The 476,904-nt window shown below is 41.1% G+C and overlaps 12 protein-coding genes, 2 long non-coding RNA genes and 1 other non-coding gene across 35 annotated transcripts; 7 read left to right on the top strand and 8 right to left on the bottom strand.

Annotated features, from left to right (window-relative positions):
- Positions 1-832: 832 nt before the first annotated feature.
- LOC149917543 (uncharacterized) lies at positions 833-12,377 on the bottom strand. Its single transcript, XR_016467836.1, has 3 exons — positions 11,767-12,377; positions 4,646-4,800; positions 833-4,069 (listed from the first exon to the last, which is right to left on the bottom strand). It is a non-coding gene; the product is annotated as an uncharacterized LOC149917543 (long non-coding RNA).
- A 1,075-nt stretch (positions 12,378-13,452) lies between these two features.
- APBB1IP (amyloid beta precursor protein binding family B member 1 interacting protein) lies at positions 13,453-70,828 on the top strand. The gene is made up of 14 exons (XM_031614430.2): positions 13,453-13,703; positions 26,784-26,855; positions 28,047-28,134; positions 29,936-30,228; positions 34,389-34,466; positions 36,305-36,464; positions 39,543-39,664; positions 46,905-46,979; positions 48,241-48,384; positions 51,135-51,245; positions 62,679-62,777; positions 63,703-63,820; positions 66,802-66,899; positions 69,811-70,828. The coding sequence occupies exons 2-14, from the start codon at positions 26,784-26,786 to the stop codon at positions 70,336-70,338; spliced, it is 1,986 nt and encodes a 661-aa protein (XP_031470290.1). The 5' UTR covers positions 13,453-13,703; the 3' UTR covers positions 70,339-70,828.
- A 94-nt stretch (positions 70,829-70,922) lies between these two features.
- LOC116243346 (uncharacterized) lies at positions 70,923-97,707 on the bottom strand. The gene is made up of 19 exons (XM_031614518.2): positions 97,343-97,707; positions 94,649-94,767; positions 94,297-94,425; positions 93,452-93,516; positions 93,300-93,356; positions 93,102-93,200; positions 88,537-88,604; positions 87,704-87,791; positions 85,958-86,027; positions 85,250-85,322; positions 84,431-84,514; positions 83,062-83,191; positions 82,369-82,413; positions 82,201-82,282; positions 82,017-82,109; positions 80,006-80,085; positions 79,083-79,126; positions 75,058-75,137; positions 70,923-74,462 (listed from the first exon to the last, which is right to left on the bottom strand). Exons 1-19 carry the CDS (start codon positions 97,587-97,589, stop codon positions 74,340-74,342), a joined length of 1,776 nt encoding a protein of 591 aa, XP_031470378.2. The 5' UTR covers positions 97,590-97,707; the 3' UTR covers positions 70,923-74,339.
- A 13-nt stretch (positions 97,708-97,720) lies between these two features.
- Positions 97,721-120,431, top strand: PDSS1 (decaprenyl diphosphate synthase subunit 1). Of its 3 annotated transcripts, none has more exons than XM_031614536.2 (11): positions 97,721-97,874; positions 98,555-98,619; positions 99,511-99,634; positions 99,994-100,124; positions 108,009-108,150; positions 108,916-109,027; positions 109,116-109,225; positions 115,688-115,768; positions 115,919-116,032; positions 118,655-118,735; positions 119,488-120,431. In XM_031614536.2, the coding sequence occupies exons 1-11, from the start codon at positions 97,749-97,751 to the stop codon at positions 119,626-119,628; spliced, it is 1,227 nt and encodes a 408-aa protein (XP_031470396.1). In that variant the 5' UTR covers positions 97,721-97,748; the 3' UTR covers positions 119,629-120,431. The 3 variants fall into 3 exon arrangements, with proteins under 3 accessions (XP_031470396.1, XP_089999121.1, XP_031470397.1); XM_090142995.1 differs by lacking the exon at positions 97,721-97,874 and adding an exon at positions 98,348-98,362; XM_031614537.2 differs by lacking the exons at positions 97,721-97,874; positions 98,555-98,619; positions 99,511-99,634 and adding an exon at positions 106,434-106,528 and having other exon boundaries at positions 100,061-100,124.
- Positions 120,432-121,139: 708 nt separating this feature from the next.
- On the bottom strand, positions 121,140-199,396 carry ABI1 (abl interactor 1). Of its 12 annotated transcripts, none has more exons than XM_031614519.2 (12): positions 199,115-199,367; positions 175,422-175,589; positions 149,000-149,176; positions 139,818-139,832; positions 138,983-139,083; positions 135,512-135,652; positions 133,421-133,521; positions 132,775-132,855; positions 130,966-131,133; positions 127,951-128,037; positions 123,821-124,006; positions 121,140-121,832 (listed from the first exon to the last, which is right to left on the bottom strand). In XM_031614519.2, the coding sequence occupies exons 1-12, from the start codon at positions 199,229-199,231 to the stop codon at positions 121,657-121,659; spliced, it is 1,518 nt and encodes a 505-aa protein (XP_031470379.1). In that variant the 5' UTR covers positions 199,232-199,367; the 3' UTR covers positions 121,140-121,656. The 12 variants fall into 12 exon arrangements, with proteins under 12 accessions (XP_031470379.1, XP_031470387.1, XP_031470380.1 ...); XM_031614527.2 differs by having other exon boundaries at positions 130,966-131,142; XM_031614520.2 differs by lacking the exon at positions 139,818-139,832 and having other exon boundaries at positions 130,966-131,142.
- A 21,818-nt stretch (positions 199,397-221,214) lies between these two features.
- Positions 221,215-248,774, top strand: ACBD5 (acyl-CoA binding domain containing 5). 4 transcript variants are annotated; one of them, XM_090142992.1, is made up of 13 exons: positions 221,215-221,350; positions 221,596-221,728; positions 222,712-222,832; positions 223,892-223,964; positions 227,299-227,410; positions 236,770-236,907; positions 237,762-237,983; positions 238,612-238,718; positions 240,656-240,932; positions 241,909-242,108; positions 243,727-243,777; positions 244,066-244,175; positions 246,826-248,774. In XM_090142992.1, exons 2-13 carry the CDS (start codon positions 221,653-221,655, stop codon positions 246,836-246,838), a joined length of 1,500 nt encoding a protein of 499 aa, XP_089999118.1. In that variant the 5' UTR covers positions 221,215-221,350; positions 221,596-221,652; the 3' UTR covers positions 246,839-248,774. The 4 variants fall into 4 exon arrangements, with proteins under 4 accessions (XP_089999118.1, XP_031470393.1, XP_089999119.1 ...); XM_031614533.2 differs by having other exon boundaries at positions 237,762-237,962; XM_090142993.1 differs by lacking the exon at positions 221,215-221,350 and having other exon boundaries at positions 221,466-221,728.
- A 1,694-nt stretch (positions 248,775-250,468) lies between these two features.
- On the bottom strand, positions 250,469-269,028 carry MASTL (microtubule associated serine/threonine kinase like). 2 transcript variants are annotated; one of them, XM_031614514.2, is made up of 12 exons: positions 268,725-269,028; positions 267,952-268,089; positions 265,517-265,656; positions 264,171-264,259; positions 263,353-263,459; positions 262,963-263,098; positions 262,146-262,315; positions 259,550-260,761; positions 257,761-257,899; positions 253,190-253,303; positions 252,994-253,095; positions 250,469-252,195 (listed from the first exon to the last, which is right to left on the bottom strand). In XM_031614514.2, the coding sequence occupies exons 1-12, from the start codon at positions 268,893-268,895 to the stop codon at positions 252,038-252,040; spliced, it is 2,676 nt and encodes an 891-aa protein (XP_031470374.2). In that variant the 5' UTR covers positions 268,896-269,028; the 3' UTR covers positions 250,469-252,037. The 2 variants fall into 2 exon arrangements, with proteins under 2 accessions (XP_031470374.2, XP_089999114.1); XM_090142988.1 differs by lacking the exon at positions 268,725-269,028 and adding an exon at positions 268,526-268,637.
- Positions 269,029-269,078: 50 nt separating this feature from the next.
- Positions 269,079-291,657, top strand: YME1L1 (YME1 like 1 ATPase). 3 transcript variants are annotated; one of them, XM_031614517.2, is made up of 19 exons: positions 269,079-269,207; positions 274,752-274,883; positions 276,495-276,657; positions 277,407-277,505; positions 279,167-279,276; positions 280,381-280,531; positions 280,618-280,725; positions 281,501-281,583; positions 282,444-282,534; positions 282,997-283,149; positions 284,290-284,422; positions 284,869-284,931; positions 285,436-285,548; positions 285,926-286,081; positions 286,728-286,879; positions 287,699-287,825; positions 287,925-287,998; positions 288,504-288,590; positions 289,703-291,657. In XM_031614517.2, the coding sequence occupies exons 3-19, from the start codon at positions 276,558-276,560 to the stop codon at positions 289,844-289,846; spliced, it is 1,944 nt and encodes a 647-aa protein (XP_031470377.2). In that variant the 5' UTR covers positions 269,079-269,207; positions 274,752-274,883; positions 276,495-276,557; the 3' UTR covers positions 289,847-291,657. The 3 variants fall into 3 exon arrangements, with proteins under 3 accessions (XP_031470377.2, XP_031470376.2, XP_031470375.2); XM_031614516.2 differs by lacking the exon at positions 269,079-269,207 and adding an exon at positions 270,789-271,871; XM_031614515.2 differs by lacking the exon at positions 269,079-269,207 and adding an exon at positions 273,721-273,806.
- Positions 291,658-293,893: 2,236 nt separating this feature from the next.
- On the bottom strand, positions 293,894-304,556 carry LOC149917544 (patched domain-containing protein 3-like). The gene is made up of 4 exons (XM_090142989.1): positions 303,756-304,556; positions 303,536-303,657; positions 301,582-301,727; positions 293,894-297,162 (listed from the first exon to the last, which is right to left on the bottom strand). The coding sequence occupies exons 1-4, from the start codon at positions 304,494-304,496 to the stop codon at positions 295,559-295,561; spliced, it is 2,613 nt and encodes an 870-aa protein (XP_089999115.1). The 5' UTR covers positions 304,497-304,556; the 3' UTR covers positions 293,894-295,558.
- An 18,688-nt stretch (positions 304,557-323,244) lies between these two features.
- LOC116241271 (uncharacterized) lies at positions 323,245-342,649 on the top strand. 2 transcript variants are annotated; one of them, XM_090142998.1, is made up of 9 exons: positions 323,245-324,029; positions 329,758-329,853; positions 330,141-330,256; positions 332,016-332,079; positions 333,013-333,166; positions 334,206-334,366; positions 335,509-335,712; positions 336,239-336,420; positions 336,670-342,649. In XM_090142998.1, exons 4-9 carry the CDS (start codon positions 332,019-332,021, stop codon positions 342,226-342,228), a joined length of 6,321 nt encoding a protein of 2,106 aa, XP_089999124.1. In that variant the 5' UTR covers positions 323,245-324,029; positions 329,758-329,853; positions 330,141-330,256; positions 332,016-332,018; the 3' UTR covers positions 342,229-342,649. The 2 variants fall into 2 exon arrangements, with proteins under 2 accessions (XP_089999124.1, XP_089999122.1); XM_090142996.1 differs by lacking the exon at positions 323,245-324,029 and having other exon boundaries at positions 329,042-329,853.
- Positions 342,650-349,576: 6,927 nt separating this feature from the next.
- LOC116241427 (patched domain-containing protein 3) lies at positions 349,577-355,887 on the bottom strand. Its single transcript, XM_031612009.2, has 4 exons — positions 355,122-355,887; positions 354,902-355,023; positions 354,358-354,503; positions 349,577-352,621 (listed from the first exon to the last, which is right to left on the bottom strand). Exons 1-4 carry the CDS (start codon positions 355,860-355,862, stop codon positions 350,985-350,987), a joined length of 2,646 nt encoding a protein of 881 aa, XP_031467869.2. The 5' UTR covers positions 355,863-355,887; the 3' UTR covers positions 349,577-350,984.
- A 9,926-nt stretch (positions 355,888-365,813) lies between these two features.
- Positions 365,814-380,283, top strand: LOC149917545 (uncharacterized). The gene is made up of 8 exons (XM_090142999.1): positions 365,814-366,569; positions 366,857-366,972; positions 368,732-368,795; positions 369,729-369,882; positions 371,237-371,397; positions 373,352-373,555; positions 374,078-374,259; positions 374,509-380,283. Exons 3-8 carry the CDS (start codon positions 368,735-368,737, stop codon positions 380,065-380,067), a joined length of 6,321 nt encoding a protein of 2,106 aa, XP_089999125.1. The 5' UTR covers positions 365,814-366,569; positions 366,857-366,972; positions 368,732-368,734; the 3' UTR covers positions 380,068-380,283.
- A 25,249-nt stretch (positions 380,284-405,532) lies between these two features.
- On the bottom strand, positions 405,533-408,429 carry LOC149917546 (uncharacterized). Its single transcript, XR_016467530.1, has 3 exons — positions 408,351-408,429; positions 407,798-407,908; positions 405,533-405,992 (listed from the first exon to the last, which is right to left on the bottom strand). It is a non-coding gene; the product is annotated as an uncharacterized LOC149917546 (long non-coding RNA).
- Positions 408,430-415,362: 6,933 nt separating this feature from the next.
- RAB18 (RAB18, member RAS oncogene family) lies at positions 415,363-428,794 on the top strand. The gene is made up of 7 exons (XM_031616082.2): positions 415,363-415,594; positions 417,677-417,732; positions 422,742-422,803; positions 423,556-423,628; positions 425,237-425,355; positions 425,431-425,497; positions 426,960-428,794. The coding sequence occupies exons 1-7, from the start codon at positions 415,527-415,529 to the stop codon at positions 427,133-427,135; spliced, it is 621 nt and encodes a 206-aa protein (XP_031471942.1). The 5' UTR covers positions 415,363-415,526; the 3' UTR covers positions 427,136-428,794.
- Positions 428,795-432,806: 4,012 nt separating this feature from the next.
- On the bottom strand, positions 432,807-432,880 carry TRNAN-GUU (transfer RNA asparagine (anticodon GUU)). Its single transcript has one exon. It is a non-coding gene; the product is annotated as a tRNA-Asn (tRNA).
- Positions 432,881-476,904: the final 44,024 nt, after the last annotated feature.

Genomic DNA, 476,904 nt, shown 5'->3' on the forward strand with positions numbered 1-476,904 from the left:
AAATTTCTTCAACTAGCGCAAGAAATCCCTAAATGTTCCATTTCAACGCCTGTATTTTCTTCCAAATGTTCATACTAATGGCTAGAGGAAAACCTCAGATCTAAGCTGTTGCCTCTCCTTTTCATTACAGGAGTAGTAGAAAGTATCACTTACTAGCAAAACTGTCCCCCATTTTCCTGTCTTTAGATGTGGTTTGAGTTTTTTATACCTCTGCCGGTTTTTAGCTGTTTGGGCTGATACATTCTCTGGAAGGTGTTTGCCTCTGGCAGAAGTCTATGGAAAAAAGTGTAGAGGCCATATAAAACACTATATACGGTATGCAAAGAATGTGACAGAATTGAATTTACATAAACAGTCTTATTTCTGACATTTCCTAAGTCGTGAAAGTATTATTTTTCTGCCTTAATAAAGCTATGGTTTTGTATATGCTTATGTGTTAAATATTTGGTATAGAATAAATCACTGGCATGTAACCACCCATCAAAACTCTGTGACCCCTACAAAAGTAAACATATGTAAGTATGGTGTAAGTTGGACACAAATGTACCAACTAGTCTTGGTATATCAAAGAGCTTTGAGGGAAATAAGATGGTAATTTAAGAAAATATTTTTAAAACCTAACAGAAGTGAAAAATGAGGAGAAAATCCTGAATACATTAAAGTAAATGGTAAAGCACCCAGAGTTTTAAATGGTGTCGAGATTTCGTGTAGAACACCAAAGCAGGAAAAAAATGTCTGGACATAGCTTGATGCAAAATTGGATTATTTTCCTTTAGAAGTCTTTGGATCACAAAAGCAATATTAAAAAAAAAAAAAAAAAAAAAACAGAAAAATGTTTGGCTTAGCACTGAGTATTTGTGTAGTTCTATGTCTTGTGTTATAAACAGAATTAGCATAAGAGTTCTAACATTCACTTCCAAGTCTTCTGAACTAGGATTTGTCAGTATGGAGGTAGGAAAATAAGGGCATCTTCATCTGTTGCTGGATTCTGTTAATATTATTCTTCTTATAAGAAAAAAAAAACAAACACATATACATATGATTTTGAAAAGCTTTTGACAAAGTTCCTGCTCCTTACAAATTTGTCTAACAGTCAGAAACAATGAATAAGTCAAATACTGGCCAACAATGAGGAAACCAAATCTAACCAAGGCAAGTGATAGCTCTGAAACCTTCCAGGAGCATTCCACATTAGAGACACAGCAAGTATGGCCCTGATAATCTTTCTACTTCGTATTAGACCACAATACAATTACTGTTAAAAATGAGGGTTTGAATCTGGAATTTAAAATAACAAAAATTTGAGTGTTGCCTATATTTCACTAGTGCTGAAAAATGCAACCATTCAGTGCTGAGACTGCCAAAAAGAATAAAAAGAAAGAAGAAAGAATATTTTTCTGCACACAACATATAGCTTTACAATTAAAAAAAAAAAAAAAACAATAACAAACAAACAAACATACAAAAAAAACCAGCCACAGATTTACAAGAAAGATGGAAATGTAAGTTGGGCAAAAACAGGAAGAAAATTTCAGTTTAATAATTGCTATGGTGATTTTCCTTTCTTTCAGCTCAGGAGAATTTCTGGTTTTCTAGATTAGGGGGAGAAACAGCGCAAGAGTGATCCATCCTAAATTTATATGCTTCCAGTTCTTTATCTTGCTTCATCAAAGGAAAATGAATTAAGGAGGCTTTCTATATATTGGAATTTTTTTTCAGCCGTACCAGATGAAGGATATCACCATGAATGGCAAAGATAGGCAGCATTGTACCAGCTGACAGGTTAGATGTGTGTTTCTGTTTGCAAGCCTAGATTTTTTTCATATTAGTTCAGAATAAGACAAATAAATCCAAACTTTTCACCATACTGAATACTGTAGATTTGATACTCATTTACCCCATGTGAAAGAGCTTCATTGCAGGTGTGTATCAGGTGTTCAGTGTGTTTTGCAATCCACTGTATAACCAGTTACAGCAAAGAGATCTCATATTAGCTTGTCTTAGTGTCTTTCTATCAATAAGAATAATTTCTCTTGCTGTATAAGAGAAAAGGAATTATCTTCCTTGGTTACTAGTGCAGATTTCTGCACAGTAACTCAGAAAGTTCTTCTTCATAATGCCCAGTGTCTGGTGGTCTCTCAAGTACTCTTTGTAAACAGTTTACATTGATCTTTGCTGCAAGCTGTGAGATGTTTATGGATTTTTTTTCAGTATGGCTACTTGCCCACCCTAAAGACCCAAAGCCTTATTTTGGTAATCCTAAAAATAGGCCAGGATCAATTACAAAGACTTTTCCTCAACAATCTAGTTCTAAAATAAACTTAAAGCTTAAGATTTTGGCAAAGAAACACATTAACAGTCAACCTGGAAATGTTTCAAACACCGATTGATCAAGACCCAGCTGAGTTTATTCTACTAGAGATAGATTTTCATCAGATAGTCCAAGAAGAGTGTTTGTTTTGGCCTCTGTCTCTAGAAATAACATTAACCTGGCAATAATGCTGTTTCTATACAGAAAAAGACCATTGAGCAGGCTAAATATCTGTATCTTTCTTCTCATGTGCTACACAAGTCTCACTTAAATGCTGTTTGTTCAATTATTTCAGGGTCTGTGATACAATTTTTGTGCTGTGGTTAAACTGCCTGTCTAGCCCTTGAAGATACATGCATGGTCAATATTTATAACATCACTGTCTAACAACTATGTGTTCAGAACACATACATCAACTACAGAAGTGTTTATCCCTGCTCCATTTTTTACCCATAAGGATCTGATTCATAGGCAGTTGTGCAGATTTTCAAGCATTTGGGCACAGTCATGTAGCTAATGGGTCACAAATACAATTGTGCAATCTGAGTTGCACAAGAATTTAGCTTTTTTTTTTTGAGTTTTAGATGGCTGTAAACACCTTTAGCAACCTGTTTATAAATGTCCAGTGGCAGACCTGGAAAACCAACTGTGGTCTTCCAAACCCTTGTTTAGTTCCTTCACTTCACTCTCCACTGCTTTAATACCAGTCTTTTGTACTTTAACAGAAAGAGGAAGTTACCTTTTATAGCAACATTTAGGGCAGATATGTCACAGAATGAGACCCATAGTTTCTACAGGAAAAGAAGCCTACAAGAGAGATTAAACCTATGGATCTTTTCATCTTGCATGGAAGAGAATTATACTTTCTATCTGATATGATCTTAAAAGAGGAAAAGCGGTATACACTGTTGTAAAGCAAGACTATCTTCATGTTATGAGACAAGAACATACTTCCAAAGATGCAAATGTTCAAGACTTTTCTGGAATGTGTTCACATAAAAGATCCATTCCTACTGATCTCTGAAAGTCCTACGACCTTTACAAAACTCCTTACCATCAGAACGAAGTGTAGACTTGGATTTTCACAAGTAACAAATCAAGTACATATAATGTAAGTGAAAACATTGACTTCTACAAAAATCAGTGTGTGTCAGTTACAGAATTACTTGGAATGCACTTTTGTATTCACTTTCAATGTATGCTTTTCAACTTGTTTCTCTATCCAGCTGCCAAATTAAGCTCAAGTTGTCTCAGTTAAGAAAAAGGTGAAGCAATTAAGAGATACAGGAAAATATTTGCTTCTGAATGCTTTCCTTCCATTCTGTAAAGTGTGCACCATTTTTGACTCAGCCATACATCTACATCCTGTCAGATCAGCTGTGTCTTGAGCTTGCTGATTCATTCTTTGCAATAACTCTAAAATAGATTCTTGAAGCAAGGGTCTCATTTCATATTTTTATTCTTTGTTTCAAGATATGGTCTTTCTCTTGTCATTTATTCATTCTTGCTCAGATTTTTTTTTTTCTATACTCAATTTTTTTATTTTTTTATTTTTTAAATCACTCTGTTTCTGCCTTCCTTGTCTGGCACTGGCTTCCCACTTACATCAAATAAAGCTGTTTACCTTCACTTTCAGGCTCCTACACGGACGCTCCATACATCCCATGACCTCTCTTTCATTATGGACTCATTTGCTCCCATCCTTCTTTTGCCCATTTATTAAAATTTCCAAGAGGCTCCATACTTTATTCTTCACATCTGAAATTTCCAGAAAGCCTCTTCAGAAAGTTGTTTTAAAATCTAAGTACAGTGTAGTAGGTGTACCTACTACTTTACTACTGCTACCAGCATTTAGAAATGTACTATTTATGTCAGTTGGGTCTTATCTAAATGCTGCTGCAAAGGCATTTCATTTGAAAGTGAGCAAAAGTAATACTGAAGAATACACAAGTAATTTCAGCTTTGTTCAGAGAGAGTGTGAGAGATGTGAATACTATTACTGAGGTAAGAAGGGAGCAGAAGCAGAAATCTCAGCATGAATAAGAAAGCCCAGAATATAAACACCAACTTTCTTACAGGTACATTCACACTGACAAGTATCTTATTTTGTAATTGAGTTCAGTTCAGGGGAAGGAGTCAACATACATGTAGAGTTATGTGCTATGAAGAACAAGCCAAGGTATTGAAGTACGGGAAGGAGTAAGAAGATATCCTCCAGATCTCTTAAAAGAGCTCAGAATGAAAAATCATGCAATTTTGTGCCAACAGTCATGAAACTCTATGCACTGACAGACTGCCTCCTATTCTTGCTTACATGATGCAAACTGAACTTACCCACACCTCGTCTCTTAGTGCACTTATGGTAGCTCAGTCTCTCTTCTACACTGCACCAGAATGTTGCACCATCCTTCTTGTGTTTATTCACATTGGTCAACAATTTTAAGTAAAACAGGTGTCCATTTGGAGGAATTACAGTTTCTGGTTCTTGTCTATAAGGACAAAAACAAGCAAACAAACAAACAAAAAATCTACTTTCAAATAGAGGTAGAAACTGAAAATGTGATGTTTCTTCCATTACTATGAGTAAAAAGCAGGAGTTTTTTGTCTTCATCTTTTTCATATATGCAATTCTTTAATTAATTTTTAGGAGATGTTTACAATGTTTCCACAACTTTCCAGCAACAAAGGCACAATCTTTTATTTCTGCATTATTATTATTATTTCTATTTTGATACTGACAATGTCAACCATTTTTTATAGGCATTGTTACCTTAGGAGAAACAGAAAAACTTTGCTAATTCACATGGCCTCTCATTTCATCAAACATACCTACACCATCTTTTAATGGAGACAAACTGGATGTGCTCTCTTTTGGTAGTTCAAAATCTCTAAGCAGTCACAGATGTAATTCTGTCCAAGTGTTACACTGATTTGAGACACCACCTGGACAGGAGTGGCATAATAAGCAGGCAGATGCATAAATTAATTGAAAATGTTCACAACTGCCATCACACTCAGGTATCAAAGATTATTATGCATAGCATGATGGACTTAATGTGGGTATGGGACAAGTACATTCTTAATTGTTATGCTGAAATACAGCCATAAACCTGAACACACCCTTTTCAGAAAATCCTGGACAAAACTGGTTAGGAGCTTGAAGTTATTTGTTAAGTGTATTTAAGAAAATAATGCACTCATTTTCACAGAAAAATTATCAACCAAAAGATCTTCAATGTCTATCATAGTTTTAAAACAGAAGAAACAGGGTTTCTTTTTGAAGAGCAAGCTACATTTGAAATACTTCCTGCAAAATGTTACCCTCAAACCAAAGCCACATCCTGCTGTTGTGTGTCCTGCAAGAACTCTTATAATTGCCACTGACATAGCTTGTGCATAGGAACTCTCATCCCCAGGAATATGAAAGACTGGTAAAGCATATAATTCTGTCTGATTACTCAAACTGTCAAATGACTTTAACTTCTGATGGGTGAAGCATACCTTGCTGTCACCGGAGGCTCTATTATAGCCCTCAGAAGGTTGTGCTACTGGGCTAGAATATAAATGTTTTTTGGCAAGCTATCATATAAGGAAAATATGTCAGTATTTAATAGATTAATTATAACCATATTCTAAAAATAATATGAACTGTATATTGCAACTGTGCAAAGTAGAAAGTTTATTTATTCAATGGAAAGGGAAGTGAGAATTCACTTCCTCTGACTGAAGTTAAAAAATGCTACCAAAGCTAATGCAAAGTTCCTTTTTCATATATTATTGATTCTATTAAATTCAAATAGAGCTCTATTCAACTTGTATTTTATGGAAAACTATACCATCAACATCATCTGGAAAACACTACTAGTTTACTAATCTACCATCTGCCTTATATTCCTGTGAATCGTGTGAGATGCTAGTCTTGAGTAAAGGTGATGGGCCACCTGGGGTTAATATAATTCCTATGCACCATGGGAGGACAGACTCAATTCATCTCTTGTTTGGCTTGCAGACATTTGATTTCGGTCCAGCAGCAACTACAGGCCATGAAGGGCTGCCAAAGGAGAGAGGATAGAAAGGTCAAGCTCTCCAAATCCTTCACAGTAATATTCAAGGTTAGCTGTATCACACTTGAGTAGGGTATGTACTACCATTCAGATAATCCACTGTTTCACTGAGGTAAAATTTCTTGGACTCTTTCTTACACAAATATAACACAGTGCTCCAAACTGACCAATACAGGACACTCATACAAGGCCTCAAATTTTTGTATTACATGGACCTTCTCTGTAGACTTAACTGCTATGACCTAATTCAGTCAGGCTTATTGGGACCTATGAGAAAGGATTGTCTGTTACCCAAATTCCAAAATATTGATTCTCATTTCAAAATGCAGTGTATTTTTACATTAATGAAAAAATTAACATAGACAGATGGCTCCCACTATTTTCTGGTGACATTTATTCTAAGGCATCATGAAATAGATGTTGTTAATGTCGAGTAATTTTAGAATATGTTAAAAATCAATAGTATGGGTAGAATGTCCTTTTTTTTTTTTTTTTAAGGTTGTCTAATGTGGTACCATCTTTGACATGCTTTTATATATATATATTATATATATATATATATATATACACACATACATATATAAATAGGAGGCATAAATTTAAGTGCTTCAGAAATTAGTTGAAGTTATGTTGCCCCTTATTGTAATTGTACTAGGAAAGGGTTAGTATGTTACATCAGTATTTTTCTTCACAGGGTGTTGATATTCACGCTCTCCCCACAAACACACACTCTCAGAAGTCAAGAAACCTCACACTTCTGCCTTTCTGCAGAATCCATAAATAAGGCCTGAAAGTACCTGAGGTACAGCAGTTCAGCAGTCTCCACCTGAGCTGAGAAGTGTGAGCTGCTCTCTGAGTGCTCACACAGGCACTGGTACTTCAAAGGTAAATAGTATTATAAAATAGCAATATTTATTTGGTTTTTATGAGGTCTAAAATGAGGAATCATTCGGGGGGGGGGGGGGGGGGACACGGAGGGTGAAACCAGATGATCTTTAAAGTCCTTTCAAACTCAAAACATTGCATGATGGCCTATGCAACCTACTGACTAACTGCTTATGTGGATGCAAGTGGGTGGGCATGTTAAGATCACTAAATAATATTATCAACAAGATAGAAACTCACAAGATCTGTCACTTTTACAGAAGAAAACCAACACTAGTCCACAAGAATATATGAATTGTCTTCAAGAGAGCCAGCAGAACTAAATACCACGTCTCTGTGTTATTATCATGTACCAAAAAGACTTATTCCATTGCCCTATGTAGATTAAGTTTATGAAGTATGTTAGCACTGGAAGACAAGTGTTCCCTGTGGCTCTCATTTCTTTCGCCTGGATTTCTATCACTCTTTGGAACACCAATAAGCAATAACCGGGTCTACAGAAGGCAAACATCTACTAATTATAGTGGATATTGTAACTGCATATTATATAACTGCGCTTTTCTGAATGTAATAATCAGAATTTTAAAGCTAGCAGTATGGAGGAAGACACATTGAAGAAAAAAAGATACCACTACCAATAACAAAAAACCCACATCCCTTATATAAGAGCTTGGTGGGTAGCGGATTTCACATGGCCATGCACTGCTCCAATTCAAGGCCTAAGCATGAAAAAAGCCTGCTGGGAAACTGGTTTCTACACCACCCATATCTACATTTTTATTCTCCAATGATCAAAGTGGCACAAGCTCCTGGGATGCACTGGACTTGGGAGGTAAAGTAACAGCATCAGCTAGAACTCCTTTTCTCCATACTTAGGCTGTCAGAATACTGTGTCTTTCCCAGCTGTGAAGCTAACAATAGATACTTGTTTTGGTCACCTACCAAGGGGGATTAATGCAGCACACCCTACCCAAAACAAATTCATGAATTTAATATTTCCCTGTCTGGATCTTCTGCTTTAGAAAAAATATAGATCTCAAGACAGAAATTTCAATTATATATAATAACCAGTCGTTACACTGATGGGAAGTAAGTAGTGGTGGTGCAACACCTTCACTTCTCTCTTCTTCATGTCAGAAAAGAAAGCACAGTTGGTTTGTAGTGCCACTTTCTTCATCTCACCCCTCACCCTGTATGTATACTGTGCCCAGCCAAACACTGTATAGTGTGGCTCTAAGTGACACTACATAGAGGAGCAGAGGGGTATGATCAAAAGACCGGTGCCAGAGGTGGCATTCAAACCCCTTCACATAGGTTGACTTTCAGTGGAAAGAAACTTTGAATTAATATAATACCTGTGCAAATCTCAGTTTATCAATGACAACATTTTATCAATTGGGAAGATTAAGTGAATATGGAAATAAACCACAGAGGAAAGGAGTGAGTCAAGAAGGGGTCAAATAACTCGAATAAAATACATTATTTACTTCTGTAATTCCACATTCTTTTGTCTTTACATTCACTTCACATGAAATTTAAAATCATTGTTTATATCATAGTTTGTCATATATGTGAAATCTAACACACAGCATTAATAAAATCAAATGTCCAATTTAAAATAATGCTTCTCATTAGGATGACTTTAGTACGCATTGCTTTCAGCAACAGCAAAATGCCTGCCTTGTAAAGCTAATGAAATAATGTTAATAATAAGCTGACATTTTCAAATGAAGACCCTCGGGTTATAATTTTCTAGTTAATAATAAATAGCACTCTCAATAAGCTAGATGATATTTCAGTTTTCCATTTAACATTTACAGGATTCCTTTTAGGGGTGCAAACAATGTCATTTATTGTAAGATTAATAAAGCTAATAAGTTAAGGTAGTCAAGCTTTTCCTACTATAGTTGGAATTTTTGTTAGACATTCAGCTCTTGCAGAGGTGAAGAGGGCTGACTTGAAGGACAGAAAGCAGTTGCAAGAAATATGGATGTGCAGAGTGATATTTGTACATAAGAGCTGGAAAACTGAGACCTGATCAAAAACTCTCCCAGGCGTATCTAGCTTTTGAATCAAGGCCTTTGAAATTTTAACAGTAAAGCCCACACATGTAAATCATTGCCTGAACATATTCTGACCATGGAAAGAGAAGCCACTGACTAACCTGAAGGCCAGTTGTGTAGAGAGGAAGTAAAGTAATGGAAAAAAAAGTGGAAATCTATCTTCAAATCATCCATAGTGCACAGAACTGTAGTCACTAAGCTGTGGTCATAAACTTCAAAGCTGTTTCTGTCTGAACTTTCTGTAGTTAAAAGAGTGGATTTTCCAGCTCTCCTGCTGAAATGCTGCTGAAAACCTCATTTTCAGGTTTTCACCCACACAGAGATTGGGTTTTGCTTCTGGTTTTCTGATGTAGGAACATATTCATGTAAGCTTTCCTAGGAACATTTTACAGAGAGTAACTCACAACTCTGAGTCTCTAACAGATAATATCTTAGTTGTTTTATAAAAATAAATTTTCAGAATAGCTCTACTGCTTCTTTAACTTCCTGTCTTTCATGCTCTTTCTCACAAGATAGTTCTTGACTTTAGGTCACTCTCATACCACCAATTGTATCTCATCTTAATGATTCCTGATAATGCAGTATCTCAGTAAGAGAATTCTTCTGGTTAGCTGGTGCATTGTTGCCTGAGCTAAGGCAAATAACTCCGTTCCTAACGTTGGTCTCCTAAGTTAGAAAGCACATTTAAGAGTGAAAAGGATGGAAGGGTGAATGGGCAGAAAGAAATTGATCTGGCAGCATACCTGCTCTTCAGCCCTTGAGTTTTAGCTGCTTTTTTTTTTTTTTAACCTGAAGATTTATGTGATGCACTTGTTAACTAGCTTCCATATTTAGTTTTACTTAAATTTGTTTTACTGTGATTTTTCAAAATCACAGTAACTGCTGGTAATTGCCTACATGCAAACTCAAATGAGAGCTTTCCATCTTTCTCGGAGGAAGTTTTACAATTTCCAGTTCCTCCACACTATTGTAAAATCACAAAGGATCATTAAAAAATGCAATAGAATTCATTCTTATTGGAAGAACATAAGACCTGTAGTTGCTGCTTACACTTTCTGCTTTCACCTTTATCCTCTAGGAAGATCCCAAGTTTTCCAAATTCCCTAACTTACATCACAGTTTGACACGGTGCTGTGATTCACTTTGCACTAATTGCAGCCTCAAGGTTTCCTGAAAGAACAGTCTTGGTGAAAGACATAATCTGCTATACCCCAGGGGATCATCCAATCACTATGCCAAAGATTTCAGTGTTTACAGAGGGCTACTTGGAAGGAAGATACTCCAAGATTTAGAAATCATCTGCTTTAAATTAAGCTGATGGTTTTTGTTGCTTTTTTGTAGCTTGTTTATGCCTAAACCTCTATGATCTAAGTGTTCGTCCTTCCAGTTGTTTTGTTTCAATAATAACCATAAAAAAAAATCTTGCTTTTTATGTATTTTAGGATGATAAAATATATGATTCATAAACAGATCAATTTTTTTTCTTTTTCAACTATTGATCAGTGGCACAATGGTTTGGTTGTATTTTATGTATCTGCACCTTTCCATTGATAACAATGAAATCTACAGGCTAATTCTGCATTACTCATGGCAGGTAAAATCCCAGACATCATAGTGTGTCACATTTGCCCTGTGAGAAAATGAAGGTCAGCCTTAAAAGTCACATTGTTATCAGTGATAAAGTGATGTCAAGAAGACTTAAGGATGCATATCTGTAGTAAAATATAACATTTTTGTCAATGGCGTTTGGGTTTCACAGTACTAAAATTGTTTCTGTTCTCTTTCAAAAACAGATGTTCTGCCTTAACTCTAAATTATCCTTTGCTTAATGGAAATTTACATTACAAAGAAATGCAATCCATAAGAACTGTGCAGATCAAAAATGCTCCCAAAGCTGAGGGTATATAATGATAGCATATCGACCCAGTGATCTACTCTCCAGTGATAGGAAAAGGAAAGGAACAATTCGTGATTGCATGCATTAAATCTTGAGTCATGCAACTGCTGTGAAACACTGTTGTTATGTGGGTGGGGAGCATGGCTTGTTTTTCCATTAGGAAACAAAAAGCTTTTGGAGAAAAGCACAATGGAGGGCTGGAATTCGGGGGAATGATTCTGCTATAAATTCATTTTAGCTGAGAACCGAGAAAACAAATTAGGAAATACAATATATCTCTACCTGCTCTTGCTAAAACACTAACATTAGGACACAGTGTTAATCAGGTCCATATCTGCTGCAGCATTTCCCTCACCACATTTCTTCCTTATGAATACATGATGGCCTCCACCCATCTCACTGAAGCACAGTGCTCTCATGTTCCTGAATACAGCCCAAAACTTCAGAGAGCATTCAAGGTCTTCTGGGATTTCCACGATTTTCTCCTCATTTTCTAGACATGTGCCTTTCTCATCTGCACTGTTCTGTAGAGAGAAAGATGCCTACCTGTTACAACCAGGTATAAGGAGAGCAGGAAGATACTGCCATTCAGCTTTCCTGGTTGTATTTCAGGACACTTGGAGAGGGCAGGAACGAACAAAGCTAGACATAGAAAAAACAAGGTCTCATTTGCATCACCAGAATAAATGTTTTCTGCATTATTATATAAATGCCTCGGTCATGTATTATGAGAACAGCAAAATAAGTGCAAAACCACTACTGTAACCAGGGTGTGGCCTTATTACTGGTAGATTACATGTAGAAATGAACTAATGCTTTTTGGCAGCAAAATGCACTGTCAAATGTAAGTCTTTAAACACATGCAAAGCATTCACTGCGGAGTGCTGATTGCAAAATTAACCTTGGAATGGTTTAAAAAACTAATTAATTGACAATCAGCATTTTGAAATTACCTCTCTTTGTAGTACCATAATGATCCCAAAAGACAAAAAAGCAACTGCAAAGAATGTCAGTAGTGAGAATATGCAGTACCCCTGGAACCTGATTCCCAAGCTGCTGAGTTAATGTTTAGTAACTTTGTGATTATTTTTCGAATACTAGTAAGTTTGTGGATATATGTGGATGCATTTTTGCCTAGCCAAAGATGTAGTTCTGATCTCAGCAAATCTCTGGTAAACTACAGACAGCTTCTCAATGAAATAATGTTTTTTGGTTTATTGTTTTGTTTTGTTTTGTTTTGTTTGTTTGTTTGTTTGCTCTTAAGCAACAGGAGCCGAACAATGTTCCCTAAATGTGTTCTGAAGTACAGCTGAACTGTGTCAGCTGGATTTTTTCGTAGCAATTACCCCTTAAAGCAGTGACACATATTTGCTGTGCAAGATGTGGTGGTTATTTAAAACGTTACCATCCTTCTGCCACAACTATTTTATCTCAAGCAGTGCTGGAATACAGGATTCTTTCACTGGTTTGGAGCAGAACATGGTGATTTAAAATAGAATCATGAAGATCACTCAAATCATCTTCTCCAACCATCAACCCATCAATCCAACCATCAACTGTCTTTAAACACAAGGCTAAACTAAACCACCTCACAAGTTTTCTAAATTTACTTTGAGACAACCACGTTGGAGATGGAGACATCTTCATTTATGCTCACTGTGCCACACTGTCAGCTCCTTTGATACTGAAGAAGAGATCAGCTAAAAGCATTGGTTTAGGAGAGCTACTAACTACGAAAATAGAATTTAAAAACAAATCAAGAGATGAGGCCCTTGGCACATCTCCTGCAGCACTCCAAATTTCATCTTTTTCACTTGATAGTAACTCACTGAGCTATCTAATTGACACTTGCCTTTTATAGCTTCAGATGGAAGACCCAGACGTTGTCAGGTCTTTTCTGTGCCCGTCTGGATGGAATTTAAGGCGATCTGTAGGCATTTTTACTCAGTGACTTAAATTTCAGCACATTGCAAAGCAGTGCTTCACAATGCCACAAAGCGACGGAGAAATGGGATGCCGTAAGAGCAGTGTGCTGACTGGCTTGAGAATGGATTACAAATAAATGCGCAAATAAATATATATATAAAAAGCGTAGCCAGACTCTCCAAAATCACTTTTCTGTCAGAAAACCAGCAGCCCGGCCTCGCTGAGGCGGCCGAGGGTCTGGGCGTGCCTCGGGCTCCATTTCGCGGGCTCACCACAGCCTTCGGGGCGGCCTCGAGCCGGGGAGTCACCGCCACTACCAGCCCCCGGCAACGCAGCGGACGCCCGAGAGCGGGCCGCCTGCCCTCGGGGCTGAAAGGCGGAGGGCGTTGCTGCGAGCGCTGGGGCGGCTCCCGCACAGGCAGCCCGCGGGCCGGCCCCACTTCCCCACAGGCGCAGGGCGGGAGGGTTCCCGCCGCGAAGGGAGAGCCGCAGAGCCGCCCCGCCGCGCCTCCTGCTCGCAGCAGCGCCGGGAGCCTCCCGCCCCTCCGCCAGCCAAGGTGAGTCGGGGGTGAGGGAAGCGTCGGCCCCGACGGAGCGGGCGGGAGGAGGTCTGGCTGCGGCCGGGTGCAACGATAGCGACGCCGGAACGGGGAGCGGCGGCGGGCCCCGCTCCGGCCGGGGGACTCCTGCTTGTCGGAGGGCGGGAGCCGGCTGAGGGGAGCGCGGCAGCCCGCCGTCACGCGGGCCGCTCCCCGCGGGGCTTCCGACGGCGGGCGGGGCCGCGGCGGGTGGCGGCGGTACGTAGCGGTGGGGCTCCGCGTTCGCGCCGAGGAGGCCCGCACCGCGTGCTGCCTTCACGGGAATGCCGCGGGCGTAACATAACATACGTACAGTCAGTCCCCACGACGTCTAAACTAAAGGTTTCAGCTGTGGATGAAATTTGGATGCTGGAATGCCTCCTGCCAGCAAAATACACGGGATGCTGTCGCACCGCGACACAGTTTGACTGGCTGAGGACCGTTCCTGCCCTGCATTGCTCTCATCTGGAGTTGATGTGGCTCCTGCTCGAATGTTCCCCTCTTGACCTCAGCTTCTGATTTTTGGCACTCATTTTTCCTCTTTGGTTCTAGCTTCCCTTTGTGAATGATGTGAAACCCACGTTTTGCTATCTGTCCCCAATCCGAAAAAATACCCGTTCAAATGTGACCCCGTGAGCATCACTGTTAGCTGGTCACCCTGCTGCTGAACGCCAGTGGTGCAGATGTGGCATTAGCAGGGCTGGGCACAGTGCAGTGCTCCGTCAGACCTTGCAGACGGCTGTGCTGGGCGACCTGCTCCATCTGTACCGGCTCCCACGTTCACGTTCACTGACCTTACGAACTTGTTTCCTAGAAACTTGGTAAAGAATGTGAATTTGGGTTAAAACTTAGTTTAAAACAGAATGTTTAACTTCTTTCTTCTGTTTCCCCCCCATGGGCTTGCTAAGGAGACTATTGCATTTAATTGTACCTCATGCTTTGTGCAAGCTTTGCTTAAAAATGGAGATAATGCGGTTAGAAATATGGATTACAAATATCTTTGGGACTTTTAATCAACAGAGCGTTGCAGAGAGCTGAGTAATCCTTGTTTTATATTCTTAGAGAATTTGGGTCCATCTGGGAGCATGGAAAATTGTACTGACTCTGAAAGGGTATTTTTAATCATTTCCCCTTCCTTATTTCTTTTTCAAATACCTCCTGTGGGTACTGCAAATACTTCTGGCATTGGGAGAAAAATATGACTGAAGGCTCAAAGTAATTATTGAGTAAATTGTGTTTTAATTGCTCATGCTGGAATTTGTGATTATTTGATATGCAGTATCTTCAAGCAGAGTATGAATTTTATGAGTATTACCTGGTGTAGGGAACCTGCTTTGGCAGGGGGTTGGACTTGATGATCTCTGGAGGTCCCTTCCAACCCTTATGATTCTGTGATTCTGTGATTCTGAGTCCTTTGAAGTACTGGTTTATTTCATTATCAAATATTTATTCCTGCTTAGTTTGATTTTTACAGGTTAAAAGACTAAATCCTACTATAATTGAGCAGTATCCAATAGATCACACAAAGTAACTCATGCATTTATGAGTCAGTGTAGAGACTTGATTTTTCTTAACGAGTAAAACTTTAGAAACTAATACATTTGGGGGGACAGTAACAGGCACAGGGAGGTTTGAGGTTTCTTAGGTAGTAACAAATTTCCCAAATTCACTAAGATTTTGTTTTGCTGTTTTTCATCTTTCTTGTTAGCAGAAAAGGAACTGATGTATTACAGCTATAATTCAGTATGGAGTGAGGGGAGAGGTGAGGCTTGGGTAACCAGTGCAGGGATCAGCAGTTGTATCTGATCTTGAAAACAGGCTACTGGTCTGGAGTACTCCTGGAGCTAAGAGGAGAGACTGCTTCATTCAGGAGAGAACCTGTCTGTTTGCAGATCACAAATGTCCATCATTCAAGGAGGAAATCTGGGAACATGGATTTTCTTGAAAGAGCAGTTCTTTTTCAGAGGTTCTATTACAGGCATATACCTGAATTAGATTTTACTGCTTATCATTCAGGTAGATACAAAAGGTCCTTTCCAGCTCGCTCTGCAAACTATTGATATTTTTCTTTCCTGTAAATCTTTTCATCTTTCATTTCATAACATCTTGACTTGTTTTGTTTTATGCTAATCTGACCTGTAGTGACAATGACTTCACATTGTCAGGTGCTGATTTGAGGTGAAAGTGAAACTCAGCTTTTTGGTTGCCTGCAACAGTATACTTTCCTTAGCTTGTTTCTTTTTGAAGATTTCTAATGACAGTGAATTGCATCCATGCAGATGACCCTTCCCATCTCCCAAAGTACGTGCTGGACTTTATAGGGTCCTCCTCACTCAACTTCAAACATTACCATGTTAGCTAGTCACCAGAGGTTTTTAGTTACCTTTATGGTTGACTGAGAGAGAGAGAGAGAGAGAAATGCTTGTCAAATTTGTTCTGCTGCTCAGTTTTAGACAGCTACTCGTTGTGATCTATAAAATTGCCTTTGTTTCTCTTCACTGACTAAAAAAAGTCTAGGATGACGAGGTTGGATGCAAATGTTGTAGAAACTCCACCATATGTCTTTTCATGATTAGGAGTGATCCATAATACAGTAACGTTTCTCTTGAAAATGCAAATGTTTTAGCTAGCTTTCCTTATCATCCTGCATATTGATTCATGGCTACCCTAGATATTAGTTCATCTGCTAGAGTGGAAGATAGACATTGCACTGTGAAAGAAACCAAGGTGCCTATGTTCTCCTTAGATTCTGTAGGAGACTTTTACACATTTGCATGAACACCCGTTCCTCACCACAGCTCAATATTAATTTATAGCATTGCTACTGAGCTATGAATGAAAAGGAAACACAAATAATTTTTATCTGACTTGCAACTTCAATGTGGGAATTCGAAAACTAGTTTGGTAATGATTGTTGAAAAAGTGTAACTTTGTCATTAGTTTCTAAGCCTTACTTCTAATCAATTGACCTTTTAGATTGGTGGCAAGCAGTTGTAATTTTTGCTACCAGAATCCACATCAGATTGCAAACAGCACCATTTCTTCTTGTTGAAAATTGATCCAGCATGCCATGAGTTTAGCTTCAAATAAATCAGTGTTACAGTTATTAAGGTAAATAGGAGTGTTTGGTGGAGTGGGTGCATTATTAATCCTAGAAGAAAAAGAAGATTCAATGTATATGAACAATTTTTTTTCGATGCAACTTTGTTCAGAAATACATCCAGAGGCATTACTGGTCTAAGTTTTGTATCCTCAGTATATCTGCATTTTTTACTTTCATCCTATGTATTTGCTTGCAGTCTAAAGCAGTAGCTGTAAAACCATGATGTGTAACACTAATATCTCACTGTGTATCTGCTATCAGTGATGAGCTGACCCTTCGTGGCTAACAACACTGACCAAGGAAAGTTCTCAGTTGTACTCAGACCATTTAACTGACATAATAAACATTTTGGTGAAAATTTTTTCATCTTACCCACACCTGCCAGGAAGAGGGGGAGAACAAGTCTGCAGATAGCAACACTGCTAGTCCCTCGAGCTCAGAGAGATAAGAATCATAATCATAATGGCACTAACTGGATACCTTTACTAATGAGAGTTGCAAATGACTTTCTGAGTCTCCTGTTTTAGGCAAAATGGTGTCTGCTAGAAGGCAGTTTGCCAAGGGAGTTTGAAGGCTCCAGAGAACAGTCCCTGTCAGTTACTTGCTGGCATGCAGTGCATAGCAAATGAAAAGTTGCTTCTCAGTGGTCTTTGTTGTTTGATTTTGGTGCTTGTCTTTGGTAGCCCAGGGTACAGACACATTATTACTTTTCTTCCCCTTCTGAGGAGGATTTCTGTGACCTTTCCAGGATTACAAGGCCCACCCCATTCTCTTGCTTGCTGTGGGAATTTCACTGAAGCACAGAGTCGAGAAGGATGTACGGGCCCAATAAGCCCAATAAGCCCTTCTGAATGTGTTTTTTGTCTCTGATTGCAAATAATATAATAATAAACAGTCAAATCTGCATTACTGTTCTCAGTGCTTTTTGACAAAAGCTTACATGTGGAAGGTCTGCTATACATATTGATTGGAGTGAGTTGGTGAGGTCACCCTGAGCACAGATAACGTTCCCAAAGAGTTGTGGTTACAGCTTAGTTTTGTACTTCGCTGATCACATCAGACCTCATGTATGCGAGAGACAACGCAAAGAAAACAGTTGGCTTTAGGTGTCAGTCCTAGGAAGGGATCCAGCATAAACATAACTCCACTTTTGTCCCGTAGTGGCTGTGCTCCTCCATGAAATTCAGTAAAGCTTTTCTTCTTTGCCACTTGGCTGACCTCCTTTGTCTCCCCTCTGCCATGATGGAGTTGTTATCTTTGAGCAGATCAGTTGTTCTAACCCTCCTGAACTTGGTCAGGAAAGAAAAGAGTGAGGCAGTGGCATTTCCTTCTCATGGAAGGAAAACCATACAGAAATGGAACAATTATGGTGGAAATGTCACAAGATTCTTCTATAGCTACATTTTCTTCCTGTTTCCTCTGTGTGGTTTAGGGCTGCTGGTCTGTGGCAAGGCAGCCACAGCCATACTAATATAGCACCCTATCCGGGTGACTCCAGGCTTCCTCCTAGCCTACAAATCTTTGTCTGAAACCTATTACTTATTGCTGTTTCTAATCATTGTGTGTTTTGGTGAGAAAATACTGTGCTTAAAATTTGTATGGTAACTTTCATTCCTTTTTTTCTCTTTCTAAATTTTTGTCATATTGTTTCCATTTTCTGATATTTGGCGTGCCTTCATTCAGTAGAATACTGGGGGAGGTGGACAGGTTTTCCCACATTGTGGATCCATCTATTCCTTTTTCTCTTGTGTGTGGGCTTCTGTTTTATGCTGGTTAGCCAGTCTGTGAATGCAGGGTCAGTCTGCCTGTGGATTTGAAAGCTAAATATCAAAATCTTTGTTTAGTAGGGAGCCACAAGACAAGCCCCTATCACTCAGTGACCTTGGAATGAGGGAATTCTGGGAGTAGCTTAATGATAGCGATTAGGAATGAAATCCTTAGCCATCTGCTCCATTGCAGGGCAGAGTGAGGTTGAGCATCCAGTTATGCTGGATCCAGAATATACCAACAATTTAACTTTTTTTACTTGCTGGCAATTTTTAAAAATGCAAAACAATGTTGCTTCATCATGTTAGTTATGTAGAGCTGTGTTGAGTAACTGGAAAAAAAAAAAAAAAAGGAAGGAAAAAACAACACCAACATCAGCAAACATAGATTATGGGAAGGAACGTGGAAGGGAATAGATAGAAGAAATTTGTCCAGCTTGCTGCCTTTCCCAGAAGATAAATCAGGGCAATGGACATCCTATTGCTGTGTGCCAGAAGTTAGGCTTACAACTAGGAATTGTTTCTTCAGCCAATTCTGCATGAAGATGTAGTCTTTTCTTCTATCATTTAATACTTTGTGGAGAGTTTGTGCCCTCTGTATAGCTCACAGTGGGAAAATCACCAGGCTGGACCATTCTGCAGTAAATAATTGTGACAAAGGGAAAATGAGATTACAAAGTCTGTGGCTGTGCAATATTTCTTTAATGTTAGATCCAGGCCAGAGTGAAGCATGTTATCTGCTGAGAGGACACTATGTAAAGAACAGAAGTGGCACTGCTTCCTAGTTCCATAAAAGCAGTCCCCTTTTGGAGTTGACAGGGGACTCTGAAGCGAAGTCCTGGAAGATAAAAATGTCTGTTTCAGGCATGCAGTCAATTTAGTCAGCAAGTTGTCTCCATACTGGTTAGCATCACGTATTTCAGAAGAAGGTATAAGAAATCCTTCACTGAGAGGCACTTTGTTATCTATCTTGAAACCTTTGCTCAGATTCCAGATTGGTAAAGCCTTCATTTTGGGCTGTGAAGTATGAGGTTTATCATTCATACTTGTGTTTCTATGTTGACCTGTGTTGACCTAATTGCAGCCTTTCAGTACCTAAAGGGAGCCCACAAACAGGAGGGGAATCAACTCTTTGAAAGGTAGATAACAGCAGGATGAGGGGAAATGGTATTAAGTTGAGGGAGGGGAGATTTAGGTTGGATGTCAGGGGGGAATTCTTTACAGAAAGAGTGGTGAGGTGCTGGAACAGGCTGCCTAGAGAGGTTGTGGATGCCCTGTCCCTGTAAGTGTTCAAGGCCAGATTGGATGGGGCCCTGGGCAGCCTGGTCTAGCATTAAATGTGGAGGTTGGTGGCCCTGCCTGTGGTTCGGGGGTTGGAGATTTGTGATCCTTGAGGTCCCTTCCAACCCTGGCCATTCTGTGATTCTGTGATTCTGTTTCTCTAGAATACTAACACTTTTTCAGCAATAACTGTGTGTAGAGAAAACCAACTCAGCAACTTACTAACTCACTGGTTTTGGTGATGAGTTTTGTGGGTACACTGTGCAAATTTCCTGGAACCGTTGTGCAGACTTTCAGTTTCATTTAATATCCCATCCTTTTTGTGTTATAAACCAGGGCAATATGATGCCTCAGTAATTTCCTTTGGCTCTTAATGCATTTTTTAATCACACTACTTTCCCACAGATTGTTACCTCCGGCAACCACCGTGTCAAAGGCCGCACTGCCTAGGGGCTAGCGATCTGCATTCGCTAGGGCCATAGCAACATTGACACCAATATGATGTAGAAGCAAATGGCAATTTATTAAGGCACAACAACCCCTTAAATACACATCCCTATCGCCTAAGCCCCCCTAAGCATGCGTCACGTGTTACTCACACATTACTCACAGAGCGGGGAGGTCCTATCGTGTCACAACCCGATACCCCGTTATCGCTTACTACAACACAGCAGGGGGTCCTTTCACATCACAGCCCGATATCTCGTTAGCGCCTACAACAACACCTCACACGGGGCACCACTTGTTTCCGAGTAGGAAACCCCTAGTTCCTCACGTTCCTATGGCCCGGCCAGGGTTCACGCCGTCCCCGCTGTGACCCGACCATCTCACCACGTGCACACCAATGTGATGTTAGGCAGGATGGCATTTATTGCAAGTGAAACAGCAACTTATATACTTTACATGCTTATCTATGTTACTACGTCCATGTGCGTTTACTCATGTCTAGTACATCTACGCCTCCAAGCGCGCGTCAGTCCCTTATCAAAGAGCAGGGGAGGTCCTATCGCGTCACAGCCCGATACCCCGCAAATGCCTACTGCAACAACAGATCTGTGATCTGGGCTACTTGTGGATTTCAAAACACTGTAGAATTCATTCCACTCCAAAAGGCATTTAAACGTTAAGAATTCTGCTAGGAGAAGGTAGTGGTCACTTGGATTGTCAAACAGCTGATGTTTATTTGGGTGGACTTAGAACTTTGACATTTGTGTGCTATAGTGCAGGGACTAGGAGGTGAAGATGTAGTTTCAATCTTTTTACATGACTTATAAAAATATAGTTTGTCTGTTTTTATCCTTACTGTTTGCTTGTGTAACAGCTTAACAATAACAACAATGCTCTGTGTTTGTAACATCTACCAGATGACTAAGTGGTTCCTGACATGGTTCCTCTCACAACTCTCCTGCATGTTTTTGTTCTACTGATACCACACTGTTCCTTGTTCCTCTTTGTTTTTCTATAGCCCTTTGGTTCATTAGACTGCATCAACTCAACTGAGACAGTGTTGCAGAGATGGTAATCTCAAATCTCATTTGTGATGCCGTTGGTGTTTCCTGTTCAGTATTACACAAGGGCTTCAAGCTTGTTTTCAGATTGCAAGTGCAGAACCTTGTTACCATGTGACTTAGACCACTCTTCCTGTTGAAAGGGGCTGGCTTTCTGTAGTTCTTGCAGAGGTATAAGATAGTAGCAGCTCTAACTTTGCTTGGTACATGCCTGCTCTGAGCTATGCAGTATAATCAGTTGGTTTTTTTGTTTGTTTGTTTTGTTTTTGGTTCTGTTTTGTTTTGTTTTGTTTTGTTTTTTAAATAGTTTTTTTTTTTTTTTTTTTTTTTTTTTTTTAAGGTGAATTTTCTGCTCTTGTTCTATTGCTACTGTCAGCTTCCTGCCAAGGGATGATGATTCTATCCGACAATTCCATTCCCTAAATGTTGTTCATGGGCTTGTGCAGTTGTCTTATGTAAACGTACACATTGATTATAAACTCCAGTGACAGTGTTGGTGGACGAGGGAAGAAAAACAGATTTCATATGCCTTGTCTTGTGCAAGGCTTTTGACACAGTTCCACCCCAAATCCTTCTCTCTGAATCAGAGACACATGGATATAATGGATGGACTGTTTGGTGGATGAGGAATTGGCTGGATGGCCACATCCAAAGAGTTGCAGACAATGGCTCAGTGTCAAAGTGGAGACCAGTGATGAGTGGTGTACTGGGACTGGTACTGTTTAATATCTTCATTAATAACTTGGGCAGTGGCGTCAAGCACAGTCAGCAAGTTTCTGGATGACACCAAGGTGAGCGATGAAGTTGGTACACATCCAGATGCCATCCAGACGGACCCTGGACAGGCTTGAGAAGTGGGCCTGTGTGAACTTCATGCAGTTCATCAAGGCCAGGTGCAAGGTCCTGAATGTGGGCTGGAGCAATCCAAAACATCAGTGTAGACTCGAGGATGAGTGGATAGAGAGCAGCCCTGCAATAAAGGACTTTGGATAAAAAACTGGATATGAAATGTGTGCTGTCAGCCCAGAAAGCCAATCATATCCTAAGCTGCGTCAAAAGAGTGTGGCCAGCAGGTTAAGGGAACTGATTTCCCCACCTTCTGTTCTGTCATGAAACCCCACCTCAGTACTGTGTTCAGCTCTGGGGACCCCAGCTCAAGATAGTAGATGGACCTATTAAAGCAGGTCCAGAAGAGGCCATGAGTATGCTCAGGGGGCTGGAGTACCTCTCCTATGAAGAGGGGCTGAGAAAGTTGGAGTGGTTCAGCCTGGAGAAGAAAAGGCTTTGGGAAGAACTCATTGTGGCCTTCCAAGACTTGAAAGGACTACAAGAAAGCTGGAGAGAACTCTTTATCAGGGAGTAGAGTGATTGAGTAAGGGTAACTGGTTTAAACTGAAGGAGTTGGAGATTAGGATAAGATAGACAAAGGAAATTCTTTATTCACAGGGCAGTGAGGCATGGGCACCACTGCCCAGATAAGCTGTGGATGCCCGTTGCTGGAGACATTCAAGGCCGGGTTGGGTGGGACCTTGGGTGGTCTGATCGTGATGGTGACTGCCCTTCCCTTTCAATCCAAGCCATTCTATAGAATTGCAAAACTTTCTTCATTCTTAAAATAAATAAAGCAGCGGGTGATTTTATTTTCTATAGAGTCTATGTGGTTAAAAAAGATGACCACAGTGCCTTCTAATGGGATACAAGCACTAAAGACCAATAGTAAGTAACAAAGAAGAAAAAATGGGTCACACCCTCCAGTTACCAGCAACAGCACAAGTGCAGTCTGTCCAGAAAGGTGCTGCTGCTTTGGCTGCTAACCTTAAATGAGGGTGAGGAGGGTCGGATCCAGGCTCCACCCCTTCCAGTCACTCAGGTGCATTGGTTGCACCTGAGCTCCCTGACTTAGCCATGCCTTCTTACTTGGTGCTCAACCATTGGTTCAGGCCGTGACCTCACAATTCCACTGCAAGCATCTTAACAAATCAAGGTGTTTGCAACCATACAGAAATCACATTGGTTAGTGACAGAGTTTGTATTACAGACCAGCAAAGGTGGTTCCTGTTTTGCATGCCAGTGCATGACACTGGATTATATTAATGAGATTCTACTTAGCCTATGTAGGATTGTGCACTGGGAGACTGAGTGCAAGGACTGTTTCTTCGTTCTTGTATCTGAGCAAGAAATTTCTTTTTGGTGTCCTGGAATCCTGGATCAGCCCCATGAGGACACAGGATAATGCACTGCCCAGAGAGTCTGTTTCTCATGCAAGTACAGCAAGTTGGGTAGCTTTCCCTGCATCTGCTGAATTTCTCTGTGGTCGGAGGTTAGGTAATTAAATTCCAACTTCCCACCTTATAGCTCAAGACAACCAGAAATTTTCTTTTCCTTTTAAAATAAAAGTATGTAGAGAGTAGATATGTAGAAGCTGAAAGCTTTGAGTGGCTCTGTTGCCAAGTTTAGAAATGGAGCACACAGGAGTTCTGTGTTGTTGGATAGGGCTGCAAGCTGCTTCTTGTGGAAGAGTTGGATGTCCCCTCAGATGGGCACCCAAATGGATATAAGTGCATCTTTGGAAATGCCAACAAAGCCTATGACAGAAAAAGTGTCCCTCAGACTCAAATGTTGAAGGAGAAGGCAGAGCAAATACGCTGGAATCAGATTTTTCTTGGGGTAAACTGAAACACAAAGATGTTAGCAGTGCAAAGAGCTCTGTTATGCACCAGTCTCTTACTTTAGATTTAAATGACTTTTAAGAGCTAAGTGGCTGCTAAATCTCAAATTGAGAAGGTGAAAAAAAAAAATAGGACAAGAAGGTCTGAGGGGCTTGTGGTAAGTGGCAATATGAATAAATGTAGTGATGAGTCAGAATGCAATGAGTTGATATTTCTGTTTTATATAAACCTTGTGAGAGTTTAACATGCATGGAACACACAGTGAGACTTGGTGGTTAAAATAGAAAGCTGAAGAGAATATGCACAGTAGGTAAACAGTGTGAGAAATGTGGGAGTATTAAAAAAGAAGGCAGCTTTCATCAGGAAATGAGAGCTCAGTGGAGATCTGAGAATGTGAAATTTGGGGGGAATAAAACAAGGGAATACCTTTTTCTGTATTATTGGTGTTAATTCAAAAGGGGGTATAGAAGACTCAGCTTAAATGTCAGTCACATTAACAATACGTTTGATTCAGATGTTTGCCTTTCCAAATGCCCCTCCTAAATCTTCTTGTTCTTTGCAACCACTATTTCCTCTTTTTATTTTAATTCTCTTTTCTCTGCTTGAAGTCTTCTGCATGGGAACACTGTGAAAGTACTGACTTTTCAGTTTAGTTTACAGTGATTTTAAGAGTTATTAGTAGTAGTGCTATATACAGGATAGCTACAGATATTTTAGTAGATATAAAGGAGGATTGAATCTGTAACTCAGTATTCTTCTGGGAGCTTAGGTAATTTTTTCTCCTTTTTTGTTAATAATAGCTTAATACAGCTGCAGGTTTCACTTTGAGTTTTTGGTTGAATAACTTCAAGGCTATTTATAAATAAGTTAAAAAAGAAAAAAAAAAAAGATTCTTCTGGTCCTATATGCAGCAACATCTGCCTCGAATGGGCTAGTTCCCATGTCTGATTGTTGTTTTGTCTATTTGTTCCTTCTGTGGCATGGAGAGAAAAGAAATGAGAATGGAGAGGAGTCTTGAATATAATGGAGCAAAAAAGAGAGGAGCAGACAAACACACTTGAATTCCCCATTCTGGGCATTCATTTTACTGTCTTTTGTGTTTCTAGCTCATGACAAAATCTGCAGTGAATTTTGAAAGTTCTTATATTAGTCTAAGAGATCATCCAATGTGTTTTCACATAAAAATATTTTCTTCACAGTTTGGTGATGGGGATGTTTAACTTTTCTTCCTAAAAGAATTCAAGAGAAAAGGACAAGAACAAGTAGGAGGAGTGGCTTGGTGATGGGTTGTCATGATAGATGTCTGCTCATGGGAAGTGACACTTGAAAGGGATGGACACTGACACACTTCCTTCTTAATGCAAGTGTTCTGGCCCATGTGCTTGAGGTGTAAAAAGCCCTAATGTTAAAATTTGTATGATTGGATGAGAAAAAATCATCAGTGACTAACTATGATGTGGAAATGTGAAATTCATAGTGAATTATTTGCACTTTGCTTTTCCATATAATCATTTTATTTCCTCATGAATCAAATAAGTCTGAATATTCAGAAAATCATATAATTGCAAAGAAGATATGAATTTATTAGTACCTTCAAAACAAAAACAAAAAACAAGCAACATAATCTGGTTAAACTGTTCTGTAATACAGTATTCAGTTCTCTTTGTTGGTTTGTTTTTTTCAGTAAAACAATTTCAGTTGGTTCATGGAACTAGTATAATGTCTTGTTCCTGAAAGTAAAACTGAAACAGCTAAACACACAAAAACATACAAGCAGCTACAGCTGATAAGGTCCTCAAAAGTCAGAGAAAACAGGAAGGTGTAAAATATTTGTTACTTAACTACTGATGAGACACATATCAGTATGAGATGCAGCTCCAGTTCTTGTCTCAAACGGATCCAACTTTAATCTGTCTGATCAAATAATTGCCATTTGCCTATCTCTTTTATGAAAATTGATTCTTCATGTACCAGATGAGCTGCTACACAGTTATTGATTCGAATATATGAATTAAGATTTAGTAATTATGCACACAATCAGTATACTGCTGGATCTACAGAAACTTTTATAGAGAAAGCTCTGTAGGATTCATACAGTGAGCCATTCAGTGTGGTTTGGTCAGCTGGAAATGAAGCAGATGAGATGACTTCAGCTTTCCATTTGCTCACTCGTGTGACACGCTGTTAACAGCATTCAGTTCCCAAATCTTTAAGTCTTGGATTTCCAGGACCTAAGAGAACTGTGCAAATTCAAAGCCCTGCTCCCAGTTGCCTGCACCTTGTTCAGGTGACGTTCTTTTACACTACTTCACTTCTTTCAAAGGAACTTATATAGGAGAAAGAGGAAGGGGATTATAGCAGAAACATTATCTCCCTATGAATGTCATTTGGCGCTGTCCTCACATCCTGACTCATGCAGCAGAAGTCACCATTATCACACAGCCCTGTACATGCTTTCCTTGTCTCAGTGATCTCCCTTAATTGCTTTGAGGTTGGATAAGATTGAAGTTCTCTGAGTCCACTAGTATTTGAAAAAAATTAGTGAAAAATATTGAGACAAAAAGTTGGTTATGTACCTAGTCATAATCAAGTCCTGAACAAGATTACACCCAGTAAACTCCAGGGGTATTTGGCATCTCCAGTGGAATTCTGCATATCCTCTGGTTTTGACCATTGCTGGCTTTGGAATGGATTTGTGATGATTCATTGCCTGTGGATTTTTTTTCTTTCAGATGGAGCAAACATGTGATGATATAGATGAAATGTTCAGCAATTTACTTGGGGAGATGGACATGCTGACCCAGGTAAATCATTTTTTTCCCAATCAAAATTCTTCTGAGAAACCTTCAACTAAATTTCTCTGCCTGACATTTAAACCACATGGCCTTTAGACGGTATTATCAGTGCAGGCTAAATAATTATAGAGATATAATTGCTCATGAAAGCTGCTTTCTCAAAAACAAGCAAACGAATAAATGAGCAATTTATATCCATCTTGGACTCAGTCCCAAGATGTTGAAGGATTCTGAGTTTGAGTCAGAATTTTCAGTTACGATGCTTTGCATGCATGGGTAAATGAGATATAGCCTGCATATCATTGTAAACTTTGGAAATAAAAACAGCGTTTAATATTATCTCAAATGTATTCATATAGCAGTACAAGTCATCTTTAGATATGCCAAAATATTAAGTTACAGCTAGGGTAGCATTCAAGGATTTATGGAAACATTATTTCCAGTGCAGAATACAGTCTTGAGAGGAAACTATAAAACAGCAGGAGCCTATTTCTAATCCTGCAGTTATGGAGTACTTCCTGCAAAGACTGATAAAGGAGAATTTTTATTTCTAAAAAACACAAGCTCTGTAAATTTGTTGTACTTTAATATATGTTGTTTGAAAACACTTAAGCTATTGTCTTGGATTGTGTCAGTTTGATTTCTTACAGCCCCTGTTTTGAGATATCTTTTCTAATGGTAATTCCCAATCTTGCCAAGTTAAATACCAATAATTGTGAGCCACATAATGGGGATTGTGCTTAAATAAGATGGATGCCCCATTTCTGGAGGTGGTTGAGGTCAGGTTGATGGGGCCTTGGGAAATCTGGTCTAGAGGGAGGTGTCCCTGCCAGTGGCAGGGGATCAGAACTAGGTGATCTTTAAGGTTCCTTTAAACCCAAACAGTTCCATGAAACAGCCCCAGCCTGTGCTTTTTCCCAAACCATGTCCAGCTATTGCCCAACAAGAGTGGTGGTTTACATGGTTCGACAGTGTATTGGGAAGTATGCAAACCACTGAACATCTGGTATGAGACGGTGCTTTGGTCTTGTCTGTCTTTAGTTTATCAGTCTAGGAATAATCTCAGAAACTAGTGTGTTCCATTCTGTTTCTTGAAGAAGAATTGACTTAAACATGTCCTGGTAACTAATTGACAAATGTTAATGACTGTAATAGTAGTTACATCATTAAAACACTTTCCTTTTTCTTTTACCTTAACAGAGTTTAGGAGTGGAGAATGTACAAACTCCATCCCCCCAAGTGACCAACAAAGAATTCAGCTTTACTGTAGGTTTTAAGGATTTAAACGGTAAGGAGTTGAATGGACTCATTCATTTTTATACTTATTTTGAATACCTCACAGCAACAAATGTGACGAAAAGCTTCAAACACCTCTGATCTAAAATAAAGTATAGAAAAAAGAACTGTTTTGCTGGAGCAGTGGAATGTTTGCGTGTCTCAGTTTAGGAAACTTCAAAGGGACCGAGTGTTTTTAAAGGGACGTTGCTTGGTCTTACATAAGAATCAGACTTTTTTACTGTGTCTGAGTGCAGAGGGAAAGCAAAAAAAAGAAGTCCTCTGAAGTATTTTCAAAAAGGCAACCTTTTCATGTAAAGATTTAACTTAATAGAAAACTGTGCTACCTCAGTGTGAAGTCAGAACTGCGGAAGCATTTATTTCTAGTGGAAGTACTGGCTTCAGTTTCTTCCATTTTACATTACTTATTCTCATTTTGGCTTGTACTGTCACTTCTGCATGTACAGCTGCTTGCTTCCCTGACAAACTGAGTCAGGGAATTGATCTGAGCTGAAAAAAGAATGTGCTCTTTCATGTGCTTTTTTTTTTTTTCCTTTTTTTCTTTTTGCTGGGGGGCTGGTTGTTTGCATGTTTCTGTTTATTTGAGCTGATTTCAACTAGTGTTATTTTGCCAGAATGAATTTGCCATTAAGCTACATAATGCCATAATGTCTCTACCAGCAAAGTGGTTAGAGATATGTAAATAGAGGATTGTAAGGAAGCTTTTCCACTGTAAAGAAAAGCTTATGAAAATACACTGTCAGCACAGCAGGTAAAGCAGAGGAAACTGAGATGGTCCTATGACACATTCACTGTTTGATGAATGATCTGTTCTTTGTCGGACTGTATTGTCGTTTTTAATGTGTAGTTCAGGGCTTTCCATCTCTTTCCAAAATTCCACTTAAAACGCTTACAATTTGTGATTCTTTTCTTGAACTAGACTCTTCAAAGTGATTTAAATCACTGAATGCAGTGATTCTTATAGAACCCTTCTCTTCTAGAAAACTAAATTATCCTACAGGATGTTATTCCAAAGTATCTCTTACAACATGCCTAGTTCAAACAATCCAAGAACAAACTGCATGTGAAGTTCCAAAATGCAGTGTAAGTTTTTGTCTTATACTCTGACAGAACAGCAGAAATACTGTAAGAAAAGTTACAATATTTATATCTGTTTGATGATTTCAAAAAAGAGGCTGTTTTGTTTGTTCTTTTCCTCAAAGGATCCTCAAAATCCTGCATATTACATAAGGTATGTCACAGAGGTTGATCACACAACTACAGATGTGCTGCAAACACATCTTGTGTTTTTGGTTCACGTTAATTTTAAATCTGTAGAATAGTTCTAATGTATGAAAATGTTCTTTATGCAGGTCTCAGTTAAAAAGTTTGCTGTATGTTATAGCAAAACTTGCTGAGTATTCTTATGTGTACTAAACATTAGATAAGTAAATAGCGTAATGGGAGTGAATCGAATTTCTTGCATCCATATCACTAAGCATGTGCCCATAAACTTTGTTGGAACAGGATCAGATTTCATAAAACACACAGGTCTAAGACCACATCAGTGAAAATGAAACTTCCTGTCCTGTTTAATTTGTATTCCTAGAGTTCCTTGTACTCAAAACTTCAGTACGACCAGAATAATGGCCATTCCTAAAGCACGTTTGTTTTCTTGAGCCCATTTAAAATCCTTTCCCATAACCCTTATATCTTACAGTAACCATGTTCCTGTAATTTAATCGTCACCGAACTGGTAACTGATTTTTTTTCATTGCATTCACTCTTTATGTATTTTTTCGTTTTTTTTACAGAATCTCTAAATGCCCTAGAGGACAAAGACCTTGATGCTTTAATGGCTGACCTTGTAGCAGACATAAATGAAGTTGAACAGAGAACTTTACAAGCCCAGAAAACTTCCTCTGGCAACCAGCAAAGTGTGGCCACTCAGCCTCCAACAGGCATGGATAATGACTTTTGTAGTAAATTAAATCCCTGTGCTACCATTATGGGACAGTTTAAGAATGACTTGCCCCCTCCACCTCCAGCCCCCAATTTAGACCTTCCACCGCCACCACCACCACCTCCTCCCGAGCCTCTCAGCCAGGTAAGTCTGAGAGGAATCTTGTTGCAAGAGTTCAGAAACTCATTTTTTTAGAATTGGATTTGCATTGGAACAACTGTGGGTAAACTTCCAATAGAAATCTACATATGATTCTGTGATTCTGTGATTCTGTGATTCTGTGATAAGTATCTTAAGTAGAGTCTACACTAACAAAACAGCTATGAATTCTTTTATTGTGAGTGTGGCAGTTTCTGCCAGTTCCTGAACATGCTGCCCATTCCTTTTGCATTTCTAATAGCCATTCTGATAGCCCAAGACAGACCTTAATCACTGGAAATGGTTTACTATAATGAAAGATTTTTACTGATTTTTTTTTTTTTTTAATAAGCATTGATCAGTTAGTAATGGAGAGATTCACTTTGACATCAGTGCAAAGAATGGCCAAATATCCCATCATTTTGTGAAGCTATCACTTTGTTTACTGCAGTAAATGCTACTGCTACTGATGAGAAGGTTCTGTGGATGTTTCCCTTAGCAGTTGCTAAAATTATTAGACAGTTGATTTAGTGATATGCTAAAATTTCAGTTATCACAACTTCCTCCATGTTTGTTTTTCTTGCAGATCAGTTTTAACAACTGAAGTCAAGCATGGCCTATGTAGTAGAAGTATTTGAAGTTCAGTTCTTTGACATGAAATTGTGATAGAGAGATAAGAATTTACCCTTTCAGTCCTGTAGGGAGACTGTGTGTGTTAGAAGAGTGATGCAATCTGAAAAATATGAGTCTGAAATCCTGAAAAATCTGAAAGTGTCTCTTTGAGTATTCATACACACATAAACTAAGGTGGAGAGGAGTTGTTTACACTTAGGGAATGGAAAGGTTTTAGGGAAAGTGAAAGGTACTTTGTCAGCTGGTGCAGAACTGTACTGGTCAGTTTTACCTATAACCGTGGACGATTCATTGCAGCTTAAAAGCCTACACAAACTGAGTATGAATTACCTCATTATCACTGGTGCCTCTGCTTTTAGCATAAAACAGGAAAAAAAATAGGAAAAGAAACAAAATATTTGTTAGGAAGAGGACCTTGCTGATTATACAAGAGGTATTTCACTGGATAAAGTTTCATCTTATGTATAGGACTTTTTAGTGCTTGGTGTGAAGAATGAAAATTGTAAACATGGGAGGATCTTCACCATTTTTCTATGTCTCAAAGATAATAGTTAACTTCTGATCTTAAAGGAGAATCAACATTTGTAAGAACAACAACTAGACTTAATTCAGAAGCTGAAATCTTTTATTTAACTATTATTATTATTATTTTATATTTATTTAACTATTATTGATACAGAAGAGATGCTGTCAAGATAAGCTCTGTCCATTTTGTTGCAAATATGTCCCCATCTTGGTTTAGACTGGTGACCTTTAGGGAAGTACCAAATTTCTGAATAGTCTGATTTGGAAGCTGAACAAGTATGATCTGAAAGGGTGCTTGGTTAGGTGAGCTAAAGACTGGCCAAACTGACAGACTCAAGAGGTAATAAATAAATGGCTGGTAACAAGTGAGATCAACTGTGGAGCTTGTCCTGTTTAACATTTTTGTCTGTGACCTGAATGACAACATCAAGAATCATCTGCAGGTACTCCAACTGAAAAGGAGTTGATGCCCTTCAGCTGCCAGATTGGAAATGGAAAGAGAGCTGAGGTAGCAGGAGCATGGCCAGCAGACTGAGGGAGTCTTTGTTTGTTTCTTTTGGCACTAGTGCGAAGCCACATCTGGAATATTGTAGCCCACTGTGAATGTGAGCACCTCCAGCAGAGATGCCCCTGGAACTTTAATGAGGACGTGAAGTGATGAGATCAGACTGACAGAGCTGTGCTTGTTGAGTCTGACAGAGGGGAGATAGGGAGTGGTGTAGTGACAACCTGAAGAAAGCTACAAAGCTGGTGGAGGCAAATTACCTCACAGTAGTGGTAGACTGTATAATAAGGGGTAAAAGCTATGTTTTCTTGCTTTGTAGCTTTAGATAGGACACTAGAAGAGCTTTTTTCATTCCAGATGCTGGTGTAGGACTGAAACAGGTTACCCAAAGAGTTTGCTGGTTCTCCATCTTTGGATTTTTTCCAAACTTCACTGAGCAAAGCCATAGCTGACCTGATATAATAACTACAGACCTCCAGTGCTCTCTTCCAACTGACACTTGCATGATGTGTTTTAAAGGTCACTGAAATCAACTGTGCTGTATTGCTCCATTCCTTCTGTGTTGTATTGAGCTCAACTTTTATAGAGTCAGGTCCCAGGTTGATCTGCTGAAGCTTGTTTTCTAATATCTGTTATCCTGCGTAACCTGAGAGTCAAACAAGATTTTTTGACTGAAAAGCGGTTACACTTGCTAAACATAACTGGAATTTTAAATGCACAAGTGCAGCTGAAACTCACCTCTGTCTTCCTCAGTTAAAATGTTACTCTGGGACTGTGTACTGAGTTGAATCTCCAGTAGCATCTCCTGGTCTCTTTCCAGGTACAGGAGGAGGGCAGAGAAGGATGAGAACAGGAAACAGAGGCATTTCTAAGGAATCTATCTGCAATAGTGGTTTTCCTCATTACGGCACTGAATCTGCTTTCTGTTGCAGTTCTTGCCTCATTTTCTGGTACACGTTGTGTTGAAATACTGATGTTGTTCCTGCTGTATGGCTTGCTGTCCATGCAGAAAATTAGTTATAGGGCTATTATACAAGCTATAACGTGAATGATGGACGTTATAACCATTTAGAATAAGTATGAAAATACCTGATTTCAAATTAGTATTTACTGTCTTTGTTAATGAGTATTTGCTTTGACATATTTCTGCTCAACAGAATGATATGCCACTGTAAATGGAAAATTTTGTTTCATTAAAAGCCACATCTAGCCAGGAATCTTGATAGGCTATTCCTAAACAAATCAAGGCTGACATTTTGTTATGGTTTTGTGTAGTCAAATGAGCATAGTGTTAATTATTCCCATTACATCTTTGATACTAAAGCTCTATTCTATAACCTTTCACTGTGACGCAATTAAAAGGTATAGCATTTCTTTCAAAGAACTGGAGAGCTGTCTCATGAGTTTCCATCAACTCTGATGTTTATTTTTAAAACTGTCTGTAAGCTAAATAAAGCTTCTACATTTGTATGTAGAATGTGATATTATCTGGATGACTTTTATGTACTTCTATTTGAAGATCCAGAAAACACTGTGACAACATTGTAGAGGGAGAATAAAACTTCTAACCTGTCAAAGCATTTCTTTAAAAGTGCTATAATTTTTATCTGGTAGCTTATTTACTTTATATAACTTCCTTTCTCTATATTGAAAAAGATGAAGGTTGTGAAACTTCCTCACCTCAGGTGAGAAGTCTGTTTGTTACACAGATTTGTACAGTGTGTGAACTCAGTTCTGTACAGGTCACGTGCAAGTGAAGCCTGAATTATACCTGCCTACATTTATCAGCAGAAAGTCTACCTGCATGGTGCTTGGACTACTTTAGTTAAGATGCTTTTCCTGCTTCTTGCAGGGTAGTGTTTCTGAGATGGTAAGAGGAAGACCACAGTGCAAAAGGCTGTTTACACTCCCCCCTTCTGAACAGTGGAAGAACTGTGGAAGCCATTTCTATCCAACAGTTTCAACCACAAAAGCTAGTTTGGGATTCTTGAAATTTCAGCATCTCTGAACTGTAGGAGTGCAGATTTTCATGCCCTTGGAGAGGAAAAGACATATGTGAATTCTTTGCCTGGTATTCATAGTGGAGGATTTGGCAACAGTAAAGAGTCTTGAAGCTCTCTCTTTCAGGTTGCACATCTTATGTTTCTGATATCTTATGGAATATTAGGGGAATCAGTATAAAATAAAGAATGTTCAGTACATCAAGAGGGATGTCAGTCAGGACGCATAGAACAATCCCGTTTTCAAGCATTCCTGTATCATTTGAGGAACAGCTCATTTAAGGGCTCTATGACTAGAAAACAAAATGGAGAACTGGACTTGTAAATCACAGCTTTGGTGGGAGGATTTTAATTCAAGAAAATTGGGGATTCCCCATAACTATGAAGTTTCTCATGGTTTTCCTTATGTTCTGGATATGAATAACAGGAAACAACTCTTTTCAAGTGTATGTGAATTGCTGGCCTTAGTTAACAAGTATAGGAATTATCTTGTGTCTTTTCAGGAAGAACAAGAGGCGCGGGCTAAAGCTGACAAAATTAAACTTGCATTGGAGAAGCTGAAGGAAGCTAAAATTAAAAAGGTAAGCCTTAAAATAGTGAAACAAGAGCTACCAACTGACTATCTGTTATCATTATTCTCAATAATGAAGATCTTACTAAAAGCCATTTGGCTTTTTTATATTTTGTCTTGAACTTGAGACATCAACAAATATTCTGTGGAACTCTTGCTTGTACAGAGGTCTGTGAGAATACTACCTCTGGGGGACTTATTTCTAAGAGGACTAACCTTCCCCTCCACATCCCTCAGTGTTGGGGCAAAGCCCACAGTCCTGAAAGATTACTTTAGAGAAAGTGGAAGGTATATAAAAGCATTGCTTACTCAGGCTGTGCTGATTCCAAAAGTATTAAGCTTCTCTTCTAGACTGGATATGGCTTTAGCTATCTCAGCTAAATTTGCTCCAGACTAATTTGTTAAAAAGCTTTCAGCCTATGTCTTTGCTGCACCACTGAGTATCATGTAAATACGCCTACTCATCCTAAGCTCTGGTTCCAGGTGAACTCAACAGAAGCTGCAGGTGTTAAGTAGCTTTGAAAAATGTATGTAAAGGAAAAACAGGCATGGCCTTTTGGTCTTGCTCAAGTAGGGGTGTGAATTGTAGGAGATCAGAGCCAGAAGGCTTTCGAAAAAGAATTGAAGCTTCCAGTAGATTTGAGGGTGTCCATGTTTAAGATGATTCCCACAGAACACCATGCACCTGTGCACACTGTACTACTTCTGAGACAGCGTACTGGGAGAATTTAATCAGGGATGTCTTTTATATCTGTAACAAATGTTGGTCACCTCCTACCTCCTTTTCCTTGCACTACTAGCAATTTTCCTTTGGAGGAAACATTTGAAACATTTTTTTTACTTTTTATTTTTTTCCCCCAATGACTAGATATTTGGAAATGTTGGGTGGAAGTTGGACCTAATCTTCTAGTGGCCATGTCACTAAGCTGAAATTTCTGAATTCTCAGTTGCCTAAGTGGTTGTCAAGAAATCTAGTCTTCTCTGTTTTATGAAAAATTGTAAGCTGCCTGCGTATTTCTGCCGGCTTGAGAATCCTACCTCTCTGCTTCTGTGTCGGCTTTAAAAGAGATTCTGTTGCACCAAAGCTTCTCATACCCTCTTTTTAAAAGGAGCTATTTAAGCGAGATGCTATGGAAAAGTCCTCCCAACTCACCACTTTAGTTCCAGTTCTCTGTACAGATCCTACTGACAACTGTTATCCTACTTTCAGTACTAATGGAGTATTTGAAGTACTTCGTAATATATTTGCAGTGCTTTATGAGATTTTACATACTTCAGCATTTTCTTGTGTTGTTCCTCTCTGCAAAGATGCACAGTTTCTTGTTTCACAAATGCTTCACAATATAAAGAGACAATGAGTGTCTTTCAGTCTATTTAGACAAACTAATCTATTTGCTTATTATTGATTTCAGGTTAGTCTGTTGGCATGGAAAGATTTGTTTTTCTCATGTGAAACTGAACTATATCTTTCCATACTAGTAGCTTTCATTAAAGACACTGTGTTCTTTTCTACGTGGGTTCCCTATCAAGCATTTTCCTTAATTAGAGGTATAGTAGATATAGAAAAGAGATTAACTTCTGCTTTTTCTCCATAGCAATTTCACTTTTCATGTAGTAATGCACAGGGTAAAGTTCAATTTCCTTTTTCTGAGAAAAGATCTTTATTTTGGTGGCAACATAATGTCAGAGCTTCCAATCTGTTTTATTCCCTGATCTCACTGTGCGACAGGGTGCCCTTGAATCACTAATAACCTTCAGCCTTAATCTTTCTTATTTTCATTAGCAGATTCAAGTTAGCCCATTATTTGCTTCTGAAATTAACTGAGCCTTCTGTGACTCTGTCCTCAGCTTGTTGTCAAGGTGCACATGTATGATAACAGCACAAAGTCACTAATGGTGGATGAACGCCAGGTGACACGGGATGTTTTAGACAATCTCTTTGAGAAAACCCATTGTGACTGCAGTGTGGACTGGTGTCTATATGAAGTCTATCCAGAGCTGCAAATTGGTAAGTGGTGTAGCAGTAGGGTTATTTTTGAGCATATATTAAGTAGATACATTGCATCTTATGCGAATTTTGAAATGTAATAGCATTTCTTCTGCCTATGTGTCTGCTGGGATGGAAAATCCTAATCTAGAAGCTGAAGGAGGATGCAGGAATACACTTGGACCATCAAGCCTTCCATTTGTCAGTAGTGCAGGCTGCAGAAGGCTCCTCACTCAGCACTATTTCTGCTGTTCAGTTTTACACAATCTGAAAGGATCACATGAATTTTACACTGTTTGTTGAGGGAGTGACAGACCCAAACATACAAGTATTCAATTCTACTCTTTGAAGAGACAATGCAGTGCTGAAGTGCTGTCAACAGACTTACATACCAAACAAACAAACTGTCATTAAACAAGACTCAGAAGCATTTCAGTCATCTCTGATGTTTTTCACTTCTGATGGTCATTTTTTTAAACATTGTTGTGAACACGATATTGCTCTTTGCTGGGGGTGTTGCTCTGCTGATGATACCTTATGGGTGAGGGAATAACTACCCAGCTCTCTGGGTTCCTGACAAACAGCTGTGCAAAGCATGTACATTATCAGCTGTGATATAAGGAGTTTTGTTTCAAAAAGATTTCAATGTTTGATTAAGAATGGATTATTCTCTCATTGTAAGTTAATTCAGAATTTTTTATTGTCTAGACTGTGAAGGTATTTACATAAAAAAAAAAAATAGAAAATTGCCTCAACTTTCTTTAAGAGTAGCATTTGATAGAGAAACTGGAAATTGTCAAACAGGCTTTAACATTCTTAGTTTACTCCCAGCAGATATGCAAAAATACACAAAGAAAGGTAAATATCAATATTGCAATTTAACAGAACTCAAGAAAAATCAACCTGCTGAACTAAAGCAAAGAAATATGAAAATAGCTGGAAAAAGCCTGACTATTCATGAGCAAGGAGGTACTCCTCTGCTTGTAAGAACAAAAGAGGCAGTAACTGTCTGTCTATTCTTTCTGCTCTGTTAAGATGATGCAAGAAGCTGTATTGCTGCAGTCTTTTGTACCAGCCTATCTTAATTAAGAAAAGACTGGAGGTGGCATTAGACCCTAGAGATGTCACAAATGTCACTTCGAATAGTTTTAAAGTGTTTTCGTATCTTAGACAGTTGCTTCCCCTGGTATTTTGTGACTTGGAGGAAATGTGTCTGAGTGTTAAGATGATGACATATGTTATTATATTTATGCTATGAATATTACAGAGAATGTGCTGGGGTGTCTTCATGATCTTGATAGACATTTTTAAAATTCCTCATCACACATTTATAACCAGAGATACCAGGGAGAGCATGTGTTACAAACGTTGAAGTGAACAGACCTTTTCTTTAAAGTAAAAATTATTGATGTTGCTTTAATCCCTGCTAAATCTGGGTGCTTTGCGCTCTATTAATACAATAGTTGTTCTCATAATGAGTAAAAACTATTCTAAAATCTGGGACGGAAGAAGAGTAGGAAAGGAAATAAATCAGTATTTTGTTGAGAAAAAAGGGAAAAAGTCTGTGAACTACTGGGGCAGAGGCCTCTCACCAGGTCCAAATGAACTGGGAATGAAGCCTTAATGTTTGCAATTAGAGAATTTCCATACGGGTGCAATGGTACACATTCTTTTTTCTGCTTCCACTGTATAACAAAGTTAGTGTGAAATAAAGAAAAAATGATAAAAATATAAATCCCCCCACCTTACTCCTCCTATTCACCTCTCTTTGGTACTCCCAGTTGCAATCACAGCAGGTGAGTAAGTTTTCTGTTATGACTCAGAATCATTTTGCAGTTATCCTGTAAGGCAATGTCTGCCCTTCGAAAGATAACATGGGTTTAAAATCTGTATTAACTATTTTAATATATATTTAATGTATTGTATTATGTAATGTGCATACATGTTGTATATTTAATAATTTTTTTAAGTATATAAGCATTTTATATATTGCAGAAATATCAGTTTTAAAGTATTGTGGTTGCTTGTGTGCTAACAATTGTATACTTGTGAACTGGCCCTGAAACCAATACCAATTTGTGATTTTTTTAATTCACAAAATTTAGTCATGCTGGGGCATACTGACCTCTTTTCCAAAGTAGCAGGAAATGCTACAGAAAGTCTATAAAATATATGCTATCTCCTCTAACACTGTGCCAGCCAGTCTAGGGCATTGAAATATGTAATCATCAAAGACCACTGATGTGTGGATACAGTTGTTCCCAGGGAACTCTAATTTGATAAATGAGAGCTGGTTGAATTCACTGCCCGAATACTGAATTTGTAGAAAAATGCAGTTTGAGTCTTTTCAAAATTACCTGTCAAATTATGCTGAATTCCTTTTCCTTCCGAAGGGCTTTCTGTGTCTGTTCAGTTGCTTTATATGTGAAACCCCAGAAGGAGAGGTCAAATATTACCTAACCTCAGCGTGGCTGGTGGCTTTTCTGGGTGGAGGCCCTGAGTTCAGATCAGTTCGAAAGGGAGAGATCTGACAATATGTCACTACATCTCCAATTAGATTAACTGCTGATATACTGAGTGAAACAGATGATCTTCACATCAGTTTGTAGTCTGCCTCCCTATTTCCTTTGTTTTGACACTTGTTTTTAATACAGTTGCCTGAAACAAAAGATTATAGTTGTAGCACATCAAATTTTTTCTGTGACAGAAAGCTCTCTTTTTTATTTCAGTGAGTAAAACAATGTGAAAATAAATTCAATAAAAAATAAAAGCTAACAAACGTGAAGGGCACTGAGAGACATGAATGTCACCATCCACTCCTAGTGGATCACTCTTTCCCTCCTTTGCAGTCTTTGGGCAGCAGCACAGAATGCAGGAGGACTCCAAGTCGTGTTTGAGCATGCTAGACTTCTTCTGTAGCTGATCTGCACTTCCACATGACACTGTTTTTTGTATGGATTTGCTCACTTCTGTGCAGTGGAAAAAAGAGCCAATTCTGAATGAACATCAGATAACAACTGCATTCTGACATAGGAATTTCAACAGCCTCAGGAGAAGGGAGAGTCCATATGACTTACATTACCTTTTTTGTCTCTCCAGAAAGGTTTTTTGAAGACCATGAGAATGTTGTTGAAGTGTTGTCAGACTGGACTCGAGACAGTGAGAATAAGATTCTATTTTTGGAAAAAAGTGAGAAATATGCTTTGTTTAAAAATCCGCAGGTAAGATGCCATGGTATTTGGACAATGTCATTTTGTCTTTGTGCTGCCTATTGCATTACTAATTTGCTTTCAGCTCTGTTCTAAATTACTTATCTCAGCTGAGTTCTAAATTAGAGATAACTAAATGTGTGTTTTCAGAAAAAAAAAAATATATTGAGTGCAAGGATTTGAAAACCAGTGCTTTCTTTTCTATTCTGATACAGTTTCAAAATCATGTCTGCAGGGGTTAAAAAAAAAATAAGAAGAAGAAGAAGAAAGATGTGTGCACTTCACCGCTGGTGAAGTTGACAGTTGACTGTTGAGATGGCAGATCTGCAAAAACCCAGCCTTTGTCAGTGCTGTAGTTTCCACCAGTGTTTCTAATGATAAAAATCAGTACTGCCTTGAAGGTCCAGTCTTAGTCAGTTATGTGTGAAAATTCATAAGGAGTATACTGAGTACTAAAGGGAATTATCTATATTTCATTTAGACTGGGAAAATGGACTGGGTAAACAGTACCCTTCTTTGTGCGCTAACTTTGCAAAATGAGGATCTGTACTTCACATGGATTTATTCACAAATCGTTTCTTTCTTGTATTATGTGGTTGAAACCATGTTTACAAATACTTCAGTACAGACAAGTGATGGATTCTGTCCTGACCCTGTTATTCATTGAGCATCTGACTTGATCCTGAGGGCAGCAAGAAAAAAAGAGAAATTCAGCATTGCTGAAAAAATAAATACATAATTCGGCAGCAAATCTCACCAAGGTGCCCATTAGGAAGGTTTTTTAGAGTGAGGCAGAGTTTCATATAAAATCTGCAGAGAGGAGGTGCATAAGAACTATCTACAGTCAGGGAAAGAAAACTTATCCTGAAGTTTATATAGGTTAATACTGATTTTTAATATAAAACAGCAAAGCGAAGTTTGAAAGTAAAGCATACATGATGACTCAAGATGTCGTACTTACTACTGCACATAAACATACTTAACAGCAGGGGTTCAGTTGTATATTGTTGTAGTGATGTTTGCTGTGGCTTAGGGCAGGGACTCCTGGGAAGTAAATCTTAGATGACGATTCTAGGTATTTTGATTGCCATGACCTCTCAAAATAAACATGACCTAAACCAAAAGCAGAGTATGAATCTTAAGTCTGCCCTCCTCAGGACACACTGAGCTTGATCTGGATGTGTGTAGTCTTTGAGCTTCTGCATCTCTGTGATAAATTCAAAAACAAACAGCCTAAGGAGACTGTATCAGTTGTGGCTATGATACTATTGAAATACTATGCCAGTAATAAAGTATAACCATCTGTCAGGCTCAGTAAATTCAAACACTGTGGGACATGCAAAATAGTACAGTCATATCAACAGTTTGTCTTTTTGACAGAAAGTAAGCAGTATTGCACAGACAGAGCTCATGAAACATGGTAAAATATAGAAGTATAGATGTATAGAGGAGTTTGGTTGAAAGGGACATGCAGTGATCATCTCCATGTGCCTGACCTCTGCAGAGCAAACCAGAAGTTAAAGCATATTTTGAGGACATTGTCCAAATGTCTCTTGAACATTTATTTTTTTTATAGATGATGCATAATCTGGTCTAACTCTATGAAAAAGTAAACCACACGGAGGGAAGGGCAGTGTATGTGATTATGTAGCAAACTAATTATGGAAATTATGAAATAACCACTGAGAAACTGAAATTCAATGCTTTGATACAGTATTCTCAGTACATTCAGCCTCATCCCACTAGCTCAGACTATCTTAATGTTGCTTCATTCTGTGAATACAGAAATTGCAGAATGCTTTTTTTTATATGCGAAATGATAATGCTGCAGCAGCATGATTCCTCCTGTTATTCTTATTTCGTGCTTATTCTTTCAGAGGTTACCTGTAGAGATCTGTAACTTGCAGATGTTTTTTCTGGGGAAAAAAAAAGGGGGGTGCGGGGGGGAAACAGCAAAAGAAGCAAATACAGAGGTGCTCAGGTGCATACAGTTTATTCACAGACAAATTTGTGATACTAAGATTTAATCACAGAGGTTTGATACAATGAAATGATTTTTTTTAAATCTAGCTATAAAAATGTCCAGATGTGGGCCTCCAGAGAATGTCCATGACCTGTGCTAATATTATTTCTTTCTGCAAGCTAGCTTATCTATCTGGTGTAGATTAAAAAACAATTAATTAAATGTGTTTCATTCTCGAATGAAAAACTGAAGTTTTGGAATGCGGGCTTACTCTGCTATGTCTGTGCTAGCAACCTGCTAGCTAATGCCATTGGCTGTTTTTGGAGATTGCCATCTTGCCATGCAATCTCCTCTACCATTTAACTACAGCTTTGTTCCATAAAACAATTTTTGAAGTCTTTGGAACACATTTTGGAAAAACATTGCAAAATCCTCACGTCTCCTCCCCCTTCTTCATCATGACAGAAACTTCTGCTGCTTCCTCACTGTGTTATAATTCATCCTACAGAGACTTCACTGCAAAAGCCTCTTCCATTAATGGCACTGGTGATTCATCTATAGAGATGGAACGTCATGAGTCTATGATCAAAGAGTGAAACAAAAATACATACTAGTGCACGTACAGATAAAGAAAACCTTTGTGTTTTGTCATGCAGTTGAGTGATGCTCTGTGTGATGCTGTACTTAACTCTTGAAGGGGAAGGTCATCAGATTTTAAGACTATTTATTTTTTTAAAAGTTCAAGGAATTATTTTTAGCTAATAGAGACTAATGTAGGAGGTGTTTTTGCTTCACTGTAACAGTCTTAAGTTACTCCTAGAACACTGCATTTGATTTTTACTTAAATGGACTATGATTTTCTATGCATCTCTGTTGCTGATAAAAACTGCCAGGAAAATATTCAAATGATCCAGGTGACACCACATGCATGTTCTTTCTCTAATTTCTGTAATTTTGGGACATTATTCAGGAAAATGTAAAGAGATCTGGGTGCAGTAAGTGCTTCATGCTTCTGCTCCCACATTTATAAGCCAAAAGCAAGACATATGCTCTCCAATGGAAAATCCATTGACTTGAACAAAGATTTTACTTCCTCAAAGCAATATTTGCACAAGGAGATGCAGTAAGAAGTTGTAATATCTTTCATATCTAGACATCTGAAATGAGCTTCACTCTTGAATATTTATTTTGAAGTTAGTGAAATTGAACTGGTATCCACCAGGTAACAGTTCTGTTTTTAACCACTTTGGCCAAGCTTTAAGAATCATGGGTTTTGTTGCTTTTCTTTTTTTTTTTTTTTTTTGTCTCCACTGTTGACCCAGGGAGGAAACATAGAAGGGTGGCAGAAACCTGACTGTTCAGCGTGCTGGCAAAGGCACAAAGAAACAGAAGTGAGGAAAGGGTAGTGTTTTTTTACTGCTCTCCCAGTCGTTAGTAATCTTGGCTTCATTCTCTTCTTAGTGTATCTGTGGCCATAGTGTAGTTTCAAGTTGACCATAGTGTAGTTTCAAGTTGAAGACACTACATAGATAAATATTGTTCTGCCTTGGGACAGTAGCATAAGAGACTTTGCACAGTTTAACTGTTTTACAGGCAGCTTTTAATCAGCCTATTCAGTGCTTCGTTGTTAGCTACATCTTTGCTTATGAGCATCTTTCATTTGTTCCGTGTTCCCTCCTCCTAGAACACTTGAAGGTCATCATCCTCCAGGCATGAAAAGTCAGATGTAGCCATTTCTTCATGTTATAAAATCAAGCAGAGTTTTGTGGGCTTCAGAGGGGCTTTGCCTTTAGCTTCATTTCTTTATTTACATTTGTGCTCTCCAGAGCAATTATTGGCATATTCTAATAATTTTTATGTGCATTTGGTTTGGGGGGAACATGTATCATGATACAGGTTGCAGATATGACCACATTCTCATTTGTATTTTTATTCTGTACAAACCATGCTGCGCTCTGCACTCAGCTGAAATAGGATACGTGTAGCATGCCAGTGCGAGCTCACCGCTTCTTGATTCACTACAGGTGCGCTTTGGATGAGGGTAATCAGGCAGCTCATTGCATGAAGAAGATAGATGCGAGTACAAAGCAGCAGCTTTATTTGCTGCATGGTGTCTTCCATCTTTCACTATCACGTGTGGGTTATACACACAAGGATAATCTGGCATGAATTTTCACTACTTTTCCGCAAAAAAAGTAGGTGACTGTATCCCACAGTGGAAAGGTTGTATGCTTAGGTTGTATGCAGTGCAAGGCACAAAATTAACTTAGTCTGGCCATAACATTCTTACAGGAGTTGTTTTTGTGCATGTGGTCATCAGTTAGTTTTGCCAGCTTCCTGTGTCAGCACAGAGGGCAATGCGGGCATAACGTCCCCTGAATATGTCATACCTGGCTGTCAGTATGTGCCTAGACTGCCACTGTAGCTCTGCATTAATCTGACTCAGGTAAAAGGGGATGGCAGAGAACTGGCTTTGTGTCAAATTCAACTGATACAGTATGTGTGGGCATGGGGAAGAATTTTTCAAGAACACTTGATTACTCATCTCTAATCCAACAGTAGGAAAAAATTCTTTTCTTTGAGGTGGTTAGACACTGGAACAAGCTTCCTAGCAAGATAGTTGATGCCCCTTGCTCAAGTATTCAAGATGCATTTGGATAATGCTTTTAGTAACATGCTTTATGTTTGGGTTAGCCCTGAAATCTTCAGGCATTTGGGCTTGATGATCTTTGTGGGTCCCTTCCGTCTGAACTATTCTATTCCATTCCATTCCACTTTTGTAGTCCAAACAGAACAAAGCAAACCCAATGGCAGACTGTGCCTTTATTATAACCACTTATGTTTACTTTCTTATGTTATCATTGCAAGGGGATGAATCCATCCTGTTAACTAAGCTCAGCTTAAGGTTTTTCTATTGAGAGAAAGACACTGTCTTTTGAAGTAAAACTTAATTCTCAAATTTGTAGACATATGCTGAGAGCTACCCTGTTGCCACATCTTGTCCCATTAAGATATGACGTCCCAAGTCAAACATGCTTTTCTCAGTGGTATCCTCAGCCAGGCAAGAGCTTGCCTTTTATCATGACCTTTGACTACTGGACTTGGAATGACGTCTTGTGGACACATGTGCTTGCCTCCCATGTCATGAATGCTTCTGATGAAAAATAGGAGACCACACAGTGGTAAAACAAGTACAGTGTACAGTCTGCTCCTCAGGTCTTCAACCACTGACAAATAAAAAGCACCGTACCCTCTCAAATTCCAGGGCCAAGACATAAAGGAGGTAATCAGTAATAAATGAAATCTGTATTGACAGGTGAAAGATGACAGTGTACATCTGTGTAACGTTGGTTTATGAAAAAGCAGCCTTGTTAGAGATCCTGCATGGATAATGTTACAAACTTTCCATCTTTACCACTGATTGTCAGTGCTGGGTGGTCTGTGTTTCTGCTAAATAAATGCCAGATGCTTGAATATGAATCAGTTGTAATCAGAGGAGCTTTGTTTTCTTATTACCAGTGTGCTGGGGGCTTGACTGAGCCAGATGGATACTCTCCCCACTCGTAGTAGAGTTGATGACTCAGGCTTTGTTAAGACAGTGACAAAGTGTACTTACCTTGATAAATTGTCCAAGTGTATGTTAGGGGGTTCTACAGTGTCTTTACACTGATCAGTAAGAAAAGACTTTGAGCTTGCATGTCCCTCTGCTTTCTGCATCTATACTAAAGTCCAGAGGCCCAACCCAGCTTAACAGTGCCCTCTGAAGTTTCTTCATCAGTGCAGAAGTGCGTGCCCACATCAAACAAGTGCACTGTGGTAAGGCCCCGGAGGGAGTGCTGTTGTATATACACAGGGTTCTTGGCTACAGCAACTCACGATGGTATCTTTCTTCCAGTGGGTTGAGTGGAGGATTGTTATTCACTCAGACCTGTGGTTTTGGGCTTCACAGGCGGGCATTGCTGTATGAATTACACTGAGAACACACTTCCAAGCAGATTTTGTTTTGAGTTGTTTTGTGATTTTTTTTCTGCTATGAAAAATGTTTTCTGATGCACTCATGAAGGTGTGGTCTAAAATATGCTTGCATACCTTCATTCCTGGACTTAAAATGTACGTAGGTAGTCTGGAGCCAACCAAGTTCTGTTGCATATCCTGCAGATAAATATTTATGTATTTCCTAGCCTGTCAGTGGCATTGAATGTTAAAAGTCTCTTTTATGTTCACGTCTTGGCATCTGCATAGGCTAAATTGCAGGGTGTCTCACTTTCTCATGTCCTCTATCTCACTTAATGTGAATTTTTAGTACAGCAGTTTTTTTCAAGAGCTCCTCTTGAGGTCATCCACACCTCTTCCTCTTCCTCTCTTGGTGCCCCTCCAAAAGCCATCTGCTGTGGGGCTTGCATTCTTGCAGACTGTTCATGACATTGCTTGAAAAAGATGTGGTTATGTGGAAAGACAGGGTTTCATCTCAGATAAACTTTTTTGCTATAAACATGGTATGATGGCAGGGTAGATATGCCACTTGTTTGTTCCGTATAATGTAGAAACAGCATATTCCTTAATGTATATATTTCTTATTTGTCTTTTGATAAGGCTTTGCAATCATGTTGTAGCTTACTCTTTGTTGATTTCTGTCCATGTAAATACATTGCTACATTTTCATAATTTTGAGACGTGTCTTTCTGATGAAACAGTAGGTAAATTCTCTTTTTTTTTTTTTTTTTGCTACAGAATTGCTGAAGGAAAAGTAGATGGTTTTCAAAATTTGTTGGGTTTTTACAATTTTGTCTGCCTCCTAGAAAAAAAAACATGTTTTATAATTATGTCTTTTGTTACATAAACTTAACTGCTTTACTAATTCCAGGGAAATCAGTAAGACTGTCCCATGCATCCAGTGTTTTCAAGCTCTATGTGCACTTTTGTTTAGCAGGTGATCAAACACAAGAGCTTTGAGCATTATAATTCTGACCACAGATCCAAGTGCTACTTGATGCACAGCATAACTCCTTGACCTATCTGCTTCCTTTATGCATAGCTACCTTACTATCTGCAGGCAGCTGGTGTCTGTGCTTTTGAATTACCTTCAAAATGAAGAATTAAAACTCATCAGCAGGCATTAAGGTTTTGTATAAGAAGTGTCCACATAAGAAGTGTCCATATGCACCTGCTGTTATTAGTCTGCATATTCAGTATCAGAAGACTGAATACCTGTTGAATGGGTTTTAGCAACCTGATTATTTGTATTGATATGTTTTTAAAGAACATGGATTTTGTTTATGTCTTTATTAGAATTTCTACCTGGCAAACAAAGGGAAGAATGAAAGCAAAGAAATGAATGATAAAAGCAAAGAAGCTTTACTGGAGGTAAGCCAGCTTTCTAGGTTGATAATGGAAAGGCCACCAAAACTGCCACCAACTGTATCTGCTCTGTAACAATAATGTTCAGTTCTTTGTGGGCAGAAGTGTAGCAACAGGAAGTTCTGTGATAGTTGGTAATAGCAACTTTGTGTCTCAGGTTTAGTATTTGGTTTTTTCTCTACATCTGCTGTTTGCCTCTAAAAATGCTTATTTTATCTTCTATCAGAGAAATTAAGTGATGGAGAAATATATTTGTTTAGTGTTTCTATGAAAAGCAATGACACAATACCAACCAATAAAAGCAATATTATACAATTACCAATAAAATAAACAACTGCACCACATCCTTAGGTCAGTCTTTGTGGCTTTCTATTAGTAAAACTGATCAGTAGCAAACAATTATATTTTGCACTAAAAACAGATGTACTTCTCTCTACCTCAAATCATGAGCTGTACTGCAAGAGAAGAACCTCTGCAGTTTTTCAGGAAGTCTGTTTAGCCTTTTGCCTTTCTTGCTGAAGTTTTTCTTCAACTGTATGCTTTGAGAGAGGGAAATTCAGAGGTATGTGAAAGTTACATGAAAGATTACCACAGTTTTACTGGTAAGCATTTTGGCTTAAATAAAAATTCAGAAAAGATTCCTTTCTTGGTTGCCTGAGGATTCTCTTTTTTAAAATTAGTACACCAGATGCCAACCAGCAGAAGTCCTGCTAAATTCTGTTAAGTGTGTTGACATCAAAGATTGCCCAACAGTAGGTACCTCAAGCAAACAATGAAGTGTATTTCCTTAAACAGTGTTGTAAATTCTAGCATGTATTTATAAGTGAAAGTGATGATAGATGTTTTTTTTTTCCTAAGTGATTTCTGAAGATTCTGTTGACAAGTATATTTCTCTACAAAATTTATGGATAGAGCAATAGAGAAATAAAAGCAGCATTACCAAGTGTTCTGTTTTATTGCGTCCTCTAGGTGCATCTATGTCAAAATCCTTTGTAGCTGTTTCTGCATAACCTTTTGGAGAACAGAGGGTTTACACATCTTCTTTTCCAGTGTGATCACCCCCAATTTGTATGACTGAGTTATTGCTTGAGCTTGGAAGAGTTTCCTGCCTAAGGTGTTTATCCCCCTGGTAGCTGCATTCCCCATGTTAATATGTTCACTAACACAGGAAATGTCTTTATTTTTCAAGAGAGCATTTTTCTACTGTTTATTAATAGGGTAATGCTTAAATCCATTTATTTTGTGTTATATTATTCTTGTTACACAGGAAAGCTTCTGTGGGGCATCTGTCATTGTGCCAGAGCTTGAAGGGGCACTTTATTTAAAAGAAGATGGAAAAAAGTCCTGGAAGAGGCGTTATTTTCTTCTGCGAGCTTCTGGAATTTATTATGTACCCAAAGGAAAAACCAAGGTCAGGAAGCCAAATAATCCTTTTAGGAATAAAACAATTAACAGAGGTGAAAGTGAAGAACTCCCAAGGTGGCATATAGGAGCACTGGTGCATCTGAGAGAGTACTCTTTTATTGTTTTGTTGTTTTTATTTTTGCTTTATTTTTAAATTTGACTGCACCACTTGTGCAAATATTAGAATGTAGTCCCTGGATCCTCTCACATTTCCCTCCTTCTGATTTCCATGGAGAGATAAAAGCATTAAAGAAATAACACTCCACCGGAAATCAGCAGGGGGAAGAAAAACACTGCAGCATTCTTCAATTGGTGTTATGCTGCCAAAGTACTTCACTTTTACATGAGTTCCCCGTGGAAGAATATTTTAAAAATTCTGAACTAATTTCTTGTCACAAAAAAGTGGAATCTGACTTTGTAGGCTACCGACTTCCTATGCCAAAAACCAGCATGGAGAAATGGCATACATTGTTTTCCTACAGTGATCTTTACCTAGAGAATGTTGTGCTTTTTACAACTGTGCTTTGAGTTGAAGGAAGTATGACAGAAGTGTCCACCTGACAGAATTGATTTGCCGACATTAAGTATTGCCAAGTATTTAAAGAGTCTGAATTGCCAACACTGAAGAAGTAGGGGAATCCTGAGCATATTGTGCTTGAGCGAGGCTGGCTTCTTATTTCCACAGGATAAGGTAGAATGGCAGCTTCTGGGGCTAGTGGGCTGTTTTTGGCTTTTTTTTTTTTTTTGGTATTCTGAAAAACATTTCTATTACCACCTGCAGCTCTGCTTATACTTAATATTTGGAAATTCTGATGCTGATGATAGAGTTTTACTACTACAATTTGTGCTGTTAAACTTAACTCTCCCTTTTCATAACTAGATTAAAAGGAAAAAAAAAAAAACAAAACAATTGATAGCTTGTAAAGAAAGTGCTGCTGCTCCAGTGACCTGTGCTTATAACCAAATCTCAGTGAAATACAGATCTAGATTACCTCACTGCCTTCACAGCAATTTATTGTGACTTTATCTGACCCTGAGATAAGTTTTCCATCCTCCGATTTTCTTGCGCTCACACAACTTTCTATCAACTAGGACTTAGAATTCTATTTGAAAGTCACTTGAAGTAGACTGAGTGTAAGAACAGTCAAATGAAAAGTCCATTTGAGGCATTTCCTTGTAGCCTGCCTTCATCAATAGCCAGCAGCAGGTTGAGATGTTATAAAGAATGTTCATGCAACTTGATGCATTCGGTTGTGCATAAAGTGATTTTTCAGAATACAGAAGCAAATCCTCAATGGGCAATAATGTCTTCAGCTGGTGCAGCTGTTTTGAAATCCAACATGTCATCGTATTTTCACTTGTTATAATACAGAAAAGCAAAGAAATCTGGCATACCTTTCTTTGGCACTTCACTTTAGCTATAAAATACCATACAAACCTTTAAAAGTGCAAGAACAATTCCAGACACTTTTATACACATGCCTCCAGGCACCAGTCATCATTATCATTTTTGTTCCTTTCTCCATTGTTACCCTACCTAGCCCATTCAAAATTGTGCTGCTGAGTAAGGCCACAAAACAGCAGAATCAAAACCGTAGATACAATTTTGAAATGTTTATGTTAGTTATGTTTTTTTGTCTGATCACGTTAACATTGAAGAAATACTAGCAGTAAGTGACTTTGTCCCTTGTGTGAAAATAGTGAATGCATTTGAATTGGTCTTAATTGCCTAAAGGAAAGGAACAATTCTTTATTATACTGTGTGGATTTGTGCATGTTTGCGAACTTGCAGCAATGGAAAATCATAAGTTTATACAGTCAGTGACAAAATCCCTGACGTGAACTTCAGGAAAGAGGAGGGAGAAGTCATGTCTACATACCACATGGAGTGTTTTCTCATTAAAAATCTTACTTGCAAACTCATTTTTTAAATGCACTAGCATAAATAAACCCAACTCAAGGGCACATAGTAGTGAAAGTAGCAGTAAAAATGAAAACAGCACAGAAGAACCATCACATGTGGAAGTGTGTGGAAGTATAAGCCCATTCTTAGGGGTAGGGAGGGTTTGTTTTTTCACAATTTCCTGATTTCTCAGTTTAACCAACAGTGACCATATGACATGGCCATTTCTGCATTTCCACTCAAAGTATTGCAAGAGGTATGCTTTTTATGCAGAATTCTGAACAGAAAAGTGTGCCAGTAACAGAAACCTTGTTACCTAAGCAACGTATTGTGATAAACAGAACAATGACAATGCCAGGAAATTTGAGAAGATTCAAAGTAGAACAGATGAAATGTGTTTTTATTTCCTAATGAGAGCTTACATTTGTTACATGTATCAAAGAGAGTCAAGCTCCCAAATCAGTTTAGAATCCCAAACCATCATTCTCCACTTGGAATTATAGGCGTGTGGTTGCAAGATCTGTGTATATTTTACAAAAGTTAATTTTTATTATGGTCTTCTGTTTTGTTTTGTTTTTTTTTAAGCCATAAGCCAGAATCTCCACACAAAACAATAAAGCGTAGTGAAAGCAGAAAAACATGTTGTACTGTTATTCCCAATATGTGCTGACCTTCCTCCAAATTTTAGTTTAATAATGCATGCTCTTAAAATTAATCCTTCTCCAGTCAATTTTATGACAGTTAAAAAAAAATAAAAAGCGTCAGTTTTCATACACTTGAAAACAGTCCCTTAATGAGTATCATGTCAAAAGTTAATCTGTTCTAACAATGCTGTGCTTGACTTTCATTTATAGACATCCCGGGATCTGATGTGCTTCATTCAGTTTGAGAATATGAACGTTTATTATGGTTCTCAACACAAAGTGAAATATAAGGCACCTACAGATCACTGCTTTGTCTTAAAGGTAATGTACAAGAAAAATAAGTTCTGCAAAGGTCTTACACAAATTATTGCAAATTCAAAAATATTTAAGTTTCAAGCTCCAAGAAACTTTATGACATTAAAAACAAACCATGATTTTGCAGAAAGTATTCTCTTCATTTCATTCTTGATCAGCAGCATATCTTTACACTCTTCTGAATTGTAGGGATTGGTAGTCCTGTGATGTATGTCTACAGTGTATCTGCAAACTTTTGTTCAGAACAAGACTGATTGTGCTTCCAGTGACTCCTCAGGTGACTGAGCACATATGGACAAATGCCTCACGAGGCAGTTGTATGGTGAGAAGACTGGCAGTCCCTAATGCCAACCTTATGACCACTTTTATGTGTACTTTTTATTTGCAGTGTGGTCATACCTGTTGAACAGTTTGTGGATGTGAAGTCTTGGCTGATCTTGTGGCGTATTTTATTGCAAAGCTACTTGTAGCATCTAGGCAAAAGACACTGATCATGCAGTCATGAATTTATTGCTGTTGAAGTAAGAATCACACAGGTACCTCTCCAGGTAGTAACACTGCAGATAGGCTGGGAATTCTGTGTTTGTTTCAGGAACGGAAAAGCCCATGCTTTTCACACAATTCAGGTGGCAGAATGAAGCCTTGAGGCTCCAGTAGTTAGGGCTTGTTTTTGAGACAGAAGATAATATTGTTGGTTCTTCTCTGTTTAAGGACCTGTGTAACAAGTCAGATACTAAAAAACACAGTATCTTGCTGTCTGAGAAAGAAGGAAGCATTCACATCATAAGTTGCTTATAATACCACATTGCTGTCTGTAACTGCACACTTTCAACGTTTTTTTGGTTCAGCTTCAAAATATCTACTAGGCTCATTTACAGATGGTGAAGCAGAAGTGGTTTATAGACTCAGACTTGTTTTCTGTAGCACATATAACTAATGAACAGTGCTGGAAAGTTTTAATACTCAAGTTCTCTATAAAATGCCCAGGGAAAAACAAACAAGTGACATCCATTGTCTTTCTTTGTAAAATAGGGATGATCTGAAAAATTTAATTTCTAATGGGAAAAAATAAAAAACAAACAAAAAAAACGAAAAGAGGGGGTAATTTAAAAAAAGAAGGTAAAATAGAATTTCAAAACCTTTGAAACCATATTTGTATCTACCTATCTATCTATAATTTTGTTACAAGATTCAATCCAAAACAGATATCTGGTCAAAGGAGTATCTGACTAATTTAATAATAGTTATTCACTTCTATTCAGATGAGAAGAGTAGCATGATTTTTGAGGTGTACGCTGCAATACATTTAACTGTTCACAATGGAAGAGAAAACTTTCTGGATTTATTGCCATCTTTTGTGAAAAGAGGGATGTTATGAATAAGAACTTAAACAAAGAATAAGTTACTAGGCTGAAATGCTTAACTGGATGTGTGATGTTAGCACCTTACCCTCAGCATGAAATGTGAAGAACGAGATCAAGAGATCACTAGCGAGCTTTTTGTATAACAGGCTTGTAAGTGTATGAAACATACTTAGCAAAAGTGTTTGCTCTGGTGCTTCTTAAATGTGTTTGCAGTATACTACATCATATTTACATTTACATACATGTAAAAACATCATATTGATGAGATCATTATATCCAAGCAATTCTGCTTTGTGATGGATACATTATGTTATGCTGATTGTTCTTCATTTTAATTCCTGTTAGTCAACATTTGGTAGATTCCTGACTGGATCAGTTTCAGACTTGGCTTCTACTAGCACTTCTCTTTCAGTGACTGAAGTTGCTAAGGAAGTATAAGCAAGCTTTGCTATCTTCAAATCTTCTGTTATTTCAAAAGTGAAAGCCTCCCATCTGGAGGGGCTCTCTTAGAGTGATGAAATGGAGAGTTTCATATTTCTATGCTGTAATTCAAGTTAATTTTATACCATTTTGAAGACTTTCAGCTGTGATGAGTTCTGTCGAATCCTTCTCTTCAGTTGAAGCTGAGGATATAATACAAGTTGAGGTCTGAGGGAAAGAACAAAGTTAAATGTTGATGTCTCTGGTTGGTTTTTTTGGCGATACAGAAGTAAAGCCAAAAGTCATTTATTGCACTTAGTCACATTTTGTTTCTGTCTGTTTTCACATGGAAGTCTGCCAGAATATTTCCCTTGCTTGGGAGACACCTCTTCTGAGATGTCCAAGGAAAACAAACCATCATCCTTGAGATACTTCTCATCCTGTTGTATTTCAAGAATGAAGTTCTGAGTATGGAATACAATACTTGGGCATACTGGTGCAGTGAGCAATAGGCAAGAGGTGTAATAGGTAAACATTTGCCTTCGTTTTGCTTCTAACCTGGTAATTCTGAAGGAATGTGCGTGCTCAGCTCAATCTAATCCAGATAGAAATTCCTCCACAGCACAGTTGCAGTGCTATCTCTTTACAGATCTTCCATTCCCCAGAGTGTGTCTCAGAGCAGTGAGGTTCTCTTCCAGTTGCTTGTTTGTGTTGGCAGCAGGAGAAGATTATCTTTAAAGCAAGTGGAGGAAAGTCATTGGAAGGGCAGCAGCAACAGCCCATGCTAGCTGTTCATTGAGGATGGCTGTGAATCAAAGAGATATTCACATTTTGGAAAATAGGTTGATCCACGGTCTTTAATAGCTTGAGCAAGCTGTAACATTAGTCAAAATGTTTTTGATTAGCAATGTACTACTGCATTTTACATAGGATTGTTGCTTACTGAGGATAATGAGTAGCTCTTTAGGAACCACTCTCAAAGCAGTGAGCAGTAATCAACCACGTTAATACTTCTGCTGTATTTCAAACTTAATAAAAGAAACTGCCCCGCTTAGAGGAGAGAGTCCAGCTTATACTTTGTAGTGCAGGAGAAATACAGGGACTTAGCAACTTCAGCAGTATATTGCTTCTGTGCTAGGTGGAAGGTCCTATTGAATTTTAAACCTGACACAATCTCCCTGATTTGAGCACTGAGCTGTAATGCTACTGTATTTATTTCTGACCCTACTGGTTAAGCTTATTTGCTTTCTTACTTAAAGAGAAGGAGAAACGCTATTCTTTCATTCAGAGGGCAATAAATGAGAAGTGGTCAGATCTGGGGTTGAATGTGACCTCATGCTTGAAGGAAGCATCCCTTCTTTTCCTCTAACCCCTATTTGAATGAGACCTCTTAAAAAATAACTGATCTAAAACCAGTAACATTTGTACTTGCCTCCATAGATCCTGTTCCATATTATCAGGTAGAAAAGAAAGAATATTTCTTTTGACTAACTCCCAGTATTTGTCATTTATATGTGTTTGTGGAGGGAAGAGTCCTCGAGAGATATTATGAGAATGAGCACAGCATTCCTGTCATTTTTGCAGTGCAAGGTATAATCAGAGTTTCTGGGAAAGAAGAGCAGTGGAAATAATGTTAAACACAACTAACACTAGTAACTTGGTTTTGACTAGAATGATGAGATCTCCCAGATTGTCTAACACTGCCCTGAACTACGTGGGCTTTCTCCCCAGTGTCTCCATGGCATTTCTTTGAATACTTTGAATACACCTTGATCTTTATAAACAGGATGTGGGCTTTTTCTCTAGTTTTGTCGTAGGCTAACGCTCAGGTGAGAGGCTCATATATACAGTGAGCCTTTGGTTTTAGTGCCTGTCCCAGTTAACACACACAACATGTGCCCAGTCACAGAGCCTATGAGCAGGTAGCTCTCTATGTCCTGTTTACACATTGGCTTGTTTATAATCCAGCCCTCTAATTTTAACTCTAGTGGTTCATATCTGAGTTAATTAGCTGCCAGGTGGGGTACAGATGCTAGTGTAACAACAAGGAGATCATGCACATCATGGGCAGGTTGCTTTGATACTTAAAACAGAAGCCAGTGTAGATTTTGCAGCCTCTGATGTTGTATCTAGGCAAGGTATTTTAAACTAGCTCATACGTGTGTTCTGGGCTGCAGATCTATTCTGAAGGTTGTTCCTCTTACAACCAGAGAAGTGTGATGAATTCTGAGCATTTTCTGAGCATTCCTTGCCTATTGTTTTGTGCTGTTTATGCCAGCTGTACCTCAGACTTAAAATGCAGAACTTTTTGCTTGTTCCTTAACTATCAAAACACTAAGGAGATGATGGGAAAAAGGATGGTGCACCAGAACCAATTCAAAAGCACAACATGTCGACCATCAGCAAAAGACAGGGCACTTTGGGTAGTTTTTTTTCAGAACCACTCAGGAGACAGCTGCAGCAACTGAACAAAGCAGCTATTTCCTCCTACCAGCTCCTTTAAGGCAGTGGAAAGCCCAGCTGGGAGCAACTGAAAAGCACAGCTGGCTCAGTGCTGTCAGAGAGAGGTCACCTTTGGCTGTTCCTGTGCAGCAAACCAGAACATATGTGGCTGGGTCCCCAGGATGAAAGCATGGCCTGGCATGGAGGCTCCAATGGACTTGGCTTTCAAGAATCATTAGGTGTTGGGGCAACTACAAAGCTTGAAAAACTGTGATGTTTCCCAGTAGCTACTTGGTCTGTACGGATTGTTCTACACTGATCCCTCAAATCCCATATGTAGAAAACACAAACCAAAAGACAAACACCTCAGTATACTGAAAATAGAGTTTCTGAGCTTCCCTCATTCTCCACACGGCTGTCTGCAACCCCGCAGAGAGCACTAGACACTGCTGGAGAGAAGCAGAGAGGGAAGAGAAACCTCCCTGCTTCACAGAAAAAATAATCTCCCACGCTGTGCACAGCAGGCATGCTAGTTGGAGCCATTTGGTTCCTCACAGTATCCTCTGCATTTACAAAAGCCAACTTTTATACATGGATTCCCAATAGATCTTTGCTTTCACTGTCTGCTATGTTATCTGGGGGATGCAGTGGAAATAGATAAGACCTTGTGCGATTGATTTTGTATTCTGAAGTTGAAAGCCCTCAAAACCAAGAGATTCCACCATGAAGGAAGGAGTCTGTTCATCTTCCTCTAACAGCATCAGTTGCAGTGAGCAGAAAGTCTAGCATAATCTTTATTTTGTGCAGCATGTGTGTGTACGCCAGTCCAGGAGCTGGTTTTGTCATATCATATTGAAAAATCTTTCAAAGCAGACAAATAGCAAGGTAATCTATATGCAAATTTGCTGGTTTAGTCAGTCTGATGTGCCTGTGACAAAGAGTGAATTTAATTATAGTTTATTGGTGCTGGTTGTGCTTGAGTAATCTGGAGGTAATGGTGCATAATGCTGAATTAATCTAGGATGAAAAAAATTGGTTTCCTGGGGATAAACTGAGACAAAGGCAAATCATCTTCTATTTCCACAGCTGGGTACATTTTTCCTGTGCAGTCTAAGCAGCTAAGTTTTCCTGGTGTCATTTGGAAGCTACTACACTTTTTAAAAAATGAATATTTTACAGGATTTGGGAAGTGAATTTTCAAGAGGAATAGCTTCTGTTTGCAGCAGTGGTGTCATTCCAGCTAATTTAGAATTTAGTCACTCCACTGCTGATTCCCTCCTCCCTCAAACCCCATAAGCTGCAGAGCAGACGGAGTCGCGTGCATGATGCATTCAACACAACGACAGTTAAGAAGGTAGAAGGTGAGCATTCTCAGTGTTTGAGGCAGTAGTGTAGAACAAATGGCTAGCATGGAAGACAAGGGTACACAGCAGAAATTTTTATTTATGTGAAAGATTACAAAGCTGTTAAGTGAGTGTGAACGTTTCAGATATTTCAGAGTAAAATTAATTGTTAGATGAACTAAAAAGAAAAGCAGAAATATTTATTACAGAACACTTTCAGATGTGCAGATTTCCAGTCCTAGTACATGTGAACAGTTCTGTAAGATAAATTCAAAAATAGCAGCAAGAATGAGATCAGGGAAAGGACAGTGAAGAAGGGTTTATAATATATTTTGAAAATGTGATTTGCTGTATAAAGCAATACTTTGGTTACAGGGCTGTTAGACATATTTTTAACGAACTAAAAATATTGCCTCAGTCATTAGAGGAATGGAGGTCAGAAGAATAGTTTCCTTATAGCAGAGCAGTTACTGTTTTATTGATACAGTTCACAGAGGTCTTCAAAAGCTACTTAAAACCTGCTTATCTTAGTGCAAGGAGTGCATAGCATCAGAATTAGGCAGCAGACAGCAAATTTGAAGCACTCTGCAGTGGTTTTTGAAAGGTGCTGAGTATTAATTCTGCTTGCAGTCATTTGAGTTGGGAACAACTCAGCCTTGCTGAGAAGTTAAGGTAGCACAAGTTCATTGTCAGAAAAGAAGACATTAAAAAACATGGGGTGTTTGGAGAAGATCTGGCCTAACGCCAAGGCTTTTGATCCAAAACTAGCCACTATTTTTATGCTTCTGGCTGCTGTTTCTGCCTCAAAGACTAAGCAATGATCCATATATTTTGGGTCAAAAAATCCAATGAGATGCCTGAGTAACTTCAGTTTACTTTTCATCTTCAGTGTTAGAAGGTGAAACAGAAAAGAATATTTTACTGGGACAATCTCTGATTTCATCCGCACATGACCTGACCACTTTTAGTCATTTGCTTTAGGATATAACTGTAGAAACCACATTTTTCAGTTCCCATTTCTTCAGGTTTTTTCACTATGTTCTTTTTTTTCCTAAAGCAAAGAATTTATATCTGAAAATGCAATCTGTGCACAAATATTTTTTAAAACGTCTCCAGGAAATAAGCTTTTTATATTCAAGTGCTTCTGCTTTCTTTGTCCCTGGGCAGTGGATACTTGGAGACAGTGGGTGAGAGGAGAGCACTAGATTCTGTTCCAAACCCATTCAACTGCTTTCCTGGGAGGAACCTGGCACATCTTTTTGCAGCCTGACATTTGAGGTGCTCAGTCCTTATTAAGTGTCTGGACAAGCATCCAACACTTCCAAAAACCAGGCCAGACCTCCGCCTGTGTCTGTTTCTCTAGCTATGGAGTACTGATGATGCTATTCATTCATCATTATTAAGAGCTTTGACATCAACAGAGAAAAAAGTACTGTAGTGACACTGTATTTCTATGCACCGTATTATTTGTTAGACACTGTACAATTAATTATTTTTTTTTTCCGTAGTGAAATTTTGGAGTCCCTTTCTATGTGTATATTTCATTCATACTGTGATTTCTGGGATGATTAATTTTTAAACATTTGTCTTTTCTAATTTCCTGTGGTGCTGCATGTCTCAGAGGCAAAGGTGATAAACCTTTCCAGAGATGTTTTCACTTTGCTGTCAGATGATTTTAGTGACCTTTTCAGGACACAGTATGCACCATGTAACAAGATAATTGATCTTTCTCTACGTGTGAAATATGTAAGCAGTGGTGTACTGAGGTTAGCATTACTTTGTCTGAAAATACAGTATTTCTCACATGGCTCAGCCATGATTGATAGTGCTGTGGCCACTGCTAGGCTCACATGGAGGTTATTACAGGGTCTGTGAAACTAGTTTCGCAACAATAGGCACGTGTTGTGACCAGAGCTCCTTACCTCTGTGTGCTGTACTAAACAGCTGTCCGGAAACACAGGAGCTGTGAAAGGAGGAGGAAACTGGTTTATTTGGATCTTCGCACCAAATTTTCATTTAGAGGTGTTCTTGTTCATTGAGTTGATTACCATGAGTCAGCAATGTACTCATTCGTATACTTTTTATGTACTATCTGATAGATACTTTGGTGACCTGCAGATGCTGCAGCTGAGATTTGAGCTTGTAAAGGTCAGTGTCAGCAGCACAGGCATCTGCCATTTTGTGCTGCCAGAGGAATTTCACTACCCAGTTCTGCCCAAGCTAGTAGGATACTGTGATGGTTGTGGTTGGTTGTACTTTCCAGTCCAAAGTTGCCTGCTATCTACGGCTAAAAAATGGAGGAAGACAAATGCCTCCAGATGGGCCACTTTCTGATCAGCTTTTACAGGTGGCACCCATCAGTATGAAGCTTGGTGCTGCTGTGTATGATCTCCCAGTCAGGCCTTGCTCACAGCAGCCTCTGCACTGCAGAATGCAACAATTCTCCTTAAGCCTGATGTAAAGCTCAGGAAAAGGAATGGGGATATTTCCCATCAGCTTCAGCAGGCTATGAGGCCACTACAAAGTTGCATTTCATATGTCATCTGTAAAGTTACATGTGAAAAAAGAGCTGGTGTTGATGTATGTGTTCTTCTGAGAAAGTGAGAGCCCTTACAGCCCTTAGCTAATCTTACAAAGCTAAGGTGCGGACTGTCTGCAAGGCTTTGAAGTGTTTATCCCTCCTTGTGAGAGCTGGATGTGAAGCAGCTTGCTAGTTTGGACCCTAAATGCTAGCGTGTACTTGGACTGTATTTAATCACAGTTGCTAATTGAAGTAATTTATTCAATGAGCTGATAGGAGTAATTTGGAATAAGCCCCATAGTAGATGTCAGTAGTTAAGATGGATTGTACATTGGAAGTGATAGCTAGTAAAGGGATAAGGTAGGAAGTAAATAGCTCTCATGTTGTCTAGTGCCAAACTTGTTAGCTTTGTCCATCGACAGTTCTTTCTCAGCTTCTCAAGGCAGAGATAATCTAACAGTCCCAGAATGTTCATAGTCTCAGGAAGTAATGAGGTGAGGAAGTTTGCTGATGGTGTTACATTACTCTGAGTGTCAAGGAAAAGGCAGACCAAAGAATTCTGGAAGGACCGTATGGGACTGAAGTGAAATAATACAGCTTAAATAACGTGGTCTAAATAATGTAGACTAGGTATGTACAGTGATGTGTATGGAGACAAAGACCAAAGCAACCAGAACTTCACTTACAAAATTACTGGCTTTTGTGCTGACTTGTGCCATTCAAAAGCATCATTTCAGTGCTCAGTTGCATTTAGGTATGTAAAACAAATGTTAGGAATAGTTAGGAGAGGCATAGATGCTAAACAGAGCATATTGCCATCCCATAGTTTTCCCTCATCTGTGCAGTTCTGGGACACTAAATTCAACAAGAATGCAGAACACATGGAAAAGGGTGAGGAAGGAGCAGCAAGGGTGAGCAAAGGTAAGGAATGCCTGACCTGAAGAATGAGCACCATGTAGGTTAGCAGTCTGCAGACTGGAAAACAGATGACTTGCCAGCAGCACGGTGTACATCTCTGTGCTCAGAAGTGGCACAGAAAAGTGTGGCTGGGGGTCAGCTATTCGATGCCTCTTCCAAAGCATGAGCAATAAATGAAGCTAGTTGCATTAAGATTCAGACCAAAATGAGAATATTCTTCATTAGGTGTGCAGCAGATCTGGGAAAATTATTGCTGAAAGATATTGCAGATGCCAGAATTCCACCTGAGCTTGAGAAGAAGCTGAAGAAGTACCTGGAGGGGAAATCCCTTGAATAATCTAAATACAAGGAAGTCACATTCTGCTCAGAAAACCCTGTGCTGTGAAAATACTTGCAGCTAAGGATAATCTGGAGAAGGATTGTGGACATGCACTTGTCTTCATCTTCCCTCCGCATCCATTTGTGGCTGCTGTCAAAGCCAGGATACTGGGCTCACAGACCTTTAATCTAACACTGTGGATGTTGTTGTGAATGGGGTTTAGGCAGGGTGTCCAGAGGAGAGGTTTACTGCAGCCCTTCAGAGCTCCCTAGCTGCAGATCCTTTGGCAGGTCCATGCAGCACCTTGGCCTGGCTTGCCCTATGCCATATCCTTGTCTGCCGTGTTTATATAGTGTGCACTTTCTTCCAAATGTTTTTGCATGTTGAAGTGTAGGTGTCTATTTTTTTTTTTTTCTTTTAGTAAAAGCCTGTTGGTGATACGTATTATGTTTGAAAATGTCAGGAGTCACATAGACCCATTGGACTTAGCTGTCAGGAAAAGCAAAAGAAATCCTTGTCTTCTCAAATTTGAAAGCTTTGGGTGCCATCTACTGGACTAAATAGGATCTTGCACACTGAAGCAAAATTGCTGAGTACTGTTTAAGAGGTGCTGGAGGAGTTGAATTTTCTCAGGATTGCAGTGTTTTGTTGAAATCCCCTGTTTCTCTGTTGTTGGTAATGTAACCTCCCTCCATGGGATGTCCGGTGCTGCACAGAGAAGTGCCTGCATACAGTTATCTTTTTGTGATTGTTCTTTGGGACACATCTGTTACTGCCAGTCCCCTTGAGAGTAATATCTCTTTGTTTTACTTTCTTCACTTACCTACCTGATGTATTCACTCTTGCTCCATGTAGTGATGATGCAGGGTTTTGGCAGCAATGCAGTCCTGCACAGCTCTGTGGGCATGTACCACAGCCTCCCATGTCCTCACACTGCATGTGAGGCCATACTGCATACTGCTTGGTTACATGGTAAAATGGCTTATAATTAACCCAGATCAGTTCCTTTTCTGAGTCATGTCAGGGTTGGTTCAGCACAAGGAAGGGAAGCCTGGTGTCTGCATTGCTGAGGCAGAAGCAGGGACGTGTGGCCGAGGAGCAAGACCTCAGCGTTCAGCTCTGCTTTTGAACCCTGGTATCACCCAGCCATGGCCAGAGTTTGGCATCAGCCCTGGGGCCACCCCAGCCACCAGCAGACATCTGCGAGTGGACGTGTGTGTGCTCCCTCTGTGCCATCCCAGCACCTTGCCAGCCTGAGCTGGTGGCTGCGCTGCCTGTGCTGTGCCAGTCCCGTGGAGCTAGAAACTTCGTTCCCATCTCGGGTTTAATGATATGTGAATGACAAGTCCTGGTCTTTGGGTGGAAGGGACGTATTGAGTGTTTTGAGTGATTTGACTGCAGTGAATCCTTAGACCATACTTTGCAGCTACATTGAGCAGTAAGGGGAAGAGAACCTATGTTTAAAAACTGTCCAGTTTTCTGATACAAACAAATGTAAACGGTTACTTCTGATAGTGTTGCATTTTGAATAATCTTCTGCCTAGAGCATGTGGCATTTTGACAAAACTATCAGCAAACAGAGAGTAAAGCAGAATAAAAATGTGTAGGAAGCTCTGTCTAGGCCCAAAGTAGGGCAGTGAATTAGAAGGAAAGGTCTGTTTCTGCTGAGAGGTTGTGCTTATCCAAATTTAACATAGCCGTTGAGATCTAAGTATGTTCAGCTTTCTGTCTGGATGCTTTATGTATGACAAACAGCAGTGGAAAACATACTTTGTTCTGGTGTTTGTACATTGAGCACTACACCTTGAACCATAGCACTTCTTGACTTCATAGAACTCTACGCCAATATTAGATATCTGTAGCCCTTACATTCATGCTACAGTACATTGAGGTTCTTTTGGTCAAATGTTGCCAATGGTAATTCATGTATAGTTCATGATCACCATCTTTTTCATATTTTCTTACTTGTTCTTTTTGCTGCTGCTTTTTTTTCAAGTAATCTTCATGTTAACAGGATGCCTACAGGCAGCGTTTTCAGTGAGGTCAATTGTGTGGTTTGCATTGTGACTTGATGTCTGCATTTGTCTCATTTTATGAACTGATATCTTACAGCATCCTCAGATTCAAAAGGAGTCACAATATATCAAATATTTATGCTGTGATGATCGAGCCACCCTGCATCAGTGGGTAACAGGAATAAGAATTGCCAAGGTGAGATTAAAAGTATATTTACTTAAATATATTTTCTGTGAAATCCTGTGTCCTCAGCTTACTGACTGTTATCATCTCAATTGGAGATACTGTGACAAGAGTGGACGTGTATGTTCATGCTGATCATACCATAGGAGGAAAGAGCAGAAGGGCATTACCAGCATGGTTTTGTTGAATGTTCCTGTATCCCAGTTATCAGTGTGTGAATTCCGCAGCTATAAAATTCCTACTCATAAAACTCACTCCATTTATCTGGTATATAATGCCATGGATCAAGTTGTGCATGTTCTGTACAGTCCAGCTGTGATGTATTTCAGACACTTCTACCCAAATTGATGGCCTCCCTCTCTTCTTAAAGATCCTAATCCACGGCCAGTTTTGTTTTGCACAAAACATTTAGGAAATGGATTTATACATAGCCCAGTGTAGTGGCCATATCTGAATATACAGACCTCCTGTCTTGAGTTGTGTATTGTTTTCTGCCAGTTCTGCTGCTGGGTGACATGTAACAATGTGGGATGGACATAAAATTATTTTGTGTTACACAGCACAGACTTTGATCCAAGATTCAGCACTCCAAGTCTCCAGTCTGAAAATGTAACACTTGAAAAGCACTGGAAAGAGAGAAACTATTGAGCGTGGTTGGATTTAAAGCCAAATTTCAAGGTGTTTACAGATAGTGAAATGCAAAAAAATGTGAGAATGATATCAGTATGACTGCATTTGATCATAGTGATGGGGATTCCTGTTTTATTGTGATGTTAGAGAGATGCTTTCCACATGGTCCTGTATGGAAATAGGGGCACTTGCTGAAAGCTGGGCAAGGAGGTAGTGGAGTTAGAAAAGCTGTCAAAAAGCAAAATGAATGGTTAACTTATTTCAAGCCTAATGCCATGCTTTTTGTATTGTTTTGATTGTTTTGCAGTATGGCAAGACATTATATGATAATTACAAATGTGCAGTGAAGAAAGCTGGCTTGTCTTCTCGGTGGACAAATCAAGGGACAGTGGAACCAGCTGCCCCCACGGGATCCTTATCAGCAGGTACCAGTGCTTTCAGAGCAGTGGAAATCACATTTACTGCTCTCTTAATTATCAGTGTTGCATGTAATCTTTGTTATGAAAATTATCCATGGATTCAGCAAGATAATACCTAGTTCTAGACAGCCCAGTATAGTCCTGACCTATAACCAGCTAACTGCAGAGCCCTTATTTTGAAATTACAATTGGAAGAATACAGACAGCCCAGTAAAGGTCAATTTAAATCTCTACAATTTAATAAGGTATTTTTCTTTTTGCAGCTTTTCCTCCAGTGAGTAAAAGGTGTGAGAGGGCTGTTCTGAGAACTGTCATTTCAGAAAGGGACTGTCAGTGGGCCGTTCTTTTTCTTAGCCTTTTGCTCATTTGCCTGATAATGAGTGGATGTCAGGAAGAGGAGACGAAGGAGGAAAGTACTGCGTTATTCTCTACCTTTACTTTTCTAGTAGCTTCATCAGTTTACTGTTACCTGTTGTATTATTGTACAGATAAAACAGTGCATATACTAGCTGTAACTTGCATTAATGTTTTAATGATTTGCTTTTTTGAAAGGATGTGCTGGTGGAATACGTGTCCATAAAGACAGTAAAAATCAAAATCAGTGTTGGCCACTACTTACGCCAGTACTTATCTGACATCTAATGTGTGCTACTACAGCTCAAAGCCCTATGAACACCTCACAAAGGCCTTAGTTTGCCTTTTCTCAGTACATGCAAGAAGTACATGTTTGCTTTGGAGTCAAAGCATGGTAATAAATGCCCACTTGTGGTAGAAGGAGTTAGTAAGAGACTGTTAGCATGGGTGCTGCAGTGAGGATGGATAGGACAGAGTCTTGGAGCACATTGTGTTCTGGTGTTGATGGCAGAAGAGAGGCAGCCAGCCAGAGGAGCTTTGTGCTGGTGCTACAGTCTGTGCTGGACAGGGGCAGAATCAAGGTCTAATAATGTTCATATGTATCTGTATAAATTGTGTAAATTGAGATCTTGACTAGAATCCAGGAAAATGGCGTATGATCATAAAATATACTGCTAATCTCAATTAATGGATCCCATTAGGTAGTTAAGTAGCCTGGAAAGATCTTAGCCATGTATGTTGTCTCTATGGAAATGTTTCTGAAGGATCATTAACATTCTAATGGAGGCAAGTAAGTGTGATTCTTGCTGTCTTACAGTTGTCATTACTGCTTTTTTATGAAACCTGATTCCCAACTATCATGTTATAACCTTAACTGTCTGACTGTGAGCAGTTGTTTAAGAAATGGAGTTTTCTGGTATACTGTGTTTGTCAGGTAAACACACCTTGCGGTGTCTAGGGTGGAGCTCTATTTGCCTCATTTCACTGAGTTAAATTTCAGTATCACTGAAGGCAGAAGTGTCTTTGAGCAGTGTGGAACCCAACCTCCTGCTCTGCTATGGGCAGCAGAAGAACTGCAGAGCGATGATAACTCGCTCTGCTTGAGATCCTGTCCACTGAATCCAGGGATGAGAATCTCTTTCTGCTGAGCACTTACAGTCACAAGATTGATTTCACCTCGCTATTCAACTTCCCTGCCAGTCCTTAAGCAAACAGAGACTGTAGTCGGAATGATCTAAATGGTACTGAGGATTAAATATGCTGGATGGCATGTAGGCACAGGCATGAAACACAGGGACTTCAGACCTGTTATCCCCTGAAACCAATATAACCCTAGTAAATAGAATGCAATACAGAGTTTGTCTTACTTCTTTGTCAATTATGTGGTTTGCAAGCATGGCAGTAAAATAATTTATTATATTTCCTATCATTATCATGGAACCTCTTTGCTAATCAGAAAATTACGTGTTAAGATTAAAACTATGTTTGTACTCATACTGCAGACAGTTAAGGGTTCATTTGTATCCAGAAATCACAAGAGTGGAACTGTACTGGACTTCAGAACTGTAAATTATAATGAAGTTAAAGCAGTCATTAAGATTTGCAAATGTGCATATTTAGACACCAAACACTATCTACTACTTTGATATGTACAGCTTCCATATAGCCCAGACTAAACTGGAGAGTCAGACTATACAGAGGCTGGGGAATTTCTTCCTTAATTAAAACCACAATATTTTTTCACATTCAGTTACACCATCTGAAAGCACTAAGCCATTTGTGTATATCCTTTACAAACACATTCATGGTATGCAAAAGTTTTGCAGAGCTTTAGCTTAGCAAGCTTCCACAATTTTGCTAATCTGAGAGTTCAGTGAGGTTCACAAACCTTCCATGATTCCAGATGGGATGAAAGGCTCAGACCTGTTTGCTCATTTAGGAAAGAAAATAGACCAGCCCATCTGTAGTACTTCAACTCTTCAGCAGTCATGACTCTTACTGATAGGAAACGTTGGCACTTTTAGTCTCTAATCTAAAGGGAAAAACGTGATAAAAAACAAAAATGTAGTTAATAGAAAAGCACACACCACAGATTTCAAAATGCTCTTCTGAAATACAGACATTTAAACAGCTGAAGGCTGGAGAGTGGCTTTAGCTATGCCTGTTTGATTTCTATGTAGCTTCTCTTCCAAAGCCAGCTCCCCTGCTCTACTCCTGTGTCAGCCCACGCTATCCTCATCTAAAATCACCATTCACAGTAGTCAAAAGGAAAGGATCTCCATTTGTAGTTATGCACCATGGTAATTTCTGCCATATGTCTCTATAGTTCCTTCACTTGTTTTTCCTCTAGGTTTATCAGCTACAGTCATGGACACATGTGGACAGGTAAAGCTAATCTTTGTCATGTTTATTTTCCTAAGGAAATGAATTGAGTATGAAAAGTTGCAAAACAAGCCTGAAGTAGAAAAGACATCCTCGTGGATTTTACTGAATTACTTAAAGCCTGTAATGAGTGGTTCCTTTGTGGAAGTTGTAAAGGCTTTTTAATAACCTTTTTCTTAGTTTGTTATCCACTGATGTGGGCAGTACCACAACAACGTAATCTTTCCCCTCTCTCCTCCATTTTGTCACAGGAGCTGTTCAGGCAAATGGACAGATTCCCCGGGTCGTTCTTCCCTCCAGTGCAGAAGTTGCAGGGATTCAGAAGAAAGTGGATCCACCAGAAGCTCAGGTGAGCAGTTACAAGCAGTGCACTACTTGCGTGTCACCTATGAACCAGTTCTGCAAGTCTGGTTTTCTCTACCCACTGTCTTCCCTTCTCAGAGTACCTATGTGCAGTTGTGTCAAGGATTTGATTTTGAGCAAAGCAGCTGGCTCCTCTTTGTGCTTTACACCCTGCAAACAGTGCCCTTTGCACAAAAGCCAAGGAGCTATCAGCTGGAAGTGAAGGGACAGCCATCTGCCACTTTCATTCTGCAGAACAAAGCTGTGAGTTCATACAACAGGAATAGGAATGTGCCTACTAGAATGGCCTCAAGGAGTCTGCACAGCTGAGGATTGCATGTTTAAAAAAAAAAAAAAAAAGACTGAAGTGTGAAGAAGTAAGGGAAAATATGTTTTCAGCAAACCCTAAAAGCATTCCTTTGTTATGTTCCAGATTTTGCATGCTTGCTCCATTTCTGTCTGTAAAAAATATCAGCAGAATAGAGCATGAGAATTTCAAAAGCATTTGTGTGTCCTACAGAAAAATGCCATTTGTTTGATGGAAGGTTATCAGTGATGTCCTTACATCATGCTCAAGTGCATAGGATGTGTGGAACTTAATTCCTAGAATTTTTGCCTCCTCCATTGTGTGTCATATACTTCTTCTTTCTGTCTGACTTCCTCCTTTCAAAAGATCTGTTTCTCTGCTCTGAACCTTACTTCCTCTGGAATAGATTGTGTTCTCAGAACTCAGTCGGTGGTTCCCTCCTCCTCAGTGTCTTGTTTACTTCCTTCTTTTTAAGGAAGGAGTGAGAGCAAGAGAAGGCAAGCATGTTATGTATGGTTAATGCCAAAATTAGGGCTGCTGACTGCTGGGCTGTAGAGTGTTTTTCTCTAGCAAAAGCTCATAGCTTCTATAAGCTTGGGATCAGAGGGTTCATTTTAAGTCTTTAAGGGTAGACTGAGCTGGAGCTCTAAGCTTGCTGGATTTAAACCAGTAAATCAGCATAACTAGAAGTGAATGGCTTGAGCAGTGCGACCCAGAGAACCTCATGAGGTTCAGCATATCCAACTGCAAGGTGTTGCACCGGGGTCATGGCAACCCCCACTATCAGTACAAGCAGGGGGAGATAAGGATGGAGCACAGCTCTGCTGAAAAGGACCTGGGTTGGGTGGCAAACTGGACATGAGCCAGCAGTGTGCCCTTGCAGCCCAGAAAGCCAACTGTATCCTGCATCAAAAGAAGCGTGGCCAGCAGGGTGAGGGAGGTGATCCTGCCCACCCACTCTGTGCTGTGAGGCTCACCTGAAGTACTGCGTCCAGATGTGCAGTCCTCAGTACAGGAGAGATACAGACCTGTTGGAGTGCATCCAGAGGGATGGAACAACTCCTGTGAGAACAGGCTGAGAGCCTGGATAAGAAAAGGCTCCAGGGAGAGCTGATAGCGGCCTGTCAGTACCTACAGGGAGCTGCAAGAAAGAAGGGGACAGACCCTTTAGCAAGGTCTGCTGTGTTAAGACAAGGAGAAATGGTTTCAAACTAAGAGTATATAAGTAAGGTTTTTACAATAAGAATGATAAGGCACAGGATGCCCAGAGAGGTGGTGAGTGCCCCATCTCTGGAGGCACTCAAAGTCAGGCAGGACAGGGCTGTGAGTACATGATCAAGTGTAGATGTCCTGTTCATGCAGGGGGGCAGAGCCTAGATGACCTTTAGGAGTCCCTTCCAACTCAAACAATTCTGTGATTCTGTGAATGTGGTGAAAAGCTTATGTTTCCAGGGAAGCACACTTCTCCCCGGGATTACAAGAACAGACAGCATGTTTGTATAGTAACTGTCAACAGCGACTGCCACCTAAAAAAATCAGAGAGAAAATTATGTTCAGATATTGCCAAATAGGCTTTATTTATCTTCAGTGTTAACTAGCAAACACAATTTAAAAGAAAATCTACATCATAATTTGCCAGAATAAACATAACCATAACAAACTGCTATCCATGTTTTTTCCTAACTTGTGTGATGGATGCTTTGATTCATTTTTTACTTTGAAAAGTTATTGGAACATTTGACCTTGCAAACACAGCTGGAACCCCGTGGCCTCAGGGACTATTTGGCTGCTGCTTTTGGAAGGAGCGTGCGAGTGTTTTGCCCAGCAGGCCTCCCTTTCCCAGCCCCTTGCCTGCTCCCCACTGGAGTCTTTCACCATAGCCATGCACTGAGCTGATGCAGGCAGCTTTCACAAGCACTCTGCAGCACTCTCCCTCCTGCACAGAGGGGCTCAGTGCGGTGCTCTACAGGTGGGTGCATGTCACAGCGTGCTCGGAGTGATGGGCACTGTGAATCTGGACATGGGAACCTTGAAATCCCAGGTATGTCCACCTTCCTCCCCTTCCACCCCTGCTGTGTGCAATGAGTTTGGCACGGAGCGGTGACTTCATGATTTTAGCATTATCCAGAGACCCCCACAGTCACAGTTAGAACAGGAAATGGTAATACAGCGGTGACAAGAAATAAAGCTGTATCTGCTTTTTATGTCTTCAAATCTTGTTTGGTATTCCCCAGCATGTAAAAAAAAACACCACAGAATTTTCTTTATGGTTTTCATGTTCTCAGAGAAGGAACAGCTGTGGGGAACATTGAGAAAGTATTTTTATATGTCTCACTAACTGCAATTTTTTCAAAATTTAAAAGCACTCATTTTCTAAGGACGGCATTCAAAGAAGCACAGTGAGTGCTCTAAATGTGGAGATTTCCACTGCCAGAGCTCTGTGGGCAACTCCAGAAAGGGGAACAAAACACGATTTGCATTCTTCAGGCAAAATGTGTCGTGCCACCTTCCGCTGTCTGTGCACTGTGCTCTTCCATCTTTTCACCATTCTTGGGCAGTGCCATTAGTTTACGTGCGCACTGACTTTGTTCTTTTATTCTTTCTGCTTAAGGCAAATGACATCAGTGCAGCCAGCCTGGCACCGCCAGTGCTGAGGCAGAAACAGCTGAATAAGAGGAACTCGCTGCAGCCTCCTCCTCCACCTGAACGGCGGTCGTCTGCTCTTAGTGCTTCACCAGTCCTACCCTCCAAAGTGAAACGAGACAGCGGTATTTTCTTAACAGATCCAGAAAGCTTTCCTGCACCACCGCCTTCCCTGATGCTCGATTTGCCACCACCGCCAGCACCAGCTGACCTCTGTGAACCTCCTCCTGATTTTGTGCCTCCGCCACCACCCCCATCCATCAGCAGCAGCAATGCAGACCTGCCGCCACCCCCTCCACCTCCACCCGTCTCCAATAAGCCACCACCTCTGACAAAGAAACCTGTGCCGCTTCCTGCAAAAAGGCAAGGGAACGCGGTACAAGATGGAGAGCCGAGAGCAGCTGGGCCGCCCCTGATCGGGGGTGGAGGCAGGCAAGCAGATTTCATGTCTGACCTAATGAAAGCTCTTGAGAAGAAAAGGGGCAGCAGCTCCTGATGTGAGGACAGGTGGACTTTAAGCCAGAGCTGCTGTTGCGTCACCGAAGGTCGTGCTGGATCAGGCCCTACCAGCAGAGGAATTCTCTGAGAGATCCCCCTGGGGGCTCCAAGAAGTGAGGGGGGTGCCCTCTGTCCCCCACTTTGCCCCCACAACCTGCTCCTTCCTCACCCCACAACCCTTAATGACCCCCACAGCAGCAGGATGAGGTCAGAAATTGGCCGCAGCCTCTTTCTGTACTCCGTTGTGTGGTGGAGCAGCGCTCAGTGCTGGTCAGCGAGTCGTGTACTTCTGTGGCTGCCTCTTCTGTAGAATTAGAGCCAAAGGAAACCACACAACAGCAGTCTTGTGTCTAAGAAGTGGGATCATCCCTTTTAACAAATTTCCCCTCAAGGGTTCTCTGTCAGAAAACCCCACACTATTTTATTTTCTCAATCAAAAGATATCCCCCTCCCCTTTTTTTTCCCCCCAAAGTAGTCTGTCTTAAAAATATATATATATATATATTTTTTTTTTCCCCCCACTGTTGCTGCCTTTAAATCTCATTTATTTGATTAATTTTCAATAAAGAAAAATTCTTACCTCAAAACGTTGCATCCACCCCCAGTAGCAAGGTTGTCATCTCTTGGTTAACATTTGTCTTCAAAGTGTACCTAGGAATAGTCTGTCTTCATAAAGACTTTATCTCATACCTGATATGAGTATGTCTCTTCCTACTTTTTTCCCCTTTGTTCTTCAGTTTAATTCTCTATTGTTCATTTAGATAGCAGTCACTCTTAGTGCTTAAATAAAAATAGCTTCTATTTTGTAACTGCAGTGTCACAGTTAATTACTTAGATTTGTTTCCTTGCAGGGAGTTTTTGCCTCTACCTTTTTGGTTCCATACTTCTGTTTCTCCCAGTCTGTCTCACGCACAGAGCTGGATGTGTTCCTGCACAGACAGAGATGGATTGGGTACAGACTGCCAGGGCCACCATGCGGGAATACACGAGCAGTTTAAACAGGGCCCACCCACGCACTAACTGAAAGGAGGAGGATTAAAATTAAGGGTTAAAATAACAACATAGGATCTGTATCTCCCATTTGTTTTCCATATCTAACTGTTAAAAACATTGTGCAGAACCACTAAACGCAGAGAAGCGGGGGGTTTTGTGCCCAGTTATTGGGAGTGCAGAGGTTTGATTCAGACAGGAGAACAGCTGTCTGCTATCCAACCATTTTTAAACCGAATGAATTTTCTTTTATGAAATATATACTCAGTGTCAACTTAAACCATGGCTGCACAAAAAGCCACTTTCCCTGTTCACAGAGCACTGAGATTTTTACACGACTTTCCCAGAATTCACTCTTCTCACAAGAACACTCAGCCTCCTGCCCCCTGTCCTCCTTTCTCTTTTGTTACAGCACAATAAACTCAATTTTATACATTTCACGTTCTCAGTCAATCATAACCTATGTGCTTATTACTTCACAAGGAAAACCAGTTGAGCTGTCTTCAAAACAAGAAGAATGAAAGCCTACACAACACTCCAGAGATCGATTCAAATGCCACAGTGATGAGGCCTTGATCAATTATTCTGCGTACAGAATGGTTGCATTGAATTTCTGAAATGTAAATATTCCAACTTCCCATTCGGAAACAGAGCCATCATCTCAGTGATACACAGTTGTCTGCCTTCATTTGGCACAAAAATGATACTACAAAGTAGAGGAAGATCTTCAAGACTATAGATCAAATTATTTGTAAAAAAAAAAAATAGAAATTAATCTTTTCTCATCTATCTGAATTATTGCCATATGAAATTATTTTATTCCTGTAGGCCCAGGTAGTTTGTACATTATCAGAGGCTGCAGTTATGATGGTCTAAAAACTTTGAAGCTGCAGCATGTTCTCTTCAACCTCTCTCCAGAGCTGAAGTGGAAGCAGCCTCAGCAGCTGCTTCATCTTACATCTCGGAGAGGAGAGAAGGACCTACTCCAAGAGATCAGCTTTGCATCATTCTTAGGAATAAAAAGGCAGAGCTACATGGGAAAGATGTCTGTGTGTGAGGGTCACTGCTGCTGAATTTCCTGGCAGCCCTCTGGTGTAGAAAGGACAGCACAAATACCTCAGCCAGCCTCAGTACCGCTACTTCCCATCTGCTTTTACATCACTGTTGTGTTTACATAAGTTGAAGGAAGAGGCAGCTCCAGAGCATCAGGCAAAAGCCAATGTAAGAATTTCAGGAAGTATGTCAGGAAACACAGCACTAATCTTACTTAATACTCACAGTACTAAGCTTACACTGTAATCATTAACCACCGTGAATTAAAACCCAGCTATAGAAAGTCAGGTGGTACAAAATTCTGAGCAAGATGTGGGCTCACTTCTCTGTGATAGTGTTGAGATAATTTCATGTGTTTTTCAAGTGTTCTTTTTCATTCACTTTGAGAAAAAATAGAAACTTAAGTGGATCATGTGGCACAAGTCTCATAGAACCAACCAGAGAACTACATAACAGTTGGGCTGGACAGGACCTTAAAGCCCATCCACTTTCACCTCCTGCCATGGGCAGGGCTGCTCCCCAGCAGATGCTGCTGCCCAGGGCCCCATCCAACCTGGAGCTCTTCCAGGAATGTGACACCCACAGCTCCTCGAGGCAGCAGTGCCAGTGCCTTACTGCCCTCTCAGTGAAAAAGTACAAAACTCTTATTTATGAGTTACCATTAACAGCCTTGTACTAACTGGGAAATATGTGCATTCTCTTTGAGAGAGACAAGCAGAGCAGAAGAAATTCAGTATAGCTAAGACTTACAAATTGTGATGGTCTTGCAAAATACTCTAAGGCAGTGTGATTACCTGCAACAGTCAGCAGTGATTTTTATGAAAGCAGAACAGTCAAGATACCATTTCACGAGAACATGCTGTTTTCAAATTACTGTAGAACAGGTATCAGCAGCAGTGTTCCCTCTGGCTGTGAAGGCCACCACTTGCAGCAGTGTTGTACAGGAGCTCCCACCAGCCCACTGCTCTTAGCTGGGGCGGTGCTGCCTCAAATGCTCATCCCAGCTGCTGCAGAAGAGCACTTACTGCTTGTAAAAGGAGTTAACTCAGGCTGAGCAAGCATATAGCCAAAGAAAAAACATCCCAAATAATTGTGTTGACTGTACTTAAGATGCAAACACATTTGTGTATTTTTTTTTTAGCCAGTGGAAGATTTCTAATAATATATTTTTCCCTGGCTAATTATACTTGTATAGAAACAGATTTATGAATTGCTAATCATAGCACAGCCTTCATTTCAGATGCAAACAGCACTTAGGACAGTTGGCTCTTCTAAAACAATCCATTTTGGAACTGGGAAGAGCTGAGGTAGCATCAAGAAGTAACAAAGCCCCAGATAAGCAAATTTTGCTATCAGCTTTGTAGCATTACATTGCACCCAATTGCTTATATATTAATTTTGTTTTATACACTTAGTTTCATGATCTAGAATTGCAATGTCAAACGCAAACACTGGACTAAAAACAAAGATGAGTCCTGCTGGTTACAACGTATGCTGCTAAGTAACAGCTTGGAAATACGTTTGTCAGACCAGCAGGAGGCTGAATACAACAGGTATATGGACCTGAGAATACACATAACAGGATACTTGCAAGGAAGTCCATTTTCATGTGCCACCTGTGAAAATTCCCTGAGTCATTATATCCATGCACTATAATCTCCCTCATACAAAGAAAGAAGAGAGGAACAGAGAACAAGAACAGAGAGGTAGGCTTAGCACACACCTGATTCTGGCGAAGGTACTTTGGGTAACCACTCCCAAGATGGTCACAAACACCAGTGTAATTTGTTGATGCAAACATACATAGTGGTCCATTTCTTTAATCTTTAGACTTTATAAAGTTGGTCAAGAAGTTGTTTAGCAGAGCAGCAGATTCCAGTCCACAATGCATGAGGGAGTAAGGCTTCCTCACTCCTACCTGAACTCCGACAGTTGTTCTGCTTGTTCAAGTTTCCCTCAGGATGAGCAGCTCACTTTAAGACCCCTGGCCCAAGCAGGCGGGCGCAGGGCATAACCTGCTTTCTCTGCAGCCTGCTGCCTCTGGAAGGGATGCTGTAAGACCTGCTGCAGGAGCTGAACCTAGAAGCAATTAAATTGGGTATGTTTTTATACAAAACGTTTTCCCGCAAATCCGAGCAGTCTCTCCCACCCTCCTTGCTCCAGAAAAACTTCCACGAGTTGATTGCTATTAGTAGTGCTGCCGTTATTATGGTAAACAATTTAATTAATACTCATATTGCTAATATTAGCAATAATATTAAGTTATTGTTAGGACATAAAACAATGTTGGTCAAGGCATACTACAGATTCAATGAGCAAATGCAACCACCGTTTCATTAACATTCATAGACATTAGGAAAAGGGGGAATGGTTTTAAACTAAGACAGGGGAGGCTTAGGTTAGATATTAGGACGAAGTTTTTCACCCAGAGGGTGGTGATGCACTGGGACAGTTTGCCCAGGGAGGTTGTGGATGCCCCAACCCTGGATGCATTCCAGGCCAGGCTGGATGTGGCTCTGGGCAGCCTGGTCTGGTGGTTGGTGACCCTGCACATAGCAGGGGGTTGGAACTGGATGATCATTGTGGTTCTTTTCAACCCAGGCCATTCTATGATTCTGTGATATGATTCTATGTCAATTATTAGCTGATATCTCAAGAAAAAAACTAATTTTACCTCTGAAAAATCATTCAGGTTAGCTTTCTGCACTGCTGATTCTGCCATCCAATTCCTAAGCACGTATCTAGGATTAACGGCTGAAACCAAAAGTAAATCATGTTAAATTTAGTTAGCAAAAATCATCAGAAGCAGATCACAATCACTGCAAATGTCATTGAAACCTTCGGGGAGATTCAATTTGCAGATCAAAAAAAAAAAACCTGCATAAGAAGGAAAAAAGAATGAATGTATTTATCTGTGAGCTCTAAAAGTAACTTTTTAATTTGCACTAAGAGTAATGCCAAAGTCGCATCACCCACATGTAAAACAAAAAGTAGAAGAACATCAGATTGATTCAAAGAGGCTTCCCTGCTACGAGCACCAGCAGCTTCTCTAAAGTGTTTTGTTTGCCACAGCTTACATTCCTGCCACACTGCAGGAAAGCAGATTTTGATGTTGTCACTATATTTCTGGAGATCATTAAAATTAATATTAATATTCCTGCTTTCCTGCTGGCTGAACATCTGCCTGCTGAAGGGAAGTAGCAAACGATTTTTTTATTTTGCTTTGCCACTTTCACTTTACCTGTTAACACTGTCTTTATCTCAAGCCACCGCTTTTTGTCTCTCCAGCACAGGAAAAAAGGAATTGGGCAAGCAGCCCACTTGCATCTCCTTATACTGCTTCTTTGACTTGTTTATCCTTGCTGACTACCCAAATAATTGATGCCTTTGAGAAAAAGTGTGGCCTCACTCCTCCAAAGGCTCGGTGGTCAGACAAGCACAGGACTTAATTCATGTTCCATAGCTCCCTGCAGACAGTCAGTGCTGAGCACAGCAAAGACTTCTCTGTAATACACACAGCCTCTAAAGAATGCTCCATTTAACCAGCTAACAAACTAGAATTTACTGAAGCTATGTAATCAGCAAAACAACACTTAGTGATTATTTTATGTATTGCAATATAATTAAATTCTTTATGTTTGGAACTGAATGACAGCCATTTTGAGCCTCCAGATTTGAGATACAGCAATGTGTGTCTTTACGGCATTTAAAAAAGTATAGGACAGAAATCACTTTCTTCTGTAAGGACTGAACTCTGACCACTTGTGGTCCTGCTAAAATAGAGGTAAAGCTCTTTCACAAAATAAGAATATGGGCTAAAACCAGATGCACTCCATCTCCAATAGTGCTGGCATAAAGCCAGACAAAAGTGCTCAGGTCACATAATGATACGCTGGTACTATGCAGGGGATGTTCAGACTGAATATAAGGAAGAAGTTTTTTACACTGAGGGTGATGAAGAACTGGCACAGGTTGCCCAGAGAGGTGCTGGATGCCCCATCCCTGGAGACACTCAAGGTTGGGCTGGATGGGGCTCTGAGCACCTGATCTTGTGTAGGTGTCCCTGTTCATTGCTGAGGGCTGGACCCCGGGGCCTTTAAGGGTCCTTTCCAACTCTATGATTCCATGTTCAGGTCCTAACTTCCTTGAGAATTAAGACTGAAACACAGTCCATTCAAATATAGGAATTCTTCTTCACATCAGCATTGTGCTACACGTACTTACATAAATTAAATGCAAACCAACAAATAGGACTGCTTGTTGGGAATCTCAATCACCCCTACATAGTTGTAACAACACCCTGCCCTAACCACTAAAAAAAAATAATCTTTTTTTCCCACTTGGTAAAATAATTTGCTGTGGCTGAGAATTTTATTTAATCCAGTAAATGGTTTTCAGTTAAGTATGAGAACAATATAAAAGAATATTAAGGAGGAGGATAATTTAACATGACTCATACAAAAATGATAATCCACATTAAAGCCATGACTCATATCAGCAGGAGAGTATTTGTCCCAGAAAAATCTTAAAAATTGCAAATTGACAAGTTTCACAGTGGAGTTAAAAATATCTGTAACTAACACAAGAGAGAAGATAATTTTGAAAGATTAAGAAAAGCCAGATAAGAAGAAGACAAAGTATAAGAAAATTTGTGCACTTTCAAGTGTTTTATGATGTGGCCTACAATTTTTTTCTTCATTTTTCTTTTTTAAAGTATTTCTTTTATAAGGAAACACAGTGACAGACTTCACTGGGATTTAGATTATCAAATTTTTTTCATCAACTCCTAAAGGAACTGAGGCTACGCAATGCAAGACAAAGTGCTATAAGAACTAAAAACCAAGTCAAGGGAGAAAAAAAATAAAGATCATGATATGTGATCAATTTAAAGCACATTACCCTGAAGCATTTGAAGATATTCCTCTACACTTAGTAATAACGAATACACTTAGTAATAAGGGAAAGGCAATGAATAAAGAGCTGTTAATGACAATATATTCAAAGGCAGCCAATACTTAGAACAGCAATAAAAAATTTAGTGGGACTTAACAAGCTCATATAAAAATCCAGATAAAAGCATGACAGTTTTGTCTTTAACGTTAATTGTTGTGTAAAAATGCACAATTGTATTGGGCTTACATGGCAAGGATTTCATGGTGGGGTCACTGAAGAGTGAAGAACCTTCCGTCACACCTTAACACTTAGAAGCTAGCAGAAATGTTACAAAGTGTGTTGATCTTTGTTTAAAAAATACAATTTTGTAGAAAATAACAAATTGCTCTCAGTATCCTGTTAGTAACCTCTGCTAGCTGTGCTGCAGGAACATGGCCAGTTATACAGAACACAGCTAATTCATCCACAAATCTTCACATATCAAATTTTGGTCTGCTACCAAAGCTGAGACCAAAACCTTCATAACCTTCCCCTCTTTTGTCTGCCTCCTGTCCCATAACATCCTCTGAGATGTGTGTGGAAAACACAGTGCTGGTTTACAGAAGATCATCCCCAAACTGGGAGCTTTTCTGATTTGGAACAAAAACTCAGAATGCCAGTCTTCTGTAAAAGCAGATTCACAAATACATAGAAACATAGCAAGCATAGAAAAACTGTGTTTAGACAATTCCCAGCCTTAAATTTTAGGTGAGGAAAGCTGGAAACTTCAAAACAGTAGCTGAGCTAACAGCCTCAGGGTCTCACAGCTAAAACTTCCCAACCATACCAGAAAACAAACAATAAAACAAGCCCTTTTGGTAACTATTCTCATATCAACTTTCTTAAAATGGATGTAAAATTCTAAGCATTCTTAAAAACACAGATGGAACATTAATTTGAAAATCTATCTTATTACTGACACTCAGCACCATCTCCTGCCATCTTCCAGCTAAATCAATTTAAGCTTCTGAACAAATCAGCCAATCAATATCTAATGAAAAAGGAGAGCCATTTCTGCTAGAGATGAGAATAAAGCACCTGCAAAGCAGTGTAACAATAAAGCTCATACAGCCTCTTGTGCACAATTTGGCAGATCCCCCTTTTGGCTTCACTCCCTTTTGTCCAGAGATTTTCAGTTGTTCATTGTCTGTGGTAGGCAAATTGCACAAGTTTACCTCAGCTAATTGCAGACCAACAAAAAAAAGTACAATTTCATAACCACTGTTTCTGTTGTGATAGACACCTATGCATCTTTACCATTTTGGATTTAAAGTAACTCGGAGGGAGAAAATAGAATATTTTATCTTTGAGAACCATGCCTTCCTCTAACGACTACTTTCCCAATTAAATGAGGGTTTTTTTCCCCTGCTTCACTAAATAAATAAATAAATGAAGTGGGTACCTATCAAAAATATGAATTCTTTATAATATACAAAAACAATATGGACATGTTTGAAACTCCTACAAATCCCAGCCCATGCAGCCAGCATAGGATGGCTATAAAAACATTTCCTGATGTTATCAAAGGATCTTTACAGGAGAAGAATAATGTTCTTCTGAGCAAAGCCTCACTTAAGACATCACAAAATACAGCAAGCATGTTTCTACGGCCAATAATTCTCAAGTCCTTTAAAGGCATCAAAAAGAAAAAAAAAAAATGCAGTCCACAAGCACCAAGTCATGGAACAAGCAGGAGAGCCAGCAGCAAACCTATGTAAAAAGCTGGTTGCCATCTCCAAGTGTACTACTTTGAATTATTTTACTTACTTGTCATTCTTCTTCTTCTCTTGATGTCTGAATCACCCTTGTTCCTAAATATAAGAATAAAATTAAAAAAAAATTAAAAACTTGTGAAAGTTGCTTAGATTTTCCTTACTCTTGACACCTTTCAGCCTTTCTTCTGTTGTTAGCAGAGTCAGCAAGCAGCTAATTCCATCAGCTGATTCACAAGAATTCAATACTGACTTGTATATTCACTCATGTCACTCCTAACCCTTTCTCAAGTCATCAGCCCCCAAGAATTCAATTTCCACCTTTTCAGAATTTGGGTTCTGACTAAAATTTCCAAGTGTCTGATATGCACTTTTCACTGCTGTCAGCCATGCTCAGCGTATATGACTGAGAAAAATGCACAGATGTTTTAATCCATTAAGATAAAAGAATTGGTAGGAAGTTATAGCATGAATGTCCCTATCTACACAAAAACTGTGGTGTTCAAACACAGCCTTTATATGCAGAGCCATCTGACTTCCATCCCTGTCATCCTAAGGCAATAGTATCACATTAGTAAAAAATGTATGCACTGCCAGCAATGAAATAGTACCCATCTCTATGCATTTGCACAGCCTGACTTTCTGATTCTTGGAATGAACGTACAGGACTCATATTTTAACAAAACCTATTTACTGAAGAAATTTAATCATTCCCCAAAGCAGAACAAATACAGACCACTCTTCCCTTTTCATTTTTATGTACTTCTGTGTCAAACCAGAGTTACAGTAGTAATTATTACAGAAGCTAGCACAATCTAAATCCACAGAGACCAAAAAAAAAAAAAAAAGGCATTACAAACCATGTACAGTTTACCAGTCCAACTAAAGATCACATAAATCATTGTAGACTAAAGTTGCCATCTTCTGGCAAACGCACAGCTGGTTTTACTTTTAAACTTGAAACTTGTTCAGACTTACCCATCTAACCGTGAGAGGTACATAGAAACCCATTCTGAAAATAACCCGTGTTTTCCCAGATCCTGCAGGGCCCAGAACTCCTAAAGGGAAAGAAAACGTTAGTGACAAGTAAGCAGGATCTGATTCCTGTTAAGCAAAAACTGGAATGAGCAATCAGAGAAAGCATATAAGAAGAAACATACAGCAAACCTTCAACAAATTTTCTTCCCTAAACTCTACTTGTATCTTTTTCTCTATTTAAATCACTCAGTTTTGACATCCATATCAACCCATCTCTTTTACAGCAAATTCTACCTAAATACCTTCAGCATTTGTCCCCTATTTTTCCTTATCTTTTGACCCGTTTTGTTTTTCAATACTTAAACATCAGTATTACTCTCTTCTGCTCTTTGTACGTAGATCAGACATATTTGCAAAGAATAAAGAACAGTCTTTTTTTTTTTTTTTTTCCCAAAGAATAAGGAACAGATATTGATTAAAAAAAAAAAGAGTGTGGGGAAAGAGGGCAACTTAAGGCTCCAGGCATAGGAGATTATAAATGATAGGAGGGACGAAAGGCAAGGAGACAGAACAGCTTGGGCTTCCCACTTCCAGTGCTGGACCACCACCACAAACCGGGCTTCCCTGACTGAGAACAGCTGCTTCATATTGCTCAGTTGAGAGAAAACAGCCAAAGCATAAAGGCAAAAAATGAACATCAGAGAAAAAACAGATTAGAAAGTAATGGACAGAGATAAAAGGAAATAAATAGCAGATATACAAGAAACAAAACAACAAAAAAAAAGGGTGAAAGTGACATTGAGTACGGGAAATTTAAAGCAAGAATGAAACAAAGGTTCAATTACACCTGGGAGTACAAAAATATAATGAAAACCCCATTTGAGTATACAATTGAGTTAAAATTACATTAATTACAAGCTGAGGGTCAGGGAAGGAGGTCACAGGTGAGAATGGGATCCAAGCATTTGTTGTAAGATGTGCAAGGTTCAGTTGCTTTAGCAGGAATTTCAAAATGCTATTACTAAATGTAAGCCTGCAGTGTTCCCAAAGGTTTTGAACATTTTTAGATAAATTTTGGTTTACATTTGAAAAAATAACATAAATAACATACAAATCAATATGAGAATGTACTTTGCTACCAACAAAGTAAATGAATCAACAACATGAGAACATAGTTTCATGTAAAAAACTTCAAAAAAAAAATTACAATTTTCACCAGCATAAAATTTCTGCTGCTGTACCACATCAGTTTGGGTCTCAAAATTTGTGAGCTCCACCTTTTAAGTGTATGGGGAAAAAAAAAAAAAACTAAACACAAAAGAAAATCACCTTCTATCAAGTGAAGGCTGCAAATGACCCTCAGCATAGCAGCAGTGTCACAACTGCATCAGCTCTTGAGCCTGCAGCATTAAAGGGGAAGATACTTTTGCCAAAAGTGGTACTACTGCCATAGTCTAAGCGTGGTTCCATACTGTATGAAGGAGGCTTCCTTTCTTCCAGTTCACCCTTTCTGTACAAATGATTAATTCCACAAATACAGCTCTTTTCATTGTTTCATTGTTTCTGTTCTTTTCTTTTTCTGGTTGGTTGGGGTTTTTTTGTTTGTTTTGTTTTTGTTTTATTCTGTTTTTTTTTGCTTATCTCTCAAAAATAATCACCATCGGGTTCACATTCACAGAACAGGTCAGATTAGATTTCTTTCTTAACAGAAGACTAAAAACCACAGAACTTGGTCAAGATCATTTAATTATCTATAGCACAACTGGAAAAAGAAACAGCAACTCCTTATCTTCATAACATGCTCCATGCACGAGTTCCTTCTTCTCCCTAAAAAGGCCTTTTAAATTCTTATTCAATGATAAACAGAAGCAAGTCAAAGTTAGGAAAAGACAGTGGCACTTCCCAGGGAAAGTGAACAACATTGTCCATATTATATCAAGGTTTTCTCCAACCTGATACATTCATTTGATATTGCGTGTTCCTAAAGTGAGATGCCTGTATTAATGAATACCTCAGGAATACGGAGCTCCTTTAATTGGTCTGCAGTAATTTCACTGAGCTGTCGAAATGTCATTGTGAAATCAGCCTTTGTATCTTCCATGAGCTAGTGAAACAGAGAGACTTGTATCAGTGCTTTTAAAAATGGAGTACATTAGTTCAGATGTTTGATAACAAGATTAGCAAAACAAACTCACTTTTAGAAGAAAAGCAATCAAATAGTTATCATCCTCACTGTCTCCAAGAAGCCCCAGTTTTCTTTTGAACAATTCTGTAAAACTGAAAAATAGCAGCACAGTAAGGAAGTTATCAGATGGTAATTTGTAGTATTGGGACTGCAGGGTGTGAGCTCTGGAACTGCATACCGGACATAATAGGTTTGACCATACTCTTCCAAAATCTGGGAAGCTCTGCAGAGAAAAAAAGTGAGTGTTAAATTTTCTGGAACTACAAGTCTACTGTAGGCATAACCCTATTGCAAACTTAGAATGGAAACTTCTGATATTTCATAAACATTGATATTCTGAATCAAATGAGATATGTGTTATGAAAAAGTCTGAGAGGAAACATCAAATACATCCACAGCTGTTGCAAGGAAAAAAAAACCCACAATCTTTCTTTTTCATTTTCATACTGAGTAAGAAGTCATGAATTTAAACTTGTAGACAAGATGATTTACATCAGGAATCTTTACAAAAGAATGCTGAAATACTACCTCATTATTTCAGAAGGTTGGATGGTCTTCATATGTAAGCATCTTAAAAAACATGCTAGGAAAACTATAACAGGAACCTACAGGCAAAGGTCCTGCGTTAGGGGATGAACAAGGGGCCCCATGACATCTAGGAGAGGCTTCCAGATAGATTTTGCTATTATTTGTGGTTAGCAGAAAACGTTCCCCTTCCCTCTTATGCTAGCCAATAACTAGTTCAGGACCAGTTTCCACCTAGAAAAAAAATGATTTTCAAAGCCCATCTCTTTCTTCCCCACGCATATGGTGATTAGATGGTCTCACATCTCTCCCTGTTAAGTGTTTAGGTATTTGAATGATTACTTACAGCTGTTTTTGCCTGGGATCCAATAAAGGTTTCAGTGCTTGTAACAGCTTGTTCAGATTAAACAGCCCAACATTTGCCTGGTTTCCTATCTTATACCTCCCTTCATCATCAGACGTGTTTGGAACAAAATCTGTTTCAAACAAAATATTACAACAGAGTAATTAAAATAAGCAATCACCATTAAAATATTGATGTGCATTTGTTTCTGTACTTAGGCAGCAAACTAATAAAAGTGCTGACGACACTGAAATGTTTAAACTCAGATCACAAAGATGTTTATTTACAGTGGATTAACTCAAGATCTAATATTTGCAAGCCTAAGAAATCTCTCTCAGATTAACTTCCATATGTCATAGATGGGATTTTCCAACTTGAAAATACATTCAGATGTTTTTTAAAAAAATTAAATACTAAAAATGTTTTGTTCAGTGTTTTTACTACATATAGTGCTACTACTAAGTACAAAAAGTATGAAAACAACTGCACAACTAGATTCAGGATTTACAATTGAAAAATAACACGTATAAGCATGCATTTAAAAAAAGAAAACAGATCACCTGAATGATACTTGAGTTGCATAGGCAAGTGTTACATATTCATTCCTGAAAAATTATATCGAATGTGTTCAAGTATGGAAATCCTTATCTGGGAGATAAATATGTGCTACATAAGTGACAGAGTACCCAGAGGTAAGACCTGAAGCCAGAAAAGACCTGTTTTTTTCAGTACAACAGAAGTCAAGTAATACCTATGCTTAAGAGGTTTCATTAATTTGAGGCTGCAATCTCATGAAAAGAGACTGCAAGACAACAAGCCACTATTGGTTCTGAAAATTACTCAGATGAGATCTCTCAACAATAATCAAATGTAATGCACTTATGCATATGCTGCATTTACATTAATCAATCCCAGATTGAGTTTACACATTCAGTTTTATATGCATATGCCATGACAGGATAGATTTGATTTCTTTTCCTTTCTTAGAGCTGCTATGGCTACAAAGCCAGACCATAATGCATGTAGAGTTGCATACAACTTTTGCCATAGGCTGCTTACAGCAATATGCAATTTTTAGTTTTAGAGGTTTCTGTTATATCATCTATTGAATCAATGAAATGCAATAGGAAGCATTTTTCATGAAAACAGGCTTAATAGCAATATTTTATTTTCAAACTTTTAGCAATCAAAACATAACCTGTACAGCATATTATAAAACTGGTCTTTAGCATATTTTTTCCCCCTAAAACTGTTCAAACAATATACCTACTTGGGTGTTTGGTTTTTTTTTTTTGCTAAAAACATAAATTAATAAAAGTAATTTATTTTTAGTCAAAAATTGTATTTAAAAAAAAATAAGTGCTACACTCACTTGGGTCATAGGAGTCCATAAATCCAAACGGACCATAATCTATTGTTATGGATAACAAACTGAAGTTATCTGTATTGCACACACCTACAATTAAACAACAAGAAGAAACAGAAGGTAACATTCCACCTCAACTCTAGATTTGCTGTAAAATCAATCCACTGAATCTAGACAACTGGAGAAGTTCCCTTGCAGAAATCAGATTCTGGAAAACAGACTTGTTTCTTTTATTCTTGACCAGGCAGGTGTATGAAGTATGAAAATTAGGAACTGTTTGTTACATTATCCTGCATCTGGTGTCCATACCTAGATGGCACTGTTTCCTTTTCCAATCAGTGTGACACAGTATTGAAACAGCATCTTGCACAGTTCCTCAGTTAAGTTTCTTTGCACGTGGACCATGTGCTGTATTAGCAACACAGTGCTACTTTATTTTTCATAGTACAAGCCTGAAACCAGGGTGGACAGCACTGTATCCTACAGTACATACACTACAAAAAGTTCTTATATAGATGTATCAAATCCTGAGCAATTAAACTTACACATCTTTGCACATCAGATAATCACAACAATACAGGAAAACCCATACTCTTGCTGTGCTCTTTGTTTCTGCCAGTTAAAGTCAGACTGAAAAAGTCAGGAATTTTTCTCAACTCTGTTATGAAAAGAATTGCATGGTATTAATGCATAACAGATACTGCTGTAGGCAAGGACATCGGAAGGACTGCAGAACAAAGGAACAAATAAAAGCCACCTTTAAGTAAGTAATTATAGAGTCACTCCTGTAAAGCCAACACCATGACAATATCTACTGCAGCTTACCATGTGCAAAACCCACAGACATCCACAATGCAATCAAATTTGCTGTCTCTGATACGACTGTAGAGAAAAATTCCTAAAATCAAATACACGTTTTACTTCACATAAAACTACAGAATACAATAAGCAATATAAACATTTGATTTACTTTAGAAATACTTTGTACATTCTATTTCTAAATGTGCATCTCTGATCTCTGCCAACTGGAATCATTTGTTCACATCTAAATGATGTGACTGCAAAATGGCTTTATTCAGCAGAAACTACAGTTAAATAAATACACACAGATGCAATAAAAATACACAGTTATGTACATATGGATATACTAAAAAAAGTGTAAAAGTCTTAAAAAGGAACAAAGATATGACATATACTAGTTCTACATTAAGAAAAGCCTAATTCATCACATTGTAACCATTGCTCACTTAAAAGTCTGAGCAGTAAGAGAACAGAAAGTAATGGAAAATGGAGCTTCCCAATAAACACATCCACCATCAGAAGTGGTGGAAAAGGAATGCTCAGACTGGGTTTTGAAAAAAAGAAGCAGTTTTTTGTTTTGTTTTTCAACCAAAGAGTAAATGAGTTATTAATAAAATCTGAAAGATTATTTCAGACGTTGAAACTTTATAAAGCTGCAAACTTTGCAAAGCTTTGTACAATGCTTTGTTCACAAGCTTGTGGAAAACAAAAATAACTTTCAAAAATACTTACCAGATACCTATCTGAATTGTTGGGGACTATTGATGGAAAATGTTCCTGGATGATAAAGTCCAGCAATCTCCTGTAACATGAGATGCATTAAAGAAAAATTGTTACTTTTAGAATTGAGCATTCAGAACTTTTATTTCTTAATAATCAGATGCTGACCCACGGCCTGCTGCAAACAGGCATTAGAAAACACCATCTATTTACTCCAATGAGTTTTAGATTAAGCCCTTCCAAATACTTAGAGATACAACCTAATGTTCTAGTTATAACTATAACCAGAGACTGTCATAGAGTTAAAATTATTCCCATGCATTTCCAGAGCACAATGGGATCTGGTTTAGCATAATATCATATCAGACTTCAGGAAAGAAGTAATTTGTGGATCCAAAAAAAGCTGCATCATTGCAAGTAATAACTCTAGGTCAGAATTTTATGACTGAATTCTTACTAAGTAGGGTTACTTGCTATAATAGCTGGCCATTCCCCTAAGCACATAGCATTCCTATATGGCAGGTTAAGGAAACTGGGATACATACATTAAAAACTGTGATGCCTATCAGATGCTCCATTTACAGATTTAAAGCAGAGCAGCTGGCAATAAGTACAATTATGAGCTCTGTGTAGGACTGTTGTTGCTAGAGCTAGCCAGGGCCACTGGCACAGGCAGCTGTAAGAACCACCTACACTGGGTAGGCGACCCAGGTAAGGGCTGGAGCTGGGCAAGGGTTGTGAGGCTGTGCACACAAATATTTTACATTCTAATCAGGCTGTTGGAGCAAATCTCTGAACTCTCCTTGCACTGTGACTGCTTTAGCAGAGTACCAGTTGTTAGAGGGGCAACCAGCATACTGCCTCAAGAGATCAGGCTGCCCTGGGCCCCTGTTCTGTATGAGCACAAGAGATCTGTATGTGCTCATTAAAACCAATTGCTTGCACATACTTCAGCAACAATAAAAAACATTGCTGTGTCATTTTAAATTCAGTTCCCTAGTTCAGTCTTTTGGTTTACAACAAAACACTCCTGTGAGATTTCAAAGAAAAAGAAAAGAAAAAAAGGGGGAGGGGGGAGGGGAAAAACAGCATAGAGTCACAGGGAAAGTAACCTTGAATTACCAATTAATGCAACATGCAACAGCTGCTACTTCTCTCTTACCGTTTCTAAGCACCCCAAAACAATTGCTATTGCAAGTTGTTATCAATCAGTACGTTGCTTCCACAGAGGAATGATCAATGTTAAAACAAAACAAAACAAAACATCTGCCATGCTAATTGCCTGAGATGAAGTAACATACAGAAGCTAATATTGCTAAGAGGTTTAAACTTCTGCAATACATTTTTATCTAATATGTGTGCCTGGAGGCTGTAGCTTATACAAAAGCTCGGGCTAGGGGGTTTCTGCTGCTTTAGCCTCATAGACTATGACAAATTAACTCCTTATTCTCTAAATTTATAAAACTTACCAAAACATACAGCTTCCCCTGTCCTCAATGCTTAGTTACCAGAAATATTTGAGGTACAATAGCTTTTTGATTTTACAAGAACCAGGCCTAAAAAAACACCTGGGGGATTTTATCTCTGTGTCTTCAGAACCTTTGTATGTTTGTAAAAATACAGCAGGTTATCTTTCTAGGTGTTGCGATCTTTCTTTCTCTATAATTTATGCCTGAATTTCAACTGCATATATGCATTCCAACACAAATTTGATCATTAGGAGAAGCAACGTAATTACTACAAAGACCAAATCCAAACCTTAGTAAGTCCAGTTCCCCAGAATGAGCCAAGATTTCTAAGGATCCTATACGAAACCACGATTTGGCAAGACGGAGTACTACTGCACCTTAAGTATAGATACATGTTTAAATGTAAGTGGAGTATCAGCAACATAAAATAATCCCATAGTAGATCTATTACATGCTGTTTTTTTCTATTGACAAATAATTTACATGTCCATAGTTAACAAGTATTTCTAGAAGTATGCTCTACACATAACAGCTGAATACACATAATACTACACTACACATGCATTTCAATGATAAAGGTTAATTTGCTGGAAAGCAATTGGTACTTTTTACTCCTCCACATCTTCATCTGTTTAGCAGTATGCACTATACCACAAACACAAGCAAAATTCCAGCAGTGCATTAACATTACAACTCCCTCACGAAGGTAGCAACAAAGAACAAACCAGCATAAAACACTTCTGATTTTAATCCATGTTGTGCCATCCCACTCTTTTTCAGAGCAGGCTTAGAGGATGGAGCAGTGGTGCAGCTACAATAGTGCCCCATCATTATGGTATTGTGGAATGATGGAAATTTTCCCTAGATTCCAAAATCACATGCCATTACAAAAATGAAAAAATGTACAACACATGCCACAGTCATAGCAGGTCTGTTCACAGGGCTTCACTTCTTTATCCAAGATGTACGTGAGACTGATTTTCTCAGGAAGGTTCTCTATCTCAATAAATGAAATGAAGCCAATTGCACAGTTTTTGTTACACATAAATGGCAGAGTTGATTTTTGCATCGGGGAATTAAGTTACAGTGCTAAATCATGTTACTTTGAAATGTGTTCATTACCTCTCTCTTTCTTAATATTTCCATTGTAAAACTGGTCCCTCCACACGTCGTCGTCACTTACAACTAAGCTGTAAGAAAGAAGAAGTAAAAATTAAGAAATTATTATAGGAACATTAATTTACACTGGAGATCAAACTATATTTTTTATGACTATTTTTTTCAAATCCTTTTGCTGGAATAGTTCGTTTTTACAAACCACACAGGCAAACAGTAAAGCTGAAGCTTACCAACCTTCATTAGCAGCATGCTTCCCCTTTCTACTTACACAGTGCTGCCCATTTTCCATCACCTACATTGTTCTTGGGGAGAGGGTAGCATTCAGAAAAAGCACTGCATCCATTTGGAACCCCAGTGACTGATGAGAGTGATGATAACATAAATAAGTCACAAGTCCCCTGAGGACAACAGCAAAATTGGAAAGAGAGAAATTAGAAGCCAAATTGTTGCATCAGATTGCCTTTTATGTAGCTAAATCTGCTGCCTCAGTAATCTCAGGGACAGATCTGGGATCCTCAGCAATCGAGAACTCTGCAAATAGTATCAACACACAAAAAAAGGCATAATTTTGATGATGCATTATAATTATGTCTTTCTTCTTCATTGCTCCTTGTACTTGAATTTTTAAAAAGAGTATCTTCCTTTCAATTGCCTTACAATTCTGCACGTCCTAGACATTTTCATATTTATCCAAATACTGAGATTTGTGAGTGCTTGGAAAATAATCAGTTGTGCTTGCTTTGAAATATGTCAAAATTTACACTCATCTTACAAAATAAAATACATAATTTCATTCTATTTTCTGTTATTATCCAAAGAAGAATATTGCATCAATCATCACAAGCCCTGTGGGGGCATCATTTTCTCCTAAGGTTAATGTGTAGAAAGTTTTCTCTCCAAAGCAACCGAGATTACACTAACCATCCTGCAGAAGGAATGCCTGGTGTTATCTTTTGAAGGAAACATTCTTCCTTCAATAGGCACAAAAGACTTCTGAGAGCCTAAGAGCAGGAAAAAATTACCTCAATTCATATAATTCTTTGCTTTTTGCTTAGCTTTTTGCTAATTGAGAAAGGTCTTTCAATTCAAAATAGCTGGATGGAACAATACTGGAAATTTAATGCAGGTAATTAAGGTATCTTTTAGGTAATTGAACAGAAGAAAAAACCAAACTTTCCTTAGAGGAACACAGAAAAGGACAACAGACAAACCTAAGGCTTTTGACAGTACTTTGAGGCTTATGACACTTTCTCCCACAAGACCTTTGTAACAAAACTTAGAAAGTGCAGGGCAGATGAGTGGGCAGTGAAGTGAGTAGAGAAGTGGCTGACTGGCAGAGCTCAGAAGGTTCTAATCAGCAGCACAGACTCTAGTTGGAGGTCTGTGACCAGTGGTGTTCACCAGGGGTCAGTGCTGTGAGGCCACATCTGGAATACTGTGTCCAGTTATGGGTTCCCAGTTCAGAAAAGTCAGGGATCTCCAAGCAGGAGTCTAGTGGAGAACCACAAAGATGATGAGGGGCCTGGAGGAAAAGATGAGACTGGGACTCTTCAATCTGGAGAAGACTGGGAGGGGATCTCATAACTGTTTACAAACATCTGAAGTGCAGAAGTCAAGTCAATGGGGGCGGACTCTTCTCAGTGGTGAGCAACAGTAGAAGGGACAATGTGCAGAAACTGGAACACAGGAAGTTCCATATTAACACAAGGATGAATTTCTTCGTTGCCAGAGTGACAGAGCACCAGAACAGGCTGTCCACAGAGGGGCAATTAGAAGGAATTCTTACAACAGTAATAATTGATGGTAACCATGGCTTTGAAGTCTTTTTTTTTTTCTGCATTTCAGAAGGCATTAGCAGCTAGCCAATCCAAATGTTCTCTATTAACTGCAAAGAAAAGGCTGTGAATTATTCCAGGTAAAAGCAGGAAAAAAATATACAGAAGTCAAAAAAATTAAAAGAAGGCTTGCGAACAATTAAAAATGTCTCAGATGAAGTATCAGAGGCTGCAGGGTACTCTGCCTACAGTTCCACTCTCAGTGCTATTGCTTAACTGGAGCAATGTTAGGAACTTTTTTCCAGAAAGTTGTTTTTGAAGCAGTAAAATAATGAATGTTATGTCTCTATGAGTAAGGATACAAAGTGCTGATGTGAGTGAGCTGAAAGAAGGAAATCTTAATCATTCAAGAAGAGCAAACAAATTCAAAAAGACCCCAGATACCAGTACAACAGTGTGCATCAGAGCACAAAAGGAGAGCAGTCAGGATAATAACAGTACTCAGTTCTGCTGTTTCAGACCTCTGCTCAAAGGGATTTTTTTGTCTGTGTAATCCTTACCACACTCTGCACAAAATTCCTACAGAATACCAGCACTTTTCTTACTGAAAATCCAGGGAGGCAGCAAGACTTTCATAGTTACTAATACAAGTTAATGAACAAATGACACTTAAAAGCTTGCCAGATAATTGAGCAGCTGCGTCAAGACACCACACTACCACTATAAAAATAGTTTTCAAATGGCCCTTCCAGTTTGAAAGTATCATTACCTGTACAGTAGCAGGTAAGAGGTATACTTGGCAACAGGAGACAGAGAGCTGAAATCTCTCTTACATTAGCAGCTGGAACAGCACTCACTGAGGAGGAGGGGGACTACATTCCAAACTAACCTTAGCTGGAACTTAAGGGCTAGAATTCGTGCTCCCAAGTGTCTGCATGCTCTTCTGCCAAGTGTTGTGCACCTAAGGGCCATCTCACACTGAAGACTGCATACTGGCTTACCTCTTTGACCTAATCCCTGACGCTGCTAACTGGTAGACCCATTGTGCGACTAAAATGGTACCGTGTGAGGGAGCAATCCTTTGCAAGCAGTATAGTCACAAACTGTAGCACCCCATTGGGAAGACAGTACTTGAAATTAATAGAGCAAACCAACCTGCTGGGTGTTCTGGATTAAGCTGCAAGGCTTTTCCCTACAATTCTGCCAAAAACTCTTTTTACAAGAATTCTAAGTGAATCTCACCAGCCTCAGTGCTACAGCTCCCCATGGGGAAGAATACAGATATCAGCTGGGGTTTTTCCAAATGAAGTCTCACAAACAGTTGGTAGAGCTTGTACAGCAGTTAAGGGAGCCACACATTTTACCAATCTGCCAGCAGAGAACTGAAGCACACTATGTACTCAATAGAATTGGTACACAGTTAAGTGGTAATTTCACATCGGTTTTGCACTGAACAATTTGTTGAAACGACAGCAAAGAAAGGACATAACCTTGCCAGATACTTCCCTGCTGATGCTCTGGCAGACTTAACATTTGCATCAATAGCTAACAGCAAAGGTTCTCAAGGTGAAGTCAGTGAATAAACCATCAAAATGTCATTTACAAACACCCCACTTCAACAGAAAAAATGTGTTAGAATTAATGCTACAGAGATTTGCAGACACTTTGCAAATACAGAAACCCTGACATGTGGCAACTGGGTATTGGCCTCTTCCAGAGTACATTTACTTCTTTAAAGCCTGAAATTCTGAAGTACAGACATATGACCTTGGAACACAAAATAAACTTGGCATTTTAAACACAATCATCTGAAAAATTCAGTTTAGTTCATTCTGAGAAGGTCATCTACACGAGTGAATTTTAGTCCTCTTTGGTTCAAAAAGAATTGGTTTAAATGAGTTTTTAATACAATTCCCTCTCTGCTCAAGGTGCGTTTATATAAATAAGGAGTTGGAGGTAATTATCTACATTCAAGACTATCTCCAATATTATTACCCATTTATGTAACCATTTTTCCTACCAGTCTTAAGAATTGCAAGTAGCTGACTATAACAACACAGAAAGAGTTACTTTCAACATTTTCCTTCTTGGCCTGATTCTCAAAAAATTCATCCAAATGCATAACTTTAGTGTAATAACAGACTGTAACTAAGTACTAACAGACTCGCTGATTATCCACAAACTTGAAGGGTACTACAGAGAAGGAATCCAGTCCTGCTGTTTTTGCAAGCTTTTCTGGTGAATAAGAAGTGAAAGAACAGTTATATATATATATATATATATATATATATATATATATATATATATATATATATATATAACTGTTCTATTATATATATATATATATATATATATATATATATATATATAATAGAAGAAATTTGGATTGTAGTACCATAAAAATGAGAAAGAGCAGTTATGTCAGATACAATTACTCTAATTTCTCCTTTTTACTTTCTTCACAAATGAACCAGATTTCAAATTAAATTAAGGTAATTGAGTTAAGACAGTCTTCCAAGAGCACAACAGCTGTTCAGCACAATACAAAGACAGTACACTATACTGTGTTTAAACACAATAATATTTTAAAGCATATCAAACATAAAAGTGAATGGCTAAACAGCTGTAGCTCATGATTACTGGAAAGTTTTATCCAAAAAAATATCTAAGAAAAGGTTCCAATTGCATACATGTGAAAAGAAAGATTTGTCCTTGTTCTGCTTTATTGGTGCTCAGTGAAACTTGGGCACAAAATTACCTTTAATTAAAGATGCTGTGAAAAAAGAGTAATACCTAGCAGCTCTGCTTGTTGGAATTCCAAGATAATGCATAGCCTCACTACACAGAAATTCCCGCACAGAAGAGCGAAGCACAGCTCTTCCATCACCATTCCTACAGAGAACAAAGAAATAAAAAATCAGTCACAAAATCTAGGAAACTCTAAAACAGAAAACATCCACTTTTGCTATGTATGAATTAACTGCAACTCACCGGGAGTATGGGGTCTTTCCTGAGCCCTTCAACTGTAGTTCCCACCTCTCACCACGCCTGCAAAATACCATCAGAGTTTGTAACAATGCACCCTGGGGTTTGCAGCTGTACAGAATACAGAAGTAGTACAGTCATTTCAGAAAACATCGCACCTGTTTGTGTACACTCCAACCAAGTGGGCTCTTCCATCCCCCAGCTGACCTGCCCAGCTGCCAAACTAGCAGAAATGAACATCAAATTATTTCTTCTTTGAGAAACAGCAGTTAAAGTCAAGCAGTACAAATTGCATGTAGGTTCGCTTCATTCCACGCAATACAACGACACATTTGCTCGGGGAGTAATTAAGATATTGATCCCTAAAGCACTTTCACATTCACACCAACAATGAATCAGAAACCACAGACTGATAGAGTAATCCTCATACTTTCTCCTCTACCCTCCAGCTACAAAGCCAGCTACTGACCTGTCTCTTCTGCATAATGAGCCCTTCAACCATCGTGGCTTGTAATAAATACATGGTTTTAAACTGAAAATTATGCACCAAATTCTACCACTCATTTTCATGAATAATTTCGTTTATTTTAATGAAACTTAACTCTTATTAAATCTTGCTATTGCTGAATTCAGTGAGGTTCTGTCCTTCTTCGCTCCCCTGAGCCAGTACTACCTATCACCAATCAGAGCTTCTCAGGCTGTGGGGTACAAAGCAGACTCTGCAGCTAACAGAAAATATAAGAATAATTTACTTCTTGGAAAACAGAGGCAGAGAAAGCAGACAGGGCACCATGAAAGGGCATTGTACATCTCTCCTATCCGCAGCTCTCACAAAGAGCAAACCTGCCACCTAAAGTACATGAATGCGTGCGGACATTATGTGTATACGTGCATACATTGCCAGTACATATACGTACATAATTCAAGTAAATAATATAATTTAAGGCAGAATCCACATTAAAAGAACTACGCAATTCCACCTGGAAGAACAAAGGTTAGTTACCTGATGACCTCCATACCTATGGGCCAATGGAACAGACCCATGTAACACTTTTTCACCGCTGACAAACTGAAGAAAATCAGATGTTTCTTTGACAGATATATGAAGATCCAAAATATCTTCAATAACTTCCTGGAGAAAAATATAATACACGTAGTACTTGAATATGAATAAAATTCCAATGATAAAAGATGTGTTGTCTATATGTTTTGTTATCAGAAGACAACTCACAATATGGTTTAAATGTTCTATTTGTTTAAAGTATATACCAACACCTCGATAATAAATAAATACATACTTTAATATGCATTTTAACAATTGTTATAAACTGAAGAGGAACCAAAATAATACCAACCTCTGAAACAGCCACAAGAAGAACTGTGGATTTAAAAGGTGTGGGATAGACAATGGAAAAAATGCAGTTTCTCACAGTACGGACATAATTTTCTTGTATTGGATCAATTGGAAAAGAATCTGTATGAAACATATGAGAAATGGTAAAAAAAAAAAAAAAAAAAAAAAAAAAAAAAAACCAGCCCTAACCATATTATTTTTGATACCTTTCCTCTTACATCCAAGCAAAATACTTCAGAATCAATTAAAAAAAACAAAACAAAACAAAAACCAGCCACACAAAATGAACAAAGAATCAAAATTTACCAGAACATGTAATCATAGAGTCATAGAATCCCTAGAGTTGGGAAGGACCTTCAAAGATCATCTAGTCCAACTCCCCTGTGATGAACAGGGACACACACAGGTAAATCAGGCTGTCTAGGGCCTGATCCAACCTCACCTTGAAAGTCTCCATGGATGGGGCATCAATCACATCCCTGGGCAACCTGTTCCAGTGCCTCACTACTCTCATTACAAAAGACTTTTTCCTTATATCCAAAATTAAACCTGCATGAAAAGTAAGCCCAGATAAACTTAGGATATTAATCTATTTAAGATTTTTCAAAGGAAGGAAGGATTGTTCCTAAAGGAACAAGAAGACCATGCCAATTTTTAGCTCTAAAACATATTTTCAATCAAGTGTAATCAGAAGAATCTCCAGAGTACTGGTGGGTGGAAACTGGACGTGAGCCAGCAGTGTGCCCCTGCAGCCCAGAAAGACAACTGTATCCTGTGCTGCATCAAAAACAGTGTGGACAGGGAGGTGATCCTGTTCCTCTGCTCTGTGCTGGTGAGACCTCACCTGGAGTACTGTGTCCAGATGTGGAGTCTTCAGTACCAGAGAGACGCGGACCTGTTGGAGTGAATCCAGAGGAGGGCTACAAAAATGATCCCAGGGATGGAACACCTCTCCTACAAGGACAGGCTGGGAGAGCTGGGGCTGTGCAGCTTGGAGAAGAGAAGGCTGTGAGGTGATCTGATAGCAGCCTGTCAGTATCAAAAGAGGAGCTACAGGAAAGAAGGGGATGGACTGTTTAGCAGGGTCTGTGGTGACAGAACAAGGGGAAATGGATTCAAGCTTAAAGAGGACAGATTTAGCTTGGATATAAGGAAAAAGTCTTCTACAGTGAGGGTGCTGAGGCACTGGCACAGGTTGCCTAGAGATGTGGTTGATGCCCCATCCCTGGAGACTTTCAAGGCCAGACTAGATCAGGCCCCAGGCAACCTGATTTACCCATGCACGTCCCTATTCACTGCAGGGGAGTTGGACTAGATGACCTTTAAAGGTCCCTTCCAAGTCTAAGGATCCCATGATTCTAAAGCAGTTTTACATTGTACTCAGCTATATGCAACTCTACAACGTATTTGCAGCAGCCAGAAGAGCTACACCCACAGCTGAACATGGCAGCAAACAGCTGAAGCCACTGCACGCTGGTAGCTGCAGTACAGTCCACATGCAGCGATGATCTCCAGGTAACACTCTGAAGTCTTCTCTGAGCAACATAACAGCAAATGAATGCGTCAGAGGATGCACTTCTTGCTGCAGCATACATATGCAAAGACATACTTCATTCTTCACCCAAAGCTACTCTGACCCATCTAACAGCACAAATTCTGTGTTATAACACTGAGCTAATACTGTGCACTTTAACACCTTTTTGTATTTCTCCTTGCAATACTTTTACAGTTTTGAACAAAAACAGTTTTGTGTTGAATTCCCATGCCTCACAGTCACCAATTTGTAAAATCACAGAATGGTTTGAGTTGGGAATGATCTGTAAAGGTCATCTGGTCCAACTCCCCTGCAACGAGCAGGGACACCTACACTAGGTGCTCAAAACCCCAGCCAGCCTGACTTTGAATGTCTGCAGGGACAGGCATCCAACACCACTCTGGACACTTTGTGCCAGTGCCTTATCACCCTTAAAATATTAAAATATTAAGTCATTATCTCAGGAGACCTGCTGTTAGCCAAGTTTCTCAATGCCTTTTAGCAGCAAATTCTGCTTCAGACATCTGCCACACAGTGTGTCACTGGTTGTTGCCCTTATGCCTGGATATAAAATCCACCACCATGTTCTAACAGGACATGTTGGAAGGGACCCCAAGGTTCACTGAATCAATCCAAACCCTGGCTCACACAGGGACCACCAAAAATCCAAACCCTCTGGAGCGGTGTCCAAACATTTCTTAACTCCGGCACTCAGGGCCGTGCCCACAGCCCTGGGCAGCCCGTTCCATGCCCAGCGCCCTCTGGTGCAGAACCATTCCCTGGCCCCAGCTGCCCTCCCCTGACACAGCTCCATGCCGTTCCCTCGGGCCCTGTGGCTGTCACACAGAGCAGAGCTCAGCGCTGCCCTCCGCTCCCTGTGAGGAGCTGCAGCCGCCATCAGGCCTCCCCTCAGCTCCTCTGCTCTGGGCTGAGCGCAGCCAGGGCCCTCATCCACGAAATCATCACCTCTAATAATTTACACGGGAGCGATACGGAAATAACCTCTGCTATTACAGCAGTTCTGTAGGTTACACAGCCTCGGGTACTGGAAATCGCTGCCAGCTTATTGCACTAAGGCTGAACTGGGACTTCTGCGCCGCTGCATTACGACAGCTCCCTCCGAGCCGCCCCTCTCTCCGCCGCCCCGAGCCACTCGCGCACCCAGCAGGCTCCCCGAGCTCAGGCCCCACGCGCCGATGCCGGCAGCCGCCCGCTCCCTGTCACAGCTCCGCTCCAGGCGCGACGCGTTCGGGCCCGGCACAGCGGGGCAGAACGCCTCCGGCGGGCCCCGGGCCCCGCAGACCCACACGAGGCAGGCGAGCACCCCGGGGAGAAGCGGCCCCGCCAAACCGCCGCCCTCCCCGCGGGCAGGGCTCGGCACGGCTGCGGCGCGGCAGGGCGGCCGCATGGCTCTCCCCGCTGGGAGGGAGGCGAAGCGGCGGGGGGGGGGAACGTAACCGCTCCTCCTCCTCCTCCTCGCGGCCGCCCCGCAGCGGGTCGCGGCGCCGGGCTTCCGCCTCCGGGTCGCGGCGGTGAGGACGGCGCTGCCGGCGCTGCCGGGGACAGCATGGCCTTGCGCTGGTGGTGGCGGTGCGGCGCTTTCTGCCGCCGGGCGCCGCCGCTCGGCCCCGCGCCGCCTCTCCTCCCGCCGGGTCCCGGCCCACGCGCACCGCCGCCCGCCCTGCGCGCCGCGGTGAGTGCGGCGGGCGCCTGGAGGTCACCGGCGATGAATGGGGCGGCGGGGCCCGAGGAAGGAGCGCCGAGCCGGGCGTGGCGGGAAGGCGGCTCCGCGTGCTCCGGGCGGCGCGACGGGTGCGGGGCCCGGGGGTCCGAGCCGCGCCGAGGGCTGCTAAAGGGTGTCTGAGGACACCGTCGGCTTTGGGGTTACGTTCTTGGCGTCCGCCGGGTGTAGGTGTAAATCATAGCCGGGAGCGAGCCGAATTATAAACGGCTTCAGGGGAAAACAGAGCGTACGTTCTAAAGCTAGTGCGGCGTTTTACAGAAAGCTCCCGTCCCCTTCTGTGCGAGCGGTGCGGCCTGGATTTGTCTGTAAGGCGGGGAACGTTTGAAAACTGCACTTCCGTGAGTGCAAGAGCAAGCACTGCTCGCTGGAAGCGCACTGAGCGCTTTGCTGGCTGCTCCTGCGAGGGGAGAAAGTTCACTGCGCCTGAGCAGAAGTCTGTAAGTCGGGATCTCATGGACGCAGGGGCAGCGGTGCTTCACGTGATGCACAGGGGATTATGAGGCTGCCTTTGCCGCTGAGCCGCTCAGGGAAGAAATAGGGAGGTGCTGAACGCTTGTTTTTGTAATTAGATGTTTTCCATCCATTTTAAATTCTGTTTTTGAAATTCACCTTGATTTTTCTTTGCACAGATGTGTCACTTTCCCCAAAGAAGCTCAGTATGGTCATTTCCAAAACTGTGTAGTATATCTTGGCGGTAAGTTGGAGGCGCTCGTTCCATGGTTGGTAAAGACGTAGTTACTGGCTGAACTGTGTAGTCACCCTGAGCCATAAGCACAGACTGAAAGTAGGGTTATTTGCTACAGAACATTGGATAATTCCACGTTAGACCACTGTTGTGGTGTTGGGCTGGAGTCTGAGTCCTCCATTCAGAAGGGCAGTGGGCAAAGCTCATCTCAAATCATGAAATTCATTTTGGAAAACAAGACACACTTAAGAACCATAACCTTCAGCTCCAGTGAATATAAAGAAATAATGAGGCCCAGGTATAGTGTACCTTGATGTATGCAGGTAGAACTTTGACCCTTATCACCACATGGGATCATGATAGCAACTGGAAGTATTGATTTAATGTATAACTTAGGTCAGGCCATCTCAAGTGTAAAGGGAAACTTTCAAATCCAAGCCAGGAATATTTGTCTAGGAGTGGGAAGAAATCTGCAGAATAATTGTATTGCTAGAAGATGAAGGCTTCATCTACAACTGTACACTGTACTGTACAGTGTGTTCAAAAGGAATAAGCTGAGAGCAGTGTAGTTTGCTACCCAGGAGGCTTCTGTAATCTGTTAAGTGCATGAGTGCCTGCAGAGGATGGTGATTATTGGTTTCTAAATGCTGCACTTTGCTGGCTCCTAAAAGTCTACAATCATCAACAAGTAGCCTTGCTGTCCTTCTTCCTCATTAGTTGGTTAAAATGAGTATTTTGATGTCTTGTGTTTATCTTTTAGCTATTTCACTATTTTGGGGGAGTGGGGGAAGGGGGAGAGGGAAAAGATGGAGGAAGGTGTGCTTTGAAAGGCTTCTGTTTGTACAATCAAGGGAAGTTGGCTTTTAACAATATTACTCTTTTGAAAAACACTGTTACCAGGTTTTATCATACAAGTACAGCCCACAAGTGCAGCTGCAGTAAGACAGTTAGTGATGAAAAATACCAAGACCCTTTTCAACTTGGCAGAAAAGACTTGAAGAATCTCTATGAGGATATTAAAAAGGTAAGGAGTTTTGGTGACTGTTCTGGGATATTGTAATGATTCTGACTTTAATTGCAACTGTTGTGGAGGATAGTTACTTACGGACTGTTCTTCATGTTTATGAAAAGCTGTTTGTGAACTTATCTGGAAGTAAAGAGCGCATTTTGACATATTGTATAGAACCAGAATGCAATTTTTGTTTTTCCTGACTTACAGTGCTTGAATACATTAATTGTATTTCAGATTACAATGAAAAGTAAAAATGACATCAACTTAGGTTGGGTGAATGAAAAAGGCAATAACCTTTTATGTGCATACTACTTGAACTGTAAGATTGGCTTTGTGACTTTAATGCTGGTATCATCTTTTCCTTTCTGTAGGAGTTACTTGTATCTACTGCTGAACTTAGGGAAATGTGTGAATATTACTTTGATGGGAAAGGAAAGGCCTTTCGACCAATGATTGTGGTGCTAATGGCAAGGGCTTGCAACATTCACCATAGCAATTCCAGGTGAGTCAGTTGCTCTTGAGTGTATGGACTTAGATCATACTTGAAATGCATCATTCCTGCATTTCCCCAAAAATACGTGTAGTAACTTTATGGAAATAAAATGTTCCTCAATAAAGCCTGAGTTTAAATTCCATTTTGAAGATGTATTTTTGAATTTAGCAGTGCAAAATGGACTACTGGTTTTGTTTTATGCTTCGAGGTGAGAAACTATGGGCTGTACCTCCATTTTAACTGATGATGGAAAACAGTCTTGTCAAATTCTGGTAAGGCTTTTAGCAAATTGTAGCTTCTTACATAAATGGTTTGTTAGAATCTGTAACACTCTTAGAAACTCTATTAACTGTTTTTCAGTTGTAACCATTTTTGTAGCTTTTAAACTCTTGAACAGATGAGAACTTTGTTGCAAGAAGGGACTTTCATAATGTGTACTTGTTATTACACAGAAAAGACATCAAGCAGGTAATATAATTGTATTTGATGCTGTGAGACATTGAGACAGCCAGAGGTTCCCCGACTTTGGGAGCAGATTTGTATGCTTTAATGTCAGGTTCTTTATTCAAAGATTCTGCTGTTACCCTCATGGTTTTCAGTTTGAGGAGTTTTGGCAGAGTAGAACATCACTCCTTGCTCTGCCTGACAGCAGATACTTCTTTCCACATATTCCTGTCAGTTTTGTTTGTGTTTTGAGGTAAAATGTTGGCTGAAGTGCTCTCTGCATTCCAGTTATGTTTCCAGTCTGCCCTCATAGAATTTCAAGTATGACATTTTTGGTCCCTAGCCAGAAGTGTCTTGACTAATTTATTGATCTTAAGGGATTTCCCAGCTACTGCACCATCATCTCCTTAGTGATAACTTAGTGCCTTGTTGGATTATTTGATTTTTATACCTTAGAGCACAGCATATATTTTGTGGCTTGACACGGCACCTTTCCCAGTATACCAGTGACATTTTCTCCCTTCCTATGTGAATACAATTTCTAAGGAGAAAGAAAAACCTAATTGGCAATATCCTGTCCTGCGTGTGCCAGCTTGTCTTGGACCAACGAATTTCACTTCAGCTTAACTCAGTTTTCTGTACAGTACCACTCTGAGACAGTGACAAAGATGTAAAAAGAAGAAATAATATTACTGAAAGTCATCAGGGACATCCATTGTCACAGCACTGATTTGCTTAATATTTTTACGAGTGCTCTTGGCATGAGTGTGGCAGTGGCACTTTCTGATGACAGTCATTCTTGATGACTTGCCATCTGTGGTGGAATGAAAGGTAGAACAATTAAACAAGATTTTCTGTTTGAGCTTGGAGGCTCACAAGCGTCCCATTAGGGAATAACGTCAGTGAGATTTGCAGATACCTTCTTGGTGAAAAACCTTGAAGTGATCCTTGTGTGCATCGATCACAAAAAAGCCAGTTCAGCTAAGGAAGAGCTGATATAACCATACAGTGCTTTGTGAAATCATCAGTTCCATGATTCCTGTGTTTAAAGAAAGATTAGGGATGGACTGCAAGGATAATCAGGGTGAATCTGCAGGAAGAAAGCTATTTAAAACAATGTACAGTATTGATAAGAATAAATGTGTTCAGGATGGAAATTTAGGAGAGTTTTAACAATTGAAACTGAGTTTTTGTAACAGCCATCTGGTCAGAGTAATGGAAAAGATAGTTCTATCTCATTCTAATGTGTTGTATGAGAAGTTTATCAATAAAATTATGTAGTGTACAAGCAATACTAAGAAGTCCAGACTTGATGTAAAGAAGCATATAACATCAGATGTGATGATTGAATCAAAGACAGTAATTAGCCATAGGAAGAACTGCATTTACTTTTTGCTCTTTTTTTTTTTTTTTTTTTTGTTCAAATCGTATTTGCTGCCTTTTAACATGTATATGCTCATGCATATACATCTGTCCATGCATTATGCTGTCTTTAAACAGTCAGGACCACTTTGACATCTGCCCTGTGCCGATGAGAAAGTGTGATCTCAGACTCTGAATGCTACATATTACTAAGTCCAGTACCCTCAGCACCAACACGGATTTATAGATATCTGTGTCATTTGACAGCTTTTGTACATCTCTCAGTTTTTGTCAGCACCTCCAAACTATGCTTGATGTTTAAAAGTCTCATTAATTTAAGTGTACCTTTTATGAGAAGAGGCCGAGTCACCATCTCTGTCATGTTTAGTTTTTTCTTTTTTTTTTTTTTTTTTTTTTGAATGAATGAATGAATGAATGAATGAATGAATGAATGAATGAATGAATGAAATTCTGAGTAGGAAGAACAGAAAGGTTTCAATAAAGGAAGAGAATGAAATCCCGGAGTATTTATCTTCCTCTTTGCTTCATGGCACTTTTCTTAAAGACTGTAATTGTAACTGAAATTCATATAAGTTTATGCAAGCCTTTTGGCTGCTGCATGATGTCCAACATCTTTTGAGGGTTGGGTAAGCCGTGTGAAAGAATATGCTTTCATATTTTGCATACCTACTTGGTATGTGAATTAGTGAAGTTTCATATGCATTTTTTTCTCTTTGCTTTTAAGTTTCTTGAGGCAGGCTGTGTGTTAACACCTGTTTCATCTATATGTATACTTCCAGCTCACACAGTAATTTCATGATTGCTTCTTACAGAATTACTACTTTTGGTTGACAAATTGTTCTTCCATCTTTTTACTGTTCATGAGTGTAGAGAAGCAAACTGCATTTTTGCTACTCTGCTACTCTGTTGTAGATCTGAGAGGGGAAAAAAACAGCCTTTGCTTTCCATTCTGCCTCTCTTGTTGCTTGTTTTTGGGTTGGTGTTGGTTTTTTTTGTTGGGTTGGTTGGTTGTTTTGAGATGTTCCTCCTCTTTCAACTTGTCATTTCTCTTAAAGCATTTTATCATGCTTTTGCTCAGTTAGTGTTGATTCTTTTCCCAGACTTGTTTTACTTTGGTTCCCACACATGTAATCAGATAGTGGACAGAACATCCATAGACTTGTGGGGTGAGCCCATTTCCTATGCTGTTTATCTTTTATGTTTAACTTTTATATATATATATATATATATAAAATTCTGCCTCAGGGGCTTGTATGACTGCTGTTGAATTTGTTTCATCTTAGAATCATAGAATATCACGAGTTGGAAGGGACTCATAAGGGCCATCAAGTCCTGGCTCCACACAGCACCACAAAAAAATCAGATCATGTGTCTTGAGAGCTTTATCTGGATGCCTCTTGAATTACAGCAACTTGGTGCCGTGACCACAGCCCTGGGCAGCCCGTTCCAGTGCCTGAACACCTTCTGGTGCAGAACCATTCCCTGACCCCAGCTCAGTTAGTATTGATTCAGGCCCTCCCCTGACACAGCTCCATGCCGTTCCCTCGGGCCCTGTCGCTGTCACACAGAGCAGAGCTCAGCGCTGCCCTCCGCTCCCTGTGAGGAGCTGCAGCCGCCATCAGGCCTCCCCTCAGCTCCTCTGCTCTGGGCTGAGCACAGCCAGGGACCGCAGCTGCTCCTCATGCCACTCCAGACGCTTCACCGTCTTTGTAGCTCTTCTTTGGACACTCTGTGATAGTTTTGTGTCCTTTTCATACTGTGGTGCCCAAAGCTGTGTGCTGCTCAAGCTAAGGCCGCACCAGTGCATTGTAGAGCAGGACAGTCCCTTCCCTCCCCCAGTGGCCATGCAGTGCTTGATGCACCACAGCGTGCAGTTGGCCTTCCTGGCTGCCTGGGCACACTGTTGACTCGTGTTCAACTTGCTGTCAACCAGGACCCAGGCTGGATGTGGTTCTGGGCAGCCTGGTCTGGTGGTTGATGACCCTGCGCACAGTGGGGGCGGGTTGAAACAAGATGGTCATTGTGGTCCTTTTCAACCCAGGCCATTCTGAGGACCCCTTAGGTCTCTTTCAGCAACACTCCTCTCCAGTGCCATACCCCCAGTCTGTATGTAATAGCCAGGGTTGCCTCTTTTCAGGTGCAGAATCCAGCACTTGCTCTGTTAAACTCTGTGTGATTGCCCAGCTCTCTCATTTGCCTAGAGGCCTGCAAGGCCTCTTCACCCTCAGTGAAGTCAACAGCTCCTCCCAGTTTAGTATCATCAGCAAACTTACTCAAAACACCCTCTAATCCCACATCCAAATTTAAGAGACATTAAAGAGAACTGACCCTAAAATGGAGACCTGCTAGTGACTGGAGGCCAGTCTGATGTAGCACCATTTACTACAACCCAGATCATGCTGCCCTTCTCAGCTGCCTATAATTTTCTGGATCCAGCATGCTTTTGCTGGTTCTTCAGTTGTTTTTTGTTGTTTTTTCTAGGTTCTTTTTGCTTTGTTTTCCTTTCGTACAGTACTACTTGAAAAGGTACTACTCTTCCTTGCTTGGTTATTAAAATAACAACACAACTTCATAAGGATATGAATCCTGATCTTTTGAAGCAGTCCACAGTGACCTCTCAGTCTTCACAGAGCCCCACGAGAATGGATGAAATTTCTTAGGGAATGGAGACAGATACCCAGATAGCTCTGCTTACTGATAAGTGATGTGATCTTTTGAGTTTAGATTTGAGAAGGTTAGCTACATAGAATGCCCCTAGCAGGTTAGCTGGCATTCTACAGTAAGGTTGCTTTGTTTTAGTCATTGTAAAGAGAATGACTGTTGTACGAGGCCATAATGAATCCAAAATATTGTCAAAAAATAATCTTCCAAAGCATTCAGGCTGTTCTGTGCTAGTATGGTTTTATTTTTCTCTTATCCTTGAATACCAATTGTCAGAAGTCCAGCTCTGAGTCTTCATTTTTTGGTTGTTTTTTTTTGTTTGTTTGTTTAATGACAGCAACTTATCTTTGTGTGAGGATGAAAATTACTGTGAAGAGTTGAAGCTGAGGTCATGCAAACCCTCAGTTTCACACATCCTCTGACATTTCTTCACATGACACCTGAGTGCAGAATTTCACAGGATTATCACCTAACCTGATGGGTCCTCTGTTTCTATTTAAGATATATTCTCCAAGGGTGTTTGTGTATAGGAATTTTTGTCTATTTCTGCAACTGAAATGAGAGACAAACAAAAAGAAAGACAAAGAAGTACAGAGGCATCTTGACAGAAAAAAAATAGTGAGTACAAAATGTTTAAGGAGGAAAAAAAAGGGAAATAAATCTATCAAAATGTTAGGAGAAATACTTAAATATAATGACAAAGCCAAACTGGAGTGAATATTTCCTGTCATATGGGGATCTGCCAGCAACCCTAGCCCTCTTTGCTTTCCTTCTTCATTGTCAGATGCCTCTACTATTTGCTGCTCTCAGTTGTTCTGTAATTTGTTCCTGGTTAACACATCCCTTCTCTACACTTCCATTAGTTTGTAGTGTCCTTCTGTGTCATAGGCTGTGTTTCTGAAGTGTTACTTTCTTTTAGCCACATGAACTTAACAGCAGAAATGTACTTAGAGGAGTGTGATTGTACAACAGAAATTTTGCAAGTTCTGTTGCAAGTTTCCGGCCTTCTAACTGGCAATATTTACCTACTGGCATACACATAGCAAAGCACCTTGCTGCAGCTGTTAATATCGTGTTGGTTTGGAAGGCAGAAATTTTGTTCACCTGTAAGATCGGCCTTGGTCTTGTTCAGTGCATTTGAAGCAAGTTCTGGTTCCCTGTGGTACTGTGTGCCTGTGAATGATTGCTGCAGAATCAAGCAAGGGATCCTGTTGAAAAGTAGAATGTAGTCAAGGACTTACACGTGCATTATATTCATTTCTAAAAGATGAAGTTATGGTTACACAGAATATATTTGTAATATATACCACTTTGGGGTGCTTTTATTCTGAGAATGACCTAAAAATGGCATCACTGCACTCAATGGACTCGTGGTGATCCAGTTACCTCCTGACCTGAGTTTCTACCGGTACTTTTTGCTTTTGTTTTGCAGGCGGAGCTGAATGAAAAATGACAGGGAAAAAGGAAGATCCCATTTCTTTTGTGTTTTCCCTAAAGTAGGCATGCTCTGATTCCAATTTTTTTCTTACAAGGTGTTTGTAGGAAGCTACTGCAAAATTTCTGGCCATAGATGGGAAGAACCTTGCTGGAGAACTTCCGGAAATAGCAGCTTTATAAAAAGCCTCCAGGTTGAATTATCACATGTGATATAACTTATAAGAAGCCAGACACATTAACCGTGCCATTTTTGGTCATTGTCAGAAATGAACTGCACTGTAAAACAGAATTTTCAAAACCTGTTTTTGAAATGTCTGTGCTTGTGCTGCATTCATACTACTGAAAATATTGGCGTGTCTGTGAGTGTTGCCCTTTACTGCTACTTCCCAGCAGGAAGTCCAGTCTGCTGACATAACTAATGAAAAAGGGAGTCCCCAAAAGGAGACCCGTGCATGAAAGAGACTGGAGACTTTTACAGTTGTTTGAAGGTAAGTTCTCCTACTTAGTAACAAGTATTTTCTTGAAAACTGCTTAGACTGAACTAGAACTTGACTAAATTACTAGTCCACAGTGAAACTTACCATCAAACAGCTATGAAGGTTTCCAGCTCTTACTTTTGTGTTATTCAAAAGCTACATTTTCACAGCCTGTGAGCCACACATCCTGCTATTGTTCAGGATGTAGAACTCCCACTGACAGCAATGCATAGTTCTGCATAGAGGTAGGTGTCAGAACACTGTGTTATGTCAGCAGACTGCAAGATGTTCTTTCATTTAGTGATTAATCGCTAGATTTTAATAGACTAGGCAGTGCAAAATTTTAGATTTCATTCAGTTGAGCTGAAATGATTAACTTCTGCTTTATCTCAGTTCTTTTTCTCACTTCTTATTCTGTTCTGCTCGAAAATGGTGTTATTTGCTCTGCTAATTGTATACTACAAGTAAGGTGTTTATATATCAGAAGTAATGTTACCTGTTCTATTTTTTTCTCATCCATGTGGGATTGTTAGGGCTATAGGGCAAAGCTGATAGGGGTAGCATTTCTGGGATCCTGCATGCAGCTTTTGATGAGACCAGAGACAATGTAGATAATAAAACAAGGCATTTGGGTAGTAGGGTCGATGGTGCTTTTTCTGAGCTAGGACAGGTCTTTTGTGTTCATTGTGCCAGCCTTGGTCCATAGGTAGTTGTCTTTATGTTCTTCCACCTAGGTCTTTTTCACCTAGTTTGAAAAATAAAGTAAATGTGAACTACTGAGAGTTGAATCATCAGTGTTGGTTCTTCCCAAAGGCTGAATTTCCGTAGGTGTTAGGTAGTTTGTGTTTACAGCCCTAAAATGATTGCAGTATAATTCTGGTTAATTCTTCAGGCTTTTGAAGACCTCTGAAGTCTTAGAATCAGATAAAATAAAAGGATAAGATCAGCAAATTATGTATTCAGATGTAGAATAAAGGTTTTCTTTGTCTGCTGATCTCTCCAGCTTGCTGGTTTGTAGTGTTAACCAGCTTGGGAGAGTTTGTGGTGCTGCATCTTAGAGCAGAGCAACAGGGAGATTAGGAAAACTTTGAACTCTGCTACAATGCTACTTGGCATCTTTTTCTTTGCCCTTTTCCTGATTTCTGTCTTCTTGGAATGAAGCATCCTTAATGCTGTGCTATTTATTGCAGTATGGATTTAGCAGGATTATAGTCAGTAACTGAGGAGTTTCGCAACGCTGTTAATGGAGCAAGACAGAAAAGGGCCTAACAAGGTTGGAAACGTTGCGTTGTGCTTGTTGTACTAACATAATCTTACTTTCTCTTGTCTTCCTAATTTCAGGTTTGAAAGATGGGGTTCAGACCATGGAAAAGCTGCAACAGCTGTTTTCAGCAAAATATGTTTTGGGTGGTTTTAGTAGAGATTTCTTGTAGTTGCACTGCAGCACACAAAATGTATTTAATTAAATGTCAAACCTTGTTTTTCATTTTAGGGAGGTGCAAGCAAGCCAGCGCTCTGTGGCCATAATTGCAGAGATGATCCACACAGCTAGCCTCGTTCATGATGATGTTATTGATGATGCAAATTCTCGCAGAGGAAAAATGACAGTCAACCAGATCTGGGGAGAGAGGAAGGTGAGGGTGGAAGGATTGCATTTTAATTCTGGCAGAGCAGAAACATCCAGGCTCTTTGTCATGTTTCTATCTCTGGGCACAGTCTTGGGATAATCCAGAAAAAGTGTGAAGCATTGTGTCCAGGTAAGACTAATGGGTGTTCTGTTACTAAACTTTTGGAAGCATTAGAGAAGCTGTGATTGTAGAGTGGCTCTTAATGCTTTCAACTTCCCCGAGTCTTTCACTTTTGAAGTTGTACCTCATTCAAAACACAGTAGGTTGGACTGTTTCAGTGATGCATGCAAAACATTTTCTGGTCAGCATGAGGTTATTCTTCACTCTTCTTGAGTGCTGCTTCTTCACGGAGTGAAGGAAGGCCTTAATCAGAACATGTAAGGAAGAAAGGTAATTACTGGTACATCAGAACTGATCGAGGCAGTACAGAGCTGACATGGCATAACAGTCACAGCAGAACAGTCAGATAGAGATGAAATGCTTCAAACTTAACACGAAAACACATTCAGGTGTTACACAGTGAGAGAGCACTACTTATGCAGAAAAATTTAACCAGCAGTATAAGATAGAAACTGAGAAATGGTTCCAATTTTAACGCTTGGCTATCTTCTGCTTTCTCTCTATTACAATGAGAAATGTATGCTTTAGGTAGGAAAATGATGTGATGTGAGAAGGTGTGCCAAAAATAAAGGAAGTTGTATCATATATACTAATACTTGCAGGAAAACAAAAGATTTTTCTTTTTCCTTTTTTTTTCTTTTTAACTCTTAGGCAGTTCTAGCTGGTGATTTCATCCTATCAGCTGCTTCCTTAGCTTTAGCACGAATTGGAAACACTACTATCATCTCTGTTCTAACTCAGGTGATTGAAGATCTGGTGCGTGGTAAGGTCTTTTTCTATTTTTATCTTCAGGCTTGTTTGCTTCAGCAGTAAACCCACAGATAAAAACTTCCATCTGTGCAAAATTTCAGGTGAATTCCTCCAGTTGGGTTCCAAGGAAAATGAGAATGAGAGATTTGCTCACTACCTCGAGAAGACTTTTAAGAAGACTGCGAGTCTGATAGCAAACAGTTGTAAAGCAGTATGTACGTCTGTCTCTTCTAAAGTTAACATACCGTACTGTAAGCTTCACAGCTCATCTCCTGATTATTTTTGCTTTCTCTGGAGACGCTCCAAAGTAAAGCCTTTAGATGATGTTCTGCCAGAATGAGTCTGATATTGTGTGCTTTATCCCAATTCAGCTGGGTAGCCTCCAATATTGGTTTTCATTTCTTCCTGTTTTATATTCATTCGCAGATGTATTGATATTCAGAACAGGGTTCACAGTGGCAGCTTCAAATTTATGAAATTCTGCGAGTTTGGGGCAGTGTTTTTTAATGTCAGTTAAGAATTCTTGATCCTGTAATTTGATTTTAAGTCTTCTTTGACATCTGGTCCCACCCATCAGTGCAGACTGGGACTTCAAATTATAGCAGTGGGAGAAAACAACAACTTGCATATATATACTCCATATTATATTCTCAAAAAACACAAGCATGGTTTGTCTGGGATCCTGCTATATCTAACTTTACCTGTCAGCCAGTTCTGTTAATTCACTACAGAAGGATCTGATTCAAAATGATACCCTTATTCAAAAAAACTTGTTTAGTCATGGTGCAGAAAATGCAGAAGCCATGCACTAGTCTTATCCCCGTTGAGTTATATATAAGATTGAAATCCTTTTCTTTTCTTTCTTTCTTTCTTTTTCTTTAATGGAAGCAATTATAGCTGGTGTGTGACATAGCAAGAGAGTTCTGGGGGTATTAGATTATAAACCTGTGTCAATCTTCCTGTGTTCTCAGAGCACTTGTGTATTTGTGCCATAGACAGCAGCTGAAAATTGCTTCTATCCAGAAAATCATGTAGAATGAGAGACACACATTTTGTGGGGAGGAAAATTATCTTTCATTCTACAGATTCTTCTGGTCAGAGGAGAGAACTTAAATTTTCTGGATTACTTGTATTGATGATAGAATGACCCAGGCAAGAATTTCCCTTTGCAATTCCTTTATGTTAGTGGGAGTTGGAATAGTAAGGAACGTCATTATTTTCTGTTACCCCCCAAAAAACCCCAGAAAGATTTTACATGAGCTTTGACAGTCGTTCTACTAGAACCTTCACGGAGAGAAAGATCACCATCCCACTGAGGGGGGTCTCGTCACAAATCTATTATTTGGAATGTTTTCCTTTTCATAACTCACAGGAGAATCAAGGATTTAAGCACTTACTTCCCTACTGTTGTTGTGATGCAGGTGAATGGGAAGGACACGTGCTTGGGTGCTGTTCTTCAAGTAACTGTTCTGAATTGTTCCAGTGCTCAATTTCTGCACATTTATATGTAGTAGAATTTATGTTATAAATTAAAACAAAGGAGGTATTTCTCCTTAAGGTGAGATCATACTTGCAGGACACAGTATCCATGACTTGTATATGCATGCCTACCTCTGTTTCATGGATTAGGAGAGCTCTGCTGTTTTTCTCAGCAGTGAAAAGTTTGGGTGGTTTTTTTTTGTTGTTTTGTTTTTGTTATGTTTTATTTTGTTTTTTCTTTTCCATTCATATCATTTTGACCATAAATCAGAAGGGAGTTCTGTCAGTGAAGATGATCACCAGGATCATCATTGTAGCTTGAAAGGAAATTCATCTGGGGAATGAAGAGTATTCACATCCTATTTTCTGGGACAAAACTAAGGAGGGAGATTATGGATTTACAGAACATCAGCCGTAACTGGGCGAGTCACCAGATGCAGTTCAAATCCTTTTAATGATAGGAAAAGACATTGGTTAATTTTGGTGCGTAACTGAGCACAAATATTAACTGGAATGTCAAACTAGTTCAGGAGGCATCTTAGAATTGTACACTGGGTAGAAGGAATGCAGAGTATTCCTGGTAAAATGTCTGAGCAAGGTAATCACTAGTCTGTCAGCACTCGTCTGTTCAGTGCTTCAGATATCTTCTGTGTCTCCAAGGCATCACTGCACTTGAATCCAAAGTCCTTTAAGATAGCAATTACTATTGTTTTTAATTGACAGAGCAGTATGCTCAAAATATTAGAGCCATCCCAGTCCTCAGTTTCTTTCTACCATAGTTTTACATGGAGGAATGTTACCAAAGTTGCAGCCAAAGTAATACATTGCAAAAGAAAATGATGGCAGATGGCCCAGGGGGTCACTGAAGGCTTAGTTACTGAAAAGCATTTTTCAGAGAATCACAGCAGGTGACTGGTTCAAAATTTAATAATGAATCTGCAATGGAATTTCTGTCTGTCATCAGTCACGCTGGAGATGGCAAAATAAATTTAGCAGGTTCTCATTCTTTCTTGTTTTTAATCAGGTTTTAATGTGAATTCCTAACCCTTGTAAAGCTATTTGTATTTTGCATAACACACTTTCCAAACAGGGATTTAAACATGCTTGTTGCAAGATCAGTGTGAAGTTGCACAAGAGATGGATTTGTTTGGTAGGGGAGAGCATGCAGCCTCTGGGAGTGAGACAAGACTGCGTATGGGAGGTCTGGCTGAGGGACTGAAGGAAAGAACAGACTGCAGCTCTGCATCTACTTTAACTAGTTCACAGTTTCATGTGTGCACTGGGCTCCTGCTGAAAAAAACATGTGCCAGGGTATGGAAGTGGTGCTGAAGAAATTAATACCTCTGAAATACTAGGAGCTGAAACACCACGAGCAAAATGGATCTCTGCCCCATCCTCAAACTAAGCATGCTGACTACAATAACATCTGATGAAAGCTGTAGGCTCATAGTGGCATCAGATGGTCAGCTAATAAATTTCCTTATAGTAGTTCCTATGGGGTTTTCTTCTTCATAATCTGTTTACTGTGAGAAAGATTACCATAGATACACTGCAGATATTGAGACAGATAACTTTTACTTGAGAACATGTAAAATGCATGAAAATGCAAACTGTGGTCAAAAGAGTTGTCTGCTGCATGCGGAGCTGCTGGGTAGATGTCTTCCTCTAGCAGGTGGGCCTTCCTAACCTCCTTCCTAAGAGTTACCAAAGGGGATTTGAAGAGGCTGGAGGAGAGTGGGCCCTGTAGCAGTGAAGGCTAAAAGCATAAGGGGCTGCATCGCCAGCACATCAAGACAGTATGGCTGGTTTCTTTTGCTTTGCACATGTCAGACCTCACTGGCAGTACTGTACCCAAGCTGAGCTCCCTCATACAAGGCCAAGGTTCACATTGTTGGGTGAGTTCAGTGATGGCTGGGGGCTGAAGCATGCAGCATAACAAGAGTTGGCTTCAGCTTGGAGTAGAGAAAGCTGAGGGGAAATCCTCATGTTGTCTCCAGCTGTGTCAGAGTGTAGGAGAAGATGGAGATGCAGGGTGAAAGGAAGAGTTTTTCCATGAAAATTTTCAATTAGGTGTTGAGAAAAAAATCTTTGTGAGTTTGGTCAAATGCTGGAACACGTTGCCCATACAGGGCGTGGGATTTCCATCTTGGAGATGGTCAGAACTCAGCTGGATACAGCCCTCAGCAACCTGTTCTGACTGAAGTAAGCCCTGGTTTGAGCAGATGGATGGACCAAATTACCTTAAGAAGTCTCTTTCAACCCAAACTATTCTGGGATTCCACTGGAAGAGTGGTGCTAATCACCTGGAAACTGAGCTGGGTGAGCTGCAACCAAGAAGGTAGGATCCTGCTTCAGGATGGGGTGTGGAGGAAGGCTGGAGAGCAGCTGAAGGGGAAGATTTCAGAGCCTTTTCCTTTCCAAGATGGCCCCCCTAGGAGAAGGATTTGGAGAGCAAACATCTCATGTGTCATTTAGACAAGCATGTTTCTTCCCAGCAGCAGGTGCTTCTGTTGGGGGTACAAGTCACCAGTGCAGATGTGCAAGTGTTCGAAACCCCAGCTGCTGTATTTTCACATGGCAGGTGAAAGATCAGGATGTATCCAGAGGTGATGGCAGAATATTTTATGGATGAGAGAAGTCAGTAGGGAGGCAAGATTGGTTTATAGGCTGTCAAGTAACACACAAGATTGGAAACAATTTTCTGTCTTAAAAAGTGTGTTTGAAATAATACCAGGCAGATTGACTTGGTTGAATGAATTCAAAGAACCTTTCTGAAGAATTTGTTCCACTTGATATAAGGAAGGATTTTTTTAAATCAGAATTTACTGGAGGACATGTCTGAATTCTTGCAAGATTAAATTTTTAATCAACAAACCCCCACATTGGGGAGCTATAGGATGACCTCCAAGGCATCAGCTTTATCACTTAAGCATACATAATTATATGTATGCTGTTGCACTGATTTTTATTTGTAAATGTCTTCTATTATGCCAGTATGCCCTCAGGCTGACTCCCATTGCTCCCAGAGCAGCAGGCTGACTGGGACAAGCCTGCCTGCATCCCAGTGAGTGTCCATTTGGGGGCAATAATCCACAAGAGCAATTTTAGAAATTGGATCCTGGAGAAGCCCTATGGGAGGACCCACAGGTTTATGGTGTGGTCATGGTAAGAGAGTAGCAATAGGTCTGTTAAATCTGATGGATTTATTTTTTGGTCCTCTGAGATGTTTGTAACATAAGTAGGACATACAAAGGTCTTCTCTTGCAAAGATGCAAGAATTCATTTTTGCAGTGATGAATTTTCTTGTGTAAAGAACTCATGCTTTTGTTTTTGAAATGCACATGCAGTGCTGTAATTCTCTGTGTGGGTGATGTCAGTGCTCCCAGAGAACGGCCCACCTGCAGTGACAGCTCTACTCTGACCTCCCAGCTTCAAGAGGAAGCTCTTCTCCAGCTGTAGCCCTTCCTCCCTCCACCTACCAGTTTGTCCCCACTCTGACTCTTTGCTGTCAACCAGGATTTTGCCAATTGAATGTTGTTCTGCTCAATTATTTTAATTCTTTACATTAAATTTGGTAATATGCAAAGTTGGCGTGGGGTAAATGCAGTCCCTCTGCCTTGCTGATCTTTGTATTACAGAAGCACCAAAAGTTTTCTAGGCACTGCACAGCAGCAGATGATGTTAGCTTTGAGGGGCAAATACTGCTAGTTAAGAGAAAAGCTTCAGAAGGAGGGTACAGAGGGCAAGGTGTTCTCCCTGGACAGTCTCAAGCAAGTCCCACTTGAGTGCCCCATATTTGCAGCTCACAGTTTTAATGGCCTATGTCATATGAATAGACATAGGTAGTGTCATTTCCCTGCTATGCTGTCCTTTTAAATAAAACTGGGAAGAGCGAGATGTTGATGACTGAGACCCCTGGGGGTCTGCTGTTACCCATCCATGAAGGCTATGACTGGGAATTTTTTGGTGCTTAGTTACAAAATGCACTGAAGCATGAAATAGTCTCCAACTTTGTATACACTGCATCATTATTAGGGTATATGTAATACAACGATCCTTCAGCATCTAACATTGTTTCGCATCTCCATCTTCATGTTCACCCTCAAAGCTATTCCTGGACCTGCTTTTAGTTGGGGATTCTTTTCTTTCCCCACATTTGTTTTTAATGATCCTACTTTTTGTGTTCCTTACAGAGATGATCTTTGTAATTTACTCACTCATTTTTGTCACCCTGGTTTTCCTAGCGCATTCTTAGTCTCGCAGTAAATGAAATGCATCTTTGCCCCTTCCATCAGTCACAGCAGACTTGGATGGGTTTTGTGCCCTATTCCTGATGGCTTCATTGAGGACGGGAATAAAGCAATTTAAACATAGCCAACCTCATTCTGCAATCAATAGATAAGTGCAGAAGCATAACTGCCCTCCCTTTGAGGCGACATATTAGTTCCCAGATGTTCCTCAGTCCTATATTTCAGTTTTGTGGAGTTTATTTAGCGAAAGCTCTCTCTCAAGTAGTCAATTCCTCTATCTCTGCTCGGTTAAAGTATTTATCTCAGTTTTGGGATACTTTTGTCTACCTCGGTGTGCTTTCTTCATTCACTACCTTATTTCTCTTTGCCGTTTATCCCTTGATACCTTTGTCTGCAAGCTTATCAGGTGTCTTCCGAGCAATTCTGTTTCAGGCAGATAACATCACCCTTAAAAATAATCTTATCTCAACTGACCCTCCTCTGTGGGTGCAACTCCTCCAATTTTGTGGATCTTTTATGAGGCATGCAGTGTGCAATTATCTGTTGTCTGACTTACAATTATCCCCTGGCTGATTTATAAATGTAATAAATTTAATTCATCTGTCTCTGGACTGGATATGACTATTAGCCTGCATATGCAATGCATCTTTATTTCTTCCCTCTTCATCCGTGCATTATAATTTCTAACTGATGAATATTTAATAAACCTAATCTCCTACCAGACTTGAATATATTCTCAATACTGCACTGCTCCTCCGCTTTGTTTCCTAATAAGCTTGGCTGTCGTGTGTATCCAAGAGATAAGCAAGAATTTGCTGCTGAGTCAGCATTTAATCCTTTCCCGTATTCTCCCTGTTAGTGCTTGCTGTGTCACCCTCTGGTCTCAGGCCAGAAGTGGCTCCTGGCTGAACCTTTCTATTCACTTGTTTTGTTTTTCTTTTCAGGTTTCAATTCTAGGCTGCCCCGATCCCAAAGTTCACGAGATCGCATACCAGTATGGAAAAAACGTTGGCATTGCTTTTCAGGTAGTGCTTTTGTTGAAATAAGGGGAATCTTTAACTTTTCCCAACTGTCTTAGAAACTGACGTGGGCTGTCTTAATTCTTTCTATAAATGTAATTTTAACAAGGATTTAAAAAAAAATGCCTTAAGCTAATCTTCGTTATTTCCTTGCAGCTAATAGATGATGTGCTGGATTTTACATCGTCTGCTGACCATCTTGGGAAACCAGCAGCAGCAGATCTCAAGCTTGGGTTAGCCACAGGCCCTGTCTTGTTCGCTTGTCGACAGGTAAGTTAAAAGAAACGCATTTACCCCAAACCAAAAATGTACGTGGCTCTTCACACCCACACAGAGATCCAGCTCACACGTAACACTTCTTCTGTGTAAGTGATGAACACAGCCTGGGCACATGTGAACAGTGAATTCAGTATCAGCTGGAATTTGAGTGCGTGTGCATGTGTTGTCAGATTGACAGACACCTTCCTCCACAATTAGTCTTACCATTAGGACCCTTGTAGCAAGAAAAGCATTAGTCTTTTGCTGCCCTCAATGCCCAGACTTTGCAAAGGTGCAGGTATTCTGGGAGATTTTCTGCACACTGGCTGCTTGCTCATGTTACTTCCTCAGACACCATGTTCTCCCCAGGCTGCCTACGTAACCTTTTTGCCAAGTTCTAGGCTTTGTATCCATTCTGGAGCACAGCTGAAAACATGGGAAGCTTTCCCTTCTTTACAGTTGTGCTGCTGGAGGTAAAAGTAGTTTGGATAAGTGAAAGGAGTACAACAATAAGTTTAAAATTGGTCAGGATTTTTAGTGGCATGAGAAGATTTAGAGGAGTTAAAAGGATGCAGAAATACTAGTAGCACCAAAAGGAACATCAAAATTGGTAGTAATCCACAGAAGGGAGAAAGCCTTGCTCAGGCTTCTGCTTTACCTGAGGAAAGATTTGGGACTTAGAAAGCAGTCTTTCCTTCCAAGCTTCATGAAATGCTAGGTGGCACAACTAGTTCCAGACAGAGCTCTGGGCTGTGTTCTCTCAGTGGAATTGCTCAGAATTTAAGATGGGAAAAATTTTAAATAATTTCTTTTAAAAACACAGCTTTCTAACATTTACTGTCCCCTCTTTCTTAACAGAAAGAGCCCAGGGGGAGACTGGAATGTATGCATGTATTTGTTTCTTCATCCTTTGGGTACTTACAAGGACACGCATCTCAGAATAGACAGGAAAGGGAGGATTATCAGCTGCTTGGGAGTGCAGACTGATGCATGCTGAGAACAACTTCCTCCATGTGTTCAGTTCTTCCCCATAGGTGTGTCTGGGGGGGCATGGAGACGTTCTTGAATTATTATTGCAGAATTTGTTGGTGAGCAGCAGGATCTTGTTAGTCAGCAGCAACTGGAGTTGTCTAAATGGACAGTGAGAGATAGGTACAGAAAGAGGGTGCAGTTGTGTAATGGGTTTTTTTATCTACTTGTATGGAGAAGCAAGGATGTAGTACAAAGACACTGACAAGGACTTGGCAGAGAAAGGGTAACTGACCATCTTTTGGGTGTTGAATATCGCATTGTTTAAATTAAAATTATTATTTTATGAATTTGCTCGGGTTTGCTGTTTGTCTCTTTCAGGCTCACTTATCACTTGATTACTTGTATTTTATAAATAAATAATATGGAAATACAAAAAAACCTATCCGCTTCATTTTAAAGCCTGACTTGATCATCATAGGTCACTTCTAAACACTTCTTCTCATTGTGTCTGATAGATGAGAAATGTAAGTTCTTGCATTGAAAGGTAACTTGATTGTCTTGCAAAGGTTTCCTCACTAAACAGAAAGCTATGCTGAACATTACCTGCTGTTTTCAAGAAACTGGAAGAACAGCACTACAGGCTTAAGTGATATATAAACAAAGTATAAGTGCTAAAAAGAAATCCAGAGCTAAATGCTTATTTGTGCCACTAGTGAAAGCAGTTTCATCTATTTTTATCTGAAAATAAAAAGTCCTGAACGAGGACTTGAAGATAGTCCAAAATGTAATTGTTACTTATAGGCTGTCTCCTCTTGGAATGAATGTTACTGCTGTCCTGCATACCCTTTAATTTCTCTGGCAGTCCTCACATTGTCTTGCCAACAACCACACTTCTGCTTTGAATGTTGTCCAGCTTTCAAGTGACAGCCTTTTCTTCTTGTCCTCTATCCTCTGCTGAGATGCAGTTTTTTCACTACAGCGTTGAGTGACCTTAATACAAAAACGTTCAAGCTCAACATAAGACCTGTTCACACCATGAAAAGTTATTTCTTTTTTTTTAAAGAAATACACTGCTGTACATTACTTCTTGAGTTACTCTTTAAGTGGAAAAGCTGAAGAAGGAAGGTTTATTTTTATTACAGCCAGTCTTGTCAAATGCTCATAAACTACCCTTTATATCTGTGTAACTGCTAAAAACAGCTTTTCATTTCAGGTTTGGGAATTTTTATATTCTTTGAAGCTTAGGTATAAAAAGTGAATGCGTGTGAATCCTATATCATTGTAAATATGGATAATGTGAACATTGCAATTAACTTGTCATTACACGGAAAGAAAGCTGGAATCTAGAGAAAGTCGGCTGTGAGTCACCAATGAACTTTTAAATGTATCTTCCACAATGAGTGCCTCTGAGTAACAGGGAGGTGTCACAACAGTGAGGGATTTCATGCTTGTTCCCTAACAAGGAGTGCATAGATCTGTGGTTTCATAACCATGGGTGTGCAAGGAAAGCAGGTAACTGTGTGAATTTGCTGCAGTAAATCTGTAGGGTCTGCAACAGTAGGGAATGGCAGCTGTACTTCATTTCTTTTCCACTTTAGCACAGCCAGCTGCTGCGTGGAGAACTACTCACAGGCAGTACAAAACTTCTTGCTTTGTGCTTAGTTTCCAGAAATGAATGCCATGATAATGAGACGATTCAGTAAGCCAGGAGATGTCGAACGTGCTCGGAAGTACGTGTTGCAGGTAGGAACGGTGTCAGATATTTCCTTCCTGAAGGGCTGAAGTCAGTCTGAATTTCATTGTGTCTGAAGCAGAACAGCAGAGTTGCATTATTTGAACAGATGTTCAGAAGCATGTGAGGTGTGCGTTGGTACCATGTTGGTACACCACAGCTGCTCTACTGGCACAGTGTTTTAATAGAAATGTGAGTTACTGGGTTGAATAGATTGTTGGTTTTTTTTAATTCTCAAATAGCATAAAATCTCCCTAATAAAAATGAAAAGCTCATGGATTAACTCAGTTTCTTCAGTTGAAGAGTTGCTGCGTCCACTGACAGATGTAAGCAGCAACTAATGATTGCAACTGAAGTGCTCGCTCCCGTTTTAGCTGACTGATGTGAAAAAAGTAAATAATTGTGCAGAATTAATACACGCATCTAGTCAGCACAGCATGGGGTTTTTTAATGCTTCTATTTTGGGCAGGAGAGAAGGGGTTAAGCAATTAGTTTCTAGTCTTACTGGATAATATCTTACCGATACAAGTGTTGTTTTATGAGCATAATTAAATTTAGTGCTGATAAGTTTTGGTGTTTTAAAGCTTTGGGGAAGATTCAATGGATAAAGAATGAATCCTCTTCCTTTCTCCTTCAACATATAACTTATTGTTCAGGGTACTGACTTTAAAACCTTTAAAACTACCCACTGTAACTATAAGGGGCAAAAGACAGGAAGGGGCTGCTCAGTTATCAACTGTGTTTAATTTTTATCCTACATAAGAGTGACGGTGTGCAGCAAACAACCTACCTCGCCCAGCGCTACTGCCACGAAGCTACAAGAGAGATCAGTAAACTGCGCCCATCCCCTGAAAGAGAAGCCCTCATTCAACTGACAGAAATGGTACTCATGAGAGACAAGTGAGAGAACTCCTTCCACTCGTTCTGGCAGCTACTTACCAGACTGTGCCTACATTTCCTTCAAGTTATTTGCTTCCAACACAGGCTACCAAAAATTATTTTTTTAAGAAACTTTTGGTGTTTTTTTTTTGTTTTTTTTTGTTTTTTTTGTTTTTTTTTTGAGGGGGGAGGAGTTCTATTTTTTTTTTTTTCCTAAAAAATAAAAATAAAAATTGAAGTGTTTTATTGTAGGAAGCCATACAGTTCAGAGCAAATCAGATCGTGCTGTACAAATTGTTTTAGTGGGGGCTATTAATTGTGGGGCAAGGGAAGATGTTTACATGTTGATGCACAAAGGCCACAATGAAAATAAATATAAATCAATGTATGAAAATTGAAGTTGCTCCAAATTTCATTCGTTCACAACAATAAACAGAGCATACATGTTGCTATCTGTTAAACACCTGTGGAAACATAGGTGGTTTGAATGCTTTCCTGGCTGCTAAATTACAGAAGTATCTGGAATTGTACAAAGGGGAAGAGATGATAATAACAGATTGTATGTAGACTTGAATAGGTTGTATATGTAACTAGTTTCCAATTCATAATGAAATACAGGTATGTTATCGGTTGTTACTTGCTAGCAGTTGGGAAAGTAGAAGGTTTAGTATTTCAAACCCACGCTACAATGAATGATTCAACAGCAAGTCAAAGCTTCAACTCCATCATCTTCCATCACTCATTTACAGAGAATATCCAATGCCCTCTCCTTAGAAGATTGCTTTGAAGTCACAGACGCATTCCTATTACAGTAATTATCCAGTACTACCGCATTCCTTTTCAGGTTATTTAAGCCACAGTATTTGCAGAACAGAAGTATCACCTCTAGCTATCTCTGCTCGTTATCCTTTGATGAAAATGGCTAAGTGCCTTGCTCCATCCCAGGTAAAAAAGAATCCCTGTCCTGTTCTGACTGGTTCCCCTCTGTCAGATCTGGAGGACAGCCCCCTGTCTCCCTCAGCTGGGCACACTACCACGTCCAGATACAGCTTCCACTGAGAAATGTCAGTTACAGACAGTGTCAACTCATTCTTTCTAGATAACTAGGTTCAACCAAGAACTCTTGCTAAAACTTATACTGGAAGAAAAGAACTTTTAAGAGTTTGTATAAATGGATAATTCAGGTTTCATATCTAATTTATTTGCCCTCTGTCAGTGATAAAGTCATGTTACAAACATTTGCTTTTTAGTACATTGCCTGGGATAACACAGCCATGATTTTGCTACGTTAGCATTCCAAACTTTTTTGTCAAGCCAACCAACAAAGTAATGGACAAGACCTTTGGTTCACTTATATATTTATGAATGGAAAAAGTCATAATGTAAATTTACTTATTAAAAAAACTTGGGTACAAATTACACATACATAAGACCACCCATTTTTTGATTCACATGGACACCTTAGACCCAAACAACTCATTGTAATAGACTTTAGTGAGAATACTCCAGGTAAAGATTACAACAATTGGAAGCATCTTGGATTTTTAAAAAAGTATATTTCAATACATAAGTTTGTATGCATGCTTTAAACAAATATAGTTCAAGAATGAGCAAAGAGTCTAAACAAAAAGTAACATGACCAGCACTAACATTAAACTTCTCATCCAGATTTTAATATGTTAGTCTAACGTAGTGTTAGTTACCATGCTGTACTGAAAAATGTAATGGCACAATCTGAATCATGGTTCATTAAATATTATACCCTACTTCCCCAGAATATTTAGGCTGGTCATAAAATTAACAATGCGTAAGTAAATAAGTATAACCAGTTATAGACAGTTGCTTGTTTTACAGATTGCCATCAGGTAGACATACTGCCCCCAGAGACTCAGAGAGATGGACATTCAATCATACCATTAAAACAGTATGGCCTGAAGAAATGGGCACATTTTTTTGAAAGTATATTAAGACAACTCTGTTAGCTTTTAGTTACCCCTCGTAAATAATCATGGTATGACCGAGTACAAGACCCAACTTTGAAAAGCAAAGGATTTTAATCAGCATAGTGCATGATTGATTCAACATAATTCCCAGGAAACAAGCCGGTTACTCGATTGCAAACTCCTTCATACCAGCCGTCATCGTTCTTCTTTATCACATAAATGATTGCACCCTCCATAAACGACAGCTCGTCATCTTTGTCCTTTGTATAGTCATATATAGCAACAACTGTGGATTGAACAGGGAAAAGGTTAGCATCGTGCTAATAGCACCACTCAGTACGATTATATTTTGGAAAGACTTGTTTGCCATCCTGATTTTCTGTACTGAATTCACACAGTTTTCCTGTTCATCATCAAGTCCAGAAAGTGACAACTGCCTTTTCTTGCAGTCCTGACTGCCCACAAGCAGTGGGTGGTGACTGCACTGAATGCTCCTAAGCCTTCTGGTGTGGGCAAGTACCACTGGCTGGCGTGCAGTGCAACAGTGGACATGGCCACCCAACAGCTGGGTTATGAACCAGGTGGGTCTGTGAATGCGGCACTCATTTCTGCTCAGACTGCCTCAAAGGCATTCAGATCCCTGCATATCTTGATTAGAGAAAGCCTAAAAAAATCACTCTGTAGAAAAAGACCACTAGGAAAAATTTTTACACAATAGCCCCTGCAACTATACAGTGCATACTTCAATGCATGACCATATAGTCATCACAGAATTGCTCTATGATTCTGTGATCATACACAATCTTGTAAACATAGCTGTACAGAAGTGAATCATTTCCTGCCTTTGCTACAGAGTTTCTATATGATAATAAGTTTTGACATGACTTTTAAAGGGGCTGCAATGAGTGCAAGCATTAAAGTTACTATAGGAAAAAGAATGAGGGAATTTTTAACAGCATCCACTCTTTTACAGTACCTGCCTGGTAAATACTCTCATCAACCTCCTACTTACTGTGTGCAATCAACAAAGCAGAGATCTCCCTAAGGAATGACAGCGTTGCCACCTGTGCTACTGCAATTGCAAAATACTGCTACGAATACACAAACTGTGGACATCTCTTACCCTTTAAAATAGTTAATATGGATTTATGCAATAGGTCAATTTTATAGCTTTTAAGAATCTACTATTTTACATGATGAATCATTTCAGAAACCTGAGTCTTACTACCTAACAACTGATGATGGAATAGTTCAGTTCTTTTCATCCCATGAGTGCACCCTGCATATAATGCACCAGCAGTGAGGACAGAACACAGCAGTTCCACCACTGCTGCCAAGACAGTACCACAGACACATTTCATGCACATGACAGTACCAGCCAGAGCCTGAGAAAACTTGCAACGTTGCTGTTGACAAGCTGGTCGCTGTCCTAATACAGACAGCTCTATGGGCAGGAAATCAGTTATTCATGGGAAGAAATGTTTATTATATGAGTTTATGTCTAAGCACAGTTATAGTCTGCTGAGGCAGACTCACTGGTATGTCTCATAGACTCACAGAATGGTTTGGGTTGGAAGGTACATAAAGCCCATTCAGTTCCAACCCCCTGCAATGCGCAGGGCTCCCATCCAGCAGCTCAGGCTGCCCAGGGCCCCATTCAATCCAGCCTTGAACACCTTCAGGGATGGGGCACCCACGGTTCTCTGGGCAGCCAGTGCCAAGGCCTCACCATCCTCTGAGTAAGAAAATTTCCTCCAAGCATTTAACCTAAATCTCCCCTTTCAGTTTAAAACCATTCCTCGTCCTATCGCTGTCTCCATGGAAGCCTCGGTACATTTCACAGCAAAATGTTTCATGGTCTGCTCTAGCTGGCTTTCTATCTTGATGGGATAGAGCAGGACAGAGCACGGACTTTCTGGGCTTTGTACAGCACACTTTCTAGATGACTGCTCAGCAACCCTGAGGTAGCTGCAGACGCAGTCCAGCAGCTCAGCAAAGATGAAAAGCCATCGGATTCACATCTGCTTCTCATAACTGTTTCGCTATACTTTTTTTATCCCTTCATTCTAGAACGCTTGAAGATATTTTATAATCCTTCTTTAAAAGGATTATATTTTATCACATCAGGTGTAGCCACTGACAAACCAAGAACGGAACACTTCGAGTTCTGACTAGCAGGGACAATGACTTTTCATCAGACCAAGCTTTGTCATTCATCCCCTTCAGCTACCATTAATCCCCGGTGTGCAGGTACACAGTTGCAGCCCTTCCTACCTTTCTCTATGTAGTTCTTCGGCGCCCAGGCAGGATCTCCATCCGCATAGGGATCGCTGTACTGCACAACAGCAGCCTCCTCGTCCTCGTAGTCCACGGGGGGTGGGGGTGGAGGTGGGGGGGAGTCATCGAACATTGGCATCTCGTCAGGGGGCGGCGGGGGGGGAGGAGTCGGGCTATCGGCAACTGGAAACGTTGGGAAAGTTTTTTTACATGAAAACCAGTGTGCAGATATAAACAAACCTGAGGCTGTAGACTGTAAATAAAAGGGGCGGGGATGACAACACACATAGCATGCGCTATAATACCATGCACTGATTAGAAACAGAGGCTTTGTATTAAGAGCTACAACACGCAGCTACGTTCGTTATTAGTGGTCAGATCTACGAAGAGATGCTACTAGAGTCAAAGCACATGCTGCAGGTCATAAGCTGAACACCAGCAGCGGGCAGCCCTGCTCGCTGGCCATGCTGAGGGCTGGCTGCAGCGGAAGCTGTGGGAGCACTGCAAGCAGCACCCTCTGAGCTGGGCAGCAGTGGCTGCTGGCCAGCCAGCAGCACAATTCGTTCTGCACAAAGCCTTTGCCTGTACAGTCACTTTCATTTGTTTGTGAACACTGCTTCTTTGGATTCCTTCTCTCACAGCTAGCCCTAAGAGGGCAAAAAGATCTGGTACAGATCACAAAAAAGGGACGAGACTGGGCTTCAAATTTAACCAAGTGGGAAAAAGCCAAGCGATTTTTCTGCAGAAGAAAAGCTTTGTACTGATCAGTATCCTGCAGACTGGCTTGTGTGTATGCACACATCCAGGATACAGTTAACAAATGGAAAACTACAACAGGCAGCTGCTGCTCTTTGGGAAAAAGTGCTCAAGGAATTAAGTGAGTAATCCAAAATGTCAAATCCCTGCCCTGAGACTCTCCAATCAGCACAATTACAGGTTGCTTTGGGAAAGGGAAAAGAGAAAGGCATTATGGAACAAATCACTCTTTCAAACAGATCTTAGTAACATTCATAGCAGCTGGCAGAACAGGGGGAGAGAGATCTCAGATGTGAGACAAAGGGCTGTCCATCTCATTCCCTGGATCTGGGGCCACTACACACAAACCTGGGTGGGAGTTACTGTAAGGAACCGTCACCGAGCTCAGCACTGCTGTATAAGCACACAGATTTAATGCCAAGCAATCTGGGAGTCTGCATATGAAACACAGACAGAGGCTGAAATTCACTGCTCTGAGAGGGTGTGACTGAAAGAGCAGGGCATGTGCTCCAGAACACTGCTACCTTTAAGAAAGACAAGCTGGAAATCAAGGAAAGAACACAGCACAGAGTGAAGCTCTAGCTATTGCTAGTTACATTTGTTTGCTTTACTGCTCTTCACATCTGCCTGGCCAGTACTAACCAGTGACCAACCTTTGGTCCTCAGCAACACAGCTCAGCGCAGCTCTCAAGTTCTAGCTGTGCCAGAGAGGCTGCTCTGTGATGGGAGAAGGCCACAGCCCCCAGGGCACTGCTGTCACTTCAATCACAGCCCCCCACAGTGTGACTGGCCGAGCTCCGTGCCCCACAGCCTTGCGGCAGGAGGCGGCTGCCACTGTGTTAGCAATTCCTCTTCCATACAGAAACCCACTGATGTCACTTGGAGACAGACTAACAAAGTCTCTGTCCAACTGAGTGCTCTGCCTTGCCTGCATTACTGAGCAGCACTCACAGGCAGGCTTCATTATTACACCACAGGCACATGACAGCACTATTTATAAATACACAGGGTTTGTGCACTCTTTTCAGCACATCTTTCACCAAATATACTGCTATCCTTAGTATCCAGCTACAGCCAGGAAAAGAGAAGTATTGAACAACAATCCTTTGAGATGCTGAGAAATCCTTACCTTAATAAAGGCTGTATTTATTCAACAGTGAAGATGCTTATTTGACAAGAACAGAAAAGGGCAGGAAATGTGAGTGTGGAAGTGCCAACACACACCCTAACCAAAATGCTGTGCTCGCAGTGGGTTTTTATGGAAATGTGTAAAACAATTCAACATCACATTTACACAAGGGGAGAAAATGGAACAGAAAATCAGACAAGTGTCACCCCAGGATGTGTCGCCACCTCTGGGATTGTAGCCTACACATTGCCTGGCTCTGAACTCAGCCAGGCAAAATCAGGAACAGCGTCAATTTTTCTAGGGGAAAAAAATGGCATACAGAAGTACTCTAAATGAGAAAGGGTACAGGGTCCGGTACAGAGACCAGACCTAACAAAGCTTCAAAGTGAAGCATTTTCTCCAACTTGTGCTCACATCCATGTTGTTAAGTGGGGCCCTGCAGACTCATTTTTAACAGAGTGGGTGTGAGAGTGCAGCAGCTGACAGCTAGTTGCTGGTCCCTGGGCACACTGTTAAACCTCTCTGCAGGAGACACCCATGGCTTGGGCACAGGGCGCAGGAAAAAAGAACAGGCCTTGAGCATTTTCTAATTCTCTGCCCTAGAAAAAGTCTGAAAGAAGTCCACAGCGTGCACAGAGGATGCTTTCCAAACCCACCAATCTTGATGAAAAGGAAAGACAGACTTTTCCCATAAGAGACAAGCCTACCCGTGTCTCTATAACTCCATTTCCTGTGATTGTACAACAAGACAGTTGAAGGTCCCCTGCAGCCAGTTCTACTGAGTGTGTGCACAGTTGCCACGTGCACTCCCACCTCTGAAACAAGGGAGCAGCAGCAGCTCAAAGCCATACTCATTAGAGAACTTTCAAACCCCAGGGACTATTAAAGAAAGAAAATAAACAGGACAATTTCTAGACCATGTTTCAAGCTATTTTCTGCTGCAATCTCATTCACAAGTCAGCTTTAGTTTTCGTTGTGACACAGACAAATAAGTCTGTCCCTTTCACCTCTGCTCTCCCAAGTGCTATGTTATCTCCAAGAGGGCAATACTTGGAACAATTCTGAAGCAGGTGTCAATTTTCTCAAGTTATCCACAAGTTAAGACATTTTGTACCTTACATCTTTAGTACATCTAACTCTATACTTTGCATTTTGGGAAGGCATGTCAATTTTGTGGCATGCTAGTCTACATGAACATGATCCTTAGCATTCATCTAACATAACACAAAACACCTTCTTTCTGAATGGGAACCACAGAGATGCTTCTTACACCTGGAGAAATGCTCACAATATGAGCACTAAGAAGCTCATATGGGAAGCTGCATAGCAGCACTGATCAGTGCTGAGGGCCCCTCAGCATATCCTGGAGCACCACTGCAGTAACAGTTCCTGAGATTCTAGCAGACTCCACCATGATTCTCAAATGCCTTAAGAATGCTATCATTTCATGCCCTACCTGCATTGCATTCTTTCTTTTGTTTACAAAACAACAACATTCTCCTGCAACAAAGATGAACTCACAGCAGGAGCAAGACTTTACCCCTACACTAGCATTTGGGATAGGAACACTCACCTGAAATGAATCAAGCAATAATGGTAAAAGCAGAGATAGCGGTGGAAAACAGATCACAGCCAGGGAGCATCTCTCACAAATCTATCCGCAGAGCTATGCTGTAAGCAGCTCAGTAGGGAAATCTGGCTACAGGACACAAAGCAATGGAGAATGAAAGGCGAGCGAGAGGAGAAATACCTCAGGAGCTCCTTTGTAATGGCATTAGATTGTAAGACTGCACATTTCCAATTGCCTTTGTGGCTTCCCAAAAACTACTGCAGTACTGGAGTCAGTGATTGCACAGTACATATTTTGACAGTCTGCATAAGCCTTCTAATAAAAACTAATCAATTATCCCTACTGAAAAAGCCTCAGGCAGGATGATTCAACATGAAATTAATATTTTAATTAAGATACACTTCTACATTCAGATGAAGCAGATGCCACATATTTCACACTGTATTTCTCTAATAAATTTGCAGTTTGGGACTTAAATGGGTCAGTAATAATCATGCATGTGTTATAGAATATTGACGAGTGTGCCCTTCAGCTCCAATAGCATATTGACACTACAACGCAAGATGGTATTAGCTTCTGGAAAAGGAAACAAAAGAGAGTCTGACTTGCCAGCCATGCATGCTAGAAGAAAGGAGGCTCTACCCTTTAATAGCTCAGCTTGTCCAAACTTACTGTTTTCCTGCACCCTGGCCACGAAGCCTGTGAGAGGTATCTGTGGAGTCAACTGAGGCATAGGGGGAGGGGGTGGAGCAATAGAAACTGGTAGCAAGACACACACCAGATGGGGAAAGTCAAACGGACACAGGGGAAAAAAAAAAAAAAAGAAACAAACAAAAGCAGCCGTCAGTAACGAGGACCACAAAACAAAGTATGTCAAGAACAACAAGAACACACACACAGAAGAACCTTCTTCAAGCTTGTGTTTCCAACGAGGCTGAATTCGTGGCTAGCCAATCGAGGCCCAGAAAGCAAAACCTGCTTGCATCCATCTGAGCACAAAGCAGAGTGCAGCCCACAGCGGGGAGCTCCTGGGGTGAGTGCGGGGGCTCAGGCAGCACGCCATGCTGAGCTTCTCATTGTGCTCACAATTGCTCAGATCCAGGAGTTCTCTGTGTAAAGTGTGCAGCCAGAAGAGGATTCTGGACTCCTCCTCTACCATCAGAGCAGAGAGCTACATCAAACGCAGCAAAACAGCACTAATACAGAGTAAAGACAGCGACTTTACAAAGGTAACAATGCTGTGATGTCAGTACTCGTACAGAGCACCTCCTGTAATTTTGCTGGGGATGGGGACAAGGGATTGCTCACAGCGTTGTTGTTCTGCATATAAAAAGGGACTTGTTGGAAAGAAAATAGGTAGGTTTTGAGCGGAATGGTGTTTTATTTCAAGTTATTAAGCTCTCTGTGGTTAGAGCCACCCTGCAACTTAAGAACTGTGAAGTTGTTAAGTGGCAAAGGCTTCTTGTTTCCCCTGAAGCACAGCCCTGCTCACTGAGACATGAGACAGGAAACACTGAACCAGCACTCAGCCCTGCCAGGTTGACAGCTGAGATGTTCAGCTTTTCCCTCTGCTCACAACAGAGAGGCCTGGTGGCAGCGAGACGTGCCACATAAAGTATCGGTGCTGGTGGGACAGCAGTGAAGGTGGGAAGGAGGGAGAAAAAAGCAAACAAAAAAGAAAAGAACAATAGCACATCGACTCATTTGTTTACACTGTGCCTCTTCTCAGGAGAATTTCTCTTGCATCAAAGCAGAGAATTCCTGTGAAGATGGGAATTCAGCAGCATAATCCAGTTGGAATCAAATTTGAAAGAGGTTCTGTACTTCCAAGTAAGCAACAGTTTTAAATAAAGCCATGACTAAGATTAATGTTTGATGAATAAAAATGAAGCATTTAGTTCATTACAAAACCAATAATCAAATCAACTGAATGGGGGAAACAACCAATAAAGGAGGGACAACAAACAGGTTTCTCACAAAATTGAAGTAAACATCTAAGAAAAAAACAGAATATTTGTTAGCATGAGAAGTAAAATCTTAAGGAAACATGGAACCTAGATTTAATGTCAAGACAGCAGCATTAAAAAAATCACCAGTTACAGAAACAGAGAAAAAAACAGTTTAAGGTAGAAAAAACACACCCATCATCAAAATACTGTTCAAAAAAATTTTGACAATCAGTATTTTGAAAACACCAGAGATGCCGGACTGAGGAACAGCACCTGCATTTGAGCAAAAAATTGCTTTGAAAAACTCCAAATGTTCAGAAATAGTGGTGTGCAGAGCATTCAAGGTGACTAACTATTTCCAGAAGTCCTGCTTATTCATCAGAACACAACTGTTTGAGCAGGAGGGGGTTTCTGTTACTATGGACAATTAATTTTGGGGAGCAGAGTGTGAAAGAAAATGAAGAGTCAGTCTGAAAATAAGAAATGGGGAATTAAAAAAAAAAGTAGATAGGTACTGTGCCTGCGTAGAAAGACGTTCTTGGACTAATGTTGTACTTGTAAACCACTGAGAAAGTGTTTCACCCTGGTGTCTCAAATATTGTCTATGTGTTCTCTCCTTAAGAATAAGTATACTACCAGGCAGCACTGGTCTGTAGAGATCTTCAGCCCAAACATCAACGTTTCTTTTTATAGGATTATCACTCTGAAGTTTAGAGTTGGCACAGCACTAGAAGTCATGCGACTACAGTCACTACTCTACGTATATTTGGTCAAAATGATCCTTGTTGTTTCCAGTAAGGAAGAATTTCAACAAGGATAATTTTGAACTGAAAACAGTAAGGAAAAAGTTCCCGATCTAAACATAGCTTTTCACCAAGATTCTAGTAGATCCCTCTTTTGCAGAAATTCCTGCAGTCAACCCTGCTTGCCGTGTTCTGTGGTTAGGCAGAACCCTGCTGACTAAAACCAGGCTCAGCTGCCCACTGCATAGAATCATAGAGCTGGGGTGGGTTGAAAAGGACCACAATGATCATCTAGATTAAACCCTCCTGCTATGTGCAGGGTTGCCAACCACTAGACCAGGCTGCCCAGAGCCACATCCAGCCTGGCCTTGAATGCCTCTAGGGATGGGGCATCCCACCGCTCACTCATTTCTATCTCCTCTATTGGTGTAGAAGCATAGAGGAGCAATTTGTTAAAAAGAAAAGAGACTGAACTCTTTGTCCCTTCTCTAACAGTCAAGTTTAAAGTGAAGAACAAAAGAGAAATTTGGAGACAGAAATAGGATTTGAGAACAAGACAGAGACAGGGAGATACTGAGTAATGGGAAAAGCTTCTTTTATGAGCATTGTGCTCCAATAGCACTCTCTCGCCACTAGTCCAGTAGTGGAGGAAGTGTGCTACAACCACATTAGGTCTCCTGCAAAAAATCTGGTTTTAGTTTATGTTCTCCAAGCACACCTGAAATGCTAAGTATAATGTGCCCATAATTAGACAGGCAATCATCATAATTTCTCATTGTGAGTAACAGCAAACAACTCAGAGGGGAAAAACAGTGAAATTGCTTACAGTACAAACTCTGTACAACTCAGAGTTTTTCTTGTTTGTTTTTCCTTCTATTTCAGGAAAGAAAGCAATAATCTTATTGATGCTCTTCACAAATGAATTAAAATGCCATGCATGCTTTTACAATCATTTTGCTCAAAACAGTTTTTGATTTCAGAGCTCAGAAGCTTACTTGAATTTTGAGAATAAAGAGGCCCGCCATTAACATGAGGTTGAGCAGAAAATGGGGCAGTCACAGAAGGATTCCGTCTGTATCCACCAGAAGATGCTGAAGAAGTGGTAGAGTTGTGTCGCGAGATTTGCCTGGTCATTGTGCCATACTGGGAACCAGGAGCTGAACCTGGAGCAGCTGAAAAGCATTAGCCAGAGGAACCAAGGAAAAGACTTGAGCAGAGCATTACTTGGGATAGAATGCAGAAAACAGAAAAAGCCCAGAACCTGGGAATTATTTCACCACACATCACCAATAAATTAAGACAGTAACAGGAGATTAACAGAAGACAAACATCCCTGTTATAATCAATAATGAGAAAACATACACAGGACATAAAAGAACATTCATATAAAGGGCATTTGAGAAATGCTGATAACTACTTTGACAGTCTGGATGGGGCTGGAAACTTGGACCAGCTTCCAGCTCCTAAGCATATCTCAATAATTCTACATGCAATACCCTTTATTGAAAAGCGCACACAAAAAAATCACACATTCTGCTCAAAGCAAATGTTCTCCATTGTGAACCAGAATTCGTCTCCAATCAAATATTAAAAAATGCTCTAATAAAATAGTAAAATAAATGTCACGAGCTTCAGATGCTTGGCACATTCACCAATCATATTTGCTACTTGTGCTTTTATATTCATGGAATTTGCACTTCTACTAGATCAGAATCACCAGTTCAGGCTGTCAGAAAGACATGTCACTCATTCTTCAAGATGGATACCCATTTTTACCTTCCCCATGCTTGCTGCACAAAAGCCAAGGTTAATAAAACAATTTAAGTTCTCTTTTTGCATTCACCTCTGACAGATAAATGAAAGCATCAAGCCTTGCAAACTAATGAATCTCAAACATAGAGGTCACATGGATCAACGCACAACTCTGCAGTTTTTAAATGCAAAAACTGTTTTGCAATAAAAAGTTCTGTGCTTTTAAATATATACGTATATATCTTATACAGATAAAAATATATACAAAACGCACACGCACAGCAGAGTGTGCAGTCAGAAGTTTGCAGTCCTGTAGTGCCATCCAAAGTCACTTTCGCTTAACACTTCAGTAAGAGAAAGTGCAAAGGGTTACAAGGGTCAAAGCCTCCAAAGCTGGTTTCATAACAAGATCTATGAATTTTGACATCAGTCTCTGATAGGAAAGGGAGAGGTCTGTGTGGTTTTACACTTATTACTTTTAAATCCTTTCCTAACAGCAACATGTAATGTTTAAGCATTTTTTCAAGAGCTGTCGGCTTGTATCATAAAATCTTCCAGTTTGGCATCTGCCTGCAGCATTACAGGATCAAACCCAAGCCACTGTGACAGACACTTCTGCTTTTCAGTCACCTTTTTCCCACAGGATAGAATACATACATCACCCTACACATCAGCTACCATTTTTAAGTGAGAGTGCAACCATAGCAGCTTAGTTTCAACTGCAAGAGTGATACAGCAGAATGGCAATGTTCCAGCTGATTTTGAGTTCTTTCAGATCAGACAGACTGGACCTTATTGGGAACAGAGATTTCAAGCAACTAGCAGCTTTTCCCCGTACCTTGTACATTTACCTTCAGAGGCTTTAACCACAGGAAATTAGTGGAGATTAGATTTGTTTAAAGAAAAAAAAATCACATCAGAACTGATTTTTATGTTAAAATCATGTAGACCCCAGTACATGAAAAAAACAGCTTCACTAAGTCCATTAGGAAGAGATGATTATTGATTATGCAGCGTGACTGCAATCACTTCAGCATTGACACAAGTCTCACCTATCAGACTGCCCATCGGGAGAGGTGGTGGTAGTGGTGGTGCTGGCGGGGCTCCAGGAGGAGGAGGAACAGAAATGTGTGCTAATAAAATAGTTTATATTCCCAATTAGGCCACATATTTAAAAAGCAGGTAAGAAAGCAAGGGCACTTGATAGGCTTCCCAAATAAATACAAAAATTCAACTTTAGTAAACTGATACAAGCTCAGACACTGATCCTACAAAGGGTTCTTTACCTGCAGGTCTTTATTCCCATTTATTTCAATGGGGTGACAGATGATAGTAAGATATATGCCTATTTGGACCAGTGCAGGATCAGAAACACCTGGGAAATAGAAAGGAAAGCCTACACGTGTGTAAGAAAGTGAACCAAGGAACAAATTCAACAGATTTAGACACTGAGAAATCTCTTTCACTGCTGTGCTATACACACCAGTTCTCCTGCTTCTGTCAGTGGTCTCTCTCACAGCTTAGCAACTTCAGACTGTACCAGAATAAACACTAATTGACAAGTCTGAATTCTACTACTGTCAATGTTCTGTGGGTCATCTTCTGTATTTTATTTGAGGTAAAAACCTCTATTCACTTGTACAAACACAAGAGATTGATATTAAAGCCTGAAGTTAACATGGGAAGAGTCCCTCCTACCTGGCCCAATGGTTGGCGGCGAAGGTGTAGGCACGGCAATGGGAATGCCAATACTGCTGCTGCCGCTATTCTCTCGACTGCCACTTCCTCCACTACTACCGCTATAAGAGAAAAACAGAAAAACAAGTAGTAGCACACATTTCCTACAAAAGCCTATCAACAGCCATGTTTCTTGTGTGAACTCTGCTGGTTTAACTCAATTACAGACAGTCAAAAAATCCACTATAAAAAGTCCTTGTCTCTACCTACAATCTCATATAGCTAATCAACTATGCAGGAAGCATTGCATCCCTAATAAATGGAATTAGCTAAGCTGATGAACACCACTATGCATAAAATGTATAATTACACGACTTCAAAAATAAAAAGGTAAGGAACCATACCAGTTCTAGGCAACGGAGTAACAACTGCAGGAATAGTTCAAGAGCCTTGTCTTAATTAGAAGCAATAAACTGGGCTGGAAGAGTTCATGCCTAAACTACAAATAATTATTTAAAATTAATTATGCTGTCAGCTGAAGGAACTTTTCCTCTACTTAGAATAAAAAGTTTTTCACTGAGAAAAGCTGCGATTATCCAAGCTGGGTAGGAGAAGGGAAGGAATAATCTGCATAGCCAATACACCTTTTCACACACACACACAATTTGTGTATGAGAAGTCTGTTTCTAAGATAGTCTATAAGATAACAGTACAACCAGGTGGCAATTTGTCTCAGTACTGTTCATATGTCCTAGGCCAGCAATACAGATTTTTACAGAACACACTTTTAGTGATCTACTGCAGAGACCAAAACATCTCTTTCCACTGAGGAATGAAAAAAGGAATCAAAGTTCAGACAACATCTGTCCTTATTCTTACCTGAGAACATTCCTTGGGCCAAGGCTTGAATTTACTCAGATTAAATAAATAATATAAAGGGGACTAAGCAGTCAAGATGCCTTGAAGCCAAAACACCACCACTTTCATCCATTCACGTTAATGATGAAGTACCCAGTGATTTTACAGTTTATTTACCAATCCTGGGTAGCTACAAATCATTCAAACATTTCTTAAGAAATTAGTACTGTTACAAAAAGAGAATCAGTGATCTGAAATGGAAGCCAAGATAATTCCTTCAAAATTAGTGTTCTTTCTGCTGAAGACCTTGATCTTGTCACCATGGTTGCAGCTGACTTTCTAACTGCAGTCTACACAAAATACAGATCTTGTGAGACAAGTGTAGGGAGCATTCACAGGAGCCAGCTAAACAGATTAACAAGATCTTCATTGCATCCAGATTTAGACACTATTTAATTCTGACAGTATTTCATGAACATCGTGTCCAAAATACCTTCAATCCCTAATTAGTGACCAATTGTGTTTAATTGTCTACAGAGTGTTAAAAAAAGTTAAGGAAGACGCTCTCTGAAATATAAACTACCATTTTATTTTTAGCTACAGTGAACTCTTTTGTCTGTTGTTTTTTTTTCCTGCAGTTTGGAAGTTTTGATACTGTCAAACTAAACTCACTCATGAGGCTCGAAGAAAAATCTATCCTTGCAATTTGAGAATAAATTTACATGATAAAAAAAAAAAAGAACAAAGTACAATAAGATACCTTTCTCACCTCAGGACACACTACTCTTTCATCAAAATCCTCGATCTTGTGGAAACAATTGGCTAATGCCAATACCTGCTTTGTGAGTAAGCTTTACATTCCACTTCTATCATGCAAGCACTGATTACAAGCATTAAGTTTTAGCCAAAAGAAAGCAATTCGCTCTTTCAGACTACTTTCATCATAGTGTTTTTAATCAAGAGAAATTCTCCTTTGCAACTACTGGACTTGAAAATAACAAAAAAACTATTCTATAAAGGGTAACTACATTTTAGACTAAGGTTAGCTAGGCAGCTTTTAACCCAGTAGGACCCATCACTGCCTGACTTCTCAACTACATAAATTTTGAAGTTCTGCTTATTTTTGGGAAAAAAGTACCACAGGAAATGAAGTCCATGCTGCCAAGAACACTAAGCTTCAAAGCTTTTCTGTGACTTTCAGTAAACAGCAGCGTGCCAGGCAGGAAGGAGTGTGAGTGAGAAAAAATATTCTACCTGTGTGTTCTTGGTCTCTGGTTCAAGGAAGCTGTTCTCCCCGGGCTGTGCTGGCTGCCCAGTCTGGCAGGACTGGTCATGTAATCATTAGGGACCGTTGGTGGTTTGACTGGCTCCAGGGTTTTGTAAGGAGTATTTCGCCTGGTCAAGAGAGAAAGATTTGAAGACAGAAAGATAAACAATCAGTAGATCAAAAGGATAACTGCATGAAGTAGTGAAGCCACTTTTTTACATTTTCACATAAGACCACAGTGACCCACATTAGAGTATATTAAACAAATTTCACCACAGAGAGGTGGTGAAATCACCTTCAACTCTCTAAAGTGCTCTTACGTAGAAAGATTCACACAAGTTGGCCTAGAGCACAAACCGATTAATAAAGTCTAAGCTAAATACATCACCAAAAATATATGCTTCGAACTAAATACCATACAGCAGTTACACCTGTACCATATCCCAGGGTTATCTTTTAATACACTGCATGAAAGCAAATCTTTCCCTTTTAACAATGCCTTCTTTCTCCCTCTCCTCTCCAAATGCTTAACCATCCTAAAAGCATTCTTGGCTGAAGGTATTCAACTCATTAAGACAGGAGTAAGTCCAAACTATTCACAGAACAAGTTACGTATGCAATCATCAGTGCTCTTCCTAGTAACGCTGTTTTATGCTGTAATCAAGCATATCACTTAAGCAGACCTTTAAGCACTTCAGAGATCAGCTTCATTGTCTCCATTCTACAGACACAGAAAGTGAATCTCAGAGACTTCCAAGGTCACTGAGCAGGCTGCATCAACTCAGAAATGCAGCATGGATCTTTCGAGATCTATTTACCCACCCCGCTTCTGCCTTCAGAACAGTGTGTGTATTGTACTGAGCTGCAGAGCTCTTCAGTTCTCACCAGTTACCAAGAGATCTCTTGCAAGACACGGAACTTGGCAACACACCAGCTAAGCAAAAACAAAAATAGTAAACTACTGGCATTTAATCACTTGTTCCATTGCTGGTTATAACCAGCCTGTTAAGCTATATTGTTTCACAATATTTTAAGAAATGTATCTACTTCCTTTTTACAATGTAGAATACAACAGTACTTAATTTTAACTAAAAATTTAACTATTAAAAACTCTCTTGAGGAAAAAAATGGGAATATCATGTTTGTTTGTACGAATGATGGTGTTTGTAAATTAGTTTGTGTATATAAAGAACTGCAGATGACTCTGATGTGCAGACTGCCACCACCTGTAGACCTGCCAGAAAAAATCAGTCATGGGAAAAATAAAGTGACTTTGTATTCCACTTGTAAGAGATAGAGCTCTAAATACCACCAAGTGAAATAATAAGCACAGAAGATTTAAAATGTGCTTCCAACAGAAATAACCTTGAAAACTAACATTTTGAAGTATTCTATCTTGGAATGCACTGGCAATAAGAAATGCAGCCTCTTGGCTCAATAGCACTATTTATTTTGCCTGTCCAATTTCAATATCCTATCAAAAGCAAACCCTGCTACATCCTCAGGCTCAGCTGAATACTGTTCTCAGCTTCACTGAAGGACTGAAACTCCCATGCACAGAGAAGTAAAAAATAATTTCTTTGTGCCATGCAGGTCCAACCCATCCCTCTGTTTTTCTGCCAGTCTTGCATGGCAGAGGAGAGCAGCCCTTCTCTGACACAGCAGCGCCAACACCCACTGCCTACTGCCACAGGGGAGCCGAAAGTAGCCTAAGGCCATGCTCTGTTCCAGGTTTCTCATGGTGCAGCTGCTCCCTCCAATCAGCTTCTCCAGCTCCAGCCTTTCGCTCGCTTTCTTCCCTGCTTCCAGCCTGAGCAGCCCCCCCAAAAGCCCCTGTACCCACTGTTCGTTCATTTCACAGCTCAAGCAGCTTCTGAGCAAGACTCTTTCCCAGCATCACTTTGGATCACCCTGCCCTTGCCTTGGAGGGATAAGCTGTACGTGTACTTCAGGGCTCATGTTAGACATCAAGCTTGTTCTGATTTATACGCTTATCTCTGTTTTCTGGATGAAAGGGAGAAGAGCAGCATCCTTGCGGTTTCTAGCATTTTTTTCAGCATATATTAAGGAAAACAGTCATGCCCACGATATTTCATGCTTTGGCAGAACATGGCTGCTCGAGACAAGAGCTGCACTTCCTGAACAAAAAGGGCAGATAGAAATCTCTGTTAGGAACCCACATTATTCCTTCCCCTCAGTCAACTGCTGCTTTTTGTCATGCTCATCTGGAAATTACGTTGGGCTGATTAATCCTTAGCAGGCATCAGCTGAGGCAACAGGAGTATGAGAGACTGCTCAGCAGTCCATCAGCACTGCTGCCACACTGGGGGCAGCCAGGAGGATGTAAAATCCTACCCAGCTTCCCAGGCTGATCAACAACAACAACAACAACGGCTCTCTCAGCTGGGATAAGAGAGACAATTGGAATGCTGATTTTGTGCCCTTGAGCAATGGGAATTTTCAGAAAACATGCTGAGAAACTCCCTAGGGTAATTTTTCTGTAGAATACACAATAAACACTGCCATCCTGAAGCAGCAAAGCAGCAAATCAGGATTAAAAATCACTAAGTCTTTGACAAAAGCAGTTGCTGCTCCTAATTTTCCTTGGCTGTTTCTTCAGCTCTGTCTCATTACTTCTCATTTCTCCAGCTGCCCAGCTCTCCGAGAAAACATGCTGAAGCTGACACAGCCACAGCAGCCAGCTTTAAAGTGCCTCAGTCACCAACAGCATAAAGGAAAGCTAAGTGTGACAAACAGGTAGAAGACCTTGTTTCAAATGCTCCCTCAGCAGACAAAGCCACACGGCACACGCTCTGAGCTGTTCAGGTATTCATGCTTTGGTCTCTACCAACAGATACTTGCTGGCATACAGTGATAAGCAGATTTCATTCCCCAAGGTCCAGAGCAGAGAAATTGATGATATGGTAGGGAACTCTGGTCACAGGGAGGCTTGGAAAAAGCAAAATCTTTCCTCATTTAAATGTAAAAATAAAAGTTCACAAGTCAGTGAGAATCAGTGTTGCCAATATGTTAATGATGCCATGAATTTTGCTTATTTAATGCAATAAATATGCTCTCAACAGCCATTTCCTAACTCTGTAATGAGAAACAAGCAGACAAGAACTTCAACAATGAAATCTTTCCTCTGCTGAAGTTAAAACCTTATTGATATTCTCTCACATTACCCAGGACTTCTGCCCAAAATTCAGGAATAACAATAACTTCTCCTTTATCAATATCTACAATAAACCCACTCTCCCACGAAAAGCAGTTATTTCAAAAGGTCATCATGAAAATATGATGCTGTGCAGCTGAAAGGGTTTACACAGCAAAACTAGTTCTGTTATTTCCTAAAGGCAATCAGAACTGCTATCTATCTACCTATTTAAGAAACATCAACATTGGTGCATTTAAAGCTGTGTCTTCAACAGATAGGACCAAGCACGATTCATTCTTACCCCAGAGTTCCCCGGCCTGACATGGGAGGACTTGGTGGTTTTTGTGTAGGCGGATTTGTTCTTGACAAGGTGCCAGTTCTTGCAGGCTGGTTATTTCCATGCTGAAATAAGGGAAAACATGATTTTATTTTTATAACGGAGCAGCTCTATTATTGACAGGTTTTGTTGTTTTTTTTTAAGTGTAAGACTATGAAGCGAGAATTCCCAGACAGCTGTCAAACAGCAAGTTTTTAGCTACACACAAGACAGACAATAGTATATACAAAGAGTTCAAATACAAGCTTAATGTTATTTTTGCTATTAATGTACAACAGACATTGGAAAGCTAGGCAATTGACAGTTTCATGCACAAATCTCTCGTTTCTCTCTTTTCTTTAAGGGAAGCCACATTTGTGTTCATCTCAGTTGGAGTGTTAATAATTTCAATCAAACATTAATGCTGACAGTACAATACAGTCAGCGCAGGCCCAGGATGGCTCAGCTCACCCCTGCTATTTGACTAGCAGAGTCATTCAGATTGTCTGGGAAGTCTCCCGCAAAAAAAAATGTAAGTGAAGGGAATTGAGGCATCTACTGAATTCAGAGCAAAGCACTACATGTGTTAGAGAAATTAATTGTCTATGTGTAAATGCAGATGTCAATGTATCGCAGATATATTGACAGGCTAAACGCTGAAAACAACAAAACATTCAAGTACAGCATGTTTAATCTAAATATCCTATGGAAAGCAGAGGAGAGCGTAAGAGCGCGCTAGTTTTCAGTTTTAATGGCTCTGCAGCCTCTACTATCAGTCACATGAGGCACTGTGGGGCAAAGGAGAAATAACACTTCTTACCTTGGCTTTTAGCCACTTAACGTTGGCAAAAAAAGGGGGAAAAAGGGAGAAATTAATGGCAGATCCATCACAACTGACAGGACAGGTTAAACTACAGATAATCACATTTAAAAATATAATCTGAGTCTACTTAGTCTACTTAGCTACATCCCAGTACACTAACATTGATGTTACTGGCTCACACTGTCACACAGCAGAATGTTCCATGACTAAGCAACATCCAGGGAAAAACCACTTGTGACAAAACGAAGCTTAGCTGAGCTTTGCCAGGTCTGTTTGCCAGGCTCCTCATGTGCAGTAACGGGTTGAAGAGCCCTTTGCTGACTGTTCAAGTCCAAAACCAAATCAATGCTATTTCAATGGCAACATGCACTTAAGAATTTGTTCACAAAACCACAGTTGCAGCTATACGGCGCAGAGTGGACTTGCCCGTTGTTTTGACACTTAACCTTTGTGTGTTTTGAAGAAATTCTAGCTGCTGCTTTGAATGGTAAATAAAGAAAAGAGAGTTTTCAGACAGGATGAGCAGCAGAGCCTTTCACCTCTGGTTTATTGATTGAAACCTGATTCAAGCCAGCACTGTGCTGGCTGCTCAAAACGGTGTTGGCAGTGCTTTAATGATTGTCATGCTGAAATTTCAGCTCTTAGAATCAAGTCATTATGTGACTCTACTGTATTATTTTTACTGCCTTCGTGACTGCAGAGAAAAAAATTATGACAGCTTGGCTTCATAGTTCTATAAAGAAAACTAATGTAATTTTTTTTTTTTTTTTTTTAATTCAAGGTGAGATCTTTGATTTTACTGAGGGGGTGGGAATCCATCATTTTGAATGCAGACAAGAGGTAGTTTCACTTACTTTCAAAAAAATCTCAGCACCCCCAAAACATAAAACAATCCCAGTACTGTTTTTAAGGTCATCTGGAAATAAATTGTCATTTCCAGACCAAGAGCCACAGACCAATTTAAAGGAGTTCATGAACCTTGAAAAAATAATTCAAATACACAATACAACAATGCAGATGTGTGACACTTCTGACAGGGTTTGCCCAACCACTGAGAAACAGCTGGGCTTAAAAATCAAAAGGCTGAAAGCCAGTGCCCTGAAGTTATTCATATCACAAAAACACAAAGCCCATTCCAAAATTCAAATGAAAAAGCTTAGCTGAGGTAAGTAAATTTGAAGGCCATCCTGTTCACTCCCAGTCTGGGTCGAGGTTCATCAGCAGAGTAACAGAATGAAGGCATTTGAACCACATCTGTCTCTACGTACTTATTTCATGGATAAACATGACGCTCAATTTCCATGATGCCAGGGTAGTCTCCCAAGCACTACATTTTTAAAACAAGCTTTTAGCAGTTTAGCTTTCCCCTCTCTTAGGAGGAACCTTCCCCTTACTCGACCAGTTGTCAAGGGCAATGGCATAACACAAATAGAGACCAAAAAGTGAAACTGTTGTTCTGTTCCCTTTGCCCCCACCCTAGCAGCCAGACAGAAACCTTTTAAAGGCTTAAAAGGAAGGGTGGCATGGTTTCTTACCCAGTCTCTATCACTGAATTTGCCTGCTTCAGAAATTTAAAGACAAAAAGCTTCCTGTCTTTCATTCCCTTCTGCAGCATCACACAAGACTTCTGGTGAGTCTTCCCACCCCCTCCTTAATCGCTGTTACATTCTGCCCCCACTGCAGCAACAGAGTATCTTCACGAAGCACTGAATCAGGAATCTTTCATCTTATCTCAAACCTGCTTGCTGCTAAGCACTGTTCAACATGCTGAATGTATCCAAAGTCCAGCAGCTCTTGACCTTTACCTCTATTGCTACGACTTCACCAGGTGACCTTCATCTCTTTCAGTAGCGACTATGTTATATGAACCAATGTTCAGATCCACAAACACGCACACATCTCTTCATTATACAGAAGAGTTGATGGCTGCTGTCATTCTGCTTTCAGTAAGTGAAAAGCTCTGTGCATGTCCCCTGTGCTGCTGTTAATGTAAACAGGAGTCATATGGACAGGAAAACACAGAAGGAAGGAACAGAAAGGGAATGAGATTCTTATGGGAGAGGAACTCTGGATCCAGAAGACAGAAGTATGGCAGGAACACAGATGAATCAAAGGGAGATGAGCCATATGGCTGTTTAATCATGGTTAGTAAGCTAATTAATTAGGAGACATTTTCTTGTATTTATTGGCTGATCTTATGAGGTCAATCATGCTGCATTTCTTGGTCTGAAAGCCAAATTTAGTGCTATCTAAACAGTTCCAAAAATTGCTTTGAGCTGGGAACAGTTTAGGCAGCAGTCTGGCATCAATATAGCCTTAAAAGGGGGAGGGGATGGGGAAAACAGCAGGAAACCAAAGGGAAAAGCAGGTATATGTTTAGCATAGGTTCAAGCATTTCAAGCATCTCTCTAACTGCTGCCAGGCCAGATGGCAGAGCATGCCCACCAGGACTGAGTGACTCATCAGCAGTTGAAGGCTGGAGTCAGGAAGGAAGGAAACGTAGGGCATGAGGAAAAGGCAGTGGTGCACAAGGTTCACAGCTTGAAGAGGGAAGCCTGTACGAAGGAGAATCTGTAAATGAAGAGATAGGAGGTGCAAAAGGTTTCAGAAAAGCTAAGTGAAACAAAGAGCAGCACTGAGCTCTTGGCATGTACTGAAAACTCCTGCAGAAGCTGTAATAAACACGACTCTCTGCTCCTGTTAGTTGTGTTACTGTACACATGGGAGACAGCCTCCAGTATTCTAGACATGTCAGAACAACACCACAGTGCATAGATTTGCTGGAGACATTTTTGATGTCAAAGTACAGAACCATACAGATTAGGATGCTCCCAGAATAAAACAGCATGCTAAGCAGCACTACTGGTTGGGGTTTCTCGCAAGCATCACAGCAGAGAGGTGTTTTAAAGATGAGAACAGAGTCTTGCTTTTCTTGGGAAAACATGCAAAATGCATGGATACAGTCTGAAGGGCTGACAGAATTAAGAGACAGAAACCATAGTTTCAGGTTCAAGAAATAGGAGCCAACTCCCTGCACTTCCAAGGATGACAGCTAGTGCAGTGTTAGACACATAGGGCTTTACCAAGAGACAACAGGTTGACCACGGACTGACAGCCAGCACTGGGCTGGAAAGAAGTAATGTACTTCAAGCAATGGACAAAAGCAGGTGTTTACAAGTCATACGAGGCATTTATCACAGCCAAAAATGGCTACTTCTGTAACTGATGGAGGGACTTCAGAGCACTCAGACTGAGTTTTGAAGTTTGGACTGCATGTTTGGACAGAGCAAACAGTATTTTGGGACAGCTAAGCAACGATTTTAAGTTACAGGCTTCCTTGCTTAAGGCAGTAGTTTCAGCAATTCCAGCCTGCTCAGTTCTGGCCATTTAAACAGCAGAAAAATAAGTTCAGACAGAGACAGCATTGCAGGACTCTGCTGTATGTGAACAAAAGGACAAGGCTATGAATGGCAGAAGATTTATAGCTGGCATGGATGAGTGGTGTCTGAGACAATCAGAAGTATCTACTGGTAGCCAAAGGACATCCAGGTTTCTGAAGGACTCTGCTCCTGGCCTTAGGAGGCAGCCATTGGAAGAACATTTAATAATTTCCATGCCAAGCAACAAGTCATGGGTGAATATTAGTCACAATTCATGGAACCAGAAAGCTATTACTTGAGTTAAAAAATGTGTATGGAAAGGTAGGGCTATTGACACCATGCAAAACTCATTTACGTGAGCACATCTATCTAAAATCATGGAAATACCAAAATCCAGTTCTACGCAGCAGTGAAATTCTCCCCACACTGAAGTCCAGGCAGCTTTTCCCATTCATTTCAGCCATGAACTCCTCAATTTAGGTTGTAGCAACTTTAAATCTCTGTGCAGGTTGGCAGTACTTCCCCTGCTGTATGTGGTTAATATTTCTCCAAATTGTGAAATTAAAGAGTCAATTTCACTCTGTATTCTGCCATCACTGAAAGCAGTCCTTAAAGACTATCAATTTTAACTGCTGTCCAATGGAAACACAGGTTTTAAAACTGCTGTCAGCCTAATCTGCATTAATAGAAAGTGAATGGCAAACTCAGAACTGTAATATGTGCATTCTGTAAAAGCAATAACCATCCTTAGATCTGTCATTACCTTTGACCAGTAATCAGTCATTAACCGCAAAAGAAAAGCACAATTGCTCTTGATGACTCTCTAGCCAACCTCCCTTTCTGCTTAAAAAAGGTTTTCCTGGTATTAGTCAGGGGAGAATTATCTGAGACGACCATAGGAGCTAAGCAGCTGGCCCTAATGCCTTCTGAAGTGCTACTGTGTATCTGCAGCCAGGCAATCTAATAGCCCCATAGGCATCCTCACTGTTGCACAGGGATTGCCTCCTGTCTTGTCAGCGGAGCAGGTCTGGATTTGGAGTATGGCAAGGTGACACAATGGGAGCAGGAAGAGCAGCAGGAAGAGCATTTATACATGAATGGATGGGATACGTGAGGAAAGAATGCAGTAAGAACCAGTCTGGGACACAGTGTGCATAGAGAAATGAAGACAGGGACTTAGGGAGAAGGGCATCTGCAATCAGAGCTGTTTTTCAGAAGACACCCTGTATGTGGGTGTCAGACACTGAGGGAAACACGCTTCTGCCACCAGCTCTGTGCTGTTTTTAAAGAAATCATTACTGTGTCTCATTTTCCTCACTGGAACAGTTCAGAAGGCTTATTTGATCTTGTTATAGTCTGTTATATGACAGCTATGTGGCAAGAACTTAGGGTCCAAATCAATATTTCTTACAAAACAGAACATGTATAGGTAAGGTTTCTGCAACAAAATTTTATCTTTAACTGTAACATCTCCTGGTATTATTTCCAACTCAGTAATTACATTGCTTTCTTATAACAGTAACCAGACGTAGCTTGTCACTATTGCTTTGCTTCTCTTATTTCCTTCTTCTTCTTCTTCTTCTTTTTTTTTTTTTTTAAGTTTCCAAAGTCATTTAACTTTAAAATGTTTTTACATGGTAAACTGCTGTTAAGATACAGAAACTGTGGATGATGGGCAGATTTAATATCATTCCCTCAGCACTTATCAATAGCTTTGGTCAGAGGAAGATGCATCAGATTTCTGTTCTGAAACACTTCAATCTTTCAGTAAATAGTAAATATTACTAACTGAAAAGTTAGTAATATTTAATAGCTACAATAAAATAAGGCTAACAACAAAAAAATCAAATTAGAAAATAAATAGATCACAAAATGCTGAGTTTTCTTTGCAGCCAGAAAGTCTTCAAACCTATGTTATACCTGATGACATCACACACACTTCTAACTTCCAGTAGTAAGTGCCCTGTGAAAAGCACTTGCCATCAACACTCACAAACAGGCATGAGAGCTGGCAGCAGCAAGGGTTGTTTTTTCTCCCCAGAAAAACTTCTCTACCCTACAGCAATATTCACTGTTTGGCCATGACCCTCAAGTGATGCTGCCACATTAATGAAATTATGTCCTTTGAAGCAAGAGCGTTCAACAGAAGCTAATGCAGGAACAAAGGCAAAGGCCCAGGTTCAGGATCCCTGGCTCACTTTATTTTTATTACAGTGAATTATTTAAAAGTTAATACTCAAGTGGCCAGCACATCAAGTTGTATCCTAAAGGGATAGCAGGCATGTCTAGGTAGCCTTCCACCCTCACACCAGCTCCTCATCTGCATTTTCATCTTGCACAGAAAGCAGTAAGCACACAGATGCCAAATGACTGGAGCAAAAGCATGGCAAGGGTGAGAGCAGAGTGCTTGCTGCAAGCACACTTCTGGCCCCATCCCTGCTTTAAAGGACTCCTTCCAACCTTTATTTTCCTAATTAACACTTCTTAGTGCTTAGATCCCATTTGACTTGTGGTCTTGAAAGCTTCTTAGAGCTGTGGTCCAGTGAAATACTTGTACTTTAAAACAAGGAAATTCAAAACTTTTCTCCAAACAGTTGAAAAGTAATCAATCTTCAGACATAGTTTGAGACAGTTTTAGAACTGTTTGTTGCAGACTGCAAACTTGTTCTAATTACAACTAGTAGACATTTAAATTTCACATGTATTCAACACCATCTCCTTCACCACAAGGCATCATTTCAATTTCCTACTTTGCTGCAATTCCATCTGCCATCTATTAAAAAAAAAATGATTGCAACAAATTCTAAGGCTAACTGCAGGGCTTTCAAGGCATCTTCCAAGCTTCCTCCTCCTCCTCCCCCTCTTAAACTGGGGATGGTCTGTATGAGTAATTGTATTTGACCTATTTATTTGCTGGCACATTACTTCTGCCCTCCCCACCCCTTTGACAAAAGAAGGGGAAAAGAAGGAAGGAAATGTTAAAGTAACCTCTGCCTAATAATTCAAACCACGCTCTCTACACAGGAAGGTGGGCTCTCACTTCACAACCGTTACTCTTATTTACCAAGAATGACTTCAGCTATGTTACCCTATCCCCAGAGGGTGACAACTGAGCAACTACTTAGAAGACTGGCAAAAATGATGGTCTGTGTGTTTCCTGAGGCCATCTACACGAAGTGTTTGTCTAGTAAGGGAAAGTCCTCCCCATTTTGACTCACGCTAGACCTGACTTCATAGGCATATATTAAAAAAAAAAAAAAAAAAAGGCAGCTTTCCTCCTTATGGACATTTCATCCATACGGGGCCCTTCAAAAGGAAGGGTAAGGAGGGGAACGGCCACTTAACCTCTTTAACAGGGAGTTAAAGAGTTAATGCCCCACTTCCATGGACCACCGATTTTCCAAATCCCTGGCTCTCAGAAGAGAAGAACTACATACCCCAGAGGACTTTGTGGTCAGAGGAGAAGATAAAGCTGTCAAGTTATGGGACGCTCTTGCTTCCTGCCTGGCACTGTGCAGCTGTGCTCTCCAGCTGTTTTGCCTTCAATTCGGAGTAAGGCCTTTGGTTTTGGACACACTCTCTCTCATTTTATTTGATTTATTAGCCTCAATTCCATTTATGTATTGTACAGTGTGTTATCTTGTGTTGTGATATCATATTTAGTAAATTAACTTTCCTCCTCAGATCATTGCTGTTGTTCTGTTTTTAGGCCCTGCACCCATCTCCCTACCCTTCCCCTTTTCCCCTTTTCTCCTTTTCCATGCTGGTGGGCCTGTGAGCCTGCTGTTCCCCTGTCACGGACACAGATAGATCTAGAGATAACTCTGTGGCAGCTGTGATCTGCATCACACTCCAGGACATCCAGTAAAATGCTGGCTAAACACATGTAGTAATTACATCATTTCTTGTCTCAGCCCAACATTCTCAACAATGCATCCACTGAAGGTCAACACTGATGAAGGTGTCAAAAGTATGACAGATGTCTTCAACTATCTTCCTGAGGCTGAGCCAGCAGCTTATTTCACTTGTGTAAAAAGACTACATACTAACCAGCAATATCACCTTTCTACTTACTGTTTTATGCTTTCCACAGTCATAAAACAGACTTAGGCATATTGCTCAAAGAAACGATAGCCAGATGTAATTTGTAGCTGACTTAATAATGTTGCTAATTTGGTTATTACTGGATGCTATTTTACCTCGGAACAGATGCAGTTTGTTATACTAGATTAAACCACTAACAGTTAAAAAAAAAATCTTTATTAAGAAGAACTGTCTAAAAGCAGGTAGATGGCATCTCTTTTTCACTCCTTCAATCAAAAGGGTTACAATTGTAAAGATGCTAGTACTCTTAAGAGCATGACTGTACTGGAAAATGCAACTGCTACAGCTAACAACTTCAGCATTTAGAGACTCAGCAACTAGTTTCGGGTCTTTGCAAAGATAGTGTAGCAAAGCACTAGCTTCAAGGACTAACAATAATTATTCTGCTTTTAAAAATGCCTTCTGCAGCATCTGACCCCTGGAGCACTTAAATGCAGAAACCAATATCTTGACATTGCATTTGTCAATTCCTGCATTCTGTATTCATAGAGCTCTCTCCTTGTATGCCTGCAGAAAAATCAACAGTTTCTCTGCCCCCAGTGTTTCCATTTTGCAGCAATTCAGGGCTAATCTTTCAGATTTCCACATAGGACAGGCTCCATCCAGCCTGTCTCAAATAATAAGTATAAAGCAACCCTAAAAGTTACAAGATTAGTACAAGTTTAGATACAGGTTTGATTGCCAGAAAGTGTAAAAAAAAATAAATCAGGTAGCTAAAAGCCACTACATTAATTCATATCTTGGAGCAGTCATGGTATAGATCTGCATTCCAGCTTGTGTTGGAATTAGACTTCTCTGAGCATTCACAGAGTTACTACAATGCCACTTCAGCACTCTTTTGTGTTAATTCTGAAATATCTGTTCCTTGGGAACTCAGCCAAAGGCCTCATGAAGGGCTGCTAGAGCAGCCTCTGACCAGAGGACATCAGGCTGTAGAGGATACACAGATTGTGAATAAAAGCTTTTTAATACTATTCAAGAGAAGTACTGTAAACAGAATACACCTGAAGGCCTGCTCTGGGGTGTATACAAAGTTATTATCTGCTATAAAAAGATAGCCAGGGAAAAAGGGCGTTAAATTCATTTTACCCATAACCACTTCAACAGAAGCGGACAGTAATTTACAAAGGCTTTTTATTCAGAAAGAGGGAAAACAGGCTGCCCAAAAGCACAAATGAGAAGGAGATGTTAAGTCCCACTGGGACTTCAATGCCAACTAGCTAATCTGCTCCTACCAGCCCCTGTCTGCCATTCCACCCCCTCCAAAAAAAAAAAACAAAAACAAAAAACAATTAGCCTGTTTCCCTGCAACAGATGACTTAATTTTTCTTAAAAGTTAAGGAAGTAAAGGGAGTGACAGAAAAGTTAATCAGGCAAGAAAGTAGTCGAAATTTTAGAATTTAGTCATGGCTGTTCGGACAAGTCACTAGGCTAAGATCATAAGCAATTACTTCCAGGCCCTGACTACCAGTGCTAGTTACAAAGTTATGGCAAACATTGCTTAAATAAATTACCAATAATAATAAAAATCTTTATAAAACAACTAATCCTGATATTGAAACGTTTGTATGTGGGAGCATGTCTAACCCACAATACTCCCTAACATAAATGAGTGCAACATTTTAAGGTCATTCTGCCTAACCTCATCTCCTGGTCTGTACTACCTGGAGTTCTCATGTGTTCAGGTGTTCTTACCTTTACGCCATGGCCAACATCATCCAGCACCGTGTAGTCTATAGGTTTTCGAATATACCTTACAGGACGCTCCATGTTCGCTGGCGCTATAATTTTGTGAGTTCTTGATGTGTTCTTATTGGTCGTCAAAATGCCTATCTCTCTGCGAGCAACCTTTTCTTTATGGATGTCCACAGTCTAGATTAAAAACAAGAAAGGATGGGTTTCTTTAGGCATTTGTTATTTTCTTTTCAGAGCTATCTATCTACATGTTTAGGCCACACTACTAGACAAAGATTTTGAACTGAAACAATGCTGCTGGAAGGATGCCAGCTCATTGACAAAATGAGTTTAATCAACATGAACATTGCTTGAAAATTACACTTTAATGAAATAACCAATATTAATAATAAAATTACAATTATACATTATTGCCTTGATGCTCTAAAGACACTATGCAGATACAGCATGTGCAGATTAACCCTCAATATTCTTATGACTGACAACAGTGATAAATGATTCCAGCTTGCCAGCTGGGAACCCAGGGCAGGCAAGCTCAGCAGTCTGCCCATAGCCCCAGAGGGCACAAGGCTTGGGAAGCTGGGAGGCAATCTTTTTCAGCAGTCATTGGTGCATGTCACAGTCTGCAATGGAACTGCCAGGCACAGCATGGAGGGTAGTTTCACTCAGTCTACGGCACCTTCAGAACCTTAAAGATGCTCTTAAGGGAATACAGAAGCCACTTTCATGTCCAGCTCCATCATTTTATTAGGAAATACCTGAAGAGGAATGGAAGGTCAGCCCTGCAGTTTGTGTAGGATCAAACTGAGCTTCACATAACATACATGTGCTTCCAGTGTGCAAGAGAGCCACTGATTAAACCCTATCCAAGGGAGAACACACATAGATCAAGCACCAGGCAGCCACAGTAAATCCCACCTCTAGAAAGCCTATTTCAAATGCAGGGATTTAATTTCCTGGTTTAAGTAGTTACTGGCACCTCCGGATATCATTGCAGAGTATAGTATCTGACAAAAGCCACCACTCGTAGTCACTTTGAATAAAATATATTGAATCACTACTAAGGAAAATAATGCTTAGTGTGTAAGCATCAATTTCTCATGGAGAAACAGTGTCAAAGCTGAGGAAGAAGGAAAAACTCCTCACCCATCAGTAGGTTTGGGTACATCTCCAGAAACAGCAAAAGTTGAAGTGGATATTAAGTGCAAGTTATCTTCAGTGAAACAGAATCAAAGATGAAGCATTAAATTAGATTGTATCTGACTCTACATGAGGCAGGATGAAAAAGAAAAAGGTAAGCATCAAGAAAATAACCATTTCCAATCTCCAGGAAAGACAGAACTCAGTGTTTAGAGTTTACTATGAAATTCCTCCACTTGATGAAATTATTTTTCCTATATCTAGTGTACATGCTCGTAGAATCTTTAATTTTTTTAGGAACAGAAAGAAATAAAATCCTCCTGAACAGCTTCACTACATGGCATTGCAGATTGCAAGTGGGAACACAAGTGGATATTGAGCAAGCTTGTTTTCACAGCTAAAAGCTAAATGACAGATAGCTTGCAACATTACAGAAGGGTCTTTTACTTCCAAAAGTGAGGAATCTTAATAGAAATAAGAATTACAATTTTTTTCCAGCGCAAAATAAGATATTAAATGCGTGTGGTTGCATTAGCTTATTTGGAATAAATTCATTACATATCCCAACAAAGTTGTGGAGCAAGCTTCATTGTTCTAAATACTCAGGCACTGAAAAATACCTGTTGGGGGCAAAAAAAGCACTTTTCCAAGTGAGACAATCCCAGACACCACACACTTGCCATTACATCAGTATCAAATATCAGCCACTGCACCACATTTGTTCTGGCAGCCAATTTCACAGAAGACAGAGCAAAGACTTCAGAACAAGACTACCTGTATTTCTTCAGCTCCAGCAATTATTTGTTCTTTTCCTTTCAAAGACTGAGATGTATGTTTAAGTTCTGTCCTTCAGCAGGCTTTCAGCAAGATCAACAACTATTATTTGAGTATTCTGCTGTATGTTCTTAGATCATCTCTTCCAATTTCTCTGTGTGACAGAAATCCTTTCAATAAGCCACTAAAATGCAAGATTTCAAACTATCTTGCAGAACTCAAAGGTGCAACTCCTCACATTTTTAATACATGACAACAGCATAGGTAAAAACAACATCAAAAACAAAAAAACACTGCCACTTCAGCCAACCAAACAGCATAGGATACTAAGGAGGATGGCAATTTAAGGCACATAGTAAAATATTTCAAAAGAGGATATTTTAAAATACTCTTATGCACATGGAAATACATAATTCTGCTTCACTCTTATGAGCAGAATCTGCTGCTACTAATAAATTAATCCTTTGCACACCATGGACGAAAACACATCTTTAATACTAAGAATTCTCTTAATGTTGATGGCAAAGGAAAAAAAAAACATAAGCCCTTCACCATACAAAAAGATTCATCTTTTCCTGGCAGGTGGTCCATAAGACCGACTTTTCCTCCCTGCAACGAACAATGAAAATTCCATCAATTACTGATGGAATTACTGAGCAGAGGATAAGAGATTCCAGGAACAGATGCTGTACCACACATGCTTTTGAAAATGACTGAAGTAGTTCTACAGCAAATTCTTGTTTATGGAAAAAAGTCCTCAGAACAGGAAAAGAGCAAGTATTAATTATATCAGACAGCTTATCCAAAATTAAACAGAGCAGAGATTTGTAAAGTCTTTCCACAGATTTCAGACCAAGCAAAGACGACACTATCTGTATTTTAGTTCAGGGCCAGAAATTGATGGTATACATGTATGCTGTGAATGGCATGCAGGCGTGCCTGTGCAAGACGCTCATTTGCTCTTCAAAGCAAATGCAACTGCAACCCTTCATTACCACATATGGTGCACTGGAAACACAAGGCAGTGTTTTGGCCTGTGCAAAGCATATGCTTGAGGAGGACAATCTGCTGCCCATCAGCTACTAAGCAACATTTCGCTTCCTCAGCAGAAATGACCTTTAATGGATCGATAAAGATTGCTTGTTAACTGCTAGTTGCTTCTGTACATAAGGTGGCAGAGAACTGGAACAATTTGCCTAAAGAGGTTGTGGACTCTCCTTCTATGGAGATATTCAAGAGCCATCTGGACACCTACCTGTGCAATCTATTGTAGGATACCTGCTTTAGTAGGGCAGTTGGACTCTATTCCAACTCTATTTCTTGAGGTCCATTCCAATCCCTGCAATTCTGTGATTCTGTGATTTCAACATTGGTATCTGTATCTATTTGCTTGATGTCGATGTGAAATGTTATTGTTTAGTCACTGATACACTAACAGTAGCAAGCAGTTTGTGATGTGATGCACAAAACTTACTTCTAAACCTCAAAGATGGAGAGATGCAAACCATAGCAAGCAGGCCTGGGTTAAGGCAGAGTAACATGCGCTAGGAAACAGTCAGACCAGCTTCAAGTCCATGTGGCCTGTGCTGCAATAAAGGTGGCAAAATGTTAAGGTTTGGGGAATAGAGACAGGATTGTCAGTCCTGAACAACACAATCCAGTTGGAAGATGCCCAGCACTGTACTAATTTGGAGGAGACAGTCCTTCTAGAAGTACATGTTTTCTTTGGGAAGCAAATTTAAGCTAAATCATTAAACAAATGCCTTTGTCCTTGTAACAAGGTGCAAGGGAACATGCCAGCTAATTCCAGAAGCAAAACTGAGCTTGAAGGTTGAAGAAACTGTTAATGATTAGCTGCCTCTGCTATTTGTCAGCTCCAAATCATATGAAAGAAACAGCAGACCAACAGGATGTGGTGTTAAACTTTAACTGTTTGCCTTCTCAGAAGCAGCCCCAAGGCCAAGTGCAGTGCAGCAACAATGCAGCAAGTTCTTTTCTGTGCTGAAGACAGCACTACCAATGCTCTAAAAAAATCCTAAAACGATGCCATTTTTAATGATAACTTTTCAGATTATTCCATACGACAGCTTTAATAATGCTTAAACTATTATTACATCATAAATGTCCTCCAAACTAATGCACTATGCTGCAAAGATGTACAAATTGGTCATTTTTCAGTTTGGCTCCAGGTTCTTTCAGACAAGAACAGACATAGGCTCCAACTCCACAGGCCACCTGTAGCTGCTACTTCAGAGAACACAAGGAGAAAAGGAAGGCACAACTGCTTGTTACTAGCAGCAGTCTTCTGTAGTTTTGACATTGCTTCCCTTTTTTGCCTTTTCAGTTTGTGGTTTAATCTACTAACACTTCATTTGCAATGAAGGGAAGCTTGGGTTAGAGAACAAATCAGCATTATACACATATATAAATGGCAACAACACAGACTGGAATTACTTTATATGACGAAAAGTGCAAACATAAGGGAGCAGCCGCTCCCACATCCCTTGCCGCTTCCCAAACCCATCTTCCCAGCACATTTGGTGAAACCACAACCCTCCTGGCTGCTTCATGCACAATGCTGGTGCCATGCTTCAGGCTTGCACAGATGACTTGCAGGAATGCAGTGACACCCTTACTAAAGCCAGTACCAGTAAATGGCAAATGAACACAGAAAGGGATTTCATTCATATTACACCTGAGAGCAGTGAAATTCCCCAAAGAAATCCCCAAAAGCAATACCAAAGATTGTATTGCTGGCAATATAAGGAAAAAAATGCCATAAGATTTAGGGGGAAGGGGGGGTGGAATAAAATAAAAGGATTTCTAGTCAAAGACAAGCCAATAGAAACACTGGATTTGATGTATCAAGTCAGTCCAGCAATCCATTAAATCTGCTTTCAGCAAAAGTTCTGTTTGATGTGACAAAATACTGGGTAGAGGCACAAGTTTCAGTCTCAGCCTGCTCAGTCATGCATGCTCAGTCAAACCATGCAATATGTGGGACAGTGAGCTGTGCAGAGAAAGGAGCTTGATTTCCTGCTTGAGTCCAAGCTTTCTTGCTTATCTTTGAATTTGGAAAGTAAAATCTGTTTTGCTTTCTTAAAACTACCTGCAGCTTCCAAGTTAGTTGCCTATAACAGTAAAATACATTGATAATTAAAATCTACAGATTAACAAAAATCAAAATAAACATTAACACATTCTACTAAAGATCCACTTTCTCTTAGGGCTCACCCAGATCATAATAGTGTCAACCAAAGAAACTTAAAAAACATTGAGGTGCTTTCTACATTCCCTAAATGAAGGGGGAGGAAAAAAAAATCTTACTCTTCTTAATTTTGCTTCTAGATCCAATTTCAACATTATCCCTTATTGTCATTCTCCAAAACAGCAGATTTCATTGTCTTGCTACATATATATATATATAATTTATACAAGCTCCCCTGAAATTAAAGAATTTGATGGGACTAAGATGATTAACTTGCTCTGCTTTAAAAATAAACTATGCTACTGCTACTTCCATAAAGAAACTGTATTTAATTAGACTTTGATATGAACAAGTTACAATTAATCAAATAACAGTGCTGAAGTGATCCTGGACAACGCATATGGTACAGGCTACCTGCAAGGAGGTCCGTCTGACCTACAAAAAAGACAAAATCCCCAGCCTTAATAAGCTCAGCCAGACAGCTGACTTCAGACAGAGCACCATCTTATGCTATTACTTTGTGAAGGAAATTCGAAAGAAAATCCACTGTATTCGCCAGAAGGAAATGTGAACTTATTTACACAAGAGAAGTTCTACAAAAAAGATCAATTATGAGTTCAAGACACATCATGCATGAAACAGCACAAATAGATTTTGGGGGATTTTAAAGATATTGCATACATACATTGTTACACAATGTAACAAAGTCTCAAGAACTCATGACCGCAGTGCAAGATGCTTCAGTGTTTGATTTCTGTTGCTTGTACTGTCTGATTCCTAAAAATGTGTTCAAGAACCTCAAGAATTAACCTAGAGAAATTTACAAAAATGTATGTTGCTTAAGAATGAAACAAAAGTTACAGACTGGAAGGAGCAGTCCTTGAGAGCAGCCCTGTGGAGAAGGACCTGGGGGTCTTGGTAGACGAAAAACTTAACATGAGCCAGCAGTGTGCCCTTGTGGCTCGGAAGGCAAATGGGATCCTGGGCTCCATCAGAAGAGGGGTGGCCAGCAGGGACAGAGAGGTGATTGTTCCCCTCTACTCTGCTCTTGTGAGGCCCCATCTGGAATACTGCGTCCAGGTCTGGAGCCCCCAGTACAAGAAAGACAGGGAGCTGTTGGAGAGGGTCCAGAGGAGGGCCACAAAGATAATCAGGGGACTGGAGCACCTCCCCTATGAGGACAGGCTGAGGGAGCTGGGCTTGTTCAGCCTGGAGAAAAGAAGGCTGCGGGGTGACCTCATTGCAGCCTTTCAGTACCTAAAGGGAGCCTACAAAGAGGAGGGGAATCAACTCTTTGAAAGGGTGAGTGACAGCAGGACAAGGGGAAATGGTTTTAAGCTGAGGGAAGGGAGATATAGGTTGGATGTCAGGGGGAAATTCTTTACGGAGAGAGTGGTGAGGTACTGGAACAGGCTGCCCAGGGAGGTTGTGGATGCCCCGTCCCTGGAGGTGTTCAAAGCCAGATTGGATGGGGCCCTGGGCAGTCTGGTCTAGCATTAGGTGGAATGGTGGTGGCCCTGCATGTGGCAGGGGGGTTGGAGATTCATGATCCTTGAGGTCCCTTCCAACCCTGGCAATTCTGTGATTCTGTGATTCTGTGAAAGAAAATATGAACTCTGAAGAAATTTGGCTGTTGCTTTCCTCTTCTCCCTATACACACAGTTAAAAGAATCTACTAAGTAGAACTAAGGAGTTCCACACATTTGCTATCATTTCTAGAGATGAAAGGAATGTAGTTAGCTTCCTTATAAAAGATGAAGATGCTGGGTATCTCATGCATGCAAACGTGATGTGTCTGTCAATAAACAAGGAAGCTTACAGGCTGCATTGACAAAGAGGAATGTTCTCACCTAGCTGCTCCATGTGAGTCCCAGGGCTAAGCAAGTCTGGTCTCCATAGGAGATATACAGATCAGAACACACAATACAGCTGGTGCTGCTCACGTTTGCTGTTAGGCACAAACATTTATCCTGCAGGGATCTTCTCCCTGGTTTGAGTCTCTACTGGCATTGGGAATTACAACAGTCAATTCCGTTTGACTAGAAATACTTCAAACACTTCACCTATGTCTGTATCAATTCAGTTACAGAACTAAAATGAGCTGCTTCTGGGAAGATTGGCTCAAAAGCTTGGTAAATTCTTAGAACCTCATTCCTCCCCCTGAATTTTCTTTTATCAGTGATGTTTTGAGTGAACAATAATCCTTAACACCTCAGAATATCCTGCCATGTCTTCTGAGGGTACACCATGCAAGACAGGTCTTCTGTTATCTCCAAAGCACTTAGACACCCGCCTTGTATGTGGTGCTGGCAATGTAGGAGGCAACTAGAATAGACTTGTGAGTCACAGTTCTAGAGCTGCAAATCCAACAATGTGTTCTTATAGGTTTATAGATAGATGTTTCTCACACATTCCCTTCAGCACACAGACAAGTTACGATAGCAGGACAGGCTCCCCAAGCAGCTTCATCTCCCCAAGACCTAGGAAATCCAGGCCTCCTAAGGTAAAAGGGTAAAGGATCTGGATAAGCCACATCTCATGTAATCTGATATACCACCTTCCTTTTCCTGCAGGCAGGGTTCACAGTCAAGAGATATTGCAGATTAACAGCACAGTGAACTAAGGTCAGCAACACGTATACAGCAACTTGCAGTCTATATAAGATGTTTATGGCCACCTGAAGGGAAGAAGCACTAGACAGGACAAAGGAAGAACACTGAAATAAATAGCAAGTATGATTTCCAGACTTAATACATGCACAAATGCTTACAATTTTTATGTACATATATGTATACACACAAATAATATACACAGTGCACAAAAGCACACTGCCACTAATGCCTTTTACTAATATCACCCACTGTTGGAGGGAGAAGGATATCAAAAAGTGATGGTGTGATGGCTATGTTTATTTTGTGCAGTTTATCAATGAACTGCACTTATGTCTGAAAGCAGACTGTTTTTCAGTTTACCCTATGAAGCTGGCCCTTGACTTTAGAATTTAAATCTTTTTCTTTATACACAGTAGATTTTCTCAGATTCTCCTAGCAACAGCCATCAGCATAAAGAACAGATTTACAGCAAAAGAACTAAAATGTCAGAAAGGTTTGAAAACATTTTGGGCTGCAGGACAGTGGAGAAGTATACCAGAGGCATCCCATTAATTCAGCACATTTTGCTCTTTATATGGTTTTAGAATTCAGAAGCACAGAATATTAAACAATAATACAGACCATCGCACCTCTTGCTCCAAATACTCCCTGCATCAATGATAAATTTCTTAAGCTCGAAGTCCTGTGCTAGGCAAACTTAACAGAAAATTGATTTCTGACCAACAGACTATGTGCTTGCAAGTGTTAAAACACTGATATATCTTAAAATAAAAAGGAAAAAAAAAAAGGAGGGGAAGGGGGGTGCTGATACACTAATGAATCTCCTTAAAATCAAGAAGCTGAAAACAAGAGCTAGAGAAACAGGCTTAAAGCTTGCTGGTCAAAAACAAATAGCCTCACCTTTAGCCCCCCTGCTGTTACAATGTTACAAAACTTCATTTTGGAAGAAAGGTTTCCAGAATAGGGTTCACTGAGAACTGGACTTAAAGACCCTGATTTCCAAAATGCAGTCTGTGAAGTTGCACCTATACAGCAACTTTAAACATGGAAGAGAAGAGAGTTCTGTTCGGCAAAAGAATTATTTATACAGATTCTTCTCAAAGTTTCCTATTGGAAAATCTAGTCACATACTTTGCTGGAGAAACTGAGCAGAAAAGGGACAGAGAGCAAGGACATGTTGGAGGGGCTGGGCAGATGAGTGACATTTTAGGACAAGAATCAGAGCAAGGAAACCAGCCTGGTTGTCCAAGAGCTGGACTCGAGCTCAAACCTGACATTTCTTTATGGTGCCAATTGGAAACGGGAAGACTGCTATGGAGGGCTCACACTCATGGCTCTTGCAAGACCAGAGAAAAGAAGCTCCATATATTATCCTCTAACAGCTACCAAACAGCATGCTTGCACATGGTGCTAAGAAAACAACATGGGGCAGCAAGTTGTGTATGGGAGATGCCACCTCACAGAACTGAGTTCTATGAATGAGAAGCATCTACAAAGAGACACAAGGGAACCTCTACACATCTTTACTTCCCCAGGTGAGAGGAAGAGGATGTCATCACTGAGCATAAGGAGGGGAGATTTGCAGAGCATATCTGGGAACAAGGAGAGAGATGCGGGAAGGAAGACTGTCAGATGGCAACGTCTTGAAGAGGAAAACATTTTAGCAGCTTTATATAGACCTTTGTTATGGAAAGAAAATGGTTAAGGCAACAGTCCTCCCTCCTCCCCTGCTGCACTGGTAAAATGCCAGCAGCACTTTGTTGAAGTTCACAGAAGTATGGGGAAATGGAACGTCAAACATCTGGAGTATGGCGGTCAGGCAGCGCTGCAGAACCAGCTGGCCCCAAGCACAGGAGGCGGCTGTCTGCTGGGATGTTACCCGAGCAAAGGGAAGAGGTGGGATGGGTCTGCGGCTGGGAGCAAGAGCCTGGGGAACAGCAGATGGAAGCTCTATTCCTGGCTCTGCCAGACTTCCTGTGCTGCTCCAAGCAAGCCGTCTGGCAGCTCAGGCCAGCTTCAGGGCTGCCGCCTGCACTGCACCAAGAGTGGGCACAGACATGGGGCTTCGCTGGGCATGGGTAGGGGCAATGTTGCACAGCTGCCACTGTGAGCACAGTGAAACACAGCAACAAAGATATCAAAGGTGTCTGTCAAACAGCTTCCATCAAGGTTTAAATTGCTAGTGTAACTGCCTAAGTGAGCTATAGATCATACTTCCAATGCACTGTCAAACCAAAGTTGATTTTAACCATTTGAGGATACCAAATGTATACACACGGGAAGGACAGCTGTATTCTGAAATGCATCAAGCACAGCATTGCTAGACAGTCAATGGAAGCAACTGTCCCGCTCTAAAACACACTGCATGCAGCTTTGGGCACCACAGTATGAAAAGAACATAAAATTATTAGAAAGTGTTCAAGGAAAGGCTTACAAAGATGGAGAAGGGTCTGGAGGCCAAGATGTATGAGGAGCAGCTGAGATGCCTGGCTGATGATTTCGTGGGTGAGGGGCCTGGCTGTGCTCAGCCCAGAGCAGAGGAGCTGAGGGGAGGCCTGATGGTGGCTGCAGCTCCTCACAGGGAGCGGAGGACAGCGCTGAGCTCTGCTCTGTGTGACAGTGACAGGGCCCGAGGGAACGGCATGGAGCTGTGTCAGGGGAGGGCAGCTGGGGTCAGGGAATGGTTCTGCACCAGAGGGCGCTGGGCATGGAACGGGCTGCACAGGGCTGTGGGCACGGCCCCGAGTGCTGGAGTTCAAGGAGCATCTGGGCACTGCTCTCAGACATAGTCTAATTTGAAACCAGGATTGGACTCAACAAAATCTTTGTGTCCTTTCCTATTCAGGATATTCTGTGATTCTACTTTTTTGGCCCTTTACATTTAACTGAATGATCAACTCCCTCTTCAAGAACCTGGGTATAACAGGTAGAAAAAATTCACCAGTTACATACATCCTACGTGTCCTATGGGAGGACACAAATAAAGGGAAAGAGGGAGATGATTTTGCAGCGCCTTCTACCTGGCTTTTCATCACCGAAAGTCAGAAGTAGGGAAGACAGCAGTAGCTTGCATGCTGTCATTTACTCCCTGTTCTAACAAAAGCCGCCATCAATCTAGAACAGGTTTCCCAGGGTCTGCTGGGGATTCAGCTGGGGCTGAGCACACATCACTTCACAAGTGATGCATGACAGGAAGCACCCACCCAGCCCCACCAGATCAAAACCACTGATTGTGACGAACGAACAACTTCTAGCTATCCAGTGGAGTTTCACGCTCTATGACAAACAAATACGAGACATGGTTTAGTAGCTTAGTGGATAGCAATGGTGATAGGAGGATGGTTGGACTGGATGATCCTGTAGGTCCTTTCCAACCTTATGATTCTATGATACCTGTGAAGGTTAATGCCGTCTTCTGCTATGCTTGGCCTCCCTTCACCAAGATGAGATTCTAATAAGGGAACTATGAAGGTACATCCATTCATAGCTCACTGGAGGAGGAGAGATGGTCTACGAAGTGAGCTGAGCTGACATTTTAATGGTTAACACCAGTTGCATTGCTAATACAAGTTTCCAGGGAAAAACTACATAAATCGAACCAATGACTTATTAATTACATATGAAAACAAGCCAAAAATGCAAAAAAAAATCTGCTGATTAAAAGTGCTTTTTAAAATAGAAGACACTTCAAAAGAGAAGTGTTTCAAGTGTGCAATCCTACTGATTGATTTTGACAGAACAACAGTTGAGATGCTCAGTCATAGTATGTTAGCTTTGTATTCAGTCTTAAAAAGCACAAAAAGCAGATAAATGCCTTTGATTATGCAAGGTCAAAATCCCAACAGTATGCACAAGTGTATTTCAGTACCTGAAACTAGATTTCTGTCATTTTGAATTGCATTTTTATTGGGTAGTATTCAAGATATGCATGCATGAGTAGGCTCATTTAAAAAAACAAACAAAAAAAAACAAAACACAAAACATAAGAAAAATATGCATATGCAAGCTCCCATACAAGAATTTCAGCATTTTGAAGTGGCTGAATGAGTCTCATTTTTCCTTAGTGGAAGCAATACACTTATCTAGAATTAAACAAAACATACAAATCTAAATATGTTCTCAAGTGAAGAAAAGCACAAGGACAGAAAGGGAAAACTAAAAAGCTTCTTTGGTAGTTTGGAGTCACTAAAGAACCACCATGGGAGTTGAACAAAATTGTATGTCAAATGAAAAGCATTTTGTGTGCCAAAAAAAGCAACATTACAGGAGATGAACATGTGCCATTGCAAAGTGCACTGCAGGTGGCTGAAAAGGAAACCATCTAAAAAAAGCCTATAAAAAATAAACTCAACAGAACGAGTTTGAACTTTCTGAATGTTTGTCAGAGGAAAGGAACTGATACAGTCGGGGTGACAAGCCAGAACGTTCATGTCTAAAGACAAAAAGCCAGCCCCCCATGTTTATTTGTAACCTGAGGTTTCAAGATTTAAGGGAAAAAAACTTTGAAAAAGTGACTTAACACAGCCTCAGTTTAATGACTGTGTTTTAGTTCATCGCCTTTAATAGCCAAAAGATTCTCCAAATACAAAGGTATGTTATGTAGTTAGGAGAGGGCATTTACTGTGCATCTCAAAACAATCTTTACATTAAAGAATAACAAATTTCCCACATAAAAGCCACCTTTCTCTCCCCGTGCCCAGAATCCAGAAGTGAATTCAGAGCTTGTCAGGTGTCTAAGATAGACCTGGGACAGACCATTTCCTTAAGCCATTAAATAGAGGCAATGTAAGTGGAAATGACAATGAGCATCCTTTAGCAACCTGCAGGCATAGTTTTGATTACAAATGATCCAAGGAACAATACTATCTCTAAATCTCTTTGATTTTACTCCACTTGGTGGCAATAATACAATTTCATGGGAAACCTGCTAGTTTTTAGGTACATCAGCATTGCACCAAGAGGAACTCATCAGTATTAATTAAATGGTCACCAGCCGGCTGCAATATCTTCACCATAAACACAGTTTACCACATATGATTTTTTTCTTCTTTCTTCAACCTTTGTGTGCTTATGAGAAGACTGCTGTGTATTTTTCAAGATTTTGTATGAAACAAGCAACTTTACTCCAGAACTGTGAGATGACTCTAGTTCTACCCTGCATATAGCAACGCAGTTTGAAACTAGATTATCATTACGGTCCTTTTCAACCCAGGCCATCCTGTGATTCTATGACCCTCTGATGGGAAGATAACCAGCAATGGCTATCTCTCATGCCCAGTACTGGTGAGTACTATAATAAGACAAGACAGCTGAAACAGCCCTTGCCCACCACAAATTTCACTTTAAAGTTCTCAGTATACTTATTTTACATAGCAGTTAACTTCCTGCCTTCTACCTTCTATCAGCTTACTGCAACAAAAAGTGTGTCGGTGCCACTAACACCCTAACTGGATCTGATAAGCTCTTCACTTTTTTGTTCTAATGTGGTTTTGAAACAAGAGTTCAACTTTCTAACCAAGTCTTCCCTTTCTCAAACCCCTTCAGTAAACAGCCCCGTCCCCTGGAGGTATAACAGAAGGCAAGCCATCTGCTCGGGAATATCCTGAACATCACCCAACTCAAACTTCATCTGGACAGGCTTGAAAAGCAGGCTGATACGAACATAATAAGATTCAATAAGGCCAAGTGTTGCACTTGGGTCAGGGCAATCCGAGATATGTACAGAGACTGGGAGAAGACCTAATTGAGAGCAGTCCTGCAGAGAGGTAATTGGGGTTCTGGTGGACAAGCTTGTCATGAGCCAGCATGATGCACTTGCAACTTGGATGGCCAACTGTATCCTGGGTGCATCAAATGTGGGGTGGCAGTAGGGCAAGGGAAGTGATTATCTGCCTCTTCTCTGCCCTTGTGAGGCCCCTTCTGGAGTACTGTGTCCAGGCCTGGGCCCCATCACAAGAAAGATGTGGAACTGTTGGACTAGGTTCAGAAGAGAGATACAAAGACAACCAGAGGGCTGGAGCACCTCTCATACAGGGACAGACTGAGGAGAGCTGGGTTTGTTTAGCAATGAAGAGAAAGCTCCTGGAGACCTTAATGTGGCCTTCCAGTACATAAAAGGGGACTTATTAACAGGAGAAAGACCTACTTTTTACATGGGCAGATAGGGATAGGACAAGGAGGAATGGCTTCAAACTAAAGGAGGGTAGATTCAGGTTAGGAATTAGGAGGAAATTTCTTACTCAAGAGGGTGGTGAGGCCCTCTTGAGTAAGACACAGGCTGCCAAGAGAAGCTGTGGATGCCCCATCCCTAGAGGCATTCAAGGCTGGGTTGGATGGGGCCCTGGGCAGCTTGATCTAGCAGGCTGCAACCCTGCCCACAGCAGGGAAGTGAAACTGTATAATCATTAAGGACTCTTTCATTCCAAACCATTCTATGGTTCTATTAAACTTCTTCTGACATCCCACTCTTCATAACGTATTAAGACATTCTAGAAAAAGAGAATTAACAAAACTCCCCTCACATGTATTATAAAACAGCAGTAACAATTTTGGACTGAGTCATACAGGCTTCTTGTAATTTGGGATATATTAAGTAAAAGCAGAAGACAGACAACCAAGTCACACGCGCATATGACATTTAACAGTTTGAAAGGGGGGGTAGGGCAGAGATGGAATTACTAAGGCTGCTGCACTTCTCCATCGCCTTTTTAATTTACAAGCAACAAGAAGAGGAAATTATATGCTGTTGCTATGGAGTTACAGGCAGTTTCTGTAGGTGGATTCCCTTCAGTCTCCTAACTCTTGGCCACCACTGATACGAAACACCACTGTTATAATGCTGTGAACATCCACAGCGTTCACACACAGTGTTCACTGCATACTGAGTGATAACCTTCTCCAGGCAAAATGTCTCTAAAGATACAGCACTGTGGCAGATCCCAGCCTAAGAGGAACCCACACCACCACCTTTCCCCTTCTCTGGGACCACCTCTCATATGCTTTCAGCTTGCTATCATGGCACAGATTTTTCATGCACATAGACAAAAGCTAAAACCAGGCAGTGGTTGAAGACAAGATGTGAGCAGGCACAGAGGACATCAGTGCTGGGGCCCCCTACTGAATGTGCTATCCCAGCACCATTACATTGTACTTATTAGTCAAACCAATCAGAAATTCTCAACAACTGGGCAGGCAATTAGACATTCCACTGTGTGGTCACTGGCATAGAGATTTAACTTGACTGCAGACACTTGAGAAGAAGAAAAATAGCTTTGGAAGTGACATATTGAACACAGTCTGCAGAAGAAAGGCAGTGTGTAGTTTTCATGACCTTGTCTCCAGGATAACTGACCCCATGCTGGGGTGAGGGAAAGGGACAGAGACAACAAAAACCCTGTCTGGCAGAAGAAAATAGCAGGAAAAAAAAAATCAGATGGGATATATCATGAGTGTCACCTTAGGCAAGACACTATACAGATGCTGACCAGGAGGGGACTGTTAAAAGCCAGCTGAGGAAGGAATGCTGGTGATCTGTAAAGGTATTCCCATTGCTGTGGTGGGTTATAAGCCAGTATAACCAGCACTTTAAAAGAAAGCCTCCCAGCAATGAGCACTCATGCATGCCTGGCCTTTGACCTGGGCAATAGCATATGGCTCAGCACACACACAAAAGAGATGCTGAACTGCTGCAACTACATAGCAAAGCAGCTGGGAACACCATGCTGCTACACTTACCTGAACTGGGAGGGATGCAATGGTGAGAGTGAAATGTTTGTCTGCGAGATAAAGGAGCACATCAGGATGTAATTTAATAGATCACAGAAAGACAGCTGTGCAAACTTCTGTAGCCTCTCCCCTCCCCATTGTTTCAGTAAATCCTAATTTTCTTGAGGTCAATGTACTCTTTGGATTTAAGTTATGTATATCTACCCAGCATTACAGCCTGTGTTTATTCCCAGAAGGATATAGATAGTGTAAACAACAGCTATGCATTTGTTTTTAAGAAGAAAAACAGGCAAATGGGTAGGAGGGGAACAGTAATCAGAAAGAATTTAAATCTTTACTCAAATCTGTAGATAGTTCACATTCAGTTTTTCCAGGATGTTTTAAGTAATTATTTGCAGAACCTCTGCTTCCTAAACATGCATTTGGGAAAATTCACACCATATTTTTTACTCTACTAATTACATAATGCTTTTGACTAATACAGAACCAGGTGACCAGTCACTACCTAATAACAGACAGTCAGCAGCATTCTCTCAATTTTACTTCAGGAAAACATTTTTTTAAAGGCTGTTATTCGTGTGAAATGTTTTCTCCTGTACTTTGCAGAAAGAATAAATGTTAGGTACATTTATTCCAAATAATTCAGACAGTGCTAGAAGGCACCTCCAAAGGACTCCTACACTGGCTGAAGAACTACACTTTTAATGCAGCCCAGAGAAATACACTTCCATTAAAATGTTGAGAGATAACATCAGTTCTTTGAAAAGAAGATGAAAGTAACTTGGAGCTCTGGTTTCACCAAGCTCCTCTTGCTTCCAAGTCTGGATGTCTAAAAGCAAGAAACAAGCAAAATGGGATTGAAGCTTGATATCTTCTCTGTCAGCCATGATGCTTGCTACACAGGAATACTTAAAGCAGGAAAATGCAAAATGCCAGGTGATTTAAGCTGAGTTTTTCTCAGAGAGAGCTTCCAGGAACCAACTTCCATTTCCTGAAGACTTGTTATTTGTTAGTGTGCCACAGGTTGTACTGAGGAAAGGAAAGAAACATTAACAAAAAGACCATGAACCAGAAGATTCTACCACCTTTTTAAATATCCAGATGCCTGAGTAGCTCCGAACTTATTACAATGGGGATGCTTCAAAACTAATAAATGAAGGATAAGCATGTCTGTGCTCAGTTGTCTTAAAGCAAAGCACTGATGGACATGTCTACAGGTCACATGGATGGATGTCATTCATGTACTGCAGAAACAGATACAGTGAATTACATCAATTTAGAAGCAGACGAAGACACTGATACAAAAGTGAGTAGAGCATCCTCAGTGTGGAGAGAAAAACAGAATCACAAGGTTGCAAAGGACCTACAAGATCATCTAGTCCAACTGTCCACCCATTATCGTTGCTATCACAAGCTACTAAAACATACCTCATAGCTCCTCATCCAGACAAATAAATAATAGAAAAACAAAGGATGGTTTGTCTCTCATCAGGTTAAAGGTTGATAAAGCTGTCAGTGACACTGTTGTCTCCACATGCAATTTAGGATATAGGAAGAAACTATATTCAAACATAGTGGTATAGCCAAGATTATGTAGTTAAAAAAGTCTAATTTGTTTCAGGCTGTTTGACTGCACTTTACCTTAATGGCCTGTAATTACGTCCAGAAATTTGCCATCTTCATATGACTTACAGGCTGCACCTCCCAAAGAGAGATTGTCCTCATCTACTTCAGTGACTCACTCATCAGCACTATGTTAGTCACAGTGCCCTGAGTTATAGCACTGGAGTAATGCAACATGGCTACCAGACATTTGCCCTCAAATGCCATTTTTTACCTGCCAAGATACACATGCAAGTCAACAGCACAACTTCAGTTGTTCTTAGTTTTTCTTTTCATTCAGCATCGAGGTTTAGATAGCAATTTTTTAAATGAAGAGGACTTAACAATTTACTCACTCACAAGCTGGCATGTTATAGATTTAGTATACACTACCCATCAGCTCTTAGCAAAAACACAAACATTGCTCAAAAACTTCAGCAACACCTTTCTTAGCCTAATTTAGGACACAAGTTTTGCCTACAGAACAACTCATCTCATTTAGTACTGCAATACATCCAGCCACTGCTGCATTTTGCCCAATACTTATCTTAACAACACATGCAAGGAAATCCTGTAAATGGACAATGAAGGATCAGCTTCTCAAAGATGACGTTTATCCTCTACCCAGTCAGATAAAGGTTGATTTGTGGCTTCAAGGCTTATCCTACATTCTTATCCAGCCTAGTTTTGAACTTTGTTCAACTTGAAGGAAAAAAAAAAAAAAACTAAGATGCAGAGAATTTCCTTTCAGTCACTATTCAACACTTCATTGTTCTTATATTTTCAAAAGATGGCTCAGTTGACCTTTTGTGAAGCACTAACATGTTTTGTAATTTTTGTAATTGTAAAATCAAGATCCCTCTAAGGATCCCAGTAAGGTCCCTATCCTGTTTTCACATTGTGCAGAGATCTCACAGCTTTTACTCACACCCTTGTTACTCCTTTTTGTGCCACATACACGAATTCCAGATAGCATGACAAGATCAAATCTACAATTGGTTGACAAAACATTATTCCCCATGGCAAGCAAAGAACAGAGAAGCGAGTTGGAGAAACCACAAGCTGTACTTCAGACTCCTCCACTGGGTTGTGCTGTACATACCTGTAAGTAAAAGCCATCCCAAGACAACATGCAAGGGGAAGAAACAAATGCTTTTAGGCACAAACAGGTAAAGCTACAGAACCACTATACTTTCATAAAATAATTTATTCAGGAAAATGCCGTTCTTGTTTAGTTTTTTGTTTGTTTCTCAAAGAGGAAACAATATATAAGTTCTGTGATCCCATGGTTCTGTACTATATACATTTTACTGCCCATACAATCTAATTCATCACTGTTCTTAATGTAACAGTTTGCTGGAACCAGAAACAAAGATTAGACGGGAAAATGACAGCTTCAGCAATTTATTTTTCAAGCCTGACAAAGATGCAGACATACTTTTACGGTGGCTTTGGTTCAACACACACAGCCAGCATTACAAGTGAAAATGGCTGAAAAGGGAAATCATCACATCCACTAGTTGTCTCTGTATTAGTGCAAAACGTATTACTACTTTTCTCAAAAAAAAAAAAAAGAAAACAACCCACAACAAAATCCTAGTACTTACAGCACAGAATTTAGCCAAACAAACCCAGAATTTATTCCCCTGCTCATGCCCCTTTCTGCCATGGCATTGGCAGCAGATCAGTTAAGAATCCAAGCTCTCCAGTGGAATAAGTAGTTCTGAAAACAACAACAACATTCATGGAAACCTATTTACATGTAGCTGTTTTGCTATAAAACATATGAATACATACAGCTTCTCACACACTTCTTTTCCTGCACATGAAAGGAACACTTTGCACTCAGCATGGCTCAGCCATGCACAAGCTTATTCTGTCCCCGTGGTGCTGGGAAAGGGACACACACTTGGGCACAGCAGCCACATGACAAGTGTTTGCTAAGGTGAACAGTTTGACAAAATTCCACACTTCTTACATCTTTTTTTCAAACTTATGACATAACACTATAACTGTCCCAGCTTTAAAACAGCAGCCAATTTGTCATTCACACACCTCCCATGAACTAAACTGCAAAGGTTTACTGGACATGCACAACTGACACAGGAATGGCTCCCTAGAGGCTGCTATGAAACAACAAAAATCAAACCAGAAGCTCTATAAAGGGTGTCAGAGTGTTACCACCAGCTTATAAAATACTCATGTAAAATGCTACCTAGCTTTCTTTTTGCAGATCAACATTAACTAAGCAGTTTCATATGCCCCAAATAAAACCAGCCAGCAGAAAGCACTCAGCAATTCCTACCTGAGCTGCATAAGAAGCCCAACCACAAGCCCCATGCCTCATCAGGAAGAGTAGTTTCAGTAGCACAATATGACCAAGATGCAGTTCTGCAATACAGCCTTCATACCTTCTTTTTCCTCTCCCTTTCCCTAAACATACTCAGCTCAACTATAATGCTATCCAGCTACAAAAACAAAAAGAACTTTCCAGATAGCTGCATTGGACAGCACAGATATGGTGACCATTAATGCTTTGGCAGCTGGTTACCTGCTGCTGTATTACACAGTGTTCTTGCACCCAGCACTGCATCCCTTCCATTTTCTTTGCACTTATCTCTGTCAGTGCTTTAGTGGCATAAGTCCTAATTCAATGGGAAAAAAAGTTATTCACAGAAAGACTGTCTGTTTACAGAGACTTGCAGTGGAAAATTAATTTTGGCCAGCTATCTAATCAGATGCATCTGAAGAAGAAATAGATTCTTGAAGTCTAATAAGTGACTTTACAGCAGGTTAGTGACATATTTCATTTATATGATATATTTTCCAGATATAAGAGGTTTTCATTAAAAAAAAGAAAAAGATTGCACAAACATCTTTGGCTTGTTTGTTGCACAAAAAGCCTTCCAGGGTCAAGTCCGCAGCCACTGGGTTTTTGCTTTGATTTCAGAAAATACGAAGCTGCATCAGACCTCTTAATTCAGTATTTAATGAGGTATCTAAAGCTTACAGCTAAGTGTCCATCCAGCAGAAAAGAAGTTTTGGCAGTCTACAAGAGAATGGAAATTGTCCTTTTAGAATATGCTTCTACCAGACTGTGGAATGGGAATGAGACTAGGAAGTATTTCACTGCAGCAACCAGCTGCTACAGTGACCAGCCACAACAGTTAGCAAGCTCTCCTATTCCCCAGCAACGCATTCACACTCAGCATTCAAAAAAACAGGTGGGAATAAAGAATGACAGGAAACAAAAGTTTCTGACTCAATTCCTTCTTCATCAAAGCAGCTGCCCTATGGGAGTCACTGAGGTGGCGGTCAGCACAGAAGGGCTGGCACAGAAGGGTTACTCTTTCATAACAGCAAATAATTTTTTAAATCTCATTATAGTTATTTTAATTAAAAAACAAAGAGAACCTCATCAGTTGAGCTGCAAAGGAGCTAGAGATTCTGTGTGTACTCATTCATGGTCACAGAGAATTCCTCAACAGAACAGCTATCAGGGCAACCCTTACACATTGTGTTTAACAATTTTCATAAGCAGACAGATAAGCAGAGCAAGCACAGCACAACTGAGCTGCAGCAGCTTCTGGGAGCCTTAGCTTCTATTACAGAGTACAGGAAGAACAGGATGTGAGGCAAAGGCCGTAGAGATAGTCAGCACTTTATTAGGAGAGGAAATGCCACCCAAGGCAAGGTTAATTTAAACAAAAGGTACAAGATTCTTCACCATATTTGGAATATTTGTCTGCTGACAAGCAAAGGCAGTCCAAGAGAATGAGAGATAAGACATTATCTTTCTAATGTATACATTAGATGCTGTTCTGGTTCCTGCAAAAACACTTGGTCTCCTCATGCACTTTTGGATGTGTGGCAGGGAAAGTTTGTATGGAAGCAGAGCTAACAAGATTTGCAGACATGGAGAGGTGTTTTTTTTTCCCTGAGTTTTCCCTGAGCTATCTTCACCCTCGCCAATCACTATTTAGATAGTTTTTGATGTGCCTTGCAAGGACAGAAGTCAGAGTTTAGGGTCAATCCAGCTACTGCAGTGCAACACTGGAAGGAATTGCACCTCTGAGTAACTTGTGGTGCATCAACCTCCATAATGAAAAGCTCCATGTCAAAACCTGCTCCTTTCTGCACTGCCACTGCAAGAGAGGCTAACTACAGGGTGACAGAGCCAGACTCAATGGTAATGGCTAACCACTGTGTCACTGCTTAGCTTTCTCTTTGTCAGACTGAACAATGCCTCCAGCCCTCCCTTGTAGCTTCACACCTCTGACCATCTCAGTAGTACACTGTTGGCACCCCCTCTGATTTCCCTACAGCTCTCTAGAAGAAGGCAAGAATGACAAGTCTGGCACAGCATTCCAGGTGAAGCCTTCTAATTGCAGAGCTGATGACAGCCCCTGCCTTTCAGCTGTACTCTTTCCAAGTCAGCCCCATGCTACTGTTTCCCTCTCCCAGCACAGCATCCCCTGGAATAGCAACTCCTTTCCAGGACTTGCTCAGCCCTCCCAGCCTGTACAAACCAATCGATCCTCAGGTGCAGGGCCCTGCACCTCACCTTTCCTGAGATTTTTGCTGGCTCAGTTCTCATGGTTCCTCCGCACTGAAGTGTTATCATTCAGCATGCAAACTAACTTTGCTAACTTAGAATTATCCCCAGATTTGCCAAGGACATAATTTATGTTTCGAGCGGTCTCCAGAGACTACTCTGAACAGTGCAATATTGACCCTGCTTGTTAGCAGCATCCAGCCATTTTCTAGATCTGGCTAATTTTCTTCCCATATAACAGTCCAATCATTATTCAGCCCATATGCTCGTCATGTTAGAGAGCAAAACCAGAGCATTAAGCAACCCATTTCCTTTTAACGAAGCAGTTTCATGGTAAAAGTTGCTCCTTGGAACCACAGTTGTCACCAAGAGGATCTGGTGAGTACCTCCCATAAGAGTACCAGAGTATTTACATAACTGCTTGTTCCCAGGCACAACATCCAACATTCATCAGCAGATGATTCACTGCATTTTCTACCCTCTTTCTACTTTGTGGCTTTCAAATATGAAGTGCATTGTGACTGTATGCCACAACCTTTGAATGTGGTACCACATTAACCCAAGAGAGGCATACACAGACTCAGGAAAAGCTCCTTCCCATAAACTAAATAATGAAGAGTCCCTACCACATGTGCACTATATCACTCTCTTCAAATAGTGAAGACCAGTTGAGCAGCTAAGACCTATCATATTCTTTTTTTCCTGAAATCAAAGACAAACCAGCCTGCTCTCAACTTGCTGCTGCTTCACACCTCAGAGAATCTCCAGCAGATTTTCTCTGAAGCCTCATCCACACTATTCTTCACTGGTTACCCACTCAGTGGAAAATGTCCAGCTATTTGCAGCTGAGGACAGATGTTTCTATCTGTGAAGTTCAGAAATGCAAGAAAAGGTAATAGCGTGTACGGAAGGATCGTCATTGCCTTCAGCCACACAGCCTTACTGTACAAAAGGCATTTGACTTTCTGCTTGCACGCAGTGTTTGTATTAGAAATGAGGGAGCGACAGCAAGATTCTCCTAAACTAATTAAGTGATTGTCTTAGTTTCAAAAGCTTCTAACTTTTAACAGTGACAAAAGATGCACGTATATTTTCCTATTGAAATGTGCACAGAGAACATTCTTCCATAACAGCTCTTTTTTGCATTAGAGAACAGCTTCAGATGCAGAAGAGACATTAATGTTTTAAGGGGTGCAAGAGCCTCCTGGTACAAAACATCATCTCTTAAAAAGGAGTCTATTGCTTTCTTCATATTTCAATAGGCATGGACTTAAAAAAAAAAAAAGAGGCTTTTACAAACTATGTATGTCTAGAAAAAAAAAAGGAACAGTTTCTACATCCAGTACTGCAGCTGCTAGACATAAATGCAAGTGCTGATCAGTTACATTTTCCAGTTTTGGCGCTGTAAACAAAGATGTCCCTTGTCAACCTTCCTCCTCTGACAACTCTGTCTCATCTTCATTCACTTCAAGTCCGTGGAAATGAACCAGCAAAAACGTATCTGAAAGCACATTTCCCTAGGTTAGCTCTCATTTCCGAGAGGAAGAAGGGGAACCACCAAGACAGTGCAAGTCAAAAGAGCAAAAAACATAGGCCCAAATTTCTAGAGGCAGTTTTTCCTTGTCAAATGTTTAAGCTAGGAAGAGCTGAATTTTCAATTCCTCTGCTAAAATACATTAATTTTCAGAACAAAGAGAAAGATGCAACAGGATTTATTTATTAAAGAATTAACTCATGGATTCAGGGATCCATGCAAGAATGAAACAAATGAACATAAGTTCATTTTTTTTTAAACTCATTTAATACACAAAAAGTAACCATAACGAAGCATAAACTGCATTCAGAGCACAAGTGTCTTGTTTAACTCACCTGAAGTGCCCAATACCTAAGAAACAGCATATGCCAAATGCTAAGGTCTTCATTCTTGTCCCACCTTGATGCCCAAGGTCCTTCCAGCCATCTCCCACTTCAGGCTGACCCTCAGCCACTGTTTCACTCCATCATCTAGCCACTGTTCAGTCTATGCTTTCATTCATCTTCTCTATGGAAAAAAATAGTACCTATTCCAAATACCTCACATTTCAGACACTAAAAGAAAGCAAACACTAAGCTATTGCTGTTCAGTCCAAGGAAAATTGCTTTTTTGTAACTCCTTCTGAAGGTAATAAGCTATACCCAAACGAAGCCTTGCTCTGTTACAATCTAGCATCTGTGGGTATGTAAGTGACATGGGGCTCCAGGTCCTTCCTCCACTGCCATTTTACCATTGTGCCACAGGGAATGTTGAGAGCACACCACAGCATGGATCTGCCTTCACATCCTACATCACAACCAGTTGAGCAACTCCTGAAATCTTCTAAGTATGTTTCCGTCTTCAGAACAGCCAAACTAAAACCTCAAACAGGAACTGACAGAAATACGTGATGTAACTGTGGCTGCAGCAGAAAACTGGTAGTACAGAGGCCTGGAGATATATATATATATATACACACACCTTAATGCCCTCAGTAAAGCCTTGAAGCTCAAGATTGTCCAAAATATAGACTTGCTATCTTTTCCCCTAAAATCCTGCCTAACAGGATGAGTAGGTTCTCATACACCAGAAGGGTTTGCCAATTTCTCCACAACAGTAATCAAGTCTCTGCTCTGCCATATCAGAACAGTCTGGAAAAGCTGCAAGTCAACACCAAGGGTTTAACAGTTGAGCTGTTTGTGCACAGCTCTGTATTGTGGACATAGTAAGCAGTTCTGTGGCAGGCCACCTCAGACCCACAAGTTACAGCTGAAAGGCAACTATAACTGCAGAAAATAAAGATGCAGCTGGTCTAGCTTTTATGTAACAGCCAGAGCAGAAGCCTTTCCTGGAGCTGCTCATTGCAGTGTTCCCTCATCCCTGAATGATTTTTTTCATGTGAAGCTTGTTTGTTCTCAGTAAAAAATAAAATGAAGTTGAATTCATTTTTTCCAATAAAAGCAAGTCATTTTTCCATCTGTACAATTAAGTTTCAGTAGCAAGAACAGAACACACCACTCCATTTAACTTTCCCTGAGTACTTTTTCCACTGAAGAAGGTATGTAGCCATGAGAAATGTCAAGTGGCTACTAGTCAAGATTAGCTGTCCAGTCATTTAGACTAGACTTACTCTGGAAAACATGCACAGAGAACTGAAATTGCACATCAGAACTGAGTGACAGAGGTGGGAGGGGAACACAAACTGACCGCAAATAAAAAGAACCATTGGATTTTCTTCCACAGTTCTCATTACCAGAAACACTTTTATCAAATTGTACCTTATCCCATAGGTACCTACTCTGTATTGCAAGAGTATTTTGCCAGAATTTAGTAGCTGACTGGCAGTGCCTCAGATCTGTGTTTCTAGACAATACTTCTTCCACAGAAAAGAATTCTGTTTCAAGAATACATTCATCTTCCCATGCTTTAGAGGCATGGAAATACTCATGATTGATACAAGCAAGGGGAAAAAACGACACTCTGGAAACTTCAGAGAATTCAGAACCAGTCAATCAAACAAATGCACAGCAGATTGATCAAATGTTTCAACTGCATATCTTAAGAAAAAACACTTGAAAGGAAACAGCTGAGCCAGTATGCTTATGTTATCCATATCTAATTTAGTTCCACAAAATTAGTCCCCAAAGTTCATAAGCAAGGATTCATTTCAGGAAAGACCAACCAGCAGAAACTATGAGTGACCTTGCTAAACACTACTTAAAAGCTGTACAAAGCACTGATTGTTCATAGTCTTTAGCAAACAGTTCATGTATCAGGTGACTCAACAGCTTTCAGCACAGAGCCTTCAGTTCAAGCAGCAAATAGTACAGAGGGTTAACAGCTTTTGTGCTAGTATTGAACATTTTGGCTTTTTCACTATTAGTCATATCAGTGAGCCAATGAAAAATTAACAATAATTGCTTCATTCACTGCAGCTCTAAAACACACAAGAAAAGATGTGCTCAACGTAACAGAACACACAGTGCTTGTGGGGCTCGTTGGTTCAGTCCTTTATGCAGTCACATCTTTACATGTAGTCTTAAACCTAGCACCACAAAACCTCCCAATACTTGACAGACCAAGAAATTCATTTACACCAATTGTACTTCCTCCTACTTAACTGCTTCAGTGACAACTACTTGCTAAATATTTGACAGAGCTTTTAACTTTGCATAGGTCTTAACACACTTCAAGTCAACAAGTGTTTCAGAAAGGTCTGTTACGAGAAAAAAAAACATGCACTGAAATCTCCTCCCAGCTGACAGCTGTCAGGGAACCACAGAGCTGCCATTTAAAGTTTTTGGTAACCATGATTATCATATAAGAGCAATAAACAGAGGTTATCAGGGCACTACAGGGAGACAGCAGAGGCCACAAAGAGCACTTTCCTTCAAATTTAAGAAATTTGGTCTAATATGCACTACTAACACAGTATTGGCTAATCAACAAAGGTCTTAAATTCACATTTTAAATTGGATCCTTTGAGTTCCAGTTATGAAACATTTGGATTTCTTTGAAAACAAAATCCTCTCTAACCCTCTCTCAACTGCAGCTTCTGATTCTGGGATCTTAATTAACTCTTGTTTTAAATCAAATACAATCCCAGTACTTCTTGGTAAGGGATCTGCTTTATTTCAATCACAATCATCATTAGAAAGTGGCTTCCATAAATATTAAAAGAAAGTCTCACCATTTTCAATCACATTAATCACAGAATTCAAATAAGTCAACATAAACTACCTATCTCTCAGTAATACAAGAGGGAAAATAACACCTCTATTAAAAAAGATTACCTGGGAGATATGGTTGATGGAGGACTCCATCCTCCGCAGCTGGGATGCCTGGATGTCCAGCAGCTGTAGTACATTGTTGGCCAAAGCATTGATCTGATAAGCAACACTGGCTAGAGACTGAGTTGTGTAGGCTTTGGTCTCTTCTAATGCTTTCCTTTTATCTGGAGCCTGTGAAGCAAAAGAACAAGATGTTTGCTTAAGGCCAGGAAAAGGGTGGGAGATGGGGAAGAAAGGACAGGAACAAAAAACCTATATTTAGAAGAATCTGTAATCAAGAAGATCTGACTGTGCAGTCAGACAAAGTACTCAGTCTACATCAACATTAAAAAATTCTCAATAAAAAAGTAGAAATAAAGAATTTGAGAACTATTTGGCCATAATATTACATGCCAAGAAGCAATTCATTCAGCAGAAAAAAAAAACATTATATGATTTGTCAGCAGTAGGTTTCCAAAGCCTGCCTGCACACCCTTAATTTCTGGAAAAGCCTCTAATTCCCCAGGAACATTGAAATAGTTTTCACCATCTCTTATGAGATCACACAGCCCAAACAACTTAAACATAGAAAAGTATTTTCCCACAGTTCAGTGCCCCCACCACACATGCTGCCTGCAAAGCCAGCCCTCCTGCTGTGCAGGCTGCTGCAACCCAGGAGCGGAGACAGGGGAAGCAGAGCAGCAGTTGTGACATTACTTCTCCTCATGTGAAAGCTTAATAAACCTTTCTTGGTGGCTGCCAGCTTGCTGCTGGCCCTGTTTGCTCACATACCACTCACCTGCAGGAGTAGATCCTTGCTGTGTCCCGCTCACACAGAACAAGGCTCACCTAAGCCTCCTTCTCCTCCTGCCTTCCCCTGAAGTGTCCCACAGCAGCACCCAGCCTCATGTTCTTTCCTATCCCCTCTGATCCCATTCCAACTCACGCCTTTATCCACCAAAGGTGCAAATCTCATACATTCCTTGCCTTCTTCCACCCTATCAGCCCCACAGTCATCAGTTCCAGCAGCAGCCAAGCCACATCACATGTTGACAGAAGAACCAGAGAATCCACCCTGCATTTCATTTATTTGTACCACAGTGAGTCCAGTTGCAGTTACCATTTGTTCCTGAATCTCACCTCATACTTCTTCAGTATCTTAAGTTAATATCCACCAGTGTTAATTATGAAGAGAGCTAATAAGGAATCCTTCTTGTCTCTGGCTTTAAGGAGAAAACTGGAAGGTAAACTGAACGTATATATCATAAACTCACTGCATGACAAATACTGAAACAAGCTACGCCATGCTATCTGCTAAAGAGATATATTTCTTTTTAAAACAAGGATGAATTCCCACTCCATTCCCACAAAGCAGGAGATTTGTTTCGATCCATGATCAATGTTCCCAGCAGTGTTCTGACATGTAATAGAACACTTCTAGTCAATGCCATCCTTCAAATAGATTCACACACACTTTCAACAACAGGAAGCAGTTCAATGCAATCTGCTGCCTATGGGTAAAACAGCTATTATATGGACTAAGAACATGCTACTGCAAAAAAGGAAAAAAAAAAAAGTGTTAATATCTCTTAACGCAAACAAAGCTACCTTTCACCTTAAAAGAATACTGATGTTTCTAGATGTCAGAAAATTTTAGCAAGTCGTCTTTTGCAAATAAGCCTTTACAGTAAAGGATCTGTTAACTACTATAGCTCAAGAAGCAAGCTTCCCAAAGCACAATGATTCTCCAAAAAGGCATCTGAAGCTTCAAATCATCACTAGCAGTGACCTAAAAAAAAAAGAAAATCAAGCCTGCACTGTTGAATTGGCACCCACAGAAAACAAGGTGTTCCATACTGAACTTCTGCCACCTTCAGCAACGGTGGAAGTGCAGCTTGCAGCCTCAGAGACAGCTGAATTTCTACTGAACTAGACACAGCCAATGAGAGCCAGTCAGCATAATTCCACCTTTAGATCTATGTTTGAGTGGATATGAAATCTTTACTCAAGGTAGTTTATTAAAGATTTAACTAAACACTGTTACATTGAATACCAACTGACTACAAAGCTACAGCGCTGTTACCGTTGTCAAGTGAGAAAGCTTTCAACAACAAGAACAAATCTCTTGTTTAGGCAATTGAGGACAAGGCATTTGCTCAATAAAACACCTAAAATTCTGGTTATTTGCCCAAATGAGCAGTTTGGCAGCAGGATTAGATGAGCAGTTGTGATACATAATATATTTCACATCCTACTAGATTAGAAATATTTTCAAGCTTTATAGATAATTCAGACAACTTAGCTCAGTAGTTTAAATAACAGCTTAAATTAGAACTAGTTTGACCTATAGTCTTCAGCATTGTTTAATTAGAGCTGCTGGTATCCACAAGATACAAGCTAGAAGCTTCACAGCATGGGAAATGAAGAGTGGAGAGGGAAAAGCCAAGAGCAGCAGCAGGAGGGAGTAGGAATTTCCAGCATTATTGAATTGCTATTTTCATTTCTAAGCAAAAACTAGAAATAATACAGATCATAACACATGTTCACATGCCTTTAGATACTTTAGTGCAACACATGAGCATCAGTTAACTATTCAAATCTGGAGATGACAATATGCTGTCAATTCATTTATTTTTCCAACAGTTCAGAATTACTTAATGGTTTTGTATTAATAACTTTAAAGATACTGTTTCTTCCCCAGTAGTTCTCAATGTAAAAGAAAGTTCGAGTGTCATTTAGTAGCAAACTGAATATTATTTAAATCAAAACAATCACAGCTTTTGAAGTTTCCCTCTTAAAAAGCAACCTGTATTTCCAGCTCATCCTTAACAGTCGTGTCAGAATGGCAAAACCGCAGTTTGAAATTGCTTTTCCTAAAACCGAAGGGGACAGAGATGATAAAATAGCATGGCATTCCACACCACATACCACATATATTTCTCAAGTCCAAACTTGTATAGCAGTGCTTCCTAAAAACAACTACATTATTGTGATTAAAACTGACTTTACACCCAAGCAATTGTCATAACAGAAGAGTAAAATCTTACCTACTGCTTTCTCAGTTCAGCACCACTCCAAGGCCAAACAATGAGGAATCTATCCATCACTCAGCAACCAGTTGCAGCGTTGCCAATTTCCCACACCCCCTCCAAAACACCACCCACACATAAGCACATCCGCAGAACAGTGTCTGTGCAGCGGACAAACCATCTGCCCTCCCTGCTTTCTCACTCAGCCAATTCCCACCATTTTCTAGTTCATACAGCATGCAGCTACACGTACCAGCTTCCTCCAAAAATCACATCAGCTCACACTGCAAAGCATCTTCAGAAGGCAGGCATTTGCATGCTGGTCCATACCCTTATTACCTTTTCTCCAGCCTGCCTTCCCTTTTCCCCACTTTCATCCTACTTTCTGTGCTTGAAATTCCCTGTAAGAAAGCAACGACCAAGCTCCATTTGACAAAGGTCAGAAAGCAGCTCACTGGGTCACACACTGCAACAAGCCTGCTAGGAATGAATTAGTTTGCTTCCTGAGCATGCGGTGTATGTTGTTCCACATTTTTCATCTCGAATGGCTGGACTACGTACAATCTCAATTATAAAAAAAAATCACCCATGATAAACTACTAATAAAGCACTGCCCAATAATCACTAAGCTAAACAGAGCTGTTAATTATTCAGCACCTGACACCTTCAGATGTTGGCATTCTGTTCAAGGGCCCAATGACTCTCTGCAACCAAGCTAAAGGAACAAATCTGCAGTCACTTTTATATGCCTTCACTGTTATTGCTCAGGATGCCTTTAATGAATTCAGTGCTGCAGTACATTTACTCTTGCTTCAAAGCAAGAATGGCGTAATTGTTCAGTTCTGCATCTTGGCTGTCTTCATTTAAGAAGCATCTCCTACCTTTCATCAACCAATTAAAGAGAAAATTAGGATTACTATAATCAGTTGCCACGAGGATTTAGCAGTCTCTATCACATATCAGCACTCGCAGAATAAAACTGCACCATTCAGTGATCATCAATATACCCATTTACATTCTCTTTTGTTCATGTTGTCATTTATCTATCTTTCTAGTTTACAGAGTGCAGACTTCCTCCTAATGCTATGAGATCCTATGATTGGTTTCAAAATTCTGATTCCTTTCACAAAAGTCTTACCACTTTAGCCCTGAGTTTTGATCTTGACAAAGCCTAGAATGAACTCTTATTAAAAACAATCAGCCAAAACTTTCAGCTTAAATTAGCTGTAACCTACAGCACGCCATTTTTGCTGAATTTTAGAAACATGCTTTGAGTGGTAAAAACACACATCTGGGCACTGACTTGGAGACTCCTTGTTATCAGTACTTAACCTCCCCAAATATTTCTGAAAAGTGCCCCCCCCCATCCAGAAGACAGCATTAGTTATAAACCTACCTAAAACAAGAGCTTGTAACATTACACAGACCTTTCAGAAGCATCTATGAGCTTAAGGTTGCCACTTCACTGATCTGATAAAGCCTTTAGTAACCCAAAGCTGAACGACAGTCTTAAGGGCTTTTTTTTCCCCCTCAAACTTCTGACTGCTATTGGCAAAAGGTCTGCATGTTTCTAAACCATTCGCAACATATGTTCAGCTTAGAGCAAATATTCTGCATTCAAGCTGCAGTAATGTGTCTCAAAGGTTTCAATATGCCATGTGCACTAGATAATGTTTATCTACTCTGAGCCAGAAGCCTAATTTAAATTGATTATTATGGACTGTTAATCCAGAGGTCACTGTAAATAACTGAGGTGCTACCTACTGAAATAAGGAGGTGGTCCACAAATACAGGTTCCCTCTTACCATAGCTCTGTGTGGTTGTTTACAAACCATTGTAACAGGCTGCATTGTGGTAGACTTTTCAGGTTGTTACTGACAGCTAACTAGATCAGCGAGAGAAGAAAGTCTAATAGGTAAGTCACAGCTGCAGATGCCACAAGTTTAGATACTCCAAAGAACTTTCAGTAACCGACTACTTATCTGGAAGCCATCCAAGCATATCAGAACTCACTGTGGTTATTACTAGCAGGTACTAACCAGGGAGCATTCAGGTTTCTCTCACCACAGGTACAGCCTTAAGGGATATACACCATTCCTGAGCAGCAGCAGAGACTAGGGCCTTAAGATTCACAAATGAGAGTTGCTTACACTCCTGACATAGATTATCCAGAGAAGAAACAGAGTAGGAACTGGGTGTGTCAAGTGCCTCCTAGAACAGGCTTACCACACTCATGCCATGCAGCAATCTCACTGAAGGAATTCTCTCTCCAATACAGTAGACTGAGATTACTTCAAAGGAACAACACACTATTTCTCAGCATCCACAGATGCTAGTACAACTAGGCCCAGTGTTTGCCTGCCTAAAAGACTGTTTTTCACCAGAAAATGAAGCAAGTCATCAGGAGACTTGGTTCAGAAATTTAAGCTTTGTTTGGCACAAGTCATCTCAGAGCACCACAGTTAAGACTTCAGAGGGTCACTAGCACACTTCATCTGCTGTCTGTCTTCAACAGAATCATCCCCAAAGCAGCCATCTTCAGTATTCCTCTGACTGGAACCACCTACTTTACTGATGATAGCAATGACATGAAGAGCAAACAATTGTGGGAAATTTAAAAAGAACCCATTTACGTGAGGACAGGGAGCAGGTTAGGGCTCAGTACACAAGCACAGTTTGAAAACAACACAGCAAGCCTGATCTCCACACCAAGGAGGAACTAAAGGCAAAACCACACATGTTCCAGAGCACAGGTGAATCTCAATTAACAACCCACAATGCAAACAGCAGCACTAATTTAGATTGAAACTGTTAATACAATGCAGGCAGTAGAAAAATATTCAAGCACTTGACTTAAGACACTTGTCATAACTTGTGATTTTGTTGTACTTTACTACCATTTCTGAATTTCTGTGAGGTAATGAAAACTCAGGATTTTAGAACCCAATGCTTGTGAGCTATTAATAGCAACACACTGCAGCCACTGACCATGTCCATGTCCCATCCAAGACCTCTCCAGGGGACTGGCAGTCATTCCTTGCATTGACAGTGAAAGCAAGAAAGAAGCAGACTGTGCAGCACACCTCCCCCTGCACAGCGTGGAGCAGGGTCAAGCAGGAGTTTGGGAGCTCTCAGCCACTGAAATAACTGGCTGTTTCAGGAGCGTGAAGAAGGCACAGAAGCATGCTTAACCATTCAGAACTGTTCTTAAAACTAAGATATCTCACACTACAGTAACCCCAACATGAAAACTGGAATGATTAAATGCTTTCAAGTCCACGCAGTGCAAAATTATTATTCCTAACTACTGAAGAAGAAACCCTCCATAAAGACAGTCAGAGTAACAACTACAATTCAAATCCTCTCAACTTACCTCCAGCACCAACAAAAACAAAAACACCCCAGTGGTATTATATAGTATGTAGACTAAGTTTCTCCAGAATAAGATGCAGTAACTCAGCTATCCCAAACGCAGAGGAACTGGTAGAACTTGAATCTCTGCTCCTCAGGTAAACACCTTGCACAACAAAGCTGGCATTCATTCAAGGCACCAGCCTTGAATGAGATGATTACCCCACCAGCTACAAATGCACAAGCAGGATTTCAGTCTGTTCTTTTTAGAAATACTATCTTGTCAAAAATCATTGATTAGTCAGCTACAGAAAAAGACACATACCAAATTATTGCAGTGTGACAAACACACAGAACTGCTCACCAATCGCTATCTATAGCTCACAAGCTCTGCTTCAGACAGGCCCTTCCCCCAAATCCTGTGTATGCTGGACAATCAGCTAGAAACAAATCCTTCATTTCCATCAATAATATTCCCCTGACCTGTCCTGAATAGTCTTAATAGCAAATTAGCATTTCTATGGACCAAAACCAATTTAGCCAATCTGCCTTAGACCTTGCAGATCTTCTTTCAGCTGAAAGTTGCTCTTCATTCACTCAATTAACTGCAAAAAGAAGAGACTCAATTTTTCGAATCATTATCATTTTGTGCAAGACAGAGAGAACGATTTTTTCATTAAGGAGAGATGTTCTTTCCAAAGGAGAGTCTGAGGGTTATGCATATATTACACATACACACATGTATATACCACAGCAGTCCAAACTTTTGAGTCTTGATAACAAAAACACGTGATGATTGCAATACATACACCAATATTTTAAAAACTATTTACTTCTCTCAGGCACACAGACGTTATCAGCTTCCAGTCCATTCTGACCTGCATACCAGGCACAGAATGGGGTCTTTGAGATTAAGCTTCCAATAATTGCCTTACTGTCATCTGTGATTTTACTTTAAAAAAAAAAAAAAGACAGGTCCACAAGATGTAGCATTCACAAAACTCTGCCATAGACCTTAAAAGGTCTGTAAACAAGGGCAGAAATAGCCTACAAGAAGAAAACAAACTAAAAGAAAAATCCACTATTTTACAGTCAATAACTTAAAAAAAAATCAACTTAGAAATTCCATTTTAATCCGGGCTGCGAACATTATAGCATGAAACTAAACTATCCAATAGGAGAGCGATTTACAAAGCCGTGCCGACTCTGACAGATGGAGCCTGGGAAGATATGTGCCAGCTGCTCTATTAGCAGCATTCTCTGCCCAATGGAGAAATACTGTTCATGTCGGCTATGGACTAAACTACTCCTCTTATTTAAAAAAGAAAAAAGAAAAATCTCTATAGTGTTTAAAGCTTAGTTTTCAGTTCTCCTGCCAAATCCAATAGGGATGTCACTGTAAACATACGTGTTGGCAAAGCATATTGTAATGTTTCAGTTGTTAGCGTCTGTGTATACAACAAAACCAGCGTGCAACAGTGAACCAAAGCAACAGAAGTGTGCCCGTGTGTCATTTTCACACAATCCTTGAGCACTCAATAAGGCTTCGAGATTGCATATGCAGCAAACTTAACAAATTTGGTCTACTAGGTCTTATCTTCTTGTTTTACATGATATAGACCCCACAAGCTCCAGGGCAGAAACCACATCTTCCATTCCTGGAAAGCACTGCATAGCATTAGTGCTTACAGTTGCTCCAAGACTATGCTCCCAGCTTCCTTGCAGTGCCTATGACTTGCCTTATGACATCCCATCATTGCACAAGCTAATCCCCTTGGAGCTAACCAAGCAGGCCCTGACAGAGACATCCATGAACCGCAGCTCCAACCACCTCATGCCACCAGAGGCCTGGAAGAAAAGCCCGCAGTGCTTCCAACGAGATCTTTCCTCTTTAAGGCTAAGGAAATTACCCAAGACTATGGGAGCAAATGATTATTTCAGTATGCTAGGCAACAAATAATATGTTTCCTTATAGACTGTCTCTCAAATATTGATCTTTTGTTTTCTGGTTGTAATGGGGCTTGAAATTAAAATGGCTGTTTACTTTGCTTAAGTGCCAGCATCCACCTACAAGCTTTAGCTCATCTAGGACAGGCTCACCAGTAAGCCAGAAACCCAAAGGAAACTACAGATATTCCAGATGCAATTTTTTTTTTTTTTTTTTTTTTTTTTTTTTTGTAGGAATAGGAAGGAAACATTTCAGTATTTGTTACATTAACATCATGCTTATAATAACAGTGGCAGCAACACAGAACCTGAATGGAACAAACAATCCGAGCTGGGCGGATTTAAGTCATGCAAGCCTTAGAACATGAAGCCAGTCCAGAATATTGGCTTTGGGGCAAACTTCTTTAGTTCACACTGTATGAAAAGTCTCTTTTTAAAATTACAGCAATTTACTCATTTAGTGTACTTCCAAGTAACAGTGGGTGCTCAGGTAGTAAAAAATTTTTAATTTAGGGTGTTTTTGTTTTGTTTTGGTTTTTTTTTTTTTTTTTTTTTTTTTTTTTTTTTTTTTTTTTTTTTTTTTTACGATCTAGAGCAATAAGTCTAGAATATTACAATAAATCTACACCCAAAGGCAAGCTATGTGCTAGAACTCAGTGAGCTTCTGCAAGAGAACCTGCAAGATTGCCTTTTCTTTCTAGATCCTCAATCTCTAGACCTCCCTTCCAGGCAGGCATGTAAGCAAAATAGACAGCATTGAGCAACCAAGGTTAGGACAACAAGATTTAGCACAAAGAATCAAATGACAGCAATCACCTCACTCAGTTCAAGTATCACAGATTATATCAACAACAACTGAACCCATACAACAGGGCAGCCCCAAGTGCTGTTTGAGAGAGAGCTACAAACCAAATACTGGCATCTGCAAAAGAGCAGGCAGCAAAAGTAAGCAGGCTCTCAGCTACACTCTACCCTGGTCAGCTCCAGGAAGAACCTCAATACACGGAAACACAGAGCTAAGGAGTAGTCAGACCTTCAAATAGTGACTGCAGAAGTTCCTTTAATTCAGGGAGCTGGTATGCTGAAGAGTCACTGTTAACACACAGCCTCCATAATTAAAACATGGGCAGCTGCTCTTAAACCAGTTCCTAACCATCACAATGTTTTTAAAACAAGAAAGCAATGACCATTAGAGGGTGAAATTCTCTTTGAATATTTTGTAGTAATCCATGCTCATTTAAGTCTTCTTCAGTCTGAAAAAAAAAAAAACCAACAGAAAATAACATTTGTATCTCTACCCATGATCAAGATTCACTTTGTTTTGTGGCCTACAGATGTCTTCATATATTCCAGCACCTACCTTCACTTCCCAACAGACCGCTTCTCCTTTCTTGAAGAGATATTTAGGAGCAAGCCCAAAATCAAGAGATTAAATACATTTTAGAGATTCAGGAAAAGAAAAAAAAGACCCTATCACTAAGAACTCTTCTCCAATTTACTACAAGATCAACAGTGATCTCATGCCAATAAAGTAACGAACTGCAATCAGAATGGATTTTTTAATTTTTATTTTCAAACAAGAACTTGCATGTAAGCAGAGAAAAACAACAAATAATTACTAATATTGCTTAGGCTTTTGTGCAGCCTGGGCCTAACTGTATGCTTTTTTATGTGACAGTACTTGTAAGCATACTACATCCAGCCTCTCTTTAAAGAATTACTTCTCATAACATTAAAATTCGAGCCTAAGGTTAGCAACAGCATTCAGAAACCTTACATACTTCAGTTCATTTCAGCACTGAGATGTTTCAATTACAGCAAGTAGGAATTCAGTTCATCAAAAAAATAACAAAACAACAGATGGTTTGGGAAAACGGAGAAGAGCAAAGAGAGAGAGAGGAATGGACGGTAAGTAATACACCAATTCTTTGCAAAGAAAGAAGTGAATAGGCCAGTAAGTAGCAAAAACAAATACAGCCATCCCCAAACACAGCAACATGCAAAACTTAAAGAAACCAACAGAAGACAGAAAGCAAGTTGTTCAATAGGAAACATACACATACATAAAATAACAAATTAAGGGGTTATAGAAACACACACATAGATACATATATGTATGTATGGTAGGGGGAATTGTGCTGGCAGTGTCTGAAGGAAAACATTTACAGGATGCCTGGAGAAAAGGCAGATAAGAGCGATCCTGAGTATAAACTCAGACCTGTTCTTCACACATGGATTAGAGGTGCTTGTTGAGTCCAGCAATGCTATAGAATAGGACAGTCTATCAAAGTCTGATGTGCTGAGCTACCGTACAGTCCTCATTCTGTGCCACATTTAAGTTGCCACTGTCCCCCAGAGTTCTTTTTTGTGTTCTTTTTGTGGATATTTGCATTCCACGGCTGACCTAGCTTTCTAGCAGATGCTTCCAGAGGTAAGTTACGTCCCAGGCCACTTAAAGATCACAAAGGCTATAAAGATGGTGAAAGGTCTGGAAGACAAGATGTGTGAGGAGCAGCTGAAGTGCTTGCGTGTGCTCAGCCCAGAGCAGAGGAGCTGAGGGGAGGCCTGATGGCAGCTGCAGCTCCTCACGGGGAGCGGAGGGCAGTGCTGAGCTCTGCTCTGTGTGACAGCGACAGGGCCCGAGGGAACGGCATGGAGCTGTGTCAGGGGAGGGCAGCTGGGGTCAGGGAATGGTTCTGCACCAGAGGGCAGTGGGCACGGAACGGGCTGCACAGGGCTGTGGGCACGGCCCTGAGTGCCGAAGTTCAAGGAGTGTTTGGACACTGCTCCCACTCCCACAGAGTGTTTGGAATTTGGATGGTCCTGTGTGGTGACAGGAGTTGGACTCAATGATCCTTGTGGGTCCCTTCCAACTTAGGATATTCCAATTCCATGGTCCTGTTTGAAACTTGTAAATGTGAAAAAAAAAGCAGTGGCTGCATCAATAGCAAAAAGAGTTATGCCCTATGGACGTGCTTTCAATTTTACCAAAGAATTTCATTATTTACAAGCATATGAAATCCTGCATAAGAGGATGGAAGAGGAGAGGCTTATAAGTATACAGGCCTAAACACTGAAGATACATCCAAAACAAAGCTAAGCTAGCATCTACAGCAAAGCTAATCTTTGCACTAACTCTATTCCCAACCAGGTGTTATAAGAAAAGCTGACTTTCAGTTTCTAAATTTGTCATTTTTTAAAAGGAAATTGAAAAACATTTTTCTGTTTAGTGACTACAAAAATTTGTTTTCCTAATCACAAAAGGAGAATTTTCTTATCAGAGGGGATGGCCATAGTTTTGCACTCATTGCATTCAACGATTATTCATTTTACTCAACTTTCGCAGTGATTGGTTGGCATTTATTCATTTTCTGAGGAGGCAAAGAACTGAGTATCTTTTGCTCATTATTTATGTTCTCTATTTGCATAACTCCTTCATAACTGCTCCATTAAACACCTCTTCCCCTCCAAGGCCAATTTTAAAAAGCCTCCTGCTTTATGAGACTGACAAGCATGACTCACAGCCTTCCCTGCACTCATTTCCCCCAGGCCTAGCTGGGTGTTATACAGCCACTAAGTACCTACTTCTGCTCATACTCCCCCACTCCCACCAGCGCTGCAGTAACCCCTTACTGCAATCTGGGGAAAAAAACTAAAGCTACCCCTCTAGCTGTCCGAGTTTGACAGCAAGCAATTAGTAACAGTATTTCCTTTTACTGTTGTTCTACCATACTAACAAGACAGAGTGACTGAACATGGGCACACGATTGTGGGGTTACATACACATCCTCTCTGCTTTTACTCCTCCCAGAAACTTGCAGAGTTGCTCATACCCTCAACTCACTTTTCAACAGCCCTTCAGATCATTCCTATATTTGATATTTAGTATTCAACATAGATTATTCTTTACCAACTCTTAAAGCCTTTTCTACAACATGCTTGAATCACCCCACCCCCCCTACTTCCATATTCAGCACCAAAACCAGCAACTTCTCTCTGGAAGCAGCGACAGTTTACTTTGACCAACCCTTAGATACCACATACATGTGTACTTGGCCACCATCCCCAATTTTCAACCCTCTCACAATTAAAACAAATACTTCCCTCAGACTCTGAATAGTCAATATGCAGAGACAAGAGCTCATTTTACAGTTCTTGTTCATGCACAGGTTTCCAAAGAGGAAGTGTGTGCTAGAAAGCTTTCCATTGATCGTTATTCTTCTCCATCACTTTAAAGGACAGATTGCCAAAGAGGAATGAAATACACGTCTAGAAATGAAACAGCCCACTATTCAAGCAATACAAGGCTTCTTACAAAGTAAGAATTACTTTGTAGCTTCAATTACTTCCATGGCAAGAACAAATTTTTCCAGCACACAAAGTTAAAGGCATCTCAGAAATTAGATAGAAGGAATCCACTGCCATTTAAGACAGCATGTACTTGCATCGCTCCCAACAAGTCTTAGGATTACTGCAGCAACCAGATCATTTCAGTGCTGAGAGAACATACTGTATGCTGCAGCGGGAAACACACCCACGGTATTTGAAGAGAGCCCTGTCAGAGCCAAGCACTTCTAAAGCAGACACATTTTATCTATTACAGTTAAGGCCAGGAGTTTGCATCACAGAAACAATAGCTCCTCTCAGAGATTCAGAAGTCCTGTAAATCAGCCAGCAAATCAAAAGCCGAACAGTTTCCAGCCAGGTCTTTAAGGGTCTTGCCAACATAAGTGCATTACTCCATCATCTGTCTATTTGTTAGTCTGGTGCTCCCTGGACCTTGATTGAAGCATCGTCCAAGCCACCCGCCACAAGGACTCACAGGGGAACCCTGGAGGCTGTAATCATTTTTATAAAAACTCTTCAGGACTAGGTCCAACTCTGCTATACCAGTACATATCCACTGGCGTACATTAAGAGAACACCGTTTCTCCTGATATGACCACCTTCCCCTCAACTGTTAAGAGATCCAAAGCCCCCCAAACAAAGGTTTTATCAATCTTTTTCCACCTTTTGGTCTCACGTTAACAAAAAGATCAGCTTCCTAAACAAGATTTCTTATCAATAAAAGACTTGGCAGCAAATATTCAAGAGGCCTCCTAAAAGGTTTACTAGTAGACAGAAACACGTAAGTCTCAGTGCACACAGCATCTCCTGAGCTGCCTTCTGTTTCTCTGTCCCCTGCTCATCCCCTCATTCCCAGGTGGTTACAGACCACTTCACAGTCAAGGCCTTAATCCCAACCCTGGGCCACTAAGGATAATCTGGAAGAGAAATGTATACAAATGCCTTCAGTAGCTGCTCATTTTATGTGATGAGCTGCTATTCAAATCCATGCCACTGGAAGCTGTCTGAAAGGCATCATGAAAAATAGCTGCATAATTTGAACTGCAATGCAGTAAAATATGCAATTAAATAATAGAGAGATTAATTACAAGAAATAGACATGGTAGAAATGGTTTTCAGATGAGAACTGAAAAGAAACTGAAAGTCAACAAGGTAGAGAGCGAGCCCAAAAGAGACCATCTGTTTCAGAGGCTGAAGCTGCAATGACAGCAAAACATTATAATAATATAAAATTTTATTATATTAAAGTTCAAAAATGAAAAAGACAGTCCACAGTACTGGGTACGAGGAGAAGAACAAAGCAACAGGCTTATGAAAAGACCTGCAGCAAACTGACAAGAGTCTTCAATGAGTGAAGAAAAATCAGTAATTTCAGATTATAATCACAGCCTAGGAGAAGCACCTGGAAAGAGAAATGTTGCTCGCTATTATGTCCCTAAAACTCACCAGTGACAACTGTATTTTCTGTAGTAATGTGAAAAGACAATCCATGTCACGGCAGTCTGCAACTACACAGACATTGCTGCAGCAGTCTGATGCAACTGCCTGGACACCTTGTTCTCTTGTCTGTTTTACCCAGGCACTTTCTTATCTTAGGCTCCAGAAAACATGAAATTGCTTCACTGAAATCACAGTTTAAGTATTAATTTGAAGTACGCCTCCTACAATAAAGCCAAGTAAGATGCTCAACTGACAACGACTGCTGCAAGACAAATACTGGTTGGCAGATTTGCTGGCTCCCCCAGTACAACAAAGAGATCAGAGCAGGAAAGTGAAGATAAGCATCTGGTGAAAGAATAGCTGAGGAGAACAAAAAAAAAACAAAAACAACCCACAAACACACAAGTACTTGCCTGACAGAGCTTAGGAAAAACACTCTCACATGAAACATTGACATAAAAGTAGCCAAAAGTAATAAAAATCACTTGGTCGGAAGGGACCTCAAGGATGATCAAGTTCCAACTCCCCAGCCACAGGCAGAGTTGCAAACCACTAGATCAGCTCTGAGACCAGGCTACCCAGGGCCCCATCCAACCTGGCCTTGAACACCTTCAGGGATGGGGCATCCATAACTTGCTGGGCAGCCTGTTCCAGCACCTCACTCTCTCTCTCTCCCTCAGTGAAAAACTTCCACCTGACATTAATCTTGATCTCCCTTTCTTTAGTTTAGAACCATTTATCCTTGTCCTATCACTATCTACTTATGTAAAAAGTTGATTTCCTAATGTTTATAATCTCCCTTTAAACATTGGAAAGCTGTAATGAGGTCTCCTGGCAGCCTTCTCTTTTCCAGGCTGAACAAGTCCAGCTCCTTCAGCCTGTCTTCACAGGAGAGGTGCTCCAGCCCTCTGATCATCTTCATGGCAATTCTCTGGACCTGTTCCAAAAGCTCCACATCTGTGCTGAGGGCCCCAAACCTGGACTCAGTATTCCAGCCAAGGTCTCACAAGGGCAGAGTAGAGAGGGCCAATTACCTCCTTCACCCCACTGTCATCACTCTTCTGATGGAACCCAGGACACTGTTGGCCTTCTGGGCTGCAAGCACACATTGCTGGCTTATGTTAAGTTTTTCATCTACCACGAGCTGCAAGCCCTTCTTAGCAGGGCTACTCTCAAGGAGTTCAGGTATGACTGCATACATACCCGGGATTATCCAGAACCACTTTTTTTTTTTTTTAATCTCTATGGATATAAGAGTTTTTACGATTCAAGTAGTAAATGAATCTTTTTTTTCTTCAAACAATTTATAGCCTTAAGACCACCCTGTAAGAACATTTTGTCCAATTCTAAAAACGTCAGATTGGCATCTATCCAAGTATGGGAAAGCTACTGCTTTTCTTAAGAAAAGCAGTATCATCACCACTTTTTATTCCTATCTGTATCAGAAGTTATGATACAATTAGGAAAGCAAATACAAATCTCTTCTCCCTGAGTTCTTCAATAGTTCATGCTATCAGAACCTCCTTGCACAGGAAGTGACACGCATGCTCTTTAACTTCTGCTGCAGGAAGAATGTGTGTGGTTGGTTGGTTGCAGTTTTTTGGAGAGGGAGGAAGGAAGAGGGAGGGAAGGCTCGGTGTCACAAACACAGCTGCTATCTTCACACAGGATCTAGTTAAAGCAAATCACTGTACAAATGGTCAACCTTTTTCAGAGTATAACAAATTTGTTTTTACCAGTTCAGCCAGTTGACAGGTAGCAGGTTGGTAACCAATTTCATTTCATGTTAATACAGATTGAGTTGATTTTTACAAGTTAACTTTCAGAATGCTATCCTCACACTTCAAAGTTGAAGTTCTCTAGCAAACAGTTCTCCATCCCTCCCCCAGCCCCCTCTCCTTTCTAAAATACATGCATCTTAGTAACAAATCTACCCACTGCAAGAAAGTATTCCTGCAGGGCTCCTGTTAACAGCATTAGGAGCTTGCATTACCAATGGTGTTGCTCACTGCTTAAGTATCAAGCAGAGGTGGCACACAGATTCTTATTTACCCAAGGGGGAAAAAAAATAAACAAAAAGCATTCCCTCAACACCAAGGAAGGTTCAGAGTTCTGCTTTCAGTAATAAATGGAATTCACAAAGAACCCACCTATAAGAAGCATGCTTTTATTTCACCACCCAGCACTAAGCAGATAAAGCATTTGCTGCAGCCTCTCTAGCACAACCAGAAGGGCACAGTGATGGGCTGGCGGGAGGAAAGGCACTTCAGATGCCACCTCACTTACGGAAGCGCACCATGACCGGTTCTGCACTGAACACTGCTTCCGGCCTCCAAGGGCTCGGTGCAAGTTTTGAGCTGTTGAGGGTTTCTGCACAACCCACACAAGACAAAGTCTGCCTGCAGCTGCTGCCTCATCAGAGAGATCAGGAAAAGGGAAGAACCATGCAGAGGCAGTTACTTCCCTTTACTTCAGGGTGGAGGAGAGGGAGGGTTCTTGTGACCAAGCCGATCCACCTCCATCAAGGTGCTCAGACATGGGGTGAGCAGGTGGGGGAGGAAGGAACAGCTTCACAGTACTTCTAATGCTAAAGTGGAAAAGATAGCTCTGCAGTCAGCCTGCTCAGTAATTACATACAAGCCTGGGCACTAAGTAACTGAGGGCCCACCAGTCACTTCCTAGTGGGTAACAAAAAATAAAAACCACACGATGGCCCTTTTGACTCCAAGTTACTAATTAAGGGCTGAGCATAGGCACAGACAGATCAAGATTCCTCCTTACCCCTCAAGAATGTCTTGATACATCAGTAAGGAGAACATCTGCACAGCTACCACCCCGCTGTTCTGCAGATAAATAAGATTTCAGACACCAGAGCTGTCAAACACAGACTGCTTTCACTAAAGGGAAAGAAGAGCAACATCATCTAGAGCCCCTGCCAAGAAAGCAATAGCCACCAGCAATGAGACAGACTGCACTGTGAGCACTGTGTAACTGCACACGAGCTTACAAGACTGAAAATTAGTGTCAAACATTCCTATAAGAACAGATATGTAAAAGTCTTTAAAAAGAACTGCCGCTAATGAATTTAATGATAATTTCAGGTGCATGCTTTCACAAGCAATGTACTGCACTCCCTCTGGACATTGCCCCCATGTAAATGGAAACATGCACTGCTGTGCTGTAGTGTAACAGAGGCCATCAGAAGGGAGGAGGGGAAACCCTTGTGCACATTGATGCGATTCCAAACAATCAGGTTCTGTTTCCAAATCTGACAGAATGTCCCTACACGACCTTCTACGAGTCAGTTATAAACTCTGTTACTCCATTTATGCTTCTGTGTGAAATTAAGACAGTTCAAAATCCTAAACAAAGACATTGTGAAGTTGCATCTTTTTTTTTGTTCGTTTCACAGTTCGTTTTTTATTGTTAGGCTTAGATCAGAGCACAGATATTAAAAGGAACTTTGCTCTCAAAGATGCAACACTTCCCATTTGTGCACAACCTGTCCCTGTATTCTTATCTTCCTCATGTGTGCTCCTCTTTATGAGCCATCCTAAAGGCCCACCTATTCTCTCTTTACCATGAGAGTTACTGACTACAGCAAGCTGCCAGAGATCTGAAGGCACACAGAAGTATCAGGAGATTGCTCCTCCTACATTTTCTTCCTTCCAACAATTCTACATGCTCAGCACAGTGAGCGCAGCATGTAGAGCACAGATCACGCTTAATGCACACTGACAGCAACCTGCAGCCCCTTCATTCCCATACATGAGCAAATGGAAGGGAGCAGAGAGCACTTCCCTTGCACAAGATGCAGCACGCACCTGTAACAGCTTAACCTAATCCACTCCACACCACCTGACTTGAGGCAGCACAGTGCCAACATCATCATCTGCTGAAACACTGAAGGGAAACAGAGCAGGAAGAGCAATTGACATCTTACTGGCCTATTAAACCGAATACACTAAAAATAATGGAAATATTTCAAATTTGGAAAAGCCAATCTCCTACCAACCACCTCTTCTGGACACAAAACAGACAGCCGCTGCTTTAGGATCCATTTCCTGTATAAGCAGGGCAGTCGCTTGGCAATTTAATGAAGCTGTGCTGTTGTCCAATTGCTGCTTTCAATTTCAGTTCTATTTTCCAAGACACAGGCAACACGCTGGCACAGGGCAGTTATAAACCAAAGCCACCAACCTGTAACTAAATTGCTGAAGAACAAAACTCAAACACCTATAGAGCAACCAGTGCCTTTAACTAACCATTTGCTGTCAGCATAAAACAACCTGACAAGGAACAATGTTTAAAGTACAAGCTAAAACATTTTCTTAATTAATATAATGAATACAATTTAAATCTACATAGGATGGTGGATTTGACACATCCATATACAATCTCTTTGCTCTCAAGCTCTCTAATATTGAATCATATTTTGGTGTTACAGAAAGCATACCGGTTTAATTCGCTTTTTCTGTAAAAAGTTCCAAATTTAGCAGTGAAACCAGAATAAAAGACCAACACTTATTTACTCTTGATAAAAACTAATTAACCAATGAACATAAAAGCACCTAAGTTCACACAGCATGTAAAAGATTTGTATTAGTGACAATTTAAGAAGTTGATCCTTTTAAAGCAGGTCATTTCCTGAATTAGACATTCCAAGTGAACTGCTTTGTACTGAGCTAAGCTTACACTACGTTCCATACTCCAGGCAATGAAATCAAGTGTCAGATCAGTCAGCAACTTTTAAGGAAAAAGAACCGCCATGGAAAAAGTTACTTCCTTTCCAACATATCCTATCTGCTGCACAAGAAGCAAACATTCAAGCTACTGAGCAGAAAGGATTCTTAAATGCATACTGGAAGATCACATCAGGACTTGAGGAACTTGCATGCAACACTTCCCCTTTACAAAACACACGTTTTTCTACCAACTGAAAAGAGACTTTCAACTTTCTGTAATAGCAGTCAAATTGGAATCTCTCTGCTTTTGTCTGTTTTACCCAGAATAGCTTGTGAACTCACCGCTCAGTTTCCACATACCAGTCGTGAGCTACAGAAGGAAATAACATGACAACATAGAAACACACACTTAGGCAACATAGCACCTACTTCCTTAAAGGGTCTTTCACTTAATTTATTTTCCAGAGCTGCTAAGTCCACTCACTGGAGACCGTTAAGATCAGTATTTACACAAGCACTACATTTAAAGGTTCTCAAACTCACGTTAAAACCACGTTTGAGTTTACGAAAAATTACAAATTGATCCTCCCAGTACATCAGAAGAGACTGATGGAAACTATGTATCTGCCTATGCATAAACAGGGGTGCACAAGAAAACCAATTTAAACAGCAAGGGGCAGGTCTAAGGAGTGCTTCACAGATAAGGCCTCCGTGCTACACACCAATAAATTGAAACTATTCAAAAGGAAATAACACTGGAGATGCTGGGGTTTTTTTTTGTATCATTTCTAACAGTTCCTAAGCTAGTTATTTCAAATAAGCTCATTAAACACAAAAGAATTTAATTCAGCCTGGAAAGTGATTGGAGATTCTTTCTGGAAGCTACTATTTTCAGGAGAATCATAATAAGAACCACAAATACTTCAACTCCATCCAATGTTTCAGTCTCAGTGCTGATAAAGTATTCGTACTGGTTAGGATACTGACAATGCAGTACCTCAGACGTTCCTCATCAGTGATTTTCAGATAAACTTCCAGCGTTCTGCATTTCCTTGAAGCAGTGGTCTCAGATTTTATTTGCAGACAAAAGGATTTGGATAAGACATTAAGCACTGCAACTTACTTTTGTATGGCATCTATTAAAACTAAGAAAAAAGCTTATTTCCATTATAAGACAGTTCTACCACCCCCCCCCACTGCAGATCTCACTCTACATTACTATAAAGGCATGCCTATTTACAAGCGTCTCCATCATTAGGACAGCAGTCAGACCAGCATTCTGAAGGGTGCCAGAAATTAAAACAACAAAGAAAATTTTAAGAAAAATGCAACTTGTCTCCTCAAGTATATTTTGTTAAACACAGAGGAAAATTGTACTTCCAGTTACATACCCAACGTTCAAAACCTGTTTTGAATTGTAAAGATAATCTAAGTCTCTAACAAAAGAAAATAAAAATCTAATCTTCTACCTACTTGCCACTAAAGCTCCTCACCAGAAATGTAACAGATTTTAAATCTAGCTACAAATTAAATGCGGTAATGTACTTATTTCTTTTTTCCTTCTAGTCAGAGCCAAAATCCTCACTAATAACATCAAAACTTCCTTCAATGGAAGACTACATTTCCTTCTACGTTTGGTTTCCTTTCCCTCTTTCTGTCCTCTTCTCCTCCTGATGCCCCCAAGGTCTGCCATTTTACTGCAGTGCTGAATATCTATCTTACAAACCTGTTTGCTTTGCTTCTCCTGAATTCTTCTCCCCTCCTATCACGTAAAAGTTCTAGATAACCAGAACACACATGGTCTGGAGGACACACTGTGTTACTGCCTGGTATTCTCATTTCTTCACAATTTGCCCTAGCGAGAAACTGCTTCCCACTTTTCTAAGAACAGTGATTTTCACCTTGAGAGCCCCGAATGCTGTTATCTGTCATCTTTCCTAACTGCTTTACTAAAAGGATGCTTTTTGCCCACAGAGCTACAGCCGCTATCAGGGAGGCAAGTTCCACTGAGGTGAAGAGTATTTTCTCCTTCCTCCCCATCATCCCCTTCCCCCCCCCCCCTTTTTTTTTTTTTTTTTTTAAGGATTTCTAGAAACACTGAAGAGAGCTCATCCCAAAATCAGGGTGACTGAACGTTACCAGAATTATTTCCACATTAAACGATGGAAGATGATTTGTATGCTTTCAAACCTAAAAGTACAGATGCAATTTGAATACAGCATTATCTTGGGGTGGGGCAAAATGACACCACTTACCTGTTAACATGAACATAGAATAAGGAGTGTGAAGGTGGGCACACTGAGAGTTTTGAATAAACAGAGCACCATTACAGTTATAAGCAGCTGTTAGTAGCAGCACTCAGTGATCACACACCCGTTCCACCCCCACACTACAACGCAGCACAGGTGGTAGCACACAGGAATAGTTTCCCCACTAAGGAGCACAGAGACTTTTCTGTAGAAAGAGAGTAAATGGCCCAAATTCAAAGCTAACCAGAGTGAGACAGTTACATGCTATGGGCTAAGCTACAGTGCACATCCACTGCTGAACAGTTTTAACATTCAATACCCATGTTCTTTGTTCTGGCCTATTATTAGTATTTAAGTAAAAGCTCCCTGATGCATTGAGTGGTAGTTAGTTGTTCCGCTATATGAAATACAAACACTTTATATTTTGTGTTGATTAAGCCTCTTCCTCTTTCTTCCCACCCTTTTCCAATCACACACACACACACACACACACTCTCCCCATTCTCATAACCCAGCACCCTGTGTCACATTGCCTAATCCTCCAGCAGCCCCACCACCACGATCTGCTCGGCACTCCAACTGGAGAGCAGATGGCTTGGCATTGAGTGCTGATTAAAAAGTCCATCCCTACTGCTCTAAGAAAGTAAATGTAGTTTTATCAATACATTTGTCATTTTTACCGAGTTGAGTAAATGCATGACACATCCACAACACAGTCGGGCATATGTTTTTCAGAGCTACTGCATAAGTCCTCATTAGGAACTTCAGAATGTCAGCTTCCTTCCAAAGAGGTAAACACAGCTGTACACAGAAAGACAAGGCTGCAGCAATCCTTGCAGCCTACATTGGTACCCGAGGTGAAAGTGAGCTACCAGATTTAAAAATAAATCAAAAACACACCACCCCAAGTGCGTGGAGGGAAACTAGCTCAAGTGTTGGTTTATCTTCTGTTTGCATTAAAAAAAGACACACAAGTTCCAGAGCACTGGAAAAGCAATGTAACTGAAGCGTCTCTAACTTTCTGACACAGACAAAAAGTTGGGAGCAGCAGCAGACAGGTCAAAACTTGTGCCGCAATTACCACACTTATGTATTTGTCATATTTCCCATGAGTAAAACCAAATGAACCTCGCCTCGTAGAAGCATTTATATCAGCAGCTTTCTCTGGGTGGAGCAAACAACTCGGAAGAGTAAATACACATTAACTCATATTCCCTCACATACCAAAAATAACAAAATGCCTTAAAATATGACTTGCTAGCATGGTTTTAATCCAAGTATCAAACTAACTTAAAAAAAAGATTTCACACTGAGTTGTTAAAGCTTTATTTTTAGATTCACTGTTCCATTATTATAAGTAGTAAGACAACTCACTGGCAACAGTAGATGCAAAAGATGTGAATAACCTCTATTAAGTGCTTGCTGCAGGTAATCCTAGAATAGCTTTGGTTGGAAGGGGCCTTGAAGACCACCCAGCTCCACCCCTGCCATGGGCTGCTTCCCATCCAGCAGCTCAGGCTGCCCAGGGCTCCATCCAGCCTGGTCTCAGGTGTCTCTGGGGATGGGGCACCCACAGCTCTCAGGCAGCTGTGCCAGGGCCTCCAATACACGAGTAATCCACTGTTGGGTTCAACAAGTTCACTGCACAAGCGGTGCTTCTAGTAAGGGGAAAATTATTTGCCTTTCCTTATCATTTTTCTTTCCCAGAAGAGGTTTGATCTGAGCATTTCCTGATGGTTCCACGTCCACAATGGTATGGCTATATATACAGGCTTACTCTCAGAGTTGTGTGCTGCAAATCTTGACCAAAACCAAAAAAAAAAAAAAAAAAAAAAAAAAAAAACACAGTGAAGCGTACTGGAAGTAGTTTCGCTAAATCAGACCTAAAGGAAGAGCAGGAAGCACGGGCCATACAGGAAAAAAGCCCACGCCGAGCGCTGGGGACACGCCGCAGCCCCGGAGCCTCCTACAGCAGCAGCGGGCCGCGATGATTGCTACAGGATGTCGGATCGCGAAGCCTCCCAGAGGCACGGATTGCCATTTTGAAACACCACATCACGCCCGCCCGCGAGTGCCTGCACACGGGCGCTCCCCGCTCCCGCACGCCGCCCGTTCCGGCGGCCGGCCCCGCGCTGCGGCACGCCGCCACGGCCACCCGCGGCCCGAACGCGGCGCCGCCACCGCCGATTCCCTCAGAGGACGGCGGCGCGCGGTCCCCGCCGGGCTCGGCCGCGGCGGTGCGGATGGCGTGAGGCCGCCTCACCAACGGCCGCCAACCGCCGCCCCGGGAGGGCAGCCCCCGAGGCGCCGGCTCCGGACCGGCCGCGCGGAGAGGATCGCCGCCCCCCACCCCGCGCCCGGCCCGGGGAGGTCTCCGGGATGTGACTCATAATGAATACACACAGAGGGGGAGGGAGGAAAAAAAAAATAAAAAAAGACACACCCTCCTCCGAGCCGGACTGACATAATAACCCCCCTCCCTCCCCCTCCGGAGCCGGGGTGGGGGGAAGCCGGCCGTTCGGCAGGGAAAGTTGAAAGAAAAGGCAAATCCGGGGGAGCGGCGCGGTGCCCCCGAGGCGGCTGGCGGCTCGCAGCTCACGGCTCCGGCCCCGCGCCGCGGGCCCCGCGCCGCGCACCCCGCCCCGCAGAGCCGCCCCGCCGCCCCTCACCTGGATGTAGTTGTTTTCGCAGTAGTCGGCGACTCGAGTGAGGTTCTGGTAGCTCTCGAGCAAAGCCCGCTTGCCAGAAGGGATTTCCTCCTCTAGTAACATCTGCAACTCTGCCATTTTCCACCCCTCCGCATCGCTTCCTCTTGCATTAAAGAGACAGCGGCAGCGCCGGGCTCGCAACCCGCCTGGTATTGTGGGATTCCTCCTCGCCTCGCTTTCGTGAGCGCTCGCTTTCCCCACCCATCCTTCCCTCTCCGAGGGAGAAAAAAAAAAAAAAAAACAGCAGAAAAAAACCCGCCCGCTCTGCAGAGCACGCCGGGAGCTGTAGGCGCCGGGCTCCCCGCCGTGCGCATGCGCGGGGTGGGGTCGCTCATGGCGCAGCGCCGCCCGGCGGGGAGATGGCGGCCGGCGGGGTTGGCGTTGGGTGCGCTGTGTTGCGTCACCGCTTGCGTCCCTGCCCCAGCGGCAAAAAAACCCCAGTTCCACTCGTTCTGCGCTGAGGCAGTGTCGGCTCCTCAGCAGAGGTCAAAAGGCTCCATCGGGGAAGCATCGCTGCCCCTCGTGTAGAAGGTGCAGAAAAACTAAGATCGCCTGGTCCTACCCTTAGCTCATTCTCCCCATGCCAGTGCTGCAACTACCCTCTTCTTGAATGCCTCTCGGGATGGTGACTCCACCGCCTCCCTGGGCAGCCCATTCCAGTACCTCACCACTCTTTCTGAGAGGTTTTATCCAACCTGAAACTCCCCTGGTGCAACTTGAGGCCATTCCCTCTCCTCGTATTGCTGCTACCTGGGAGAAGATACTGACCTCCACCTCAGCACAACCTCCTTTCAGGCAGTTGTAGGGACAGAGAAGGCCTTCCCTGAGCCTCCTCTAGACTGGACAACCCCAGCTCCCTGAGCCACTCCCCGTAAGCCTTGTGCTCTAGACCCCTTACAGCTTTTTTCCCCATCTCTGGATACCCTCCAGGACCTCGATGTCTTACAGTCAGGTGCCCAAAACCAAACACAGTACTGAAGGTGTGGCCTTACCAGAGCTGAGTACAGGGGGATGACCACCTCCCTGCTCCTGCTGGCTGCACTATTTCTGATACAAGACAGAACGCCATTGGCCTTGGCCACCTGGGCATGCTGCTGGCTCATGTTGAGCATCGACCAGCACTCCCACGTCGTCTTCTTCAGCACGGCCTTCAAGCCACTCTACCCTAAGCCTGTAGCATTGCATAGGGTTGATGTGACCAAAGTACAGGACTTGGCACTTGGGCTTACTGAACTTCATCACATTTACTTCAGCCTATCATTATCCTGCAAGACTCTGCCTCCTGTAACAACAATTGGTGGCATGAAGTGGCTAAACAATAGGAACAATGCAGTTAGGAGGTATTTAGTGCTGTACAGAGGCCCTGCCCAGCTGATCATCCTGTAGGAGAGGGAGAAAGGCCAAATCTCAGCTGTGGAGGTTCTTGCAAAGGGCTGCCCAGAAGTAGCAATTGACTATTATCTATTATGTTTGTAATATATAAGAACTTAAGTATTTGTCTGAGGTAAACTAGATGGCTGTTCTGAAAGTAAAGTCTCCTATTTTATTATGTTGGCCCACACCATCAGAAGTGGATGTTCTTGATATGGAAGCAGCGGTCGACCCTTCCCACCAATGTCCTGTTACATTTTGTTGCTGTGTGACAGATGGCAGCAGAGGGTCAGATTGACAAAGTGCAGATGAAACAAAGGTGTGTCACTGAATTCCTCCATGTGGAAAAAGTTGTACCCACTAACATTCATCAATGCTTGCTGCATGTTTATGGAGACCAAACACTGGATGTGAGGCGGTGAATGACGCGTTTCAGCACTGGTGACAGTGGGTCATCTCTGCTGGTGCAGATTTTTGAGAGCATAGCATGCAGGCTCTTGTTCTTGTTGCTGGTGACAATGCATACCTAATGGTGGTGACCATGTTGAAATAGTTTTTTGTTGCTGAGAATCTATCAAAATGTTCTTGTGCTCTTTGTATCTGTTGTAGTTTCCATGGAAATAAATATGAAGCATTATTTTCAGAGCAACCTATGTACATCATTCCAGACACTCTCTTAGCTCAGCTATTACCATTCAGGACCTCCTGTGGTTGTTGCAGAAGTGTGCAACGCAAGTAGCTTGTTATTCTTTGGGACAATTTTTCTTGCATATCTTTTTTTTTTTTTTTTGTAAGTACAATCCTGTTTCTGTGATCATACCAGACAAGGAAGCAGTAACAGCAGGTTGTTTCTATGTGGGGATGGCTGAGCCTGCCTTTCCAGGCCGAGGAGAAGCTGTTTCCAGGGACTGTTACTCATCTCTTGGCTGTGCATTTTGTACACACAAAAGCAACTGCTGTCAGTCTGTGTGCATTAATGGTTGTCCCACAGAAACTCACAGTAGTGAAATATCAACACGTTTCAGAAAAATAGTCTGAAATTCATCAGAGTAAGAGCAGAGAGCTTCATCTGTCTGCACAATTGTATGATACCTCACATGACCACCAGAGTCCATCTTATGTTTGCAGCACTGAAGCTGCCCTGGTCTGGGCCACCCTGATGGTGTCTCCAAGTCAAGGTGGAGAGAGGAGAACAACATCTGCCTCCCTCCAAGGTCAGCAAAGTCCAGCAGCTCGTTTGGAGCCAGTGAGGGTGAATGGCAGGGAGCCCAGGAAGGCCCGCTGGGCCCGGGAGGGACCTCACTGGGAACAGTTCTCATCTGGGAACAGACAGATGCTTGAATGAGTTCCCTCTGGGGCAGCGGAGGATGGAGCAGGTGCACTCACAGCACTTGCTGTGGGATGGATCTGTACTGATGTCTTCAGATGGCTAATTCGTTTGGCAACTTAATAAAATTATTTCCAAAGAGGTTTCAATAACTCTCTTTTGGACAGCAGGTAATTTTCAACAAAATATTTTTATTTTGGATTCCAAGTGCCCTTTTAACGTAAAATAATTTAACTTGACCTGTAACAGCACTGAGATATAGGCAAGCCTTTAATGGTTCCCAGGGTAAGTTTGATCAGAAACCATCCTGGGCATTGACTTGTCCAGTGATCATAATACAAAGACAAATTTGATTTCTCTCTTCAGTTAGACTACGAATTCCTGTTGGCTTGGATGAGCCTATAATTGCCTACAGATCACAGACTGGCTTCACGGGAGCTGTTAACATCCTCAAGCAGCACAAATGTTGTCAACTCTTCTCAGAATGTTACTGCTGCCCCTGAACTAAGAGATGGCAGACATGTGGGACATTGCACGTGGACTTTTTTCAGTATAGAAAACTCAGCGGTGTTTTGTTAAACACACCGTGCTTCACTTCAGCAGGCAATCAAGTCCTGCAAGCAGACACGGAGCAGCAGCTGAGCAGGGCAGCGCAGGCTGCCAGGCAACGCGCCCACCTCAAACATCTGAGCAGAAGCTCGAGAGGGCTCCAACGAATCTCCGCCCAAAAGCCCTTAAACAAACCAACCACGCTCAGCCTCAAACTGCGCTCTTTGAAGACGCCATCAGAGAGCGCCACCTCGTGCCATCTCCCACGGCACAGAGCCTCCGTGGCAGCGGCGGGGTCGGCGGGTCGATGTGATGTAGGTACACACAGACTGGCCTCACGCGGAGCTAGCTCACTTCTTGCGGGACGTTTTAACGTAGTGCCGTACACACTGGGAATCCTGGTGCAGTCGGGCTCAACTGTTCAGGTCAGCAGCCTTAATAGCTGTTGCCCCCGCTGGTCCTCCTTGCTTTCAGAATGTCCCTTCAGGGTCACCTGAAGATCTCTGCACTGTGCTCCTCACCCTGAGATGTTCAGAGTTGGTATTGACTCAGATGTGACAGACACAAGCTGGCTCCCTGAACACGTGTGGTGCATACGGAAGTGATTGTCAAGCACCGAAAAGCATGGGGCCATTTGAGTGGCTAGGCTGTTAACCAAACCCAGCAGAACCAATGCTGATCTGGAGCCAATAAAACTTTGGACTCAAGTTGACCCTTTCTGAAGACACTAATGCATGTCTGAACTACATTCAACAGATTGCCCCCTAGAAATTGTCTTATTCTTTTGTTTTAATTAATCACACTTATCCACTACTCCAGTAAACTGTTGATTGTAAGGAAATGTTAACTAACTTACTTAAGTTACATGCAAGTCTGTAAGAAAGCTGTGAGTTTTCCTGGCTGGTAGGTCCGGCTGATAGAGAAAAGAATGTAATGATGCTTCTCAAGCTCCACCTAGATGACCCCATATAAAGTAAAATGTGCATACCATTCAGCATCTCAGCTGTCTGAAATTTGCTCCCTCTCAGTGGGACAGGCTCATTTCCAATGGCACTTCTGAAACGTAGTCCATTTTTGACTGGGAGAAAAACGTAACTTTAAACCCACCTATTTAGAATAGCATCAAAGTAGTGGCATCAAAGCAACTTCTCCTGCACTGTAATTTGTGTAGCTCTGTAGCTGCTCCATTTTCTAGGTATGTGCCTTTGTTTTGTTGTTGAGAACAGTTCTCCCTTTACAATAGTGTTGATTGGAAAATAACAACTTATTTTTTGTTGATCTGTTTGCTGGATCAATTCCTGGTTCAGCTGTTTAGCTACATAAGCACTTTTGACAGTGGAAAGGGAGCTGAGGGATTTGAGGGGGCAGCTGGAAGCACAGAGGCCACGAGGTCTGTTCAGATCAGCTGCATCAGCTCTTCTACCAGATGCCAAGACTCATGTTCCTGTAAGAAGATTTTTGTTGATTACAGTGTATCGACAATAGGTATACAAGCAGAGCTGTTCTGGGACAATCTTGCATGAATATGTAACACTATATATATATATATTTTTTTTTTCCTGGGATCAAAAGGTATTTTGGTATTTTTAATATTTCCATTATCAAAATAGAAGTAACCACCCAAGAAGCTACATAGCTATGTTGGTTTGCCTTCCTGTCTTTTGGATCTAGCCTGCAGAGCCTAATAATTAACTATATTGATATTTCAATAATGAAAGGTCATCTGAATATCGCAGAGAGAAATGGGACTGCTCCCACTTCTTGAAGGTATTTGTCAGGCTCTCTCCACTCTTATGGGCACCTCCATGTGTGTTTTTTTTTTTTTTTTTTTTTTTTTTTTTTTTTTACAAGCAGCATTTTGAAGATCTTTTGTCACAGACATAACAAGCATCATTGATCCCTTCTGCCTGGCTGGGGGATCCAGGTGCTTGAGGTAGGGCTGCACCCCTGAGCCTGGTCCAGGGCCCCTGGCAGCCCCCTGCCAGTTGCTAGGCAGCCGTGAGCCATGTGCAGCAGAGCGCCAGCCAGGCATTGCTAGGCAGCCTGAGCCGCTGGAGAGCTCAGAATTAATAAGATTCAGAATTGCTGCTTTGAGAATGCACAAGATAAGAGCAGCACAAAAATAAATAGTTCCACTGCATTTTGACATGACCTATAATATATTTTCACTTGCAGGATTTTGTCTTCTGCTTCAACCTCATTTTTCTCCTCTGCATCCCTTCTTCATGCTTATCATCACTTTTCAGCAGTCTCTGATGTCAGTTATCCTTCCTCTGCTCTCATCCCCACAGCCCTTTTCTCAATCTGTCATCTCAGCTGTTCCCCTCCCATGCTCTGCTGGATCCTCTGCTCCTTTAGCCTCTTTCACTTTGGTTTTCATTCTTTCATCTTCCCCTGCACAGCCTCCAGGCACTAGATTGCCTCCTGACTTTGCCTTTCCATTTTCATTGCACCAACAAATTTGTCCCATATCTTGTTTCCAGCTCCTAATCTAAGCCCCCAGCACTGTCATTATGCCCAGCTGCCCGTAACATGGTAGGCTTTTCTTCTTAATCCCCCAAAATGCAGCACATCAAGCAGAGGAGTGCATGCAGTGCCCTAAAAGCATTGGAAAAGTGAAGGATCCAGGCTGTTGTGATGCTGCCATACTTACGCAGAACCTGAAGAATGTCCATTTCTTTCTTCCGAGACCCAAAACAGATAATATACTGTGGTATCTTGGTGACAAGTGACAAGATGGTTCTTATACCAGTAACAAATAAGGCTAAACTGTTTGATTATAAAAGCATCCCAAGGAAGGGCTGGTATAAAGCAACCACATAAAGCAGTAGGTGGATATCTGGCTGTGATCCTTTTTACTTGCAAATCTTTTCTGGCCTTCTTTTATATCATGGCTTTGTGGGTGGTTAGTCTCAATACAAAAAGAATCAATCCAATTGCAAGGGTAGGCACTGAGTGATAGTCTTCTGAATGGACCCATGCAGGTTTGGCCCAAACATTAGTTGGTAGGCTGGAATTTTCTGAAGTAATAGCTGTTGGAGAATGACAACCCTTTAAAAAAGCAGCTTTTCTTTGTTATGTACATACCCAATAAAACTTTTCCCGAGTAAGGATTCTCACTCTATGTAGAGCTCCTCATTGAGACCAGAGAGAGACTGTTCCCAGAAAAAGTAATATTCTGGCAATTAGCAGTGATATATAAAGGAATGTAGACTTGCAGAGGCAAGTATGGCATGTCTCTGACTTGAAAGCAGGCACTGGGAGGTTGATGCCTCATGTCAGCAGTGTCTTCAACTCTCATAGTTCTTTGGAGTGAGCTTCCCTAGCAGGGAAAAAAAAAAAACCCACAGCTCAAGGTCTTGAGAAATGTTTTGAAGATTCAAAATACCATTAGTACCATTTCTGTTCTGTTTTGCACCACTGGATAACAGCTATGAAAATAACACAAATGAAAATTTTCCAGAGTATAATGAATGCATAAACCTGGAGAGCTGTTCTAGGTTCGGCGGAGCCTATTTGCTCAGGTATTAAGTACAGAGTTGTCACTCATAACTGCTTCCTAGAGATGTAGATCCTAAGATGGCTTCACAAATTCATGCAACACCGCATGGCCTCAGGCTAGTGGTGAAAACAGAGCTAATAAGCTATTACAAGATATATTTACTATAGACAGAACAGAAGTGTCTGTTTGGTGTACCCTGGAGCATCCCTAATGCCAACAGCATCCAGGTTCTTATTGTCATCATTTCCCAGTCTTGCATGACCCTAGGCAAGGGAGACTTGACCATTGCAATACCATCAGCTAGTTTTCATATACACTTAAAATTAATTAGTTCACTGTCATGGCTATATCTAATTGCAACCCTCAGTCTAATTTATTTCCTGTCCTCATTACTAATTTTCTCCATGTTAATTGGATGGGTAAGACCCAGAATGCAGTAAACATCTAAGTTTCAGTTCTCATTGTCTCAGAGCTAACATTTGATCAATGTGCATGAATTCTTGATTTTTTTATCCATTTAAAATACTTCCATACATTTTTGTGCTACAGAAAAAGAAATTAAAAGACTCTTCCAAAGGTTCTTAGCATGATGCAAAACCTTATAAGAATATATTAGTGCAAAGGCAGTTAAATTGCACAAGTGCATAGTATTTGAGGAAAATTGAACAGGAAATGGACAGGAATTACTTGAATATACTTTCTATTGAAAAGATTGGTGTTTTCCTAAGTCCTACAGTTTTTTGATGCAGATTAAAAGCATTCACGTTCTGTACTGATTAATTGGTATGCCTCTTTTGCATTTAAATATATACTTCATTGAATTGCAGCTTTCCATCACGAAGCAGAAAAGAAAAAATAATTAAGTGATAACACCATGCTAGTGCAGAAGGAGTGTTATTTTCCCAACAAAAACAAACATTTGACAGCAATTCTGCAGTGATAGTATTTTTGAACACAATAGTAGGATGGCAAAATAACTCACGGTGTAATAGCACTCTTTTCAGTAAGTAAAAACACATTACAAACATTGGATCAGTTCCAGGTCCCCCTGAAACAGTGAGGCTTCAACTGGAAGTAATATTGAGTCTGTGGGATTCAGCAGTGTTCGAAAAGGAGTACCTTCAATAGCCACTGAATCCAAAAGTAATGAGATTGGATGCAGAGCAACTCTTGCACATGCTTGTCTACTGAAAATCATTTCTACACTAAGATAACAGTGACATCCTCCTTGGTATTGTCCTAGTCAGACTCTAAACACAGTCTGTGCAGATAATGAGGGCAAAAAGTCATTACCCATAGACTGAGGCTATTCTCTGTTGGGAGCATTTTAAAATAAATCAGGCCATTTAGTGCATTTCAATGGGATTTAGCAGCTAAGCACTGTTCAGAATAAACATTTTTTTCTCTTTCTTGTTATGTTTCATTACATAACAGGAACAATCTTTTGTGCCTGTGAGATTGATTACATGTCTCAAACCTAGTTTAGCTATTAATCAATCTCTGCAACCTCTTATTGTTTCCTGGAGCACAATGCAGTAAAAATTCTCCTTTAATTATCACTAATGAAAGTTACCTCCATTGAAAGTGAATATGTGCCACTGGAAAATGACTTGGTTCAGAGGACAGCAAATGCAAATATGAACTATCTTTATGATGCATAGGCACAATTAGAAGCAAATACGTAAATTACTAATGGCAGGTTCCTGCTATGCTCAACAATTTGGTGTCAACATTAGCTGTGAAGGTTTCAATTTATTTGAGCATAACCATAATAATCCCACAGTATTTTTCTGATCAGTGTACTTGTTGAAGGGTTGGGGACTTTTAAACACTATCATGTAATAAATATATATATTTAATACTTCTTTACTACTTTAATGCTTCTAATATCATTTAAAAGGATTTGGAGTACAAAATGAATTATTCTTGCCAGATCTTTTCATTAAATAAGAAAACTGTCTGACCCTTTACTCTCTGACATATTTGTATTTCTTAAAATATCTCTGGAGTATAAGGTGGAATCTATTTAGGAATTTATCAGTGAAAGAGATAAAATATATTCGCTTATAAACAAGGAAATAATGGCTACATTTATTTAGTATTATTCTAACTATAAAAGAGATCAAGATGCTGCTCTAAATGGGAGAGATAGTATACTGTAATGTATGTGAAATCTGTTGTTAAGCACTCCCTTGTAATGCTTTTTTTTTTTTCCAGTTGGTTACACCTTTGCTAGTCTTATTTTACCCCTAATAGCACACATTTCTACTTCAGGCATCTTTTTCCTTCAGCGAATTTATGAGAAGGAAACACTGAAAAATGTAGTCATTTAACCCATTACAAATGTTTCAGCTGAGAGATTAAAGCACCAGCAGCCCTTTATTGAGAACTTTGAAATTTGGCAGAAGGTAATTTCAGGGATATGGCTCTTGTTCCTCCTGGAAAAAAACTGATAACATTTGGTTAATTTGTAAGTTTCTAAAACCACTGTATGTGCATATTGTCAGTAGAGTTTTTAGCATTAGTGTACATCTACTGAGAGACTGGTCTGCACTGCTGATATTTCTAAAAGGGCCAAGAGATGTTCTCTGCATTTATTCTTGTTGACTATACAGTATCACTGTGAAATAGAAAAATTATATCCCGTCAGGGGATACATATATAATATACTATAAGCCAATATAGAATTAATAGCATTAATAAGATATAATACATATTCATACTACATATATATACACTACCAATTGTTCCTGTTACATAGTGGTAATTTGCTGCAGGTCTAGAAAGCCAAATCCTGATGCTGGTTTTGATGTTAACCGCATACTGAAGCCTTAGCAGGCTGAAACAATATATTAATCAGTTAATTATCTAGTGGGCACATCCTATGCATGACTATCATCCTGTGGTCTCGTAGACAAGTTGATGTTTGGCTGTATATCATACATGCTTATGAAGGGGGCAAGTCTTTTTTGTCAGAGAAATTTGTAGAAACAGACTCATTTGAAAATTCTTTTGGTTTCCAGAGAAAGAAAATATTTTGTCAGAAGGAACTGGCTGAATATCTTCTCCAAAAATGGCTAATAACTTTATTATTTTCATTGTGTGGCTTGAAAAGTTGCTTACCTAACTTCATATAAAAGAATTTAGTATTCAAGTGCTCTCTTGTTATGCATTATGAAGACAGCAGCAAATTTGACATATGGTCCCTTATCCAAAACCATCATTTCTTTGTAACTGAAAAAGCCCCATTTCAGTTAACTCTTTTAATGTTATTTACAGAAGCCTCACACTATCTAATAGTCTATTAGAACAATAAAGTTGCTATAATGAGATTTACCATTACAGTTCTGTGATGAATATAAATTACATCAACCTGTAACAGAAGCCTACAGCTCAAGTCATTCTGTTGCTGCAGTTCAGCTGGAAGGCAGCTGGTGTTGGCTGAAGCAGCAGTGAGTCAGTCACAGGCCCGCTACCTTCTAGTGTGACCACCACTATTATGGCCACATGGCACACTGGGATTAGGCTGGAAGCAATGAGCTCCTGCCTTGGCCTGTGGCAGATAACAGCATTTTATGGATCTGAAGCTCTCTTATTTTAGCCCTTAGGCAGTATTAGTAAGAATTCAGAAATGACTGAGAAAGCTGTATATATCAGTAGAGTATGTTGCTTTTTAGACTTCATAACTTTAAATATTCCTACTGAAAATGACCTGGAGCTTTCTATACAAAAGCTGTCAGATATTTCTGCAGCTCTAAAGTACTGCACAGCTTCTGCAATCCTAAGGGTCGCACTGCCATATGATTTTTCACATATCTGCATACAAATGTATTTTTCTAAGGTTTGGTGAAGTCATAGGGGAATGTATTTATTTGTAAGTGCCCAGGAATAAGGGCCACAGGAACTATCTATTGATTCATGTTTACTCCACTGCTAAGGAGTATTCACAAAAAAAGATTCTACAAGTTATCCTGACCTATAAAACCATTTTGGTGCAAGAGCTTTTAATCAAATGAAAGGTGAGGTTTTGTTTTAAAGTACCAGTAATTCACAAGCTACAAAAAATAAAAAGAGATTATTCATCATGAAGTGAGAATTTTCTTATGCAAGGTTATACTGAAACAATTATATTGATTTCAAGTTCATGTCTTAATATATGTTAAAAATCTCGCGACAGACTGGCTTTGTTTGCCCCCAAAAGCAGACCTTTATCATTTATCTTCTGAATTTGTTAGAAAACTTCAGAATAATGAAAGAACACATTTCACCCTCAGCTGGCATTTCCTTATGTAAGCAATGCACTACTTGTTTTATGTAGTAGTGGCTGAAACAACTGGAAGTTAAGACATGTCACCTGATTATATTTGATATAATTCGTATTTCTTCACCTCTATGGTTAATAGGAAGACATTTTAGTCACAGCAAGGTTTATTTTGATATGAACTGGTAATCTGGAAGCTATTCTAAAGACACAAGGGCAATATATGTCACCAGTTCTAGCTGCAGGGTTTGTTAGAATGATATTTCTTCCTTCCCAGTATTACTGACATTTGGAAATCTGTTTTTATGTTTGTTTACATTACTCCTTAATTAATCCAGGATAATTTTGCATATCTTCTCCTACCAATTAAAGTTATTTGGTTTTGCTCAACATCACATCCATAGAAGGGAAAGGACAGGAATTTGTTTTCTGTAAGACACACTGCCTCATCTGTTTTTCGGGGAGGGTCACATTACAGTAATGAAATGATGTCACAGCAAGATGAAAGAATCAATCCTATCTACTTACCCAGCCCAGATGCTTAGGACACACCTGACTTCTTTGTGGGTGTGAATGAAGGAACGTATTTACCTCACATGTGCAAAGCCAGAGTAAAAAAAAACTGTTCTCCAGCAGGACAGGAATACCTGTTACCATACCACCAAAGATCTTCAGCTTCGCTGTGGGAATCTAGCTCTTTCTTACAGCAGTATAACAAACCCCAGTGGCAATCAACTGTGCCATGAACACAGAGGTTTCCTAAAACAGCTGCATAATCAGGAGCTTCTACTGGTGTGGTTTTGTAGCCCAAACTCAGCTCTTTCCACACATCACCACCAAGAAAAATCTGTAGCCAGGGCTTTCTTAGGATATTTCAGCTGTTCAGCAGAATTCAGTTTATTCTGGTTGGAATGGGTAGAGGTATTTCTGAGAGCAGCTCCAGAGGCAGATCAGAGGGGCAGCAATAGGTGGCTGTGGGTATGCAGGAGGGGGGTGACTTCTTCAGCCAGCTTGGAAGTCTCTGGCAGGGAATGTGTGAATGCAGCTGGTGTTCATAGTAAAGTTTTAAGAATGTGTTTACTCTATTAAAATGTAATCTAAATCAATTAAAAGGGTGTGTGATTTGAAAACTAATCATTTGTATCTATTTTGCTTTTAACTCCTGCCCTTTGACTAGGTGGGGAACTGCGTTTTATCATCCTTGTTCTATTGTGTGGTAGCAATGATAATGGGAAGGCAGTTGGACTAGATGATCTTGTAGGTCCTTTCCAACCTTGTGATTCTATGATTCTATGCCATTCTGCTCTTTTGAATAGTACCTGATCTGTGAGCTAATCTGATAAATGAAGACATTTTATGCACTCATTGTATGCATTTTAAAGAGCTTGAGTGTGCAAACACACTGCTCTGAATATGGTAGGCTCCACTAGAAAGCAAACATTTTTTGAGACACAAGACAGATGCAGACCAAAGGAAGTAAGGATGGTCCATCTGGAATGATGGAACATGCACCACAGAGCTTCTATCTAGGGTGAGCATGAGTCTTCCTTTACTTTTAACAAAACTATTTCAAATAATTTTGTTTTCACAAGTTATTCCCAACCCTTTTCTATTCCTCTTCTCAATAATGTAAAATGCCCAGGACCATTCACATCAGGACTAATCCTGCTTCTTTTTATACCCTAATTTCCTATTTAAGAAATGTGAGACAATCTCATATTTCCAATATCTGAGGTTAAAAAGCCATTATTTTGTCATTTCTGCAAGTATTTGTTCCGTTTCCATTGCCTATACCAATTATGCCATGGGTTCTTTAATGAAACGATGCTGTAATGATGCAGCAAACATGAAACCCTTTCACAGTAGTTTAAAAAATATCCATCTGTTAGTTCTGCTGTGGACACAAATCTGAGGAAAATAAGGATAAAAATAAAACAAGGCCAGCATTTCTGACAACCCAAGGCTCTACTTTGTAAACGCTCACAGGACTTTATTTTACTATTGTGACATCAATGGGATGCTCTGGTGGTGAGCTCCAGCACATGCACAATCATATACTTAGTTAGCTCAACAACTAATTTGTCTTCAAAAGACTCAAATTTGGGCTGTGGTTACAGTGGTTTAGGATTTGTATCAAGAATGGTCACTCATCCCTTAATATGTCCACCATGCAGTTTTCAATTTGCTTACAGAGAAGATAGGGTAACTGTGGTGAAAGCAGGGTAGGCAGCCTTGTGCCCATTGCCACATGAGCCACAACCCAGCTAATCTGGGGACAAATGGCCTCTTTAATCTCCTTCTTTGATCTGTTCAATACACTGCTTATAGTAACAGCTAATATTGCACTGAATAATTCAATATGCATCATCACTGCTTTATGTTTTATGGATGTACAGATGTGTATAGCTTACCTTTGCATTGTTTCCTCTACTATAAATCAGAATGCATTCATATTTTACCTAAACACTGAAATATTTGTAACATTTTGAAGAAGAAAGTCAGAGCATAGTGTCAACAGTACATTTATCGTTATATAGAACCAGACTTTAGGATAGCCAATGCTACTAATCAAAAGCTTTCCTTCTTAATACTTCAGATGTATATGTGCATATATAAGTAATTATATCTTAAGTTTTAATTTTTAATCTGGAAAAAAACCCTGAGCTAACATTTCATAGAAGCAGTGAAGCAGAAAAGACTTTTATGGGTAATGCAGATTAAAATTCTAGAAGTACTACCATGCAAAGGATTGAAAAAACATACTGAAAGCTCCTCTTAAAAAGGATCTAGATAAGTAAGTGAAAAAACAAAAGCAACACCCTTCTGCAAAAAGTTATGAACAGGACTGAGCTGCTTATAATGCAAGATTCGCAGCTGACAAGCATTTATCTGAAGGGTTCATACAAGTCAAAGGTAATCCACAAAGAATTTTGTAGCTCTGTTTAAAGAAAAAACCTTAGAAAACCTAAAGCTCATCCCATCTGCAGAGTTTCAAAGAGACATGAAATGATAAAACATCAGGAGAGCAAATAGAGCAACAAAAGCAGATCTTTAATAATAGTACTTTAAACATTATTTTTTTGGCTTACAGTAAAGGAAGAACAGAGAAGATCTAGTTATTGGCAGGTTCTAAATTTAGGTATTCTTAAATCAGCATGTCCAGATTAGTCTGGATATCCAAGAGTTTTGAAAGAGCCAGCAAAGAGCAGATTGTTAATATTAATCCTCAGTCAGTTTCCAAACACTGGAGAAATTCCAGAGCACTTAAAGAATGCAAAAGTTATAGCATTATTGAAAAAAAGATTAATAACTACTTGTACAGTCAATGAATATAAAGATGTTATAATTATGAAATAAACAAGAGAGGTTGGCTAAGCAAGCTATAATAACAAAAAGAAAATAAACAAAAAGCTTACCCACATCCTGGGCTTACTACAAAACTCCAGAGGAAAGATCTCTAGAAGAGATCCTCTCCCATTGGTAGTCAGCTCTTAAATGGGCCTAGGAGAGGTGCAGCCAGGCTCCACCCCTTCCTGCAGCACAGGTGAATTGCCTTCAGCTGTGCTCCCAGGGCTGATTCACTGCTCACCTCAGGTGATCAATCAGAGGTTCAGGCTGTGATTCAGCAGTTCCCATATACTATTGTAGTCCTATTAGCTTAACATTGATCCCAGGTACACAAGACAGTGACCAGTGGGAGATTCCATTAAGAAAGAATTAATGAATAATGAATATATTCAGGATAACTCAATGCCCTTTCTGTGAGAACATATTTGATAGATGAACCTGTCTGTCTTTCTATCTACCTACCTATTTATTTATCCACCAACCTACCTATGTATTTATCTACAACAGACTGCATAGCATATGTATTCAGATTTATGTAAAATACCCAGCTTTGCAATTAATTTTGATTGAAAACTACAGTAAAGCTCTAAAAAAAGACCACAGTGATTAGAAGATTGAAAAATATATATATTACAGAAACAAATTGTCATGATAGAATAATCTGATGAGTGAGTTGCAAAAACAGTGTCACAGAAAATGACCACCTACACTTCCATCAGTTGGAACAAAAGCTCACACACAACCTCAGCTACAAACAGGATATGAGAAATGTTACTTTTAGGCTCTTGATCATCTCTACAGTCAAAAGAGTCAACGAATTCTGGGTGTATGAATGAGAATATTGAGTCTGGATAAGGCAGTATCTCATTCCTCAATTGCTTCTTTGATACTGATATAACTACTACTGCAGCATTATACCTAGCAGTAGTACCTGTGATTTATGAAAGGAAGGACATAAGAATGAATTCACTAGAGTGGAAGCATGACTGAATTCAATTCTAAATAGAAGCAATAAATTGTTTGCTTAATTTCTATTGGTAAAGATTCATAGAAGGATTGTCAGTGAACCTTTCATGAGAATTATAGTGAGCTGTGAAAGCCAGCATGCAAAGTTACAGAAAGATTAAAAAAAAAAAAAGCCATAAACAAACAAACAAAAAAAAAAAAAACCACAAAACAGGGTAGGTGAATAAATGCAATAAATAGGGCATATTTTCATCATTCTCCTTTGTATGACAAATTTGTAATACTAACATTCGGTTTCAGAATGTTTTTAAGTGATCTATTCACACTGAAGACTTGGGCTTAAATGATGATGTAAGTGCTCTTTAATGGCTACATCTTTGGTTAAAGATTTGTAATGGCTGCTGAGGCTGCCCTCTGCCTTCTTTTAGATTACTCAGTGTGACAAACAGACTTTGACAAAACTTGTTTTCAGTCATGTAGCTGCCCAGCCTGCCACTCAGTTGGGGCTGCACATATATCTCTATGTACAGCAGACTGACTTGACCATAAATACCTCTTCAAAGTCTTCCATGGATTCAATGATGTTTTTCCATGTATCTCAGTTATCTCCATTTCTTTTATTATTTTCTTAGGAACCAAAAGTTTTGTACTTTGAGAACTATTAAGCAGACTTTTTGCTTTTTTTTTTCCTCCTACTTTTTGGGAAACAAGAACTAACAGCTGTCTTTCCTCATTAACCTTTCTGGAATTTACAGAAGCTTCAGTGCCAAGGAAAAAAAAAACGAACACCGAAGACATTTAATTTCTTCTTTTATCCTAACTATTAATCCAGTCATTTTCAGCTTTTATTAATATTTCGTTATATTTTATTATTTCCCCATTTTAAATGCAGAAAAACTGGGAGGTTCTTGTTTTATCAATTGTAGTTCACCTGGCTCCCTCACCTCACTGAAGCAGGCAGACCTTGTTATCCAAAAGTCTGGAGCACAGATGACTCCTCTGTCAAGAAGAAATCATCTGACACTAAAGACTGAAACAGTTCCTGAATGTCAGATTTATTTCACAACACAGCTTCTCAGATAAACTTTATTGGATGATGGCTTACACCAGACCTGACCTGATTTTGAGAGTGAAAAAGCCATGGTATTAAAACTGCTAACTGCCACCATGTTCTGAAGAAGTCAGGTTTTTTATAGGACTCATGGGGCAAGGGACCTGAGTGCTAATGGAGATTGTAATGAAGTAGTGTTGAGGCACCCAACTAAACTTAGTCTAAAGTCCTTCTGAGGGTTTGTTTGTTGGAGGATTTACTCCAGTAAATCACCCCTATCTGTTAGATTAGGTTGTCGAAACCCATTGACCAAGACTTCATTGGTATATTTTCTGCCAGAATAAAAACACAAAAAGATAGACTCAGGACAAAAAACACTTGAATTCAGTCCTCCTTGCCAGTTGTATTCCAGGTTTTGTTCACTAGTAAATATGTTTCATGGGAACATTTCAGCAATATTATTTTTCAGACTCTAGAAAGAACAATAACTTTCCTTTGCTAGAATTTTAAAAGAACAGGCCTAAACTAGGAATGTTATTTTTTATTTCCTTCCAGAAATGGAAAGAAATATCACAAAAGCTGTCTGGCTATAAATATGCCATTGCATAAGCACATTAATGCAATACAGCCACAGTATTTTGTTTGCTATTCCCACAAGGCAAATTACACAACGATAGACTTCTAAAACTTTAGCAGCACTAGTAGCAAGGATAAGAAGCATAAATGTCAAAACATAAAAAAAGTTAGATTTTTAGAATCAAATTCTACTAATTTGCATTACGAAAATGTGTAACACTATAAACATCCCCAAATCAACCAAGCAAGTCCAAATTTATATCATTTTAAATGACAGCACAATTTAACTACTGGTTACTACATTTTTTTTACTGAAATAAAAGAATGTTTGTTCTGAGCAGTCTGCTCCTGCTGTTTATAAGAAGACACAGTTTGTCATTGCTGCAAGATGAAATTCTAAAGCTCATTTCTTGGCTGTGTATGGGAACTGGATTTTTTTAATGTTCTTTCTGGAATATGCGAAACCTGAACAATTCTGTTATTACTATCAGCTGGCTTTACAACAATAATACCTTGAGGCATTAAGGAAAACTGAACTTTATTAAAAATGTCATAAAAGAAATTAATAGTAAGCTTAAAGAAAAAAAGAAAGGCATACTTTACACCTGCAAAGACGTAAACTTGTAAAAGGTTTCAACTTCATAAATACTACATAATTAAATGCAAAGTCAAATGCTGCTAAATGTCTTTAGAAGTATGATAATATTTTGTTCTCCAAAAGATGTTTTATGACACAGATCTAAGCTGATATCTCTGTTACTGCATCCTCTTTTTTGAAACACATGAGCTAGGGAAAGGCAGGTGGGGGAAAAAAACATAGTTCACAATATTGACTGCTGAAAGACCTGATATATCTAAACTGAATATCTTGAAAGGGATTTAAAATTGGATATGTCATCTTTAACCCTTCTGATGACATGGAGCCTTATCGTTAGGCAAAGCGGCCTAATGATTAAAAATAATTCCATTATTTAATCCCCAACTGTGAAATTAGTTGGTATTTCTAGTTGAGTTATTGACGAACGCATCTGAACTTCACAAGAAAACTTCCACTCCCAAAGGCATTGTAGCTCATTTCAAACTAGTCTTTTTCCCAAAGGGCTTTTCCTGAAGAACAGGGATTATCCTAACATGCAAACTTCAACTGCTGTTTTAACAATATTCAAGGTAAGCAAATAATTCTCTTTCTCCAGAGCTGTTGATTTTTACACAAATATCTTTAATGATTTCATTAAAAATCAAGTAGTAAATGTCAACTGACACATTAGCCTTTCTACTGTGAACAATGTAGAAAATTACTCCTTAGACTCCTTTGTTCTATCCTTGGACAATATCTTTCCATTCCTCACAAGCATGTACATTTGAATTAGAAATTTTAATGCTAATTTAGTTCTTCATAATTATGACTATTAGTTTTTAAATAATTCATTCTCTCTCTGTTGGATTACATACTTCAAAAAGTAGGCTTCACTAAAATTACATGCTCTTGGATCTGGTAGCTTACAGACTTGCTCATAATGCATATGAGACTATGGTCTACTTTCTTAAGCACCATTTTAAAATATTTCTGTGAAATACACTGCTATGATTCAGACCCTTGAGGGAGCAATTGGCATAATTGGTTCCAGTTTCTGCTTGTCACTTGCATAATGTTACTGACTCCTTTGTCCCTCAAGTAAAATGAAGGTGATCATAGAATCACAGAATATCCCAAATAGGAAGGGAACCCACAAGGATCAAGTCCAACTCTTGGCTTCACACAGGACTACCTAAAAATCAAACTATATTTCTGATCCAAACGCTCCTTGATCCACAGCAGCTTGGGGCTGTGCCCACTGCCTGGGGAAGCTTGCTTCATGCTCTCCAATCTCTGGTGGATAAAGTTTTCGGGTCCCCCGCCTGATCGTTCCCTGACACAGATCCTGTTGCTGTCGTGCCCTCTGCTGAACAAGCCAGCAGTGTGCCCAAGTAGTCAAGGCCAATGGCGTTCTTGCATAGGCTGCAGGAGAAGGGAGGCGATTGTCCTCCTGATACTCAGCTTTGATGAGGCTGCACCTTCAGTACTGTGTTTGGTTTGAGCTTCTCAATACAAGAAAGACATTGAGGCCCTGGAGCATATCCAGAAAAGGGGAAAAAAGCTGTGAGGGGTCTGGAGCACAAGTCTTATGAGGAGTGGCTGAAGGAACTGGGATTGTTCAGTCTGGAGAAGAGGAGGCTCAGGGGAGACCTTCTCTGTCTCTACAACTGCCTGAAAGGAGGTTGTGCTGAGGTCAGTCTTTTCTCACTGGTAGCAGCAATAGGAGGAGAGGGAGCGGCCTCAAGTTGAACCAGTGGAGTTTCAGGTTGGATATTAGGAAAAACTTCTCAGAAAGAGTGGTGAGGTACTGGAATGGGCTGCCCAGGGAGGTGGTGGAGTCACTGTCTCAGGAGGTGTTCAAGGGTGATGTTGTAGTAAGGAACGTGGTTCAATGGGCAACATTGGTGGTAGGTGGATGGTTGGACTAGATGATATTAGAGGCCTTTTCCAACATTAATGGTTCTATAACTCTATGCTGGTAAGTAACCAGAGAGCAGTGCTCAGTGCTCTGTGCTCTGCTCCCCTCATGAGGAGCTACAGGCCACCATGAGGACTCCCCTCAGCCTTCTCTGGGCTGAACAAACCAAGCAACCTCAGTCACTCCTCACAGTCTTGCCTTCTTTGTAGCTTTTGTGATCTTCTGGGATGCACTGGAAGCATCTGCTAGAAAGCTAGTTCAGATCTGGAATACAAATAAGAAAGACACTGATGGACAGTGTCACCTTACATGTGACATAGAAAGAGAAGGTAACTTAGCACATCAGACCTTGATAGACTGTCCGGTAGCATTGCTGGACTCAACAACCACCCCTAATCCGTCTGTGAAGAACAGGTCTGAGTTTTCACTCAGGATCAGGATCTTGTCTGCCTTTTCTTCAGTATCCTGTAAACGTTCTCCTTCCAGGACTAGAACAGCACACTTGCGTACAGGATTTCTTATCTTAACATTTCAAGAAATGCCTCATATTAGCAATTCACATACTCTCTTTAGTGGGCTGTGAAATACCAGCTAAAGAGAAGTGTGACAATAGAAAGTACTGAGACATGTAAGTGTCACGCATTACACACATTGCCAAACCACGCTGGTAGCAGAGTACTATAGTCTCTCCTCTGATACACCCCAAGTAATGGTTATCACTGGTCAGTCTTTTTCTCCTAGTTCCCAATGTTTAACTTCGCAAATACTGGACCAAAAAGAAAAAGAAAAAAAAAGAGCTGCTCATACTTACAACTGCTTTGGCAGCTGCTCCTGCATAGTGACAGAAACACAATCTAGTTCAACACAGAGATCATTACCAGATTTTACAAACATGGTCATTCCCAACAGGTTCCCAGAAGATGACAGAGAATTATCAAAATTATTTCGTTCCCTAAGTAATGAAGTCAAGATCCCCAGACTGAGATAGAAAGGTAGATCCACTCTTATCTTTGTGCAACAGATCAGAAGGCTTTCTTTATTACTTGTGCTTCAAATCCAATTGTTGTTAACTCTAAATGGAACTCACTACACTGAGAATACAATATGTACACATAAGGACAGCTAGTGGAATGCTAGTTAGTACCATATACAAGCATTTAAATTAAATAGTCATTTCTTATGTGTTCTCACGGGCTCACCAGCACTCATAATTTGCCTCTCATTTACTATTTCATCCATGTCTCAGAGCATGATGGTACTAATTATTTTGAGTTACTTCATTTTCAAGTGCCTCATTCTGGATTTACAGATCTTACACATCTTCAGTGCAAAGATGGCGGCTTCTGTTCTGCACACAGCCATTAAACAGGTTGTCATTTGCATCTCTTCCTTCCAGTGAAAGTCTGGGAATGTTCATTATAAAAATGCAGACTGCGTTTCTCTTAAATCGATTGAATGGTAAATGTAATTATAGATTTTCTCAGGTAAATAGAATTTACACATCATCTGGCCTCACAAGAGGACCTTCATTTCCTTATTAGTTTTTGGAGTTAACTCTTTGCACGCTCAGAGAATCCATATTTATATAGAGACCCACTTATCTTCAAACAAACACTTACCTTTGATCTGTGCTTCTGTCATTCCTACCCTTGTGGATAGAAAGGAAGATGGGTATTGGTATAAAACACACAAGAGTTTTAGAAATGTTGCACTAGGGATGAAAATTTCAGAGAAATTCTTCTGTAACAATTGTGTGAGTGGAGCAGTGATGTTCATAAGGTGGGTTTGTCCTTTGCCCAGTGTGGTGAATCCTGTTTGAACACCTCTGCAAGTGTAAGCTGCTCTCCAGCAAAGCTCTTCCCGTCCAGCTGGCTGCTGACCGTGTGGAATGAAGTAGTTCAGCAGAGCACGGGCTGATCTGCATTAATTCCCTCTCTGTGGAGCTTTTGCTTTCCCACCAGAGGGCACATACTGTGAGTGCACAACTGCCTTAAGAGGAATTTAAAATACATTTTATTGTGTAACAGATAAAGGAATTGACTGGAATGCCAAGGTTCTGTACTCTGCTCTGTGTGGAGAGGCTACTAATTCATCATGAGACTCACTGGATAAACTATTCCACTTGCTACAAAATCACTTTTAGCATACTTTTGTCTGATCTTGTGTGCTGGATGCACAGTGCTTTTGGGTAAGCGCATTTGTTTAGCTACTGAGACAGCCCATTGTACCACAACAGCACTCATTCTGAACACCACAGCAGTAGCTATTTCTGTGGTTCTAGGCTTTAAAAATTTAGGAATGGGATATTAAATGTAAGTAGGAGTCAGTGAAAGTGTGACTAGAGAGATATTTCAGGTGAATTACCTGGAAGCAGGGGCGGGTAAGAGGGCAACTGTGACAGGGCAGCAAGCAGCAAGGCAGATGGCCAGGGCAGCAGCGGATCCCGCGAAGGTACACAGTCAGCACCGTAAATGGGCGGAGTGTGGCACATTTTGAACGTTCACACACATCCCGGCGCTGGAGGCCGCAGCGGACGGGCAGGCCGCGGCAGTGAGGCCTGCGGCGGCGGCTCAGAGCCAGCCGGGCGCCGTGCAGTGCCGTGCCGTGCCGTGCCGTGCCACCAGGCCCCGGAGCCGGGCGGTGGCGAACTACGATTCCCAGCGAGCCCCGGACGGCCTCAGGGCGGTGCGATGGGAGGGGAAGGGCGCTGCTGTGGGAGACATAACATGGGCGCCTAACGACGGGAGGAAGGTAGGGGTGGGCCGTTGGCCGTGCTGGGAGCGTTGGGGGTCGCGCTCGCTCGGCGAGGCCGGGCCGAGGCGCTGCTCTGCGTGCGTTGCACCGCGTCGCAGGGGGAGCGCTGGGAAGCGGGGCGGGCCTGGGCACGGGCACCCGCTGCCGCCGGGGGGCGGTGGGGTGGCGGCCCGGCGCCGCTTTGCCCCTTCCCGTGCTGCGGGCGGCACGGCGGGGGAGGCTGACCCGCTCCGCCGACACAGCTCGGCGCGGCGGCAGAGCGGAAGGCGGCGAGGGACGGGACGGGACGGGACGCGGAGATGGCGGAGACCGGCTCCGTGCACGCCACCCGGTTCGAGGCGGCCGTGAAGGTGATCCAGAGCCTGCCCAAAAATGGTGAGTGCGGCCGGGGGACGGCGGGGCGGGCGCGGCCGGCGGGGGTTTGTGCGGTGGAGGGGCCGGGGGGGAGCGGGGCCCCGTCCTGTCTGAAACGGCACCTCCGAACTCGGGAAAGAAGTTCCTCCTGGAGGAGGGGTCTGCGGCTCCTGCCGGCCCGCCGCTCTGCGCTGGGGAAGGGCCGTCCTCAGGTCCTGACTTGGTTTGGCAGCTTGGGAGCTGATGTCATGGGATCCTTCTGCTGAAAGGCTTAACGAAACGGCAGAGCAAAACGTCAAAATGTGTCCTTTTGGTCGCTGTGATAAATAAAGATGGGTTTGTCAGGAGCTGGGACTAAAGGTCATTGTTGACATCCCCTAATGACAAAAATCCAGCCCCAGAATATTTCATTTAAAGGAGTAAGTATGATTTTTTTCTGCCAGTTATTGCAGTTTTGTGTTTGCGCTTCCTACCCCTACAAACGTTTGTTCTACAAAGGAAGAGGAGAGAAGAAAACGAGGAAGAGTGATGAGGCTGTGATTGGAAGTCCTGTCAAATAACAAGTAAACAAAAGCAGTGCAGGAGGAGTTGTTGTTGTTCTGCGTTCTGGAGTCTTTTGGTAGATTCCTGTTTGCCATGTGAAAATGACCTGTAACATACTTTGTTACCGGAAGTGGAGTCTGCCCCTTTAAACTAAGTGAAAGTAGCCTTGCTCTTTGTTACTTATTACTCTTCTTGCTAATTGTGGATTCTGACGTTAGAAGCAGTAAGGGTTATAGTCCCTATTTAATCTGCAGCTTGCTCTCTGTTTGTAAAGTAAATATTGTCAGTGTGGCTGACTCAGTTAGATGAAGGGAACATGTTTTTCATTGACTTAAACTGCACTGCTGTGAATGAAGCTGGAATAAACTGCAGGCTATTTTCTGACAGAAATACTAAGCTTGCAAAATACTTGCTAATATACTTGATTACACTTTAATTGTATTTTAAAATGCTTTCAATAGGTTCTTTCCAGCCAACAAATGAAATGATGCTGAAGTTCTATAGCTTTTATAAGCAGGCAACACAAGGACCCTGTAACATTCCGAGACCTGGATTTTGGGATCCTATTGGTAGATATAAATGGTAACTTTTCATGACTTTTTTTATGCTTGGATGGAGGTGTTAAGAGGAGTAGTTCTTGAAGGAATAATTTCTTTCTTTTTTTTTTTTTTCATTTTCTTTTTAAATCTCTGTTACTGTGTTTTCCTTCTTGTTTCTCTTTCAGATGATTTTTTTGAGGAGTTATAAACCATCTTAATGTTTCCACACTGTATATCCACCCTGTAGAACAAAACTAGGCAGTCTGTGGAGTGTGATGTACAACAGTGTCTGAAATTCTTCCTTCTTATATTATATAATATGAGCATGAAGTAAATAGATGCTCACTGAAAGGTTTTGATACAGCTTCAAGCTCTTGGGGTGAAGTTTAGTTTGTGCCTGGTTTATGTGCTCAGTGGCAGGACTTGCTGCCGATAGCATTTTTTTTAGACAAATTATAAGCCTTCTGAGCACTGTTTGAGAACCTGTATGAACGCTCCCCTAATTAAGTTATTTTAATAATCTTTTTCTGAAAAGCAACTGGAAAGGTAGGTATTTTTTAGGTCATGAGTTAACTATGGTGGTAGCTGGAGGCAATGATTAAATTATTTGCCTATTAGACAGGTGCATCTTTCCTTTGTTGCTAAAAACTCAGATGCAAAGGACGACATGCTTTTGTTGTAGCCTATTCTGACTTATTATTGACTGACTTATTCTGACAGATATTTGTAGGTGCCAGCTGAGTACTAGGCTATTTTTTTTCTGTTGTAGAGGGCCCTAAGTCAGTCAGAAGGGAAGTATGTGTTTTTCATAATATCTGGACTTATAAACAACTTTACTGGGTACAAGATCATAGTTGATTAGTGAGGAACTGTGTAGTCCCTGGGCTGTTCATTTTGTTTGTTCTATGTGTATGTCCCTCTACTTATCCTATAAAATTACAAACTTGGAGGTAATAGCAATTTGCAATTTTATTTTATTTTTTATTTTTTTACATGTATGAGAGAAACTTTGAGCATTATATAACTGACCTATTTAAGGCCAGGCTAAAAAAAAATCCTGTGGGCCTTTGAGTTTCTGAAGATGTGTGACTTTCTTTCTTAGGGATGCCTGGAGTGCCCTGGGAGATATGTCCAAAGAGGAAGCCATGATAGCTTATGTTGAAGAAATGAAAAAGGTAAATTTATTAACAAGTGGAAGGTATCTTTTAGAACAAATATTCCATGAGGTAAACTAGGAAATGTGAAGGAATTCTCAGTGAATGCTGTCAGAGCTCCAAATGAATTCTTCCTTATGTGAGCTGTTACACTTCAGGACTATGCTTTTTGGCCTGTGGGGCAAATAAAATTCTGTAGTTTTCTTCAAAGCTACTGAATTTGGGTTGGTCTGGGGGAAGTAGAAATAGAAGAGTTCTAGTTGATAGGAAGCTTAAGTGACAGAGCTAAAGTAGTACTGAAGCATTAGCTAAGGTAGATGTTCAGAATTAAGGTTTCTTGTCTTTTACTGCCTAATCCTTTGCTCTGCAATCCTTTACACTGTATCTACTTCAGGTAGCCTTTACAGTTTAAATATATATTTTTCTTTTTTTATGGTCACTCTGGATGAAGATATCTGTAACTTATAATGAGGTTAGCATCAAGGCAAGGGAAATCTAAGTTTTACTCTGGATACACTTGTTTTTCCCCTTGGGACAGTATTTTAATAGTCCTAAATGTCTGCTGGAATACTTGGCATGATTGATAATTGGTATAGCAAAAAAACCTTTACTTGGTATGGAACTGGAATTCAACAACTACGTTTTTCTCTCTGTGATTTTTGATTATTTTGTTCTCGTTAGCACTGCTGTTGCTGCTTTTAAATGAAAAATTTAAAGCAAACAAACAACATAACCCCACCGCACCTCCAGAAAACAGAGGAGGCCATATGTTATTCATCTTAATTAGGTAAATTAAAAACAAAAATCCCTACTAAATTTTAACAATTTCTTTTGAATGCAGATCACAAGATTTAGTGCTTTCTTTCAAATCTCCATTTTGAAATGCAGTGACATCAGCAGTGCACTTGCTGTTTTCAATGCAGTAGTTGACTTGTCAGAATGCTGAAAATTAGGTGAAGTTGTTTTTGCACCGAACAAACACCCCAGTAAGTCTTCTGTGAGGAAGCCTGCTTAGTTGACCCAAATGAAGCACAAATATTCTGCCTCTGTAGAGATCACGTGTAAGGATTGGAGAGCAAACGTCTTCTTACCTCATTCAGCTTTGAAACTAGGAATCTGTTTACCCTGCATTGCTGCTGCTTCAGCCCTCACACTTGAAATGCTGGCTTTAGCTTTTCCAGGCTGATTTGTTCTACTTGAATCATCAATAGAAGTGTGTGTTCCAGGTCCACTGGATTGTTCTATCAGCGCATACCACACTCATCTCCATGGTGTTACTGCAGGTGCTCTGCTGCTGCTATCTATGCCATCTATGGTCAGGTTGGAAGGTGACATCTGGATACTGATGTAACTTAAGGGTATACCCTTGCTATGTTTTCTCCCCATTCCACCACCATGGGGCATAACTCTAGGCTGCACATGTCCAGTGTCTCATTCACTACATTAACATTATTATTTGTTTGGTGGCTTTGGTTGTTTATTTTCCCTGGAACGTGCCCAAAGAAGGGCAATGAAATTGGTGAGGGGTCAGGAGCACAAGTCTTATGAGGAACGGCTGAGGGAGCTGGGATTGTTTAGTCTGGAGAAGAGGAGGCTCAGGAGAGACCTCATTGCAGTCTACAACATCCTGAAGGGAGGTTGTGATGAGGAGGGGTTTGGCCTCTTCTCCCAAGCAACAAACAGTACCCAAGGAAATGGCTGCAAGTTGTACCAGAGGAGGTTTAGGTTGGACATAAGGAAGAACTTTTTCTCTCAGAGAGTGGTCAGGCACTGGAATGGCTGCTTAGGGAGGTGGTGGAGTCATCGTCCCTGACAGTGTTCAGGAGGTGCCTGGATGAGGAGTTATGAGATATGGTTTAGAGGCTTGTGGTAGCAATGGTAGTGGGAGGACAGTTGGACTAGATGATCTTACAGGTCATTTCCAACCTTGTGATTCTATGATTCTCAAGTGGCAGTGCTGAAAACTGCAGTTGTTGAAGAAGGGGTGTGGGTGAGATGTTGAGTTGCTGGGTGGGTATCCAGCATCTTAGTCCCTGCTAAGATGAATATGAGCTCAGGTGCATTTTGTTTAAGATAAATATCTCTTCCAAGTCACACTTCTGAAACTTCTATGTTGTAATACTGTTTAGATTAATTTATTTATACTTGAAGCAAATTATTGTATAACATAAAAACCACTACAGTGTTTTTAATTTAAAACAAGAATCTTCATATATTAACTGACACCCAAAGAAATCAGTAATTTAGAATTCATTTACATTTTGCCTGTTTTCTTTTTTTTTTTCCTCTTGCCTAAAAGCTGTTGGCTTTTGGTTCAGTTGACAAATGTAAATACCTACCAAATACAAGTGTGTTACTGTAGAGAGGGTTTCTTCTTTCTATCAATTCTGATTTTCTGTTGTTGTTGTTGTTTCTTATTTTTTAAGAAAAAACAAACCTTTCCTGTTTCTGGTTCATTTCTAGCTCTATAGCTGAGCACTGAGCATTTCTCACTTACAAATATAGAATGAATTATGTACACTAAATAGGTCAGAAGCATCAGTGAAACAGCAGTTTGATAGGATTTTTGTCTCCTGGTGTATTTGACTGGTTTGGAATTGGCTTGTTATCTGCTAGCCTGCCTGGAGCTTCTGCCTCCTGAAGGAGTAGTGTTTGCTTCTGCTGCTGAGTGATGTGCTTGGTGCTTTTATGTGAGATGCATGCTCTTTGGCAACTTGTTCCTCCAGTCTGTTCCTTTCCATTGCCCTTCTGAAGGAGGAGATGTACCATAGATGGCAATTTGCTTTGCTGTATTCTGTCTTTTTTTTTTTTTTTTTGGGGGGGGGGGGGGAAGGAAGAGGGGTTCAGATGGACCTGGGAGAGTGCTTTTGGTCTGTGCCTTAGGTTCCACTGAAGATGACAGGGTCTGACCAACCAGAAAAATCCTCTGGCAAATAACTCTGTCAGTTTTATTTTCTTTGTGGAAAGGTAGTCAGTAAAAATAAATCACATCAGATAACAGCAGCCTGATGAACTTTGAGTTGGTTTACTTTGAAATTGTTGAAATAATGGATTTCAAAGTCTAGATTTCAGAACACTTTGCTAAAGCTGTCCCTTAGTGGGATGTGAGCTCCCCTGTCTTGTCTTTGCCCAGAAAAAGTTAATAAAGCTAATTAGGATTCTTGTTAGGTTTGGTTTATGATGTAGAGTTTTTTTTTTAATAAATTTTTTAAATAAATAAGTCACAATAATGTATTGAGAAACGCAGTGAAATGTTACTAAGTTGTCAATAGCTGACAGTTTGTAAAATTAATTGAAATGGATGAATCACTGAAATGCTGTTTCATGAGGTACTTCATATTTTGGACTTGTGCAGATACTTGAGAGTATGCCAATGACGGACAAAGTTGAAGAATTACTACAAGTAATAGGCCCCTTCTATGAAATAGTAGAAGATAAAAAGAACAGAGGATCTGGCCTAACCTCAGGTTCGGACAAATAACTTCCTTTGTGCTATTAATAATCACAACTCCAGCTTTTTGGGGGGGGAGATGCTTGTTTTCTGTAAGTGATTTTAAAGCTAAATCTTGCATCTTTCTGTTCATTCTCTCTACTATATGGCAGTTCGAATGGAGAAAGTATCTAAATACTTGGAAGGTAGGAATAAGAAATTATGGATAAGTCCATCTCTTCCATTGTTTTGGTGCTGTAGTAATCTTTTGCTAACACTTGTGACTTCTGGGTTTGCCACCTTGTTAGGCTGAATCTTCTATTTCTATTTTGAAGTAAAAAACAGAGTTAGATCTGGGAAGCTGTGTGTTTAGTCATTATCTATGTGCTTTCTGAGCTGCTGAAGAAAAATTCTTCCTGAAGAAAGAAGCGTATTTAAAGCCAAATCTAGCTCTTGCCTATTCATTCATAAAAGGAATGACTGTTGGAAATGCATACTGCTACACAGTAATACAGCTTTGTTATCTGATCTCAATTTTATTAAAAAAAAAAAAATCTTCCCAGTCAAAACCCACAACTTTGTTAATCGTGGTTTCATAACACCTTCAGAATATAAGATAAATTTGTGAAACTTTCAAGTCAACTTTCTGAGATTCAAATTTACAAGGGGAGTACCTTTTTAACCAATTTACATTTCCAACAAGTGGCAAACCTAGCAGTGTTGCATAAAAATCAATGTGGTGCTTTAATTTAGCAATGCCATTGTAAAAATGTTTTGATAATGATTTTTATGTTATAGGTAATGTGCTTGTAAGGTTGCAAGATGTAAGCCCTAGTGATTTTGAACTGTCTTCATTTCAGTGAAAACTGTTGAAATGCAAAAGGAGAAAACTTGTAACAGCTCTAGAACCCGAACTGTTGCACAAATGAATTTGATGTGCTTAAGAAGTAGCAATGACTGGTGGCTTTTGTATGTGGGTCTTTTCCCCTTCTTAAGCAAACACAGTTTTGACTTGGTTTTGGCATGGAATCTTAGAGGGAAATAAATAGTTATTCATTCCATTTGAGTAAGGGTAATGGCTAAGGTTTCGAAGTGGCTGCTTTGAAACTTTAATTTTTAAAATTATGATTGCACATAATTCATGTCAGGAGTTTAATGAGCTTGCCTGACAGCTGGATTGATAGGCAAGATTTTAAGAGTATCAGTAGATTCAGGTCAGTCAGCTGTGTAATAAGGATTTACTTATACTTGGTGTCTATGGCAGAGTGCCACAAATGCCTTATTTAAAAAAAAAAAAGAGAGAAAAAAAAAGACTCAGGCAGAAAAAAAGTTAAAAGATAAGTATCCTAAGTTTATTACTGAAACAGGTATAGTTTGAAGATTCAGCATTAAACATGAGGCAGTATAAGTAAAATTAACATAGAATAGCCAACTTCAACTTTATTGTAACAGTAACACAACAGGATAAATTTAATGATGTGTGATAAACCACAAACAACTTAAATTTGCAACTTCTAATTCTGCCACACTGAGTTATGACAAAATTTTTTTGTAGAATTCCGTTGTTTGATGGTAGAATTTTGCATTTACGCTTAAGATTTTTGAAATCCTTTCTTCAGTGCTCTTAATGCTTCCATGATGAAAAGTGACACTGGAAATAATCCATATTATTCATAGTGCATGTCTTAAAATATTTCATAGGAATGTGGAAACACGGTTACATTCACTTTCTCAGATTCATTGTAAGGAGTTAAAATGCTCTGCCCAAGTTTGCTTTGAAGTGGTGAGACACTGATGACAGTATTCTTAAAAATGGATGCTTTGTTACTCTTAATTATGTTAGTTCTTGCAGTCTCCTCCACCCCTACTCTGTATAGCTTCTGTCTTGGAAGCTGTTTTTTCGTTGCTGTTTTTTAAGGGACAGATAATTTTTATGCCCTGGAAACTGGGCCCCTTCTCTTGGTTTTTTTTTTGTTTTTTTTTTTTTTTTTTTTTTTTTTGTATTGTGCTCTGCTCTCTTTTGGCCCATTCTGAATGAAGATTTGCCTTTTGCTTTTCCATCAGGCTTCTGTGTGAAAATGACTATCCATCTATGTAAGAATTGCATGCTGCTTCCTAAAAAGTATATCATCAATAAAGAATATCATCTTGCTTCAACATCTGCTACAAGACAATATGCATCTGATGTGTTATTGTCTCCAATAGATTGGCTTCTCAACAGAAGTTTAGCCTTTTAAAATTGAATTTCTACTCCTTGTGGTTTCTCTGTTAATGTTAAATGCAAACCATTGAAATAATGTCTTTTGAGTCAACAGAGCTTGTGGCTCACCTTACTGAGCAACCCTCAGGCTTCACATGCCAATGTTAAAATGGCAGCTAAGACAAAGTTGCCTGATTTATACGTTACAATCCCCAGACTTGGTCTGTGCCTTACCTCTGGGAAATCAGAAGAGGAGTTGAGAAGGGGGAACATAATTTTGTCCAGTAGAGTATGTAGGTCTGAGGAATGTTTCAAGAGTACATAACCTGGGCAGTGTTCTGAAAGCTCAGACTGCAGCAGAGAAGCTGAGGCTTTTCAGAGAATAATCTTTTTGACAGGTAGAAAGTATTTTAAAAGGGATAGGTGGTTGGAAAAGACTAACTCAGGTCCATAAAGTACAGTACCTCAAAGGAGAAACTGGACTGTTATCTGTCTTAGGGCTACAGAAGAAAGCAGTTAATTTTTGCTCTGTTAAAGAAGGACCCTTTGTCTGTAGCTGGTAGAAGAGGAAAGGAATACTGCGAAAGATGGGGGACAGGTCACTACCTGACAGGGACACTGCTGCTTTAGAAGAGCAGCCTTAACATGTTGTACTTGCTAATAAATGAATGAGAAATCTGATGTCCAGCTCACTGCTAAAAAAAAGATCAGCATTTAAAACAGTTATATCAGTGAATCTCACTAAATAAAGTTGACCTTCTGCTGTTATGCTGAGCAGAAGTGTTCCTCATAAACCTTTGCGAAGACTAAATATTGCCTTCAGCAATGACAAGTTATGCACTGTGGAGACAGGAAAGTTTCAGCATTGTAATACTTTTGTCATCCTGCTTAGTGTTTTTCTCCTGAGCCCTTCGCTCCCAGGTGCATTGTAACTGCTGCAATTACAACTGTAATAAGCTCTGTTGAAGCACAGTGTCTCTTACTGCCAGATAGGCTACTTTGGGGCAGTGCTGATTGCAGTGTAGCTGCTTTTTTCTTGCCTATACAGGGCACCACTTCAGTAGCACCTGGTGTGAGAGGCAGAAGTTGCAGGCAGATACAGTTTATTGAGCAGTTGCTTGGATGTGAGAGCTAAGCTTGGAAGGCAGTATTCACTGAGGTATGCATGCTGTTGGAGCAAGTGAATGCATGCATTCCAGTGCTTCTAGTTCAGGATACAGGTAAGCTTAGAGAGGAGTATTGCATTTGAAAGAAGTGACTCTGCTCTTAATTATTAATTCTCAGAAATGCTTTCTTGCTCTTAAAATGTAAGATACTTCCTAGCTGTGCTTCTGTAGATTGCTTATGATTAGTTTCTCTTTTTCAAATTGTTGTATTTTCTCAAAGAGCTCATTTTTAATACCTTTGCTTTGTAATGAAGCATTTGGTGGCATGCTTTTCCTGCTTGTGTGTGGGCTTCTTGTGAAACACCCTCTGTTTGCTTTATAAGCTCGGTTTCTCATTTATGCTTGACTTCAAAGATACTTGCTAAACTAATTTCCTTCCTCCTCCTTCCTCTTTCCTCACTAGGATTTTTAAGGAACTCGATGGCTATGAATCCCTAATGCTTTGTAAGAAGGGGGAAAATAACTGCAGTCCCTGGTACTTCAGAATTGCTGTGCTTTAGTAGGATATCTAGAATGGGTGGTTATACCACAGCTACAAGGTGCATTAAAGCAGGGCAGGTGTGGGGCAGGAGAAACTGTTGGGTGTGTGAGAGAGGTTTTTAAAGTTCTTTTTAAACTTTTTTTCCAGTTCTAATCTCCTGTGATAAGCTAACAGCTATAATCAAGGTTCTTGATTATAGATATATATTTTTATATATAACATATATAAATAGATATATATAGAGAGAGATAAATAATAGGTATAGATATTATGAAGCACTTATCTGTTGTGTGGATGACAAAGTTCTGGCACAGATATCCCATAGAGGTTGTGGAGTTACCTCCCTGGAGATCCTAAAAATCCTGGACATAGCCCTGGGCACCCAGCTCTGGATGGCTCTTCTTGAGCAGGGGGTGGAACAGGTGGAACCAGAGTTCCCTGCCAACCTCAGCTGTTCTGAGATTCTGTGGAGGCTACAAATCATATTCATAAAGGCTAGTGTGAATTTTATTTTTGCATCTATCTCAGCAGTTTAGCAGTTTACTTCCAAAACCATCTTGTACAAGGCAAACCTGACTGTATTGTGTTTCATGCTAGAACTGAGCCAACAGTAATAGTTTTTTGTGCCTAATGAGCATGGGTTAGTGTTTTATGTACGACTTTATTATAAGAAAAATAATTACTTTAATTATAGTCTCAAATATGCATGGAAAAGCCATCAATTATCCATGAGGCTATGTTTAAAATGGGCAATATGAAAGACTGTTGCTGTTCAGGTGCTAAGAGTAGGTTGTGAGGCACACAATCTTGGTGTTACTTTCTGTGTATTTTTTTCTTGTACAAGGCAAAACAGTTTTTGATTGAAATTACTTTCCTGTTGACTGGACTATAGGTTATCCAGAATTAGATTCTTCTGTTGCTTTCAGACATAACTTAGTTTTCTTTATGGGGTTTTGATGCACTTTCTGGGACAGATGTATGTTATTCATGTGTATTTACATGTATCATCACACTAGTACATAAAAACCCCTCTCTACTTCTTACACAACAAAAAAATATCCAAATATTGATTGTATCTCTTCCACACAGAAGAGAACATAGCAAATCCTGCTCATTTCCCAGAGGAACGTAGTACCAGACATGGGGACATCCTGGATCCTGGAATTGCTGTTATTAAGAGCTAATATGAAATCTAAGAAGCAGCTGCTTTTCATGCTCATTCTTATTCGTGATCCTTATTCTAAGGTGTTGACAGCATGTTGGTAAAGCCTACGTCCATTGTTCTCACTGCACATGCACCATCTACCTGATCTACATGTGCTAGTGGCCCTGTATTTTGGGTGCCTGGTGCCTTATTGCTGCCACTATTGGGATTGCCTGCAGGTCAGCTGCTGTCCTCACTGAGCTGCTCTCTGTCCAAAAATACAAGCAGGTTGTCTCTACTGGCACAAGTCTCAAGCAGAGAAAGAAGAGAACCATGTATATGCCAATCAAATAAAACTCAGTAGCCTTATTTTTATGTGGAAAGTACCCTGACAATTCAGGGGAGTAGGTACCAGTGATATGAATGGAGAACTCCACTGATACTGAATGGAAGAAAAATGTAAAGTTCCAGGATGATTAAGTCCAGTAATCCTCAGTGCATTCTTGCAAGTTAATAGTATGTCTAACAAGCTGCTCTTAATGTTTATTTATCCACAGATTGTTTTGGTGTTTGTAAATGGCAAATAAAGGCATGACTATCGTTTATGGAAATAAAATGGCATTTCTCTTTATGTAACAGCTTGAGTAGCACATAAGAAGAGAGAGGAATGTGGACAAAAGAGGGCTGTGGTCATCTGCAGTAAATTAAAGAAAAAAGAGAGGCCTTTGTTCCTGCCATAGTGAAGCTCAGGAAGACTAAATTAAAAATAAAAAACAACTGTATAGAGCAAAATCTGATCATCAAACAATATAAGAGTGATAAAATAATGGTAGTTAAGGGATTTTGTATTTTTGTCTTTATTTTTGGCATGCCCCCCTACAATCTTACTTGTGAGGACAGTTCGTTAGTCTGTTGTAGATCAGCTTTGTAGTGTGGTGTCCAAAAAACAATGAAAGGAAACAAAGCAAACAAAGCCTTCTAGTTAAAGACTAGACTCCTCAATGCTTGCATGTACCCTTTGTCCTTTCTTTTTCCCCTCAGAAAATAAATGAAGCTTCAGAAGCCATTACCTTCAACAGTCTGTCCTCTGAGCTGCTCATCTGAGTGCTTCTTAGTTAAACCAAGCTAGGCTAGTGGAGGTCTATTACTCATTTTAAGATGTGTTGTTTAAGTAAACATCAACTTAAAGGTGGTATAGTCTCATGTAGGGATAAGGGTGAGCACAGGTTATGTCAGGCAGCACAGTTCCAGATCAGAAGGGATGCATATCTATGCTTTGAACCACATGTTGAAATACTACTTCTAACCTCAGTTCTGATGGCAAATCAGCTGTTGGTCCTGTTTTATAGACTGCTCAAAGAGGCTTTTGGTTGGAAGGCTGTTATGAAAGGATAAATATCAGAAGGATTTCCAAAGCATAGCTAAACCCTGAAATGTACTCCTTCCCCTGTGGCAAATGATCTCTCCTTGCAGTAATACAGTATGGGAATGCATCAGTTTCAAAACGAAGGAGGAAGTTTGTGAAATTAGATTAATGAGAAGTGGTGGAGCATAGTTGTATAAACTTGGAATTGAAACAGGAAACCTACATAGATCAGCTACAAGCATGGAACATTGGGTTACAAATGGCAAGAAAAGAATTCTAGTTACCTGATTATCAAAGTAACCATCAACATTATTTATATATACAGGCATCTGGGGACTTGACACCCAAATATGGACAGAGCATTAGTTGATATAAACGTAGTACAAAGAAGTCCCTATGAAGTTGCTATAAGTAAAAGTCATAGAAATAATCTTTTAGTAGCTGAGATTTTGCTACTATCAACCTGATGGAGTTATTCATATTAAAAGATACATTCCTCAGGGAGCAATTACTGACCTACCCATAAGGCTGTGGAAGTTGCTACCAGTTGGCTTTGGTCCTCTTACCCCACAGAAGTAGAAGCAACTGGGGATGGACTTGGTGAGGGTAGCATTGTAGGGATTCTGATGAGAAGTACAGAATCAAGCATGGTATTTCAGCGAGGCCATGGCTCTGTACTGTGTGCTGTGTTCTTTGGAGCCTGCATCAAAACTGTGCCTCTTTGTGGTCTTCAGGAGCACTGTTGATACCTTGTGGAAGAAATACGATCCTGAGGGATTTTATTTTTCAGGTGTTTCATGGCATACTGCTATTATTCTTGATACTTTCCTTCAGTTGTACCTCTAAACTAATAAAGTTTAGAGTAAATACAAGGAAAAAGCTTTTTTACAATAGGGGTGGTGAGGCACTGGCACAGGTTGCCCAGAGAGGTGCTGGATGCCCCGTCCCTGAAGACACTCAAGGTCAGGCTGGATGGGGCTCTGAGCACCTGATCTTGTGTAGGTGTCCCTGTTTCATTGCTGGAGGGTTGGGCCAGATGGTCTTTAAGGGTTCTTTCCGACTCAAACCATTCTGATTCTATTTGAATAGGTGCAGTGTAGCACACAGAAATTTCCCCAGATTAATAATCTCCATGCTGAAATAGAGCACCAAGAAAACGTTTGCACGTTCAACAATGTTCTCTTCAAAACCAAAAAAAAGTAAATCTTAGAAAATACGTTGACGGTATGGTTAGGGATTTTCACAATATGTTGGGCAGGGTGAGGAGGTTTACAGTTTTTTAATCACCTGCCTTTATGGCTGGATGTGTCTCCAAATCTTGTTTTTCCCGTTCACTCCCACAACTGGGTAAGGCGCTTGCATGTTTGCTCCCCACCCTGTTTTTATTTCAATGGGGAGGGTGATGCCTGCTTCTGCATTGCCAGCAAGCTGTCACTGCGTACTGCTCGTGCTGCAGAGGATGTCAGTGTTACGTTATCTTTCTTGCACTGTTTGTTCCCTGATAAACATCTCTAGAATTGGAATTCACAGTAAGTGAAAGATGCTTATGAGAAATAAACAGGGAATATGGTGGGAATCTCCTATGAAGTCTTTTTTTTTTTTTTTTTGCAAATCCGGTTTTTCAGGAAGAATAGAATGACTTTGTGACTGCTTATATTCTTGTGGTCCACAAAAGAGGTGATAGCTTTTCCAGTTACTTTTCAGATAAAAGTTTAATTGCAATCCAAAATGGGGATGCAGGGTGTCCGGAAAGTGCTTATTTCACAGTAAGACTGAGGTGAACAGGATATTTAATGTATTCATTTTGTCTAAATAAAAGCTCTTTTGTTTTTTATTTTTTAAGCAGTATGGGTAAGCTTGGAAACTAAAGGACTGTGGGAAGGCAGATCAGTTCTTCATTGCAAGATTAAAGTAGAAAACCCATCGCTCTACATCCAGCAAAGAAAGTAGCAGGGCTGGTTTGACAACTCCGGTATAATTGGATATTATTTTGCTCTTTAATATTAAGCCTAATTAAATTAAGGCTTGACATTAATTAATCTTTCAAGATTCCGTCAAGGGAATGTACAAGTTATGCAGATGGAGTGCTATGATGACAATTAAAGCAGACAGAATCCAGCCTTATGGTCAACATGTAAAGTGTGGGAGCATCTAGTAACTGTCCACTTTATACCTTAGTCATCTGTGCTAATGTACAAGGTTGAAATCATCATTATGTATTTCTCCATATTTTTTTTACATAGGATGTAACAAAGGCTTAAATTCTCCTTTTTGTATTTTTAAGAATCTTTAGCTTGCAATACTTTGAACATGAAGTAAATTATGAACCTTGAAATGATCACAGATATGGAAAACAAAACAGTTACTTTATTTTTCCAATATTTGTTTTATATATATATAAAATATATATTTGTATAAATAGACAAGCAAACAATGGCACTGTGTATTTATTACACCATCTTTTTCACTAAACTCAGAATGCTTACTTCCATGTGCACTTTGCCAGATAAATATTTGTATACATTTTGTTACCATGTTTTGTTTAAACCACTGTGGGAAGAGATTAATAGAATATTCCCCTTTCACAGAATCTGGTTGCTTACATAATTGAATGGAATATTCCAGAGTTTGCAATTTTGAAGCATTTCAGCCCCAAAGGGAACTTCTATAAAAATACTGATTTCTGGATTCAAAGAAAATGGCCATATCAGTCTAGATAAAACATTACTGTAGCTGTACCAGAAATGTGGATAATAGTCTTGGTCAGAGGTTTTGTAGTATAAGTAACATGTAATGTGCTGTCTTTTTCCAGTAGGCTTCCTCAGAATCATTCATGAGTAGTCAAGCATTCTGTGGTAAACCACAAAAGAGAAATGTTAAAATAATTAAGGAAGAGCATACAGAAATAAAACTGGCATTCATTGATTCTTCTTTTAATATGGAAATGCTTTTGTGCAGCAGCTGCCTGATATTTCTGGGAGAGCTGTGTGTTAGTTTCTTTTAAAATACTTACTTTTTCCTCATTGAATGTTTTCTCAGACCTTAGTAACGTCCTGAATTCTGCTCCAAATATAAAGACTGTGAATGGAAAAGCTGAGAGTAGTGATAGTGGAGCAGAATCAGAAGAAGAAGGACTTCGTGAAGAGGAAGAAAAAGAACTACAGCAAAATGTAAAGGGTATGTTCTCTACGCTTAGACCAATGTCTCTTGGAAACACTTCAGAAAGCACTTCTTTACTGTGCAAGTGATGAAGCAGTGGCACAGGTTGCTCAGAGAGATTGTATCTCCTTGGAGATACTCAAAAGCTACCTGGACCCAGCTTGAGCAGGGGTTGGACCAGATGGAATCAGAGGTCCCTGCCAACTTCAAACATGCTGTGATTCTTCTGGAGGTTTTTTTGTCTCTTTTTTAACCGTATAAGTATCAGAAAATCCCAAAGAATTGTGAATGCTGTACTTGTTGTACTGCCATACGTTTTTCGACTGCTAGAAAGTTATGTCAGGGTGTTATCTAAGAATTGATAGAATATCATGTATTGTTTTCCTTTTTGTTGCCAGTGTTACTTGTAGCAGCTGTTAATAACAGTAGAATTGAAAATCGTGTTTCTTCTCTTCAGAGAAAGGAAAACAGAATTGCAGTGGCATTCATTTTGGGGACTTATAAAGGGTTTTGAGTAGTAGCAGTGTCAAGTGAAAACCAAATGAAATTACATATTTAGAATTCTATGCAGTTCTTTTTCCCTCCAAGGACATTAGGATAATTATTTAATTTGTCAGAGGGACCAATGGTGAAATTGCTTAGTTACATGTTAAACATCACCTGCTCTTTATGCAAGTTAAAGTGTTACATTAGTGCTTTTTTACAGTAACAGAACAATCCCTGCAAATTTGAATCTAGCAACATTTTTGTGTTTTTGTTCTGCATATACATTTTACATATAGACCATCAGAAAGTTATTTGCTTTAAGAACTGTGTTTTTAGCTGTTACATACCTGGCTTTCTATCTGCAAGGTTTTCCTGTTCTTTTACAGAATGTAAGAGTCTGAAAACAGAATCATTAGCTGCTAAGGATATGGAAAATATTGTTGCTAATAACTGTTACAAGGACAACTTTATCCCAGATATGCAGAATGGCATCCAGACCAAATCTGCCTTGAATGGCTTGAATGTGGAGGAAGAAATAAAGAAGACAGAGCCAAGCCTAGAAATAGCTAATAACTGTGCTCACCAAGGTATTCTTCTTGCAAGATCAGGTGCTAATTTGCATATGTTTTTCTTCAAAAATGAGAAGTGATATCTTCCAGTAGTACAAACGTGAAGAAAGAATACTAAGAAATTAAGTCAATTCTTAGCAGTTTAAAATAAGTTGCTTTTTAAAACATCTTTTACAGAAAAAGGGGTGAATTCAGAGGGAGGCTCAAATATACAGAAGTGCAGTTATCTTTTAAAATCACTGTATTATTTATCTGTGTATTATTTGCATTTGAAAGCTAATTTGCCATTAAATGAAGATCATTAATATCTGTATTTGTCAAGGCTGAAAATATTGTGAATGCCAACTTACTGTAGCTGATGTCCGAATCTACCAATTGAAAATCAATTGATAACTTTGTACAAAACTACTTTATACTGAGATTAGGAAGGAGAGTGAAACGAACAGACAAAAATTAAAATTTTGATCTTATAACATAGAAGTATCAGTATGATGTTTGGTTTTCCCTTAGCAAACACTTTGTATAATTTCTTTATTAATAGGATGACAATAGTAGATGAAAGGGGCATGAACTGGAGCTCACCTAGATATTTTAACCCGTTGCTTTACTCTTTGCCAAGATTGGCTTACATTTACAAAGCACGTGTGCATACCTCCTTCAAATACAGGTGCAAATGAGGAGAGCACTGAAGAGGTCTCAGGAACTCAGCACTTAACCAGTGATTCAGACAGTGAAGTTTATTGTGACTCGATGGAGCAACTTGGACTAGAAGAGGTGAGGGATTAATATTCCTATGTGTAGTTTGAAGCTAATATGCCTGTTTTCAAATAGGTTCCTGTCTGTCAGGTGAACCTGGACATACAGAGGTGGATGAAATAACACACACATACCTCTCTCTTATTTGAACTATCATTTTGTGTTCTTTTTATTGTCAGTCTTTACAGCTTGGTTAATACTGGTCCAACAGCCTCAACATTATTGCCTTCAACATTATTGCCCTTAAGAGAATTTAAGTGAGAGGAAATGGTCCAAACCAGCAGTTCATAGAAACAACTGTCAAAAAGAATGGTATGAAGAAAGTAAGGGTTGTATCCACAGGTAACAGGGCCTAGTAACATATGTAGGGACCAGAATTCAACTGATCCTCACAATCATGAAGTATCTTTGTAGTGTGTGAATTTTTACTCTCTTTTTCTGGCCTGATAAATCCTCCATTTGTTTCTTAGAATAAATAAAGGGTAAGCCTGAGCAGGCAGCCCATAGGCCAGTGGAGGAGAGTGCCCTAGATCTAGAGAAATGGGAGATGATTTGTGGGTGTTCTTGTACTTTCTTCAGCCATAACACCTTTGACTTCCATGTAAAAGGTGGGCACCAACTGTACTGGCTTAGTTATCACTGAACTGTTGCTTGTATTAACTGTGGTCATAGTTGAATTACTGATTTGGACCTCTTTTGGAGATCCAGTTTCAGTGTAGGCTTGGCAGGGTGTACTCAAACACCTAGCTTCCTGATTCAGGGGAGGAGTGTGTGCATGGTGCTCAGGATCAGAAAGGCCTGCAAGCACTGCATGTTGTATTGTTTTCTTATCTGTTTCCTTTTAGCAAATCAGAATTCTATGCAGCTGCAAAAGCTATTGCAAAAGGTGATTTGGTAGAAATGCTTTAAGCTATTTTTAATGGGTTATTTCCCAATTGTCTTGTATATTGTTTGAACTTGTTTGAGACTCTTTAGTGGGTGTGGGTGGATAGGTATCAATTTCCCAACTTGAATGTGAAAAGTTTAGTTCAGATAGGTGTGTATAGAAATAAGTATAGAAGTACAGCTACAGACTGACTAAAATGAGAAAACATTCACTGAGCGTAAATATTGCAACAGGTGTAGTAAATACTCAATATTCAGTTCTGATGATGCAGGTTTATCTGTATTTAACAAGCAGGACTTTTGGCAGCAGTTTCCATTTCTTTTCCTCCTCTTTTTTGTTATTTTTCCTTTTTCATGGAGTTAGCTCCATCCAGCTGAGCTCCCCAGTCTGCTTCAACATGTAATTGTGCTCATACTTTGTCTTTTCACTGATCAAAGGATGCTTGTAGCACTTCAAGGCAGTCCTCTTGCAGAACATGTAATTGTGACCCAGTCAATGTTCATATCAGCTATTTTTAATGTCTTTCTGCAGTATTGCAGATTCTGAATGGAAAACTTGGTAGAATTTATTTTTATTTGTGAAAAATACAGGGTGCAGTCAAGCAATATTGAGCAGGTTGATAATAAATGCTGTGATTTCTTTGCAGTGAGTGTAAGCACTGCTAGCCCGAGGTTGCTAATAGCACATGGCTTTTGACAGTCTGGTTCACCAGTTAATTTAAGATAATTCTTCACTGTCTGGGAGACAAAACCAAAGAAAACAGAACATTCTGAGATCTTCCAAAGGTTCAATGAGTGTATGAGATTGTGCTGAAGATGTCTGAAGTAATTCCAAGTAGTTCAGTGTTTTGAAAATATTTGTCTCAAGTGAATGTCTAACCTTTTCAATTTGGAAAGAATGTTTGGGCACCAGTAAGCATGTTCTATAGCAAAACAAATGTTCCTGTTAAAAGTCATAATACAGAGCAAGCTGCTTTCTTAAAGTGAAAGAAAAGATGCTGCTTCTTCCTTTTTATTGGTTAACTGTTACATTTTACAGACTCTAATTACTTGTTAACGTTAATTTGTAGCTCTCGGAAATCACCACGTCAGCTAAAGGATCTTTAAAGCGTTCCTCCCATTTCTTGGATGTAGATCACCATCTTCTATTAGAAAATACTGATCTTCCAAGGCATGCTTGCACAACTGCTGGGAATCTGCAGCTTGGAAATACTGTAAAAGGAGCAGTTCAAGAAAAAGGTGAAGTCAAGTGTGGAGGAGAAGATGGCAAAGCCAGTAATGGGGCCCCTCACAAGGAGAAGAAGGATGGAGAAAAAGCAGATTTCTATGGTGTCAGAAGAGGGAGAGGTACTGCGCACAGCTTTTGTATTTCCTACTCTGCTCATGCTATAAATGATAGGAGACTAAAGAAGCACTGGTCAGCCTTGCTCATTAAGACAGTCCCACTATACAATGCTTCTGCCCTTCACAGTAAAAATAGCTAATAAAATGTTAATTCTAGGGGGTGGTGATCAGTTTTGTGTTCATGGTATTTATTTCATTCATAGTAATCATTACAGAATAATTTTATTGTGTTATGGAGATCTTTAATAAGTGAATCGGCTGCTTCAGTTTTGGCTGACCTTAAAATCCAGCTGTTGTCTGTGGCACCCACCCTTCTTAAAGTGTAATCTTCAAAACTCATCTGCGCATGCAAAAAATTTCTTTACAAGTAGCATATTTATTTTTAAATGCATGCCTATTTATACCTCTACAGTGTCTTATTTTGAAACCAGGGAACTTCTTGGAAAGCTATCAATTACACATTGTTTTCTATATCATTGGGGTATTACCCGCACCTTTTATTTAAGCTGATGCTATCTGTTCTGGTTGTTAAAACACAAAGTGTTTCATTTATTTATACCGTGTCTTTTTGTATGGCATCAGATGGCAAAATTAAAAAGAAAATTTTAAAAGAGCACTTATGTTGTAAACTATTCTGAAGAACATATTGTAGGGCTGCACGTTAGTCAGCCTTTTTTCTTGTCTCCCTTCTTGTCTCCCCTTTTTTCTTGTTCAACTTAGTTTGCTACAAGCAGACAGAAACACATCTGGTTATCTGTGTGCAGTTAAGGGAATGTGATAGGTGAAGGTTCTGTTACATGAGACTATAGGGAAACATCTCAAACGCTGTTGCAGGAACCTCCCAGCACATTTGAACTGCCTGAATAAAGCACTCAACTGGGGTGGAAGAAAATTGAACAAGTGTTCGTAGCAAACATTTTCAATAGAGCTGGTAGCCCATTCTGTGTTTCAAACATCTGTTTCTTCCCTCCCAACGTAGGGCACAGACTTCATCCTTTAGGAGACGGTTCGCAAGGTGGACAGATGGGTAATGGAGGGGATGGAGAGCGCTGGGGATCAGACAGAGGGCCGCGGGGCAGCCTCAATGAGCAGATCGCGGTAGTGCTGATGCGGTTGCAAGAAGACATGCAGAATGTCCTGCAGAGGTTGCATATGCTGGAGGCAGTTACAGCATCACAGGTACACACTGAAGCAATTTGATTACATTTTTGTTAAATCTCCTTGAATATCTTTATGCTTTCAGATTAAAACAATGTTTTCTTAAACTGTAAGTAAAATTCAGTTATATTCTGTAGTTTGTTTCAATTTAGGATTTCTTTTTGTTACCTAATCTCAGGAACACAGTTCAGGACTGTTGTACCTGTGAACAAAAGCACGCGTATTAACTTAGATATTAACCATATATTATTGTGCTCATTTCTGTTATACAACTAATTTCAGGCATCGTTATCAGTACATGTTATGCAGTCATGACACAGATATTCCATGCTTAATGATAGCAGTATGGGATCCCATGTGTCTTCATCAGTAGATTTCAGTGCATTTTCAAAGGAAATAAAATTATCTTACTTTCCCAGATTGGTAAATGTTTGCAGGCAGAAATTCTGAGTCCATTATTCAGCTAGCAAATTGGTTCTTCATGGCATTCTTTTCCTTCAAGTAATCCAACTCCCTTGGAGTTTCACATCATGTGTACAAGACAAACAGAAGTCTTAAGAGTGTAGATGTTTGTTGGTGTAGTGTTTCTTTTTCTTTCCATTTCAGTGGAAATATTGCTACACTTAGTAGTGTATGCAGGATAGAATGTGATAACAACAGTCAACCAGCAGTCAGAAAATACTTGGTTCTCTTTGTCATGTTGATATTTGATCTGCCTGAGCACTGTAGAGCCATGTCAATAAGTGTCCTATGAGATGCACACACCCCAAATCTAAGGCAACCAGGGAAGAGGATTTCTTAAAACTGTAATTTTACTTCAGCTTAGCTGTTCAAGAATCTGATGTTTGCACACAGATTATTTTTTTTCTTTCTTTCTTTTTACTAAAGCAATATATGAAGAATAAGTCAAAGATTTTTCCCCAGCAGTTCACACTATGCTTTCATTTTCTGAGGAGCAACAAGGTCAAGAAGCTTCTGGTTCACACATTCATTAGGAAAGGCCTAGAAAGCTGACCTTTTTATTCCTGTGAAAGCACCACAGCAGTATGTGGAAAAAGGCTTGAAGTGTTTCTGGTACTTCTCTTTCTCTGTATTGCCTATGAGATTTTGGATGGATTCCTTGGTTAGACTGTTAGACATGCCTATAGCTATAGCTATAGCTCAGGGCACACTGAAAGAACGCTTCTTGCCTTTATTACAGACCAGTGTTTAAATACTTTGTTATGCAAATTAACGTGCTGGGATTTCATCTCTGGATTATTGCAGCTGCTGGATTTGGACCAGAGATGAAGAAGTTGCATAGACAGAGGGAGCCTTGAAAAACTGTAGAGAGGTTCAGTCAGTGATATTCATATTTTAACATGCAGAAATGTGATAAAAATGCTCTGAAGTTTAATGGAAGCATGAGAGGTTAAGTTGGAAACCAAGTGGTGGAAGGTGGGTTGCACTGGGTGTAGCACTGCTTTTTAACAACGTCAAGGAAAAGCTTCCTTTTCTTTTAAGTATTGTTCCTCAAGCTGTCATACTAACAGACTGCAAAGCCACCATGAAGAACTAAATATTCTCATTCAGTGAAGCAGGAATAATGTAATTGTCGTTTTCTTTTTGACACTTATGAGGTCTTTCTTTGTATTTAAAGGCAAGATCTGCAACACTACAGTCAAATTATCCACCCGCCTCCTCTGTTAAGGTAAATCCTGTTTTTTCCATTGGCAAAAAGCAATGTGAAAGGATGAGATGAATATTTTATATCTGGCTTTTTTTGTATGTGCTTTTCATGTTGTCTCTTCCTTGATGAAGTGATATAAAAATAATTTGTTCCTGAAAAGATTATTTAATAGACAAATCTTTTTTTTTCTGATCTTACTAGTTTTTTTCTACCTTGGTATCGTAGCATTTGAAGCATTTGTGAAGTACAGATGTGGTGTTGTGTATGCATGTGCAGGTTGCTGACTGGACTCTTCTCTGTTTTCCTTAGAAACCGTCATGGTGGCCCTTTGAAATTTCTCCTGGTGTTTTAGCTTTTGCTATTGTATGGCCATTTATTGCCCAGTGGTTGGTGCACGTATATCTACAAAGAAAGCGAAGGTAAAGATGTGCATTCAGTGGGTTATATATACTTTCCTTCTTCTGTTGATGATCAGTATGAAGTAGGTCATTTAGACATAAAAAAAACTGCCTTTGCACATAAGAATAATGCAAGAGCATGCATCTTTGGCAGTATATCTGAACCATGAGTTCCATATCAGAATGGGGAGCTTGATAGGTCCTGTTTACTTAAGTTGCTTTTTTCAGGACATCTTGCTTAATGTTTTCTTATCTGTATCAGGAACTCCTAGCTCTGACAATAGAAAGCTAACACAGATTGTACAGTAGAGTCTGTGATATGGTGACCTTCGGAAGGTGTGTGGTTTATTCCCCAAATCTCATGACAAATGCTCAACAAGAGATGCTGGAAGCTAGGAATGCCTTCCAGGATCTGGGACTTACTTCTAGGAAGAGACATGAAGAGAAAATGTCTCAATGTTAGAAACTGTTGGTTAATGTGACTCTTTATGTAGTATGCTCAGTAGAGACAACTTAGGTTAAATCCATGAAGTGATGCAGAAGAGCAACTCCAGAGAGTATACATAAGTAGTTAAGGCTGGATACCGTGGAGGTGTGTTCATGACGTTCTGTGACCCCGCCACTCCCAATATCCTCGTGAGCCATTTTCTTGCTAGGCTCCCTACTTACCTTGTGCCATGAGACAACTATGTCCTGTCAAATACATTATGGAGTCTCACGTCACCTATTTCTTATTTTACTTTTACAAGCAACTTGCAATGGTATTTTTGCAATATCTACTTTGGCTTCCTTTAGATGAAGGACAGCTGTACTCTCACCTTACTTTTTCTCAACTTTTTAATCATCAGAATATCAAATCAGTGTTCCCTGGTTACTACATACTTTGCACCTGACTGTTAATATTGTGTGCTCTTGCCTTTTAGTCCTAAGCTTTTTCTTTTCTGTCAGTCTGCAGAGAGTCTGCAGATGTGTAGACCTTACTAGAATTAACTTAAGTTGTAACTTCTTAATTATTGAAAGTTTTCGTGGCATGGTGTTCTCTTGAATGGTAAAATCACAGGATCCCAGCATGTCTAAGGTTGGCAGAGACCCTTGGGTCTGCCTGGCCCAACCCCTTTCAAGCAAGGACACCCACAGCAGGGTGCCCAGGCCCACATCCAGACTGCTTCTGAAAATCTCCAAGGAGGACACTCCACTGCCTCTGGGCAGCCTGTGCCAGAGCTGCATCACCCTGACAGCAAAAGGCTGTATCCTGGTGTTGGTATGGAACATCTTGTGTTTCGCTTTATGCCTTGTCTTGGCACTGGGCACCACTGAGGTGAGCCAGGCTCCACCCTCTTGGCATCCTCCCTTCAGATCTCCCCTGAGCCTCCCCTTCTCCAGGCTGAACAGTCCCAGCTTTCTCAGCCTTTCCTTATAGAAGCGATGCTCCAGTCCCTTTCTCTTCTGTTTGTGAAGAAATGTTCCTATATTTGAGGAGTGTTTCTGTATCACCTTTCCATCGGGAGTTTCATCTCCTTTAGCTAAGGGGAGGAGGTTGATCAGTAGACTTGGAGATGAAATGAAACAAGATTCCTTCTCTGTTGTCACAGTTCCAGTTTCAGCTTGTACTCTTTGAAGGTGTGTAAGCTTTTAGACAGTAGCTGTGTACACAGTGCATATATTGACCGTATCATATACATTTGGTTTTAAAATACATATGCTGTCCTAGAGCAGATGCCAGGGGTCTCTGCTACTCTGTGAGGTAACTCAGCATTAAACTGTGGAGCAGATTCCATGCAAGGAGCAGTGAGAAAGCCTTCTGCTGTCTGCACAAGCTTTGTGCCTCGCTCGTGCCCTTTGGGAGGGGTATCTCAGCTTGCTCTCAGCACTTGGAAAACAGCTCATGAATGCAAAGTGCTGATGTGGACTGGTGCTGTCACCCTCCTTTACCACAAGCTTCTCTCCTGTACTGCAGGAGACAGTAGTAATTAATGGAACCTGCAGGTCAGAATCTTAGTGGTATTTTATGTACTTTGTCTAAGTTCTGCCATTCTGTCAAATTACATGTTGTTCCCTAACTTAAGAAGGCATCCTAAAAGGGCCACAAAAATGATGCAAGGGATGGAACTGCTTCCCTATGAGAGCTGGGGCTCTGCAGCTTGGAGAGAAGGCTCTGGGGGGACCTGAGAATGGCCTGTCAGTATCTAAAGGGGGCTGTAAGAAAGAAGGGGACAGACTGTTTAGGAGGGACTGCTGTGATAGGACAAGGGGAAATGGTTTCAAACTTAAAGAGGGGTGATTTGGGTTGGTTATATGGAAGAGGTTTTTTTTTCACTAAGGGTGGTGAGGCACTGGCACAGGTTGCACGGAGAGGTGGTGGATGCCCCATCTGTGGGGCCATTTCACTGTCAGACTGGATGGGACTCTGAGCACCTGAGCTAGTGTAGGTGTCCCTGTTCATTGCAGGGGAGTTGGACATGATGACCTTTAAGGGTTCTTTCCAACTCAAACCATTCTGTGATTCTGTGAATCTAAGGCAAATGTTCAGGAATCTTGAATCAGTGTTGTATTTTAAAGGACTAATAACCTTTCTTTCATATGTAACCTTAATCAATTTCAGTATTTAGACAAATGAAAAACTGTGTTATGTGATAGTACCTTAACCTAGATTATTTGTTTCCTCTTCTAGAAAGCTGAACTGAGAATTCATGATGTTGTTTAAGACTGCTAGAAGAAGGTGGCCCTGGGGAGTGAAGGAATTCTGAATTCTAAAGAGAACCTCAGGATTTGGGATAATGTTCCTTCTGTTATAGTAATATTTGTTCTACCTTTGAGCTGAACATTTAAGGACTAACACCACTGATACTTGAATGATTTGCTGCTCCTAGGTTACAAATAAAATCTAATAATTTCATCCTTAAAACCACATGAACATTAATTACTTTGGAACCTGTTTGTGGATGGGCCTTTAGGAATTACTAGTCTTGCTGATGCCAGATAACAGAGAAAATATCATCTTTGTAAAAGAAAAAGCAAAAAATATGTAAAGCTGTCACTTTAATATAGAAATAAGGTTACAATGAAAATATCCCTACGTGTTTTTCCACAGGTTTATGTACTATGAGATGAAAGCACTAATGAAGTATGAATTAATACATTGTAAACTGTTGAAAAATACAGTGTAGCTCTTAGGAATTCAACTGGTTATTTTTGCTGCTAAACCGGTGTGGGACAACTTTCCTTGTAAACTGTTCAGAAGTGAAGTGGGAAGCTTTGGTTATCCTTCAAGGTGGTAAATGAGATATTACAAGTGGAAAACATCCTGGAAGTTAGAGCCCTTAGTGACAGAGGACTGTGAAATATGTTTTTGTAAGTAGGTTTGGATTCCTCCAAAGGAAGGGATCCATTTGAAAAGGCTGCACCTTATATTTTTAATGTTGATTGATAGCTATATTCTTGTTGGCTACAGCTTGTTGTAACTGAAACCCATACTTGAGGCACAAGGTGCTTTTAAGAAGAAAGCAAGCTTGCTCTGTAAGTATATCTCCGAGATTTGACAAAGCTCTGTGCATTGCAAGTTTTCTTTTGTCAGTTTATGTCAAATTAAAATAAGAGCTCCTATCCCTCATCTGTTGTGCACTCTTCCCCACTCGCACTAGGAAAAATGTTTGTTTTGGTATTCCTTTCTCTCCTATCCTTCTGATTTCTTAGAGAACAAAACTTAAGCTAATTTTGGTGCCGATTCTTTTTCTTTCATGGAGGATTTATTCACCAAGATACAGCTAGAGTTGTGCATGTGTAGGTAGGTAAACATGTATGTCAGTCTTAATTTCTGGGAAATGGAAGTGTACTAAAATTAATTAGAAAACAAAGATATTTCTTTGCTATAAAGAATTAAGTCATCTCACAACCTGTGCATAAGATTTGAATCTTAGAAATTCACCATATTACTGATGCACTTTCATTCTCCATCCACACCAAATATTGCAGATTACTGTGGAAAGCTCTTTTCTGCCCTCCCTGGAAATCTTTTATAGTTTGAAAAGCATTTTTCATACAAGCTATATTGTAAAAAATGTAATCACAGAACTCAATGTTTGTCTGACTGGGGCAATTTTAATCTTGTTTTAAGCCCTTTTGGTTTTTTTAGAGAATTATTTTTCCTTCTTATGATTTTCTTATTGTAAAGGTGAATTACAAAATAAAATGATCAGAACATCCTTGAAGACTGCTGTAACGATCAGCTTCCATCTGCCAGAGGTCAGTTTTGGCACGAGATGAACCAAAAACTCAGGTCTGAACAAATCTTATGCTGGAAGGGAAGTTCTACTGTGACCTGAAGCCACTGTGCCTGTAGCTTAAAGCCCTTAAAGTGAGTAATTTAATATAAAACAACAGGAACGATTATACAGGCAGAACACTCTATCTTGAAGGTCACTTCCAGCCCACCCCAGCAGGATGGAGCACCATGGAGTGCCTGTCCCAGCTGCTAACCATGTTCCCATGTAGGTGGCTTCCTTTTAGAGATGGTACAGACATTCCCAAAGGTACCTGTTAACTTCCCACTGAAATGAGTGCAGGCATGTGTTATGTGTTATTTATTAATGTTTCAATAAATCAATCCTTTAATGTTTTGTATTTAATCTTGCACTTTCTTCATGTTAAGTAAATGCAGCATGGTGGGTGTGGTGGCTGTACAGAACTCATGGGCTGAAGCAGTCTCAACCTAAAGGCTGTAATACAAAGCAGCACAGCTTCTACAGCCTCCTGATGGGGCCTCAGAGTCCCTGAGACTGGAGCCAGCTAGGACTCAAATTTCCAGTTAGCTGCTATCTCACCTTGAAAGAAAATTGCTGTCACTTGTCAGAGTACAAAGACAGCGCTAACTTGAAGGCAGTGTAAAGGAGAGCAGTGCTGCTGAGAACTGGCAGCCCCTCTTCTATCTGGGGCTCTCCTCACAAGGCCCTGCAGTCATTATGGGTTTGTGTGGCACTGGAAGCATGCATGGCACTTTTGAAGCAGTGAATCCACCTGCATCTCAGCTTTGCAGAGGATGAAATGACAGGGAAGATGCTCCAACTGCAATGAGGTACTCAGCTCAGGGCACAAGAGAAACAGTTGTGCTGTCTTTTCCAGACAGTAGCAGACAATACAGTGCAAAGTTTTATTTCTGCCTTCACACTATTTCTCTTCTGCTAAGGGAGGAACCACTAAGGAGTGCCCTTGTGTAAAAATGCCACCTAAATAAATATGCAGGCCTTCCCCCAACACCAGGTCAAATGCTCCAGCTGCAAGGGACCAACATCTTTCCCAGCTTATGCACATAGCTGTAGTCAATTACTAAGGGGGAGGAAGCTTTAAATCACTTTCAGCTCCCACATTTGATTATAACTTTTAGTATTTTGGCTGTAGTATTTTCAGTCAAAAAGTAACTAGGGAAAAGCAGTAGTATGTAGGGTAATAAGGTATCTCTGGGAGATGATTCATGTTGAAGAATGCAGCCAGGATATGTAGCTTTAAACGAAAACCCACACACAAAACAGTCATTTTCAACTCCACGTTTGCCAAGATCAGGATAAATACAAGGTACCAAAGAGAATGGGCTGTTACTTATCCACAGAGCTAACTGTGCAGAGTTTTAACAGTTACAGACAGCCATGTACACATACTGCAGGGACAATGGTTTGCATTAAACACCCTGATTTGGCAGCAGATTTGTGGTTCTACAGAATCTGTAGGTTTTGTGCTGCATTATATAACCATTACAAGAACCATAGTAAGTTAATACAACTCTACGCCTGGCAGCTGCCTGTACCAGCCTCTCACTCTATGTAATTGCAAAAGCTTTGTATTACCTCAAAGTCAGCTGAACTTTGGGTAGTTCTGCAGCTCCTTGCAATTGGTTTGGAAAAGCTTAGTAGCTCCCATGGCTCTGGCAGCTCATTGAGAATGATTTCAAGGAGTTAGAAGCTGTTTATCTTCAAGATGTCAACCACTGTAACTATGCACCCCTCACACCCCCCTTTTGATAGGGAGCACTTCATAACCACTTATAAGGTACAGTACACAATAGCTGCAGTGTTTTATTTGCATCATTTCTGAACACACTTTTATAGAACAGCTTTCTTAGCATGAAACTGATATTCATTCCTGTAAGATCAGTTCTCTTAAACAAGGGTGCAAAAAAATAAAAAAGAATTGTATAGTGAGCGTTCTTTGTTTTAATTTCTATTTTCCAAAGTTTACAGAGTAAAAATTTGCATTTTTATTAAATTAGTATGGTAAAGAACTTCTGATCAGACTCAAATAATGTTGTCTATGAAACTGGATTCAATAACATCACATTTAATTCCTTGCACGTTGCTCATGTAACATTGCTTTCCATAAGAATCAACAATTTAGAAGTCTTCAGAAACTGAAGTCCATGGCAAACAGAGCGAGGGTCACTGCGTGTTCTGCAGCTTCCCAAGATTCTATTCCATAGACATGTACCAGCTCGAACAGGGACAAATGTTCTGAGTTAATAAGAATCAGCCCTTCTGTCCTTTCAGAACCTTCCTTTCTCCCACCATACCTTTCCCAAGCTACCTGGAAAGAAAGCACAAAGCCTAGCAAAGTGTTCTCTCAGAATTGCATTGCTAAGACTCATGCCTGGGACGTGGGAGCAGGGCACTGAAGGGACAGCTTTGTTCCCTGCATGAAATGTTTATGTCCCTCAGCATGACCCATCAGCAAAGTGCTCAGCTTCAGGCATATGGCCACTAGCTGGCGCCACTGTCCAGCACAAGTGACATTTAGCTAAGCACAAACCTGAAAAATAAAAATCTGCAGCAAGTTAGCTGAGGATATCATAGCTACGCAAGAAAAAAAAATACTAAAAAGATAATTTAAACAATTACCCACAAGTAAACCTTTAAGATCTAGCAAACGCAAGCTGTGTTGCAGTTTTAAAATACATTTAAATATACTTCCCCCATAATTAGAACACATAATACTGAATGTACATTTGTAACAAATTCCAAACTCTAAAATCTGGCTGTGAATTTACAAAACAACTGTTTCTTTGCAATACATTGTAGTCTTTAGTATATAGCAGCTTCAGTGCAAATAATACCTCCTGCATTAGCCAGCACTCAGGTGTATTTTACTTTCTACCATTTGACATGGCTGAGCACAAACACCCAGCATTTTCTATTTAGGAGCAGTAACCACTAAGATGCAGGCACCTGGTTGGTCTCCTCACACTGTGAGTGCTTACAATGCAACAATTCAAACACTACATGTCTAGCAGAACTGATCCAACTATACATCCCTGCACCAATGGTCTACCAGAAGAATTACAGTCAATCTTTCCCACGTTAACAGGCCATACACAGCCAAGTTAATTTGGAAAACCACTGTCTTAAACCTTAAGATGAACTGCATTACATTGTTTTAATGCTGCATTAAGATTTCTGTTTTCCACTGTGAATGGAAATACCAGTTTTGCACAATGGTCAGAAAGGATTATTCTGAAACAAGGCAGTCAGTACATTGAATCACCACTACATACAGCGAGCACAAAACCTTTCCCTATTATGTTTAACTATAAAATAACTTCCCACCTACTAGCTCAATTTGCTCATTGATACTAAGCCCTATTTTTTTTTTTTTTTTTTGCCATGGCAACTGATACCTCCTTTAAGAAATACAACCCTCTGGCTCCAGTAAGGTGCAGTAAGTGAAATAAAGAGTAGCATGAATGCAGCTAAATTTCATACAGTAGTTTCATCTCAGAGTAAAGGATACAAAGCAGACTGGGAACTTAAAACATGTTAAATCTGGCAAGGAATCTTCAGAGCGTATTAGTGTTGTAGAACAACCTGCAGCTGTGCAAAAAACATGGAAAGTTCATCTTGATGCTATAGGCTAAATCCAGACACAGTCAGGTGCTGCGCATTATTCCTAGCTTCAAAGTAAGAGGTATCAGTTTCATCATCCGGCTGTGGTATGAAAGGCATAGGCTGATTCTGTAGATTATCCCAGTCTACGCCATGAAAGAGGGGGTGATGCTTCAGTTCTGCAACAGAAATTTATGTAAGCATTATTACATAAGCATTGAAAAATTTCTTCCGTTCGTATGTATTTTTTAATTCACAAAAAAGCAAATTTCACTTGTAAATCTGTGCCTTCTTTGATTTGAACTGGCTTTGAGATTCTAATCTTTACTCTCAGGGTAACCATTTCTGTAATAATTCCTTCCCCAGCGGTTTCTTAAGCAATTCTCCAAGATTTCTTCCCCTATCTAAAACATCTTACCTCATAGGTTTCCTTCTTTACTATCAAATTTATATGAAATATAGCCCCGCTATAGTAGGAACTATTTAAGACCCCATAAAGGGGAAAAAAAAAAGGATAGACTTTGTAAAGTGTATTTTGTAGGTAATTCCTACAAATATTCCCTATACATTCAGCAAAGACAGGCTGATTCTTATGAAAAAACTCCTTGGAATTACCTTGTGAAGGAAACTTCTCTCCCAAACTACAGAAACCTTGATTAAAAGCCTAAAAATCACTTCTGTCTAGGTCCCCTAATTACCTGTTACAGCACTAATAACAGTGCACTTGAGTATGTCAGATGTTAAACACTGAATATTCATAGCAAAATATTAAAGCAAAAAAAATTAATAGAAAAACACTTCAACTTCCACCAGAACTCTCCTCATTTAGAAGGGCAAAACCCCCAAAGGAAACAGAAAACCCCCCAGCGTGCCAGATGTCCCAGCACTATATATAGACCATAAGTAGATTAATAAATTACAAGAGGAGGTCAATATCACTTTGGTTGTAATGAATGCAAGAGAAGTTTAATACCAACCCTTCAGTCCAGCTCTCTTAGTACTGTCAAAGGTTAGAAGAATATCTATTGCATTTTGGGCATTGTCAGACAGCTTTTCTTCACCCTCTGGCCAGGGAATATCTATAGACAAAGATGCAGATGAGTCAATAAATCAAACCATACAGCCAACTTTGGGAAAGAACCTCACATTTTCCTTTATTACTGAAATTATTACCTCTTTTCAAAATATTCTGGAAAACTTGTGCTGGTGTTTCATCATTAAAAGGTGGAATTCCAGTTAGAAACTCAAACAGGCAAACTCCGAGAGCCCACCAGTCCACAGCAGAACCTGAATAAGAAACCCAGACCATTATTATTAAAAACATTATTTCGGTGTATTTGCAAACATATGAGAAGACAATTTGAAAGTGTTTTAATCCTGCAAAACTTCTTGGAAACAAAAGGCAAATATGTTGTGCCTGACAATCACACAGAAGACAAAAAATATTAAAGGGCTTTTTTCAAGTCATCTTGTTCCTTACTTCCTTACCAGACAATATTTCTTTTATCTTCTACTGACAAAAGAAGGGAGCTATTTCAGTTATCAGCTCCTCTCACAAAGAATCCAGGAGCTGAATTCTCCAAGGGCTTGTTTTTTTTTTTTTTTTTACAGGAGATGACTGTCTTTAGCACATCCTCTACTTTCTGGACAAATACTCCATCTTGCCATCCCTTAGGTCTTTCTCTCCCTTAGGTCTTTGAGAATACCCAAAGAATTCACACTTAGAACTTCATTTACCTAAATTTATGCCAAAAATACTCAAGACAGCTTGCAGAGAGCATCCAGCATGTGAAAAACTGGAATTACTTTCCATGACATTGAAGCTGATTAGGGCTTCAGTGTAGTTAACGGCACTCACAACTTTGCTATTTGCATTTTCCCAAGTTTTGGATTTTGCAAAATCTTATTAAAGCACTTAAAAACAAGCAGGCAAAGCAGTCTCAAACACCACTGCATGCACTCTAAATTTTCTTCATCTTTAAGCTATGCCTATGCCACCGAATAAAGAACAGATGCCACACTTGCTGCAAAAAAAATTTTTGAAACAAAATTAAAGGGTAATTTTTAAGAATTTTTTAGTATTAAAAGTGTTCCCAGCCATTTCAGAAGGACTATTTAACCAAGTTCAGAAAAGCTGCAAGCTATATAGCTAGTATAATGCACTTATAGCAACTTTTAACAGCAGTAAGAGTGCCCCACCAAGCTAAGCACATCAGAGCAGTGAAATCACATCCATCATTGTTCGAAGTATTTGGATGTTCAAGTTAAGCACTCCCAGCTTTAGTCAAAATCTAATTAGATCACAACTCCGAACGAAGCAGGAACATAGGGCTCAGCAGCTATATTAAACCCCTCCCACCTCAAGTTTAACTGAACTTAACTTCAACCACATCCTGACCAAGTCATGTCTATCAATATTTGGAGACCAAAGCAGAAATACGCAGCCTTAAACATCTGAGTCTTCTTCACATACACAAACTGATTCAGACTGATGGCATGAAATAGAAGTGAACCAATGAGGAAAAAAGCATCTGCATTTTTTCCTACTACGTATGGCTTTTAAGAACACCAACAGTATCTTGGGGCACATCAAAAGCAGGGCAAGGGAGGTCACTGTCCCTCTCTACTCTGCCCTCCTGAGGCCCCACCTGGAATACTGCATCCAGGTCTGCCCCAAGCACATGGACGATGTGAAGCTGCTGGAGTGGGTCCAGAGGAGGGTCACAAGGATGCTCGGAGGGCTGCAACACCTCTCCTATGAAGACACGTTGTGTTTATTCCACCTGGAGAAGTATTCCAGAGCCTTCGCTTACTTAATACTTACTTCACTTACTTAATACTTGAAGGGAACTTATAAACTGGAGGGAACTGACTTTTTACACAGGTAGACTGGGACAGGACAAAGGGAAATGGTTTTACACTAAGAGAGGAGATGTAGATTAGATATCAAGGGGAACTCTTTCAGCAAGAGAGTGATGAAGTCCTGGCACAGGCTGCTCAGAGAAGCAGTGGATGCCCCAGTCCTGGAGGCATTCAAAGCCAGGTTGGTGAGACCCTGGGCATCCCGATCTTGTGGTGGACAACTCTGCCCATGGCAAGGGAGTTGGAACTAGAGAACTAGATGATCTTTGAGATCCCTTCCAACCCAAGCCATTCTGTGATTCTATTACTCTGATGTCTGATAGCCTCATCAGCAATACTGGTGTTTCCTGAATCCTTTGTGGAAGCACCACATTATTATGTGGAGTACACATTGCACATCTCTTTCTGTATAGACTCTGCTCACCCAAGAGTTTTCATGAATTGTGATCTAATTATACTTTGATTGCTCACAGTTATGCTGAGCACTCTTTTCTATGCAATACACAGGAAACTCACCAGAGATCAGAGTCCCTGTATGTGAAGAGACAACGAAGCAAGAAAATATTACAATTATTGCAAAACCCCTTAACAAATATAAACATCAACAGATACCAAGTGTAACTCTGAAAGCACAGGAACACAGATACCTTAAAATCTGGCAACTCCACAGTAAAAATAAAATGATGCTGTTAATGCCTAAGCAACAAATAGAAGAACTATACCTGTGTTACAGAACTACGTTAGGGTCACAGCAGCATTTACAAGTAATTTAATGCCACCAGGAATATTTAGGGAAGGAAAGTTGAGTTTTGAAGCCAGCAAACCCTGGCTTCAATGAAGGTAAAGGGAGTTTTTTGATTTAATGACAGAAAACGGTTTGCAAGTTATTAACAAAGGCCTGAAATCCCTCAATAATTTCATGGAAGTCATCTTGAAACACAGCAAAATCTGGTTGGAGTACCATTGGTTATATTTTCATCCAATTTTAATATCTGCCAAATAACCATGACTCTTCAAGAGAAGTGAGAACTATCACATAGTTTTAGTAATTTTAGTCCAGTTACATTCAAATTTGTTACATCTATTAAACTTTTTCCATGCAGTTAACTGCATACCAAAGAACTTTACTGTTCTACAGATTAGTGATCACTATTTCTCAATGGATATTTAATAGTAGCATTAGTACAATCCTCCTAAGACTATTTACTTTATAAAGTAAACTTATAAAAACCTAGAAGTTGTTTTTTGAAATAAAATGTAACTATAAATACAACAAGGGGTACACTGACTTTTGTTGTTAATGACCTGAAAATTAACAGGAAAATGTTGGGCTTTTTGTTGATCTCAGTAGAGCTCAGGATTAGAATCAAAGAAGTTTACGCGCTTTAATGTTGTTTCATTTTATTATAGTATTCTCAATAAGTATTTGATGGCTACTGTCCAGTTTTATTGAGGATCCTGAGAAAAATCTCAATTCGAGTCACTCAGTTCAAGAATAACTAGTTTTAATACAGCTGTATAAACTTGTCTTACTGCACGCAACACTTCAGTATTCACAGATGTGGAATACATTGAGAACTAGAAGCTTGATCCTTTCATATTGATTTAATCTCTTTTTTTTAAATGAATCTTTATGGATACTTATAATGTGCAATTTGTGATTCCCAAGCAACGGGAAGGTCTCAGGCTGCCTAAGCACTGTTCCCAATGCATCAGGTTAACAAGCAAGACAGCCCAAACCTTGGGCTGAAAAAAGTAAATGGAGGGAGCGGCTGAGGCCAGCAGCCATGAGTACAGGCAGAAGCCAAAACAAGGTGTTTTGTTTTTTTTTAAAAAAAGAATTTTCGCCCTTCTTGAGGGGCTCAGGGCTCTAAGCACATTCAAAAGCACATTTGATGACAGAATCGAGTGCACCCTCAGCAAGTTTGCTGATGACACCAAGCTGAGTGGTGCGGTCAACACGGTTGAAGGAAGGGATGCCATTCAGAGGGACCTCGAGAGGCTAGAATGGTGGGCCCGGGTGAACCTGATGAGGTTCAACACGACCAAGTGCAGAGTTTTGCACTGGGGCCGTAGGAATCCCAGGCATCCATACAGACTGGAAGGAGCGGTCCTTGAGAGCAGCCCTGTGGAGAAGGACCTGGGGGTCTTGATAGATGAAAACCTTAACATGAGCCAGCAGTGTGCCCTTGTGGCTCGGAAGGCAAATGGGATCCTGGGCTCCATCAGAAGAGGGGTGGCCAGCAGGGACAGGGAGGTGATTGTTCCCCTCTACTCTGCTCTTGTGAGGCCCCATCTGGAGTACAGCGTCCAAGTGTGGAGCCCCCAGTACAAAAAAGACAGGGAGCTGTTGGAGAGGGTCCAGAGGAGGGCCACAAAGATGATGAGGGGACTGGAGCACCTCCCCTGTGAAGACAGGCTGAGGGAGCTGGGCTTGTTCAGCCTGGAGAAAAGAAGGCTGCGGGGTGACCTCATTGCAGCATTTCAGTACCTAAAGGGAGCCTACAGAGGGGAGGGGAATCAACTCTTTGAAAGGGTAGATAACTGCAGGACGAGGGGAAATGGTTTTAAGTTGAGGGAGGGGAGATTTAGGTTGGACTTCAGGGGGAAATTCTTTACAGAGAGAGTGGTGAGGTGCTGGAACAGGCTGCCCAGAGAGGTTGTGGGTGCTCCATCCCTGGAGGTGTTCAAGGCCAGGTTGGATGGGGCCCTGGGCAGCCTGGTCTAGCATTAAATGTGGAGGTTGGTGGCCCTGCCTGTGGCAGGGGGGTTGGAGATTCATGATCCTTGAGGTCCCTTCCAACCCTGGCCATTCTGTGATTCTGTGAAAAGGTAACATAGCTACATTTCTAAGCATTTACAAACTCCATAGTTTGTCTTACCATGAGGCTTTGTCAAAAGCAGCTCAGGTGCCAAATAGTCTGGAGTCCCCAGGATGCGTTCACCTTCCACTGGGGCAGCTCCTCTTCTTACACTCTTTGGGGTCCTGTATGGTGTGCCAGCATCCCCCTGACAAGGTGTCTTCAAGTAAGCAACAAAAAACATTTAAGTCAAACCAAACTTCTCAACTCCCCAAGTTCTTTTCCAGTATCAAATCCATAAATAATGTTTCAAAATTAAACTGCTTTTAATCTGAAAAAATTACCAAATACATTGTCAAAACCTCCAATTTTACCCCACAGTTCTTTACACTAGCTAATGAAAAACAAGCATCTCAAATATCTAAAATAACACACAATTTCCTACATACCATGTATACTCAAAACATGCTGAATTAGTCATTCATTCTTTAACCTATACACTATGTGACACACGATGCCTGCAGATGAAATTATCCTCAGGTTAGACTTGGTGACTGCTTACAGCTACACAAACCTAGTGAAAGTCCTTTGGGACATAATTTGAAGGAAATATACATCTGTGGGGTTTTCTTGTGAGTCTGTAAGGCTGACTGAGGTGAAAGATTTCCTGTTAAGGTCTAGAGAGATCACTGAAGTATCTTACAGAGACTCTTATTCTATATTTTTCAATATCCTCTTAATTCTAATCTATCTGGTATAGTTTGTTTTCAGCTTTGTTTTCAATACAATAGAGATCAATTAATTATAACTTTAACATATGGTTGGGCTACAAAATCTACCTTCTTTCTGTTTTGGTAGTAATCATTTAGCAGTGAAGTTACAGAAAGTAACACAAGTTTAAAAGAAGTTTTGCTATGCAAGCTACAGAAATATAACACCAGTCATTCATTTCTCAAATGAAGCACACAGTACACTGACCGTTTCCCACAAGTTCCATAGTAAATTAACAGTCTTATGCTGAAACAGAAGCAAGCAATCCAGACATCAGAAGGAAGAGAGTCCTTCCCCAAAACACCATTTGGAATGCCTGCTTCTGGTACATCACTTCATTCAATACATTGCCAACAAATGGCTTTGTAGCTCTGTCAGGAGTCTTTAAATATACCAACTGCTTAAGGAATTAGAAAAGATCTCTAAAGCTGTACCAAAATAGACCAGGAAATGCAGACTGACATGTTTACTTTTCTCACATTTCTAAGGCTCTAATTGACTGTGAAACATTCAAAAAACATTAAGATTTTTATTTACAATCAATTGGATTAACAGTCAAAAAAAAAAATGTCATCATCCATAGCAGGTGTTACTGTTTGCATAAGTCTTTATAATATCCTTCTAATTGTTACTTAACAGTAAATCCATTTTCCTATGATGAAAAAAGCAGCAAGCACAATAGCAATTACTAGCAGCATAACAACATTTTCAGACTGCCTTGGTTGATGTGCAACAAGAAAGTCAAAGACATCCCATTACATGAGAAAAGCTAGAATAGCTCACAGGACATACTACACTGCTCTGAAAGAAGGATGAGAAAATATCACAGGTTTTTCTTTACCAGCTTGCAGTAAGAGCAAAGGATTTCTCAGAGGAAGGCAGACACGTTGAACTACAGGCAAGTCAGGGAACATTCATCTACTGCTAAGCTCTTACAGAAACAGTGTCAGCCACACAAACACAGCAAGTGAAAGCATGCTAGCAAAAGTTATATTTGACAGACTACTTCAAGCTACTCCAAGTTTTCCTAAATAAGACCTGAAAGAAAAGTTTCAGGTCAACAGCATCCAACACACAGATCTCATGTCCCCTTACGTACCCGATAGGCTCTGTATGGTCTTCCTTTCTGTAATGGAGTAATAGCTGTTGGGTAAGAGCCACTACAAGCAGGTGACAGGTCCATTATGTCTAAAGAAACCATGCTACATGGATCTGACGCATTAGATATATTAATTGGACTATTGTAACTTCGAAAAACAACATTATTTTTTCTGAAGAGATTAACTGTTTCCATCATCTTTTCAGAAGGAGATGATATGGTGTCAGGGTAAGTTTCTTCAGGGTGTTTTTGATGATTATCCTGCTCACAACATAACATCCTGCAGTTCTGAACAATATCTGCTGCCCCTCCATTTCGTGAAGCATCTTGGCAGTTAGGTGATGCTGTTAGCAAGTCTGCTTTAGGTTCCTCAAAGGAAAGGTCTTTAACACCTTTATCCAAATCTAGGAGCTGCTTTTCTAACTGGCTTTCTGGAACAGACATTTCAGAAAACAAAGGCTCAGAATCGGCACTCAGGGCTCCTAAAGGTTTTTCATCATCAGCACACAAAAGACTTGAGTTCATATACTCTCTTTTATCCTTTTCATGATCCGCATCCAGATCACACAAAAGATTTTTGGCTACAATTGGAACAACTGTTTCTTCTATTTGTTGCCTATCAATACATCTCATAACTTCTTTGCTTTCGCAGGTCTCACCACAAAGCATTAAGGATTGAATTTCAGTTGTCAAACCTGTACTTTTGCTTGCTGAAAATTCTGAGATCTGACAGCCACGTTTATATTCTGCATTTGTTTTTTTAACATAGTTAAGTTCCTGACAAGGACTCGTATCAACAAGTTCAAAGCTTCTTTTTACACCTGGCTTTTCAAAACTTTCTTCTTCTTTGATTGGCTTGATAGGATCTTTCAGGAACAAAGGTGATTGTTGGGAACTGGCAATTTCTGACATCTCACTGGTCATCTCTTTATTTGCAATGACTTCTTCCCAGATCTTGTTTTCCAAGAGGCATTTTCTTACTACTCCTTTCATATCCAGTGTAGTCACTGGAGTATCTGTTATTTCAGAACATTCGGTTCCCAGCTTCTGCCTGCCAGCAGAATCATTGCTACTGATGGGAGAAATAGCAGATTCTAGTTCTTTTTTCTTAAGAACTTTAGGATCTTTGCTACTTATTAATTCTCTATTAGAAGGGAGAGCTGGCCTGCTGTTACTTGTGCCCATAGTAGAACATATCCCATCTTCAGTTTGCTGTAAATGAACAAATTATGTTTTCACTATCAAGAAAAATAAAATTACAGGATTACAGAAATGTGTCCTTGAAAATATTTTATTTCTAATAATAATAATATTTCTAATAATAATATATTTCTAAATATTTTATTTCTACTTCAGTGGAAAACTGCAAGTTGGAGGCATTACTTATTCTTTATAATCACCAGTAGTGATAAAAAGTAATACATAGTATGTTCAAAAAAAACCCAAGAGCTAAACTAGGGAGCAGCTTTGATAATTAAACTTTAACAAGAAAAAAAGCTTGCAATAATACAGAAGAAAAAGTGGTAATTTTAGAAGTGTAAGGATGAAGAAATTGTGGTTATAATTGTTTTACTTGCAACAATTTTATGTTAAGAAGATAAGCTACAGAAGTTTCCAGTTAATAAAAACACCACAACAACCACCAAAACCAAGGAACCCTGCTATACTATCCTGACTGCTCTGTGGCACGTTTCACTCTAGAGATGAAAGGAAAATGCAACACCATTATTGTTTTGATAACACAACACAGAAACAAGGCCTTAAGAAATGGACAGAAAAAAATGTTTTAAGCAATGCATAATTCTTTGCCTTGTGTGGTCCTAGTTGGAATCGCAGCAAGTAACCAAACAGAAGAGCAAGATTTCATTAATTCATTCATTGGAATGGGCTGCACAGGGAGGTGGTGGAGTCACCAACCCTGGAAGGGTTCAAGGAATGTTTGAATTTTGTGTTGAAGGACATGGTTTAGTGAGTACTATTGGTGATAGGTGGATGGTTGGACTGGATGATCTTGAAGGTCTTTTCCAACCTTGGTGATTCTGTGATTAACAGTCTAAAATAAGAAAGGATTTTATACCAGCTATAACTAATTACTGGCTAGGCCAGTTGGTACAAAACTCCTCAGTACTACAAGTGGTAACAGACTGAAACATTGGTGGGCTTCTTTTCTACGTTTTTGGTTTTTTTCCTTCTCCAAGTTCCGACTTCTGAGGAAATTCTTCAGTCTGCACACTGATTTAACAGAAGTGCAGGGATAAGTTCAGCTCCCAGAGAGCTTCAGCACTGAATACCTTATAGAGAACAGAGGCAGAGCACTGCTGCCTTCTGCCTTCCACTGCTGCTTTGCAGCAGGTAAATAACATTTGCTTTTTCTGCATGTTGTGCAGAATTACCATTTGTCTGAGGATGACAATAACACCACGAGGCTGATTCAAAATTCCTATTCAACAAGGATTACAATCTCTGTTCTTTGTCCAGTAAGAAGGCCCCTCTAAATGTGAAATAACTGGGAGAGGGAAATAAAGACAACTGCGCTTCTGTATGCATGAATGCAAGCTAATTTTAATTTGTAGTAGAAAAATGAAACAGTTCTGACCTCTACACCTTTCTCCCACCTGGGGCTGCTGCAGCATTCTGATTCCATACTGGACAAATACATATGAGACTGACCACTGGCAGTGGAGGTATCAAACCTTTCCCTTGACTGAAGCAGAGGAGTTAAACTCCTCACGGGCATAACAGGAGTTAATGGAGAAGTATCCAGACCTTGAGAGAGAAAAAAAATTTAGATAAATGTAGGCATGTGTATACATGCATATATATATTTTCAAGTAATGAATCAAAAATAAAAAGTGAAATGTTGATCCATATGTGCAGCATATATTATATTAACCAGCTTCACATTAGGCCAAGCTTTCATACTGAAGGAAGTTACAGCAAGCTGTGTGATATCAATTTATCATATCCTTTTCTGCATAGTAAATAAATGTTTTTTCCCTCTCCCTGAGGTGGGCACTTGCCAAGAGCTTAAAAGCAACATTAGTAATAGCAACATGATTACTTTCTTTTGCATTTCTGGTTAGAAAAAAAATCAGACAATTTAAATGAAAGCACATATTGCTATATTAAACCATTTTTCAGTGGAACTATAAAAACTGATACCATTTCTGTAAAACCCCAAAGAGTAATTTTGAATTCAGTAGTTATTGACTCAAAAGAAATCCAAACACTACATTAGTAATTTAGCTGAAAGAGTGTCAGTGTTGAAGTACTGGAAGAATGGTAAACAGCAAGAATGTAAACAACTTTTATCCAGTGGGTTCAAGCTACTCAAAACATTCAAAAAATATATATAACAAAAGGACAATGGTACAGAGAAGAGTATTATTCAGTACAAGGTTTTGTATACTCACCTGTTTTAAATAATTTAGTTGAAAGAGGAGTGTTTTCCTTTTCAATCATAGGTAAGGGTGAGATCACTTCATTCAGACTGTCAGATGCTTCACCTGAATTGGGATTGACTGGTATTTTCATTCCAACAGGAGTATACTATGAGGCAGGAAGAAGCATACATAGAAGTTAACAGAGTCTGAACAAAGAACCTGAGATATTGAGTGTAACTTCACACATTCTTTATTAAATTTGCATTGGAGGTAGACCATAACTTTTTTTTTTAATTCAGAATTGACAATCAGCATTTGAAAATGCTGTCAGAAGGAGTGTAAGAATAGCATTATAATTCCTACTAAAGATAAAGAGAATAAAATAACCAGGCACTTCAAAAAACAGTAGAAATTACTTACAAAACCCAGAGAGCTGATAAGAGACAACAGTTGTCCTGGAGTACGTGAGTAGTCATGTTTTGGCTTTGCCATCGATGGTGTAGTAAGGATATCTATCATGTTTATATCTACAAACACATTTTAAAAGAAGCAGGTAAAATTCAGGTTGACTATTCAGCTATACCTTTCTGCTACTTGAAAACAGCATGTTCAGATGCTAAAGTAGTGATCTATGTTTTGTTAGGCTTAAGTTCACATCTTCACTCTGCTCTCGCACCCTCCAATTTATGTGGGGAAGGTCCCAGTTCAAGCTGGAAATTAATGTACACAAAGAGAAAAACATGCAGTGAAGGATAGAAATGAGCAGAGGCACACTACGAAAAAAAATTACTTATTCACTCTTCAAATTCCCTTACAAGATTTCACAATAAACTTTGAAATTCATTTTCCTTAAGAGAAATAACTCATTTTTCATACATTCTGCCCCAAAGAATAAATATGTATGCTTTGGAAGTGCAGAGCACAGAATAGCTCCCTTGCTAGCAGGCACTTAATCAGTACTTTGTAGAAATCAGGTGCTAGTGCAGTATTTGGGCTTATTTAAATGAAAGATGTCTGCTACAAGGAAGTAAAGCATTCAAAAAATACAGAGGCATGTCCAAAAAAAAAAACATGAATGGGGCTAGATGGGACTTTGAGTAACCTGGTCTAGAGGGAGGTGTCCCTGCCTACAGCAGAGGAGTTGGAACTAAGTGATCTTAAAGCTCTCTTCTAACACAAACTATTCTATGGTTTTACATTCTAAGAACTATAACTAGTAAGACACAGGTAACTCTTACCTCTGTTCAGAGTAACTCTGGAAAGCCCAAAATCTGTCAGCTTTATGTGGCCCTGATTAGAAATAAGCATATTGTCTGGCTTCAGATCCCTGAAAACATGAATACAGTTGCAGTCAGCAAAAAGATAGATTATTGAACAGCATTATGGAAGCTATCTGAACAGAAACATACAGTCCAAAACTGGCGATAATGCTGATTGTCAGGAGTAAGGTCTCTTGCTACAACAGAAGATTCCAATTGGAGAAATACACCAAAACAGTCAGATCTAGAACTAGATATTGTACAGACATCTCAAGCCTTGTAACATCACCATGCACATCACAGCTTGCACATTCTATGATATAAAGGGTTTAATAAGTGCTCTTGAGTATTACTGTCACAAAATTTACTGATGTGTAGCTGCTATACGTGAAAACAAGCACAACAAGCAAACCTCAACTAAAAAGAGTTCACATGTGTTCTTTGTAGTGCTGCTATGAGCAGCAGAGAACACAGTCATTAGAGTAGTAAACATCTTGTTGTCCTGCTGTTCTGCTCACAGTATCCAGAGGATTCTGGAACTTGCATTCATTTAACAGCCATGTTCATACAGCACTCCCTGGGACAGGAAGGGAAGAGGAAAGCAGCATATGTTTTTCTGCTAACTTACATGGATATATTTTATTTTTGGTACTTCATGACATTGTTGCAGCATACAAATGCAAAAAGAGCTTCTGGAAACTATCAAATGGGTAGCTGTTCCTATGGAATGGCTGTTGGCATTTGAGGGGAAGCTGGAGACAAAATCCATTAAGTTCTTGCCTGCAAAAACCCAACTGTGCTCCACCCAATTATAGTTGCTTTGCAGAAGTTTTCCCAAAATAATCATAATTTCTTTATGACCAATAAATGGTTTTTCCTTTAGTGAACAGAAAATAGCAGTCTGGATGCAGAATCAGCATGTTCTGCACACCAGTACTTAGCTAACAAAGAAGATAGGCATGTGACATCAGCCAGAAACCACCACCGGCAACACAAGCCAGTAGTCCCATACACTGCCTGAACAGCAGTGGGTTGCTGTCCTTTCATATGTACTTTACAAAGAACTGACCTACAGGTGGCATGCCACAAGTCTAGGCATAAGATCCACATATAATGTTACCTGATAAATAAAACATACAGGCATCATGAATGCATTTGTCCTTAGGAAAGACCATATAGCAAGAGCAAGTATGTGATTAAGGCAAATAAATTTGTTCCATGAAATGATGAAATGTAAATTCCTAGAAGGCTAAAAAAAAAAAAAAAAAAAAAAAAAAGATCCTAAGCTACCAAGTCATTTTTTATAATAAGAAAGTAGGTTTTACCTGTGGATTATCCCATGCCTGTGAAGATAGTCAAGAGCCAGTGCTGCCTCAGAAATATACTTGACAGCCATTTCCTCATCAAAATATCCATAAATATGGAGAAGAGATTTGACATCACCACCAATAAGGTACTCCATCACCTGCCATTCAAAGATTTTAAGGTAACTTAAAACGCATTTCAAATTTGTAAGTCAAAAAGCTTTTGCATCCAAGAAAATATCATTTCAAAGAGCAAAAGATTGCAGAAGCTTTCTTGTGGTAGCTTACTTCGTTTTCCCACACAGTGCTTTTCACTTGTATAAAATAAACGAAAGTGGATATTAAGCATGTTCTGTTAATAGGCATTAGTGCTTTCCATTATTTGCCTAGATTACTTTCTGGAATAGGTGTCAGCTTCCAAATATTTACATACCATAAAAAATGAATTGTTACGCTCTTCTGTGAAACTCAAGGCCTGAAAGCAACCACTGACATTTTGATTTGTTCAAAAACAAGTACCTAAATGACTTCATCTTGCAAGTGTTTGTACAATGTGAAATTCTGACTCAAGCCATATGAAATAATGGTAAGTTTACAGAAACATAGGATAGAGTGACAGCACTTTATATGTGAAAGGAGTTAAAAGAGATGCACCATTAAAAAAACACATAAAACCATATTCACAGAATCACAGAATGGCCAGGGTTGGAAGGGACCTCAAGGATCATGAATCTCCAACCCCCCTGCCACAGGCAGGGCCACCAACCTTCCCACCTAATGCTAGACCAGGCTGCCCAGGGCCCCATCCAACCTGGCCTTGAACACCTCCAGGGATGGAGCACCCACAACCTCTCTGGGCAGCCTGTTCCAGCACCTCACCACTCTCTGTAATTTCCCCCTGAAGTCCAACCTAAATCTCCCCTCCCTCAACTTTCAAAGAGTTGATTCCCCTCCCCCTCTGTAGGCTCTCTTTAGGTATTGAAATGCTGCAATGAGGTCACCCCGCAGCCTTCTTTTCTCCAGGCTGAACAAGCCCAGCTCCCTCAGCCTGTCCTCATAGGGGAGGTGCTCCAGTCCCCTGATCATCTTCGTGGCCCTCCTCTGGACCCTCTCCAACAGCTCCCTGTCTTTCTTGTACCGGAGGCTCCACCCTTGGACGCTGTACTCCAGATGGGGCCTCACAAGAGCAGAGTAGAGGGGGACAATCACCTCCCTGTCCCTGCTGGCCACCCCTCTTCTGATGGAGCCCAGGATAGCATTTGCCTTCCGAGCCGCAAGGGCACACTGCTGGCTCATGTTAAGGTTTTCATCTATCAAGACCCCCAGGTCCTTCTCCACAGGGCTGCTCTCAAGGACCGCTCCTTCCAGTCTGTATGGATGCCTGGGATTCCTACGGCCCAAGTGCAAAACTCTGCACTTGGTCGTGTTGAACCTCATGAGGTTCACCCAGGCCCACCTTTCTAGCCTCTCGAGGTCCCTCTGAATGACATCCCTTCCTTCAACCGTGTCAACCACACCACTCAGCTTGGTGTCGTCAGCAAACTTGCTGAGGGTGCACTCGATTCCGTCATCGATGTCATTGATAAAGATGTTAAAGAGCACCGGTCCCAAGACAGACCCCTGGGGGACGCCGCTCGTTACCAGCCTCCACCTGGACACAGAGCCATTGATGACCACCCTCTGTCTGTGGCCTTTCAACCAGTTTCTTATCCATCGAGTGGCCCACCCATCAAATCCACATCCCTCCAATTTGGAGATAAGGATGTGGTGGGGGACCATGTCAAAGGCCTTGCTCAAGTCCATATTACTACAGCCATGTACCATTCTTCAATGGTAAAAAAAAAAAAATCTTTTTGTCAAGGAGCCTCATCAGTATTAAGATATTAACATACAACATATTAATGCATGTAGAGATGACTCAGGCATCTACTTGATGAGCACTGATTAACAGAGCCCAAAAAAGGAATACCTTTTATACACAAACTGTATTGTAAGAGTGTGAATCAGCCTCAGCACTTCAGCATACTCTGTGTGTCGACAGCAAATTAGATGTGCCAGACCTTTTGCAGGCAATCTTAAACCATGGTCTTTCTATGTAGAAGCACGTGACAAAGCCACACTCAAGCCCTGCTGCACTCCATAGAACTCCACATTGACCAGTGCTTCTTTCTGCCACCCATTTACCCTCTCATCACCCAGGCCAAGTGCTTTAATGCATTCTGAGGGCAGGCAACAAATAACAGACTTTCACATTAGGGAGCCTCAGAATCTTTTCAATGACACTTCTTCTCTGGTTGAACAGAATGATTTCTTGTTTTGTTCTCTAGAAGACTTCTCCACATCTTCCTAAAACAGACTAGCTACTAGAAAAGACTTTCCTGTTTTCAGACATTAACAAAGTTTTGCACTCCATTTTCAGTGCTGTAATGGAAGACCCCTGCCATTCAGTTACTCACCAGATAGACATTATTGGCTGACTGAAGCGAGTAGTATAAGTGCACAATAAAAGGACTTTTGCTGAGAGCCAATGCATCCCTCTCTGCCTGGACCTGGTGAACCATGTTCTTATTGATCATGTCTGCTTTTTTCATCACCTGCAGAAAGCGGGGAAAAAAACCCAGCAGTTATACATTCTTTTCGTAGGCACACAACCCACAGTTGTGCTTCACTTATCTCTATACCGTAAACTTGCATGCATGTGCAACGTAAATATATATATAATAGTTTTAGGAACAGAGCTCTACGTAACAAGGAAATCCTAAGTCACGGATTTTTGGAGACCCCTTTTCACTTGATCACAGCTGCGCACAGCTGACAGGCAGTGAGCACACACTGCACACCCATGGAAGCCCATCAACCTCCAGCACCTGTGTTCTGGTGATGCTGAAGTCAGTTTGATTTACTGCTCTACACGCAATGCAACCTGAAAGCTGGGCGCACAGCTACCTGGCCATAACTGCAAAAGCATTCAGCGCCTTTTACAGCAGCAAACAACCCCTAAGCTGCGTGGCGTTAGGATAAAGGACTTACACAAAGCTCCAGAGGTGACAGCTCTCACAACAAAGCCGTATGTGCGCATACAGCTCCGAACACCAGTGTTTACCTCACCGCCTCGCACGGCTCTTTCACGCCACCTCCGAACCCGGCCGCAGCCCCCCGCGATCCCGGCTCGGGAGCGCCCAGCACCGGGCGCTGATGGAGCCGCAGCGGCCCCGCCCCGCGGCCTCACCTTCACGGCGTACAGCCGGCCCGCCTTACGGCCCAGGTACACCTTCCCGAAGGCGCCGCGGCTGATAGGCTTCACGATGGTGAACTCCTCGATGGAAGGCGGCCGGGGCACCTCGATACGCCTCGGGCCGGCAGCGCCGCCCTCACCCGACAGCGGCTCCACGGTGCCCATATCGCGCCGCGGCCCCGCGCCCCGCGCCAGTTCAAAGCGGCGCTCCGCCCCGTGACGTCGCGGGCGCCGCGCAGAGAAAGGCGGCGCTCTCGCGAGACCTCGAGGCCGTTAAGGCCGTTGGGGAGCGGGCTGCGGCGGTTGGCGGTGGGTGGGGCCGTGGCGGGTGGCCGTGGTGGTGGTGCGGCTGTGCTGGGCTGCCGCCCGGCCTGCTGGCGGTGTCTGCTTCTTGAAGGCTCACACGATTTTTGTGCAGAACTAAGTGGTTGTTGACAGAAGTGGAACGAAGCTCACCGCAGCGCGCTTTCCCAGCGTGTGAGTGCTGCCCCAGTGCCCGTGCTTTGGGTTGATGGCATCCTGTCACCTCTGCTGCACCGCAGCTCCTCCTCGTGGCTTCCCTGGCCTGACTGGAAGCACTCCCTGATCATTTACTCCCTCTGTCATCTACAGCAGCTGAAAACTTTTGTGTGGGGGGCGTTGTTTTTTTAGTGATAATTGGTGATGATGTTGCAGAAGATGTTGCTGTTGTTCTGACTGACTAGCTAAGAATGTCGTCTAGATTTCTTGCTCAAAAGAAGGTTGATACTTGCAGCCTCTGTGCTTCTGTGGGATGCCTGAACATTCAGGAACTTAATAGAGTGCAGTGTGACATGTGAAGGAATGGGGAGATAATATTTAGAAAGAAAGGACTGATTTTGGTCCCACATACTCATTTTTAGGTATGCTTCATGCACGCGTCTTCCCCTATCTGTATACTTAAAAGTAGCAGAATCGAGGATTACATAGCCAGGCTTGGATTCCTCTGGATTGGGGTTGACAAACTGCTTTCTGAGCAGCTCTTACGATCAGGAACTACTGTGATGTGATCTCTTAAAGACACAGAGTTGCTGGAGTGGGTCCAGAGGAGGGCTGTGAAGGTGATCAGAGAGCCATGAAGATGATCAGAGGGCTGGAGCACCTCTCCTGTGAAAAGAAGGCTGAGGGAGCTGGGCTTATTCAGCTTAGAAAAGAGAAGGCTGCAGGGAGACCTCACTGAAGCCTTCCAGAACATATGAAAAGGAGAGAGATCAACTTTTTATGTGGTCTGATAGGGCAAAAAGGAATAGTTTTAAACTGAAAGTTAGACCATTTAGATTAGATGTTGGGAGAAAAATCTTCTCTTGGGGTGGTGAGGGGCTGGAACAGGTTGCTCAGACAAGTGGTGGATGCCCCATCCCTGGAAGTGTTCATGGCCAGGTTGGATGGGACACCCTAGTGGGTGGCAGCTGTACCCTGGCAGGGGGTTGGAATGGGGTGGGCTGTAAGATCTCTTCCATCCCAAGCCATGCTGTGGTTCTATGATTCTATGAACTTTTGCCCCCTCCAGTTCTTACTTCAGCCTCCATTTATCTTAGGCCGGGTTGCTGTGTGTTTTCTTCATTCATTCTGTGTATCTCTACATCTACAGTCTGCATTCCTGTTGCAACAGCAGGAAGGGGAATGGCATATGCAATGCAAGTAATCTTGTTGCTATCTTCCTCTTATCAAACCATGGCCTTGTGACAAATCATTTGTGATACACCCCTATTAGAGTGGAGACCTTCAGTGGAGGCTCTCAGTTTTAGGGCCCTCAGTGTTTACCAGTTTTACAGCTCTCAGCTGTTCTCCTGGTCTTTATTTTTTAATATCCCTTACCCTGTTGTTTTTATCTTGCTTTTCTGTATACATTGCTGTCAATAATTCATTTCAGCTAGGCATAATTGCCTTGCTGCTGTCTCTGTGTTAGCAGAGAGCCATATCTCTAGAGGTCAGTGCAGACCTATGGTCTTCAGTAACTCAGTAAGACAGTGTCATCAGACTTTTGCTTTAAGGTACATACTTCACTTACAATCTGACAATGCCAGTGGAAGTCTTGCTTGTTAATTTAATGTGCTAGTGTAAGAAACAATGTTCTAAATAAGCTTTCTCAAACAAAGTCAGCTTATCAATGGCTGTTTCTCATTTAACTCTTCAGCATTAGTTCAGCTGTTGCCTTTTGTCAGCAGCAGTTTAAGCAGAAAAGCACAGCTGACAGCAGGAAGGACGGCCCATCTGTGGCATTGCACTCACAGATCAGGTTGTGTAACCAGGCAGTCCCTCACCACAATTCTTTGATGCAACATCAGTGGTGTGGAAAACTTCACCGGGTGGATCCTGGGCAATGCTAATTGCCTTTTTGTACTGCTGCATGAAGCTTCTGCCAAATTAGCTGGCTGTCCCACATTGCGGTGATCGTGTTGGTGCTTGTGGAAGGCGGCAGGGAGATGCATGAAGGCTGTGCTGTTTTGAATCTGTGTAAACTGGTGTTTTTGACGGTGAAGAACAGCAGTCAGGTGAAAGAAAGAAAATGATAATAAACATCCCAAAGTAATTTTGGGGCTCATGGAAAAACAGCTCAAAGCGAGGAGAAAGGACGAACATCAAAGACCAATTTCTGCTACGTGCAGGTATATGCGCCCATTCTATCATTTAGATTACATCGTAACTGAACGTGAATAACAGCATTTAGGTTATTGATGCCGGAGGCGTCTGTCTGAACAGACATGCTGGCATATGAGGCTTAGATGGAGCCTTCGGCCTCAAACCACGCCCTCCGGCCCCGCCGCTTTCCGTTCCCGCGCGGGCAGGTGGCTCAGCCCGTGCCCCCAGCTCCCGACGCGGATGGCGTGGTGCTGAGGGAAAAATGGGTTGCTGAGCAACCTGGTTGTGGGCGGGGCGGGGCGGGCGGTAGGTGGCGGATCCGGAAGCTCTTCCACCGCTTCCGGGATCGCTCCGGGCCTGGTGGCGGCCGGCCGCAGGGGGCGGCCATTTTCCCGGCCGGCGGGGTCCTCCTGCTCGCGGCGGCTGCCACAGCGGCCGGGCGGCGGGAGGGCACGGCTTTCTCTCGTGGGCCGGGAAGCGGGGCGGCGCCCCGTGGTCACCGCCGAGAAGATGTTTTCCTTTTCCACCGTGCAGCCTCAGGTGAGAAGTCTGGCGGTGCGCGGTTCGCGGCGTTCGGGGCCCTTCCGCCCTGGACGGCTCTCGGGGGCTTCTTTGGGGCGCTGGGCGGGCGGCGGGGGTCCGGAGGGGCTGCGGCCGTTTGGCGTTCTGGGGCGAGGCGAACGGGGCAACCGAACGTGGCAGTGGAGGAGAGGGCGGGGTACAGCTGAAGCAGGTGACCTGAGAGAGGCATTTCTTAGTGTTTGTTTCTGTCGTGGAAGCGGGGGCTGCTCTTTTCGCGCGGCTGGAGTTGTGCGGTTAGCTGTCACGGGGCGTTGCGACAGTGAGAAAGAAGCGGCTTAGGTAGTAGTGGAGGAGAAGTCCTTTAATTACGTTATGTAAAATAATTTGGATGCAGTTGGAAGGGAGGACACAGTTTGTGAGCCAGTGAGCAGGATGTCAATTGTGGGTTGTGTGGGTTTCCATCTGAACCAGTGCTTTTATTCCTGAGTTTTGCATTGGTGGGATTACTGTGTTACAGTGGGCTTATGTTAATTGCTTTAGTTGGTGATATGAAGTGAGAGGAGTGACGTTTTCGGGAATGCATCATTCCATATTTTTGTATTGGGAAATGCAAGGGGAAAGTTTGGTAAGCAGTTTGCATGCTGACTTTGACCATTGGAGCCTTTATATCTGACTGCAAACTTCTGGAGTTTATCTTGGAGCAGTTGATTCTGAGGGACTTCTCACATTGCCCAGCACAGTCCTTCTGTACCTTCTGTGTAGTCAACACACATGGAAGTTCTTGAAGAACTTAAGCAGAGGCTTAAACAGCAGTCACAATGCAGTGTTCACACAGCAGGAGCTGCAGCCCAACTCCTCCCTACCTAGCAATACATGCTGGCACTGGGGCATTTCAGAAGTGTTGAAATGACTTGTACTGTGTATTCATGGCAGCTGTGGTCATGATGGAGCAGGAGCCCGGGGCATACCGATTCACAAAATGGTGTCGATGAAATGGCTGAGGACTGCTGAACTGCAGAATTAACTGTGCTGCGTGTGCATGCTTTGTATAGGCTGGTGTGGTACTCAGGTTGCTAAAATGGGATCCTAAGGGAGAAAATGTAAATTTAAGAATAAACTCTATAGCACAGGAAAAATATAAGTGCTTCAAGTCATAGAATTATCACTTCATAGAGGAAAAGAGGTGTTTTATTTATTTTAACAATGCTCGAGCCTACAGTACTTACAAATAAGTTCATTTGAGCTATTAAGATTTTGATTAAATCCTCACGATTGAACACTGTTTACCCATGGAGTTTGAATAGCTTCAAGTAAAATCAACTTGATGAGATCTACTATCAAGGTAATATGTCCATGGGTAATCTAGAGTTTTCTGTGTTACAATAGTCCATCTTAATATCTGAAGTTAAGTCCTGGCCACTGGTGAGAGGAGTGATTTCATTTACCTCTCTTTTTCTGTTAATTTTGCTTGAAGAGTGTGCTCTTCTGCAGCTACATTGTGAAATCTACTACACAGGGGATCTTTATGCTTAGTTTTGTCCTGACACCAAGATGACCTCAGAAATACCATGTAAAAAGAGTTCCTGAAAGGCAATAACTGTAAATAAACAGCGTTTAAACATTTCAAGAGGTGGTGTCAACTTGCAGTTTTTTTTCAATGTGGAAATAGTTTTGCTATTGCTTTACCTCTATCTCTTCAAATGTCTGTGTTTCCTTTTTGTGTGCTTGTATGTTTCTATTTGGGAGGTAGTTTAACTGACTGTCATAGAATGGCTTGGGTTGGAAGGGATCTCAAGGATCATCAAGTTCCAAGTACCCTGTCACAGACAGGGTCGCCAGCTGCTAAATCAGGTTCTAGACCAGGCTGCCCAGGGCCCCATCCAACTTGGGCTTGAACCTCTAGGGATGGAACATATACAGCCTTTCCAGGCAGCCTGTGCCAGCACCTCAACAGTGAGTCAAAAAACTTCTCCCTGACATCCAATCTAAATCTGCCCTCCTTTAGTTTAAAACCATTTTCCCTTGTCCTATCATTAGCTGTCTACATTAAAAAAATTGATTTCCCTCATGTTCATCATCTTCCTTTAGATACTGGAAAGCTGCAGTGAGGTCTCCCTGCAGCCTTCTCTTTTCTGGGCTGAACAAGCCCAGCTTTTTCAGCCTGTCTTCACAGGAGAAGCGCTTCAGCCCTCCGATCACCTTCATGGCTCTTGTCTGGACCCTCTCTAAAAGCTGTACATCTTTCCTGTGGATAGAAGCTTAGTTCCTATAAGGAAAAATCATATTTAGTTTCAGTCATTTCGTACAAATAAGACACAAAATGGTGAAGTATTTGTCAAAGATAGCGACAAATTATATTGTTCTGTTATCAGGATGTAACAGCACATTTGTAGTACAGCAAATAAATCATACTTGGAGGAAGAACAGTCATGAAATGCATGATGGAAGTATTGTAACAGTAAATTTGTTTTCATACTATTTCAGCAAGCATCTATAAGTTGTGTTAGTTTTCTAACTAACTAAATGTTCAGGTGGGAACTGAGGGCTGTCTTTGTGTTGCCTAAATGTTGATAATCTGTACCTGTTTATGTATTTGAAAATGTAGTGATTATTTTATAAATCCATGTTATATCTGAAAAGGAACAGAAAATGTAGCTGTTTTTCTCATCCAAACTTCGTGAACTTCTGTTCTGTTGTACATATTTAAATTCCCATTTTTTTTTTCTGTAATTTGAGCTACCAACTCACAGTGTAGTGTTGAAACTAAGTACATGTGATTTATTATGCAATTCTTGGTTAAAAGGCAACGTACAAGATACTTTAACCAATAATTTGGAAGGGAGACTTGTTTAAATTGTTGAAGACAGCTTAAAGTATTATCTTTTTCTTTTCTTACAGGCTACTGTTCCTTTGAGTCACCTTATCAATGCCTTTCATTCTCCAAAACCCTCCGCTACAACTGCCAGCACGACATCCGTACAGCCTTCCCAGAGAGACACCACCTCAGAGCATGATCCTCAGAGCAGTGAGGTACTGGAAACTTTTGGAAAACGGGTCTTTTGCTTATAATTTAATTCAGTATTTGACTGGTATTATAAAATGATGTAATGGGAATACAAATGGATAGAATGCAACTTTTTTTTGACAGAACTTCAGTGAGTCAGTGTCCTGTTAGTCCTACAAAAATACAGTACTTCATTAATAAGAAAACAATGCGGTAGTACCTGTTTCAGTAATAACTTCCTGAGATGAAGAGAATCTATTTCTGCTTAAATCAACTTTGAATGTGATGGTAACTGTGGATACATCCAGGAGACTCTTTTAAAAGACTTCAGCTTTTGATATTTTATTCATGTATGTCTTACTGAGCATCTAATTTCATCTCAAAAATACAACAAAGTTTATGTTAAAATGATTTAGGAATGATGAAAAAATAACCCATATGTTCTAACAATAAAAAACCATTATTTGTGTGCAAATACTTTTTGGATAGCTTGACATACATTTACTTGTTTAAGAAAATATTAAGTCTAGTGAAAAGCTCTCTTGAGAGGCTAATATATATTTTAAAGGGTCAAAGCCAATAGGAAAAAAATGTTTTTATAGTTGAACATGTTTAAAAAATACCCATCTGTAAAATACAAGATTACAGTTACTTAAATCAAGATTACTTCTTTGGTAACTCAAGTGGACGCACCTTTTGCTTTTCTCATAGTATCCTTAATTTTCTGTGTAAGAAATTACAGATCTTAGTTCTTATGCTTCTCTAAATGCAAACTTTTTCCTTTCATTGTGTCCACTCATTTCATACCTTTTGTTTCATACAAAAATGATTATTATTTTCAAATTTTTATTTGAAGTCTGGATATAGTTTTTAAATATCCAGTCTTCATGTTGCTGCTAAATTTGCTTTATCAAAGTTTTTCCTTAAAAAGCTGACCAAAAAAGAAAGGAGAAAGTGAGATTTTGTCCCTTTCCCACTTGAATGAAAGAAAATGGGTGGATATTGTTGTACATTATCCCCCTCACACTCTCTGCTCACTCAGTCATGAAGATTAGAAAGAATTGGAAAAGAGCATTTTTTTCATTTCTACTGCAATCATAGAACTGTTTGAGTTGTAAGGGGCCCTTACAGGCCCAGCTCCCCTGGGATGGACAAACTGGGATACCCACACTAGATTGGGTGCTCATAGCCTGATCCAGCCTGACCTTAAATGTCCACTGCTGCTCTGGGCACCCTGTGCCACTGCCTCACCACCCTTATTGTAAAAAACAAATAAATAAATAAGAATTCCTTATATCCAAATTAAATCTATTCTCTTTTAGTTTGATACCATTTCCCTTGTTCAATCTGGACTTTCCTATCATGAAAAGTATTAAAAAAGAAGACTGAATTGGGAAGGAAATTTGCTTACAATAAGTGTACCCTGCTAATGAAAATATCAGCGTGCACATATGGAGAAGCTGTGTTGACAGTAGCAAATATTCTTAAACGGTGTCCTTTCATTTACTTCTCATTGTTTATTTTTTTGCCTGAACTTTTCGTCTCAGTGCAGCACCTATATTTTGCAATTAACATGGCTAATTTCAAGTTACTAACAATATGAAGTAAATTCTGAACACTTACTGTTTTTTTTCCAGTCTGTACTTAATTTCAGAGATCTGGGATTGTCTGATTTGAAACCTCACCAGTACAAAGAGCTCATGAACAGATTGCTTCCTGGTTACTACCCAGATAACAAAGCCTCATCGCGGTGGCATACGTCGTATGTCTCTGCTCAGTCGTTCTTTGAAAATAAGCATGGTATGTTTTAGAGTGAAGTGCTGATGAAAATGAGTAGAGTTAAATTGTGAAAGTGAGCTGTGTTCTTCTTGTGTTGTAAATAACTCATGGTTTTAAAATGTGTAGTACATTTTTTAATGAAAAGAGTGCAAATATCTTGTTTATTTGAATCATGGGGTTCTTTTTAGAAATTTGAATCCAATTTTGAGCTCACGCTTGAAGTTGGTGATTGTTGAACTTGTCTGAACATAACTATAGCATGAATGCATGTTGTCTTAATGACAAGACTGAGCTAGAAATTTAATCACCACTTTGTTCTACCAAATAAAATGGATTTTGCTCATTTATTAGTGTAACACACTTGTGAAAATCTCCAGTTTACATAAGGCTGTTCTGTTTTTTGTTTCAAGCAATGTTACATGAGGACTTTAAATAAAACGGAGTTCAGAGTAACCAACTGTTAACAGGATGCATAGAGTATTTCCTTGCTAGGGGAAAAAAACAACAGAGCAAGAGTGTTTCCTTAAATATGTTTTGTGGGATTGGCCTTAAATGCAGGAAGTGAAGCTATCAGAAAGATGTTCAGTGATGTGTTAGGGAAGGAAGCAAATAAACAGCATCTTGATTGTCAGCTATGTGTATGGGAGTAAGGATGGGGAGACTAATAAAATGGAATTCATGTTTAAGAAAGGGAAGAACAACCTGTGCGAGAGATAATGTGTAATTACCATTTAACATGTGTTTACATTCTGTTATATCAATTCTTACAGGTTTTGTGGACATCTTTAGTGCTTTACGCTCATCATGTTTGTACAGACGGCATCCTCATCCCCTCCAACACTTCTGTTCCGAGCTCAGGTGTTGGCCAGGTATGAAACAGTGAACTTGCACTTCGCTTTTGATTTTCATTACATTTTCATTTTGAAAAGGTCCTTTTTTTTTTTCTTTTAAAGAGATATCATGCAGGAAACATTGGTAAACTTCCAGGAAGAGCCTTTAAATTGATACTAGCTCAGTAATTTTGAGACTATTCTTGCATTTGAGCAGTATGTTTTCAGATGTAAGTTAGTGAATGTGCTGTAACAACAGAATATTGTTCAAAGTTGTTAGTATTTGTGTATAATATTATTAAAAGACAACAGAAGATTTATTTTGAATCCATAAATCTGTTGAATCTAATGGTCTTTCTAAGGTTTCATGATTTGTTTAAACTGCTCCTGGATACACGATGGGTAAAAGCAGGGCTGTTTTAGCAAGAAAGTAATTAGGAGCTCAGTGAGTTCAAATACTGACATCTGTTCACTTTTTCTGAGGCTGCATCTGGATACTGTATCTGGTTTGTGTCCCTCAGTTACAAGAGAAGTGTTGACAGAGTAGAGGCAGCCCAGCACTGGAAGGGTACAGAGTGTAATGCACTTTTAAAGTATGGTGGCAGCTGAAGGATCTGAGCTTTTGAAGTTAGCGGAAGAGAGGGCAAGATGGGATCTAATTGCTGGTGGAGCCAAATTAGTTACCATTCTCTCGTGCACCTTGAAGGAGAGGCAGCAGTTGCAAATAGTAACAAAGGAAACTTGTGCTGGGGAGTTTTCCCAGTGAGAATGATGAAATTCTGGAACAGTTTTTTTTTGGCGAGGTTGTGACCAAACTATCTGATCTGATGTTGAAGTTTGCCCTTTTCTGAACAGAGGTTGGAGTGGGTGAACTGCAGAAGTTCCTTTTCCATGGTGCTATTCTGTGATAAAAGAAGTCCCGCTTAACAACTGACCTTTAGACTGCTGTTGATTAATGTAGAATGCTTTAGTGGAAGAAGTTTAACATTCCTGGCTTTTGTACTTTTATGTGATTAAAATCTCCACCACAAGGTTTCTGTTGTGATAAAGGAAGACTTGCAGTGTTATAAACTCCTTGTATTCAAACTATCTAATTTTTTGTCACTTTTTACGTTAATAATGCATCACAGTCATTTGGGATCTCTTCAGGGCAGCTTTTTAGCTGAGCTTTTGAATAGATCTTGTCTTAAAGCGTGAATTTTCATTCCCATTCTTCTGGATCAGATTTCAAATATGAAAGATTTGTCAGCATGCCTGGATTTAATTGATCTGTTTGTTTCTGCTGTTCTCAGAGATGACATTAGAGCTGATCAATTTTCCTTAAAAATTGTTGTGGAAAAAATGTATTGTAAAACACAACATTGCATACTTGAAATTGAAAGTTTGGATTACAGCCATTGTTCAGGGTTGCCTAACAATGCACTTATATATCATTAAAATGTTTTGATTTATTTGTTTATACCGTTTATTCCTAGTAGATCCGAAAGTGCCTTCAGACAACTTCACATATTTTTTTGGGTGGAAATAGTCTGTGATTTTCTTCACTTTCTAACTTGATTATTTTGGGGAGGTTATATTTGCTCCATATATTTTTAATTTAATCAATTGAAATTACCTATGTTTTTAATCGTAGTGTGGTAGTAAGGGATAATTCTAAATTTTCCATTTCTCATAATTACTTTTTTGTTTTAAAACCCAAGTTTACGTACAGACCCGGAGCTTTAAGACATTGCGGTCAAGATCGAGGCGTTTGCAGTCAACCACTGAACAATTCACTGAAACAAAGAGTTCTTTTCCTTCACTTTTGAAGGTAACTACAGATAACTTTTAGGGCGTTGTGCTTCTTAAGTAAATCTTTGTAATTTACCAAGAGTGCTCTAAGATATTTTTTTACATTAGTAATTCTAAATTCTGAACTACATGGCAACGTACTGGTTTTCTCATTAATACACCAATTTGTCTAATATTTTATGACTAGAGATTATTTTAATCTTTAGGGAGATAACTTCAAATCGAGAAACTGGTTTTAAGTTTTGGAAACAAAACTGTCTATTCTGTTTTTGTGGTTTTGTTTAAAATAGCTTGGAGTCAGGTAAGTATTTAAACAGAAATACAGCAAGTTAATGTAAAACCTTTTTCTTAATTTTTTTTTCCTAGTGATTCAGCATGTTGTTGATACTTCGAGAATAGACTTATTTGTAGTAATTCTCTTTTTTAAGATGCAAAAACTTTAAACTTGATATTTCTATGGGTTTAAAAACTTGTCTGCTCTTAATTCAGTAGAGAACTCTAGGGTTGGGGTAGCCACGCACTTACCAAGACAAAGTTGATTTTGATCCTCTTTGCTCCTAACTGGTTATGTAAAAGTCAGGCTAATTATAGCATTGGTTCTTATTTTACGTGTAAATTAGCTCTGAACTTTCCAATTTGTCTTGGCATGTGTGATTTACTTAATCTGTGGACTAAATTTTCTATGGATGGAGATGCACCAGAGCTAGCTCCATGTGGTGGTGGTCTTTAATTTGAGAGGGTATGATACATATCTAATCAACTCTGTCAAAACTATAGTTGAAAAATATTTCACATTTAGGAATAATAACTGGTTTTCATGAAGGAAAAGGCTTAAGCAAATAACTTGCACTGAATCCAGTGTACAAAGCTAGCTGTGTGCAAAGCTCTCTTTGCTCAGTTGTCCGTTTGGGGTTCAGAGCCTGATCTGTTCAGAGCAGACATCAGGATGGCTCTTGCTTGTACCTTTGTGATCTCACACTTAGCCTACTGGTTTATATTGTCTAACCCCGCAGCATCTGAATTTTAAGCTTTTATTTTTCCCTTCCCTTCACCATGGTACCAACAGAGTTAACTGTATATCAGAACTTAGCATAGACTAACATTCTTGTGGAATGTGTTTTAGGGCTTTTTACTGAGAAAACGAAGAATTGATGTTGAGAACTTGGATGCGCTAATGAAAACAAAAAACATCCCAGAAGCACACCAGGATGCTTTTAAAACTGGTTTTGCAGAGGGCTTTTTGAAAGCACAGGTATTCCTGCAGAAAACACTTGGTAAGTTGTTTTAGTCCGTGTATTTTTTGTCTTTGCGTTCAGAAAGTTTATTTTAGTCTATTTAATATTTTTTTTTTCTTTTACAGATTCCTTAAGAAGATCCCGTTTGCTTTCCTTCTTTCTCTTCGTTTTATGTTTTTATCTTGCTGTATATTCCTCGTTTTTACCTGGGAAAGGCTCCTTTTCAGATGCTGGTTAGTTATGTTTTTTGAAACCATTTTGCTTTTATTCCTTCCAGCGTATTTAGCTCAAATTAAATGTGTTTTTGCATGATTGTTTTTAGGATAATGTTTCAGTGTACTAATGGAGGATAGTTACTGCTTCTGACTACAGTCTTTTAAACACTAATGCTACAGAACATTTTCAAGAACAGCTTTGGTTTTTTAGTTACTTTCTCCTGATTATTTCAGTGAAACAGTTGCGTGGAAACTAACATAGAGGTAGTCTCTTCATAGATAATGTTAGTTTTTGAATTTAAATGATGTGATATCTAAGTTGTCAGCAGTAGGAAATAGGATTCAGTTTTTCAACTTCTATTTGTAGTCACAACCTAATTTACTGTGAGTAGGTACTTGCATGGCCAACTGCCATCATGAGAAATCTGCTGGAAATGACAGAATTGACAAAGGCTGAGCTCAGATAAATGGAGAATTTCACCTTTATGCTGAACTTTAATTTGGTCTGAAGAAAGTTTTGTAATGTTGAAGGAGAACTTGTGTTTCTGTGTGTCTGCTTTTAATGCAGAGCTTTCTGTACCTAAAAGAGCTTATCACTGAATTAACTGAAAATATTTTAAATATTTTTTTTAGTGGTTTTTTATTCTTGCTGCACACTTGTAAATGGAAACATTGCTTTTTAAAAGGCTGTGTCTAAAGGTGATGGCTTAACATCGTATGGATTTGAGTGCGAAGTATGCTCTTGGAACAAAGTAACTTTGCATAAATTTTGCCTTTCCTTTTCTGCTCTCAGTACGCTTTAGAACATCAAGTATCTTTGATGCAGCAGTGGATCCAATCCAACTGAAAAATGTTACCTTTGAACATGTAAAAGGGGTAAGTTCAAAAATTATGAACTCAAAAGTCAATTCAGAAATTTGTTAATTCTTTGAGTAAGTGCTGTGAGCCTGGAGAACATCTTACTATGTTAAAGGAACTACTTTTTATGACCTGTTTTAAAAGAAACAAATCTTTCTCGTATTTGGATAAGCCTAAGTTGTTAAAACTGAAATGAACGGAGAACATGAATAATTGAATTACATTTCCTATTTTTGTGAAGTAGAGGAGCAGTGCAGTCTTCAGTAACTGACCTCATTTCTTTGCTCTTCTCCTTCCTCCAAAACTTTCTCAATATACTGGAATCTAAGCAGAGCTGCATACTGACTTCAAGTTATAATCTGTGGTTTTCTTTGACTTCGCACATTTCTTTTTATATTTGAGAGACATGATAATTGCATTTTCACATATTTATTGGAGATATGGAGATTCCTAGAAACAACTGGGCCTGACACTGCTGGTGGGATAACTTTATTTTTGCTGTTCATTTGTTCTTAGGCTGTGTGTTGCAAAATGAGGACTTCCCCTTGTCTGAATAGCTTAATCTTTTTAACTGATTAAGTTGATATCTTGATATAGTTTATGATTCCATATTTGTCTTGGTGGTCAGATCTGGTCCCGAACTGTTTGGTTATCCCTTAGTTTTGTGAACTTCAGTGTTACTGATTCATGTAAACAATTCTAGGGAATAGCTCAGTATCAACACAAAAGTTTTGTGATACTCTTATCTCCTTTCCTTCCATTTTATATTTTTGTTCAAATAAACTTATCTAAGCCTGTAGTACAAAGTTTATCTACAAAAAAGATGCAGTATTTTATAAATGCTTATTGACTTTTTGTGGCATGCTTTTAACGTGTAGGTTGAAGAAGCTAAACAGGAATTGCAGGAAGTTGTAGAATTCCTGAAAAACCCACATAAATTTACCGTACTGGGAGGTAAACTTCCAAAAGGTAAGAATCATTGCTCACAGAAATGAGAACTGTATGTAGACATGGCCACCTTTTGTAGCTTTGTTTCATGTTGAATGACTGATTTACAGACTAATCTTTGAATATTTTTTCCTTTGGTTTTGGAGTCAAAAAGGTGCATGATCAAAATGGTACTATTTGAGATAAATAGTAAAACAGTGTTAGGCATTTGTAGTGGATTTCCTCATTTTGTCCTGTTTCAGCTTTTATTTGATAGTCTTACAAACCATTTTTGTGGTTGTTTAAGTGTGGGTCAGACTCCAGATCTTTTAAAGGAGCCCCTTCATACTGCAAGGAATGAGCAGTATCTGAAATAGGATACTGCATAGCTTTTTGAAGCCAGATGTAAATTCCTTTAACGCACAGAAAGCACAGCTGTCTTATAAGGCTGTATGGATTTGTTGTTGTTGGGTTGTTTTTAGTTTATATTTTCTTTCCTTTCAGGTATTCTGCTGGTTGGACCACCTGGTACTGGCAAAACTCTTCTTGCCCGAGCTGTAGCTGGTGAAGCTGATGTGCCATTTTATTATGCCTCTGGGTCGGAGTTTGATGAGATGTTTGTTGGTGTGGGAGCGAGTCGCATCCGAAGCCTGTTCAGTAAGTTGAGCATTTGTGTTTTTGAAATCTTTCAATGTGCAAGATGAATATTCAGTATTGTTTACAGATAGTGAAAGTATGAATTTTGATAAGGTATAGTTTAGATTACTGGAAAATGGCACCATATCAGGATAACAAATAAAGCCATAAGTGTTTGTGTCTTAGATTTCCATAAGCAGCAATTGGTTATAGACACTTGGTGGTCAAAATGAAATTGTAGCAAAATTATAACTGATGTTACAATATGCCAGTGAGAGTAGAAGTTTATTTAATCAAAGATGCAGTGTTCTGTTAGTAAAAGTAATATTTTAATTTGTAATTGTATGACCATAAAATGTAAGTCTTGCTCCCTTCAATTGGACTAGAAGAAAGGGCTTTAGAATGAAACTCTTACATTTTTAGGTTGATAGTTTGCACAAGAGAGGCTTTCTTTAACTATGGAAATAAATTAAACGTTACAGAGGGTGTTGAAGGGGAAATGAACTTGTTTTTTGCATATACGATTGATAGCGTCGTGCATCAGCACTGTAAGAGGTGATTTGCATTTGTAGAAATGTCGCTTTCTTTTAGAAAGGGAACAAAGCCTTTCTTTCTGTTATAGAAGTTTAGATAAGTACAGGTCAGCTTAACATTGATACTACATGTATGTTCAGCTGGATGAGATGAACTGCATCCTGGTATGCATGTATAAATCTTTATCTTAAAGTTTATTACTGTATTTTATTTTGTTCTCATTACCTGTGTGCTTGAGGGCGATGTCTTTCACCATTAAAGGGCAGGCTCTGTAAAAATGACATAATTTTTACTTCATAGATTAATGTTTTGTACCTGAGCCTGTGAAATAAATTGTTCTGTGGAGCTGATAGAGGATGGGGTGAATTTCTTAATCTACTGCACTTGTAATTTTTTATAGTATGATAAGAATATAGAAGCTGGTATAGAGATGAAAAACTTGCTGCTCTGTTGCTTCAAGAATGGAATACGTTTTTTGAAATGGAGGCTAAAATTGCAACAGTTTTGGTAATGATACAATGTTCCATAATGCAAGGGTAATAGAAATATGAGAATCCTGAATTGCATTGTATGCTTTCTGTTAGTTTGTGTGGATGATGTGTCCTTCAGCTATCTTTCTTTTGTCAGGGGAAGCAAAAGCAAATGCACCATGTGTTATATTTATTGATGAGTTGGACTCTGTTGGTGGGAAGAGAATTGAATCTCCAATGCATCCATATTCAAGGCAGACCATTAATCAACTTCTTGCTGAAATGGATGGGTAAATATCTGGATTCTGAGCGTATAGAAGGTGTTGACTAGTATTTTGAATATTTGGGTGGATTTTTCTTCCTTACAGCTTTGGTTGTCTTAACTTTTAAAAATACTTTTAAGGATATAAATCTATTTGATATTATGATAATGCTCTTATGTTACTGTTGGCAGTAGTAGAAAGTCATCATTAATGGCTTTAAGTAACACAGAAGCTTTTAAGTTACAGTAGTGTAGTATCTACAATTACTTGAAATCATTTCTTATCAGATCTCAACTCTGAGATCAGGGAATGATTTTCAACTAGTTACTGGGATAAAAGTAGTCATTAGTGGATCAAATGTGAGTTGAGATGACTGGTCAGTTGAAGCCATCCCTAATAAGAAATAGAAATTGTTTAAAAATAAGTGTAAATCCTGTATAAAAATGCATTCTTGCCTTTTTTTTTTAATACAGCTTTAAACCTAATGAAGGTGTTGTTATTATCGGTGCAACAAACTTCCCAGAAGCATTAGATAAGTGAGTATGACTCATTGATCACTTCCATGGCATGTTTTTCTTTTTTTTTTAAATACAGCAACTAAAGCTTGCTTTGGTAATTTTCAGTTATTACAGTATTGTAGTTGAAGGTATTTGCAGCTAAAAAGGTTTGTAAATTGAAGAGTTACTTAAATTGAAGAGGCACTTACAAAGTTGTTACGCTAAGTATTAGGAAATAAGTAACCTGCTTCTAAATAACTAAAACTTCTGCAAGATTTTCGACTTAATTTGACTGTGTTCCTTGTTTGCAGTGCATTTTATAGTAGTTAGCAATAGTATCTTACTGTATTTACAAATAAAAAAAACATTTAAAATCAGTTGGCAACGTATCTTTCATCTGACTTTAGCCACAAATAAGAAATGAAATGTGGTTTATGTAGATGTCTTTAGAAGGATCAGGTACACTTGTTTTGCTCATATCTCTTAGGAACAGTTTACTGCAGCCATTTTGAGTCAGTGTATTAAATGATCTTTTCCCTGCAGTGCTTTAATTCGTCCTGGTCGCTTTGACATGCAAGTTACTGTTCCCAAGCCTGATGTAAGAGGTCGTACGGAAATTCTGAAATGGTATCTTAATAAAATCAAGTATGATCAATGTAAGTAAATACGTTGATACAGTATCTTTTGACATAACTGTTCATACTCAACCAGTCCATTCATGTCTCGGCCCTTTATTCCAACAGCAGCAGTATCTTTACCTTGTACCTAAAAATAAACAACACAATAATACACAATGTTAGAGTGTATTAAGACAGTTTTCTGAGGCAGTGTTTCTTACCTCCCCTGAACAGGTCATAGTGTCTTTAAGCTTTAGCATTCATTTCTTTTAAAGCTTGAGCACTTCTGTTGAATGCAACATTTTTAGTAGAATGTGGTTCTTGCTCATAATTTGATCACTTCTTAGTATCTGTTCGCGGTGGAAGATTTTTTAGGAGCAATGTGGACCTGAATGACTTTCTTTTTTTCCCTGCAGCTGTTGATCCAGAAATAATTGCACGAGGCACAGTTGGTTTTTCTGGAGCAGAGCTTGAGAATCTTGTAAATCAAGCTGCCTTGAAGGCAGCTGTTGATGGAAAAGATATGGTAACCATGAAGGAGTTGGAATTCTCCAAGGACAAAATTCTAATGGGTAGGACATAATACGCATACCACATAGGTATATGTTAAAGCAGTTTTCTGTGTGTGATTTACGCTTTCATAGAAGAAGAGAGGTATTTTGTTTTTATACAAACACATCTTCTGTTTAGTTAGTTCTAAATAGAATTTGACACCAGAGAATAATTATGTTAAATGTAGTATAGAAAACATTCTTTAAGAGTTGATGCTCTATCAGAAATTGTGTTTTACGCTTGAACCCGGAGGAAGGTGCAAGTTTGATTTCCTCCTACCCTTCGTTTAGGAATATGTGGAGGGGAATAGGTAACTAGAAACCTGGAACTGCTGTTCTATTAACTGTCATATGGCAACACAACACAACCTGTGACATACAGACTTAAGTTCTACTCTATTCAAACTTGAGAGGAAGTGCAGTTTCATCAGACAGATTCATGATTCATTTTAGTCTATTCCTTTAGAAGCAGCTTTGCTGTTAAGTACAGATGAGTCAATTTTGGACGCTAGTTAATGCTCATTAAATGCGAAGTGTTTAAAAGTAGTATTTTAGTTATGCTTGTATGTTATTCAACTGCTACTTTGTACTCTCAGTGTGCATAATCCATACGTATCATGGTGGCCAGCTGTACAGGCAAGTTTATTTAATTTTTCTTCCTGTGAAGGACCTGAACGCAGAAGTGTAGAAATTGATGAAAAAAACAAAACCATCACTGCTTACCATGAGTCTGGCCATGCCATCATTGCGTACTACACCAAGGATGCAATGCCGATCAACAAAGCTACCATCATGACACGAGGAACAACCCTGGGGCATGTGAGTATGTTTCTAATTGTTTGTTGGTTTACTGCTAATTCTAAAAAGTATTTTGGCAGCAGTGCTATTTGTTGTCTTTATAATGTAATGTGTATTGGGATGTATTGAGATTTGCTGTTTCAGCAGTCCCTTGGAAAGCTGGTTATCTCTTCTGTGGTACAAATATTCTTCATTCTGAAATACAGTAGGATATGCTAATATACTGATTTGATTCTGCTACAGTTAAAATAGCACCCAAGTGCAGCACTTAAAAGAATGTCTGAAGGATCAGAGAGTAGCAACATTGCTTAGCTGTACTTTTAATACAAACATACTTTAGTCGGTTGTTTTGTGTCTAGTGTGACTTTTTCTAAACCAGATTAGTTGATTACCTTGTTTCTCTACAATAGATATTCTTTCTGTGTAAGTGCATGGTAGCTCCTGGCAGAAAAGCAAAAGTGTAGTTCCAGTCTGTCTATTTCTGCGGAATTTTTGTGCAAGTTAATGTGTTCAGATAAATAAAGTAATTGGTGTGAGTCATCCAGGAAGTTGATTTGTGTTCAGTCCAAATGTAGAAAATAAGGAGAAATGGATAGAATAGATTGTTCTGTTTCTGGTTCTACTTGTAAGCTTCTGTTACTGAGTTAACTTTTTTTGGGGTGGCTCGAAGGAAGCTGTTTCAGCTAGTAGACCAAGCAAACCTGATGAGGGCATAGCCTTGAAGGAGGCCCAGAGCACTCACATAGTTGTGTAAAGCCATTACATCCTCTTTGGATTTAAACAAGATTACTTTTCAGATTATTTCAGTTTGTTACCTGACAGTGTTTCTTTATCTTCTAGGTGTCTTTGCTCCCAGAAAATGACAGATGGAGTGAAACTAGATCCCAATTACTTGCACAGATGGATGTCTGCATGGGAGGAAGAGTAGCAGAAGAGCTCATATTTGGAAGTGATCACATCACAACAGGTCAAGTCATCAATAGTTAGAAGAACTTGTGATCAGAGTTCATGGACAGGTGTATTTAACTTGGTTTCAGTAATTAATTTAAATTTGTTTGCTATCCAGGTGCTTCCAGTGATTTTGACAATGCTACTAAAATTGCAAAACTCATGGTGACTAGATTTGGAATGAGTGAGAAGGTAGTGTATCATCAGTGCTTAAATATTTACATGCTACACAGAAATGTTTTGTAATGGCTGTCAGTTGTGATAGGCAAAGTATTCTGCCAAAAAGGAAGGCTTTATGATTGGCCCTGCTATAGGAAACTGAATTAGGAAACCTGTGTATATGGTAGTTTAAAAATCAACTTGCAAGATCTTCTCCTTGCAATGACCTCAAAAGTTACTAATGTCTGCAGGGAAAAAATAAAATAAAATTGAGCGAAATCAAACATTTTGGAATTGAAAATAATCTTACTGTGTTGGGCAGTAAAGGAAGTGTTGAGTTTTATATACTTCTAAAGAAACTTCTTTCATTATCACTGTTTTGTTAGTAGTCTTTTTGCTTTCCTTTAAATGAAATACTTAGGATTCTGTACTGTGATCTATGGAAACAACTCTGCAGTGGCTACATAGGTAATGAATAGGCTTCTTGTTTTGCTGCTTTTGTTTGAAATTCTTTTTGTGAACAATTTTGTTTGTTTAGCTTGGTGTTATGACCTATACTGACACCGGTAAAGTTAGCCCTGAAACTCAATCTGCAATTGAACAAGAAGTAAGAACACTTTTACGGGTAAGAATCTTTCTTTTGCTGTAATACACTTGTTTTGAGATGAGTTGAGCATCAGTTTAGTTTTGTAATGTGTATCAGTGAAAATACATAGACTGTTGCAAGCATTCCCAATATTTCATGTAGCAACAACTTGGAATATCTGCATGTCAAAACTTCTTGTATATTTTCCTTTGCAAGCAGTGGATAACAAGTTGATGGCGTTGGGTTTTTAATGTTCCTTAACACTTCCTCTTCCATTACATCAGGGTTTGTATGTTGTATTCATAGGAAAAAAAAATAGTGCTGTAAAGTGTTACAGAACAGATGCAACAGCTGCATGCTGCTCCCACATCTTGTAACTTGAAGCTAACTCATTTTGTGTAGAAACAGCCATATTGCATGAGATCAGAGTCATTTGGTCAGGGGTTCTGTTTCTCACAGGGATCAGAGTCAAATGCTTAGGGAAGGTTGTGACAGTTAATTGTCACCAAACTTCCAGATCCGTTCTGGTATTCTGAACTAGTTTCCTACGGGCATAAGAACTATTTATGTCTAATAATATTTAAACCCTTACAACTATTGCTGAAACAGTTTCTGAACTGATTGGTGAGCTAAAAAGTTGTCAATGTAGAACTGGAAGTTAAAATTGAAGCTGGTAGTGCTGGCAGTTCTACTTGCAGCAACAGGAAACTTGCTGGGTAGTGTTCACCTTTCAGGACGTATATAATACTTTGAGAGCTCAATGTTTGGAGAACTTTACACCTTGAGGAACATCTTGAATGCTGCAACACTGTCCATAATGTAAAATCAAATATTTAATAAGCGACTTTACAGACCTAGAAATGTTTTCTAAGTCATATTTAAAAATACTCAGGCTTGTCTGTGGATTTTGTTTTCAGCTGTACTTCTGCAAAATGGAGAGGTGGCATAAAGCTATGTTTTCTTGAGCAGTTATGCCAGCTGACTCTTAAATCTTAGTGAGACAGGAGCTCTGCAAGCTTTGATGTGTGTGGCATGACTTTAAGTACATGTTTCAAGCTGCACTTACCCAGAAACAATTTTAAAACAATTCTGCTGTTACTTTTGTTCAAATGTCTTAAATTCTTACTACTTATTTTTTTGTTTAATATTAGGACTCATACGAGCGAGCAAAGAACATCTTGAAGACTCATGCAAAGGAACACAAGAATTTAGCAGAAGCTCTCTTGAAATACGAGACTTTGGATGCCAAAGAAATCCAAATTGTACTAGAGGGGAAAAAACTAGAAGTAAGATGATAACTTCTGAGATACAGTTATTGATAATCTGAAGAATGTACATCTAGCAGTGCAGTAGTCCATGCAGCATAGCTTTTTTCCCTTTCTGATGCGTGTGTGGCATTAGTGACATGTTATGATTAATTCTGTTTCTTGTGAGCTTCTGTTGTTTATCTGTTTGTTGTGTCTCATTGGAATAAGACACAAGAATAAAAAATGTTCATCTTCTGCTCTTCCCACAAGAAGTTATTCAGAAAGACAAATCTCAGGGCTGAATTCAGTGTTCTGGTGTAGTCAGTCGTGTCGAAGCTGAGAAGGAAAATGTGCAGATGTACTGTGGGTGTGTTTGGCATCGCTTCCTGAGTCGTGCTGCTACATGTGTGTTTGAAGTGATACCCCATAATATATACTATAGAGTTTTTTATGGATAGTGACAAATTGACATGTAAAACAGTATGTAGTCTGATGCTCATACTCTGTTTGAAGGTAGGGATCACTTTTAAAGAAGACACATTTGGAAATGCAACAAAGCACATGTATGAATGAAGCAGCTACAGAATGCATCTCATAAAGAGAATTATGAGAGCCCCGTGTAAAACAAAAATATTACTGATTTATCTTCTCAGTGTTCTTGGAGTTAAAATACACACATACAGAGCTGGGAGAGAGATTTTAACAAGAACACCAGTAACAGGCTAAACATGTCTAATCTCCTTGGACCATGTTTTGGGCAGAACCATGGCAGGGATAAGAGAAATACCTGTGACCTCTGATGTGCTGCTGACAAGACTCCTAATTTGTTTTATTACTGCAGTAGATGAATATGATTTGATAAGTGCTTTTATACTGCTGGAGATCCTATATAATTAGTTTGTGCTAATACTATGTATAGGCATTTGATAATCCAACAAAGGATTTCTTCAAAGTGGACACTACTTTTTTTTTTTTTTACTAAAAAGTAGTTCAGAAAATGTTTGAAGCATGTGTTTCAAAGAACATTCCCACTCCTGTTCAGTACAGCTAGGAAAGCTGTTTTTTTGTTGTGGGTTTTTTCCCCTCCCCTTCTTCATCCAACTTTTACAGAAGCTCCTGGAAATTCTGGGCTCTTACAAAAAATCAGTTTCCAACCAAGTAGAAGTGATCGCTAGCAATTGTATGCCAGTATTCTGCTGATCTCATGGAACTGGTTTCTAGGAATAACACAGCTTTATTATAACCTTCTGCACAATTAATAGTAGACTCCTGGGACTTCAAACTTCTGTTGCAGAGAAGGCCTTCATTATTGTGTTAATGTTGAATGTTTGACATGGTTGGAGATGAAGATGGTTGGGCTGGTGCCAATAAATGTGAATGACAATTGATAACCACATTTAAAGCTAACATTAAATTGCTTTAGAGCTTTCTGAGTGTAATACCTGTTTTTTTTTTTTTTGTCCAGTAAGATCACATGCATCCTTTTTTTCTTCTGAAACTAGGATAACTTTCTATTTGCTTATTTTTTCCATTGTCAGCTATGATAGTGACATCCCAGCATGGGAGATCTTGAAAATGTTTAAAAAAAAAAAACACAAAAAAAACAATATACCAAATGCCTAGGCTGACTAGTTACAGTTGTACATGTATTTTAGAAATATGCCAATGGAAACAGAAATATATTGCATATTTGCATCTGTTTTTGGAATAATAAAGGTTCCATTTAATTATGGGCATTGGCTTTTCCTTTTACTTACCACTGTAAAAAGCTACGGAATGTAATACGGAGTTCCTATTATGTAAATGGAATATATAAAACATTTGAACTTGTAAATAAATTTAGTAGTTACAGAAAAAAATGTATACTAATTATATTTCTAGGGGGTGTTCTCCCTAGAAACTCAGATCTGTTCTTCAGTTCCTGCTTTCAGCAATGGGACTTAGGCAGAAATGTTTCCATTTGAATAATGCATTATCATTAAAAGCAAAAGCAGAAAACTTTGACTTCAAAAGTAAGAATATCTACTGAATGATCTGTTTTGTGGGGTGAGTCCTGTGGTCTAACATCTTTATTTTGAACATTTCTTGGTATATGTAAAGAGCCAAGTGCAGTTTTTTCAGGTGTAAAGTATATATTTGCCATTCGGCCTGCTCATAGCAGCTGTGCTGCTGAAGACTTGCTTTTCCTCAGGGGATGATGTGCATGCATCATGTATGTGCTTTCAACCAAACGCACATGGAACCATAGAGGGACTTGGATTTAAAGAGGACCTTAAAGATCATCTAGCTCCAACCTCTCTGCCTGGGGCAGGGACACCTCCTACTAGATCAGGTTGCTTAGTACTGTATCCAGCCTGGCCTTGAACATCTCCTGAGAAGGGGCATCCACAGCTTCTCTGGGTGGTCTGTTCCTGTGCTTTGCTCGACCCCTCTCGGGGGAAGAATTTCTTCCTAATAATCAATGTAAATCTCCTTCAGTTTAAAAATGATTCCCTCTTGTCCTGTCACTGCACTCCCTGACAGGGTCCCCCCCCATCTTTCCTTTCAGCCCCCTTTAGGTATTAAAAGGCTGCTGTAAGTTCTCAGGGCTTTCTCTCCCTGGAGAGGGTCTCTTCTCTTTCTGCTGTCCCTGTCAATAGATGCATTACAGAGGAAACAGGATTCTGCTCTACTGGATCATAGAATTCTTACAGTTGGAAGGGACATCTGAAGGCTGTCTAGTCCAACTCCCCTGCAAGGAACAGGGACACCACGGCTACATCAGGTTACCCAGAGCCTGATCCAGCCGTGCCTTGAAAGTCTCTAGGGATGGGGCATCAATCACATCTCTGGGCAACCTGTGCCAGTGCCTCACCACTCTCACTGTAGAAGATTTTTTCCTTATCTAACCTCCTTGAGCTTGAAACCATTTTCCCTTGTTCTAACACCAGAGACCCTGCTAAAGAGTCTGTTCCCTTCTTTCCTGTAGCTCCCCTTTAGATACTGAAAGGCCACTCTCAGGTCACCTCACAACCTTCTCTTCTCCAGGCTGAACGGCCCTAGCTCTCAGTCTGCTCTCATAGGAGAGGTGTTCCATTCTGCGGATCAGTTTTGTAGCCCTTGTCTGGATGTTCTGTGGCACAGCATCTCTCCTGTACTGAGGATTCCACATCTGGACACAGTATTCCAGGTGAGGCCTTACCTCCCTGACCTGCTGGTCACACTTCTTTTGATGCAGCCCAGAATACAGTTGGCTGTCTGGGCTGCAAGGGCACACTGCTGGCTCGCATCCAGCATCCCATACACAAATACTCACAGGTCTTTTTCAGCAGGGCTGTGCTCCATCATTCCATCTCCCAGTTTGTATTGGTAATGAGAGTTGCCGCAATTCAGGTGCAACACCTTGCACTTGGATTTGTTGAACTTCGTAAGGTTCACCCAAACCCACTGCTCAAGCCTGTCCAGGTTCCTCTGGATGGCATCCTGCTTCTCTGGTGTGTGTACCATAACTTCCCAGAACACCTGTTCCATGATCTTCTATGGCACAGAGGTGAAACTGGCATGCCAGTTCCTAGGGTCATCCTTTTACCCTTTCTAAAAATGGGTGTGATGTTTCCTTTTTTCCAGTTACCAGGGACTTTACATGATTGCCACAACCTTTGAAATTGAGAGTGTCTTGGCAACCACATCAGACAATTCCATTTTGATTCTGGGATGCATATCATTGGGACCCATAAACTTGTGGATGTACAGCTTCCTCAGGTGGTCACGAACCTGATCTTTGCTTAAAGTGGGAGGATATTGCTTCCCCAATCCCCTCCTACCAAACCGAACATTTGAGGGCTGTGCAATGAGCAGTTAGCAGAGAAGACCGAGGCAGAAAAATTGTTGAGTACCTCAGCCTTCTTGTCTGTTGTTACCAGTTTGCTTGTGTCACTCACTAGAAGGGGTATGCCCTGCTGGACTTCCCATTTCTGGTTTAAGATACCTGTAGAAGCCTGTCTTGTTCTTTTTGGCATCCCTAGCCAAGTTCAGTTCTAGCTTGGACTTGGCTTTCCTGACCCCATCCCTACACAGCCTAGCAGCTTCCTTACATTCTTCCCACAGTACCTGTTCCCATTTCCACTGCCTGCATTCTCACTGTTCAGTCTGACTTAGTTGGTCCCATTTCAGCCATGCTGATCTCTTGTCTCCTCTCCTGACGTGCTTCAGCTGGGGATGGAAAACTCCTGCACGCTGAAGAAAGCCTCCTTAAAGATCTGCCAGCTCTGCTCTGCACCCTTGTCCACAAGGACAGTTTCCCAGTGCATTTTGTTGACTAACTCCTTGAAGAGCTGGAAGTTAGCTTTCCTAGAGTTTAGCTTCCTAATTGTACTCTTTACCTGTCTCATGTCCTCCAGAGCATGAATTCAACCACAGCATAGTCACTACAGCCAGGCAGCCTCCAATTCTGATGTCACTGATCAGTTCATTTCACTGGTGAGCAGCACGTCCAGTACTGCACCCCCCAATTACTTGATTCAGGAAGTCATCCTCAATGCATTCCAGGAGCCTCCTGGATTGCCTACAGCTTGCTGTGCTACTTTTCCAGCAGATGTCTGGATGTAGTTCTATGGAACTGGCCCCAAATCCAGATGGAACACAGACTTTGCCACACTGGCTGCGGCTTTCACAAGAAATGCTCCGCAGCTGTAGATTTGGACTGTGTGGTTTTATACCTCCTGAACTCCCTTTTTTCCTAAATTACAAATGTTATATGCCACTATTCAGCAGATTTCTGACAGGTAACTCATTAAATTGGTGACAAATAACATACTGCCTCTTAATCCAGGTTTTGTCCATACAAGCTAAAGCCTTTCATTTATTATCAATACTTCAGTGAAAGCTCTTCTGCTCCACTGATGCATCAAAAATTGGATTCTTACAGACAAACACAATGGAATTTATGGCTTTAGCTTTAGAACTGAATGGCTTAAATCTGCGTTGCTTTTTGACTTTGTCCTCAATCAGATCTGATGCTTTCTAGGAAATTCCAGCTCTGTATTACCATGGCATGCCATTTAGCACTATGGTCACTCAGATGGTCCACACAAGATCAGTCTACAGTACATATCCATTTGGAAATTGCAGCCAACAAAAATACACTCGTCTTAAAGCTGCAACTTGTTTAATCTTAGAAAAGATCCATTGAAACAAAAAATGTGAGTCAGTCAGTCTTCCCTATGGGCTTCTTGTGCTGCATTAGGAACCTGAGCAGACTAAGTCTCCCAAACATTTATGAACCACTGCAGTATGAGGCAGTACTCAGCTGTTGATCATCCCACTATAAAACCTCAAGGTTTGAGCCTCTTGGGAAAACTGCCTTCAGGCTCAGTGTTGAGTGATTGCATCAAGGTAAATAGCCAGGAAATGCATGAAACCAATGGTTGCTCTAGCCTCTTCTGTGTATTTCCTGACTGAACCATAAGAGCCCCCAATGCTGGGACGATCTTTAGTGTTTATAATAATTTTAGTTTCAATACATTCAGTAAACAATTCACACACACACCAAAAAAAAAGGTTTAACAACATTGAAGTTGCAAAGTCAAGCACACAAAAAAGGAGGAAACAAATCAATTCTGTGCACTTTCACTTCTGTTAATTAACGCCTGGCTTTTCTTTAATCTTTGCCTCTCTGTTCTATTATTCCATCCTTCACATTATTCATTTCTTACATCCCCTGGGAGTTGCTGCATTTTAATCTCCATATAATATATACAAAACTATAAACATTTAAATTAGTCATGCATGGACTTTGTCATTTCTATATCCAAGGTCTAGCATTTTAGTTTCAGTAACGGGGAGTGATTTGCCAAAGTATCCAAAAAAGGTTAGAAATACTGGAATAAACACAAGTCCATGAAGAGCCCCAAACAATATAACAAGAAACATGATCTTAAAAAACGTTCTGAAGATGTAGGTTTTTGCTGCAGCCAGGACAACCACTCCTAACACAGTAGATACTGCTCCTTGTAACACTGGGTAACCAAGCTGGTGCAGAGCTCCTATTGCCTTTTCATTGGCTGACGACTCTCCACTCGTAACAAAGGCATAGGAAATATGTGCAGAAAAATCTACAGAAAATCCAATGCAAATGACCAGGTTGATCATGGATATGGAGTCGAGGCTGATGTCCCAAAATGTCATGAAACCAGCAACACCAACGATAACAGAAGCTATAGCAAAAGTCACCCACAAGCAACACAGAGGGCTGGGAATAAGCACAAGAGAGACAACGAGCATCGCCCCAGCAGCGATGACAACATTCTGAATGGTGTTCTGCACTATTACCAGGTATTGGTCGTAGTAGATGAATGCTGGATGGTACACCATGAGTGGAACTACGCACTGCTTGGCTCTGTCTCTTAACTGATTTAGCAGATTTTTCTCGTCAACGGCTGAGGTGACATTCACTGTCTGGATGAAGAAACGAGAAGCTGCTATTCCTTCCGCAGTCTTGTTAACATCCCACTCAAAACTGGGAGAGTACTGGAATAGCACAGCTAAGTTATTAATGAAAAGATCCTTACTGTTTATACTTATTAAACCCCTTCCAGCAATTTCTGTGTATACTCTCAGCCATGACAGCGAGAGGTTCCTGTCTACATAGTTAATGTTCTCTAAATCCTGGACGCAAGCCTCAATGTCATTACGAACCGACTCGTCCCAGTAGTTTACGCTGTCAGTAACGACAACCATGACCCTGGGTCCGTATTCCGAGAAGTATTTGTCATCGTCGTCATAGTAGGCAATAACGTAAGAGTCATCACTAGCCAGATTTCGAAGATCTATGCCCTCCTTCATCTGGGTGCATCCATAAATACTGCCACCCAAATATGCTCCGTACAGCACCACCACAAGAAGCTTGGTCCATTTACCTGTCAAGAAAGGGCCATAATACTTTTTGAAGAATATGCTCATGGGATGCTCGCTTTCTGTCCCACTGGTTTCTGGCTCAGGCGGCTCACTAGAACAGCTGCCTAAACAACATGTGTTATACAAGCAGGACTCCTTTCCTACTTTCACTTGCACACAAGTTAACCAGTGTCGGTTTCCTTTCACCCTTTTATGATTTAACACGATAACTGCCCCAAAGAAGGTAATAACATAGACATAGCAGAAGACAAAGGCCGTGCCGGTATAGAGGCAGAATGACCTCACAGAAGGAAAAGACGTCCAGGTGCCAATGAAGAAGGCCAAGACATCTGTGAGAGTGGTGATTGTCACAGACAGCGCTGCTTCTCTGTAAGTCTCGGCCAGCCGAGATTTGGTGTCTGATTTGTCTGCCTTGCTTGAGCTTTGTTCCCAGGAAGAGATCATGATAAACATGTCATCCACACCAACTCCTGCAAGAGAAAAAAAAGTTAACTCTGCATGGCACAAGGCGGCTTCCACCGACACCCAGCAAAAGTATCACATAAGCAGCACTTAAGCTACACAGAATTTTCAAAAAGCAAGCGAGGCTACTTGCTTCAGTGCTGATGTGAGTTGAAGATACAAGAAAACACGTCCTTTGGAGGCACTTGGCTCTACTACCTTTCAAAAACTCATAGTGACCTGTCGCATCATTGATCCTTCACCCAGCTCTGCTGGAGGACTGAGCACACCTCACCCATCTCTGACAAGTGTTTTGTGTCTGCTGTTCAAGTACCCACCGATACAGATGACAGAGGTACAGATACACTGCTTATTGTGATACTTCTCTATTCTCATCTTTAGAAGCACTCCTGCTATCCCTGGAATCTGCAGCAAATTAGGCCTATTATTTCTTGCTCAGTCTTCTGCAGACAGGGAGAAGTCATTGAAGTTCGCCAGTTGCTCACATTCCCTCTTCACTCTTTCCAGTTTTTCCTAAAAGAATTTACTTGTGATCTCTGTAAACAACTTAATTGAAATTTGTATTATTTGTTGAGCTTTACTTTCATCATGATTCTTAAATTGCTTTCTTATATTAATTAGTCTTCACATTTTCACAGATATGCCATCATATACTACTCATCAGAATCCTGGAAGACCATGACAGGAAAACTCTGGGTCCTGGATAAGAGTTTTCACCAAGACACAAGAGGAAGTAAGCAGAAGCTAGATGTGAAAGTTACAGATGTATAGAGATGTAATAGATGATACTGCTAAGCAGAACAGATGAAATCACAATATGCTGTATCCACAACTGATTGGCTGTAAGAAGGCAACTATGAATTATTTGTAAAACTAAGTACTTATCTTGATCACAGCAGTGACAAGACTTAGTGTTAGTCAACATTTGAATCAACACAACAACAACAACAAAGATCTTATGTTCCCAGTGGTAGCTGGGAAGGGTTACATGCATTTCAAGAGGTATAATCAATTCACAGGAAGTTTGGTGAACTGAAGAAATACTAATATAATGGCTTTCAGAATTACAGCAGATCAGTGAAAGAAAAAGCAACAAATACAAACAACTGCACATAGAAAATATGGAGAATAACTGGCTATGTAGTTGAAACAGATCTGGGTTAAGGGAAAGACAGGAAATACAGCGCAATCAGCCGAAGAAGGCAAGAACACAGAAAGAAAGAATAATATATGGATGAGTCCTGATCTGTGAATACAGATACTACAGTGGCAAGTGGCTGAAAGCACCCTGATCTTCCCCAGGCCTTTCACAGCCAGTGCATTTTGCAAAGCAGGCACAGCTGAATGTAACAGCTGGTGAATTTAGATAAACTGAACTTGGAGTTCAGTTATATCTGGATTCAAAAACTGGCTTCAAAAACTACAGCAAGTCAGATCCCTCTGCTATCAGCAAGTTTGTGTCCAGAAAGAGGTGCAGCAGACACATAAGGCTATAATGTAGTCCACTGAGGAAAAAAAAAAAAAAAAAAAAAGAGTAGGAACAACAGGTTCATATTTTCAAAGGGGGAGACCTGCAGACCATCAGGGAGGAAAGTAGAAACAAAAGATCACAAATATGTGAAAAATGAATGCAAAAGAAACAATTATCCACAAATATGCCAATCATGATAACACACTGATGTCACAGGATCACAGAGTTTGGAAGAGACCTCTGCAGATCATCAAGTCCACCCCCCACTAAAGCAGGTTCCCTAAGTAGGTTATACAGGAAAGTGTCCAGGTGGGTTTTGAGTATCTCCGGAGAGGAAACTTCACAACCTCTCTGGACAACCCGTTCCAGTGCTCTTGTCACCTCCAAAGTAAGTAAGTTTTACCTCATGTTCTTACGGAACTTCCTGTGTTCCAGTTTGTGCCCATTGCTCCTTGCTCTGGGGACCACCAAAAACGGCCTGGCCCATCCGCTTGACTCCCACCCCTTAAATATTTATAAGCTTTAGATAGATCCCCACTCAGTCTCCTCCAGGCCCCTCATCTTCTTTTGTGGCCCTCTGCTGGACTCTCTCCAGCAGCTCCCTGACTTTCTTGAACTGGGGAGCCCAGAACTGGACATAGTACTCCAGATATGGCCTCACCAGGGCAGACTAGAGGGGAGGATCACCTCCCTCTACCTGCTGGCCATGCTCTTTTTAATGCACCCCAGCACATCATTGGCCTTCTTGGCCACAAGGGCACACTGCTGCTCATGGCCAACCTGTTCCCCAAAAGGACACCCAGGTCCTTCTTTACAGAGCTCCTCTTCAGCAGTTCATCACCTAAACTACTGATGCATGCAGTTATTCCTCCCCAGCTGTAGGACTCTACATTTGCTCTTGTTGAACCACATCAGATTCCTCTCTTTCCAACTCCCCAGCATGTCAAGGTCTTGCTGGATGGCAGCACAGCCTTCTGGTGTGTCAGCCACTCCTCCCAGCTTTGTACCAACAGCAAACTTGCTGAGGGTGGACCTTATGCCTTCATGCAGGTCACTGATGAGGATGCTGAACAAGACCAAACCCAGCACCAGCCCCTGGGGAACACTGCTAGTTACAGACCTGCAACTGGACTCTCTGCTACCAATCAACCCTCTGAGCTCTGCCAGGCAGCTACTTCTCAACCAACTTGACTGTCCACTTGTCTAGCCCACACTTCCTAGCATTACCTACAAAGATGTTTTGCAAGACAGCGTCAAAAGCCTTACTAAAGTCAACAAGAAAGGACATGTACTGTAAAAGACCACTAAGATTATTAAGAGCTAATTATATTCTAAAACACATGCTTACAAGCATGGAAATGAAATGACACTCAGCAGCTATCTCCTCCCAGATTTAGAATCTTCTAGCCCCCACAATATGCATGACCAGCAAAGACAAATTACAGTAACCAATTAAAACTGAAAGGAGAGATAGTTTTGTAAACAGCCATGTATAACAAAAAGTGCTTCTACTCAGTGCTTGCTCTGTGAAGGACCACGAAATACCTAATTGTGTGCAGAATTAAAACAGAAAACTCCGCATGGATTCTGACCGTGTGCTTACTGATATGTGCACCATGCATGAATTCCACTAGGGATAACAATATAATGTCTTTGAAATTAATCTATCTGTATACTTTAATCAGCCCGTATCAGCATGATAATAGTCCTCTAATAAAGGACTGTTAAAAAAAATTCATTATCTCTGATGTATATGAAAGAATAAGGAATGATTAATTTAATGCTATCATGGAAACCTCAAGAGTTCTTGGGATAACTATCACAAACAGCTTTTTGTTTAATTATCAAGCAGGTTTGAAAGCAATTCTTCTAAAATAAAGATCATTGATTTGCCTTAATCCAAAAACCAAATTCACCACAATATTTATAAAGATCTGAAGAGACTGCTTTCAGACATTTTTCAGCTTCATGAGAGGTTCTTTGCTAAATTTGGAGCTTTTGCATCCAGGGAACAAACATGCAAATACCAAACACATTTGAATCATGGAGGAAACAAAGAAAAGTTCTGTCTCCTACTTACATTAAACACCCAACACAACCTTGCACAGGTGTCCAAACTTTTGGCTTCCCTGGGCAACACTGAGTAAAGAGGAATTATCTTGGGCCACATGTAATATAACATAGTTAATGTGTATATATATATATATATATATATATATATATATATACACACACACACACACACACACACACAAAAGTTCTGTTACTTACATAAGATATTTACTAAAAAAAAAAAAAAAAAAAAGAGGGCAACAAAAACATAAAAAATAAAACATAAAATTAGTGGGTTGGACACATAAGACCTGCAGCCTCTAACAGCCCAGGAGGTCTATGAGCTTTCATCAGCAAGGGATTAAGATCAAGAAAACCTCACATGAATGTATCACATAGGAGACTAGCTAAGGTTTTTAAAAGGCGTAATTTATTTCCAGCAACATTATTTGAAGACATTTTGATAGCTAAGCTCTGGCTGTTAAGTGATCTGTGGAACTGTGACACAGTGATATTCAGTAAGTTCCTTGTGCTCTTGGGGGGTGCTGATTCTAAGAACAAGCATCACGTCAATGTGATACCAAAATGAGGCTGCTTGAAGTCATCATACTGCATAGGAAATTTCAGATCTTATCAAAATAAGATGAACTTTGAAATTGCAGACTGTCCTGAGGTGCTCAGGCCTGATTTTATCTAATCAAAGATCCTAGTAACTTAATCTGCATATTCAGATGATAATACACGTACCGTCTTTAGTCTCTGCTGGTTTGGCGAAGTTGTGCACATATTCCTTACTGCTCACTGCTAAGTATGAACCAACACCCACAAGAGAGTAGCACTGTCAAGTTGTTTTAATTCCAGCTTTTCTCTTCATACCGGAGCCCAACACACTTTTTCTACTTACCAAGAATAAGAAATGGAGCATTTGCTACAGTTGCCACAAACGGTACTCCACAGTACATCATCAATCCAAAGCTGCTTAATACAGCTAAACCGGAGGAAAGCACTCCACAGCATGCAAGCCAGATGTTATTTCTTACACAGCTCAGCCTGAAAACGTTTTAAGGAACAGCTTAGTTACATGTCAAGTATTTCACCAAAGCATTTGGCACGACAACTGAATTCTCTGCAAAGATACGGATCGTATCCCATCCATGAAGAAAACCTGATGAAAGTTGCTATATGCTAAGATTGCTCCCAAGTGTCAGCATTAAGACAAAATGAATTTATATGGCAGGTTCTAGATACATTATTACTGCTGGCCAGTTACAGAGAAATGCACCTGAGAATAGAATATGCACGCTAATCTTTGTACCAATGAGCAAACAGCTACAGTGAAGACATGTGCCTTTGAGAGTTTAGACTTAGCATGTTCAAACAGTCATTATTTTTAGAGGCTCTGTCCAGGTTCTTAGGGTAATGTCAGTATAGTATGAATGCATCTCCTAGGCTGTATGCACTGTGCTGTAGGGAAGCTATACAGCAGGCAGACCTGCTACTGGCCATTTGCCAAGATGCCCGCAAGTACTGGATTGAGGATTTCCCACAGAGCACTCCCAATGGGAGACTTTGCATGTGGTAGCACTGCACCGGGACAGCAGAGCTACCTTTTGCCCCATTAGAAGTATCCTCCAAGCTCTAGAACACTTCCAAACTTTAAGAGAACCTCTTGGTTCCAAGCAAAATAAATCTGGTAAGCTACCATGTCCAATTTAAGTTGCACCCTTTTGGGTAAGCCATGACTTTTATATACATAAAAAGCTGCGTAGGCTGGAACTGCATCCAGCTGAAACCTCCTACCAGACACTAATATGAGATGCACATCACACTGCCTAACTCTTGGGAGGTCAGTGTGGTACAGAGTAATTCAATGGGTGTACTTGGTGGATGCGACTTGGTGGAACCACCCTTACTCTGGCTGTTCTCCCAAATGATGATACCTGAGACAGCTGATACCCAAAACTGCATGTCCTAGTTAGCATGGTGCATCACAGAAGATCTCGTTTCAGAAGCCCACCCTCAGGGCAGAACTTTATTCCTTAAGCACAGCACATGAACCCTTCCCTATAGCTGATAAACGTAGGACAGCTCACCTTCCACCTGAACAAAGAGAGGGCAGCCTAAGTTCTCCATGAAGGCAGGCAAGGCTCAGGATTCTCTGAGTAAGCAGAATGCTTAGAGACTTACACAGAGTTGCAGCAATTTGTGATGTTACCGTTGATTCAACTGTTCCACAAATGAGGTGACAGAAGAACAGTACAATCAGACCTGAAAACAAAATACTTCCTCCACACTTTCTGGCTTCCTTCCCTTTTTGGACTTGTCTTTACAAAGTGTTAGCAGAGCTCTGTGCTGCGCAGAGCAGCCAGCGGCTCCTGGTCCCCTTCCTGTGTAGGGTCAAGTAGGACCTGGTGGCTGTGACAGTTTGTGCCTGACTGCTAACAGTATGCAGCACCCTGACTGCTAAGAGTATGGTCTGTTGTGGTTGCTGACATAGCTGCAACACATGCAAACATACCATTAACAAAAAAATGATTCTTATAAGATGGGGACCACATAAGTGATGGCTTCACAGGATGGACTGCTGGGTATGAACATTCAGGCTGCACATGACTGAACAGAAGCCCTGTTCAGGGTTTCACCTGGTGCTCTGCATGAACCCCACTTAAGCAAAAGGAAGCACGCTCACATTGGAGTGAAAGTGAAAAAATACGTTTTGCTTATGGCTACATTTCACGAGGGCGGCGTCTTCAGAGCCACTTCGCTCAGCAGCAGCCGAAGGAGCCCAAACCCCGCCGGACCCGGAGCGGAAGCGCGGAGGCGGCTGCTCGCAGCCCCGGGGCTTGCAGGTACTTTACCTCAGGCAAGAGACGACCGAAAAGGTGATCGTCAGGAAGTACGTGATGGAAAAGAGCGGGATCACGCTCTTGGTGTTTCCCTCAAACTCCTCTTGTCTGGACAACGAGGTGAAGTACGTCACCTGGAGCGAAAACAGCGCGAGGTCAGAGGACGCGTTTCCGCCCCGCACGCCGCTCGGCCCCGCTCCGCCGCAGCCGCAGCCCCCCGCCCCGGCGCTACCTCGACGGCCGTGAGGTTCAGCTCCCGCAGCTTCGCCGGGAAGTCGCGCAGGAACGCCTCCAGCCACGCCCGGCTCTCGCCCGCCGCGCCGCCGTCCTCCCGCAGGTAATACAGCAGCTTCACGGCCCGCGCCCGCTCCACGCGCCCGCGGCCGTCCGTCCGCACGCCGCCCAGCGCGGTGCCCAGGAAGGCGCCGCCGCCGCCGCCGCCGCCGCCGGGGAAGGGCAGCTCGGGCAGGGCGCTGCCGTTGGCCAGCAGCGGCAGCAGCGGGTTGGCGCCGGCGCAGGCGTCGCCGCTGCGGGCGCAGAGCCGCTCGTAGCCGAGGTCGCGCACCGCGCCGTCCAGCAGCGGCACTTCGTCCCGCGCCGGCCGGTCGAGCACCGAGGCGCCCCCCGCCGCCACGGCGATGAGCGCCGCGAAGGCGCCCTCGGTGGGCAGCCGCTCGGCGGAGAAGCGCTCCGAGTCGTTGGTGGGGAAGTACCGCCGCACGAAGTCGCGCTCGGCCTTGGCGGGCCCGCCCGTCGGCGTGAACTGGCCCTCGATGTCGTTCGTCTGCAGGTCCGGCAGGAAGACGAAGCCGGCGCCCAGCCCGGCCGACAGCAGCGGCGGCAGCAGCACGAAGGGCCAGGGGCAGGCGGCCACGACGCGCCCCAGCGCTTCGAAGAGCCGCGTCAGGGGCCGCTCCACGCAGTTGGTGTTGCTGCAGGAGCAGCGCTCCCGGGGGGACCGCGGCTGCCCCATGGCCGAGGCGTCGGTACGGGCCGGCGGCCGCCGCTTACTCTCAGCTTTCGCTTCGCAGGAGGAACGCCGCCCCCCCGGGTAACCGAAACACTGAGCGCTCCCCAGCCGCGCCGTTATAGGCCGTCCCCGCGCTGACTCACCGCGCCCGCCACCCCCTCAACCGCCGCACGCAGGCGGGGTCACGGCGCTGCCCCTCCGCGCCCGGGATGTTCCACGCGCAGGACGCTGCTCCGCTGCCGTTATGTGCTGATGGTAACGCCTGGAAACGCCCGTGCTCCCTCCAGCGGTTTTACAGCCGTTCCACCTTTCCCCGTTCTGGCCGCTGCCGCGGCTGTCTCTGATGCTGCCAAAAGCCAGAATCGCGAAGTGCTCTATGGAAGGCGAACCAAAGCGCCGTGCTGGGGAGGTTTTTTTTTTTTTTTGCCTGTCTGAGAGCAAATATATAACCCGCTGATGTGCTTTGTACTGTGTCCACTTTGAGTGAACAAGTTTACAAAACAGGAATGAGAACTGAAGAAATGAAGGGCTTGGAAACAGTATTTAGTGACTGGAATGGGCAAGCGACTAAAATCAACAGTGTTACAATACATGGCAGCTTTGTGCAGTAACAATGATAGAAAGCATCCTTCCAAGTCCACAGCGTACCCAGCAGCCTGTTCTTTATTGCTTTCTTAAGTGATGTTGATTCGAGTGCCCTCTGGCTGAAAACAAAATTCACCACAGATCTGACGTTTCTAAGTGTCCTGCCAATTAACTCAGACAGGTGCTGCTTCTTGCCCTTCTTTGAAAAATAGCAGCTCTTTCCTAGCAGAGCATCCGGGGAAAAGTTATTTGATGTCATGGGGGCCCTCGGTAAATTACTGGCAAGGAGTTCTGGTAACAGCTGGAAATGGCAGCCTGTTTTCTGTGGAGATCATTGCAGAGGAAAACTGATGGATGCACAAATCATCATCAGCTATGCCTGCCCCCACAGCAAGACAATAAGAAGAATGTGAGGACGTTCTGGCAGCGGACCTGTTTGTGGACAGTCCATTGGGCTTGTAGCAGACATGAAGAGAAAGTATCCACCTGAATGCTTAAACGGTAAAAAAAAAAAAGGGTTGTCAATTATTTTAGGCTTATTGAGAAAGAAAATAAAAGTTGATGGCTTGTTGTGGCTCTAGGAGTTTGTGTGTTCCCAGGCAAGTGCTAGAGTTTGTTTGTGGCTCCTCTACAGCAGGGTATGAGCTCTGGTAATGGTCTGGAAGCAGGAAATGGGCTGTTAGATGGAGTTGCCCAGTCAGGGTAACCGGCACACTCAGCTCAGGCTGATGCCTGTGGGTTAACTTTCTCAGTCTTGGGTGTTTGACAGAGGCTCCACCAACACCCAGCTCACAGCAGTTTTCAAGCAGAAGGTAATCATCTCCACTCTTCTCTACTAGAATTTGGATTCTCATCCTCATCCCCAGGCTTACTAACATATTTTGTATGAACATCGAATTGTAAGAAATCTGCAGTACTTCACAGGGTAAGGCTAGAAACTGCACAGGAGGATTTCCCACTCCCAGTAGGCCATGGCTTTCCTTTCTTTATGGCTGAAAGCAAAACCTTGCTACCGATGGTTATGTTGCATTGGCAGAAGCTAAGACTACTCAAACTGAAGTGAAATCTGAGCACAGCTCTCCCTTTCAGTAAACAAATGTTTTCTTTGCTGTACTGTTAGGTAAAAATAGAGATGATACAGATACCTTTGGCTGCTAGGGTTTGCAAAGAAAGCAACTACTGCTCCCATTCTTTCTTTTTACAGCTGTGATTAAGAAAGGCATTGGTTCTTCAGTTGGAATTTGTGTTGTATGTTGCCTGTAAACTTTTTGTCAATCTGTTTGCCTTCTCTGTTAAAGTAAGAAAACATTACCAAACATATTATTTGCTTGAATTTGCATACCTGATGAATAGGGGTCAAAAGTACTTCACAGGAACTGCGAGGTAAACGCAGCCATGGTGACAGTGGTTATGCTTGATACAAGATCAACAGAAATCCTACCTTCAGCTGATGATATGAAGATGACTAATGCTAGCTGAATACAGACTAGACTAATGCTAGATGGCTAATACAGAGATGACTGAATTCTAAAGAATAATCCACTTGCAGGATCCCAGATGCACTATAAGCATATGCTCACAGCAATTGCTGGCTGTCAGCTGAACAATGCCTTGCCAGTCCCTGAGCAGCAGCAGCCCCTTAGCCAACCCCCTCTGTGACTGCTCAGCACTACACCACATGGCACAGGATATCACTTTAACCATCTTGGGTTAGCTTGCTGACCCTGTCCTCTCTCAGCTTTTTGTACTCCCCAGGCTCCTTGCTGGCAGGGCAGCACTATTAGCTAAAAAGTCATAGGCTCTGTGTGAGCACAGCTTAAAGTCATCTAAAACTCTGTGCTGGTCAGCTGGAAACCTGATGATCAGATCAGTGTAGCTGTGTTTCACAAGGGGTTGTGGCACATGGGGGGGGGGAGGAGAGGTTCCTAATATTGTGTACATTTAAAATTAGCCTGTAACCAAAATAATCACAGTGAAAAAACAGCAGAAGCTCTCTATTTGATAGCTAACACATTCCAGCCTAAAATCTCAATTAACAGCTCAACGCTGTTTTGGGGTGAGATGAGGTAAAAAACTGTTCTTCTTAATGCCTCTGAAGATCTCTTAACTACTCTCAGCTCAAGAGCACCTATCAGCCTTTTCAGACTGGCAGGCTGTTGCAGGATTGCAGGCAGCAAACAAGCTCTCACAAATACTGTCGACTTTGGACACTTCAAAATTGTTTTAGGCATGTGGTAAGACAACAGTAATTCTTTTTAAATATACCCCTGCTTTACTAAGGGGAGTTTCTATCTGGCTAAAAGGACAGCTTGCTTTTCCAGTCTTGCAGATAACAAAATAACTTTTCTCACTTTGAAGAAACTTCACGTATATTTGCGCACAAGGAATGCACACAGATCCCAAACATACACCAGATGATGATGTGAAGATGACTAATGTTAGCCAATACAGAGATAACTGAATTCAAAAGAATTAAATAATTTACTTGAAAGATCCCAGGTGCACTGTGAGCATACACTCACACTGCGTTCCAGACAAAAAAAGCAGAGAAGATACAACTAGCTAGACAGATAAGTGCTCCCCTGTAGACACACCTCTGGGACTAAGGTGTGGGCAGACTAAAAGAGATACGGAGCTTCTGCCCAACAGAGGAATTCCTAAGATGGATTATGTATTACAGGCTCCTGGCAAAGTAGGCTACATAAGATCTACCTTGTACTTCGGCAGTTGAGCATACACTTCCAGCAACTGGTTATAATTCTTAACAGCACAGTCTCCAGTACAGCAGGTGAACAACAGATAGAAGAAAGACTGATGACTTGCTAGATCACCTGTGAGCTTGCCTGCCTTCTGACGTCCTTCTAAGCATGACCATCCAGGTTTTGGCTGTGATAGAGTTAATTTTCATCCTAGTAGCTGGTATGGTACTGTTTTGTGGTAACACAGCAGAGTTTTAGATGACTTTGAGCTGTACTTACAGAGAGCCTATGACTTTTCAGCTAATCGTGCTGCCCTGCCAGCAAGGAGCCTGGGGAGCACAACAAGCTGAGAGGGGACAGGGCCAGCAATCTGACCCAGGATGGTCAAAGTGATATCCCATGCCACATAGTGTAGTGCTGAGCAGTCACACAGGGAGAGTTGGCTGAGGGGCTGCAGCTGATCAAGGACTAGCAAGGCACTGCTCAGCTGGTGGCTAGCAACTGTATTACAGACCACCAGTTTTGTTTATTATTATTGTTGCTTCTTTTTTTCTTCTTTTCTTTTATTGTTCTTATTCTTTTATTCCTTTTACATTACTCCTTTTCTTTCTTTCTTTCTTTTTTACTAAAATGTCCCTACCTCAACCCATGAGATCTTTAATTTTCAATTTTTTTTTCACTTTCTCACTTCTTCAAAGGAAGGCCATTCCACTAGGAGGGCCAGCTGGAGACCTGATGATCAGCTCAGCGCAGCTGTGTTTCACAAGGGGTTGTGGCACATGGGGGGAGGGGAGGATCCTAAAAGGCAGCCTCAGGGAGCAGAACAGGCAGTCAGGCCTTGGCATGGCTCCTGGCATGGAGGGCTCCATCAGTCTGCTGCTCCCAATGGCCGTTGCCCCCCACACACAAGGAGCTCCAGTCATGGCATCCGCTTGGCAGAAAGCTGTCCTCTGCATCCCCTTTGTCTCTCCAGCAAACAGGAACCAATGCAGCTGCCAAAGCGGATCTCCAAAGGGAACATGCAGCCATGCAGGTCTCGAGGTTTCTGTCAGGGTCTGATGGCAGCAGTGAATGCACCTGTGGGTAGAAGGACTGCCAGTCTGGTGACAGAGCTTTGTGAGGAGCCGAGCCGGCTGAGGGGCATCAGGGAATCGGAGGAGAAAACTGACTGCTGCAATCATACCTTGCTATCCTCGGGATAGACATTCTGCCTCCGCAGAAAGTTCACATCCGTGTGTAGATGAAAAAATGTAGAGATGCAGCTAGAGAAAAGCAAGTGGACTTCATGTGTTTTTGTGTGTTACCACTCCAATAGACAAGGGCACCTACAACAAAAAAGACGTGCCAGCAGAACCTGGACAGACGTGGTGGGAACAATACTGCTCACACACCCTTCTGGCACAAGAGCAAAGGCTGACGATGTCAGTGATTACTCTGTATATAGCAGACATCCTTTTTTTCCAGGAAGTAAGAAATTCTGGTATCAGAGGATGATTGTTCAGAGAATGAAAGGAGGAAGAGTTGTAATAAATTAAACGATGTGTTTTCATCTTGTGTATCTGAGAAACTCTCAGTGTCATTGCTGTGAAATGACCGTTGCACATTTCTGCATTCAAAGAGAAGTTCCAGCGAAGGACAGTTAGGGCATGTTATGCATGGGTAAATATTCACCATACCACATTTCTCTGTGTTTCCTGATACTAAGGAAATGGTGGCAAGCAAGGCAGGCTTACAGCTGCCACGCCAGTGCCCCTCAGATCTGTGCAGCATCTTCCTGCCTCTCAGCAAGATCTCTGGAGATACAGAAATACAATCTTCATCTCTGGATGGTGTCAGAATGCACCTAGCATATACTTACTCACTGTCAGCTTCAGGCCCACACAGAGCAGCCAAAGCTGCTTTCAGAAAGCAACCCAAACAAAAACACAGGGCCCTTCAGGTGCCTGAGTTGCTGCCCGTGCCACAGCACCTGCAGTCAGACCACTTGCCCAGAGGGCAGGAGAGCTGCATTCAACTCCACCCTCGGCCCACTGGCCAGCACTGGCACATTGGCATCTGGCGGGCAGCAAGGAGAAAGAATGCAGCAAATTCAGCGCAGATCTCCCTCAGCCATAGCCCAAGAAGGCCCACAGAGCAGCGCGCACAGCCCTCCTATGAAGGAGATGGCTTGCTTTGGTGGCAGAATGTTTAGAAGCACAAAAACCAAAATCACTCTTTACAGAGAGAACAGATCATTGCTGATAACTGTGGAAAAAGAAAGGAGAAAGCTCCATGTTTCTTTTACAAGCTGAAAATATTATGTGAAATGGCACTTCAGGTTGTCTTGTGGAATGGTATTAAACAAAGGAAGATCTTTGTGAAAGCACTTGACTCCATAAGAGTTAATGCACATAAGAGTCAATGCACATATGAAGCAGGAAGAGAAACGTATGAGCTAATGAATGTCACCAAAATAAAGCAGAGATATACGTACATTTGCCAGAATTACATTTCTGCATGTCCTGGCTTTGGCTACAGCGCTGCAAGTCAGCAGTGCCCCCTGCCATCACAGTTCTTAAGAAACAAGGGATGATTACTTGTGCATAATTCTACAAGCAAGCTAGGAGACAAGAGACCTCTTTTTTTTTTTTTTTTTTTATAAGGATGTTTGTTCACTGAGTGTGCCCACCAGAGTCCAAGGTTGATCAGCTCCATCTCCGACCCCCACCTAAATTCCCTCCGAGTACAACAGCGAGGCAAAGAATGTACCCACAGACACCGGTGGCCAAATCCATCCTGAATCTTGGCAAACTCCTGGTGTCTGGCAGGCAGCAATACTGCACCAACCAAGACTCCATGATTCCCACCTGCAGGCTGTTTGGATCAGCGCACCCTCTAATAGTCCCATATGGAGAGCGTGAAAATGTAATGGAGAGTGGACATAACATAAGCAGTGGGCTACTGTGGCCTGAATTAAGTCACACCACCACTGAGTGCTGCCATGCTGGATGTGCCAGAATTGCGAATATGAATTGGGAGTCCAAGGCAGACAACTGATCTCATCAATGTGTTTTCCTCCATCCCTCTTTGGGATTGGGAAGAAAATTATCTACATTCTTGTAATGGTTGGTTTTGTCACCAAAAAAAAAAAAAAAAAAAAAAAAGGCTTTGCTGAAGCAATCCTGGTTTTAGTAACTAAAGGAGAAGATGGTGCTGTGCCTTAGTTCTCTTCTGCATCCACTGCAATGGCTCACGATGCTGTGCCAAAAACCAGGATATAAAAAAAACCATATAGTGATCCATGAGAGGCGAACCAAAGTGTTATGCTCAGGAGTGGAGCCTGAGGCATGGGTGCTGCTCATAGGCACCATACTGCTTGGCAGATCATTGGAGCTGGCACTGGTGGAAGGCAGCCCCGTGCTTTGGGGCTTGCCTGGCCCCTCAAGAATTCGTTTAGCATAACACAACTGCCTAAATCGAGTGGCTTTCAGCATGTGGGAGGAGCTGAACAAACTAGCTGAGTATTGTAGGATCTGAACAGGAGGATGAATTAGGAGGTAAGGGCACTGGAAGAACTGAGCAGATCTGTGTCATCTGGCAGCAAGAACTTGTTGGCTTACATAGTTCTCTCAGGAAAGCTTCCATGTAGCATGCAGCTGGGATTCCAGGTTGGTTTTATATTTATGGCTGGGTTCTTGATGCTTAAACTAGTAGAAAACCAGATTAATATGATCTTTGGTTACATGAACAAAGAACACACTCAGGAAAGAGACTTTTACAGTATATATGATGGAATTGATTGTACAGATGTTACTGAATTAGATCCAGAGCTAGCTTCTATTTTGAGAAAAAGAGACTACAAAATTAAAATGCTGGGGAGAAGGTGTATTGATGCTAACCAGGAGACCAAAGCACACTGGGAAATTGATTGCTTGGTTATAGGAATTCCTGTGTTTGACAAAGTCTCCACCAACACTCAGCTCACAGGAGTTTCTAAACAGAAAGTAATCTCCACTCTTCTCTGCTAGAATTCAAATTCTAATCCTCGTCCCCAAGCCTAATCACATATTTTATATGAACATCTAGTTGGAAGAAATCTGCAGTACTTCACACGGTAAGGCTAGGAACCAGACAAGAGGATTTCCCACACCCAGTTTGCCATGGTTTTCCTTTCTTTGTGGCTGAAAGCAAAACTTTGCTACCGATGGTTATGTTTTATACACAAGCTGAAGTGGAACTTGAGCACGTGATTTTTCATGTAAAGCTGTGGAACAAGTCAAAAGTATTAAAGAATCACAGAACTGCTTAGACTGAAGGGGATCTCTCAGGATTATTTATCGCAACCACCAATCAAAGATGGGTGAGCCACATCAGACTGCTCAGGGCCTGTCCAGTTTAGAGTATATTCTAGGACAGGGATTGCTCCATGCAAGTCATTTTACCCTTGGTATGTGAGGAGGAGGTGAAGAATACTTAAGGGAACTGACACCACTGAATCTAGAATGTACTAGAGGACATCCTGAAATGCTCTTCATGATTCTGTTGTGATTTATGAATAGACGCAATTTCAGGATACATTTTTCTTCTACCAGAGGTTAAATCTACACATAAATAAATAGAGGCAGCTGGTTCTACACACATTAATGTAATTTGATGTCCATTACTAACAACAGAAAAAATTATATTGCACCACCAGCAAGATACTTCCCTAGTGAGAGAGATAATAGAAGCATGAGCATGTGACCAAATGTGCTGATGTTAATGACTTAAAGTTTATGCAAGCTACACATAATATCATTTATGTCCAATTATGAAACATTCCCTGAGGGGTTTCCCATAAATTTATGGTTGAGGGAAAAAAAAATATTCAGTTTCTGATTGAGGATATTTCATTTCTGAAAGGTAACTGCTGATAGAATTGCTAGGGCAGAGTGTGTGGTCTGTATGTGAGATTAAGTCAAATCTGGCTGCAGGTGTACATCAGTATGGTTCACCAAAAAAAAACCAACAAAACAAAACAAAACAAAAAAAACAACAGAATAACAGAATCGCCAGGGTTGGAAGGGACTTCAAAGATCATGAATCTCCAACCCCCCTGCCACAGGCAGGGCCAACAACCTCCACATTTAATGCTAGACCAGGCTGCCCAGGGCCCCATCCAATCTGGCCTTGAACACCTCCAGGAACGGGGCATCCACAACCTCTCTGGGCAGCCTGTTCCAGCACCTCACCACTCTCTCTGTAAAGAATTTCCCCCTGACGTCCAACCTCAATCTCCCCTCCCTCAACTTAAAACCATTTCCCCTCGTCCTGCAGTTATCTACCCTTTCAAAGAGTTGATTCCCCTCCCCTCTGTAGGCTCCCTTTAGGTATTGAAATGCTGCAATGAGGTCACCCCGCAGCCTTCTTTTCTCCAGGCTGAACAAGCCCAGCTCCCTCAGCCTGTCCTCATAGGGGAGGTGCTCCAGTCCCCCATCATCTTCGTGGCCCTCCTCTGGACCCTCTCCAACAGCTCCCTGTCTTTTTTGTACTGGGGGCTCCACACTTGGACACTGTACTCCAGATGGGGTCTCACAAGAGCAGAGTAGAGGGGAACAATCACCTCCCTGTCCCTGCTGGCCACCCTTCTTCTGTTGGAGCCCAGGATAGCATTTGCCTTCCGAGCCACAAGGGCACACTGCTGGCTCATGTTAAGTTTTTCATCTATCAAGACCCCCAGGTCCTTCTCCACAGGGCTGCTCTCAAGGACCGCTCCTTCCAGTCTGTAGGGATGCCTGAAATTCCTCCGGCCCAAGTGCAAAACTCTGCACTTTGCCGTGTTGAACCTCATCAGGTTCACCCAGGCCCACCTTTCTAGCCTCTCGAGGTCCCTCTGAATGGCATTCCTTCCTTCAACCGTGTCGACCGCGCCACTCAGCTTGGTGTCGTCAGCAAACTTGCTGAGGGTGCACTCGATTCCGTCATCGATGTCATTGATAAAGATGTTAAAGAGCACCGGTCCCAAGACAGATCCCTGGGGGACGCCGCTCGTTACTGGCCTCCACCTGGACATAGAGCCATTGATGACCACCCTCTGTCTGTGGCCTTTCAACCAGTTTCTTATCCATCGAGTGGTCCACCCATCAAATCCACATCCCTCCAATTTGGAGATAAGGATGTGGTGGGGGACCAACTCAAAGACCTTGCTCAAGTCCAGGTAAATGACATCAGTCGTCTTTCCCTTGTCCACCGATGCCATCACTCCATAATAAAAGGCCACCAGAGGAAGCATGACCTTCCTCTGGTGAAGCCGTGCTGGCTGTCACGGATCACACGCCCTTTCCTCATGTGATCAAACATGTCAGCCAAGATGATCTGTTCCATGATCTTCCCAGACACAGAGGTGAAATTTACCGGCCTGTAGTTCCCGGGGTCCTCCTTGCTCCCTTTCTTGTAAATGGGAGTGACGTGACCCTTCCTCCAGTCATCCAGGACCTCACCTGACAGCCACGACTTTTCAAATATGATGGAGAGCGGCTCGGCAACCACCTCAGCCAGCTCCTTCAGAACCCTGGGATGCACGCCATCCAGCCCCATAGACTTGTACACATTCAGTCTCATGAGGCGGTCTTGGACCTGCTCTGTCCTCACAGCGGGGGGGATTTACCACCCCAGTCCCCACTGAGAGGTTTACGGATGCAGGGCTCAGGGACGTGAGAAGTACTGGAGAAACACCCAAAACACATCCTGTTTCTCTGGGCCATTAACATTATAACACAGCCAGGTGACACACAGCCAGATGCAAAACAAGTTGGGAGTGCAACAAGAAAAGGTCCCGTTAGATGTGGATGCTGAAAACTCCGGCTCCCAACCTCCTGCTGAGCAGCCACCAACACCTGGAAGTGAAACCTGACAGCAGGCTTTGCGGATGGTTTCCAGCATTTACAGAGAAAAGGGGGAGAGTGAACAACATTCAGATTGAGTGGAGGAAGGGATGCCAGCCAGAGGGACCTTGACAGGCTGGAGAAGTGGGCTCGTGAACCTAATGAATTCAACAAGGCCAAGTACAAGGTGTTGCACTTGGGCCAGGACAATCCCAGGTATTTATACAGACTGGGTGAAGAACTTGAGAGCAGCCCTGTTGAGAAGGACTTGGGGGCCCTGGTGGACAAGAAGCTTGACGTGAGCCAGCAGTGTGCGCTTGCAGCCCGGAAGGCCAACTGTGTTTTGAGCTGCATTAAAAAAGAGGTGGCAAGCAGGAAGAGGGAGCTGATTGTCCCCCTCTACTCAGCTCTTGTGAGGCCCCATCTGCAGTACTGCATCCAGCCTGGGGCCCCCAGCACAAGACAGACACAGAGCTCTTGGAACGAGTCCAGAGCAGAATGGCCATCAAGATGATCAGAGGGCTGGAGCACCTCTCTTGTGAGTATAGGTTGAGGGAACTGGCTTGTTTAGCTTGGAGAAGAGAAGGATCCAGGAAGATCTCATTGTGAACTTCAATACTTGAAGGGATCATATAAACAGGAGGGGTAACGACTGTTTATGGGGGTGGATAGTGATAGGAGAAGGGGGAATGGTCTTAAACTGAGACAGGGGAGATTTAGGTTAGATATTAGGAGGAACATTTTCACTCAGAGGGTGGTGAAGCACTGGAACAGGTTGCCTGGGGAGGTTGTGGATGCCCCAACACTGGAGGCATCCAAGGCCAGGCTGGATGTGGCTCTGGGCAGCCTGGTCTGGTGGTTGGTGACTCTGCACATAGCAGAGGGGTTGAAACTAGATGATCATTGTGGTCCTTTTCAATCTAGGCCATTCTATGACTCTGTGATGACTCTATGAAAGACTACATGATGATTTTTCTGTTAGGCTGGACGTAACAAGCGTTATTTTTATCTATAACGTCAAACTTCCCATTTCTGAAACATTAAATTTCCCTGGAAGTTCCCCCTGAATCATTCACTACTTTCCCAAGCTTATAAATAGTGATTATTGTGGAAGCCACTTCCCCTAATACTGTTCCACATTTTTCCATTTAGACAGTGCTTTAAACAGGAAACTCAGCTGCAATTTCACTGAAAGAAAAGCAGACCTATTAGAGGTCTTCATTTTTAAACACTGCTTTGCCTTTTACCTATGTATAGGAAAGCTGCTGTCAATTCTGGAAATATGTCTAAATGCAAATGATCATAACTCATAGTCAGGATCTGCCATGAGAAGTGGGACAGGGCAGGGCCAGACTGGGTTGGGGCTTGCAAGTGGGGTCCACACCCAGAGAAGGACCATGGCCAGGCACAGACAGTTTCTACAGTCCACGACTGGGCCCTGGCTGTGGCTGCCCACAGCCCTGTTGAGAGCCTCTGCTGGGATAAATGCCAGAAGAGTCCAGACTGATCAAAGAAGAAAGAGATAAGTTTGCTCAGGTCCTGTTAACACGAGAAAAATGTCACAGAATAACAGTGATTACATCAGTCATGTGATCAAGCCTAATCTTTAAATCTTGGGAATGTATAAAATTATCTTTCTGTAAGTGAAATGAATACAGGTATGAAAAGTTATCCCTTATATGAAGAACTCAATAAATAGTAAAATTATCCCCCCTTCAGTCACTTTGTTTTGTATTCAAGCTCTGCTGAATCATAGCTTGTGCTCAGAGCCAAATTCTTGGATATTTAAATACCACAGAATCACAAAATATTAAAAATAAGAAGTTATTTTTTCCTAAAACAAGAAAGAAATACTCTGAGAAGCTAAAGCAGACGTTGGTTGATGTAATCAATAGAGGCGCTGCAGTTTCTTTGCATCAATAACATGTCTTTACAGTTCCTGAAGCTCATTTATGGGCATTTTACAGAGAAGCTTATAAACATGTAATAAAAAAGCAGCATACAGAGATAACATTTTCCTTATTGATAAGATACTGATTAAAGAGACACTTCATATTTCTCATGGAAGTAATAAGGTAACATTTATGTATGAAGGAAAAGGAAATTCCATGGTTCTTATATAAGGAAATAGAAACACAAAAGTTGATGAGGTTCTTCATTATGCTCACACTACAGACTACTTACAGCTCTCAATGTTTTTAAAGTATAATTTAGAACAGCCATCATGGAAAATCTCATGATTCTGAAGTTACAGTAGGGACAGGAATCTTTGTCTATTTCAGCTTGAAAAGTAATATCCCAGATCTAAATTAATAAAATCTGGCAACTGATCTTGTCTTTCTGGTAACCTATGTTAATGAGCTGAAATTCTATCCATCAATTGGATGCACAATAAAAACAGCTTATCAACTAGTCAGAATTCTTCTAAAAGCTTCATCCTTCCTAAAAATAAAAAAGAAAACTCAGCTGAACATAGACATTCCTAAATGTAGATTCTTGTGAAAAAGAGTAAAAAAAAAATCAAAAAGCTCTCTGGTTTCTCAGCTTTTTTCTGAGACTGAATCAGTGAAATCCCTATCTACTCCATGCTTCATAGGCAAAATATATCTCCAATTTCTGTACTTTCAAAAAATTCTTATATCCTAAAAGCAATTTTCAAACACAACTGCAGATATCATTTAGAAAAAAGCTCCTTAAAATATACTATCATGAGATAGCACTCCAGATGAGTTTTCCTGTTTTCTTGAAAACATTGCCAGAAATTATAGCTTAATTGTACCATTCTTTGGAACTTTGGGGTTATAAATGAGAAACAGTTTTTTTTTCTTTGATTTTGCTTTTGTTTATGCTTTGTTGATACCATGACATGAGGAGGTTGGAGAGCCATGTTCTTTGTGAAATAAAACTATATATGGGGCTTTTAGGAAGCCACAGAACTGTTAATACTGGAGAGACAGCCTTAAGGTCAGTTAGAGCAGGCTGATCAGGACATCGCCCAGTCCAGTTCTGAGTATCTCCAGAGTGTGAGACTCCTCAAACAGTCTAGGAAGCTTGCTGCTGTTTGGTTTTTACAATTATAGTCTGGAAATGTTGCAACACCCCCTCTGCATACCAGGGGGCCTGGAGTGCTTTTCAGGAGGCTCAGAACTGCTTATCTACTGATATAAAGTTCTACTCTGTAACTATGTGTTATTAATGCAAGGGAGAAAAAAAAAAGAAAAAACAAAAGAACAGGATAGTGATTAGTATCTTGACTGAAGCATTCAGTCCCAGCAAGGCCAGGGACTTCCCCAAAACCTCTTCAGGTTTCAAGCCTTAGACCTCACACAAATCTGAGTGAGAGACAGGACAACAAGGAGGCTGTGTCAAGCCTGAGGGCATCGCCCCAGGGGTTTGGCTGCCAGGGCCCTGGGCATGCAGGGCAAAGTCACAGCTGACAGAGCCTCAGTCTCTGGGAGGTGGGCAGAGGCTCCCAGCAGGGCTGTGGGAAGGCTGCAGCCAGGGTGGAGACATGGAGTGTGGAAACTGCATGTGCCTGGCTATGGCCCACAGCCGGGGCCCAGACCCCAACCACAAGCCTCGGCCTGGACCTTTCCCTGGCCCCAGCCTGTCCCAGTGTCCATGGCGGTACCCAATGCCCAGGGCTAGGGCTGCCTCTCCTGTCCTGGGCTTGTTCTGCTCCCTGGCTCCAGCTGTGGGACAGGCCCTGGCTACCAGGCCTTCTCCTGACCCAGTGAGCCCCAGCCCTTTCTGGGCCCAGTGAGGAGAGTGTCAAGAGCTGTTGGCTAAAAGATGTCTGGCACTCGGAAAGGTTCTGTTTTCCAGTTTGCCTTGCCCATCTAACCTGAACTATTGGTTGGAAAATAATGAAATGCACAAATACTCCTGAGGGTACTAAATCTGTAAATGAGAAATAATTGTACGAACCCTAATAAAAGAGCCTGAGATGAGAAGCCATCTTGGGAAAATATGCATTTACCAGAAAATAATATGCTATCACATATGCAAAATGTTCTGTTTCCCAGCTCCTCAAGGGCTATCTCCCTGTCATCTTGCTGGCAAAAATGAATTTGACAAAGCATCTAGGAACTAAAATATCCCTATTTCTGTTCTAAAATTTCTTTTCTGTCATCCTCCAGCTTTGTAAGAGCCTTTAGTTCTCAGCTGATGGCCAGAGGAGTCTTAAAAAACACTCCATATGCATATTCAATTTTCCAATCCGCTCAGTTCTTGAACAGGTGTTCCTGAGCTCATCCTGAAGTTTTCTGGACCTGACTATCACTTTGGTTTGCCCCTCCAGAGGGAACAAAGAAGATCTCACCACTGGAAAATCATTAGCATTGTGATGTACCAAAGGTTGAAAAAAAGAAAAAAAAGCCAGAGGCTAGTGATATGGCTATAGCATTTTGTTTGACACAACAAACACAGCTAATCCTCTCCTAAACCTGATTGAGCACTTAAGACATAACCAAATTGCTGTGTCTCCCTCCAGCTTACAGTGCTCAGCACCTTTCTCACTTAGAAGCAACTGAAATAAATTTAAGATACCCTTAGGCTAAATTAAGGCAACATAACACCAAATGATCAATTAAAAGTTTTACTGATGGCAACAGCTATTTTGGCAGAAGCTATCTTGGCAGAAACTATTTCAACCTTGTTATCTCTAATGCAGTTAACATATGAGAGAGAAAGAAAAAAATGAAGATAGAAGAATAGAGGTAAATGAAAAGTCCAAATTACCACCCCAGGTTCAAGCAGCGCATTGGGTCTGCTTCCTCCAGACAGTGTGCACACATGGGTCCATAGGATTGTGTCTTCTAGACACACATGCTCAGTGTATGGTTCCAGGACCTTCCAGAAGGATACTTGAGCAGGCTACCCTGTGCTTTCCCCTCTCCTTCACTATAAGTTAGTCCCAGAAAGGTGCTATCCAGCCCGAGTAAGGTAACCACAACATCTCAGTCTCTTACAGGTGCTCCTGCTGAAACAGAGGTACCATAACATCTCTTTTCTTCTGCCAAGTGTTTGAGATATTAACTCACTCAGTTTAAGCTATTTGGGCAACTCAGCTTCTTACAGCAGGTTTTTCTCCCTTTATTGTCTGTCAAAATTATGAAGTCCATGGTATCCAGTAAATGTAAAAAAAAATCAGACTAAATAAACTGTGAGGATGGTGAGACACTGGTGCCCAGTCAGATTGTGGGTTCCACCTACCTGGAGGTGTTCAAGGCCAGGCTGGATGGGGCTGTTAGCAACCTTGACTAGCGTGAGGTGTACCTGTCTATAGCAGGGGGGTTGGAACCACATGGTCTTAAAGGTCCCTTCCAACCCAAACCATTCTATGATTCTATGAAAGGAGTAGCTGCATTTTTGATGACATGTACCTGTGACAGAGGCCGGGCACCAGTTCCTGCAGTTGGTTACGTAAGCATACTGCATGTGAAGTTCCTCAGAATTGAATTATCTAATACTGGCAAAGCCAGTATACTGTGTGATGTTATTTTTTGTGTACACAGAAACTCTTCCTTCATTTTCAGCAGTGCTGAGTACCATGGAGATGGCCAAAATGAGCACTTGAATTCAAAACATGTTGTGAAGGTTAGAAGAGAGGGTGTGACTTGTGACATTTGTGTATAGATACATTTTCAGAATACACAGCTGTTTCCCTGGAATTACGCAACAATACTTATATACGTAAGGGAAAATACCATAGCCTTCTTGACTGAATTGCAAAAACATACAGAGTAAAAATAGACAACTATGCAAAAATGTTAGGGGAAGTGGTTCCCACAATAATCACTATTTATTGGCTTGGAAAAGTAATGAACAATTCAAAGGGAACTTTCAGGGAAATTTAATGTTTCAGAAATGGAAAGTTTGACATTTTCGATAAAAATAACGCTTGTTACATCCAGCATAAAACAAAAATCATAACCTGTAGTCTTTCATTCAATCTGAATGTTGTTCACTCTCCCCCTTTTCTCTGTAAATGCTGGAAACCATCCGCAAAGCCTGCTGTCAGGTTTCACTTCCAGGTGTTGGTGGCTGCTCAGCAGGAGGTTGGGAGCCGGAGTTTTCAGCATCCACATCTAACGGGACCTTTGCTTGTTTATGGCACTCCCAACTTGTTTTGCATCTGGCTGTGTGTCATTCTGTTGACCGCCTAGGGAAACATAATATGTTTTGGGTATTTTAGGCTATATTATGTCAACCATACTGATGTACAACTGCTCTCAGATTGAACTGAATCCAGATCCATTTATTTATTTGTTTGTTTATTTATTTATTTATATTTTGTGTGGGGGGGGAGGCAAACCAACCATTACAAGAATGTAGATAATTTTCTTCCCAATCTCAAAGAGGGATGGAGGAAAACACATTGATGAGATCAGTTGTCTGCCTTGGACTCCAATTCATATTCGCAATTCTGGCACATCCAGCATGGCAGCACTCAGTGGTGGTGTGACTTAATTCAGGCCACAGTAGCCCACTGCTTATGTTATGTCCACTCTCCATTACATTTTCACGCTCTCCATATGGGACTATTAGAGGGTGCGCTGATCCAAACAGCCTGCAGGTGGGAATCATGGAGTCTTGGTTGGTGCAGTATTGCTGCCTGCCAGACACCAGGAGTTTGCCAAGATTCAGGATGGATTTGGCCACCGGTGTCTGTGGGTACATTCTTTGCCTCGCTGTTGTACTCGGAGGGAATTTAGGTGGGGGTTGGAGATGGAGCTGATCAACCTTGGACTCTGGTGGGCACACTCAGTGAACAAACATCCGTATAAAAAAAAGAAAAAAAAAAAGAGGTCTCTTGTCTCCTAGCTTGCTTGTAGAATTATGCACAAGTAATCATCCCTTGTTTCTTAAGAACTGTGATGGCAGGGGGCACTGCTGACTTGCAGCGCTGTAGCCAAAGCCAGGACATGCAGAAATGTAATTCTGGCAAATGTACGTATATCTCTGCTTTATTTTGGTGACATTCATTAGCTCATACGTTTCTCTTCCTGCTTCATATGTGCATTGACTCTTATGTGCATTAACTCTTATGGAGTCAAGTGCTTTCACAAAGATCTTCCTTTGTTTAATACCATTCCACAAGACAACCTGAAGTGCCATTTCACATAATATTTTCAGCTTGTAAAAGAAACATGGAGCTTTCTCCTTTCTTTTTCCACAGTTATCAGCAATGATCTGTTCTCTCTGTAAAGAGTGATTTTGGTTTTTGTGCTTCTAAACATTCTGCCACCAAAGCAAGCCATCTCCTTCATAGGAGGGCTGTGCGCGCTGCTCTGTGGGCCTTCTTGGGCTATGGCTGAGGGAGATCTGCGCTGAGTTTGCTGCATTCTTTCTCCTTGCTGCCCGCCAGATGCCAATGTGCCAGTGCTGGCCAGTGGGCCGAGGGTGGAGTTGAATGCAGCTCTCCTGCCCTCTGGGCAAGTGGTCTGACTGCAGGTGCTGTGGCACGGGCAGCAACTCAGGCACCTGAAGGGCCCTGTGTTTTTGTTTGGGTTGCTTTCTGAAAGCAGCTTTGGCTGCTCTGTGTGGGCCTGAAGCTGACAGTGAGTAAGTATATGCTAGGTGCATTCTGACACCATCCAGAGATGAAGATTGTATTTCTGTATCTCCAGAGATCTTGCTGAGAGGCAGGAAGATGCTGCACAGATCTGAGGGGCACTGGCGTGGCAGCTGTAAGCCTGCCTTGCTTGCCACCATTTCCTTAGTATCAGGAAACACAAAGAAATGCGGTATGGTGAATATTTACCCATGCATAACATGCCCTAACTGTCCTTCGCTGGAACTTCTCTTTGAATGCAGAAATGTGCAACGGTCATTTCACAGCAATGACACTGAGAGTTTCTCAGATACACAAGATGAAAACCCATCGTTTAATTTATTACAACTCTTCCTCCTTTCATTCTCTGAACAATCATCCTCTGATACCAGAATTTCTTACTTCCTGGAGAAAAAGGATGTCTGCTATGTACAGAGTAATCACTGACATCGTCAGCCTTTGCTCTTGTGCCAGCGGGGTGTGTGAGCAGTATTGTTCCCACCACGTCTGTCCAGGTTCTGCTGGCATGTCTTTTTTGTTGTAGGTGCCCTTGTCTGTTGGAGTGGTAACACACAAAAACACATGAAGTCCACTTGCTTTTCTCTAGCTGCATCTCTACATTTTTTCATCTACACACGGATGTGAACTTTCTGAGGAGGCAGAATGTCTATCCCGAGGATAGCAAGGTATGATTGCAGCAGTCAGTTTTCTCCTCCGATTCCCTGATGCCCCTCAGCCTGCTCGGCTCCTCACAAAGCTTTGTCACCAGACTGGCAGTCCTTCTACCCACAGGTGCATTCACTGCTGCCATCAGACCCTGACAGAAACCTCGAGACCTGCATGGCTGCATGTTCCCTTTGGAGATCCGCTTTGGCAGCTGCATTGGTTCCTGTTTGCTGGAGAGACAAAGGGGATGCAGAGGACAGCTTTCTGCCAAGCGGATGCCATGACTGGAGCTCCTTGTGTGTGGGGGGCAACGGCCATTGGGAGCAGCAGACTGATGGAGCCCTCCATGCCAGGAGCCATGCCAAGGCCTGACTGCCTGTTCTGCTCCCTGAGGCTGCCTTTTAGGATCCTCCCCTCCCCCCATGTGCCACAACCCCTTGTGAAACACAGCTGCGCTGAGCTGATCATCAGGTCTCCAGCTGGCCCTCCTAGTGGAATGGCCTTCCTTTGAAGAAGTGAGAAAGTGAAAAAAAAATTGAAAATTAAAGATCTCATGGGTTGAGGTAGGGACATTTTAGTAAAAAAGAAAGAAAGAAAGAAAAGGAGTAATGTAAAAGGAATAAAAGAATAAGAACAATAAAAGAAAAGAAGAAAAAAAGAAGCAACAATAATAATAAACAAAACTGGTGGTCTGTAATACAGTTGCTAGCCACCAGCTGAGCAGTGCCTTGCTAGTCCTTGATCAGCTGCAGCCCCTCAGCCAACTCTCCCTGTGTGACTGCTCAGCACTACACTATGTGGCATGGGATATCACTTTGACCATCCTGGGTCAGATTGCTGGCCCTGTCCCCTCTCAGCTTGTTGTGCTCCCCAGGCTCCTTGCTGGCAGGGCAGCACGATTAGCTGAAAAGTCATAGGCTCTCTGTAAGTACAGCTCAAAGTCATCTAAAACTCTGCTGTGTTACCACAAAACAGTACCATACCAGCTACTAGGATGAAAATTAACTCTATCACAGCCAAAACCTGGATGGTCATGCTTAGAAGGACGTCAGAAGGCAGGCAAGCTCACAGGTGATCTAGCAAGTCATCACTCTTTCTTCTATCTGTTGTTCACCTGCTGTACTGGAGACTGTGCTGTAAGAATTATAACCAGTTGCTGGAAGTGTATGCTCAACTGCCAAAGTACAAGGTAGATCTTATGTAGCCTACTTTGCCAGGAGCCTGTAATACAAAATCCATCTTAGGAATTCCTCTGTTGGGCAGAAGCTCCGTATCTCTTTTAGTCTGCCCACACCTTAGTCCCAGAGGTGTGTCTACAGGGGAGCACTTATCTGTCTAGCTAGTTGTATCTTCTCTGCTTTTTTTGTCTGGAACGCAGTGTGAGTGTATGCTCACAGTGCACCTGGGATCTTTCAAGTAAATTGTTTAATTCTTTTGAATTCAGTTATCTCTGTATTGGCTAACATTAGTCATCTTCACATCATCATCTGGTGTATGTTTGGGATCTGTGTGCATTCCTTGTGCGCAAATATACGTGAAGTTTCTTCAAAGTGAGAAATGTTATTTTGTTATCTGCAAGACTGGAAAAGCAAGCTGTCCTTTTAGCCAGATAGAAACTCCCCTTAGTAAAGCAGGGGTATATTTAAAAAGAATTACTGTTGTCTTACCACATGCCTAAAACAATTTTGAAGTGTCCAAAGTCGACAGTATTTGTGAGAGCTTGTTTGCTGCCTGCAATCCTGCAACAGCCTGCCAGTCTGCAAAGGCTGATAGGTGCTCTTGAGCTGAGAGTAGTTAAGAGATCTTCAAAGGCATTAAGAAGAACAGTTTTTTACCTCATCTCACCCCAAAACAGCGTTGAGCTGTTAATTGAGATTTTAGGCTGGAATGTGTTAGCTATCAAATAGAGAGCTTCTGCTGTTTTTTCACTGTGATTATTTTGGTTACAGGCTTTTGGTTTCAGATTTAATTATACACAATTTATTTTTGCATTTAAAATCTAAATTATTCAGTAAATCAATACTAGGGGAAAGTATGAATTACCTGCTGTTGAATATTAAGGGGAGTGCTTTTTTTTATTTATTGCAAACTAATTTGCAATTAAAAAAATTGCAATTAAAAAAATGCTAGGCATGCATTTTCCCAATTATTCAAGTCATTTTATTTTTATTTTTTAATGAAAATTATTGATTTATGCAAACCTATTTATAGTCTCTGTTTCGCAAGTCTGGCAGTTTAAATTCCTTGATGTATGCCTTAGTAGCATTTGCTGTTTCTCAATAGTGGAATTGTCAGGGTTGCAATTTGATACAGCTAAATGAGTCAGATAGGGAAGTCTGAGTGTTTGGCAAGATGTGGTATTTCTTTCACAGAAGCTATGGTTCTGGGAGAAAACTGATAATGTTCAAGATTACAAGAATTACATCTAGTGTAGAGGAGAGAAAATCACACCTTAATGACTTCCCTGGATACTTAATCAGAATGCTTATCAGGTGTAGGAATGTTATCGTACTACCACATTCAGTGGTGAAAGTGGATTTATTTATCTATCTTAAGCCATCTAAAGTTGATTTGAATTTCACTCTGCAGTTTTTTGTCTGCCTGATTGAATGAAGAAAGCTAGGAGGCTGGCACAGATTACATGACTAGCATTCATGTAGCTCAAGTTTAACTGGATGAATCTTATTCATGAATCTTATTCATGAATCTCTTGCTGCAGAGAAGGCCTATGGAGTCCTAAGGCTGCATTAGGAGAAGTGTTGCCAGTGGACTGAGGGACTTGAGGTGTCTGTGCTTGAGCAGGGAATTTGGACAATCTGACCTCTAGAAATCCCTTTGGTATAGGTTGTTTTGTTTAGCAATAGGAATTAGTACATTAGTTTAAGAACCAATATATTAATTTAGCAAAAGGAATCCATAAGTGATAGTTCTAAAGCTTTCCATTTCAGTTTTAGTGGGTGAGTAGTCTTGTTTCCTTCAATAATTTTGCGCTGGGGACATAACAGAATACTTTTATCTTTTGCCTCAAAAGGTACAAGGGCATTTTCCTCAGGTATCACATATATTGCTTTAAAAAGTTGTTCACTGTGGCCAAATAAGAAATGGAAATTTTTCAAAATGAGGAAAAATGAGTTGAAGGTTTCAGTGATGAAGCTGATGGTGGAAAATGGGGAAGAAGTAGGTGGGCACTCGACCATCCTAAGTACCACTGAGTGTGCCCAAAGGGACATTAGCATATATTAATGACTCCTTGAAGAAGAGTGAATATGTATGCCTATCAACTGCATAGGTACGTCTTTACTGTTTAAATGTAAAACCTGAACTCTAAAAGCATGCACATGCTTGTCAAGTCGCCCGGTACGTAAGTTAGCAGTCAGACATAATTTCAGGATACATTTTGGTTCCAGAAGTTGAAGTCTACGTGAAAACAAATTATGATTTTTTTTCCTACTGTTTTTTACATCTCTCCTTCTTCTCCTTTTTTCCTCTGTACCTGTATTGTCTCTGAGGTGAATCCAATCCCACATGAACTTTGACTCATGCAGATTTTTCTACTGTAAGTCAGGTAAAGATGATTGAAAAAAGCAAGACTCAGCATATGAGTAGCTATATTCCTATATACAAACCTTCGAAACATGTAATCCTTCATTTAAAAACCTGCTGAGGAAACACAAATATACTTTATTTAGGACAAATTATCACGTGTAGATATGGTTAAAAAAAATTAGCTGCTTAGAGGTGGTTACTATGATGGCTGGTAGGCAAAGCATCTGTAGTGCCTCCTGTATGACAGTCCTTTATAGCTGATATTTTGAACATCTGAAGTTTAGATGAAATGTTTAACAAATTTCAAAATAGATTTCTTCTAGTTCTTTTTTAAGGAGAGTGCCTATGTCAATAGTAGTAGACTCATCCCTCATGCCTCTGCCTCACGAGGGCAGAGTACAGAGGGACAATCACCTCAGTGTCCCTGCTGGCCACCCACTTCATGATCCACAAGCCTGCCATTTCCATAAAGTCTGTTTACAGGAAATATTTCTTATAAAGGAGTGATCTGAGAGTAAAACAAATTGGGCTGTCCAGATTATTCAGTTTCGTTTTAATATTACAGTGCTGAATATTAGAATATGTTTCACAGAATCAAGAATCACCAAGGTTAGAAAAGACCTTCAAGATCATCCACTCCAACCATCCATCTATCACCTTCTAGGTTAATTTTTTATGCTGTAAGATATCAAGGAATGCCATTTCACTTCACACTTTGAACCTTTTTTACAGCTTTTAAAATTTTTTACACTTGCTTGGTATTTCTGTGTAATGATATAATCAACTGCCTCTTTGGGAAGCAGATTTATTTCATGTAACATCAGTGTCAGTTACAGTCATGGGTAATTTTAGGTTTATGACATTATTTTACCATCAAAGACAGACTTCTAACTTAGGGCAGACTTAAGTTTTCAAAGCAGCATAGTATGATTTCTGATTGTTTTCTGAATGTAGCAGAGAGAATTTTATCCTCAATCCAGCCTGTGTGACAGGCAGAACCATGCCTTGGTCAAGCAAATACCATTCCCTAGATTGGGAGAAAAATTTGCCAGTGAATTTGGAGAATGCAGAAAGTCCTAGGCCTTTTCATTTATACAGTACCTACACAGATAAACTGTGCTATAAGCTGAGCTCTGAATGTTCAGAAGATTCAAAGTGAAAAACAACAGCAAAAGCAGAACTTGCCAAGCTTCTGCATCTTTTGCCGAGACCTCCTTGAACAGAGCAAATGCTGAGCTACCCATACAAACAATGAGGCAGCCACATCTTTGCCTGTACTGTATGTCCAGAGGCTGCATGGAGCATTTCCTTGCCCATCTTTTTTTCTGTCCAAAAAGTCCTTATGCTGTGTGGCGGACCTCTGTTCTGTGCTGGTTTCCTCTGCATGTGGCTGTGTCCTGGGTTTGGTTGGGATGGAGTTAATTTTTTCCAGAGCAGCCTGTATGGTGCTGTGGTTTAGATTTGTTACCTAAAAGTAGTTGCAAATATGCCTCTGTTTTAGATGTTAAGCATCAAGACTTTCTGTTTATCTAACATATGTGGAGGGTTGTTGGTTAGGGTAGTATGGTTAGGTCATGGTTGGACTTACTCCTACTGATGTCTTCTTAAAAATTTCTGTGAGAAAGATGGGCACTTGGGTTCTCTCTTGAGCAAACTTGAGAGAATTTTTGGAGGACTTGCTCCGTAAGTGTAACCAATCAGCATCCCCTACCTGTTTGCCTGCAGTTTCTCTTCGTATGAGCCATGAAACATAACCTTGTTGCCTTCCACTTCGGAGCAGGCAGGTCCCACAAAAAAAAAAAAAAAAAAGGTGACTCAGAGGCACCATCAGCCATCTTATTTTGGTGGGTAGAGTCAGTAAGGGTATTAGGCAGTTTTCTAGAAGCATGGTATATTGATATCCCCCTTTACTTATGTTTATGGTTTTTTATTATTATTCCCAGCACAGTAGAAAATTCCAAATATCGCCAGCACTGCGTAAATTCTGTTGGTAGGTCACCAATGACTCTCTGGGAGAAACCAAAGGCAAATTAATACATTTAGGAGTAGTGCCATTTTTGCACAGCACATCACATTTTGGCATTGCTTGCTGAAGAGGTCTGTGGATTTATAAGCAAAACTATGGCCAAAAAGAGGAAAAAACTGCTATTTAATGGGTAGATCCAGTTGAACATTCTGCAAGAAACTGATGTTAGGACCGATTTCTTTTGTTCTATTTTATTTTATTTTTTGCTCCTTTGTTGTTTCAGGCCCTCAACCTTATCTCAGCAAAATCAGGCTGACATCTTTGCATCACTTACTAGCATATGCAAGACTTACTTTTCCAATCACAGTTGAGACCTGCTAAAAATAAGAAATAAATGAAAATTTAAGACACATGAGCTATTGGATAGGTATTCCTCTCCCTTCTATTTCCCATGACTAAGTCCACAGTGCTCAGCATTGGAAACCAAATAACCAGAGGTGTCACACACAACCATTTTTGGTGAGGTGTTTTTCTTTCTGTATAACTGCAGGCATAGCAGGGCCCGCTGTATGTTTGGTATAATTTCTGTTGCTATAACAATAACAACCATTGCAATTTTAATTTTTTGCAAAAATATGTCATAAACTTGGTGAATTGCTAAACCAACTTCCTATATAATTCTATAAGTATGTTGCTTATGTCAATAGTAGTAGACTCATTCCTTTACTGTAACGTAGGCGTACATACTTAGCTCCTATTTCTGCTACTCACATTGCTGAGAGGGATGTGTCATCACATTCTTTACTTTCCATTTGTAAATATATTCTTGCAAGTCATCAGTGCTCATACAACAGACTGATAACTGTTCATCAGTCTTCTGCTTTGGATCAGTGACATTAACAGCACTTTCCTGTTAGTATCTGAGTAGTGCACAGACTGGTTTAATTTGCATTGAAATTCATAGTTGTGCAGGATTCATTTCAGTGTTCCTTCCAATACTGAACCAATACCTCAACACATGGCTCGGCATTTCTTACTTTCAGAGCTAACAGTGAAAATGTCAGGGAGATTCCACAGTGCATTGCTGGTTCATCTGATGACCCAGGTTCTGCCCTGTTGTTGCTCTATAGACAGGTGCAAAATACAGGGAGACTCAAGTTATCTTTGGACTAACCACCTTGTGAATCAGCCTAGTGATGATGCTGTGGGCAGAGCCTGTGGGTTAATTTACTTGACGAAAGAGCATAAATAATCCCAATAATGGCAGAATTCAGACTAGTGATTTATAGCTATGGAAGTGAGAGCAGATTTGGGGCTTTTCAGAGCAGGTTTCAGAGCTATTTAGTGGCAATAAACATTGTTCTCTTTTACTCAGGACAGTGATTTCTTCTTTCTTTTTTGGAAGGAGGTTTGTTCCACAACCAGGGAAGGCACTAACATCAGGGAAGATGCTGACATATGGACTCTCCTGGCTCCTCAAAGACTGTGCTTCCATTGGCCAGTAAGAGAAGGAGAAAGATGAGTTTGGGTAGTTGGGATGAAACCAGCTGGGGAAGAGTTAAAAAGGCATCTAGCAGAGGCTGGTGGATGTGATGCCTTCAGAATTTGCTTGTGGATGTTAGATAAGAGTGGGAGCTAGATAAGACAGATTTTATTTTTGTCCTGATGTAACAGTTGATTTCGTTAAGCATTTACTGCCTTCAAGGAGGGAGTTTTGAACTTTAGTCATGGAGAGGGCTGCTGACTAATCATAATGGAATGACTCATTTGCTTTTTTTCTTCTAAAAGGCGTTCACATTTTTGCCACGTTCTAGCACGGATTTGAATAAGAAACCTCCCAGAATGCTATATAAAGGACTTCCAAAGGCTCAGCCTGTTAGGAACCCCTACTAGAATCACACAAGGTAAGAGCTACATATCTCATTGGATAGTTTTCTAACTGTCATATTTAGTGTTAAAAGGGGAAATGCCTTCTTTTTATATCAACTGCTATTTAGGTGCTTATTTAAAACTTCCAGATGGTTTCCAGTATCTTTGTGGTAAGAGTATCTGTGCTGGGCTTTGTTTGTGTCTGTGTTGGGCTGTGTTTGCCAACTTTAGGTTGGCTGTGAAATTAAAATATGGATATAATATAAATACAATGCAGAAGTAATATAGAAATCAATAGGATGGAGGTAGAAGTGAAAAGGAAATTTAACTACAATTAAATAAACTATCAAATGGAAATAAATAGAAACTGAAACTTAAAATATAAATTAATGAAGAGATTGAAAGAAATAGAAACTAACACCAAGACTAGGGTGTAGAGAATGATCCAAGACACTAATATGCTTAGATATTGTTACGATCATAATTATAATGAGTCTTTGGAAGGGATCTCCAGAATGATAAACATTTGTCATTTGGAAATAAACAAAAGATTTCCTTTGTATGGCATTTAAAAATTATTGTGATTGTTAAAGTAGAATTTAATCCTGGAAAGCCAGATCTTGGTCTGTTTATATTTGCTTAGTTGCCCTCTACCTTTGTTTCTCTTAATAGCACGTGGAGTAAAATTTTTACTTCAAGAATCAATACAGTGGTTTTAATTTCTCATTCCAAATATAACCTCCTAGAAATCACAGATGTGATCTGTAGGGCTGTGAATCAGTTTCGTTTCTCCTTCACTGCAGTCAGTAACGCTGAAGGGCTCTTTGGGATCTACTGTGCTATCACTGAGATGATAATCTTATCATTGCCAAGCATTAAAAAAAAATCCCTTCCACTGTGAATCTTCTCAGCTTTGTAGGCTGAAGGAAGCCCAGCAAGGGCTCTGAGGAAGGCATTCTTTAGATTGAACTCATTTTTGTCTGCGAATTTGAATTCCCAGAATTAAACAAACAAACAAATCTTTGAAATCTATACTGAGAAATTTCATTTGATACATTTTTTTTCCTTACCAGTATGTTAGTTGAAAAATGTCACGGTTTTGTTTCAAATTTCTCCTCAACAAAAGCTTTCTCCTTGAAGCTGCAGATGGGATGCAAGGCAGGTGATTCCAGGGGCTGTAGTGGTGCTATTTGGAGATTGCTCACTGTCAGGAATACAGAGATCTCATAGCTAGCTATTGGTAGCCTTGAGCATAGCCTGTGGGAGTTCCCTTATGGAACCTCACCAGCGGAAGGTAATTTAGAGAAAAGCTAGGCAGCCATGGGGTCCAGCAAAGCAATGTCCAGAATAGGATTTTCTTTCCAAGCGCTTTTTCAGAGTGTGGATGAAGTACCTTTTGTTCCTTCCCTTATTTGATTGTCTGTTGGCTGTTTGTTTGGTCTGATTTTAACTGGTAACATGCAGAGCCTGTTTGGTAACTGTGTTTTACGCTGAAGAGCAGATGAGGTGGTGATGGGTGTATTTGAGGCTAAACAGTAGAAAGAGTGTCTGTGGATTAGGGAGTCTGAGGAATTAGTTAGGGGCTTTCCTCTAAATGTAGAGAGTGAATGAGAAACACCCCTCAGGTCTGGCCACCTTTCTCATTGCAGCCAAAAATAGGTCATTCAAAAGAAGCCAACCTTTGAGCAAATATGTGTACTTACGTGAAGATCATTTTTTAAGCTAATATTTATTTTATGGTTCATGTAAAGTTGTTTGATCTGAGTTTTGTTTCTAACTGTGTTGTGCTGCCAGGTGATGAAGATGGAGACAGGTGATGAAATTGCTATTGTGGGAATAGCATGTAACTTTCCCGGAGGTAAGTTTTGAGTAAATAGAAAGCAGGATGCTGATTGCATATTGAAAAGCAGTCACTTGTTAGTACTGATTTGGAGTAAAAGAGCATGTTTCCTCCTTAATTTTGCCGAGTTCATGGCTTTGCTACTTGTAGGATCTGTTTAAACTATCTCATTATGGTGAAAATGAGTTAGATTGAATTTGTCCACTGAGAGCGAGAGCTGCAGTGTTTGCTGTGGGCATGGCTTTGAGCTGCATGCATGAAACTCATGCAGACAAACCAAATGTGTCAGGGATGATTTGAGGTTATTGCATGTGCACTGGCCGGATGATCATGCACAGGTGTAGGACTATGCATCCACAGGGACATTTGTATTCTTAGATTAGATGGATGGTGACATTTAGATAGCGGGATGGTGGACTGAGCATGGGTGTTTAGCCTCAGGTGAGATTGCTGTCCTCCAGTAACTATTCCTGACAGTTCCAGTCCCCAGTGTCCACATCAGCTAGAGCTGAGCTGGTCAGTACTTGGTCATGTAACAGGTTAGCACTGCTTCCAGAGTGAGCGTGGATGAGGACGCATGAATGCTGGAGAAAGCTGAAGCTGGGAGGAGATGAAATGTGTGTTGGAACATTGATGCCAAGTTATTTGGCTATCTGCCTGTTATTTTTTCTTAAACAGTCTTCAGCATTTTCAGGGAATTAATTTGGTGGGGTAACTTGCTTTTAAGCATGTAGTGAAAAGATGAGTCATTCCTTTCCATATTCCTGTGACCAAAAACATGATGGTTTGTTTATCTGTTGCAGGTGAATGTTGAAATGTTAAACGTTGCAATTACATTTCAGCTACCTAGATTTGTATGTAGGAGTTTCAGGCAACAGAGTGTGTTTTTCTGAATGAGCATGATAAAATGGAATGCATAATTTAATCTTCTTTGCAATATTTGTACAATAGGCGAAGGAATTGACAATTTCTGGAAAGTGCTGGAGGAAGGCAAAAACTGCACAGTAGAAATCCCCCCAGAGAGATTTAATATCGAAGACTGGTACGATCCAGACAGTAACAAGCCAGGAAAAACGTATACAACACGAGCTGCTCTTCTCAATGAGTGAGTGTGTTACCGTGCTGTGCCACTGATTTTTTATGTATCTAGTCTAATGTGTTCAACCTTTCAGAGAAAGCAAGCCGCAGGGAGACATTACAAATTGGACATAGAAACAGGTTTTCTTTCATCTCACACAATGAGCTTGTAGTTTTCAAATTGCAGGAATTCCTGTAACGTGACAGTTATGAGCACATTTCTTTGCAGGCCATGATCTTTGAATGCATAATGCAGCTTGTATGACCATACTTGTCATGTCTTGGGATGCAACCAGTCATGCAATGGATGTGTGCATTTTGAGTATACACATGCACCTGCATTATGTATGAAGGTGTGTATTTCAGATCTGAGGTGGGCTACAGCCTGCCAAAGGATTTGTAAAGCCCATTTATGGCCTGTGGAAGAATGCAGCAGAGTATGGACTCCGAGTACAATCTGTCTTGCCAAGTTTCAGTTTGAAGCTTGACCAGATCTGCTGGACCTCATCAGGCCCTAATCCTGCATACATAAATACTGGTTAAAGATCCTCCTGAATAAAGAAGTCATGGAGATATGAACTGTAGTGTGTATCTTTTCACTTGTGCCCCAATGACTCCAAGTACAATCTGTCTTATGAGTCTTGCCAAGTTTCAGTTTGAAGCTTGACCCGTTCTGCTGGACCTCATCAGGCCCTAATCCTGTGCTTGCCGGGGCAAGTAGCTCTAATTAAAAAGGAGCTGTGACAGTTTTAATACAAAGTAAGAAAGTCTTTGCTTAGCTAAGTGAACAAGAAGGGGACCTTATGCTCTCGGTTTGCTTGTGAAGGTGTACTGTTCTTATGAACAGTATCATAAGAATCCAGAACTGGATCATAATCATTTTTTTTTTTCCCTGGGCTTGTACTGTCATGTAATAATAAAAAAAAATTTTTTTAAAAACCTTTTACTTAAATCTGTCCTTCATCATGCTGGGGAATTATGTGTATATAAATATCGAGTAATAATCTGTCTAGATTTAAATGAATTTTTTATTCATATTGTGCTCTTTTTTGTTCTATTTATTTTAGATTTAACACATTTGACAACCACCTGTTTGGAATTAATAATGTGGAAGCTGAAAGCATGGATCCACAGCAGAAATTACTTTTAGAATGCACATACAAAGCACTAGAGGATGCAGGAGTCCCTGTAGAAGCCATCAGTGGCAGCAAAACAGGTGTTTTTGTTGGTAAGACATAATTTCATAGTGAAAAATTTCCCTTTTACCCTCATAAAATGGAACACACCTTTGTAAACTGCATAGGTAACCTTAAGGCTACTGTATTATGACACTACTGGAAAATTTTGGTGAAGATAGACTGTTAGGTCACTCTAGAAGTTTATTATGTAATTAACACATCTACTTTCAGATGTCCCCATTAATATCTTGTTGCTGTTTTCGCTTGTGCCCCTGTGACTCTTGATCTTGATCTGCTGTTGGCAGAAAACAGTTAGTCTTCACCTTGCCAAGCCCTTTCCAAGACTGATACTCTCAAACCAGTCTGACACCTTGGTATTTAGCACCGTACCAGTGGTTAAGGTGTTTTTGAGGCTAAGACCATCTTGTAGTTAGTAGTATGCTACTTGTGCACTTGTGCAACTGTTGATTGTTCCAAGAAGCTAATCTGTTTTTGGTTGCTGTAGTGTGTGTCTATTTCTAGAGTTGTCCAGGATAGTTAGACTGATGAAGGATAGGGATGAGCTGTTTATGTTGCTCTTTGGTCTGGAATATGCCCTTGTTACACTGAGGGAATTATTCCGTGCTCTCTATATAGATGTACTGGATTTTTTACACGTGCCTTTGGACTTGGGATCCTCCTATAATGCTGGCATATGTGTTCCCAGGGAGGGGGTTCAAATGCTCCCCCAGACACGGGTCCTGTTCTTTTCTACTTCTTTCTTAACTTACTGGATCACAGTGAGCAAACTAAAGATACATGAAGAACACTTGATATGGCTATCACTGTGATATTTAACTTGGAGCATCTGAGGAAATGAAGGTAATGCTCTGTAAGCTTCTGTTTCAGCTGTCCTCATTCTAACCTGTTTGTATCTATTATCATTGATAAGCCAAACCAACTACTCTTTAGCTGAGATTCAGGGATCTAAACAGGCTATGTATACCTTAGTTGTGTCATATAATGAACTAAGCCAGCAGGACGAGCCTATAATTTACTGTCTTCTGACTTGAGTAGAAAAAGCTTCACCATAGAAGTCGTGTTGCTAAGAAGGTTAATGGTGAAACAGAAAAACATAAACATAGTGTCCTGTTGAGTGCTATACATCCCTTTTCTTCACTCAGAGTAACATGACGTATTTGTATTGTTACAGGCCTTATGAATCGAGACTTTGAAATCATAAGAAGCAAATCAATAAGTGAAATAAATCACTATGTTGGTACAGGATCAGCAATGAGCATAGCTGCTAATAGGGTCTCCTTCACATTTAATCTGACTGGACCGTCGCTGACAATTGACACTGCTTGTTCATCATTTCTTTTTGCCCTGCATTACGCCTTGCGAGCAATTAAATCAGGTAATGGGAATGAGGAGGCAAATGGTAGGCAAAGAAATTAGAATTAATGCTGTATGAAATTGCTGAGAAGTATATTTATATTTTCCTGGGATTTGTGTCACGTAACTTCTGAAGTTATGTGTTATAGTTATTTTGAAGAACTAACTTACAATAATATTTCATGTTTTTATTCTTCCTGAGATGTGATTAACACCTTCATGTTCACCAGTAGGTGCCTTAATGGATTCCAGTGCCTCAGAAATATGCACTGTACCTGCAGAAGCAGTAATCTTCTGCTGTGAGGAATTCTGTTACTTTCTCTAACATATCCTGATGTAATTTTAGATAAGTGTACTGGATACTTTTTCAACAAAAAATCACAATGACAGATTCCAATTTTAACAATTAAAATATCACAGTGTAACTTTTAGTATCAGCAAAGTCTTTCCGTAATATCTGTCTTTTCAATCAACTAAGTTAAAGTTAATGTACTTTTTTTCTGTGACTTTGAACATCTCAACTGGAATGTGTTTCTGTTTTACTCCAGGAGATTGTGAGGCAGCTATTTGTGGTGGTGTGAACAGCATAATAGATCCCCTCACCTTTGTGTCCCTCAGTAAAGCAAAAATGATCTCTCCAGATGGAATGAGTAAACCCTTTTCCAAAAAAGCAGATGGCTACGGGAGGGGAGAAGGCTGTGGTATTGTTTTCCTCAAACCACTGAAAAAGGTAAAATTGTTTGTGAAGAAGCCTAAAATAAGCCTGACTTCCTACTTGAATTTTGTATATCCATTTCTCGTAATTACTGAGGCAAAAAGCTTTTCTAATTCAAGCTTATTATTAGCATTAAGAAAACATTTATGCTTTTCTAATAGCGTGGGAAAGATATCACAAAGGTAAGGTTAGTGATGGTTCTTTTTCTCACAGGTAGATAAAGCCTGAGATGATTAAAGATGATTTTCTCTTTCCGTGAAACAGGCATTGGAGGACCACAGCAAAATCTGGGGTGTTATAAACATCAGTGCAGTCAATCAGAATGGTAGGTCTATAACGCCAATCACAAGGCCGTCTCAAATAGAGCAGGAGAAGTTACTGCGCAGCATTTATGAAGGTCATGTAGACCCCTCAGTTGTGCAGTACATTGAAGCCCACGGGACGGGAACTGCTGCTGGAGACCCCACGGAAGCTGAAAGCCTTGGTAATGTCATTTGTAAAAACAGACCTGCACAAGTTCCCCCTCTGAAAATTGGTTCGGTGAAAGGAAATATTGGGCACACCGAATCAGCTGCTGGAGCAGCAGGTTTGATCAAAGTGCTTCTGATGATGCATCATGGGAAGATTGTTCCCTCTTTGCATTACTCAAAGGAGATGAGCAGCATCGATACAGAGAAGTTAAACCTTGCCATTCCCACCGCGGTGGAGCCCTGGGAAGATTCCAGCGAGTACGGGAGAGTAGCTGGCATCAACTGCTTTGGATTTGGAGGAACCAATGCCCATGTTGTAGTCAGGCAGGTTAAGCAGCCAGAGCCTCTTCCTGCCTTTAAGAGGCCGCTGGAATTAGTCCTGCTGTCTGCAGCATCAGCTAAGTCCCTTCAGATGACAATGGCAGACACAGCTGAGCATCTGAGTACAAGAAACTGCGTAACTCTCCCAAGCCTGGCCTATACATCTGCCTGCAGAAGAAGCCATGCCAACTACAGGTACCGAAAAGCATTTGTGGCAAACTCTCTCCAACACTTGCAGCAAGAAGTTATGTCGGCAGCAAGTACTGACTTTGCCATGTCAAAGGTGGAGCCTCAGCTGGTGTTTGTGTTCTGTGGCAACGGCGTAACACTGAAGGAGTTCAGTGAGGCATTGCTGAGATCAGAGCCGGTGTTCAGAGACAAGTGTAAGGAAATAGAAGCGCTCTTTCAGAAACACGCTCCCATCAGCCTTCTGCCAGCAAGCGGTCGCAGCTCAAAGGAGTTGCTGAATCCAGAACTCTCCCAGCCCATGCTTTTTGCCCTGCAGATTGCCTTAGCTTCTCTTCTGAAGTACTGGGGCATTAAGCCGGTTGCTGCAGTTGGCCATTCCGTGGGGGAAATTGCTGCAGCACATTTTGCTGGGTACCTTTCCCTGGCAGATGCAGTCAAAGTGATATATCACCGGAGCAGGCTGCAGGCAAAGACTGCCAGGGGCAGAATGCTGGTGGTTGGAAACATCCCCGTTCAAGAGATTGCCGAACATCTGCATCACTACTCGGGAAAGGTGTGCATTGCAGCTTTCAACAGCCCTGTTTCCTGCACCTTGTCTGGAAATCCAGATGATGTGGACTTGGTCCAGAAAGACTTAGCAGAAGCTTTCAGCCACAGAAACATCTTTCTTCATGTTTTAAATGTCCCAGCTGCCTACCACAGCCCTAGCATGGATGTGATACTCGGGGAGTTGGAGCAGAGCATAGAGCCTTTAGAAGAACAGAAGGGTGATGTTGAAGTAATTTCAACACTGACCGGGGCAGCTGCTTCTGCAAATGACTTCACTCGCGGCAAATTCTGGGCCCAGCATACTCGTGAGCCTGTTGCTTTCACTCAAGCCATAGAAACTGCAGCTAGAGACAGGGAAAATGTAGTGTTTGTTGAAATAAGTCCTCATAGAGTATTGCAGAGAAATATAAAAGAGACTCTAGGGAAAGTCACTAAGGTGTTCCCTTCTTTGCAGTCTGATGCAGAGTATCAGACACTCTTTAGTTTGGTAGGAAATCTGTTTGAATTGGGCTATAATCCCAACTGGCAGCACTTTTATGATGGATATCAAAGCGTTCCAGTGACCATTCCACGGTATCAATTTGATCGTAAAAAAGCTGTGGCCTCTCTGGATACCCGTCAACAAGCAAACCAAAGAGATGTTGGCTCTGGTCATCCTTTGATTTATGTCATCAACAGTGACAACATGGAGTTTGGCTGCCTGCTCTCCCAGGACACCACATCCTACTTATATGAGCACAAGAACAACGGTGTGCCTTTAGTTCCTGGTGCTTTTTATGTGGAGCTTGGTCTGGCCTGCGTGATGAGCAGCTCAGGACCTAAAATGCCTCTGAGTGCTTGCCAGATGAGCGTCAGTTTTTCAGCGCCGTGTGTTCTCGCACAGAGTTCCCAAGTTTTGAATATCAAGCTGAGTCCACAAAAAGCAGCAACAGCCTTTGAGATACTCTCTTCCTCCAACGCAGTTTATGCTTCAGGCCAAGTTAGAAAGGTGCCTGAGGCTGCTGTGGAAGAAAGCACCATCTCCTTCCAAGAGGTCTATCACAGATGCACGTCAGTGATTAGCACAGAGAAGGTCTATGAAGCACTGTCTCAGATTGGCTTTCAGTATGGCTCCATATTCAGGCAGCTCAGGGAGGTGCATTATTGCCACGAACTAAAGGAAGCTATTACAAGCATCAAAGTGAACAAGGAGACTCTCAGACAGATGTACAGCTACTGTATCCATCCAGTGCTGCTGGACTGTTTTATGCAGATGACTGCTGTCATGATCTCCAAAACGCAGCAGTCCAGAGCAGGCTTTCCTTCAGGGATAGGCAGCCTGGTGGTGCTGCGACCTTTGGAGGAAGAAATGATGATATATATGAGAACAAGCAAATCCATTGGGAACTGCTTTGAAGTCTGTGGATGCTTCATGGACAAACACGGGTCCGTTTTGGCTGAACTCAAACGTGTTGCCATCACTTTCATGAAACCAGCGTCTTCCAGAGACAATGAATTCATGTTTGAAAACAAGTGGTCAGAAGTTTCTCCATCAAAGATGATTGGTCATGTAGAAGCAGTGCCTAGAGTCCTAGTGTTTGCTGACAAATTAGGGATAGCTGAGCAGCTCAGAAAATATTTGCATCCAGATTCCAGATACATTATGTATAAAGACTGGGAATCCCTCTTGGAAGTCCGTGCAGGGAACAAGATGAAAGCAGAGGTTGAGAATTACGATGAAGTTCTCTTCCTGTGGGGAATTCAAAAGGTGAATGAAGAGTTCCCAAGTAAAGTGGTCGACCAGCTCTCAAAGTGTTGTGAAGCCTATCGCCAAGTTATCGTGGCGTTAAGAGAGAAAAGTTCTCACTGTTCAATCCGAGTGATCAGCTACAGAACAACAGAAAGAAATGTAGACCATATTAACTGTGGGTTTGCATTGCATGGCATGACCAGAACTTGTATTGTTGAAGTTCCAGAAATCACATTTCAGATAATCGACCTCAGCTCTTCCAGCTCCCTGGACATCTCAGCATTAGCAGATGTCCTTGTCAAATACAGAGGTAAGGATTATCCAGAAGTCTACATCAGCCAAGGAAGAATTTATGCGTCTGAAATCAAACGCACTCTTTTTGTAGATGAAGATTACGGCCAGCATGTAAGGTCTCTGCAGAATTCAGAAACATTCGCTTTGTACACTGCTGATCCGTACTCAGCAAAAGACTTGTCTGCTGAACTATCCACCAGCACTGCTACTCAGCTGGAAAATCAAAGTGTTGAGATTCAAGTGGATAAGATATGTATCCACTCTGAAGATTATTTTCCCATTAGTGTTTCTAGTCATAACTTTGGTAATACACTCTACTGGAATTCCCAAGCAGCAGACAAACACAGACTTTTAGCTCTTGATTTCAGTGGCACAGTCACTGCAATAGGCACAGCTGTGAAGAAAGTTAAAGTGGGTGATCACGTGGTTTCGTGTTATCCGGCAGCTGCATCATCCAGAATTCAGGTCCCAGGAACAGTTTGTTTAAATGTAAAGAAATTTCCGTGCTTTCAGACCGTCCCTTGTGTGTCCTACTTCATCATTGCATGGGAGATCTTAAATCAGAGGTTACCCAAGGGGAAGCACGGCAGAACTTTGGGTATTATCTCTACAGAACCATCATCGGTTTTATGCCGTGTTCTTTCTGTAGCAGCAGAAGAGGTGGGCTGGAAAACAGTACTTGCAAGGCCCACTCCTGATATGTTGCAGCACATAAAGGCATGCAGTGCCCTTGTTGTTCTTCCCCCAGTAGGCAGACTGTCTCAGGAGGATTTAGCACACATGAACTGTCTGAAAGATGTGGTGATAGTATGTAGCCACCAGCAATCGGATTGTATTCAGAACGTCAGTGGACTTGATCATGAAAATATCAGCTTTCATATCCTCATCCTTAGGAGTATCTTCCAGAAGGCATCTCTAAAGGAATTCCAAAAGGCGGTGCAAGCGTGGATCGGTTCTTTAGATATGAAACGGTTTAGACATTTACCGGGCTCTGTCTTTCAGCAAACTGAGGACTTTGAAAGGCTGCAGTCTGTGGTGTGCTCTTTTACCTGCAGATCTGTCCCACTTGCTGTACTGAGAAAGCAGAAGGACATCCCTGTTGTTTCAGATATCCCATTGTATGAATCTGAGAAGAAGATATTTAAGCAGAATGCTGTTTATGTAGTAGCTGGGGGGCTCACTGGCCTTGGCTTTGAAACTGTGAAATTCATTGCGGCAAATGGAGGAGGGTGTATTGCAATACTCTCCAGGAAAATTCCGAGCAAGGAGAAGCAAGAGGAGATGAAGGATTTGCAGCTGAAGTATGAAGGCAGCAAAATAGTGTCTGTGCAATGTGACATTACTTTGACCAGTGATGTTGAGGAAGCTTTCCAGATCATTGGAAAATTATTTGAAGGGTGTCCAATCAAAGGTGTCTTTCAAAGTGCTGTTGTTTTACACGATGGTCGTCTTGAAGTTCTGACGTTTGCTGACTTTCAGAAAGTGCTAAGCCCCAAAGTGGCAGGGACCCTAAATCTTCATTGGGCTACAAGAGGCCAACAGCTTGACTACTTTGTGTGCTACTCCTCCGTTACTTCCTTTCTAGGAAACTCCACGCAGGCAAACTACGCAGCTGCAAACTCTTTCCAGGACGTTTTCTGCCTCTACAGGAGGAACTGTGGCCTTTCGGGCCAATCCATTAACTGGGGTGCTTTGAACCTTGGCATACTGCTCAATCAAAACCAGATTCAGAACATTCTGGGTTCCAAGGGCATAGATATTCTGGAAGTGCATGAGATTCATGAGTATCTCAAGAAGAGCTTACTTTCAAATAATCCTCAACAAGCTGTTGTCAAATTAAATGTTAAAACTTTATTCAGTCATGTTTTTACTAGGATAATTTCACTCAAAAATCGGTTCACATCACTTATGTCAGAAGAATTTGGAAGCAAGCTTGAAACCTCTGAGAAATCTCAAGTCCAGGATATTGCTTCAGTCAAGTCTGAAGACTATATTACCTCAATGATGGCTGACCTCACTGGACTGAACCCAGATGAACTGACCATGAATACTCCACTTTCATCATTGGGCATAGACTCTATGTTAGCCATGACAATTCAGAACCGCGTCTTTCAAGAAAGAAAGGTGGACATACCTCTTCTGAAACTACTTGATCCTCACACCACTCTGTCAAGTTTAGTAGTAGTTTTAGGAGAAACAGCCAATACAGATGGAATTGTAGAGAATAAAATGTCTGCAGTTGCAAATGAAGAACATGAGAGCTGGCTGTAGGAATCATTTATTTTAATAATTGTGTAAAGATGAGTAGACCTTTTGCAGGATCTCAGAATATGTCATGGCAAATGCAAGTTTGAAAGTGCACATATGCTGAATATAATCTGTACTGTCCTAGAAAAAATCACACCAGTTTCATTGCTCTAATTTTGTTACTTTTAGTTAGTGTTATTATGTTATGCTTCCCATCTCTTTTACCTTCATTTTCAATATTTTAAACTGTAAATAGAATACAAAATTTCATTTGATGAGTTTATATGTTAAAGTCTCATGATGTATTTTTTAACCGTACTGAAGTCCTGATTGAAAAGAATGAGTTCACTGTTTTAAATGATGAATGTCTATGTAAAGCCATAATCCCCATTGTTTGTCATTATTACTTTTTTTAGTGTACAGTAATTTTCTGATTCTTATTAAAGGTGTATAAATTGGAAATCTTTTGAATGTCTCTTCTAGATGTTGTGTATTTAAGAGATTTTTTTTCTAATAATTTAGAATTTGTATTTTGCTTATACAAAAATGTTAAAAATTGTCAATTAAACAACTTCTTTTATGAAAGAGCATCTAAATGAAAATAGTAACATTTAAAAAAAAAAAAAAACTGAACATCGCTTTCAGGGACAACAGATCAGTCCCCTGAAGCCATCTTTTCTCCAAGCTACACTAGACCATTTTCCTAAGCTACTCATCCTCCAGTTCCTTCTGCAACCTCAAGAATCCCTCTAGATGCATCCTATCAGGTCCTATGAAATCATATTATCAAGCATTATATGATCCAGGCAATACAAGTAAAAGGCAGAGGTTTATTCAGTCCACAATGTCCTTTTACACAAAAAAGAAGTGCTCTGACTAATTGCCTGGGGCAGAAGGCAAACCATGCAGCTCTGAGCACATTTTCCAAATAAACATTATATCTCTTCTCATTAATTTATGCCACTGCTGTGGAGAACATCTCTGACTAATTGCATTTATGAGTATACTCAGATTAGGGGAGGCAGGCATCTTTGCAGATTGCCTACACGTATCATTTCAGGATCTGAGTGGAAAACTTAATATTTTTCCACAGACTGCACTAGGGATGTGATTATCTAATGACTGAACATGCATCCTGCTAATGGGATCCTTCCTCTGATAATGGAACCAAGAGTTTGGAGACTGAGAGCACAAAACCTTTAAAAACACACCCCAAGTAGTTAATGCTACCTGAGGTTAATTTCAATGACCTAACGTTACTGTCACTAAAAGCTTTCTGTGAAACATAGATACTGACTTCTTTAACAAGTAATTTATCTAATTACAGTCCCGATTATGAACAGAACATTGTTTTCCAGGCAGAAAGGGCAGCTGCAGCTTTCTTCTAGCTCATGTTTGACAGCAACTGACAAAGAGCACTGAATCAAATTCAAGGGTCTGAGCAAGATCTGCAAGGGTCTGTTTGCAGGCTCCAGCGATGATATTTGGTAGTACAGAAGAGCACGCAGGACTCTGTCACTGGTCCTAGAGCAATGCAGGCTGTTTCTGTGTTTCTCCCAGGCCATCCTGCTGCTTCTGGATAACTTTTCCTTCCCTTCCAGCTGCTTGCAGGTTTCAGGCCATCTAACGTATCTCCTACCTACTGTGTCGTCTGCTTGCATTTCCCACTGTCTTTCTGCTTATACGTCCTACACATTTGGCAGACAGAAGCAAAAAAAAGGGCCCTCAGCACCCTGCCGCTGCTGTGCTCCCCTGCACTGCAACCTGCTGCTGTAGGACTGCCAAATGCTTCCTGCGCCAGCTGCAGCTGAAATGCACATCTCCAGAGCCTTTTTCAAAATCAGCTTTCTTTTTGTTCTTACTGTGTGTGGGTTAGAATGGTCTTGGTTTTATTCAGATATTCTGGCCCCTTTATGGCAGATCCTGAGCAGCAACCAAAAGCAAGGACATGGAAGGCAGGAGCTGCCCTAGCACCCCCTCATAACACAAGTGCCATGGGGAGGTGATGAGAGTCTGGCTTTCCCCACAGTGCGTGGCTGGGCACTGCTGGCCCAGCAGTGTCAGCTTGGGTAAGAGAAAGCCAGAAAGCAGCAGTGCATTCAGCCAGCCAGAGTCGGTGCTTTGGCCTCGTGGCTGGACCTGACTTTACCAAGGCTTTGATCAACAGATTCAGTTACAACTACACAATGTGAAGGTGTATGTGAGATTTTCATGTATATTTAACCCAGCTTTGCTGCCTACAATGCTGAGTGTGGATAACGGCCTCAGGAGCTGGGGATACAAGCTCTGGAATCAGCTGGGAGGATTCATCCTCTTTGCATCCTCATTTCAGGTGTTTGTAGACATTGAGTCCTCTCTTCTTTATGCTGAACAGTCCCAACTCCCTCAGCCTTTCCTCATAGGAAAGATGCTCCAGTTCCACTATTGCCTTGCATTGGACTCTCTACAGTATGTCCAGGGATCAGTCCAGCCTGGTCTTGAATACCTCCAGGCATCCACATCATCTCAGGGCAACCTGTTCCAGTGCCTCACCACCCTCTGAGTAATGAATTTCTTTTTAACATCTAACTTGAATCTCCCCTTCTTATTTAACATTCTTCCCCTTCATCCTATCACTGTCTGTCCATGGAAAATGTTGCTCTTGGTCTTCTTTATAAGCCCCCTTTAATTAGTGATGTTACAAAGCTGGAGGACACTGGCTGACACACTGGAAGGCTGTCATGCCATTCAGCACGTCCTGGACAGACTGGGGAGTTGGATGGAGAGGAACTTGATGAGGTTCAGAAAGGGCAAGACTAGAGTCCTACACTTGGGGAGGAATAAACACATGCAGCTTGGGAGCTGACCTGCTGGAGAGGAGCTCTGCAGAGATGGATCTGGGTGTCCTTTTGGGGAACAGGTTGGCCATGAGCAGCAGTGTGCCCTTGTGGCCAAGAAGGCCAATGGTGCCATAGGGTACATCAAAAAGTGTGTGGCCAACTGGCTGAAGGAGGTGATCCTCCCCCTCTACTCTGCCCTGGTGAGGCCACATCTGTAGTGCCATGTCCAGTTCTGGGCTTCCCAGTTCAAGAAAGACAGGGAAGTTCTGGAGAGGGTCCAGTGGAGGGCCACAAAGAAGATGAGGGGTCTGAAGCATCTCCCTTACGAGGGAAGGCTGAGAGATCTGGGGCTGTTTAGCCTGGAGAAGACAGAGAGAGCATCTCATTAAAGCTTATAAATATCTAAATGGTAGGAACCAAGTGGATGGGTTCAGACTCTTTCTGGTGGTGCCCAGTGATAGGAGCAGAGGCAGTGCATACAAACTGGAACACAGTAAGTTCCTTCTGAACATGAAAAAGAATGAGGGTGACAGAGCAGTGAAACAGGCTGCCCAGAGAGGCTTTGGACTCTCCTTCTTTGGAAATATTCAAGACCCACCCGGAAGCTTTCCTGTGTCACCTGCTGTAGGGAACCTGCTTAGCAGGAAGTTGGACTTGCTGATCCCCAGAGGTCCCTTCCAACTCCTACCATTCTGTGATTTGTAATATATTACATTTTTATTTCAATACGTGAAGCAAGGAGAAAATCACTAGTTCCAATTTTTAAGTAATTAAGCTAATAGGTAGTAGTACTGACCATTCCTAGAAGCAGACACAAATCATGTTATGAAAGTGTTAATGGAAAGAGTTACTATCAAAATATTATGATCGAGGTAAGAACCATTTAGAGAACAAAGTGAATCAGCTTCCTGATTCGCCTGTTATTGTGATCTCAATCTCTGCATTGGATTTTTAACATGTAGACACTAACCTTGTTCTCTGGGAAGTGAATAATATTGGCTTTAATGAGCTGTAGAAGTCTGCCCAGTAAGCTTTGTTTTTTAGATTTTTTAGGAAATTACTCCCATGCTTTGTCTGATTGTCCTCCTTGGCTCTAAGACCAGGAAAGTTCAGAGATAGTGATGATGACAGGAATGTCACTCATACAATTGTCAAGGCAATTTTTATTTTCCTCATCTTGCTTTTACTATTTTTTTTTGTTACTGTTGTTACTCTTTTATGCCTCTCAACTGATATTGGATACAAACACCTGATACAAGGGCAGATGGGCACAGGACAGCTATACCTGTGTTTTCACCACCCTGGTGACCAGTGCTGCTAGACAGAGCTAAGGGGACAATTCAGATTCCCTTTGTGGCCAGGGCCACTGCCTAGTTTCAGCTGGAACAGAGTTGTTTTTCATAGTGTTCAGTATGATGCTATGTTTCACCTTTAGGCGAAAAGCAATGTTTATAGCACACTGATGTTTTAGTTGTTGCTGAGCAGTGCTGAATGGAGCCAAGGACATTTCAGTTTCTCAGTTTCTCGTGCTGTCCTGCCAGTGAAGGGCTGGGGGCTATAAGGAGCTGAGAGGGAATGGAACCAGGACAGGTGATCTGAACAAGGCAATGGGATATTTTATACCATATGACAATGTGAAGAAACTATAAAACTATGGGGAATTGGTGGGGTGTAGCTGCTGCTCTGGGACTGGCTGGGCACCATTTGGCAGGTGGTAAGCAATTGATCTGTGCATCCTTTGTTTTGGTGTATATGTATATATATAATTATCATTACTTTTATTTCTTTCTTCCTTTTCTGCCTTAGCAAATAGTTTTTATCTCAATCTACAAGTTATACTTTTTTTCCGATTCTCTTCTCCATCCCACTGGAAGGTGGGGGTGAGTGAAGGGCTGTGTGGTGTTCAGCTGCTGCCAGCTTAGACCGCAACAACCACATAGACTAGATTCAACAGAATGAATCTGCTTCTCTGGAAATAGTTCAAATCCACGTTTAATTTGTATCTTCTTTTGGAAAAGAAGCAGTGCTATTTGGAAATATTCAAGACCCACCTGGAAGCTTTCCTGTATCACCTGCTGTAGGGAACCTGCTTAGCAGGAAGTTGGACTTGCTGTGTCAGTTCCCACTAACTTGAGTGAAGAAGGACTTGAGTTGCCTTAAAGGTTATTCGGAGAAAATATCTGTTTACAGTTTGCTGCCTGAAGCTGTATTACAGCAAACAGCAGTAGACTCAGGATGAAAGAGAGTTATTTTGAAATGCACCTTCTTAGATGCATACAAATAATTGAAATCCATAGAAACACTAAAATGATGATAACAGTTAAAGCGATTGTGGTAGGAATGGCTTGGATAATTCTAGCTCACCTTTCTTAAAGACTTTTATTGACTGTATTTTATACATTATATACTATAAATATTAGTCAGGTAAAACAGAACAGTTGGTTCATAATCTCATTGCACTCTCAGCTCTGTATTGAGCAAGAAAATTCATCCTGCTGTATTTATCAAGTTGATGATACCTTGGTTGAATGGCCGACATGAGTGCTTACTCTGAAGACTGATGATTAAAAGTCAACTGTGCTTAATTAAATTTCCTTCTAGAGATGTCCTGTTGCACCACTGAGGAGACCGTTCAATATTTGCATTCCTTAAACACACTCTTTGCAGAGTTAGAAAGAAATGAATCCTCCTGTCTTCAGCATCTCCCCATAAATGAGAAGTAGCTGGAGAGTTTGGGACAGTATGAACATAAGCTGTGCTAGGTTTAGGAGAAACAATGTCTCAGACAGTGTATGAAAATACAGGCTGCCTGTCCTGCTAGGAAACCAATGGAATTATTCCTCCACTTCCTGTTAATACCTGAAATTGACAAGAGAAAGCACAACTGAGCAGCTGAATGCAAGAAATCAATTGCATGGCTTTCCAAGTTGGTTGTCCATTGAAACGTTAATTTTATGAATGCTTTTTGGAAATAATTGGCAACACCTTTCTTTATTTTTACATGTCCCAGTTCTGTTCCACTTGCATCTAGTACTGGAAACTATGGAAAAAGAAAACTGAATTTAAAACTAGGCATTGCACAGAGCCACGCTTGGAAGAAAAGCTGAAAGCAGCTAAAAAGCATCATTTCTCTTTCAGTCAGCAGAATGAGGAGGGTATGGGCTGTAAGTTCCCTTCCAGGGAAGGGAACTAGTGGGTTCACACAGGGGTTGGCATTGCAACTAGCCCTGTTTAATAGCTTCACTGACGATCTGGATGAGGGGACTGAGTGTGCCCTCAGGAACTCTGCAGGTGACACCCAGTTGGGAGGAACTGTCAATCTGCTTGAGGATAACAGGGCCCTTCAGAAGGATCTGGACAGGCTGGAGCAATGGGTTGAGGCCAATTGTATGAGCTTCAACAAGACGAAGTGCAGAGTGCTGCACTTTGGTCACAGTAACCCCACACAGTGCCACAGGCCTGGAGCAGAGTGGCTGGAAAGCCATACAGTGGAAAAGGATCCGGGTGTCCTAGTCGACAACCAGCTGAACACCAGCCAACACTGCGCCCAGGTGGCCGAGGCAGCCAACGGCATCCTGGCTTGTGTCAGGAACAGCGTGGCCAGCCGGAGCAGGGAGGTGATCATCCTCCTTTACTCAGCACTGGTGAGGCTGCCTGCACCTTGAGTACTGAGTTCAGTTTTGGGCCCCTCCGTACGAGACACTGAAGCCCCAGGGTGTGTCCAGAGATGGGCAGCAAAGCTGTGAGGGACCTGGAGCACGAGGCTTATGGGGAGTGGCTGAAGGAGCTGGGATTGTTCAGTCTGAACTGCAACTACATGAAATGAAGTTGTAGCAAAGTGAGGGTTGGCCTCTTCTCCCAGGTAACAGCAATAGGGTGAGAGGGAATGCTTCAAGTTGCACAGGGGAGGTTAAGGATGGATATTAGGAAAAAATTATTAGAAAGACTGCTAAAATACTGGAATGGGCTGCCCCAGAGTGGAGGTGGAGCCCACAGAGGTGGTGGAGCCACTGGCCCTGGAGGTTTTCAACAAAAGGGTAGATGTCACACTGAGTTACATGGTTTAGTGGTATGATGGATCTGGGTTAATGGTTGGACTAGATGATCTTAGTGGTTTTTCCAGACATAATGATTATATGACTGGGACATTTTTGGGCAAAGCTGAAAGGACTCTAAAGGCAGTAAGATTCCTGATTCCTCTTGCTTCCTTCCAGAGACGTTTCTCAACAGCATTGCCTCCTGCATGTGAGTGCTTTCTGGATGTTGCTGGATTTTTGCTATGCAACTGTGCAGGGTAGATCACTGCAGGAGGCCTGCTGCCCATCTCACACTATCTTCAGGTCTGGGTTCTTTCGGTTTCTGCAGACCCTTTGAGGGTTCTGTAGTGCTGCAGTGGGAAGCACTCTCAAAGTCTTTGCACTGTCAAAATCTTCATCCCTGCCGCATGAGAACCCCCAAGTCCACTCCATCCCCAAACTCTGCTGAGCAATTGAGGAGCAAACCGCATGTGGCACAAACCTTTCAGAAAACAAAACAAAACAAAACAAAACACATATATTTATGCAGGTTTATTGCAAGGAGGTTCGTTCTTAGTTCAGTGCATAGTCACAAGTGAAAAAGAAGTCCAAAGCTTCAGAATTACCACAGGGCAGACTGGGAAAGGCATTTTTGCATGACGACTACCTTAGCCCACGATGTGCCCAGAGCCAGCAGCTCTTTGGTTTTCATTACATTGCATGTTTCAGAGCCAAAACCTGCCTGCCCTCTCCTCTTCTCCTTTCCCTTTGCTTCCTTGCCCCCTAGTGGTGATGGAAAGCAATTCCAGAGAACTCTTCAGGAGCTGGAGATGTGGATGTGAAACCTGGGAGGTTGTAGTGGAAATGCTGTCATGGCTTGAAACAGTGATTGAGCACCTGGTAAGAAGGCAGGGCATATATCCCACCATATATGAAACCTGCTGAAATGATGGACTTAAACCTGGATCTTGTCCATAAGTTTTGCCTGGGCCTGATGTGTTCCTTTGACTAAGAACACATCTAAACCAGGTTTAAGAGCTCCTTTCATGTCAATTAAAAGAGAGGAACTTCTGTGGCAATGAACCACAAGTGACGTCTATGTACAGAAGCAGGCACAGGACTTGAAATTACAAGCCGTGCTTTTCTGCAAGATTGGAACTGGAAATGCAGAGCATATGAGCACAAAATGGGGCATAAGATGACCTGCTCAGCCTTGCACATATCCCTTCCACCTGTCATGCTTTCCTTATTCCTCTGGGAGATGTCAGATGCTTTTGCTGTTCTCCAGAACACCAGCTTCCCTGTGTTACTGAAACCAGTAGCAGTAAAGGTGGCATGGGCTGCTTGGCTGGCCTGGCAGTGCTGAGACTGGTGAATATGTTCTGCTGAGCAGCTCTCAGCAGAACTGCACAGCAATCTCATGGAAAATTACTTTCTCAGACCTGGAATTCACATAACCCCTGCAGCATCACAAGAATTTAATTTCAACATGGTTCTTGGCTGTCCTTCCTGTGCCATGCCATGGCACACTAGCTACTGCAATGGTTACTGGAGGTCCACATAATGCCAACCACCAATAGCATATCTTTTTGGAAACTCATTAATCTTCTTAAAGCTGCATGCTGGTTACTCTCAAAAAGAAAAGATGCAGCTGAATGTAAAATGTTCATCAATTTGTCTTCTCTGAGGGCTTTGAGTGTTGCAGTAACTAAATTAGAAAACAAGTTTTAACACATTAAAAAAGTCAAGCACACAAAAAGTTACATCATGTAAATCCATTCTGTGCACTTTCACTTCTTTTGTGACTTAATGCCTGGCTTTTCTTAAGTCTTTGCCTCTCTGTTATATTATTATTCCATCTTTCCAGTCCTTCATTTCTTGCATTCTTTGGAAGTCATTGCATTTTAATCTACATAGCATAAATAAGTAACATCTTACATTTAAATTATGGGCAGTCCTTATTATCTCTGAACCTAACGTACTGAATTCCAGATTTGCTAAAGAATTTAAGGTCTAGTGTTTTAGTTTCAGTAATGGGGAGTGATTTGCCAAAGTATCCAAAAAAGGTTAGAAATACTGGAATAAACACAAGTCCATGAAGAGCCCCAAACAATATAACAAGAAACATGATCTTAAAAAATGTTCTGAAGATGTAGGTTTTTGCTGCAGCCAGGACAACCACTCCTAACACAGTAGATACTGCTCCTTGTAACACTGGGTAACCAAGCTGGTGCAGAGCTCCTATTGCCTTTTCATTGGCTGACGACTCTCCACTCGTAACAAAGGCATAGGAAATATGTGCAGAAAAATCTACAGAAAATCCAATGCAAATGACCAGGTTGATCATGGATATGGAGTCGAGGCTGATGTCCCAAAATGTCATGAAACCAGCAACACCAACGATAACAGAAGCTATAGCAAAAGTCACCCACAAGCAACACAGAGGGCTGGGAATAAGCACAAGAGAGACAACGAGCATCGCCCCAGCAGCGATGACAACATTCTGAATGGTGTTCTGCACTATTACCAGGTATTGGTCGTAGTAGATGAATGCTGGATGGTACACCATGAGTGGAACTACGCACTGCTTGGCTCTGTCTCTTAACTGATTTAGCAGATTTTTCTCGTCAACGGCTGAGGTGACATTCACTGTCTGGATGAAGAAACGAGAAGCTGCTATTCCTTCCGCAGTCTTGTTAACATCCCACTCAAAACTGGGAGAGTACTGGAATAGCACAGCTAAGTTATTAATGAAAAGATCCTTACTGTTTATACTTATTAAACCACTTCCAGCAATTTCTGTGTATACTCTCAGCCATGACAGCGAGAGGTTCCTGTCTACATAGTTAATGTTCTCTAAATCCTGGACGCAAGCCTCAATGTCATTACGAACCGACTCGTCCCAGTAGTTTACGCTGTCAGTAACGACAACCATGACCCTGGGTCCGTATTCCGAGAAGTATTTGTCATCGTCGTCATAGTAGGCAATAACGTAAGAGTCATCACTAGCCAGATTTCGAAGATCTATGCCCTCCTTCATCTGGGTGCATCCATAAATACTGCCACCCAAATATGCTCCGTACAGCACCACCACAAGAAGCTTGGTCCATTTACCTGTCAAGAAAGGGCCATAATACTTTTTGAAGAATATGCTCATGGGATGCTCGCTTTCTGTCCCACTGGTTTCTGGCTCAGGCGGCTCACTAGAACAGCTGCCTAAACAACATGTGTTATACAAGCAGGACTCCTTTCCTACTTTCACTTGCACACAAGTTAACCAGTGTCGGTTTCCTTTCACCCTTTTATGATTTAACACGATAACTGCCCCAAAGAAGGTAATAACGTAGACATAGCAGAAGACAAAGGCCGTGCCGGTATAGAGGCAGAATGACCTCACAGAAGGAAAAGAAGTCCAGGTGCCAATGAAGAAGGCCAAGACATCTGTGAGAGTGGTGATTGTCACAGACAGCGCTGCTTCTCTGTAAGTCTCGGCCAGCCGAGATTTGGTGTCTGATTTGTCTGCCTTGCTTGAGCTTTGTTCCCAGGAAGAGATCATGATAAACATGTCATCCACACCAACTCCTGCAAGAGAAAAAAAAGTTAACTCTGCATAGCACAAGGCGGCTTCCACCGACACCCAGCAAAAGTATCACATAAGCAGCACTTAAGCTACACAGAATTTTCAAAAAGCAAGCGAGGCTACTTGCTTCAGTGCTGATGTGAGTTGAAGATACAAGAAAACACGTCCTTTGGAGGCACTTGACTCTACGACCTTTCGAAAACTCATAGTGACCTGTCGCATCATTGATCCTTCACCCAGCTCTGCTGGAGGACTGAGCACACCTCACCCATCTCTGACAAGTGTTTTGTGTCTGCTGTTCAAGTACCCACCGATATAGATGACAGAGGTACAGATACACTGCTTATTGTGATACTTCTCTATTCTCATCTTTAGAAGCACTCCTGCTATCCCTGGAATCTGCAGCAAATTAGGCCAATTATTTCTTGTATGTCTTCTGCAGACAGGGAGAAGTCACTGAAGTTTGCAAGTCACTCCCATTCCCTCTTCACTCTCTGTTTATCTTCTCTCCTCTAGTAAAGGACTATTAAAAAAATTCATTATCTCTGATGCATATGAAAGAACAAGGAATGATTATTGCTATCAGGGAAACATCAAGAGTTCTTGAGATAACTTTTACAAACAGCTTTCATTTTAATTATCAGTAAATTCCTCAAAACATTTGGCAGCAGCACTGAGTGTGCCCCCCTCACGAAGTTCCCCCTACATCCCAACTTCTGATTCTGATGGAACAGTTTGCCTAAAAGAGCAGCTTCTAGCATACAATGATTAAGGAGTGATCTCAGTGCTCAGCCCTGCCACTTGTGCCTGTACCTTTCATACTGTGAAGGAAAGCCTGAAAGTGTGACCTAACAGACCGTAAACACAAGCAGACATCCAAACCCACAAAGCAGAAAAATAAAAAGCACACAGATTTTATTCTTTAAATGTCTCATGGTTTGTAACCAAGCTTGTGACCTTTAAATGTTTGGGATTGGGACTCATCTCTCCGAGCATCAGCCAGAAACCCAGGAGAGGATGAACAGCAAGCCCTAATTTATTTGCAGCAACATTATCTGAAGATGTTTTGAAAGCTAAGCTCTGGCTGTCGTCTGTGGAACTGTGACACAGTGATATTCAGTAAATTCTTTGTGCTCTTGGAGGGTGGTGATTCTAAGAAAAAGCATTTCTTCAATGTTATACCAAAATGAGACCAAAATATAGTCATTACATTGTATAGGAAATTTCACATCTGACCGAAATAAGATGAACTTCTTTAAAATAGCAGACAATATTGATTTATTCAGGCTCAAATTCATTTGACTCTTATAGAAAAGCTCACGGTAACTTATTTCCAATATTCAACTCATAATACATGTACTGGCTTAAGTCACTGCTAGTTTAGCCTAAGTTGCACATGGGGAATATGTTCCATTGTACTTGTTGCTGAGCTACCTTGAAACAGATGTGAAGCAGCCAGATAGGCAGCTCTCAGTGTACTGCAAGAAAAGGTGGTCAATGTGCAGAACAGCAAAATGAGGGCAGGCATTGTTTTTTTGGAAGCAGCCCTTCTGCTGCTTTTAGTGTACCCACACACTAATCTGACCAGGTCACCGTGCTGTAGGAGGCTGAAGGAAGCTGTATCTCCACAGGAGTAGGTTACTTATGAACCAACACCCACAAGAGAGTAGCACTGTCAAGTTGTTTTAATTCCAGCTTTTCTCTTCATACAGGAGCCCAACACACTTTTTCTACTTACCAAGAATAAGAAATGGAGCATTTGCTACAGTTGCCACAAACGGTACTCCACAGTACATCATCAATCCAAAGCTGCTTAATACAGCTAAACCGGAGGAAAGCACTCCACAGCATGCAAGCCAGATGTTATTTCTTACACAGCTCAGCCTGAAAACGTTTTAAGGAACAGCTTAGTTACATGTCAAGTATTTCACCAAGCCACGACAACTGAATTCTCTGCAGAGATACGATCGTATCCCATCAGATTGTTCCCAAGTGTCAGCATTAAGACAAAATGAATTCATATGGCAGGTGCCACATATACGGCTACTGCTGGCCAGTTACAGAGGGTACACATCCCCGAACCCCACAAAAGCAGACAGGATGCACGCCTAGTTGGAGAGAAGGAGCAAAGAAATGCGTTTTGCTTATGGCTACATTTCACGAGGGCGGCGTCTTCAGAGCCACTTCGCTCAGCAGCAGCCGAAGGAGCCCAAACCCCGCCGGACCCGGAGCGGAAGCGCGGAGGCGGCTGCTCGCAGCCCCGGGGCTTGCAGGTACTTTACCTCAGGCAAGAGACGACCGAAAAGGTGATCGTCAGGAAGTACGTGATGGAAAAGAGCGGGATCACGCTCTTGGTGTTTCCCTCAAACTCCTCTTGTCTGGACAACGAGGTGAAGTACGTCACCTGGAGCGAAAACAGCGCGAGGTCAGAGGACGCGTTTCCGCCCCGCACGCCGCTCGGCCCCGCTCCGCCGCAGCCGCAGCCCCCCGCCCCGGCGCTACCTCGACGGCCGTGAGGTTCAGCTCCCGCAGCTTCGCCGGGAAGTCGCGCAGGAACGCCTCCAGCCACGCCCGGCTCTCGCCCGCCGCGCCGCCGTCCTCCCGCAGGTAATACAGCAGCTTCACGGCCCGCGCCCGCTCCACGCGCCCGCGGCCGTCCGTCCGCACGCCGCCCAGCGCGGTGCCCAGGAAGGCGCCGCCGCCGCCGCCGCCGCCGCCGGGGAAGGGCAGCTCGGGCAGGGCGCTGCCGTTGGCCAGCAGCGGCAGCAGCGGGTTGGCGCCGGCGCAGGCGTCGCCGCTGCGGGCGCAGAGCCGCTCGTAGCCGAGGTCGCGCACCGCGCCGTCCAGCAGCGGCACTTCGTCCCGCGCCGGCCGGTCGAGCACCGAGGCGCCCCCCGCCGCCACGGCGATGAGCGCCGCGAAGGCGCCCTCGGTGGGCAGCCGCTCGGCGGAGAAGCGCTCCGAGTCGTTGGTGGGGAAGTACCGCCGCACGAAGTCGCGCTCGGCCTTGGCGGGCCCGCCCGTCGGCGTGAACTGGCCCTCGATGTCGTTCGTCTGCAGGTCCGGCAGGAAGACGAAGCCGGCGCCCAGCCCGGCCGACAGCAGCGGCGGCAGCAGCACGAAGGGCCAGGGGCAGGCGGCCACGACGCGCCCCAGCGCTTCGAAGAGCCGCGTCAGGGGCCGCTCCACGCAGTTGGTGTTGCTGCAGGAGCAGCGCTCCCGGGGGGACCGCGGCTGCCCCATGGCGGCTCCTGCCCGCGGGCGCACCTCACGCCGGAGCTCGGCCTTTCGCCACGCGGGAAGAGCACCTCCCGTGCCCTGCCGCGTAGCGCAGGCACTGAGCGCTCCCCAGCCGCGCCGCTGCAGGCCGTCCCCTTGCCGGCCGGTGGCCGCGCCCTCCGCCCTTCCCGCTCCCTCACCGCTCCCCTCGCCGCACCCTTCGGCGCGCAGGTGGGGCCGCGGGGCTGCTCGCTCCGCGCCCGGGGTCGGGTGTCGAACGGGTGACCCGCTGCCGGGCACGGCCGTGGCTGAGGGGCGGCGGTCCGCCCGTGCCCTCTGGCAGCGCGTGGCGATGGAGCACGAAGCGTAATGCTTCTCCCAGCCAAAAGCAGCGCGTGGCTTTCGGCGCGTGTGAGGAGCCGAACAAACTCACTGGGGGCTGAGGAGTGTAGGGTGTGCACGGGGGAAGAATAACGAGCAAAAGACGTGGGAAGAGCAGCAAATTGGGCTGGCGCGGTAGGCTCTGGAGAGCTGTGTAGCTCATGGCTGCGAGTCCAGGTTGCTATGACTGAGCGCTGTAAAAAAGTTGGGGTTTGATTCTTACGGTTATAGGAGTAGTCTGGAAATGTAACAGCTCTTGTGCACACCAGCAGGGCCTGAATGTCTCCTGTCTGCAGACATAAAGGCTCATTTCTGTGCCTCTCTTTGGAACTGCCAGCCAGAGGGGTGTTTCTTTATCCGGGCTACCTGTGGAAAGTGCTTTGCCAGATGTCTATAGACAAACAGGAGACATTCAGTCCTGAGCCTCTTGACAAACAACCCAGGCACACTGGTGTGTGTGCACAAGAGTGGTAAACAGAACATTGATACCCTTTTTTCATCCTACTCGTTCTGCCACAAGGCAGTGTCAGGTATGCCCACACCATTTCTGAAGGAAATTTGACTAACGTGTTCTTTATGGTGCCCACTATTGTACCCCACAATGACAGGGAAGCTTCCTCCTCGCCTGACACAGCCTTTCCAACTGCCTGGATGGGGCAGATGTGCTCTGTTGGTTGCCTATCTGCTGTCTGTTTGCATGCATGACTGCCATCAAAGATAGGTCTTTGCCTCCTGTGCTTGTCAGATACGGTCTGTATCCGTGACTTTAAACATGTGCAGATGACGGGAATGATGGGGCTGTAGCCTGGTGATGAGCACAGCTATGTGGTGAGTGAATTCATGATTTCTTCCAGCGAAGTTTATCTGCTTAGATAATAACTGTTCTGAAGAGAACCTCAATGTTACTTTGGCTCCAGGACGTGGAACGAGCTGATATTTATTTAGATTGAAGATCTGTTCTTCCTTGCTTTTGTTACGTACAGTGATTCTGTGGAATTGCCATTCACCAAGCAGTGTCAGGATGAGTCAGGGTGAATGACTGCTGCTCCTCTGATCCATGATGAGAGTGGTATTTGCTGTGATTAGGTTCCTTAAGCCATCCAAGGGGGGACAGTGTCAATGCAGGCAGTCAAATCGTATGAAAAACTGTGACTGCCTTATGTGATATGTCAGAGTTGTCGATATGTGTTAGGTATGTTGTGGGGCTTTTCAGGAATTTCTGTGTTTAGTTGAGTTTTTTATTTTTAGGAAGCATGAAGTTGCATGTAGATTTTTAACTGATTAAATCATGGGTATCCAACATTTTGGCTTGTCTGGGCTGTAGTGTGTGAGAAGGAATGTGTCTTGGGCCACATATAAAATATAGAATGTATTTGAAGTCTATAAGTAGAAAACATCTTCATATATATATATTTAAAAACATTAAAAAGAAAGAGGAAGAAAAACATAAAACTAGTAAGATATTTGACCTTGTTTTTGTGAAACTAATGCAACTGATGATTTGATGGAAGTGGTTGTAATTCTTAGTGAGTTCTCAAGGTGCTCATCAGAGATTTTTGATGAAATTGTGCTTTTCCTGTGCTTTATCCTTGAAAATATTTGTACTGCCAATAAGTGAGGACACAGTTGAAGACTAATTCTAAACAAACAGATCTATGGTTGTATTAGGTATCAGAAAAATAAATACTTAGTACGGGACTTCCCAGAGCCAGTAGGCCTTGAAGGGAAAATTAATCATGATACGCTGGGGGTGTTGCTGACTTAGCAAGAAAACCCAAGGTCCACGAATCCTTACAACTGTATGAAAATTACAAACAAATCATTGTGAGGAGAACAGAGTAGAAAATTATTTCCTCTTTGACTTTTGTATATGAATATTGTGCGAATAGTTTTGTGTGGTGCTTCATCTGAGAGAAACCACTGAGCATCTCGGCCTGCACAGTGCTGAAATAAATAAGCAGTGTCTCTCCTGAGTTTGTGATGACTGACTCATTGCACGGCGATGACAAATCCACTTTTTGGACAACAGCATGAGTAAGGCGTGATTGTGGGGATATTTTTCTCTGGTTAGGAGAGGTCTTATGGAGGTCTGGTAAAGAGATGTGATAAAATTTTTGAATTGAATATCTGATTGCAACTCTGCACATTCCATTTGAAAACTTTTAGGTAAAGTTTTTATGTCAATGGAAAACGGAGACACAAATATACCAAGAATTGGTGATTTTTTCAGCAATCTTGAAAGGTATTCTCAAATTCCTTTATCAAAACAGAAAACAACACTGCATATTTTCCACTGTTTGCAGGACTGTGTTTAGGTGAAGTATCAAAATTTGCCATTATTTGCCATAGTCTGGACGTGCCCATGCTAGGTGATAAGCTGCCTTTATTGCACGTAGGTTGCCCAAAAGTAATGCCTCCTATTTATTTCCATGAAAACAGATGCAAAGAGCACAATAATACTGTTTGATAGAGCATTCTCAGCTGCAAACACTTTTTTAACATAATGACTGCCATTGGCCATGCATTTTCACTAGTGATGCCATGCTCTTAAAAATCTGCACCAGTGGAGGTGACCCATTTTCACTGTCACCACTGCTGAAACACACCACCCATGCCTCTCTGTGCTTAGACTGGTCTCCATAAACATTCAGCAAAATCAATGAATGTCAACAGGTGCAATTTTTTTCTGCATGGAGGAATTCAGTTCCACAACCTTGTTGCATACGCACTTCCATGCCACACACCATTCTGTCAGACTACCCCTCTGCTGCCATCTGTCACATGGCAACAACATGTTTGGCAGGAATATTGGTGGGAAGGCTCCATCTCTCCTGCTGTACCACCACCATCTGCCTTTGATGTCCTGGGCCAACATTCCTATTACTTTCAGAGCAGCTCCTGCACATGAGAATTTCAGCTTGTTAATATCAATTGTCAGAAAGACAGTGTGAGCTGCTTGATTGTATTATTTAAGCTCCAGGAATATTTCTTTTAGAGCTGACATAAATAACAATTTATTTTGGCACTTTATTTATGTCTGCACTGTGATTTCAGAATAACAAAGACTGCTCTGAATTACACTTTTAAAACCCTGCAGTGCCATAAGTATGATGTAATGTGAGGATAATGAAAAACCTCATCAACTTTTGTATCTCTACTCTGTATATAAGATTTATGGATTTTTTTTTTCCTCAATAAATATAAATTATTTCAAAACTTCTGTGGAAACTGTAAGAAGTCAACCTCTTTAAACAGTATCTTATCAGCGACGGGGATGTTATCTTTGCAGGCTGCTGTTTTATTGCACGTTTGTAAGCTTCCTTGTAAAATTCCCGGTAGGGTCAAATAAGGGTAACAAATGAGATAACTCCAGCATTTATGATGTGATCTATATAACCTATAAACTTTCATAGCTGTCCCCATTTCATTTACAGGAAAATAACAGTATGCTTCACACTGATCAAAACTTTCTGCTAATCAATGTCTACCATTTTTCCTGTAACAAGAGAACGTTAACAAAGCTATCTCCTTCTCACATCAGTCAAGGTTATCCAGGCATATATATTTCTTTGTTATGAGTGTGGCTGTCTGAGCAACATATCCTGCTGTTGCTGTTGCACATTCAGAGTGCGTGAAGTCTACATGTGTGAATCTGTGTCTGCGTATTTTTAAATATCTATGGATTTAAACTTTTGGAGGAAAATAGAATAAATGCAAAAATGTCAGTACTTGGATAACCTGCTTTTCTTACAGTATACTAGAAATCTGTAGAGAATTTGAGCTTGTTGAGTTCCCACAAACTTGAAGTGCACTGGAAAGTGCTCCTGAGCTGAACCTCTTTGTTCACTGGAGGATTTATTTTCATGCTTAGATGAAAGAAAATCTGTAGCTGGCATCTGATTTCAAACATAAGATCTTCCTGGCTGTGTTGTGATCCTAACTCCTTTTTAGCCCATGTGCAGTTTTATTCTCTTGGAAATATTGTGAGACAACTCAGCCTCCTGCCACAATTTCCCATATTAACTGGCTGTTCACTATTTGCTACAATGTGTAGGTGATGTGCACAAGCATGGGATTTTCAGCTCATTTGAGTATCTCAGCAGGTAGAATGATCACATCAAGTACAAAGCTGCTTCACAAATGCCACTGTTTGGTCTACAGTTTGTTTTTCATTTTGTCTCCCTTTCCCCCTCCATGGTCTGCTTTGTACATCTCCTAAAATCCTATTAATTAAGTAGTAACATGGTTGTATGCTTTAGATCTAGGATTACTATCTGTTGTTGTTTGTGCTTTCTTAGGTATATCTGAAATATCACTGTCACTGAATGACAGCCTTGTTTTGTGTATAGGAAAGCCAAGATACACTGAGAATGGGGAGGTTCCCTAGGGTTTCTGTTTGTACAACTGTCTCACAGAAGCACTGTGAAACTGTTTGTACTTTCAAACTACCTGAAGTTCCTGTTGTGAGACAAAGTTCCTGTTCCACTCTCTACCTGACATGTACTGATGGTGAGAACTAAAGACAAGATCCAGAATCAGCCATAATGTGGAAACCTATTCTGCCATCAGTTGTAATGGGAACTCATGTGAATGAGAAAATAAAAGCTGACCAGGCAATTTGTACCTTGCCTGAAGCATGGAGTCCCAGAGACAGCAAGGCCAAGAACTTCCCCAAAACCTCGTCAGGTTTCAAGCCTTAGACCTCACACAAATCTGAGTGAGAGATGGGACAACATGGAAGAGGCTGCGTCAATCCTGAGGTATCACCCCAGCGGTTTGGCTGCCAGGGCCCTGGGCACACAGGGCAAAGGAACAGCTGACAGCAGCCCCGGTCTTTGGGAGGTGGGCAGAGGCTCCCTGTGGGGCTGTTGGCTGTAGCCAGAGTGCAGTCATGGATTGTGGAAACTGCCTGTACCTGGCCATGACCCACAGCCTGGGCCCATACCCCAACCACAGGCCTTGGCCTGGACCTGTCTCTGGCCCCAGCCTGTCCCAGTGTCCATGGCAGTGCCCAGCGCCCAGGGCTGGGGCTGCTAAAAGGTTGGACGCTCATCTACTAGATGATTTCCAGAGATGTCTTCCAACCTCTTTGATCCTGTGATTTCATAGCATTGAAACTGACGGTGCCTTATATACAGAGGATAAAATTACATCTAAATTTATTACTCATTTCCTTCTCTGAACAATTATCCTCTGATTTAAGAATTTGGTAACTTCACTTTTTTCTTTTTCCTTGCTGTTCACCTACTGGAATACTGTTTAGAGAAATCTTTCCTGCTAGGCTAGGAATCTTCTGAGATTACTATTTTTAAGAGCAAAATGTAATCCCATCACTCCTACTTCTCATTTATCTTTCCTGGATAGAAATTGTCCACTTACTGAGAGTCCTTTCCCTCCATTTTTCTGGATCATTCCACAAATGCTCAATGCCTCCTCTTGGAATGGTATTAATGACATCAATCTCACCTACATTTAGATGTCTGCAGTGTAGCTAACTTTATCTGAGTGAGCTGTCTAAGTCCTCATTGTTTTTGGAGGTCTGAATGTTGTGAATGGAGGCTGGAAACTGCATTGGTCAAATGGCCAGCTCTCTACAAAAATCTAATTTTGTGGACAGGCTGTCCACAGGCTGTAAAACTGTGTAATTGACACTCATCTTCCTGATGACTATACTGTCACTATCTAGAGTGACAATTGGTCAGTGGGCAATTCTATGTAAATACTCTTCAATTTATGTGTGCAACATTTAGTATTTAAGTGTGCAGTTGAACCCAACCTCATAGAATCATAGAATCATAGAATGGCTTGGGTTAGAAGCGACCTCAAGAATCATGAATCTCCAATGCCTCTGCCGCAGGCAGAGCCGCCAACCTCCCCATTTAATGCTAGACCAGGCTGCCCAGGGACCCATCCAGTGTGGCCCTGAACATCTCCAGTGACGGAGCATCCACACCTCTCTGGGCAGCCTGTTCCAGCACCTCACCACTCTCACAGTAAAGAATTTCTTCCTGATATCCAACCTCAATCTTCCCTCCCTCAACTTAAAACCATTTCTCTTGTACTGCCATTATCCACCCTTTCAAGGAGTTGACTCCCCTCCTGTTTATAGGATCCCTTTAGATACTGGAAGGCTGTAATGAGGTCACCCCTCAGCCTTCTCTTCTCCAGACTGAACAAGCCCAGCTCACTCAGCCTGTCTTTGCAGGGGCAGTGCTCCAGCCCTCTAATAATCTTTGTGGCTCTCCTCTGGACCCTCTCCAACAGCTCTCTGTCTTTCATGTATGGGGGCACCAGACCTGAGCGTAGCACTCCTGATGGGGCCTCACAAGAGCAGAGTACAGAGGGACAATTACCTCAGTGTCCCTGCTGGCCACCCACTTCATGATCTGCATGCCTGCCATTTCCATAAAGTCTGTTTACAGGAAATATTTCTTATAAAGGAGTGATCTGAGAGTAAAACAAATTGGGCTGTCCAGATTATTCAGTTTCGTTTTAATATTACAGTGCTGAATATTAGAATATGTTTCCTTCTAGGTTAATTTTTTATGCTGTAAGATATCAAGGAATGCCATTTCACTTCACACTTTGAACCTTTTTTACAGCTTTTAAAAGAAGCCGTAAATTTTTTACACTTGCTTGGTACTTCTGTGTAATGATATAATCAACTGCCTCTTCGGGAAGCAGATTTATTTCATGTAACATGAGTATCAATTACAGTCATGGGTAATTTTAGGTTTATGACATTATTTTACCATCAAAGACAGACTTCTAACTTAGGGCAGACTTAAGTTTTCAAAGCAGCATAGTATGATTTCTGATTGTTTTCTGAATGCAGCAGAGAGAATTTTATCCTCAATCCAGCCTGTGTGATAGGCAGAACCATGCCTTGGTCAAGCAAATACCATTCCCTAGATTGGGAGAAAAATTTGCCAGTGAATTTGGAGAATGCAGAAAGTCCTAGGCCTTTTCATTTATACAGTACCTACACAGATAAACTGTGCTATAAGCTGAGCTCTGAATGTTCAGAAGATTCAAAGTGAAAAACAACAGCAAAAGCAGAACTTGCCAAGCTTCTGCATCTTTTGCCGAGACCTCCTTGAACAGAGCAAATGCTGAGCTACCCATACAAACAATGAGGCAGGCACATCTTTGCCTGTACTGTATGTCCAGAGGCTGCATGGAGCATTTCCTTGCCCATCTTTTTTTCTGTCCTTATGCTGTGTGGCGGACCTCTGTTCTGTGCCGGTTTTCTCTGCATGTGGCTGTGTCCTGGGTTTGGTTGGGATGGAGTTAATTTTTTCCAGAGCAGCCTGTATGGTGCTGTGGTTTAGATTTGTTACCCAAAAGTAGTTCCAAATATGCCTCTGTTTTAGATGTTAAGCATCAAGACTTTCTGTTTATCTAACATATGTGGAGGGTTGTTGGTTAGGGTAGTATGGTTAGGTCATGGTTGGACTTGATGATCATTAACGTCTTTTCCAACCTGAGTGATTCTATGATTCTATGATTCTGCTACTTTAATGAATAGACTGGGGATGAACATGAGGACGGATCAGCAGGGGGCACATCTGGGATGTGTGACCTGAATTAACCCAGCAGATATCCCATAGAATATAACCCCATGCTCTGTGATAAAACTATGTGGAAGTTAGCTATTGCTCAAGTCTGACTGCACATCAGTATGCACATGAGAAGTCGCTAGTGATTACCTTTGCTTCACCAGTTTGTTTTTTCCTTTTTATTCTTTACCTTGACCCATGGGCTTGCTTTTTTGGATTCTATTTCCTCATCCTGCTTGGAGGAGATGGAGTCATAGCTGCTGGCTGAGTTCTGCCCACCACAAGCTGTCACATTTATTCAATTATAAATAACAATGGCTTTATCTTCTCCCTTGCAGCAGGTATTCAGGTCTGCAGTGCCATATTATGAGGGGCAGAGCTGGATCACTTCTGCTGCACTGCCTAGCATTAAAATCTAGCTCACAGATACATATTTCTCTCTGTGTGTACATGTACATAGTATCTAATTATAGCTCACTTCTAAGAACTGTTGAGTTTCTTCTTTGGCATACAGGTATGTCACATCATTATAGCATCACAAAGGTTTGGTGTGTAGAGTCGGTAAGGGAATTACACAGTTTTCTAGAAGCATGGTATATTGCTATTCCCCTTTACTAATGTTTATGGTTTTCTTTTTTTAATTATTCCCAGCACAGTAGAAAATTCCAAATATCGCCAGCACTGCGTAAATTCTGTTGGTAGGTCACCAATGACTCTCTGGGAGAAACCAAAGGCAAATTAATACATTTAGGAGCAGTGCCATTTTTGCACAGCACATCACATTTTGGCATTGCTTGCTGAAGAGGTCTGTGAATTTATAAGCAAAACTATGGCTAGAAAGACGAAAAAACTGCTATGTAATGGGTAGATCCAGTTGAACATTCTGGTAGCAGACTCTCTCCTAACTGGTTTACAGACTTTAACCCAGAATCCAGAAGCTACAGGTGACTATAGCTCCCCAGTAGGCTAAGGAGGCAGAATCAGAAGTCTGAACAATAATAAATGCACAGATTATGGAGTGAAAGGCAGTACTACCTACAAGAGATGATGGCAGCTCTGGGTGGCACTGATAACCTCATGTTTTGCATACCTATCTTTAGGTTGTAGATGGATTCTTCAGGGAAAGGGCTGGTAATACGTGCTCTTGAACTGAGGGCAATTAACTGGACCTTGGAGCCAGGAAAAAAAAACAATTTTTCCTGAACACTTTTTGAGGACTCAGTCTATAATTTGTTAACCTGGAGCAGTAGATTTCATTTGATGCATGAAACTGGTGTTAAGGACCAATTTTTTTGGTCTAGTAGGACTATTTCTATTAATACAACACTAATTAATACAACAACTACAATGGTATTTGGCTTCTGTATTCCACCTCCAGGGAAACTAATATCAACCCCCTTAGTCCCCCTCTTACCACCCACATTTTAGGAAAATTAGGCAAATATCTCCCTATTATGATCTTGTGTTCTTCTCTACTGTCTCATAATCACCATGAATACAGTTGCTTTTGTCCGCGGTTGAACTGTCAGCAATGATACCTTCCTCCCTACAATTAGAATGAATGGGGAAGCTCCTTTGTTGTTTCAGGCCCTCAACCTTATCTCAGCAAAATCAGGCTGACATCTTTGCATCACTTACTAGCATATGCAAGACTTACTTTTCCAATCACAGTTGAGACTTCTGCTAAAAATAAGAAATAAATGAAAATTTAAGGCACATGAACTATTGGATAGGTATTCCTCTCCCTTCTATTTCCCATGACTAAGTCCACAGTGCTCAGCATTGGAAACCAATAACCAGGGGTGTCACACACAACCATTTTTGGTGAGGTGTTTTCCTTTCTGTATAACTGCAGGCATAGCAGGGCCCGCTGTATGTTTGGTATAATTTCTGTTGCTATAACAATAACAACCATTGCAATTTTAATTTTTTGCAAAAATATGTCATAAACTTGGTGAATTGCTAAACCAACTTCCTATATAATTCTATAAGTATGTTGCTTATGTCAATAGTAGTAGACTCATTCCTTTACTGTAACGTAGGCATACATACTTAGCTCCTATTTCTGCTACTCACATTGCTGAGAGGGATGTGTCATCACATTCTTTACTTTCCATTTGTAAATATATTCTTGCAAGTCATCAGTGCTCATACAACAGACTGATAACTGTTCATCAGTCTTCTGCTTTGGATCAGTGACATTAACAGCACTTTCCTGTTAGTATCTGAGTAGTGCACAGACTGGTTTAATTTGCATTGAAATTCATAGTTGTGCAGGATTCATTTCAGTGTTCCTTCCAATACTGAACCAATACCTCAACACATGGCTCGGCATTCTTACTTTCAGAGCTAACAGAGAAAATGTCAGGGAGATTCCACAGTGCATTGCTGGTTCATCTGATGACCCAGGTTCTGCCCTGTTGTTGCTCTATAGACAGGTGCAAAATACAGGGAGACTCAAGTTATCTTTGGACTAACCACCTTGTGAATCAGCCTAGTGATAATGCTGTGGGCAGAGCCTATGGGTTAATTTACTTGACGAAAGAGCATAAATAATCCCAATAATGGCAGAATTCAGACTAGTGATTTATAGCTATGGAAGTGAGAGCAGATTTGGGGCTTTTCAGAGCAGGTTTCAGAGCTATTTAGTGGCAATAAACATTGTTCTCTTTTACTCAGGACAGTGATTTCTTCTTTCTTTTTTGGAAGGAGGTTTGTTCCACAACCAGGGAAGGCACTAACATCAGGGAAGATGCTGACATATGGACTCTCCTGGCTCCTCAAAGACCCAGTAAGAGAAGGAGAAAGATGAGTTTGGGTAGTTGGGATGAAACCAGCTGGGGAAGAGTTAAAAAGGCATCTAGCAGAGGCTGGTGGATGTGATGCCTTCAGAATTTGCTTGTGGATGTTAGATAAGAGCGGGAGCTAGATAAGACAGATTTTATTTTTGTCCTGATGTAACAGTTGATTTCGTTAAGCATTTACTGCCTTCAAGGAGGGAGTTTTGAACTTTAGTCATGGAGAGGGCTGCTGACTAATCATAATGGAATGACTCATTTTCTTTTTTTCTTCTAAAAGGCGTTCACATTTTTGCCACGTTCTAGCACGGATTTGAATAAGAAACCTCCCAGAATGCTATATAAAGGACTTCCAAAGGCTCAGCCTGTTAGGAACCCCTACTAGAATCACACAAGGTAAGAGCTACATATCTCATTGGATAGTTTTCTAACTGTCATATTTAGTGTTAAAAGGGGAAATGCCTTCTTTTTATATCAACTGCTATTTAGGTGCTTATTTAAAACTTCCAGATGGTTTCCAGTATCTTTGTGGTAAGAGTATCTGTGCTGGGCTTTGTTTGTGTCTGTGTTGGGCTGTGTTTGCCAACTTTAGGTTGGCTGTGGAATTAAAATATGGATATAATATAAATACAATGCAGAAGTAATATAGAAATCAATAGGATGGAGGTAGAAGTGAAAAGGAAATTTAACTACAATTAAATAAACTATCAAATGGAAATAAATAGAAACTGAAACTTAAAATATAAATTAATGAAGAGATTAAATGAAATAGAAACTAACACCAAGACTAGGGTGTAGAGAATGATCCAAGACACTAATATGCTTAGATATCGTTACGATCATAATTATAATGAGTATTTGGAAGGGATCTCCAGAATGATAAACATTTGTCATTTGGAAATAAACAAAAGATTTCTTTTGTATGGCATTTAAAAATTATTGTGATTGTTAAAGTAGAATTTAATCCTGGAAAGCCAGATCTTGGTCTGTTTATATTTGCTTAGTTGCCCTCTACCTTTGTCTCTCTTAATAGCACGTGGAGTAAAATTTTTACTTCAAGAATCAATACAGTGGTTTTAATTTCTCATTCCAAATATAACCTCCTAGAAATCACAGATGTGATCTGTAGGGCTGTGAATCAGTTTCGTTTCTCCTTCACTGCAGTCAGTAACGCTGAAGGGCTCTTTGGGATCTACTGTGCTATCACTGAGATGATAATCTTATCATTGCCAAGCATTAAAAAAAAATCCCTTCCACTGTGAATCTTCTCAGCTTTGTAGGCTGAAGGAAGCCCAGCAAGGGCTCTGAGGAAGGCATTCTTTAGATTGAACTCATTTTTGTCTGCGAATTTGAATTCCCAGAATTAAACAAACAAACAAAGCTTTGAAATCTATACTGAGAAATTTCATTTGATACATTTTTTTTCCTTACCAGTATGTTAGTTGAAAAATGTCACGGTTTTGTTTCAAATTTCTCCTCAACAAAAGCTTTCTCCTTGAAGCTGCAGATGGGATGCAAGGCAGGTGATTCCAGGGGCTGTAGTGGTGCTATTTGGAGATTGCTCACTGTCAGGAATACAGAGATCTCATAGCTGGCTGTTGGTAGCCTTGAGCATAGCCTGTGGGAGTTCTCTTACGGAACCTCACCAGTGGAAGGTAATTTAGAGAAAAGCTAGGCAGCCATGGGGTCCAGCAAAGCAATGTCCAGAATAGGATTTTCTTTCCAAGCGCTTTTTCAGAGTGTGGATGAAGTACATTTTGTTCCTTCCCTTATTTGATTGTCTGTTGGCTGTTTGTTTGGTCTGATTTTAACTGGTAACATGCAGAGCCTGTTTGGTAACTGTGTTTTACGCTGAAGAGCAGATGAGGTGGTGATGGGTGTATTTGAGGCTAAACAGTAGAAAGAGTGTCTGTGGATTAGGGAGTCTGAGGAATTAGTTAGGGGCTTTCCTCTAAATGTAGAGAGTGAATGAGAAACACCCCTCAGGTCTGGCCACCTTTCTCATTGCAGCCAAAAATAGGTCATTCAAAAGAAGCCAACCTTTGAGCAAATATGTGTACTTACGTGAAGATCATTTTTTAAGCTAATATTTATTTTATGGTTCATGTAAAGTTGTTTGATCTGAGTTTTGTTTCTAACTGTGTTGTGCTGCCAGGTGATGAAGATGGAGACAGGTGATGAAATTGCTATTGTGGGAATAGCATGTAACTTTCCCGGAGGTAAGTTTTGAGTAAATAGAAAGCAGGATGCTGATTGCATATTGAAAAGCAGTCACTTGTTAGTACTGATTTGGAGTAAAAGAGCATGTTTCCTCCTTAATTTTGCCGAGTTCATGGCTTTGCTACTTGTAGGATCTGTTTAAACTATCTCATTATGGTGAAAATGAGTTAGATTGAATTTGTCCACTGAGAGCGAGAGCTGCAGTGTTTACTGTGGGCATGGCTTTGAGCTGCATGCATGAAACTCATGCAGACAAACCAAATGTGTCAGGGATGATTTGAGGTTATTGCATGTGCACTGGCCGGATGATCATGCACAGGTGTAGGACTATGCATCCACAGGGACATTTGTATTCTTAGATTAGATGGATGGTGACATTTAGATAGCGGGATGGTGGACTGAGCATGGGTGTTTAGCCTCAGGTGAGATTGCTGTCCTCCAGTAACTATTCCTGACAGTTCCAGTCCCCAGTGTCCACATCAGCTAGAGCTGAGCTGGTCAGTACTTGGTCATGTAACAGGTTAGCACTGCTTCCAGAGTGAGCGTGGATGAGGACGCATGAATGCTGGAGAAAGCTGAAGCTGGGAGGAGATGAAATGTGTGTTGGAACATTGATGCCAAGTTATTTGGCTATCTGCCTGTTATTTTTTCTTAAACAGTCTTCAGCATTTTCAGGGAATTAGTTTGGTGGGGTAACTTGCTTTTAAGCATGTAGTGAAAAGATGAGTCATTCCTTTCCATATTCCTGTGACCAAAAACATGATGGTTTGTTTATCTGTTGCAGGTGAATGTTGAAATGTTAAACGTTGCAATTACATTTCAGCTACCTAGATTTGTATGTAGGAGTTTCAGGCAACAGAGTGTGTTTTTCTGAGTGAGCATGATAAAATGGAATGCATAATTTAATCTTCTTTGCAATATTTGTACAATAGGCGAAGGAATTGACAATTTCTGGAAAGTGCTGGAGGAAGGCAAAAACTGCACAGTAGAAATCCCCCCAGAGAGATTTAATATCGAAGACTGGTACGATCCAGACAGTAACAAGCCAGGAAAAACGTATACAACACGAGCTGCTCTTCTCAATGAGTGAGTGTGTTACCGTGCTGTGCCACTGATTTTTTATGTATCTAGTCTAATGTGTTCAACCTTTCAGAGAAAGCAAGCCGCAGGGAGACATTACAAATTGGACATAGAAACAGGTTTTCTTTCATCTCACACAATGAGCTTGTAGTTTTCAAATTGCAGGAATTCCTGTAACGTGACAGTTATGAGCACATTTCTTTGCAGGCCATGATCTTTGAATGCATAATGCAGCTTGTATGACCATACTTGTCATGTCTTGGGATGCAACCAGTCATGCAATGGATGTGTGGTATTTTTTTGAGTATACACATGCACCTGCATTATGTATGAAGGTGTGTATTTCAGATCTGAGGTGGGCTACAGCCTGCCAAAGGATCTGTAAAGCCCATTTATGGCCTGTGGAAGAATGCAGCAGAGTATGGACTCCGAGTACAATCTGTCTTGCCAAGTTTCAGTTTGAAGCTTGACCAGATCTGCTGGACCTCATCAGGCCCTAATCCTGCGTACATAAATACTGGTTAAAGATCCTCCTGAATAAAGAAGTCATGGAGATATGAACTGTAGTGTGTATCTTTTCACTTGTGCCCCAATGTCTCCTGTCAAACTATATTAGGGATGTGCTTTTTTTTTTTTTTTTCAATATATACAGACAGAATTAATCTTATCAGGTCCTGTGAAGAATACTTAATAGGTTTGGATCAGAATTACTCAAGTAATTTATCTCCTTTTAGATATTTTATTTTTTGCTTAATTCATGAGATGACAGAAAGCCATAAAAATGTGATCTTGGAATAAAATCTAAAATCTGGCTTAATTATTTTTAACTGTGGGCCTATTTTAAAGATTTTTAAGAGAGAAACACATAAAAACACAATATATTTTTAGATTATTGTTAGAGAAAAAGAAAGGGTATCTCCTGGGAGCATCTGAGCTGATCCCATACATATTTAAATTTTACAGTCATAGGTCCATATTGTCTTTAAATTGTTTAGAAGGTAGTATTCATAACTTGTTGACTAGGTCAGTGTTACAGCAAAGGGAGTCTCATTGTGCAAGTTCTGATAGCGTGAGGAATGCTGTTGCTACCAGTATGATAATCTACCAGTGTGAAAAAAAAAAAAAAAAAAAAAAATCAATGAATAGTCTTCTATCTGAAATGTAGAATAGTTGATAAAAATACATATTTTTGTGGCAGAAAGTAAAGCATTCTTGGCCTACTCTTTTTGTTAATTTCATAAATGTGAACTGTGTTCTCAGTATCACTTACTGCTTTGCTTTTCGTGACACTGCAAAAGAAAAAGCTGGTAATCTATGTATTGTATACATATTGTGCTTTTTTCTAATTAATGTATTTTAGATTTAACACATTTGACAACCAGCTATTTGGAATAAATAGTATGGAAGCTGAATCCATGGATCCACAACAGAAGTTATTGATAGAATGCACATACAAAGCATTGGAGGATGCAGGAGTCCCTGTAGAAGCCATCAGTGGCACCAAAACAGGTGTTTTTGTTGGTAAGAGAAAAATTATGGTGAAGAATATCCATTCCACCCTCATGAAAATGGAACACCCCTTTGTAAACTGTGTGTATCGCTGGCATAGGATATGTTAAGGCTACTGTATTATGACTAGTTATTTTTGAAGACAGACTATTAGGTCACTCTAGAAATTCATAACATAATTAAGTATCTAATTTTAGGTGTCCCTGTTAATATCTTGAGGCACCAGCATTGACACGGAAAACAGTTAAAGTCTCCATTCCACTAGCCCTTTCCAAGACTTATACTCTCAAGCCAGGCTAACACCTTGATGTTTAGCAGTATACCAGTGGTTAAGGTGTTGTGGAGGTTAAGATAGTTTGAAAGCAGCAGAAATTCTTATGTAGATATTGGTATACTACCAAGGTGCACTTGTCCATCTGCTGATTGTCATAGAATCATAAAATCATAGAATGGCTTAGGTCGGAAGGAACCTCAAGGATCATCAAGTTTTAACCTCCATGCCACAGGCAGGGTTGCCAACCTCTAGATCAAGTCCTAGATCAGGCTGCCCAAGGCCCCCTTCAACCTGGCCTTAAACACCTCAAAGGATGGGATATCCACAACTTTTCTGGGCAACCTGTGCCAGCACCTCACCACTCTCTCAGTAAAAAAAACTTCCCATCATCTAATCTAAGTCTCCATTCTTTTAGTTTAAAGCCATCCCCCCCTTGTCCTGTCACTATCTACCTGCATAAAAAAAATTCATTTCCCTCATGTTCATCATCTTCCTTTAAATATTGGAAGGCTGCAATGAGGTTTCCCTGCAGCCTTCTCTTTTCTAGGCTGAACAAGTCCACTTCCTTCAGCCTGCCTCCACAGGAGAGGTTCTTCAACTCTCTGATCATCTTTCTGGCCCTCCTCTGGACCCTCTCCAAAAACTCCATGTTTTTCCTGTGCTGGGGGTCCCAGACCTGGGCACAGCACTACAGCTGCGGCCTCATGAGGGCAGAGCACAGGAGAATGATCACGTCCTTTGTCCTGCTGACCACTCATCTTCTGATGGAACCCAGTATACCATTGGTTTTCTGGGCTACAAGCACATACTGGCTCATATTAGTTTTTTCATCAACCAGGACCCTTAAGTCCTTTTCTGCAGGGCTGCTACAGAGTTCTTCTCCCAGTTTGCATACATATCTGGGATTACCTCAGCCCAATTGCAAAACCTTACACTTTGTTTTGTTGAACCTCATTAGGTTCACAAGGGCCCATCTTTTAAATCTATCAGGGTCCCTCTGGATGGCATCCCTTCCTTCTCCTGTGTCATATGCACTGGTCAGCTTGACGTCATCAGTAAACTTAATGAGGATTGTAAGGCTATGATAGATGATAACAGCAGAATGGCAAAGTCTTCAGCTACAGCAAATGAGAATGAACCCAAATGCAGCAGTCACAGACACAGAAATGAAAGAAAAAAGCAGCTTACCTTTAGAAGGCCTCAGGTAGGCATTTCTTCAGCAAGAAATGCCATCACCTCCACTGCTAACTCATAAATCAGGTCAGGGAATGGAAGGAGCAAGGATCCACCCCTTCTGGTCACCCAGGTACATTGCTTGCAACTGAACTCCCCTGGGTTGGCCCTTCCTTCCCACTAGGTGCTCAATCACTGTTTCAGGCCGTGACTTAGCATTTCCACTACAAGGGTATACACTCAATCCTATCATCTATTTTAATAATAAAGATGTTAAAGATTATCAGTCCCAAGACAAACCCGGGGGGAATACCACTTGTTACCTGCCTCCACCTGGACATAGAGCCATTGACCACAACCTCTGGCTATGGCCTTCCAACCAATTCCTTATCCACCAAATAGTCCACCCTTCAAATCTGTATATCCCCAATTTAGAGATAAGGATGTGGTATCAAGTTCAAGGTTGTACATCCCTTTGGTTTGTGCAGGGTAACGTGATGTGTATTTGTATTGTTACAGGCCTTATGAATCGAGACTTTGAAATCATAAGAAGCAAATCAGTAAGTGAAATAAATCACTATGTTGGTACAGGATCAGCAATGAGCATAGCTGCTAATAGGGTCTCCTTCACATTTAATCTGACTGGACCGTCGCTGACAATTGACACTGCTTGTTCATCATTTCTTTTTGCCCTGCATTACGCCTTGCGAGCAATTAGATCAGGTAATGGGAATGAGGAGATGGTAGGCAAAGAAATTAGAATTAATGCTGTATGAAATTGCTGAGAAGTATATTTATATTTTCCTGGGATTTGTGTCACGTAACTTCTGAAGTTATGTGTTATAGTTATTTTGAAGAACTAACTTACAATAATATTTCATGTTTTTATTCTTCCTGAGATGTGATTAACACCTTCATGTTCACCAGTAGGTGCCTTAATGGATTCCAGTGCCTCAGAAGTATGCACTGTACCTGCAGAAGCAGTAATCTTCTGCTGTGAGGAATTCTGTTACTTTCTCTAACATATCCTGATGTAATTTTAGATAAGTGTACTGGATACTTTTTCAACAAAAAATCACAATGACAGATTCCAATTTTAACAATTAAAATATCACAGTGTAACTTATAGTATCAGCAAAGTCTTTCCGTAATATCTGTCTTTTCAATCAACTAAGTTATAGTTAATGTACTTTTTTTCTGTGACTTTGAACATCTCAACTGGAATGTGTTTCTGTTTTACTCCAGGAGATTGTGAGGCAGCTATTTGTGGTGGTGTGAACAGCATAATAGTTCCGAGTACCTTTGTGTCCCTCAGTAAAGCAAAAATGATCTCTCCAGATGGAATGAGTAAACCCTTTTCCAAAAAAGCAGATGGCTACGGGAGGGGAGAAGGCTGTGGTGTTGTTTTCCTCAAACCACTGAAAAAGGTAAAATTGTTTGTGAAGAAGCCTAAAATAAGCCTGGCTTCTTACTTGAATTTTGTATATCCATTTCTCATAATTACTGAGGCAAAAAGCTTTTCTAATTCAAGCTTATTATTAGCATTAAGAAAACTTTTATGCTTTTCTAATAGCGTGGGACAGATATCACAAAGGTAAGGTTAGTGATGGTTCTTTTTCTCACAGCTAGATAAAGCATGAGATGATTAAAGATGATTTTCTCTTTCCGTGAAACAGGCATTGGAGGACCACAGCAAAATCTGGGGTGTTATAAACATCAGTGCAGTCAATCAGAATGGTAGGTCTATAACGCCAATCACAAGGCCGTCTCAAATAGAGCAGGAGAAGTTACTGCGCAGCATTTATGAAGGTCATGTAGACCCCTCAGTTGTGCAGTACATTGAAGCCCACGGGACGGGAACTGCTGCTGGAGACCCCACGGAAGCTGAAAGCCTTGGTAATGTCATTTGTAAAAACAGACCTGCACAAGTTCCCCCTCTGAAAATTGGTTCGGTGAAAGGAAATATTGGGCACACTGAATCAGCTGCTGGAGCAGCAGGTTTGATCAAAGTGCTTCTGATGATGCATCATGGGAAGATTGTTCCATCTTTGCATTACTCAAAGGAGATGAGCAGCATCGATACAGAGAAGTTAAACCTTGCCATTCCCACCGCGGTGGAGCCCTGGGAAGATTCCGGCGAGTACGGGAGAGTAGCTGGCATCAACTGCTTTGGATTTGGAGGAACCAATGCCCATGTTGTAGTCAGGCAGGTTAAGCAGCCAGAGCCTCTTCCTGCCTTTAAGAGGCCGCTGGAATTAGTCCTGCTGTCCGCAGCATCAGCTAAGTCCCTTCAGATGACAATGGCAGACACAGCTGAGCATCTGAGTACAAGAAACTGCGTAACTCTCCCAAGCCTGGCCTATACATCTGCCTGCAGAAGAAGCCATGCCAACTACAGGTACCGAAAAGCATTTGTGGCAAACTCTCTCCAACACTTGCAGCAAGAAGTTATGTCGGCAGCAAGTACTGACTTTGCCATGTCAAAGGTGGAGCCTCAGCTGGTGTTTGTGTTCTGTGGCAACGGCGTAACACTGAAGGAGTTCAGTGAGGCATTGCTGAGATCAGAGCCGGTGTTCAGAGACAAGTGTAAGGAAATAGAAGCGCTCTTTCAGAAACACGCTCCCATCAGCCTTCTGCCAGCAAGAGGTCGCAGCTCAAAGGAGTTGCTGAATCCAGAACTCTCCCAGCCCATGCTTTTTGCCCTGCAGATTGCCTTAGCTTCTCTTCTGAAGTACTGGGGCATTAAGCCGGTTGCTGCAGTTGGCCATTCCGTGGGGGAAATTGCTGCAGCACATTTTGCTGGGTACCTTTCCCTGGCAGATGCAGTCAAAGTGATATATCACCGGAGCAGGCTGCAGGCAAAGACTGCCAGGGGCAGAATGCTGGTGGTTGGAAACATCCCCGTTCAAGAGATTGCCGAACATCTGCATCACTACTCGGGAAAGGTGTGCATTGCAGCTTTCAACAGCCCAGTTTCCTGCACCTTGTCTGGAAATCCAGATGATGTGGACTTGGTCCAGAAAGACTTAGCAGAAGCTTTCAGCCACAGAAACATCTTTCTTCATGTTTTAAATGTCCCAGCTGCCTACCACAGCCCTAGCATGGATGTGATACTCGGGGAGTTGGAGCAGAGCATAGAGCCTTTAGAAGAACAGAAGGGTGATGTTGAAGTAATTTCAACACTGACCGGGGCAGCTGCTTCTGCAAATGACTTCACTCGTGGCAAATTCTGGGCCCAGCATACTCGTGAGCCTGTTGCTTTCACTCAAGCCATAGAAACTGCAGCTAGAGACAGGGAAAATGTAGTGTTTGTTGAAATAAGTCCTCATAGAGCGTTGCAGAGAAATATAAAAGAGACTCTAGGGAAAGTCACTAAGGTGTTCCCATCTTTGCAGTCTGATGCAGAGTATCAGACACTCTTTAGTTTGGTAGGAAATCTGTTTGAATTGGGCTATAATCCCAACTGGCAGCACTTTTATGATGGATATCAAAGCGTTCCAGTGACCATTCCACGGTATCAATTTGATCGTAAAAGAGCTGTGGTCTTTCTGGATACCCGTCAACAAGCAAACCAAAGAGATGTTGGCTCTGGTCATCCTTTGATTTATGTCATCAACAGTGACAACATGGAGTTTGGCTGCCTGCTCTCCCAGGACACCACATCCTACTTATATGAGCACAAGAACAACGGTGTGCCTTTAGTTCCTGGTGCTTTTTATGTGGAGCTTGGTCTGGCCTGCGTGATGAGCAGCTCAGGACCTAAAATGCCTCTGAGTGCTTGCCAGATGAGCGTCAGTTTTTCAGCGCCGTGTGTTCTCGCACAGAGTTCCCAAGTTTTGAATATCAAGCTGAGTCCACAAAAAGCAGCAACAGCCTTTGAGATACTCTCTTCCTCCAACGCAGTTTATGCTTCAGGCCAAGTTAGAAAGGTGCCTGAGGCTGTTGTGGAAGAAAGTACCATCTCCTTCCAAGAGGTCTATCACAGATGCACGTCAGTGATTAGCACAGAGAAGGTCTATGAAGCACTGTCTCAGATTGGCTTTCAGTATGGCTCCATATTCAGGCAGCTCAGGGAGGTGCATTATTGCCACGAACTAAAAGAAGCTATAACAAGCATCAAAGTGAACAAGGAGACTCTCAGACAGATGTACAGCTACTGTATCCATCCAGTGCTGCTGGACTGTTTTATGCAGATGACTGCTGTCATGATCTCCAAAACGCAGCAGTCCAGAGCAGGCTTTCCTTCAGGGATAGGCAGCCTGGTGGTGCTGCGACCTTTGGAGGAAGAAATGATGATATATATGAGAACAAGCAAATCCATTGGGAACTGCTTTGAAGTCTGTGGATGCTTCATGGACAAACACGGGTCCGTTTTGGCTGAACTCAAACGTGTTGCCATCACTTTCATGAAACCAGCGTCTTCCAGAGACAATGAATTCATGTTTGAAAACAAGTGGTCAGAAGTTTCTCCATCAAAGATGATTGGTCATGTAGAAGCAGTGCCTAGAGTCCTAGTGTTTGCTGACAAATTAGGGATAGCTGAGCAGCTCAGAAAATATTTGCATCCAGATTCCAGATACATTATGTATAAAGACTGGGAATCCCTCTTGGAAGTCCGTGCAGGGAACAAGATGAAAGCAGAGGTTGAGAATTACGATGAAGTTCTCTTCCTGTGGGGAATTCAAAAGGTGAATGAAGAGTTCCCAAGTAAAGTGGTCGACCAGCTCTCAAAGTGTTGTGAAGCCTATCGCCAAGTTATCGTGGCGTTAAGGGAGAAAAGTTCTCACTGTTCAATCCGAGTGATCAGCTACAGAACAACAGAAAGAAATGTAGACCATATTAACTGTGGGTTTGCATTGCATGGCATGACCAGAACTTGTATTGTTGAAGTTCCAGAAATCACATTTCAGATAATCGACCTCAGCTCTTCCAGCTCCCTGGACATCTCAGCATTAGCAGATGTCCTTGTCAAATACAGAGATAAGGATTATCCAGAAGTCTACATCAGCCAAGGAAGAATTTATGCATCTGAAATCAAACGTACTCCTTTTGTAGATGAAGATTACGGCCAGCATTTAAGGTCTCTGCAGAATTCAGAAACATTCTCTTTGTACACTGCTGATCCGTACTCAGCAAAAGACTTGTCTGCTGAACTATCCACCAGCACTGCTACTCAGCTGGAAAATCAAAGTGTTGAGATTCAAGTGGATAAGATATGTATCCACTCTGAAGATTATTTTCCCATTAGTGTTTCTAGTCGTAACTTTGGTAATACACTCTACTGGAATTCCCAAGCAGCAGACAAACACAGACTTTTAGCTCTTGATTTCAGTGGCACAGTCACTGCAATAGGCACAGCTGTGAAGAAAGTTAAAGTGGGTGATCACGTGGTTTCGTGTTATCCGGCAGCTGCATCATCCAGAATTCAGGTCCCAGGAACAGTTTGTTTAAATGTAAAGAAATTTCCGTGCTTTCAGACTGTCCCTTGTGTGTCCTACTTCATCATTGCATGGGAGATCTTAAATCAGAGGTTACCCAAGGGGAAGCACGGCAGAACTTTGGGTATTATCTCTACAGAACCATCATCGGTTTTATGCCGTGTTCTTTCTGTAGCAGCAGAAGAGGTGGGCTGGAAAACAGTACTTGCAAGGCCCACTCCTGATATGTTGCAGCACATAAAGGCATGCAGTGCCCTTGTTGTTCTTCCCCCAGTAGGCAGACTGTCTCAGGAGGATTTAGCACACATGAACTGTCTGAAAGATGTGGTGATAGTATGTGGCCACCAGCAATCGGATTGTATTCAGAACGTCAGTGGACTTGATCATGAAAATATCAGCTTTCATATCCTCATCCTTAGGAGTATCTTCCAGAAGGCATCTCTAAAGGAATTCCAAAAGGCTGTGCAAGCGTGGATCGGTTCTTTAGATATGAAACGGTTTAGACATTTACCGGGCTCTGTCTTTCAGCAAACTGAGAACTTTGAAAGGCTGCAGTCTGTGGTGTGCTCTTTTACCTGCAGATCTGTCCCACTTGCTGTACTGAGAAAGCAGAAGGACATCCCTGTTGTTTCAGATATCCCATTGTATGAATCTGAGAAGAAGATATTTAAGCAGAATGCTGTTTACGTAGTAGCTGGGGGGCTCACTGGCCTTGGCTTTGAAACTGTGAAATTCATTGCGGCAAATGGAGGAGGGTGTATTGCAATACTCTCCAGGAAAATTCCGAGCAAGGAGAAGCAAGAGGAGATGAAGGATTTGCAGCTGAAGTATGAAGGCAGCAAAATAGTGTCTGTGCAATGTGACATTACTTTGACCAGTGATGTTGAGGAAGCTTTCCAGATCATTGTAAAATTATTTGAAGGGTGTCCAATCAAAGGTGTCTTTCAAAGTGCTGTTGTTTTACACGATGGTCGTCTTGAAGTTCTGACGTTTGCTGACTTTCAGAAAGTGCTAAGCCCCAAAGTGGCAGGGACCCTAAATCTTCATTGGGCTACAAGAGGCCAACAGCTTGACTACTTTGTGTGCTACTCCTCCGTTACTTCCTTTCTAGGAAACTCCACGCAGGCAAACTATGCAGCTGCAAACTCTTTCCAGGACGTTTTCTGCCTCTTCAGGAGGAACTGTGGCCTTTCGGGCCAATCCATTAACTGGGGTGCTTTGAACCTTGGCATACTGCTCAATCAAAACCAGATTCAGAACATTCTGGGTTCCAAGGGCATAGATATTCTGGAAGTGCATGAGATTCATGAGTATCTCAAGAAGAGCTTACTTTCAAATAATCCTCAACAAGCTGTTGTCAAATTAAATTTTAAAACTTTATTCAATCATGTTTTTGCTAGGATAATTTCACTCAAAAATCGGTTCACATCACTTATGTCAGAAGAATTTGGAAGCAAGCTTGAAACCTCTGAGAAATCTCAAGTCCAGGATATTGCTTCAGTCAAGTCTGAAGACTATATTACCTCAATGATGGCTGACCTCACTGGACTGAACCCAGATGAACTGACCATGAATACTCCACTTTCATCATTGGGCATAGACTCTATGTTAGCCATGACAATTCAGAACCGCATCTTTCAAGAAAGAAAGGTGGACATACCTCTTCTGAAACTACTTGATCCTCACACCACTCTGTCAAGTTTAGTAGTAATCTTAGGAGAAACAACCAATACAGATGGAATTGTAGAGAATAAAATGTCTGCAGTTGCAAATGAAGAACATGAGTACCGGCTGTAGGAATCCTTTCTTTCTATAACTGTGTAAAGATGAGTAGACCCTTTTCAGGATCTCAGTAATTTTCTTGTTCTTATTAAAGGTCTATAATTTGGACATCTTTTGAATGACTTTTTTAGATGTTGTGAATTTTTGAGTTTTCCTTTTCAAGAATTTAGAATTTGTATTTTGCTTATACAAAAATGTTAAAAATTGTCAGTAAAACAACTGCATTTGTTAGCCTTCTTTTATGAAAGAGCATATAAATGAAAATAATAGTATTTTTTAAAATGCTAAACCAAAAGTGTATCTCTGTGATTTTGTAGTCTTTATCCTTCCAGCACCCTCTAATTTTAAATGTTCCTAGTAATAACAATTGCCCTTTCTTTACTCCCAAGAGAAAATACTGACTTTCCCCCCAGTACACTGGAGGAAACTTGGTCAATAATTGATTAAAATGAGGACAGTGTCCTTTTATTGTTTATCCATTTTATATCTAGTTACCATTCCCCATCAGATTTCTCTTGCAGTTCTGGCAGTATCTGGACCTACACTAATACAGGGATGGCACAACACCTGGCTGAGAAAGGAAGGCACCTCTGTAATAGTGGAACTAATGCGTGGCTTGCTTGCGTGCTAATGAGCGTGGATATCACTTACAGAGAGAACACATCCGTCCCTTGAAGCCATCTCTTCTCCAAGCAAAACAAGTACAGATTCCTCAGCAACTCCTCATAGCTCTGGAAGCACATCTGTGCTCCTTGCCTGAGTGTCCCAGTCACCACTACACTGGTGTGATCACAGAAATCCTCATAGCCTGTCTGGACATCTCTGCTACTGAGAAAGACTGTTGAACTGCCAAAGGCTTTTGCGCTACCAGTTCTGGTCTTTAAAGGCAGAGGTTGCAGCTGCAAAAATACAAAAGCTAAATAAAAATTGGCATTTTCCTCAACATAAATTCCATTATCACATTCATCAAATAAAGAGAAACAACAGGTGCAGAACATCTGAGAATGAAAACACAATTTGTTCAACAGTTTTATGGAACATAACTGAAACTGAAAATTTTGACTACTGACAGTATGTATAGCATCATTTAGATCTGTCTCCTGAAAACTTGATTTCCCTTACAATTTTTGAACCTGCACCTGCTGAACATGACAATATGAACAAGTGCTGCCAAGAGGAAAAATAGTATGTGTTAGACCAAGGTTTATCTTAATTTTCCAGGATCTGAGTAGTGAAATTCCAGTTACAGCACTTTGCTGGGCAGTGCACAGGGAAAGCACAGAGATCTGGGAAGGTCAGGGAATGAGGGCTCGTGGGGAAATTGAGAACAAATTCACATCCCAGTATATAGCAAACCTGCTGAAATGGTGGACTCAAGTCTGGATCTCACACATGAGCAAGCTTTGCCTGATGGGTTCCTTTGATTAAGAACACGGATATCTAAACCAGCTTAAACAAAGTCCAAAAACAGGCATAGGACTTGAAACTACAAGTCTTGCTTTTCTTCACTGGAAATGAAAACAGCATAAGATGACCTGCTCAGCCTTGCACATATCCCTTCCACCTGTCATGCTTTCCTTATTCCTCTGGGAGATGTCAGATGCTTTTGCTGTTCTCCAGGACACCAGCTTCCCTGTGTTACTGAAACCAGTAGCAGTAAAGGTGGCATGGGCTGCTTGGCTGGCTTGGCAGTGCTGGGACTGGTGAAGCAGCCCTCAGCAAAACTGCATAGCAGTCTCATGGGAAATTACTTTGTCAGGCCTGGAATTCACATACTTCCCGTGGCACAGCAAGATTTTAATCCGTGGATGGTTCTGGACTATCATGCAATGAAAGACAAATTCTTAAAACCCACTTTGCGTCAGAAGACTTCACATGGTGACTGTTATCTGTCTAAAATGTGTTTGCTTAACCTGCCTTTGAAAAAGAACAAAACCCACAGAATTAAATATGCAATATGCAAGAAAAGAATAAGTCTGAGAAAGAGGAGGAGAGAGAGGCAGATGAATAGATCAGTTTATATTGTGTGCCATGTAAAATAAAATTAAAACCATCCTTAGCTTCCAGGCCACCTGTCTGCAGGTGGCATTTCAGCTGCAGGGCTTCAAGCTTATCTTCCTGCTGCTCTCCATCTTATCTTGCACTGTTGCTCTTTGTTCCATCCCTTTGTCCCTTTCTGTTTCTTTCTTTCTTTTTCTTTTTTTTTTTTTATTTGATTCATTAGTGGAGAAAATGTTCCACAATGGAACAATCAAAAGTTATGAAAGAAAGTGGTTGTAGTCCTCCTCACAGTTACGGAAGTGTGATGAGAGACTACAAAGGCTGAGCCTGGGGAGCAGCTGGCACTTCATGTCCAGTGAGACCAAAAGACTGAGAGGACACGAGAGCTGCTTCACTTAGGGAAAACTTACAGCTTTGGAGAGAAAATGTTGCTTTACATGTTTCGAGGAGCATGTTTAGGACAGGCAGCCTGTGTGCCCAGGGGGAATGTGCCCCAGCTGCAGAGGAGAGAGGGTTGGAGCTTGCAGGCCCCATGTGGAACCTGGGGCTGGGTGTGGGCTGTCACCACCCTGCAGAGCTGCTGATGGAGCCTCACCCCGTGCTGAACCATGGCAGTGGGCCAGGCAAACTCGTTCCACCTCATTTTCCTCCTTGACTTTCCACTACAGCCAGATTCCTTTGCACTTCTTCCTCACACCAGCACTGGGCAGGGAGCCCGTTAGCTGGGCGCTAGGATGATGAGATGTTGGCTGTAGGAAACACAATTCCTGAAAACATTTTAGCTGTCAGTAAGATGATTTCCTTTTTAAAAAATCGTTGGTTTTTTTTTTTTTTTTTTTAACTATTTTTCCATAATCTTTTTTTTTCTGTTTTTAATTTGGAGTCTTATGTTTACTTGCCGCTGAAGTCTTGGCCGCACTTTATCTGATGGCTCAAGTTTGAGGTAACTGCCATGAGCAGACAGGCCAGATGAAAACCAAATACTGAAAATACTGGCTAGAATCAGAAATGTCAAAACCAGGGAAGAAAAAACAAGAAGGGAGGCTAGCAGGCCCTAGCAGGAGAAGCAACTATGCAACTAAAAGCACAGTCGGATCTGGATGGTGTGTGGAAATGTAGGAGAGACTTGTTCCAGAATTTTTTCTTCTGTTCAGTATTTTGAAGAAAATCAAAGAAAAGATCCTGAGAGATAATTCAAAACAAAATGCATTCTTCTGGAACATTTCTTGGCAGTTACTTGCGTAGCCAGTTGTTGAAAAATTTCAGCAATAGCAACACCACAGCACCCTTAAGTAATCTGTTTCAGCCCTTAGTTACACTTACTGTAAATAAAGCTTTTCCTATTGCCTTGCACTCCCTCTTGATATCTCCTTGTAATTCTGGCTGCTTTCATGGAATAGTTGAGTTCTATATTTATGATGCTTTGAAGGTCTATGTTTGGTTTCTTAAAGCATCAAGGCAACTTGTTTTGTTTCATATTTACCACTGCTGATGATTCAGTTCCAAAACTGTTTTATTTGCCAAAAATATTTCACAAATGTATGTTCACAATGAAACTATTTGCTTTGCATATTTCTAAAGCAGCTCACCAATACAAGTATACTGAATTGGGGGTGGGGGGGGAGAAGGGGAGGGGGCTGTCTGTAGCCATGTTGATAACATTAATAATGTAAAAATTGTCCTTGAAAGATTTACACTGTCTGTTACACAGCCCATTGTTTCTTATATTTTCCTTCAGTGACTTGCCTGATATCAGTTATCAGTTCAATGCTGAGTGAATGGATTGGCAAAATATTCAAAGCTTTCTGACTTGGCAGACCAGTGAGCACCAAAACCAGATGTTCATTCTGGTGTTCAAAGAAGTAGCAAATACACTTATTGCACAATGAGAAAAACAATAGAAATCAAATTCTTTTCATGTACTGTGGATATAAAACATACAGCATGAGCAAGGAGAGGATATACCTTCTTTTACACAGTGGCAAAATTAAATGTTCAGAATGTTGTATTTTTTTCTAAAAAAGAGAGCAACAACTGTCACTATAGCATTACTTAAGAGAGAACACTGGTTCTCTTCCCTGCAGTCAGCTCAAAAAAGCAAAAGGTATGCATAGAAAGGTTATAATTATCCTGCTTGCTGAAGGGCATGGAAATATCTGGAAATTGCTTATGGTGAAGTCCTGCTTTGAGATAGGAAGAAGAGTATTTCATGACTTATGAGGTGCAGGAAGTTGTTTTGATGCTTTTGCTTGAAGGGAGAAACCTAAACTGCAGCCAACTTAGAGGACTGTCTGCATCAGCTCAGGTTGTTTGTGTTTTAGGCACAGAGAGAAAACATCCATTTTATTTCATCCTCCAGGCTTTACAATGACTTCTTCACCAACACCTGGAACTGCTTGCCACTTAATTTTTTCTGCAGCCATAAGCATCTGGGCAGCACGTTCTCTCTGTCTCATTATTGTAAGCACTAGTCCAGCCATAATTTTAAGGGACTGCATCATAGCAAAGGGTCCACTGCATTGGGCACTGTGCCATACAAGATCAAAAGCTACACAAAGTTCACCTTTCCAAATGCAGAAGTAACTCTCTGAGTAATGTTTTCAAATCTGCCAAAATGACTTGGGCCCCTAAGCAAGAAATGACTTAGAGATGTAAGTTTGTAGGGACAAAAGTATTTATACTGTGCTTTACTCAACCTCTCTGTTTCTCTGCATCTTTACATGCCAAAGAGCAAGAGACAAGGAGACATACATGCAAAACTTTCAGTTCATCCTTCTTGCACTGCTATTGATTACCTTGCATGCATGGTGTTGAGAAAGTAGAAAGAGTAATGTTATAAATACACACATCCATCTCTCTCACACAGAAACATTTAATTTTTTGGAATATTTACATTTTGGTACAATGACTTCTGGGCTTCTGCTTTCTTAATTCCTGGTGCCAAAGCCATATTTCTACTGTGCAAATCTCCCCATGCTAACAGATTCTGGTCACACTGAGCTGATGAAACACATACACTTTCCTGCCAATCAAGGAGGTATTTCTTGGAGGTGATCCAGCTAACTGTCAGGACAGTGTCCCTCAGGAAAGTTTCCCAAAGGCAGCCTGGCTAGTTTGGCTCCATGGCTGCTCCACTGCAAGTCGATGGCCCATAAGGACCATCTCAACTCTTCTGTTATCAGATCCTTGAATCATAGAATCATTAGGGTTGAAAAAGACCTCTAAGATGAACTAGTCCAACCATCAACCCATGCCCACTAGAACACGTTCCTAAGTGCCACGTCTACATTTTTCTTAAACACCTCCATCAATGGTGACTCCATTACTTTCCTGGGCAGCCTGTTCCAATGTTCGACCACTTCTTCAGGGAAAAATTTTTTTAAAATATCTAACTTGAACCTTCCCTGGTGCAACTCACATCCTAACACTAGTTACACAGGAGAAGAGGCTGTCCCTCACCTTACCACAACCTCCTTTCAGGGAGTTGTAGAAAGCTATCAGGTCTCCCCTGAGCCCCCTCTTCTTCAGACTAAATAATCCCAGTTCTCTCAGCAACTTCTCATAAGACCTGTGCTCCAGATCCTTCAGCAGCTTTGTCACCCTTCTCTGGACACACTCCAGGGTTTCAACGTCTGTCTTGTAGTGAGGGGCCCAAAACTGAGTTCAATGCTTGAGGTGCAGTCTCACCAGAGCTGAGTACAGGGGCATGACCATCTCCCTGCTCCTGTTGGATACACTATTTCTGATAAAAGCCTAGATGCCATTGGTCTTCTTGGCCACCTGGGCTCAGTGCTGGCTTGTGTTCAGCCAGCTGTTGACTAATAACCTGGAGTTTTTTTTTCCACACAGCTTTCCAGCCACTCTGCCCCAAGCCTGTAGTACTGTGTGAAATTATTGTCACTGAACTGAAGAATCCAGCACTTGCTCTTGTTGAAGCTCATATAATTGGCCTCAGCCCAGTGGTCCAGCTTGTCCAAATCCCTCTGGAGGGCCTTCCTACCTTCAGGAAGGTCAGCACTTCCTCCCAGCTCGATATCATCTGCAGACTTACTGAATATGCACTGAATTCTCTCAACAAGATCATCGATAAAGATACTAAACAGAGCTGATCCCAGAAGAACACCCCTTGTGACTCATTGCCAACTGGATTTAACTCCATTCACCACCAATTACTGGGTCCATCTGTCCAGACAGTTTTCTTACACAGAGAAGAGTACACATATCCAAGGTATGAGCTGTCAGCTTCTCCAGGAGAATACTATGGGAGATAGAGTCAAAGACTTTACTAAAGTCTAGACAGACTACATCCATAGCCTTTCCCTCATCCACTAGGTGAGTCATCTGGTCATAGAAGGAGATGAGGTTCATCAAGCAGGACCTGCCTTTCATGAACCCATGCTGGCTGAGTCTGATCCTCTGATTGTCCCACACATGTTGTGTTATCACTCTCAAAATGATCTGCTCCATGACCTTGCCTGATACAGAGGCCAGGCTGACAGGCATGCAGGTCCCCAGATCCTCCTTTTAACCCTTTCTGTAGAGGGCATCACACTCGCAAGTTTCCAGTCATCTGTGACTTCCTTGGTTGACCAGGACTGCTGATAAATGATGGAAAGTGGCTTGGCAAGCACTTCTATCAGCTCCCTCAATACCCTCTGGTAGATCCCCTTTGGCCAACTGGACTTGTGACAATCTGAGCAAAGTAGTATGTTGCTAACTATTTCCTTCTGAATCATAGAGGGTTTATTCTGCTCCCCATCCCTGACTTCCACGTCAAGAACCAGAGTACCCTGAGGATAACTGGTCTGACTACTAAAGACAGAAGTAAAGAAGGCACTGAGAATGCCAGCTATTTCCTTATTCTCAATGGTAATGCTCCCTGCTGTATACAATTAAGAACAGAGATTCTTTTTGATCCTCGTCTTGCTATTAATATATTTGTAAAAACATTTTTTATTATCTTTAACAGCTGTAGCCAGATCAAGTTCTAGATAGACTTTCACATTTCTAATTTTCTCTCTGCATGCTCTAGCAACATCCTTGTATTCTTCCTGAGTTGCCTATCTCTTCTTTCAAAGATGATAAACTTTCTTTTTTCACCTGGAGTCTCAACAAAAGCTCCCTCTTCAACCAGTGTGGTCTTCTTCCCCACTGGCTCATCATGTGGCACACAGGGACGTTCTGTTCTACCTGTAGTGCTGGAGGTTCTCAACATGCTCCTCCACTGGGGTAGAACTGCATAGGGATTTTCAGCAAAGATGCAAGTGGAATTTTGACAGTAACTTGATCTTTCATTATAAGGGTAACCAAATCTTATTCCCTTCACGGCTGCACATACTTCAGTGTAAGTTCATGTGCAAATACTCACTTTAAAATAAGAATTTCCTATCTTGACTTAATTAAAGTTACTTAAAAAAAAATCTCAATCTAATTCCTTATATTAAGTCATCTCATGTAGATGTGTACTAGAATTGCTGAAAGTGTGAACTAATCCACATGTAGTCTGTTCAGTTCCACCATGGATGCTGAAGAAACACTCCCATGGGCTGAACAACTGAAGATTTTGCAGTATATTTCCTGTCAGCAGTTGCAATGAGGCACTTCAAGGCCTAAGCTGCATCAGAACAGTTGGACAACAATCCATAAACAGATCGCCATGGCCTTGATTATGTTAGATAATAGCTGATTTGACACAAATCCCATCACAGAACTTGGCCCAAATCCGTATAAATTCTTCCTGAGGTCAGAGAGAATTCCCGAAGTGAACTGAGGTCAGGGCAGTACCTGGCTTCTTGCCATAACAATTCATCAGGAAGTAATTAGAAAGTCAAGTTGGTGATGCTCACAAAGTGCCCTTAAGGACACATCAGTTAATGCAGTGTGCTTTCTCTGCTAACTCTTTCTCTACACAGCGAGATCCCATTTCTCAACCCACTGACTGCTCATTCTTTTACACAGAAACAGCTTTTAGTCTGAAAGTATAATATCCCATGCATATTCCACCCTGTGTGTAGCAAAGATCCTGGAGAAATGCAATAATTAATACTCAACAGACTGAGCAGGAGGCGTTTCTCTCTTTTGGACTCCAAAGGAAAGAGATGGCTGAGAGGCAAGCTTCCTCAGGCCAGAATCTAAAAACCATCGTACATCATATGTCCATACGGGCATTCATACAAGCAGATAATCAATCCCATATCTGCCCCTGGAACATCGAGTGAATGGATAGAGCATTTGTAGCTACCAATTCAGCCCTTGCAAATAGCCATTATGAGCACTCACAGAAATGCAAGGCAGTTTGTGACCTTTGCTCAGCAGAGCAGCTGGGAGCTCTTTCCTGGAGCAGTTGGGAACTGGGACAGCCCCAACTCTATTTGTAAGACAGCTGTCTTAAGAAACAACCAGCAGCTTCTGCAATTAAACTAAAACCCTTTTCCAAGCCCCTATGAGACAATTCATTTATTATTTGCTTTTCTCCATTTATTAAAATATGCCAATCTTGGCCTATGGACACCTGCACAGAAGCTGCAACAACACACCTATTAAGTAGCTTTTGAAATAATGACTGAAAGTAACCTGAAAGTAACTAAGCGTGAATATCAGGTGGTCATTGTACACGCCTTTGTCACAATTATGGTGATATTTTTATTTATGCGTTTTTCTTTGAAGATTCTGAGTTTTTCTGAGTTGCAATGAAAATGCGAGAAGTTTAATTTTCATTTTTGTAATACGGTATGAAAAATACTAGTGCTTCTTACTGACATCTTGAAATCTGATAGGCAAATGCACGGACGTCAGAAATCTAAACTTTCCATCGTAAGGATTTTCATCCACGTTGCTGGTAGAGGCCGGGGCAGTAAATGGGAAGCTGCGAGGGAAGGCGGTCCTGCAGTCACCGGCGGCCGCGGGCTGCGCTACGGACAGAGCCCGGCAGGGGGCGCCAGGAGGCCGTGGTGAACGCGGCAGCGCTCGGAGCGGGGCTAGGCGGGAAACCGCCGGTACCTCAGGGCCGACCTCACAACCCACAGAGCTCACCTCAGTTCCCTCAGAGCTCATCTCCGACCCCTCTCAGCTCACACCTCTGGCTTCTCCTAAATGTCATGATGCTGAGGGTGGTTTTGGAGAAAGGACGCGCTCTGGGGAACTGCTTGCAGTGACTGGTGTGAATGTCAGGCATTTTTTTGTTTGCCAGGGGTGGTATGAAACCATGTGCAGACCCCATGGCAAAGCTCCCTTTCAGGTGATGTGTGAAGTGTTTGGTTAATGTAAAACACATACTTACAGCTACTTATAAAAAGTATGCTACAATGTAGCAGTTAATAGTCTGGCAATAGTGATGACATGAGTGAATGGATGATAGCAGACAAATATTAGCAAGAATATTATAATAGCTGTGGAGGAATATGAAGACCTGTGTTCCTGCAGCACAAAGTTTTGGTCTGGGGGAAGAGATCTTTCTTTCTTTCTTTACCTTTTTTTTCCTCCCTTTTTTCACCTAACGTAAGGGCAGAATTCAAAATGGAAAATCTAAGATTAAATCTAAAGCTGTGAGAGGTGAAAAAGTGACAGTCTTCATTGTAACACTATTCCACATGGCAACCAGCAGTACTTTCCATTCCTGTTATTCTTTTCAAATGTTTCTTTCTGGTGCTGCTGCACTTCTCACCCTCTTGCATGCTTTGCTTTCTGATACAAGAAGTGCAGCGAGCTCACCCTTGTTGAAAGCGGCTCTTAATAAAGTGAGGTTTTTGTCAGACCACTTTTGTGATTTCAAAACCAGTTACCAGGAGTTCTATTGCTATTTCTTTGTGAGAAGCATCTGGATTCTTGATCTGAATAGATATGATATAAATACTATGTACTGGATATATACAGGACTGCTATATCAACATCTGCTGCCACTGGATCACAATGCTGTACAGCTACAGAAAGGAAATGGTCCTGACAAATAGGATTTTTACAATACAGTATGTAGAAAGAGCTGCCATTAGAAATCCCTGCTGGGTAGCAGCAGTTCAAAGATAAACAGGAGATGTGTAAAATGCCACAGCAGCAAGCATGGATTTCTTAGTTTCTTACTGCATTTTTGCTTGCTGCAGTCACCACTGTGCGTAAGTGGAAAACATCAAATTGTACTGGATTCTTAGGCATAGGAAAGCTGATGACTGGTAAAGAAAAGCAACTGTAGATTGAGACATGGATGAGAAGCACATTGTGTCCTGAATTTTGTCTGCTCCTCCTGAAGAGACCGACAACTATTTAGCATTATAAATCCCCTGAGCATGTTTCACTGTCAGAACCATGAATGTGTTCTGCATATAACATTTCAAAGTGATTGTACTGTTAGCACATTTACAAATACACTTGATTAAGCCATCTTTTGTTATGAAAAGAATTTACAAAACCAATATATTCAGGGCCAATTTTTCTGCTTGGCATAGACCTGTTCAAGTAGGTCAATTTACTGGCATAACCCAGCGGAGAGCTAAATTGGTGCACAAACTGTGTTGTCGAGTAAGTAAATTATACTTCATTGCTAAATTATTTTTGCTTTTTTCATTTGTTTTCATAGGGACTAAGCCATGGGATTTGTGCTATTCATACAAACTAGCAGGGAGACTTTGCAGTATAAAAGTCCTGACACTACTGAAACATGCAGTTGTAGCCTCAGATCATTTCATACTCTTTCCACTAAGGATGATGGTACTCAGCTCAGTCAAATAAGCCACGCATGGCTCATTGCTAGTAAAAATACTCTTTCTCAATTAATGGATCCTGACAGGAGGGAAGAGTCAGCTCACAATCTAATGTCTTGAACATGCCATTGACAAAACATTTTACTTAAATATTTTCAGGCACTTGATGAGGATCCAGTATCAGATGGATTGTAAAAGGAATAGAAATGACAGGAAGATTGTGAAGATTTTTGGGAGAGACTCGAGGAATTAAAATGTCTTTTCCAGATCTTTCCAGCGTTCCTCAAGTTGGCTAAAAAAGGGAAGGCATTTTGCATCTAACGACTATTTTGGTAAAGAAACAAGAAAGTGCTACTAGGGAAAAAAGTTACCTTTGAATATATCTTGGCTATCAAAGGAAAGAATTATACTGTCACTTGGACTGTTAAATTCTTTGAAATATGAAGGATACTATTGAAAGGGGTATTGGAGATGATGGATTATACCTATTTGCTACACAGTGGCAAAAGAGATGCATAGTCACGTGGTTTCTAGTGTGTCTATTTTTTATTTCTAATGATCTGCTGGCAAAAGGCCTGCAAAAATAATGGAAAATCAAAGTAACTTGTTAATACAAAAGTGATAGCATTAATGCTCTTAATTGGTTTGAAAGCTTTATTTGTGTTTTAAATAAGATTAGTCACTTTATTTAAATAGAGTATTGTCTGGGGTTAGGGCAGGTACATGGTGTTTGCATAATTCTAAGTCTTTGCTATTTCTGGATGCTCAGAACATCACTGGACCAAGGCCATGTATTTCAAATACCCATTTATTTCTTGTGCATCTCTGATTAGAATTCATACAAATTACGTGAATGCCTCTGTGCTGTTTAAAGTCCTGTGTCAAAGCCATGTCTTTCTGAAGAAGTCATTCACAGAAAATAAAAATACACTAAGTCTTTTTATCTTGAGAAATCAAGTTCTCTTGGCAGAATGAAAGGGTCTGAGTAGAAAAATACACACCTTATGAAAAGCTGTGGAAAATGCATAAGAGCAAAAAAAATACATAAATTGCTAATAAAGGCAATCTGAATCTTTTGGATGGTCTGAGATTTATGAGAATGTAAGTTCTGATGAGATATCCCCACTGATGGAGAAGGAACAGCCTAAAAATGTATGGACATAGGGGGTACAGTATAAAAACAGTTTACCAGAAAAAACAAGTTTTGAAAAGCCCCATTTCAAAAGTCTGTTTTTACAATGAGGGATGCAAAATTACTCATCAAGTGCTTAATCATAATCTTCTATAGTTTCTTGGCTGCTTGCTAGTATGAGTATTACCATCCAGACTGATTTAGTTGGCTCAGGTCTTCCCTTGATGGCTTAGATGATTTACTACCCATCCCTCTGAGAACAAAGGCTCCAGGAACACTTGTTCCAGTCTCTGGGACATGCCTGCTCTTTGCTCTGTGCCTGCTTTGGAATAGGCGTGGATTTATTTTATTTTATTTTATTTTAATTTTCTTTTTTTTCCTTTGGATCAAGCTGCTGACAAAACCAGCGGTTTGTTGAGATAGCTGTCACACGTGCCATTTGAGCCAGTTCAAATATTACAAGCACACTAAAATTTACCAAGGACTGTTCCAAGCCGCCCCATTCTTCTGGCCCTGCATGGCTGCCTTGCTTTGAACAGCCTCTCACCTGCCTCTGCCATATGTCATCAAATCTGCTGCGTCCACACACAAATGTATTGCAGTGAGTTTAGCAGTGAGATAAGGGTAGGACATCTAAATGAATAGCCGTTTTATCAGTGGTGCTAGTAGATTTGCAGTCTTCAGCCAGTCACGTGTCTTGCCTATTTTTCCTGTGTGCTATTAAACTAAATCAACAGATTTATAAAGATTACAGCAGCAAAAAGTAGGTGGTCACACCCTATTCAGACAATAGCAGAGAGCAGCTGTGGAATCAGAAGAGTTGGTGAAGCTAACACTGAAATTGCGGGATACTTCTCTTTGTCATTCTTTACCTTGAGAGATGTAAAACAGCTCCTTTGAGCTGAATTTGCTGTTTCTCCTATTTAAGACTTTTCTGTTATATAGAAGTTTTGAAACAGAAGTCCAGTCCCAGCTCTTCTTACTTGATTAGACAGACAGAGGAATGGAGTATTGACATAGAAGTAAACAGCTAAAACAATCGAAAGCTCTCCTGGATCTGGAAGTGCTGTATTTTCTATGCCATTCTATTCCATACTCTACTAATATGATTGTATAGAAACAACCCTTTATTCTATACAATTTGAATGCACCAAAGTTTTGCCTACCCTTTCTTTTCCCACTATGTATCAGGATATCACACAGTCACAACTTTAGAGAACTTGAGCTGTTTTACATGTAGGAGTGGAACTCCAAAGTTCATAATTGTTGCTCCATTTACAAATACCAATGTTTGCAAAACACGGCCATAAAATTTCCGTTGATTACTATGATGCATTTTGCAGTCATGTTGTTTGATATGCTTCCTTTGTAACCAAGAGACCTTTCCTGAAGTGTCTAGGTAGCCATTTCAATAGGCAGAATTAATCAAGGCTACTAATTGGCTGGAAAATCACTAGGGAACATGCCTAAGAAGTGGCACGGGTGATTTGACAAATTGCACACTACCATCAGAACAGAGCAGATGAGCATCTGAGAACTATTTTGAGATGTGCTGTTCTGGGAAGGGCACTCGCTGCACTGTATTTTAGACAAGACAAAATGAAGTCTCTCCCTGCTTGTGGTCATCAGAGAGCTTAAACTACTAGTGTCAACACCAGTACTGAAGCCAGAGCCATTCATGTCATTATCTTCCCCAGCCGAAATCCCCTGGTTCTTTCAGAGGTATATGATACTCTTCTTTACTTCTGACTCCAACCTCGTGCTCAGAATCGCAACTACAGCATTCCCTTTAGGGCAGTGATTTGTAGCTCTGTGCTACTATTTAACATTTAATATTTCATCCTTCAGCATCCCCTGAAGGAAGGAGATGCAGATGGCCACAAGGCGTACGTGAATGTACGTGCGTTTTAGAGCTTGCTGTGTAACTCCCAAGCTGAATGCTGCTCACGGTTGGCAGCAGTTTAAATCTGGAGCAGAACTTTGCAGGATACTCACGTAATGATATAACCCACATTACTGAAACCTTGCTGCTTTCCTTCCCCTTCCCTTGGAGGATAAAATAGGTCAGCTTTACACATGAGTGTGAATTTTGTGGTTTGATCTCTTTACACAGGAATAACAAAAGAAGGTGCTTCCTAGACCACAGAATCCAGTCTCACGGTGTTACTATCAACCACACCACACAGTCTTGACTATAAATTGATCTTCAAAATAATTTTGTTTTCTTCTTTTTATTTGTAACACTACAGCAAAGCCCCTCCTAAATTTAGACAGGCTTTCTGGACTTTGGGGAGTTTATTTTTCCAAAGTCACCATTATCTCTATGAATCTGCAGCTTGTTGTTTTCTCTTGCTGGATGTGAGAAGGCTGAACATGCTACTTCAGTGATCTTTGGCAGATTGCTGCCAGCTTGCTTTGCCTTTTTAAAAATTATTGTAACTTCTTGAATTTTTCAAGAGAGAGGGCAGGATCTTCGCAGCTATCTTTCTGACTTCGGGTACTGAGGTCACTGAAGGCATATTTCTACTACATTTTATGGGACTTTTGGACACTGTGTCATCCAGGAGAGTATCCAGGAGAGTACAGTCAACCCCACAGGAAGCTCTTACAAATGCACAGTAATTTGTGGAGTTTTTAAGCAGCAGGTAATTGGCATTCAGGGAAGAACAGATTCACTCTGCAAGTATAGGGCTGCTATTTCTCAATTCTCTTTTATTCCACAACTTTTCTGCCGTTTTCAGTTATTTCTCTATTTCTAATGGAAATAAGCATGGAGCGGCTTTCTTTGCAAGACATCTGAGCAGCAGTTACTTGGCTGGAAACTTAGATGGATACTTAGGAGCCTTGCTTAAGTGGAATCCATCGTGGAAGACATCCAGGAAAATCTATTGGCTTCTCAGAGTGTACTGAGTAGTGTTAGAAGATTTAAGTCTCTCCAGAGATGCTTAAATGTCAAGTAGATTCGGCAAGTGAAGCATCTGCTGCAGCTCTTGTTAAAAAAATAAAATAATACAAAAAGATAAAACATCAAATAGACATTTTATACTAACACTCAAGTGAAAGGTGGACCTGGCAGAACAGAGTCTAGCATGGAAACAAGAGATATAACTAAAACCGTATCAGAAACAAGTTTCACCAATGTCTGTCACCAGACAAAGATTTCCCAACAGCAGGTCTTTGTACAGGTAAATGAAGTACTGGCAAAAGAACCGGAAATGTTCAGCTGTGACTCAATTTCACCGGGACAGAGAAAGTTACTGATATAATGAACACAATGAAAACAGTTATGTTTCAGGACTGTCATCCACATTTTTGTACATCTGGAACTTATTTTTCTTGGAGCTCAAGTAGAGATAAATCCTGATTTGAAGCCCAGAGAAGTCAACAGAAGTCTTTAATTGACTTCAGTGGGTTTTTCACCAAGACTTTGACAAGACTTTGACTGACACATCATATATGCTGAAGTTTTAAGTGAGAATCAGATTAATTCCCTGGGCATGCACTGTTATGGACACCTTTCTTAACATTTTGGTTGAGGAAACAGCAATTTTTTAATGAAAATAATTTGCTTTGCTGTTAATGAGAGGCTAATTCACTTTTAGTGATAAAGACAACAACATCAGGGCCTTACAAAAAGCAAGAAGCAACAGGGCACAGGAGGGATGTGACTTTGTGAGAGCTAACCCATACTTTTAATTTAAACCTTTATCATTTAGTACTCTGGAACCAGAGTGCCCAATGCTAGGCATTAGAAAGCCCTCATTGCCCTGTCATCAGGATGCTGCCAAAGGGACTTAAAATACCAATTTCAGGAGTTCAAATATTTTGTGGTATTATTCACTATAGTTTTACCTCATTCAGCAGTGCTTGAGTTTCTTTTGGGCTTTCCATGAGTAGGCACTGACCCAATATTTGGCCTTTAATGAAGAACAGAAGCATTAAATGCTCTAAAGTTTTCCAATAAAGAAGTGAGCCATTACTGAAATTCACTCATTTTATCCTAATAACATTGCATTTCCTGCCAATAGCTTAAAATATGCTGTTATTCTCCCTGAAAAGAAAGAGGTCTTAACTCTAAAATAAGACTCTGGAAATGATATAATATAAACATGTGCTGACATTAATTACTGTAATATTTATCTATAAAACAGATGGTAGTGCTTTCAAAAATGTGTGAGCAATGATCAGAATGAATTCATTAGGCATTTATACTGCTGTCATGTACTTGCATAGGTGTTGCCTTGGACCCTGCTGTATGCTAAGGGGCTCCTTCTTTTTAAGTGAGGTTTTACCAAACAGATGGAAAACATTATTAACTACTGTTTTCCTTTCTTGTCAAAGATGTTTTGTCTAATCATCGCAATAATTACACATCCACATTGTAGTAAATCATGCTGTATAAACATTTAGAACAGAGTGGATTATTAGGGTGAAATGCAAAGTATTCCAGACATTAAAACAAAACAAATATGGACTAGACTCTGCTGAATAATAACAATTTTCAACATCAAGGACAGACAAAACATAATTTAATAGCTTTGGCTTTTCTTTCTTCCATTTATGTCCCATTATTCTATGTACAGCGTATCCTGGGTGCTTTCAAAAGCCTCTCTCTTTTCTTTGTGTGAAAATCTTACTAAGGAGACATTTTCCTTTCTACAGCAGCTCCTTTCAACATCTTGCTGCCACTGTCTTCTTTTAATGCAGGACCACAAAAGCCTCCCAGAATGTAGTGAGCAGTGAAACCTAATGTGGGCCCTTTGTTTCCTCAAAAAGCCATAATATTTCCATTCTAGTTTGAAGCAAGTGTGTTTGTCAAAGGTAACCAAGAACTTTGGGTGTGGGTCTGCAGTATCACCCTTTTCACCTTCAGGACACCTCTGTCAGATTCACAGTCGCACAATATCAGCACAAACAACTGCATCAGGTTGTGCCTGCACCTGGAGGCTGCCTTAGCCCTGCTCTGGGTCATAACCTCAGTTTGGGAATTGCTTGTACAGGTGGCTGCTAGGCGCAGTTCACACCACCTTTCTGGTCCTGTTTGGCCAAGCAGTGAGTGCAGGAGGGTGCAGCTGATTTAATGGCTACAGTATAGATGCCTACATCTGTGATGATCATCCTTTAAAGTCAGTGGAAGAAATAGAAGATGTTACAGTACTACTTTAACTGACTATAATGATAGTGAATTCTGCTCTGGTGCCCAGATTTTTCTCCTTCAAAGCTCTCTGAATTTCTAGGGTTTAGAAGATCCTGCTTGAAACAGATCTCTTCCTGTTATCCCAAAGGTTCATGAATATTGTCTTACAGTGTCATAAAAGTGAGTTTGCTCTCCCTCTGTAGCCATCAGGAAAGGTGTCTATTCAATTGTTACAGAAAAAAAATTAGATTTGATCAGAGACTGAAAGAACATTTATTTCATCTACCACATGGTTGAGACTTAGAAAACAACAAATACCTTATCACTGTGTACATTTGCAGGACATGTTTCAGATCTTCTTTTCCTAATAGTCAGGCTGCATCTATGTTTTCCTCTTCTAACTAAGATAAAGGCAATCACAGCAGCTGTTTCTTGGAAGGTCAACAATTTTTGATACCCATGGAAACTCTGACCAAGCACTGATATACAAAAAGGCTTAGTTTTGGGTTTAGACCTTTTCTGTGTACTTTTGCCTCCAAAATAGAATTGTGCAGAGTCCTGCTATTCCTGAAAGACATTATGGCCAACTCCAGTACTAGGAGAGCATCAGTGATACTGAAAAATAAAGTTGGTTTATAGGGGAGCTGAAATATTGAAACAAAACAAACAGAGAGAGAGATTAAGTAGCTTCTATGAAAAGCAAACTAGCTATGTTCAGTGGGAGAAAAAAAAATCTGCCTGTACAGAATTGATTCACCATGCACTAAAGGCTGGATACTCTGGTCTTCTGTGGTTCAATATCAGTATCTAATTAAAAGATAAAAGTGCTCAAGTCTTTTTAAAGAAGCAAATAAGGAAAGACAGTTTTAACATCCATGATATTTCCAAACAATAACTGTAATTTTTCCCCTGTGCCCTACTCTGACTCCTACTTTTGAAAACCACTAAGCAGTACAAAGCAATGCTTTACTGTTGCAGGTCAATATATTTCTATCTGCAGGCATTTACATACTTGTGTCAGAAGTTGATCATGGCTTAGGTTTTATCAGCAATGATCTCTTTTTTGTATTTCTGTACATTCCCTAAGGAAAACCAGTGGCACAGAACTGGCTATCTGTACAATCTCGTTGAAAGTCTGCAGCAAATTGCAGGAGTTTGGGCTTGCTCAGTGTCTGTTATGATACAAATACTCATGCAAATTCTTAGTACAGCAAAAAAGGTTGATCATCACTAAGCTTGTTATATCTTTTCATAGATGCGTCTTTTTACAATTTGATAGGATATAATGCAAAGCCAGCCCTCTCAGCTCTGCTACATGGGTTGCAAAGGGCTCTGAGCAGCTTAGTTTTGCTGTGTTGAAATGATTGCACAGAACTACAGTGCCATTAGCTAGCGAGACAGGAGGTGCTTAATGCTGCTCTTTCAAAACTCATTAAGTCCACCAAAGACTTCCCCTCCTCTTTATCTAGTGAGGATGTATCAAGCTGTAGCCCAATATGTACTATGAAGTAGTATGTAGTCCTGGTTCAGCAGATTCATTTCCAGCTGCTTCACCCTGCAGCATTGCACAAGGACAGCCTCACATGATCACCTTTTGTGTCCAACTCTGCTCTGAGGTCAGGCAGACCAGATGACAGCTTCCTACATCAGTGCTGGCACATGGTGAGGATCAGTCCGTTTTAGTGGCGTGTCCTTTAGGTCATATTAGAGCACACCATAATTTTGCAGTAACTGCTGTTAAGGAGTACCATGCCACTTACCTCTTTGGGCAGCAATGCAGAGGCCTGGCACATCATGGCTTTTGGAAAAAGTGGATATTCATGAAGTCTTTGAAAAGAACCACAAATCCATGCTTCATGAAGAATCTCTTACGGGCACTCTCTCACGTTATGAGACAGACAAGGACAAAGCCAGACTGCTGGTTGTCTTGAAGCCACAAGTTTGTACTATGACAGGCTGTACAACAGTAGGTCACTCGTGCCACATTTTGATGCTGACATCAGCAAGCTATCAAGAGCACTGGAACCGATTGATAACAGCAGAACCTCGTTTCCATACCAGAATGTCTCTGCTTTAATGTCTATGGCAGGAGGAAAAGAGTCAGCACCAATACCTCACTGGCCACACTGATGGGGAAACCTCATCTGGTAAGTCCTATTCCTGTATCATAGCAGAGCAGGTGGTTTCTACTCTACTCTCTACTGTGATAGAGGGGTTCTGTGGTGCTGCCAGACTTTTCTAAGGTCCTTTTATAAGCTCCTAAGAGGTATGATGATAATAGCTGATGATACATGATGGTAAATATAATTGTATATGTCTGATGTTTAGAGCTAAAACTCTGACTAGCTTTGTTTGAGTGCTGTATGTTGCTGTATTGGGCAGATGTGAGTCACTAAATAGGCTTTAATGTGTTTAAAGTACAGAAAGTGCACTGAATGAAGCATATCATTCTAAAGACAGCATTGTGAAAATGCTGTATCTGGCTTTTCGTTTCCACAGACCTCTTTCATTTCTTTCTGCCACAGCAAACCCTTGCCACCAAAATGCAGCTAGAGACATGGATCAGAAGTGGCTGAGGGAAGGAGCAGTTTAGAAACACTGGGTGCTGTAAGCAAAAGCTCTCGAAGTGTCCAGTTGTGTCTCTCTTTCTCAGTTTCTGACTGCCTTCAGTAACACAAAATGCACACATATTCCTTCACTCAGTGCACCAATTTCAATAATATTATTTTATACTGAAATATATATTGGAGGATTGTGATAACAAGACATGATTTCAGGTTTGTTTCATAATTGGAACAGTGTCCTGCTTTTCAGATAGGGATGCGGAATGGAGTAGGAAAAACTCATCCTGATTTCACAGCTGACTCAGCAAAGACCTTCTGTGGCTCAAGCAAACATAGGAAAGAAATGGGACAGACAAGGTAGATTCTGGAAATCACGATTGCCTGGAAACATGGCTTTGACAGCATCTGTACAGCCTGTACAGGCTGTAGGTCCTGTGAGCAGCTCCTTCCACCCAGACTGAGGAGTGAAGTTTATGGAAAAGAGATTTCTAGGAACCCACCTTTGAGTTTCCAATCATACACGAGGGCTTATGCCTTGTATATGGGAACTGCTGAATCATGGTCTGAACCTGAATAATCACCTGAGGTGAGCAATGAGTCAGCCACAGGAGCACAGCTGAAGGCAATTCACCTGTGCTGCCGGAAGGGGTGGATCCTGGCTCCACCTCTCCTAGGCCCATTTAAAAGCTGACTACCAGAAGGAAAGGATCTCTTCTGGAGATTGCTCCTCTGGAGTTTCATAGCCTAGGATATGGATAAGCATTCTATCTATTCTCTTTTGGTATAATAACTGCTTAGCTAAACTCTCTGGTATATTTCATAATTATAGCATCTGTACATTCATTGATTATATGCCTTGGCATTTGACTTTTTGAGTTGCGAGGAGGATGACAAAGAAATCTGCAGTGAAACTGCACACCTCAAGTTGTTCAGCTCTTGACTGTAGGAAGAAGAATGTGGCAAAATTTTAAATCTTGTGATCAAATGTATCTGAGCAGCTAGGGGGCTCACCCAGAGGGTGCTGCTGAATTGAGTTCTGCAACCATTGCCACTGAGCTCTCTGCCATGCTTCCCTGGCACCTTGGGATCTGTAGACAGCAGTGCTGCTGCTGCCAGGTTCACAGCAGAGATATTTGCTTCCAGCTGAGGACCTGAAAAGCAGTATTGCATGAAATCTGTCTGTTTCCTTTATGATTTTCCTATTGTTACCATCATTGAAAGAGAACGGGTCAGTATCCCCAGAAAAAAAAATGCTGCAAAATCAAAACCTGGTAGGTTTGCTCTATTGGAAAGCTTTTGGCAGACTTAAATATATCGCTAGAAACTGCCAGATCCAACAGTGTTTTCTCCACGCCCAGCTAGTAAGAGATCGATAACAGTCCTAATCATGAAAGTACAGGGAGATTGTAAGAGAGCAGTAAACAAGAGAAATTGTGAGTTTGACCTATTGTTCCTGTTGATTCTGGATGATTTCTGCTAGTAATTTCATAATGCATCATGAATTTCCATAAGGCAGACAGCCCAGCATATGCAGAAAGAAGTTGTGGAATTTTTGCCCATAGGGTTGAATGCTTAATAAAGGGAAATTTTTTTAATCTGTAGAAATGCAGGCTGAGATTGCAGTAGGGGGCAATTAGCCCTCTGGACTCAGATCTGACAGTTGTCTGGAACACCCCAGTGCAATGCAGATAACGGTAACCTCCATACCACCTCAGTCTGAGCAGTCAGGCCCCATGGCTGCCCCAGCAGCTTCTTTAACTGTGGTGAGGAACTCCTCAGATTCAGTTAAATGACTCTAGGCCTCTGACTGTGTGAAATCAGGCACAGCCCCTTGAGAGAACAGCTCAGCAGCTATCTGTACTTAACACCAGGAGTATGCTGAGTCTGCAAGAGTCTAGCTTGATTTACAGACAGAAGAGACAGAAGATGGGCTGAATTATGTAGGAATAGACTCATAGCTGCATCTCAATATTTGCACTAGCGTGCTGTGATGCACAGGAGAGCCATTGATTTCTCCAGGATGCCAGCCAGTGGGAGCACTGCAGGGACAGGACACAGTCTGGGAGAACAAAGGGCTCCTATTCCCTCCTAGCAGCCTCCTCCACCCTTCTATGCTCAGCATGAAGTTGAAAAGGAGACTCTCCAGTGTTTCTTTGCAGGGAGAACACTTGTCAGGAGATGAAGCCCAGGGCGGAGGAGGAAGCAAAGACGAAAGAAACTTCCAGTCATCAATTATAAACAATCCCAAAGAGCAGACTTTAAACAGATCAGCTCTGAGCATAGGAAACTATTTATGAACCTATCATGTTCTGTTTTTCAGTAGACTGAGTGTACAGTACATGGTCAGGTTACTCCACCAACACATGTATACATACCACTTGCTGGGACGAAAGGTGATGTACCTAGCAGCAGTTTACTGAGCTAAGATTAGACACTCAGATTTTTAAAGGGGAGGAAAATTTATATTACGATATTTTTGAAAAAAGAATGTAGGAAAAAATTTATAGAATTAGGAGGAAAACCCCATATATTTTTAACAAAATATTTTGTGCTGGATTTTAGCTTCAGTGGAAGTACAGGAACTATGGAAAGATGTCCATCCAGCACTTGGCTGATTACTTAGAAGAATTATTACAGAATTTCTACATAGTTCTGTGTCTTATCTCAGGGACTGTGCTATACTTTCTTTCAATCAAAGTCATACAATTATCACACATCTGGTCTGATCAAAGGTGCAGTGTGTGGCATGATCAATATGCATTTGAACTAGCTTTGGAAGGAAAGTGCGAAGTCCTTTCTGTAGCTGAAGCTGTAGGAACAATAAATAAAACATCACACTAGAAAATGACAATTTTTACTTTGCTTGTTATTCTTTCCTCATTTTATTCCTTGTGAATTCAAGAAATTACATAGATCTGGCACTTTTTGAGTTCTGCTGTATCAGAAAATACTCTTCAGTCCCTCATGAAGGCCTGTTAGTTTAGAACTTCTGAATTTTGGATCACTACTAAACATGAAATATTGAAATAGTTAATGTACAATCCTTCTTCTGACACCTGTTGGTTAAAAAAAGCCATGAAAAATCACCTAGTGTGTAGTGCTGAGGAATATCTGTGTTCTTACCAAGTGGGCAGATTTTATCAGTCTTTGAACACTTTTCTCAATAACATTCTTTCCGTTCCTTAAACAACCCTACTTTCACTTGGACTGTAGCAGTCTCTACATCGCCAGTCAGGAAAATTAAATTGGACAAGAAGTTTGGAGTTGCACGTACCTCTGAATTAATTTAAGACTAACAGAAGGCTATATTGGCTGCAGACGTGTCACCTGCTTGATATGAACTCCAAGAGCATTGCAGTGAGCCCAGCAGCATATGTGATGTCTAGAGAGGATGACTTCCATTGCGCAAAGCTGCTGGTTACTGTTTCATGTATGCAAGGGTATAATTAGCTGATATAATTTTGATTATTTAATGTTTGATCTTTTATATCCTGTTTCCATAGTTTTGGCGGGCAGAATTTCTAGGCTGAAGTTACCTTAGCCTGGTTGAATGAACCTCTTATTAAAAGAGGCTGTTTCTATTGCCTGTCTGCATTATCTAAAATGGTGATACCTCAAGCAGGTGGATGCACTGTTTGCCACAAGACAGAGCTTCTGACTTGGGGATTCTATTCATGAATCAAGATAGATCTTTGTGTAAACATTGGTACAAATTTTCCAGTAATAAAGCTAAAACTAAAAAATGGAAGAAAATTAGTGGAGATAGTTATCCACATGAGGCTGGGAAAGGAACTTTCTAAGATGGAGAAGTGCAAGCTCCTGTAATAGCAGACAGACATGGAAATAAAGCCACTTTCCTACTGACATAAAGTGTGCCAGTTTCCTATTCTCTTCATAATCTGTGGTTGTCTGAATCCATTCTGAGTATGGACTGCAGGAGTGGTTTAGACTGGCCAATGGCTGTGCTACCACCAAAAGTGAGAATGCCTCCTTTGGCTATGTGCTGCAGCTGCTCTTCACCTTCATCAGCTCTACCCTTGTCTTGCAGCTGTGGGGTGAGTGGGATCACTGGTGATACAACAAAAGCTTTATTTTTCAAGGTTTGTTTTCAGCCTGGAATTAGAGCTTACCCTCTGCACACAAGGGAGCATGTATCTGAGTGGGGATAAAGATAAGGTCACTGCTTTGGCAGCACTATGGCCTCGGAGGGAATCCTGCTGTGTGCAGAGTGCTCTGTGAGAGGATATGTTAAGACTGTCTGGGCAGCTACTCCTATGCTTCAGTCAAAACAAGATTTTAGGAGCTGCACACTTTATTTTCTTTATGTTGTAGCACTTGAATTATGTAACTCATTTCTTATATTGGCACATATAATTCTCTCCTGGAAAGTACTGCTGACTGAAAGAGACCAACATTCTGAGAGGTGAGAAAATGATAACCTGTTGTATTTCCTAAAATACAGATGGTTTCATTCTCACCTTCTGCTCTGGACCTATCCAATATTTTGTACAAATTAAGCAATAACTAAAGCATTGTTTAATTCTTATGATTCTATACCCTTTTGTAGCCTGTAGCTCCCTTTGACATCCAGGCAGAGCTTACCTGCTCCTTTCATGATAAATATAAATTGCACGAGGAGTTGCATCTCATTTTGTTAGTACTTATTGATTGAGAGGATATTTTTACTAATAGCCACAGATCTTAATTTAGCAACTTTTCATGAGAGGAAGAAAAACTCCTCTTGTTTTATTCCTTGAAGAGATAAATTTTGGAACCTGCCCACAGACAAGTGGAAGGGCCTCTCTATGGGAGCTGCGAGGAGAAAAAAATCCTTTTCTGTGTTGCGAATGCAACCTCAGGGCTGTATTAGCTTTTATATCTGATGTATTGCCACACCACAGAGCTGGTGAGGGAATGATTAGCAGATCTGGGCTGCCCTGCTCTCCCTGTAAGTAGGAATAAAACCAGACAGAGCATCCTCTGCACTGTCTGCTCCCAAAACAGATCAAGTAAGATCTACACTCTAGACTCTACTACATCCATGTTTCTTTTCATAAAGATATTTTCTGATAAATGAAGCAACAGATGTTCATGCACTGTCAAACATTAAACAAGACAGAAATAGGTATTCTTCCTGAAAACAATATTTTGTTTCAGGATTATTACAGATTATTAAAAGATCAATGCAAACAGGAAATGATCCATGCCACAGTACTTTCGAACCTCCCCCCACTTAAAGGAGTGAACATACTATGTCTCATCAGCTCCTGTTATGATGGAGATGATTCAATCCCATATTATCTTAATAAAACAACTGTGAATGCAAATTATCAATGGATAAAAATATGTACAAGAAGATCTGCAGAAGTACTTCCAAAGCTCAGCACATTTCAAGGACCTGAGGTGGAAAGCTCAAATGACAAATGGAAACCAAAGGCTTCTAAGTCCTTACGAAATGCTAAGTATCAATTTGTAATTGAAATACTTTGGGGAAAAAAACACTTGACACAATGGATGGTGCATGATGGAACAAAAGATCTTGAAGGCAGAATACAAGGCCCTGGGGACCCTAGTAGTATATCTGAAGACTAAATGACAGATCTGAAAACTGTAAGTTCATTCAGGCTACCAGATGCACTACAGAGTTGAGCAGATGAAACCAGAGGATCAAGGGGAGTATTACAGTGATGCAAAAAACCCAGTGGAAAAGTAATCTTTTCAAACCCAAGGGGAACAAAAAAATATACGTATTGTATAACAGAGGAGTATTAGGTGAAAGAAAAGGAATAATTCTCTCATGCCAGGAAAATTCAGTCATCTAATTCAAACTCCTGATCCAGAAGAAAATATTTTGGTTTGTTTGCAAGTGTTTTGGATGACAGAAGGTTATACTTAATGTTGCCATTCAGGACCTTAAGTCTGATCACTGTTTGGAGACAGATATCATCAAAAACTCAATCTGCTGTGGGGAAAATTCTTGCCTGTGTAAGTAGAGCTAGTTTTACCTTTCAAACATTTTAGAAGTTTTGTGATTTTGCAGAAATGAATACACTGTTCTAATGAAAGTCTGAGGGCATTTGTGCAGTGGAAACAGAAATAACTGGAAATCAGTACATCAGCTTGGTATTAGAGATGCTTGCTCATTTACTGGCACTGTTTCGTATAAAATGAGAGGTAAGAAAAAAGATTATGAATATTAACTGTAGATTCCCATTGCAATTTTTGCAAGAGAATAAAGGTTGTATTAGCATTATTACATTTTGACTATGTCCACTTACGTTTTGGCTTCAATTTCAAATAGAGATTGTAGTTTGCCTTGCTCTCTCTTCTAAATTGTTCTTCAGTTAGACGTGCTACGTAATTTCTGGCTTCTTCCTCAAAGAAGTGCATTTTAGTAGTTGTTTAAGAGCCTCCTGCAAAGTTTATAGATAATTTCAGAAGAAAGGGTTTATACAAATATGCTACAAAATCATTATAAATGTTTATGGAAGACATGGTAGGAAGAAATACCAACTATCTATACCTCTTAGAGTTGCAAGACATTATCACCATGCCTTGATATAAAGTTTTGTAATGTTATATTCTAAATGTAAGACAAATGCGCAGTGAAGTTACTGAACCATGACTACGAATGCTTCCAAGACCCTGAGGTAGTGTACTTTTTGTAAGTGAAGATCTAATGATGCATGCATGCTATTTGTTATTGTGCTGCCATGGCCACCTATTGAGGAAAGTGCTTAAGAGAAAGTGAATATAGGCAGCACAGTTACACCAGCCTTGGCATCAGCCCTCTGTTGGACATGGAAGCAAAGGTCCTTTGCTGAGTATGCTGGTGGATAAAATAAGCTGTGCTCCTGAAGGAGAGGCTACATTACTTGAAGTGTATTTATTTTGTAATGCTCACACATTCAGTGGTGCCTAAACTTTGAAGACTCTGCATTCAGGTATTCCAGGTATGCTGGAGGTATTGCCTTGGAGAGAGTCCATTCTGTGCTAAATGCCCATTTCCACTTCCTCCCTTTATTACAGTCATGCTACAATAAAGGAACTGCTACATGGCTGCTGTCATAGATTTATTATCAACCAGCTTTGTGTTAGGGAAATTCTTGATCCCCATGATTATTACTTCTATTAGTACTGAGGTTTTTACAGATTGGTAGCTGCTTGCTTAACATCAGACAACAAAGATGCAGGACTGGCAGCGTGTAGTTGGCTGCCTGACAAGGAGATTAGAGGAAGATTGACATGATGAACCTGTGAGTCAGTCTGAGTCTCTCAAAGATGCTGAGAAGAAAGGGAACTCAAATAGCAATGAAAACTTTCTTTACATCCAAGGCAGGTTACATAAAATATCATGTCAAGACATGGCGCTAGGAATGAAGGTTTGGATGTCATAAACAACTTCTTCGTTAAATATGTAGCTCAGAACAAATGGAAGAACAATTCCTGGTTTTGTCCTGAATGTTGGGAACAATCTAGTTAAGATGAAACTACGAAAGAGCATAAGCGCAACAACTGCATTCAACAGCAGTGCACAATGTCCAATGTGTTTAAAAAAAAGAAAGAAAAAAGGTAGATGAATTTAAAACAGAACTTAAAGAAAGACAAAAAGTTAAACTACAGCAGTAATGTTCATGCTCAACATAGGCTATTTAATGACACCCTACTTGAGGATCAGCATAGCTGTAAAACACCTGTCAGTAGCAGTTTTGGAAAGATACAAATATGGATAGAATTAAGAAGGCAGTCCAGGAGGCAAAGAAGGCTGTAAGCCTCCTGGGTTTTATTGGGTAAAGCTCTGCCAGTAGGTTGAGAGAAGTGATCCTTCCTTTCTGATCAGCACTGGTGAGGCCACATGCGGAGTGCTGGGTCTGGTTTGGGGTTCCCCAGTATCAGAATGATACTAACTTAGTGGAGCAAGTCCATGAAGTCATGAATATGACTAAGGGAGGCTGGGAGAGCTATGACTGTAGCTTGAAGAGAAGGCTCCAAGAGATCTTATCAATACCACATGAAGGGAATTAAGAGAAAATCACATTCTTCTCAGTGGTACCCACTGACAGAACGAAATGGGAACAAGTTAAAAAAATTCAATTTGAACACAAGAAAACACTTTGTTGTTGTTTTTGTGTGTTTTTTTTTGTTGTTGTTGTTGTTGTTTTTTTACTGTGAGTGAAACACAGGAAAAGGTTGCCTAGAGAGGCTGTGGAGTCCCCACCTGTTGATATCAACTGGTCCTCAGCAACCTGCTCTGGATGTTCCTGCTTGAACAAGGGGTTGGACCAGACAATCTCTAAAGGTGCCTTCCAACTTCAGTGATTCTGTCATTCTGTAGAAAAAGTTGGAACTTCATTCAAATGAGGAAAGTACAAATGAATATAAACTACAACAAGTATATATAAAAGCAGAATAATATGAAACAATAAAACCTGGCGGGGGGAGTAAGAAGATGGAGCCAGACTCTTGTCATCATTGCCTAATGACAGGACAAGTGGCAATAGGCACAATTTATAATGCAAGCTTCCCCACTTTGTGATTCTGTTTTTAAAATATCCTAAAAGTACATTTATAGTGAAGAGCTCTGCTGTGGTTGTTACCACTTCAGAAGGAGTGTGCAGAATTTCAGATGCATAAACAGTTGTTAAAGTGTAGGAATAGGAATCAAAGAACAGGAATAACGATGCAATGTAAGGCAGTAGAAAAAAATATAATACACAATTCTATGAAAATATCAGCTTAGATCTTAGTGGTCACAAGTGAAATAAACTGACCATTAGAAAATATTCTAATGAAACTTCTAATATTCTCATAGAAACCGTTCCTCACTGGCACTCATATTCTGTACACTTTCTGTATACTTTGTACACTTCTAGTCTTCTCATCTGGAAAAAAGAAAAAATGATACAGTAGACAAGTGAGTGTATTGCAAAGTGAAAATAACTAAAATTGTAATGATAACCACAGGAGGAGTGATCAGGCAGATCAGGATTCCTCTTGCTATTAAAGAACCCCACAAAACTATCAGAGGATATGATGGAAATCTATAAAATAACGTGTGGTGTGAACTAAGCTGATACATAGTTGCTCATTTTCTATTCTAATATGAAAAATCAAATGAAAGTAGCAGGTATAGAGTATAAAATGAAGAGTACACAGTTAGCTGGTTGCCCCCATTTGAATTCACATTTCTGTGTGCATTTCTTCCAGTGATTGTGGTAGCTTTAATATAGATTGTTGTTTGGCTTACTTGGCACTCATTGCTTTGATGCTGTATCTCTGCCCTTTGCCCACCAGGTCCTCAGATTTTTCATGATTGCTTCATACCATGTTGTGCAAAGAGTGAGATACTGATGACAGTGGTTACTTAATCCACCCAGTGCCACTCTGACAGCTAATCCCACCAGCACATAAAACCAAAGGCTAGATGAGGTATGCTAAACCTTCAGAAGGGATTATGGATAAGACGATCCCAAAGTAGGGATGGAGTTATTTCTTCCCTTCCTTGCTTAATGTTATCCATGTTAAGTACTAGAAGCAACTGGAGAAAGTTACATAAATATGTTCTTTTTGAAATACAAAATAACTCAATTCCTGATTCTTCTTCCTTGAAATGATCACTTAAAGTAAAACCTTGTTAGAAATGAGAAGTTCTTTCAGAACAACTGCCTTCTGAGAAGGATCCTCAATTGTCTTGCTTGTGGGAAATAACAGATCTTGCTAATGTAAAAAAGTACTCCACAAAGACACATGCTTACCTTATCTTTGGCAAGTTTACTGTATTCACAGAAAGCCTCTTTAGCTCTACCACCAACATAGGAAATCCAAAACAAATCCAAAAGTTGCTTTTGAAAAATTCATGAAGCAACTTGGAAACAGCAAGCTTTAGATAATGCTCTACTACTTTATATTTCACTAATATTCAGAGAAAATACTTCATGTGAACTTGGTTTGTCAGATATTCTTTGACATTTTTTTTTCTGTCTTCTGATCTTAATGGTAAATATATTATACATTGTGCTGCATTGGATACAAATACACTTGAACAAAGAACAATTCACAGCACAAACTGTTCAATGTTTATGAAGAACACATAAAGTCGGACTGCAGGAAAACTCTTATACCCAAACTCTGTTGTGCTTTCTGTGTCCTTTGAAAGCTGTTGTCTTACCTTTTTCATTGTTTATTTACAGTCGGTGGTAGACGTAGCTCAAATATCATACCTGTTTTCCTCTTATTTAAAATATAATGAAAGTTATGTCAGGAATCTAACAATCATAAACATTAAACAGGAATCTATTTCATATCATTACTTAAATATCTCTATAGTTACCGTAGAGACATTTAAAAAAGAATATTTAGGTCATCCAGTCTTAAAAGCTGTCCTTAATTTAAAGATTCATAACATGATGCAGGAAGATAAAATGCCATTTTTAAGACAACTACTTGCATTAAGTGGGATTAAATGATTAATCAATTGATCTGAACAAAATTGAATGGAACTAAGAGGTAGCAAGCCTTCCTCACCATTTTCCAGAAGAGAAGGAAGATGTGTATCTTGAATATTACACCATGCATTTATCAATATAACAGGCATTTCAAAGCAAGCAACTAATTTTTTTTTTTATTATTATTTTCGGCAACCAGGTTACTTTAGCACAAAATTTAGAATCTAATCATCATCATTATGCAAGATGCTCTTAACAATCTACAGAATACCTGTTGGTTTTCTCTGAAAAGTCCTGTTCTATCACTGTCATGTATATACCTAAGGCATATATGTCTTGGCATTTTTAATGGCCAAAACACTATTTTTCTTCTTGTTCTTCTCCAAACAGCTGACTCTTGTTATGACTCCATCACCATGTGTAATCCAGGTTTTAAAACTGAGTTGACCATAAGCTGTGTATTTTAATTGTCCACAGCTAATATACTTACAATCTTAAATCTCCCCTTTCTGTCCACAGAAAGTAAGCAGGCAATGAGAAGATGAACAAATGGGAGTGCCCAGCTCTTGCTGCTGTTGGAGATGAGGGGAGAGAGAAATATTATGCAGTTGCTTCATAAAAATAAGCTGGATTCTTCAGAAAAGGAGTGGCTAACCACAGTAATCACATTTACATTGTGGTCTCCAGAGAAGTCCTCCTCAGAGTTCTGACACTTCTGCAGTACTTTCACTCCTTGCTGCTATTTGCTGAATATGAAATCATAAGGATGTGTTACTGTGTTTAAGGATGTCATGCAGAAAAGGAACTTCCCTGAATCTGGCACATGATGACAGTCTTACAAACTTTGCAAATTACTGCATGAAGAAGAGAAAAAGATTGAGCATGTGTACACATGTTGTTTCTGCTAGGAGTCACTGATGAGCTTAGTAATCAGGCTTGTTTAATGGTGAATCATAACTGCTGACTCACTGTCAGGACCATATATACTTTGGGTCAGCCACACAATCTAGAAATGGGATAGAACAGTATGTCTTTGCAACAGGAGACCTGCAGATTGCTGTCAGTATCCTTCTGAAGTGGCTGAGCTTCTCAGCTTCTGCTGGACATTGTTGCTGAGAAAATCCCTAGAAGTACCTATGAATTAAAGGCTTTGGGATCTAAAGATGTCCATCAGTGTACCTAAAAAGCCTAAATAGAACCTGTAAATTTCAAAGCATCTTTTAACTTGTGATAGCATCAGTGATTAAAGAGACAGCAGGAGAGCCATGCAGTTAAGCAGCCACTTTCTGATCATGAAATTCACAGCTCATGTAAAACCAGACAGCGCTGACAGGGAAAACACAAACCACTTTTCAAATCAGCCCTTAATCTTTCTGCCATCTTCTATGGTAAACACAATTATCTCCACGTTTAAGCCACAGAAGCTAAGGCAGATAGTTGAAGTGAACTGACCAAAGACTCCTAGGCACAGAATTCACAGACTGAGGCCTTGTTTATTCCAGGTTGTCTCTCATGTTACTAACTCATGTCTGACACACTCGTCTTTGTTGCTAAGGGTATACCACAGCAGGAATGAGCTGGATAGAAGTCCTTCTAGCCCTTGCTTGCCCTCAGTGGCAGCCCAAGAGAACACAGCTGTGCAAAGGTGCCAGGGTCCCCTGAGGACACACAAAATTCAATGGCCCTTCATTACAAATCTCAGTGCTAAGGAAGGGACTGTAAGTAACTGCCCATCTTTTGAGAGAGGCAATCACATTTAGTCTCAATGACCTGTTTTCATGGTCAATGAAATGGCTGAAAACAAAAGGATTACCATCTCTCTTTTCCTTAAATTGAGAATTAATTGAGACAAGGTGCTTTGGGGTCTCCACGGAGTTGCAATTTTATACCAGTAGGATCTGAATGCTCCAAGACTTGGGGAGCACAACTGTGACAAAGACTGTCCCAGATCCATAATATATTGGACAAAGAATTTCAATACTGAAATTACAGGAGATATCTTTGTCAAGATGTTTTCCTTTCTTTGTCACATCCCTGAAGTAATCAAAACCTTAGGAACACTGATCTCGTACACTTGCTGCAGCTGAGACGGATCTGACATTTTTCTGTTTCTCTGAGTCCTGGATCTGGTCAGGAACTAGGCAGCTTTTATGAAAGACTGTAAAAGCATGGAGAGAAGTACTCTGTACTCTGAAGTCCAAATTTCATCTTTCTTTCACTATACATCTCCATATGTGGGAGGAGCTGACTTGGAACCAGTTATGCTAGTTTTCTACCATCGGACCATTTCCCTTAGCAGTTTATGAAGAATGAGGCGTGGATGTATAATAATTTATAGATATTATATGCAGACAAGTTAATCTGTTTGGTACTATTCTGATAGAGTATAAAAGAGATCGCTGAAAGAAATCAAGAATAAAGGGAATAGGAAATAAAAATGCAGTCAAAAACTCTCCATTGTTCTTCTAAGAAGAGTAATAATCAGGCAAGGCTAATGATGCTGTTGTGGCTTGGCCCTCCAAAATCTGAGGCCAGGATCAAAAGGGATCATAAAAGACAATTAGATGAAAATTTCCACAACTATTAAAGAAAAGACTTGGGTTAGTCGTCATAACCGGGACTCCTGATGAGTCCTGAAAAGCATGCAGAAAAGCAGACAGACAGACATGAATTACAGAGGCTAGATGTCTCTCCCAAATCAGAGACAGCTTCACTGGAAATATCCTACACAAGTTTCATGGCAAAATAAGCTAATGTTTAGTTCTAATGGTTGTATGTTTCTTAGTGAATAATGCTTCACTTTGAAGGAACTATGTCTGAAATGCTTTAATCATCCACTGCCACTGGCTTCTGGAGTACACCTGGTACTTGCACAACATGGCCTGGCTTTCTGGAATTAAAACAGGTGTCACACACTGCAAACAGGTCAATTGCTGCAGACAGATTTGATGTCAGATGACTACACGGCTCAGTTTGTACGAGGACAACACAAAGAAACACTGGTTTTTAAGGGGCATGCTGAGGAAGGTCTAAAGCATTGCATCTATATGCATGAACTATAAGACATTCATGCAGGGCAAGTTTTGCCTGCTTTCATGTGTCTGTTTATCATTAAGGTGAAGGATCTGATTGCCATACTGAAAAATTCTTCCTTCTGTGCGACATATAGAATTATAATCTGAATCATGAATAATATCCATATTGAATAGTTTGATTCTGTGGCTACAATGGGAAACAACAAAAAACAAATAACAAAAAAACAAATACTCCTTAACTTCAAAGGATTTGATATCCATAGCAGAATACTTTGCTGTTTGGGTCCACCTTCCAAATACAAATTCAAATTCTGTTCCACCCTAAGATCCCCCAGCTCCTTAACACAGCATGATAAACTACAAAGTATAAACAAACTCTCTTCCCAGACCACTGCAAAGCGTAATCCACACCAAGAAAACAAATCTCAAATTATTACAAGTAAACAGGCACAGTCATGGTATACAAACAGCTATTTGCACAGGCTTAATTATAGAACATGACTTGATAACTCATAATTATTGTTATTGTATTCATCTTAGGAGCTTGTTTTCTGAGGCAAAAGAGGCAGGACAGCTGATCCTGAAGGTGGAAAGTGTATGGTATATGGCACCAGAACTGTTTACTACATGAAAGAATGGTCATTGTCTTGATCCAATAACCCAGCTGAAGGCAATTGTGCTGCAAAAAAATCTCTGCTGCTAAAGAGCTGTGCCCTCTGAAGTCTTCATGCTGACAAAAATGGTAAAACAGTCTCATCCCCCCTTATGCAAAACGCTGATGTGGGCTGATGTCTTTCATAGAATCATAGAATCATCAAGGTTGGAAAAGATTCCAAGACCATCCTGTCCAACCGTTCACCTACCACCAGTATTTCCCCACTAAACCATGTACCTTAGTACAACATGTAAACATTTCTTGACAACTTCAGGGTTAGTGACTCCACCACCTCCCTGGACATCCCATTCCAGTGCCTAACCACTCTTTCAGAGAAGAAATTTTTCCTAACATTCAATGTGGTGCAACTTGAAGCCTCTCATACTAGTGCTCGTTATGTGGGAGAAGAGGCTGACCTCCACCTCACCACAGCCTCCTTCCAGGCAGTTGTAGACAGTTGTAACATCTCTCCTGATCCTTCTCTTCTCCAGACTGAACAAACCCAGTTCCCTCAGCCGCTCCCATAAGCTCTGTGCTCCAGACCCCTCACAGCTTTGTTACCCTTCTCTGGACACACTCCAGGGCCTCAATATCTTTCTTGTACTGAGGGACCCAAAACACAGTACTCAAGGTGTAATTACAAAAGAGCCTTGGGCGTTTTGTGTATGCTAAAGCCAGCATTTGCAGATGAGAAGATGCTGTCTTGCTGGCCTAGGAGCTTAAATAAGGACAATTTCAGACATCAGACATACATTTGATTAATAGTAAAAGAGATTCCCTCAATTATGTGTGGTCTGAGGGAGGCACTGAGCTGTAATAGCAGGGTAGCCAGACCGGTTATAAAGAGCCTTTCTCACTGCAATGAAGTTCGAACAGTGTTTAAGGTTTTTATGGAAGGGCTCTGCTGGGTATGTTTTTTTTGCAAGTTATTTGCAGCCTTGTTATCTTTCTAAAAGCTCCCTCAGGAACCACACAGCTTTCACTCCCTAACAGTTGAGGAACACACACTGCAAGTACATCTAGGGCCTGTCAGGGGCCAGTCCTTTCTGCTCTTACTTTCATTGTTTTCATAATGAAGCACGTTCAGAAAAAGAACTCAGATTTACCTGGAAATAAAATATTATTGTCAAAGCATACAGATGTAGGGGATGGGAAACAAAAGGCTGAGCGTAACTACTGGCCGACCATTGCTGCCGGTGGCACGCGAGAGGCGCCCTGCTGAAGGAGGGACATCCCCCCACCAGCCCCTGGCCTGCCAGCCTTGGGGACGCACAGAGCTGGCGATTAAATGCCCTACGTGTCGGTGACGGGCTGACCAGCCGTTCTCAGCTCCAGCAGTGGGGATAGAGGCAGCTGGCCGTCACCCAGCGGATCAAGCTTTCTCCTTTCCCAATCCCAATCTGTTTTCTTTTTTCATCGATTTCCGACGGCAGAAACTGAAGGCCCACGCTCAGGCTTCTCCGACCCCCACCACGGGTCCAGCACCAGCAGGACAACCCGGGCACCGCTCACAGGGGAGCGCCGGACCCCTCACACAGCCGCACACGCACGCCCCCCTTCCCTTCGCCCCAACCCCGCCGCGAACGCCGGCACGGCTCCCTGTGCTCTGCGCATGCGCCACCCGAAGGGCGGGGGCTGTTTTCCTCCTCTTCCCCCGCTGCCGGCACAGCTGCGGGGCACGCGCGGAGCGGCCGGCGAGACGCGAGCGCAAAGGGGCGGCGGGGCGCGCAGGCGCAGACGGGGCGGCCGCAGCCTGAGCAGGGAACGTCTGTCGGTCGGTCGGGGCCGGGCAGGGCCGGGCGCGCCGACGGGATGGACGAGGACGTGCTGACCACGCTGAAGATTCTCATTATCGGCGAGAGCGGCGTCGGCAAGTCCAGGTGAGGGGCGCCGTGCCCGGCGGTCTCTCCGCTCGGCCCGGCCCGGCCCGGGCCCCCGGCGCCGCGTTGGACACTCCGCCCCCACCTCCGCCTCTGCGCGGCCTGGGCGCGGCCTGCCCGGCGTTGGGGGGGGCTTCCGCGGCCTTTGCGGCCCGGCCCCGCTCGGGCTGCCGGCCTCCTTCTCTGCTGTTCCGCCCGGGGGGAGAGTGGCGGGGCCGCCTGAGCCGGGCGGAGGCGCGGCCGAGCCCTGCGGACCCTGACACGGGGACTCGGGCCTCCCTGTGCCCTCTGAGCCTTTGTCGTTGTCGTGGCGTGCTTACTGTGCTTACTCATCTTCCTGCTGCTTTGGGGGCCGTCCGCACGTGTGCGTGTAGTCGCACACACGTCCCGGTGCTGACGGAGGGGATGGGGGCACGTAAAGTACGCATCGGAGTCGGTCTGCCGCTGACTCTTCCGTTGCTGTTCTCCTGGTGTGCTTTCCCAAGTCCTTTGGGGCCGGTGTTTCGCATCGCTGTCGCATCTTTTGTCTAAGCGGCCTTCTTTTGTCTTTTATTTTTTTCCTTATTTTTTTGATAGTGCCATAGACTTTAATAAAGTGATTTATGAACGTAGGTCATCTGGGAACATACCACACTTCTTATGTTGATTATAACTATTTTCCTTTTTTTGTGTGCATGTAAGTTCAAACTCCTACTATGGCCCTAAGTAACCCGTAAGTTGCTAATTGGAGAAAACAACCAACACCCTATTAATTATAAATCTGTCAGCCGCTCCTTGGAGTTAGCTGCTGAATCAACGACCTGGTGTGGTAGGCCTCATGACAGACATGATTTGAGATTCTCTCAACTAAATGAAATCTACTCTTTTGTATGTGGATATGTGACACACAGTGTGAACAAGTGCATAAACAAGCACTCAGAAATGTATTTCTTCAAAACAGAAGAAATAGCTGTTCCTTGACTAGAACGTGTTGGATGCTGAGCTTGGGTTGTGGTTGAAGTCCTGACTTCTCATCCAAATGCTGTACACCTGAACCCTGTGGCAGTGTTGTGCTTTGTAGAAGATGTCTGTGTATGAAATAATGGCAAAATGAGAGACTGGCTGAGTTTAGCTCTCCAGGCTTACAAACTGATGTTTTTATTCTAGTAGCAGTATGAGGGTTCCATATTTTGCCTTCTTTAAGTAGAATTAGTTCTGGTTGTCAGTAAAATAGCTGCTCTTAAATAGTGTCTCCCAAAAAGTAAACAAAGCTTTGTTTTGTTTCCCTAGGCTGGAAATGAACAGAAGCTGTCAGTCATAGCCAGCAGCTGTCTGCCACATGGCAATATTTACTCACCACAGATGAATAAGGTTACTGATTTAAAGAAAAGAAATAGTGTACTAAGAAACTTTGTCTTGCCAAAATATTTACATTTGGTACAAGTGCTGTGGCTTATGGGTACTTCTAGGAAGGACGCTACTACTATAATGCAGGAGTAGCTTTTGCTGGCATCTGGTTTATTGGTAGTAAACATTTGTGGATAGTGAGAAATGCTGTATATGTTAAAGCTGTCATGTACAGAAATGATACAGAACTGTAAAATGATTTGGAGTTACTTCTGCTGTTCAGTGTCTTTCTCTAATGGGTGTAGTCCTTATTCTGCTGCACGCCTAATTCCAGGAATTATTTCTTTGATGAAAAGCTGACTTGGAATTTTCTTCCCAAGCTTACAGAAATACTCTGTGAAACAGCATGAAACCAAGAGAATCTTACAGTCATACTGAGTTCTGAGGAAAGAGGAATAGAAGCAGATCACCTGACTGTTCAGGCAACTAATCTGACAGCTTGAGTGGCACTTCTTTCAGAGACATACTCTGTAATGGTTGTATAGAAAAGGGCTGGGCTCTTCTGACACAGCATGACTACTGTATTATTTTGTTTCCTTCTTTGTTTTATATTGCAGGGTGAAGATGGAAGAATGAGATGTATTTTTTTTAGCTATGTAATCTTGCTATTACTTTCAGATGTGTAATTTATAGGCTTTTGGCAAGCTGTGAATATGCTGCAATAACTAACTCTTCTTTCTTTTCCGTTCTCATCAGCCTTCTGCTGCGATTCACAGATGACACATTTGACCCAGAACTTGCAGCAACAATCGGTAAGTATGTGCTGATGCTACCTGAAAAAAATTTACACCAACTGTGGAATGAAATAGTTTGTTTAGACTTGCCAAACTGGTAGTGAAGTTCAGTCACGTCTGTTTTTCTGTGAGAAAAGAATGATGTGGATACAGTTTAGCATGTAGCAATAATTGGTGTATTGTCTGTACTGGGCTGTAGTTGTCCCATTTGTGGTAAAATATATCCTTGGCTGGGAAAACAGATGGTAAATGTCATCCTTGGTGAAGCTGTAAGTCATGAGTATGGGTAGTGGGAAGCTCTAGTACAACAATCTGCCAATCTTTTCCAGCACTTCAAGCTAAGATGGAATTGTAACAAACACTGTTATGTCTCCTACTGATTTATTTGCGAAGTAGCTATGAAGATGTTTGAATAGTCCTGAACTTGTGAGTAATATGATATTTGGGTAGCCTGAGTGTTAAAAATACTTTGGACTTTCTATTAGAGGATGTCAACTTCTGCAACTTGAACAGTACTGGAGCATGCTAGGCAGTGTGTAGCTTCTGCTTTTCCTGTACAAGGAAGAAATTACAACGTGTTCTATGTTTTTTCTAGTTACTAATCAGTTCCTTGGTAGCTAATACTATTGAAAAATATTGAAGAGAGCCATGAAACTGGAGTTGGAGAACATAGGAGTGAGATCATGACTGTGTTGATATGATACCTACCAACAGTGAAATCAATTGTGTTTGTGGAAAGTGATGCAAGAATGCAGGATATCCTATGTAGAGTTGTATCATGTACTTAGAAGTTTGATTGTGCTTCCCTTGGTGGCCATCTGTGCTACATTAATAACTGAAGTAATGTAAAATAAAAGTAACTTCTCAATACAATGCATTTCAATTCTAAGACGTTTCTTACTTCCTCTACAGAGTTTTGGCTGAGGATTCTGATTAGGAGCAGCCAAATTTAAGGAAAAAAATGAATCTAGGTCAGCTTTGTCTGTTTGTTTAAGAAATCTTCAATAATGTTAATAAGATACAGGAGCACTTTTCTTGTGGAGCATTGAGAAATGTAGTGATAGTGAATTTAAGGCAAGAAGAGGCTTAATAAATAGCATTACTTCTCTGTTTGGCTTCTGCTGGGTGTGACTGCCATGTGGGAATCACTGCTGTAAGCATATTAAAATTGGGGAATGATCATATGCAAAGGCAGTAAACAGGCACGTGTTGCTAAGAACTGCTGAGGCTTTCCTATTGGCGTTGTATAACTTCCTGAGTAGGTGTCAGGGGTGTTTTTTTCTAGCTGATATTACTGGTGCAGAACTGTGTGCTGGCCCAATTAAAACCAGCATGCTGACCTCTTCAGAAATGCAGGGATTGGGGTTTTATTCTGTAGATTTTAAAACTTCAAAAAGGACTGAAATTCACTTACGGATGGAGATGTTTTCAGAGTATCCCTAACTTAACTTCATATATCTGCCTAGCAGGGCAATGATGACATTTCAGAGTTGATATTGAATTTGTAAATGATAGCTTTCATGTGCCATCAAGCCTGAATACAGTGCTTCATCACCGAAAGAACAATTTTAATTTGTCCCAGAAAGGACAAAACAGTCATTTAAGCTGCTTCTGTTTTCTTTGATAAGTGTATGCCATGAGGAAATAATTGCTGGGTTGTGCACTGAGGATGCACATTAATTTGCTTGTTTTAAATACAAACAATAAAAGTTCAGGTAGCATTGTGCCACTGTTTTCATCTTCAATTGTGTGATGCACAAATCAATATCTTATTAGTTATATATTAATATATTTAGGACCTAAATATATTGAAATATATATTGAAATCCATACATTGTGGTTTGTGACATTTGATTGCTGGGTAATAAGAAGCACAAATTTTCATGAGCAAATGAAACTGCATTATAAGTTAGTCATGATATACATTAGTGCAAGCTCACTATCAGACCATGTAAATCATCAGTCTCTGTATAGTTGAAGGGCTGCGGTGAGCTCTTCCCAGAGGTCTTTTCTTCTCTGGGCTGAATGAGAGCAGCTCCCCCATCCTGTCTTGTAGGGGATGTCCTCCAGCCCTTTGAACATCCTCATGGCCCCCCTCTGCACTCCTTCCATGTCCCTGTTGTGGTGACTGCCCCAGGCCTGGGCGCAGTGCTGCAGGCAGAGCCTCATAAAGGCAGAGCAAAGTGGGGAATAATCTAGAGTAGATGCTGAAAGATCCTGATGTGATTCCTTCTCTTTGGGATTTGTCACACTGCACAACAGCAATTAAAGTTCTGTAGCATGTTGTCTAGAGCACTTGCGGGATAGCAAATTCCTGTGGATTTTTTTCCCCCCATTTAAATGAAAAGGGAACAGAATCTGGGTTGTACTTGGTTGTTCTTTTTTTTCTTTAAAGCAGCAAAGCTGTGGCATCTCCATTTTCTGATGAATGTGTTACTGAGAGGCAGCCTTTCAGCTTTTAGGACAGGCTTTGTTTGTAGAGATGAAGTATTTGGGGGTGAATTCTTTACTGCTGCAGGACAAATCCTAGATGCAGAATACTGGGGTTTGCAAGATGGTGAGATGCCAAAACATGTTGTGAATCTGTACTTGAATGTTTTCTTGGGCTGACCAAACTCTGTTCCATTTTGAGTTTGGGGATGGAAGTCCTTTCTGCTGGGACTGCAGAGCACCATGTGTCTTTCCAAAATGTGTGGATTTACTACAAAAAATGTTGTCTTTCAATATCATCTGCTTACTGACTCTTCAATTGGGTGAGATGTCTTTGGCTTTTACTTAGAATAAAAAATGAAGAGAGAATACTGGGTTAAGGTTTGGCTGCAGCAAGGCTGGTCTCTTTCCTGTTGAGACACAAGGAAAAGTGATCTTTGTGCCTTGCACAAACCTACAGCTACTAGGTGCAATATAAACTTCAAACTGTTTGTTTGTGGGAGTTTTTTAATTTAGGATTTACTAGTAATCCTCCATTATTCTCAGGAGTTTGAACTGATTTGGATAAGTATTTTGGCTTCAGTAGCTTCTGCAAGATTAACTGTGTACTGTTCTTCCTACCAGATCATTGTTCTTGTGTTCTTTTGAGGCAAATGTGTCGCAGGGCTTCATCTCACGGATCAGACTGTGCCCCACCATTTTCTGTAGTTCTCACTGCTTCTGCATGTCTCCTTGCTCTTTGTATGAGAGATTCTAGATAAACATGAAATGCAATCCTTATTTCATAAGTGAAGTAATGTATTGCATACATCTCTTAGCTTTGTAGCCTTCCTTACACTTAGAGTCCTTTGGCTCCCAGATGCCTGGTTTCTCAGTTACCTTTAACACAGATAACATGTTCCAGCTGACTTTGCACTTGATACAAATACAGCATGGCATGGTGGACTAAGAGCAGCGGCAGCATGAAAGGGACAGAATGGTTTCTTGCAGACTGTAAGTCTGTAGTCTGTTGGTGTGTAGTGCCGGGTCCCTTTGGCTCAGGCAGTATGTGCCTCCACACATGAGTACAGCATAGGACCATGCTTCCTTGGTTTTGGCTGCCTCTTAGAGTATGGTGGAAAGCATTGTCAGCTTTCTGTTGTCAGGAGACAAATGTCAACTCATCTTGCAAGCTTACAACTGACTGACACTGGTCACAGGAACATGTCTGTACTTCACTGAATCATTTACAGAACAGAAATGCACTGCTTGTTCTCTTTAACAATTTTCTAGAGGCCTGAAGTTTTCTACCAGCTTTCTTATATCATTTTTAAAAAATATTTGTCTTGCTTTTATAGAATATTTGTGTGTCTTAATCACTTGAAAAGATATATTTTAATGTGCTTTTTTCTTTTAGCAATCAGTCTATGATGCGTGGGGTTTATTCACTGTTTTAGTTTCTTAATTTATACAAATTGCTAGTGCAAATTTTAAACATTACCTCTTGATTTTAAGCTTATCAGCAAGGCTAACTTGAAGGTGCATGTGCACTTTCCATTAAATGAAAATTGCAGAATAGACACGACATTTGGTCTTTTAACTTAATGGGAGCACAATAACCTGGCTTTGAAACACAGTTGATGCTCTAAAGGGGGAGAAAAGTCCTTCTTGAAACTGCTGTGGCATGCTTTGGGTTTATGTGAAGTATCTGATAGACTCGTAACACCTACGGTTATAGATTTTAATATGACATTATTATACTTCGTTTCACGGCTACCAGCTGATGGGGAGCAAAATGAAACATAACTATATCTGATCTCTCCCTCACTTGTATTGCCATAGTCTTTAACTTTGTCCTCCTGTTGTTGTGTGTAGCTTTCCTTGGGGAAGTGATGGGCTCTTAGTTCCCATGTATTAAAAATAAAATAAAATCCTGACGTAGAGGTTAATTATTCATGTCAACAGTAGAGCTGTTACCATGATGTCTGTCTGTGTCTCCATCTTTGTGTGCAGTACTTGTGAGTCCTAACGCTGCTGGAAGCCTTATAAGAGACATACTGCATGTTCAAATAACCTGGAACTTATTTGATATGCTCATTAGAGCAATTAGTGTCATCTAACAATATTTCTCACAGGATAGAGGTCATGTATTAGATCAGTCCCTGTCTATACTAATCTACCTCTGGCTAACCACACTGATGGGACTTAGAATGTTAGAAATGAGTTTACTTGCTCTGTTTCCCTGCCTTACTACAACTTCCTTGTTTATTTTGAAAGGGTGTTGTTTAAGACCAGTGACATGCTCAGGAACGTGTCTTTGAGTAATGAATTGAAAGTCAACCCATTTGAATTAAAACTTGAATGCTTGTCATGGAAAGCGTACTTTAATGTTGGAAATTTTTTCCTTATTTCCATAAAATATTTGAGTCAATGACCTAAAATGTCATTTTACAGAAGCCCTTTAATAAAACCTTATGTGTGTTGAGAACAAAGTGTGGAAGTAACCAATAGAACTTACTGCTGCTTGTTTTATGAGTTTGATTTTTTTTCTTGTTTTTCCATTTCCAGAACATGTGGAATATATATTTGAAGGAGTAACTTTTTTTTTCCTTCTCCAGGTGTGGACTTCAAGGTGAAAACTATTTCAGTTGATGGAAACAAAGCTAAACTAGCAATATGGGTAAGTCTTGTCTTGTTCTTAATGTATCACTTTGTTTTGGGAATGGTGATGGCTTGTGTAAGGTATAGCTTGTATTGAATCATTTTATGTTAAATACCAGCGTAATTTGGAGGCATGGGGGCTTTAGTACCTGAAATTACTTACATTTATGATATGTGAAGTCTGCAGCATGTATGCTGCTCAGATTAAATTATACTCTGAACTTTGACAAGGAATCAGTGCTCTTAATAGTGTGAGGGTTTTCTTGTTCTCTTTGCTAAGCTGTTGGCACTTCAAATTGGAGGATGCAAAGTTGAATTTACTTTAAGACATACGGGCTTCTTTCAGCTCTGTCATGGGATGTGAAATTGCATTTACCATGGGTGTTTGGACTTAGATGTTAGAAGTGAGGCTCATACCTCTACCACGGATTTTGATGCTTGTTATAAAATCTTAGTGTTACAGCTGTGTTTCTGGCTGGCTGCTGCCCTGCTAGCTGTAGAACAAATGCTACACCAGAAATAATCTAATCGTTCTCTAATCCAGTTATTCACTGCACTTGACAGTTTAAATGTGTTTCCTGGGACAGACTATGCAGAATCTCAGAGTTAATGTGAGTGAAACAACAGAAGCAGGTGTAAATTCAGTTATTCAGATTGTTGCATACGCTAAATTACTTTGAGTCTTATATTGTGTATTCTGTAGGATACCTGAGAGCTAAAATAAATTCTGCTCATGTTCTGAGTAACAGAACTTTCTGGATGGCTTTTTAGGATACTGCGGGTCAGGAGCGGTTCAGAACGCTAACACCCAGTTACTATAGAGGTGCACAGGGTGTTATTCTAGGTAAGTACAGCTTTGCATGCAATTTTGAATAAGTTGATGGTTTTCTCATGCATTGGAGTACCAACCCACCTAACCTTCCTATGCTATCTAATTGATTTTGAAAGTTTTTGTGTCTTTGTGTGGAACAGCTCCTATACTAAAAGATCTTGAGTTTTATGTCTGGCTACTGTGTAGTCCGTCTCACAGGTCTGAGAAACAGGGATTATGCATGAGTTTAAAAGCTGCTGCTTCTTAAAGGGATATCTTAGAGCTCTTTAAAGCTTTCTCTGATTGGAGAGATCTTGACTAAACTGTTCAGTTATTGTCTCCAGTCCAACTGCTTAATTTGGCATAACCTGTCATGAGATTTTCTGGTAGGTTTTGTTTTGCAGTACTGTTTTTCAAGTTCCTCTATGTTCCCCATGTAGGAAGACACTGTCAAAACATATCTTAAGTTCCTTAGGTGTCGCCTGTGAACTTACTACTTAGTATTGAATGCCTTAAGAGTAAGCAAACACTATTTGGGAGTTAGAAAGTTCTGTTGAGATTAGCCCTCTGACTTTTTAAAATAATCATTTACTATTTCTTTGTTGAACAGCTTTCTAGAAATCAGACTGTTCTTGCAAGTGAAACTATTGGTTTGAGTGAAACCAACTGTTAATTGGTTTCATATTATTATTTACATATGGGGTGGGAGAATGAAAAAAAAAAAAAGATTTTTCAGAGCTTGAGATGGTCATTATTAGGTAGTCACTGGCTCGTGAAATTTAGATCTAGAAAGTATAACTGTGTGTCTCATTACTTGTACCTCGTGAAATGCTATGTAAAATGGAATGCTATTGTGCTGAGGACATTAGTTGTTAGTTAACTTTTTTAGCTAAAAATGAGGAGTGATTGAAGAAATTGTGGCTCTTTCGTCTGGTGGAAGCTGAAGGGAGACCTCGTTACTCATTTGTAAGTTGCACCATGTTGATCTCAGGTGTCTTAGAATGCAAGGAAACATTCTCAGATAACGCCAGGGGAGATGGTTGGATTGGATGTTAAGAAGAATTTCTTCACAGAGGGTGATAAAACATTGGAGTGGGCTGCCCAGGGTAGTTGTGGAGTTTCCAGCACTGGAGGTATTTGAATGTGTGGACATGGCATTACAGCACATAGCTTAGTGGTGAGACTTAGGAGATCATACTGATGGTTGGACATAATGATCTCGAACCTCATTTTCCAACCTAGATGATTCTGCAATTCTGTCAGCACTGCAGCAGTGTAGTATAAGTAACACTCTTAGAAGTTAGATGCTCAGTGCAGAAGGTCATGACATCCTCTAGCTGTATCTTCTGTAATGGTGTTAGTAAGTATCCTGTATCTGTGTTTTGCAGACATGGAATTCTTTGAAGATAATAATCTCTATCCTCTAAACCAGAATGTCTGAACATAACTGAATCTTAGAGTTGTTCTGCATTTGTATCATCACTGGTTGGAGCTGGTGAATGAAGTCTAAACTGGATTCCTTGGTTTTCTTTGTGTTTTTTTTTTTTTAATTCAAGAAACATTATTTTTGCTCTTGTTCTAATGCAGGGTGTCTTTCTTGGGAAAAAAATATTGTGAAATAATATTACTTATATCTTTCAGTTTATGATGTTACAAGAAGAGATACTTTTGTCAAGCTGGATAACTGGTTAAATGAACTGGAAACATACTGCACAAGGAATGACATAGTGAAAATGCTTGTTGGAAACAAGATTGATAAGGTAAACTTGGTTCAACTGCATTGAATGTTCTGCTAGTGTATTTTGCTAATAATATATATTAATACTGTCTTATAGGAAAACCGTGAAGTTGACAGAAACGAAGGTCTCAAATTTGCAAGAAAACATTCCATGTTGTTCATAGGTATGTTACAGATACTTGCAGAGATCTTACTTGAGTTTTTGTTAGATGATAAAAGTAGCACTTCTGTAGGACTGAAGTTTTATACAAATTAGTGGTGTTTCTCAGCTGCAGTACATGTAAAGATAAGTTACACCCATCTTCTACAAATCTGTCTCTATAAACGTGTCCAGTGGTCTAGCGTAACTGTGAATGAGTATACTCAAGTGCTCAGTAAGAATTAAGGGTGGGATACAGGTTTGATTGTAGTTTGACAAAAACTGTTTTTGCTTTGAGGTACTGCCTGGTTTCTTATAATTGTTAGGGTTTTTTTCCCCTTTAGTCCAGACCTACTTCTACTTACTGAGTTACAAACAGAAGCAAGGTGAATCAGGGAAAACTGGTACTAATAGCCAACTTTCATTATAGCAAAATAGCTGGTACTTGACAGACCTACAGTAGAAATGGAATGTAAAAAGAAGTGGGAGTATAGTTAACTTGTAAATGGTGGGTAGGATGGAATAGTGACTGTTCTGACCGGAGGAACGATGTTGGTCTCATTTTGCTGTGAATGAAATGGGTTTAAAATTAAATTAAAAATGTATAGTGAATTGATTCCTTATGCATAAGTTTGTTAATCCTTTCCTGTAAGAATCAGCCAGAAGTACTTTATAGGACTATCCAGTAGCAAAGCAGTTCATTGACATGCTCTGTGTTCCTCTGTGATGTAGATGTGTTCCTGGTCTGCAACTAATGACATGTTTTTGTCTAGCACTTTGCAGTGTTTTTGGTTTTAGAGTCAGATGTGAAAAGAAGCTCAAAACTGAGGTGCAAGCTATTAAGTGCATGGAATATAAAAGGAAGCATGAAACTTAATATACATGTGTATATTACATGTGTTTGTGTATGAGCTAAGTATCTGTGTGACTGTACAGAAGAACAGGGCAAGCTTTAGTGGAACTGAATAGTTACAGATGGTTTCTGTTTGCTCTCATAATACACCCAGTGAGCAGCGTTTTGTGGTTTTGATGAAAGAAATATTCCTGAATGAGATTACCAAGAATTCTGCTCAATGCAGAAGAAATGAGACCCCTAATCAGTTTTTAACAGAACAGTTTTATCATGGAGGTTGACCCAAAAACCTACAGTATGGATTCCTTTGCTTCTAATGATAGTAGTGCTACAGTTCAGACAGCAGAAGATTTTCCAGTCTTTCTTCTTACTGAACTGCTTTCCACAGCAAAAATAAATATAAACTGTAAGTCTCCATGTATTCTAGTGACATTCAATCTAAAAGTTCGGTTAATAAAGTAGGAATTAGTGCAAACATCTGCATACGTGCTAATTATGATGCTGCTACATGTTGTAGAACATGTTGTAGAAGTTGTAAATCTAGGTGGTAGGTTGAGACTTTTCTGAAAGAGGAAGTACTGAACAAATTATTAAAAGCTGTGCTAACACTGCACTTCTTGTGTCACTTTTCCAGAGGCAAGTGCAAAAACGTGTGATGGTGTACAGTGTGCCTTTGAAGAACTTGTTGAAAAAATCATTCAGACTCCTGGACTGTGGGAGAGTGAGAGCCAAAACAAAGGTGTAAAATTATCAAACAAGGAAGAAGGACATGGAGGAGGCGCTTGCGGTGGATATTGTTCTATGTTATAAACTTTGGGAGGCTTATTCTTTGCATATTTAAACAGATAGTGACATCTTTCTGTAAATAAATCCATTAAATGCTATTTTTAGGGACCTTGCAGTTTGCACATACTTGTTTTGTATCATGGCAGTGAACACTTGTAGGAAAAATGTTCTGCAGCTTTCCCAGTTTGAGAATGTTATGGTAAGCATGCCCAATTTGCCATCTTCAGGTTTTTATAAAGTAGCATAAATAATGTGCAGGAACAAATGCACTAAAAGTTTTATGACTATATACATCCATCATGTAAGTATTCTAAACAGATCCATCTAACACATGCACATTACTACATTGTCTGCTTTCTGTCTCATTTTTAAATACTCTGAAATTACAGAACTACGTAGTGTACACAGACCTTGAAAACAGTGTAAGCTAAAATGTTACATTTCATCTCTTCTAGTAGATGCTTTTTTGATATTAAAAACACTATTATACAGTTCTTAGGTAAATGCTGAATTTTTATTTCAGCTGAGCTGTCAAAAATACAAATTGGCACAGGCCATAATTGATATCAGCACCTTCTGGAAGAGATGCCTTGAAAGCTTCCTTTGCAAAGCTGAGGGATGCCCTTTTTTCTTTTTAATCATCACTTCAGTTGATGGCTTAACTGGAGTTTTAATCCTGTGATATTTATATACTAAATTTGTGGTACTCTTGCACTCTAGGTTTTTATGATGCAGTCTACTCTAGGCCTGCTGTAGAAAGTCTTCATTTTTGGCAAGGAGTCTAAATGACATCTTTGTTCGTTCATTGTGAATCAGTTTGCCACTCTTCAGTACAGATGCCTCATTTTCTTAAATGTTTATAACTATCTCAAACTGTAGCTCACTATGGCTGTGAAGATCTGTATTATGTCTGCTTTGTGTGGCTACCTGTTTGGAAATATAACTTCCTATCACAAACACTAAATGGGAAGCTCTGGGGCTACTGTATGGAAAATACTATTACAATGAGTATTCACTTAAATTAACTGTATCAAAGCCAATGGTTTGTTTCAGAAGACTTGTATAGACTAATAAATTTTTTTTCCACAGTATTCAACTTTTCTAACCTCTTTCTATTGTAGAGTTGTATATTTTCTAGCACATGCAATTTAAACAAGGTCATTTCTTACAGAGCAATTATTTCTGATTTGTGAAGGACAAGACAAGGATGCTGTGTTGATTTTTATTTTTTTAATAATCACTATAGTGCAATCAGTAACCGAACTGTTGGGCAACTTCTTGTAAATATAGTGAATGACTGCCTTTTCTTACTGCAAGGTTTTGTGTACATGTCAGCGTACATGATCTGTATTTTGCAGCAGATCTTGGCTGCTTCTGTTAAAATACACTTTTCTTCACATGGAAACTGCTTTCTATTCTGTTTTACACTTGCTTGAAGACAATATCAAAATTTGGAGATTTAACCACACTAGTTGTTTTTACCAAATATTGTATCTATAGTATTGTTGATGTAGTAGGATAATTTAAATATGTAAATGTAATTGTTATTAAATACACATACATATTATATTGAAGTGTTAGATTTGTATTACTGTTTCATGATGTGGAATGTGGGCTGAGCACATCTTAATATTAGTGTTGAGGTCGCTGGTTCTTGTTTTGGGTAGGTTAGTAGCAGTGGAGACCTGTAGAAGCATTAAAGCTCTGAATAACTTATTTTGGTATGATTTCACTAATACTAGGAGAATGTTATAATGCAGGCAGAGGCCTGTAGTACTTCCATACCCATTTTTCCATCTGGTCTGGGTGCATCTTTATATTGGGAAAGGACTTAATTTTTAGTTTGTGTCAAAAAGATCCTTTTATCACAGGATTGAGATTCATCTTTTATTCTGATTCTGCCTAATCTGACAGTTTCTCTTCCCAAAGGGAGAGGAACTGCAGGGGACTCTGAATAGTGGCATTGTTCTGCAGAAGAATGAAGTCATTTGCTTCTTTCCCTGGAAAATTGGAGATGGGGTGAAGGGTGAGAGTAGTGTTCTGAAACAGCCTGCTTAGTAAGGCTCAAACAGAGCTGTCCTTTTTTTTTTTTTTTTTTGAAGAGTTCTCTATTTGATGTGCAAGTAGATTTCTTCCTCTTCTAAGCATGTTTAGATATGTCCCTAAGGAATGGCTTTTCCCGGAGTCTCACTTCTTCCCTTGTTCCTTCTTCCATCATTCCTCTTTCAAGAAGCTGTGCACTGTAGGGGAGGTTTCCTGTGCTTCCAGTATGTTAGAGCGAACTTAAGGCCATGTGTTCTTCCTCTGCTATTTCTTTTGTTTCAAACTTTTTTAGAATTTTGTGGTTCCATCTTTCAAATGTTTCCATATTTCCATTGTTTTCTCTTTGCAGGTGAGTGTTGTACCAACACTTTTCCAAGTGCACTGTCACTGTTTGGCTGTAATGCAAGCATGTCTGAAACTACTGTGGAAAGTATCACAGAATCACAGAACGGCCAGGGTTGGAAGGGACCATGAATCTCCAACCCCCCTGCCACATGCAGGGTCACCAACCTCCACATTTAATGCTAGACCAGGCTGCCCAGGGCCCCATCCAATCTGGCTTTGAACACCTCCAGGGACGGGGCATCTACAACCTCTCTGGGCAGCCTGTTCCAGCACCTCACCACTCTCACAGTAAAGAATTCCCCCCTGACATCCAAACTAAATCTCCCCTCCCTCAACTTAAAACCATTTCCCCTCATCCTGCAGTTATCTACCTTTTCAAAGAGTTGATTCCCCTCCCCTCTGTAGGTTCCCTTTAGGTGTTGAAATGCTGCAATGAGGTCACCCCGTATCATGATTTCTGTCTTACTGATTTAAGGCTGGATTGCTTTTAGGAGCACGTGGAACCTTAATGGGTAGCTGAGGGATAAAAGGGATGATAATTACTGATTTTTTTTCATGAGGTAATGACAGCTTGCTCTTCTCTGGAAGAGTGGCCAGGTGCTGGAATGGGCAGGGAGGTGGTGAAGTCGTCCCTGGAGGTGTTGAAGAAACATTTAGATGTTGTACTGAGGGACATGGTTTAGTGGGAACTATTGGTGATAGCTGGATGGTTGGACTGGATGATCTTGGATGTCTTTTCCAACATTGGTGATTCTATGAGCATCCTCTTTAATGGCAGATAGTTTTATAAGCAAATACTGAACCACAGTGAAGTAACTGGGATCATGAAAGAAAATTAAGCCTTGATTTCATTTCATTTATTTTGTTTTTAGTGTTGAAAACATCAAGCATCTGTTAGGTACCAATGGCTAGCAGTGGTTGTCTGTAACCTTTGGAAGCCTGGAAGAATATAGCAGAGCAGCTAGATCACCTTGAATTTACACTTCACAATACTACTATTATGGTTTTGTCTTGAATTCCTCCTTTCACTTTTTTAATATATTAAAAAAAGGGAAGATGATGGGACAGGCTTTTGGTGCAGGTTTCAAGATGCTCTTTTTATTGGTCTACTATTTCTGCTAGAAGGGCTTTTATCCAAGGGAAAGAGTCACTTTTCCCTGTTCTCCTACTGCAATAATGAGATCAGCAGCTGGCTCAAAGTAAGCCTTAACAAAATGAAAATGTCAGTTCAGTAAATCCCTGAACAATGCCATCAACTGTCTCATTGACCTTGGCAGTGCTTCAGGAAGCAGTGGTGGTCTTGATGTAGTTACGTATGGCAGTGGCAACTCCTCTGTGTGCTTTGTTTTATTTTCCTTGTCTGTCAGTTACCTGAAAGATGCATAGTGAATTGCAACAGTTCATTTAATCTTGGCCGATAGTTTTGTGTAGTTTAAAAATTTAATGTTTTGAGGCTGAACTGGATGTGATTTACTCTTTTTTTTCCTTAAACGCTTGCAGCACATGGCCAAGCTGTGTTTTAATCACCACAAGTTACTGCTGTTTAGCTACTGGAGGTGAAGTGCTGAGGGCACTGCATCCACCCCACCTGTGCTATCTTGTTCAAAGCTCCTGTAATAACTTACAATGTCTCCTGCCTCCTTGATAAAGCAGCATTAGGATGAGCAGGGCTGTCTCATGATGCCAGATACATGGTTGCATGGTTTATAGTGATAGTTGAGCCTTCAAGGGCAAAATACAAGGTGCTTTTCATGATGATTTTCCAACAGTGTGAGATTTTTTGAGGGGGGAAAAGGAGAAGCACTCCATTAAAACTGTATCAAAACTCAGGTTCTGTAAGGTTTCCTCATACTTCACTCATGAGTACCTGTGGGACCTGAGTTAAAAATGTAGGGGCCACATATAGGCAAAGAATTGTGAAGCCATGTTTCCAAACTGCTGTGTGCTTATCTTCCATGGCTGATGTCAGTGCAAGAGTAAAAACTGACCTTGTGCTTGTGCCAGAGTAACATCTGGTCCTGTAAGTTACAATAGTCCTGGAGATTAACTACTAAAGTTCTTGTAGTGCTGGTTTCTGTAGTGTCTACGCATAAAAATAATTCAAAATTCCTAGTGATGTTCCAGAACTCTTGGGCTCTAGTTCTTTATCTTACAAGCTCTAAAAATACAGAAGAACCGTTTTTTAAAAAAGCATCTAATTGCCATTAGAAACTTTTCTAGTGGAATGATCAGCTCTGGATTTACTTTGTTCTGGAAATGTCTTCTAGTTGGATCTTTTCAGTAGTTTTTGATTCCCCCATCTTAATGTCTATCGGGCTGGGCTTTCTGATAAGATGAAACTATTGCGATGTTGGTAGAGTATGAACCTTGTTCTTTAACTTAAGCTTGAGCTACTCGTTGCTTTCTAGGGTTAGGAGCAAAGCTATAAAGCAGAGGTCAGGGAACAAAGTTAGCAATAATCCAAACTGTGAAGGTATTTACATATTTTCATATATGCTATATATGGATGTATAATCTCTGAATTTCAGCCTCAGAGACATCGATTTCCTGTAATTCAGGGTAACACAGCCTGCAGCCCAGTTTCATCCAGAAGAACAAGATTGCCTTTTTGTACTGGAGGCAAGAGTGGGCTTTGTACACTGCCAATGTCTGAGCTTGGTATGAGAACAAAGCTGAAGTTCCTGGTCAAGTGGTAGAGTGCTGGAAGACAGAGACAGTGTCTGCCCCGGTGTGGTTTGATACTGAAGAGTATCCTTGATGAGACTGGCACAGACCTGGGTCCATCTGGTCCAACCCCCAGAGCAGGGAGCCAGGCTTGTGTCCAGGTGGCTTCTGAAGTTCTTCAGAGAGGAGACTGCAGCCTCTCTGGGCAGCCTGTGCTGGTGCCTCATCACCTGCACTGCACAGAAATACCTCCTGGGTTGGGCCAAGAGTGTCTTGTCCTGTCACTGGGCACTGCTCAAAGGAACTCTTTGCTCTCTTCCCATCAGGTGTTTATATGCATTCACAAGCTCCTTGTGAGCCACCTCAGTGCTGAGTAGAGGGGAAGGATCACCTCCTCCTCTGCTCCGCTGCACCACTCCTAGCACAGCAGGACACCCCCAGGCTTTGGCAATAGGGTGGTGCTGCTGATTCAGTTCTGCTACACCTTTCTTCCCCCCATGTCCTTTTTTTTCCAGAAGGAGCTGAAATCTACGAGGCCCCCACCATGTACAGCTGCTTGGGATTATTCCTCCCAGGGCAGGATTTTCTGCTTTTGTCTTTTGGACTTTCATGAGATTCCCGTTGGGCTTTAAAAGGGAGCCTCCGTCCCTGGGTGGGCTCGAACCACCAACCTTTCGGTTAACAGCCGAACGCGCTAACCGATTGCGCCACAGAGACCTGTGCAATTGCTAGCAGAACAATACTGACTGCATTTGCACTAACTGCTGCAGGTGGTGGCTGCGTGCAGTGAATATTGAGCATAGCCCACCACGTTCCTGCGCTGAGCTTGAGGTGTCTTTGTATCAGAATAGTGCAGGAGATGCAGAGAAATCTGCTGCCTACTGCAGGATGCAAAAGATGAGGTTCTTTTAATTTGGAGAAGTAGCTCACGTTGCTCAGGAGAGGAGGGCTTGAGGTGGTGGTGTTAGGCCATGCTCGTATCTCAGAGGTGGGTGAGCTGTACGCTTCCTCTAAGCCAAAGCTGCAGAGTGGCCCAGCAGCACAGTGCTTGCTGCGTGTATGGGCATGGCTGTGAGAACTCTGGCAACCTGTGTGGCTCTGAGCTTTAATGCAATTAAAGACATCTACTCATTGGAGCACAGGCTGGGTGACCCCAGGTGTCTCACTGTGCCTGGGGACGAGAGGTTGGGAACGTTGGCTGGCCTAAAGGTAAAGTGAAGATTTAATGGTTGAAATTACATATATATATATTTAATAGATGTGCTACCTCAAAGAAACCACAGATTACAATCTGGTTTCTTATGGGCGTGTTTCTCCAGCCAGGAAAGGGCAGAGCCTTTCACTGTGTGTTCCCCTGCAAGACTGTACTTCTGATTACTCCTGACAGTATTGTTGGAGAAATCCTCCTGTACCTTAACTGCATGAGGATAAGAAGACGTGTCTAATTATTTTAGAATGAATTTGAGTAATTTGCTTTCAGAGGGTTAGGAAACATTAGGTAAGAAAAATGACATGGGGCACGGCTGCAGATTCTGCTTTTGTCCTGGGATGGAATTGGAGGGCAGCTGAGTCCCATGGGCCTGAGAGCTCAAATGCAGCAGATTCATTGTAGGGAGAGGGGGAAAAAAACTGGAGAGCTGAACTTAGTATAGAACCTTCTGTGTTTTTAGGTATGTGTTAATAAGGGTCTTTCCAATGGTTTCCATGATTATTTGTTGGAGCATTCAAGCTTTGGCAATAATGTTTGAACTAAGAAATTATGGGTTTTCAAGACTCTGCAGGCATTACTCATACAGTCTTTTCTGTAACTTAGAGTTTGAGACAAAGCTTGGAGGAGAGAGAAGGCATTAAATTAACAGGTCAAGCTGGAAAAGCCAAGTATTCAAGCAGGGAGGTCCTTTCTCAGGTCTGTGGAAAGGCTGCAGTAATGCTGTTGGTGCAGTGTACTGCTTTTTCTGGGTGTGAACAAATGTGTGATGAAATATGATGGGAAAGCTAACAGGTTTCTGTAGAAGCCAAAGCGTGAGTTCAAGCATAGGAATATGCTGCTTGTCTCTCTTCATCCTTTAAAAAGAAAGAAAAAGCCATCTTTTCATCCTCAAATTTCCCTCCTCTCAATATCTACAGGGGGCTATAGGAAAGAAGGGGGCAGGTTCTTTAGGAGGGTTTGTGGTGTCAGGACAAGGGGAAGTGGTTTCAAACTAAAAGAGTGGAGATTTATACTGGATATAAGGAAGACCTTTTTTACGCTAATGGTGATGAGGCACTGGCACAAGTTGCCCAGAGAGGTGGTGGATGTCCCATCCCCAGAGACACCCAAGGTCAGGCTGGATGGGGCTCTGAGCACCTGATCTGGTGTAGGTGTCCCTGTTCATTGCACGGGAGTTGGACCAGATGACCTTTGTGTCCTTTCCAAATCAAATGATTCTATTATAACATATATATATATTTGCTTCCACAGATGACCTCTTCTACTGTGTGTGTTTGTTTGGGTTTTTTTTGTTTTTGTTTTTTGTTTTTTTTTTTTTGTTTTTTTTTTTGTTTTTTTTTTTTTGAACCTCACCAGGGGATGCTTTTCTTCCTGCTTGGCTTTATCTCCTTTGCTGTAATTTCTTTCTCTGGGTCTGCTACTGACAGCGACATTTGCAGGTGATGCTTCCATGCTGAATGGACCCAGGCCGAAGGCTGTCTTGTTTATGACAAGTAAAAATGAAAAAAACAATTACATTTCTTGCTAGACTGGAAAGTTGCTCATGGCAAAGCAATGCCTTTTTAATGTTTTCTGCTTTTTAGGGTAAATACAGTGCAGAACTAGGAATGCAAACTCACTCTTAGCATTTGTTCTGTTTATGCATTGTTCTGTGTGGAAATGAATCATACAATCATATCAAAATGCTTAAACCTAATGATAGACTTAATTCTTGGTGTGACTGAGGAGAACAGCTGGACTGCTTTGTAGCTCTGTAGTTTTATTTTGTATACAGGGAAACATCTTTGTTAAAACTGAGAGTTCTGCTCAAGCATCTTGTGGTAGCCTGAATGTTGCAGATGAGGTATTCTGTCCCCTGGAAGCAGTGCTGCTGGGGCTCCCAGGCTGAGGCAGATCCTTGGGGCTCACCAATGTCAGCAGTGCTGTGCTTCAGGAACTGGGTGGGTGCACTGGGAAACACAAATACACAGAGGGAGAACAAGTGATGAAGAGCCCCTGATTTCTTGGGCAGGTGTTGTTTTTCTATGCAAGTAAATCATACAGTTGAAAAGCAAATCGCTTCAGTTGTTTACATTCACATTTTATTTTTCTGCCCTTGTGCTTTGTCCTGAGTAGTTGCTCAATGACTGCATGGTTGCTGCAGCCTTTGGCAGCCTGTCCTGCACCTGCAGCAGGGGCCAAACCCTCTGTATCTGTCCTTGCAAAGATCTCTAGGCACTTATATGGCATAACAAATATGGGGAGGTGGGGGAGCAACTTAACAAGAGGAATAAAGGAAGAAAAGTAGCCCTGTGAGGTTAAAGATGCTATCTATCTCTCTGCCTCTACCAATCCCAAACTGCCTGCAAGACAAATTGTCGGCAAAGCCCATTTGTAGGAGGTCTGCGCCTGTTGCTCAAGTGCATGTAAGTGTCAGAAGAAAAATGACAGCAAATCGTGTAAAATGCGTTTCAGCTGTGAATTTGTGTGTGTTCTCATTCTCTATGACCTCTGTCTCCCACATGGACTTTCCTGTAGGATTTGCCATAGTTAGAGGAGTTATCACCAAGCAGAACTCTCCTCAAGAGCTTGTATCTTTAAAGCAACCCATAGAAAAATTCCCCTTTTGCTTGTGTGCAACTGACTTTTATGAACTCCTGTTGAATCTCCTAATCCCGTTTTGGTCTTTTGGTGCAATTTACTTTTATCCCAAAGCTCAGCTCTGCGAATTTGCCAAAGAAAACACCGGGCACCATAGAAAGACTGGTTTAAATGTAGCTGCTTGAGGGAGCCTGGTAGGGAAGTTTAAAAAGACAAAAGTCAATGTGTTTTTCATATCTTTATATATATAAAATCTTTCCTTTATGCTCTGATTAGGGACTAAGTGGACCCTTGAAACCACAGTCTCTTTCCTTACTGAAATTTTATATTTCTCAGTTAATATGGGGCAATTAAAGTGCTGGGATTTTTATTTAAAGAGCAATATGAACATTGTAATAAGATATTTGTAGGCATAACTAAGAAATGCTGCAAAACTGATGAAAGAGAAGATAATCCATTTGTCTCAAGCATCTGTAGTTCTCCATTAACTTAGAGTGGAGCTCTCCAGATCATTTGCTCTTTGTAACACTTTGAGATGGGTAGAGTTGCTAAGTCACGGCAAGACCGGTATGTATTTCTGCAGAAGCATTTAGATGTTCAGGTGGCAAACTCACTTTTGAGTATTTGGGTACAAATTTTTATGTGAAATCTGCCAAGGACAAAGAAACCTTCAGCTTGAACTGCCATGCCTGAGGTCCCATCTGGTGCAAACATGAAGTCAAGTGGTTCTTTTCCTCCAGTGTGTATCTGTGGCTTCTTAAAAACTTGGTGATGCTATATATGAACTTCACGTAGTGACACTTGGAATAGAGGGAAATACAGATCATGGCTTGACCCAGAAGCCATTAGTTTGTGTACCCAAGGGTGTCTGAGTACAGTTCTAACAGCGTGGATTGAGGTAAGAAGGCACCATTACTCTTCTTCTGGATTAGAGAAAACCTCAGTTAGAGTTTAGTTTTTAGAACAGTAGAGATGATGTGCTGGATATATATGCTCTTGCAATATACATAGCATTTACTGATATCACATAGTTTGGGATTTTTCTTTATACTACCTGATACTGATGAAGGAGCAAACTCCTTCAAAACCTGTGTCATTTCTCTTACTGCTTACATTGCACTTTCCCTAAAGAAGGAAAATGTTTCCCCGGTGAAACCTATGCCTAATAAACAGCATTTAAAGATGTTTAATTTTACAGCTATTCTACTTCCTGGTCAACATCAGTTAGTTAAAGACTTGGGCTTTTGACTGGGCTCAGGCATCACTTGTCTCTTACATAACCCATTTGGTACAGTTCCATGCAGTTCTGAAGAATATAAAAGCCCCCTAGCAATCCTCTTTGTTCTGTAGTTCTGCTCTCTGGTTCATGCCTCCTAGCATGTTTTTGTGTTTTTAGTCTTTATTAATGGAATACAGTATTATCTTTCTACTGCGCTGTCTGGGGCCTACTTGTGTATAGTTGGCCTGTAGTCCAGGGCTTCCTACTTGCCTTTTTGGATACTGATACAATACTGCAACTTCTCTGCTGTGTGGAGTTTTCAAAAAAAAAGTGTTTGTGTGAGTGCAGGACTCTCACAATGTTATGCTCTTGTCATGACAGAGTAGAGAACTAAATGCAAACAAATGCCTTAGCCTTCCTGCTCACTCTCCTCTTGTGGGCACTCCTTGTCTGAGATCTCTTTTTTATCCTGCTGCGACAGAAGCTTGTGGAGGGATTCCGTTTGAGACTGTACACAAATTATCCCAGCAAAGCTCCCTGCAGTCCTGCATATGCAGCTCTTTGTGCCTTACAGATGGAGAAATTACAGCCTGGTCTATGTGCTGGCTTCAGGCTTAGCTGGAGTACTCTCGCTTATCCTAGTAAGTTAAAAGTTACATCTTTAGTAAAACTGGTTCTGTTGGCAGTGCAGAGAAGGCCAGAGATGGAGTGCAGAGAATGGCTTGCTAAAGATGGAGCAGAAGTGATGACTTTATCCTGCAGAGGCTGATGGGCCCCAGCTGGCTATGTTGGGTAGCACAAGGAGCCTTGTGCGAGGCACTGTGCTGCCCTGTCACACTGCACTGCTCCCCCTGACTTCCTGGATGCTCTGAGAAATACAGGAAAATCAGAGCTGAAGTGACTTCCACAAAGCAGAATTCACTGCAACAGGCAGATCATTGTTAAGCAATTACTTTTTAAAGTAAAAAACAATTCCTTATTACTTACGGGGTAAACCAAATGATATGAGAAAAGCAGCAAAGGGGGAAGAGCTTTTAGGCCAAATGCTTTACAAAGCCTCTTCCATAAGATGGCAGCAGCTTATTTTGTGAACTACGAGGCAGAGTGAAATGATGGCTGTGGGAACCTGTGGAATGGGTGCTTCATCTTTGTGGGCTTTGTATCTGTCTTTTGCTTGGTCTGTGCCCTTTGTGACTGTCCTCACACAGGTTAGTCAGCAGCCTTGCTGTACATGGTAAAACATTTTCTCTTGTTCAATGCAGTAGTGATAAATATAAACATGAGCAGAGATACTAAAAAACAAGCTGCAGGAGCCACAGGTATCCGATTGCATTTCAGCATTTGCTGCAGTCAGGTGTGCAGAAGCAGGGGAAGGTGACACTGTACGTTGTTTGCCCTGTTTCAGATTTTCTTTCTTGAGTGTGGCTGTTTTGTTAAGAGCTGCCCAAAGCAACCTGAATTTTGCAAGTAGGAGAGGTAGAAGAACAGGGTTTTTTTTTTTTCTCCTTCCGAAACAGATCTGTTTAATGCCACAGTCAAACCGACCACACTTCTGAAGGAAGGGATTGTGGAGAGGCTATTATTTGTCTAACAGAAAGTGGTTGAAAGAAAATATGTTGGAGATGACTATTTTCTGAAATCTTTTGATATAAAGAATTTCATGTCTGAAGTGTTCCAGTTGTCCTTTTTGAGTGCGTTCCATGTTCTCAGTGACGCCCACCGTTCTGTGTGCAGCACATACTTATACATGTTGTCTCCTGCTCCATTTTTTTCCTCTACAGGTGCATACCAAGTATTTAATAGTTATAAATAGTTTGATTTACTGAAACAGTAAGTTCTATTTAAGAGCGAATTGTGGATTATTTTCTCAGTGGTTTTTCTTGTTCAGAATGACTGGGTAACACGGGAGGATATAAAAGGAACCTCATTTTGGCTTTCCCCATTTACTGCCTCCTGTTAGGCGCTGCTTGTGTTCCCTGTGGCCCTTTAGCATCCATCTAATGTGAGCTTGAAGAGCGGGAGGAGAATGAGGTGATCTTTGTCTTCCATTCACATTTAAATAGAACCGCTGGACTTTGTGGTTTTGATCTCTGCGTTGATGGAGCAGAGTGCAGACAAGTCCCTCATGAGCCCTTCTCAACTCGCTCCTCTGTCCTTTCTTCTGGCTCACTACGGACTGGATCCTGTCCAGAAGTGAATGGACCGATCACAGCAAGGAAGCACGGTTCCACAAGCATGCTGGGAAAGAGACAACCCAGTTCCCAATGGGGGTTCCGATGGTTTAATCACATCTCAGAGTTTGGGGGCTTAGAGGCTGAGAATTGCTCTTCCTTAGCTCTTGGACCTGGTTTTCTACTGTAGACAGCAACGGAGATGGGATGCTTTCATCCCTTTTCCTTTTCCTGAATTGTCTTAACTTCAACTAGGAAAAGACAGGCTTTCTGCTCTCAGATTTTGGCCAATGGTAAAGCTTAAAGAGTTTGAAGAAGTTATGCTTGGCAGGAAACTCAATATTTTAAGGGGTCATTTCATTGTTACTGGTCTGCAGTGCGTGCTGCCTGATTTATACCAAGGAGACTCCTGGAATGCGTCCTGGTTACTTCTTTCTTTCTTTCTTTCCAATTAACTTTAAGGAAATAAAAAGAGAGATGAAAGTGAGTTATTTGAATAACATATAAGATGTTTTATTTATTCTAGAAAGGTTCAAATTCCTTCCAAGAGTCCAACAACTTCCATTTTCAGAATGGAGCCCTTTTCACCTCAAGTTATTTACATTGCAATTGCATCCAGGGGCTCTGGTCAGGATGGCTCCAGAGGGCTTGGGGAAACAAATGGGGTGAAAAGAAATGGAAAAGTAAATGAGAGCAGTTTGGAGCATGTGGGGAGCCCTGGGCTCCATACAGATCAGCACTGGATCCATACAGATCAGGGCTGGAGTGCAGCATGTAGGCTCTGGCTCCCATTGCTTGGGTGGGGTGGATGGGGCAACGGGTGGCCAAGCTCAGCAAGCCAAGGATGGGGCTTCTTGTGGCCATGTGAGCTGCTCTGTTTTGCCTTTCTGCAAAGTTCTGTTATAGAACATGTTAATGGCAACCATTTTGGTTAGCAACTAATTCCTTAGAGCAAATGTTTTTAAGTCAATTGCATATCAGATGTTGCCACATATTACTTTGTTTTGGTGTTTAGCCACAAATAGCTCGTGACAATATTTTTGTGTTATAACACACCATAATTTACTTCTGCCAAGCATGTAATTCCTGAGAGATGGAGTGGCACTCAGCCTACATGTTCCTTGGTCTGTGCTATATTCAGTCCAACACAATGGGTGCAGCTGAATGATTTAATGTCATCCCGAAAGAATTCACACAGACTGCTGAAAAAGAAAACCGGCCATGGAAATAATTTGTAACTAAATGCATACATAAATATAGGGCTACAATGCACACAGAAGCAATGTAATGCCATCCCCTGCTAAACTTTTCAACGGTCTTGGACCTGTGCCTTCCTGGGGGATAAGAAAAAAGCATCCTGTAATGTAGTTTGGTTAAATAGTGAGCTCTATGAAATGTTCCTTTGATGTTGAACAGGTGGAAGTTCTGGATTCCTTTTTTGGGAGAAACGATGATCATCCCAAAAATGCAGGTATTCTGTTGACCCACTGGTTTGAAGTATAAGTGAGGAATCTAGGAAGTCTGCTCCCATCTATCTCCCTGTGAGATGGAGGGAATCTGGAGAGATTTCAGGGCTGCTGTGTATCACAGCAGCAATTTGCTGCTTCACAGTGTTTGCTGGAGAAAAAGAAGCCTTGGAGCTGACTGATGGCTTTAGTGTCCATTGTGGAGGCACGTGCCCAGCCTGGGTGGGGCCTTGCTATGTGTCTGAGTGTTCCTGGGACAAGATCCTGACATGACACCAGCTGCAATCACTACAAATTCAGTGTTCTGCTTGATAAACCAATTATCTGCTGGGCTTGACAGGTTGAAAGCTTGATACTTGGTTAGGATAGGGAAACAGCTTGCACCATTACCTTGCCTTGCACCATTTCTAGCAAACTGACTATGTTTTGATTTTAGAGGAGTTACATTTTAAATTTGTCAGCTTTCAACTCAGAAAAGCTATTAACCTCTTATTTACTGGAGTACCCACGTGGTTCCTTGCATTAGGATGCTCATTAATTTTGTTGTGTGTTAATTGTGTCAAAAATCCACCAAAGTGAGTCCAGAAGCTTTCCTTGCCAGATATTTCAGTATACTTCTGGTGATTTATTCTACTTTTAGTTTATTTTATTTAAACTTATTGCTGCTTGATATTCCTGAATGTGGGCCTAAATAAATGGAAGTACCTTCAACTAATACTTAGAAAGATATTGCTAAGCAAGTGTAGTGCTTGCAGTATGGATTCTCTCTTGAAATAGTGCCTACAGCAATGCTAAATCAGATTTTGGGGGTAAAAATGTCCCCAGATCTGTAATAGAATCTACCAGTTAGCAAGCTTGCAGCCCCTGAATCCCACCCAATGCTGAGTGTTGCTGTGAGCTTAGGGAACACAGAATCATCACAGTTGGAAAAGACCACTAAGGTCATCATGTCTAACCGTCAGCCCACCCCCACCATGCCTGCTAACCGCATCCCTCAGTGCAACATCTACATGCCTCACCAGTCTTTCTGAGAAGAAATTTTTCCTAGTATCTTAACTGAGTCTCCTGTACTGCAACTTGAGGCCATTCCCTTATGTCCCATTGCTGTTGCCTGGGAGAAGAGGCTGACCCCCACCTCATCACAATCTCCTTTCAGGGATTTGTAGAAAGGTGAGCAGTGCTGCCAGGTGTGAGATGGGTACAGTGGCTCTTGGGAATGGTGAGTCCTGCAGCACATCTCTGACCTTCACAGCTGCAAGGGTTTGGGCTGCTGCCTGCCACTCTCCTGATGTTGAGAGGCACTTAAAGACCAGACAGAATGGACAAAACACAAGAGTTTTCCTCCCCTTCTTGCATCCATACAGGCTGATGCTGTTTAAAGTGCCTTTTCTTTGAGAGATCGGTACCAATAAAATACGCACCGGTAAGAAGCCGATTTATGTACCAGAAATGACTACATGTGTTACATAATTAGAATACCTGCCCCGACTCCTGAAATCCATCACCCATGGGCCTGCTTTTAATCTTGTGTCGTCTCCCCGGCTTATGAGATGAAATGTAGCTGGGGAGCCTTATGGGAACCAGATGGAGGGCTTGGCTGTGGGGCTGCTCGGAGCGCAGCGTGTGCGTACCTTGCAGGATACCTTAATCCATGATAAAGACAGACAGCTCACTCTTCCAAAATCAAAACCATATCCATCAATGGTAACCTCTTCCCAATGCAGCACGAGCTGCTGCTGCTCGGATTTAGGCAGCTTGGAGCGCCGGACATAGGCAGAGCTGGACAGCGGCCGTGCATGGAAGAGATAAAATCAGTTGGCTACCTCATAAATAAATTTGAAAGATATTCTAGGATGATATAAATTCAAGTACTAACTTGATCTAACTTGATCCCAGAGGGGTGTTTGCTCCACCTTTCACTCACTGGATCCTGATTTATAGCACACATTTTTAGGCTTTATTATTCAAGAAAGAAAACCTTCAAACTACATCTGGCTGACCCAGCGCGCTCTGCCCGGAGAGCTTCATGCTGCTTAAATTAATACAACTTGTTCAAAAACGTCGCAGAATGGATGGGTTTTTAAGTCAGCAAGGATTCAGTTTGGGTAACTGAATGTTATTCCTACATGGTAAAATACCAGTAGAAGTAAAGTCAATAAACTCTAAAGGCAAATATATTAAAGAATTCTTATGCATCATGATTTTCCTCTTGCCATCGAGGGAAAAGATTGTATTTTATACAGGAACTGAGATGTTTCCCTTTCTGTAGTCCTGTGTGGATTTAACTAAAGCAGCAACTAAGAGAAACACAACGTTTCATAAAGAAAGCCTTGTTGATAATTATAGAGTGGTCATAAGTGTATGCTCATGGCCTTTATTTTTCTTGTTCAGAACTTTGTTATGAATCTTTAAGTTTCAAATGACTCTTGATACTTTGCATGTGTGAGACAGATTTTAGGTAAATAAGTATGACTTATTATTTTGGGACAGTACTTCAAATATGTATTTCAAAGGTCACGTTCTTTGTTTGACCACATATGACTCTTATAGATCTATTCACTAACTATTCCACACCAGATTTTCAGGTGGTAAATAGGAGAGGACAGAGTAAAAGGGAGAAATAAATGATGTTTCTAGGAACAGTTCTAGTTTTGGCAAACCAGCCTTACCTGAAGCAGGTGTAAATTATGTAGTAGTTACTCAAAGTCTTCATCAGTGCAGAGGTAGAAGAATTATCTATAATGGCATAAAAATATTATGTTCATTTATGTAATTACAGGCTGTCGCTAAGTTTGCAGAAAAATGAGAGTCTTTGACAGCTGTCTTGTGAACAATCTGTTGTGATTTTTATCTCCTGTGTGCTTCACTAAGAGAAGAAATCAGTTCAGAAAAGCAAAACTCAGCATACCAAGTTCTGCCTTCACAAAGATAAAATATCTGCTTGGTAGGGATTTTGCCTGCTGCTTCTCTTGAACTCCACCAGTGGTGGTGTTACTGTGTAGTGCTGCAGATGCGAACAGTTTGGTGGTAGTAGTAACCTTCAGTGTACAGCATTCATTGGTCTGAAAGAAAAACTGTCACCTATGTAACTGCTTTTCTTTCCAAGTAGTGCTCTCTTTGGTAAACCATTGATATTAAACAACATATTCTGCTGAACACGGAGCATATGGCTGATGCAAACCTGTGGTATATGTCGTGGTGACTGCAGCACTGTGTGTATGGGGGAGTCATTTTCACAAAGTGTTGATTTAGAAGAGCATGTTTTGAAACTTCTGAAGGCTGAACAAAAGACTTCCATCCAGCAGGAGGTGTGAGCCGCCGTCACAGTTTGCCACATGCTGTAGCATGTGATGGATATTCAGACATACACTCCATAGATCTTTCTTGGCTGCAGTCTGTTACCTCCTTTTTTTTGCCAGAATGGGTAGCAAAATTAATCACAGCAGTCCTTTGAGGCCATATTTAAAAGTTTTGAATTTCAAAGAGCCTTACACCATGTTCCCACTGTTTCATGCTAGTCCTATCCCCATTTGCATATGACACCACGAATTTTTCTGATCCGCTTTTTTAGTCAAGGAAGGAGAAGAACATTCTCCTGTGAGTTATAACAAATGATGTTACCGACTTCTTACATGCTGGAAGGCCAAGAGCCCGTGGTCTGTCTTGCTCAGATTTATTCTGTCCCAAGGTGTTGCGCAGCTCCTTATTCATGCTTTATTTGGGATTCCAGCCATTTAAAGAATGCTATTCTGCTGTATACAAAGCATTTATTTCATTGCACATAGCTGCTTTGTTATTTAATGCCACCCAGAGTCTTCAATATGGCTTATATATAAGCAAAAGGGCAGTGTCAACTATTGATATCTACAACTTAAACCAGACCTGATACAGCAAAGGGAAAACCATTAATCATCAGACGCGTGAGTGCCTGCACTGAGACTTGCCCTTGCATGGCAAGACAGATCCCAGGGGCAGATCCAGCATTGTTTGGCCCGGCTCCTCCATGTGCCCAGCACCGCAGGTGCCTGCTGGTGGCTTTGTGCTGAGGAAGGCAGTGGCAGAGCCCCTCTGGAGGGTGACACCCCATGGATCGATGGTGTCAGGGGACGGGTGTGCTGGCGGGGAGGCAGAGCCCTGGGGGCCGGCCGTGCTGTGCTGTGTGTGAAGGGGTGCGGAGTGGTAAGCTCTGAAAGCTGGAGTTAAAACCAGTCTGATTTCTTATTGGCAGTGGCACTGTCTGTACCTCCAAGAGACATTTTGTATGACTCAGGGGATTCTGAAGGCAGATAGTGGAGACGTGGGTGTGTTGAGCCTCCTCTGAGCTAATGTTCCCTGCCTGTCACTTGCTTCATATACAATATATTTCAATGTGAAGAGCATAGCTAGGGTAAATTGTTCCACAAAGAAGAAAGTGACGCTTTTCACCATCTAATCAATATTTCCTTAAGACGTGCCAATGTTTACTGAGCAGAAATATGGTCTTTCTGTTATAAATTATATAATTCTGACCCCAATCCTTCCCTGCCCAGATGTCCTCTCTCCTGACGAGTGACATTTAGAACAGGAGTATTTGCTTTTAGGATGGGGACAGTGTGTGCTACGAAGCACATACTCTGGTGCTGTGCATAAAATAATCACTGAGTTAGTCCTGATGACAATTTTTGGGAAATTCTGAATGCCTCAGTCCATATGCCAGATTCCTGGGCTGTGTCCAGGAGGGTATTATTTATAACAAACATCAGAACTGCAGCCTTCCACTGCAGCTAACTGCCATCTTGGAGGAAGATTAGTTTGTACACTTGTACTGCATGCAGACATATACAAAGTCTGGCTTTCTCTTGAAAAAGCTTGATGTTTTGGTGACTGACTAGATGGATAAACATATAAACTTTCAGGAGCTGGCAGAGCAGCATCCAGTTCTGGTTACCCTCTTTGCTTCCCTCCACCCTTTGGCTCTCACCGTAATTGAAGACAACTGCTCTGGCCACTCAGCTCAGCATCTGCAAGATGAAGTTGTACATCTCGGGACTGTGGTCTCCAGACGTGGCACCCAGCTGCCAGCACACTGCTTACTCTGGTATGCTCTGGGCCTCAGCCTTGGCCTTGGAGCTGTCTACCTGCCTCTGAGACCGCTGCTGTGCACTTCTAGCCATTGTGGATAGCACCGGATTCATGTGATGCTCTTCATAATGTTTTGCAGAGGGGAAAGAATGGGTGATATTGTGAGAGACAGTTATATGAAGCTATCAGTACACTCTTGCAAGTTCACCCGGAGTAGCTGACTGTTCTCACATCTCTCTACAACCCAGATGAGAGCAGACGAGCACTCTGCCACCGTGCCGTGGCTCAGGTACCTGTTCTGTAACAACAGCACTCGATTTTCTATTTTATTTTATTTTTGGTGGAATACTATTACCAGAAAATTGTTAACATTTGCATGGAGGAGGTTAACTCTTTTAAGTGGCTTCATGCCATTAAGTAGGAATGTAACCACTCAGTAGAGCAGTTTGTCCATGGAGAGGAAAAATAACCCTTCAAAATTCTGGCACCAGTTCCACATTAGAGCTAAATTACTGTAACAGATTGAAATGACAAGACTCACATTTTTAAATGAGCATGTAAACGAGGCATGTGCCCAGATTGGCATGGGACAGGAATCCTAATTTGCACATATGCTTTGGGATTTGCACACACACACACAAAAGCAATTAAAAAATAATCTGGCGAAGCATGTCTAACACAAAGCTGAAAGGATGAGTTTAATGTTCTCACATGGTGGTGTGAAAAGACCTAAGCAGACTTTAAATATTCACTGTTTTCTTTAGTAGGCAGTATCAGGACGGCTGAAGGCAGCTCATCACAAATGATAGAGAAACACGATGCAGTATCTCCTCCAGACTTTGTGCATGGAGTTGGGTGAGGCACAGACCTGTCAAAATGCATCCGGAGGAGGGCCACAAAAATAATCCCAGGGATGGAACACCTATGTCCTATGAGGACAGGCTGAGAGAGCTGGGACTGTGCAGCCTGGAGAAGAGAAGGCTCCAGGGAGAGCTGAGAATGGCCTGTCAGTATCTACAGGAGACTATAAGGGGGCAGGCTCCTTAGCAGAGCATGTTGGGATAGGACAAGGGAAAACAGATTCAAACTAAGAAGGAAGATTTAGACTGGATATAAGAAAGATAGTTTTTAACCTAAGGGAGATGAGGAACTGTCACAGATTGCCCAGAGAGGTGGTGGATGCCCCATCTTTGGAGACACAGTCAGGCTATATAGGGCTCTGAGCACTTGATCTTATGTAGATGTCCCTGTTCATTGCAGGGGAGTTGGACCAGATGACCTTTAAGGTCCCTTCCAACTCAAATGATTCTATGATTCTATGATTTCTCCATGAGAAGATGATATTTTATCATCAGGCTGTCTAATACCATTGGATTTTTTGTTATAGTATCTGACTTTCATATATGATCACACTGTGAAGTAACTGTGTGCAATTTTGTAGAAACCTAAGAACAGAGGCTCAGGGCTCCATCAGCCTGTGTGTATCACACAATGAAGTGACTGACCCTGATCCAGAGCCTTTTAGCCAGGAGTTCAGCTCAAACCCAGATTACATACCATTTTTTTTGTCTTTTTTCTTCTGCTTAGTGGAAAGCTGTGGAGTGTATGTGCTGTTCGTTGTGTGTGTGTGTGTGCAGATGCTCACTTGCACCCCAGTGGCAGTGTTACAATGCACCAAATAACCACTTTTTAAAATTTGGTTTTAAAGATGATTTTAAAAAAGAAAAAAGGCATGAAAAGAGTCATGGGGTGGCTTTTCCAATAACATCTTGAACTTGTAATTCTGCAGTGTTGTCTCTGAGCCATTAATGAGATCCATATTGCAGGGATGGCCTTCAAGTAATGGAGGAAGGCAAAAGCAGCTGTACTTGCTATCCCGTGGCTCTGTCTTTTTCATTATGCTCACCCTTATTTTTGTGGTGGGGTGTATTTTCTGAAGCAAACAAGCTCCCCACGGCTGGCACGCTGTGCAGCAGGTTGAGGGCTGGGGCTGTGATGCTGTGAACCCGCTAAAAGGAGCACTGCGGTCCCTCAGAAGGCAGAGATATTTTCCATGGGTGAGAGTCCTGGCACAAACATCTGACTAAAAGACTCTGAGCCTATTACCAAAAACCAACCCAACCAGCAAGATACTGCCAGAGTTAGCCGAACGATCCAAGCATTTCACACAGTTGACGACCAGGGCAGATTTATCCTCCCTGAGTGACACATTGGAATAATATTAGCTAACTGTCTGTAGTTGGTTGGGGCGTCTCCTTCCAGACACATAATTGTTACTGTCACCTCTCATGCTGTATGGTATGCAAGGCTGATGCCTGTGAATTTTGCCCAAGTGCTTTTTAAGAGCTCTGGAGGCAGCCAGCCTTGAATGCTGAACAAACGGTGATGGCTCAGTTAATAATGGGCTGAAAAGTGCAAAATTAAAGCATGTGTTAGAGTGCATGCATTAGCTAGATAGTTTTTCAACAAACTGTCAGCCAGTATATGTAAGAAAAGTAGGGCTACCATGGTGGAGACAAAGACTGCTGCTGAATAACTGAAGCACAGCTCATCTTTGATCGGCTTTGCAGGGCTGGATCTGCTGTGCTTCTCCCAACTTCCCGTGAGCAGTGACTGCCTGGAGTGGGGCTGCAGCTCGGATGGAAGAGGAGAGCCCCAGAAGAGGGGTTAATCCTCGTCAGCTCTCTGCAGTGTGCAGACAAATCTTCTCCCTAATGAAAGGCTGTGAAACTGAAACAGAATTTATTAGACACCGGCTGCGTTTTAAAAAGATCAAAATAATATAGGCGCATTGCTGCTTGATTTTTGGCTCTCTGGTAGCTAATTTCTCCCAACTTGAATCTGCACATTTGTAATGCAAAATGTTTTACTTCACATTAAAGTAAGAGTGTTTGTTTATGCAGTTTCATTTCCAATAAAAGCTATGCTTTACAGTGCATTATACAGAATGACAGCGGTGCACTGAATTACAAGGTCACGCTATAGATCATACTCACTCTGCCAAACACCCAGCGAGGAATTTTGAAGTCGTAGTAAGGAGCTGAGCGGCGAGCGGAGCCAGAAACAATACAGGTTAGAAAAATGTTTGTTTTATTTAGTGAAAGAAGAAAGAGCTTGACTTATTAGGGAGGGTTTTCCTACCGTATTCATTCTGGGTCCAGATCCTGGAAAGAATGTTTGGGATGGAACTTCCTGCAGTTGACCCTAATCTGTCCTCAGAGCCTCATGCATCTTTCCCTAAACCGTGCAATACTGGGTGTGTTTGAAGATCTAACTAGCAGTTTATGCTTAGCACTATTACATTACCAGACATGACTTTTCCATAATGTGTGTGAGGATGCGTCTGGCAAAAGGTGAGGATGTGTCATCCTCTGCACACAGACTGGCTGTGTGCTACTGTGCTTCTGAAAGCTGTGGCCTCTGTAAGATAGTAAGAGTGCCTCTGTCCAGATGTTTACAAGGATCACAAAAATGATCCAAGGGATGGAACACCTGCCCTATGAAGACAGGCTGAGAGAGATGGGGCTGTGTGTCCTGGAGAAAAGAAGGATCTGGGGAGAGCTGAGTGTGACCTGTCAGTATCTACAGGGGGGCTGTAAGAAAGAAGGGGACAGACTCTTTAGCAGGGTCTGCTGTGACTTGACAATTGGAAAATTTCAAACTAAAAAAGGGGAGATTTAGACTGGATATAAGGAAGAAGTTTTTCAGCCTAAGGGTGACGAGGCACTGGCACAGGTTGCCCAGAGAGGTTATAGATGCCCCTTCCCTGGAGACACTCAGGTCAGGCTGGACAGGGCACGTGGTTGAGCTGTAGGTCCCTGTTCGTTGCTGGGGGCTGGATCAGATGGCATTTAAGGATCCCTTCCAACTGAAAAAACTCGATGATTCTAAAAAAATGGCTTCAGAGCAAAGAGAGACCTGCACAATGCAGCCACTACTTGCATTAGTGCATTTGCTGTGTATGGAAAAGAATTTGGAGATAATTGTTTGGATATGTAGAAGGCCAAGAAGTGCTGAAGCCAACATGGTGAATAATTTCAGTATGGGAGTCAGTTTCTCAGCCCATTTCAGATGTGAGATAAGAGAAGTGGCAAGAATGGTGAAAGCAGATACCCACAGGAGGAATTATTGTCAGATCTGCAGAAAACCTAAGATCAAAGTGAGATTTCAGTGTCAAATATGCTGTTCTCTAGATGTGACCAGTGAGATGAACCTGAAGATGGAGCTGTCTGTAGTGGAACTTTTTTGGAACTGCCTTCCAAAAAAACCAAAGCTGAGTCACTGTTTTCTTTTGTCTCAACACTGGTGATATTCCTACAAAGCTGGATGGCGCTTTGGGAATCGAGGTTTTTGGTGGGGTTGTACTGCCTGAGGGGTACAGTTTGGGCAGCAAAGAGATGGTGAGGCTATCTTAGAAGTCTCTTTTGACTTGGACTCTATCAGGTTCTTCTCTGCAGATAAGAAAAACTGATGGAATGAGGAGCCACTCCAGTGCAATGTGATATTTTGTTGATGCAGGGAAAGCACAAGACTCTAAAATGAACAGCAGAAGACATTTCCAAGCTTCTCACTACCAGTGAGTTTAGTAGGACTGCTTGCTTCTTCAGAACCAGCATGCTGGACCCGTGTTAGCAGTGATTTTTTGGCTGGAGGCTCAGAGTGCCGTTGCCTCTCTCAACCTGCCAGGTAATCACACAACATCACATGGTTTTGGTTGGCAGATACTGTTACAGCATGAGATTGATTCTTGCACTGCCCTGAGGCTCTTGTCCCACTGTTAGCTCAGATCTCTGCTCTGAATTCTGTTGGAGGATTCCATTTGTGACTGAGTGCTTGCTGAGAAGCTGAGTGGCTTCTGTGACTGACCCAGAGAAAGGTTGACTCTTCTGCAGTGAACTTCGGGGAATCCAAATGGAAGCAACATCAACGGAACTGAGGAACTTTCATAAAAATAAGTGCTCCGTCACTCTGTCATGTTATTGCAGTTCTTTGCTTAGGCTGCACACCCTGTCTCTACACTTCTGTGCACGGTAGGGTCTGCAGTATGTCATACCAGGTCAATTAATCATTCTCTGTAGCCAAAACATATCTCCACTCCCCCTGCATCCGCCACGACTGCCTTCTGTCCACAGTCCTTCAGCCTCACCACACAGGAGGGCAATGTTTTTCACTCAGCCCAAGAGGACTGTGCAGTGCCATGGCCTCTGTAGTGAACAGCACTACCAGCAGAGTCTGGATCAAGTTTTTTGGCAGCTCATCATTGAACAAGTCATGCTGATTGTTCCTTGTTCTAGGCTGCAGATATCACACGACTGCAATATCAGGTCAGATATGCCACACCTTTGCTCTGGGTAGAGATGGGTGGCTTTTGCTAGAAGCTACTGTCATCATGTTCTGAAGAAGACTTTTTTCTGGACAGATTAATGTCTTTATCACGGTGGTTACTTCTGGAAATCTGTTAACTCCTCAGTAAGTGTAGAAAAAGCAGGGCTGACTGCAGCAGGATAGATTGCATTTATTGAATTCTTTAATTAAAGCTCTTACTGTTTTCCCACTGTTTTGATGTCACAGTTTAGATTTTTACATTGAATGACAGGAGAAGGGGGAAAAAAGAGGAAATGTTTATTTAATTCATGTTACAGAATGTAATGACAAGAGATTGTTTCCATACATACTGTTTTTCTTGACCTTTTAACATTTGGAAATGTCAGGAAATACCATTACTGTAGGTCTATCCAGCTTTAACGCTACAATAACTTTATAGCTATTCACAAGGGAAATTATTATATGTTGCCTGAAACAGTGAAGGTGCATACACACAGATCTCCTTTTCTTCCTCCCTGCCAAACAGATATCTGTGGCTGCATGCATTCTTAGCTAAACATGCAACTTTTGTGTCCCAGTAACTATGACTTTTCTTTCAAACCTGCTGTATATACTGAGACAGCAAAGAGGAGTATTTCTTTGAAGTTTAAAGAAACTCCTACTACTGTAAAGTGGATTTTGACTTCCTTTGATTAGACAATGACCAAAATCATGTACAGTTTTTCAAATATAAATGTTAATTTTGGTGGCTTCTCTTTTGCTTTGTTAATGTTTTAGGAGGCCTATTGTGAGGCCAGAGAGGCTCAGGAGAAATTTTGATCCTTGCATGTCATCTGCCCTTTAAAACTGAACAACAGATTCCTATCACCACTTTGATACATGAGCTGCAAAAACCCTGGAGGGTCTGCTGTTTAAATAATGCACTTCTTGGTGATGGTAGTGGTGCAGTACACATCTGTATCTTGTCATTGCCCAGACTTTGATGCAGAGCCACGAGAGGAGCCTGTCACCTTGGACAGCACCAGGCCGGCCTGGGACCCATGCGTGTGGGGTCAACTCCAGCCCTGCTGCCTGCGGCTGAGGTCCTGCAGAACAAAACAGCAGCGGGGACGTCGTATGGGAGATTCTGGCCCACCAGGATTCAGACCTTCAGTGCTTCTGAAGGGTCAATGCTTTGTCCTTTGTTTAGGAAAAGAAGAACTCAACACGTGATGGGAATGAGTCAGCTGAGAACTTAGAATATAAAAGAAGGGAAATTGAAACCAGAGAACACGTATACACATATTTTAAAAAGTAATCTTAAGGATTACAATTAATATTGGGAATGTGCATAATGATTGCTCTCTTTACAGAACACAACCACTTAAATGTTAGGGAATTACCCATAAGGTTATCATTAACATAACACTGTCTGCCAGAAATATCCTGGACCTTCCATATGCTGATGCAAGAAGCTCTTCTGTCTTCGGGAGAATCACAATCAGCTGTGGATGTGGTCGATTTCACTTATCATGCATACAATTAAGAAACAGCAATTCCCTGAGCCCCCAGCTAGAAATGCCCTCCACCATGATTGTAATGTGAACTAATGATGTGGTCCTGTTGTTATCACTTTGCAAGCTTGATTGGATTTTTAAACAAAGTAATTTCGAAGTACAACAACTGAATAATAATTGTCAGGTGTAATTTAGTACTTTGCAGAAGTTTGGAAATGAGAACTGTGAAAACTTGCTACCTTAGAGCATGAACAAATCTCTTTTATTGACTGAGATCAAGCTCTCAGATGATGTTTGTATTGGTTGTTGAAAGAATTCATGAAAAAAGTTTAGATTTTGACACAATCTGGATTTACCTGCATGTAACCTTTTAATTATATATAATTTATCCATGTGTTTCTTTAAATATAGTCTCATCCACACGGAGTAATCTGATTACACCGTCAAAGTTCTCTGTTGCAATTATTCTTTACAATATCAGTGTTACTAAATGTTAGCTTCCAGATGTACTGAACAAGAGGCTGAATATAAGCTTTTCAGTCATAATTTGCTAAATGTTTTTGCAAACCATGGATAGTATTCAAAACACTGAATGGTAAGGAATTATTCTGGTAATGACTTAAACTTCTTTATTTCTCATTCATTACATCAGTTAGGAAAAAATGAAATTAATTTTTATAAAACATCACTAAAAAATTTAGAGGGTCTTTGCATTTACACATATGTAGACATGCAATTATATCTATGTATGTATGTTCATATGTATGTATATGCACACACAAACACATATGGGATTCAGCTCTAGGAGAAATTCTCCATACTTGTGGACAGCCAGTTTGCAAAATTTTGCAAAGCTGTAAACTGTAACTGAGAATTTAGAATGGTATAGTCATGCTGTCTTTAGGACTGTAGCATGCGTGTACTTTATTACTTTGTCTCAATAATAATTTATGATCTTTAATTATAAACTCATTCACTGTTATATGCATGGATACTAACAGATGTGCTTCACCTACAGCTGCAATGTAGTTCTAAATTGTTACATGTCATTTCTGGTAGTGTATATTGTCTTTCTGACACCAATCTCATTTGCATACTAAATAGAATTTTCCTTTTTTTTTCTTTTAAATTTGGTAGATTTCTGATAAGTATAATTAAGTACAAAAATGATCATTAATTCATCTGACATTCAGTGCATCAACCTTGTGGTGACCTTTTTCAAGATTTTGCATAGGTTTTTCCAGACTAATTTGAGTCCATGAAGGATAGAAGATGTATTAGCCAGGCTGTTATTGCTAATGCCTGAAACAGGCTTCAGTGCTTCGGCCTGTTCAGAGTGCCCAAGTGCTAGGACTGGAGTGATTCCTAGGGTGAGATACAGGCAGGAGAAGCAGACAGCTGCAAGAAAATCTGAAAGAAAGCTCTATAAAATAATTGCTTGATATATAAGTCCATTACTCCTCGTAAGAGAAACTAAAATTTGCAGTAACTAACTTTGGAGCCATATGGAATCATCTCTTGTAAGATGAGCCAGATGACTTGACCACTGGCCTACGGACAATGGGGAGAGAAGGATGGAGAGAGGACAACGTTGCCTTCTCCTCACTTCCAGGAGCAGATTTATGACTGTTCTTGGCCACATCTGCCCATGTTATCCCACAGTCTGTCAGGAATTGCAGTGGACATCTAATCACGAAGTGACACAGTGCTCCTCCTGGCCCAGACCAAGGGGTGTGGTTCCCCTTTTCAATCTCCAACACTGAGCAGGCAGAAGAGTGTTCAGAACTACTGGCCTGTTTGTGCAACCTTAATTTCTGTATAATGATGCCTGATTCAAATCTTTTCAGTTACATTTATTTGCTTGGATAAAAAAATGACATACGAAACAACAGGTGTATGAGTCAAATTATCTAAGTGAAGTAGCAATAGCCTTGAAAGGGTGACAACAGCTAACACCCTTGAGGTATGGTGGCCTTGGTTTTGTAAAAACATCAACAAAGACTAGCAGCAGGCTACAGTGGCATGCACTGCAAACCAGCAATACAAACTTAGATATCACTCATGAAAAGCAAGGTTTTGCCTCCTTGTCTGCATTCCCTGCAGTAGTGGAAAAGACAAATAGTGCCTTTCGGCAGAAGCTTTTGTCATGAGCTGAACAGTCTTCAAGCAGGAGTGGTAGGTGCTAAAAGGGAAAAATGTGCATGATTTGATGCGTATAGATTAGCAATGAGCACAGTGTTGAAAATTCCTGGCTGTGAGTCAGTTTAACATAACATTTGGACAACATTTCCCTGAACTGAAGTTTCTCAGTCTGGAAATCCAAACTGGTGATAACAATTAGTTGTTCCTTTTGCTTCTGCCCTTAATTAGGAACCTATGGGGAGAGGTAGGGAGGGAAACAAATTAAAAGCAATCAATCATTTTCAAACCTGTCAGAAGGTGAAAGTCAACCTGAATTTAAACTGTGGCTTATGTTTGATTCGGATTTGATCTGCACCACCACACACCCCTCATACTTTAATACATCCTAGCAGCCAGACGGACTGCATTTTCACATCACTTCCCAGACAGCGGCCGGATAGCTCCCTGCAGAAGGCTATGAGGAACTGAGAAAGACAGGAGGTCATCAGTGACCACTAAAGGATCAAAGAGGGGAAGCTGGGTGGTTTTGTACAGTGAATCTCCTGTGGTAAATGATTTTATATTGCTTAAAGTCCAACTCTGGTGCAGTCCATTTTTACTGCTTTTCTAAATACCCTGACTTGTTCAGAAATGCAGTAAAAAGCTCTTGTCCCGGCCCATTCAACTTAAAAAATGGAAAACAAAATCCTCTTAATCCCTGCTTGGATCAGCCTGCAGAACGAAGTAGCCAAACTGGTAGTCACAGTATTGCTATGGTGCTCAGCCTGCTGCGATTCCTACACCTTTTCCCTCTCGGATCACCAGTGGGATCAGTCATTCTCTATTAGGTTGGAAAAGCACAGAAAATAAGAACAATAAAAATGTTAAATGTGCTGTGGAATTTCATTCCACTTCTATAATGAGCTTAGCAAACCCTAAAGCAGAGAATACATAATTTCAAACAGATTTTTAAACAGCGCTTTTGTCAGCTCTCTTGGAAGAGGAGCAGAGCCAGATGATGATATTTTTCAGGAGTAGAAGCAGCAGCTTTTGGGGCCAATCCTGCAAGGTGCTGGGGCTGCCTGTGGATGGGTGAGCTGCACTGTGTGGACACGGACCCGTCTGGGGGTGGCTATTGAGCTGTGGTGGCAACAGAGGAACTCCTGGTAATCAGGCACAGAACAGCCAGATGACTCTTGTGGGGGAACCGGCGGCTTCTTTTTACAGGCGAATGAGGTCGTAATTATAGTTTCAATAATTCCTCTGCCATGTGAAGCTTCATCTAATGCACCCCTTAACAGCTCTCTGCTTTCAAGGAGAAGAGGAGAAAAAAGGCTTCTCTATCATGAGATTTTTTTGGGTACCTTAAGCAATGGCTATAAAGTAGAGTGGGAGGATTGCAACTCAACACCATCACATCTCTCTCCAAAGTCCTTCTCTCTGTTCTTAATCTCATTTGACTGGTAACTGTTCAACAGAGCAATAAGAAAAGCATTTGAAGCATCCCATCAAGCCAGCAAAGATTTTTAACACAAGCCAGTCCAATTAGACTATTATGGGTGGCCAAAATAAGATCCTTGTGCTCTTGATAAGTCAAATAAATAAAGTCCTGGTTGATCATGTTGTAGTGAGCTATTTGAAGCTGAAGGAAAGACAGTTTTGAGTCTCAGTTTCTGTCTAGAAAAACAGACAACGCAGAAAGGCTCTGCTGGTCTTGATTTTAAAAAATAGAGCTGGAAATGAAACAGATGAAACCATTAGTTTATTTCACTTGAAAGCTTCTGCTTTGAGGAGAGCTATGCCATATTGTTCTGTACAAGGACACCAGATTAATTGCCTTTTCTCTCCTTCACCTTTTATAGTGATGCTGCACAAATGGTATCAAGCTGACAGAGAAAATTATAAATATACTGTGGCTGCAATTTAGCAGCATTAATCACACAAATTTAGTAGTTTTAGATGGTAGTAGGTCATCCATTAGCTGAGAAGTTGACAGTTGTAGCATAGAAGCCTGAGTTCAGGCCTCATCTTCCCCTTTCAGGTCATCTATTTCTTTCTCGGCAAAAACATCTGGTCATTTCAAAACTGTAATTTTCATGCATTTTAGCTAACAGTGGAATGTTGAAAAGCTGTTCTGAAAAACATAGTTCTTTCCCGTGCCAAACCAGTTGGCCTAGAGTTAGCAAATGTTGTTATAAATCTTCCTTTTGCTTTTTCAACAGCTCTAAAACTACAGAATTAAATGCTTCATAAAGCAGTGGACGCAGGTTAGTATGCTGAAGAAGTTAAGCATGCAAAGTCACCAAAACTTCTTGAAGGCTGCCCCAGTCACCTCACAGAGCTCAAGCATGGAGAACCCCAAAGATGTCTCCCACGTAGTGACTTTGGAATCATTCATGTAAGAAAGAAAATTTTTACTTCAAGGAAAACCAAACAAAAACAAAACTAAAAACCCTAGACCTTGGATGGAGGATCCTTTTGCTTTCCTTCCCACCTCCCAAACACAGCTCAATATAAGGTAGAAAGAATGTAGTTCTGCCTTCAGTCACACGTGTGTGTGCTCTCCATTATTGTGAGCCAGTAGGGATGGTCTTTCTCACTGCTTGTTCTCCAAATCTAGCTCCAGCCTTTGGTCATAAATAGTAAGCTGAGGGATTTTTCCCACTCACCTTATTTATTTGCCAAAATGAAAAAGTAGAGAGAAAGAAAAAGCATCACAGTGTTTATCAACCTAACATAATTAACACTGTGAGTGAAAATTTTGGAAGAAATAAAATCATTCCTTCCAAGGAAAATTTCATCCAGTGAACACTGAGAACATCAGGGGTGTGCCAGCCAGTGCACTGCTTAACCCACCAACCCACGGCTCAAGAGCCTTGGAATAGCAAACCCAATGTCTTGTTGCACTGGAAGTGCCCTATCCCTGTGGTCCAACTGCATGTAGCAGGGCATGCTGCACACAGGCCTGTTTTGGCCCAAAACAGTGTTCTGAGCTAGGCACAGGGATATAGAACCCCATCTTTCCTCCCCATACAAGCCACCCAACTTCTGCTCTGGAGATGAACCCAGGAAAGATACCATTTCCTATGCTGTGAACAGTGCATGGATCTGCAGGCAACTCAATGGTGATTTAAAAAAAAAAAAATGACTGGAAAGAAGACGACAGATTTAAGTGGGGATAGTGTTCCAGGTTTACTGAAAAGTTTGGAACTACTGAAGCTTCAAATTCTGAGCCAAAATTTATTTTATTGTCACATTGACTTTGGGGTCCTGACGCAGACAGTGGGGATAGAACATTCTTTGCCACCAAGTCTTCACATACTGATGCTGCTCATCGAGATCAGCAAGAGAGCAGGAGGAAAACACTGATTGCAGGGGATATTTTCTCGGGTTCATGATAAAATTTCTGGTCAGAGGGAGAGAGCTAGAAGAGCCCAGCAGGGCAGAGTACTAATTTAACATGTGAAGGAGGAAAGTTCAAGTTGCTTGTCTGCACAACAAATCCCCAAACAAGGACCAGGCTGCGAGGAGAGCCGGGTTCCACTTACTCTCGTTTTTGTTGTCTGTCATGTGGACTGCTCAGCTTTGTGTAAGGATTATTCAGAGCAAAAAATGAAAACCTGAGCTGCAAACTGTGTCCGTGGTTCTGCTCAGAACAGGCACTAGCCAGCAAGCAGCTTTGCTCCTGTTCCATAGAAGAGGAAAAGATTTAAAAATCCTTCACCTGATACAGAGCAGAGACTTGAGTGCATGTCTTTCCCAGTCTAGGCAAACAAATTTAATGCTGGTACTCTGGACTTGCAGATTCACTTTTTCTTATTCTACATAAAAAAATGAAATAGCCATATTTTCATCTGAGGAAGGCATTTTAAGAACTCCCTAAGGTAACACAATCTGGGAACCTGAGTAGAAACTTTTTAGGAACCAGTCATGCATTTATGTTAGCAAGAAGAACCCCACAGAAAGTTACCTTTAGCCCCTGCTGCTGGTCATGAACGCGGTGCCTGGCAGCCCAATAGCTAGCCACTGGCCAGGGGTTCTCACTACCTTGGGATCATCCTTGCAGTTAGAGTGCAGCACCAGCCACAAGGATTGCCTGTTTCTGAACCCTGATATTATGATCTGCTCACAGACAGATCCCCTCAGCTCAGCCAAGACTTTCTGCAGTGAAGCAGGCAGATAATACCTGCCCTCAGAGGGACCAAGAATTGCAGGTACAGAAGGTATGAGCCCAGGCTGTTGGCTGGATGAGCTCCCAGGCTCACGTTTCAGTAGAGCTCATGTGGAAAAACGCTTCTTATTTCCAACTCTTTAGCCAGCCATGGTAAAATCACAGACTAGCTTGTGAGCCAATGCCTTCTGTCAATTGCTGTCCGTGAATGTGGAAGCACATTTATTTACTAACGGAAATGAACTGAGCGATGCTGCTTGCTTGCCTCCAGACCAGAATTTTTTACACACTGGTAACGATATGGAAGAAGGACTTGTTATCCCTCATCTCTGCTCCTCCTAAGTAGTTCAAGCCCATATGCCTATACAAAACAGTGTAAAGTGGTATCTGCTGACAAGCTGTTGCTATATAGCAAAACTGCAGAGGTAGATGGTGACTCTGCACGCAGTAAGCTAGGTAAGAACCAGATTGTGGTTACATTAACGTTCTTAGATCCTAGAAACAGAGTAGAATAGGGCAGGTATTTCCAAGACACTTGTGTCTCCCCTGTGGTTTGCTCCTGTCCCTCCACCCTGCAGGCAGATGATCAGGACAGCAGCAAAGTTATCTCAGTACGTCATAGAGACCTGGCCTTGGTTTTAGCTTGCAACAAATTTAATTCCCTTCTATCTGCTCTGTGCTTTCTCACTTTCGGGCCTCCTGCCTGGATTTGTTTACCTAAAGCATGCTGATAGTTATTCTGTTAGGAAAAAAAAAAGCATCCTCCAACTTTTCCACCTCTTTTTTTGCTCTGGGCAGCAGTAGCTACGTAGGTTTCCTCTCTCTTCCATGCGTTGTTCTTCTCCCACAGTCTGGGTTTCTGCATGCTCTGCAGGCAAAGGAGCCACACTGAATTTTGGTGCTGATCTGGGAGGCAGGGGCTGCCCTCCCACCTCCCCTGTGTGTGGGGCAGGCGCGGCGCAGGGCTCCTGGCCGCCACTCGGGGCTGGCAGGCCTGCAGGCTTCAGCCTGGAGCCAAGGAGCAAAAATGTAGAAAGCTACTTAACAAAGAGATTGCACATGTGCTGCTCGACCTGAGGAATGAACAATTGCTTTTCTGACTGGTCTAAAAGGGGGCTGCTTTATTTCAGTATCAAAAAAGAGATTCTGGCTTCCTCCCTGGCTACGGGCAGAGCAATTCTTTATTAGTGATGTTGCGTGGAGACTTGTCTCAGCCTCAGAGTGAGCTCAGCTCCTTAATCTCTTTGAATACATCCTGCTTCACTGTCATTTTTGCCTCAAAAATGGCAGTCACATGGCTCTCAACACCAGCCCTTGCTCACTGCTGTCCCTGGGAGGGCTCCTGGGCTGCAGGCTGTGGGCTGCCGTTCCTTGCCCCATCTACTTCAGCACTGACTGTTTGGCCTCCACACAATGCAAACCAGGTAACTACCCCTAGCTATGGGGGCAGAAGGGAGAAACAAAAATTTGTGAGCTCAAAGCAAGGATTGTCTGTAGTGATTGGCAAACTAGTTGGAGGAATATTCTCTCTGCAAAGCATAGCGGAGGAGGGCAGAACAGTACAGAAAGGATGGGAAATGGAAGGGGAAGAGGCAAATGAAGCCTTGCCTTCAGAAAGCACTGGAGCCCTTTCAACAAGATCATATTACTTGCAGAGTATTCTGTACAAACTGTTTACAAATGCCCAAGGTTTGAATTATGGTGATGTCAGCAGCCATTAAAATTTGATGCACTGGAAGTATTTTATGCTAGTTGAGGCTCACCTCCTGCTCCAAGGCTCTTGAAAGATGTTCAGAAATAAAAATAAAATTTAGGGTTTTTTTTAGTTCATCCCATCCTGAAAAGGCAAAGGAAAATATGTGAGATGTCCTCTCAGATAGAGTGGCTACGTGGAAAAAGAAGAATAGAACAGTCCCAATAGAGCAACCGCACTGGTCTCATAGAGGAGAAAGACTAAACAAGAATTTAGGAACAAGTAGTGCACCAGAATGACAAATACATGATGCTCCCCTAACCCTCAACCACAAATAAGTTGTTAACTATCTGTGATGAATGGAATAGGTTGGATATTAGGAAAAATTTATTCTCAGAAAGAGTGGCAATGTACTGGAACAGGCTGCCCAAGGAGGTGGAAGAGTCTCCATCCCCTGGAGGTTTTCAAGAAAAGTGGAGATATGGCATTGAGGGACATGATTAGCGGGCATGATGGTGATGGGTTGACAGTTGAACTAGAGATCTTTTCCAACTGTAATGATTCCATGATCCTATGAATTAAGCCTAAATGAAACTTTGGTGTTGTTCTCTTCAGGTCAGATCATCCATCAGCAGATTTAACTGGTATCTGAGCCTTACTGAGCAGCCTGAAGGGCTCACACTACTCCACAGTGCTTCTACTGGTTTGGTCTCAGGCAGTTTCCAAAAGCAGTACTCAATTTGCCATCTGGGGCTGCTCCTAAATTACACAGGAGTGCAGCTGGACCCAGAGCCCATTAATGCACACATGGGGATGCTTTCAATACTGGATCTCACACACTTTCCCTCCCCCATCTAGCAAAACGTTAGCAATGTTGTGTTCCAGTTGACTTGTCTTCATTTTGTAGATCTCAGAAGCAAATGTTCATTTTATCTTGAGTTTTCACATGTAGCAAAAAAAGACTGAGAAAACAAACATTTGTAATTATCCGCAGCCACCACTGGATGTCAGTGACTACTGGATTTTAGCAGTTATTTTGGTTAAAAAAAATTAAAAGGCTACATTTTCGGTAGTGCCTGAGTTGTGCGCAGGACTGAGATGAGGCAGTGCAAGTGCAAGCAGATGGTTTGACAGACCAGCACAGAAACAGATGTGCTCATTTGTTCAGACCACGTGCTTGTGTTTGCACCCACCCACATTTATACGCAGTGCTTCTTAAAAAATGCTTCAAAGCAGAGAAGAGATTGGTGAAAATTGGTGCTTTTGGCTGACAGACCTGGTAGAGCTTAATTGTCTCAATTAGAACTACTCTGCTGCAGGCTTAGGAGAGCGTTTCAGAAAGCACAATCTGAAAACGTGGCACTGACACACAGACACAGGGAACACATCGAGGAAGAGAAGGCCCTTGTTTGTGTGTGAGCACTCTCCAGGGCAGCACAAAGGAGAGCAGAGGGCATAGCAAAGCAATGCAAAACATTAGACAGACATCCCCTGGATCCTGAAGGCATTTACACCAAAGGTAGTAACCAGGTTTGCAATCAGCGCTGGTAACTCCAGACTAAGATCTGGTCCTACACTGGAGTTGGACATAGAAGCAATGCTGTCCACCACGCAGTGCTTTAAGAATGCTGAATGCTTCCCATATAGATTGCCTGTAACTGAGGGGAAAAGTTGCAAATAGTAACACTTGGATAACCACCTGTGAGCATGCCCTAGTAGTGACAGAAAATGCTACAGAGGCAAGCAAGGTCACAGGAGGGATGGAAGGCAGGTTACCATGCTTAATTTCTTCTGCTTCCATGGTTAAAACGTAAGAAGGCACATGAATGACAAAATAAATAACAGGTTGCACTGCAGAAGGAGCAGCTGGGAGCAGCTCCCTGAGGTGCAGGGAGATCAGAGGCTCCCAGAGGCTCTCAGATAGCACCAGACTGAGAGATTGCCATACAAGGAACAAGATGAGATGAAAGGCTGAGCAGACTTCAGCCCTGTGCAGCTCCCCTCCAGGCTGCTTTGCTGTTGAGCAATGTTTTTGTACCATGCTGTCCATGGCTGCCAGCCATGCCCTGTAGCACTATGGGATGGCTGTGGGGGGCTGTCCCTACTCTCACTTCTTCCAGCACTGCAGCCCCCTGGGTGAGGTGAGGTCTGCTGGTGGGTTCCAGGAGGTCTGTGCCTGGGCAGGGAGTGTGCTGGCCTTCAACCCCATGCCCTGCACTGCTGGGCCAAGACGTAAAAGTTCTTCACTTAAAGCCTGTTACTGAATATAAAGGCTCCTTTCAGCGTATTGTTGATGTGTATTGAGGCAGCGCTCCCTTTCTAGAGTCTGTTTCCCCCAGCCCACGGGGCCCACAACAGTTCAGTTGCCCAGCTTCCTGTCACACTATCATGTAAGTGCTTTCAAGGAACTCTTGGGACTATTTATCACAAATCATGTGTTCAGAATTGTTTGTTTTATAGCTAAAAATGACTCCCTGTTCCTTCTATCATCATCATGCTTGTGAATCAGATTTAGCCTGACTGCTGTGGGATGGGAATGACTGTTGCGCCTGACTTCAGTGCCAGCCCAGCAGAGCCTGCAGCCATGAGGAAACTCTTGCAGCCCTGTCCCACAGCAGGCACTGCAAACGCAGCTGGGACAGGTACATTTCCAGCTCACCTCTCACAGGGAGGGACTGCTTTGCCTTTAGAAGATAGCTGTAACAAACAAAGCAAATTTCCTTCCCAAGCATATGCTTTCTGCTTTAGTTTTTCTGTGCGTGGTATTTTATATCTCCATGTATATCCAGAGGTACATTTTTAACATCGCTTAGAAAAATGACAAAGGCACTTTATTATTTCAGATTCAGTAATTCTGTGTCACTCTGCATAGAAACTTCACTACTTTATAGTAATGTATTTCTGTGGATGCATTTACCATTGCTATTAGAAGGCCGGGAACAGAAGAGTAGGGAAAGCTGACAGGTGTAGAACAAAGAGGAGTAGATTTCAGAAGGTCTTTTTCAGACTACCAGAAAAAGCTGTTATATAAATCCTAATCTTTAGGTTAAAAAAAAAATAAATCATGAAACAATTTCTCTCCCTTGCTCTTCAACATCCCCAAAAGCCCATTGCAGTAATTACTGCCTTTAACCACATGGTGAAAGAGCTCAGATGAAGGGCAGCAGATTTATTTTAGATCTATCTATCCTTCCAACAGGTCATGAGGAACCAATTTTACTTTGAAAGCTGTTGTGCCCCTCATCTGTCAAGCAGCATGAGGAAACCAGGAGCACCTGTACCATTTCAGCAATGATTGAGTCAGATTTTGGATAACCTGCTTGACTCAAAATGCAAGATACACCCCAGAAAGTGACAGAGCCCCTACATTTAGCTGTGATTCTCTGTAAAAACCAGTCTCCCAGCAGCAGAGCCAGCATCTCCCAACATGGGTGGCAAGGCAGGTCTTGGGCTGCTGACAAGCCCTCACAGGGGTGCTGGAAGAGCTGGAGCAAGCCTGGAACATTCACACAGCCACTGATTTGTTATCCCCTAGGCACACACGCATGACTTCCATTGCTAATAACAGATGCTGCTCACACAATGAGAGAGAATAGACTCTCAAACTAGTGCTGACATCCGCTCACCTCCTGATCACTGTATCCCATGTGCCTCTGTTGGTCTCCATCATACCCTGCTTAAGTGTTTTGCAGTCATTATAGGCCAGGCTCTAGACTGCTTCTCACCTCATGCAGTCATTTGCACCTACGTGAAGTGAGTGCAAAGTTAAGTTTATTTCTACTTTGTGCAGGTGTAAACGATTACACATCCATGGAAGCTTAAGGCTCTCTACTGAGGCTGCTCTGGCCAGAAACTGTATTTCTGCTGAAGCATAAAGAATCCATGGAAGACAGGTGATACAATTAGTCAGGAGGAGAGAATAATGAATATGCCATGGAGAGAGAGTCCTTTTGTTTTAGTGTGTGCTTAACATATCTTATAGCACACAACCATAGTTCTCAAAGGCACAATGATAATATATAACTTCATATTTGATTTATCTTAAGGTAACTATAACATTTGCTATTTTGTCACAGGGGAGGAGAGGTGAAGCTGGGAATGAAATAGGACTGGAAGAATTGTTTGGCTTGAAAGAATTTTTAGATAACTCAGTTCCTGCTAGCACACAGATTCATGTCACCTCATTTTAGAAAAGGACAGGTTTTTGCCTTGCCTCTGTGAGTAGAGCAGAAAACAAGGTTTGGATTTTCTTTTTGATGGGAAAAAAAGTGTCTGGTTGTTCTATCAGAAGGCAGTTGATTTTATAGTGTAGATTTATTGGCTGGAGGAAATCTGACATTACACAGATGAAGAGAGTCTTATAGAGAATGTTATAAATACATCTGCAATTACAACCAAAGATCACATGTATTAATGATGATCTCAAAGTGTTTAAGATAAAATAGAAGTATCACTTTCTGATCTGGGAGCTGTACATAGATGCTACTAGAAGGAAAAATTGCTCACTGAGTTGTGTTGTTCTGAGGCTGTTTTTTTTTTTTAGTCACAGTGTCCATCTAAAGTTTTCCTCCTCATCGCAGGAGGAAATGAACACTGAAAGGTTGGCATTCTCCTCATGGTTCCTTGTCTTTTGGCAAAATATTTCTTTTTTATCTTGTCATTAAGTTTTTTGGACAAAATACTTGATTTCTTGCTCTTCTATTACTTTCTGTCCCTATCACAGGCACCCAAGGTTCACAAAATAAGACCAAGATACTTATCTTTCCATGAACGCCTCTGTAACAATGGCAAAGTTTCACAGAATCACAGAATGGCCAGAGTTGGAAGAGACCTCAAGGATGATGAATCTCCAACCCCCCTGCCACAGGCAGGGCCACCAACTTCCCCATTTAATACTAGACCAGGCTGCTCAGGGCCCCATCCAATCTGGCCTTGAACACCTCCAGGGATGGAGCATCCACAACTTCTCTGGGCAGCCTGTTCCAGCACCTCACCACTCTCTCTGTAAAGAACTTCCATGTGAAGGCTGTTGATATGAGTTCCACAAAAGACTTGATGTCTTCCTTATGAAAGGCAGCTATATTTAACCCTTAAATAATCTTTTCAGTATCATCAACATGGAGCCTATAACGGTTGTAGTGTAAAGAATATGTTTAGAACAAAAGAAAAATTACATAAATATTCTTTAAGTAGTTATAGTTAAATAAGATACTACATCCTTATGCAACTCTTGTCAGAATCTGTTCATTTTGCTATTCCAAAATGATTTTTCCATCCAAGCATTGGTGAATACAAAAATAAAACCTTTACCTCAAGGTGTGCTTCAGTAATAAAATTAATTATCTCAAACTAAAACCTAATTTTAGTGGCAATCAGGACGCTTTGAAAAACCTGTTGTTGCTGTAGCAATACTCTCCCTAAACTCTAAGTTCTGTGTCTGTTAGCACCTGTTTCCCCACATGAAGGGCATTTTACAATATAGAAAAGCAAACAAATTGTGAGTGGTGTTCCAAAAGCCATTGTAACTCTGTATTCTGGTGATTATTGAGATGGTTTTCCATCACAAGCTCACCAAAGCACTGGTGCCCTCTGACATCTGCAAGCTTAGAATTAAGTCCCTTATCGGGAAACAGTCATCCCAGATCCTGCTACCCTAAGAAGAGTGGCTGATTCTGGATAGTCCCATGGTCATTTTGTCAATGGGAATTCCTCAGGGCATTTCCTGTCTGCCCAAAGCTAACTGTTTTGGTTTTTAAATAAAAAATTCTTTCTTTGTAATTTTTTTTTTGCAGCCTGTCAGATTTAGCATTGTCTTGTAACCTCTGTAAAACCACCCCATAATGTCTGTGAGCCACCCCATAAGGAGCCAGAGGAGATGACATTCTTGGGGCACAGCTGTGAGAAGACAACTTCTAAAGCAGCCTGGGGGTGAAATGGGGCATCCACAGAATGGAGGCACTGGTGTCATGGAGTTAACTGGGACTGAAAAGATGTTTGGCTATATCTTCACAATACTGTGCTTGTGGTCTGATCTCCTGCTCCACAGCAGGGCTTAAGTAGCTGTATTCAATGGCTGCTGAGGGTTGTATTCTGCCACCGTGAAGCAGACCTGGCACCACAGCTGCTTATCAACTCTGGAGCAGAAAACAAAGCTGGTTCTTCTGTGACAGTGTTCCTGGTAGGACCACAGGACATTGGGCTGCCTTTCTCCTGGGCAACCCAAGGTGATAGCTCAATCTTTCCTTTCTAGGATTTCCAGCTGTCAAGAACACTTCCCATACTTTGCTGCTGTTAATCTGAGAAGTGGATGCTTCATGACTCATACTTTGCTGTATCTCAGTCCTGTACAGCTTTGGCATTGAGAGGGAGAATAACTTCAGGAACCTCAGGCAATGCTCTGTAAGCCATCCTCAGCTGCTTGAGGAAGTGCTCAGCATCAAACAGCTTCCTTCTGCATTTATCTCTTTTCTCTCTCTTTATGTATATTTACAGTATCTGTTTACTTTATCATACCTTTTTGCACCCATTCCCTTTTTTTTCCCCTTTCTATTTGCTGAAAGTCTGACATATCTAGCAGAGCCAAGGAGGGGACAGATGCCCACTTCCAATATACCAACACTTGAGCAAAACTCCCTTTGAGATGCTAGGTCTCTAAACAGGTTTTAGTCTCTGGAAAGTGATTTCTTTGACTAGAAAGCTTACTTACAACAGTGCCTGTATAATCAATGAACATAAAGACTTATAATTATGAAATAAACAAGAGAGCTTGGCTAAGCAGGTTATAATAACAAAAAGAGAATAAATAGAAAGCTTACCTATGTCCTGGGCTTGCTGCAAAACTTCAGAGGAGGGATCTCCAGAAGAGATCCTTTCCCACTGGTAGTCAACTCTTAAATGGGTCTAGGAGAGGTGGAACCAGGCTCCACCCCTTCCTGCAGCACAGGTGAATTGCCTTCAGCTGTGCTCCCAGGGCTGACTCATTGCTCGCCTCAGGTGATCAATCAGAGGTTGAGGCCATGATTCAGCAGTTCCCATACAGTGTCTTTCCCTGTTCTCTGCAAACCAGTTGCCTACAAATCATTTTGCTCACCCGTGCCACATATTTATAAAGAATTTTCACAGACAGGGTCTGTAAGACATGGTTTTCCTGGCACTTAACTCAGCTGTTAGGTATAATGAAATCCAAACTGTTTATTAGCTCATCCACTATCTTGGCTATCCAGAAATCTAGCTCAAATTCCAGATGTCCAATTTGCAAACCCAACTTTCCCAACTGTTGGACAGATCCACGTTTCCCTGTCACTGTCTCCATTCAAGAGCAATTAGTTGGTTCAGTTTTGGACAGCCTACCCCTTACTGTTTTTAGCATGTCTGCTCTATTAATGGCTATTCTCAAGGCAATGTCCACTTTTTCCATGTATTTCCCAGATACTGGCAGATGATTTATAGCCAGTCTCCTCTTTCTGTTGTTCATCTGCAAGGATCTAAACAAAAACCTTCATTTGCTTACCTCTGGCTTTTCAATGTGGCATCCTTGCAACTTTCAGACTGGGAAAAGGACTTTTTACTAGGCTCTTGTGATGTTTTGTTCTGGCCCAGCCTCCTATTATAACAAGTTGACTTTTTATAGCGAACTTTCTCTCTGTACCAGCACTTAACTGAACTGCTTTCTTCAGATTTTATTGCCAACTTCTCTTGTTTTACAAACCAAATCTATCACTTTTCCTAATTGTTCAAAAATGCCATAGACCAGACCAGAGTCACCTTTTCCATTTGACATATCTGTGCCTATGGGGCTCATGGCAATTAATGTCCATCTAGCAGCTGCTTCCTTTCCTGGTTGGCTGCTGTGGAGAGAAACTCAAATTGTGGGGCAAATTCTCCAGATCTCTGGGGTGTCTGATTTCTTTTTGCTGATGTGGCCCTGCAAGTCCAAGTACAGTTAAACATATATAAGTTGTTCCACTGCCCATTTATCCTGGGAGTCCTTGTTTGCACCAGATTATGCCAAGAACAGGTCTTGCCTGGTCCTCAGCCAGGCCAAAGGATTCAGCTTTCCCCTTGCTGCTAATTCTCTGATCTGGCACTTCTTGCCTGATGGCTGCCTGCAAGCCACATCTCAACAGCTCCTGCAAACTTGGAGCTCTTGGTAGTCTGTCGTGAGCTGCTCCTTAACATGGATGGAGCTGGAAACCTTTCCTATTCCTCCTCCTAGCCACTCACTTGGGTGAGATGCTGAGCAGAGCCAAAAAACCTGTCAAGGAGTTTTCCCTCAAAGAAATCCGTTTTTGCATTATTTGAACTGGACAATCTCTCCTCTCCCTCATTGGCCTCTGAGGGTTACAAATGGGGTAGAAAATAGTTTTACTGAGGTCATTTGGCTAACCTAGTTGTACAGCCAGGTGGCTGAGTGAGGTCTTCTCTGACCTCTGCCTCTTTCATTGCTTTCTCAACACAGTTTCTGAGGTCTGTCATTCCTCTCTGCTCACGTCTATTAGCAGATCTGTGGTTGTCAGGACACCTTTGAGTCTGCCTGGCACCGTGGAAATCCTAGGTTCAGAGCAGACAGGTCTCTGCTCCCAGCTATGGGGTTTCCAGTCTGTCTAGACATTTTGTAGTGCTTGCTCCAAAAGCAATTCCATCCACCTAGAAGTCATCTCTCCACTATTATTGAGTCTTCTGGATGCTTTTGCTTCTTCATTTGATGTTTTCTCCTTTATTCATGCACCACTCTTCTGGCTGTTATAGCTTGGTGAGCTGGAATGAGCTCAGATGTGCTTGAGGCTGTCCCAATTCTTTTCCATTGCCACACCAGTAACGCAAGGTAATACTGACAGCCAAATGGCTGACACAGGACAGCCCTGTGCTTTCCCAATTCAGCACCATGGAGCTGAGAAGAGTAGAGGGAGGAAGGGTAGTGGAGCTCTGGAGGTAAGAAGAGATGAGCAGGAGGAGAGATGGAGGAACAGCAAGATTTTGGTTGCCTACAGGCTCCACAGCAGGCAGCTGCCAATTAGGTGTACCTTATGAGCACCACACTTCCCACTTGGCTTTAGGTTTGCTTACACCATGGCTGATTTGGGGAGCATCTCCATCACCCTGTCATATACAGCTCTATAATCTCTCCTGGAACCTAGTTTTTGCTCCTGATGTGCACAGTAATGCACTTCAGGTCACCTGCCAAAATTCATAGTGCTGTGGGCTGTATTGATTAGGAATGAAGGTGCTGATAGAGACAGACTTGTTTATTGTGGTTCTGTGTTAACAGGGTGTGTGCAATGTGACATATCCTCAGGCACAGGAGAAATTAAGAGCTGATTTTTCTTGTCACAATTGTCTTTTAATCAGCTCAGCCAAAATCTCTTTTTCTTTCCTTTCTACTGCTCTGCTCCTGTAGTCATAATCCTGATGTTTGTTTAGGCTGTCCTTGGCTTCTCTGATCTGCTCTGCCTTCTTTCCATAAACACACAAAAACAATAATCAGTGAGACACGAGACACCTGTAAGTAGAAGTAATTATTCTGTTTGTGCAGGAATGAATGTCTCTGCATGAGACTGCTTTGGTTTTCTGGTTTCACAAAACATCTTGAAGAATTTTGTTTTTCATCTTTACCCTGAAGAGAGATGGTGACTGTTACACTGCATTGTGACACCTCTGAGGACAGTCTCAGTGCTTGCCTGGCACTGCAGTTGGCATCTCACTTGAAAGAAAAGGCAGCATTGTGTTTATGTAGGTTTTTATTAATCGATTAGCCTCAATGTCACTCACTTTAACACAAACTAAGTCACGAGATTAGTACAAAGCCAGGGATCTTTGTGGTGGCCTTAGTCTCATCCATTTAGATTGGTGTTTGCAGACATGCATAGCTGCCCTGGCTGAGAACTATATTGGGATCATTAAGAGATGATCACAGCAATGAGCAGGTCTGGGGGAAGGAGAATACACTTCTGACCATTGGGGAAGGTATGAAGACAAATTAGTACCGTGCAGCCAGAAGAGCAGCTCTTCAGCTTCCTCTGCCTGCTGTGGACAGCAAGTGGGGTCTTCAGCCTCAAGCACAGCCTATCAAGGTTCTTCTGCCAATGCTAAATCCAATCATTAGGAAAAAAATACTCACTGGGGACCTGTTCAAGTGTGATGCAAAGCAGCACGGGTGGGAAGAGAGGTAGAGAACCAAAGAGTGGCTGGACCAAAGCTCTGACTCTGTAATTCAAATGGAATGAGCTCAAATCCTTTGAAGTTTATCCATTTGAAAACATTTCTGCTAACTTTTTTTCCTCTCATCGATTTGCTTATAGATTAATTTTTATAAGCTTTCCATGGGGGGAAAAATTGATAATGTGACCCAAAATATTTCTCTTCCAAGAATGGCCAAGTTACAGTGGAAAAAAACAGTTCAGCCACATAAAGATGTGATCGCTATAAAAGCACTGTGAGGAACTCGCACAGCTCTCCACCTGCAGCTGCTAATTAAGAAGCAGAGGCTGAAGTCAGATCTTTCCCCTTCGTCGGAAAGGACGGCTTCCTGTCCGCCAGCATGGCAAAATTTGGGGCCTGCATCTGCGATTATCCACTGCCTTCAGCAGGAAGCCAGCACCAGGGGAGCATGGTAGTTAAAAGCCCTTCCCAACAGCAATTGTTCTTTCATGGAGGTTGTAAATAATGGCAGAACTAGGCCCTCATTCTCTCTTTCCTGCAGGGTTTTAGTTAGGTGAGAGATCAAAGCAGCAGCAGTCTTAGGAAGGGGCTAGACTTTTATACAGCCAAATAAACTGGTTCAGTGCCGGCACAGTTGCTGTTGTCTTAGGTCTGCTACCTCTATGAGGAGGGATCAAGACGGAGCAATTCACCCTCAGAGACCCAGCAAGCCTCCAGGACACTCCCGGAGTTCAGTTCTTCCATTACATCTGCACTATCTGAGGATATCCATAGGCCTATAATGTACTTCAAGACCTTTGGCACATCACCTCTATACTATCTGGGGTCATCCATAGACCTATTATGTATGTTGAGACATTCAGCAGTTTACACCTGCACTGTCTAGGGCATCTCTAGGTTTACCATGTACCTTGAGACCTTCAACTCATCACATCTGCACAATATGGGGCAGCCATAGGTCAACCATGTACCTTGAGACTTTCAGCATCTCCAGGCACTGCCAAGCGTAACTTTTTCTGACTACCCTCTAATCCTCTGCGCCCTTTCTGCTCCACTATGTCCATACCTGGGGTCTTGACAGGGTCAGGCAAGGCAGAAAGGATGCTGAAAACTGTACTGAGAACTGTACACGCACCGGGAGTGGGGTGTCAGCCATGCAGCTTGTCTCATTGACTTGGGTATGTGCCAAAGGAAGCCACATCAAATGGACCTGGAACATGACTACGTCAGAGGTGCAGACCTCTTTTGAGGCTTGTGTTCGAGCTCATTTTTGTCATGAGGTCTGCATTTGTTTATAGACCATGGCTGCAATCACCTTTTAATGATGCACAGACGGAGAGTCAAGCACTGGATTTATGGACTGCAAGCACAGAAGAGAGAAGCTATGTAGCCCTTTAACTTTCCAGTTACTGTACCTCCATAGGTACATGCTGGGGCCTCATATTTGTTCCCCAAATGCCTTTAACATCCAGGCCAGAACAGGTCTGCATGCCTTTCCATTTTCTTGCTCTATGTAATGAGCCTTGGCAGAGCAGCCAGTGTCCTGCCAGGTCCTGGAAACAGAGAGCTTGCTGCACTGCACTGTAGCTGTCACACATCCCTGAGGGTAGGCTTCACTGGTGACCACCACCTATGTGTGGGTTTCTGAAGGTAGGTGTCCTCATGTGTGGGAGGTAGAGTGGAGGTGTAGAAAACTTACCAAGAAAAATGTGTTTTAGTGGGTGCCAAGTCCCTCTGCGTGCTCACTGGCAGTTTAGATGTGATCTCCATCATATGGGTGGGAATTTAAATGCCTGTCTCACATGGAAACTTGTATTTACGCTCCCAAATCTGGTGTCTCAAACTGAATCACACCCATAGGGTCTAAGCAGGAATTGTTCTCAGGAGAGGATGCTTCTTTAGCTCTGGGCTTACTTTTCTTACCTGGATCCAGCCACTCATTTGAACCTAGCCTTCATCCTTCTAGCTGTATCCTGCAACCATTAAACCCTGACATCAGGATCTCACACCAATGACATCTGCTTAATCTTCAGATAGAGCCACAGGAGAAAGAAACTAAGAGGATCACACATTAATTCTAATCAGATAATGACCTATGGAAAATGCTTCAGCAGCTGGCCTCAAGATCTGTCACCAGCCTCTCTCTGATGGTAGAAGAAAACCCTGTGACAGCTTCCTCCATCCCCTTTTGGAGCTGCGTTGAAAGCCAGGCTCATGACATATCCCCAGCCTTGGAAAGAGAAAGTATTTCTTTAAAGCTCCAACTCCACTGTCACAGCTGTGCATGAAACTTGTCCTTGACGGTCACTGGGTTCCCAGCACATAATGCCACTGCAGGTTGCTTTCATGTGTCTACATGAATTCCCCAAGTGCCTTGCGGTGCCTTGCACAAAAGCAGGCATGACCTCTGCCCGAAGGAATTCCACAAGGCAGTGAGATGTCTAGCTGCTAGAAAATCACCTGCAATTATTCACACCCTCAAAATTGCAGGAGCAAAATGAGACCCTGCTTTTCAAAATCAGGACCATTATGTGTCTGCAAAGTATATAATCTCCACATAATTCATCAACACCATTAATCTAAACTCCTATGTACTGAGCTCAATAGCGCATGTGTTTTCCATGTGTGTGTAATATCAAACAAACGTGTGTTTAACTTGTCAGAATATAATCAACTTCCATTAATTACTTCAGTATGAAGTCTCTGGTACCAATGGTTCTTCATATAATAACTCAAGAAGATTTTATTGGGGAGCTAAACAGCTCAATAACACTAATTAATTGTGTTTCTTGGACAACTGAGATTGTATAACTGAAAAGGTGGCTTTGGTACATTTCCCACTACATTGATTTTCACATTTCTGGAACGCATTTCCCCATAATAGTCATTAGTGCACAGAGAAAAGAGTTGGAAAGGTGCAGTAGGAGCACGGCATTCCTGAAATATGATTTGAGATTTGTACTGGATTTGCACAGTTTGCCAGAAATTCAAACTCTGGCAAATAACTTAGCCTTTCTAGGCTGGTTGCCCAATAGGCTGAGTGAAAAAAACAGCAAATGTAAAAATCTGCCAATATTTATGTACCAGTGTGAGATTCAATTGTTTTATTGCGGAGTGAAAGTGACATAAGAGAGAGAGGGGAGAGGAGGACTGAAAATCTGCGAGTCCAAGGAAAAATATGAAGCATTTGAATGCTAGTGTTAAAGAATTTTAAGACCTTTAATTAAACCACCCCAAAACTCACAAGCTCCACAAAACTGAGAAAGAAAGAAAAAAGAGCAATTGCTCCCTTGGGGCTTTCAGGGCTTTACTTCTACACATATTTTTCTAATTCCACATAGAGGAAAAAGAATGTGCTTTTCCCACCTGAGAGGTGTTGTTTGGTGATTCATGAAGCTTTCTCCCCTGTCTGAAGCAGAGATTTCTCAGTTACGTACCCCAGGGCTGCGCCATTCCAGAACGGAAGAGTTGGTGGGGAGGGTGTGAGGCCCACGGAGCATTTTGGATCAGCAGGATATTACTTAGTGTCTTAGTGTGTGTATATTTATATGTTGGGAGTAAATGAATTGTTGCACTCTGTGGCATGCAAAAGTAACTAAAAGCCTCTCTTGGCTGCATCATGAACGCTGGTTGCAGATTTGATCTGTGTTCCAAGGCTCCAATCAGCGCCGGCTATTATGCTTTCAGGTACTCCATGCAGCTCCAGCGTTATCTCAAAAGCACCATCTTTTTGTCTAACAAATAATCAGCAGCACTCAAAATACAAATCTTATCCATGTGTTCATAGCTTTTCCTTTGAAAACTTTTTCCCCAGTCACATCATCATAAAATTCAGCTTCCACTCAATGGAAATATACAACGCAGTCAGTGCCTTTGTAAATCAAGATCCAACTGTGCTTAAATCCTGAGGGAGAAGCTTATTCTGTTTAGTCGTAAACATTGTCTCAAGGAAGTCCTAATGTAAGGCTGTGTGCTACTCAGCCAGGCCCTGTAAAAGCCAACCTTGCCCTGAAAAGACTTCCTCTGTGAAGTGGCAAACACAGGTTGGGGAGAGTGATGAGGGAGGAAAAAATGTTGCAAATAAGTGCACTGTGATGGCTTAGGGCTTTACACTTTCCCCTGTTCAATGAGGCAGAGTTGATTTGGACTTGTGTTTGTCTGAGGAGTGAAGTCTGCTCTTCAGTAGCTCTCAGAAAGTAACTAAATAATTAATAATGATAATGATTGACAGGAACTGGAACATCCACCATCATGTTGCTTTTGCTGGTAGTTTGGAAAACAGGTGGTCCAACAATTTTGAGAAATAATAGACAAAAATATAATTATAAACTTCCAGACTCTAATTTCTAAAAAGACTGGTTATAGATAATTCTCTCTCTTCTTCATTCTGATGCCAACAGTCCTCTCAAAAGCTATTTAATGAAAAGCTGGTGTCAAGAGACAAACAACAGTATCAGTGTTATGTGTTGTTCCTGTAAGAATCTCATGAGACATTTCTCTCACTCCATACATAGGTATGCTTCTGTAAGTCAGTTTTTGCAACTTTTGTTAAGGATGCAGAATCTTAACATGAGAAAATGGATGTTGGCCGAAAAAAAAAAAATAGACCTTCAGTCTCACTGAAATCATAATCAGAGCCTCTTTAATCTCTGTTGCAAAATGGAGTTGAGCGAGGTGTCCATGTTCTGTCGTTAACAGATCATGTCTGGTGTTGGTCAGATCTTTCAGATCTAGGACATCTGGCTCCTAGCGTGCAGTACTTCACTTTAATAATGAGCCTTCCTTAGCAATATCTGTTTTATTTCTCTTTTCTATCTAGAGAGCCAAAGCCTGTTTCTATCAGGCTACATTTGGATCTGTTTCACGTTTCATTGTCCTCCTGAATGTTTCTGACCACTTATGAGAGTCCTTTGCATCAAGAATAGCTCAGCCTTCAGCACAGTCGGATTGTCAGCCTTTGCAGCGAACACCTTGTGAATCATGTATTTGGCAGAGACGTGAAACTGTATTTGCGCTGGTCACTGGATCTGATACAATGGTAATAAAATTTTTGTCTTTTTTTGTATCAAAAGAGATTGTTTATCTCTTTGGATAATGGCATTGCAGGTGCTTGCAAAAAACCCAACATTTTATCATAATGAATATGTGCAAGACTCGTGGGCTCTGATTTTCTTTCCCTCTTTCTATTTCTGGCTCAGTCTCCATCTTTGTGCGCTGTTTGACTTTCCCTATCCACTCGTTTCTTTCTGAAGTAAGCTGCTCATACCTAGAAACAAATTCAAAGTGTCCCTTTGAGTTAATATACCAAGTCTTTTCATACCCAGAAGAGCCTTACTTCTGAATGATCCATCTTGTCGTGTAAGGAACATTCCTGATGTTTTTTAAATATCCTGGCGGCGTGCTTTCACGGCGCGGCTCTGGGGATTCTCCCGCAGCAATTTCCTTGGCTTTGTGGTGCACAGCGCGATTCCTGACTTGGACTACAGGCATTTGTTTTCCTGTTAGTTAGCGGCATCGACCACAAACCAGCCTGTCAGAAAGGGTGTCGGTTAACATGTTCAGCCACCCCTTTTGAAGCTCGAGGTAAACTGTGAAATAATTTCTTCCCCTGTTGGCATCTTTTGTGAAACTAGAATTTCTCAGCAATCGCCAGAGGCTCTGGAGCAAGCGTTATTTGAAGCAGCTCGTAGGATCTATTCCCGTGTTTTTCTTTGTGGTCCGCCTGCCTGTGTTAGACTCCAGAACACAGTGCAAATGTTCAGTCTCCCATGACACTGAATAGGGGGCGTACAGGCTAATCCTGCAATGTGGCACTCAGAAAGCTCAGCGCGGGAACTCCAAGTTCTGCTCAAAACAAACATACCTTCTGGAGGGTTTCTGCCCAAGTATTTTTTGTGGAGGCCAAAAGCACTTACAGAGCTCAGAGACCCTTCAGGAGTTGTTCCACTGGACCTAACTGGAAATTTCCTAACTTTCTTCTGGCAATTTTAACTTTCGTGTTAAATGTACATCCTTCTCTGTCAGCTTCCATGTTTATCAAGTCTGTTGTTGTCTTCCGTATGGGAAACAC

The sequence above is a fragment of the Phasianus colchicus genome, chromosome 6 (genome assembly GCF_987193195.1).
Source record: "Phasianus colchicus chromosome 6, bPhaCol1.hap1.1, whole genome shotgun sequence".
Lineage (NCBI taxonomy): Eukaryota > Metazoa > Chordata > Aves > Galliformes > Phasianidae > Phasianus > Phasianus colchicus.

Excerpts from the sequence above, each read along its gene's own strand:
- APBB1IP (XM_031614430.2), top strand. The coding sequence starts at position 26,784 with ATGGAGCAAACATGTGATGATATAGATGAAATGTTCAGCAATTTACTT. Across the intron at positions 39,665-46,904 it reads CTTTGTTTAAAAATCCGCAG|AATTTCTACCTGGCAAACAA; the intron begins GTAAGATGCCAT and ends TGTCTTTATTAG. Across the intron at positions 66,900-69,810 it reads TGGATCCACCAGAAGCTCAG|GCAAATGACATCAGTGCAGC; the intron begins GTGAGCAGTTAC and ends TTTCTGCTTAAG.
- LOC116243346 (XM_031614518.2), bottom strand. The coding sequence starts at position 97,589 with ATGCGGCCGCCCTGCCGCGCCGCAGCCGTGCCGAGCCCTGCCCGCGGG. Across the intron at positions 88,605-93,101 it reads CCAACAAGCAGAGCTGCTAG|CTTAGTTGTAAGTGACGACG; the intron begins GTATTACTCTTT and ends TCTTTCTTACAG. Across the intron at positions 87,792-88,536 it reads AAATATTAAGAAAGAGAGAG|GTGCAGTAGTACTCCGTCTT; the intron begins GTAATGAACACA and ends TCTATACTTAAG.
- PDSS1 (XM_031614536.2), top strand. The coding sequence starts at position 97,749 with ATGGCCTTGCGCTGGTGGTGGCGGTGCGGCGCTTTCTGCCGCCGGGCG. Across the intron at positions 100,125-108,008 it reads ATTCACCATAGCAATTCCAG|GGAGGTGCAAGCAAGCCAGC; the intron begins GTGAGTCAGTTG and ends TTTTCATTTTAG. Across the intron at positions 108,151-108,915 it reads AGATCTGGGGAGAGAGGAAG|GCAGTTCTAGCTGGTGATTT; the intron begins GTGAGGGTGGAA and ends TTTAACTCTTAG.
- ABI1 (XM_031614527.2), bottom strand. The coding sequence starts at position 199,231 with ATGGCAGAGTTGCAGATGTTACTAGAGGAGGAAATCCCTTCTGGCAAG. Across the intron at positions 135,653-138,982 it reads TCAGGCCGGGGAACTCTGGG|GCGAAATACTCCTTACAAAA; the intron begins GTAAGAATGAAT and ends TCTCTTGACCAG. Across the intron at positions 121,833-123,820 it reads GAAGAACTACATAGAGAAAG|TTGTTGCTATATATGACTAT; the intron begins GTAGGAAGGGCT and ends TTCAATCCACAG.
- ACBD5 (XM_090142992.1), top strand. The coding sequence starts at position 221,653 with ATGGCGGAGACCGGCTCCGTGCACGCCACCCGGTTCGAGGCGGCCGTG. Across the intron at positions 221,729-222,711 it reads CCAGAGCCTGCCCAAAAATG|GTTCTTTCCAGCCAACAAAT; the intron begins GTGAGTGCGGCC and ends TGCTTTCAATAG. Across the intron at positions 223,965-227,298 it reads ATGTTGAAGAAATGAAAAAG|ATACTTGAGAGTATGCCAAT; the intron begins GTAAATTTATTA and ends GGACTTGTGCAG.
- MASTL (XM_031614514.2), bottom strand. The coding sequence starts at position 268,895 with ATGGGCACCGTGGAGCCGCTGTCGGGTGAGGGCGGCGCTGCCGGCCCG. Across the intron at positions 264,260-265,516 it reads AGGCATGGGATAATCCACAG|GGATCTGAAGCCAGACAATA; the intron begins GTAAAACCTACT and ends TCATGTTTTCAG. Across the intron at positions 263,460-264,170 it reads CAGAGTTACTCTGAACAGAG|ATATAAACATGATAGATATC; the intron begins GTAAGAGTTACC and ends ATGTGTTTGTAG.
- YME1L1 (XM_031614515.2), top strand. The coding sequence starts at position 273,759 with ATGGAACATATACAGCCTTTCCAGGCAGCCTGTGCCAGCACCTCAACA. Across the intron at positions 287,826-287,924 it reads AAGTGATCACATCACAACAG|GTGCTTCCAGTGATTTTGAC; the intron begins GTCAAGTCATCA and ends TTTGCTATCCAG. Across the intron at positions 288,591-289,702 it reads AAGTAAGAACACTTTTACGG|GACTCATACGAGCGAGCAAA; the intron begins GTAAGAATCTTT and ends GTTTAATATTAG.
- LOC149917544 (XM_090142989.1), bottom strand. The coding sequence starts at position 304,496 with ATGGGGCAGCCGCGGTCCCCCCGGGAGCGCTGCTCCTGCAGCAACACC. Across the intron at positions 303,658-303,755 it reads TGAACCTCACGGCCGTCGAG|GTGACGTACTTCACCTCGTT; the intron begins GTAGCGCCGGGG and ends TTTTCGCTCCAG. Across the intron at positions 301,728-303,535 it reads TCGGTCGTCTCTTGCCTGAG|GCTGAGCTGTGTAAGAAATA; the intron begins GTAAAGTACCTG and ends AAACGTTTTCAG.
- LOC116241271 (XM_090142998.1), top strand. The coding sequence starts at position 332,019 with ATGAAGATGGAGACAGGTGATGAAATTGCTATTGTGGGAATAGCATGT. Across the intron at positions 334,367-335,508 it reads CAAAACAGGTGTTTTTGTTG|GCCTTATGAATCGAGACTTT; the intron begins GTAAGACATAAT and ends GTATTGTTACAG. Across the intron at positions 335,713-336,238 it reads CTTGCGAGCAATTAAATCAG|GAGATTGTGAGGCAGCTATT; the intron begins GTAATGGGAATG and ends GTTTTACTCCAG.
- LOC116241427 (XM_031612009.2), bottom strand. The coding sequence starts at position 355,862 with ATGGGGCAGCCGCGGTCCCCCCGGGAGCGCTGCTCCTGCAGCAACACC. Across the intron at positions 355,024-355,121 it reads TGAACCTCACGGCCGTCGAG|GTGACGTACTTCACCTCGTT; the intron begins GTAGCGCCGGGG and ends TTTTCGCTCCAG. Across the intron at positions 352,622-354,357 it reads TGCTCCATTTCTTATTCTTG|GAGTTGGTGTGGATGACATG; the intron begins GTAAGTAGAAAA and ends TTTCTCTTGCAG.
- LOC149917545 (XM_090142999.1), top strand. The coding sequence starts at position 368,735 with ATGAAGATGGAGACAGGTGATGAAATTGCTATTGTGGGAATAGCATGT. Across the intron at positions 369,883-371,236 it reads CGAGCTGCTCTTCTCAATGA|ATTTAACACATTTGACAACC; the intron begins GTGAGTGTGTTA and ends AATGTATTTTAG. Across the intron at positions 371,398-373,351 it reads CAAAACAGGTGTTTTTGTTG|GCCTTATGAATCGAGACTTT; the intron begins GTAAGAGAAAAA and ends GTATTGTTACAG.
- RAB18 (XM_031616082.2), top strand. The coding sequence starts at position 415,527 with ATGGACGAGGACGTGCTGACCACGCTGAAGATTCTCATTATCGGCGAG. Across the intron at positions 423,629-425,236 it reads TGCACAGGGTGTTATTCTAG|TTTATGATGTTACAAGAAGA; the intron begins GTAAGTACAGCT and ends TATATCTTTCAG. Across the intron at positions 425,356-425,430 it reads TTGGAAACAAGATTGATAAG|GAAAACCGTGAAGTTGACAG; the intron begins GTAAACTTGGTT and ends ACTGTCTTATAG.